The sequence below is a fragment of the Takifugu rubripes genome, chromosome 10 (genome assembly GCF_901000725.2).
Source record: "Takifugu rubripes chromosome 10, fTakRub1.2, whole genome shotgun sequence".
NCBI lineage: Eukaryota > Metazoa > Chordata > Actinopteri > Tetraodontiformes > Tetraodontidae > Takifugu > Takifugu rubripes.
The window spans coordinates 5,937,979-6,488,927 of NC_042294.1; the positions used below are offsets into that span (position 1 = coordinate 5,937,979).

At 45.6% G+C, this 550,949-nt stretch overlaps 25 protein-coding genes, 5 long non-coding RNA genes and 2 other non-coding genes across 73 annotated transcripts; 16 read left to right on the plus strand and 16 right to left on the minus strand.

Moving 5' to 3' along the window:
• Positions 1–456: 456 nt before the first annotated feature.
• On the plus strand, positions 457–48,510 carry eya1 (EYA transcriptional coactivator and phosphatase 1). 11 transcript variants are annotated; one of them, XM_029843034.1, is made up of 21 exons: positions 457–716; positions 1,384–1,464; positions 4,099–4,257; positions 9,221–9,300; positions 22,394–22,521; positions 23,018–23,083; positions 24,207–24,281; positions 25,995–26,061; positions 26,440–26,585; positions 27,266–27,403; positions 30,921–31,003; positions 31,472–31,658; positions 32,168–32,310; positions 32,840–32,923; positions 35,956–36,045; positions 43,475–43,533; positions 43,618–43,778; positions 43,983–44,097; positions 44,313–44,434; positions 44,903–45,003; positions 46,531–48,510. In XM_029843034.1, exons 4-21 carry the CDS (start codon positions 9,287–9,289, stop codon positions 46,609–46,611), a joined length of 1,860 nt encoding a protein of 619 aa, XP_029698894.1. In that variant the 5' UTR covers positions 457–716; positions 1,384–1,464; positions 4,099–4,257; positions 9,221–9,286; the 3' UTR covers positions 46,612–48,510. The 11 variants fall into 11 exon arrangements, with proteins under 11 accessions (XP_029698894.1, XP_029698897.1, XP_029698898.1 ...); XM_029843037.1 differs by lacking the exon at positions 23,018–23,083 and having other exon boundaries at positions 46,531–46,611; XM_029843038.1 differs by lacking the exon at positions 23,018–23,083 and having other exon boundaries at positions 27,281–27,403; positions 46,531–46,611.
• Positions 48,511–84,029: 35,519 nt separating this feature from the next.
• On the minus strand, positions 84,030–87,176 carry xkr9 (XK, Kell blood group complex subunit-related family, member 9). 3 transcript variants are annotated; one of them, XM_029842418.1, is made up of 5 exons: positions 87,058–87,176; positions 86,311–86,538; positions 85,723–86,114; positions 85,176–85,387; positions 84,030–85,104 (listed from the first exon to the last, which is right to left on the minus strand). In XM_029842418.1, exons 3-5 carry the CDS (start codon positions 86,025–86,027, stop codon positions 84,476–84,478), a joined length of 1,146 nt encoding a protein of 381 aa, XP_029698278.1. In that variant the 5' UTR covers positions 86,028–86,114; positions 86,311–86,538; positions 87,058–87,176; the 3' UTR covers positions 84,030–84,475.
• A 21-nt stretch (positions 87,177–87,197) lies between these two features.
• On the plus strand, positions 87,198–92,149 carry tram1 (translocation associated membrane protein 1). 2 transcript variants are annotated; one of them, XM_003967942.3, is made up of 11 exons: positions 87,198–87,477; positions 88,591–88,654; positions 89,429–89,550; positions 89,622–89,738; positions 89,838–89,896; positions 90,005–90,089; positions 90,255–90,325; positions 90,425–90,529; positions 90,603–90,746; positions 90,956–91,107; positions 91,226–92,149. In XM_003967942.3, exons 1-11 carry the CDS (start codon positions 87,355–87,357, stop codon positions 91,294–91,296), a joined length of 1,113 nt encoding a protein of 370 aa, XP_003967991.1. In that variant the 5' UTR covers positions 87,198–87,354; the 3' UTR covers positions 91,297–92,149. The 2 variants fall into 2 exon arrangements, with proteins under 2 accessions (XP_003967991.1, XP_011606218.1); XM_011607916.2 differs by having other exon boundaries at positions 87,212–87,477; positions 89,432–89,550.
• Positions 92,150–92,873: 724 nt separating this feature from the next.
• Positions 92,874–128,384, plus strand: ncoa2 (nuclear receptor coactivator 2). Of its 4 annotated transcripts, none has more exons than XM_011607914.2 (22): positions 92,874–93,373; positions 101,370–101,452; positions 107,152–107,259; positions 107,385–107,557; positions 109,609–109,712; positions 112,027–112,204; positions 113,446–113,634; positions 114,841–114,942; positions 115,118–115,258; positions 115,360–115,507; positions 115,845–117,183; positions 120,217–120,415; positions 120,574–120,777; positions 121,042–121,245; positions 121,584–121,710; positions 121,952–122,126; positions 122,248–122,511; positions 122,828–122,905; positions 123,179–123,626; positions 124,232–124,409; positions 124,500–124,701; positions 125,333–128,384. In XM_011607914.2, the coding sequence occupies exons 3-22, from the start codon at positions 107,168–107,170 to the stop codon at positions 125,342–125,344; spliced, it is 4,557 nt and encodes a 1,518-aa protein (XP_011606216.1). In that variant the 5' UTR covers positions 92,874–93,373; positions 101,370–101,452; positions 107,152–107,167; the 3' UTR covers positions 125,345–128,384. The 4 variants fall into 4 exon arrangements, with proteins under 4 accessions (XP_011606216.1, XP_011606214.1, XP_029698357.1 ...); XM_011607912.2 differs by having other exon boundaries at positions 92,875–93,373; positions 101,367–101,452; XM_029842497.1 differs by having other exon boundaries at positions 92,877–93,373; positions 101,367–101,452; positions 123,179–123,389.
• Positions 128,385–128,538: 154 nt separating this feature from the next.
• prdm14 (PR domain containing 14) lies at positions 128,539–133,257 on the plus strand. The gene is made up of 9 exons (XM_003967980.2): positions 128,539–129,101; positions 129,718–130,385; positions 130,456–130,509; positions 130,579–130,739; positions 130,823–131,093; positions 131,175–131,377; positions 131,634–131,735; positions 132,408–132,627; positions 132,765–133,257. Exons 2-9 carry the CDS (start codon positions 129,752–129,754, stop codon positions 132,926–132,928), a joined length of 1,809 nt encoding a protein of 602 aa, XP_003968029.2. The 5' UTR covers positions 128,539–129,101; positions 129,718–129,751; the 3' UTR covers positions 132,929–133,257.
• A 14,620-nt stretch (positions 133,258–147,877) lies between these two features.
• Positions 147,878–170,921, plus strand: slco5a1 (solute carrier organic anion transporter family member 5A1). Of its 4 annotated transcripts, none has more exons than XM_011607911.2 (11): positions 147,878–148,307; positions 148,547–148,645; positions 149,093–150,464; positions 161,720–161,852; positions 161,929–162,146; positions 164,248–164,412; positions 165,631–165,829; positions 166,863–167,022; positions 167,166–167,407; positions 167,479–167,543; positions 167,723–170,921. In XM_011607911.2, the coding sequence occupies exons 3-11, from the start codon at positions 149,504–149,506 to the stop codon at positions 168,178–168,180; spliced, it is 2,601 nt and encodes an 866-aa protein (XP_011606213.2). In that variant the 5' UTR covers positions 147,878–148,307; positions 148,547–148,645; positions 149,093–149,503; the 3' UTR covers positions 168,181–170,921. The 4 variants fall into 4 exon arrangements, with proteins under 4 accessions (XP_011606213.2, XP_029698402.1, XP_029698401.1 ...); XM_029842542.1 differs by having other exon boundaries at positions 148,555–148,645; XM_029842541.1 differs by lacking the exon at positions 147,878–148,307 and having other exon boundaries at positions 148,491–148,645.
• Positions 170,922–171,350: 429 nt separating this feature from the next.
• On the minus strand, positions 171,351–196,881 carry sulf1 (sulfatase 1). 5 transcript variants are annotated; one of them, XM_029842539.1, is made up of 21 exons: positions 196,414–196,876; positions 188,088–188,353; positions 187,511–187,750; positions 186,937–187,088; positions 184,331–184,500; positions 182,034–182,184; positions 181,784–181,959; positions 181,540–181,668; positions 181,048–181,104; positions 179,227–179,353; positions 177,836–178,043; positions 177,264–177,510; positions 177,082–177,178; positions 176,897–176,991; positions 176,713–176,784; positions 175,999–176,171; positions 175,779–175,921; positions 175,580–175,703; positions 174,656–174,689; positions 173,803–173,853; positions 173,021–173,185 (listed from the first exon to the last, which is right to left on the minus strand). In XM_029842539.1, the coding sequence occupies exons 2-21, from the start codon at positions 188,254–188,256 to the stop codon at positions 173,152–173,154; spliced, it is 2,649 nt and encodes an 882-aa protein (XP_029698399.1). In that variant the 5' UTR covers positions 188,257–188,353; positions 196,414–196,876; the 3' UTR covers positions 173,021–173,151. The 5 variants fall into 5 exon arrangements, with proteins under 5 accessions (XP_029698397.1, XP_029698398.1, XP_011606210.2 ...); XM_029842537.1 differs by lacking the exons at positions 173,803–173,853; positions 174,656–174,689 and having other exon boundaries at positions 171,351–173,185; positions 196,414–196,642; positions 196,716–196,881; XM_029842540.1 differs by lacking the exon at positions 173,803–173,853 and having other exon boundaries at positions 196,414–196,874.
• A 3,074-nt stretch (positions 196,882–199,955) lies between these two features.
• LOC115251189 (uncharacterized) lies at positions 199,956–221,462 on the minus strand. 2 transcript variants are annotated; one of them, XR_003889736.1, is made up of 4 exons: positions 221,394–221,462; positions 219,691–219,771; positions 219,382–219,574; positions 199,956–200,009 (listed from the first exon to the last, which is right to left on the minus strand). It is a non-coding gene; the product is annotated as an uncharacterized lncRNA (long non-coding RNA). The 2 variants fall into 2 exon arrangements; XR_003889735.1 differs by lacking the exon at positions 199,956–200,009 and adding an exon at positions 201,430–201,773.
• A 1,357-nt stretch (positions 221,463–222,819) lies between these two features.
• Positions 222,820–268,843, minus strand: c10h8orf34 (chromosome 10 C8orf34 homolog). Of its 5 annotated transcripts, none has more exons than XM_029843093.1 (16): positions 268,528–268,843; positions 268,101–268,167; positions 262,619–262,763; positions 262,410–262,541; positions 261,056–261,175; positions 260,850–260,878; positions 260,120–260,283; positions 258,600–258,766; positions 251,258–251,393; positions 248,928–249,013; positions 248,769–248,842; positions 244,441–244,567; positions 227,656–228,146; positions 226,848–226,944; positions 223,851–223,889; positions 222,820–223,227 (listed from the first exon to the last, which is right to left on the minus strand). In XM_029843093.1, the coding sequence occupies exons 3-16, from the start codon at positions 262,755–262,757 to the stop codon at positions 223,217–223,219; spliced, it is 1,812 nt and encodes a 603-aa protein (XP_029698953.1). In that variant the 5' UTR covers positions 262,758–262,763; positions 268,101–268,167; positions 268,528–268,843; the 3' UTR covers positions 222,820–223,216. The 5 variants fall into 5 exon arrangements, with proteins under 5 accessions (XP_029698953.1, XP_029698951.1, XP_029698950.1 ...); XM_029843091.1 differs by having other exon boundaries at positions 268,080–268,167; XM_029843090.1 differs by lacking the exon at positions 268,101–268,167 and having other exon boundaries at positions 262,619–262,694.
• A 1,461-nt stretch (positions 268,844–270,304) lies between these two features.
• On the minus strand, positions 270,305–326,505 carry prex2 (phosphatidylinositol-3,4,5-trisphosphate-dependent Rac exchange factor 2). Of its 2 annotated transcripts, XM_011607902.2 has the most exons (41): positions 326,024–326,505; positions 316,205–316,276; positions 315,685–315,807; positions 314,633–314,737; positions 313,273–313,374; positions 312,327–312,488; positions 309,159–309,292; positions 308,885–308,988; positions 307,816–307,965; positions 307,468–307,609; positions 304,849–304,949; positions 304,047–304,150; positions 303,920–303,969; positions 301,134–301,209; positions 300,139–300,211; positions 299,211–299,353; positions 298,995–299,087; positions 298,147–298,295; positions 297,979–298,064; positions 296,437–296,573; positions 295,204–295,321; positions 294,667–294,851; positions 293,842–294,003; positions 292,428–292,650; positions 292,147–292,354; positions 289,806–289,985; positions 289,600–289,694; positions 289,324–289,406; positions 288,684–288,774; positions 286,749–286,877; positions 286,120–286,161; positions 285,421–285,518; positions 285,208–285,345; positions 283,815–283,917; positions 283,576–283,719; positions 283,130–283,244; positions 275,837–275,915; positions 275,180–275,370; positions 272,827–272,929; positions 270,979–271,046; positions 270,305–270,373 (listed from the first exon to the last, which is right to left on the minus strand). In XM_011607902.2, exons 1-41 carry the CDS (start codon positions 326,159–326,161, stop codon positions 270,328–270,330), a joined length of 4,845 nt encoding a protein of 1,614 aa, XP_011606204.1. In that variant the 5' UTR covers positions 326,162–326,505; the 3' UTR covers positions 270,305–270,327. The 2 variants fall into 2 exon arrangements, with proteins under 2 accessions (XP_011606204.1, XP_029698801.1); XM_029842941.1 differs by lacking the exons at positions 316,205–316,276; positions 326,024–326,505 and adding an exon at positions 315,885–316,003.
• Positions 326,506–331,068: 4,563 nt separating this feature from the next.
• Positions 331,069–340,823, plus strand: cpa6 (carboxypeptidase A6). The gene is made up of 11 exons (XM_003967941.3): positions 331,069–331,942; positions 333,399–333,474; positions 336,918–337,042; positions 338,086–338,200; positions 338,316–338,417; positions 338,516–338,620; positions 339,162–339,272; positions 339,347–339,437; positions 339,647–339,849; positions 339,954–340,038; positions 340,139–340,823. The coding sequence occupies exons 1-11, from the start codon at positions 331,635–331,637 to the stop codon at positions 340,351–340,353; spliced, it is 1,536 nt and encodes a 511-aa protein (XP_003967990.2). The 5' UTR covers positions 331,069–331,634; the 3' UTR covers positions 340,354–340,823.
• LOC115251348 (uncharacterized) lies at positions 332,338–335,001 on the minus strand. Its single transcript, XR_003889906.1, has 3 exons — positions 334,791–335,001; positions 333,846–334,089; positions 332,338–332,569 (listed from the first exon to the last, which is right to left on the minus strand). It is a non-coding gene; the product is annotated as an uncharacterized lncRNA (long non-coding RNA).
• A 1,278-nt stretch (positions 340,824–342,101) lies between the features above and the next one.
• On the plus strand, positions 342,102–368,403 carry arfgef1 (ADP-ribosylation factor guanine nucleotide-exchange factor 1 (brefeldin A-inhibited)). Of its 2 annotated transcripts, XM_029842498.1 has the most exons (40): positions 342,102–342,437; positions 350,657–350,687; positions 352,308–352,464; positions 352,600–352,746; positions 352,865–353,044; positions 353,349–353,402; positions 354,877–355,264; positions 355,528–355,632; positions 356,267–356,520; positions 356,613–356,746; positions 357,772–358,006; positions 358,657–358,756; positions 358,867–359,006; positions 359,091–359,199; positions 360,286–360,487; positions 360,567–360,678; positions 360,775–360,980; positions 361,085–361,169; positions 361,267–361,432; positions 361,557–361,708; positions 361,783–361,911; positions 361,982–362,140; positions 362,302–362,446; positions 362,537–362,627; positions 362,747–362,787; positions 362,867–363,036; positions 363,169–363,320; positions 363,909–364,081; positions 364,244–364,404; positions 364,547–364,677; positions 364,761–364,890; positions 364,992–365,127; positions 365,217–365,355; positions 365,458–365,524; positions 365,630–365,789; positions 365,869–366,008; positions 366,090–366,261; positions 366,352–366,490; positions 366,960–367,077; positions 367,174–368,403. In XM_029842498.1, the coding sequence occupies exons 1-40, from the start codon at positions 342,314–342,316 to the stop codon at positions 367,381–367,383; spliced, it is 5,844 nt and encodes a 1,947-aa protein (XP_029698358.1). In that variant the 5' UTR covers positions 342,102–342,313; the 3' UTR covers positions 367,384–368,403. The 2 variants fall into 2 exon arrangements, with proteins under 2 accessions (XP_029698358.1, XP_011606203.1); XM_011607901.2 differs by lacking the exon at positions 353,349–353,402.
• A 529-nt stretch (positions 368,404–368,932) lies between these two features.
• cops5 (COP9 signalosome subunit 5) lies at positions 368,933–372,383 on the plus strand. Its single transcript, XM_011607900.2, has 8 exons — positions 368,933–369,231; positions 369,426–369,660; positions 369,940–370,068; positions 370,374–370,439; positions 370,547–370,632; positions 371,068–371,179; positions 371,897–372,045; positions 372,123–372,383. The coding sequence occupies exons 1-8, from the start codon at positions 369,095–369,097 to the stop codon at positions 372,211–372,213; spliced, it is 1,005 nt and encodes a 334-aa protein (XP_011606202.1). The 5' UTR covers positions 368,933–369,094; the 3' UTR covers positions 372,214–372,383.
• Positions 372,384–373,261: 878 nt separating this feature from the next.
• Positions 373,262–377,859, plus strand: ppp1r42 (protein phosphatase 1, regulatory subunit 42). Its single transcript, XM_029842501.1, has 8 exons — positions 373,262–373,450; positions 374,747–374,892; positions 374,965–375,131; positions 375,218–375,356; positions 375,648–375,764; positions 377,048–377,165; positions 377,247–377,369; positions 377,717–377,859. The coding sequence occupies exons 1-7, from the start codon at positions 373,324–373,326 to the stop codon at positions 377,345–377,347; spliced, it is 915 nt and encodes a 304-aa protein (XP_029698361.1). The 5' UTR covers positions 373,262–373,323; the 3' UTR covers positions 377,348–377,369; positions 377,717–377,859.
• Positions 377,860–378,907: 1,048 nt separating this feature from the next.
• On the plus strand, positions 378,908–380,476 carry tcf24 (transcription factor 24). Its single transcript, XM_029842502.1, has 3 exons — positions 378,908–379,048; positions 379,374–379,822; positions 379,921–380,476. Exons 2-3 carry the CDS (start codon positions 379,397–379,399, stop codon positions 380,041–380,043), a joined length of 549 nt encoding a protein of 182 aa, XP_029698362.1. The 5' UTR covers positions 378,908–379,048; positions 379,374–379,396; the 3' UTR covers positions 380,044–380,476.
• Positions 379,596–387,976, minus strand: mcmdc2 (minichromosome maintenance domain containing 2). Of its 4 annotated transcripts, none has more exons than XM_011607897.2 (15): positions 387,800–387,976; positions 387,583–387,713; positions 387,406–387,465; positions 387,089–387,284; positions 386,842–386,964; positions 386,671–386,772; positions 385,247–385,375; positions 384,858–385,095; positions 384,571–384,776; positions 384,335–384,492; positions 384,049–384,225; positions 383,813–383,952; positions 383,438–383,547; positions 383,139–383,333; positions 379,596–379,729 (listed from the first exon to the last, which is right to left on the minus strand). In XM_011607897.2, exons 1-14 carry the CDS (start codon positions 387,894–387,896, stop codon positions 383,167–383,169), a joined length of 2,034 nt encoding a protein of 677 aa, XP_011606199.2. In that variant the 5' UTR covers positions 387,897–387,976; the 3' UTR covers positions 379,596–379,729; positions 383,139–383,166. The 4 variants fall into 4 exon arrangements, with proteins under 4 accessions (XP_011606199.2, XP_029698359.1, XP_011606200.2 ...); XM_029842499.1 differs by having other exon boundaries at positions 387,583–387,702; positions 387,800–387,878; XM_011607898.2 differs by lacking the exon at positions 379,596–379,729 and having other exon boundaries at positions 383,202–383,333; positions 383,465–383,547.
• Positions 381,005–383,005, plus strand: LOC105416993 (uncharacterized). The gene is made up of 5 exons (XR_964851.2): positions 381,005–381,284; positions 381,980–382,027; positions 382,242–382,303; positions 382,582–382,626; positions 382,806–383,005. It is a non-coding gene; the product is annotated as an uncharacterized lncRNA (long non-coding RNA).
• Positions 387,977–388,027: 51 nt separating the features above from the next.
• Positions 388,028–395,057, minus strand: sgk3 (serum/glucocorticoid regulated kinase family member 3). Of its 3 annotated transcripts, none has more exons than XM_029843049.1 (18): positions 394,829–395,057; positions 394,179–394,261; positions 392,323–392,505; positions 392,160–392,243; positions 391,990–392,062; positions 391,831–391,906; positions 391,450–391,525; positions 391,187–391,236; positions 390,996–391,053; positions 390,710–390,793; positions 390,502–390,633; positions 390,272–390,384; positions 390,162–390,198; positions 389,711–389,797; positions 389,473–389,568; positions 389,234–389,389; positions 389,069–389,158; positions 388,028–388,829 (listed from the first exon to the last, which is right to left on the minus strand). In XM_029843049.1, the coding sequence occupies exons 3-18, from the start codon at positions 392,398–392,400 to the stop codon at positions 388,659–388,661; spliced, it is 1,461 nt and encodes a 486-aa protein (XP_029698909.1). In that variant the 5' UTR covers positions 392,401–392,505; positions 394,179–394,261; positions 394,829–395,057; the 3' UTR covers positions 388,028–388,658. The 3 variants fall into 3 exon arrangements, with proteins under 3 accessions (XP_029698909.1, XP_003967988.1, XP_029698910.1); XM_003967939.3 differs by having other exon boundaries at positions 394,179–394,266; XM_029843050.1 differs by lacking the exons at positions 394,179–394,261; positions 394,829–395,057 and adding an exon at positions 393,748–394,105.
• Positions 395,058–396,971: 1,914 nt separating this feature from the next.
• Positions 396,972–405,426, plus strand: mybl1 (v-myb avian myeloblastosis viral oncogene homolog-like 1). Of its 3 annotated transcripts, none has more exons than XM_029843102.1 (16): positions 396,972–397,383; positions 398,773–398,872; positions 398,974–399,045; positions 399,166–399,258; positions 399,776–399,996; positions 400,067–400,268; positions 400,351–400,425; positions 400,684–400,794; positions 401,277–401,510; positions 401,597–401,989; positions 402,092–402,231; positions 402,334–402,448; positions 402,528–402,641; positions 402,739–402,843; positions 402,931–403,104; positions 403,166–405,426. In XM_029843102.1, the coding sequence occupies exons 1-16, from the start codon at positions 397,361–397,363 to the stop codon at positions 403,289–403,291; spliced, it is 2,298 nt and encodes a 765-aa protein (XP_029698962.1). In that variant the 5' UTR covers positions 396,972–397,360; the 3' UTR covers positions 403,292–405,426. The 3 variants fall into 3 exon arrangements, with proteins under 3 accessions (XP_029698962.1, XP_011606236.2, XP_029698963.1); XM_011607934.2 differs by having other exon boundaries at positions 401,615–401,989; XM_029843103.1 differs by lacking the exon at positions 400,684–400,794.
• A 2,301-nt stretch (positions 405,427–407,727) lies between these two features.
• On the minus strand, positions 407,728–410,289 carry LOC101073148 (jouberin). The gene is made up of 5 exons (XM_029842901.1): positions 409,911–410,289; positions 409,627–409,658; positions 409,070–409,237; positions 408,647–408,738; positions 407,728–408,124 (listed from the first exon to the last, which is right to left on the minus strand). The coding sequence occupies exons 1-5, from the start codon at positions 409,975–409,977 to the stop codon at positions 407,908–407,910; spliced, it is 576 nt and encodes a 191-aa protein (XP_029698761.1). The 5' UTR covers positions 409,978–410,289; the 3' UTR covers positions 407,728–407,907.
• Positions 410,290–411,952: 1,663 nt separating this feature from the next.
• rrs1 (ribosome biogenesis regulator 1 homolog) lies at positions 411,953–413,216 on the minus strand. The gene has a single exon (XM_003967970.3). The coding sequence runs from the start codon at positions 413,172–413,174 to the stop codon at positions 412,155–412,157; it is 1,020 nt and encodes a 339-aa protein (XP_003968019.2). The 5' UTR covers positions 413,175–413,216; the 3' UTR covers positions 411,953–412,154.
• A 12,092-nt stretch (positions 413,217–425,308) lies between these two features.
• crhb (corticotropin releasing hormone b) lies at positions 425,309–426,637 on the plus strand. The gene is made up of 2 exons (XM_003967938.2): positions 425,309–425,525; positions 425,770–426,637. The coding sequence occupies exon 2, from the start codon at positions 425,790–425,792 to the stop codon at positions 426,291–426,293; it is 504 nt and encodes a 167-aa protein (XP_003967987.1). The 5' UTR covers positions 425,309–425,525; positions 425,770–425,789; the 3' UTR covers positions 426,294–426,637.
• A 1,019-nt stretch (positions 426,638–427,656) lies between these two features.
• On the minus strand, positions 427,657–430,985 carry trim55b (tripartite motif containing 55b). Of its 2 annotated transcripts, none has more exons than XM_029842562.1 (9): positions 430,830–430,985; positions 430,390–430,559; positions 429,838–430,015; positions 429,668–429,763; positions 429,230–429,463; positions 429,016–429,038; positions 428,637–428,761; positions 428,343–428,563; positions 427,657–428,138 (listed from the first exon to the last, which is right to left on the minus strand). In XM_029842562.1, exons 1-8 carry the CDS (start codon positions 430,956–430,958, stop codon positions 428,403–428,405), a joined length of 1,116 nt encoding a protein of 371 aa, XP_029698422.1. In that variant the 5' UTR covers positions 430,959–430,985; the 3' UTR covers positions 427,657–428,138; positions 428,343–428,402. The 2 variants fall into 2 exon arrangements, with proteins under 2 accessions (XP_029698422.1, XP_029698421.1); XM_029842561.1 differs by having other exon boundaries at positions 429,230–429,523.
• A 516-nt stretch (positions 430,986–431,501) lies between these two features.
• On the minus strand, positions 431,502–431,574 carry trnaa-agc (transfer RNA alanine (anticodon AGC)). The gene has a single exon. It is a non-coding gene; the product is annotated as a tRNA-Ala (tRNA).
• A 2,718-nt stretch (positions 431,575–434,292) lies between these two features.
• On the plus strand, positions 434,293–448,110 carry pde7a (phosphodiesterase 7A). Of its 3 annotated transcripts, XR_003889750.1 has the most exons (13): positions 434,293–435,453; positions 441,803–441,863; positions 443,768–443,857; positions 444,125–444,288; positions 444,376–444,439; positions 444,685–444,881; positions 444,965–445,096; positions 445,175–445,266; positions 445,380–445,524; positions 445,597–445,693; positions 446,135–446,215; positions 446,300–446,624; positions 446,920–448,110. XR_003889750.1 is itself a non-coding variant. In XM_029842559.1 (12 exons), exons 1-12 carry the CDS (start codon positions 435,316–435,318, stop codon positions 446,563–446,565), a joined length of 1,527 nt encoding a protein of 508 aa, XP_029698419.1. In that variant the 5' UTR covers positions 434,293–435,315; the 3' UTR covers positions 446,566–448,110. The 3 variants fall into 3 exon arrangements, 2 of the variants coding, with proteins under 2 accessions (XP_029698419.1, XP_029698420.1); XM_029842559.1 differs by having other exon boundaries at positions 446,300–448,110; XM_029842560.1 differs by having other exon boundaries at positions 443,771–443,857; positions 446,300–448,110.
• A 59-nt stretch (positions 448,111–448,169) lies between these two features.
• mtfr1 (mitochondrial fission regulator 1) lies at positions 448,170–451,681 on the minus strand. Its single transcript, XM_029842564.1, has 8 exons — positions 451,577–451,681; positions 450,913–451,011; positions 450,728–450,826; positions 450,038–450,171; positions 449,657–449,925; positions 449,356–449,557; positions 449,111–449,291; positions 448,170–449,030 (listed from the first exon to the last, which is right to left on the minus strand). Exons 2-8 carry the CDS (start codon positions 450,982–450,984, stop codon positions 448,983–448,985), a joined length of 1,005 nt encoding a protein of 334 aa, XP_029698424.1. The 5' UTR covers positions 450,985–451,011; positions 451,577–451,681; the 3' UTR covers positions 448,170–448,982.
• A 262-nt stretch (positions 451,682–451,943) lies between these two features.
• armc1 (armadillo repeat containing 1) lies at positions 451,944–458,263 on the plus strand. 2 transcript variants are annotated; one of them, XM_011607896.2, is made up of 7 exons: positions 451,944–452,225; positions 452,707–452,918; positions 453,844–453,935; positions 454,944–455,136; positions 455,589–455,705; positions 455,921–455,995; positions 456,362–458,263. In XM_011607896.2, the coding sequence occupies exons 2-7, from the start codon at positions 452,757–452,759 to the stop codon at positions 456,551–456,553; spliced, it is 831 nt and encodes a 276-aa protein (XP_011606198.1). In that variant the 5' UTR covers positions 451,944–452,225; positions 452,707–452,756; the 3' UTR covers positions 456,554–458,263. The 2 variants fall into 2 exon arrangements, with proteins under 2 accessions (XP_011606198.1, XP_003967986.1); XM_003967937.3 differs by having other exon boundaries at positions 451,944–452,152.
• A 47,388-nt stretch (positions 458,264–505,651) lies between these two features.
• bhlhe22 (basic helix-loop-helix family, member e22) lies at positions 505,652–507,489 on the minus strand. Its single transcript, XM_003979531.2, has one exon. The coding sequence runs from the start codon at positions 507,218–507,220 to the stop codon at positions 506,423–506,425; it is 798 nt and encodes a 265-aa protein (XP_003979580.1). The 5' UTR covers positions 507,221–507,489; the 3' UTR covers positions 505,652–506,422.
• A 3,215-nt stretch (positions 507,490–510,704) lies between these two features.
• LOC115251260 (uncharacterized) lies at positions 510,705–511,686 on the minus strand. The gene is made up of 2 exons (XR_003889828.1): positions 511,530–511,686; positions 510,705–511,319 (listed from the first exon to the last, which is right to left on the minus strand). It is a non-coding gene; the product is annotated as an uncharacterized lncRNA (long non-coding RNA).
• Positions 510,821–510,897, minus strand: mir124-1 (microRNA mir-124-1). Its single transcript, NR_105315.1, has one exon. It is a non-coding gene; the product is annotated as a microRNA mir-124-1 (primary transcript).
• A 2,840-nt stretch (positions 511,687–514,526) lies between the features above and the next one.
• On the plus strand, positions 514,527–516,033 carry LOC115251351 (uncharacterized). Its single transcript, XR_003889911.1, has 2 exons — positions 514,527–514,725; positions 514,797–516,033. It is a non-coding gene; the product is annotated as an uncharacterized lncRNA (long non-coding RNA).
• The last annotated feature ends 34,916 nt before the right edge of the window (positions 516,034–550,949 follow it).

Here is a 550,949-nt window from a genome sequence, read left to right on the forward strand (position 1 = left end):
TTTCCAACAAGGCCGAAATGACATAGTGCTGCAGTTCTATGCAGAAAAAACAAAACACTTTGCACAGGTATTTCTCAGCGCTTATGAATGGTCTATTTTTTAATCTTGGTGTAAAATAATTTCAATTTGAGGCTTTGAATGTTTTTTTTTTTCTGTATGAGAGCAAAAAGAAGGAAGACTAAAATCAGTAAATTATAGGTCTAGGCAGGGATTTATTCTACTCTAAAGTATTTCACCTTGGAGACATAGGTATTAATGAAAACACCACACGCTTTCATTCCCAGTATATCACACTAATTACACTTTTATCGAGTATTTCTTGCCGTCATGAATTGATTAGTTAGAATAAAATCTCAAATTCTAATTCGTTATGATGCCCCTTTTGTACATTTTATAATCCTCAAAATCGTCCGTAATACGCCTCAGCGTGCACGTGGGTACGTCGAGTTATCCTCGCGCGGTTGTATGTGGGTGGCGCGCGTACACCGACGCGAACGGATCTAATTTGCCGTTGTTCCCTGTAACCTTCCGCAGCCAAACCAATTCCATCACTTTTGCGTCGGTTATTGAAAAGCAGCGGTAAATGTTGGTGTTTCTCCCCACTTTAGGTGTTTCTCTGTCCCGGACGCAGCTATTCAGCGGGTTAAAGGAGGAGCTGCCGGTCCGGAAAAGTTAATGGACGCACGGACTTGTTGCGTTGGTTGACGGCGGTGGCGGTAAGTTGCCACAACAGTAACCACGCGTTTGTCGTTTTATTTAGAAATCAGATTTTTAAATTACAATCCAGGTTATAGTTCATTTATTTTTCACTTGTCTGAGGAAGTTTACATGTAGCCTATGTTAAGGGCTTTGCAGGATGGGCGGAGACAGATGAAGCCTGAGTCTTTAATTTCTCATATTTTAATGTCACTATCACATTTACCTCATTTTAAAAAGCGTAACATTCATTATGTAGACCCTAATTGCAAACTCCAATTTATAGTCGTTTTAAATTGCAAGAGTTTCCACCTGGACTCCTGCGCTGTGATTGGTCACTCTTGATCTTTATTGACCGCTAATTTATGCAGTAGATGACGACAGACCTCACCTGACTTGGTGTCTGCTCTTTGTAACAAAATCATATTTTTATGGCTCCATGCTGAAACTTCCACTCCATACGCTCATTGTTGAGGATACATTTAAAATTGCATTTCAAAATCAACATTTTTTTTGCTTTGGTGTGTCCATTTACTTGCCCAGGTAAAGTCTGAAATATCGATTTATTTTCCTTCACCTGATTATCTGTGTTCAGGTTTGAAGGAACACTGTCCTGACAGCATCCATCTCTTCCAGAAGGTACCCAGGAGAGACATGACATAATCTCTCGGTCATATTTTATCCTAGGGATAGCTCCCCAGGCAGACGGGGTTTGGACAAGCATCCTTACCAGATGAGTGAACCACCTCAGCTGCATTGGCCATAAGGGTAATCTACACCATACATTTTAAAGATACACACCCATTGACAATGTGTGTGAAAACAAATGAAGCCTCTCAGCTGGCACACATTTGACCCAGTAGCATATTCTGTAAGAAAAGCAGGCTCGTCCCGCACCAGAATGGTGCTGCAGGTGGGAGTTGCATGCTTTTATCAAAGTATCATTTAAGGTAGCGGCAGTTGTACCTGTGTCTCACTCTCATTCTTTCTGCCCCAGGCCACAGTCCATTTTTCCATCTAATTATTTTCCTTTTTGCACCACTCCATGCTTGACAATGATGGATCACAGGTTAAAAACGGACGTTTGCTCTTCAGTCGGTGTTGGATTGACTCAAGCACACATATTGTTCCTCCCTCAGACCAGTGGGCCTTGGAAAGATTGTGTTCCCCTCTGCTTTTCCCATTCCACTACGATACAGTTTGTCTTCATTTTCTTCTGTCTGGGACACTTTTTTGTGATGTATGGCTGCAGCACATCACAAAGACAAAAGTGTAGGTTATGTCAAAGTCATGCCAATACGTTTATGGTCGAGGAAGGCGTAGAAGTTCTGGTAAATTGTAAAAAAGGCGAATGCATGAAGGGACCTCGGTGCAGAAATGTGTTGAAAGAGCAATGAAATCGACAGCGTAACTGTTGTGAAATATCGCCTTTTAAAGTATTTTTTTTAGGTCAGTGTCACACCCTCTTGAGTGACATGTTTTATAGACATCTTTGTGGAACATCTTGTTTTGTTCTGAGCCAGTTTGCTCCTGCTGGATTTTTTTTTAATTTTAATACATATTGACCTGAGGAGGAACAGCTGTGACCCGAGGATTCAGAGTCTGAATTTACCGTGTTTTAAAAGCGTGGAAGCCCAGCAGGGATACCGCAATGTATCATGTCTGCAGGAAGGAATAGAACAATTTTCAGACACACATGTACCGGATTCATACACTGTACATGTGCTTCACGTTTTCTTTAAGACTCGACTTCAGAGGAGGGTTCTTTACTCGGTTCTCCTCACTTTTGAAGTTACATGCTCCTCCAATTACTGGGGCCATGAAGTTTCCCCTATGGTGTCCTTGGACAGCTCTCTGAGAGCCTGAAAACGTTGCAGCCCATTAATTCTGGATTGTCTTCATCTGTTTGCATTATTTGTCTTTCTTGCGCTCTTCTTCAAAAAATGTTTCATTTATACCTTCTTAATTCAATGTTTATGATAATTCATTATTTTAATTTGGTGCGTCTACAGCTTCATAAAGGTTTACTGATTAATTTAGATCTAATTCTGTTAAAATGTCAAAAAACCCACACAAAAACCCACCAGATTGAGATTCGATTTGGTGTTTTAAAACTCTTTTTTTTTTTTAAACTTGCACATTTTAAGTTTTCAGTTAGACTAATTTGCTGTCAGGCAGGAGGTTGTTTTTGCAACTCAGGCAGACTCCAGAAATTAATTTATCCAAATAACCAAGTCCTCCTGGGCCATGGAGGCCAGGACACTGCAATGGCCCTGGTAGGCAAAGCTGCCGTTTGAAGTCTGGAATGTTTTGGCTGACTTGGAGCAGGCGACTGGAGTGGAGGGATCATTTTCATTGACCCTTGGGATTTTTAACCATTTTCATATACTGAGAGCAAAACAAAAGTCAGGAAAAAAAATGCCTGACCTGATTTGCATTGACTTTGCCATCAAAAATTGAGAAACTGCTGAATAACTTATTCAAAGCTTATTTTCTTGCATACATACGGTCAAAAATCAATGTTATTCATGCGTATAGCAATACATTTAAAAGTTTCCAGGTTGTGAACATTAACCTTGATTGTTTTAAGCAAAATGTTGTCATCTAATAGAAACAAATTAATTCACTCAAAGTGCTAATTAGGTGGATTTGGACCGCAGGCTCGGTTAAGACGAGCTTTAGCCTACTAATACAAACACTTTGATTGTGCACTTCATTTGTGCAGAAGCACTATTAGGTGAACTCATTGTTAGCTTGTAATTTGTACAGTATATTCGTTGTATAAAAGAAAAATCACTGCAGCAGTCGCATTAATAAAATCGAAACCTTTTTATACATCACATCCTCTTAATGACTTAAATTACAAGGAGCAAATGCTATGCTTTTATTAAACAAGCTCACGGAAAGGAAGGCGCAGGAAGCCAGGCGGTCTTGAGTAACAAAGCACTTGAGTTTCCAGCATAATAAATAATTCACAGGTCCTGTGTGATGAGCTGCTGAGGACAGAAATCCCTAATGACAGCTTTTTATAACCTATGACTCAGCTGGCCATTATGCTCCTGACATCCCTACACAGACCACATTCCGACTTCACGCTCAATGCTCGCTCCTTTCTTACGCCGGACAGCTTTGTCTTTCACACTGACAGGAGGAGTTAAGTTACCAAGTAATATATAAATCAACCTAATGAAAGAATCGAACACAAACCAGTGAAATTTGTTCTTTTGTCGATGCTTTTTTGGTCCTTTTTTGATAGTCTGCAGCTTAGCTGGCTGCAATGCATCCAATAATTCACTAATAATCACTTTTTCAATAGTTCCAAGCAAATGAGCGTGAAAGAGTGCTTTATTAACATTGTCATGCTCTGGTTATTACTTTCTCATCATTATCTTTTCCTGTCAGGCCCACGCAGATGAGCTTGCTCTCACCTTTGAGCCACTCGCTGCTGCCACGTGAGGTACAACGCTGAATAATTGCGTTTCTCCAGTCCACTTTGGGCCTGCAACTGATCAACTGCTCCAGTGTTTGATTGGCATAATGGCACCGTACCCCCCAGCTAAGGTCAGTCCGAGCAACATCTGGGACTATTACGCAACATGCAACTGCCACTGCGAAAGGCACGGCCTCATATGGCATTGGTTGATATCATTAATGTTATCATTTCAAACTCTCGACTCTCTAAGAATAGACTGCTAATTTTAGATGTATAAAAAAGATTCAATTACTCAGCCTCCTGCCAGAGTTGGAGCATGGACATAAATCTGCTGGCCTTGATTAAGTACCTGACAATAGAGTCAGCACTGCACCAGTGGTTTTTGGTCATAAAGTGGATGTGGACAATTAGGTGCACCATGTAATTTACAATACTGCATGTGGTGCCCTGGTGTGAGACCACCTTAGCAACACAAAAGGATGGATATGCACGTCAAACTTACTCTGGTTTTGGTCTTTTGAAAGAAAACATGTGGCTCTGGAGAGTTTATCCGCCATTTTGCAGAGAGGGAATGACTTTTACACTTGTTGGTCTTTTACGTCAGCCTGCACTGATCTTCTCTGCACCACTGCCTATTAATTATGAAATACTGTAGTTCCTGCCCATTTCGTTTTACTGCCGCTTCCTGCCAAACCTGGTGTGAAAGGCTGCTGTTCTTAAATAGGTATATAAAGATCGCTGGGGGAAAAGTTCCCCCTCACTACGTTTTCTCTCCGGTATAACGTCAGCAGAGTCAAAAAGGCACGACGGAAGGAAAAACCGCTCACACACGATGTGTACTTTCACACATGGAGCGAATGTAATATCGAGGAAAAAAGGGTCCTCGTTTGCTCCGCCTGCCTCTGTCTCATTGCCTGCAGATTAAAATGTTACCTGAAGTGTTGTTGTTTACAGCGTGGAGACTGACCCCCGTGAGGGCGGATTATTGGCCTGTAGTCCGGGTCAGCTGCTGGGCTGTGTGACAGGTCCCCTAGAATAACTCTGGCTGCCTTGATCCTCACTGTCAGCACATCAGTCTTAGTGTGAGCTGATTTCATCAAGGCCACCAACAGATTGTTGGTTTCCCTTGATGGACAACTGTTGGGCCAGTTTCCAGTCCCATCTGATTTCAGGGAAACATGTTTTGTGCCTTCAGTACAGCTTTCTTCTTTCTGAGTTCCTCACAGGCGCTGTCGTGAGGCTCAAACTCACAATTAATACATCCTAATTTCCACTTCACAAACTGCAAGAACAGAGCTTCAGTCTTTTTTTATGTGTGTCTTGCATTTAGGGAAAAAGGGTAATTGGCAAAAATTCCAATGATGTAAACAGTACCACCGCGCTAACAGCTGTGTGTGGTCCATCGGTGTTTGCTATTTTATACATCGATCCAAAAGAAATAGACTGGCTACAGTATTTGTGGCACAGCTACGCTAGTCTTGAGGTGTAATCTAGAAAATAGTTTTTTTCCTGCCTATTATTCTTGGTAAGTGCATAGTTTTCATAAACATACATAAAATATTTAGTCATGTTTTATTATAGACTCCCATCCCATCCATAACTGCAACCGATGCTGGACTGCTGGATCAATATTTAGTATTTCTGTCACCAATGTTTAATCTGTCATTGCTCTCAACGTGAAAGAGCATCACCTACAGTTCCGGATTTGCCAATCAGCAGCCGGTTGAGTGACAGGCGCAGGGCAGCGTATCGCTTACGTAACCTTTTCCTCCACCACCGAATTAGAGCGTGTTGCTACACACGTCACCTCCTACACAAATGAAAAAGGGAGCACTCCGGTTCGGAAGTTCGGATTTTGGATGAGTGCCGGAACTACTTTTTAGATGAACAGGTGGTCAGAAACTAGGTCCTGGGGTTTTTCCAAAAGGATTATTGTTCTGTCATTATATGTGCAGTGAAGTGCAAATTAATCAGACGGTTTCTAATGTCCTAACAGCGCAAATATTTCCATACACCTGCTTGTGCTTGATATATTTCTCCAAACAATCCAATAAATCACCACACATGCTGTCTGTACCCATCTTTGACATGTCTCAAGGCTTGGCTGAGAAAGCTATTTATTCTCATTCGCAGCGAACTACTGGCACGTACACGTTCCTGTGGAATGCCATTCAGAATGCAGAAAATATATTTAGTTCTCGCCAACAGACGGCAAAAGGCACCAGTGGGTCTAGCCCCTGTGTGAGAACAGTTATTTCTGGCACAGTATGGACTTTCAATTACTGTAATCCAGCACATTACTCCTTCAGGAACATCATTAACCAGATTTAGATGCATCAAGCCTGACACCTACAGTGGATGTTACAAATGAAAATATATTTATTTGATTTTTTTTTTGGGGGGGGGCAGATTTTTTATCCCTAAAATGAGCAACCACACATTTTCTCTGTTAAATGTGCTGCACACAATGAAAACTGTATGAGGTATTTGGTTGCCATGAGAATGAAAGAAGAGTGCGCGGTGACATCCTGACAGATTTGAGCTTTTTCGAACGCCATTAATAGGTAGATGCTTTTGGACAGTGGAAATACCCCACAGCTGCAGGCTGGCTGTTGCCCCACATGTGATCCTGCTGTCAGAAAACACTTGAAACTTCAGCAGCGTTCAGACTCCGGCTAACCGTGCAGATACGACGAAGACTTGAGTCGTTTCGAGTATAACTGACCTTTCTATTCATGACATAATCGCCGTGGTTTTATTTTGGGAAACGCCGTGTGGTCCGCGCTCATATTTGGTGAAGCTTTTACCTAAAGCGGGGCAAATCTCCTGGCAAAGCCACGCGATTCATGTGGGATGAACAGAGAACAATGCCCAGATAAGAGAATTACCTGCCTGATGGGAAAACACAAGGCCTATGTCCTGGAGCCATGGCAACTGGCAGGCCCCTGCGTTTATCTTAGAAAACAGTCGAGCAGCTCCTGTAAACAGAAATGATCCTGGTTAATTGGTGCGTAATTCCCGCAGAGTTGTCATACATGTCTGTTTTCCTTGGCCCGTACAAACAATAGAGGGTGGTGTGAAAGATCAGTGAGTGGTTAAACCTGGAATCATTGCTGACTGTTAAGTGTGTAAACTCTTCTGTCGGGACTGATGAAAACTTTAAAATCGTGCCAAGATTAATATTGATAGAGGGCTCCCCTCTTTGATGATGATGCTTTGAATTCGACTGAGCATTAGGTTTGGAATAAATAAGATTTCACTATCAGTATGTTTAAAGTTTGGTAGAAATTAAAGGATTCCTGTTTCGTGGTTTGCGTTATCATCTCTGAGCAGGGAAACTTTTTAAATGTCCTGGAGGAGTTCCTGTTGAAGTCCCAAACCTACTGAGATCTCTAATGAAGGCTTTACCTTCCAGGCAAGCATATTTCTCCAAATGACAGTAATTTACATATGATGTATTTAGAGAAGGAGAGGGCAGACTAATTCTATTTAGAGATTTTCCTTTGTTTTAGGAGTCATTAGCAGCTCGCTCAAATCTAATTTTTACAATTTCATCAGGCCATCTTGGAAAGCCTCTGTGAGCTCATCAGAGAGGAGCATTTATTGCTAAGTGTTCTCTATTGCATTAGCACACAATAAAGCGGCCAGGGGCTGCTACAGACGTTTATGTGGAATCCAGTTAACACTCCGCCAGTTCGTTTTTATTGGGACACAATCAATTTTTATCCATTTTAAAGGCAGAATGCTTTCTTTTATTGTGTGCTTACCCCAGCGTATTATACCTTAAAGTGATTATTCATTTGTTTTCACCAAATGCTAATGTTCATCCTACAAGTTTCCTCTTTGAGACGAAGGCCTGGCGTGCATATGTGTTTATAATGAGTGCTTTTCTGCCACATGTGTTCTTCATTATCACACGTATCCGTTTGTGTTTGTAAGCCACATTATTGCACTCATCTCATTTATACGTTTCTGCCAATAACAATGCTATTTTATAGCGTCTTTGTTTACATTTCCCTGCCTCCTCTCATTCTCTACAGCTCCACTTTCTCTCATACATTGGCTACAGACATAGACATATGCTGTGTACCTGTCGCCATTTTAAGCCTATTTGATTTGAACACGTGTCAACTCCCCAAAACTTTTTACCCTCTGCTGATATGAGGCTCTTTTTGGTGTTGCATTTCACCATATCTGTAGGCGATAATGCTGTCTTGCCTAAAGGTGAAACATACCTTCTTTTTGTGCTCTCCATCGTCTTCCACTGGTCATGCAGCGGGCTCTGGAATGCTTTCAACACATTGATGTGATGACAAGTTATCATTGATCTGTCTTTACTTAGTGGGATCCATTAAATAATGTATGGGCTCCTGTGCATTACGCCAGCACTCTGCTGTCCTCAGCCCATTAGAGGAGTGAAGCACAGCACCCTGGTGACTCTTGGCCCCTCTGAGGTCCTTAAGCCTCCATTTAATTAAATTATTATAATGAAACTCCCATAACCAGATTAATTTTAATAATTTATCAGTGGTCAATTTGAGGGAGAGGCTGCATTAATAATGCACCAAAGAGTTGAACATTTAGTCCTGGTTTGTTTGTTAAATGTGGATTTTATTAAGTGCTTTGTAGCGGCGAGAGGTGAAGACGATATATGTTATTTTACTGTGTTATCACATATTCCTCACTCTTTTCACACAAAACGCCTGAACGTCAGCTGGTTGCTTCCATACCCAATTTTTAAAACTTCCTTTTGATTTGTGGTTTGACTTTTTATATCAGCACCTGAAGGCACAGAAGTAATTAAACTAATGCTGGAAGTTCTGTGCAGATCTGTCCATCAGGTCGGTATGTTAATTCCCCTTGTGGGAGCATAATAGGTGAGTTTGGTGCTTTGCCAACACAACAGGGGAAGATTGTTGACTGTCACACAGTGTGAAACTGTAATTAGCTTCAGTGGAAGTATTCTTATTTTAGTTCCCGGGCAAAAAGAGACAGCGGCACAGCAGAGATCTGTTAGCGGATATGTTGCTGAAAACAATTACCTCTTGTGATTGTAAATGAGCATATTTCATATCTTTGTAATTTTGGCAGGAGGTGCCAAACACAGAGGCAGGCCGTGCAGCAGAATCAGCCCAGAACTGAATGGAAGGATGAAGAATGTCATTGGGACGGTGAGCCAAGTGCATTTATCAGGCCTTCATCAATAGTTGTTTAATAATTCAGACTCGGGCTGGGGCTTCTTTCGGGCAGGGTTTCAGCTAGCTTGTAATTTTGTAAATTGCATAGTCATCACGCGTTGCTCGTGTATTCTGCTCAGAGGTTGACCGAGTTTCGCAAGAGAAACGGGAAGAGTTCAAACCGAACGTGTTAGAGATGCAGTCCGATAGCCTTTATAAAGAAGGCTTCACTATTTCGCAAACACAAACCAGCCAATACAATGAAAAGTCTTGAAAATGTCAGAAGGCGCTATTGCGCCACACCCACCCCCATATTTCTGCCAAATCCTTCCCACAGCTTCCAGAAAACAAAAACAGGAATTTCTCCCTATTGTCCCAGGTGACCAGGTGCACCTTTAGCCAGAACAGCGAATCAGCAAACCCTTTAATTACTCTGGTGAGCATTCAACAGAACGAGACCTCTAATTGTTCCTGTCCAGTTTATCCTGTTTTACATCCAAAAGTGCACTTTGATTCCACATTATTAAGGAAACATCTGAAAAAATTGGCCCTAACAGAGTTCTGTTCTATCTGTCTGTATTCATAATAATAGGAATAATAATGTGGATGCTGTAAATTCTTTATTTTGCATATTTAATGAACAACAGGAGCTTCTGTTAAGTCACAAAAGCTGAGGAAGAAGCTCTCCCACTCCTCTCTTTTCCCACTGTCTCCTTGCTCCCTCTGATCCACGTAACTAAACGTAATGTTTATGTTGGAGTCAGAGCCAAGGCCCCGGATGACCGGGGTGTCTTTGTTGTGGTTCCGTTTGTATTTTTAGCCAAGTCGCGCAAAGCTGCTGGTATTGATGATTCACATGTACATCATCAAAGGAGCTTGGCAAGTCATTACATCTTTCCTCACTGTCTGCAACTTGCATGCCGAAGGTTAGTCAGGCATCTTTGCTAATTCAAGTCTTCATTTGTATTTGGTCCATGGAGTTGAAGGTTTTAATTGACCTAAAAACCTTCGTGTTGCATGATGGGCAACAATGGAGCGATAGCATATGTAAAGGCTGAAAGAAAATGTCGCTTTTTTGTTAAATACTAAATTATGCAGTATATTCAAGCAGAAATCATGTGAAGTATGTAATCTAAAAACACAGCAGGACCACTGAAGTTCAGAATGAATCAGGGAGGGAAAGAGATACATTCCACATAGTCCAGTGAGTTTTATGGATCGCTAATGCATGTGTTTCTCCACATGAAGTGGAAAACTCAAGAAATAAACCGTTAAAGCAACATTCTGAGGCAGAATCACGAGGTTATAGTGCCCCAGGACATTCAGTTTCACATTTGGGCTAGTTTAAACAGATTTAAAGCTGCTTTTTCGAGATGCAGCCTAAAAAGGTTGTGAAAGTCAGATAAGACGGGCTACATCACATTAGACAGGGCTGAGGAATTGATAAGTTGATGAATGATCTCAGGTTGCTGTTGTTTGTCTCTACAGGATGACACACTTGTTGTTTTGCTGTTCTCAGAGTAACTTGGACAGCACTTCCCGTTCAAAGGTAATCGATAATGTTGCAACACTGCTCGTGGTAAAACAGAAAATGAAGAGCTGTCTCCCCCCCCTCATCACGATGGAGGTGACGTGCACCAGGCATATGCACAGGAGTCACCACGAGGTGCTTTGGGACAAAGTATTAGCATGAGCATCAGCAGTCCTGTCCTCATCGCTTAAACCTGTGATTAGCCCGTTGGTTATTTTGGAAGTCCTCATCATGCCTCAGCTCCGTCCGACTCCCGCGCCTCCCGGTGGAGACACCCACCGTCTCTGCCAAGCCGCTAATAGTTCACACTGTTCTGAAGGCTGTGGAAACTTGCACAGCTCAGCATGTTGCACGCTGTTCTATGAAGTGACTGACATTTGCTGCCTATTTTTTTTAACGCACCAGTACAGAAAAAGGCAAGCAAGGAAGATAAACCCAGCTGCCGGGTCTGGAGTTAAAAATTACCGATCGCTGTTGTCCAATGGGAATGCCCATTCATCACTTTAAATAACCCATCTGTGTAGTTGTGCACTTGCTTCTTAAGTAACAATTGCGGATCTAGGTTAAATATAAGTTTTTTGTCCGGTCGATAGTACTTCTGTTTTATTTTTGCACTATCGAGAGCTGATCCATTACCTGCTAATACTACTGGCTCAAATAGCTTTGTTTGAGCTCCTGTATCCTCTGTTGGCATGCACAGCACCAGAACCTGAATATTCTGCTGGCGTATTCTGTCAGGGGGGCTAAGCGCTAGCTCATAGCCTCACAGCCTCTTCGGTGACTGTATTTAGTTGCTAGCAGAATGGCACAGACCCAATCTAAGTGGCTTTCATCTGGCCAATTCAAACAGACGTTTGACCCCAGACATTTGCCTAATGTGTTTTTGTTATGTGGACTCCTGGCTTCACAAATGTCACAGTGGCTGCACCAGTGGGGTTTGGTGAATGAGTCAGGAGGTTGGGGGGAAGGGGGAAGGGGGGGGACAGGAACAGAGAGACTGCCTAGGGGGAGGTGAGATCGCAAGGCAGGAATTAAGTCCATAACTTCTGCATTTTGTACTCGCACCCACTGGGAGTTGGTGGTGTGGTGAACATAAGTTTCCAGTGATGGCGAGCCCCTCCTCCTTCCTCAAGCCCTTCGGTGAGCGGCCCAGCCCCCACGTGCTCCGCTGACCTGGGCACAACTGTGCAGGCAGTTGTGGAAAAGAAGAAGAGTGCCACATTTCTGGCCGCCTGGGCTGCACAAGTCCGTAACGGTTCCAGACAGTTGGGGCTGTCCCGACAAATGCTGCCATTAGAGAGGTGCTGAAAATTTATCACCAAACATATTGGTATTTTAGGGTGCAGCTGACTTAGATTTAGTGGCTTTACTGAGAGGAGTCTATCTTTACACCAGAATACCACATTAGTATCAAGAGGAAGTCACACAATCCACTTATCACTCCTATTAAAATTCTAAATTCTTGAATTGTGAACATTGAGTATCGTTTTCCTCAGCTGCTGTGTTTGCATGGAGAGTAAGCTTCAAACTTGTAGCTATAAATTGGCAACAGCATTTAAAAAATATAGTATTTCTAGGTTGTAGCACAACTGATTTATGAAAGCTATGTTGAAATGTTATAAAAAAGAACTAGGAAAAATGTAGATAACATTGTAAATATAGAGTGACTCGTTAATATTTTATAAATCACAGAATCTATAACCACACTACTGTAATGTCCTGTGCTGAATTGAAGCCTTTATCATTGAACAGACTGTATGGTTAAAATGTAAGACTTGCAGTGACACTCCCAGCCATAGAGATGTCTCATTCTGAGTAATTGGCCTCTAAAGTGTGCTTGTTTAGCTTGTTTGGGGCCATCGGAGAGTAATAAAGGTTGTCATAGACTTTCCACAGGTGTGCTTCACTTGCCATGGAGGATAACTCATCTCTCCTGGTATTTGCACATATAAATGAGGCAGCGGGGCTTTTCTTAAAGCACATAGTTGGTCTCATGCTAAGAGACAGTGTAGTTTATTTTACCTATCATACAAACCTTTCCATCGTACTTAATTCGAAACATGTTGCGTTTGCTCAGAAGCGAAATGGCTACGACAAGGTCACCGGGTTAATTAAAGTTTGTGACGTCCACTGAGGTTAACCTTTTCCTTTGTTCCCTCTTTCTGTGGAGGAAAGCTGCAATATATTTTCATGTTGAGGTACGCCATGTTTACTTTTATCGCTGCTCCTCAGCGAGGAGGGCCAGCTTGATGTTTGTTTACGAGAAATTTAGGCTTCACTTATAACTTTCATTCACCACTTGAAAGCTCTTGACTTGCTACTAATTTACCTTGAAGGGCTTCAAAATTATCTGTCTGCACTGTCAGAATCTTTTTTGTGGTGGCAACTTGTCATCATAAAGGTTTTTTCTTTGAGCATAATGAAAGCCTTATGGATGGCTTAATGTTATGTACTTGAACGCTGCATGCACAGAGTCTCAGCAACACGGCTCTCGCATTTATATCTGCACTTTTTAGCTTTGGGGTTGTCGTTCTTTTTTAAGTTAGAGCTCACATGAAAAGGCCCAGCAGTGGGAGTAGAGGTGGAAAAGTGGAGAAAAAGAGTCTCCACTTTCCCTCGTTGGGAATACATCACTCTTTTCTCAGTTATTTTTAAAAGGAAGCTGCGCACATTGGATGACTTTTTAACTGTGATAAATTGCATCAGGAACATTTTGTGTTTTGTGTATTCAGTCGACAGACACTTAACATACACTTTTATAAATATCTTCACAATGTTATCCTATCCGAAGTTCTCCCAAGTTCGGATTTTTCCGTCTGCGTGGTGTAATGCTCTGGTGAGCGTAATGTCAAAAAAGGAACCTGATCCCTCCACGTGTGACGTTGTGCAAACACCATAGTGGTTCTATCAAAACAAATTTGCAGCATATGCATACGAAAATATTGCAACTGTGTCACAAGGGTGTTAGCATTTTGTTTCATCCGCACCATTTGATCCCAGGCCGCACCACTGCTGCACCTTTCAACACTGTTTATGTGGGTTTTAGTCAAGATAAGTAAACCCAGTCCACTGAGATGCTCTCTTTCAGGAACAACACAGGAAAATGTTAGGGAACTAAATGGGGATTCTTTGTTATCTGCGTATTCGCTCTTGATTCTTTATCTTGGAAATGGAACCAGATTGGTGGTTCTATTTTCATGCATGTGCGAAGCTGAGTGGATAACCTGTTGGCAACAGAGGACAGTGCAGATCTCTCCTCACTCTAAATTGCAGGGAGGCATCCCTGCCACCCCACATGAAGCGCCCCCATCAAGATAATCCTCAATAAAAAACGGCTTCACATTTTAATCTAAGCTCACTTCTCAAATGTCTTCCTTGATATAGTTTTTGGCAAGTGGCATTTTAGCGCTGATGTCAGTTGGACAGCATCAGTGCATCTTTTGTTAAGCTTCTCTTTGGCAGACGCTGCAGAAAGCTATTAGGCTACTCTTTAGTAGCGACAGATAAATGATACCAGCTCTCTAAATTATCAAATAGGATTTTCTTCACTGTCATATTTTGTCATCCAAGTTTCTAAAATTTATATATCCTATATTTCAAACCTGCGCTCTGACCTGAATTCAACATGGCTTTTATACTTGAGCCTTTGCATTTAACAGCCTGTCTGTTGGGATGTAGAATAGTAATCAGAATGCAGGAAACCTCCTAGGTTGTTTTGGAGCTTTGATTTGAAACATACTACGCAGCGCCGCATTCACCGAGAGTCCAAGGAAAATCTGAGTTTAGTCATCGAGACATAAACAACGCTGGATAATTACACTGTGCAATTTGAAAATAACTCACTTGCAAAATTGCATCTCCAGCTAATTTTATGCAGCTGCTTATTGAAATAGAGAGTGACACACTAAATGCTGTAACCCAATTGGCATGTGCACCCCGCCGCTATTAGAAATAGTTATTCGAGAGTCCCCGAGCACTTATTAGTCAATCACGTTATCAAGAATTTGTTTAATGTGCAATATATTTCATGCTCGGATGCTGAAATGTGAGCCGGTGGATTTACCTGTGGGCAGGTGGTTTGGAGCAGAGGGGGGGATCGCTCTGGCAGCAGGTCTATATTACTATTATTATTACAGAGCTGCATTTTAGACACGTTTCTGTTATTGAGGTGATGGTGCTGACCCGCTTTTAGTTGGAATTGTTGATGAATTTCTTTTTTTTTTATTCTGAAAACATGGGAAAAGGAGGTTTAAATGTGCTCTTTAAGTGACATGTCGGCGACACTAATGTACACGCGAGGCACACATACGCCATGGTGTAACACAGCGTGCCATTCTTCTAGCCATGAGTGTTTTCCCTCTCTCATCACCTCTTCACTATAGTAATGTATGACTTCCTCTTCCTCGGCCATCATTTTTCAGTATTTCAGTTGGTTTATTGTGTAAAAATGCATTAAATCTGAAATGATGCATTAAGTCATTCGTTCCATAGAATTCGCTTCTTTAGCATCGCAGCAGAGCCTTATCTGCAGTTTAAGCTCATCGTGAGCTTTGTGTCGGAGCATAGAACAGTTGAAATAATAACCGGGAGTAGACAGAAGGCGCTCGTTACTTTACACGCCGAGGCAGTCCACGTGTTGACAGAGGACTTCCACTCGTGAAGACGGTCAGAGCAGAGTCCTGCTGGTAAACCTCTCCATTACCTGCATGAGCTAATGACTTGAACCCCTTGTTTACCCCACTGGACGTTCAGAGAGAAATCCAAAAATGACTTGAGAGAGCACAGGGGGAAGGATTTTTTTTTTTTGTCCCGGTGAAAAAGAGCTCAACAAAAACAAGAGTGGAAGAGGTGGGGGTGCAGAGGAGCACAGGCCCTTAGGGTGTGTGAGCAGAGCTTGGTGCAGGCCTGTGGAGAGGTCTGTGGTTTGATTGTCTCAGTGTAATCTGGACGGGGCTGCGAGTGAGGGACGCACGAGGAGCCGGTGTGAGGCAGGACTTCCCTGCATCTCCTCCAGAACCCAAACCTTCCTGTGAGAGAGCTCGGAGCAACTTCTCTGCTTTTTCAAACAGCAGCAGCAGCCTCCCTCTCCCACCCTCCTTCACTCCCTCCCTCCCTGCCTCCCTCGCTCTCTCGCCCTCTCTCTTTTTTTCCCTTCTTCCTCAGACACTCACTAGTCACTGCCTGCAGCAGTAATCGGACAACTCTCATTCTCACCAGGACGGGGTCTCCCGAGATACCGCGTGGGGCTCCATGGGTTCCAGCACCTAAAATGAAAAAGAAAAAAAGTGTCTTATAGTTTCCATTTGACGTGCTCCCGAATCTCCGTAAGAAGAGTTTTAGAAAGTTTGCTGTCCCGTCTGCTGGACTGAATGATCCACCTCTCCAAGATTTTTGTTTTAAGAAGGGATAAAAACACAAGGACTCAACTATAATTGTAGTGAGTATATTTCTAATTATTCTCAATATTTGGGTTTTTGTTTGTTTTTGCATTTTTGTGTCATGTGTGTTTATAAGAGTGAGTCTATATGATTCTCTCTGTCTGTAAATTAGTAATATCAGTGGATCTACTCATTTAATTTACACCAACATTTTGATGGGGTGAAGCATTTACATTATATTCATTTATTATAAAAAATTAGAATATAAAATAAGATAGTTAGTCATTAAAATTAAAAGTGAATTATTATTCAAAATAAAGAGACACAATAATGTGAAAAAGACAAGTCAAAAATAATTAGTTATGATAGATATATAGCTGTGGATTTTTTATGTTTTTAAAATTTACCTCATTTTCATATTTCAACTTAAAATAAAATATGCATTAGACTAAAGTGTAAAGAAGATTTTTTTTTAAAAATTTACAATATAATTAATACAGCAGTTTAATTTTTAAAGATCCCTTGAAATTTCCTCCAAACTAAAGAAAAATGTTCCTCTCCGATTCTGAAAAAGAAAATAGGTAGAAATGCGAAAATAACAAGCGTGTTCTCCCCATGACATGCAAATGTCTCTTTATTTTTTTTATCTTTTTTAAACTGCGTTGCTCCTCTGCTTGGCCGTTTACATTTCAACAAGGAAGGAAATCATACCGGTTGTCCATGCAGGAGTCCCATTGTGAATGGCAGAACAAACAAAACCAGCACAGTTAAAACAGTTGACATCCAATGCCATCTGCTGAGGCCAGGAATGCTGAGCGGAGACCTGAGAAACCCCTCAGCGTCTCGCCGCGGCAGCAGGCCCCGTCCCCGGCCGAGCTGCGTCTCTGCAGGCCGGCGCCTCACGTGTCGTGAGGACGGGGCAGCAGCTGTAATCAAGAGCCTCTAATTGAGGGATGTTCTGCTTTAATGTTCTGTGTCTGATCACAGGCTTGAAAAGCAAGTCAGGGAAATATTGTGTGTGTGCGTGTGTGTATGTGTGTGTAAGAGAGGGAGAAAATGAGAGACACCATCTCTTATAGCCTCTTTTAAATTGATTTGTTTTTATTTTATGCTGCTCTCGTTGTAGGTCTGTGTTAATAAAGGTGTGTGTTTGTAAATGGACGAGTGGAAACACACAGATTGGGATATCCAGCCTGGCCTCCACTCTGTGTGGACAAACATGACTCTGTGTGTGTGTTTGTGTGTGTGTGTGTGTGTGTGTAAGACCGCCTGCTGCAGCCATTGACTCATACAATAACCTTATTTATCCAATTAACAAATAATGAACAGGCTGATTGGGAGCTGTTTACACTGCATATTTGCTTTACACAAGGGAAGATCTGGCTCTTTCTGAACGGCTGCGCAGCAGCATGTGTACAACAGGAGTGGCAGGCGGTGACGGTGGCATTGTTTGCGTTAGGCCTGATGTCTTCCGTATAGTCTGGCCGGGCCCTCATCCTCTGCTCTTAGAGCGCAGAATGAAAATGGTGAAAGATGCAGGACTAATTGATCCAGCACCACCGATGCGAAGACAGGGAAGGTAGGAAGAGCGTCAGGGAAGGAAGGAAGGAGGAAACGGGATCTATTAAGTACCTAGGTGATTAGTGGGTGTTTACTAAATACTATGGGGTGTTATTTTGTTAACACATTACTGTTTGGGTCTGAAATATGCCAGTGAAGGAGCAGGAAATGGGCTTTAAAGTTTGTTGCTGATCAGCATTACAGCTCCTCAATGCTAATGCCGGCAGCACACAATCATTTAGCATTTTGAGATGAACCTCTTAATATAAACACGATCTACCATTATTTCTACACGATTGGACAGATCAGATATTTTATTTGTCGCTTGTGCTTAATAACGTATATTTTCAGCAACACGATAGGAAATAAAAGCGTAAATTAGATAAAGACACATTTAAGGGATGTATCCAATCAGAGCCGTGCGTGTAAAGCTTCTCTCATTCCGCGGTGGTCATGGTGGAAGGCTGACTGCGATAAAACGTGCACCTTAAACCTCGTTGGATGGCCCCTCAAAGGCGAGCTGGCCTTCTGGAAATAATTTTGAAGGTTGAAGAGCACAGTATTAACAGATTTAATGTAGCTGTTGAGTGAATTGCCGGAGCACCGTGTCAGAGAGAACCGAAAAGACAGTGAAGCTGCACATCTTACAAGCAGCCCATGTGTTAATCATTCTGCCACATTAAAATAGAATGTATGTGTTGTAAAAGAAAATAAAAATCCCTCATTCTTTCACCTCGCGTCGGGATATCGCATTTTTAATAAACACCAGCGAAAGATAAAATTTTAGCTTGCATTATTTTATCAATTTACAATTTTGCAATGGTAAATGTTTTTTATATATATCTCCAGTCATTGTATAAGTTGGAATCTTCAAAGAGTCTCGATTTCCAACTGAAATTCTTGAGGGAAAAGGCACCGGGATATTGAGTGTTGCCTTCGCTGGCAGCCGTCACTTTTCGCGTCCACGTCGAGGTGCAAGTGAAGTGTAGCATTTTGTAAACTGCGCCCAAGTCCACGCACATCTGTGTCCAATTGTTGTGTGCATCTACATTCTTTGAGAGTGGATTTATTTTTCCTGGGCCACCATGTGGATTCAGCTGACCAGCTTATGCGGGGATTAGCTGTTTTAAAGTTAGATTTTGATTAAAGCATTGTTTTTTCAAACGTCGTAACTCGCAGCACATGTTTTACATGGACTGTAAAATGCAAAGACAATGCAGGCTGAAATTAATATCTGACGATGATGACACGGAGTGGAGAATGAAAATAAACAAAGCGTACTCCTTTTTCAGTGTCATATTTGGCTGATTATTTGTATTTTCCATTTTAACATTTCATGTGTAAATACGTAACACAGGCCCATTTGCATGTGATGCGCACATTCCATGTGAAATTGCTTACTATTAGCTGAGCAGCAACAAAATATGTGGGAAAGGTGAAGCCATGATTTGTGCTGGGTCAGACAGCCTGCATGCTGAGATGATCTATGCTAAAAGCTTGGCCGCGGCTATGTTTACCTTTGGAAACGCAGGTCTTGAAGTAAGTAAAGCGAAACAAAAGGGCCGGCAAACACCCGTGAGTGAAACGTGTTGTGGCACTTGGTCTTTTTTTTTCTCTCTTTCTTCTGTGACACATCCAGCGCTTCATCTGCTCCCGCTTTGTTCTTGTTAGCCTCAAAGTCCTGGTGGTTCAGGTTGATGTACTTCAAAGATGCTGAATGAAGACCGAAAAAAAGAAAATACAAAAAAAAAACCCAATAAATATTTAGTGAAGTAGAAGAAAGGCTTGTTGTTGCACTTAATCCCTCCCTCTTATCTTTAACTCACCTACCTTCCTCCCCCTCCTCTTCTCTCTCTCTCTCTCTTCACCTGGCTGGTTTCACCTGCTGGCAAAGACTCAGGCACTAGCATGCTAATGGCTGCTTTCGATGCCGAGCAGAGTGCTCTAGCTTCCAAACTCACATCTCAGATTCATTTCACCACTCTGAGATCGCTCTCGTATTGTGTTTTTATACTTGAATGTTATTTTTGTATTTTTCCAACCCCAACGAAAATTTCAATGAAGCGGTAGCACTGTTATCTGTAGCATCTTGTTAAGACTGACTCTGTAAAAAAGAAAACCCAAAAAAAACCATTAAGACCATGAAGCTCAGGTTACCTTTGCTAATGCAAACAGACAGTCATTACAATATGTAGTAGGATTTACAAAAAAATATCCTGTGTGATTTTCATTTTCTTGGCCAGCACACCAAACTGCATGGACACAATATTGTCAAGATGGTTTGGAGTCGGGTCTACTATGGTCTCATACGCAGGGTTGTAGTTGATGTTTGGGGGGGACAGGCAGAGCAGGAGTGGTCAGCAAAATGTAACTGTCAGCTAAAGGAGAGTAATAGAGGCGTTCGTAGCGTCATAGGAAACATATGTGGCTCCATATGCTGCCCGTGTTCTCGTTTCCACTCTCTTTCATTGTCTGAGATGCACCGCTGATCTGGGGGCCTCTAAAGTGCCCTGTGTGTATAAGTGTGCCATGTGTGTGTGTACCATTGATGTAGAGGCCTATGAGGTGTATGCTAAGACACACAGTCGTGATGTGTTGTGTTTGGGGAAAAAAAATAGGAACGGAGTTTTTATGAGTGTATGTATTGTTCTCATTCAAAAGTTGTGTATGCGTGTGTATGCGTGTGTGTGTGTGTGTGTGTCATGGCCCCAGGCTGGGGCAGGCCTGAGAGAGGCGGCAGTGACGGTCATTAGGACCTGTCAGTATGCCAGGAGGGGGAGTGCTGATAAATTTCAGATAGTGTCAATTGCAGATGAAAGATCTGCTGAAGATGGTAGGGGTGTCACGCTTGACTTGTCACTGCTCAACAAGTCCCATCTTCCTCCCAGCAGCCGCAGACTACCTCAAGCGGGAAAGCTGGGACACTCTCCCACCCTCTGAAGCCCCCGAACGCTCAGCCCTCTGCCTACCTTCATCCCCTCTGCCACCCCCCACCCTCACCCCTTCCTGCTTACCTTGGCTAAGCCGCTTTGCATGTTGATTGGGGGAGGGCTAATCCAGTTTGCAGCTGTCGTAGACCAATGATGAATCACCTTTCCGTCATTTGGCTGTGCTTCCCTCGCTGGGGGAGGAGGGAGGACCTGGAGGAGGAAGCAGCAGCGGAGTAGGTCTGTGGCTTCGGAGAGAGACAATGTGTGCCTCTGTTTCCCCCGCCAGCTTTCTCTTCCCATTCTGCTGCAGAATAACAATAATGTTTTCTCAGACCAGCCTTTATGTGTCACGGACGGCTCTGGACTGTGACACCGAGCTGCATTAACAAGGAGTGACTTTGTTTCTGCTGGGGCAGGTGGAGGCAGAACACAAGAGAGGAAGTGTATTTGTGAGGACTTGAAGCCAGCGAGGCCCAGGTAAGAGCACAGTTGAGCCAGTGCCAGCATCATCAGAGTCACGCTGCTCTCTGCGTGGCATCAGAGATCGTTTTAAAGCCTCCGCGAAACAGCTGTCAGCTTTTCTCAGCCTTACAGTGTTGTCTGGTTGGAGAGAGTGATGGCTTTTCAGCCCTCAACTAATGAGAAACAAAAGTTTGGGCAAAGGACAAGAAAACTGAGCAGAACAGTGAGTGTGAAATGCAAAAGTCGAATTTTAGCAGCATGCTGCTATTGAATGATACGAGGGAAATATTGGATTACCCTGTGCTAGGCAGTGTCTTCTATGGTGTTTGCCTCATTTCTTATGTTTCAGCGAGGAAAGGAAGTTATTTGTGGTACCAGCATCATGTTATTTAACACAGCAAATAGAATTGCTTCTGTTTTGTTTGTATCATCAGATGGCACTGAGTTGTTTTATCACGGCTTTGCTTAAAAGGCCGCCGATGGCAAAGCTAACCAGAACCAAGTCATATAATTGAAAACGGCGCAATGAAGTACAAAACATTTCATTTAAATTTAATCAACTCACAAATTGGTTCTATAGTTTGTGGGCCCGGCTTCTCATGTCTCTCATACCTCCTTCTCCGCACACAGTCAAATCCTTTGGGCGCACAAACGAGAAGACGGACTAATGTTTTCAGTGGCATGCTCTTTTATATAAACACAGAAACAATTAAGGAGCTTGCCAGAGCAAACACATGCCTCGTGAGCTCCTCATCTGCCAATCACTGAGGCATGGGCTCTTATAATCAAGTAGAGTGCTGCGTGTTTAACAGGCACATTAAACATCGCCTCAAACCAGCAAACATCTGTTAGCAGTCTCCGATACCACACAAAATGATACGGGCACTTTTTCTTGCTTTAAGATACTTTGGAATAATGTGACGATAAACATGTTGTTAAAGCCTTGCAGGGATGTTGACAACTCAGAGGTCTTGTCACAGTGTTGATTGTTGATTTCATAGCTCCTTGCATGAGCTTTGGTATCATAGAAAAGCTTCTTAATTTGAAATATAACGTCATAAATTTGCCTTTTCCTCAAAATGGCAAAAAAATAGAGAGCACTGAATCATGAATTATCTGGCTCACTGCCTTATTCCCGTTGAGCATTAGAGGTGCGTGTCTGCCCTGAGGTTGAGTGAAATGTGTACCGGTAATTGGATTTGATGTGGACGTGTGTGTCTCGTCAGGTCTATGGAAATGCAGGATCTAGCCAGTCCGCACAGTCGAGTCAGTGGAAGCAGTGAATCCCCAAATGGTCCCAACCTTGACAACTCGCACATCAGCCACAATTCCATGACACCCAATGGCACTGAAGGTATGGTGCTGCTGCTCCCTCTGTCTCTGCATGCTTTTACTCTATTATTAAAGAGAAAGTAGAGGAGAACAGTGGAATGTTCAGCATGAACAGATTTAGGGAACATTCCCAGACATTTTGAAAGAACAGAAAATATTTGTGTGATAGATAATTCAGAACCCAAAGCCATCCTTGCGTAGCTCATTTTGTTGGTGTATTAGCTGTTTGTTTAAGTAGCCATGTAATTATTCAAAGGCCATAACATGGAAATGATGGAGTTTTGCATGAGGCTTCTACTGTACATAGTTATTTACTCAGGAAATTCACCGGGGCGTAAATCTGAGCCTTTGTTTAGTGAAGCAGTCATGCACACAAGTTAAGAAAATATCCTCCTGGTTACCTTCAGGTGATATTTGCTTGGAGGCCAGGGTTTCTGTTGTTTCTGTGTGTTCAGCAGCGACAGGCAGAGTGCAGACTGTCATTTGTTCCTTTGCCATTCTTTTTTTTCTTCTCATAGGTGATAACATCACAATGCTTACCACTGCAGACTGGTTGTTAGGTTCTAACTCACAGTCCGCTGCAGGTTTGTCAACTCTTAGTGGCAGAATGAGGAGCGAGTATTTGCTGTTTTCTACACTTTCAGAATGAAGGCACGATCTATAAAAAAAAAATGTAGCCAATGTAGCTCAAATCAACTCAGTGACGTTAACGGTTGTGCCTTTCATTCAGAAAAGTTGCTGAAATTGTGGTATTTTGTTTCGAGCATGGTTTGACACTGGCTGGATTTGAATTCCTTGTTTAAGAATGGTCAGATTGGAATTTTATTTTTACATTTGCGTGTTCCAGGCTGCTTCCTGACTACATTTTTTTTGCCCCAAGTGTGTTTCATGCATGCACCTTGCCACTATTTTTCCATCGGTGTGAAGAATCCCCCCCCCCCCCCCCATAAACATGTGTCTCTGCCCTCAACCAGCATCGCTGGAACATGTACAACATGACAGAAAATTGCTTCTTCAACCATGATGGATTCCACCGAGCATGACTTCCGCGCCCACATTGTCGATTTATTTCATGAAAAAAATAAGTGAAAGAGGGAAAGAAAATCCTCCTGCTTGCCTAAAGTGAAATGGACAGATTTCAAAGAGTTGTGAGCTGTCAGAAAGCTGAGGAATTATCAGTGCAGGTCTATTCCTGAGCTACATAATCAGACAAGGTCAAAGAGTTTTCGTTGCATTCATTAAAAGATGAACTGTTTTTTTTAACTTTAACTTTTTAATCATTTATGAATGCCCTTAATTTAGCATTTCCCAGAATTTAAATTTTGGATTTGGTAGTTTTTCCCCCCTAATGCATTTAAATTTGTAAAAAAAATATATAGAATCCTCAGTATTTTTTTTACTCAAATTAATTTAATATTTACTATTTGTTACCATAAACTATTAAATTAAAAAAACATTTGTTTTAATACATATTTAAACATATTAGTAATTATTAAAATAATTATAGGTACTGCTGGACTGACAATTATTTCCCCCTGTGCTTTTTATTTATTTACGGATTTGTTTGTTTGTTTATATATGTTTTGTCCTGTTGACTGCATTTAAAAATTATTTTACACTCTAAAAAAACTGAAATATACTCTGATGTTTGTTTTTCACAGGTGTATTATGGTGCATTAAGACACAATGTGGCTTATTTATTTGCAGTTAAAACCGAACCAATGAGCAGCAGCGACATCGCCACCTCAGTAGCAGACTCTTTAGACAGCTTCTCAGGCTCAGGTGAGGTTGGAGCTTTTTACTGTGTTAGTTTTTGTAGATTTACACACACACACACACACACACACACACACACACACACACAGCTGCTGAACCGATTAGTGAGAGATCAGCCTAGAGCTAGTCAACTGATAAGATGGGCCCGAGAAGTTGTCCCTGCAGCTAAAACACAAACGTAATCTGGCTCTGTGTGTGTGTGTGTGTGCGTGTGTGTGCGTGTGTGTGTGTGTGTGTGTGTGAGAGAGAGAGAGAGAAAGAGACAGAGAGAAAGAAAGAGATATGTGAACATGAACAAATGAAAACCCCTCCTACCTTTGTCAGCATATTCATGTGTGTGTGTGTGTGTGTGTTGTTCCCATGCCAGTGAATTATGACCTGTTCTAAGCCTGTCTGTCCAGTGGAGTGACATGGCGTCCCTGCAGCCTGTACTCTCCACGGGTTGTTACCCTATCACCTTGTCAGAGCCAGAGTTTCACACCCTTCTCTTTTTAGACACACACACACACACACACACACACACACACACACACACATACAGGGCTTTGCTAAATAAAACCATAACAGAAATCATAGAAGAAATCTTTTTTAAAGAGATAGCTTCTGTTTATTTTCTGCACCCCCAGCAGTATCCAAGACAACCAGCAGCAGTATGTTATTCTCTCTAAACATGTTTTAATCATTTTTCTCAACTGCACAGTATCATCTGGCTGCTAAATTTCCTGTATTTGCTAAACTCACTGACTAAATACTTGATACTTAGCGGTTGAAGTGCATAAACTACTGCCCTGACTTTTGTCTGTGACGATATTAATGAAATTTAGTAATGTTATATCCCATATCCTCTGCGGGAAAACCCAGAGCACCATTCAGAGGAGTGGATTCTGTCCAGCGGCAGGTGCTGCTGATGTGGGAAAAGTCTTCACTGTTAATAATGTGTGTGAGGGGTTACAGCATACAGTTACAGACAGTTAGTGCAACCAAATCTCTCATTTCTTAGCCAATTAGACAGATGTTTCAGAAGTGTGCCGTTAAATGTAAATATGTGATTGGCCTTTGATCCTTCCTGGATTGGACATAAAAGAACCTGTGTTTGCTTTTTATTATAGTTAATATAATCCCCACTGCTCCAAATACTGACTCAATTAAAACAAAATGGTAACAAAATAGTTATTAAGTCTGTAAGAACATTTTCACTGCTTACAACTGTATTATTTAATCTATAGATAAAAATGTTTACCTTTTAAATAAAAAAGTTCTCTCAGGCCGTCTTATGTTCTTCTGCAGCTTCATCTGTGAGTTAACCGGGGCTTGACTCTCACTTGTTAACATCACGGTGGAACCACATAGTTGCGCGCTAATGAAGGGATGATTGTGCGGCGGTACTCATTACCTACAATCAGCGGTGTCACTTCCAATGTGGTTGTGGCTTGAAAGGCCCGAGGCAGCTGAAGCTACAGGCCGACACTGCTTCACACCACAGAAGCCTCTCAGAGAAGGGCTGGTCAGCAGAAAGACCTGATGTTCATACCTGATTATTTTACTTCATTATTGCTCTCTGGTTTTTGAACCTTAAATAAGGTTAGCGAAATAAATAGAGCAGTACAATGTAATTACAGTTTCCTTGGATTCTGAAGTCCTGTTGGCAAAAGATAATATTTACCTTATTTCCTAATGTTTCAATATGTGCATGCCTCTTTTCTTTTTAACTCTCCACAGCTATTGGAACCAGTGGCTTCAGCCCAAGACAAACTCACCAGTTCTCTCCACAGATTTACCCTTCCAAGTAAGGCTTCTTTTATTTTTCTTTAAAAAATAAGCAGCATCCAACTTCATTTGGATCTTTAATTAGATTCTTCTGCCCGGACGATGGTTTCCGTCTGGCTTTGTTTGCCTAGACGTCTGCAGCTTGTGCGCTCTGAAACCTGTTGTAATTATTATCTTGTGAAAATTTCCTTTGCCATTTATTGTTCTTTCACTATGTATATGAGCTGTCCGACGCAATCTGCATTTATACATGGCTCTTTTTTTTCCGAGGTAGCACAACTGCAAAGCATTTGTCAGTTGGGAAAGTGTGTGTTTTGTTCTGAGGTTTAAAATCACGCTCTCTCTCCCCTCTTGCCTTCCTTTCCCACTTTCATCTTTTGTTTCTTTTCTCAAATAGCAGAACATATCCGCATATTCTCCCTACCCCTTCATCCCAAAATATGGCTGCGTATGGGCAGACGCAGTACACCACAGGAATGCAACAGGCCGCAGCCTATGCTAGCTACCCTCAGCCTGGACAGCCTTATGGCATCCCAGCGTATGGTAAGAGTTCCCCACCAGACAGCTTAACCTCATAAACTAAAACATGTACGGTTTTATATTATATGCATGAGTGTGTGTGGAGAGAATGCAAACTAAATATTTTCCTGCGCCCAAAGGTCAGAAATACGACCTCCTTCATAACCAAATGTGTTCCCACAATTCCTCCAGCAAAGACAGAGCGGCGGAGATGCTGACTTGTTGTTTAGTGCCTGCATGTCTCCTCCAGTGTAGTAAAAGTACTATGCTTGTCAAGCTGTTCTGTTGATAAAAATCTGCAAACAAAACCGGGGCTTCCTCTGGCATTGCTCAGAGTAAGCACAGGGCTCACCGAAGACTTTATTTGTCCAAAGTCTTCCGATTGTTTTGACCCCAAACTCTCCTCAATATGTGGAGGAATTTACTGTGTTTATTTGAATAAACTTCTGCAGAGTGGCTGATTCACTGTCCGCTGTACTGTTTGGCCGCTTTAAATCCAAATTATTTGATGATGTGTGCATCTTTCCATAGTTGTAACATATTGACAATGATTAACACTTCATACGTTCACATAAATAAACATTAACTGAATATCAAACAGGCTACCAGGCCATTAATGTGTCTAAATAACTGAAGATATTTCATTAGAAGACCTCTTCTCATTCTTGTGCATCAAACCGATCTGGTGTCACTAACTGATTTAGGTCCATTGTGGGCAGGAATAAAGACGGAGGGGGGCCTGAGCCAGTCCCAGTCCCCTGGACAGACGGGTTTCCTCAGCTATGGCTCTGGCTTCACCACGCCACAGACAGGACAGGCCCCTTACAGTTACCAGATGCAGGGTGAGGACAACTTTCTGTTTTTTTCTCCTCTCTGCATGTCGTGAAATGCAGGACAGGATGCTGTCACTCTCTTAAAGCTGCAACGTTGCCAGCAGACATGCTGTGTTTATAAAACTGCACAATGGATTTTAATTTTGCCGAAACCAAGTTTATGTTTCTTGTTTGTCATGTCTGTGTGACCCATTTAAACGTCATTGTCAAAGTGCTCGTCTATTTTTCGTGTCTGTTTCAGTACTCTTTTTTTCCTGCCACATGGTGCCTCTGCTCAGCCCATCCAAATAAGGTTTATTGTCCTCCTTTTAAAAAAAAAGATTAAAGAAAAAAAATCCTCTGTCCCTGATTTAATAGCATGCAGGTCTGGACTGATTCACAATGCAGCCCTCTTGCTCACCCCCCAAAAAAATAGCTGCATCCCAGAGTTTGTTATGTACAGCCGCAATGGCTGCCTCCCTCTCTTCTCCTCTTAAAAGTATCAGCGCAGATGGGAAAAAAATGGCAGGCACTTAGGAGGCACCGGCCATGTCGCTCCCCACTCCCCAGCTCTTGTTTTTTCTCTCCCTGTGATCATATTTGTATTTGTTTAAGAGCTGAGACTCTAGAGATTTATAGGCTTAAAACCGATAAAGATGAATTGTTGCGCCTTCACTCCCTCTGATTCCCTCTCTGTCCACTCGTGCTTAGGCCCTCTGCTGCATTTTGCTTTTATTACTCCATTTTAACTGGTTTAAAGAAGCCTCACATCCACCTGCGCTACAAAAATGTGGTGAATGCCATACTGAGCTCATTCAACCCTGTAATATAAGTGTAAAAGGAAAAGATGAAACCAAAGAATCACCCAATAAATAATACCAGTCCAGCAACAGATGTGCCACAAGTACCACTTTTCCACACCTCTCAGCCAAATACGGTTGGCAGCAGCCTGCGTTTTGCAAAGAGCGGTCCGGTGAGATAGTTTATGAGACGGAGCATGTGCAGCATAAAGCAGACGTTGCTATCCTTCTCTTACGGGTTCAACCCATGATGACAGTATTATGTGCCTATTCATCTTCTAAGTATTGTGCTCTTACTTTTCCTCTATTCCCTCATCTGGTTCTGTATTTTCCTCGCCGTCTCATTCCGTGGCTATCGGATACCTTACGTAGCATTAAGTGCGTCGGTAATTGACAGGCACGCTAGATGACAGATTGACCACTATTCTCATCGTAGGCTGTGGCCCTCCACCACACCATCATCGTCCTTCTCTCTATTGATCTGCCTGGGCGATGTTTTGGGCTTGAGTGTCCCAACCAAAGACTCCACATCTGATACTCCCCTTCTGTGTTAGCGTTCCTGCCACCAGCCTGTGGCCAGCTGTCAAGGCGGAGGAAGATTAGATTAATGTTTTTGCTCCTTGCATAGAGTTTTATGTGGTGCTGAAATTGTGGCTCCAAATCAAAATGTAGACATGTTTTTTTCCTCACTCCTTTTTGGTGGCGCTTTTCGCAAAGTCAAAAAAGAAAAAAGAAAAAGACGGGTGTGAGGGGATGCTGAGATTTTGCCGATAGTGGAATGAGCAGATGCCAATTAGCTGAATAATTGGATTCCAGCGTTCTGTCCCAGTGGCAGTGAGAGCTGAGAGAGCCCAAGCCACGGATGCCTTTTTGAGAGAGCCCCATCTGGAATTGATAGGCTTTTCCCAAGTGGGGCATACAAACTTCTGCTACAAATATTGTGCACTGATGATAGACATAGCCGATGGCGAGGGGACTGATCAAGCAAAGCAAATGGACTTCCAATTGTGGAGCCAGAAGGCAGGAGGGAAGGAGGAATGGAGGGGAGGGGTGATGTCTGGTCTTGAGTGAGTGAACTAACTGGAGCAGGACGGGGGAGGGAGAGAAAACATGCCCCCTGGGGAACCGCAAGACACCCCCCCATTTACCCCCCCCCCCAAAAAAAAATCAGCACCACCAATCCCAACAGCATGGGCTCATTCTCACTAGGTCCCCTCAGCTTTTATGTGGCTCCTTGTTCTCCACAGCGAAGCCCTCAAACTCTGCCCGTGAGAACTTTTACGACTACTTGAGCTGTTCATTATCCTAATTCGTTGTCCTTCATGTCCCTTCTTCCCTCTTTTATTTGCAGGATCTTCACTTGATGTTGAACTTTCTAGAGCATAAAAACTTTAAAATTCCCCCTGCATTCTTTGAAATATTAAATAAATTTCCAAATAAATACCACAGTTAATAGGAAAATAACTAGAACAGGCTATGAAGAACAATGTCGGAATGCGTTGTGTATTTTATCACTAAACTCCAAGATTTCGAAACAGCCAAAATAATTAATGGATCTTGGTAATATTTGAGGTTATTCCTCAATTTTTGAGTGCCAAGGACTTTATGAACTGGGGAGGCTTATGTGTTTCTTTGTTTTTTTGCCATTCCATATGTTACTCCTGACACACACACACGCACACCTTCAATCCCACTCCCCCCCCGCCCCCGTTCTTAAAGCTGTTTCACGTTTGTCACGGGGTGGGAGGCCTCTTGATGAGGCCGTATCCAGAGGATGAAAGGAACTCTGTTTGTCTCTGAGACTAAAGGTGTAATTATGTCCCTATTTAGAAACAATAAATCCCCCCCAGTTTTTTTTATTTATTAGCACAGAGTACAGATTACCATAAACATCATATAGAATGCATAAAGAAAGTTTCACGGATACTTTTATGTATGTATGTTTTTTCAGATATACAGCTTTTTGTGCTCATCTGTAGTGTTATTTTTACAAGCTGGGATAGAACATTTCTATTTTGTTTTCATTTGTAGGTGCATGTAATTATATAGCAAACCTGCAAATTAAGTTTACTTTCAACCAAAAGGGCTGTTTTAATCTCAGCTCAGTGATGGCGAGCCGAGCTCATCTGTGTTGCCTGCCACTATAGTACAGGCCGATACCCTGAATAGAGACATCATGCTTCTGTCTTCTGTCTTTCTATAACATGTCAGGTATATTAGTAAACCCTTAGTTGCTGTCAGCCCATTTTGACATACATATTCATTAGGTCTCATCAGGAAAATCTCCTATAGACCTCTTGTGCAGTTCTACTTTTAGGACCCCCCCACCCCCAGCATCACCCTCCTCCTCTCTTCCAGTGCATCCACCTTTCCCTCCTCCTCCGCTGCACGCCGCTCTTCAGTAGCTCACACACAGCAGTCTCTTGTCTTCCTCACATTCTGCAGGCTCGGACAGCTTTGCGAGCAGGTTCTGTCCACCCCTCACCCGCCTCTCGCCCCCCTCCATCATTCATCAGGCCTGATCCAATCAGTGATAAGGGAGGAAGAGGGGAAAGATAAGGCCACTCTTGGGAGCATTCCCGCAGGCCCCCCTCTGTTCACCACCACAAGCAGTTTTTTTCACTAAAAGATAATATTTGCCTCCCAACAATACGACATTTCTTTTCCAATCTGAGCTTGCAGTAGTGCGGATTCAATGATTCATTATCTGTTGTGTGCGTAAGTGAAATGATCTCTTTCTCTCCAAGGTGGTACCTTCACAACAACGTCAGGACTGTACGCAGGAAACAACTCCCTGACAAACTCAACTGGCTTCAACAGCACACAACAGGTGGCTACACCCCCCCCCCCCCCCGCTTTTTTTTTTTTGGGTTCTGCTACCAGCAGATTTTACTTAGTATTCTGCAAATGTGCAGCTTTTCCTTTCCAACCTGGAAATCCTTACAAAACACACACGCAGTACGTTCATGACACAAATCACTCTGGATGTGAAAAGGTCAGCCTGCAGGAACATCTACTGTGTCTTCTGTAATACAAATATATTATGACACAGAGGAAAGGGTGAGAAAAGGAGCAAGGCGGAACATTGTCCAGATGTAGGGCAGAACAGACATGTGTTTGCATTTATGTTTCTGAATCTCTACTGTAAAGTAGCAACATTGGTGTAAGATATCAAACTCCTACGTCTCTTCAATCACCCTTCTGCCTTTTCCTTTAATTTTAAGGTTCTAAGTTGCACTTCAGTGTTCAAGAGTTCTGTTTTTCTGTCCACTAATGTTCCACCTGTCTCTCACAACAGGACTACCACAGTTATCCAACCTTCGGTCAGGGGCAGTACGCTCAGTATTACAACAGCTCACCGTACCCTTCACCCTACATGACAAGCAACAACACCAGCCCCAACACACCCTCCACCACCACCACATACACCCTGCAGGAGCCGCCTCCTACCATCACCAGCCAGGCCCTGACAGAAAACCCTGCAGGTAAAAGTCAAAGGCAGCAGATTTGCTTTGTTCGACCCGAATGTCGGCAGTTTGATCCTGCTATTAAATAAACAACTGTACAAAATGGTGACACGTGAAGGAAGATTAAATCAAGCTGCATTGTTTGGCAACTATGCACAGACTTTATGAGCTCGTCGAAGTATCATGACTGCATTTGTACTCATCATTCAACAACAAAGACATCTGGCTTTGACTAAATCTAATATTATACAGTCATGTAATTTGAATAAATGATGTCTCTGTTTGCCTATTTGGCACATACGCCATAACTTCTTGATTATTAAATCATCATAGAGCATGGCGTAGAGTCTTGTATGTGTTTTGCTGCTGATTTATGGAATGTTTGTTACCCATAGGTCTGCGTTATCCCTAAAAATAGCCCCAGGAAGCAGGCTTGCATCAGGACAAATGGGCACTTTTTTCTCTGAAAGCTCATATTCTGCAGACCCATTTCATCCTCCCTTTCTTCCTTATTTCCTTCCTTTCAGGAGAGTACAGTACCATCCACAGTCCATCAACCCCCATTAAAGATTCAGATTCAGATCGATTGCGCCGGGCCTCAGATGGAAAGTCACGTGGCCGGGGCAGGAGGAACAACAACCCATCACCGCCGCCTGACTCCGACCTTGAGGTAGGGTGAGCCCGCTACCTTGGCGACAGACAGCCTCACCCTGTCTGAGGCTCATGGACAATAATGCACTTACTTATTTGGCTGCCACCCCAAGTTTAACATGGAATGGCCATTAATTCTTAAAGCTTTTATTTAGTGGAAATACTTTATTCATACATTGTGGAATAAAGACAGAATAATGTCAGTGAGTCAAAGATTCTTTGACAATATGTTTAGAATTTAAACAAAATAAATAGCCCTGATTAAAGAACTGACATAATGGCATGTTAACATATCTAGTTAATTAGTTTGTCACTATTGATCACTCTAATGTAAAAGCGTAGGAGATGGAAAGCATGTGGCGGGGTGATGGGGAGCACTGTTGCGGTGACCAAATGGGATCTGGTCCCCGTGGCGTGCAAATACATGCTCTTGGCCTATTGAGCAGGAGGATCACCTTGCAGCCCGACAGAGAACGCCATTGATTTTGCCTCTTTCCTCTCCGTCTTTCTTTGTGTCTTCCTTCCCCTCGTGCGCTCCTGCTCTCCAGCGAGTGTTCATCTGGGACCTGGATGAAACGATCATCGTTTTCCATTCCTTGCTCACGGGGTCTTACGCCAACAGATATGGACGGGTGAGTGACAGACTGTGACAGTAGCCTCGTACTTTATCAGCAACAGGAAAAAACAGAATCTGAAGCGAGCGAGGGAAGATTGATTTCACCTTGAGTCCATGGTGAGAAGATAGAGCATAGCTCAATGTACAGATAATTATTTCTTTTTTTAATAGGACCAATGAGGCTTGGCAAGCATTTGGCTGCTGGTTGCAGCTGTTGGAGCTATGCGTGGCTGGTCAGGGCTCGGCCGTAGGGGCTCACAACACTTGCACTCTAAATGTCTATTGACACATCTTAAGTGTTCCTTTCTCCTTCAAAAATGCCACATTGTTAGTTTAATTAAGTGCTTCTCAATCCATCCTTCTCAGGCATGAATCTCCCTAGAGACTCTGACAAAGGACTCAGTCTGGCCACATGCCACCTAAACTGAACACGGGACCTGCTTTAATTAGGATTCAAATTATATATGTTGCATACGTATAAACAAATATCACCAAACATATATTAGTTTAATACCGGAAGGTCATTTTCCATCCCATGTTGCTGTGCATGCTTATGAGATGAAGAGTTTACTTTTCCAGGCTTTGCTATTTGTTATTCCACGTAAATTGCTTCTCTAAATATAAACTTTCAAAACAAACAATTTGGGAAACAAGACCGAATCTTATTCTCATGGATTTATTAAGGTCATAGGTTCTATATAGCATTTAAAGCGCATCTACCACTCATATTTTTCTCCTTTACAAATTGGACATATCATTAAAGCTGAATCAGAAATTGGCAGATTTTCCAAACATGAATAAATCCGCATTTTGTTTTCAGAGCGGTATTTCTAATCTCGCTTGTTTTGTCTATGGAGTTCTGGTTTTGAAGTCCAAAATGACACATTGCTCCTCGTATGTCATAGAGCTCCACGTCTGCGACCCATGCTCCATGCCTTTGTTCTGATATGAAGGGGTGTTTGATGGGGGTACTGTTTTGTTTTGGGGGTGAAAGAGGGCTGCCCCGCGACCCTGCCGTATTTATTTACTTTATTCTTGGCTCTGCATGCTGGGTAAAAGAGAGAAGCAGGGCTCAGGAAGCCGTGGCTCAGTGATGAGGGACTCCACAACTGCACACATGCACACACAGGGTCTCTAGTGTGCTCCTCTGAAACAGGAAACACTCCTGACTCCATAAGGGCCCATTCCATCAGAGCTCATATAGGATTTGACAGCCGCTACGGTCCCTCTCACTTCCAGTTCCCTCTGTTGTTCCTACTTTTTCTCTGCCAAATTCTTTTCCTGTCTTCCTCCAATTCTCCAACCTTCATAAAAGTAGTCCTGATCCCAGTTACCAGAGAGCTTCCTCAAAGCGCACTGGAAACATAAACCTTGAACTGGACTACCTCTTTTTTTAAAAATAAAAAAATTAAGTGTCACTCTAACTTTAGCATAAACAAAAAAGTACAAAACCAGTTTCCTTGCATAGCTGACTATAAATAGGTGTGTATCTGTGTAAGTAGACTTTCTCTTACTCACACTGACCTCCCACTTACTCTGGCTCCACACACATGGACACACTGCTGCTCTTATCAGCTCTTTTAATTGGCATCAGCTCACCCCATAAAGCTGATGGCTGAGGCCAGCTGTGCTGCTATTGGGATGGCCAGAGCCAGAGCTTAAAGTGGGCGGCCAGGCTGCGGAGGGGGTTGTTATTGGTAAGGGGCTCAGAGGAAGAGGGGGATGGTGGGGCTGGCGCCCCTGTGGATGGCACTGACGTTTCTGGACAGGTGGTGCCGAAGCAATGACAGCAGCAGCACTTTGGCCTTCTGGCCTGCTTGTATTCTTAACTCCCTCACTGACTGATTGTTTAGATTTAATTGGAAAGGATTCACTTGCATTTGCACAGGCCCCCTTTTCCCACCAAACCAGGCCTTAGTGCTAATTCAGCCAGCAGCGTCAGTGGTTGTGGGGGAGAGCAGGAGAGCTCGGAGCCTGTTGCGCCGAAGGTTAATTATTTTTGATGAGTTCTTACTGAAAGATCGATTCAAACTGGGAGGTTAGGAGGAACAAGAAATCCTCCAGAAGTGGGGATTGAATTCTTCTTGTGTGGCGTCCCCCCCCCCGTCATTTTAGTGAAAACATAAGCATTGAGGGGTGTGACAGGTAATCAGCAGAAAGCTCAGGTGTGTCTTCAGGTGGTTTAACTCAGTAATCCCTGCCTGGCCCATTTTTAATGCAGTCTCAGTCAGCTGGAAGAAAAGAAAGAAAAGCCTTCACTGCAGCCATTGTCTCTCCTCATCCTTTTGTGGAAGATAATGCGGTGATTAGAGATTTAAGATAAAAAGAGATTATGTTTGTATATCAACAAACAGCCACCCTATTAATTATAATAATGTTTTTTTCATCGTATTTCTTTGTCAATTTATATGAACATGAAAAATAATTATCAGCCTTGTTACTTTTTAAATATTTATCAGCAAGTTATGTTTGCCTCTTAACTCTCTTTTTATTTCAATGAAGAATTGCACTGTGGCAGGCTCATTAACTATTTACAGTGGAGTTCAATAGTCTTCACGTATTGTCTTACAGACGCTGCAACCCTATCATCCTTACAGCATATGCTACCGACAGAGAGCATTACAACTGCACTCATGGAATTGCTATATTTATTTTATTTTGAGAGTATTTTTTTAACTAACATTCCATAATCAGAGGACGCATCGGGGCAAAGAGGTGCAGAACGGGCTCTTTCCACTGGCACAGTGACCTGCAACGGTTTTAAACAGACCACCCCCTGAGAGAAGAGACACGCTTTTACTGCGTTCATTCAAGTCTGATGACTATTCTGGTCCCTTTCGGAGGAGTCGTAAACAGAGGCTGAAACTTTTAAGTCCGCCTAATGTCTTCTTTTATGGGAAAGCTTGCAGAGGAATGCAAAGAAATTCTGTGTTAATTGAGCGACTCAGAGAGAACTGCATTATTTATTGTTTCCCATTAAATCCTTTTAAAATGGAAGAGAATTGACCCGGACAGTTTGATGTGATTGTGTTCTCTTTTTATTTTCAGGATCCACCGACATCTGTGTCATTAGGCCTGAGGATGGAAGAAATGATCTTCAACTTGGCCGACACGCACTTATTTTTCAATGACCTAGAGGTGAGTCTGTGTTGTTTTGGCTCTATTCTCCCCTCCAGCCTGTCCATGTTATGCCTGAATTCTGTTCTACTGTCTGCAATTTAATAGTCAGAAGAGAAAGAGCAGTCAAGGTTTAAGCAAAGCAACAACTGTTTCACAATGTGGAGCCTGTCAGTCTCCTGTTGGTGAAGTACTACCATGGAGCCCAGGGGATGCCATGAATTTTACATGTCCTGTCTTTCTCTGTCATTCCTGGGTCAGCAGTCCTGCCCCCATCTTCTGCATCCTTCTCACAGCAGCTAGCTCAATTTGTCAGGCTCTAGTGTTTCTGCGTCCACTCTGTCTGCCCCGGCGTCACGCCATGTGCTCAGTGTCGCCGTCCACATACGTTGAAGACCCCTCAAGTCACAGCAGCATGAAGTGCCCAAGGCAAAGAGGCCCTTCCCCTCCTCTTTGCCTTTTTGATTCATGTGTGCTGTGAGTAAAATCTGCCCCTGAGGTACAGGAATAGAGGGATCAAGGGTAGGGATGTGTGTGAGAATGCGAGAGGGTGTGGAAATGTGGGGAAACAACAGAGGCACAAACTAACATGGGCTTAAATTCATACTTTAACACACAAATGAAGGAATTAACAGCACAGTTTATGTGTTTGCCTTAGCTTAATCTCTTTTTTTTTTGGAGCTACATGTACAATTTCATGGTTCTATCTTTACATTATTTGTCCCTCTGTCCTCCCGGTGAATACGATCCCACTGACCCAGCGCTTTTCCTCGGCCTCCTGCTTTACACTGACCTCACAGCAGAGGAAATGTTTTGTTTGATACTTAAGTGTGAAGAGATGTGTGGCCGGCCTGCCAAGTCTCATTACTCACCACCACGTTAGGCAGCGTTACACAAAGCAAACTCAAGAGGGGAAGGTGGGGGGGGGGGAGAAAATGTTCATTCTCTCAGACAGACGAGTGACTGAGATTCCAAACACAGTCATTGTGATCAAAGTTAATTGGTTGCAATTGGCCAGTTAAATATTTCCTTATGCCGTGGCCATGTAAAATCCACTGTAGCTGCGCTTGAACAGGCATGCTCCAATCAGCTGCAAAAAGTCCGCTTATGACAACATTTAAATGTGGTTTTTACTCCCCATCTGTCCTCTGTTTTGATTTCCTTTCCTATGTGATGAAACTTTTCACATGTGGAGCAGCTCTGCTCTGTCTCCGTTCCAAAACTATTGGATTTTGTTTTGACACTGCCAATGTTTCTTTCAGCCAAAGCAAAATTCCGACTAAAATAGCAGCCTGTGTGTTCTGCAAGAACGCTTTCTAGGATGTCCAGCATAAGGAGCTTTATGCAGACGGTGCAGTTATTGTCATTAACAATCATTCCAGAGAAGGAGAGACATTCTGTTGAAGGCATATTGATCCATCCTCTTAAACTGAGCCTGACCAGTCTGAGTGTTAAGTGCCAGTTCTTTAGCAATGCTTTAGCAGTTGTGTTTCCTCTCTGCTGATTTACAGTCCTCATTCTCAGATAGAGCTAAATAGAGGGCGACTATAAATATAACAGCAGCAGTTATGTATTTAAGCATGTGCAGAAATGCATATGGTCCATCTAATTTAGTCTAAGCCATAAAGGGAGACCCCAGAGGCTGTGCAGAAACACAGGTGCATAGTTAGTGGTCTAGTGTGTTTGCGTGTGTGTGTGTGGGTGTTCTAACAGTGTTGTCCTACCAGCTCTTAGAAAAGTGTAGTTATCACAGCTCCTTTGCAGCCATATTCTGTGTGCAAACTCTCATATTTCTTTAAGATCAAGTGTAATTTAATAGTGTATATGTGTGTGCGCGCGCATGTGTGTGTGTGTGTGTGTGTGTGTGGCTTTAGCATGCTAAATTCCATTTATCCCTAATCTCTCTCTCTCTCTTTCTTTTTTTCTTTTTCTTTTTTTGTAGTTTTGTTGTTTTTTTGTGGAAATGTTCTGCTCTCTCCTTAAAGAAGTCTTCTGCAGCGACACACAGTCCATCTGCCCATTGATCATCCCAGGCTCGTACCTTGTATCATTTGACCATTACAATCTGTTTTTATCCCAAATATGCTCTCAGTGGAAAAACATTTAGGGAACGTAGCTCAAAGTATTTGTTAGGAATACCTGCATTTGTAAGGAGAACATGAACGTAATCTTAGCACACGCAGCACAGTCCCCATTACCAGAGTAGCACTGCTGTACAGGGGGGGATGCACAGTTAATTGATGGTCAGGATTGATGTGTGTAATGAAGCCCACTGAGGCTGAACACACGGAAAAGACTGACAGCTCTGCTGTGACTCCGGGTGTGAGTTTACTGTAGGTGCGCTGCAGCAGCCCCAGTGCTTACACCATGCACTATGTGGGAACCAGGGGCCTCTCTCTCCCAGGCCAAGCCCCCTGTATTCCCTTGTCAGTGGGGTCCACGGGCGGCCGTCTCCCCCTTCCCCGGGTGAGAAAACAACCCTCCCTGTCTCGAGGATAAAGGGCAAGGGGGCAAACCACTCACAGCGATAGGAGAGGGGGAAGAGGTCTCTGAAGGTGGAACTATTTGAAATGAGTCCAATGATGCTTCAGTGCCGTGTGTTGCACTGCTTTTCACACACTTGCACAAGTACACACACGCGCGCACACACACAGACACTACCCGAGGCCCCTCATACACACTCCACACACATAACATTGGTGCAACCTGGGGACACTGAGCTGAGTACCTTTTATAGCTCCCAGCCTGCAGTCATGGGGTTGATACCTCCTCCGTCACTCTCGCCCAGCGGCTGCCTGTTAATGAGAGATGCTGTGAAATGCATGGGTACCGTTTCCTCGTGGCTGAAATGTTCCTCTGGAGGCTCTTACTGCTGCACCATTCTGCTAGTTTTACGACCCAGTACAGACTCAGATTCAGCACTCGTCGTTCATCTGAGCGGTAGATTTATATTGTTTTCCTTCTTCTGGTTTCATTCCCGTTGAGGGCCGTAATACAAACTGTTTATGCACTGTTGCAGAATTTATGCACAACCTGTAAGATTCAGGATGGTTGCAGGGCGTAGCGGTAAATTTTGAAGGGATCTACAAATTATTTTCACTTTTGCGTGGAGTTCATGGCGTTAGCTTTCTGAAGCGAAAATTTCTGGCCACCTCTCGCCACAATCAGACAAAGCAAGCATGAGACCTGCAGCTGTGTATACATCCATCAGACAGCCAGAGCTCAGAGAGTGACGTAAACCGCAGCTTTATGACCTCACATCTTTTAAAGAGACTATGCATTATTTTTAATGGAAGGACTTTGAGACATATTTTGGGGAAATCATTTGGTCGGTAAACTAAGAATCTAACAACAGAGGGAGTTTTTCTCTATGGTTTTTGAGTCTATAAATCATTAATTCCTATATAATTTCAACTTCATGCCATCCACCCAGACATAACTCATTAATCTAGGCAAAGCGAGATTTGTATATTTTGGAAAGAAAATAGAAAGAATGAAAGCAAAATATTCAAAGCTACAGCTTCAGATTACTGCACCGACCAGTTCATGCACCAGTCCTGTATGATGGCAAATAATGAATCTTAAAATATCAGAGCCAAGCCTGACTCGGGATTTCACACATTTGTTCACCTGACATGAGCAATTGTTTCTGGGGAGAAAAATAAGAAATTAAATGGGATGACAGTAAATGCAATTATATCACTTTAATTATTACCCTCCCAGAAGTGTGGGTTAAGCACTCTGGAACTTAACTCCTGTGGCTCAAGCTTGGACTCTGGATCGGAATGAAGAGGGTTCGAAGAAATATCCCTTTGTTGCCCACATCCTGTCTTTGACCCCCAGGTATTCACAGCTCCCTCCTTCCTTCACTCCAGACAGGAGTGCCTGTGGTGGGAACAGAGAGAGGAGTTGCTGGGGGTCAGAGACCGTGGGGGGGTTGGGATGACAGCCACTGCCGGTGGAGTGGCGGCATTGAGAACCTGCGAACCATGGACGAGCCTATTTCACATGGCATTAGCCTGTAGGGTCACAAGGAATACTGTGATGATGGCTGTTATCGCTCACCCTGCGGTTTGGCCACCCACCCCCACCCCAGCAGCTCACCTGAGAGAGACGAGAATGGGAGAGCCTGTGTCCAAACTGCTGACTCTGGACATGGCAAAGACCCAGACCTTCATGACAAGAACAGATCAAACTTTCCTTTCAATGTTTTGGCAACACATTACCCATATTCACCTCCATCTCTGCCCCGTCTGCCTCTGACTGCGGCAGTCACCACTCCGCCTGAGCTCCTTCCAGAGCTACAGGAAGAGTCTTGCCATTTATGCTGATTGCTTAATGACAGATGCCAGGGGAACAAAGAGAGCTCTGATAACCTTCCTGACAGTGAGGAGATTTCAGCAGACGAGTGGAAATACACAGAGACAGTGAAAGGAAGTGGGGATGATAGCATCCCGAGGAAGCTACAGAGACTACCATTTTTCTTTTTTTTTATTGTTTCCTGCAGTGATTGAGACAAGTCTGCAGCTGAATGAACAGAAAAAGGAGCCTAGCCAGTCAATTTACAGGAAAGCTGCAGTGTTTGCAGAAGGAACAATCACAATGGCTTCTGGTGGAGGGTCTTCACTCCTGAGTACAGTAGAAACATCTGGTGTAGGTTAGCAGTGATTGTAGGTTTTAGGCAGACCACTGTTTGCTTGGTGAAAGGAGAACAGAGACATTTGAAGGGAAGGGAGACGTTCAAAGGCATTTTCTGCTGTGTGGCACAATTTTAAAGCCCCACTCGGTATTAAACAATGAGGGGATATGACTGTGACCCCTTTTTAATGAGGCAGTGACAGCACATTTCTATACTTTCACACCCTGTATCATGCCTGCATGAGAGGTCATTTCCCTTCATATCTATACTTGTACGAGCTGAGCCCACAGCATCAGTGGCTCCGCGGTGTTTATGAGGCCTTCAGAAGCATGTGTGTGCGTTACTGTACATTACCTACAGCCGACCACACTGCGAAGAGGGTTATGCTAGCAGTAACTGTCAGAATCTGCCCATTTTATTATCGGCACCTTTCCTCCCATTCACACAACCATACAGCCAAGTTCAAGTGTCAACACAGTGGTATATTGAGTAATAAAGACAAGGGAAACACAAAATGAGACGGGATCAACCGTGTGCTGACCAACTGACTGTGGGATCTTGAGATCTGGTCTACTTATTGGCTTTGAGAATTTGGCCGTGAAACATTGTTCATAATGAACTGCTTATAATGGCTACAGAAATGCCCGATTGCCAAGGTTTATTTATACACTTTGGTTCAAGTTTACAGTTTGGCTCATAATTTATGGGGTGAAATGGTTCTCAATGTGCTGCCAGAGTGTGGAAGAAACCTGGGAAGAGGCGGCAGCAGCAATTAGAGAGTGATGTCCCCAACTGAATGGCTCTGTAGCAAAATAGAAGGTGTGGCATCAGCCTCGTCAGTCTGCAGATTGTGACCTCATCAGCGGGTAATTAGTGGAGAATAGAAGCATTCCAGTCACTTGCACCAGAATGGGAGGCCTTTCAAAGAGGGCTTTATGAGGTGCTTAACCCTGGCTGCTGTTTTTGTTTTCCTAAACAAATAGACATGCTTCTACCACCTGAAGAATGTACACCAGCACATCTGGATTGGATTCTGACCTGGGAAAAGATTGGGAATAATTCACGAACATAAATAATAGGAAAATCCCCACTGGTAGCCAATATTCTAGCCTGAGACAAATTGCTGCTAAAGATCTGCTGGTGAGGGGCTGGAGGCAGATAATGCCAACAGTCTATCTTCTGGAATGAAGGGTTTTCTCTATGTGAGGTCACTCTGGACTCTCCCCCGGCCATCACCCGCTACTCTTCACAGTCTCTGCGTCTCTGCCCGTCGACCCCCTTAACGGGGTGCCGGAGCCCCGGAGTGCAGGGGAGAGGGGTCACGGGGTCAAAGTCTTTTCCTCTTTGGATCTCGGGGCTTGCTGGGAGAGGCTTGGCGAGAGAATGGTTGCATTAGAGCCGGGGTTGGGGGGTCAGGATTTTAATTCTGTTAAAGAACAGCTGGTTTGAGTTTCTCCTCACTTCAGTCTCCCCTCCCTCTCCCCACAAATCCAGGGAGATGAAAAATTTGTTCAGAGGGGAACTAGTAAAATAAAAAAAGGTTTACAGTCCAAAGTCCTTACCCTTACCCTGCTGTAGCATTAGTGAGGAATGCAACAACGTCAGCATTTGGCCTTGGAGTGATTGACCAAAAACGAGGAAGTGCTTTCTGTGTTTTGGTGCCTTAGCAGTCCGAAGAAACTTAAATTAAAATCCTTGGAATCCTTTTTTTTGGGGGGTGGTGGGGGGATTCCTTTTGCTCAAGTTTCAACATTTCAAAGATTTTGTTATTTCCGAAATAACATTCAACGGGGGAGACTAACATCTTTTTGTTTAAAAGCTGCGGTTCTTCCACGTAAATTCCTCAATATTAGTTGGACGTTAGAGTCACTTCCTGTTTTCACTCCAAATTATTCAATGTTTGATCAAATGCCTTCAACTGCAGTATTTGTTGATCTTCATCTGAATGCCAAGGCAGGACTCCCTCACATTTCAGGCTAGTTGTGGGTGGGTGGGGGGAGGGGGGGTGGTGAGGTGGGGGGTAGCAGGAGGCACTGGAGCTCTCCTATAAATGGAAAACTAATAACAGATTTTCAGTCTGCTTTTCCCTGCACTCTTGCCGGCTGCCTGGCCCCAGGCTGTGTTGGTGTGTGGCGCAGCAGCAATCAAAGGTCATAATTTCATTGGCGGTTAGCATCAGGTTCAATTTTTCTACTAGGTTACATTTACCAGAAAGTCTGGATTGTGTTACTGTGTACTGGTGGAATCAGTACGGAGCTGCAGAATCCCTCTGCCCTTCCAAGGGGAGCCAGCCCCCCCCCGCCCCCCCACCCCCCCGAGGGGAACAGGAGTGCACACATATGTTTAGAGATATGCGTTTAACGGGGGCGCATGCACGTGTGGAGACCAATAATGCCAAGCTAGTTTACGAGCATCCTTCTACTTTATGTATCTCTATATCAGGACTCACACTCATAGTAGCTTCTGAAATAGTTACTGAATTGATATTTGATCGTTCCGTCTCTGGATGTGCATATCTTTGGACCCCTCTAGTGGTTACAATCCTTTCTGCACTGGCGGCAGGGATAGTGTCTGTTTTGGACAAGGAAGAAAGCAAGATATGTTATTTCTTGTGGGAAAGGATCTGAAACGTGTGGTAATTGTGATTTCCCTCAGAATAACACTTTTTTGGGGGGGATTTATGGTAATTACGGTAATGGTAATTCTATCCTTTTAAAGTATTATCGTTCGGCTATTAATGAAAACCATCCAAAGAGATTCACAAGAGTTTCACTACTTAATTAACAGGAGGTTTTGTTTTGTGTGTTTCAGGAATGTGATCAGGTTCATATTGACGACGTGTCCTCAGATGACAACGGTCAGGATCTGAGGTATGGCGATCATTTGTGGTTAAATGGTTGCCTTAAACATGCCACAGGCTGGGCTCAGAGGTTATTTCTCTTTCTCCCTTCCAGCACATACAACTTTGCCGCCGACGGCTTCCACGCGGCCGCAACCAGCGCCAACCTCTGCCTGGCCACGGGCGTGCGGGGAGGCGTGGATTGGATGAGAAAGCTGGCCTTCCGCTACCGGAGAGTAAAAGAAATCTACACCACCTACAAAAATAACGTCGGAGGTATTTCCCAACGAGCTCCGTACACATCTGTTATACAGAAAAGCACGTGCAGATGCCCTCATTACGTGGGCCAGCGTCAGCGCACGTTCACGTGTGTGTTCCGTGAACTCGCGGGCCACACCGCTCGCTCGGGGTACATTTTGAAAATTTCAGTGGTATTCAGAGCGACCGGTCCAACCCAAACATTGTTACTCTGCCTTTCAGGTCTGCTGGGCCCGGCCAAAAGGGAAGCCTGGTTGCAATTGCGAACAGAAATTGAAGCCTTGACAGACTCATGGTTAACACTGGCACTGAAAGCACTGACATTAATCCACTCAAGGTAGGATTCCAGTGATGGAAATTGCACCCAGTCCCGCACCGCACATTTGTGAACTCGCATGTTGTGTAACACAGACAGCGGCGAACTCCCAAAGTGTTCGCGAAAAAACACATTTGTCACAGGGATTAGTTCTCCTGGTCTGATCTCCTGATCGGAGATAAGCGCGCTAAGAGGTGATATCATGCCCGCCCCGTCTCCCTCCGTCTGCTCTTCAGGTCGAACTGTGTGAATATCCTGGTGACCACCACGCAGCTGATCCCCGCTCTGGCTAAGGTCCTGCTCTACGGCTTGGGAATCGTCTTTCCTATCGAGAATATTTATAGCGCAACCAAAATAGGTAAATCCTGCGTGTGAAATGCGATTTCACCCACCCTCGGGGGGGCGGGGGGGGTTATCATTCTAATGTTTTTTGTTTTTTGTTGAGTGCAAATAGCTGAAACCCAGCCTACTTAAATGAGGGGCTGGTGTGGGAGATGTAGTCACTGGAGAGGATTGATGTTCCTCGGGCCTAATCAGCCTGGGACTATTTTCTTGGATCTGGACCTGCGATGGGCCAGATCCAGGGGCGACGGGCCTCTCCCATGCATATGAAACCACTTCTGCACATTTACGTCGTTCCACAGCAACATTCCCTCTCTGCCTGCTCCTCTTTCTTCCTGATCTATCGCAGTCCTTCCACATCGATGTTTCAAATAGTAGATGTCAATATTCTTGCATGTCGTGTTTTAAGGGGCGGGGGGGGGTCCACAACATGATAACCTCTACAAACGGTCGCATCACTAACATGCTGTCGACCTCTCCACAGGGAAGGAGAGCTGCTTCGAGAGAGTAATTCAGCGGTTCGGGAGGAAAGTTGTTTACATTGTTGTCGGAGACGGTGTGGAAGAGGAGCAAGGCTCCAAAAAGGTAGGAAAGTGGGGGGGGGTGTCCCATCTCTAGGCAGAGCTAAAAAAAAATGCTCTGGCTTCCATTATGCATACAGAACATTAAACTTGCCCACCAGATCTTTCAAAACAAAGGAATCGCTCCCGTCTGAAAAGTCTTATTTTCTGTGAATCACTTATCCTCTTAAGTACGAGAGAGAAACTCTGTTGTGGGTAATCAGCACCTTTGCTCCACCGGCTCAGGTTTACAGGGACGGGGCGGGGACAGATGGCATAATTATATATCCTGGGTTTGTGCCCTGAACAGTGTGAATGCAGCAAATGAACTGCTAGGCAAGCTCTGTCAGGCACGCTGGAGGCCTGTAGTAAACAGCACTGGCGGAAAAGAGCCTTAAATCACCCTTGATTAAATTTTGAAGCCGATGTCTGTCAGACCTTCTCAGTATCACTTCTGATGAACCTGACAATCTGATATTCCCTTCTTTTTTAACCTTACCTGTTGGCTCTTGTTCCACATTTTTGTGGAGTCAGCATTTCACGCGTTTGGATGCGAACCAAAGGTTGCACGGAAGCTACACGCGGCTAATAGCATTCACGCGTGACCACCGCGGGAAGCCGCAGGATCCCGATCGTCTCCCGCCAGAAAGGTTCCAGTTTCACCTGCTCCTCGATAAAATCCTGGAGACGGACAAAGAGCGATCAGGAAGAGGTAGCAACCTTTAGCCCGGATAAGTGTGTAAGGCAATAGTTCGGTGTTGTGGAACGTGAACACACCCTGGGAATAGAGCCGAGAGGCTGATGGCGGAAAAAGATGCAAATATTTTCACTCAGTCTTCAGTTGTTGCAGTGTGACATTGATGGAAGAATATGGTGTTTTTCCTCCCCGTGGAGCGGTGCGAGTCCCACGGCACACCGTGTGGTAAAAGGTTTCTGTGTCAACATCAGAGACGACGTGAAATAACAACAATTTCACCCGTCAGGAGGCGCATATCAGACGTGACACTGCATAGGATTACAAAAGCAAAGGGTCTAAAACGGTCCCTGCACCCCCCATTCCTCCATATACCCAAAAAAAAAATAAAAAACAGCAATCTTTGAAACAATTCCACCTTCGGTTATCACCGTCGGAGAGGGGGAGCAGATAGCATCTCCGGCTTTTCAACTTAAAAGCAAAAGACGATTTCCAAAACAAAAAGCAAAGAGGTTTTTAAGGGTCAGTGCAGGTTCCCCTAAGCGGAACATATGCCTGGGAGAGGCCGTGCCTTTGATAAAGGCAGGGTAATGGGCTCCACACAGGAGCTCAGGACTCTACCTGACAAGCTCCTTTCATTCTCTTCAGCTCGGGTTTCTCCCCCGTCCTCCACTTGGGAACAACAGCTCATTTGCACTGTCCTAAACTCACACACACACACACACACATTTGCAGGCAGGAGGTTCCTGCAGGAGAATGTTTCTGCTGAGCTTTTTTTTGAAGTAAAGCTAAAATGCATGACAGGTTATCTCGATGCGACATCCAGTCTATTAAAGTATTGTTTCACTCCTCCGACAGCACAACATGCCCTTCTGGAGGATCTCCAGCCATTCTGACCTTATGGCCCTCCACCACGCTCTAGACCTGGAGTACTTGTAGCACCCTTCTGCCGCTCCGTAACCACTGTCCTCCTCCCCGGCCCCCGTCCTACGCTCGCCACAGACCCTGCAGCCCAGAGGAAAAGCAAAGAACGGGGGAAGACAAAGGCAGAGAGCGCTTAATGTGGCGACACGCCGCCACACTTCGTCTTAACTCTCAAACTTTCTCTTTTTTTTCATTCGCTCTCTCTGGAAGTGAAAGAGAGCGAGGTGGATTTATGGCGCCGCAGCTGCCTGCCCTGGTTACTGTGAATTGGCCACTTTCTGAAGCTGTCAGAGTGTTTTACGGCCGCCCGTTTGTGCCGGGACTCTGTCTGGGTTCACACCTGTGAGGAGAGCAGAGCTACCGACGGCCGCCGCCCGCTGCAGGACTCCGCTAACGCTAAAGCTCCAGCCCGACGACTACTGGCGCCGACATTTCTCTGTCCGTTCGGCCCATCCCTCCGCTCCTCTCCTGGTTCCTTATCTGTCTGCCCACTTTTGAGCCTCCAGGGGCAGAGGGACACAAGCGACTGGCCCTCTGTTAAGCGCTCTTTTTATTTATAAAGGGAGACTTTGTGCGGCGCTGCACCACCGAGAAGGTACCTCAACCCCAAAAGACTTGTGCCTTTACCCTTAAATCCCAGACTTTGAAGGACGAGGGGGGGGGAGAGAAAAGGAAAAGGGGATTTCCAATAATTTAAGTCAAATCCTAAAAACTTTCTGGACAGTGCTCAGACAATCATGTATAGCGGGACTCTTTTGTGTGTAAGTTTGTAATCACTGGACTATTCCTTCCTATATTCATTTAGGTACATGCTCTTGAAAGGTGGCAATGTGTTTCCCCCCTCACATAAAATTTGTTTTTTGAAGTCCTCCCGTCGCACGTCAGCGGCGCGACGCCCGGAAAAAGTGTTGACGTGTTGAAGTTTTGCTCGGTAAACAAATATGTAGATACTAGAACGTTGTGATGAATCGTATCGTCAAGACCAAAAGCATGGATCTCAAGTGTCAACCGCCTCGCCTCCGACTCTGTGATGTTTCTCCTTAAAGGAAAAGCCCGACGGGGTCGTTTCAAAGGGTTTTACGTGCTTTTTCAGACAGGTCGCTCACCGGTCGCATCATTTCTCCGACAGTTTGAAGCGAACGCGACGTTGCGTTCAGGGTTTCGGACGCGTTTCGGACGCGACGGCTCCTGAACGCATCTGGTCTCGTTGACAACAGATTTGGCTCGGAAGTCGCTGGTTTGAAAAGGTTTCATTCTCTTTTATACATGTGTAATAACAACTTGTACAGCAAGCGTAATTTTGTATTGATGTAGTGTTTTTATTTCGACTATGAAGATACGCCGTCTCCCTCTTCGGAATAGCCGGAACACGCGGAGCCCTTTTGGTGAAGCTTCGAATCAACGATGATCAGTTACAGAAAAGCCACTAACTTCAAAGGGTTTGCGGATCTCCAGGACATGTGCTATCGACTGTGAATTTCTTACGCAGAGACCGATTTTCTTGTGTTTCTACTTTTCCTCTCCTTTGCACATGATCGCTGTCGGCCTCTGTATTTAAATTCCGAACCCTCCCGGCGCCGCCTCCGACCCACCCGCAACCTCGTCCCCCCTCCCCTGCAGACTGGGGGGTGGGGGGGGGGGTGTCTTCACATTGCTGCTAGATCAAGGTAATGGTAGGTACAGTAAATATAGAAGAAATATTTTATAGATTCATACAGCACGCTTTTTTTATATTATGTTGCGCTCATAAATGCAAACTGGAAATACTTTACATTAAAACGGGCCTCGTTGTGAAATGCAAAAGATTGTCGTGTCTGCAAAATATGTGTACAGAAGGTGTTTTTTTTGGACATTATTATTTGATTGTGTTTAAATTAATAAAACTGATTTGTGAACTGTTGCATGTCGACCTGTGATTATTAATCAGTGATCCTATTTTGTTCTCAACAAAAGTCTTTTAATTGGTTACAAAATAATCATTTTGAAATCCTGATGTGCTCAAACTAGCTGCAGACATCTGGTCATGGCTTTCTTTACTTTTTTTTAGCCCCTCTAGAGATTTAGTTAATCCTCCATTAGATTTTAAAGAGATACTCCAACATACACAGCCCTTCCATATTTTGCTGAGTCGGGGGAAACCAAAGTTCAGACCACTAATTGCCTCAGTTTAGCCCTCAAATGTTTGTAGCAGCTTGCCTAATTAACATATATCCAACTCCTCCAATTCACATTGTTCAGTTAGCTTAACGCAACACATGAGGAGTATTTAGGAGCCTGATTTTATGCGGCGGTGGCAGCAAAAACCCTCCAGCCTGAAGCATCTGGTCTCCTAAACCACGACGGAGAACTGAGCATGCTGGGATTGAAATATTCCAGATCGATCGTGTTTTCAGACGGAGCGGCGGTGAAGTACGTGCATCTGTCGGAGCACGCCGGGCCTCCCACCACCGGTGTACACGGTGACCCCAACACGCCTTCCCGAACAGCTGAAAGTCTGAATATGAGTCTGCTTTCTTTGATATTTTTCCCCGATGCTGGAGGAGCTGGCAGACAGACCCAGACGCGACCAGACCAGACGTTTGGGGAGAGAAGCGGTGGGCGTTGTGGCGTGTCGGGCCAGCCGCTCTTGGCTTCTCCTTCCAAACAGAAGGGAATGAAAGCAGGAGCCAGGCTTTGTCTGTGTGGCTCCTGTCGTGCACCTTTAATATGTTCTGATGATGTTTATTAACCCTGATGTTGGGGGGGGGGGCTCAGGAAATGTGCTCGCTGTGGGTAGAAACATCACGAATGTCCCAGAGTCTGACCTTAGCGTCTCATCTGATGCCCCAAAAGCCCTTAAATCAATTAAACCGATATTTAAATCCAATATATGGAAGTTAAAGTGGAAGAAAACTGAGATCCTCACATCATTTCTGAGTCGTACGTGCACGGTGCTTGATTGAATTACATATATAGCCTGGTACGTGTAAGAGGCACGATCTTCACTGAACTCCCATCAACCCCCCCTCATCCTCGCAGAAGTAAAGGGGTCATTACCCAGCAGGTCCTCTGCTGGGCATTCCTCCCCAGGACGTCCCAGCAAAGTGGCCGCCCGCCATAAAACCGCTCTGTGATAATAAACAACGCCGTCGGTGATTTACGACCTCGCCCAGACAGTGATTTCATGCGGATTTCCATAGATGGGGGGCCTCCGACGGTGCATCACAATTGAACTAATATAGTATTACATACATATCAAACTCCCCCCCCCCCCCTCCCAAAAAAAAACCTGATCTGCCACATCTCTTTTATGAGCAGGAAGCCTATTAATAGGCCCGTGTTCTCCTCTCGGTGGCTGGCGTGTCTAAAGTGGGGGGAATTTGTCTCCCATGTCTGCAGATTGAGAAATAAGAGAGAGACAGAAGGGGGGGGCAGAATCAGACACTTAGCCTCCATGTTTGGCAGAGCTGCAGGCTGAGAATCAAACTCCCTCCGTTTCAATCTGCACTTCAGTCGTTTGAGTTGTCTTTAAGAAAGAAAAAGGCTAAATTAGCCAGTTAGCGCGCAGCAAAAGGTGACAAAAGCTGCTGACGCGGCCGGTGCTAAACTGGGCCCCTTGTTTACTGTTTGTTTATTTCTCAGTTACCGGGTTCTGACGGACAGAGGGGAGCAGGGACAGCTGGTAATCAGGAAGTCGCGGATGCCAGGGATGGCAGCCAGGAGTGCGTGTGGGCGGCTGTCAAAGCGTCGCTCCTCCTGTGAGGACAAACCTCGATTCCAGTGGCGAGAAAATGAGCGATCCGAGCGTAGCGTCAATCAGAAAAATGGCAAAGGCGGACGCTGGGACTCCACGGCAAACTTCGGCTCGAAGTTGAAGCCTCTGAGTTGCGTTGCCGTGCAGGGGCCGGAGCTGCGACCCTGCTCCAGGTCTGCCCGACCACAGCGAAGCTCCACCTGCATCTGCGGTCAAACGTGCACACGCTAGTATTTACTGGGCCCACCACACCACTTCACTGGAGAGTGAGTGGCAGAGATTTATATGGCTAAAGCTGCACTATAACTCTCAGTGTGTGTGTGTGTGTGTGTGTGTGTGTTCTGACTCCTCACCTATGAACCAGCAGCTCCCTCAGGCCGTACTTTACCTGCCGGTGCCCCTTCAGACCTCCCTGTACGGTGCGAGTTAGCATGTGTAGCCATTTTGCCTGCATGTGTGCCTCGGAGGAGACCTCCCCCCTCGAGTGGTAATTGGGCGAGCTCTCCAAAGCCGGGCCTCGGATCTGGGCCAAGGTCCCTCTTGTTTAACGGAACACAGAGACTCTGAGCCGGGATAATAAAGCCCATGTCATTCAGTTATTAAAACAGCCTCGCGTCCCACCCCGGCTTGTTTTCGCTCAGTAAGTCACGGGTGACGTTTTTATTTCTAAAAGGAGAAATTAAAGAAAGTTGAAGCCTGTCTTGTAGAGTTTGGAGCCCGGTTTGTTCTTACATGCTGCATATTTTCCCCTTCTTAGTCATGAAACGAGATGGTCATTAAGACATAAGGCCAAAAAGCTACTGCAATCAGAAGAAAGGCCGGGGGCCTCAGATGGGGCCCTGTGGGACTTGCATCCAGAGTCCATCATGGGAAACTCCAAAGTCCGTATTCCAGGTCAGAGACTAGTGGAGGTTATTTGGAACAAACCACCTCAAGTTTGTGAAAACCAAAGCAAAAACACGCATCTGTCATTTTCTGACGCCTCGATCCAACAAATAAAATGTGGCGTAAGGAACAGCCGGGACGAAATGTTCCATATCCTGGGTGACTCCCGGGGGATTAAAAAGGCTTTGACTGCCAGTAACGTGGCAGATGACATTTCTCGGAGGGGGTGGGCGATGGTCGTCAGCAGGATGGAGCAGTGCCAGTCTGTCCATGCCTGGACAGAAGGGCTTGGGAGAGTCTAAACAAACAGGGCCCTAGCGAGCGGTGCCGGATGGGGGGGCGACGTCCAGGGGGACAGATCTGTTAACCATCAGTGGCTACTTTTCATCCTGCCGCCCCTCTCCAAAAACCTTCAAGGGAGGCTTTGTGTACCTGCTCTGCAGACAGGAGCTGGGAATTTGGTGAACAGGAAACCAACTCCAGCCCCCTCTCCCTTCCTCTTTCCACCCATCTGCCCTCAGAATTGGGCTCCACAGCCCCCCTGCTGTGCCCTCTTGCCATCTCACTCCTATTTTCACCCTGAATGGGCACACTGTGTACCCTCCTCCACGTAGAGGGTAAGCCGACGAGGAATATGGTCGACGGCCACTGAAGGCAGCGTTATTTACATCTCCATCCATAATTCATGCTCAGTCCTCTGAACCCCCCCATTCCAGAGAAGTGACAGAGTTCACCAAGTTAATTGTTTTAGCTAGCTTGTGCGCTATTCAGTTGGACAGCCCACACTGGTATATGTTAATGATTAGCAAATTTGTCCTGACAAAAAGCCGCAATAATGCCACACAAGAGCTACGAGTGAGTGAAAGGACTCAAAAAACCTGGCAAAACAATACAAGATGGTCAAAAAGCCCCGATGTCTTCAAACATCTCATTTAAGCAACATTGCTAGCAGTTAAAATATAGTTACTAGCAACCCTCATAAACAGTTAACATTGTATTCACATGGATGCTTAATTTCCTTACTTGTGACCTTCTGGGTAAATGGACACAGTTATCAACAGTTTTAGTGGTCTAGATTTATCCTTGAACATCAAATTCTCATTTAAAAGCTTTGTTTTGTTTTTTCAAATAAGCTAAGAGAGCTACGTTTCCAGGTAGACGTCCTTGGGTTTTATAAATGCTCCTGTTTCGATTCTCGCTAACTGCAGACGTGCTGCTTCATTATTATCAAGAGCTTGTTTGTGAGAGAGGTGGTGAAATAATCAGGCTTCAATAATAGTTTTCAGCGAGGGGAGAAGCTCATCCCTGGCACAGATCACAAAGGCCTCATTGTCAGCACTGACTGTTCTTGCACCACCTCAAAATAAAAAAAATAAAAAAATAAGATGGATGTAACCTAATCCAAAAACCTCGGAGCGATAAGATCTGGAGTCGGCCCCGTGTCCCCACAGGCTCTTCTCTTCAGAACACCAGTGACAAGGAGTGTTCAGGAAGCAGCGAACGCCCCGAAGATCAACAGATTAGAGTTTTCTGGCTAATAAATTCATTCCAGGACCTTGAATTACATTTGCACCTCACACAAACAATAAAAAAAGTTGCAGCCTGACGCGGCCTCCTGGATGCTCCAGGAGCAGGCTGATGGCGGCGAGCTGTTGTTATTTACCTCCTTGTATCTGGTGGGATGGGATTGTAAAGGAGCCTGCTTTGTCTACCGTGTGTGTGTGTGTGTGTGTGTACTGTACAGAGACAGAGAGCCACTCCGGCAACCATGACAACAGTGGGGCCTGTCGGATCCTCCCTGTCTAATTGTCTGTGACCTCGTAACTGGAGACGCAGAGGCGAGGCGGGAGGAGGGCCATTCACACGGCAATCGCTTTTGGATTTGTCCTCCGTGAGGCTCCCGAATACCATCGTCAAAGGGGGGGGTGGGGGGGGGGGACGTGTGTTTTGGCAGGTGTGTGTCTCAGGTTCTTATGGATCCCCTGTAGTTAACAGATGATTAGCGTTACTTGTTAGCCTCACGTGGGCTAGTTTTTTTTATTCATTGTTGTATTGTTTGTGTACTTTTACATGTTGATTTAATCAATTCAATCAATCACAAAAACTCTCATTTCCGGGATTTACAGACTCGTTACAACTGTACACACACGCGTTGTTGCCCTGCGCATTTATGGAATTGAGGTGATGCTAAGGTTCAGCAAATTCACCGCGACTAGCTAGCAGATCTGTGTTCATATGCTTTTATAGCTCCTGCTCCTCCTGCAACTTTGACTGGAGAACAGGATGAAGTGGCTTTATTTTCTGCCGCCGTTCCTCCGCTGTCCTCCGGGCTCCTCTGATGTCTCTGTTTTGTCCCACCATAAAGGGGCCTCAGTAATGGCCCCCATCACAGACAAAGGTATTAAAGCCCTAAAGCCTCTTTCTCCTTTTCTCCACCGGCAGCTGGGCCAGGGGAATAATTTGATTTGGTATTTTTTGCTGGAAAAGAGCCTTTCTCCTCCCCTGGCTTCTCCTCCGCGTTGCCCCCCCCCCCCCCCCCCCCCCCACCATCCTGAAAGACTCGACATGACATTAACACGTTTCAGAGCGCATTACGACCTGAAAAGAGATTTGTCTAGACAAAGACCTGGTTTATTTGTAGTTAAAGCTTCATTTCCTGCCTCTTCCTTCTGCCCTACTCTCTCCCTGCACCTTCACCCCTTTACCTCCCATCCCCCCCCTCCACCAGCACGTGACTCCTGCGGGGCCCAGTATGGTCGGCGCCCTGACAGGTAAGAGGATTTCTATCAGTTTACCTCGGGAACGGGCCCAGCGAAACGTGATTAACGAAAGCAATTAGTCTCCGTCATGTCCTCGGCTAAAATCGCCGCGGACGCGGAGAGCAAATTACATCACCTGGATCCTGTCTCGCCCTTTATGAGCTCCCCACATCTCAATGAAGAGAGCAACGGAAAAGAGGGAGGGGGTGGAGCCGATACCCGTGTGTGTGTGTGTGTGTGTGTGTGGGCACGATTCAGGAGTGTATCCTGTAAAAATTTGCAGCTCCTTAAGAACCACAATAAGGAGGGTAACACATCTTTTTTCCCATGCTGGTGCACAGAAGTTGATGTTTTTGTGGGAAGAAACACGGACGGAGTTAATGTGCACGTGTGGCGGTGTTGAGAGAGTGTGTGAGTGTGTGTCGATGATTGGCAAATGAATCGGAGGCGCCGTTTTTTTCTGCTCCATACACACATTTACCTTTGCCAAATGTGCTTTTTCTCTCCACAGAGGGACGTTTTTAAGGCTCGCCCCGAACCTACGAGCTCCGATCGCCTGCGTTCTCTTCGGTTACCATGGAAACGTACAATTGGAAGACAGGGGAAATTGAGTAAAAGCGGATTTGTGGAGCTGGAGATAATGTTTTTACTTGCTGAAGGAGGGGTGGAGCTCAGCCAGGGGGGGGGCTGATTAGAGCATCATTTAACCTGCTGGGATGGTCGTCCAGCCGCCACGTTACCCCCCCCCCCCCCCCCCCCCCAACAGGTGACGACTCCAGAAACGCTGAATGTTGCATTTCATTAGCCCCTTTTTTTCCAACACGGGAGCTTTGCTCATTTACCCGGGAATCCTGAAACCAGGGGGCTTCTCCCCCAAAATCAGCCTCTCAACCCCAAACTTTTCCCTTAATGAAGTACCGAGCAGGAGGCCGGACTTCTCCGATTCCCTGTAATTCCTGAGGGGTGGGGCTCTGGGCTGTGGAGCGCTGATCTGAGGAACGCACGTCCCAGTGAGTTGAAACGGGTCTGTGGAAGAACTCTCTACAAGTGGGACGCAACTATGTGAAAAAACGTACTTAAAGACACTTAAGCGAGAGTATTTGATCATTGTATGATTGCTAGTAAATTTTGTACCCGGGTAAATACATTTCTAGGCCTAAAGGTTCCTGAAAAGGGGGGCGATTGACATGCTTGGGGATCTCATTTGGGTAGTTCTACTGGGACCAATGAGCCCCAACCATTAGGACCAATTTGATAAGGCGCGGCTCAACTGGATACCCACAATGCAACAGGCAGAAAGGGGCACGTTTTGCATTTGCAGACAGACTTCCAGGCCTCCCCTTAGCCTGTCGAAACCTCATAAACCCCCCCCCCCACCCACCCACCCACCCCTGTGGCCGGGTGCAGGAGATGACTGATGATGCCGGATCGCGATTGTAGTCAAAACAAATCCGTGGCCAAGTTTAGTCTAATAAAGGGCCGCGTCACATGTGAAGTTGCGGCCGCTTCCTAATCGCTTCACCAGCCGCGTTCGGTTTTCGTACCTGCGGAAAAAAGAAGCGTCCATCAGTGTTTGGTCTGTGGCGGCTTCCTCCTGGTCGGTCGGTCGGACCTGCCGCAGGAACTGACCACTCGGGCTTCTTGGGTTTATTTTGCCGGAGTCATCGGTGCATTTTTTCCCCTCCTCATTGTTAAAACACATTTCTTAATAAACTCCAGAGGTCTGTTTAATCTGGCCGGGGTTTAATCCCCCTAATCCTACGCTGGCTTGTCTGTGGTCTTTGGAAAGGTGTGCCGAGGATGATAGGGCTCGCATATTTTGATGTGATCCTATTTCTTCATTTCCTGCAGTGGCTGGGAACACGACTGCAGCGAGACCAGACGTCAGATCGAGAAAAGCAATTTGTCAGGCTCATTCCTCATCGAAACGGGACGATTGGAGGTCTTTGGCATCCTCCCTGAACTGTCTGCTGTCAGATCTACCCACTGGAACGGAGGCCAAGCTGTTGCGCAGGCATGGGTTAGCGGGGGTTAGCGGGTGCTCACTCAGGTGCTGGCTGTATGTCCATATGCAAAATCCAACACCCCACAATCCCTTTGGAGGCGGACATTTTCTCATGCTTCCAGATAGAGCATAAACAAAAGGCCTGTGGCTGCAGGGCACGCTGGACTAGCCAAAAGCAGTATTAGCTATCACGAAATGATGTCCGCTGGCGTGGCTTCCAGACGTTCAGGGAGGAGGTTTGAGTTGTTTCTGTGGTTTCTCAGGTGCTCTACGCACCTACAGCTGTTTTTGGGTCGGTATCTTTTCAGCTCTACTCAGTATGAGGGCATCAGCCCTCAGAGCGCTGCCATGTTTGTTAGCTAATGGTGGGATTGAGATTTGGGGATTGGACGCTGTCTTAATGTGCGTAACACGTACATATTACCAGACTAACCACAGCAGCTCTGCTCAATGCTAAGGCCCGGAATTATTAGTCCTGCAAAGGAAATGTAGAGGAAGGGGATAATTTGTCGCAGATTTGCGCTTGGCAGAAGCAAAACCTAGTCAACGAGGTCAAAACTACATTTTCAACATTCAAGACCGTTTTAACTACAAGATTGAATTCTAAGTAATGAAACACGGTTCTTTAAAGCAATGTCCTTATCTTTAAAGTATGTTAATGTAGTGTCATGCTAACTCATCTTAGCAATGAAAGAATGGGAGTGACAATGCTTAGCTTAGCTTCGTTTTTGAATCTCTTGTTTCCGAGTTGTGTACATTTCTGAGTCCCGGTTCTTCAAGTCTGTGACTTGTAACACAATTCTGTCAAGCAGAGCAGCTCCGACAACAATCAGCGTTAGATTGCGTTACACTGACTTGTGTTTTACACCCGGAACACACGTCTGCGTTCTGCACAACAGCGATCCTGTTTCTGTGTTTCTCTGTAACAAGTATTGTTTAGCGTGAGGTTGCCAGCAGCAGGTTAGCACCTACTCAGTCGCGCTAACATGATACGCGTTCACCTCCATTGGGGATATTCTCTGCACGTTCTATTTATGGATAAGGGGGTAAAATGACACTTTGCCCTCAAACCCCTCCACCAAAAAGGAAGAGAATCGTCTCAGAGGATGTGCTGGAGGCACCAGGACAAAAGATGGGGGGTGGGGGGTATCAAAACTGTAGCAACGCTGGGTTACAAACATACAGTTGCTGCTTAGTTGCCGCTCGAAAACACAGAATTAGCGACAGTGAAGTCAAAAATTGGGTCGGCTTTATTTGCGAACAAGGAGCTCTCTTCATTCCACCAACTGTTTACACATTTCCACGTGTCTGTACGTTTCATTTGTGCTCTAATCTCATCCAAATGCAGCTCGCCGCCTAGATGCTGGATTACATGACTGCTTCCTTTTTAAGATCAGATGAACCACAAACTCCTGCTTTTTATGGCTCCCCTCCACAGGGGCTCCCAGCTGTTCTCCCAAATGTGCTCGGGCGGGAGGAGTTTGGAGTGGCTGCTCTTCTACGAGCGCACAAACATGACCCCAGACAACTCACATCCACAAAAGCTGACTGTTGTAGATGCCATTGCGCAGTCTGGCGGAGCAAAACCCAACAGGGTTAAATAGCTCCTTATGCTAGCTCCTTATTTATTGTTCTCTGGTGGCAGAAACTGTCAGAGCCTCAGGTGGACAGCAACAGACGTACTTTTTCAAAAATAGCTCACCTTTAGCTTCCTCTTCGTATTCCAACACCATTTGTAAGTGCAGTGCTGGTCCGGGTCCTTATTCTGGAAGCAACAGCTAGCATTGTTAGCTAGTCGCTGCTTCATCCAGCACAATTTTAGTAGATGAAAGTCACATAGTTCTGGTAAAGTTGACTGTTTTAAAGTTCTCTCCATCACAGCTGCTACAGTGATGGTGCTCGGTAATGGTTCTGCTCTTTGGCAGTGCTATAAGCCATGACGATCTCTTTTCAGTCCTGCAGAACTTTCTCCATGAGTGGGTAGATGGTTCTCACGCGAGCTGACTTCTGCAGAATACGGCACCTTCCGCCGAGACACCGGAGGTTTGGCTCAGGGCGCAGACGTGGATCACGGTTAGCTCGCCGGCGGTAGCTTCCCGGGAATTGTGGGAGTTACGAGCTGTGATTGCTGGCCCGGTTGAGCTTAGACTGGCCGCTTCACGCACACGCACACCAGGAGCTCTGTTTCTCCCAAGGTGAGAGGAAATGGGCAGCAAATGATGTCCTTCACCAAAACACACACTCAGATTCCGATTTTCCCAAGATAAACACGGCGTTCACGGTGTACGTGCGCATGTTCCAGGATTACGAGCGTGACAGTGATTTGATTGTGATGTAAATCGAAGGAGAAGCGAAATATATTAGTTTGGGGTTGCATATCAAATCAGCATTTAAGCTAAAGAAACAGTGCAGTCAGTGTTTACACAATCGGCGGCCGTCAACGCAAACCGTGAAATCATTTTCTATCCTTTTCTTTTTTCGGGGGGGGGGGGGACAGTTGGCTCATTTCAGCTTCAGCGAAAAATCCTTGTTGCTGCTTCACAGACTAAAAAAGGCAGATTGGGAGGAATGATTGTGTTTCCAGAAGCATTTGTGACGTTTGCAGTAGCTGCATGATATTAAGCCACACGTCGAGAGAGAAACCCCCCCATCCCCGAAAAAAACCCTGGATTCCTGTGTTTTCACGTCCCTCAATAAAACCACACGACCCGTGCTGTAAATTGCGGCTGTCGCGTAAAGAAAAAGTGCGTAAAGTTTGCTTTTCAAACATTTGTTCAACGCACGTGCGCCCAGTCTGAGTATCTGTCGCTGTAAAAGGCTGAACGCCTCTTTTTGGCTCCCCTCTCATCCTACGGTGACGGCGGCTGGATTGATGTGTGTGGTTGCTCTGACGCCCCTCTACTGTACCCTCCCTGCAGAGCCTGTCACACAGCCTGATGTATCTCCCCCCCGCCGCCACCTCTCCCCCCTTTATGATGAAAACCGATACAAACGGCGTGATAGAGTTTCGGGATAAATTATTCACGCTTCCAGTTCGCTCTGCCGCCGTTTCTTAGAGGACGTCCACGCTACAAATGGATCCCCTTTTAATTGATCCGTGGTCGAGGCAACACGCGTGGCGGAGAGAGCGGAGGCGGCGAGAGTTCAGCGGCTAACGCTGGCGGCCTGCAGCGCGAGGCATTAGGTGCCTTTAGATTTACTGTCTGGTGGATGAAATGGCCGTCCACCGGCTGCAGCGGCGGCACATCAACAGAGCGCGGAGCCTAATGGCTCTACCATCTGGCGGGATCGGCCTTTAATTGAAAAGAATTTCTGGACTGGAGGGGAAGAACTGGACCAAGTCTACCGATCCCTCAAGAGAGGGAAGTAATGAAAAGAAAATAACTTCTCTCCTCTTTAGTGCCTATGGAAGCCATAAAGAATAACAGGACGCGGTGATATAACAGACACGCTGCCACGGCGAGCGGGTGAATAGCTTTCATATTACAGACGACCATCTGCTAAGACGGTTTTCGGAGCAAAGAAGCCAATTGGATTAAACGTTAGGGCCACTTTGCTCGCCGTGACTTTTCGGACGACCTTCTGGTGGCGGATCGTGAAGCGATTCTTTGTCAGATTTATTTAGATGTGAAAGATGTGTTTTTACTTTTGTGCTCGACGCACCCACGATTTTTTTTTCTTTTTTTCTCTTAAAACAAACACGGCGGCGGAGGGGATGGCAGACATCCTGGAGGCCATCGAGGAGAACTGATGAGTCTAGCAGGACTGGAGGAGGAATAACAACCTCACCTTTAATGTGGCTTTCACCTTTGGACTCTGCTGAGTCCCGGAAACCGCCTTCATTCGGCAGCTAATTGTTAAGCAAATCGGATGCTAACGGAATAAAAATTAGAGGACGCACAATTAATCAGAATGCTGTGAAAAAAAAATCGGTCGTTGGACAAGCAATAAACCCTGAAGTGGCGTGATCTTGAGCGCTGCCTCGGCAGTCTGCAAAGAGAATTTGGAAATTTGTCTGGGAATCTTGTGCGAATGCCCGCAAACACGCTAACAGTGGAAACTCTGTCTTTTTCAGCCGATTGTGTCTCTGAGTCCTTCAGGCGTCGCGATTTCATGGAGAAGGTTTCCGTCTTCTAGCATTAACCCTTTGCTGTAATAAAGGACAAAATTAGCATCAAATGGAAGCAAAAGCGACTTATTTCCACGCAACGCACTCTGCGACGAGTGTGTATTAGCGTGTGGTCCTGCCGTAACTTAAATTAACAGTCGGCCTTTTCTTTGTTTCCTAAATGTTCTGTATGAACCAATTCCCCGTAGCCTGGGTTGACAAGCACGTATACGGGATGAGGTCATTGGCTAAATCATCTTAAGCACCCAGAGGACTCACCCACACCCAGTGTAAACAGATATATACCAAAGGTAAACAATAAAAAAAAGGCAGACGCAGGCAACATCAATGCACCAGCTGATGGAATAAGAACAAGTGCCAATGCTAACGTCTTTTTTTTCATTTCTGAGACATCAAAGGAATCCGGAAAGGCCCTCGTTGTGAACGCAGCAAACGCCTCTTGTGTGTTTTGGCGTCTTTGACTTTTGGTACCATTGACAGTAAAGAACATTTGTGCAAGCAGAGTCTGGGAAATTAGTGTTTTGGGATCAGAACGCTGTCAGTTATCCCACAAGTTGAAAGGAGAACGCTGTCGGAGCGAACCCGAACCAGACGTGAAGTCAGATCCATTTTTCCTTGTAGATACAAGCTTGAACAAATTGCGTACGGGTAAACAATAGACGAGACTTGACTGTGTAAGTGTGTGTGTGTGTGTGTGTGTGTGTGTGTGTGTGTGTGTGTGTGTGTGTGTGTGTGTGGGAAGTGGGGGGCAGGCCCGGGTCACATTTGATCAGATGACAACACTTCATAAATTGATACTTTCACAGCAGGAGTTGCGTTACGCTGACGATACACTGTTCTCACCTAACGGTCCACCGGCTAGTTGTGTGTGAGCAAACCGCCTGAAAACAGCGAAAACCCAAATGTGTGTTGAATATAACATACATGTTTGCATTCAAAGGCTCCATGTTTGTTGAATCTTGTCTGCAGACACAATTATCAGGTAATCGAACATCAGACTGTTGCCATAGCAATTATAAGACTTAAACAATTATATGGTTTTGCAGTTACTCCTTTCTAAGTATGTGAAATGGTTGAATAAACTGCCCCCGGAGAAAAGGTCAGCTCGCCTGGGGGAAATGTGTTTGGCGTTTGGAGGACAAGTGGCGTAATTATGACATTTTGTGGCCCAGAGATGATTCAAACCTGTCCCGGAGCCCCCCCCCCCAATTATGAGTGTGAGGCAAAGTGGCCCGGGCCGGAGCCAATGAGGGCGCTCTCCCCCGGCCTCGGCGCTCTTAAGCAAACACGTCAGTCAGACATCAATGGGGAGTGTCTCTGTTTGAGCACGTCTGACCTTTTCAGTCTGTGCCCAGCTAGAACACATCAGCACGTCTCAGACGTTCGACGGTAATCGCTAACACCCACGGCGCTCGCCCACGCAAATTACGTCGTAAACCCAGAGCGACCCCTTCAGGTGTCGCCGCCGGCTGAGCTCGCTCGATCTGTGGCGTATGACGGACAGCAAATAAAGCAAATAAAGCGGACGGCAAGGGTGGAAAAGAGCGAGGAGAAAAGAGCGAGAAGGCGCTACGGAACGAGTGCATATGGGAGAGTCGTCCATGCAAAGGTTGTGAAAATCGTCATGCCGCGGGGGCCAGCTGGCAGGGGCCAAAGCTGGCACGACAGAATGTGACAGAGGATCCGGAGAGCGGGGACTCGGGGAATCCCGACACAATAACGCTGATGGCAGGAGCTAAAGCCCAGATTTAATCACAGCCGTCACCCACCTCCCAGCAGGAAACCACACAACGGATATCAGTGGCTGCCGAGCCCCCCCAGCAGGCCCGAGCACAGCTGTCAGTCACCGGACTTAAATGCCGGAGGGCTCAGCATTTCAGCAGCATAATTTGGTTAGCATAAAGCCGCATCTGACGACTGCAGCGTCCACATATAATCAGGGAGTTCACCTGCAACATTTGCTCATTAATAGCACGCCATCATCTGCATATAGAATAGAAATTTGGCCTCATTTGCTCCACTCTGACAGTTTTATGCCTTTTTTTCCCCCGTCGTTCATCCGCTTCCAGTTGAAATTGGCAGCTTCGCCATAAAAGCTACCGCCTTTTGACCGTGACGCTATTTTAGCGGAACACGTGTCCACTGAATTAAGGCTATTTGACGGCAACGTCAGTCTCAAACCAGGCCGCCGCTCTGATTTTAACCAGAGCTTTTTTTTTTCCCGTCTCACGCAGGCCTGGCTTTAAATCATACGTAATCATGTACATGCACACAAATTCACATGCGCACATCTCATCATGTCAGCGAGCGGTACCGGGGCCTGACAGGTAACGGTCCTGCGGTCTGGATACCAATCAGTGTCGGGAAAATGTTTACATTCCAGCCAAGCTGTGCGCTTTGCTCCTCAGGTGAACGTATAGATGGCTTGACCACAATTAAGATCTATGGAAATGAGGGTAATTTTCCCAGGACACACACCGACACGTTTGCATGTAGCGCCGTTGGCCGGGGGGGGAAGTGCGTTGCTTGTGCTACGGAACGATGTGATTTGGACTTTTTTAATGTTAGAAATGGAATCGTTGTTTCCTGCTTCAGTTTCACGACGTGACACTTGTGTTGGATTATTCATGTGTGTGTTTACATGTATGTTTATGCTTCTGTGTGTTCCGACAACCTTCACGCCTGACACAAAGTGGTTGTTTTCCTGTCGGCTTGCTCGTGTTTCAACGGCGGGACAAACATCGGCGCTCCTTTTTTAGCTGCGACTCCTGCGCTATTTACATGTTTACACTCACAATTTCCATCTGTTGTTTCTGGAACAATCAGCTGCGGGGGCCCGGAGGAGAAGCGCCAGTAAATCGCGCTCGGCTTGGGTTTCATGATTTTGGGGGGCGATGGGGGCGGGGGCTGGGTCTGATTATGCTGAAATTGAGGTGGTGGTGAGGGGGCGCTCTCAAGGTTTGTGGAGGAAAGCGGGGGCTCCTGGGAGGAGTGAGAGGCGGCTCTTTTGGAGAAGCCTCACCGGGGTGGGATCAGTCAGCCGGACGCAAGCGGTCCTGGTCCAAACTCACTAATGGGTTTCAGACACAAACCTGCTCCAGAAACACAGTTTTTTAAAAAAGAGGCGATGCTTTTGTCCAGAAACTTTCTTTCTCAGGTTTTAGACACTGCAGGAATGTAATTAAATGCTCAGGGTTTGTAACTCACAGTGGATGCAAACTGTTGTACTGGGATTTTAGTTAGATTTCAGTTTTTCACTATATTGAAAAACTATATTATATTCTTCATCTTTTAATGATCTAAAAACAAAAACGCGGTTACAAACTTAAAACATAGTGTCACTATAAGGAAATTGCTGTCTTTTGCAGTCAGAATAAGTAAAACAATAAAATGGAATCTACTTGTAAATACATGCAAATATGTTGGGACATTTTCACATTCTAGTTTTAAAGCTGGAATTTTGTGAATTTCTTTTTCAGACATTCATTGTTGAACTTGGTGATTAGAAAAAATTGGAGGAATAAATATTTCTCATATTTGAATGTCAAAACTATTAATAGTTTATTAACTATTTATTAACTGTATTTTTCAGAAAAGCTCTGACTCACAAGTCATTCAAAGTACTTTTGCGACATAAAACCAATACGTTCACTTGTGTATAAGTATTTAGTGAAACCAGTAGAAAGCAGCGCCTCACATCCTACAGAAACACTGAGCATAATGAGATTTTATCAAAGTAGCAGAGGAGCTGTTATGTGTTAACAAATGGAATGCTAAATAATCATTCATATGTCAAAGGTAAACTATTACTACTGAGAAGCAAAGCTGAGCCCCCGGAGGACAAATGGGAGCTGGAAGAGAAAAGGGTTCTACTGATGACTGTGTGGATAGAGGGGAAAAAGAAAGCAAAGAAACAGGCGGGATGAAAGGATGTGTTGGTCCCTTGTGATGTGGCTGCAGACGTACTGGGTCCCAGCCCGGCCCAGGTCTCAGCCCGGCCCAGCCTCAGGTTTCCCCTGGCCGGAAGTGGCGCGTTTCCCCTAGCGACAAGCTCTTCCTGCAAAATAAAGAAATCATTAGAAAGATGACAGCTGGGCCGGCTGATGGAAAGCCCGGGGAGGGGGGGGGGGGGGGGCTCGGAGATCTGCCACCCAGCATTAGCCGGCAGTGCTCTGCTTCGCCATCGCCTCCTTCGGAAAGTAAACAACGGCACTGCGGTGTGGTTCTCAAGGAGATCCCTGCTCTCCGTGTCACACTCCATCTTGTTTCTAATTTTTCTTTTTCTATCTCTCATCTCAGCGTGCTTATCTGACACGCGGGCTCTCGCTCGCACACATCCTCCACGATTTCTTACGGTCCCAGAGGACGATGGTCGGCCAGCAAACCTCTCAAATATTCTGACACGCAAATCCCCAAGTCAGGCACGGCGAGTCTGGGGCTAAAGGCCCCGGGCTCTGGCGCTGACCCCTGGCAATCACGGCGTGTGGCAGCCACACTGGGGCCTCGGCTGCACGGCCTTCTGGGAGCAAAATTCCAGCCCAAAGTCTTCCACAAGCATGTCCTCTAAAAAGCCGTCACTTACTTCTGTTTGCCAGAGAAATGCAGCCGAAGAGCCAGAGGACTTAAAGGCGCATTAGGAAAGCTCTCCTGAAAACCATCAGTGCTTAACCTCAGCTGAAATAATGACACTGTAGGGAAGATATTTCAAAGCCAATCCCAGAAATGAACTCATCTTCTGCCCAAAAACCGACCGCAGGTAATGATCGAAGCAAATTAGGCTATCTGTACTTCACGTGATGTCTGCATTTATTAGGTCTTAATACCCAATGATTTTATTACTGAAGCTGGCCGCAGGAGACAGTTAGCTGAAAGTGCTGAAAGTTGTCACATTTTTCAGACACTTGTTGAGGCAGTGACATCAGAACAAGACAGGACCGCTTTAAAACCAGCTCTCAGTACTCAGCAGACAGGGGAATCTACAAATGTATAGCAACTGTTGAGGTCATGTGACATACATTTCGATGTTTAGATAACCCTTAATCGGGTTTCACTGTGGGGTGCCGCAGCACACGTTATGGTAGGTGTGGCAGCACCTAGCATCACTTCATATCACTTAGATATATATAATTATTATATAGTTATGAATATATGAAATAGATATTCACAAGGTATCATTACAAAAACTAAATGCAACATGGCCAATTATTGTTAGAATTATTATTACCAGTTATTGCTTTAACCTTAACACTGTGTTGCGCATTTGTGTAGGTTTTTGTTCATGCTGCGTATTGAGTACCAAAATATGCATTGAGGACATATTGGGGTTTGTGTTGGGGTTTGTGTTGGGGTTGTGTTTGGGTTTGTGTTTGGGGTTTGTGTTGGGGTTGTGTTTGGGTTTGGGTTTGTGTTTGGGTTGGGGTTTGGGTTGGGGTTGTGTTTGGGTTATGGTTTGGAGATGAAAAATATATTGTCTTAATAAAGATAGAAATAAGAGGATGTGTGTGCGTGTGTGTGTTTGTGTGTATGCGTGTGTGTAATGATCAAACATGAGACAGCCTCACAGACACCTCCAGGTGCCATGGCTCTGTTGCCATGGCGATTAAGAATGACATAGGTTAACACCTGCTAGCTCTCACTCATGGAGATTAATGTGGCTGCAGTGCAAGACAAACACACACACATACACACACACACACACATGCATGCAGAGACCCAACCAAAGGCACAAACACACCCTTCTCCTCTCTAATGGAGACTGATAAAAGACAGGATGCATCTCCCGTTCGAGCCGCGTCCACCGTTTCCACGTGCCGCTGCCTCCAGGGACACGGGTGGATGACCACGAAGCTGGACACTGTTTACGCGCCTCCCTGTGACACTGTGACAGAAGGCTGCTGGCAGCAGAAGGTCACTACAGTTTCAGGGCCATATTAAGTTACAAATAGTCGTGGGGAGAGGTCAACGGAGCTGACAGGTACACAGACGTTGGCTAACGTCGCTGGAGCAGACGCTGACAGAGCAATATAAGGTCTGATGTGTGTGAGCCAAACAGGTAAAGATGTTAGGGAGCGAATCCCAGATGAGGCAAAGATGTGCAAGCTGATCCAAACTGCTGTGAGGGTGTTGACACATGGTGGATCATTTCCATTGCGGACGACTGAGCCACCGCCAGGCTGATTTACACATACAAACGAGGCTGACGTCGCTGAGAGGAGGGAGGTGGATATTTTCATTTGTGGCATTTTAGCTTTCGCTAAAAGTGCACAGCTTGTGCTGTCTAAGCATGCAGGAATTACCTAAGCAGAGCTGTTTTCCCTGATAAATAATGCTAAAAAGGCTCTTCTAACCCACACACACCACAGCGCCATAAAAAACGGTTATTATACACCCTTTTGTTTAGCTTTTACATAGCTCTAAATCTTGTAATCTGTCACAAATAAATCAGAAATTCTTCACCGGCGATCTGTTTACTTATTTAGAAACTTCTCCTCTGGCCCCCACAAGTGGTTTTCATTGTGCTTTTGCAGCCTTGAGCCTGCGTGTGACTCTGAGCAGCGACTGTAAAATTCATTTGGGACATAAGCCTTTAATGAGGACGGGATGCGGAGGTAAGGCAGGTAAACAGCGGCGGATTTGGGGCCACCGCCGCACACATGGTTCTGTTTATTAGACTTGTTTGTCTATAGATGTTTTCACTTTATTCCCCCCCTCCTCCTCCTTATCCCCATAATAGCAATTTATATGCGCTATTAGAGTGTATTCACTGTGTAGTTTGTGACTGAGGTGGTCCGAAAAGGCTGTCGTCACGGCGAAGGCCAGGATGTGGGGCTTTAATCCATCCCTGCAATGTCGACTGACTCCTGCAGTGCTGATTATTACTGGATTTATCTTCCCGCAGAATTCACCAGAAATCCAAGGGCGCATTTCATTTTCATACACAACCTGAGGTCCGAGTGTGCTGTTTTGCCACCGTGTTCTCCGTTTCCTGGCATGATGTCATGTAAACTGGAACGCTTTAGCGAGGAGGGCGTTTCCCGGGCTTCAATCAAACGCTGCGGGAATCATCCGAAATGCAGCAGAAATCCAGTTAATGCTCGCCAACCGCAGCCCTGTAACACAAGCAGAGCAGAGGACGGCGATCTGCTCGTGATTAGCAGCCGAATCTGAAGAGGAACTGCTGTCACCGTCCTGTCACGCGATTGGGCTCCCTCAATAATGGCACAAACCAACAATAATCTCTTCACTCTAGGCTGGAGCAACCCTGTGTCTTAAATCCAGAGTTTCTGGAATATATTTTTTCACAGAATGATGGAGGATGCCAGGAGGTGTAAAAAAACAACCTTTAGGCTCGGTGTATTGTTTGGTCTCTCAATACCAAAAGGGAGGAGTGAGAGAAGCTGAGGCTGGGAATCACCCAAGGGGTGAGGGTGGAGAGGCCGGGGGACGCAAGCAGACAAAGTCCAGGTGACATCTTAGTGTCAGTGTCACCTATTTAGAGGAGGAGGAGGCCGTATCGGTGACACAGAAGCGCTGCAGGGCTGCAGGCTCTGTCAATGCTGCCGACCCAGACAGGGAGGAAGCCGACAGACAGACAATGTCCCGCTTGTCACTCGTGGGGGAAACGTTGCCCCATTTCTCTCGGTGACGAGTGTCATTTTGTCTCCTATTGGTACGAAATGTTGACAAAATCCTGGATATGTTTTGAACTCTCTTGTCATTTTAAAGGTCTTTTTTCTAGATAACAAAAGGACTTGACTGCCAGTAGAGTGATGGACGATACTTAGATTTCCATCTCTCTGTGGAGAAAGCTTGTTTTTATGGAATAGTTGTATAATATCAGATCCATGCAGTTGTGATTTAAAACCAGTCTTACTGTATTTTAATCTTTGTGTGATCCTACAGTTATGAGAGCGGATGCTGCTCCTGATGCTAATGCTACAGCGAAGGGAGGGTGAACCTGCTGCTGCCTGCTGCACAGACGATAGAAGAAGCCAATCAGGGTTCCTCCTGGTTCTCTGCCGCGTGCCCAGAAGAAACACTCAGGGTAGATTCCAAACACATCAGTGTATCTGCCGTCTGCTCCTCAGCCTGTGCTCTGACTAATTCAGGTGTGAGTCTCTTTTTTCCTGAGATCCAGGATGGGCTCCGCTCCAGTCATTCTGGTGGTCGCGCAGTTTCCAAATCACATAGTATGATTTTGAGTAACGGATCTATTTAGCAGCAATATTCCTTAATGGAAACAGCCTAATTGTAACCGCAAAAAAAATATAGGCCTTCACAACCGATTAAATATAATAGTAGAAAAAGGCCAGACGTGCGTTTGTGAAACGCTGGAAAAGTGAACCATGTGCTGTTCTCAGCAGGTTAAAACGGCGGAGCGGGAGACAGAAAAATGCTTGGTCACTTTAGATTTCACAGGGCCCGTTTGAGCTGCAAGGCGCCTGGTTTGGATTTGAAAGTCTCCGACTTCCAGGGAGGAAAACAAACGCAAATATTTGTTTTGTGGCTTATTGTGTTTTAATATGGCAGCAAGACGAGATGCAAATTAAATGCAGAGCGCTGAAAGACGCGGCGGCTGAAATCAAGGCAACGGATCCGTCTCTTGCTCTGAGGAAGATTTATGTTTTTGATTACTGCCCACTTTGATTATTTGCGTTTTAATCTTTTTTGATTAAGTTATCCTGAGATAGATTCCACAGGAAATATCAGGGGGTTTTGGTTGTTTTTTTTAACATTCTCAAAGGATTTGTGAGCCGATCTCTCTGGCACAGATTTCATGTCAAAGGGAATAACAACACTAAAATCTCCCACACCAACAACAATATACTCCCCGCAGAAGTATGGATCATTTCAACTAAGGCCCTGAATCAAAAAAACAAAAAAGGCGGTGCTATTAATAGCATCCCAGGCTACACTTAAGTGGCAGGTATAGAGAAATGAGGCCACGTGGGACTGCTGATTGTGAGTGAAGGCCTGCAATCATCATTCATCACCAGTCGGCGCGATCCTGACAGTCGCTGGCTGCTAAAATTGAATCTCAAGTTGTGTCCTATTTTGGTTTAGGAGGAACAGGTGATGTGCTCGGCCTGACACGCTCCCTCGCCTCCACACCACCCCCTTGGGGCTGTTAGCGAATGCAATGACAGCATAGTTTTCCAAGAAAAGGCTCGAGGGCTAAAGAGGGCCCGCTGTCCTGCAGATCGATACCTGATTGGTCGGTGGCTGCAGGGCTCTCCGCATGGCTGTTTTCAACATTCCCGGGGACGACACATCCAATGAATGGCATTTTTCCTCTGCTTTTTTGGGGGGAAAACGAAGCCACGTTGGGCAGCGAGCGCCGGTCACTCATTGGCTCGGTCAGATTTGGCGACCTTTGTTGACAAATGCTCGACTGACTCGAAAACACCCGCTCAAATTAGGCAAATCCTTTGTTCCTGATGTGGCGGAGGGTCGGGGAAGGCTGCGGCGATGAAAGTCGAACCGGAGCAGCAGCACGTGGACGCGCGGCGTCACCAGCAGCACACCTGGCCGCACCTGTCGGCCCCCAGTGTGCAGCATTCCTCCTGACCCACCATTTACATGCAGGTCCCATCGTATTCAAATGTCTCCATCTAAACAGGGCTGCGTTTCAAAGCACGCTCCCTCAACTGACTTTCACGACTGTCCGGCGTATTTGTATAAGGTCCCCACAAAAAAAAATTGGAAATAATCAAATGAGCGCAGGGCTCCAGACTCTAATTCTCTGCAGTTTACTGTCACAACAGAGCCCCAAATGTGGATATTACTGCCCGCCAGACTTTTCGCTCTGTTGGCCGTCTTAAATCTATTTCTGGAAGCCGTTTACTTCCTGTTAGTCAAAGCCAGGTCAGGATCAAGGCAGATAATGCCGCAGTGCTGTGACAAAAGAGTTGTTATTTGCCTGGCACGTGGCCCCCAACTTTCCTGCAATCTTACAATTACTTCTACCAGGCAGATGATTACAGGGAGAGCAACAGATACGCACAAGAAAATTAGAGTCTAATCTGGAATGCTTGGATTTGAATACCAGCATGCTTAACTGAAAAGAGCGTGCTAGAGAAGGAATCTTAGGAGAGGGGAAGGTTCCACATCACTGGCTTTCCTGGAATATTAGTCCAGACGTATATTAAACGTAATGAGGCTAAATTCATGTTTTACAGGAAACGTTGTGCAGAAGACAAACGCTCTCTCCTGTGAAAGTGATCACGTCTTTACGGCTCCCATCGCTGCGCTTTACAGATCTGTTTCCCAGAGGTATTTGATGGGGAGAGCCAAGGAGGGAGGAAGCGTGGGTCCGCAGCTCCCCAGTGTTAACAATGGCTCTCCTCAGGCCCCCCGTCCCGGGGCCAGCCAGTCATGAAACACCGTGGAGATGTTATTGACCTCAAGGTTAACTCTCCTCAGGTAAGCCGGGCAGATAATGGACAAAGAGCAGTTCTTTTACAGGTGGGGTGACACGGCATATCCGCGCGGGGCAGCTCCTCTCGCATTGACAGATTTTCTAATTCACTGCAGATTCCCATAAAAGTGGGTGGCCAGGGCCGGCTCCGCTCTAACAGAGGGCCCATTCATGCTGGGTGGGATAAGGGGGCCCGTCCAAATTAACCTGGATTAATTTAAAGAAGAGCGAGGACGCCTTACATCCGAATAAAATGAAGATCGATGAATCAAACGCCAGGGTCAGGATGTCAAGTTGCAGCGATGATCGACTGACATACGGAAAGCTTCATTCTTTGGCCGAGAGCAGGAGAGAAGGGAAAAAACGGGCTGGGGAGCCTTAATTACTTTATTCCGAGGAGAAGAAGTGCTTCCATGCCTCTCTCTTTACACGCTAGAGCTGCACTGCTATAAACACACTCATGTCAGGGAAGAATGCTCATTACTTCTCTCATTTGGAATTAGTTACTGCAACAGGAAAGTCATCAAAGTAACTAGCGGGAGATTTTTTATTATTATTGTTGTTTATATTCTGCACCAAGAGTTATTACTTAATGTGTGATTTATGTCTCTTTGGATGTTTTTTCTCGCATTCTTCTAACTAGAATAGGGACTTTCGCTTATTCATGCTGATGTTGATGTTTGGACTTGAAAATAAAACATTAGGACAAGAAAGAAGTGTATAAAAAGGAGGAAAGGTTGACAGTTGAGAGCTGCACCCGAACCACATCCTGTCATTCACGACATTATCAATTATCCAGTGAGGGCGGCCTCGTAAGGAAGCCATCTCATCACGCAGCATTAATATCTAAAGAGTGTCTGCATGGAAATGACATTCAGGATGATGGAAAAAGGCCCAGAGGTGGCTCAAGCCTGAGCTGTTAGCAGATTAAAGGGACTAAAGGTCATTCGGAGTTTTAGGTGAGGTCATCGGACGAGCTTTCTGCCTTTTATAAATGTTAGTGCCACCATTTGTCATGAAATCAAACTTTGCTCTAATTTAACCTGATTTAATCAGGAGTACTTAACTTCATCCAAGCGATCAAAACAAATATGAAATTGACACCTTAATGTGCATTTTTTTAATTTGACAGCATAGGACTCATTTATTATCAGAGAATGAACGATAAGTACACACATTCTAATGGAAATAGAGGAAGATATCAGCAGCATTCATTTATCTACTCATCCATCCCTTTCTTTCCATCCCAGCAACCCTGGACAGTCCAGGTATTCTCTGGGAACTCGGAACAGAAGGGCCCGACTCCAATCCAGAACCTTGGCGCTATGAGGTGACTTTTCATGAAAATGTCATTTTTATTCAAATAGCAACGTAAAGAACCTAGAAAGATGTCAACAGCAACAGTTTCAACCTGCTTACATCCGTTTGTGCCTGTTTGTGGCCGGTGGGCATCAGAGGCTCCTCAATGAAATACCAACCCGGCTACTGAGGCAGGCTTCACAAATATGCCAACAGGATACTTCCTCAGATTAGCAGGGCTGTTTACACAGTCCCCTGGTAATCTGGGCCACAGGGGACATACCTGTGCTGTGTCAGAGGCAGAGCTCCAGTTACACAGTGGGACCAACCAGCCACGACAGCCCACACCAGAACACGATCCAGAGGGTCCGGCAGGACTGGACTGGCTCCAGAGGGGTTGGCAGTGGGTACAACTGGCCTTGTCTCCTGCTGCCAGACAAGAGGTGGGGTAGTGTGTGATTGTGTGTGTGTGTGTGCGGTTGCGTAACCTGGCGGTGGGAGGGGCATATCGGCCAGCACCTCCGCATCCTTCCTTCCTCTTCTTGATTCTTTTTCAAGGGGGAAAATCCTTTGGTAATTGGGTCGTCCATGGATTTAAAACTAGTACTGTCCACACACACATGCACACACAGAGAGGAAGTTTTCTCTCAGGTAAAAACAGGGGAGGGGGGGTCGGGCTGGGGAGTCGCGCTCGATGGGTCTGGACAATGACAGCCCACAGAATATACTGGTGTTATTGTGCACTGAGGGGAGGGCAGTTTTAATGGAGCCTAAAGCTGATGGATAGATAATAGGAGGGAGCTACCCTGTATGAATGGTATTATAGCACACTCACATGCACACGCGCATGCACACGCACATGCACATGCACACGCACATGCACGCTCACGCGCAGGCACGCTCACGCACAGGCACGCTCACACTAAATATCCTTTTGTTCAAAAAATTTAGCAGCTTTTTATTTTACACAAATGTTCTCCTTTCTCCATCCATCCATCCATCCCTCCATCTATCCCCCATCCCCCACCCCATCCATACATCCATCCATCCATCCATCCATCCATGCATCCATAGATCCATGCATCCATACATCTATCCATCCATCCATCCATCCATCCATCCATCCATCAATGCATCCATCCATCCATCCATCCATCCATGCATCCATAGATCCATACATCCATCCATCCATCAATGCATCCATCATCCATCCATCCATCCGCTCATCCATCCCTCCACCCGTCCATCATCCATCATCCCTCCCCCATCCATCCATCACCCCATCCATCCATCCCTCCATCCATCCATCCCTCCATCCATCCATCCATCCATCCATCTTTCCATCCATCCATCCATCCATCATCCACCCGTCCATCATCCGTCCATCCATCCACCCGTCCATCATCCATCCATCCATCCATCCATCCATCCATCCATCCATCCATCCATCCATCATCCACCCATCCATCATCCATCCATCCATCCATCCATCCATGCATCCATCCATCCATCCACCCGTCCATCATCCGTCCATCCATCCACCCGTCCATCATCCATCCATCCATCCATCCATCCATCCATCCATCCATCCATCCATCCATCCATCCACCCATCCATCATCCACCCATCCATCATCCATCCATCCATCCATCCATCCATCCATCCATCCATCCATCCATCCATCCATCCATCCATCCATCCATCCCTCTCTGCTTTAGCTGGATTTCGTACAACATGCTGAAGCAGTTAAATGGTGCTGAAGGACCAGAGGAGCGGTACTGTACATAAAAATGCTGCTAATGTCAGGGACGCCGATAATGAGGTCATCTCAGAGCTCCCCCTCTCCTCTTCTAATGGCAGAGCCGTAGGGGCTTGTGTTCCGAAAGGCAGGAGGATGATTCTGGAGTAAATCACTTGTGGAAAGGTGAAATGTGGCCAGCACGAGTCGGCCTAATCCATGCCAGACATGTGCAGAACACCAGAGGAGCAGGTGCAAACAATTGAGGCAGCTGTCAGTGAGCTGCCGTGATCTCTTTTGATATCTTAATTGTTAGTCAATCCGAGGGCAATTTTGGCAACATTGCTGTCAGCCCCAGGACTCAACTCCCCATCTGTCAGAGGACCTGGCCAGGCTCCGCTGCTGCTGTCTGAGAGCTCGCATCTCTGGGACGTGTGTGTCCGGCCCATCCAGCATCTCTGAGGGAAATCGGGCCTGATTGCTGCCATTTCCGCTCACTTTGGCGGTTTGGGTCGGGGGCGAAGGGTAATGCTGATAATTGCCACGTTCCAAAACTACTGGAATTTGTCAGGCCTCCCACCCGATCCCTGTCCGGCCCTGTCCAGACCCCCTTGTTGGTTCCTAAACATTGTGATTAGCATAAAACGCAGGAGTGCACGTCAGTACGGATTCAGGCCTGGGCCGTGAGGCTCTCCAGACGCCGCCGCCGTGGAGTCGTTAGGAAAAGGGTGATCAGAGGCTCCGTGACTCAGGCTGCACTGATGTGAAGCCAAGCAATCAGACGGCCGAAACAGAGACCTGCTGCGTACGCTCAGCCCACAACAGCAAAAACAGTAAAAGTCAGCGAAGGTTGAGGCAGCACCGAAAGCAAAAAAGCTGTTGCTGGATATTCCACCCACCCCCCCGCGCACATTCACAGACAGCCCAGAGGCGTCATTATGAAGAGATAACTCACAGCAGCGACAGCAAGTGGCCAACCTTTAGCCATTCAACGCGCAGTGGGGCCTGACTGAAGGCCCGTCCCGACCATCCTCGTGATTTATGCGGCCCCCGTGAGCCGGGTCTGCTCCAGGGCCCAGCGGGGAATGAAAGTGTTAACAGTGAGTGTCGGGGAAGGTAAGTGCTGAGAATGGGGGGGTGAGTTTTCTCAGCTGAGTGCCCAGCTTTGAGTTTCTAACATTGTTTTCATCTGTGAAGGGGGGAGGAGGAGGGGGAGGAGTGGGACGAAAAATTGGGAGGGGGGGGGGGTGGCAGAAGGATGGGGGTGTGTGGAGCCCACAGGCTTGAACTCCACAGCTGAACCACTGACCCTAACCATCCATCAGTGAAGGGGTGTGACAAGGCAGGAGTAGGGGTATGTGATGTGGAAAGAGGGGTGGTGGTGGTGTGTGTGTGGGGGGGGGGGGTCTCAAGGGCTATAATGGGCTCTGGGACACGGGAGGGAGTTGTGACGGGGGAAAGGGGGGGTGGGACAGGCTGGTTGACTGTAGTAAGGGTAGAGGCAAAAGCCTGGAAGGGAGTTAGGGAAGGTTGTGAATGGAGGAAAGAAGATGAAATCTCAGGGCCGAAAAGTTTAGATTCCCAATATCAGAAATGGGAAAACATTTCAAACTTGATCCCAACAAGCTTTCTGTGTCATCCAGAGCTCGAAGCCAAACCAACCCCCCCCTCCTTATAGCTTCATACTGCCTCCGTCTTTCAGCTGTTGCCCAAGACTCACTGTCAGCCCAGACAATGTGTAACCCCTGCTAACATCCATCCTGGGGGGGGGGCATTGGCCCTCAGCCAGAGAAGCTTGAGCCCTCCGTCGCCCTAAAAGACCAAAGCAGCATAAATGGTTAAGTCAGAATGGAGGGAAGGACGGGAATGGTCGTTTGAATAGGATCCAGTTTAAACTGCCAGGCGCATATTCCAATTTCATTAGGGGGCCAAAGATGGAGCCTTGTGTTGGCGGCATTAGCGGTTATAGGGGTGACCGCGTTTGTCTGCTTGACACTGCGTAAAAGAGGGTTAAAGCCAAAGGGGATGACGAAGGAACAGGCGGCGCAGGGCGGGAGAGATGGGAGAGATGGAGGAAAAGGAAGTTCGCAGCCCTCCGAGTTAGGTTATGGCGCTGCAGCATGGACGGCTCATGAGCAAGCGAAACCACTGTTTTAAATAGCAGGTATCTGGTGTCGGCGTGCCCTGAGAGAGGCCCTCTCCATCAATATGCTCCTTTTCCCTTGTCTACTCCTGATATCTTTATCTTGTCAGGACCTCTCCTGGATGTTCCACCTCAATGCTTCCGTCTGTGCTCGGGCCTGTAGAGCGCAGATGGGCCAGTGCTGGGTCTGGGCTCCGCGGGCCAGATGGGAGGCGGAGGTGGGGTGGGAGGGTTGGTGGGGGTGCAGCAGGCTAAACTCAAGGCAGCTTCATGTCAACCTGTATCCTACTGGGGCCTCATTACACAGACGCCGATGAAGAAGCTTTTAGAGGGTAATTAGACCATTACAGATAGCTGGGGGAATAAACGAGCGCTCCCCAAGTCCTCCCGACAAATGAGACGGTCAAAAGTGCATCTATTTTTCCATTAGTGGCGCATTTGGGAAGAAAAGCCAGTAGTGGTCAAAATATTCCGATTTTATAGGTGTTTTTTAAAAAATGGCGTGGTGAATGTGTTGACAATATAAAAAAAACAGGGGAAAAAACAGCAAAACCTCCACATTTAAACAGCTTTTAACAACATGCTTTTAAAGTGATTCCGTTTCTTAAACAGATTTGATTTGTTTAATCGAGCCGCATTCTTGGAGCTTCCTCCGAATGGAACCCCGTGCGGCAGCTCGGCGGCGAGAGGAAGCCTCCGCTGCTCTTTCCTGTAATTTCGGGCTTATCCAGGGATGAAAATGGGAACGGGGGATTGTGGGAAATGACAGATGTGGCTCGGGAGAGCCATTGGAGGGGTCATATGTCATCACGGGGTCGCACACGCTCTTTGAGCTAAGGGGCCGAAAGCGGAGGGGGGCTGGGTAGAGGGTTCGCCTTCCCACACTACCTGGCGGGACAATGTCCTGGGAATGCGGCTAACGCGCAGCCGACTGTCTCCACTCACCTGTCAGTCGGGGCACACGTGTGTCCGGGATTTATGGTGGCCAGTAGTCTGTCTGACTCTGTTCTGCTACATGAGAATCTCAGCCGCCCCAAAAATGTGATTTATTCCCATAAAACCTTTTCCCTTTGACCAAACCCATTCTAGATCCTCTTTGTCTCCGCCTCTGTGTAAACATCCTCCATGTTGTGCTGGATTATCCAGTGGTACTTGTGCTGCCATGTTCCTCTGGAATGTTCTGTCCCATCAGAGTATCTAACAGACCCACGCCGACTCCATATTTAATCTCTGTATTTTATCTCTTGCAGCAACGCCTGTGTGTGCCTGTGCGCGTGCGTGTGTGTATGTGTGAGTGAGAGAGAGAGTGCGTTTGTGATTTTAATAGCCGCCGGTTACCTGCACACATATGATCTCCCTCCAGCCTGCCGATGCAGATGGCTATTATGTTCCAGTTGTGAAAACCTAGCTTATCCAAACACAAGACTAAGACATGCTGGATCGTGTGTGCGTGTGTGTGTGTGTGTGTGTGTGTGTGTGTGTGTGTGTGGCGATGAAGGCCGCTTCTCTGGCGTCTGTCATGCGCGGTACATCCTGTGGAAATCATTAAGTAGGAGCACAAGTCCATCACTTCCTGGCAAGATGAAGAGCTTTATCACTTTCCAGGACAGGTGGGGGAGATCGCTGACGGCAGGCCCGATCAGTGTCAGACCTGAAGCAAAGCTGGAAAGTCATTTTCACTTTGGACGTCTGGCCGCAGCAGTTTGGACGTCCATCTCTGCGAACATCCGAGCTTTTAAACCCTCCCAGCGAGCGTCGCTGCTGGTGTGCAAACGTCCGATCTGCTGACTGTAAATTTCCACTTTCATGAATTGTTCATTTTCTGTCTGAAACCCGAACTTGCTGCTGTCCTGAAACCCAATCGTCCTTTTAGCGTCGACGCTGTCCTGCCGCGTCTCTCATGGAATCCGCCACCATCTGATAGCTGTCTTGAGATTATTGATCACACCCCGTTGAGAGGGAGACATTTATTGTAGCCGCACGCCGGAGAGATCAGGCACAGATCAGCTCGATGGAGCATTTTGTAGTAAATTATTCAGTCGCTAAGGAATGTTGTCTGTGTCATATTTAATAATTCATGTTAATATCAGAAATTCAGAATTTTATAGAAAGTGAAGGGATGTGAGTAATACATTTCCTGTTATTCCATTTAGAATAGTGTAGCAAAGATTAAACACATTTAATTTAATCTAAATTACTAAAGCTAAATACTTACACGCTCGCCACGTGATATTGGCAATTAATTATAGGGTTGGATGCAATAATTATTAGAAAAATATGTAATTAAGTTTAAACTTTCTGTTTTGACATTTTATTACAGCTTTAAAATATTGATCACACTTATTGTTACAGTAGCATCTTGTCTTATAAATATGCTGTAATTACTTAAATATGCCATACTTATAAATTAAACTGTGACATTAAAATTACATTTTGTTTAAAATAAAATTTAAATCTGACCTCTGACCTTTTTATTTACTTTTCGCCTTGTGTGTAAATTCTGATTCCCTCTTTTTTTATTTCAGAACAATAAAGTTAAAATCAGGAATTCAATTATCCTACCAGAGGTCAAATCCATGGAAATAAAGTAAAGTAATACAGACTTTTAAAACTGGCCATTAAAAACGCATCAATAAGTAAAGAGTTTTAATGAGTCCGGGTGAAGAGTTGATTATTAGTGGTGGTGAAGGTTAAGAGGCCAGATCAGGTGTCCTGCTTTGACCTTTGACCTCTGCGAAGCCACCAGCCGCTCTGCCTGGAGACCCTGAAAGGCCTGTCCTCATTGGCGGACACCACTTCCGTGTTCATATACCGCCATCTACTGGCCAAAAATGATAGCACGACAACTATAAATAAGAACGCAGTAGAATAATGCAGACAAATAAAAGAAATTATTCCTTTATTATTGCTACTGCTACAAAAAAGGACCAGTCCTCCAATCAGAATTTTCACCCCCTGGTTTAAAAATGCAGCCAAGGTCCATAAAATGATGCATACACGTGGAAAAAAGTGAATCTGAAAATGCTCTTTTGCATCGACAACAAAACAAACATGGCAGCAACCCTGGTTGGCATCCAATATATGCCGGCTTCATTAAAATACTAACGACCCGAGCTACTATCAGAGAATAATGAGCTAATATGGAGACAGGGGGGTGCTGGAGGTCCCTGCACTCTTGCAGAACAGCGCCTCGCTCGGCCTCATACGAGAGCTGCGTGAACTTTCCGCAGATGTCACCCTAAACTCTTGGACGGCTCTGGCACAAATCCTCATCTGCCAGTTCTCCGACGTGGAGCGAAGAGAGGATAAATTGCTTCTAATTGCGACGCTTAGACCATCTTTGCCCTGACTATTATTCAGCTTGACTGCTGCCTGAGGCTTTGTGGTTTAACCTAAATAGTTGTGAGCGGCAGCAGGGAGAAGACAACACCGCGTCTGCGGCACATGCTAGCGAGGGAAGACCACTGGGAACCTTTTTTTTTACAAAACTGGGGAGACAGTGATGTCATCAGTGTTGCTTTATCTGAGTTGGGAACTGAAGTCAACACTGGGGCCCAGGGGGAGGAGCCTGTTTTAGGAGCCCAGCAGTCACCACACCTTTGTTGCATTATGGGCCGGAGCCAAAGGCCGCGCACCGTGGACATCCCAGCGAGACCCCCAGATTGGCAGCTTTCTGACACGCCAAATGAACTGGGACAGATATCATCACTCTTGTGAGCCCAGTCCCTATTTCTTCCTGTTAAAACGGAGGTTTAAAAATGTTCCTACTCTGACCTTTTTGTGTCCCTCGTGACACATTTTCTCGAGGAGTCGCCAAGTTTTTCACCATATCGCCGTGTTTGGTGTCCCGTTACCTTCAAGACAGGATCGTGAATGAGAAAAGAATTCGTGCTGGATTTACTCATAAAGCCCATGAAGTTAATGAAATTAATGAAAGACCGCTGCTCAGAGTTCTTGATTTTACCATATAAAGCTGGATTTCTAACCGAGCTTAAATGGAATTTAGCCTCTTTAGTGTGTGTGTGTGTGTGTGTGTGTGTGTAAAAATGTAATTAAGTTTCATGTTGATGTTTGATTGCTAACAAAGTGAAAACTGAAAACTGAGAATATCATTAAGATTCTAAGGTTCTAATTGCCATGAAAATCTGGTTTACATGTATGCAGCTAGCTCATCAAGCTCCTAACCTTAAATGATTTCTTCTCAGTGTTTTGGGCGCAAACTTATAAAGATAAATATTATGTCCATGATTCCAATAAAAGAAGAGGAGGCATTCTGAGGCTCTGTGGCAGACGCCCGTAGGCGGGGGAGTTCCAGTCTGCGTTCCAGCCACATACAGCCTGATTTTATGGCTTTGATAAAAAGTCCTCAGGGGTAATCGTGACAAGCAGTTGCCCCCTTTCATGCCCATGCTGCCACAAGAGAAAAATCACACATTCCAATTCTCACAGTGACCCGTCCCACTTACTATGGCCCAAACTGTGTTTAATGGACACCCCCCCCCCCCCCCAGTTCCCCGCAGATGGGATAAATATGACATCAAAGCATCTTTAATGTTTCACAGTGCAGCTCGTATTTCCCCTCCGTATCGAGTTCAAAACTATCGCTGGCTGCGTTTTTACAGTAGATTTAATGGATCAATGTCCATAATCACATTAGCACTGGCTTAGCATATAACAAATTTCACCATACCGGCATCAAAGACCTGACCTCTCGGTGGAATCGGCCATGGCATCTTTTCCTCCACTCCAGAGAAACAGCAAAATTGTCAAGGGGGTGATAAGCTGTAGTGAACGCAGCTCAGATGCTAAAGCATGGCAGAAAAAAAAACATTTGTCCCCCATAGTTGGACAGTCTGGGACCCTTGGAGGCCTCCTCGCTGTTTTCACAGCACAGGCTGATAATCCCCTGCTCCAGCAGCTCGACCTGCTTCAATAGAGAATCGATGGCAAAAACGTGACTTTTTTTTAGAAGCTGGGAGCAAAAGGTGATCAGATGCAGGCTTTTTTTGAGGCGGTGGGGGGGTAAAAAGGGCGTGATGTATTATGTCTGAGTGGAATAAATAACATCGGTCTTCCTGAGCAGGACCAACAGGCCAAATATCCCAGATTAGCAAAAAAATTTAAACAGACAAACTGCAGACAAACTAAAATTGATGGCTTCCACCGAGCCGCTCGGGGAGCGGGGCATGATGTAAAAGGAAAAACATGTTGAGTTCCCCCGGCCAGGTTAATCAAGACAAGCCTGATCTGCAGGGGGAAAAAAATGTGTATATGTGTGTTTGATTGCATCTCATGTGTGTGTGTGAGAGCCCATTCCTTATTCATTATATGCAATCTTATTTTACGGATGATTGTGCGTCTTTGCCATCCAAAGGTTGAATGCATGAGGCCTTCCTGTAACCGGCGCAGCACAAATAAACAGGAACATTCAATAATCCATCATGCTGTGTGCTTTGTGAGCATGCTCAACACAAACACGGCTTCTGTTTTCTGTCCGTGTGTGTGTGTGTGTGTGTGTGTGAGGGATGTGGACAACACTTATATTAGCCTTCTCTTCATGATGGTGAAACTTAAACTTCCTGCATTAATGAGGATTATACAAATGAGCTTCCTCTTTCGTCTTTATTTATTTGAGTACCTGAACATGACACAGAGGGGAGCGTGCACCACGTCCCACAATCCTTTGGGAGTCCTTTGAAGATAACCAGAGAAGGCCTGATTATAATCACGTATTAGCAATAAAGCGGTAAAGAGTCTATTTGTGAGTTATTCAGCTGCTAAATAAATTCAATTAAAGATGTTCTAAGCAGGAATTAGAAGCATGGAACCATTAACCACCACTGGTGCCATAAAAGAGACAAATAGCGCTAATTAGCAGTTAGCTCAGTGTTTGAAATCCACACAAGAACAAAATGGGATGGCAAAATATGCTAACTATGATTGCTAATGAAAGTACATGCATAGATTCCAGAAAAACTACTAATTATTGCAGCAAAACCTTACAGAAATGTATATTTGGTTTGAAAGATTGTGATATAGTCTTCTATAAAGCTCTCCAAAAGGCCAGAATTGGGTCACATTTTGCCCAAATGTGAGCTAGTATAGGAAACAGGAGAGTGATAAATGAGCTTTAATTTTAGAAATATTTCTTGACGTCATATATGCTTAAATATTTATTCAATAAAAAACATATCCCCATAAAGTCCCAGAGAATACAGATGTATCCAGAGCTAATTCGCTGTGTGAGAGGGTAATTGGTGTCTCATGCTTGATTTATGATAAAAACTGACCTCATCCCAGGGGCGCCTGTGAGGAGTGGGAGGGGAGACGTTCTGTGGATGCCGCTGCTTCGAGGGCCCGGGAAAGTCGCTACCCGCCGTGTTTATATTAATATAATAGCAAAACCATTTACCAGAAACTGCCAGAGGCTTTCTTTCCCATTTCATTTTCTTTTTTTTTTAAAATCATACCTATTGATTGCTGTGTAACAGCACTATTGTACCCAGAATGCACCTCATTCCTCGCATGAGGACTTTATTTACAGAACCCGGTAGGTAACGCAATGCCACGCTCTGATCACAGAACCAGCCCACTGTATGTAATTATCCCCGGCGTGCTCTCCAATCCGTCACTGCCCGGCCTGCTTTGGGAAGCGTGCGTGCGCGGTGATTAAAGAAACTTCTGCGCCGTCGCAGAAGTTTTGGGGGGGGGGGGGGGGGCTTCCCCACAGCTCCCCCTCCAGCTCCGCCATGGCGGGGGGGAGCCGGGCAGATGTGAGCCGATCGCCAACAATGCAAATGCGCGCGCGGCGCTGGTGCGGCAGCCAGGCCATAATAATTACAGACATGCAACATCTCAGGACTCCATTAATCATGGTTTATATGGACTTTGAAGCTCTAATCAAAAACAGCCGCCCTCTCCGTGTTTATTGTGTCTGTACAAATTGTGGTGATGGTGCGTGCCAGGAATGCCCCCCCACGCTCACACACACACACACACACACACACACACACATGCACACACACACACACACAGTCTCATGCTGCTGGCTGACCCGTTCTTACAGGGATGTGGTGATGGAAAACGAAGAGATAAAACGCTGGGGGGGAAGTTAAGCGATGGGTATGCAGAGGTCAGAGGTCAAGAGTGTTTACGCAGACGCCGAGCGCCGTCCGGTCAGGCGAGCGCGAGCCGCCAACAGCGACAGCAGCCTTGCAAACTGGTCCTCTTCGGTGATTCATGTCTCCCACCAGGTTTTTCTGCCGGGCCTGGCAGGGCCGCTCTGGGGATCCACCTCTGGCTGTCACGTGTCACCATGTGCGAGTTGCCATTAGGTTCTCCGATGCTCACCCTGATCTCCAGTCATCTTGAAGGTGCATTAGAAGCGAGATCAGAGCGGGAGATTACTCGGCATTAAGCTTTCAGTGCCAGAAATGGAAATCGCAGCGATGCTGTCATCGCCGGAGTTCTCTCGCTCCCCCGGAGAAGGAGCGGTAAAGCCGCGCTCAGCGCTTTTCATCCCGATGGCTTGTGACGGGCCCCTGGCAGCACCATCCGTGGTGAGTCACAGCCAAAAGTATGTAGCCTATGGAGCTCTCTGATCCAGGAAACATGCATCATCTGACAATAAAAGTCCACCTGGCATGTCTACAATTCAACGTGCATCGATTGAAATGCAAAAAGAAAAAGAAAAAAGAGCTTCTATTGTGACGTGTCTCATCTAAAGATGGGACGGCGCTGTGGACGGGCAGAAATAAACAACAAATAAATCAGAGATAATCATTTTGAGACAGTTGAAGCTCCAGTAAAGCTTAGCAATGACTCATTTCCTTTTCTAGCAAAAGCTCTTCACTTACAAATGTGACTTTATGGGGTGTTGCTGACAGAAAACATCTGACAGGTAAACGTGCACCGGTCTCTAGGAGCAGACAAAATTAGTACAGCTTTGTTGTTCTTAGTCAGCTCAGCCGTGACCCCCGGGGTTCATTGTTACTGGAGAGAAGAGAAGTGCTGGGCTGACACCTTAAAGATCCTGGGGGATTAGGGTGTATATATTTATGGGTATTTTTCAAGGTTGAGGTGGTTGGAAGCAAACCTGAAGACATTGGTACCTGAGCAAATTCCATTTTTAACATTATGAGAATGTTCAAGCATATTACATTGGTCTGAGTAGAAAAGGAAAAAGTTTAAACGTAATTTTAGTTTATTTTTACTGTAATGAAACTGTTAATGTTTCCATATAGATCTCATAAAGCTCTAAAAGTCAACCTGTGTAACACTGTCCCCTAGTGTTCTAAAGATGTATTACTATCCAATTTCTTGACGTTTTAAACTTCAGTTATTTATTAGATTAGATTAGATTAGATTCAACTTTATTGTCATCACACATGTCACAAGTACAAGGCAACGAAATGCAGTTAGCAACTAACCAGAAGTGCTTAAGTGCTTAACAAGTCACTTTAATTTAATGTTGACTTTAATGATAAACAAATTTACTTATACAAAATAATAATAATTCAGAATTATTGGATAGACTAGCAGCAGTGATTAGCAGTTAATGAGATCCAGGTTTGACTCCACCTGGACTCTGAATGTTCTTTTGGGGGATTTCCTGTGTATTCCACTTTCCTACAAAGTCCCAAACCATTATCACAAAAATACATTTTTAAAAAACACTTCAAAGGTAACAACAGGAAAAGTTGAGGCAGCTTTAAAGAAGGATATCTGCTGCGACTAGACTAAAATAAAAAAAATAAGAAAAGAAGAAAGCATTAAGGATGTATAAAGTTCTTTAGCCTCTGTTTGGGTTGTTCTTTGGTTCCCAGGCCGTCCACCTCATCTGCCTCTCGGCAGGCTTTTTTTGGATGCAGCTTCAGGTAGTAAATCACCAGACACACCAGCCCCAACACTGAGCCAGAAGCCATTAAAACGCTGACACACAGCAAAACTGAAAACGCCAGTAACTCTGGCCTCAGGATAAACAGCAGCAAAGGACCTAAGATGTTTATCAAAGAGTGGAAGAAGTAGTAGATGATCATGACATCTCTAGTGCCCTGGCCTTTGACGTTGAAAAACGTGAAGGTGAGGATGACGCCCACGATGGCTCGATACAGAAACTCCAGGCTTCGGGATGAGCAGAAGTCCGTGTGAAGAGAGTGTGTCCATATCGTCCCCACCAGCCAGATGAAGGCGAGTGCCACCGTGCTGTAGGTGCAGAATATGAGGAACAGGGCGTAGCCGAAGATGTGGCTGGTAATGGTACCCAATTTATAAAGGAGGTAGATTACTGTCGGGAAACCAAAGGGCATTTCATTGACGTCAGGAAGAGATTTGCGCAGACATCGCCGATAGTCCACCAAGGCCCAGGCTGCATTCAGGAAGGAGATCGTCATCCCTACACCTGCAAGCGAAGGATGCATCGATAATATGGATGCAAATTCACGCCTACTTGGAAAACTTGGCTTGTCTTACTTTGAATGAGCGAGCACTCCTGTCGGCCCAGTGTGATGTACAGTTGGAGGAGCAGTTGGGGAACGCTCTCCAGGAAAGCCTCCATCAGTCTGAGCATGCTCAGATCAGCAGTCAGGCTAAACAAGAGGTGGTGCTGATGTTTGAGCGTTTCCCCTGGAAGTTCTGCAGTCCTCCAGACCAGCCTGAACCCTTGACTCAGCAGGTGATAATACCTGTCGACATAATGAAATCCATCCATTTTTGCTAACCATCCCATAAGTCACAAGCAAAAAGGTGGGAACACACGCTGACCAGGTCCCAAGGTCGAAACATTCACTCACACACTCTCAGCTGGGGGACGTTTAGAGTCCCCAGTCACCCAAGAAAACCCGAAACCAGTGAACGTGCAGATGATGACGCAAGTTTGAAAACATGTTGCTGGGATGTCTCCCAGAGCTACAATGCAGTTAGACCCGTTTGCACATTCCACAACATGGAAGCACTGGTGGTATTCACATTTTTCAGGTATGATAACAGAGATGCATCCGCTCTCACGGCTGTTCCATACCTGACGAAGATGCCCATGCCCAGCAGGTGCAGGGCAGCAAGTCCACATGTGGACACGCCAGGAAGGGGCGTTTCCGCCTCTGGTTTGATGAGACCAAGGTTCAGGTCGTCCAAATACCAGGCTGAGCTGAAGAGCTGCGTGACCAGCAGCCCGACCACGACAAACAGCAGCGTCAGCGCGGCGAAAGCAAAATGTTTCTCCTTAAAGTACGTGAACACCAGTACGGCGTCCGTGCAGATGTCTGCCATGTACATGAACAGCCCAGCGATGGTCAGAAACCATCGAAGTTTGGTGAAGTAACTCATTCTGAAACTTTTTTGCAGGTGGCGTTATGGTTCCTTGTCCCAACAGCTGGTCTGTGGAAGGGCGTTGGTTCCGTTGCAGTAATTTCTCTGTTAAGAACAACAATGTGATGAAAAGCTGACCTTTCTGACATTTTAGTTCCTGATCTCTTGCAGCACACAACGACCAGGATCAGGTCGGTACCATTCTAATAAATAAGTAACATGCTTATCAAATTTAGAAGAGGTATATTTATTTGATTTTAGTTCGTATTTAGCGTTTCATAGACGGTAAAACACTACTCACCAGTGTGCAGCCATTGAAGCAAACCTTGTAGTGGGAGTTCTTTTTCACTTTCTGTGAAACCCATAACCTCCACCGGAATCAGAAAAGGGTTACGTAATGATAAAGATTTTGTTCCTGGGTGCACTTGAGGGTGTGTCTGACGAAGGTCACGCTTGGCTCACACGGGTTTTACCCTGCAGGCACGTTGCTGCTAAGCACGTGGAACTGCTGCTCGATTCTACAAGTGGACTGTGGACAAAGATTGTTGTCATTCGTCAGAACAAACACACCCTCACACTTTTTACAGTAAACCTAGGAAGACCAGGAAGTCACACTCAACTTCAGATACCCTTTTAACTTTTAAAAAATTATTCTAGATGTAAATATAGAACATTTTGAGAAGTAAAACAAATGATATCTTTGGCTTACAAGCTGAGAGTTTGACAAATAAGTTATAAAACTCACCTCAGTCAGCGTTAATAGTTCTTTTCTATAATTTTTGGTTTGGTTGTCAATTTTTTTTTTTCTTTTAACCACTAATTTACCACATAACGATGTGACCATTATTGATTAGGTACATGCAAACATTTTCAAGAGAATTCCTAGAGTCATTTATCATTTTCTTAGTACCACCTTTAACTTCATAAATTTTAATTTTGGCATACACTTCTTGTGTTCTATACTCAATCTTATTCAAAATCAAGCTGTACAATGTGCCGCGTACTAACTAAGTAATTAAAGTGCCAAATAAATTATACTTTAGTTGACCTGGCATAGAAATGGGATTGGCAAATGTGCAGGTGGTTGTAGTTCTCCTCCGAGCCATTAGATGGCAGCACCGCCCACGAGGCGTCTCCCCTCTTCCTGAGCGTCGTTGGGCAGGCGCGTGGGATCCTCCCACTAGCTGAAGAATGACACGCCATTCAAGTGCAGCCTGCCCGGCCCTGCGACGAGAGGAAGCAGAAGTGAGCTCGGCGCGTCCTCGGACTGAAGCCTGATTATATTCTCTCCTGAACGGAACCAACTGCTCCTTCTCAATATCCCGTCAAAACCCACGGCGCCGACATGCCTATCCGAAAGAAGACGAACAAGAACCCACCCGTGATGAGCCACGAGTTTATCATCCAGAATCATGCAGACATTGTTTCCTGTGTTGCTATGGTGTTCCTCCTGGGGTTGATGTTTGAGGTAAGTTTTCGCCTTACACTTTATGGCTTTTAGTCGTGTGTGCTGTTGATGATACTCATAAGGACGGCACACCTGCTGACGGGGAAATGGGGTGTCCAATTCCCGTAATCATTCAATGAATACGAACAAGCCTATCTGGTCTATTCTTCACATTAGTTCCATTTGTGTTCGAAAGTTTTGCTGTTAACGATGACCCAATGCCCCCTTCTTCTATTTAAGTTATTGCAGATGCACTGATTTGCATTTCATACATTTTGATCACCACAACATGGAAACCAGCCGCTACCAACCTGATTGTTTCTATGTTGTATTCGGTAATTCAGAGCACTCAAGCACAGGCCCTGCGCTTATTTAAAAGAGAAACGGTCTCCAGGGCATAGTGGTTAACGGAAATATGTCTTAATGTTGCAACAGTGTCGACAGAAGGGTGTTAATAACACCAGACACAGCAGTTGCATCTGGGCTACTTTGTGCGTGGTTGTGTTACGTGGCAATCGCACAGCGGCTGAGAGCGCTGTCACTGCACAAACCCGCTCGCAGCTAAACTGAAAGTTGACTTCTTTCCGGTGCTGTTTGCTCAACGCTCGTAAGAGCTCAGTCCCCACACCTCGTCGGCATCCGTGCTGCTCTACTTTAACGCACTTTTTGTGCTTCTTTAAGAAAAAATGTTCTCGGCAACAAAAACTGCACCAGTAATATAAAGTGAAACTTATTTCGAAGTATTTCCTTTTTATGGTTCATAGAATAAAGTGCAACCCATAACGTTTTGCTACATATTGGCGTAATTAATGTAATAGTGTAATGGCAGTCTAAACGTATATGTTTACTTTTAAAAATATATTACAATTGACGTTGCTTTATGTGTAGGTTAAATGTCTCTCAAACTGTAATTCTTTTATTTTGAAACTACTTCCTGTGATGATGCCGCTTTTTCCACTGCATAGGCAAATCTTGTTTAATAGTTCATTTACCTCGTTTATGGTGAAAGCCAAACCGCAACACGTTATTATTCACTTATTTAATCCTTAATAAAACATTTTAATCTTGTTTTTAGTCACCCCATACTTTGATAGCTTTATCACATCATTTTAATGTGTTTTCTTGCTTCTACAGATCACCTCAAAATTTGCAGTGATATTCATAACTGTCCAATACAATGTCACCATATCAGCAAACGGTAAGTTAAGGATAAAATAACAGGTGGGAATCTGTGGTTAACCTATTATTAACCTATAATGCTGTGTTTTCACCAGTTGTTTCAAGAGAAGTCAGACTGCTCATTGAAATTAAGGACATTTCCTCTCCCTTTGCCAGCTAAATTTAGGCAGTCTCATTAAAAATGTTCTCCTGTGACAAGAGTGTGTAAGGTGAATTTGAGATGAGGGCCTCTCAATTAAAGTGCCCCTCACTTCAAGGTTAATTTCTTTCAGCTACTTTTGAAAGATAAGCTTTTTGTACTCTGCCTGGAGCTTTTCAGCCTGGTGGTTTGGCTCCTATCTTAAAAAGAAATCTTACTCTTGTAACTCATTTACAGCCCATATCAAATTAGGTAAATAGCACACCAATCTCTATTCGGCAAGAAATTCAATAAGCCTATTGTTTTGTCTCCGATTACTTTTGAGTAATGATTAGGTTTTTCTTTAGGTGGATGTGCTATGTGATACTTCTGATGTTTTAAACATCTCTTTTGGCAAGAGTTCATAAGAAATGGTGATGTTTTATGAGGCATTTAATACTGAAGTCGGGACACATTAATCCAAAGGGCTCACCTGCGAAATTCCAGCTAATAAACACATGAATCACCGTCTGTTTTGAGTTGTTGCTCAATGGTTCATATTTAGGATCAGATGAACTGGGTGCAATATGTGTTTTGAAAGCATAAACAAATTTCCAGATAAAAATGAATATGTAATTATAAAAAGTTTATTTAATCCATTTGACGTTTGTTCAGAAGGTCCAGATGAGACAGCTGTAAATTACTTCCACCATGGAATAAAGGACCTGGCCACTGTCTTCTTCTACATGCTGGTGGCTATCATCATGCACGCCATCATTCAGGAATACGTGCTGGATGTGAGTGTGACACACGGGCACAGGAAGCGCAGGGATAGCTCGGAATTATTCACCGCCATTTGTCTTTGCAGAAAATCAACAAGAAGAAGCATTTCTCCAAAACTAAGCACAGCAAGTTCAACGAGTCGGGTCAGCTCAGTGCTTTCTACTTATTCTCCTTCGGCTGGGGTGCGAGCATCCTACTTTCTGTATGTATAGTAAATAACCTGGGGTGTTTACTCATTTCACTTGTTCTGAGAACAAAAACTAAAGGATTGTAAGGTAAAAATGTGTTTTTCCCTCTCTAGGAAAACTTCCTGTCAAATCCAGTCAATTTATGGGAAGGATATCCCCATACACTAATGCCGTAAGTTGTGCTGCAGAGGGAGCGTTTGATGCAATGTTGTTATCTGCATCTGAATCTTGAAACTATTAATATATATATATACTTTTTTTTTTAATAATTCACATGAAGATTCCAGATGAAATTCTACTTCATTTGTCAGCTGGGCTACTGGTTGCACGCACTCCCAGAACTTTATTTCCAAAAGACAAAGAAGGTGAGTGTGTTTTTTAGCTTGTGTTTAGACCCTGAGGGTATATCCTGTTTGACTTCCCTCGGTTCTTTTGCATTGTTTTAAAGAATTACATTCTTTACTATTAACGCACGGCCCGAGGCTGCTGTAAATATTGACATCTTCTGCTCGCCCATTCTCTGCGTTCAGGAGGACATTCCACGCCAGCTGGTTTACATCTTCCTGTACCTGGTCCACATTGCAGGCGCCTACATTTTGAAGTGAGAACCTTCACATAACACAAACGGCGACATCGTCGCGATATCTGTGCCGTCGGCGTCCGTTGTGGCTGACGTCAATCGCATCTGTGTGTCCTTCAGTCTGAACCGCCTGGGTCTGGTCCTGCTGGTGTTGCACTATTTCATCGAGCTCCTGTTCCATGTTTCCCGTCTGATCTACTTCAGCAATGAGAACAGGCAATTCGGGTTAGTTCTCAGATTTAACAGTGTCAGGCTGCGACGGGAGGTCTTGGTTAACAGTTGGCCTCGTATCTTCCAGCTTCACCATATGGGCCGTCTTGTTTGTCCTTGGACGACTGCTCACCCTGTCCCTGTCTGTCCTCACCGTGGGCTTCGGTCTGGCCACAGCTGAGAATCAAGGCTTTGATTTGGCAGCAGGAAACTTTAACATTGTTTTTGTCCGGTAAGTGTCCCTGAGAAGAAAGATCCATCTGCAGCCATACTGTAAACATATTTTCAAAACCAAGAGTCTGCTCTAAAATGCCTTTAAATCATTGTTTTAGAATTCCTTAATGCAACAGTCTGAGCATTTAAACAGAAAAGAAAGGTGAACTGAGCATCTCAGGCTGGCTCTTGATCTGTATTTTTAATCTAATGTCTCTTTTCTCTCAGGATAACTGTCCTGGCCGCCATCTGCCTCTCTCAGGTCTTCATGATGTGGAAATTCATCAACTTCCAGCTTCGCCGGTGGAGGGAACACAGCCAAGTTCAGACCTTGAAAAAGAAGCCAGCTCCCGCCAAGAGCAAGTCAAAGAAAGATAAAGGTGAGCTACGAGCCCAGAAGGTTTCAAGAAAGCACCAAATATCCTCCTAGGAAATATAATTGAGATGGACACTCAGATATAATTCTATTCTGATTTTGGATTTTGCTTTGATTTCTAGCCAATGGAGTTAATGGAGTGAACTCCCATGCAGCCGATTCGCCAAGAGCAAGAAAAGAGAAGTCATCATAAACGTGCCCCCTCCCACCTATCAAAGAACTGCCCCCACTGACCTGAACGGCTGTGTCAAACCAGCACCTCCTCCTCCACCTTATGCATTCCCAGCTCCGACACAGGACCCCCCCCCCCCAGCCGGACCTCCAGGGTCTCAACTGGGCAGTTTCACTGGCTGTCCAGCACGCCTTGATTAAGTAGTCAACAATCGACTGTGCCATTTTTCAATGAAAAAGGAAAACATTAAAAAAAAATACCAACATGCTATTTAAAAAGTGCCTAATGAAACAGAGTGTTTTGTACAGGGTAAGTCATTTTAAGATTATAGGAACTATGAGGATGGTTTTAGACGTTTGTCAAGTCATTTCATGCTTCGACCTCAATTGTATTTTACGTCCATTATTTCCCTTTTCTCTACATGCTAATCCATGCCCCCGCTCACTTTTGTTTAATGCAAGGAGTTTATGAAATTGTCAATTTTTGAAGACTGGAGCTTATCTCCATCGTTCAGATAACACTGCATACTGCCGTTGTACGTCTTCGCATAAAAGTTGCATCAGGCCGACGGCTGGAAACAAACCTTTCTATTCGGTCATGCTGTAGATTCACTGTTACTGTTGTGCATAACTGCCCTGTGAGCTGATGTAGCATAACTGTGAATATTGTAGTCTACTGCAACTTTGTAATCTGAAACAGTTTCACCTCCTACACTAGAGGAACACCTTTATGTTTGAGCTGACATGATCTGGGTCAAGATGTAACTTCCTCATGGTTGAGTTACTCTCATTTACACTTCCTTGTTCCTTTGCTCTGTAAGTGGAATGAAAAAATACTGACAGCATTTGCCATAAAATCTCCAGTAGGTAAATGAGAGAGCCCTGTTTTTCTGTTTTCACTCCCATCTCAAACTGACCGTGCCAAATGAGCACGACCGATAAGTGGCAACGTATTTTTTTGCAGCAAAATGCTTCTGCGGTGTTGTGGAAGTGCAATCAGCCGCTTTGTAAAAACAGTCACCTTGGCAATGCTGAGTTATTCTAAAGAAACAACAATTCAAAGACAGCCACATCCATTGTTTGCCTCCATACGGTTTTGCCAATTGCCTCAATGTTTATCCTAAAGCAATGAACCTAAAGCATCTAGTAGAATTATTAATCAACTTAATATGCAAAACAAGATTTGGCTTACAAATTTGGGCTCACCAGAAGCTCAGTACTTAAATTCAGCAGCTCTCCAAACATGTTGTGGACGGGAGAAAAGTGTTTTATGTGCAGTAAAGCAATGATGTAACGTAGTAAACACGTTTGGGGGGGGCTCAGGTCCACGTTTGTGTTGAAGTTCCACCCAACGGCCGCTTGGTGTCGCTGTTGCGCGCTCTTAAATTGGACGAAAGCGACCACCTGCGAAAATGGTCCATGTTTGACCACACGACGCGTCAAAAATGACCTCTCAATGAGGTTTTACCCGCTATTTCTTTTACAACCCATGTGCAATTAATTCATTAGACTGCTACCCAATTGACTTTGAGGGGTAGATCCAAAGCAACGACCCTTGTCTCAAAAGTTAGTTACTTTTACTTTTCACACGAGCGTCCTGCTGCTCACACCCATCATTCCACCCGCCGTATTGTTGTAAAGCTTTATGACTTCAATTGTGCATTAATTGCGCATTGCGTGATGGTCAGAATGCGATTGTAAAACACTTCATGCCCAAAATTAAACCCCTCGATGGGATTGTAATTAGGTGTATAATTGTGAAACCCCGGTGATAACATTAAAATGAGCAACCACACTAACACGGATGTGGTGTTTTCAAATCACCGGATTAACGTCCTCCATGAGCAGCCGAACTGTCGCCGTCGCGTTCGCGGAGCTCGGCGGTGACTGACTTGAAGCTGCCGGAGCCCCGTGATGTGGTTTGGTGTGGGGGAGGATAGCAGCTACCAGCCAGATAAACACTCAGCATTGGTTTGCACAGCAGGAGTAACATGGCGGCACAGTTAGCCAGCAGAAATGTTGTTTCACTACAGCGAAGGTCAGAGCTGCGCTGCTAAAACGGGATTTAACGCCGAGGACGCCGCGTAAAGTACCAAAACGTAAGTGGCCACGGGTGTTAATGCTCGCCGTCGAGGCGATTTGTTGTGTTTTGGTTGTAAATTCCACGGTCCGACGCCAGGTCTTCAATCTCGGCTGTGTTTCTGTCTGGCACAGGCTGTCGCTTCGGCGTTAGCCTATTAGCCAGCGTTAGCTTCCCGGCTAAGCCCGCTGCCCGTGTCAATAGTGTTCTATGCAGCAAACTCAACAGGACGCCTCAGACAGCGGGCTTGCAGGCGAGTTGTTGCAATGTTTGTCAGCCGTATTTACATGCTGCTCTCACAGTGACGCGTACGTTTCATGTCAAGATCAGCATAGCGTGCAGAGTAGCTTCGTACGGCATTGTTTTTTATGCTGAGTGAGCGGGCGACCGAGCGCACTACACCGGACTAAGTTCGCCCCAACAACACGAACGTAGTTAGCATGCTAATTGTTTAGCTGTAGGCTAGTGGAGCTGGTGGAACGTCGTTGTCAGAATATCGGAGTGAGTCGGGAGTCAGGACAGTTGTTTGAGCCGTCTCTCGCTGCTGTTTCAACCCTACCCTGGCGCTACTTGTTACGTCGGGTAAGTAAATCACATATTCCGGGTCGGTTCTGGCTGCACGGACGCGTCGATGTTCAGCGGAACTGTTTCTGTCATGTTTGGCTGGTGTTACTATGTGGACTCCACTCATGCTAGTTAGCAACCGAGCTGTAACGTGAGCTCGTTGAAGGCGAACAACTCGCACCTTCGAGCCTTTTTATAGTGTTTTTTTCCCCCCTTTGTTTTTAACCCAAAAAGTTCTCCAAGGACCCGTTTCCAAGCCACCACCCCTAACGTGCAGGGTCCATCCGCGTTTAAAAGGGGGGTGGGGGGGAGTGTTGCACGTTGGCTCGGTGGTGTTGTTGTGGCACCGTTTTCCAGAGTAGTAAAGATCTATGTGCACATCAACTACGGACGCCACTGCGGAAATGTGGTGGAAGCAGGAGCCGAGGGCGCCGTGCGTTTCCCCGCTTGCGCCTGTTCCGTGCGCGTCGCGCTCCTTTTAAGGGACTCTCCTGACTCGGGACGACACGGGCAGACAGCTTGTGCCATGGCGATGATTGTCAGCGCTCCTCCGGGTAATGCGCCAGGAACGCATCCCGCCGAACCAGTTGAGCAGATTCTGTTGCATCACTCTGCCCACCTGATGGTGCACGGCGCTCGGCTCACATCAGCCGGCCGAGATTGAACCTGACAGCTTATCCAGCTGCAACTCGGAGGCTCCTGTGCTGATGGACAGTCGCATGCAAGAATAAACCCAGGACAGGTCCTTTTTGACGTCGTTTAAGGTGCACATGCGCCTTTTTAGTAGGGAGTTCAGGTGTATGCTACCTAAGTATTACGTTTACCAGTTATACTGCATATTTATGTTTAAATGCAGGGGTGTGCTGGAAGCTAATTGCATCTTCTTTTCTACAGTCCTGTACAGTTAATGTAAGCATGCATATGCTCACTAAAGGGCAAAGTGTGCAAGTTTTGACTCAACAGTGTCGACTTCCTTTTAGCAATTGGTGTAACTGCTGTATATAGATTTTTATACACTGGCTCAGATCGTGAAAAACAGGTTTTGCAGTACAATTGAAGCCATGTAAGCATGTTGCTGATCTCTCCTTTAATTCTTTCTTTATATTCCATCCCGTTGTCTCGCTAGCTTTGGTCTTCTGGCTCCCTTTTCTGTCTGTATCTGATCTAAGTGTGTTGACGAAGCCTCAGAACCCCCCCCCAGGAATCGCACTTCTGCTCTGGAAGCTGACGCCTGAGCTGGATTCCTCCCAGCACTCACCTCCGCCGCTGCCGCTCGGCTGAATAGCAGCAGCGGCATAATTCCCACGCACGTGCGGCGCTGAGGTCTGAAAGATCTGCTCGTGTTCTCTTAATTTATTCCGTTCGATTGGGCGTTGATTGCAGCGCTTTTGTGACCAAGCTGCAAACGCAAGGTTGATTTTTAATTTAATTTCCCCACCTAGATATCGGTGGTAAAGTAGTTATTGTCACCTTGCTGCCCCCCCCACCCCCCAGCAGCAGAGGTGGTTATTTTCCCAGCGTTTTTACAGACAACCCTTCTGTATTTACTGACTTTTGCCCTGCACCTTGTTGCATAATGCAGTACAGTAACTGTCTGACCTTTGCTCTGTGGCACACTCTCCTAATGTTTATCAGTGGCGCTGATAAACACAGATTTTCCTTGAGTTTAAAATAGATATAAAATGATGGGCTAAGCCCATAAGTGCAATCTAAGGGATTTTACACAGATGTAACAGTGCGAGGTGGATTTAATCAGGTTTTGAGCGAATAGCTCTATCTTCTGTCTTTCATCCATTCCACTATCACGACTGGTGTGTTAGCAACCCGGCAACAGTTTAGACTTTAACGTTCGGCAGATCCCCCCCTTTAAATGCAGCAGTAGATTCTATCAAACGCGTTCATACGTGGAGCGAATCAGGCTTAAAAAAGCCGAGATATCGACATCCTTTTATTCCCAGCTTCATTCAGGAGACGCTGATATGTTAAAGAGAACTGGGAAACGATGCCAAATCTCAATGGCGTCCGGTTGAGGTTGGTTGGTTAAAACCCCCCCCACCAAAACCCAGCCTGTCCATCACATGAGCGGGCTCCACGGTGAATTCCTGACACGACGCGCCACTGCCGTCCGCCTCGTCTCACTGGGCATCTCACCCTTCTGTCTCCGTGTTTTGTGCTGTCATGGCAACAGCAGTATGACAGGTCCTGGGTAGGCGTGAGGGATGAGCTGTGGGGAAACGGCCAGGATTTTACAAGGAGGACGGAGGGAGAGCGCCTTGATACAGAGGAGGAGAGAGAGTATTTATCTCCCCCTCGCTCTGCTCCGGGGCACGATGCTATTGTCTTGTTTAGCTGACCTCAAATCAGCCAAGCCATCTATCTGTGTAGAGACGAGAGCCTGTCTTGTAAACAAGGGGCCGGCCTGTGCGATGGGTGTTCATTTTATTAAATCTAGAGAGAAAGAAGCTGCAACTTCCTGCTGCAACATAAGGAACTTGAAAATATTGATGCCACCATTTGACCCCCCCCCCCGTTACGGCCTATAAAACGGATCAACCGGCATTGAAAATATCCGTCAAGCATTTTTATTAGTTCGGGTTTTTCCTTTGGTGGGAAGGTCGTGGGTGTGTGTGTTTTCAGATTCATAACATCACACGCCACATAACGCTCTTCTCCCAGCGAGGGCTCCCAGGATCCTGACGGGGAATCCAATGATCTCCACAGTCCATGGTCTTCCACTTAAGTAGGTTAGCCACTGAAAAGTGCATATTGATCTTCCCGGCTAAATGATGCGACGTCTCCCGCTCGGCGCTCGGAAGGTGCCCTCAGCCAGCGAGCAGAGGAAGCAGCAAAGGTCACATGACTGTGCCTGCGCCTCCGCTCCGGTTTGTGTTCGCTGGTATTGGCGTTCGACGCGCTCACTCATCCATCTTTAAAGCTGCAGGTTTTACTATTTAATTGTGGAGATTTCTGAGAGTCGCGCGATTTAAACAGCTAAAGTGTTTCTATAAGATTCCGCGCGCATCACAAGCAGAGCGGCACGATCCGATGTCTGATGTCGAGATACATTAACCACATTCTATGGTAAATTTACATTGAGGGTGCATCCACAGGGCTCTGGCTGCTCACATGTAGAGACTGTGGATAGCATGAGCAATAAGAGCTCTTTAAATATAGACGAGATGTAACAAGCATAGGTTTTATGAAGTCGCTGCCCCGGTTTGGAAGCGAGAATCCAACTTCCTAAAATCAGTATTTTAAAGGGGATGATGTTGCTGGTCCATCCACATTTGGAATCAGTATTTTAACTACAAGTCCAAAAGCACTGGTGCACTTTGCATTTGTCAAGGCAGTTGTGCAGCCGCGTTAATGTGCACTCCAAAGTTTTTTTGTGTGTGTGTGTGTGTGTGTGTGTGTGTGTGTGTGTGTGTGTTTATGTGTGATTTTCCCCTTCCCCACAGTGATTTGGGAAATGGGATACCAACACGTGAAGGGCATCTTTCCAACTGAGGTAGAATCTTTGGCACCAGGAAGGCGGAACAATTGAATTAGGCCAGCTGCCTGATGGTGCAGGACTGGTACTTCCAAAATAAAGTTTGTAAGGCTTCCAAAAAAAAAAAGCGGGGGGAGTGAAGGTTTCCCGTTTATTCTCTATAATCCACATACGCATGTTTGTGTATTGGGCCTCCACTGAGGATAAAGCCATCAGCTAAACTAACTGTTTTCCTTGTTTTAATGACTGGGAACATAAAACTAGAGATTCATGAGCCTCATATCATGCCCGTTTAACTCCACCAATGGGCCATAAATGCTTAAGCTTAACAATGCCACCATCCCCGTAGCACCTAAAGATGCACGCGCACGTGTGCTAGCAGGTCCTGTCCCCCAGGTTATGGACAAGATAGGCTCCACACTGGAAAAACAAGCCAGAACGCTCCTGAACTGTAATGTTTACAGATCATTAGAGAGGCCAGATAAGGTGCTCATGTGGGATCTGATAAAGGCAGCTGTTAGATTATAGCGTGACAAAATCAAGCTACATCAATTGTGACAGTTTCTATAAAATCAAAGGTACTGCTTTAAGAATTATTTCATGCCTTGCTAAAATGTACAGCTTTTCAGGGTTTTTACATCCTTGAATTCATCAGGAGGGTTCTGCAGCAGACTTTTAGTTTGCTGCTGCAGCGGCTCTCTTGATCAGGCCATTCCAGGGATTTAAACACACCATCCAAATGACCACGCACACGTCCTGCTTTGCTGGAACAGACGTGCAAGCTCTTTTTCTCCAAAACCTTCAGGTTTCTTTAGCCACTGCGTGTACATTCTGTCTGACTGCCGGCCCGCTCGCCTCGCTCCAACGTCCTTCTGATCAACTGACAGTTGTTTCAGCGGATCTTTTCTCCTCCTTGCTATGCTAACAGGGCACCTCCTTATCCGGAGCGTGTTGCCACTGTACACCCTCGGGCCTCCACGGGAACTAATTCCGTACAGAGTGTGACAGCCAGTTAAAGATGGCACTCGCACACAATAGTTACGAAATTGGCATGCAGGGCAGTCACAGGATGAGTTCAAAATATTTTTGAGAATGATACCATCAGCTCCGCACACAAATCTGTCCCTGATCACTCCGTGCTCCCTCTGTATCTGTGGCTATTTTAGTTTCACACACTTTGAATTTGTTTTCCCTGCTCAGTTCATCCTACCTTTTGTTTGTGACACATTTATTGAATGGCCGCAGCATTTCATACATTTAATATAGATATATGTTCAAAAGTGAGCTGATATTTGCCCCATATTGCACGTATCCTATTACATATTTGATCTGGGCTCATTTTTAATAGGAAAGAGCAAAATGTGCCGCCGGATTGTGTCTCTGCCGCGTCTGTCTGAAACCACGACTGCAGTATGCTCCGGCACCATTGACAATTGTGTGGGACGCACGGCACAGCATTTACAGTAACCTACTCTGACATCACAGCGTCCACTGTAATTATCCCCAATCCAAACGCAGTTCTCTCTTATCTCTGTAAATATGCGCTGCTGTTCCGTAGCATAAACCAGCTGTTTGCTAATATAAATGCTCAGTCAGCATCTGTGCGGGGAGTTAACTCATTTCACATTATTATTTTTATTATTAAGCTATTTATGAGCCAAAGCTAATTTTATTTAAGTTAAGACTCTGCCATAACCAAGAGAAAATGATCAAAAAGAGAAAATAATCCTACATACTTGTATTTGCTGTTAATGAGCACTAATACTATTTTAACTGGATATGGGAACAGCGGAACTCCAAATTAAGAAACTTTGGTCTTTCTTTCATATAGATTTTCTAGCACATCCCCTTTTACATATATTTATGTTCTGTGAGTTAAATGATATATGGAATTCCTCACATGCGTGTTGCGGTTGCGATCAAATGCTGAATATGCGGACACATTCCAGTCATGTTTGCTCGTGACGGTTGTTACCTGTTAGCTTCCTTTAGGGTAGTAGGGAAGTTGGTTGGCCGATCTGCTGGTTTAAACGCACTGTTCTGAGCTTATAAAACAATACTTCTTTACACCGGACCGGCCTAAAGCCTAATTTGTGTTGAATCATGTATATTTTCTGACCCGGCGCTTAATGCATATGACAAAATCCCTTTTTCCCCCTCCCGTAATCCGATCATGCGGTTCATTACTGTTGCTTGTTTGTAGCCCCACCCCTCTAAATGGAACAAAGTCAATTGATTATTGATTACAATTCAGATCTTGTCCAAATGTCGGTGTTGATCGGAGCTAAAAGGCAAGGTGTTTTCATTAAGGTGGTCACTGGCCTTGATTCTTATTGAATCGAAGGCCATTAGCCTTGCCGGACCATTGAAGAGGCGACCACTAGGAGCTCCATTGGTGTTTACCCCCCCTATGACCTGGCCGTTATGTTCAATTTCTAGCACATGAACTATCTGCCCTTTGTCCTGCCTGAACCTGATTAGTAGGCTCATTAGTATTGTTGGCCAAGCCCCAGTGACAGTCAAACGAGTTGCACATTGCCAAGTGTGTGAGAAAGTAGTGATTCCAACCACTCTCAAGGCTGGGCTTTAAGCAACATTTCTGCTTACTTTCCATGGGCTCTTTGCTTTGTTACAGCCAGTTAGCATATCTAATTTAGTTTAATAGTACTACTGTTATGGAGTTTCACAAAGTTAAGCACATTTAGTGCCACAGACTCCCAAATTTGTGGATTTCTCCTGCGTAATGAAAACTGGCTATAACCAGTGTAATTGTGTGCAGCCTGAACTTTCAACCCGGTGACCCTTGACCTCTCTTTAAATGCCAACAGATGGCTGAACCGCGCATGCACGAGGCAAATAAGATCTCCCCTTATCCCGTGTCATGGTTTGGAGAAGGTGTGCTGCAATTCTGGATATCTGTGCCTGTCCAAACAGGCACCCGGCACCATTTACTGGGACGCAGCATCGCTGGTTGTGTTGATGTGCGCGAGCACGTATTAAGCTTAACGCGGAACCTGGAAGTGCCGCAGCAGCATTGGCAGGGTTGCGCGTCATTGTTTAGGTTGCACATTTCTGTGCCAACTAGTGTCAGCGCCGCTGTGCCAACTAGAGAGTTTGGAACCGTGTTCCAGTCTGAAGAGCAATAGAGCGATTCCAGAGTCGTCATACCGCTGACCACACCAGTAGGGTGCAACCGTGAATATGCAGCCCTAATCCCTATAAATCTTTACCCCGCGCTCTCAGTTTTGATCCAGTTTGCTCGTTTTTAATCAATATACTGGCTCGGTATTTTCACACTCTCCATTATTCTGAAGTCAGCTTAGAGATCCAGGGCTGGACTGAGACTGAGCATGTGAGAGCATTAAAGCGAAGAGGAAATTCCTCCAGAGGATGAGAACTAAGAGTGACGCCAGAAAGTTGAAACGAAAAGAGGAATCCAAAGTTAAGATAACCTAAGTTATGCAATTTCATTTGGCAGCTTATTGATAGAAGTATTATTAAGCAGTGTTCATGCAGGACTGGCTGATGGAAAGCATCCTGTCTTTAACATGGGTTATTTTGTACCTATGATCCTGGGTAGACTGATTATAATAGTTAGAATCTCATTTGCTGTATTTATATTACCCAAGATGCCTTGCTGCTCAAACAACACCAAAAGAACAAAGCTTTTTCAGCTCCATCCATAAAAGCGCACACACCAATCCATTCAGTCGCCTCACCTGACAGAAAAGCTGTGCGTTTGCGCCACTCTGGGATCAATTCACGCCGTTGACGTTGAACCTCTTAAATGTAGCTGCATTTCTGGGTCCAAATGTTCAGGTTGGAGTGTTTTAAAGACACGCTTGTGGTGCATTTTGCATCATTCCTCATCATGACAGTTGAACGTTTTAGTCCAGATTTTGGAATTTCAATTGCTTTTTTTGTGATATTAAATCCTTCTTTCTGTCATTTCCTTCAGCAGGGTGAAGTGGATGATGTGTAAAGGTTTCCTATCATTACTCTCCTGCAGCAATGGCCTGAGGGACTCTCTGGACTGAAACTGAGGTAAAACAACTCAAAACATGAGCAGTTTTTTTTGGACAATATACGATAACTTCTTTCAGAGCTGCCCTTTTTTTTTTTTTTTTTTTTTTTTATCGTAACACAGCTCAAGGACAAGAAAAGCAGGTTTTTTTAAAAAGCAAATAGGGCAATGGTGTATATTACTACAATACTGTTTGTTCTGTCGAGAAACGCTCTGAGTGTATGAGTGTGTGTGCAGGGGGCAGGGGGACCAAGTGGACAACATTTTGATTTTCTATCTTTATTATAGTACGAGACCCACTACGGTGTATTATTTTAAATGTCACAAAGAAAATAGAGACATTTAAATGTGTTCTGAGGCTCCGAGGCATAATAGGATGCTATTTTTAGAATGATTTTGTGTGCTTGAAGCTGCTGTGCATTGTCTATGTGTCAGCGTCATTCAGTGAAACCGTCAGCTGGCTGTTTCTGCTGCCCCACAATACATTTGTTTCCACGAACAAACAAAGCAAAGCACGGTGTCGACAGAGATGACACTCATATGTTTATGATCGCCGGGGAGATGCAAATATAACGATTAATCAGGAGTAGCCGAGCCTCTGGGCAGACAATCTGAGCACACTCTCTGAAACTGTCAAGTCAATCTTCGATCCAAGCTCAGCCTGGGCCGATTAAATGCAACACGCGGAAACAGGAAGTGGGATATTTCCGGTACGGGAACGCCGGCAAAGGGAGCGGCAAGTTGCGACAGATTCGCATCTGTGGAGACGTCCTCCGAAGCAGAGAGGCAGCCGGTAAGAGGCAATCATTAGCTGAGCCACGGATCGGCATGTCACTCAGCAGACGCAGCTATTGTTTACCTGCCAGAACTTGACTGACCTCTCTGAAGGGTCGGAATTTCAAACCATACCCCGAGAGGAGTTTAAAGCCCCCTTTCACTCCAGGTTCATAGGAATGTAGTTCTAGGAACAGTCCTCTTCTAAAACAGGTCTGCTAACCACCCTCACTCAAAAACGTGCGTGCCATTGTCACTTGACTGGGGCTAAACAGAATACATATTTCTAAAGAGTGCTTACTCATTTGATTTGTATCTACATTTTGTTTGAAGTGACCTAAGAAAAGGAACTGAATAGAGAAGTCAGTGCATCCTCAAATCAGAGAAAGGAAAAGGAAACCATCTCATTTCATCATTTGAGTGGAATCCAGTGGAAACTGGGTCGATGTCCCGTCCTTCTCAAGTTGGGAAAGATGCACGGAGGATTGACGAACTTGACAGTCACCTTTATTTATTATTCACACAAAAGCCTGAGTCATAGTTCTACCAATATTTTTCCAGTAACAATGCCGCCCCATCAGTCACACTATCACGCTGTTACGAGGTGTCATTGAAGCATGTGTTTCTTTGCTTTAAAGCTAAAGACAATGAAGTCTTTGCCAGTGGGTGGTGAGCAGCATTGTACTGAAAACTGGAAAAACCCAACATGTGGCATAGATGTTCATAATAATCATTTGGAATTTCTTTAAGAAAACGACAATCTGACCGCAGGTCAAGAGGACAGGCCATCTAACTTTGACATGATGACTACATAATGTCCCTCAAAATAATAACTTTAATACCTGTTTAATACCTTTAATCCAACTTCCCTGTCATTGATGATTAGAACCAACATTTTGGGGGCCTTTCTGTTGCTCCATCGCTGCGACAAATATAGAAACCTGTAATTATTTTTGTTATAGCTTGAAAATGGAGGGAGCCAACCCTTAATGCAGACACTCCTTCTCCTCCTGCGCTGGGACAGCCTGAAGTGACTGCCAGGTTTAAAGATTCATGACTGTGATCAGCTTTCATCGGATGGGGAAGGGAGTGGCTCCTGGTTTGCTCTCTGCCACTTTGTGGCCATTATACCTGGCAGGGATTCTGGAATGGCCAAGCTCTTGAGTGGGATGAAGCAGTGAACAGTATTTGTTTTTAATGAGAGCACTAAGAAGTGATTTTTATTCTATACGGTGGCAGTTATATAGATGTATCTCTCTCTATTGCTCAATTCTTTATGACTCAAATGCCATAACATCTGTTTTAAGGTAGTAATAGTTGCAAGCACGGCAACAGTTTAGTGCAGACTCTCATCAAAGCTGATTTCTGGTGAATCCGGTGCAGATTTCTATTTGTAATAATAGCCTGTTTTGTGGTCGTAGACTCTTTCTGCGCGTTTTCGTTCCCTCAGCACTTCTCACCCTTGCAAATATTGAGAAGTAAAAAGAAAAGTTCTTTGTTACCTCATTCTGACCTCCCTTTCAGACCAGGGGAAAATGTATGTCTCATGTTGCTGCTCTCCCCAACTTCTCTTTATTGGCATCTCTTTCTCCAATACTCTCTGAGGCCCCCATTTTGCCAAGAAGACACGTGAGGACAGATTACACATCCGTGAGCGATTGCTCTGTGTGAGAGTTTCGAACTAGTTTTGCATTCTCTGGAACAGTAGGAGACTTCAAAAAGTCCTCCAATAGCCTTTGATGGAGTTTAATGTACAGTTATGCCCACCATTTAAAAATCAAAGTCTTGCTAACCCACATAATTACAGGAATGACAGGGTGGCACATGCCCTTCCTCCTATGTGTCTCCCACCTCCCACATCTTTATACTATGACTGGAATGGGTGATTCAGTGTTTTGGTTGCCCCACCCCCCGTCAAATTCACACAGCTCAGCACACTCTGTGCAGTTATGGCAGCCTCTGAAAGATTAAAGGTTTAATAGTTGGAAGGAATTGAGAGAGAACTGGCCCAGCTACAGGGCTGTTTGTTTGTTTTTGCAGGTACCGGTACATGTCATGTTATCCATCACATGTGCATAAAACTGTTGTTACTATGGCGTGGACAGTTGTGTTAGCCTTTAGAAGAAGATGATTGGAATATGGACCTCAGCAAGACAGTTCCTAGTTTGATTCCGTTTCAGGCCATTGAATCTGAAACGTGCATGTTCTCTTTATGTCATTCTCGGTTTCATCTAGTCTGTTTAGGAAGAGAAAACCGCTCAGTGTGGGTGTCTTCTGTTGGGGACCTCCAGCCTGTCCAGGCTGTATTCCTCGAACAGTGATTGCTGGGATTAACTTCAGCATTCCAGCTTAGAAGGATTTTAGCTGTACTGATGGGGAAAATTGCCCGCTCCCCAGATACAGATGGATGTTTACATTGTTGTACGTTTAGATTTATTGCGTTGTGATCAGTCATCAGCCGTACATCGTGACCCAGGTGAAATTGACTGGAGAAAATGTCGGTCCAGAAGCAGCTACAACCTTGCACCGTCTCTGCATTCCTCCCTCACCAGACAGGTCGGCTCCACCACAATCCTGGAGAGTCTGCTCTGGTGACACCCAAGACATGAGCAATGACACATCTATGATCACCTCGAGTGCTTTCAAAGTCAATAGATTTTTTTATTATTTTAAAAAAAAAAAAAATCTTTCTACTGTCTCAGAGTAGAAGCTGATTGTCATGAAAAAATAAAACCTTCATGAAAAAAGGTTGAGATGAGCAACACCAGTGCAGTGCGTCGTATTTAGGAAGAAATCCCTGACTATTCTGCCTGCGTGAGTATCCGGCTCCTTGGCAACAACAACGAAAAACGGTCTGCCTGCTGGCCGGGCTGTCTCGCAGTCTGCTGTGGTGTCATTGAGACGTGTCTTGTACTTCCAGGCTCTTATTTATCTCAACGAAAACCCAGCTATCATTACTGCCATCTCAAGGAGACCAATGCAACCAATCATATCCAAGCCTCTGGGATGAGCAGACCCAATCAGGCCTGGTTTTACCATGGTAACTTGCCCAGGCGCGACCAATTGGGATGTAGAGAGCCGCTTGGGCTGTGAGGGTTTAATGGCCTGTTTCTGTTGTCATTATTAAAAGTGCATAACCTCCAACGTAGACTGTTATAATTTTTGTGGACAGCCCGTTGCAGTAGCACAAAGACACCTTGATGGCGCACAAAAGAGCATCATGCAAGGACACATGCACAGTATTTGTGTTCATTACATGTCAATGTACTGTACAAGTACCAGTCGTGGTGAATCGTCAGGAGTAAAAAATGTGTTTTACCCTTCAGAGTCTCCTCTGCCTCACTCTGACCAATCAACACGGCTTTGACTCTTCCATTTAAGCACAGACCCTGCCATTAGCTTAAAGTAGGTCACTCCAGACCAGAAGGGAGACAGACTCAAGTTTGCATGGTCACTAGCTCCCTTTTTTAGCTTCCCCTGCTTCTGTTAAGCTTTGCTTTTCTTCTCTACATTGTACTCTGGTGTCATCTGTTCTGTCTTATGTAATGGGTGAGCAATGAGTGTGTGTCAGCTGTTTCTATGGTTATAGAGTGGTTGAAGCGCAAGTGTGTCGTATTGGAGCATGCCTCACTCCTATGCTGGCATAAAACCATTGTTTTGTATTCCACATTTGTCTTGTTTTTATTTAGATGACTGCTCAAACACTTGAATCCAGATGTTCACATGGATAATAGTGCAATTGTTATTTAGATTATGGCGGTTGTGATTATGTCAGAAGACAAAAATGCATAATGAATTCTTGAACTTTTGTTTTCTATTTTTACATCTGACACACTATATTGCACCAGCACTATGACCGTGCAAAATATAAATTTGGAGAATGCTAAGTGTTCACGTCTGGTATGCAGCATATCATCTTATATTGAGATGCGAGTCCATTAGCTACCATCAGAGTTTGGAGCCAGAGATGTAGCTAATTAATAAGACATTACTATTATCAATAATTGATTATCTTTCATTTAGTGACATGATGTTTAAACTGCACTGATTCAGGGTTTGTAGCATAGGGGTATGTCTGGATTTTTGGCCTTTACCAAGGATTAAACCTCCTGAAGAGGCAGGACTTTCTGAAGGCATTCCATGTTATGGCAACATAAACTCCTGCTATAGTGTAACAGCATTTCTTCTACGGAGGAACCCCAAAGATAGCAGTTTAACAGCCCTGAGCCAGCATGTCACTTAGAATAACGCAAAACAGTAACGGCATGAAGCTAATTCTTACTACAATCTTAAATGAGGCATTGCTTGAATATTAGAATGGTTGAGTAGCACTTACAACTAAACTGCCAAAAACTCACGACAAAGACGTAAATGCAAGTTGTCGTCAGGACCCCTTTTTGTTCCCGCTGAAAGCTGACTTTGCCCGGTATCGTGTAACGAATGGGTTTTTCTTAGTACGAGTTTGAGCGAGCAGCCGAGTGCTGTGGGCAAAGCGCCGTGTTCTCATTTCAGCCTCTCTAGGGAGGGCTGCACCATCAGAGAGAAATGATTGAATCTCTATCTTCGCTCCATTTTTACTCATGTCTCCTGGAGTGGATCAGCCACTGCCCCCAGTGTTGGTGTGTGTCTGTGTTGTACGCAGAGGCCCGGGTCAGCCTGTTCACACCCCTGAGTTATAGTGGCAGTTTCCTCGTTATTCTGCTTGTTGGAGGTCAATATTGATTGTTGATGTTGCCACTAGGAGAGGGCGGTAGGATGTGGGGGCATTCGGAAATGTACAGCACCATCACTTGACTGCCAAATCTGTCAAATGCTCTTCTATGGTTTAACTTACAGCATCCACAATATTTTTGCCTTTTTCAGATTGGGCCTTGAATTCTGTCGCTACATTAAAGTTTTGCTGTTTGCATATATGCTCAATTAATGTGCTGTGTTTGTTTTTTAGACGCTGATATGCATTGATGATGAGTGGAGTCGGTGAAACCCCATCTGACCCTGCCAGGGCAGAGCCGCGAAAACGCAAGGATTGTTCTTCAGAACTTTTAGGACCCAGGTGAGACTTTTTCTGAAATCAGACCTTTTTTTTATTTGGTTACTGTGGTCGATGTCTTTATATACATTTCTGTTGTTTTTCATTATATCCACGCTTGATCCGGTATTTTTTTCTTTCATTTTTAGTCCCAAGCGGAGCAATGAGAAGCGCAACCGTGAGCAAGAGAACAAATACATCGAAGAGCTCGCTGAGCTAATCTTCGCCAACTTCAATGACATCGACAACTTCAATGTCAAGCCTGACAAATGTGCAATCCTGAAGGAAACTGTGAAACAGATCAGACAAATAAAGGAACAAGGTAGATCCTGTTTTTTTCTATTACATACTCTTAAGTATTTACTGTGACAGGTAGCATGGGCCATCGACAAAAAAGTGTCAAGTCACACGCGGTGGTGTGATGACAGCCACATCCAGGGTGACGCTTTAATGATGGTGGGTTTGGATCAGCGCTATTGACGCCATTGCAAAGGTCACCACTTTTGATCTAATATTTTCAAACACTGGTTTTAAATTTAAAAATACCTTCGAAATAAAAGACCAACGCTACATTGTGAGAGAGCTTGAATGATGCATGCCTAACAGACAACCAGGCAGCTGGCAACCACAGAGGGGCTCACTCCAGCCACACATGAATCGGACCAGCAGATGATGTCATCCATTTTCGGTGACTCACAGATCTGCGTGTTATGTAATAGTGACAAAGGTTTGCAAAAATCACACACGCACTCAGTCTGTCCTTGTTCATTTCGCCCTCTTCTTTGAGCTTGTCGTCACTTAGCAGGTGTCCCATCATAAATGCCCTAATTATCTTTTTACATTAATAACCAGACAGTCCCTGTGCTGTTTAGAAGTTTAGATGTTAAAGCCCTTTAGATGCTCTATACGTCAGTTTCAATGTGGCTTATTTACAGCATAGTGGCAGTAGGTTAAATGGACATGATATATGTCGGTGTCACATTGATGGGCTTCTTTCTTATTCCTCCACTTGTAATGCAATTGTTGGTGATCTACTATTAAGAGCATCGCAAAATAAATTAACAATTGCGTCACTGAGGTTGTTAATTTCCCTGTAAAGTCTTCAATGCCTCCTGGCACCAAACTTGGCTACCAAACCTTTGGCCTGTTGCTCAATGCTACCCAGAAGCTTGAAACCCTTTCTTTGTTTTGCTGTCGTAACTGTTAATAAATAAAAGTTAGGGAAACGCCTAAATTCTCTTCAAATTTCGTCAAGACAACAGCACGTTCAATATGTGAGCATGCTTCCGACTAGATAACGAACGGTCTCTGGAGGAAGCTCCTTCCTGACCTGGATTAGAGCATCGGGCAGCTGGACAGTCTGTTGTGTGATATGGTGGTGGTAACTGCAGTGATCCATGAGGAGCTAACTAGAAAGGTTAATATCCCAAAGGTGTGGTTGATGTATTTTCTGCAGATGCAGGTTGTTTGATTTGGTGATTTATTTAGTCTTTTTTTTTACGATTCACTTTTTCTTGTTTATGAATTAAAAATGGAGTTTTCATGGGCTTTTTTAAATGCAGGTGAAGTGGTTTTATGTTGTCTGTATTCAGAAAACCAACATACACTTTTGCCCTGGTTCTCATGGTGCCTTTTTAGATGAGTGATAGATCCACACCTTCAACAGCTGTGCCGGTATGCTAGGCCCTGCTAGACCTGAGACGCCCTGCTGATGCACACATCATTATTGCTGAAAAAGATAAATGCGGGTCCACAATCTCACAAACCGGGAGGAATAAAACCTCATTTATGTTATTAGTGGAGACAGAAATAAAAGAAAATGTGGTTTCTGTTTTCAAAATTACCTTCTCACCGTGTAGAAAATCCATTTTCCTTCCTCTGTTGGAACAGTCTGACAGTTCAGTTTGTGCGCCCAACAGCCTCCTCATATTCTGCTTCTCATATGATCATCTTCAAAAGTAGGGCAGCCTACACTATGAACATAAGGCTTCTCTGCATGGTTATTAACCCGATCACTCACACGCACTAATGCACAGCACCGTCATGCAGGTACTGAAGTTAACACAGTATTTCCATCCCTAATTAAATCTACTGTAGTTATTTTATTTAAAGGTTATGGGTAAATATTGAATTGAAACATCTTTTTTTCCTGTTCTTTCCTTATATTCCTAATATTTCTTTTGCACATAATTCACAATCCATTTGTTGCACAAATGTGGCAACAGTCAACTTCAGCCGCTCCAACAGTTTTTTAGTTGAAGATGTTTAAATCTCCTCGGAAGTATGTGGGTTAGTTTTGTGGGCGTGTAGGAGTCAGCATCTTTTTGTTTTCTCTTCCTTCTAAACTGTTGCATTTGGCTTTCTTTTTAACAGAAAAGGCAGCAGCAGCTAATGAGGAGGAAGTACAGAAGGCTGACGTGTCATCAACAGGCCAAAGTGTGATTGACAAAGATGCCCTGGGACCAATGATGCTAGAGGTGAGCACGTCTTTGTCAACACTAGAATTATGACAAATTACCTCTTGTATAACACACCCATAAAGAGACATAAGACATGTATTAAACAGTAGATTGAAGAGCACTTGTCAGAGAAAACAATTGCAAAGGGCCATTAGTTGCTGTCATAGTGTGGTTGTGAGGCATTAAAGCTGCCAGCATCTTGAATCTGCTCTGGGTTGGCTGTAAATCACCAAGTGGAGCAATGGCCTCATTGTCCCATGGAGGGCCTCTCAAGTGCTTACGTATACCAGCAAAGAAAGCAACTGCGCTGGCGAATGAATTAGTTCATTGAACTCATCCTCTCACTCATCCTCTCATTTCCCCTCTCCTCGGTTTTCTATTCTCTCCCACTCCATTTTATCTGCCTTTGCTTCTAGATCCGTCCCGTCATAGGATATTTATAGCTCTTCTGGTCTACCGTCACTCAATCGACATACTAACCCAGGCTAAATATAGCCCGGTGCAGCCTGCATGCTTTCCCATCTGTCAGCATCCCCCAAAACGGAGATTATCCATTCACACCCACTGATGGTGTCACTCTGACATAACAGGATACTCTGAAGACCACAAAACAGAAACTTATCCATGCTGTCCATAATGTTCCTATTTGATTGAATGCATTTTTTAAAAGTCATTTTTACATAATCTATGCAATTATAGGGTAAAAAATATAAATGCTTTTCAAACTATTACATCCAGATACTTGTAATCATTAACTAAATACAACTTGGAGCCAAAGCAAACAGTTGTGAAATCGCCCTGGACTCTGATGCCACGCGTCTGTGGTGTCTCACCCAATTTAAAAAGCACAGCTTACTTTGATTTGTCAGTTCACGCAACTTCTTTTGTTGACACATCAGTTGCGCAACTAAACACACCTGTAAGGGTTTTCTTAAGTTAGTGATATGATCTATTATTGGCCCGATCTAATCTGGGCTGCAAGCGTGTGGTTACTATTAGTCATTTAGTCAAAAACTAGAAAAAGCATAGTCTTGTCTTCCAAACCATACAGCTTAGCTCTTTGTCCAGCATCTGCTACGTGTTAGTCCTAGTGAATGTGGATGTGAAATGTTTTAGCTTCTGTAAAGTCTCCTTTTGAATATAGTTTTTTATTTGATCCAGCAAAATAGAAATATTTTGTCATCTACATAGTTTAGTGAGGATTTCTGTGGAGAAATACTGTGTGCAAAGCACCATTATGTCCAAAATTATATCAGCCCGTCAGAAGAAGGGTTATTCCGATACTATTCCCTTCTTTAGGAATTTCATCTTGCTCTGAGTTTAACGCAGTGGTACATTCCAATAGATATAAAATGGAACAGAGAGAGATAGTGATGAGTTGCACAAGAAATTTGTGCATATTTCTGTGCAGCAGCTTTACTTTTGTCGACAGTTCATGTTTGATCAGTTGCAATAGGCTAACCGCATTTTGCAAGAGTGCCTGGAAGAAAGCTAAAGTTGGCACTGAAGAATGTTTGCTCTGTTTCTGGTTGTCCTACTTGTCCAGCATGTGTTTTTTTCCCATTATTCAGGGTGAATATGCACTGTCATTTTGCTTTTTTCAGTGATGGGTGACATCTCTTTAAATCTATTTTCAGCGCGAGCCCATTTGTTGTAGGCAAGACAAAACGTTTTTTTTCTCTTTGTGATTTTATGCAAATGGTAGGCAAGGATTGGCTAATGCAAAGAGTTAGCCTGTTGTTAATTATGCGTCGTATACAGGGACTGTGGGATTTCACAGATATTAACACATGTAACTAATGTTTATAATGTAAATTATAGGCAGTCATTATGGAAGGAGAAGTGAAGAGCAGGCACTTTAGCTGAAAACTCTCCTCTGAGCAATGCATTTTATAGCTTTGCCACACTACAATTTCCTTTTTTTAAGGCCTCTGAGTGGTTTGATGGCCTAATTGACACCATCTTGCATGTAATGGCTGACCCGGGGCTGTATTTTTTCAATTAAGGGTTCCTCCTGCCTCACATCCTTAGGTCTCTACAGACACATGCTGTTATCCTGCTTCCTGTCAGATGTACTGATCCTGAGCATCCGCAGGAGTGATGGAAGCAGCCAGCACACGATGTACTTATTGCATCCATTAAGGAGCTCGAGTTATGTGCTGTGCATATGTTTGTTAGTAACAAAGGGGCATGTACAACCCTACTGATTCAAGATTCATAGATTTCATTGTTGCTGTTGAAACCCAAATTTCAAAATCCCTGATGGAGATATTAAACTGCATTTGTCTAAAAAAAACACACAGGTAAAGCATTTCCTTTTTCACCTTTGCAGGCCCTGGATGGCTTTTTCTTCGTGGTTAACATGGAGGGCAACATCGTGTTTGTGTCTGAGAATGTGACCCAGTACCTGCATTACAACCAGGAGGAGCTCATGAACACCAGTGTCTACAGCGTGCTGCATGTTGGAGATCATGCCGAGTTCATCAAGAACCTCCTACCAAAGTCCCTCGGTGAGCCAAAAGCTTATTTCCCACCCAACCTTTATTTGCTTTCTGGATTTTTTTGTTATTTGCAGCTTTGGTGTGTCACACTTTCCCTGTTTTCTTCCATGTTGCATCCTCCCCTTGCTTCTAATCACATCCTCCCTCTTCTCCTGAGCTAAGATGTATAACTGTTAGCAATGGAAGCTGTTTGATAATGCCAGTTTTATTAAAACACTAAACACAAAATCGAATACACCAACGAGGTTCTTCATCTCATTTGCTGTGAGCTCAGACTCCTGCTTCTCTTTCCTTCCTATGCAGCTAATTAAGTTTCTCACTTGGCATCTCTTCTTGACATTATCACTCCCTGCACATTTATTTTATGTCTCTTTTCCACAGTTGTGTTACTTTGACACATACACGAGTCCCCATTTTATGTGCTCACTTTCCCACTTCCCAGCTTCAGGGGGGAAAAAATGCCGTCTACCTCTAAGTTCATAAAAACTGCCCGAGAACTCCCTTAAGACCCCCCCCCCTCTTTCTGTCAGATCTGGCTTTTTATTTGTCACTTCTTTTTCTGCTCTGCATCCTGCTGCTGCACCTTCACCATGCAAGGGTTGATTTAAAGATACGCTTGAGCCCTCTGTCAGAAGCTATTTCTAAGTCCCTTCTTTTCTTACTTTGCTCATTTCTCCTGGTGTTCCGGATTGAGGTCTGAGTGCCGAGCCATCTGGGTGGGGAAGCGGCACTACAGACTACCCTGGAAATGATCAGTGTCCCAGATACTGGGAGATTATCAATGCAGCGAATGAGATCACAAACCAGATGGAGTGTTATAGGACTTTGTGCGTGGCTGCACATGCCATGTGTGTGTCCACAGATCTGCTTACATGCATTTGCACATGCAGCCCTTGCGCGTGTTTGCTCACGCCTGTGTAAGTGTTATAGAGAAGAAGATTGGCTAAGATGTTGTAGTGGACGCGCATATGGAGGCCTGGCTGTGATACATGGCTGCGGATGGATGGCAGAGGGCTCCGTGTTCCAACTGCTCATTACTGAGCTCTACCCAGCAACCACTTTCTCACTTTTTCTGCTTTCGGTTTTTCTCTGTCTTGCTCTCTTCGTGTCTTTCGCTTGCATAAATTTATCGTCTCTTGCTTGTTAAATGCACTTCCCCTGTCTCACTGTTGTTTAGTATCTGGTTGCAATAAATTTCACAAGAAGCCACATTGAAAAAGCTTCATCAGCACTCCTTTCTTTCTCTGCAGTGAATGGCGTCCCGTGGTCCAGTGAGGGTCCCAGAAGAAACAGCCACACATTCAACTGCCGAATGCTGGTCAACCCTCACAGTGAGAACCCGGAGGAGTCGCACGAGCACGAGCCGCAGCAGCAGAAATACGAGACAATGCAGTGTTTCGCCGTTTCTGAGCCCAAGTCCATCAAGGAGGAAGGTGACGGTATGTAAGAAGAGAAAAATACATGTTATTAACATTATCCTAAAATAGGCACCATCCTGAGCGTGGCTGCTCATCTCCTCTGCATTTTCGAAAATAAAATATACATAATGTGCGTGTAAAGGCTAAATATAAACATAAAGAATTGTTAAGCTGTGCAGATGTTAAACTCATCTTTGTTTGGTATAAATATCTTACAGACATTCACTGTAATATTTGAATAGATATCCATCATAAATAAAGCCACGCTAAAATGACCAAAATGCTATTTTCACTTTAGTTTTCAATACAAAACTGTAGAGAAAATACAATGGCTCTGCCTGAGTTAATATCAATCTGTCTTTTCCCCTTTCTGGCATTCCTTGCATAAAAGTCATTTGCCAACCGTACTTCGGCAAATAGAGTGAGCAGGACCAAGGCCAGGAAAGAGTGTGTGTGTGGGTGTGTGGGTGTGTGTGTGACAAGGTGCAATCACAGTTACAAGTACAGTTACAAATATCTGTCCAGCTATTGATAGAAAGAAACAGGAAGGATGAAATAGATCTATAAAGGGCCAAGAATGTTTTAAAGGATTCTCAGATCTAAGGCCTGGACCACCCAAGTGGCTCTATTTATAAGGCAAAATAAGAAGTTCCCGCATGTGTAATTCACCCATGTCAACGTTGGCATGCAGTACTGCCAGAAGCAAGTGTGGGATTATAGATGCAAGCGACACAGGAAAGTTTGATGCCAGTTGATTTCGAGGTCAGACAGGACCAAAACTGTTTTTGTGTGTGTGTGTGTGTGTGTGTGTGTGTGTGTGTGTGTGTGTGTGTGTCTGTCTGTGTGTGTGTTGGTGTGCAGCTGTCATGATTGAGCTATGGCAGTTTTTTGTAACGTTACGCCGGGTGCCTCCCGTGTAATGTGACCATGCAGGTGAGACCAACTTGAGCGGTGCATACATGCGGCCCCCCCATGTCACACTTCATCATCCCCCTTGCCAGCTCTCTGCTGCTCTTTATGAGAGGAACAGAGCCACGATCCCCATGCTCATTAATAACTATATTAATTATGCTGCCTGGGAATAACATGCATTTCATTTTCTGTCCCTCCTTTCTCCATCATTCACACCACCACCCCCATCCCCTCCTCCCTGTCCTCTTTCTAATATCCACCTCATCAATTCTTTCCTCCACACCTTCTCCGTGTTCCTCCCTTTGTGTCCCCTAGATTTGCAGTCGTGTCTGATCTGCGTAGCTCGCAGGGTGCCTATGAAAGAAAGACCAATACTCCCCACGCACGAGAGCTTCACCACACGTCAGGACCTGCAAGGTACACCAAGCCAATCGTGCTGTTATTTTAAAACATGCCAAACAACCATATCACATATAGCCAGCCCATAAAGACGCAACTAAAATATGCATATGGATAGTTTACACAGGTGTTACTGAACATTTTTCTTTGAAAGCAGTAAATAATTTAATAATTAGCCTTTTTAATCTTGTAGGTAAAATAACATCCTTGGATACCAGTCTGCTGCGTGCATCCATGAAGCCAGGCTGGGAAGATCTGGTGAGGCGCTGTATCCAAAGGTTCCATTTGCAAAATGACGGAGAAATGTCTTTTGCCAGGAGGCATCATCAGGAAGGTAATGATGCCCACTCAAAGTGGGAGTATTTAGTGTAACTTTTCCTATACAGTACAGAACAACAGGACATACAGTAAAGGCATATTGTTATGCTTCTTTAGTTATGCGACACGGCCAAGCATTCAGCCCCATCTACCGTTTTTCCTTGTCTGATGGAACCATTGTGTCAGCCCACACTAAAAGCAAACTGGTGCGATCTCCCGCCACCAACGAGCCCCAGCTGTACATGTCGCTGCACATTCTTCAGAGGTATGTCTCCGTCTTCGCCAGGAAGAGAAAAATCAAAATGCGTGAATTGGATTGCAAGCGTTGGCCTGTTGGAGCCCCGCTCCCTTGTTTGTTACATTTTGTGTAAATAGTTTGTGTGTAAACTAATGATCTGAGATTTGCCGTATACGTGGTCCTGAAATCTGCCTTCAAATGACTATATAACGAAATAAAAGGACAGTAATAATGGTTTCTAATTTTGACTGTAATGTGCACTGTGTACCCAGCCAAAGCCTTCTGTCTCTGCAGATTTCTGCAAAAAAAGATTGTACTGCTATTCTGTTAAGCTAATTATAGCATTTGTGTGTCCAACTTCTAGGGAGCAGACCGTGTGTCGAATGGGTCAGGACATGGGTCCTGGCAGTCAGGCTACAGGGATGGCACCAAAACCTATAAACTCCTCCACTCCATCCATGACTCCCCCAACCCCAGGCAGTTTGCCAGGTTCAGGTCCTCAGGGCCAAGACACTTCTTTCAACAGCAACAGCACGCCTTTTTCTCCTCCAGGCCCAACTGGTCCCAGAGAACCGGCAGCCATGGGAGGACATATGCAGGGCTACCGATTTGGCTGTCCGCCACCTCACAACCACGCCACGGGAATGCAGCCACCGCAGCAGGGCCCTAACTGGAGGATGAACAGTCCATCTCGTGCTAGCCCCAGCCCAGCTGGTGGACCCCATCCACCTCAACAGAACTCTATGCTGTCACCCAGGCACCGAGGTAGTCCTGGGGGAGCGGGTAGCCCTCGTGTAACAGGTCTGCAGTCACATTCTCCAGTGGGGATGTGTGGTGGTCCTGGAAGTGCAGGGAGTGGTGGCACAACTGGCACCCATGCTAACAGCTACACAAGCAGTTCTCTGTCAGCTCTGCAGGCCCTGAGCGAGTGCCACGGCGTGGGGCACGGGGGTCCTCATGCGCACACGCTGGGTTCTCCCGATCGAAAAATAGGCTCCCCCGCTGGAGTCACACAAGGTTCGGGGGTAAATGCTCAACTGATGTCAAAACACGTAGGAGGCGTCGTTGCTGCTCCTAACAGCGGAGACTCATTTGGACCTCACTCTGAAGTAGGTCAGGGGCAACAACAGGGCCAGACAGAAGGCTCTCTTACTGAACCCAAGGAAGAGAGAGAAGGGCCCTCTGAGGGCCCGGATGCTCACAGTCGTCTTCATGACAAGAGCCACACCAAGCTACTGCAGCTGCTCACCAGGAAGCCAGAGCCTTTGGAGACCCCCTTATCACCTGGCTCTAGAGGGGAAGGTAAGGACCAACCTGGAACCGGAGCCCGGGCTGGCCATACAGGAGGGAACCCTCATGCTTCGTCCCTTAAAGAAAAACACAAGATTCTTCACCAGTTGCTTCAGAACAATACTTCCCCTGGTGATCTTGCCAAACTCACTGCAGAGGCAACAGGCAAAGAACTAAACCAAGAACAGGGTGCTGGTGGCACAGCCCCAGGGGCAGAAATTACTCCCAAACAGGAGCCTTTGAGCCCCAAGAAGAAAGACAATGCTCTGCTCCGCTATCTGCTGGATAAAGATGACACTGTAATGAAGGACAAAGTTCCAAAGCTGGAGCCAGGTGAGGTGAAGGTCGAAGGTGGCAAACATGCTCTTGTCAAGACGGAGAAGCAGGACGCGGGATATGACCAAGCCGAACAGGTACGTTTTTACAAAAATCTCTTCTTGAATCATCTGATGGGTAATGAAACAACCAGAACAGCCTTAAAAAGCAAAAGCAGCCATTTCAGACACTAAACTTTGCACCGCTCCACTTGCCTCTGTCTCAGCCTTAAACTGGGTTAGGTAACAGATGTTAGCTTCACAAAGTCTCATGTCCACAAAGGATGGCCCCGCGAAACAGCACAGCCATTTCAAGGGGATGGTATTCATAGCAAAACTTCCGTCCCCTTCAGATGTACAGTCTTGTCATATACACTTAAGACGTCACGCGTGATTTTTCTTTTTTTCTTTTTAAACACATCTGCTCCGTTCACTGCCTTGTTGTTGGCAGTTTGGGCATAGAGAAGTTGTCTGCCAGCTTCAAACAACTGTGACATTTGGAAGGAGCCCCTGTGGTTCTCCAGCCATTTGATCCTTTCAAGTTTGGCCAGAATCCTCAGGTTTGGCACTGAACTCCGGTCAGGCCTGCTGATGCTGAAAGAGAGCAGAGGAGAAAAGAATTGCTGGTGAAACTCAAATTCTCTATAGCAGAGGTTTCAGTTAGCTGATTCTTTGCATATTAGTGGGGGGTTTTTTCCTCCATGATAAGTAACACTTTTTACAGGAAACTGACGCACTGAGCTAAATACATTAAAGATAAAAGAGCTGCAGCTATAAGTCGTGACTGCTGAACCATAAATTAGAGAAAATCTGTCTCTGTCTGTCCGTCTTTCTATCTGTCTTCCATACTGTTTGCCTGTATTCCTCTCTGTACCATTTCCTGAATGTTACCTTGTGCTGCTATATTCATTCTATTATTGGATACACATGTGTACGTATTTGTTGGGACTTGATGGAACTGCAAAAGGAGGATAGAGAAAGGTGAAGTTGCCCCCAGGAGAGCCCAGCCTCCGAAGGCAGCGTGAAAACGGCAAGCCATATGCTCCTACGTTTCTTCTCTGCTACCATGGAGATAGATGGTCGAGGGAGTGGTGTAACTGTTGAACGAGCTCCATATGAGATACAATAGAAGAGAACATGGAAAGAAACAAAGGTTTTAAGTACATGTTTTATTCCTGGAAATCAACCCCCCACACACAACCTTTTATGGTTTCCAGATCTTCACAGAAGTATTTGTTCCACGCTACAATCACCTGTTTTAAAGCTGTTCCAGCATGTGTGAGCTGGCCTGTAGTTCCTCCTCAGAGCCATGCACACCTGTGCTAGGTAGAGTTCCTGTGTTCCTCTGTACCTCACCTACTGTTCTCTCTGCTACATTTCCATCCTCCACCTCTCCCCTCCCCTTGATTGTTTGAGGTCTGAATTATTAATGACAGGCGCGGGGCTAAATGACAAATCAGAGCAGAGCTCAGCAGCGGGGGCTCGGCTTGCTTATTGCTGAGCGGGTGCATGGTCAAGGAGAAGACAGAATTATCTACAATTTTCATGATGTATACATTCAGGTTAGGGGTAGTCATTTCTCTCAGCCTACGTATGTTTTTACAGAACAATGTCAGCGTTTTAGACTTTTGGATTTTGCAGGACCAAAATGGAAATTGCAATTTAAGCAGTAAATTACATGCTTGCATCGAGTTGTTTTCTTTTTAGGTGTCAGTATGCCAGAAGGATTATGGGTCAGATGACTTCCCTTTACCTTACATGGCACTTCTGTTTTGTTCACACTATTTCACAATTCGCTCTTCCTATCAAACAGAAATGGTTAGGTCAAAGGCACAGCAATCCTGCCTACAGAACATTTATCTGGCAGCATTTGGAACCCTTTGCTTCCAGTTGGGTTTATTTGTGCTCAGTGCATGAAGACTTTAATGGTAACTGTCCTCTTTGATGATGACATGTCTCTTCAGTAGCTTTTCAGTGTGCGTCTAGACTCTGGACCCTAATATGAATAATGTTAGCAATCATATGTTTATAATAAATGTGTAATCGTTATGCAGCTTTCCTGCAGTTTGAGCAGAGCATGCTGTGCAGAAGAACAGGGTTTACATCTAAAGACGTGCATTAAAAAGGTAACTGGGATTGATAGAAACAGGGCCCATCAAGGGTAGAAGCAACTATATGAGAGAAGAGACAGTGGAAGAAGTAGTAGAGGAGCAAAAGAGCAAAGCGAGAGCATTACATCATTCCTGACCTCATTAGGGCTTTTCTCTCTCCCACAACCCCCTCCTCTCTGCTGCTCTTCCCAGTTCCTCTATATATCCTATATGCTTGTCTGCATCATGACATGATTGGAATTGTGAGGCAGTTTGTCCATATTGGGGTTTATAGCTGGATTCTGAGACAGAAGAGCAGATAATATTAAAATTTCCAGCATGCAGGCTGGAGTCCTTGGCCACAGTAGAATGACCCATCCATCAGCCATTCTGACAACCTTGCAAGTGCTACTAGCAATATTGTTGCTGCTGCTCATTGTCTCACACATCAGCAGCTAGTTCAGTGTTCATCACTATAACGCTCTGCTTTACCGTATCACACACAATCAGGAGCCATCACTGGTTCCAAATGGTGCGTAGTCAGAACCATTCTCGGCTCGGCTTTCCAAATTGTGTTTCAATTTCATTCCATCTTCTGTTTTATGTCAATACTGGCTGAAGCTGCTAAAAAGAAGTAGGTGGTAAGAAATTCTCAGCAAGTGTGAGCACGAACTCCAACATCATTGTTTCAGTTCATATTTTGTCATCAACTACTATTGGCTCGTCTATCTCATCACTATTCAGCGTTATGTTCTTGCTCATTATGAAGCAGATGCAGTTGTGGCTTTGCAGTTTCTATTAGGTAAGAGATGAAAATCTAAGTCAAAGTGAAGTGTGGCCTAGATTCAATATCAAGTGGCCCATTTCTTTCAGAGGTTATCACTTTCTGAACAAGGCCTTGCCATTATTTCCATGTATGAAAGGAAATGCTCTCTCACAGCAATTACACTCCTCCACGTGCACACTCTATAATTGTGTCTACAGGTGAAGAAGCAGTTACGGCCTAATTGTTTTCCCATTTTCTCCTCTCTTGTCTTTGCAGTCCTCCGAACTAGATGACATCTTGAACGACCTGCAGAACTCTCAGTCGCAGCTTTTCTGCGAGCTGCGGCCCGTCACGTTGCCCACTCCCATGGATAAACAGAACATCATCAACGACATCCTGCAGATGTCTGAATCCAATCCTGCTTTAGCAGCACAGCAGCAACACAGGGGGATAGCAGCCGGCATGGGCCCATCCAGTAAGTCCCACATGTACTTAATGCATAAAGTAATAAAGTTAGTGTTCCACTTTTCACGTCTTGAATTTATTCCCAGAAAATATTCCCAACTTAAGACAAAAGGCCTTTGGATGCTTTTGTTCTTTACCTTTACCACACTGTCATTTCTTTACCTACAGACTTTGGGAATGTACGACCAAGCCAGCCAGGCAGGGGTTTGCCTGTGAGGAGCGGGTCTTTGGACATGAATGTGTCCCCACAGCCAGCGTCCTTACAGTACCCCATAAGGGCCACAAGCCCATACGCTGTCATGCAGCAGCAACAGCAAGGCATAACAGGAAATCACAGCATGATGGCGAACCAGGCCGTTATGGTCAACACAGGTGAGGGTGCTGGGTGCGGTCATGTGGTCAGTTCAAGGTGATTACATTATCTTTGAAAACCTTGGCAGGAAGTATTTTTTCTAACATGCAAGGCTAGAGCTGCACAACTAAAATTCTTTTGCATTCACATATTCCATGATTATTTTTGAATAAATGCAGGTTTTTGCCTGATATCGTCTCACTATTCTCCCATCAGTAGAATCACTGCTCTGCCCACTGGCCTTTGTCACCATGTCCCTTGTCTGTGTGCGTTTGCTTCTCTAGGAATGATGGCTGCCGGTGGTCAGCGGCCAGGGATGCAACAGCAGCTGCAGGAGGGCTGGGGGGCTTCAGCTTCTGCCCCTCCTCTGGGGCAATCCGGCCCTACACAGCAAGGCGTCATGCCAGGCAGGATAGGTGCAAACACTGCTCCCATGAGGGCCACCAGCCAGCCTCGACCAATGCTTCAGTCACCACTTATGGCCAATGGTGAGACCTGTTTAACTTCAGTTCAAGCTTGTTTATGATCTATTACAGAGTAAAAAGAGATAATACGTGAGATTCCAGATGTGACAGTTATTAGCATATGTGGTATATTGTTTTCAGTTTTCAAGCCCCCCCTTCCTGAACTATCAACCTAAGATAACTGCTGTAGAGACCTTAATTCACCCGTTTTACTGTACATCGCCTTTGTTTGCTGTTAAAGGCTGCCACCTACTGGTTATCTAGTGTACTGCTTATAGAACCAACGCAGTGGTTTGCTGCTATTTTTGTTGTTTCTTTAGCAAGATCGTGCTCTTATCTTTTCTCTTTCTCCTCCCATTTAGCTCAACCTGATATGGATATTGGAATGGCGGGCCACAACTTCACTCAGCAGCAGGCTCCACCCAATCAGACAGCACCTTGGCCTGAAAGCATGATGCCTATTGATCAGACTTTTGCAAATCAGAACAGGTACTAAACTGATTTAATGCCATTTTTGTTTTTTGGGCTTTTCTTTTATCACTCTTCTCCTACTGTAGAACATTTCCATTAACCATTTGCAAAGTTGAATGAACGTCTGTTAATCCTATAGCGTGTAGTTCAAACACAATGTGGAAAATGTAATGGTTACGAACAAAACGCCTCCCTCGTAATGGTTATGAAAATAAGTATTTACTAATGAAGCCGCTGTCTTTTTCCTTTTTAAACTCAGGCCCGTGCACGCTGCGCCCCAGGACGACTTGCTTTGTAACACAGAGCTCAACTCTGGCGATGGCACAGGAGTCGATGAGGGTGCTCTGATGTCCCAACTGTACACGGCACTAAAAGACTTTGACGGTCTGGAGGAGCTGGATCGTGCTCTGGGGATCCCTGCTCTGGTTGAGCAGGTGAGCTACAGCCTTTCAATGTGACATCTTCACACTGACAGGCTGTTGTTAGCTTTATTTCTGTATATTCCTGTGGCTACCTTTTCAGAACCAGTCACTAGAACTAGACCATTTCTCACAGGACCCATCCATGATGATAGACCAGAAGCCACCCATGTACACTCAGCAATTCGGTCCACCAGCATCCCACATGGCCCACCGGGGCTACCCTGGTTCTGCTATGCAAGAGCAATGCTTCCATCCCATGTCTGGCCAGATGGGTCCACGGCCAGGCTACCCCATGATGAGGATGCAGGCTCGGCCTGGACTCAGACCATCAGGGGTGGTCCCCAACCAGCCCAACACACTACGGATGCAGCTTCAGCACCGGCTCCAGTCCCAACAGGTGCGTGCATGTCTGCTGTGCCCTGGTTCTTCTCACTGATTGTTCAGCCGTTCTGTCGTAACCATTTGTTTGATTAGTTGCTGCGCGCACAGATAAGAGTTAATCATTTCTGATAGTTTTGTGTCTCCATCTGCCCTGAGGTTGATTGCATTGAAATGATTAACTCGATCTGAAATTGTGCTTTAGAAAAGACAAATGAGAATTGTTATCAGTTCAATATCATTTGATCATATATATGTATTTATAAGTGGTATTTGCTGAAGTGGTTTTATTACAGGAATCTGGTTGTGTTGAAGTTCTTTCTTTATTCCACCAGAATCGCCAACCGATGATAACTCAGATGAGTAGCGTGTCAAATGTAAACCTACCTCTCAGGGCCAGTGCTCCAAACCAGGTACGAGCGCCACTGCTGTCATATATGTGCATGCTGAACACTCGAGTCCAATTTTACCCAGTTGGATCAAACCATTCTGTCTAATTATTGCACAATTGACCATTAAACATGTTTTTTTCCTTCAAATTCAGCAGTCATACATAACTGTCCCCTCGCACAGTGTAAGCATCAGCGAAGTCACATAAGAATGCAGACGGGTCTTAGGTTTACATCAGAAATGGCTGCTCAGCTGATCGTTTACCTGTCGTACTACATTACTTCTCCCACTTCCAGGGGACCATCAATGCTCAGATGTTGGCACAGCGTCAGCGGGAGATGCTGAGCAATCACCTGAGGCAGAGGCAGCAGCAACAGGTCCAGCAGCAGCGGATTGCCATGAGGGCTCCGGGCCTCAACCTGCCCCCCAACATGGCCACTGGAGGCATTAGTAACCCCAGGATTCCCCAGGCCAACCCTCAGCAATTCCCCTACCCTCCCAGCTACGGTACCAGTACAGGCTTGGCCTCGCCACCTCCCCCTACAAGCCCTTTCTCCTCCCCTCTCTCCCCAAGCCTGCCCACTCTCCCCCCTAACCCTCAGCTCCACTTGCATGGCACCTCCTCTTCTTCCACTTCCTCCTCCTCACAGATGATGATGGGAAACACAAACATGATGGGCGGACAGTACGGGGCCGTACTCAGCCCCCAAATGCAGCACAGTGCCTTTCAGTTTCCCAACTCAGGTACTGTTCCCACACCCCCTGCCTGCCACCACACTCTACTCCACTTCCTGTGTGTCTGTTTGCCTTTGTCTCTGCATATTTGTTATTCAAGCTGCACAGCATCATATGCTTTTAGCGGCAGAAGGCATTTGATTCTAATCTTGTGTGAAGATCAATGATATATTTTTTTTTAAATTATTTTATTTAAAAAACGGAATTGAAATCGAATTGAAATCACTATATTCTTTCGCCACCAGGGGGCACACGAGCACTATAGCGTAGGCAGACGTTTGATTCTAAAGATGAGCAGTAAACAAACCTTTGCCTCTGAGTCTGGTGGTGCCATGAATATTTATTATGAAATGATCTCATATAATACCGCTTAGCTAAATTATTTGTGCTAATTCTGTGCTCCATGCTCTTTTCCCTTTTCCCTACTCCAAATGCATTCCTCCTGCTTTGCTTGCCCTCCTTGTATGCACGTAGTATGTGACCTCCTGTCCTTTTTGTATTTACTTTTCATGGATTTTGCATTGAATTGAGCACTAACCTTTACCACCGCTCAGTATTTTAGAATGAAGTTACTTCTTTGCTGTTGCTGAACTGTCTTGGTGCGTCTACGGCAGGTATGAGCCAACAGGCAGATGGAGGCTTCGGAGGTACGGGCACGCCACAGAGCCCTCTGCTTTCTCCACGCATGGCCCACGCACAGTCTCCGATGATGCAGCAAGGCCAAGGCAATGCTTCTTTTCAGGGTTCTCCTGACATGAATGGCTGGCCACAAGGCAACATGGCAGGCAACAGGTAAAGAAACGTGCTCAATCAACCCTCTAGTGTCTGATTTAATTAAACGTGAACATTTATTGACCCGTTGTGCTCGTCGTCTCTCCACAGTATGTTCTCACAGCAGCAGACATCTCCACAGTTCACCCAGCAGAATAACAACATGTACAACAGCAATGGCATGAACCTCAACAGCGTCTCCATGGCTACCAATATGGCAACCAGCAGCATGGGCCAGATGGCCGGACAGATGAACGTCACGTCCATGGCCTCGGGGCCCTCGCCCGGCTTGCCTTCCATGGGGCAAGAACAGGTAAACACCAGAGCAATCCGCATGATCTGGGGACGGAGAAAACCTAAAAGCTTTATCTTTCTCCTTTTGAGTGTTGCCTGTGTTGGCCAATTACACTAGTGAATAATTGACTCCGTAGTTTACTTAACTTTTCTCGCTGGACTTGTGAGGCTTCCCTTGAACTTAGAGGACATTGATGAAATCACCAGCGGGGCACTTTAGAGCCAGACCATCTCTGCCGCTTAGACGCGTAAAGCCTGGACTGTCTTGGCTTTTCGTCAACGGTTGTTTAATGCCGACCCAGTTAATCGTCTCCCTTCTCTTATGAGCGCGCCGTTGTTCGCCATGATGCTTTTAAGTCATAAATATTTAAGCACAACGCTGCCTTTGATTGTCTGCACTTCAGACTGTTGTACCATACCAATATATCTGTCTCTTGATTCATCCTCCTCTCAGGATTATTGAAATATATTGGCACTTAGATAATTTCAATTATTTACCCTTTGGCCATTAGTGCAGCCTTCTGTGCTTTAGTTGTATATTGCGGGATTATACCTGGTTTTCTCGCTTTTCTCGCATTGTTTCTGATCCAGAAGATGAAATGATTTCTCCCTTTCATTGATTTGTTCAACTCACTCCGATTTCTCCCCAGAAATACTGTTGATCCTCATGGAGCTCTTGACCTGAACCTCAGAGATCAGCTGGTGCACGGAGCACATCGGCCCTTTAAACATGTACAAACGCATAACCCACTGAGCAGCCAGGCCATGCCCTCAACCCGTCTCCCCGACCCACGATAGCTCCAGGCCGACCCAGATTGAGGAGCCTTTGCCCTGAGCAGACAGCGGAGCCTGGAAACGGCCGCGGAGGAGCGGAGGATCTCTTTACAGCACGCCTGAACCTCCAGCGGGAGAGCCTTGCAATGAGCCAGTCTGTCCAGCCGCATTCACCGTAGTGTGACTTACTTTGGGCCTCCTGGTGGTGGTGGGGGGGGGGGGGAGGCACTGACCCACGAGGGCAGCGGTGGGTGGGAACTCATGTTCTGATGAATGTATTCCTCTCACTGGACATCGGCCATTTTACAATCTCATCTCAAGATCGATTACACTGATTTTTTTTTTTCTTTCGTTGCTTTTCTTCTGTCGTCCCCCGTTCCTTTACGAAAAGTTCCATCGTCCCAAAGTGGCAGCAAACACTTTGTCATGATCAGAATCGTGGACGGAGCTCAAGCCGGTTTTGCCTTTTTCGCTGTCACGTTCCAGGACCTGTGCAAAGGACCTATGCTAGCAGGTGTGTTTCCGTCACGAGAATATGTAAAATGAAGACGTGGTTGAAAATTTGAACTTGAAAAACACTGCAGAGAATGGTTTCTGAGTGGGGGGGGGGGCTGGTTTGTATGCCTAGACTGATGTAGTGGAAAGGATTAAATAGTGTATTAAATTAAGTTTTATTTTTCTGTATAGATTCCTTTTAATTATTGTAGATGATTCTTAATCTTGGTAGCAATGAGAAAAGATCTTTCTGCAAGTGTGAAAGAGGCACTTTTTTATTGTTTTAACTGTCATGTCTGTACTCTTTCTGAGAGACTTCTACGATTAATCTGAATAACGGATTATGCTTTGGTCCTGAGGGTTTCAGAAGATGTCAAAATCATATATGGTTTAAAATGAATTACAGAGATTGTAAATAACAGTAAGTAAACCTTTTCCTTTCCTATTTATTTTGTTCCGTATGGTCCCCCTATGTGGTCTGGACTGCTCGAGGAAGAGGAGCAGTTGGGTTTTTTTTTCCTCGAGGAAGGTGGGGGTTCTGGTACGATGCAGAGGGGTGGGGCGGGACGTATGTAATGCTTGTATAGTTTGCTGTGTATACAGTGTACAGATTATTGCTTGCTTCTCTGCCTTTAGCATAGAATGCCACAAAAAAGACAAAAAAAATCACTTCAACACAGCCATACAATAACTCAAAAAAAACAAGAAGTGTGCTTTCTATGTTGTCTGGAGTGAAAAATGCTTCATACGAGCTGCTAGGTGCAAACTGTTCTTGTGTGATGTAAACGAGCAATAATGATTACTTGAGAAACTCTTGGGTTTTTGGTTGTTTTTCTTTTCTTTTCTTTTTTTTAGTCGTGTTTTTCTTTTTGTAATTTTTGTACAGTTTCCTGAGTAAAAAAAAGACATTTTTTTCGCTCCTTGTTGGATGCAGTATTAAACCTTTTTTTTTCTTCTTTCGTTTTCTTTTTTTTAAATTGCAGTTTTTTTGTACCAAGATATTCTACAGCCACACACAGCGTTCCTGTTAGATTATGCAGCTGAAGCCTGGGGGGGGCAGAGGGAGTTTGCGACCCCCCCCCCCTTTTGTTGACACGTGCCCTCTCTTCCTCCAGCCGCTCCTCTATAGCGGAGGACAGAGTTAAGACTGCATGGTTTGTGAGACCTGCTCTGACAGACACTTAGCCATATTTTATGACCTCAGGCAATTAGTCCGACTACAGAGCGTCCAGTAATGACGCGGCATTCTCGTGCACCAGGGGTTTGGGTTTGACCTAAGGCACGTCAACTTCTAACCTCAAAAGTACATTTTCCTCAAGGAAACGGTCAACTTTTATATCAGCCATTTTAACCCAGGACAGACTTTGAAAAAGCCAAATAATCCACGTATTTGAATTGGATTTCGGAATTTTACCAGCTTTTGTTTTCCCGGCCAGACACGAAGATGTCATTTAACAGGGTGGCCCGCAGCAACAGGAAGTGAATCATTCTGAATGTATTGACAATTAAGGACTACGTTTGTGACTGGTGGCGTGTGTTATCACCATGCCTGCATCTTCAGGGCGCCTCGGTAGGATTTAAACCCTCAGTTGCTTCTTATCTAATTGAATTCGAAGCTGCGGGATAAATGCGTGATTGTATCTGCAGGAGTCTCCTTTTTCCAAGCCATTTCAAAGAATGATTCCCAGCCCTTTGCAAATTTCCAAAGATTGTCAAGGGTTTTTTTTTTTAAAAACAAAACAAAGCCATGTGGTACGGTAGCATGCACGTCTTTCCTTTTTAGCATTTATAATGAGGACAGGTGCAAATCACTAATTTTTGCCCCTTACAAACAAGCAGGATTTACACCCACTAAAACCTTTTTTTTTTCTTTTTTTTTTTTTAAACTAACGGTTCAGGAAAGAAAATGATACGCCCTTTTGTATTGTCTGACAATTTCTCAGAGCTACGATGCAACTTTGAAATGCTAAAAACCCCAGCAAAATGCCTTAGATTTTGTCCGTTCTTGTACATTATGCCTCTGTCTGTATAAATTTGTACAAAACTGAATGGGTGCGTCATTGCTCAGCCGTCATTATCACCTCTGTTCTGTTGGAAACTGTCATTCAACCCCTAATTGCTCTTTGTCTGGGAGGAAAATGATATGGACATTAAAGCAATATGTCGTTCTAATGTATGGTCTTTCTGGAGAAAGCTTACTCTTCTGTTTTTTTATTTTTTTCTTCCCCCCAAGATGTCTGTTTTTTTCTGCATTTGTTCACAGGAGTCACACTGTGCCGCATCCACCTTTGTATCCATAGTGTGTGTGAGCGTTTTATGCAAAATTAGCTATACAAGACAAGTTAAATCCACAGTTATGCAAGTTGTGAACAAATATGGCTTCGCTGATGCTATCTGCCTTGTAAATAAAGAATTCTGTTATTGCAATATTCACTCTCATGGTTATTTCCTATGACTGTCTTTGTTTTATTGTATTTTCATATGTAATAAAACATAGACAGATGTCTTTAAAATTCTAAACTTTGGGGATTAACTGTGGGGAATTATGCACATTCCTTGTCACAAAATCGGGAAGTGACCTAAAATGGCTTGGGGAAAAAAAAAAAGTCTGGGCTTTCAACAGTTTCATTGGTTAAACCAAGATTTCTTCTTCCTAATGCGACGCTTCCAGATAATAACTGTACTCCGCGGGGGGTCCCTCCGATAAAATCCAAGCGTGTATGCGCGTGTTGGGGTGTGTTTCCTCGTATGGAAATGTTTGGGAAAACCCATCTCAATCAATTGCATTGTGTGGCAGCGAGAAAGGCCGGCGTGGAGACGTCAAAGCGGTGGGCCGTCCCTGAAGAGATGCGCTCCTGCGGGGCCATTGAGATGCATGAGTCCGGGCCGTTTCTCGGCCAATAGGAAGGAAGTGCAGGCAAAGCATCTCCAGTAGACCTGGTCGTGTACAGTAGGTGCCCTCAGATGACCACAGACCATCATAAAGACACGGAACAGCCCGAGGACGCATGCAGGCGCGCACGCATGAGGGAAAACCCTGCAACGGTCCGGAGATCTGTCCTCTCTGATTCTTTATTCACAGCAAGGTAGAAGCAGAAGCCTCAGGAGATGTTAAAGACAACGCTGTAAATCATCAGCACATTTAACAAGGTAAGTTTCCTCTAAAATGAGTTTAAACTCATTTACACCTCGTGCGTAGCCGCTTGTTTTAGCCGATTCTGTCTGAATATCAGAGTTAAATTATTACATTATCTGAAATTCACTCCACCATTTACCTGCTGTCCTTCTCTGGCCTGATTATAAGGATCGTAAAGTCTATCCAAAGCTTCATTAATGGTGACCTCTGCTCTCGGCCGGCGCGCCTTAAATTAGTGTCATGACCCTGATTTGTCTAACTGGTTCTCTGGTAAACGCTTCCCCTGGAAAGACCGCATCATATTCTGGTGGTCGTTTTAGAGCCTCAGATGAACACCCGAGGTGTGTCCGGCTTGTGAACCTCTCAGCTGGAACTATTGCAACGTCAGCTGCAGTGGACATTTTATTTTACGCGCGTTTATTCGCAGAATTTTCTTCAAAAGTAAAGACTTTTACATCACGGCTCTTTAATTTTCCTGTATTTTCTTTTTTTTAAATACATTTAATTACTTAAATAAATTAATTCTTACTTCTTGGCTACCTGGTTTGATTTCGTGTTCCTATTTTTTAGGTTTCCTGCAATAAACTTTAATAACTTCGCTATCTTTCTCTCTCTCTCTCTCTCTCTCAGGGACTCGAACCCTCCCTCACCTCCCGGTGCTGTCATGTCCGTGTCCTTGTCCAGCATCCCTGCTATGCTGAAGGACAGGAGTTACCACGGCGGGATGCTGAAAGGGACCCCCGTACGGGCTTTCTACCCGGGCCCTCTCCCTGGCCCCCATAACCCCTATATGGACTTCTTCCCGCGGACTAATAACCTCCTCAACCCGCTCAAGTCCCTCGGTCGGCTGGTGTCGGACACCCCGGCGCATCTGCCGCTCAGCCTGCACGGCGGAGCCCCACCGTACCTCGGCCATGGCGCCCAGCACGCACCGGTCCTTCAGGAGCCCATGTTGAGCGCCTCCGGGTTGCCGTACCTCAGCCAGATGTTGCCCGGTCACGCTCTGTACTCCAAACCGGAGGAGCTGGCCGCCGTAGTGACCGAACACGCAGCCGGGCCGCTGTCGTCGGACTTCAGCAGCCCTTCCAGCGAGAGGTCGACCTCATCCTCCGGGTCTACTTCGCCGCCCAAGGAGAGCTTCTACCGGTTTGGAATCGCGGACCCGTCCCCTAAAAAAACGCGCACCTCTTACAACTTCACCGAGGACGATCTGTTCATGGTGCTGTACGGCTACTCCAGCAACCAGGAGAGGAGCGTGGGTCACGCCATATCGGGCGTGGCGCTGCCCGAAAAGCCAGGTAAGACCTCTACTGCGGCGGCCTCATTTCGCACATTAGAGCGCGGCGCATTTAAAACTGTCTCCTCCAGTGTCGGACTCGCACCCCCTCCCGCTGGACAAGCAGGCCCTGGAGCTCCCTGAAGGTAAGCCCCCGACACCTTTATGGCGTCCCATCTCGGCCCCGTTTGAGGTGTAACTCTTGGGACCTCCAGGTCTCACCATCCTCCAGGCGTGCTGGGGAAACCTGTCCCACCGCGGAGTGTTCGCGGACGCTCGCAGCGTCCATAAAGGGACGCGCTTCGGACCTTTCCAGGGGAAACTGGTCAACACCAGCGAGATCAAAACCTACGATGACAACACTCTGATGTGGGAGGTAATGCTCCAGGATTCGGAGTTGTACACCTGGAATCCCTCCTTCGAATTCTAAACTCACCTATCCACTTTTTTTGCTTTCAGGTGTTCGAAAACGGCAAGTTGAGCCATTTCGTTGACGGCAGGGGGGGTTTAGGGAACTGGATGTCTTTGGTGAAGTGCGCCCGGTTCCCTGACGAGCAGAACCTCATCGCCGTGCAGGTGGAGGGGCAGATTTTCTACGAGGCCTGCAAAGACATCCAGCCAGGCCAGGAGCTGCTGGTGTGGTACGGCGACTGCTACATGCAGTTTCTCGGCATCCCGCTCACCCTGAAGGAGGCCAGAGAGGACAGCGATGCGCTGCTGCCCACTGAAGGTCAGAATCTCACCTTCAGCCGCCAGAGTTTTTAGGATTTATGTCATATTTATTAAAAAAAAAAGGGGGGTTCCCTTCCAGATGCTGGAGAGGGCTTCAAGTGCGACCGGTGCGGGAAGGTGTTTGCCTATAAATACTACCGGGACAAACACCTGAAGTACACCCGCTGCGTGGACCAGGGCGACAGGAAGTTCCCCTGTCACCTGTGCAACAGATCGTTCGAGAAGAGGGACCGGTTAAGGATCCACATCCTGCACGTCCACGAAAAGCACAGACCCCACAAGGTAAGGAAGCCTTTTCTCGACCACCCCGCAGCCCGAGAAGTAAAATTCCCCCCAAATTGATGGTGCTGAACGGACAGCTCCTGAGACGTTGCCATAGCAATATTTTATTTTTTCGAATTTGCTTTTCTATTTTTTTTTTTTTCATAAAAACGAACAATTAAACGAAACGAGGCTCATTTTGAGTAGCTCTTTGAACTAAATTCAACGACATGTTGAATGTTTTCTTATTCCTCAGTGTTTTGGTTTTCATTCCCAGTGTTCCGTGTGCGGGAAGAGTTTCTCCCAATCGTCCAGTCTCAACAAACACATGCGTGTGCACTCCGGAGAGCGGCCATACAAATGCGTGTACTGCAACAAGGTAAGAAGTTCATTTTTATGTATACATCAGAAATAAATAAATGCGAAAATTCCGTAAATAAATCAATGCGTCTATGTCCGGTGGATCGAGCCTTGGCACCGTTTCTCCTGGATTATTGGCTCATGAAAAGGCCCAGGACCCGCAGGCCTCCGCTCCTCTACTGGAGCCATTTAGGGCATCCACGGCGCATTTGGCCCCGGCCCCGGGTTATTGTTTCTGTGGACGGACACGTTCCGAGGAGACACTTACATGTTAATTATCGCCAGATGCACACCCACCCTTTTGTCCGCTCGGATTATACTGAGTATTTACGGCCTTGGAATGAGCAAGGGCGGGTTTTTTTTCGTTTGTCCTTTAAGAAAAACCCAAACCTCTGCTTATTCCCCCTTTCTTAAGGGTTCTTGTTCAACCCAATCCTCCTTTTACTCCTCCCGATCATTGAAACAAATGAGGCCGAAGTCTTATTTGCAAACGGGAATTTCCTTAAAAAAAGCAGACCTGAAAAAATAATTTCACGACTAAAATACTAAAAAGACACACTTTTATTACAGCCCAAATAATAGTTCTATATTATAACGATTAAACAATAATTAATTATTGACGAATACATTTTATGGATCAAATTAAATGCATTTAAAAGATTAAGGTTTATTCCTCGTGTTCTCCCTCCAGGCCTTTACTGCCTCCAGCATCCTGCGCACGCACATCCGCCAGCACTCCGGGGAGCGGCCGTTCAAGTGCAAGCACTGCGGGAAGGCCTTCGCCTCTCACGCCGCCCACGACAGCCACGTCCGGCGGACCCACGCCAGAGACAAGCCGCATGCGTGCGAGCTGTGCGGCGCCGCGTTCCAGGAGGACCTGGAGCTCCAGTATCACATCAAGAGCCACAAAAGTGAGACAGTGCAATTTTCTTGACTTTTAAATTAATTTCCGAATGTTCAGGAAATTAAATGAAAATGGCAAGCTTAATTAACCGTGTTTCTGGAATTATTATCGCATTTTTCAGTGAACTTCTGCCTGTTTCTGCAGAAATCCTGGACAGCTCAGGTCTCCCGTCTCCTCCACACAATGGTTTACAGAAGGATCCCCTGTTTACAGTCACAGACAAGCCCACGATACAGAAACACTGCGGACAAAACCTCCCCTTCCCCAGTTTAACCATCCCAAACTCGGAGTACAGGCCCTGGAAGTGAGGGGTCATAGCGCAGAAATAAAGCCTAAAATAATCCAGATTCTGATGTCACAGAAGGATAAATAAGATGCTGCTTACTCACAAAAACTATCCGAAATAACGAGCCTATTTAAATGAACATTACATAATTTATATTGTTGGCTAAATGTGTGTATTTATGTGTTAAAATATGTTGTCTGTTTTGTGGCTAAAGCTTAATCTCCCCAAGGTATTATTATTATTATTATTATTATTATTATTATTATTATTATTATTATTATTATGCTTTAAATAGAAAAGCCATTTTTATCACTGTAGATATAAGCTTATTTGTGCATAAAATGAAAGTTACATCCTTCCTTAATTTATAAATGTATATGACATTTTTACTGTAACGTGAGGCTGCAAATGCAAATCAAAATTGTTGGTATTTGTCCTCTTTCACTGATTAAAAAAAGCAGAAGCATGAAAGCAATGGTTTGACTTTGTGTTTGGATCCAGCGGCTGTTTGTTTTAAACTGTAAAATAGGCAGAAAACACATAAAACCCCATTGATTTCCCAGTTCTAAAGACATACATGATGTCTTTTTGTTTGGTGTTAAAGAGAGCGGCTCCCTGCACCTCTGCACCTCTCAGGCCCAGCCCTCCTCCCTTCCTTTGTGCTGGTGTGCAGCTGAGTGAACTGGGACGGTGTGTCCTCCCAGTAGAAACTGAACAAACCCCAACTGGAGCGAATGAATGACAATAGTGTGCAGCAGTGAGGTGGTCTATTGCCCCTCCAACAAAGGAGGTCGTCATGGCTGACATCTGCCCTCACACTGTCACCAACTGCCCCACATGTGGGAGGGATGGAGGGAGGGAGGGAGGGATGGATGGAGGGATGGAGGGATGGAGGGATGGAGGGATGGAGGGAGGGAGGGAGGGAGGGATGGATGGAGGGATGGAGGGATGGAGGGAGGGAGGGATGGAGGGATGGAGGGATGGAGGGAGGGAGGGAGGGATGGATGGATGGATGGATGGAGAGAGGGAGGGAGGGATGGAGGGAGGGAGGGAGGTAGGGAGGGATGGATGGATGGAGGGAGGGAGGGAGGGATGGATGGATGGATGAATGGATGGATGGAGGGAAGGAGGGTGGGAGGGAGGGAGGGATGGATGGATGGATGGATGGATGGATGGATGGATGGATGGATGGATGGATGGATGGAGGGAGGAAGGGAGAGATGTGTGATGTCTGTCTCTGTGTTCTGTTATGTCACCTTTGACCTCTGGGTCACCACACACATTAAGTGCATGTTGGCTGAGGTTCTACTGCCACAGAGGTGTGAAATGACAATCAAGCGTTGTTAGAGGAGGAATCGGAAGTGTGTGTGTGTGTGTGTGTGTGTTGGGGGGGGGTAGGTAACCTTTTCTTTTTCCTGACAGCGTTCAGTATAAAACAGATTGTAATATCTTTTTCCTGCAAAGATGATTTCAAATGGCCTTCGGAGTGTTTGTGGTTCGTGGGGCTGTTAAATGTTTTGTGTTTATTGCTCTGAACGGATGGACGGCAGCCTCCGGGGGCCAGGGGTCACCGCTCCGCTCAATGTGTAACAGCCGCCCTCTCCTCTTCACACAGCCAGAATATGGCCTATTAAACAAGTGTGGATCACCCTTGGCTGGACACGCACCGCCCACATATACAACCCTGCAGAGGCTCAGCCATGAAAGGGGGGGGGGGGACCCTCCCCTCTGTGGGCTTCTGATAGCAGAGGGGAGGAACAGGGAGACATGACAAAAAGGAAGACAGAAGGCGGAAAGAGGGGAATGAGCTGTCGGGGATGGGATTGTTAGCAAGCTGTGCTAGGAGACTGGTTTTAGTGGCAGCTCCTTGATGGGCTGATTTAAGAGTCCAGACTAATGTGGAAGAATTTTAATCCACAGATTGATTTCACATTTAACCTCCTGACAGGAGAACACAGCCCCCAGAGGGGCTTAACTGGATTAATCTGGATTAATGTGATATTAATGTCAGATCACTGTGGTTAAACTCCCACAGCAGATGAAGCCAAAGCCCAGAAAGGTCACCAGAACTATTTCCTCCTCTCTCCTCTCTCCTCTCTCCTCTTTCTTCTCTCCTCCTCTCTCCTCTCTCCTCCTCTCTTTTCTTCTCTTCTCTTCTCTTCTCTTCTAGTGGAGCTGAGTGGTCAAATGGTCTGATATATTAACTTTTATTGATTGCCTAATAGCTGTGTGTGTGTGTGTGTGTGTGTGTGTGTGTGTGTGTGTGTGTGTGTGTGGCCTCAGACTCTCCACACTCTGAGTAGACTCTTAAACTACAACCACTCTGTTCCTGAGCCTCAAACCACACACAAGCCCTGTCAGGATGAAGAATTCTCTCCTCTCATTATTCTATTTGCTTCAGAGCCATAACAAGTCGTGGTCCTCACCCAGCAGAGCGCCATTAGAAGTTTGCGCTAAGTGCTGTTACTTTTTAACCGCTGCGTCTGTTCCTCATCTCAGTTCAACTCCACGAGCATCTTCCTGAGGGAAACACGGGACTTTTCCCCCTTTTTCCTACGAATGAATCCCGTTCTGCCGTCAGTCCTCCGGTCGGCGGTCCAGCAGGCGCCCCGCGGAGGGGCTGCGTGCTGCCACGGGGGTGAAAGATGGATCAAATGGTGCCTGCAAAGCCTCTCCATACTGCCCCCAAAGCCTCCGTGTGTGTGTGTGTGTGTGTGTGTGTCTTGGAGGTGCGATTGATGCATGAGGAGGGCAGATGGTCTTATCCTTCACAGTGGGGGCTGGTGTGAAGTTCCACTGGTCCCATGGGGCAACATATTTTGTCTTACTACCCTGTTCTATCTATCTATCTATCTATCTATCTATCTATCTATCTATCTATCTAGCTATCTATCTATCTGCCTGTCTGCCTGCCTGTCTGCCTGCCCGTCCGTCCGACCGTCCGACCGTCCGACCGTCCGTCCGTCCGTCCGTCCTCCATATATTTTGGTACAGTCCTCCTAAACTACAGTATTTTGGTATTTTGGTATCTTGTCCTCTACGAACCGCTGACCCGCTCCAGCCCGGGTGAACTGCTGGGCTCTTCTTTCAGCGGCGATTCATATGCGACCCAGTGGAAAAGGAGTAAATCTGCCTGTCTGGTGACATCTGGCTTTGTCATTCAGGGTGTCCGAAAGCGTTCTGGGGTGGCTCTCCCCATGAACCGCGCCTTACAATGGTCCTCGCGGGCTACGCTCGTGCCTTTTGTTTGAGTGTTATTCCTGAATGATGGAAGCTGCCGGTTTGGTAATGTTACAGCACTCCTTCACTCACTCATACACACACACACACACCACACACACACACACACACACACACACACACACACACACACACACACACACACACCATTTTTCTGTCTTTTGGGTGTTTCCTTCAGCCGGATGTTACTTCCTGCATACCTAAACACCAGATTTGGCTCTGGCAGAGTGGTCTCTCTAATTCCTGTATGATTTAAATGATCCCATCAGGGTTTGGAAGCCGAGGATCTCTCTTGGAATCTGGGGTGTCTTTAATTGATACTCCAGGACAGTTGGACCACATGCTGCTGGAACACTGTTAGCCTGGATAGTTGCATGAGTGTGTGAGATCATCTTTGATCAGGATTCAATCCTGGATTAAAGGGGGAAGCTAATCTGGATCCCAAATCCGTCGTGTTAAGACATATTGATCAGGTTTAAACATACAACTGATTAACATTTTGCACATATGTATGTACTTTGAGCAGAAAAAGACCGCACGTGCTGTCCCGAAGGGCAGGATTTACAACATATGGACACTGTACTGCTGCCACATGCGCATCCATGTGCACACCCGAGGTGCCCTCCCTGCCTCTTTGCCGTTAGTCCAGCTAATCCCATCTAAGCTGTCCATTTAGGCAAACACCTAGAGGGGCAGGCTAATGTAAGGGAGTCGTGGATTCTGCCCAACAGCTCTGTTTGCTCCATCTCTGTTACTGTCCAAGGGGGGGCTGAAGAATGCTCTGGGTGTGTTTGAGGAGAGGAATTAGCCATATGTGCGGCGTGTTTGCGACAGACAGCGCGAGTGCCACTAAAGTGAGTGGGAAGATTTCAGCACTCTCAAAGTGGATTAGCTAATAAGCACTCTTCTTCCCTCATCGCTTCTTTAAGAAGGAAGGGTGACCAGCCGCACAGGACAGCTGATGATTGATTTCCCCGTGGGCCATCAGGAGAGTACAGGAGCAAGCCACATTTCTGCACCATACGCCTGCAAAAGGGGAAGCTTAAGGAGAAAACACGAGTAATGGACACGACCAGGCCAGGGCAGCTACATATTCATCAATAGCTGTCAGTCACATTTAACAGAAGCTAACGGCACAGGGACAGGAGTAGACAACTGCTTTATCAGCTAATTAGCTGCCTCCACCTTTTGGTGCCTCTTCTACCTCGCAGCATGCTGCCTAAGGTGGCGTGCAGCCAGTGATCGGACCTATAAAGCTATTTCAGGCCTCTAAAATGATTTAATTTAGTCATGATATTGACACAAACACGCAGAAAGGTATCTGGGACAGCCAAAAAGATCTTTTGTAAATTATTTTAGGTTTATATAAAGACATGAATGGTACATTTCAGAGGCTGCACTGTTAATTGAAGCAAAAAATAACTGTGTACACACACACACACACACACACACACACACACACACACCCCTACCATATGTAGACATATTGGCTGGATACTTTTGATGATGTAATGTTTATGCCAGGGTCAATATCCTCCTCCTTCAGGGTCTATTCCTTCCTTCCACTGCTTGTTCAAAAACATGGCTCTATAGTCTCTGCTGCTATCACAGCAGCGCCGCTATTGTTCACAGGACAATTGACCGTGACCCCAGGCCATTCCCAAAGGCATGAGTGGGGGTCAGAGGGGAGAACGAGCTTAAAAGGCCCTGGGTGTGAATCTTTAGCAGCGACCTCGGGGCTGGAGTGACTGTTTAAGCACCTGATGCGCTGCAGTGGTGCCGGCCATTAGCGAGAGGTCCTAGAGCAGCATGCCCGGGAGGTGGGAGGCAACGATTCAAGCCCGAGCACGCCGACAGTGATGGAGATGAAGATGGCGGAGGATAAGAAGGTCACTGAGTGTACATGCTGGGTTTGTCACGCCATCCGTGAGTATTTCCCGACCCTCCTATCCCCCACCCCAACACTGAGTCATGATGGCTTTTTGACAGACGATCCAGGAGACGAATGCCCCCCACCCCCCACCCTTCTGAAACATTCATGAAGCCTTATGACCCTCTGCTCCACCTAATGTACCCTAACAGGCCTTTATGGCTTCTCGAGCCTAGCAGCACCTCAGCGCTGCTTCCCGGCATCTAACTTCTTAACACCCTGCTTCCACTTTTACACCCTCTCAGCAGTTTCCTCAAGATCTTACAGCCCGGTTTAGCAGGGACCCCCACACACACACACACACACACACACACACACACACGCGCACACACACACAGACTGACATACGCGCCCATCTCTCTTTCTCTCGCTGCTCTCCTTCACGTGTGGTCATTGACGGCCTTTGTAATCTGACTCGGGCGCATTGATCTGTTAAGATTGTCGCTTTGAAGAAGCCCCATTAGGGTTTTAGGGTTTGACAGCTGATATCAACATCCTTCAGTGTTGTGACACAAAAAGCAAAGGGAACAAGAAGTGGAAAATGTATCCAAATTACTTCATTTAAATAAAAATACCCATTAAGCTGCTCTTCCGCCAACAAGTTTGACCTCGTAGGCTAGGACCTGGCCTTTAGGATGTAAACTTGTGCCTATTATCTGTTTAATTACTAATACCTGCTTCTGCTGCACTGTTTAATCTTGTGTCCTGTTATAAAAGGAACATGCAATCCTAATCTTGTTTATTCATTAGAAATTTTTTATTTTTTTGACACGATGGCTATGGCTGTAATCCATCATAGCAGCTAAAATTGAAGAGTACGTGTCAAAAGGTAGATTATAGTTTCACATCTAATCCAAAAGGACTTAACAAAAGTGAATGAATGATGGAAACATACAGTTTATTTGTAAGTGCTTAGTGAGGCTTAATTTCCTGCTTTTCTTGGTTCTGAGGAAGGCAGGATCATGTAACCGTGGTGGTAAATTTGGAGAAAAGTTTAGATCCTAAACCGCAGTCAATGTGGGTGTAGAGTGACCTCGGGGTGTCATTGGGTCTGTGGACACTGCGTCCTCTGTGTGTGTCCAGCCAGAGTAGGTCCACGGGGAGATCCAGGCCTGAGCAGCGTGCTCCGGCGTCCTCCCGGCCTCCCCACCGTGTTTACCCCTCTGTGATAAAAACGCCATATGCTGATCGGGTTTGTGTTACGGCTCCAGTTACCAGGCGCCAGGCCCCCACGCACGCGCGCTCCCCAAAATCCACGCCGCATAAAGTGGGACGCCATTGATCTGTTTGGGCTCCGTCAACAATCTCCAACACACGAGCTTCAGCTCTGATGGCCATTGATTCATCTGGTAACACCGCGGCAATTAATTAGCGGTGGCAATCACGGCAGCTTTTATTGGAGCATCATCCGTTACCCTGGTTCAAACGAGCAGCGGCGCAGGCTCAATAAAAACAGGGTGGGTTATAAAATATACCTACCATTATTGTCTTATCTAAAGCATCGATACTTGAAAAAGATAAACTACAAATCCCAGAATCCTTTACTGTCAGTGTTATTGCTGAGGAAATGCTGCAGATGGTTGGGGCTCAGGAGACACTTGAAGACAGCCTATATGTCTGATAATGTGCGTTTGCCAGAGGGAAAATGCAATTTTTTTACAAAAAACAGGAAAAACAAACTCTGAACAGCAGTAATTAATGTGGAACTACAGATTAGGCTGAAGATGTGATGAGGTCAAACAGCTCCCAAAAGAATAGATCATCAATCTGCACATACGCAGTGAAACGCCTCGTCCTCGGGTTGTCGCTGGACCTCTGGAAGCACCGGTGGCAGATCAATGCCTCAGTAATGGAGCCGACCCACAGCCACGTTATTGGCACGCATCATCTTAACAGGCTCTTCCCAGAAGACATGAACATTCTCACTCATGCTCCAGAAGCAGCAGTATTTAGCACCGCCAGCCACGCTAACGGAAAAGGGGGTCACATGACAGAGGGATATGGGACTAAAGCAAAACATTTAAGCCATTTCTACTCGGTACAGTTTAGCGTTGCCGCCACCTGTTGCCCCTCAAGGTGCCTTTGTGCTTTGACCCCTTTCACAATCTCTTATTTCAGGGATTAGCAAAGATGTCACCTTCAAAGAATATCTGGCCACTTGTGTACAGACCACATTCATGCTGACTGCTTCCATTGGAGGTCAGATTAGCTTCAGCCATGAGCCCCTTGTTTCCAGGTCCTGCTGGAGCTGAAAGGCCTCCTCAGGGGAATAAGGTTTAGAAGTGACTTTTCTTCATCTGTTACCTACTGGATGCTGCCAGAAAAAGAGGCCTCCTGGGTCCAGAGTTGTCTTCTGTTACAATATTCACAGAAAGTTAAACAAAAATAGTAATTACTGCAGGAAAATGCAACAAAATGGGGAAAAGGGAGGAGGTTTTTTTGCAACCACTGTTGCTCAGGTTCAGGGTTTCAGACGATTTTGATTGCAAAAGATGTTTAAACTGCTGGATATTTCAGGTCACAGTGTCTTAAAAATGACAGATTTGAATGTCTTATTATAACTGGGTAGCATTCGATGTGCATCTTAGGTGTTATTTAATGGTTTGTAGCGTCAGTTTACATTCGAAAAAAGAATCACCTTTGACTTTAATTGTATCCTTTGCAACTCTGGACCTCCAAAAATGATGTGAAACCTCTCCTGAACTATATCCCAAATTGTAGAAGAAACATTTCGCGGTCCGTACCAAGAGAATTGGCTGCACAGAAAAAGCTGTGAGGTCCCCGCGACTGCGAGTACCGCAGGAAAATCAATCCACCTGTCCTCTCCCCACCCAGAGGCCGGATTGGTTACAGAGGCTAATCATGTGCGATGACCTCATCCTGCTGCCAGCGCGGAGGCCCGTATACAACAGCCTCCTCTCTGTCCTTGCAGTGTTCAAGCCCAGCGCCTTATTGATCAGAACGAGTAAGTTAATAAGCTTTGGGCTCATTCATCAGCAGGGTAGAGACTGGAACTGCACACGGCAGCCTTAATCAAGCCATCAGCGGCTGTCAAGCATGAAGAGAGTAATTAAAGGAAGAAGGAGCATGAAACGGAGGAGAGAGGGGGGTCAACGGGGGTCTACGGGGTTAGCAAAGGAAAGAGATAGAGAACGTGAGTGAAAACAGGGAAGACAGCGAATACATGAATCACTCTTTGCTTTGTTCCTCATGTTAATCCAACCGCTGTTAATCAACGCTCAGCCAGGTGACCCAAACGGTGACCTAAGGACCAACAGGTCACCCCACCATGAACGTGTTAGTCCACATAAACAAGACAAAGACCAACACCGCACCCCCCTTAATGACATACGCACAGATGAGGAAATCACCAATAATTGCCGCCACCGGCATCCACAATATTTCACCGCCGCAAACGCAGGCCCGGAAATGATGAGCTCGTTTCCTGGCGGATGTCTGAAGTCGCCGAGATTGACGGCGGCGTCCGCAAGCGACGGCGACGTGAGCAGAACTTTTGGGGACGGGGACGGTCGCTGAATATTGACATTTGAGCTCCTCCCTGTCAATCATTCTATTATTAGAAGGCAATCAGACCAATCAGAATATGGAAAAAAGCTTTGATGACTGCGGTGGCGATAAATACTCTTCACCCACAAGGTTAGAGGGTCCAAAACACAAACAAGTCACTGGTTAAAGGAAAGAAAACAAGTGCTTAATGCGGCGTCCTTCTGCAGATATTTGTCCCTTAACTGTGCATCTGTGGTATGCAGACAGGTGTGTGTGTGTGTTTGTGTGTGTGTGTGGTGGGGGGGGGGGGGGCGTTCAGGTGCCTGTATCCCCCTGTGCCCTATTAGCCTTAAACCTGACCATTACTGTCCCTTCAGGTGCTGCGGGAAAAAATATACACAACTAATGATAGCAGCTCCCAGATTCAGTGTCCATTAATTGTCATTGTTGTTGACCTGTGTGTGCGCGCGCGTGTGTGTGTGTGTGTGTGTGGGGGGGGGTGCGTGTGTGTGTGTGTGTGTGCATTATGGCTATTATCACTGGATGGCCACAGAACACTTGTGTAACGTAATTAGTGCCCCTCCTCAAGTTTGTTGCTTATCTTCAAAGTTCTCTTCACGTCATTAAAGTTCATCAAGAGAAAATCAGTCAAATCCAACAGGAATGAAACAAATGATGATCTTCTTTGCAGATATTTCACTGTGGTCCCCCCTCACCCACCCCCCCCCACCCCCCTCAGTCTCTCTAATCACACAGCACAGTGGACAGACTGAATACTGATCCCCCTCAGGGACTCAAACCAACAACCGCAATCACAACCTGCTTTACAACTCATAATTAGCACGGGGAGCGCATCTCCCGCTTGGGTCAGCAATGCGAGCACGATCCTGCGGGAGTGTGTGTCTGTGCAAAGAACAGCGACACACACACACACTCGCGTGCACGTGCCCAGAGAACAACTCAATTACATCGAGAGTCCTACATAGATCTGTTAGCTTATCTGATAGGCAGATCGCCTGATCGATGGGGGACGACCACAGAGGGTTTATTTAAGTCCGGCCTTTCATCGACGTGCAGCAGTGGAGACTTGTTGAAGTGCTTAGCAGCACACACCCACGCAGAGGCTTCACAAGTCTGCTTCATTTGATGCGAGGTGTGTGTGGGGTTGCGTGAAAGAGACAGTGTGTGTGCACCAGATTACAAAGGAAGCAGCGGCTCTTCACATCCCAGGTAGCGAAGGACCCATCTTTATTGATCCCCGTATAATCATTGACAGAGCAATCTCTGAACGACTGGCCCGGGGATTCAATTAAAGGCCCGGCCCACCGATGATTTCTCTTTATTTCCAGGCGCCGTGGCCCTCGCCGCCCCTGCTGCAGCACGGCACCTCCCCAATTAATGGATAACCAGTAAAAAAAAAAGAATGACCACTTGTTTTCCCTCTCACAAAGGGAGCAGCACACTCCCGTGTTTGCATTAAAGCGTCGTATAAAAGTTTGCCCCCATTGTGCGGCACCCTTCCCGGCCCACACCAGGGGCTACTGTCACTGGGCTAATTATGCCCCTTTTTATTCCCTTTTGTTGTGCAGCACACTTCTCTTGTGTGTGAGGGTGGAGGGGTTGAAAGAGAGGCAGACTTTCAGAGGGGTGTAGGGGGGGTGGGGGGGGTTCGAGGAGGGTTAGGTGTCGCTAATGATGAAGGAAGAGGCACGTATGGCCGACAATAGATGCTCCGGATTATAGTGCAGACAAAGACAAGTTGTGTCATCATTACTGCTGCATTGTGTGTGTGTGTGTGTGTGTGTGTGTGTGTGTGTGTGTGTGTGTGTGTGTGTGTGTGTGTGTGTGTGTGTGTGTGTGCTCAGAAGTGAAGGCGCTGCTCTGTTAGCAGCTGTGTCTCAAGATCGCGAGGACGGATCTGTGAGGTAGAGCTGCGAGATGCAAAAGAACCTGCACCTGCAGTTGTGTGTCTTTTACTCTCATTAGAGGAAAAGCTTGGTGGGAAGGTGTGTGTATGCGTGTGTGTACATGTGTGTGTTTGTGTGTTTGTGTGTGTGTGGGGGGGGGGGGTTGTTGCTTTTGCTAAGGATTTTGTAACTATCCTCTACTGTATAGTCTACCAAAGTGAGGACATTTTGGGGACGTGAGGACATTTTGGCTGCCCCTCACAACTTTAAAAGGACATTTGAGTGTTCAGACATGGTTTTAAGTTTGAGGTTAGCGTTGGGTTTAGGTAATGGTCAGAGGGTTAGTTAGGATGGGTTGGTTAAGGGCCTGGTAGTGTATTATATCAACAGAAGACACACCCATAAATATTAAATGTGTGTATGTGTGTGTTCTTGTTGAAGTTACCATGAGGTTGGAATTGGGTCTAGATTAGGGTTTAGGTTAGAGGTTTAGTTTGGATAGTTAGAGTGAGGAGCTGCGTATGTCTAAGTTCTCACAAAGGTAGACTTACAAGGATGTGTGTCCATCCATCCATCCATCCATCCATCCATCCATCCATCCATCCATCCATCCATCCATCCATCCATCCATCCATCCATCCATCCATCCATCCATCCATCCATCCCAGATCCAGCCTTCCTCCTAGCAGACACGTTTGCAGGAAGGCTAAAGGTAATTAGCGGGATGAAGTGGGCAGAAGGATCTTCTTCGGGGGTTAAAAAGGGATGCGATCAAGTGGCCCCAGCTTCTGAGGAGCTGAGGTCAGGCTGGGAGAACAACAATAGGGAGGAGGATTTCCCGCTAGGCTTAATCCAAGCGGAGTGAGGCGGAGGACACGGAGAAACGGGCAGCTCCGTTTAGACGCGCGCCTCGTGTCATTCGTTGATCACCATTTCTTCATCTGTCCTGCGTGAAATTAGCCGTGAAACTAGTTTTGGTTCCCCTCTGTCTGAACTCAAACCCCAAAGTTATTTTCCTGAGTGGATGTCAACAGGCGATCGAGCCCACCCTCTGCTCAGGTGGATGATCACCTCGGCCTGAGGGCCCGGAGAACGCTCACATACTCGGGCTTAAGCCTCTAAAGGGCAATTATTCCATTCATATGGACTTAATTGTGCCCCATGAATATGAAATGTTTGCCGGGCCCTCCTTTAACACTGCGAGGGCCGCGTGGACGCTCTTGAAGGAGGACAAAGCCCCCGAAGGGACGAGCCATTTCCATATGTGTTAGGGGAATTGAGGAGGACTTGAAACACCCCCGTGTTTACTGTAAACTGGGGCTCTCTTCTGCCAGGACGTTTGCTTTAGCTTCACCTCTGAGAACCAACATTAGCACTCGGGCACCCGGGCATTTTTTTTTTAGACTTAAATAAGCAAAAAAGTTTAACAGGTACAACCGACGTGGGATCAAAGGGAGTTTTCGGTAAGTTCTCGCTCATCTGGGTAAGAAACGCAGCGATCAGTCAAACCCCACCCAGCAGGAGGGGGGCCGTATGTTATCAGTGTTAGAGATTCCCCACAGGGAAGAGAGCCGTTGTGAACATATTTGTTAATGTCCTCCTGATTTATTAGGAAAGGGACATTCAGCCAGTCTTTGTCATGGAGGAGTTGGTGTATAAGGCAGCTCATTGAGGGCCCCAGCCTGCCAGCCAGGCCTTTGGATGTGCTGCCTCATGGGTCCTCGGAGGAGGGGGGAGTAGTTTTGCATAAGCATGGAGCCCAATCTGCTAGGATTGCTCTGCACGGTCAGGGGCCTTCTCCCAGCTGATCCTGGGGGTCTTTATTTTGGGGCCCTTGCACTTTTTAACACAATTACTACAGCACCCTTCTGCCCTGATCCGCTCCCCTTTTATTCATATGCATAAGTGGCTCTCTGGGCTGCAAAGTTTCCGCTGGCCTTCCGGGCTGAAAGGGTAAACTCATTTAAAGATGGGTCCTGACGACAGAGCTGGGCGTCTGTCCGCAACGCAAGAATGTTGACCTTAGAATGCAACACAAAGGCGGACGGGTAATTTAAAAGGATGCCTTTTCTGTGGTAAAACAGTACCACGGTAGGTTATAGTTCAGGTATAGAGTCCTCCTATATCTTTGAGTGCTGCTGTAAAGCCATTAGCTGATGAAGCAACGCAGTTGGAGTCGATTTGGAGTTTACTTTACCTCTTCTTTGGACAAAAGCACTAAAAATGTAGCAATAACACCAAGTCGATGTGAGACAGGTATCCTGGAATCCCACCGAGCCCCGCTGACTTCCAGTTACACGTGCACACACCTCAGTGTCTGCCGTTATTCCATTTTCCCGTATGTTCGTTGGAGGATATGATAGTCAAGCAGGAAAGCAGAGTGGGGGGAGGGGCGGCTGAAGTGTATTTATGCACATGCACGTCTGTGCACAAGCGAAATCTCTGTGGACTCGCACATACACCGAGCTGAGAAACAGACAGCGTTTCATCAGTGATTCCTGTAACGTCAATAAAGTTGGGATGGTTAACAGGAAGAGTGTGGAATGGAGACGGGCTGGGGAGAAGGGCCCAAGGCCATGGGAAGTGTCGGAGCAGGCGGAGGATAATGTTGATGTCATCACTCAGGAGCTGACAGGAAAAGAAACGGGTATCAACTCGGCATCAGGAAGACCTAATACAGGATATGCGTACACAAGAAACATAACCCAATATGCAATGATAGCTTTGTATAATACCCCTTAAACTTTTTAAAAATGTTTTTAAAAATTTCTAATCCATACAAATATTCTAACTTCCCTCCACTTAGCTCTTAGTTTCTTCCTAAATTATTGATTTATTTTTATCAGATGTGCTGTTGGTGCTCTTTGTCGGTCAATATTTACACAGTGACGACCAGCAAGATGTGATAAAAAAAATCTATAGACTTCTTTGTTTATTTGTCATTTTATTGATTTGATTTGTTGGAAGTATACACTAACTTAATAATAATTTATAATAATAATAATTTAATATAATTATTCAGATAAAGGGCTGCTTTGGTAATTTATTACAGCGTGCTAGCAGAATTAGTAAATTAGTCAGAAGCATGATGGCGTTAATATTTAATACTTGCTGACAAACCTGCATTTTAGTTACAGTAGTTCAACAGGCAGCCGACTATTTACTCCAACAATGTTGGTGTTGTAGCGCCACCTGTTGGATATTTTGATGAACATACGTTGTCTGCAGTTTCGGAGACATTTCAAAATTAACTCACTAGAGGGCGCTGTTATACTTCATCTTCCATCACAATGCGCTCAAGTCAAACCGCAAATTACAGTGGAAATCCAAGCGAGTCCATCGTGCTATTTATGAGCCTTCATCTTTAATTTTAAAGAATCAAGAGGAAATTTGGTTATGATTGTGTCTATTCTGTGATCTATGTTAAATAGCTCTTTGAATAATATGCTATTTTTTAATTGCTTCTCATGTGAGAATGAGCTACATTAGTACAGGTTGGCAGCTGCTGTGGGAATAATTTAGACACAGCACCTCCAACCCTCGTAAAGTGCAGCCATGTTAGTTTCCATTGTACTAATCACTTGTTCACATGGGAAGTTCATTTTGGGAAGTTTGTTTTCCTGCACCAAAAAACAGACTCTTTGTGTTCATCTGTTGCAGCAACACAATCAAGCCAGATTCTTCCCATGTGGTACTGCACGGCACTCCATTGAAACTGTTTCTGAGAAGGCATGGACATGTTGACCCTTGGATAAGGCTGTTCCTTTAATCTGCGATGTGTTCAATCCCACTGTCTGTTTTCTGAAGAAGTCTGTGGTCTGCCTCAGTCTCACAGAGACAGAGTCCACTGATCCTGTATGATACTTCCCATTGATCCCATTTGTGTGACCATTGAGACATTATCATTCAGGCACAAGCAGAGATGAAAAAATGAGCCGTGAAATTCGATGTTAACAAGTCAATGTGTGGCCCCCAAGGTTTTAATGTAGAGAGACATCATAAATTATTAGAACTCAACCCAGACGATAATCAGTCATTGTTAAATTGTAAAGTAACACAAAATCCCCCAAAGAGGAGGAGATGCGAAGAAGGATGAAGAGAAGGAGGAGAAGCAGGATTGATCACCCTGCCTAACTTTAGCAGGAAACGAATTAATGACCTTTGGCCGAAGTCATTCATCCTGTTGACAGGCAGTGACATTAGCACTGTCTCAACAAAAGGAATGGCTAACTGGAATACCGTTTCATTATTTCTTTATCAAATATCATTTAATTGACCCAATTTAGTACATTATCCAGTGAATATTAATGTTCCGTGTTTTTCGCCTTTCGATTGTCATGTAACTGCAAACTGGACCCGTTATGTGTACAAGCCGGCGACCAGGCAATCACTGCTGGGTCAGCAGTGTTCCAGCTGTCCTGGTGACGTATTGTGGCAAACAAGCGACATATGGAGCCGAAAGGCATGTCGGAATATGGAGTGCTTTAGTTGGAGTTTTCGGTTTTATCTAAACATTAGCGTTCATTTAACTGATTATTCAGTTGAAATTTGAATTGCGTCGTGCTGAAAGGTACAGCTTGAAGTAAGCGTTTGATTTTACGCTCATAAAGTGGGTGACACGCAATTACACGTTAGAAAACAAACTACAAGTCTAAATATGGCGGATGAGGAAAAACAATTCGCCTCTTAAACGTGATGCGTTTAGTTAGTCTCCTCGCTATCTTGTACGGACAATGTCACTATTTGGGAATTGGGAAGATCACGAATGCTTTTCTGTTTAATCAGAAAAATCGACAGTAAGAGGACACAACATCCGGGTGAGTTTAATTCATGTTTCACAAATGGAAACCTGGTTTGTAAAGCGCTATTTGAGCTAGTGCCGTTATACGGACTTGATTAGTTGCTAAATAAAAATGGATCACAGATAATTATTACATTAGACAGGTGGTTTTTAATCGTTGATTTAAAATATGTTTACCGAAAGTAATTGATCAATTCTGTAGTTTAAATATACTTTATCAATGCGTGAACCTGCGAGTATAATAATTTCCGATAGCCATAAAGGCAGCACTTTCTGCAGCGATCCGAGTCAAGCAGATTTCATTCAGTGAACAGCGGCTCCGTACGGAACAACAGGCTACCTCCCCCGTCCTGTGTGAGTATCACAGCCTTCGCTGCCTTCCTCCCCGCTGCTCTCTATTTTTTTTTATGTCTCGTAATATTTGTCAGCTGCCCTGTCGCGGCTGAAACAAACTAACGCCCGGAGTCGAAAATGTCTGGTTGAAATTGAGGGGTTATTTCTTTCCAAAGTCAAGGGTGACGCGTTTGTGGACAGCATGGTCTTTTGTTCTCCAGGTTTTATTCCTCGTTTTGTAAAAGGGGAGCTGGCTGTCATTTACGCGTCACCCTCAGCGACATTATGATAAATCGACACCCTTTTATTATTTATTTTATACTGAATATTTAATTTGCGTTTCTATTTTCATGAACTCGTTTTGTTACAATTCATAACCTGCTATCGCTAGAGGTGATAATAGCTGTATATAAAAGTAATATTTTTCTGTCAAAAGTTGCTAATGTGTTTTTTTATATACATATATAGGATGCTGCACAGCTATGGGACAAAGGAATCGACACACCTTGAATCAAGTTGCTATCAAACAAAGAGCCATAAACATCAGCGTCAACAAAGGATCCTAAATAGGGATTTATTTATTAAAAATTTTTGGCAAGCTTTTGAGCTGCCCTACGTTTTAAAAGCTCCCTACAAAGTTAGGGTTGAGGGAGGGGATTCTCTGCTGTGAGCAGGCAGGATTCCACCATCAGTAGTAGCTTGTGAGAACAGTTTGGCATCATGTGGATTAAAACATGCGCATGAGGGGTTTGTTCTGCCCCAGTCCTGCTGGCAGGGCAGAGTCTTCTGTCCAACACCCCGGCCTCCAGCATCTATTCTGTCTTCATGTGGTTTTAGTTGCTCACTGAACCGATTAGAAGCTTCACCTCCGGCTCCACCATGACTTCATCCGACAACGATGAATCGGAGAGCAACTTCTCTGGATCCCAGGAGATCCATGAGCTCCAGGACCACTACATGGACCCGGAAAACGGCTTCAAATCCAAAAGCCTGCCCGTTCTGAACGGCCCTTTTCAAGCGGATCAAAAGGACGTGGATTCTCCGCTGGTTGACGCCACACGCACCTGTGTGGCCGTGCAGGCGAGTAGCGGACTGCTCACCACATCACCGGACTTGAGTCAGGCAGAGTCTCCATCTTCCAGGACAGACTTTTCCCCCTCCATCTCCAGCATGGTGGGGCTCAGCACCTCTTTACCTGTCGACGGGCACAGGGATGCTGGGTCTGGGGGTCAAAAAAAAGGCTTCTCTCTGACTCGCATTATTCACATCCCAGCCAGGAAGTACGTGCGGGTCATCCTTCAGGACTCGCGCTGCTTCTTGTTCTGCATGTGCTACCTGACTTTTATTCAATCCCTGATGGTTTCGGGCTACCTGAGCAGCGTCATCACTACCATCGAGAAGCGCTACAGCCTCCGCAGCTCTGAGTCCGGCCTGCTGGTCAGTTGCTTCGACATCGGCAGCTTGCTGGTGGTCGTCTTCATCTCATACTTTGGTGGCAGAGGTCAGAGGCCGCGCTGGCTGGCGGTGGGCGGTGTTGTCATCGCCATAGGAGCGGCGTTATTTTCTCTGCCTCACTTCATCTCACCACCTTACCAAATCCAGGAGATGAACTCATCGGCGGGTCACGAAGGCCTCTGTCAAAGTCTGAACGGCAGCGGGCGCGAGCTGCTGGACGTGGCGTCCTGCCCTCGTGACCAGGAGGGTAACGAGCACAATCTCTACGTGACGCTCTTCATCTGCGCCCAGATACTGATCGGCATGGGGTCCACGCCAATCTACACGCTGGGGCCCACCTACCTGGACGACAATGTGAAGAAAGAAAATGCATCCCTCTACCTGGGTAAGATGCTTTGAATGTAAATAGGAGCACTTTAAAGTGAGATTTATTTCTCCACAGCAGACATTGTTATCTGCTCTCTTCTGCAGCTCTGCAGCAGTGACCTCTGGCACACTCAGTGTCAGGTGTACCAGCCGATCTTATTTCCATTAGAAACTGTTTATTTTTGGAACAATTAAATCCCAGTTTCCCACCTGTTTAGGCTTGCGGGTTTTTATCAGTGAGGTTGTGTACAGCGCTGCATCGCCCTCTCTGCCCTCTGGACCGATGTTTTGATTGAATCTCTGCATCACGTAACGCCTGCACAACGCCGAGGTGAATATACTGTAAAATTCAACCCCGGGCCTCAAATATTTGAGGGGAGTGGAGGGCAAGAAGCAGAACCGGGTTGCTTATGAGTAATGTCCCGTACTGTGTAGGTTTGTGTGTGTGTGCACTGAAGGTTGGAGGCTGTAAACCTGTAAAGTAATCATTTTTGTCTGAATTAGTGTTACTAATGAGGTCATATACATTTGTCTGAGGTCATTGGATCCTCTAATCAGTCTGGTATGTCATATCTCTGAGATATGTTGTGAATATTGGGATAATTCCATCTGTCTGCGCTCGGTTGTTGGGTTATTTGGACGTGAGGCACCCGCCGCCTCTCGGTTTGATGCAGGTCGCGTCCTCCTGGTTGGACTACATCTGATGACTGTTTTCATGATCAGTGCTGTTTTTTTTCATAGTTGTCCAGTTACATCTGTCCTCTTGCCTCCCAAAGTTCACATTACCCACCATTTACTGTGACATTATTAAAAAGTGCAGCAAATTTACATTAAATTACCTTAAATTTCATTTACCCTCCTTAATATCTTGTCATACTTCCATTAGTTGCCCCGATATCAGCCCATCTATCCGTTCCACCACCTATTTTGCTGTTGCTGCCTGCTTCACTGTCCTTGGTAGCCAGTGTCGATCACATCACTGCATCACAGGGAGCTAGAACTGCACATCCATTAGAGAAGACACAGCCTGAAACACTGGCCTGCTGTGCCAGCTCCCCAGTTAGGTTCTCCACAGCAAGTGCACAACAGCTCATAAGGCTCATCGACCCTTTTCTGTGGAGACAAACCTCTTTAGATATCCGTAAATTCACTGTTGTCACTTCTCCCCGCTGACTATTTTGAGATGGCTGGCAGACGGATTATCTGCTCTAACAAAGCCTTGTTTTTGAAAACACGAGAGGATGTTCCGCCACATCAGATGGAGCAGAGTGGAAGAGTGCTCTTCCTTTTTTTACATGACAGTTAGAAAAAACATTCAGGAGAGTGCTTAACACAGTGTTTTTCCATGATTATGTTCTCTGAGGCGCGTGTTATTCGAAGTCTGAATCACCCACAGGTGCCAGCCTGGGTAGATTTCAACCTCGGGGCTAAAAAAAATAAAACGTTGTGTATAAGCCCTGAACCTTCCCCGTGTGGAGTTGTGTTACCCCCCATATCTCCAGGAGGATTCTTCCCACGGTCACCCGGAGGTGTTTTGTTTGCCTATATCAACCCATTAATGTAAACCCTGTCTCAATTTCCAGTGGCTCAGAGGGGAGGAGCTGCTCGCCACGGTCCACACCGAGGGGTGCTCGTGTTGCCCTTGGAAAGACGGGGAGTGTGTGTCCTCCTCTGTCACCGTGTTATCTTTGTGTATGCATGCATACACAGTTGAGCCTTTCACTGACCTGCCACTCCATTTCCCAGCTCTGGCCCCACATCGCTATGGTGATGGAAGAGGCGTGGCAGCTAGCAAAGAGCCTTGTGAAACTGTAGTACAAGTTTTTTTTAAATGAGAAGGATTACAATTATTTTTAATAGAATAATTGTATACATGTCCACCTTTCCTCTCTTTATTTACACATTTTCAGCCTCACTGCTGGGAATGTTTTCCCTTTGCCCTTCATCTTGTCAAAAGGGGGTTATTGGTGCGGCTGTGCTCCCAATCTGTCATCATTTGAATCTGGCGTGGCAACATAACGACCCACAGGCCTAAATGATCAATAACTGCGACTCTCCTCATTTAACAGTTGATCCATTCGGAGCGTTGGGCACTGGCTGTGACCTGCACTTACGAGAATGGGCCATTTTTTCCTCCCTCTCTCTGATGGCCTGACGGCGGTCGTGATTTACAAGCTAATGATGCTGAGAAGCTGTTATCGATGCAGCATGAATGGAGAGGTCAGGTCTGATTAGACTGCCATCCTCCAGAGGACTCCATGCAAGAAACTGCAGTTTTTACCGCCTCCTTTTTTGATATCTTGGCTTTTAAGACTCTCCACATACAAGCATACGTGTAGCCACTTATTTCCAAGCATGTTAATGCCAATTGATTCATCGGGGATGACATTTGCCTCTGCATTAATGAGTTTGCAGGACAGCCGGAGAGAGCGCGACATCAGAGGTCTGTTTATTTATCAAATGGGAAGAAAAGAGGAGGCTCAAGCTTTAGGAAAAGGGGAGCTTGCTTGAGGACAATGGGTGTGTTCTCCGCTGTCCAGACAATTTTAGAAAGAACAGTTGCTCTGTTTCTCCGACGAGGCGTGTGCCGTGTGTCACACCGCGCTGATTTTCAGTTTTTGTGACTGAGGATTGTCACACTTGACTCATGCCATGTTTTTTAAGGATTAAAAAGACAAATGAAGCCTGATTTTGAGGATTTTGTGACATTTTTATGTAGGTGTTATTCCACCATAAATAATAACTTTCAGTTGGGTTTCTTTTCCCAACTTTCCAGCTTTTTGCAGGATTATGCACTTTGACTGAATTTTCTGTCCTGTAACAGTCTGGAAAAATGCAGATTAAGGTTACTGCACGAGTCAACCCAAGTCCTGGGTCCACTCCAACCAGACGGATCCCTTTTCAGCATTGGTCAGGGTAACACATTTGGCCCAATTATACCCTGGCATGTATTTGGAAAATCTGGTGTCATCACTGTCTCCGGGCCTGCTTTCAGCCCGGTTTTAAATGTCCTCTCTGGTACACACAAGCCCGTGTGGTTACTCAGCACCAAGGAACCTTTTTAGCTGCTGACTGCTGAAATTTAACACTGTCAACCAGTACCCCTTCACCACTGTCTGTTGTCTGAGCTCCTGTTTACTATTGTCTTTCCTCTCCAACTACCCACAGTCCTCTGAAGCAGACTTTAATCAGCCTGATGGATGCGTAGGAGTGATGGAGAGAAAGTCCAACTGAGTGTGGGAGTTCCGTTTGTTTCCACAGGCGGGGATCTCGTTCACAGCTATTGTATTGTGGACATCACTCAGGCTGGTTGGCTGATGACCTCCAGCCTTTTTTCACTGTTCTGTCCAGTTTGTTTTGACAGTGTTGGAAGGTTCCTCGGGAAATGCCAGCGCATGTGTTATCGTGGAAGCTTTGTTTTCTGTTACGCGAGCAGAAGAATCGGACATTATTTCTTTGTTCTTGCAGGTTCTCAGATCAATGTTGTTCCAGGTTCTTCTTGATCCCAGGCTTTATTTAGCCCGTCGTAACCTTGAATAATTCCCCAAAGAAGCTTTGTTTCTGGGCAACAATTCAACTCTACATCACAGTAAGGAACTATTTGTGTCCTGTTTGGGCCATTGACACATAGACCCAGGTTATTTAGATCATTTATTACCAAATAAACTACCAAACTTACAAAAATATCTTTTTATTAAGGAATTAAAAAAAAACCCACTTCACTGCTGACACCCCTTTTTTTTCCTCGTTGCTTAAAAATCCTCGACATCTGTGGGTTTTTTTTTTTTCTTTAATTAAGCTAATCGGTGCTCTGAGGACAAACAGGCCCTTCCTCTGCCTGTCTTGTCGAGCCAGGAAATGAGTTGCTGTCCACAATTACCAGATGTGTATCTGCTGCCAGAGGTACATTGTGTCCTATGGCAGCCATCAACGCATTCAGTGACGTTGCCACTAAGCAACTGAGATGGCTGCGACTGTACGTCATCATAAGCTGGCCTGTACATTCAATTCCAGTCACATTCCCTTCCCTCCATTTTCTATATCCTATCTAGTTAGCCCACCATGTGAGTGGAGCCAGTCTTCAGGGTGTTGGCAGGCAGACTTGTTTTTTTCATTCAAGTGTTATGTCCTGAGGGATTTGGACCAGTAATTGTTCTCCTTGACCTCCGATGAGGGTGGTATGGCTGCTGGAACGGGAAATTGTTCATCACATTGAGATGGCTGCAAGAATGTGCGGAGGACAAACACGTCTGTGTTCACCAATGTTGGCATTGGTGCTAGGCATTGCTGGGAAAAAACCTGCTGCCATGTGTTAAATATGTTTTAATAATCGTGATATTGTTTTTTTTTCTGCTGAGGTTTTTTTTTTTTATTCCTAAACTGGCAGCTGTCCCTCTCTGACCTTCAGCTGTCGTCCAACTGCGCCGGCCGTACAGAGCGGACCCATGTGTTGAGTGTCCCAGAGGGATGGGAGCCCACTCTGCGTGTGATGGATGGCACTAAACGCCTTCTGCCTTCACCCTGGGTGACTGCTGCTCCGTGCAGATGTGCCGGAGCAAGGGTATATAAAATCTACTCAGACGGGCTTGCGTGTCGGTGGGAATTCCACCGTACGCATCCATCTGTGTGTCTGGGCATCTCTGCCAAGCTTGTTATGTCATTAAATTTAGCGTTAAGCTGGTTGGCCATTATATAAGACAGGCTAATATGTAAGAGCAATACAGTTTAAGCTTTTTATAATAGGGGTGTTCTTTTATGGTTCCAGAAGCCAAATGATTTCTTTAATAGTCACAAACATGGACTTGAGATTCTAATTGTAATCCTGTAGCCCTAAGGATGATGAGGGTGCAGCTGTTGAACGCCGGCAGGGGTGGGGTTTTTTTTCACCCGTGTGTGTGTGTGTGTGTGTGTGTGTGTGTCTGCACCTGCTGGTGGCGCACGCAATGGTCTTGTGTTGCAGATCATGCACTTGGCTTTGCTGCAAGCATGCCGCTGGTATTTGAGCATATGTGCCTGTGTGGTGAGACCACAGGGAAGTCTGACCCACTAATGTCAAGGCTTTCTTCTCTCACTCTCTGGCAAGTGTGTAAGAGGCTCCTCTACTGCAGAACAATGTCAACTGCAGAAGGTGGACGCTCGGCTGCAACATTTGTGAATGAAAGCACTTGTGCAGTCACTCCCTCTGCTGTGTTCACCGCAGCAATCATTATATTTCTGTGGATATTATACAGTTTTACGTATTCATTTAGTGCCTGAGACCAACAAGATCTCTGTAGATTTCAGTAAACAGGCATGCTCTCACACACTGGCCAAAATCCTTTGGTGGATGGGGGGTGGGTGCTACTTTACGCACCATTTAGCAGATTTCCGGTGCCATGTCCGTCAGCCAGAGAGTCTGAATTAAGCTGCAAGTGCAAGTCTGATCGCTCCTCAAGTTCAAGGTCTTCCACTGACAAATAACAGAATTGCACCTGCCAGTTGGAGCCTATTTGTGAGGAATGAATGAGGGTTATTTAAGGACTTCATCATTTATCTATTTTTTTAAAAAATGCCTTTTGTTGCAGTCAATTTTTCCACTTGATGCACTTTTGCTGCACCTTTATTCTTGTCAGGATGACTGAATCAACCCCAAAACTAGCCGACAGTGTCGTACGTGATTTACAAGCACAGAGACAAAGAATGATGAGTCTTAAGAAAGAGTATTGACTTAGAAGCTTGTGCAGAGAATGGAGGAAGAAAGAATCGGCATTAGACGCAAAGAGCCAAACAAATACAAACTTTTATGCCGCATATGTTGAATCTCCTCACTTGCATCACAAATCCACAGCTGTGTGGATTTACAAACTAAGTGCACTTGGAGTTGTTTGCAGTGGGATTTATTGAGCTTTTCCAACAGCAGATTTGCAGTTAGAACATTGCATTAACAGTAGTTCAGTTAACAACCCCATCTGTCAGAGAAGCTGTGAAAAGCTGCACAAAACTGGTTATCGCTCCAAGTTAATCCATCACTAACAATCAGGGTACCAAATTTTGCATTTTGAGACCACAAATGTCTAATCCTGACTGATGAACTCGGAGGCCCGGTCACATGATTTAGTGCAGCACAGACAAATAAACAGCTGAGGTTTGGTGGTTGGGTTTTCCTGCCATCACTGTGTTGCCTGAGCAGTTTTTGGTGCTTTGCCTTTCAGATTTATATGCATTTAGAGTCTGCCTTCCCCCTTGTGTCGGCCGTTAAACATGGTCAGCAGCATATTTGTGGAAGTCTGCTGCTCGTGCAAGTTCAGAAGTCTTAGGCCAGCATACGAATCAGCAGAAAAAGGTCATTCAGTGCCAGGGTTAAGATCCGTGACCCCTCTGAGGCATGCAGACGCTTCATTGTGAACGATGCGGGCTCCTTCCCGTCACAGTAGCCCAGTGTGCCGTAAAGTACCAAAGAAGGTCACTGCCGCTGCAGCCGAGCTGGCTCGACGCTGTCGGCTATTTTCTATCCTTAGATAATGAGCAAAAAGGCCCATTTCAGTAGAGCAGCATGTACAGTGGATGCATCACCCATATCCTTGTGTCCTCCTCATGTCTTACCTCTGAGCCATCAATCACATACCACAGGGCCACATGACCTACATCTTGATTTAAAAAATAAATATATATATGTATAGTGGTCAGTGGAATGCCAAAACCAGGAGAGGGGGGATGAGAAGCGGGAGCTGGGATCAATCTGCTTGTACCCCTTGTGATCAGTCATGTCTTTGCTTAAGGGGATTACGTCAGGACGCCGAGAGCCTCGATGGACGGCTCAGAAGTTAGATTTGCAAAATTTGACTTTGATGTTGCTCATTAACAGGTCGCGTCCAGCTAATAGAGCCTCAAGTCTTGGCTTGTACCAGTGCGTGCTGACTGCAGACCAGGGATTAAAATGCTTTTAATGTACTTGATCCACGAACAGGCCTTATTATTGTCTTGTACCACCCACATTCTGCTATTTCATGCCAAGTACTGTGTTGATCTGTGAAAAAACGGCCTATTAAAGGTTCATGGACTGAAATATCCTAAGTATGATGGGACTGGATTCATTTGAACAATCTTATAAATGTCCTGATTTATCAGTTTAGAACTCATTCACATGGTGGGGTTTGTGTCAGGATCGTCACTGCCAATATTTATAGACCCGCTGTGGCTGTTGTCTGTCTGGGTGCCCAAACATACGGATGGTGCCAGAGTGACTCTTCATGTCTAAATCTGTATCAGAGGGACAGTATCGGCTGTTGTGAGACACGGCTTCACCATATCGTCTCCATTATCTATGAATTTATATTGTGTCTTAGTGTCTATTATTGTTATTATGAAAGGTTTATTGTTCGTTGACATAGTGGTGCTCTACAGCTTTTAATATGAGAAGCATTATACCAGAAGATGACCTATTATGCAAACTTGCAGGTTGCTGCAAAACACACACACAGACACACACACACAGTTCTACACACACACTCTTCCTTTCGATCTTAATATAATATTGTTTTAATTAAATGCTTCAGAATAAGCATGATGGAGTATTAGCTGCCTGGGATATCCCAAACACTCTCCTTCTCACACACACACACGCACCGCGCTGCCCAGTGTGCATGTGTGTGTGACTGCGAACCAGAGTGGGGGGCCTCAGTCCCCACCTATGCCCTCTGGGTACAACTGTAAGGTTAGGACACGTAAGAAGACACTGCAATGTCAGCAAGTCACTGTGACAATGCCTCTATTCCCCCTATCTCATTCTTTCTTCACTCCTCTTTTTCTCTGGGGGGCAATAGGAGGTTGCATAACTGAATCCAGGCTCATAAAACGGCCATACAGCGAGCGCCGTTCTTCTGGTTTCAGCCGCAGGGACCACATGGGTCCTTTATCATAAAGCTGTGGCCTGCAGCTTTGCTTCTGCTGAGCCTTAAAGTGTTCACGATTCTTCAGAGTGGAGATGTTATTGAAAAAGGAATAGTTCATTCAGGATTTTCACTAACTCTACCTGCGCATAAAACGACATAGATCAACCCAACGTGGCTCAGAGAGGATGCTGGGGTTGTATCTGCCGCAGGTTGGACAGCTGAATGGCAACAAACTGTAAATCCAAGGTTGGGTGCACGCATGCTCCCACCACTGGGCTGGTTGATCGGGCAGGTGCCAGGAAGAGCATAATTTAGTTAAACCAATGCTCAAACTAAAGAGCTGAGACCTGTTATTGAGGTATTGCTACATGCTAACGAAACAAATGAGCCATTCTGCACTTTAAACACAAAGACGCAGCCCAGTTTAGTTTCAACTTGCGGGGATATGTGGCTCCAGCTTTAAGACAAAGGACTCGGTGTCTCTGGCTGTATTTTCTCCATGTAACTAAATCAAATTGTTAATCTGCGATAATTAATTTGAGCGGCAGGAAGGGGGGCGATTCATTAAGGTGGGCTTCCTCATCAGGTCCAAAGTCAATCTTAAAAAATTCTCCCCTGCAATTTTAGAAATGCGTGCTTGCGATTTGATCTGGTAATGATGTGTGTGTTTAGAAAGGATGTGTGTGTGTGGGCTCTTGCATCAGAAAAGCGTATATGTGTCTGCTTCTAAGCCTCTCAGGAGTGTGGAGGAGGCCGAGCGGAGACAACAGCATCACCAGTGCCTCAAGGTTAGACATAAGAGGGATGCTGCTGAGCAAGCGTAACGACTCTGTTACACAGCAGGATCAGTTGATCAGATGGTCTCCTCGCCTTCTCTTACCGTGTTACTCTCTGTTCACCCCAGCTTTGTCTCTTGATCAGCACTGTTTCTATGTCTTTTATACCCATATGTTTTCTGGACCAAGGATTAACTCTTGAAAGCCATCATAACCTCCAAAGCTGAGAAATGAGTTCAAGTCCAATCGTGGTCTGAAGAAACAGAGTGGGATTTGGTGGAGAGCTGATTGAAGGGAATTTGGGTTTGAGCCAATAATGCATCGTGTGACTCTCTCCTTCCTTTGTTTTTCCTTATTTCGTTGCACCTCTCTGTCATCTGTCTACATATTTACTGACGTCACTGAGAGTTGCTTTCCAGTGTTCACAACTGTGTATTTGCCCCGGCAAACTTTCCGAAAACTTCCATCTTGTTGCTGGTATTGAAATCTGTACGTCATGTAACGGCTTCTGTGCTCTTTGACGTGATCCTCAATTTTAAGCCTTCCATGCATGGCTAATAACAAAGTTGCCGCAGCTCATTGAAAGTCTTGCCTGACTTTCAATGAGCTGCGGCAACTTTGTTAGACGTTTTATTGATGTTTTATTGCTGACTTTGTGAAACATAATCAAGAAAAGCCAATAATTCCAACCGTGAGCTCCCAATCCATTACCTCTGTATGCGTCGGAAGCAGCATGGAGCCTGTAATGCATCGTCCTTCATGTGCTGCCGGTAAAGGTCTATTGCGTGATTCCGTTAAGTGAGTCTGGTGCGACACTTCTTTATTGGTGTGCCCCCCACCCCCCCCACCCCCTTCCCGTGCTCTGCTGGCACGTGTCACTACAGCACGTGCGTCTGTATGTGATGGAGCCGCTGCTGCGCCAGCATATTCCTCAATCTAACGACCTTGCCGCGTCCGTCCTTCATCGGCAGTCACTGGTTTCAGGTCCGTCCTAAGCGGGCAGGTTCAGAACCATATTGGTCCTTCATGTCATTGATGGACACAGGACAGGGTCTCAGACAGGCTGGGGGCTCAAACAAAGGCAGGAAGAAGCTTAAAAGGGCAACCAAAGACTGTGATTGGCTCTCAATAATGGTTGCATCTGAAGTTTTTACTCATCTCAAGGGCTTTTTCTTATCATTATGCTGCGCCACCATAGAGGGAATTCTTCCAGAGTGTGTTTAGGAGTGTGTTTTGTTAATTTCAAGATGGGCATGCTGAGATAAGACCCCTGGCTGACTTTGTTAACAAGAATTCTTTGTTTATCTTCCTGCTGTGATCATTTATCCTGTAACATTGTCCAACAATGTACCTACCGTGGTAAATCAAGTCCAGCCAGCAGGATATGAGAAATGGCGTGCTGAAAGGAATTACAAAAGATGGATTATGTTGCCTGTATGGAAAGAATCAGAGGTGGAAACAGTGAAGGAGAGGTATGGATATCAGGAGGTGTGAACAAACTGTGTCCTATGTAGGGACCGTGAACATTCAAACAGATCCACCCATATTCAGTTGACCTTTTCTCTATTTAAATCGTTATTTTGTCTTTTTAATAAACACAGAAACTCAGCCGCTTAATGTGAGCATCATCGTGCTTTGTGTGTTTATGTCCTGTCCTTTTCCTCCTTTTCTTTTCTTTTTCTGTGGCTTTTGTTTAATAATGACACGATTTAATTGATTCTACAGGGGTGTTGGAGGTCTGGAATGCTATTTGAACTCTGCTGCAGGAGTTCAGTCGGCTCTGTCGACCACGTCTTATGTAAGAATGTGTAAAGATAAAGTTTTGTATTACGCTGAAACAACAAAGGATTAACAGACTCGGAGTGGCATGAGAGTTAAGTGTGTTTTGATTCCAGAGAGGAGATGTTATCTGTTCCCTGCGGACACAGCATGTGTGCACATTAACAGAATGCATGCACACACACGCACCCACAGTCTTTTTGGCTATACTGTTTCACCTAAGAAATGGACATTTGTGGGAAAGAGACCTGCGTCTTCTTGTGGGCGTGAGTTTTGTCCTCCGCGCAGCGATGAATATGCAGGCACCTCTCAGGAAGCGCTAATCCCCTCTGACGGTCACACAAGGACCGTCCCACAGACTCCCACAGCCTGATGGCTCGCGGCGGTGTTCCAGGTGTAATTATAGGACGTTTTGACCCGCGCTTAGCGCCGGTAAATGGCTTTGACTTGCATTTTGGCTCGACGTCTGCGGGAGCTTTTTCCACTCGCCGAACCGAGGTTATCTAACTTTAATGAGTTTTTCCCTTCCTGTGGCGAAAACGATGCAGCGTTATTGTCTCAGCCGCTTATAGAGTTAATGTTTAGTCCCTTAATATTGGAAGGCTGGAGCTCCAGGTGTGACCCCTGGGTCAGCACATGACCTCTGGGGATTTGCTCTGTTGAGAAGTGGTGAGAAAAGACCCAACAGAACAGACCATTTCATGGTAATGAAATATTCTCACAGGTCTAATTTAGACAGTCACGGTGAGCAGGGATCATTAGGCTTAATTAAAAAATTGCTCACAAAGTACTGAGTTCTTGTTTTAATGAAAATCGGCAGTTAATGCCAATAAAAATGTCTTCTTCAGCCATCATGTATGTGATGGGAGCCCTGGGACCAGCAGCCGGGTACCTCCTGGGAGGCGTCCTCATCGGCTTCTACGTCGACCCCAAAACCGTCGTCAACATCGACCAGAGTGATCCCCGCTTCGTGGGCAACTGGTAAATGCACACATCTGCCCCGACCCCTCAAGTGTGCACTTCCTGTTTACAAAAGCAACCCCGCTGTCCCTTCCAGGTGGAGCGGCTTCCTCTTGTGCTCTATCGCCATGCTCCTCGTCATCTTCCCCATGTTTGCCTTCCCCAAAAAGCTGCCGCCGCGCCACAAGAGGAGGAAGGCGAAGAAGATGGGCTCGCCCGGCGGCAACTCCAGCGACGACGACATGATGAAGGAGAAGTCCAGCGGCAAAAGCCAAAATGTGTCCTCCTCCATTGGTTTCGGAAAGGACATCAAAGGTGAGAAACCTTTAATATCAGTCCTCGGTGGCGTCCCCTCCTTAAAGAATAATGAGCTATTGATCCACAAATGGACCATAATCCAATCAATAACCTGGATAAGTCGTTTCATCTTCCGGGGGAACCCTCTGTTGAGATCTGCTCCTTTAAGATGTTATTGATTGGGGATGGATGAGGGTGTCTGCACATCGGACCAATGAAGCAGATAATGCAGTGTAAACAGGCGCTGCGGTAGCACTAATGGAATCTGTTTACTTGAGTAAATGAATAGTAAACAAGGTTTAATGTCATGGTTTGATAAATGACCTTCATTTAATGGATTGGGGTTTATTTTGCCGACTTTGATCCGTGAATGAGGGCGCCATCTTCCCAAAACGAGCCTTTTAGTTCGCATTAAAGTAAAATCAGAGATGGTTGATGAATGGGGGCTTTCTTGTTGTTGTTGTTGGGTGATCTACCAGGAATCTCCTATTCTGCAGGAAGTTTCCCCCGTCACCGTCTCTCTCTCTAATGAGCTCCCCGGGGAGCCTTGGTCACGTTCCTCCACGCAGCAGCAGACTGACTCTGCAGCAGAGACACGTGTGCTCCTTCCCCTTTAACACAATCGGGCTCTAATATGTATTTTTTTGGGGGGGGGGGGGTCATAAATCATTACTTTATTGCTGCAAGTACATTTCACAGATCCCAGCAGGATGATTTCATCCTCAGTTTCATCAACTAGAAAGTTTTGCTGACCACAATGTTTTGATGGGTGATGCTTTTTGGGGCCGTGCATGTCCTTCTGTTGAAGAGTGTGTATGTGTGTGTGTATCTGTGTGTAACACATATTCAGCACTTTATGAGAAAGAACACCGAGAACAGCAAACGCGGAGTATTTCCAGTAATGTCCCTCAGAGGGACCCGCTGTGATTTATCAGTTATCGTACTTGAGTTTTATGATCAAGGCGCAAACGGGAGAATAAAACGACGCTTGAAAGTGGTACCGAAATGAGAGTTAAACCACCGCGAGCCAGCGGTGCCTCTGATTTAGGCAGCAGCTGCTGCAGACATCAACATGACCCCCCCCCCCCCCCTCCATCTGCCCCTTTGCAGACACCATGCCGGCCCAGCTCTTACAGGAATTAAACCATTAGTTACTGTTCTCTCTGAACCGTTTGATCTGAGGTAACACACTGACATCTCACGGGGCCGTGGGCCCGGCTAGGCTGGCCAATCTCAGCCTCACAGTAAGCCCCAAATAAAAGGCAATAATAATCCACTTTACATTCACCCTTTTTGTTCGATCGCTGCTACCAAAAAGTCCCAAATTTCCTTTTATCTGAAAGGAACAAATTTTAAAAATAGTGTAAATCAGTGAAACGCTCTAGACACTCTGATGTCATACCTGCTTGGAGGTTGAGGTTACTTCCTAGTGACCCCCATATCAGGTGGAACCAAACACCACTTTGCTTTCGGGAGGAACTGAAGTCTGGGGTCCCCGAAGACTCCAGAGATCCTCATTCTGTCAAACCTGCTGCTCAGGGCTTTTTTTTTCCTCTCACTGTTGCTGCGATAAAGCGGTTTGCAGGCTTCTGTTATCTGATGGCCTTTTTTTTGCAAGTTTTCTGCCGTTTCTTAACCTACAAAGAAAAAGGAAACGTGCATGTGCGTCACACTGGGGGGAAAAAAATGTGTGTCACCGGGTTTGCTTCCTTTCTTCTGCCCGGTAACAGCCCCGCACTCTAAGTACAGTCTGGTCACATGACGGAACGGCCGGCCCTTATCTTCGAGCGAGACATGAAGAGCACGCTTGCTCTCATTAAGTTAAACCAAGGTTGATGGCATTCGCAGGGCCTGCTTTATTTGAGGTTCACAACACGGCTACGCATGATCTCCGCACTTCATCGGACAGCGCTGACTGCGAGCTATTTGAGTCTCCTGAACCGGGATTGTTCGGGGGTAATGTTTACATCTATAAAACAGAAATGCACCACGGGCTATTTAGCATTAGCTGCAGCTTTTTCAGTAACAAAGGTCCCGCTGGGTTCAGTTTGTGTGGGCCCGGGAGTCAAACGAAATCGCCTCGCGTGTTAATTGCGCCACATCTTGTGTTCGCCGGCAGATCTTCCTAAGGCGGCGCTGCGGATCCTCAGCAACATGACCTTCCTCTTCGTCAGTCTGTCCTACACCGCCGAGTGCGCCATCGTCACCGCCTTCATCACGTTCATTCCCAAGTTTATCGAGTCGCAGTTTGGCATCCCGGCCTCCAACGCCAGCATATACACAGGTAAGGGCAGCATTCCTCCACCTGAAGAGGAATTTAGTGGGGTTTTGTTTAAAATAACGTTCAAAATATAAATAGCTTTCCAGATTTGATCTTGTCTGACACTTTAAGTATGCAAACGCACGTTTTTCTTTTCTCGTGCGCCCTGTCGCTGCGTCCTGCCCTGGTCAAGCGACACTCTCCCGGACTGCTTCCTTTCAAGCTGCCGCATTGCTTCACATGTACGTGCTGACTCGCAGTTGGCGAGAAGCCCCGCTGGTATTTGCTCAGGAATAAGTTTCCGTTACAAGGCTGTTCTCCGAGGGAGCCTCGTTCAGCACCGCACATGCACAGCCTGTAATTTGTGAACAGTGAACACAGAACAAAGGCGGTCTTGTGGCTGGTTCAGGGATCGGAGCGTTAATCATCGGCCGCGGGCCTTTTCACAGACTGACGGCTCGGTTATGGTTCCTGAAAGCACAAAGAGCGCGTCCAAACACTGGCGGTTAGCATACGGTCATCCGGAGATGCTGGCGTTCCTCAGCACCGTCGCCTCCTCTCTGCTGCCTGTTGCCAGGATACAAGGGGTAGGGGCAAACGGGTGGTGCCGTTGCCATGGGTACCCAGAAGATGCTATGATGTAGTGATGTGATGATGACCGGAGAGGAGGAGGAGGAGGCATCAGTGCTCCTACAGGCAGCCAGATGGACTGAGCAATTGTGACATTTTCCTGATGATGCCTCTACAAAGAGGAGGAAAGAGTCTTCCTGCTCATCACGTCTTTGACTAATAAGAATTCCCGGCATTGTCGGAATGTTGACAGACTAATCCTCCTCATAACACTTCTAATCTGATCTTGAATGCTCCGGTTTGATGTGATTGGACTTCTATTATCATGCTTGAGTGTGCAAATACTGCTGTCACCATCTATACGTTACTGTTTCCACTGAAAAGCCCCCCCACATCCATCCTCTCTATGCTACTGTGGAAAGGAGCTAACTTTCACTAGCACGTTAGCAACACGTTTCTTTCTATTTTTACCGTCATCACATCAGAAGATCTCACCAGCATGTGAAAATGAGCGAACCAGAATGATAAACGACGTCACCCCCCCCCCCCACACACACACACACACCCCTCCCCACATCCAGAAATAGCGCCTGATAGCGCGCAAGACACCTTTCAGATCTACTTTGGCCTGGTGGATGCCCTAAAGCAGAGATACTCTGGACTCTTTTGCAGGCTTGATCATCGTACCAAGTGCTGGGGTGGGCATCGTCCTGGGGGGCTACATCATCAAAAAGCTGAAGCTGGGCGCCAGAGAGTCCGCCAAGCTGGCCATGATCTGCAGCGGGGTGTCCCTGCTCTGCTTCTCCACACTCTTCATCGTGGGCTGCGAGAGCATCAATTTAGGAGGCATCAACATCCCCTACACCACCGGGTGAGCAAATTCTGCGTTAGCATACCTGCACACGTGTTTCCGTCTGTGGCGTTCGGGTACTTCAGGGCCTGGGAGGCCGTCGCTGCTCCCAGGCCATCGTGTGCTGTCTTATTGTGGGAGCGTGAGCCGCTAATGAGCAACACTCCTGTGGCTACGGTGAATCACTCTGTCACCTCTATTCCTGCCCGACACCACATCGACAGGACAGACGCAGATGCACAGCGGCGTCAGCTCATGACAGTTCCTTCAGCTGCTCTCCAGATGTTATTTATAACAATCAGACTCCTGGTGGCTCAGCGGCACCACCGTTAATGCTTCGTTTGCTAATTGACTCGTGACAGAACTGTTAAGCAAAGCGATCGCTCGGGAAATAGCAGAGGAGCCCTTTACAGTCTCGTAGCTGACCGTTTTGATAAGTGCAGCCTTTGTTGGAGCTGGTGTTTATTAACGGGTCATTAGGACACGTGAGCCAGTGGGGCTTCTCATTACGAGCGGCTTTGGGCTCTGCTCACCGGCACCACCTCTGTGAGGAATGTTCCGCTCAGGGCCTCCATTGATGTCTGGACTTTCACACTAGTCTAGACAAAGCTGAAGGGAGAAAGGGGGGGGGGGGGGTCGCACCGAAGGTGGTGCCGACCAATGAGTCAAAAACCTAAAAGAATGCAAAGTTTGATTCCCCGGTTCAGTTGGGAGGCATTTCGAGCGTGTGTGCCAGAATCACTCGCGGGCAGCTGTGTTGATAGGCGCCATCCACGGTGGTTCCGCTGGGCTCAGAGCGGCGCTTCCCGACAAAACCGCCAGCTCGCATCACTGCCTCCGCTCAAGACCGAGCCGAATCCCTGTTTGGTTAGAGCGGCTGTTCCCACACTGCCTCTCTTGACGGCGGAGGTGTCACTTCCTGTCTGGCCGCCTTTAATCTTCATGTGAATCTGCTTCGGAGCTGCTGCCCTGTTGGGAAAAAAAAAAACGTTTATTTAACTGTGTTACGTTGCTGCTGTTGTTTGTTGTTGTCATATGTTTCCTGCGTCTCCAGGCCGACTCTGACGATGACTCACAGGAACCTAACAGGAAGCTGTAACGTCAACTGCGGCTGCCGGATCCATGAGTACGCTCCCGTCTGTGGCTCCGACGGCATCACGTACTTCAACCCCTGTCTGGCTGGATGCAGCACCGTGGGCAACGACAGCACTGGGGTAAACACACACACACACACACACACACACACACACACACACACACACACACACACACACACACACACACACACACAAAACGGGTCAGATACGGCATCAAACATGATCGCATTAAAGTCGAATCTGTTCTTTCCTGCCTCCAGATTAGGAACTACACCGACTGTGCCTGCGTGCAGAGCAGGCAGGTCATCACTCCGTCCTCCGGCAGCCAGGTCAACCAGCTCCAGCTCGTCATCGTCAAAACCTACCTGAACGAGAACGGCTACGCCTTGTCGGGGAAGTGCGACCGCACGTGCAACACTCTGATCCCGTTCCTCATCTTCCTCTTCATCGTCACCCTCATCACGGCCTGCGCGCAGCCCTCGGCCATCATCGTCACCCTCAGGTAAGAGGCCGCCGCTTTCCGTAGGCCTCGGAGTTGGTTTGAGTTCTTCCACAAACGGTTTGTTGTTGCAGGTCGGTGGAGGAGCAGGAGAGGCCTTTTGCTCTCGGCATGCAGTTTGTGCTGCTGCGTACTCTCGGTAAGTGAAAACAACCTTTTAAACCATCATTTATCGGAGCTAGTTTGATCAGAAAGTAGAAGGAATTGAGCACAGAAGGTACAGCAGGGATAAACCTGGAACATGTAGACATAAAGACGACCGAAAACAAAGCAAATACCTGTATTCAGGTGTGTGATGACATCATCTCTCTGCCTCAGCGTACATCCCCACCCCCATCTACTTCGGCGCCGTTATCGACACTACGTGCATGCTGTGGCAGCAGGACTGCGGCGTGCACGGCTCCTGCTGGGAGTACGACGTCACCTCCTTCCGCTTCGTCTACTTTGGTCTGGCCGCCAGCCTGAAGTTCGTGGGCTTCGTCTTCATCTTCCTCACCTGGTACTCGATCAAGCACAAAGAGGAGCGGGCCGAGCGCTGGCGCCAGCGCCTGCCCCCGCTGGGCACCGTCAGCGAGCTCATCTGCCACGCGGGGGGCCAGAAAAGCCACGCGCGCACCCGCTCCTGCCCCGTGTTCATCCCGCCCCGGGCCGAACCACCCGCCGCCCTGCTACTTAACCGCGGCCACAGCAGCCTCAGTTGCCCCGGCAACACCCTCAAAGCAATAACACCTCCCATCCTGCTGCCGCCTCAACACGGAGGCTCCGCCCGCGTTTGAGAGCACACCAGGCCTTCCTCCTGAGGGCTTTATCCATGACACGTGCCTTCCCGATTGTGTTTCACACGGTGTCCGACAGGCGGGGCGCTCCAGCTGCTGCGCTGCTTACAGATGTGCGCCCACCACAGTTTAAAGGGCTGCTCAGCGTTAACAACAACAGGAGACAAACACATGGACAAAGCCTCAAACTGCACCTCCAGACCTCTACGCGAGGGTCGGGACAGCGTGAGGACCTCGCCCGGTGCTAACGTTCAAGGGTCAAACCTCTCTACGGACAGATGAGACGTCATCAACAGCAACTAAAGCACAACTGGCAACCCTGTACTATGCAAGATCTACTGTACAGCCTACTGTATCCTCATCTGTACCTCTCCTCAGCTCAGACACTCCCACATATCAGCCTTGTATTCTAGCCATTCCAGCCCCTTCTCTTATCCGGTCGATGTGTCATTCATATTTTCACAAGCGATAAAGTGGGATTTCGGTTTTTTGTCCTTTTTATTTCGCTACAGTGCCTCATCCAGCTGTCTAGGCCAGGTAAACAAAGCGAGCCACCAGGATAAATGCTATCTCCTCAAAACGCCAGTCGGCACCGCTTTTCGGGCAAGCCATGCCAGTGTGTTTGTTTGTTTGTTTGTTTTTTGGGAACATCGTGCTCACATCCTGGTTAGGTAGCCGTGCAGCTGGAACGCTGTCTAACTGTCAAAAGAAGTCTGTGTACGTCTTTCATAACTCAATAACAGGGAAGTGGGAAAAGGGGTTTGATAGGACAGCGTATCTGTTAATATCTGTTAATGTGCAGAAGCTACTGTATGATCAAAACGTGCGATCGGCCACGAAACTGGCAGAAATCCAAGTGTTTTCACAACAGCTGACCACACGACTAGGGTTGCCACCTCTCCCCTAAAACTCTGAATTGTCCTTTAATTGGCGAGTAAATTTTGCTCAATACTAGAGGTAACTTGCTCCATATTTCCATAAATGTCCATAAATATGTCTGATACAGAGATGTGTGTGACAGAATCCAAGATTATCCAACCTGATCGGGAGACCACCAGAGGAGTGAGAGGCCTTGGGGGCACCAGGGAGTTTGTTGTCCTCTGAGGTGAATTAATAAAACCATATTAATTTTATTAAACTCTAATCTGGTAGATTGATAGGCTAGCAGTGACAGGGAAAGTAATCAAAGCATAGCTTTGTTTAATCACATCTAGTTTCACTGTTTCCTGCTCATAAAATGGGTTTGGCTGTTGGCTACTCCAAAAGTTAAAGTTCTTATTTAAGGTTTGCAGTAATGTAAAACAAACTGGTTCCTTGGAGCTATATTATTAAATAATGATGATAAATGTCTTTAAAGTTATGTGTGTATATCTCCCCAGCTCAATCCTTTTAGAAGGGTGGCAACTCTACTTATGACCTCAGAGTGAATTAATGTATCTGATCTCTTGATGCATCCTTTTGGCTCTTCATTGTGAAGGTTCTCTGTTCTGATGGTCCTCCAGTGTACATAGATGGTGGGGTGCTGGGGTGTTTGGTGCCCCCTGGTGGACGGTGGGGGTTATTGCAGACGGGGTGTAAATGGTCCACTCAGCAATTAGACACTTTTGATTGAAGGTTGATCACAAACCTTAATCACTGTAGTCCTGGAGAAAAGATGAGGGATGTTCCACAGTGTTCAGTTTCAGGAAAAAGTCAAATTGAGGCTTTAGGTTCTGTTTTCTTACTTTGGGGGTCCTGGGGGTGTCCCAGCTGTGCTGTGGGTGGAGTCCTATGTGAATGGTTGTGGGTTTGTGCTCCAGGGTACCTTGGCATTGCTCTTGTGTTTGTCTATGCTGGGTCTTGAACCAGGAACCCTCAGAGTCTGAGCCCAGTCCTTAACACACTGTGCCACCACCCCCAAAGTGGTAGCACATGTTTGTTCAAAAATAGCTATATAATAGCAATTATAAGCTGAAAGCATAAGAACGATGTATTTTATATCCTGATGAGTTCCTTTTGATTTTAGCCATTAAAAGTGGGCAAATGTGATGCTGTGGATTACATTTACAAAACAAGATTTATGATCGGCAGTGATTAATAGTATTTTAGCACCTCAAATGACAAACAGATGATGATTGTGTAAATACTGACAGAGCAAGTGAAACGTATTATTGAGCTCATGCATAGTTAGGAGCATATTTATGAACTAACCCATGACATTATGTAGATTTAAAGAAATGATGCTACAAAAAAAAAATCTTTGTTTCTCGCTGTGCCTGAACAGTATTATTCAAACGGGAGGGGATGGATTTAACGTCAAAGGGGAGGTTTCTACACAACCCAGTTGATGAATTATGCTACCCACAATCTGCGATGAGTGATAGAAGTAAAACCAACAGAAATATCAATCAGGAGTGCTGCTAATCTGACTACAAAGCCAAATAGAATAAAATAAAAAGGAAGACTGATCTCTGCTCAGAGAAGGTGAAGGAATCTCCCAGGAATACTAAAGTGACCATGGAAAATGGCGAATGCGGGCGTGTTGGCCTTTACTGCACGGTGCTACAGTTGGACCGTAGGTTTGCTTTGACACTTTACATCTGTTTGAACTAAAACCTTCTTCCTGAACGGAGCAGGAACAATGTTTCTCATCTCGTCGCGTTTGTTCCTCAGAAACCGAAGTCCAAGTTATGTTTGTGAACACTTGGTTTACAAATGCCTTGAATACTTGATATTTGTCATTAAATCGAAGGGGGGAAAAATCATTTGTGACTGGATTATTGGATGTTTGTTTTGAGATGTGCAGAGGACAGTAAGCAGCAGATCAATGGAAAATGCATAGATTATAGGTCATATAGAGCAAAGCGTATTAAAACGTCAAGCGAGGTTGATCCGTGGGTGGGGTTTAGTGCCATCTGGTGGGCAATGAGAGAATTGCACCATGGGCTGAATGTCAGACTTTAATAGAGTTTGATTACTCCGATGTATAAAGAGGATTTATTACCCAAACTAATCTATTTAAATCATACTCTATTTGATGAACATTAGAAATGTTTCCTTTGGCTCTTTAATCTTGCATGCATTTTTTAAAAAGACATGAAGGTGTTGGGGGAAATATCTTAGGGCGTGCTCATAAAAATAACAAAAACGAGAACAAATATTTTAAAAATTACAAATACATGCCACGGAACAACAGTTGAAGCACAACCATCAGCAGGAATGCTGAAAGTATTTATTGAACAGCTTCATTCGCAGCTTTCCTGAAACCAGCTTTGCTCTAAAGTTACACACTGTTGAGAAAGAGAGAAAAAGACATCATGGGCTGTTTACAGGATCAGACGTCAACAAGTCGCTCATTCTTTGTTAGCACCAAGACTACCGCCAACAGCAGGGGGGAGAAACACCTCCAGGCGTTTGATATTTTGGCTTCGGTGACCTTGAAACAGGTGCCCGCAGCTCGTGTGAAGAGAATCTGCCGCACTGGGACCAGTTTAAACGGAGCTCCAGTCCCATTGAACACCACTGATCATCAAAAAGACTCCAGTTCCTCCGAACAGCGCAGCACCAAATGATGAACATGTGACCTTTGTGACAAGACCATTTTTGACCCTTGAGGGTGGTGAGCGCGAAGGGTGAAAACCGCTGGGGCGTCTGACGGCGCGTTTACGGCCAGTCGGTTATTTCCAGACGCGCCACATGCACGTCGCACCACAAACAGGCCAAAACGGCGGAAATCAAAAATAAAAGTGCGTTTGGGGGTCAAATATTGCTCTTGCGTGTTTATTTAGGGTCACGGTAACAGTTTAATTGAATTGGAGCACACTTAAAAACTGGCTAAATCTAAAAGCTGAAATGGTTTCACCATTTACACTCATTTTTCCATAAAAAAAAAAAAAAACTTTAAAAAAAAATCAATAGTGTCATCCATATGGATTTTATCATATGCAATCGCAATACTTAAGTTTAGCTGCATTAAGGCTTTTTCATGTCATATATAACACTGTTTACTAATATATGTAGGCACCAGTATAAAAATAAACAATAAATTTAATACTCATTATACAACTCTTACTGGCTGAGGCGGTGTCACTCGCCAGTGTTTTTGGCGAGCTCATCTCTCAATCGTGGCGTCGATGTGATCTAGCAGCTCATTGGCCGGGGGGCCGACGCATCTGTCTCACAGTGTCTGATTGGAGGCTTGGGGGGAGAGCGCCGCTGCCCTCAAAGTCCGAGGGGGGGGCGAGCGCCGCGCGTGCCAGCGCCTGCAGGGTCGACCTGCTAGTCTGGGTGGTGGGGGGGCTCAGCGTCTGTGGGGAGAAAGGGAGGTAGCCTTGGGCCTGGAATATGTCCTCCTCTTCAGGGCTCAGGCCCAGAAGTTCCCCTCCGGGACCCGGGCCGGGCTCGAGGAGGCCCTGCCGGCTGCTGTGGGTGCGCAGCAGGTTGCTGTGATGGGTCTCCAGCTCCATCAGCCCGTTCCCGCTGAACACTTCTCCTTCCATCTCCTCCAGCTGTGCCCACATGTTGCTCTGCAGGACTCTGCCTCCGCCGGAGGCCGCCAGCGACGGCGTCGCAGGCCCGGCGGGTTTGTCCGAAAGCCTCTCGGGAATGTCATTGACAACTGGTTCCGGTTTCCTTTCCGGCGCGGGCCTGGCTGTGTGTGGCGGTGCTGGTGGCGTTCTGCTGGGGGCGGGGGTGGTGAGGCGGGCCTCCGTGGCCAGGTCAACCAGCTCCTCTCCGCTGCCCTCTTCAGGGCCTCCACCCCCGGCCCCGGAGCCCAGCTCTGCTAGGGTGGACTCGTCAAAGGTGTGGGTTCGGTTGAATTTTTTAAAAAGACGTCGCAGTGCAAACATTTTATCTACATCCTTCTGAAAGTTGACCCAGTTGTCTGGGCTGGGGCTGCTGTCAGGCCTACATTCGTAAAGGCTTTCGTTTATACTGTACAGATCCTCCAGTCCCTGCCAGTTCACCTCCTCGTCTGTCAAGTTGGGGAGTTTAACCCTGTCGTCCGTCCCATACGGGCTGTGCGCTGCCAGAAACAGAGACAGAAAGCGTCAGAACCTGCCCATGTTTCAGGTTTAGCCACACACCATGCAGCCGTGCCCAGCTGCAGCTCTCTCAGCCAGTTTCAGGGGGTTCGAACCCCCAAAAGAGAGTTAGAAACACACACCAGCAACGCTAAGCTGAAGCCACCAGTAGTGCAAAAACATGCTGCCTTACAATTTCAGACTGAAAAAAAAAAAAAAAAAAGAATCAAAATAATGATCCTTGCTAAAAGCCTAGCATAGCTGCAAACAAGGACTGCAAGAAGTTCAAAACAATAATGCCGGTCTGGGTAGCAATGCAAAGACAACCTGGAATAAAATAACTTAAGCAGAGGAAACAGCAGCGATGAGATCAACAAAACTGGAAGAAGCTCAAGTCAAAAGGAAATGCTGGTGCTGAATGGTGCGCTCTTAAAAAAGGAACCGAAAGAGGCAAATGGAAATAAAAACACAGCGAAAAGCTAAACCAAAACTGGGCTCAGGTTGATGCTAGCGAGTCAAAACTGAAGAGAAGAAGCATCAGACTCTCTTATGTGGGCTTTCCTCGGAGCTACAGCGGCTGGAGAACAGAGGTGGCGTTTAAATAGACTTGGACACTCACAGAAAGGATAAGCTTGGTCTCCTCTTTGACCATTTTCGATGCTGCTGCTGCCTGGTAAGCAGGTGCCAAAGACACAGATCAAAATGGCACAAGTCAGTGGGAGGACAGAGAGGACACAGCAACTCAGGTGTCCATTCTACCACTAGCTAACAGCCATCGGCACATTACGAGCGAGGAATGGAAAGCTAATGTTCACTGGTGGAGATGGTCAAGATGGCGTGGGGGGTTTTATATGGTAATATGATATACGCATCGCTTAACATTTTGGGAAATCGGCTCATTCATGTTGTGAGAGTGAGGACGAAATGGCAGCCAGGACGAGCAGAAAACTGGACAATTTCAGGCTGCAGTTTGCTATTTTTCCCATCAGCCTCTCAGCAAGAAAGCGTGGAATTTCCCAAAAAGTGGATTTTTTTTTTTTGGTTCATGACAAATGAGATGTATGAGGGGAGGATCACACAGTGTCATGCATCGTCATTCACGTGCACTTGATCGGCTGCGTCTAAAAGCACATATGTAGCAGCTAGCATGAGCCAGTCCTTTTTTTTAGCCATGCTTTCGGAAGACTGATCAGCTCCAGAGTATATTTTTACATCTGTGGGACGATATTTCGTTGAAAAGGCTGCAGACAGATGATGTGCACACATTTGACAACAAAATAAAGCTGCTTTAATGAGAGGGGGGATAATAAAAAAAACATCAGACATGATGCGTTAGCTTGTTCCGAGCATGCAGCCACAGATTAGGTGCCAGCGCTCCACAGATGGATGTATTAGTGCGAATGAGGCGGTGCGGCCCATGCAGGTGTTAAAGAAAAAGCCACTGACGAAGAAAACAAAAAATTGGTGAATACCTGTGTGGCTCATAGCTTCCTCCATCTTTACCTCCTGATCGGGAAAATAAAAGCAATCGATTGTTAATGCTTTGATTCAGGGAGATACTGGAGGGAGATAAATGGAATCATTCACGCTGAAGAGTTCTTCATGCACAGCTGCGACTCCCTACGGAGAAATGCATTCATCCACGCTCAGAACGAGGAAAAGGGAGAGCTTTGGAGGATGGAAAACGGGAAAAGTGCGAGAATTGAAGCCGACAGAGGAGACGGGTCGGGATATTTGTGAGGTGTTGTTTGTCCCCCCCCCCCCACACTTTTCCGTTTTTAAAAGCAAACACACGTGATTATCCAGTCAAGTGGTGATTGTCACGTTCTATAAAGAACTGCTGCGCGGAGTCAACCGGACCGGTTAAAATCCGCATTCCTCCAGAGAAAACAACACTTGATGAGACCGCAGCGGCCATTATCCGTGGTCGGAGCTGCTGGAAGGCGAGCGGAGCGGCGGCGGCAGAGCCTCGTGAGACGAGGCTTTGACAGCGCCTTCTTGCCAAGACTGAAACTTTATCGGTTAATTCGCAGCGGTTCTGCCGCCTCAGGGCTCCGCTCTCCAGCTGGTAATCACAGACGTTCCCTTCTCATCCCCCTGGATATTCGGTCGTCGGATCGTGCCCGAAGGACACTCGGAGTCGCCGTCGTCGGGTTTACGGTCCGATCTTTGGGCGGTGTTCGTGTGCCAGCGGAGCGGAAGGCTCAGAAACGAGGATAAAACCGCTCGTGAGGAAGTGACATCATGGCGAAAACATCCAACGCCCATCCAGACTCTGGAGGCCAGACGCATGCAGCATGCACACAAACCCAAACAGTCTCACTCGAACGCAGCACGAGGCGTCGGATCAGACCAAACGCGGTGCGTTTATGTGTCGTAAAGCGGGGCCTTTTTACCTGCGTCCGCGCCTTTGGGTCGAGGGTTGCACTGCTTGTAGCCTTGGCAGCTGCGCATCTCCATGAGCTGAGCGTGGAGCGTGTTGAGGATGTCGCGGTCCACCGTGTACACGGCGTTGGTCAGCTGTGGCGGGGGGGGGTTAGACGGTCAACGTTCAGAACGCTGAAGCAGAGACGGGTGAAAGCGGCGTGGGCCTACCTGGTACGGGTCGCTGTTGAGGTCAAAATACTCCAGGAAGCCGGTGGAGAACTCGCAGAACAGCGTGTTGTGCGTCTCGTTGATGGTCCTCAGGCACCAGTAGGTGTTGTTGTTGGAGCTCGTGCACGCGCAGAATGGACCCACTGGACAGGAGTGGGGATGGAATGTGGTCAGTACCAATGCTAACTCTCAAGGATGAATGCTAATGAACGCCACGTACGTGACCAGAACGGCGCCGTCTGCCAGTGGTCGTTGTTGTGTGTGAAGCACGTGAGCCCGGGCAGGCTGCAGTCGTCTCCCTTCCTCTGCCGCTTTTTCTCCTTCCTCTCCTTTTTCCTCCTGCGGATCTCGTTGTACAGCTGGGCCTTCCCGTCTGCTTCCTGCGCCGTCTCCCTGCGGGACAGAACAGCGCCAGGCGGTCAGAAAAACGGCCCCTTTCAACGGCGACATCAGCCGCCGCCCTCGCGGGCGCCAACAGGGGGCAGCGCTCGCGCCAGGCCCCGATTCTCTGTGTCCTTTTTCCTCCCTTCATTAAAAGACAAGAGACAGCTGCTCCCTATTGGCACAAGCCGCTCTCAGCGTTTCCCGGTGCAAGTCGGGACGCGCAACCATTTCCCCGTCTGTCGAGTCATCCTATCTTTCCATGTGACTCAATCTGTTCCAGACACGCACATGAAACGGGGGCCCGCGCATCTGCTGCATGATTTAAGCGCAGTCCGGAGAGCAAACCCTGACTGACAGCGTCTACGTAACAAGCTTCCTTTAGGGACCGCAGACATCAAATAAAACACGCGCGTACATGTTAAAATGGCCGCCTGGGAGGAAGAACCGCATGAAGGTGAGCCAAGGTGATGACAACTAATGCGCCGTCCTGCATTTAGCATCATATGACACAAGACGGCCCTCGATTTAGAGGAAAAGGTAGCACACTCACTTAAAGGGGTGGAGCTGATCTTTCCTGTTCTTCGTCCTCTCCGCCTTGTTTTTGTCTCCTCTGGTGTAATAGCTGCACGGATAAACAAAGGAAGCGGCTCAGGACCCCTTTCACAGCGCCACATCGGGCCGTTACAGCAGCTTTATTCTGTGCGTGGAGGAATTTAAGAGATTTCGCTAAAAACCTTTTCCCGTCACAGTCGCACTCCTCCGGCCGCGTCCTCTTCAGGTGACCTCTGACCTCTCGCAGGTTTTTGATTTTGTCTTGGAGAGTTTCAATCTGGTGTCAGATATGCAAATAATGAATCTTAAATGACACATCAGTGCGTGTGTGTGTGTGTGTTCGGTTAACAGTTCCTTATGAACCCACCTCCTGGTCCACGTAACTCTTATGGTCTTTCCATGCTCTGGAGGACTGATAGATCTCTCTTTCGCAGCGGACGCTGTCGTTCATTAGGATGAAACACCTGAACGCAGACGTAAAAACGTGTCACATGCGTCACTGTTACAGGATAAACGACACATCTCAATGCTTCAGGGACTCTTCCATACTTGTGGGTGACTTTCAGCGAGTTCGGGTATCCGACAGCATTAGTATCGTCCCCCAGCATCTCCTCTGAGCCGTCGTCCGAGCCCAGGTCGTACTCTGGGTCCTCCGCGTTGTGGTGACGCTTTGAAATGGCACGGCGGCGTATGCCCGACTGATCATCTGCTTGGAGGTCAATGTCGTAAATCTGACCTTCAAACTCCACAGACAGAGACCTGGTCGGACGGGTGTGGACGAAACGTGGCCGATAACCTATACAAGGAAAGCAGATGACACCCTATGTGTTATTTGTTTGGGATTAACGTTTCAGGAGGATAATATACATTTATGCTTTTGTGACTTTGTCGTTTCGTCGATTCCAGTTGCAGATCTTCCCGGCACCGCTAGAGGGCACTAAAACACTCAAGACGAAGAATGCCAACTCAGGGCAGACGCCTCTAAAATCATCCAAAGGAAATTAAAACCCTTGAATTAATTTAAATGGAAATAACACTTTTTTTAAAAATCACCCTGCACATTTTTTTTTTACAATCTTATATCATACTGAATGTTAATAAGCCCATCTGTGTGCACTCACGCTGCCCGGATGAGAGCTGCCTGTGAGAACGTCTCTCCACTTTGGAGGGTTTGAAGGCAGCTTCCCCGCAGTCGCAGCCCCTCTCTCCGTTGTCGTAACCGCTGCGAGGCCTCAGGCTGCGGACTCGCTTCCTGGAGCTTTCTTTGGGGCTGCCTTTGCACTTCTGAATCCTCCACTTGCCGGTGATCTCCTCCACGCAGTGCCATTTCTGTCGACAAACCACAGAGAGCGGAGAAAATCAGAAGAGGGATCTTTAGCGGGCATTCATTTTATTCATGTCAACAGGTTGCTGGCAGAGCTCAAGCACTCGTCTGCATCCGTGGGCTTTCTGTCCAACCGTTTCCACGGGGGAAGAGAAAGCTGAAAATAATTTAGTATTGCCGGAAAGGCATAAATGGAAGAGACACATCCGCAGACCACCGTGCAGATCAGTGGTGAGTGTGGGAACCGGGGTCCAAACAAAGGGCCGCGTGGCAACTCGGGTTACTTTTGGACGGCTCGTACAGCGATGACGGTTCTAAGAGACCAGCGGGGCTGTTACATCAATTATGGCTGGAACGGACAGTAATGGACAGAAACTATCTCTGTCTTTCTTTAACCTCGTCTCTGACCCTTCCTCCCGTGGGTTCAGTCAAACCGCAGCAGTAAAGCAGGGCTGGAGGAGACCCTGAGCAAGACTCCTGTAATGTAGGTTCCTGGGCGTCCCCGCTGGGTAAACCTGTGTGGCCTCAAATAAATAAAACGATTACTAATGATTGACTGTGAAAAATGGCTGCAAAACCTCCACAGGAGAAACACGTAAGAAGCCGTGGCGTTCCAATAATCTGGTCTGTCTCAGGGTTTAACGACTGACGTACCAGTGGAAAACTTCCCCTCGGGTCGGACCAAAAAGTAGCAAAGTTGGGAGAAGTATTTAAGAAAACACTCGACAAAACACTTTTATCACCCCTGACTGTCTTTTCATTACTGCTTTAAATTGATCGTTGGATTTATTCTTACCGAGGGTCACCGAGGACAAAGGACGTCCTGATAAACAGAGAATTAAACGAACAACAAGAAAACAAAGCAATAATTTAAAACGATTCCAATCACATGCACGCAGCATATTTACGTGACCACAGGCCATAAACTGGATCCCGATCACAACGGCCTGTCCTTCAGAAACTCTGATTTAACGCCGTCTAACCAGTTTTTACAGCGTGTACTCTGTGCACCAAAACCACATGCAATAAAACACGCTGAAGTAATTAATGAACGCAACGTGTTTGTCATGACTGAAGTGAACTGGAGCCGACTGGGTGCAACTAAGTGCCGCTAGGAACCAAGACTTTAGAGGAATGGATTATTGGTTTGCGACAGTTTGACGCTCAGAGACGATGTGGTGGCCTTACCTGTCCAGGTTGTTCGCACGGTGTTTGGAATTCGGCTTGTTGGCAGGTTTCTTTCACCTTCTTGTACTTGGGGAGGCTGTTGGTGTGCTGCGTGCTCGCCGAGTCGTCCTTCTTCCTCAGCATCTTCCTGCGCCGCACGAATATAAAGCACGATGAAATGATGAGCGTCGCCGAAGGGCTTTATTACGAGCTGCGTCTTGGTGTTGTAACATTTCTAATGCAGTCTGGAGAGGCAGCACTGTCCTCTTTTAATCATTAAAATGCCATTGGGCTGAATTGGAGTGTTATTCCATTTAAGAGGCTCTTGTCCTTTTTCCCCCTGCAACAGTCCCTCCTGTGTGCTTCTCATGGTCATTGCCAGTGAAAGGATAATTTATGTAGTGTCTGTGTTGTGCCAGAGGGTCTGGGCACAGAGTTCAGCGCAGCCTCGCAGCAGCTACAGGCCAAACTGTTTGACCTCAGCTTGGCATCGCGACCAGCTGCCCTGCCCTCCTTCCCTCTGCTACCAACACAAACTGGCGGAGCATCTGCAGAGGCAATTCTAAACTACCGCCAATCCCCCCCCCCTCTCAATCCCCTACCGTCTGCCAACACGGCCTGGCCGCTGACGACACGCAGGCATAATGTCGGCGATGAAGCAGCACAGAATGAGCCCTTTAAGAGGGGTCTGTCGTGTTGTCCAATCCCATCCCGTTCGAGAGGAAAAGAGCCAAAGTTCACACACTGGCTTGGCTGTGGCCGCTCTCCTCCAGCCAAGAGTGATTAAACAGCTAACATTGCTGGGATGTCACCCTTGATCGCTGCATTACAGAGATGATTGGATTTGCAAACAAGTCAGTAGTGTAAGGTAATACACGACGGCTACAGACACACCATGACAAGCGAGAACATTGTAGCACTAACGCACATCTGTGCCTAAAAGTAATGGAATGGAAGGGTTGCAAAGGCTAATCTCAGCATTTCTAAATAAGTATGGATTAAATGAGGAATGGATTAAATGAGCTAAAGCTCCCGTGGGTCGTAGGTCACAGTCTATTCATTTCATAAAAAGCAGCTCGTTGCAGCCTCACAAGCATATGCCAGGAGGGCTTTTTTTTTTTTAATTTAGGGAGAGAAAAGAATCAATTGAAGGGATATTGAAGGGCAACACAACAGCGGTGATGTGAAAAAACAACTGTAATAGAGTCCATTGCGTAATGTAATACACAGCAATGTCATTACACGTGCAGGCTGAAATCTGCCAGATAATGTATGTCATTCCTGCTTTGAAACCTCCCTCCAGATGTCTTTTCTTTCTTATGGACTTCATTTTGCCCCTTTTAATCAGTTATTTGGGCCATCAGATCAAAGGAAGTGGTTTCTCCATCATTCATTTGGCAGCAGGGTGGACATTAAATTAGGATTAGCGCGTGGTTCACAGGATCACATCCTGTCTAGCGCGGACTCCCGTGGCTGTAAGGTTCCACCCCGGAAGAACTGCGGACACACGGAGGTTTGGACTTATAGCCGTTCCTCAAGTAGCCTCACCCCCAGCCTGTATAATCTTTGTTTATTATGCGAGTCTGCAGCGAGCAGGTTACTAAAAATGACAGGAACGGGAGGATTAGGGCCTCCATTATGTCCTCACTTATGCAAAGCCCTGTCAGAACACTGTTTGTTTAGCTTGTGTTACAAGTTACGAATCAGCACCTCTTAAATAAACTGTCAGAATTTTTTGTCTCTTCAATACAAATATATATATATATTCCAGTCTTTATTACATTCTTCGTCTCTCAGATAACATATGATTAGGAAATGTAGTTATGTGTGACGCAATCTTACCCTCGTTCCACAAGGAATGTGTCTCTCCAGACTTTGGGTTTCCGGTTGGGCTTGAACCTGTGGGTGGGGGGAATGGATATCATCATTTGGCCTATGCCCTCAGCATTAGGAGAAGTGAGTCTAAGATGCAGGTAAATTAATCTGGAGTTTAGTTTCTCTAAAACTACTCTGCAATGCAGCTGGCAGAAACGCAGACTGACTATTGCAGAAATGTCTGGTGAAGGACAAAGGTTTTGCACTCTCATCTGATGATGTTTGTACATTTGGGTCAGCTGGGGAAACCTGATTAAACCTGCCAACAAATTTGATGGGAAATAGGAATAACCTCAGCAAAATCCCATAAAGATGGGAATTTCAGACTGTGTGATGCCGAGATGGGCCAAAAACACTTATTTAGCACAATGAAATCCTAATTTGCTATAGAAGCGTACATGAAGATGACACATATGAACATTGTAGTGCCATTACAGTAACAAATGATTAAGGTCAGACCTGTTGCCAGTCCTCTCTTGTTCCAGCAGCTTAAGGAGAGACTTTCCGTCCATGTCTGGAGGAGTGTCTAGCCCGGCGATATGGAGAATCGTGGGAGCTAAGTCAATGTTCAGCACTAGATGAGGGTTCCTACCAGCAAAATAAAAAAAAAGATTACATACACTCATTTTAAGCAGCAAAATAGAAGTTGGAGGATCGCATTTTCAGAAGGAAAAATTGGATGATGGCTTTTCTATTTACTTACACTGCCCCTGATTCAACATTAGGTCCTCTTAAGAAGAATGGCACGCGGATGTCGAAGTCATAGGGCATCGATTTGCCCTTGACCAATCCAAACTGGCCAATGTGGTAGCCGTGGTCGGCGGTATAGATTATGTAAGTGTTTTCAAGCTCTCCAGTTTCTTCTAGCATGTCATAAACCTGTAAAAGAAGCAGCCGTGAGAAAACTCCACGCAGCCTGAATTGTTCAAACGCAATGTGGTGCACACACGTACCTTCTGCACCGAGTCGTCTACAGACATTAGCGTCTGCAGCCTCTTTCGATGGAGGAAGTTGGTGAACTCCATGTGGATTGGTCGCATGGGGCCAGTGTATTGCATGATCCAGTGTTTGTCCATATTCGGAGCATAGTTGTAGCTTGGGGTGCTGGAATGGTGCAAAAAGTCGGAAGAAAGGTTTTAAAAAAATCTGTCTTCAGGATCAATAGAACAAAGGGGCACCTGATAGTTACATACAGAAATAGTAAAAAAAAAAAAAAAAAAGCTACTGGAAATGTTAAAAAACACACGTGACCGCTACTTTTCGCAATCTTCTGTACAGTAATAAGTGCCAAGTCATCACTGGTTTTGGACATGCATAAATAAATCCTGACGGGGAGCAGGGGGCACCTCAGCTGTTTATCCACACCTCTCTAACTTCTCCTTCTCTCATAAAGACAAGTCTCCCGGCTCCGCTGCATTCCTGGCGCAGATCGCTCATTTGAGTGTTGGCATATGCTTAAGAAAATAATGGAGACCTACAGTAAAGTTTGCAATGGTTTCTGTTCCAAAAACCTAATGTGGCATCATCGTTTAATCAACGGAAAGGATAAAGCCGGAAAAACAGAGCGCTACTTGTGATCTAAAGCTAAGAACAGTAGTCCAACATTTGTGTGTGTGTGTGTGTGTATACTGTATCATGAATGTATTTGGTTTGTTCTACTGACCAAAAAAGATAAATGACTGATAGGATCTGCGCATTTGAAGGACTTATCACATGGTGCTAAAGTTTGTGAACTTGAAATTTCTTGTGAATAATGTTGTAGTGTGAGGATTCAGTGGCAGACCTAAAATAAGCTAAGCTAAGCTAAAAGAGTAGCCAGTGACCAGAATACTGTGATGATTAATGAAGACCTATACAGAAGCCTGCGTTGACTTGCAAAGCTGCCTTCTAACCTCACCTCCCTGGGCCTACATTGTGTGGTGGGTGAACTCTTCACCCACCAGCCAGGCGGTCTAATAAGCACCACAAAGGAAGCTGTCTCTGGGCAATGGGCCACCAAAGTATGGGGCCCTGGGCACCAGGAAACCAGGAATGCAGAGGTCAGTGGAACAAGTCAAGTCTATAGGAGAGGTCACACCTGCCACCTGTCGCGTATAAGTTGTGTGCTGCGGCGTTAGCTTTGGATTATAGCAGCCTGGGCCCTGGGGCTCACCTCAGAATGACTCCTGATTTTAGAAAACCTAACAGAGACACATACAACCACAGGAGGCTTGCAGAAATTCCCTGAAGCAACTTGCTGAGCGTCATCCAGGATAACTCCTATTCACCCCCCGTCTACATGCCATTGAGAAACCGCAGCACATCTATAGTGTTTAAAATAAATCAGGAGCTTGGCTCACATGTAAGAGACACCTTCAGTAAGGAATGTTAATGACATTAACATCAAAACCTCCCCTGCTATTGTTACTGTCAAAATACAGACGCTCCTTTGATTTATGAGGCGGCTCCTCCCTAACTGTCACGCAGCCTCTTCCCCACTTTGTGAATTAGGAAGAGTTGTGTAGGACAGAAAGTGAAAGAACAGACAGCATGTGAGCATGCAAACGCTTTAAAAGGTATCTCCAAATTTAGCAAGGATGCCATCCGTTACCCACCTTCCCGTTACCACATATATTAGACACACTGCACTTAGACGACCCCTTTCAGTCGCCCCCTTCACCCCGTGGCTCAACCTTAAAATGAATAACGTCACATTGGGTGCTCCAAAACCCACAATGCATTCCTACAGCTGCAGGCGAAATGCTGACTGATAGGGACAGAATTGGGAAGCACTTTGTGCAAGATCCACAGAAGGCGGAGGGGGGGGGCACGGAAGGGGTGGGATGTGAACGCAAGAGGGGGGAAAAAAAAACAATCGACCTAACTACCAGACACCGGCGTGGACAACCCAGCTTGATGGAACGCTGCCACAACCGAGCGACGAGCATTGTGGGAGGCCAGCGTGAACTTGGCATGGGCACAGTGCTCCATAAACAAGATGTTTTAAAATGGTATGTGCCCCCGCTATTCTTAGATGATAAATCATTTCTGACTTCACACTTGCCAAGAGACTGGCCCTAGAAGCTTTTAAGCAACTTGTCATCAGTGGTGATGGAGGGCGAGTGTGAATTAGAGAAAATTACAAAAAGAAAACCCTCAAAGGCGGACAGGCTGTCTGTGTTTACTCTAAACGTACGTATGCAAACATCAATGATTGATGTACAGTCTGTGTCTGAGCAAGTGGGAGAATGTGAGCCAGAATGTAACTTACATGTGTTGGGAAGCGTTTGGGAAGTGATCGGCATACTGCGGAGCCGAGTCCTCTGGGCCGTGAGGGGCCGCGTGACTAATGACCATCATGACGGGACGGTGAGGAAACATCCGTTTGGAAATTCGGAAGAAGTTGATGCTGTCGTTGGTGATGAGATCTGTGAAATAATCCTGGGGAAGGGGGGGAGCACAAATACCGTCATTAAGGTAGAAAGGGAGATTTTCAAAACAACACAAGCTTTGATAAAATTCATTTCAATCACCATGGCAGATTTTTCCTCGTCTAGTGATTTTCAAATAAATAGAATAGGGCCAGCGGGGATATGAACCGGGGCCATTGAGTACACTCCGCTACCAATCTGTCGAGTCAACAGCTGGCAGCTTGCCGGTGTGTGTGTGTGCGTGTGTGTGTGCTGGAGTGTTTGTATATACAGTGCATGAGCTGTTGCCTCATCAGTGAATCTCTGCACTATTGAATGTGACACTACTTGATGGCGAGAGGAGCCTGGCGCTCTCAAATGGTATGTTATTATGACGGCTCTAACCTCTCGCAGGACTATTGGTTTTCTCCTATTTAGCTTCATTTTTCACCCCTCTTCATTTAACATGTTTTCTTTCCTACTCATTGGAAAGTTCATATCAGGGACCTCAATAACCCCGAAGGATGGGAACCTCAGGCTTTATTCTCGGTATGACCTGGAATGAACAATGAGTTTTTCATGTACCAGAAAGGGACAGAAAGGTTCCAAATGGAAGCAAACATCCATGTTTTGGAATATTAATTCCATAGCCAGGGAGGATAGCTGAATTACTTTATGTGGACCTTGAAAACAACCCCCTTTTTTCTAAACTTTTTCCCAGCCATGGCGAGTTCACAGTATGTCACCCTCTGATCTAAAATTGTCATAGAATTGACCAGGTTTCCAAACATAAATCAGCCATACTACCTGAAGCCTTGGCAGACTAATATCGGGCACAGAATATCCGGAAGGATGTTCCGGTTCAGCCTGAAAGGGTAAATGGCGATTTCCTTAAGATGTCAGAAGTGTTTTTGGCTGAATTAGCCCACCTCTATTAATAGATTTTAAAGCCAGGCCAGCTTTAATGGCCTGGCAGGCTGCACATGCTCATGCAGGCTGGTGGCTGCCTGCACATGGCAAAGCATTCTCATACTTTCATCCATGTGCCCCAGCTGCCAAGGTCTCTGGCAGGTCAAAAGGAAGTGGAAGTGGCAGTGTCTTGGGGAATGCTTGGCTAACTGTGATGAAATGATCAAGGCGGTGAAGAGTATCAGTTTTCTAGAAAAGCTGGATTTGAAGAGGATGGCGTCTAAGAGGAAGTCACATGATACAGACCCCTTTTAATTAAATGTCTATTTGAATTGACATTGTGTTTTTGTGTTTATTACATACATGGCTGGAATGTCAGTGTTGCAGGGCATGGGCTTTAAATTACCAAATTTTCTCCAGAGGCCGTTGCTTTCTCAAGCAGCTTGATTTCTAATCAGAGCAAAGTTCTGCTGGCACTGTCAGTACCAAAATATTAAATGTGGTTTTTGAAGCGGGTTGCTTTGTTTCTTTGTGATAGTCTATTTCTTGGAAGTCAAAGGAGCAATACATGTCACAAAAGGCCAAAACTGCGATACCTTTTCCCCAGATAAAGGAAAAATGTAAACCAATCGAAGAAAATCACAAGGCAAGATGACTTATATTGATTTTATATACCAATAACATTTAGAATAGGATATCGCGACCTTCTCACCCTATGGGAATCTAAATAGAGAAGACGTGTTTGTCCCAGTGTTGGAGGTTTAATGGCTTTTGGCAGTATATTGCAAATAGTGTGTCCATTTGGTTTAAAACCACAATCTGCTGACCAAACCCATGTCTTGTAAACACCTTGGCCTCAACTTGTGGGTAACATTAGACTGAAGTCTAGGTTGGCAGAGGAATAGCAGTCCAAACATTTGTTTTCCCATCTTTTGGGCAACCCATCATGAAATTTGACATCTATCCAAACTGCAAAGCCACATGAATTCCTGGTATACTCGGGGGCGACGGCACCTAGGAACATATTGGCACGGAGTTACAAAAATAAACTGACAGCTCTTGCAGAAACATTTGGGGAAGATTGATTACCAGTGCCATTCAGCACCAACAGAGATGGCACAGTGTTCGTATCCAGAGCCGAACCGTGGCTAACTGAAATTTCCCCTCATTTTTTATTGTTTCAATAAATCACAATATGTAGAAAAGTTTAAAAAAAGACTGGTTGACAGAAAGAGACAAAAGAAAAAAACGCAGAGTGGCATTTACGGCATCTTCGAAGCATGTTTAGGTGTATCGAGTAGGGTGCACGATAATAAAAGGAAGGTGAAGAAAGCGTAGACGCCACCTCACGGCGGTTCATTCCCTTTGATTCTCCAATGAGAATTCCTGTACGCCTGGATCACTAAACCATGATAAGTCAAGTGCTCCTCTCCCTGTATTTATAAGTGTAGTGGAACCTGCAATTTGTCAGGCAAACTCTTTACATTAGGTCATAAAAAGGAAACAAATGGGCGATTGACTTAATAGCCCCTTTTTTAGAAATGATGGGAACACATACCTTAGCATATTCTCCACCATGCTTCTCCTTGTAACCGTTCCGACAGACAGTGTAATTATAGAAGCGGGAATTTTTTATCAATCCAACCCATTCGCGCCACCCAGGTGGGATGTAACTGCCGTTGTATTCATTGAGGTACTTGCCAAAGAAGCCTGAAGAATGAGAGGAAAAAATGTGCTGTTACCCCCATGAAAATACTTTCTGCTTTATCGCCTCTGACGATTTAATCTAGATCTTTTTTACTTTTAGATCTTAACACTCTCACAGGTGAGGCTTGAGGTTTGAACGCCCCACAGAAATTGCATGTGCTAACCAGCGCACCGGACTGAAAACCACAGGCCGTGCTGTTGTGCACGGCAGACTTCTCCAGTCCGATGACTGCACGACATTCATACAGATACAGTTTGATGAGACGTGACTGCAGCCTCACTGTGTTTGCATTCCTCACACCAGCCAGTCTGGCAGGCTGGTGTGAGAAAAGAGAGATCGATACTAAACCCAAGAAAACGGCAGCATTTTACAGCTTCCCGATTGCTCAAAAAGTGAATAAAGTCCTGCATTTTTCTTCACCAACCTGTCCTGTATCCAGTGTTGTTGAGATAGACGGCAAAGGAGCGCGGTTCGTGCTGTGCCTGCCAGGACGGCGAGGAGCAGTTCTCGTTGTTGGTGTAAGTGTTGTGGTTGTGGACGTACTTGCCCGTCAACATGGAGGACCGTGACGGGCAGCACATGGGTGTGGTGACAAAGGCGTTGGTGAAGGTTGTGCCCCCGTCTTCCATGATTTTGCGGGTTTTATTCATTACCTGTAGAGAACCTGTAGCACAGGATGTTGAGTTATTGCTTCTGATTAAGACATTTTCAGCACATGCCAAAATAGCCATTTTATTTCCTTTTCTGAGCCCTTAATTTCTGCAAATAATAATCATAATTCAGTAGTTAACAAGCCAGATGGTCATTCGGCTCCGGCTTGTGGCCCCCAATTAATATTTCATTGTGGAGAAAAACCCGACCAAACACGAAGGTGAACCACAGAGAGTAGAGAGAACAATAGGAAACAAATCATTAAACTATAATAGCAAAAACAACACCCACATGGAAAGTAAACACAGCCTGTATTATTCCATTAAAAACAAGGAAGCGTGCCAACCCACCCAACTCAACGTCCTGGTCGTCGGTCATGATGAGGATAATGTTGGGCCTGATGTTCCTGCGGTCTCTCTGGATGCGACCCCTCAGACCCTGAGCTCTGGTGGTGATAAAGGCCAGGCTGCCTGGAGCCCATTCCAGAGACAGCAGGACCAACCAAGCCACCATCAGCATGGTGTCTGACCTGGGATGGGTGGATGGAAGATGGCGAGAGGGTGTAAGAGGTCCAGCCAGGCTATGCACTCGCACTCCTGCTACTCCTGCAGCTGTGCTAGAACAAAGAATAAAAGATTTAAGTGCATTAGTGTCATTAATACATCAGTTCAAACAGTTTATTTTCATATTGCATGTGATGGTCTCATACGTCTTAACTTACCTACTCAGAGTAAAGTAACCCCGAAGCTACTTAAACAAAAGCAAACATCAAAAACCTGGCCTTTGAGAACATAATAAGCCTCATTTTATCTCGTCTTACATGCTGCCTGATCTTATTTGGGGTTTTTCACCCTCTTCTTCTGTGCCATGGCAGAGTTTCTCTCTGCCCTGCTGCAGAGGTGTCGTCCACTTTGCTGTTCCAAGTGCGTTCCATTGGCTGCCTGCTGTCGAAACAGCCACACCCACTCTCCCTGCCCAGCCAATGGCAAGGCACTTTCAACCCGTCACTCAAAAGTCTCTCTTCCCCATGAGTCAAGCTTGACAGAAGGTCGGTTGGGAGGATGGGACCACACCAGAGGGGGGAGGGGGCACGGGAGGTGGAGCGGGGGTTCCGCTACATTAACCCTAAGGCCACTGTCGTCACTCACAGTTTAACACAGATTCATCCCAGCTCTTTGCAGACCCTTACTCACACAGCAGCCTCACAATTGGTCATGCAATTATCATCAGTGTCTTTTTCAGTCTGTGGATGACTTGAAATCAACTGTAAACTAGTCCACCAATAGGTGTAATGTTAGCACCCGGTGCAAATTCAATTTTACATGCCAGTGGCTCACTGGTTCCCAGCAACAGCCCCTTCGTGCAACTCACAAGTGAGAAAACAGACAAGTTTCACAGAGTGATGCAAACCGTCTGGCACTGATGTGGTCAGCCAAGTGCGTATCAGTTCCTGTACAGGAATAAGAATAATAAGGATGTGACGGCATTTGGATCCGTCCAGTCTGAACTCAGTTTAACTTGATCCTTTTTTCCCCACTTACGCATTTATACTTCACTGATACCAAAACATGTCTGGGAAATGTGCACTTAGAGCAAACCCTCGTAACAGGAAATTGTTCCTGTGTCATGCAGATATTGAGAACGTAAGTGTTACCTAAAACAGAATTGTCAGTTTAATTCTGGGCCAATTGTCAGGATCATCGTCATGTTAACCAAATTAGATCAGCCCGTTTAAACTGCCAGACTTTGGGGTCGTAACCAAAAACACAGAATTTGTTTAAATCCAGTTTTAAAAATGCTGGAGGACATTCAAGCTAAAAGAAGCATCCAGACTGTAAATAATATAAGCAATAAAAGGAAACTTACCAAAACTCTGAAAATTATGTATCTGGGCAGTAAACTTCAAACGTTACCCACCTTCCACATGTAAGTATGCCAATATCATGACCTCATTTTAAAATCTGCGTGAGAATAGGAGCTCAAGACATTTTAATGACGTTTCCACTTTCTATGAGACATTTTTTGATTTCATCTAGCAATGATATAAGTAGAACAGGCCTCTTTTATACATCTGCACAACAAAAAAGGTCTTTATTCCTGGACATCCGGGGGACTGGAGAGACCATTGTTTCCACTCTCACGATGTTTTGGAGGATTAGCATCAATGACCCTTTAAATGACCCTTTACTGTACTTATTATGGTTAAGCTGAAGAATATTTTGGAGGGGCAGGACAAAAGTGAAATGGCCAGGGGTTCAAAGGACTGGAACCAAAAGACTACTATAGAGATTTCAAACGTACAGCTGCCAAATGCCTAAAAGATGTGCAATTTTCAGATTAATGGCCATCAACACATCGGGCAACCCTCAACACTCCGCTAATCTTGACTTTAATGAAAGTAAAGCTTTTCCTTTTTTTACTCTCAGAAAGCAGCTCCTCTTTCTTACTCTCGCTTGGCACATGCGCTGCTCAGTGATTTACAGCAGTGCATTATGCACCACGTAAAGCTGAATATAATGGGGTTGCTGCTTGTCTACCCATCTAGGGCAGCACACTTTGGCGGGTTAGCAAGCTATGCCCTCCAGTGTGGGCCTCAAACCACACACCCTGCTGCACCGCGACCCTCCTCTGACCCAAGTGGTAATATGGCTTTGATGGTGGCTTGTTTAACCTAACCTCAGAGACGTGAGGCTACCCACAAACCAGGGTTAAAGGGGGGAAAAGCTATGGGAAGAAAATCTGAATGAAAGGGGCTCAGAACAGAGATGTGCACGTTACAAACATGTAAGAGCAGTCTGTGGTTGGACTATGTTCATTTCATCTACACTAATCAGGCCACCTCCAGCAGAGGCTGTTGAACAGCAGTGGTAAAGTACACGTTTCATCGGCCACTACCAAAGGCAGTAGATGCATATAATCGCAAAAGGGCATTTGTCAATGTGGAAACATGCTGAATGACATGTCTTAGGGCACCATATTTGTCATTTGGAGTGTCTGCTCACAGCGTGTTTGAATTTAATTGAAATGAGTGAACATGGACGTTTTAGATGCAGGATTTTAACGTGTAAGTCAAACCAGATGGTCATGCCGCAATAAATTCTCTTCTTCCCTCTCTCTTTGCCTTGCACCTCTCTACAGCAGAGGCCAATATAAACTGTTGCATGGACAGGATTTTAGGGTCTATCTTCATATAATTGCAAATGCCATGCTAAAAATGCAAATTCAGAGGTATGGCAGTGCAAAAGCAGCACTTTGTAGCAGTCAAGGCCCAACTGTCATCCACAGTGAACTCAGTGAAGGAGAGCTCTGTCCTGAACATTCGCTGGCCTGTGGCCCTCAAATCATAAAATGCTTAGACTTTGGTGCTTTAAGACTCTTAACTTCCCTGCTTTTCTTGTCCGAAATACTCAAGGGCTGTAGGTTACGTGAAAAAAAAAAAAATCCAAGGATGAAAACCGGGTGGAAGGCAATCAGGAATGCCTGCAACCTGTTTAACCCTTCCCAAATTTTGTACATTTAAAACAGGCACAAAAGTCCCAGCTCCGTAATGTACTCTGATGCACTCCGTCAGTATCATGGCAGCAACTTGGTGTATAATTAAATGAATCCAGGTCTACAAGACTTCAAAGTGGGGAAAGCTTGTGAGTCAGCAGGTGGTCTGTTGGAAATAATGAAGGAGTTCTCAGCAAACTAAGACGCAAATGATTGAAAAATGCATATGATTCCTGGAATGCCATGCTGACGAGCATAGCGGAATATTTACAGGCAGAATTCTGCAATCACTTTCTCTTTGAGGGTCACACTCCAGAGAAAGTTGGCAACATGATGGAGAAGATCATACTTCTCACTCATGGCTGGTTTTCTTGTCTCTTAAAGTCATCATATAAATTATTTCTCTTACCACAAGAGAGCTATGGCAAATTGCTTCAATGGTTTCCACTGAGGTAATTGTCATGAAGAAAGAGGTTGGCACTGGGTTATTTTCCATTAAATCAGCAGCATGGTGGCAAATATGGAAGGAGGAGGGAGGGAGAGGGAAGAAATGAATGTTAAACAGATAACCTTGGGATATTTACAGATTTTAACAGACTAAAACAATAATTTTGGTATTTACATAAAACCCAAATTGGTGGGAATCAAAGAAAAATGGTAAAAAAAAAAAGAAAAAGTACATTCCTCAAGGTGAGGTGGTGGTGGTGGTGGCTCAGGGTGCTGTTACTGCTGGCATATGAAACTAAACACCCCAAAAATGTGGAACATGTGCAGGCACATTCTCTTGGAACTGTAGACAAACATAGACCATGAGAACCAGCCAGTATGACCCTGGGTGCCATAAACATACGCCACGGCTATGACAAACCAACACGATACCACTCATAAAAATGCATTTGTGCAACTGCACCTGTGCCTGTTCCCCAGCGCCGCCTGTCCCGGCCTGTGGGCATATATGCGTGCGTGGATTTGGATTCCGTCTACTCTGTATGTGTTAGTCATTAGACACATTGAGTCAATGAAAAACTAGAGTGAGAAACAAACAGACATGCAACCTGTAATTTGTACACAGGGGAGACCTCCTTGCCATTGCCTCTGGCTCCATGCGCGTCTTTCCAAAGCATGCCGTAACATCATTGGTAATTCTATTAACTTTATCCTGCTTGGCAAAAAAAAAAGTAAAATCAATAAATTCAATATCTTCTGAAGAACCATTTCCACTAAAAATCAGAAATGTAACCTTTCCAAAAGGTTACATTTTGAGGAGGCAACTTACAGCAACGGGGCGAAGGGGAGCTGGGTGAAGACATTGTATCGTGTGGGGCTGCATTTCATTAGCACAATCATTAAATGCTACAACAGCACAACCATCAACAGCGCAAAATCCTCCAAGTGAGTGAGGGCGACCCACAGCAACAAGGCCCGCTCAACAAATATAGCCCATTTTACACGCACACGCATAGATACACATGAAACGAGGGCTGGCAGCGCCTGAATGTGTCCGCCTGCTCCGGGGGATAAGGGAAGAAAGGAAGCAGAAGAGCTGAAACAAACACACGCTGGCTTCTATTAGTTGAGCCGCGGAGTGAGATGGAGGGGTGAAAAACGTATTCATACCTTCTGCCCCCCTCCCTCTTCCTCCCCAACACTCTCACCCACTCGTCCGCTCCTATCCCTCCAACCCCCCTTCCCCATTATCTGCATTCTGGCAAGTCGGCGGATAAAAGGGACAACCCCCCCAGCGGCAGAACTTCTCCCTCCCAACTTAGGCTGACGAAGTCTGATGGCTGCTTAATTGTACGTGATACAGACAGAGCCCTTTCTCTTTCAAATCTAAAACAGATTGCTTCTCCCTGGGGAGGGGATTACTGGACAAGTAGAGATGACAAAGCAGGGACAGTGAAGCCCCTCCGGGGTTTGAAGATGGAGGGAGGTTAAGCTTGTGGATAGTGTGCGAGCACACGTTTTTCCACGTTTCTCTTTTGTATACGCCCGGGCCACAAAGAGATTAAGTTTGAGTCCGCGTGTTTCAAACACACGCACGTGTGAGTGACACTCTACAACACGTGCACGAGATCAAGCCAATGACCACAACAAGATCAACGGGGTTTTCAGCCCACTTAAGTCTCCTTCTTTCCTCCATTAATCACAAATTCACACCTGTACTTATCTTCACCTCTTCTATTTTATGCCACTTCCCCCTTTTGTGCCTCTTTTGACCCGGCGTTCCCTTTCTACCCCCTTAAGCCCGTGCTGCATCTCAGTGCGCTGACATTTGAACAAAAGCTCTCCGGACATCACACAAAAAGCATTAAAATCCTCTTCCCCCCCCCACTTATTGGCTAAAAGCTCACGTTAATAAATGATGCCTCACAGGAACTGTGCATCTCCTCTTTTCCTATTCATCCTAAGCACAAAATTACAAGGACCTGGTCAAGGGTCAATCCCTGCTATTGAGCCAGAGAATCTACTGAGAACTCCTACACCTCCTCATCCGGGCTAAAGAAACAACTGACAGATATACAGAAATAATACAGAGGAGTGAAAATGGCCCGTTCTCTTAGGCTCACGCATTCCTGCCACTGGTGAGCCAAATGTGATATTTACATCTCCTGACCTTTGGTGCTCAAATGAGAGGCTGAACAAACACATGGGGCTTCAATTGTGAGCAACCTGATAACTCCAGAATAGCTAATGCTGTGCGTCTTTGTGCATCCAAATATGTATGCCATATTTCCCCACGGCCTGATCTCAAAGTCAAGGACATGAGAACAGGCGATGATGGCGGCGGCGGCGACTGTTCTTTAATAACAACAAAGGGACTGAGAAAGTGGCTGACTCATCTAAAGATAGCCTTTGCAGATCAACTATAAATAAAAGCATACCAGATGCTAACTAACACTGGTCATTTGTAGCGACAGGATGGCACCATCTGCTCCGGCACTACTATGTGATCAGGCCAGCGTGAGGAATGCTGTGATTTAGCTGGACTTATTCTTTCAAAAAGAAACACAGCAACTGGGCACAATCTGATCAAACAAACATTTACAGAAATGTAAACCGCGCTCAGGACGTTCCTCAGATCCACTGCTTGAATTGACTGAATTCATGAGCTTTTATTGTGGGATTAACCAGAGGTTATACTGTACACTGTCATTGGAGCATGATAACAGTCTGACATAAACCTGGAGCGGTGATTGGTAGGAAGGATAATTACACGTCTAGAGATAATGAGAAATGAGATACGGACAATGGAAAATCATGTGACACTGCTGACATACGTATGTTAACTGTACGTAACTAACACATATAAAGTATCTGGGTCACAATCATGTGATGTGAATCACTAATTATAAAGTCTCCTATGACTGTGATTAAACTTGTTGATCACTTTGCCTACGTGAAGTCATGCCAGTAGTCTAGGAAACCTTTAATTCAATGGGGACACTCACAATAAACACACACACGCACACACACGCACGCACGCACACACGCACACACACACACACACACACACACACACACACACACACACACACACACACACACACACACACACACACACACACACACACACACACACACACACACACGGTAGATTCAAGTGATGGCAGCGCTGCTACTGGAACGTTTGTCTTGGCGAGTACGTACCCCCCCACCAGAACTTAATTATTTGCAGCAGCTGCTCGTGCTCTTGTTTGTAACCCAGTGGAGCTAAACAGTTTAAAGGATCTCCCCTCTCCTTTCAGCTGGCAGTCATGGCTGAAAAAGGGGAAAGAAAAGCCCAAAGCTGCTTCACTATATAGTGGGTAAGGTAATCACAAATGAAATCACTGTGCCGCTAGGTCAGATTGATCCTTCTATAGCTTTTTCTGCTTAGTAACAGAAAGTGGTACAGCAAACATTTAATGGAAGCCGGTCTGTAGTTTTTCTTAGCGATCGGCTATAAAGAGGACTACAGCTAAATCTAAAGGATAAATTCAAAACTGCAATCAATACTTTTTAATCCATGCATCTTCAATGTCTTTTAGCTCTGACAAGTTCTATTCACTGTTTGCTGAAAGCATGTGCATTGCATTTAAGAAACAAAACAAAAAAAACGAAAGACTCTCTACAGGCTTTAAGAAGCAGTCATCACAGGCTATTGGTGGTTCTGTTAAAAAAATTCAAGTAACAAGCAGGAAGCGCAGCTATGGCTGGTTTACCTGAGTAAACACGAATTCACACAACAGCAGCTTTCACCCGTACAACCTCAGCTCTTCTCAGACTGGCTGCTGTCCACACAGCCTTTCACAGCTGCACAATCTCCATTAGCAAACACCTCACACACACACACACGCACGCAAACACGCACACAGAGTGCCCGGAGTTGGATATAAATACTATACATCATATTCCCACTCTGCTGGCAAGTTTCTCTTTTCACTTGACTTGAGCTAAATAGCTGGAGTGATGTATACATTCTCCCAGTCTCTGCTCTCTACTTAGCCCTGACAGTTTGTGCGGAAAGCGCTCTTCAGCAGCTCATCCATTTGCCGGACACTGACACAATCTGCCAGAGGTGCACTCAGCCCAAGATTTATGAAAAACTTATCAGAGCTGAAGTGAGGGATTGCTAAATGTCACACCTACTTATGGAAATCTAGAAAAATCGAGCCTCAACCAGTGCTTTAATGGACCTGACAGATGTCTTCAGAAAACAACTGCTCTCTATAGTTTCACCATGTAGGTGCTCCAACTAAACTAAAATCCACACTTGGCTGTATGTTGTATATGTCTAAAACAACAGGATGGCGCCACTGTCATGATTCACATGAATTTCTAAATTGTTTCAATTTAAAGATTTTCCCTTTCACTCACAAACTTAAAATCGAACAAAGGGTGCCCGATGAGTGGGAAAATATGACATTAATGGAATGTGCTGCTTTCTAATCCCCTGAGACTGAGGAATTTGCGATGGAGGGAATTCCTGTCATTCAGGGAGAAAACTATGAAGTCCAGCAAACACAGTGCTGCTGTACAGACAACATAAACTCTGCACTGGTGAACCCATTCTGGACTGTGTGCCATGGACACCATGAACTCATTGGCACTGCCGGAGCAGAGCAGCAAGGACAGAGGCTGCAAAGCCCGAGAACAGAGCAAAAAGGAAAAATGAAGAAGCAGACTGAAAAATGCCAGTACCTGAAAAGCAGGGGAGCGGAGAGCTGGCCGGGTGAGTGAGTGAGTGAGGATTCCTCTCTGCCTTCCCTCTCGTGTTTCTTCACCAGATCTCCCGTCGCTCATAGAGGGGCTTGTACCTTGCTGCTGGGATTTTGAGCTGAATGGTAGTGGGGACCACACAGCTCCTGGAAGACAACCTCTCTCCTCTAATCCTCTCGCCGATGTGATGACACTCTCTAACCTCGACCATCTGTTGAAACACGTCCTGGAGCAGTCAGCGCTGCGCTGTGTCAAGAACCCCACTCCCCTGCCCAATCACAGACCGGCTGCTGGGTGGCTCCTCGCTGCCAGGAGGCAGGGACAAGGACACGGCTCAGCACTGAGGGGAGACACACAGACATAAACACGAACGCACATGCACACACGGTCACACACAAACGTGCAGAGAAACTCCACGAGATGGGAGCAAGAAAACCCCCAGTCATCGTAACCTGAGAGGCAGGGTAGGAGGAAGGGACAGGGAGAGTGAGAGGTGTGGAAAGAGAAGGAATGGGAGGGGAGAGAGACAGCAACAGTACAGAGAGAGAGAGAGAGAGAGCAACTGTGTGTGTGTGGGGGGGGGGGGGACAGCCAGACTTACAGACAGAGAAGAGTCTTCATGGAAAAAGCAAAAACATAATAAAAAAGATGCAGACACAATCTGCTTCTGCTCTCTATATGAAGTATCACTGCAGCTGAACTCAAACACACACATTTTAATGACTTCTGAACTTCTGAAATCCTGTCTGAGTACTCAGTAGACACAAAATATTTGAACCTCTCTCCCTGACCCTTTCCTCCCTCGCATCCCCCTGCAGGCGCTGAGTTTGTGCGCTAAAGATTCCACCTGAAAAGCAATAAAAGCCCGGTGGGAATGCTGTTGGCACTAAACTGTTACATCTGCGAGCACAGAAGAACAGGCAGCAGCCTTCACACCTCCATGTGATAAATCCTTACAGTCTCTTGGCTGCATTCCTGCCCTTCACCACCTATTGCCTTAAGATAAAATGGAAAGAAGAAGGGCAGAGGGGAAGGCACTAAAATTACAGCTATTGAAAGGAGAAGAAAGAAAGAGGAAAAGGAGGACAGATAAGAGAAGGTATTGGTTTTACAACTAGATGGCAGCATAAAGACAATGCAAACATTTTGCATCATTAACACCATCATCAGGGCATTTCCTAAAGGAAAGAACCAAGTTTCAGCCCATTCATGCCAATCGCAGAAAATTAAGTGAGAAACAGTCACATTAATCTTTTATTCCTGAACCTCTGTCTACTCAGTGATCCATTAAAAGGGGATTACAAGACCCTGATGATATTCAGGAGCAGCATCAAAGGGAAGCAGTAATTAGTTAACACGGGCTTGATATCCGACAGCATCGCGGTGAGTTAATCAGAGGTGTGAAACTGCAAAGAAAAGGTTTGAAAGTGCTCCGTTTACATTCAAACAGCTTCACGCATGGTTTGTAACAGTCATTGATCAACATTCATCCAACATTTTCCAATCTTTTCATCCATTATAAACATTAAACTTGTATTAGCAAGCACCGTTTTTTCCTGTAAACTAGATTTGCATAATTTGCAAACGTATTAATGACAAGAGAAGGCCTGGCCCACTGTTTTCCAGTAGGTGCTCATGTCCCATATCAGGATATTGGATTAAACCCAACAAAGCCTATTTTCTCCAGAGACACGTGAAACTTTCCCCAGCTTGTAGTGATGTTTTAAAACAGGGGCAGCCGTGAGGGAGAAAAAAGGGCCTTAGGGGAAAAGAGCTCAAATTAGATTAACTAAATTCACAAAGACTGTCCCTAGCCCCTCCTGCATGGCTACACACATCCAAACCCACACCTCAGACCCCCAGCCCCCATTCTCACGGCCGAGAGGTTTCCAAAGGGCCTTCGGGCAGGCCAGGGGCAACCAAATCCCTATGCTCTTTACTGGATTAAAGATGGCTGCGCTACTGGGAGGGGGGGGTGTGTTTTTATTCATAAGCTGAGCACATCTGTAAACATGATAAATCCATTGAGACAGAAAAGGTTATCAGGTTGTGGAAAACATCAAATGCAATTCTCACAAATTATACACCTAGAAACCAGAGCAAAATGCAGGAAACCTCTTTGGGAACACAATTCCCTCATCACCATTTTCCATTTTCTTTCTGATGAACATAGCAGCAACAACAGGGTGCGGCGAGGTCTGAAATGGCCTCATCTCATGAATGACTGAATGACCTGCAGGGGGGCAAGTGCTTCTCTGGCAATACCCCTCCACTCCAACTCAACGACAAAGAATTCAGACTCAGCCGGGAAAATATCTGACTCAGAAATAAACTCGACGTTCAAAAGTTCCCTAAATTCTGCGTCCACGTGCAATAAAACCACAATTTGTGTCTTCAGTCTATACATTTCACAACACACTTCACTCCTTTTTTTACTTCCTAGCTTTCCAACCATCAGCTAGACCTGCAGGTGCAGACAGAGGCCTGGAGGAATTATCGGTTCACTACCTCCATTCTCCTGGACTGAATGAGATACCATAAGGGTGTCATAGCTGTGCCAGTTTTGGAGTGCCGGAGCTGAAATTGGCAATACGGCCAGGAAAAGCAGAAAAGTAAATACTGAAATACTTCTTGGAACACTTCTTTAAAGAGCACTTGAAGGTGTGTTATTAGAGGTGTAGACAGATTTGATTGGGATTAGAATTCCTGAGCACTGTTTTTTTTTAAATAGCAGTGTACATTTGCTGTCGACGTGCACTTTCTCAGGGTCTCTTACACGTTAGGGGGTTGTATCGGTGTCATCTTAAGTTAATGCAAGCGAGGCACAGCAAGGAGCCGGGCATACAGCAGGAAAGTAAAAGAGGACACGCGCAGTTGGTCATGAAAGTACAGCGCTGGAAGGAGAAATGAAAGGCAAGAAAACTGAAGGACAGCAGGAAGATAGGAATACCACAGGGACAGAGGGGCAGCGGGGTTAAGAAAAATAAAGCAAGGCATAGGAGGAGGTTGAAGGGCTTCTGTGGTTTAGTGACAGCTGAACAGATGTATGGAGAGATAGCTCTCCACACGGCACTCTCCTGCTGGGCCATACATTTGCCCTTTACTGCACGTATGTAATTTAACACGCATGAAGAGCACACGTTCACGCAGGGATGAAGGGCAGAAGCAGTTAGAATATCCCAACAAAAGCCAGCTACAAATCAGTCCTTGGTGCTAAAAAAGAAAGTCGACTTTTCAGGTCTTTACTCAGTGACTTAAATTAATCAACGTTCTTTTCAAAATGTGGAAACATTGAATTCATTTAATCTTTCAATCAGCCATTATTAGAATAAAGATCCAGGCTGACAAGCTGTCATGAAAAACCCATTCAAATAACTATCAGTTACTGTCACAGACAAGGCAAAGGACAAACCACATAATGAAGTCATTAACAGAACTTTGTCATCGGGTGTGAGGCAACGATGATGGGATTAAGAGGACTGAGAACACTGAAATTTGTTAGATGTGCCACTGTCTCAACTCTTTAGCAGGTGCTTGATGGTGGTCCTACGTATTCAGCCAATAGAGGCTGAACCACACTAAAGAAAAAAACAAAAGTTTAGAGGAAAGATTCAAATCATGTGCTTCAAAAACAGGTTTTAAATCAATCTCCAACAAATAGTGTTTTAGGTTTAGAGAATATAAAATCTAGTGGCAGTACACCTAACACCTTCTTTAGAAATGTTATAGACCACCCATGAGACTCCTTAAAAACAGGATCAGGACCCTCTAAGAGCTACTTAACTTGGTAAAGATAGCAGGAGGAACCAATCCTATCATCTCCTTTATCTGATGGATCACACAATAAAGGGGATGATTTTTGGATAGCCTTAAGGTTCAGAAAATGGATAAATGGCTGGGAAAGGCAACCACTGCTGTAAGCCAGGAAAGTATGAAATACAGCAGCGAGATACTGATCACTCTCCCTGGGTCAAAGCAAGAAGATGAAAGGCATTCTAGCAGTTAAGACAATAGCGCTCATGTAATAGCAAGGTTTCACAAAACGCCCCGGGACTTTTGGAACGCAGGGCATCCAAGTCCCACATGTATCACATCTGAAGAACAATGCTTAAGTGCTCCATTCCAGTAAACAGCCACATTTATTATTTTGACAAAAACGGTTCTTACCTGCCTGCCCCACATGCTCGTGGTCTTGAGAGTTGCAGAAAGCCTGCTTCAAAAGTATTTAATTTAATTTAATGTATGGAAAAAAGCCAAACATTTATCAAGTAAAAGAAGACTGCCTGAGCTACAATATTGATGACTGGCTGAAACTATGCAGAAAAAGCATGCCAGCACAGGCCGATAGGCTGCTCACATTAATAGTTTCCAAACCACAATGAGGCCAGTTCTCTCAAACTCTTCAACTTTAAGCAGCCAAAACAAGAGTGAACAATTTAGCAGATTGAATGAGCCCATTTTAAATCTTATTTCAGTATTTCTGCACCAACATCCAGGTGCTCATCCTCTTTGATGATCCGTTCCACGTTAAAGCCATGCAGCACCATGGAGAACCCTGGATCCAGGGCTCCAACAGGTGCAAATTCCAGTAATGCCTGTATGTGTTTGGATGCTTTTGTGCCTCCATTAACCTGGGCCAAGCAGCTCCCTGGAGGTGACGTAAAGCAGTGGAGTCTGACAGCTACACCTGCTTTCATGCTCCATATCAGACACAAGCTGAAGATAGATGACATGCAATGGTTTCAATTCATGGGAATTAATTACATTGAATTTTTTCCTCCAACATTCAAATACAAAATAGGGGAAAACATGTCTGTCATGGGGATTTAATCACATTTAATATAAATTCTGTCTGTGAAATTAAACTGTAACATAATCCCTGGGTTCTTATTTCTTGGTCACAATATAAACCGTGTGTACTGACAGATCATAGAGGAGAATTCAGAGTCTGGGGCTGTGTGGGTGGGAGGGCACTCATTGGAAGAAAACTCCCAATAATCAAATTAAGCACATCATTTCCTTTATTACACAGGAATTGAATTAACTCTAAGAAAGCAGCCAAGTCAGAGAAAGTGAAAAGCAGAAAGGGTGGACATTAAAAAGGGCAAGAAAGACTTTTTTGGTGTAATGTTTAGCTGTTACAGTGAATAAAGTCCAAACAAAGCTTTGCAGAAAGGCCCTTTAGGTCTTGACAAACATCGAGGGGCCTCCTATGTTTCACTTTGTTACCCTCCCGCTCGGCTGGTATTCAGGTCTCTCGCTCAGGACGAGGCGATGCAGAGGACACTTGACCGTGTGCCAAGCTGCTTTTCATAGGAACTGGGTGTTTGCACGTCTATATGCTAGAATATGCAACAAAAGAGATGGGGCTTGTTTTAAAGTTCCAATGCTGGAGCAATTAAATAAAGACAAAAAGGAAATCTTTTTTTTAAAAAAGAAGCTCCGTGAACAATTGATATTTACTCTGAAGTGGTATGGATATGAGCTGCTTTCGGTGAATACCCAAGTAGAAAGAAAGGGACATTAGAGAGCAGAAAAACAGTAAAGGAATTTGGAATATCCTTCTCGTAAGCGCCTCTCTTCCCTCAGGAGGCATGGAATCTCAGGAACAATGATGAAGCCAAAAAAGAATAAAGCAGGTATCAGCCTTAGAATAGACTGTGTGAGTGTAGGTTTTATACACCAACATCATTTCATCTGAGAATGACAATATTCCCGGGATCCTCTGACAAAATCTAAGCCAACGCTAGAAGGAATACTACAAAACATGTGACAATTAGACTTATTGGACATTAAGGAACGTATAGTTCATAACAACTCCTGCCTTTCTTAATTCGTAAAAGTTATAGAGAAATAAGGAAACAGGAGGGGGGCAGGAAATGGTGGAAGACAATATATTGAAGAGAGTGTCTCAATAGTGTAGTCTGGGTTTAAAGAGTGCTCAGGCTCCCTCACTCAAACTATATCCTGAATGAAAACCCAACTTAATTCCCTATTCTTCATTTCCTGCTCCCATCCCAGTCCAGATGGCCAAAGGATCCACAACATCCATAACAAAATGAGTGAGACTTTCCGAGGTACTGAAGTTCCACATCAATACATCACCATCGCAAATAGAAAACACATTTATAATAACCTCTCAGAACACATTAGGCGTGTTTTGATAGAACTATATAATATAAAGAACCATAAAGAAAAGCAAAAGGGGATTCCTAAAATAAAAAAGGAAAAACAGTGTCTGATTTTATATGATAAATTCATGTCCTTCATTGGTGTCCAGCATACTGTAAATGAAGCATTAAAGAAAACAGGGTGAAGCTTTTATGAATCCCTGGCCAAGCCTGAAATGAAAACTATATCATGACTACATTAAAAACAGTCATAAATGGTCCCTCCTATTTCCTAGGGAAAACATTCTTTTGGGAATGCAAAACAGGATGCTGTCAGTGTTTTCTGCACGTGTGCGGCATGTGTTAATGGCATGAAAATGGACAGATTTGCTGTATTTTCAGCCTCAGTGCTTTCAACACAAGAACCACTAGCCAGCAAATGCATTTAACTTATACATCATGGGTAACATGTGGTTCTCTCAGTGGTACCATCACTTAATGTAGGACTGGCTCTTTGGCACAGCCTTATGTGTCCAGCATTACGTTGATCTTTTCAGATAAACTGACCATGAACAGGTTATAGTGCTTCCGGAAAACTCGTGACCTTTGACCCGAGTTAGAGTAGTCGAGGATTAGCACTTTAGACATGGACTTCCATTAAATCCCCCACTTGTCAACTCTACATAAGGCATAACAGTGTGTCAATCCTTCACAATTTACATGGAAATTAAGGCAGAAGTTAGCAACAAAGGCCAAAAGGAAACACACTGCTAAAGGCAGCCTGCTTATCATTCCTGCATCAACAAAGATAAAGCTAAATGTGCAAACACGACCTTATAAGACGGGATGCCAGAATCATGAAAAGACAACCAAACCACTTCAGCTTCTGCATATCTTGCCTTAAATGTTTTGGAAAAACCCGAATGCAACATTTGCTGCCAGATGAGCTGTTTATTAGTCCGGTGTGTCTGGAAGGATCGTCACCCCAGGCAAACTAGTTCTCATTTCACATCACAATAAAAGACAAACTCCAGCTTAAAAAGTACTCCCCTCTTTTATTAAAACTGGTATTTATTCTCATATAGCTTTTTATGGCCCCCAGCCTTTTATTCTTCACCCCATCAGGCCATTCTCTTATTTGCGCACATAAACACACTTTCAAAAGGTCAAACTTTGTCTTTACCTGTTTGGGGAAGATTGAATACTATGTGGCTGTGGCCAAAATACTGTATAAGACACCAAAGGAAGCCGTTACGCAGCAGGACTGAGACCAAGAAGGAGAATTTCCGGAACAATTTGTGTTTTCTTTGTAAAAGGAAAAACGTTACCCGTGAACAAGTTTCACTCCCCGAGGGAAGCAAACATGCTCAGGCCAAATGAAAACGCACTGAAAAATCAAAACTCTCACTTCACTTTATCATTAGCAACAAAACAACACAACAGCACTCTTCTTTTCCAATGCAAGACTGGGCAGTGTCTGTATAATAAGAAAATGACTTTTGCAGTATTATGTTTGCAAATGTGCTGCCGACACGACATGGCTGTGAGGTTCCGCGCGTGACATCAGCAACAGCTCGGTTCAGCGCTCACATACCAAACATTATAGGCAAGTTTGTTCTGGCCGTCACTGACTGGAGGAAAGTTATCGAATGTCAGCCCGGTTGTGTGACACCCTAAGGCTTTTGGCTGCAGAAAAAAAGTCTTGCTATAACAATTATGCACTGCAAATTATAAATGCATTAATGACATTACTGCAAAGGCCCTCTCAAGTAATGTGCATACCTTCATTAGTCATATTTTAACTCCGGCAGTCAAAGGTTTATAATTTCTAATCAGATTAATCACAGGGTTACTGTCAAGGTGGCGGCATGTCACAAATCTGCCTAATCAATTCATGGTTGTGGAAATGGGTGAAGATAAGACAAAAGACTACATTTGGATATATTTGAGAGGGCCAGCATGTTATTTGTGTGGGTTTTTCAAATCGTTCCACTCAGCTCTGCTGCCTACCTGCAACTACATAACATCACAGGTTACACAAGAAATGAAAAGACCCACAAACCAGAATAAATATGATAGGGCCCAGAATCACCGATGCCATGTGGTATGTACAAAATAGTCTTTGGAAACATGTCGCCATTTAAAAAAATACTTACACGTGTCACTGAGTCAAATAAGACATTGATTTAAATAGATTTTAGCAGTGCTGGTGTTAAATAAATCAACCAAATTATAATGCTATGTGGTTCCACCTTTAGGAAAAAGAAGAAAGAGAGATGGGAAACAATTTTGGAGGGATTAATTGTTAAAACACAAACCCAGTGAAGAGTAAACATGCAAGCAAATTAGTAGATGGTATCAGCCAACTTGTTTTCATTGTGGTCATATTAGCAGCTTAAGTTCAACAATATCCGGGATATTTCCAAAAGGTATTATCAAACTTCTCACAGAAAAGCAACAATTAGCTTAACACTACAAATAAATCAACTAGTAACCATATTAAGCTTATCTGAAAGATCTACTGTATGAAAATAGCATTAAATCCTTCCCACCAATGGTTAAAATAATCAACAGTAACAGTACATTATGCCGATCTATAGAGTACAAGAACGACTCTTTATAGTCACCCATAAACTATGTGCAATTATTTTTAGCACAAAGGAATATCATTTTGAAAGAATACTCTTCCAGATATATGCATTATTAAATCTAAAGAAATTACAAAATATTATATTTTAAGAAAATGTGATAAACATGTGGGCCACCCAAGTGGGCAAAAAACTTTAAAAAGTGAGTTATTTTTTCTGAAGCTGAAGTAAACAAAAGAGAATTTAAAAAAAATAAAAAAATAAAAAAATCAACCATTGTGACATAGTTCAAGTCGATAAAAAGCCAAAACAGTCCCTGAAGACAGAAAATGTTTAAAAATCTGCATCTGCTGCTAAGACCCAACCATGTTTCTGTGGCTGAGTGAGGATAAAGGATCCATCCACAGCTGAAATATTCCAAAAACTGTGTGTGTAACCTCTGTTTAAGGTCACAGGAGCGGTGGTGTTGCAGAGCGGCTTTCACCTTTGAGTGGCATGTTCCATCAATACTGTCAGTAAAGTCCAGTGACAATGTGGCACCGACTGTTTACAAAGTTGAGCCTTCTTGGTAAACCCTGTCACTCAACTAAGATGTTTTCTCAGTGAGAAGCAAAGCCTTAACAGGCATCAGATGTGGTGCAACAGCTTTCAGTGATTTTCTTCTTAACCCAGCTTATTTGGAAACCCTCTGGAGGGGGGGTGGGGGGGTGGGTGGAAAATGAATCGCACTTCTCATCCTTCTCATCATTACCACAGTTAAGGGACAATTAGACCAAAGGATAGCAACACTGATGTTTGATGGTGCCGATGCACGTCTTACAAATGAAAGACACAATTCACTCCATTCTACTAAGCGTCATCTTAAAACCGGCATCAAATTGTCCAGATGGCCCAACTCAGCAGTCGCCGTGTTAGCTTTCAAAATATCCCCAATCAGTCCTGAGTGGCCATTTACCTGAGGCGGCAGGACACTTCCTTTTTGATTGCTGCACGGTTGCTCTGATCTGTCAAGCAGAAAAATAACCAGGGGCCACTTCAAAGAGGAGGCAGCCGAGCCCAAACTGCTACTGCATTCAACCCAAAACAGAAACGCCAAAAGGCAGTTTTACATGGAAATTGCTAGAACGAGTTAAAAAACCTAGGTTCCTTTGTTTTGTAAATACATTTCTCACATCCATCTATTTTCAATTAACCTCTTGTTATTCATCAAGGAGACACCTAGAGGCAGTTTGGAGTCTCTAATCAAGCTTAATGTGCATGTTTTGGCTGTGCGAGGACATGCACAACTTCATAGAAAGGCCCGGTCTGGAATTAAACTCAGATCCTTCTTGTAATCACATCAAAGTTTTTACCATTTAACATTTTAGTACCGTCAACAGCACACAGAGGAAAACATTTAAGGTCTAAAAACATATTTTTTAAAACAGCCTTTAATTTCAAGAGCTAACTTTAAAACCCTTAAAAAGTGGAATGTGAAATTATGGGTCATTCGCACCCTTCAAGGTGACCTGGAAAAGCTGTGCAGCTGTTACTAACCTGCAGTTACAAAGTTAAACCTCATTAAGGAAACTGATATCAGACACATTATACTCAAATAAGGGAAGAGGGAGCCCCAGCAGGGAGGCATGCTGTAGCAGCCCAGACTTGGGCACCACAGTGGTCTTTCTTTTCAAATGCAGCCATGGAGGGGGGAAACCAATCCAGTACTTCCTTATCTGATCAGAGATGGCTGTAATTTCTTACCTCGGCATTGGCAGTTGAGCGTTTTCTAGAAAAGTGGTTGAATACTGATACTACTGGAATGCAAATACACATACAACATGCTTCAAAGTTAGTATGGATGACTAAAAATACCTCAAAGGTTATTTGATTACTATTAATATCTTTCCAAATAGGGTCATGTTAAATGCTCCGTCATGGAGAGCAACCAGGGAGAGGGATACAGGCAACCCAGAAGGTAATCTCTCCAAGCTCTGTGTGTCTCCTGTTTCAAAAATGGAGACAATAAAGTAATCTGACTGGGTCTCCCCAGATTAATTTTGAAGAATAGTGGGGTTATGGGTTTGGCTTGTGTTACCGGGCTCTGCTGGAGCTGACCTGAGTGGACCCAGCAGATTAAAAAAACATCTGGGAACCGAAACTTGAGTCTAGGAGAGCAGCAGCAGAACCTGGTCAGTGCTTTTAATTATTAAGATGTGCACATGTGACAAAAGTTCCCTTCACTTATATTTATTATAGGTACTCAGAAGCCAAGCTGTAAATATGAATAAACAGTTGCGACCCAAAAAAAATGGTCAGAGAAGTACTACGAAGATTACGATTTCCCAAGAGTACAATAGATTTCAGAAGGATTTCACATTTATTCATGGAGCCTAAAGTCAACTCAGCAACACGATGAGATTAGTAAATCAATCACAACTGATCAAAAATACCATTAATTGTATCTTACAATAATATACAAACCAACATTCTTGAAACCAGATGTGAATCAAAGGGGATAATGTTGCCCCTTTCACTTAAATTAAAGTTGATCTGGTGGATATTGTCAACATGTGTTCTTGTTTCCAGCCTTGAAGAACAAGAGCTGAACATTTTCTACCTTTGTCAGCTTAATGTAGGAGATTTGGACACTGGCTGATAAATGTTAAATGAGCTGACAGGACTTATCCACTCCCTGCTCTTCTTTCACCTCCAATTACAGATTCTTCAGGAGTTCTACGGTTTAGCCAGAAGGACAGGAAAATGCAGAAATCTGGTCCTTCTGTCCCCTATTACACTGAAAAACTTTAAAGATTTCTATCAAGTTGTGTTCATCACCATCTCAATTATCTACCTGGCCATCAGCCATGTGAAATCCACATAAGGCAGGAAGGGAAACAGGGGAATTGACACCAGACAGAAGTGATTGAACATCATCGCTATAAGTGCTTGTTCTAATGACAACCCCATGTTCCAAACATGGGCCTCACAGCTGCTCTGTTTAAACAGGCCCACCGAAAACAGAAGATCGGCATACCATCTGGCGGTGTCCTCTCCTTCAGATCGTTAATCATACCTCCCATTGCTGCAGCAATGCCATAGAAGATATGGCTCTGACTGCACCAGCTTGGAATAAATAATAAATCAGGGTTACTGTGTTCAAAAACATAATCAGTTTAATACTATTATTAACCCATCAACATTTTCCAATCGAAGCCACAGAATTTAAATTATGAAAATGTGGTGCCTTTGCAAAATTTCCTGCTATTAAAGAGTATCTCCTAAATCATTATTTTATTGTTTTTGTGATCACTGGATGCCAAAAGTAATAATTCACTGAATGGGTCCAGCCGAAGACAAAACAGCCCATCAAAAGTTTAAAAAAAAAAAGGAAAGAAATTCACCCTCCAGAGCGGAAAACAGATGCAGCTGGCACCAGAAAAACCTCATCCACAGTGTCACAACAGAACCCCAGGACAGCAGAACCCTGAGAGATGGCTGCACCCATGCTGCGCCTCCCAGCATCAGCAGTAACCACAAACCTCTGCAGCGAGGTAACGGATGAAACAGAAACACAGGGACGTCATTTTAAACTCCGAGCTGAGGCTAAAACAAGATAATAGCACGCGAGGCCTGTTAAGATGAGCTATAAACAAAGGGAATTGAGACAGGGTGGTTGCATATCAGTCTGGCACAAATGGCAATTATATGTACAATTAGAGTCGATAATTTAGAAAATACTCATCTGTGCTGTCTTGTTGTCTACAGCAATAAAGTTGAATAATAAATATTCTTTAATTTTTGGAATTGTAAAACCTCTAAAATCAACAAAACATCCATCATGGGTATCTTTTAAGACGACAGCGCAAATTCCACTGAACTTTAGATGTGAGGCTCCTTCTCGGTCAATATCAACTATTATAAATAAAAGTCAACTGTCTGTGCTGATTAATGTCTGTGTTGTCAAGCAGTTTAATGAATGCCTCCATTAAGTTGTGGTTCACATCTGGAATGGGAAAATCATACAATTCTAAATGTGTTTATCGTGTCTTAAATGCCATTCTTTAATGAGCTTTGTACCACTATTTACCCTCTTTTACCATTGTTTCCCAGATTGCATGTTCCCTCTGTGGCAGCATGAGTTTCTCTCCGACTCCCTCCAGCTTCCTCCCAAAATCCAAACACCTGAGCTTGGATACAGGTGAATTGGTAACTCCAAATTGAAGTGAAGCGTGCATGTGCGTGCGTGTCTGTGTGCCAAAGGATGCTTGCGACTGTATGTTACTGGCGACTCGTCGAGGGGGATCACCTTCTAGGCTACTGCTCAAGCACAAATGTCAGTGAAGACTTAATTGTCTGGTGGGACTTTATAATGATAGCAAAAGTGTAAAGCCTCAATAAACAAAGAAATTTGACTGTCCAGTGTGATAATCACATTTACATATACACACACAAGACTTTTAAGTTTAAAAAGAAAAGTTTTCTGTTCTGCTCATGTGATATATTTTGCAGACATAAAGCACCTAATTAGTTAATTACTCATTTCCTGAGAAATTGTTCATTAGGGATTTAAGGTCTTCTCGTTCAGTCTAAGGTAAAAGCCAATGAAGCCAGATTCTTGATGGTTTTGCGGCTTTCCTGCTTCACACTGCTTTATGGGAGAGCACATGTTCTCCATGAAGACCTCCAAAGCTTTAAGAGCACTTTTGTTGTGATTTAGCAATGAAGTCTATCAAAATAGAAGCCAGGGTTGAGGGTAGTAAAAGCACGGCACTGTAAAAGATACAGGGCGAAGGGTGAAGTCCCATCAAACCACCTGATGGTTTATTTAGGACTGCACCTCCACCAGACTAATGTTGCCTCCGGGACATTTATGTCAAACAGTAAAATGCTACAGAGACAATGTCTCTGGTGAATGATGAGTCCGCATTTAAATGTGTTGACTACACAAAATAGATATAGTCCCCCCCCCTTCTCACTCTCAAATTTGCTGATTCAGATTAATAATACAGAAACATCTGGATCCAGTCTCAACGCCTGTCCAGAAATGGTTTAGGATACTGACTTGGCTCCATTTGCCTTGGAGAATAATTCTGTGCAGTGCAGACTGAATAATAGAAGGATTTCTCTTCCCCATTAAGTCTCTTAAAAACCAAATGCCTGCCAAAGCATCATAACTGACCAAGTAAGTGGTCAGTGAACCTCTGGAGGCAACCATACATGGAAACACTGATAAATGTAAGAGAGAAAATGCCCTGTCATCATTATCTAAATACAAAAGAAACCACAGTGGAAACCTAGAAAGGACAAGTCAATAGAAAAACACCAAACTGAGAAAAATCCTCATCTCTTAGTTTGTTAATTTGATAAGTTAAACACCCCATTTAGGTAATGGGTTAAAGCAAACATGTAGCTGGGGTGTGAAAAATAAAAAAATCTGATTCCATATTATTAACTTCACTGAATACATTACAGCAAACATACATGCATGTAATCGGAATTCAGTCACTTGCCACTCTTTGTCTACCTTTTGATTGCTTTATAAGAATGGTACAGATTTGTAAAATACAAAGAATATACAAGTCTTCGTCTTGCCTTTGGTATAAATGTTCGATCCCACATAAAGTATGTTTCTTTATGTACCATTTCTCCTTCTATCTTCCTCAACTTTGTTTTTTTGCTTTCGTTTTTTTTTTCTTTGTGTGTTTTACATTCTTTTTATCTCGTCAGACATCACTCTAACTCTTCTAGCTACTCCTCCACCCAGTGCGTAATTAGACCTCACCTAAACTAGCCCAGTCCTGTATGTCTGTATAAGGACTTGCTGAGGTGGCATGTTTTCTTTGGGAAATGACTCATAAATTAGGGGAGCTCCAAGGCTGGCTGTGAAAGGGCCAGACAAGGGTCTCTGATTAGTGTGGCTGGGAGAAAGGCCAGACGGACCAAGGCTGCAGGAGCTATTTAAGACCATCACTGGCTTGAAACAGGAAAGATAAACATATTGATCACATTGCACTGGTTGCCTTGTTCTTAATGGGTTGGGACCAGCAGATTTTGAGATACCGCTGGAATAAGTTAAATATCGCTCAGGTCGCCTCACAGAGATATCTACCTTTGGATACACTGACCAGAACCTGTACTGTAGCCTAACTCCTGGTCAACAAACACAGGAAAACTTGCCTATAAGAATATGTGCCGAAGAGATGAATACCAGAGACCTTCGTATGAAGCTGTAAAAACAAAGCATGTTGATGAGTTATACTAGCACTCAGGCTCTGGACGTACTTCAGTGGTTTAGAAAAGATCTGTCAATTGAGGAAACCCAGGATGAATTTCCCAGGAGTTACTCAAGTCTTTACTGTCAAGATGTTTTATTGAGTGGTGATAGCGTTATATTCTAAAGAGCAGACATTTTAAATCAAAGACTGGCTACAATTCAGGGAATTTTCTGTTACAATTTGTGCACCTTTTAAAGAAGACTGCAGCGCTCTGGTAACAACCTGCATCTCCTTTTCAACACCGCAGCATAAATCATTTGATATGCATGCGCACAGATAAGCCACATGCTTGATGCTGCAATGTTTGCACCAATTTTGCATGTGAAATGCCCCTGCGTTATCCTCTCCGCGTGACTCATTTTCAGATCCAAAAGATAAAAAGGGAGGTTACATCAAACTTTCAACTAAAGGATCAAATAAACTTAACACAGATGTGAAATAGAGCACAATAAATCCAGTTGGAAAACAACGTTGCCTTTGTTACACAAGTTGGTGTCCAAAGTTCATTTTATTAGTTTGTGGACATTAATCTTTTTTCTTAAATATTTTAAAATGTGATAATCCGAAAGAAAAACACATTTAGATGTATCTGTTGTCAGGCCACTTTGTTAGGTGACTATGCAATCTGCAAAGTTTCTGGCTGATACTCAAAAGAATGTCCACGAAGAACAAGCTGTCTCATCTCCGAGCAAACGGCCTCCTAAATATTACGCAAGTGTGTCTTTGAGCAGCGATATGCAAGAGAGGAAATGTCAAGCTGAAAGAGCCTCCAATAACTTAAGGCATGTCCTGATTTTATCAGCAGGTCTTACCAGCTCGGCTGGAGACCGCATCCTCAACCACGCCTCCGGAACGAGTGATTGTTTAAAATGCAAAAGCAGCAGATGGATTAACTACAGAATACTCATATTTCTAACCGACTTTTGCATTTGTTACCATCAAACAGCAGAGACTTGTAGGTGCTTGATGGATAGTTGGGCAATTACAACACTTTACTGCCTACAACTAATCAAACAGGGCCTTAAACCTCTAACTTTAATTTGGATCTTTGGTGTAATTCATATGGATTTAACAAGAAACAAAAGCAACCTCTGGGTTATTCAATCGTATAGCTTTCCACTCACAGAGACAAGAGGAATTTAGTGGTGAAATGAGTTTGGGTTTATGGGCTCTCCCAAAGGATTCATAAGAGCACAACAGTTTAGTTTAGCGCTTGCTCCAGGGAGTTACTGCTAACCCAGTCATCAGACAGACGTAAATCTAGTGCTAAGTAGATAATAATTAACTGTCAAAAAACAAACAACACATTCACAACCCAAACGGATGCATTTTTTTTTTATGCAGTTTGAGCAGTGAATAAAAAGCCTGCTGACTTTAACATGTCAAGCTGTTAAACAAGGTCTTCAAAACAAGTCAAGCATGTTTAACATGCAGGAAATTATGACCCTAAAAACAGACTTATATTCAGTCAAGTTGTGTTTCAGGATGGCCAGGTGTTGTCTACACTTTTCTCAGTGCAGACAACAGCAGAAACTCTGTTGCTGCAGCAGGATACGAGTCAGAGCGACTGTGTGCGTGATTTCCGACGCGACAATTTGGGGAAGAGAATAATAAAACCTTGATGACCGTTTTCTCACGCAGTCTGCAAGCTTCACAGCAGCTGTCCCTCATCTATATAAACTGCAGGATCCTGGTCAAGTCTGCTCTCAGCTGCCAAAAGACAAAACCCACAGACAATTGACTGGCTAATTAGCATTTTACAGTCTTATAGTCTGAGAAAGGTACAACTGAGTAAATGGCAGGAGGTGAAAAAGAGGGAGGGCAGCAGGAAGTAAAGACTGGAACAGCATTGTGGTGACTGTCACTTATACTGGTTGTAAAAGAACAGCCCGGCGTAATTAATGCAAATGGATTTCCAAGGCCTCATTTTTCACTAAAAATATTACTGATCAGAACAGTTTAAGAGAACTGATGGTGTCATTGAAGTTTGAAATGTGGAATTTCTGACAGCTTTGCATACAAGAACTTTCTATTTGCTCCTGATCTGCTTATTTAGCACATCAGTGTTAAGAGCCATGGAGGGATATAACTCACAGAAGTCTACCTTCGCTACAGCCGGACACATCAAGTGCGTGTTGATGCCATCCCACCGATTCATTTCCGAAGGGACCTGTAAGGTAAACAGCAGCAGGATGGAGATCGTTCTACAGCAATCCCAGACTGCACACATGCAAAACACAGCCAGCCGCATGGCCTGTTCCCACTTTCCCACTTCGTCTTACATCCTCCGATATCCTCATCACCTTCCCCCGCACAATCTGACTGAATCCATTTCACAAGCCTCGTAAACAAACATGCCAAATGCTAAGATTGCATAACTTAATCACTTGAAGGAAGCCAAACGCCGTCTCAATGCACGCTTGTCTGCAATTAGGGAAAAGAAATTACTCCCCGAGCGTCCCCAAATAAACAAGCAAGCTTTGCTTTCCATTCAATATATCTTTGCACCCCATCCCCTCTTTTCTCAGCATTTTTGGCCAATAGGTCCTTCCATCTGTTACCCAGCTGGTGGAAATAAAGAGTAGGTGGGGGCAGGGATGGGACCACTCCACCCAGTGTTTCGATGCTCTCAACTTTCTTCCACTGTATGCATTCTTCTGTGGATCTGACCCAAAGCTGAGTTCACCGCTCTGCACCGTTTCACATAAGACTACAGATGTCATGCGTCTCGATGTCCCGGCGTTTTATTGAACTGGGTTTCAGCAGAAAACAAAGTGGTCAAAGTCAGAAAGCTAATTTGCAGGCGCTAAAACAAATATATGAATATTCATGAAAACAAATGTTTTGCATATACATTATGCTTGGTAAACTAATTTAGGGAAAACAAAGATATACAGCAATGCAATTTGTCATTAGTAAGAAGGGAAATGGGATATTGCAAATCATGCATCAAATTAAAAATTGTACATTGTATTTTTTCAACTATTTATGATCAAAATTAAGTTTGCTAATGGTGTTAATTGATTAGCGGACCCTGACAGATGAGAGAAATGTGAAGGTTTGGACATAAAGCTTCTGACCCTGTTCTCTAAACATGGAATGGATGAAGCCACCTGAAAATTTCATCAAAATGCATCAACTTTTTCACCCACTTGTTGGTATAATTAAATCTTTGATGCTTTTCAACATGGAAAAGAATGTAAAGGATGTAAAGGAACAGAGCACCAGACAGGGGTTTGGTGGAAGATAACGGGCTCTGCAAGACAGCTGAAGAGATACATGTATGCTGTGAACTGCTTGAATGACTGTGGAATGTTCCCCCGAGATAAAAAGAAAACTGGAGTAAATTGGTACAAGGGCATCTAGTTGTTCCTGGAATAGGGGGTTTCCACCGTAGAATAAAAACCGCAGCTTTGGCTTCGGCCAGCGGACAACTCATGTGACGTGTGTGTGACTTGTGCCCTTGCTGCAAGAGAATAAACTTTTTCCACTTTTGTAATTAGATGCTTCCTGTGTATAATTGTTAGCAGAGAATTCACCTGACACCACTACACCTTACACCTTCTATTTCGGCGCCTTTGCTGACAGACGGGTTTAGTGCAGGTCCTGGGTCAACAACGTGAAACCTGAATCTGGCCAACGCTCGCTCGTTCTGTATAATGATCTTGGCATCGCTCCCGTCCCTGATGTTGCTTTAACCTGAGCTAAATGTGTCAGTTCTGCTCTTGTGAACGAAGTTCTGTTCAACTGGGTCTCACAGAAAGCACATTGAGTTTCTGTCATGTCTGGTGTCAAGTGTGGTTTTTAAGTAGCACTTAGAAAGAATGAACTTCACAAGTGATCATGTAAGTCTGTATGACTGCATTGCTAAACATTTAAAACTTAAAGCAAATAGTCCAAAATTTATATTCTTTTTACAAATGGAATCATTGTCAATAAAATTTGAGTTTTTTTATTAAAGAATTTACAAGAAACTATATAAATATAGCGTATATTGACTGTAGGGGTCAAACTTGACGACTTAAACTGTCAATTTAGTGAATATATCACAAATGAATGTATTCTAGATAATGTCTCTCTCTAAACAACTGATCTCTCATTCCTTTTGAGTCCTTTTTCTTTGAATTGATAAATTCATAATTAAGAAAAACCAGGGATCTTGCACATAAATAAGGCAGTGTAGGCTTTTTTCTCAAACTGAGTGACCATGCAAGAAATGTTAATACAGGCCACCCACAAATCATGTGAAATGGACCCAATCATGCAAGTAAGAAGCACAGAAATGGTTTAAAAACAAGAACACTGTTTTCATGCATCTAAGTCCAAACCCAGATGACTGTGCAACAGAACATTTGTGGCTGAAGTTGGAAAAACCCTGTAATTCACATGAAACATTGGTAAAAACAACACCCTGACATAAGGTAGTCCACAATACTGAGAATATATACATACATGTTTACATTATAAATACTAACTTGTGAGAAAATACTACTTGGAAGTAGCAGAGATACCACTGATAACTTATGCCCAGAGGCTCTCTTTCTTGCTTCTTCTGGGGCTCTGAGTGAGCAGAAACAGTTCCAGACTTGTATTGTCATGTCAACCTTCCTGACCTTTCACCCCTCTGTGTCCTACACCTGTCAGCAAGTCACAACCACACCGGAGAATTCCTCCCCCCATTTTACTCATATTCTTAAAGAGGGTCCAAAGGTACAAGACTCGGTGTCAGCACACACCCATGATTAGCGCGTTTAAACATCCCTGAAGGCACATTTGCAACAAAAATCAGTATTGACGGTTTTTTAAACGCATCGTGTATTTCCTGAAACCATTTGGATTTTGTTTTGATGAGGGTTGCGCTGGGAAAGCTGAGATCAATCTAAGGAAATCTGTTTCTACAGCTCCGACTATTACAATATTATTCTTACTACTTAAGCTCTTCCACGCTGAGCCAAGTCGTCTTGGGTGCAATTTTGGAGATGCTCTTTGTTTCCCTTTGCAAATGTTCTGCCGTTTCGTGAGTTCGGCACAGCTCTCAAGAGTAACACAAATGTGCTCTGCATGGAGAGAAACGAACCCAGATGATTTCTTAATCTTTGTTTTACAGTGCCGCAGCCTTCTGTGGAGCGTCAGAAGGGCAAGGCCCTGAACCTGCCCTGAGAAACCACCATTTTGTGTCAACCCGACCACATGTCCTGCACAAAGATTCACATGGGCAACTGGTTCATCAGTGTCAAAAACGGGTTTTTCAGTCCCAACATCAAAAGAGCTATTGTCGTCTGCCCGGACGATTCAAAAAAATACTGACCTCATCTCGAGCAAACACTTCCAAAATCCCTCCTACACACAACTTTCTCTGCCCGTCTACGACATCCCATTCAGAGTTAAAGCTCTATGTCTTCCCTCATTCAATAAGATGCCGGTCTATTCTAGCCGGGGTTCCCATGTCTCCAACTACAGACAGGCCGGCTCAGAAGAAAAGTCCACCTGAGAGAAAACCCATCTGTGTCCTCATCCATTCTGCTGGTCTGGACATGAGCAAACAGCCTGCTTTCACTGCCGTGGCAACCCTTTTCTCTTCTAACTGTCAGGCCGTTGGACTCTCCACACACTCTCTGAATCAGGGATGGTGACAGCAAACAAAACATCCTCCGCCATGAATTGAGGGGAATAAACATTTTAGCAGAAACACGTAGAACAAGACTTCCTGGCTCTCTTTGACATCTGGAGAATCTGGAAAAAAAGAAAGAAAAACAGGAAGAAACCCGGCATTTGGAACAGGGATCCACAGTATAATGTGTAAAAGTCACAAGTTTTCACAGACTTACTTCCTGTAAGTTACAGCAGATTTTCCAAAAAAAAGAAAAAAAAAAAGAAAAGCGTATTCTGACAGCGTCAAAAGGCAGCAGAGGCACTGCAGCGTCACATTTTTAACAATGGAATGGCCGTCTCTCTGAGCTCAAAGTTTCATTCCTCCTGCATTCTTTCAATAACACATCACAGGGAGAGCAGCGCGATGGGAAAGTTCGGTCCTCTGGCGAGTTTGCTTGGATAGATTAGACAAATATTTCTTTTGTGTGTCATCTCATCGCCCCTGTTCGGCCCTGACAGCCACAGAAGAGGCAGTGTGCAATCCAAACTGTGCTATGGGCCGGGTGACTGTCCAAGACATGTGGCTGTTTCAACAGCTGCTTTACCGTTTATATTTCACAACATGGGCCGTAGGTACGGTATCAGTGTGATTTATGTGAAAATGGATACCGATAGAGGCGGATTTTAGATTTTTACACTACACTTTCACGTGTGGTCTTTTTCTTCTAAGTAGAATAGCATGATGCTATCAAACAAAATCCATGCTGCAATTAAGAGAGAAAAACATGCCCATCAATTGATATCTTTCATTGCTATTTACAAACCACATTCAAATTCAGAAGACTGAGCCCTCTCTCCTCCTTTCAGTTCAAGCAAACTTTAGACAGCACTTCAACCTCAGATGTCTTCTGCACCATATGGGGCCATCCACGGAGTCAAAGGCTCTGTAACGGCACACCAACTGCAGCCCCCACCACATGCTTCTGTAAATCAAAACCTGCCTGCTCTTTCTGCGTCAGCATCTGACAAGCGGCCCTAAAGGCAGGTGATATCTTAAAGACAATTTCAGATTTCTGCTGTGCAAACAGCTAAATAGCAGACAAAAGAGCAGCTCATTTGTTCCTGACCATTATTAAAACAAGTGTGTCCGATGAGTTCAAGTCTACACCTCTATTTATGAACAAACTATCTTTTGAAATTCAACGGAACACCAACCAGACACGATGGTATAAATCCGAGTTTATCCACTTATGGACATTAAGTTCTCATTATACAGCATGTTTGTAGTGGTTTTCTTACAGCTTAAAGCCAAGACTCATAACCTGATGAGGGAGCTAATGAAGAGTCTTATCATGAGGGGATACGTTGGCCTCCTGAAGCAGCATCACCTGTGCCCTCTTGTGGAGGACTGGCACAGTTCAGTCTCCCTCTTCTTTCAATAGCTCTCGGATATCTTTCAGTATGTTCAGAACTACAACGATGCACAGAAGTACGGCTTCTGGCTGAACAATTCTGGATCAATAGCGAATTCTCTGCACGGTTTTGGCAACTGGTATTTCTTACATGTAGTAAAATCTCTAATTTCCTTCCTCTTTTGCCTATGTGTGCTGTGCCGACTGTGATTTAGAGTGTTGATCTTGTATTGGAAGCATTAGAAGTAAAAACAAGACCCGTGTGCACACAATAATGAGAATTAATCTTTACATTTGTTGTCTGGTCATAAAATGTATGGTGCTGTGCCCTATTTAGTTCCAGGACTGAATAATTTGGAAACTTCCTCCTTTGGGCTGTTAATGTATTTGACAATGCTAAAAATAAACATACCCATCATCACAGAAACTCAGGATAAAGCCAATTAACCCTTTATGTTTGTTAGAAGAGCTGTGATGGTATTGCTAAACATTTATTAAGATCTTGTTTTGGATACCAGTCATGTTTGCCCTTTAGCTAAAAAATCTTTGTTATTTTTACCTTCAGGTCTGTGCTGGTACAGTGAGACCATGTGATTTAGAACGCTACAGGCTTTTTACCCATTTCTTCAGCTCCCTGCGGTCTCTCCTTAATAGCAGATAAAACTCATTGCGGCCGAAATAAAGCTGGAAAACCTGGCAGCTGAGCTAGCATACCTGCTGTTTACCAGTCTGACACAACATAATGTTCAACGAACCAATTGAGGTTTCAGAGGACCTTAGTGACGATAAACACCACATTTACGGCTGCATAATTGAAATGGTCCTTAAACTCTGGAGATTTAAGACGTGATGGATACAGTAAAAACAATCTGGTGTAGCTGGTTTGGACATCTGATCATACTGTGTGCAAAATGCTTGGAAATATGGTGTTTTCTATTAAGACAACAGAACTTCATCCCAGCTCTTGAAGGAAAAAGCTGGGATGAATTACCTTTTTTATTGATTGGTGTTCTTAAATTCTATCACCAGAAAAGCTGTGTTCCAGTTTGACTGTGAGGCGCTTCAAGCAGCTGAAGCCAGGGCACCATCAGCCCTGAATAGTTCCATCTTGCACTGCGATGCTGGGAAAATGACATCAGACATTTGGCAAGGCCGGAGCTCTGAGAGGGAAATCGGCGTCATCGCTGGTGATTGGGAGGGATGAGAACTAAACATTTGCAACGTTATTCATACCACGTCAATTACCCTGCCCTTTGACATTCTCCCAGCTTGACTCTGAACGCCAGCAGGTCTTACTCACCATCCATTCACTGAAGGTACAGCTGACGACAGATGTTTGAAAAGCCAAGAGCCACGGAAAGAGCTGCAGGTGTAAAGTCTCCTGCAATCAGGTAATAAACCTTTCAGTTTAATCACAATCACCACGTCATTTCATGGGTTCATCTGAAGTTAGCGATGGGAACGTGGAACCTATAATTAAGATTGTTTCACTGCTTAAGAGGAATTTAGGAGGTATGAGACACTCTAAAGCAGAATTAATGTTTGTTCCCTGATGAGTTGAGACTATTTACAGGAACAGCTAGTTTAGCTGAGGAAACGGTGAGGTGAAACAGCGAGGAAACGCAAATATGATCTTAAAGTAACATCTGTGGAAACTGTAGTCAACATAATCAATCTTAACCAGACAGCTCACAGTATTTATAATGTGTATCCATCTCGCCATCATCTATTAGCCCTTATCCTACGCGTGTCTAGCCCACACAGCGTCTACAAGGCATCTCGAATGACCGGGGCAAAATAAATCAGCCTGGAAATGTTGACAGTAAGCAGCAAAATTCCAGAGCAGTCTCCGTGAATTAACTGCAACTTAATATGGGACTAAAACCAAGAGGAACTCAGGACACTCAGGTTGCCTGAAGCATGTAGAGATATACCTTTATGACAACACGCTCCTCGCCATGGCGATATTCTATTTCACTCTGGTCTGTACATGAATAAAATACGTCTACACGTGTAAAAAAAAAAAACACTGTCTGGTCATTAGCCACCGCCAGACGGAGATTACATCTTTGCATTTGTCATAAAATACGAACACAAAGGTTTCCTTGAAAGACAACCACTGAGTTTTGATGAGTCATCTGACCCAGGTTTCTTGGGGCCAGGGCCACCACAAGGGCCTTAACACGTATACAGTGTAGTCTTGCCTTTGAAAAGGTCTCCATCTGCAACAGTGACCACATTATGGTTGAGGAGAATCAGGCTTGTGGGTACACACAGACATGACAATCGGACCGCTGTTCATGCACCAACACTCCAAGGTCGCACAAGTCAACCGCACCCGCCCCAGTTTGGAATCGCTGAGCCTCAGCAGTGACTGTTATGTGGATTTTAAAGAAAAAAAAAAAACTCACAATCAGTCAGAGATCACGACAGGATTTATCTTCATGCATCCAATGTGTAATCCAGGACTTGGAACAACATTAAATATGTCGGCATGATGTTTTAAAGGATCACAAGAGCATCTGGTTATCCCAGTATTTATCTTTCTCTTTCAAACTTTGGAGTTACCAGAATGTATGAGCAATCTCTACGTCATCCATCATTAAAAATCGAGACGCAAAACGCAACCATGCGGGGAAAGCATGATACAAACACGTGTCTGCGTGTGCGTCGTTTAAAAGGCGCAAGAATACCAATAAATGGCCACGGCAAACATTTGGGACAGAAATGACTGATTTAACCCAGACAGGCTACAGCTCAGCGTCCACGGCTCCTGCCAAAGCTTACAGCCTCAAATAATGATGAGGTTTTCTGCTTTACAATGTTAAGAATCATAGTCAAAACTATTTAAAGTTCGTGCATCATAAGCGTCATCCGTGGCACAAAATCAGGTGGAGGGAAAACGATTTTAATTAGCTAATGGTTGCCACAAACGAACACGAATCCCGTAGTGACACATAATGTTTATTTTCGGTCAAAACAAACAAAAAAAAAACAACTCACCACTAATTTTTAGGACTTTGTCGACTGCTACGCGTGTGCTTTTCCCGCTTGACGCAATTACGTCAATTAAGATGAGGCCGGAAGTACGATTTATTTTTAAATGTATTTAATGATAACTAAATTAATGGAAAATTGAGACCGTTACAGTATTTTTAAACATGATAACATTACCTCTGCATTAAACAATGGGTTAACAATAACATTTAAAAAAAAAATCACTTTACTTCATAATCTGGAGTGCCTTTCATTATCTCTGTAGTTTGCAGATTATAAACCCTTAAATGGGTTTGCAGAGCAGCTGTATTAGGAATGTGGTAACTTTCATCTTCCACCATATATGTATTTATGCTGAACATCAGGAGAAATCCCTGTCTGATTAAGAACTAGGTCACTCTGCTGACCAGTGAGGGTGGTCTAAGTCTCCCGTTAAGTTCAGAGGTATCTGCTGCCATTCCTGGGTGGCCACTGCAGCAGCTTTAAAGGAACACCTGCAAAAACCCTGCACAGAAACCCAGCTTGAAGAAGACACGGAGGGTTCCCTGTACCACAAAATGACATTAATGTTGAGAAACTTGACTTCTCTGATGCTCAAAACTGCCTCTGACATGTATATGCAGTTTAACCTAAATGGTAATCAGCAAAATGAACAAACACAATCTGTAGAATAACCATGTGGCTATGATTAGAAATATGATAGGATTCAAGATGTGGTTAGAGCAGATCAGTAATGGCCCCAGCGCTTTATTTTCACTCTATAAGTTGTGACTTTCAGAGATAGACAGGGAGAGGAAAAGCATTGGAGCGCTCTCTTTGTGGGACATCTGTGGCAGTAATTGTAGTCTTCATCTTTCCAGACTGTCTTGTCTGCTTCCAGAACGCTGCATGCCTTGATATTTTGTTGACAACAAATGAAAGGCTGGATGAGACATTTGAACTGAAGGAAAATATTGGTAGCATAAACACAGTTAGCGTACAAGCCAGCTGCAGAGCACCAACAGATGGCGATGAAAATGAAAAATCTAAACGGGACCATTTCGGAGAGAAAGCTCATTGTGGCACGAAGATGATATTGGAGCTGTGCGTGTGATAGAGGTGCTGACTCGGCCTGGTTGACCGAGGTGTGTTTAGCAGAGCTTGAAAAGCTGCCGGTGGACTGTCCCACAGGAAGCTGTAAATGGGACGTTCCGGCGCGCCTGTGGCATGTTTTCAGAGCTGGTGTCACCCGTACGACACTCAGACGGCCGCAGTTTAACACGGAAAAACACACTTGTGCAACAGAGTTATGGTGAGAACGGATTTGTGTGCGTCTGAGAGGCCTGCGGTGAGATGAAATTTGTTTCCAGAAGAGTCAGGATTAACCAGAGACTGTGCCGATGACACAAATCTGAGGAGTTGAGCCATTTTATGGGCAAAAATGCAATGTAACCATGTGCACCATTTTTTTTTAATAGCATTCGTTCGTTTTACAGTGCATATCAATAAAGGATGAAACATTAGTGTGCTGCCCTCAGAGTTTAAATATGCACAAGGCTTAGAAAAGGATTCCGAACAACAAAATGTATGCATCTCATCTGGACCCTACATTTAAGTTCAACAGCATGCTATAAAGCAAACAAAAATAAAGAGTGATGCTCTATACTGTGCAGTGCTGTCACATCTCCTCCTCAGCTACAGTACAATATCTATGAAATATCTGTGAAAAAAGTATACAATCTTTTTGTTTTCATTCACAGGGGTTATAAAAATAATCGTCTCTGTACAGGTATTCAAAATGTCCAGCGTTTTGCATAATTGTCTGGTGGACTCGCAGCCTCCGCTCTTCATCACGATAGGCCTGTAAACACAGCACAAGGCAGAAACATCAGTTCCCTAGAAACAAACATCGGACAAATGTAACCGCTAATAAATCATCGCCGCGGTAATAGCTATAAAAGATGAAACAGGTCGCGGACAAACGTGAGGTGGAAAATGAGGCCCACCGTTGCCCGGTTTGGTTTCCAGCGACCGTATTTCACAACAGCTCCTGCAGCAGAGAGTTTCTGTTGCCGCGGCAATGCCCTGGTCTCTTTGGTTGCAAACCGGCGGCAGTTTGGCTCTCAGATGTGCCTCCAGGCTGGCACACTGACACTGGGAGTTGTGGGCACCTCAACAGCCACAAGAAGGGGAACCGCAGACAACCTCGAACCAGACAGACTTTCTCTTTCTTCCAAATGGTGATGCAGACGTTCGTCGCCCGCAACGTGTAAACTCACAACCCAAGTGACTCAATGGAACAGCGTTCCTCCACCAATCACATTCCGTGCCCTCCATTTTGCCTGGATGCGCTATAAATAAGGGTGGAGGCTTCTATATTAAGTCACCCCTGGTCACATGTTGTGATTCTGCAGTCACCCAAACTCTGACAGTTCCTAACAACGACAGAATACCGACATATCTGAGGTCTTGGTCTGCTCTCACCTGAAAACACAGATCTCGTGTTTGCGTCTCGGACGCCACCTGTGGAAACACAGAAGCCAGGAATTACTTCAAGATGGACATAGAACAAGCACACATGTGGCCTTATAAGGATGTTCAAAACCTCATTATTTGACTACAATCAACAAAGATAAGTTTGTTTCCAGCTTGCAGGTTCATCAAAGGCTCTAAAATTTGAGCTTGTTGGGGTTCCCCAATTATAGGTGTGGAAAAACTCATCCTGATCATGTGACCTCATTCCTGTTTGGTCCCAGATATCTGGCTGTTAGGACCAGTTTCTACTGATGGAAATTTGCTTGAGCCAATCAGTCAAATCCGGTTGAAATAATCATCTTTTTCTCCAGCAGGTTCATATTTGTTCCTGCACCAAAATCATTTAAAATACCATTGATTGACTGGATCTGGCGCCAACAACTGCAGGTTCCTGAGTAATTTTATGAGATGTGAAAACCAGGTTGAACATCTGGAAGGTCACGCCGATACACAGGTTAAGACAGAAAGATCAGGCCAAAACAAACGGGATGATTTTAACCATAATACCATAATAATATCGGATTTTCCAGCATTTATGGGTAAAACATGCTATGTTTGGCATTACTGAAAGGTTTCTAAAACAGAAATGAGTAGTTTAGAGTGGATGAATGAGCTCCTGTAGGTACGGAGCTCAGGGTTTCTGCGTTTGGCGAAGCCAAAAACTTTATTACCTTGTGATTTACGTGTCGGCGGTGTAGATGTAGCTGCTGTTTATGTCCAAAGGGTAAACATGTCACAGAAGTGAAACAAGCCTGCGGTGCTGCCGTTAAAAGAGTGGCGTGAACACAAAATATATCAAACTACTGATCTGTGACTCCTTTATGCAGTGACGGCTGTATAATGCACGCTAGCATATAGAGTTATGTCCAATCTACATGTTTATGTTCGTTCATTTACACTGTTGTGAATGTGATCACAGCAGCCATTTGTATCTGTTAAACAGCAAAAACACACTTCTTTCATCTTCCTCGGGGTATATGCGTTTGTCCTAACACGGAAGTTTGTAGAATAACAGGAAATAGCTATGGATTATTTAGCCCAAACAATACCGTTGGCGCCAGGTCAGACACATCTGGGAAAAACGATGTCACTGTGCTAATGAAATTAGCTCCATACTGACTGACTCACAGGTACACAGCTGGACTGGAACGTGCAACACAAACTTCATTACTGACACGTCCGCACTCGCAAAAGAAAGGGTCGTAATAAAAACTGGATTTTCTGTGAACCCGTACGAAGGCACCAGCGGTTCTGCAAAAACAGCGCTGACGTTGTACTCTGACAAATACAATTGATCAAATTGGTCAATCACATGATCTACAAGCCCTGTGGCCTTCGGCCCGTCCCAGACGAAAGCCAAAAACTGCTTTGTCACGTTCTGCGGCTGCTGTAGCTCTTTTTCTCCCCCCGACAGCCTCTCTCTCCCTTCAGTTTGTGCCTCAAGTCCTTTCCCAACATGCTATTACTCACGCCAGCGCTTGGAGCAGCCCCCCCAAGGGCAATTAGGAAAGTGTATGTTTATTTTGCAAGATACACATTTGGCAACACAATAACTCTCTAAAGGAACTTTTCAGGAAGGTTCCAGTTCCATGTGACAGCAATTTGCCTGCCTGACCTTTTGTTTAACCAGAATTTGCCAGTTATGACGTCAGTGAAAGCTGTTTTTTCACACATGCGCTTCGTTTTCGATGTGGAATGAGCGCTGTTTTGTTTACCGGAGAACTGCGGAACAGTTGATTAAAGAACAATTCCGTATTAATTTTACAATCTTTGGCCTCTTAAGATCACATCAGGGTCATCTCAGCAGGGACGGGGGGTCACTTTTTCAATTATATCACTGATTTTGCAGAAATTGACATCCTGTAACCTTCCTTATTTTTGCTTCTGCAGCTTCTTCGCGTTCCTTTGTTGTCCTTTTTGTGGTATAATTTTCATTGTTTGTTTTTACTATAGCTTAAAATCTAGAGCCTTTAGTGTCCTGAAAGGTCCACAAATTCAACATTTTATCCCCCACCAAGATAAATGTGTTTATCCAAGTTGTTTGGTGTGTGCGACTACTGTTGAGGGCATATTTATCTTTGAAACTCAGGCCCAGTCCCACATGAAAGGTCCTACGGCTTTAAGGAAAAATGTTGCTCCAGAGAGGTTTCATCACTTAAAGCTCCAGAACGATCAATTTGACGGCTCGCTCACGGACCCTCAGCGAATTGAGGAATTGAAACTGTCGGAGGTGAGATTTCATTCCAGGATAACGTGTTGTACTGTATCGCGGCCAGACCACGGGGATCGGATTTACTACTTTCATGCAAAGTTTATGTGTACCAACAGGATTTGGTGGAGAAAGAGCTTTCAAACAATGCCAGGAAAGTAAATTTTACATGTTGTCTTTTTGCTCCGATGCCCCCAGGGTCTATCTCAACTCTCAGATGTGGAAATATTTTACCATGTCAGCGGTTGTGCGCCATCCCGACCTTTTGCAAGAAGCGTTTGGCTATTAATCTTCACTTTAAAACAGATCCTTCTTAGTTACCATCATAGGCTGTCGTACAGTAATGAAGAGACTTTTGCACCTGAGGAAAAGAGGGGAATTTAAACTCAGACATGTGATTTGTCACATGAAGGATGAACTGACTGGCTCATCCATCTTTGGCCACTTTGAGTGGCCTTAAATATACCTGTAACATCAACACAGAACTACAGTTTACAAGTTCAGCAGGTTTTGCCTCTGGAAAGACTTCTGTTGTCATTTTCCTGTTTGCGCAGCACTTTTGCGTATTTGTTTACTTAAATCGTAGCGGTCAAGCGCTCTCAGCCACCGGACTTTGAGCAGCTTCCAGCAGCCGAAGGCAACTATGAATGTGTGCTCTCTGAAACCTCAGAGTATATAGAACTTAATTTATGGAGTGGGGGGTGGGTCCAGAAGGAAGAAATGGGTGTTGAACTCACTCTTGTCCTGCTCGGGAGGGTCCAGGATGTCACTGTCCGTGTCACTGGGGATATGCCACGGCTGCCTGATCGCCTGTAACTGCTGGTAAAACTCATCCTGAGGTGAAAATATGGAGAAAACATGAAGGGAGATCAATCCTATCTGAGTAAATAGAAATATGTTTTTAACCCGGCTGCACAATTGTGGGTCGTCAATTGGAACCTATTTTTAGGCTCAAAAGACATATCATACCTTTAATCCTCAACTTAATCATCTAAACAGGCCTCATTAGTGGCTTCTGCAAGGGCCCAGATGGCTGCAAGAAATCCAGACTGTGTGCTAACTTTGTTTTGGATAATCTCTGGCGATGTCAGCTAGCATGAATGTCAGTGTTCAAAATCTCTGCCCGCGATTATCAAAGCCTTCAAAAAGGTCTTACATTTAACAGGGTTGCTGTTTAATGTATCATGAAAGAACTATAAGAAAAAAGGGTCCCACTGAAAGGTCTCCTTTAATGCCAGACTCGTTTTTCCACAATCAAATGACAAACTACTGTACGGACCTCCACGAGCCTGCAATAAACCTCACACGAAGCGTGTTTCTGAGTGTGCGCACATGTGTGAGAGTGTGTGTTCTGGTCCTCTCATCCACGATCCTACTTCATAAATGCTCTCATGTTCAGCTTTACTTCAACGTGTTCGACACTCACTAGAGAGGAAACTACATTTTATAGGTTAATATAAGGGTTTTCTAGCAGAAATGCGCAGAATTACAGCAAACCTTATTATATAGTCTTTTTAACGTAAAGCTCTCAGTTTAGGGTCTTACCTCAGACAGATAGGCACGTAAGCTAGCACCAAGGCTGTCCATTGTGCTCAGTCCAGGCGGGGTGAGCAGCGGTCGTGGATGTATGGGCTGACTTGTGGGTGTCACAGGGCGGCTCCGTGACCTCCTGAAGGTCACCTCTTTATGAGATCCCGGGTTAAAGTTGGAGCGTGTCAGTAAACTATTTGGTGTCAGGGGCCTGCTGGGTGTTCTGGGTGTTTGAGCTCTGCTCCCAGGGTTGCTAGGAGATTTAGTTCTACCCATGAAGAGAGAGGAGGATTTGGGGCTGAGCAAAGGGAGGCCGACGCCGCATGTCTTGCCCGACAGACTGCCCACCGGAGACTGGGGTCTAGAGAGCAGGCTGGTAAGAGGGAGTGTGTCGGGTAGTGCTCTGTGCCGCAGGGGGCTGTGGAGCAGACTGCTGTCGGGATTAGCGGTGCTCCGGCTGGTCAGCTTTCCTACTTCTGCCAGTTTGGCTAAATCTTTTTCAACCTCTGTTGGGGATAGGACAGGGAAGAAGTTAAAATCCAGATTCAGGGTCAACAGAAAGGTGAATTTGTCTGCTTTTAAATCACCTTTTCAACCTTTAGACACAAGATAAAGCCTGTAACCTTTACATATTCAGACACTGCGCATGAGGTTGGTAATGTTAAAGCGGACGGGATTGTTGGTTTTATCTCATCTGGCCCACGATGACAATATTTACAGCCCCTGTCATTTGGGGTCCAGCCCGTTTCCTCTGTCGGAAAAAAAAAATCCAAACGGATGCACTTTAAAAACAGCCTGAAAAAACACATTTGTTTGCCTCCCTGGTAGTCTCCAAACACTTATGTTTAGTGTAAGAGCCATCCAGCCAACTTCAGCCATCAACAACCGGCTCATTTTTTCCATGTTTCGTGCTTTTTTTTGTACGAGACTCTGGCGATCCAGAGTCAAAAGAGAAGAAATGGACCACTTCTTGTCAAAGTGACAGGTTGACCTTCCCCTGAACCCGCCCACACCTGTTCCCCCCCCCCCCCCCCCCCCCCCCCCCCCCTCCCGCCTCCCGCCTCCCGCCATTCTCCCTTGCCCGCCTTTTTTTGAAAAGGGAGGAGGGTCCCACCCCCCCCCCCCCCCCCCCCCCCCCCCCCCCCCCCCCCCCCCTCCCTTTCTCCCTCCCGCCTCCCGCCTCCCGCCATTCTCCCTTGCCCACCTGTTTTTAAAAAGGAATGGCGGGAGTTACAAAACAGTTACAAATCAGTTTTGCCATAGTCCTGACATATCCATCTGTCGGCAACATGAGTAGTTCTACATCCGTGATTGGTGAGACGGCTGTGACCGTTATAAGAGAATTGTGTGGAAAAGTAGTTGAAAAATCCACGGTGTTTGTACAGCGTTCTCAGGCGTCACCTTGTGAGCCTTTGCAGCAAGAATGGTCTTTGGAGCCTTATAGTCAAACAGGGAGTTTTGGGTATGTGTTCCGTTACAAGACGGGGGAGTTGATTCTCTATCAGCGGGAAGAATCTTCCAGTGAGGGGTCTATGTTGTCGGCTACGATGTCTTCCAATGACTGGGGTGTGTTGAAACTGATCAAACCGGGAATGGTGTGTGTGACTGAAGAAGGCTGTGAAGAAAGAAACAACACAGAACAGAAACCTTCCACAGAACAAACATTTGTGAGCATTTGGTTGACGAAAACCTCGGGTACGGGAAGATGGTTCTATCGTGCTAGCTACAAGATGCAGATGGAAGAGATGTCAGGGAAACCGAGACAGTATTTTGTCTTGGATCTTTTTAACTCAGACTGTGGGGTTTTCAGCAACGTGTTGACTCTACCTCTTGCAGCATGGATCGAAAAGATGCATGAAATGGATGATAAAATCACAAAATTTTTTCACCATTGTCGTCTTTGGAACAACACTGTGGTGACGAAAAAAAGAGTCCTCCCTCGTGTAAGCCCACACCCATATCTCAAATGTATAAAAGACGTTCGTCTGAACCATACGTTACCCACTACCGGAGTGAAACACTAAGGAGAGCATGTCTACCAACAGAAGCGTCAAGAGCGGATCTGACAATCCGAGCAATTCCTATCTGTGGGATGAGGATGAGACACAAGCGGAATGCCGTCAACGTCGGCTTCGGCCTCGCAGGCTGGATTTTGACTCACTCATCCAACGCTCGGATCCCACGGATTCTAACGAGTCTCTCACTCCTTGGCTAAGCCCTCCACCAACCCCACCCCTCGGACGCTCGGCATCGGATCCTGGGGTGTCCAGTCCTCACTCACCCTCACTGACACCACCCGTCAGAGACTCGGCATCACTTCCAGAGCTGTCCGAGTCTCTTCTCCAAGGCAGAGATCCTGCGCCGTCTCCGGCTTCTTCATGTCCAGGTTCTCCAATCTCTGTGAGCGGTGTGGAGAGTCCTTCACGCTCAACAACCCCTGATCCGCCTTTGCCCGACGACGCATCGGATCTCCCCGGGGCTGTATGTAACGGTGCTGACCAGCTTGACGGCTGGGCATCTGAATTCTTTGGTCTGGTAAAAAAAGGCGTTCTTCATCTACTTAGCGTCGTCCTGGACCTGTACAAGGGTGAGGTTTGCAACGGATGTCGGATCGACCACCCCAGCCAGCGCCAACACCAGTGTTTGGATGTGATCGAACCGGGTTTCTACCGCAACAACTTTTACATGTTGATGAAAAGACTCTACACACCCAAGTTCATTCCTGCTATTCAAAATTTCCTGAAAGCGTGCGGTGTCAACGCTGACTACGTGAAAGTCAAGATCGCCGCAGAGAGCCTTTTGCTCGTTCTGGGGCGTAAAATTGTTGTGTTTTACAGAACATGCCACAGTAAACCCCTCTCACATTATGAGACAAAATTCTCTGATCGTTCCAATCAGTTGTTTCTCTTTTTACTACAAAATCACTATTATGGGATAAAAAATCTCAAAGCCTTCCTGGGGTCGTCAGTCTGTAATTATTGTTACAAGACTTTTAAGCATCCCTATACCCACTTTTGTAAAGGTTACTGCGCAGTGTGCAACGATCCTGCCTGCCCCACAGAAGGGTTCAACACAGTGGTTTGCTCTGACTGTAACAGAACGTGTCGCTCACCCTCTTGTTTCACCAGACACAAATTGGCCGGTTCAAGCAGAAAGTCCAGCCTCTGCGACCAAATCAAAAAATGCGCACGATGCGAACTATACTACAGTGTCAATTTGTCGTTAGACGATGCAAAGCATCGCTGTGCGGTGAAAAAATGTAAAATCTGTGGTGAAAAACTGCAGAGCGACTCTAAAGTCGATCATAGTTGTTACATTCCTACCCTCCAACCAGACATCTCACATCCTGATTTGGTTTTTTATGATTTTGAAACATTTGTGGGTCAAAATGGAGAGCATGTTCCTTTTTTAGTGCATACAAAAACATCCAAAGGTGAAGAGAAGGCGTTTTATGGTCTTGACTGTGCTAAAATGTTTATTTTGCATTTCAGGAAGCCACGATACAAACAGAACATCTTTATAGCCCATAATGCCAAGGGGTTTGACAGTTATCTGGTGTTAAAAGGTATGTTGGAACTGGATGTGACGCCACAACAGATTCTGATGAACGGGAGTAAAATCCTCAGTTTTGAGGAATCCCATTATGGTCTCAAATTCATAGATTCCCTGTCATTTCTCCCCATGCGTCTCAGCGCTATGCCCAAAGCCTTAGGATTCACTGACAAGACCAAGGGGTATTTCCCACACAAATTTAGCTCAGAAATTCACCTCAATTACGTGGGGTCCTATCCCGTTCCGTCCGACTACGACGTAGATCGCATGACGGTGCGCGAACGGGAAGAATTTGACCCATGGTACAACGAGGTCAGCCGCGGTACCTTTGACTTCAAAAAGGAGGCCTCGCTGTACTGCAAAAATGATGTTGACATTCTCACCCAGGGCAGTCTTAAATTTAGAGATCAGTTCCTAGGTGAGACGGGGGTAGACCCTTTTGGTTCTATCGCCATAGCCGGAGCCTGTATGAAGGTGTTTCGCACCAATTATCTGACTCCTAACACTCTGGCTATCCCCTGCCCACACAACTATTTGAATCAGAGCAAAAGATTCTCTAGCGCATCGGTTCAATGGTTAGAATGGTTGATGCACAAAGAAAAAATCTTTATACAGCATGCTCTAAACATGGGTGAAAAACAGATTGGTGCATTTTTCGTAGACGGATATGCTGAGATTGACGGTGTAAAACATGTCTGGGAATTTCATGGATGTTTTTACCACGGCTGTCCCAGTTGCTTTGATCCCACAGTACAGTGCGATATGAGAGGCGTCACCTTTGGTGAACTTCACTACAAAAGTGAGAAGAGGGTGAGTGAGCTACAGACCACACATGGGGTTCGTGTTGTAGTCATGAGAGAACACACGTGGAACCAGATGAAAACAACATGCACGGAGGTTAAAGAATTTCTCCGTTGCTTTAACGCTCCTGAGCCTCTCAACCCCCGAAAAGCACTTTTCGGAGGTAGAACGAGCGCTTTAAAACTGCGACACACGGCAGCGCCCGATGAAACCATCCACTATGTTGATGTCACCTCACTGTACCCGTTTGTCAACAGTACTTGCTCTTACCCCTTTGGTCACCCCGTGATCATCTACAAAGATTTCGAGGACCCACGCAGCTACTACGGCTTCATCAGAGCCACTGTGTATCCTCCTCGAGGTCTTTTATTCCCCGTGTTACCGCACAAAAGTGAGGGAGGTAAATTACTCTTTACACTGTGTCGCACCTGTGCCGAAACTAACAATGAGGGTGGCCCCTGCGAACACGACGATGAGGGCAGAGCTCTGACGGGGGTCTGGGTCACCGTTGAATTCATCAAAGCTCTGGATGTGGGGTACAGGGTGGGTAAAATTACAGAAGTCTGGCACTTTGACAAGAGCAGCGACACTGTGTTTACCGACTACATACACACCTTTTTGAAAGGAAAGCAGGAAGCCTCGGGTTACCCCGCTGAGGCGACGGACCGAGAGAGCAGGGAAAAATACATCAGGGACTATCAGGAGCATCAGGGCATTCTTTTAGATGCTGGCAAAATCGAGACCAATCCTGTGAAAAGACAGGTTGCTAAATTGTGTCTCAACAGTTTGTGGGGAAAGTTTGCACAGAGAGATAATTTGTTTAAAACCACCATTGTCTCAGATCCTAAAGAATTCTTTAGTTACATGTTTTCAGGTAAATACAAAGTCGAATACTTTTCCGTTCTCCACAGCAACAGAGCTCTCATCAGGTGGAAATACACCGACAGGTACGTTCAACCCCCAGGTAAACAGAGTAATGTTTTTATTGCAGCATTCACCACAGCACACGCACGACTGAAGCTGTACAGTTATCTGGAAAAACTACAAGACAGAGTGTTTTACATCGACACAGATAGTTTAATCTATCTGGTCAAAGAGGGTGAGAAACCTCTAGAGCTGGGTAACTATTTAGGTGACCTGACGGATGAACTGGATGGTGACAGCATTCAAGAGTTTGCAGCGGTGGGTCCCAAGAGTTACGCGTACCAAACACGAAATAAAAAGAAAGTCGTCATGCGTGTGAAAGGTATCACTCAGACCCGGGAATTTTGTGAGCGTGTGAGCTTTGACAGTGTCAGAGAGCTGGTGGAGGGTTACCTGAGTAATAAACAAGAGGGAAACACGATCGAGATCCGTCAACACAGCATCAGACGTGATAAAAAGGGTTTCGCATTGAGAAATGTGTCATTTGATAAAAAATTTAGGGTGGTGTATGACAAAAGACGACTCTTTGCTGACGGAACAACTCTGCCTTTCGGGTATTAGAAATGCAGGAAATTGAATTTGATCCTAGGTTTATCTTTCCTTTTTCTTGTTTAATCGCGGGTCCGAGCGGGTGTGGAAAGACCTATTTTGTAAAAAATGTATTGGAAAACTGTGACCGTGTAATAAATGTTGTACCTGACAATATCGTGTGGATTTATACCTCTTTTCAACCTATGTACGCTGAACTGCAAAAGATGATTAAAAACATTAAATTTGTCAAAGGTCTGCCCGATTCTTTTGAAGATGAAACACTGTTTCCTCCTGATCAAAAGCATTTGATTATTTTGGACGATGTTATTTTTCAAGCCTCTGACCATCCTGAAGTGGTAAAGATTTTTACACAGTATCGCCACCACAGAAACATGAGTGTTATGATGTTGACTCAAAACGTGTTTCACCAGGGTAAACACAGTCGCACCATCAGTTTGAACAGCAATTATTTGGTCATGTTTAAAAACCCACGGGATAAACTACAAATGAATATATTGGCTCATCAGATTTTTCCATCACAAAAGACATTTTTCTTGGAGAGTTTTGAAGACGCCACAAAAGACCCTCACGGGTATTTAATAGTGGATCTCACCCCCGTCTGCCCAGATCCGTACAGACTGAGGACGGGTGTGCTTCCTCACCAGCAAGCGGCCGTTTACATCCCCAGAGCGTCGACGTAGATCATCATGTCAGCGCGTATAAAAAGAAACGCACCCCTGCTGAAGGCCCTGTACCGTGCCACACCCAAGAAACGTAGAGACATTCTTATTCACAGCTCCCCGGATTTTATCCAGACACTGTGTGAGATTTCTTTAAATCTTCTAAAAGGAAACCTCCCCCTGACTCCTTCTCAATTTAAAAAACTGAAGAGACAGAAAAAAATTATCAAACTGTTGGCTGATAAAAGAACCAGTTTAAAGAGGAAGCAACAGGTTCTAAAGAAGCAGACGGGCGGATTTCTTTTACCTCTCCTCTCAGCGGTGGTACCTTTGATCGGGAACCTCGTCGGAGGATTGATACGAAAATGACTTTGAAAAAGGCCCAAAAAATGTTTCTCGTCACCCCTCATCAACTCAACCGCCTGACGCGGCCCTCCCAGTCCATCAGAGATGTCGCGGAGGACGATTTGGATGCTAGGATGAGAGCCATCTTAAACGAGCAGGGGCTGAGCTCTCATGAAAAAATTAAAAAATATAACGCGTTACTGCAAAGATATCTGACCTTTGTGAAGCAGGATCAGACAGAGAATCTGACAGAGAATCTGACAAAGACGGAGGCAGAGGCAGATTCTGGGACGGACGTACGGACGTCCGATAGCATCATCGACGACGTGTTGCAGAGCCTCCCACCGCGAGATCGCAAGAATGCCGAATACGTCTTAAAGAAATTATCCGACCGTCACGATGTTTGGAATACAAAAGGGGAATTTGTGTACCGGGGCAACGTTGTAAAAGGGTCTCACATGATCGATCTATTCAAACGACTCTTGTTTCCTTTTAAAAAGAAAAAATCAGAGGGTTCTGAACCTCCCGGATGGACACATTTTTTAAATACTCTCTCAGAATTAAACATCCCTTTGTCTTCTATAAGTAACCCAAAAGCGCGTAATCAATACCGACTCCTCAAGATGGATGCGATCGGATCTCAAGACTCTGAAACACCTGCGGATCTACCGTCAAAAACTAGAAGACGAACAAATGACCCCCCGCGTTGGATTAACATTTCATCGTGAATAAATGTAATACACAAAGTTTTGTCTTTTACCAATAAAGCGTTTATTAAACATTTTTTCGAGCGTACAGTCATTCATTCAAAAACTTTAAAAATCTTTAAAACATTGCAAAAAACAACACCCCTGCTTGGAGGGACCATTGATTTTATTTCTAATACAGCGCTGATATTTCCTCACATAGTCGTACACCATGAAGTCATTCTTTATTACATCATCATTGTACAAAGACAGTACTTGATCAAAAGATAGCCCGCACGCGCGGTGACAGAGGTAATAGATGCAATGTTGTCCGCAGACCGTCGACATGTGGTGCTGCAACTGAACGTCGTGGTACTCAATGTTTTTAGAACGTTTTTCCAGAAACTGTAAGATGCTCGGGGGGTAGTGATCAAAGTCCGGCGGAAATCCATAAGAATCAAAAAAGGTGGCTATGCCACCATTTTCCAGCGTCAAAGCTAACCAGTGCTCCCCCGGCATGTGAGCCGGATGTGTGTTGACGATAAAGTAGGCCGGGGTTCTAAAAGAGGGATTCAGCATGGGCAGTTGATCGGACGCCCACACCCCGCAAAACACATCTCCCAGCAGGCTATGCAGAAGGTTCTCTAGTTGAACGTTGTCCATCTTTTAATAATAGTCCACCAGCACCTGCCTCTTGGCGTTGATCTCCAGAATAGAATCGTAACAGGCGTAGACGATAAGGGTCGCGGTGTGCTGCAGGGGTGTTCTAAATCTCAACTCCAGCCTGAGGTTTCCGTTTGAGACGGTAGACAGTGCGTCGTTGTCATCGCTCGGATTGAGATTAAACACAAACAGAGAGTAGCCGTCATTAAAGTCATCACGGCTGATACTCAGGGGTAAATCTTTGAGATGTCTCCCGGTAGCCAGGAACATGTTGTAGAATTCTCTGACGGACACCCCGTTGTTAAAATCGGGTTGGAAAGCTTTAGCCGGAACTTGCCGGCCGTCCTGACAGAGAGCCAGGTATTCGATGTCATAGTGTCTGAAATTAAAAGGCGACAGGTCTCGTCTTCCTGTGAAAGCCTCGTGGTGTACCATACCCAGAACCACGTACTTTGGTATGCTACCCAGAAACAGATTCTCCTGGTTGCAAACCCTAGAGTTTGCCGGAATAGAGTAAGTTTTCACATTAACGCGTGAAAGGGGGTAGAGAGCGTTGCCCTTCATTAAGGCGGCGGCGTGACCTAACCTGACTGCAGGGGACACGGCTACTTTTTTAACAAATAGGGAAGCCCCCAGTACTTTTAGGCTAAAAGTAGAGTCACGCGCCCCCATGAGGCAGAAAGCATCGTTGGCTCGCATCAGTTTAATTCTCAAATCGACAGAGTTGAGCAATAGTCTCTCGCAGAAAAAGATGTCCCCGTGGAGAGGACCGAGCAGGTGTACTTCTCTGGAACGGGCTGTGGACGCGGCTCTCCTCGTTAACCCTTTATTTGGACCGTTCACGAGCACGATAGAGTCCACTGACCCGGCGGTATCTTTGTAAAAAAGACCCCCGGTAAACTGACTGGAGAGTGTGTCCGGTGAAAAGTTGAGCAGGGTCTCAATCATGCAGCGATAGGGGTGGGTAGCGCTCGACTGAGAGATGAGTCGATCCCCCAGGGTCACGTCGCATTGACTGAAAATTGTATTTAGAGGATAATTGATAAGACCCACCGCTGCGTCATTAGCTAGGTTCGATCCGTTAGCGTTGGTGATTTTTACACGGAGATGCAACAGAGTGTCGTTCAGATCCAGATACCGGTCCCCGTCTCCGGGGATGAAAAACTCAATGGGTCCCCCGTCGGTGATGGCTGACAGGGGAGAAATTTCCGTGTAGGTTTTTTCATCGATAGACAGCTGCGTCATAGGTGCTGAAAATAAATCCAATTCGGCCAGAGTACACTCTGGAGATTTCTGATGTACTAGAGCCATTTTCTTTTTTCTCAAAGAAAAGATATTCTTAAAAAATATCAGAGCTCCGGACGGACTTCTTCTTCACACGACGGCCTTTTGCAACTGATTTCTTCCTTTTACCGAACGGCTGTTTATTAAAGCTCGAGGGGATGCGTTCTCCGGGGGGTCGTCTTCTCTTCCTACGCGACAACACCATAATGCCCCCGGATCCTTCTTGCTTCATCTCTTGATCATCTTCTTGATCACCGGCGAACCGTTCCATCACGTGTTTGACGGCGTTGGAGGCGATGTTACTCGCAGCGGCTTTAAGATGAGGTTTAGCTATTTCGAAACCTTTCTTGGCCAAAGGGCTGATGAAACGAAATAATTTAGAAAACAAAGATCCTATCCCCCGACCGTACATGACCGGTGCACCGTAAAACCCCGGCAAATTCCCCCCTACTTGACTCTCATAATATTGTACAAATCGGTGAGGATCTTCTCTCAAACCTACCCGAGCCATTTTCTTTTTCTCTATTTTTCTCTTAGCCTTGAACACTTTGTGTGTGGATAGCTGATCAGCCTCCTGAAAATGAATGATGAGGACGCGGGCGATTGGAATATATATAACCCTGGGGTTCAAGTTCTAGGTCTAAAGTGGAGAGTCGCGATAGTCTTGCCGTATGAAAATTTTACCGGTTTGTTTTGATCCGTTTTTATCTCCACCTGAATGTTTTCAATGTGTTTTTTGGACACCGGTAAATAGTAAGCAGGATTGAAATACTGTGTGACGATTTCACCGAACGTTCCTTTTACATCAATCGTTCTCAAAAGTGGCGCATAAACGTCGCCGACCATCTGCGGTGCAACTACGTCGCTGTAACAATACATGTGATAAAACCCAGCTCGTAAATCGCAGGGATAGTACGCATACCTTTGGTCAAACGTAAACCATTCCCCTGATTTCATACCCATCAAATATGCCAGGGGTCCTTCGAAGAGTACGTGGGTTTTACCTCCCGATTGGAAATCAAATCTTTTCAGAAGACTGTCATAGACGAGGTAAATATCAGACTTTATTCTTCTAAATTGTCCGTCCATCTCGAATCTAAAGGCTGAGAAGCCGTTGAAATATGATTGTTTCATCTCTTGACGATGCACCTTGCTCTCCGTGGCCGGTTCTTGAGGGTTTTCCCTCCAGTAAAAGTAGGCATCCTCCTGAGAAAGGTGATAAAAGGTGTGCGGGTATGAAATCTGCGTTAAAGCTACTTCCCAGCTTCCCTCTAAATCGATATGTTGAGGCAAATCCACGCGGTAACTGGAACTCGTGTTTTCTTTAAAAACATCGACGCTGGCGTTGGAGGGTAGGGTAATAAAAAAACCCTCGTCCTTCGGACCGTACATGATGAAATGATATCCGTTGCGATCGCGAGTTGATTTTTATACGTTCTTTAAATCTGCGGCTTTGATCCAGCTGTTGAATTTCTCCGGCCAGTTTTTCCAACTTACAAAGACTTGCTTTTCACCCCTGACGACGCGATGCTTCAGAATCTTTTCTACGTGGAAAAGTCTGTCTTCCCCCATCGTTACCTTTTGTAGCTCTGGCTCATAAAATGACCCTTGGATGGGTTCTCCATCGTAATCTTTTAACTTGTACACTGGAGGGTCGCGAGGGATGCGTTCAGATACCGTAAACACCTCGTTCGTAAAACTCTGTTCATATTTTTTATCAAACACTCCTCTCAGTTTTGAAATTCTAACTAGGTCCCCCTTCTTGAAATTCATCTTGGTTTCAACCTTCCGTCGGTTTTCAGATTTACCGTACAAGTTTTGAAACACTTTAAAAGTGTTCTCCGAGGTTACCTCAGCGGGTTTCATCTTGATACTGCTGTGATAACTGTGATTATAGCTTTTCACCAAGTCTTGTAAGACGTCGGTGTATCGCAGAGTGTTGTTTGCTGTAAAATATCTCCACATTCTACCTTTTAATGTACGATTAAATCTTTCAATCACAGAGGCCTTAAGGTGGCTGGCGGTGGAAAAATGAACGATATTGTGTTTTCTCATCAAAGCTTCAAAACTCTTGTTAAAAAATTCTTTCCCCGCATCAGTTTGTATTTTTTCAGGCGTCTGACTTGACTCAAAAATGGATTCAAACGCCTTTACCACCTCAGCCGCTGATTTTCTCTTCAGAGCCCTGACGTAAGCTTTTTTGGAAAATATGTCTATGACCGTTAATAAATAATTATATCCGTCATTATGCTCCGACAGGGCTTGCATATCGCACAGGTCCGCTTGAAATTGGTTTAAAGGGCGGGGGGCGAAAACCCTGTTTCTTGGAAAATGTATCCTGGCCGGTTTGTGTAGAGTGTAAGCGTCCTGTCCCTGTAGAAATGTTTTAACATTTTCTCGAGGAACCGTCTTTCCCATTTCTTCTTGCACCCCCTTATGGAGCCGCTCTACACCACCGAGGCTACCGGGATGCGCGGGATCATAGTACACTTTTTCCATGAAGCGTGTCTCAGACATGTTGAAAACAGAATGAGAAGGGATGCTCGTTTGAGAGGTATTTATTTTTTTATTAGCTGTTAAGAAATCTTTAGCATACACATTTTGTGAGTAACACGAGTAAATACATTTTGTGAGTAACATGAGCAAATACATTTGTATAATTTGTAATGTGAAAGTACAGATAGTCAAAAACTAGTCTAAGACCAATGCGTTATCATCAATAGAGTTTGAGTTAAGACTTTATGATCTAGACTGAGGCAGATATCATCGTGAAATTTTCCAAGTTCTTCCAAGATGCTTACAGAATGGTTGTTTTGCACAAGTCTGCTGGTCACATCAATGAGCAAAGCATAAAAGGCTATCATATGACATGGTTTTACAACATCGTTGGACAGTTCTTTAAAAATTACTTTAAAACAATCCGACAATCCAGATTTGCTCATAAGCATCGTGTCATTTACCATCTCTTCCCAAAGTGCGGGTCCTGCACACGTTCTGGTTTTTTCCAGCAAGATGTTTTTGTTTGAAGCCGTTTTGTTCTCAATAGCCTGGTACAAGATGTTTATTATCTGACCCTTGATCAATTGGATCTTGACACCTTCTACATCGTTTACAACTTTTCCCCAGAAGCTCCCCATTTTATATCTGAAAATGGTGTTTTCAGATATAAGTGTTTTCAGTCCAGTACTGAGTCACCGTGTCCAGATGTTCCTGTTTAATCTCGCTGTCGTTGTCGGCGATACTCTCGTACATTTGTTGGATGGGAGTGTAGATTAATTCGCTGGATTTCAGCTCGAGCAAAAGGCTCTCTGCGGCGATCTTGACTTTCACGTAGTCAGCGTTGACACCGCACGCTTTCAGGAAATTTTGAATAGCAGGAATGAACTTGGGTGTGTAGAGTCTTTTCATCAACATGTAAAAGTTGTTGCGGTAGAAACCCGGTTCGATCACATCCAAACACTGGTGTTGGCGCTGGCTGGGGTGGTCGATCCGACATCCGTTGCAAACCTCACCCTTGTACAGGTCCAGGACGACGCTAAGTAGATGAAGAACGCCTTTTTTTACCAGACCAAAGAATTCAGATGCCCAGCCGTCAAGCTGGTCAGCACCGTTACATACAGCCCCGGGGAGATCCGATGCGTCGTCGGGCAAAGGCGGATCAGGGGTTGTTGAGCGTGAAGGACTCTCCACACCGCTCACAGAGATTGGAGAACCTGGACATGAAGAAGCCGGAGACGGCGCAGGATCTCTGCCTTGGAGAAGAGACTCGGACAGCTCTGGAAGTGATGCCGAGTCTCTGACGGGTGGTGTCAGTGAGGGTGAGTGAGGACTGGACACCCCAGGATCCGATGCCGAGCGTCCGAGGGGTGGGGTTGGTGGAGGGCTTAGCCAAGGAGTGAGAGACTCGTTAGAATCCGTGGGATCCGAGCGTTGGATGAGTGAGTCAAAATCCAGCCTGCGAGGCCGAAGCCGACGTTGACGGCATTCCGCTTGTGTCTCATCCTCATCCCACAGATAGGAATTGCTCGGATTGTCAGATCCGCTCTTGACGCTTCTGTTGGTAGACATGCTCTCCTTAGTGTTTCACTCCGGTAGTGGGTAACGTATGGTTCAGACGAACGTCTTTTATACATTTGAGATATGGGTGTGGGCTTACACGAGGGAGGACTCTTTTTTTCGTCACCACAGTGTTGTTCCAAAGACGACAATGGTGAAAAAATTTTGTGATTTTATCATCCATTTCATGCATCTTTTCGATCCATGCTGCAAGAGGTAGAGTCAACACGTTGTTGAAAACCCCACAGTCTGAGTTAAAAAGATCCAAGACAAAATACTGTCTCGGTTTCCCTGACATCTCTTCCATCTGCATCTTGTAGCTAGCACGATAGAACCATCTTCCCGTACCCGAGGTTTTCGTCAACCAAATGCTCACAAATGTTTGTTCTGTGGAAGGTTTCTGTTCTGTGTTGTTTCTTTCTTCACAGCCTTCTTCAGTCACACACACCATTCCCGGTTTGATCAGTTTCAACACACCCCAGTCATTGGAAGACATCGTAGCCGACAACATAGACCCCTCACTGGAAGATTCTTCCCGCTGATAGAGAATCAACTCCCCCGTCTTGTAACGGAACACATACCCAAAACTCCCTGTTTGACTATAAGGCTCCAAAGACCATTCTTGCTGCAAAGGCTCACAAGGTGACGCCTGAGAACGCTGTACAAACACCGTGGATTTTTCAACTACTTTTCCACACAATTCTCTTATAACGGTCACAGCCGTCTCACCAATCACGGATGTAGAACTACTCATGTTGCCGACAGATGGATATGTCAGGACTATGGCAAAACTGATTTGTAACTGTTTTGTAACTCCCGCCATTCCTTTTTAAAAACAGGTGGGCAAGGGAGAATGGCGGGAGGCGGGAGGGAGAAAGGGAGGAGGGGGGGGGGGGGGGGGGGGGATCCACCCTCCTCCCTTTTTTAAAAAAAAGGCGGGCAAGGGAGAATGGCGGGAGGCGGGAGGCGGGAGGGAGAAAGGGAGGGGGGGGGGGGGGGGTGGGACCCTCCTCCCTTTTCAAAAAAAGGCGGGCAAGGGAGAATGGCGGGAGGCGGGAGGCGGGAGGGGGGGGGGGGGGGGGGGGGGGGGGGAACAGGTGTGGGCGGGTTCAGGGGAAGGTCAACCTGTCACTTTGACAAGAAGTGGTCCATTTCTTCTCTGTCAAACAAACCAGTCTGGGATTTATCATTTGAGCATAATTTCAGGGACGACTCACCAGAAGTGAATACTTGTGGAAAACTGTATATGTGTGACGTTAAATAAATAACAAAGAGTAGACAAATACATCACTATCTCTTCAGAGAATGGGACAAAACTATTTCCCAAGGCATAAACACCTACGAGCACTTCTCTGAAGTTCAGACGAAGCGTCCTTCAGAGGCACTTGTCCTTTCTGAAGGTTGGAGGATAATTAGCTGTCGGGGCAGATTGTGACAGAAGCCCTGTGCCTTTAGCAGAGCTACCAAAAGTAAGGTGGAAAACAATAAATCATTTTCTCTCTAAGGAAGGAAAGTAATTCCCAATAGCATTAAGAACTTCTAAATTTAAGCTCCACGTATGCTAACTTTCCCAGTCGATTCCTGTAACTGCCCACGTGGTGACTCATGTTATTACTCTATTATAAACAGGACGCGTTCGCTTGTAATTGTTCCTGATGGGTGACAAACACCACGTGTTTCTGTTGTGAAATCTTTCTCGCTTCTTTAAACGGTTGCTCCACATCCGACTTTACCGTAAACGGTGGCTTTTCCCCGACTTCCCAGTATTAGAAGCAGACAATAAATAACCAGGAGCAGCTTGATGTTTATTTTCCGCACATGGCGACCGATTATCCGCCTTAGTCGACGATGATTCTTTGTTAGACTTAGTTGCTCTTTTTTTAATAACGTTGTGGTTGAGATGAAGTTCACTATGGAGAAAATGAAGCGGGTTTCCATGCAGCCTGCAGTCCACACGGTCAAAACAAGCTTCTGGGAGCGTTTGCTAGTTGGAAAGTTTATCTGATGGGTTCGCTGGAGGCATGCTGGTGTTACCCACTCGTTTCAGTGTTTAAGCTAAGCTATTTAACAGCAGGCTACACACGCACACATTTAAAATTTGTTATGAGGGGAAATTACACAAAGAAAAGTAGCCAAACTCTTTATAATAGCAATTATATGTCAGAACTCTCTAAAGCTTTTTAGTATTTCAAGTAAAAATATGGATTATGTGGAGGTGCACATTCTTACTGTGGCGTTAAAAAAGAATGAATATTGGCAGTGTGGACTTGTGTGTGAATCAAAGCTATATCTGTAGTGTTAAATATCAAAAAGTGTTAATAATCCGAAGGACTGGCGTGGGGAGCCTGGAAAAATCCTTGAGCCCTGGTAACCGAGAGTCTGATCATATGTTTTTGGCTCTGAAGTGGGAAACTTTTCTAACTCATTCGTGGCGGCTGAAGCCGTACTATTGAACATGGACGCAGCGAGAGGTTTGACACGTTTTACAAAATGGAAAAAGGGGGGGGGGGGGATGGAACCAAATGTATTAGCAATGCAATAGCTATTTGAATAGAACTCATTAAAAAAAACCTCTTTTAAACAAATTATATTGAATAAATCTATCAGGGCAGGGATTTGTTTATTATTAAATTGATCCTATTCCATTGGAAGGCAGTCGGGGAGACGTTTCGCAGCCAAATAATCGGTGAAACAATGTGAGATGAAAAGTGAGACCTTGGCTCCAAATGTGGAACATATTAGCAGCTAATGAAGGCTTGAAAGAGTCGAATTAGCTTGTGGAACAGCTTCACAAAGGCCTGCTGGGAACCCTTAGGCTAAAAGTATTGGTAACAGTGTGAAGTTAATAGAAATGAAGGCCTTCGTAGGGACACAAAGGCCTTACGAAGAGAACCGGCGATACGCCGACGTCGCGAGACGATCTGGTATTCTGTTCGAGGCTTTCGTCTGATTCCCATGTAAGGAGAATCTCTGAGTCATTCAGACATCAGATAAATTAGACACGGTCATAAAAATAAACCATTCTGAAAATGCGGCACAGATGCCATTCCCAGAGAAAAGTGAGTCTTGGGTTGAATTCCTGAAAAGTTTGTCCTTTTTTCCCCTATTCAGTCTCAATGGGAAAGAACTCCGCATTGAAAGTAGTGCATTCCTATGTCTGAAGCCTCATTCCCTGCGTGCAAAGGTGCACGTTTTACCTCCCGCTGTGGTGATTAAAGGCCAACAAACACATATACAGCACACACAGACATACCATACTACACAGAAGTGATGCCTACCAGCGAGCTGTCTGCCCATGTTCTCCAGCTCTTTTGAAAAGAGGGGGTCACCCAGTAGCAGGCCTGTCTGCCCGACAGCGCTCCCGCCTCTCACAGCCTTCAGATCAGCGTCCCAGACAGCCTGACGCTTGTTAGCGAGAACAGAGAGGAGAGAAAGTCACATTAGGCGGGGGACCCTTCAATTAGCGCTTTGTGTAATTTTCACATATACTGGAAATATCTGAGTTATATCTGCTGGGGGGTGGGGTGGGAAAGAGGCAATTATCATTTTATGGGCTGTAGAAAAACTCAAAAAAGCCACAGCGAGTGAAGATTAAAGCTTGCGGCCTGCAGTGCACACACTCGGAGATAGAATCTCGGCGGTGGCTCGAGACATTTTTGCGCTAACTCTCGCTCGGTCTATAGGAGCTTGTAGTTTACACACAAGGGTCTCTTGGCACACTGCCTGACAGCAACAAACCTAAACTAGCGGTTTACGGACGACAAATCGGCCATTCCAGGCCGACGATTTGCACACAAGGTATATTGGAGAAAATGAAGTTCAGGAAAGCAGACTGGATCACTTAGAAAGGGCGCTTTGGCCTGTTTTTCTCATCCCTCTTCCAGCACAGCTGTATGATTTAGATTGGGCCCTGTCAGGCAGAGAACTGGTTCCAAGTCCTGTAACGAGAGCGCGCCAACCCTTAGATTTACCGCTTTGACGGGACACAAGTGGCTAAACGATCGAGCACAGGTGAGAAATCCAATCTCCCCGTTTTACCAAGTTTGGATTACCCTGGATGAATGATGGTGGCCCTGATGCCAGATCTTACGTCACGCGTTGTGATAATGAGACAGAAGCGCTGACACCAGGATCCTGGCAGATAGCGTAACGTGCCTTCCAACTGCGCTCGAAGACAAACCTTTGATCGGGCGGACACCGAACGCGCTTCAAAATTCTGAGAAAGTTGAAAATAAATCCATGCTGCTCTCCTGACAGGATTCCCAGGGTCCATGGCACTGGGTTTTCTTCTCCTTTACATGCATAATGCCCTCTGTGGCAGCCGCACCACAAGCCAGTCCATAATTACAGCCCTCTTACTACTACAAGGCAAATTGAACATAACAACTGGATCCCCTCCCCAATTTTATTCTGCTCCCTTTGATGGTATCCCCCCAAATCCAAGAGCATGACATCATTCTGGCCTGCTCGGTCGCTCTGGGTTGTCTTAGCTTAGGCAAACAAGGCCACCAACAAATTTCCAAATCCATTCCTACGACACTGATGTTATTAATAGGTATGCTGTAATTCTGCTGGAAAACCAAGTTGAGGTTTCACCCTGTTCTCCAGTCATCTTTCATAAAACTAACCGATACTTTGTAAGCTTCTCTTTTATCAGAAGGTTCGAACAAATGCATCTCTTTTACCCTCGGGCGCTTTGGTCGGCTAAAACTGTAATCACGGCCATATATGCTGGAGACGGCAAACCAGAGACCGGGCTCACACAAACAAACAGGACCAAACAAACAGGACGGAGGCATTCTGCAAGCAATTTAGACCACATCAGCACATAAAACAGGCACGTAAAATGTTGACAATGTAGCTGTAATTTCCCAATAGCATGCAGAGCTTTTAAAACACCTTTGGGCTCATCGAGTCAAACTTTTCCCACCTCCTAGTCAAAAACAAACATTTCATTCCTAAAACTAGGAGACAGAAGGCAGCACAGTCAGGAGAATGCCTGGAAGACCTTGAAGAGGACAGAGGAAAATGCCTTTTGGGAATGCTTCTGCTTCGCTACGCTAACAGAGGCTAAGCTCATGCTAAATTGATTCCACATTGAGCGAAAGAACGGATGATAGTTTAGAGTCCAATATTTTACAGTGTGCATGCGTGCAGCTGTACGTGTGTGGTCAGGGGGTAATAGTTGCCACAACCTGGGGTTTGGGCCAACGTTGCCCTCTGCGCTCAGAGGAAAACGTTGGGCTTAAGCACGCTCGTGGGTTCCCGAAACATTTTTGACAGATTCTCTTGTGGTCACGCACTGAGACTAACTCTCAAGATTAGGTAGACCTGATTTAATCCCGTCCTTTTGGTTTTATGACGCCGCAGAAGAGCTTCCTTTAGCAAAGGGAAAGACGAGAGCAGGACGCAGAGTTCACTCCCTGGAAGATGGACTGGACCATTGCCTGCAGATCATCGGCTCATTACGCTCCGTGATGGAAACTTTCATCCGAAATGACCTGTTGTCTGAGTGACGAAGAGGAGATCTTGGCACATGAGCACGTTGCACATCAGATAGAGAGCGCTGAGCGCCGTCAGACTAAGTTGCTTTAATTCTAATAAAACAACGCATTTTTCCTTTTTAGTGATCGCCAGCTTTCTAAACATGCAAGAAAAGCTCATGTTTATCAACCATTTATGAATACAATATTCAGCCAATCTCCCGAACTCTCTTGATGAATTAACTCCAGGCGCATTTCTCCGTTTCCAAATAACGGCCTTGGAAGGACGCGGGGAGCGGTTTGAAATGAGTTCCTCTTGTTTTGGCTCACAGCACAATCACCTCATGGCTTTTGCGGACTGTGTAGGGCTCACCAGCTCAAAATCGTAGGATATGGATGATATACAGTTTATTTAAACATCACAGGAAGAGGTTGTGTGATGCATTTACCTCTCATTCATAAGACAGACAGCAGTAAACTGTGGTGGCATCATGCCGCTAACATTAGCCTGATGCTAGCTCGCTAGATGTTGCATTAATGGAATTAATCAGCTTCTTGGCGGAGAAAAGTAGGATGAAAAAACGGAAAAATAATGTTCAGGAGTGACTTGATCAAAGGGTATCATTGTTTAAAGTAGAATTGCAACAAGCCTCGCAGCATCTCACTTAAAATTCCATCGTAACGGCTGCATCCTGCATTGCGCCACTAACGGAATTCCAACATAAAACCGTTTCCCTTGGCGCGTTTTACGAAGGTAGCGGCCGTAAAGTAAAACGCGAGTTAAATTAAATGATTGAATCATAAAATTCAACACTTATAAAAGGAAATTATACACTTTGGTGGAGCATAGGAGCTGGCTTTTAGTTTAAGAAAGCACTTTCATTTATTAGGCTATTATCACCTTCAGGAGCTAGCAGAGTTGGGGGGGGGCTGCTTCATTTAGCAAAATTATCATTAATCCTGTTTACTTTCCAACATTAAAACTTTGACTGCCCAAACCAGGACAGAATGGAGTGCAAATATATGTGCAGAATGCAGGTTATGTAAGAAAAGATAGGTTTGATGATAAATTAGTGAGTAAATATCTGCATACCAATCTCCACAGAAGTTAAGGCCATTGTGCCCCCCCCCATATATAGAGGCATTAAGTAGTTTTCCACACCATTTACTGATTGCAGCCTGAAGGCTCCTGAAGGACCAGTTAAAATAAGATTACAAATCTGCCTTTAAATCATAGCCAAGCACTTAAACACAGTTTTTAGCTGTAGCAGAGACATTTTTCACATCGTTTTATCTACATTGTGGAGAAACGGCGCGAGCGGACGTACGGAACGTCGTTGCAGCGTCAAAATACATTTTCAATGTGGAAAACTTAAATCACGCTTGTTATAAAATCCACCCTCTCCTTCATCTGGTCGAACGACCGGGGGAACGCTTCACAATGGCATTCCGCTCTCGCAGTTTCTGTAATTTTTCAGTAGTGGCTTGTGTATTTGGCCTAATCCAGCAGACTTCCGACGACAGACTTTGATTCAGCGGGGCTCTCAGCCTCAGAACGTCTGCTCCCAGTTAGTCTGGAGCCTCTCTGCATCTGCTCCACACACGGAGCACTGCTTTGGCGCTGCTCCCCTAGTTTTTTTCACCATAAAACCCCTTGTCGAACACTTAGATTGAGCAATTATAATCCAAAAAAAGGTTGTGCGCTTTATTTTTTTTTTTGGAGGTTCATTATACAACGTTAGCGGCGTCAAAGCTGACCGCTTTATTAACAGCATGTGAGCGGCTGGCTGTGCCACGTCGGGCCTCAATGGATTTCTACGCCCAAAGCCAGGGAGGTTATCACAAAGGCGTCTCATAGCTACGTGCGCTCCAGTAACAGAAATATCCTGTCACGCTCACAAAAAAATAGATTCTTTTATTTCAGGCTTTTCACGCAGGCGCCCTGAGAGACAGGAGGTAAAGTGATATCGGCGATTTCTTGCGTCTTTTATTTAAAAAAAATGCTTGGGGTGCTTTTTTTTTTTTTTAAACAAACAGCAGCTGACAAGCAAAGGGGGACGCTGTAATTGATGGCTGTAAAATAATCTTAATTGTTTGCTGATGGATGTCGGGAGGATACTTACAGAGGACGACACTTGAGATAAGGCCTCGCATTCCAGCGGTCGCCCCGGCAACACGTCCACCCCAGGCAACAGAGCTGCGCAGAAGAAAGGACGGCGGCGTCTATCAACAGAACACACAGGTATCGCGGCGTAACATTGGAGCTGCGCTGTGCAACGTACATGAGAGGTCAGGGACGGCCTGTTCGGGGACGTGAGGTCTGCGCTCCTCTTCAGATCGGCTCCCTGATAGACTGTCTCCCTGCAACCTGGGGACAACAGGCCGCACGTAAGCCACCGCGCACGGCTGCAGATCGCCCTCGGTGATCTTTTTTAGACAAGCCTGCAGTGTGTGTTTGGCAACTGAAAGCCAGATAAGAAAAATCTAAGCAAACGTCTGACGCGAGGAGGCCAGAGGGACGCGTTGAGTGAGTTTATGATGACTTCTAAACGCCGTGCATTCCATTAACATTGAAATATTTTCTTCTTTTGTCACCATGTTTTGAAATTCATCTAATTTTTTTGTATCGAGCTTGAGTGGAAACATCTCTGAGGGATTACGCCGTCTCCTAGATTTACACTGCCTCCCAACAGGGAGGAGAGCTGGGACGGAGAAAGCTTTAAGGGAGTTGAGCATTTTAGATGTGGCTTCACAGAAATTCTCCATCACCAGTGCAGAATTGAACACAGGCCTCCACGGAGCTGCTCTTCTCTCTACGCATTCCTGATAGAAACGCTTAAAAGGCTTCAGTGGAGATCCTCCGACGTCCGGGAGCTGCACCTCCGACTCTGCTCGCTCACCCGCCCACACGCGGGAGGTTCTGCGGCAGCAGCTCGTAGCCATGATTGAGTGCATGAAGTAGGAGAAGTCGATGCCGGACTGACCACAGCTGAGGCCCGAGAGACAGAGACGTGCCCACAACACACAGGCCACATGGAATTCCACACATCTACAAACCAGCAGTGAGCCAGAGGAAGCAGCATGTTTCCTGACCTGCTGCTTTAGACTCCCACAGGCGGAGCAGAGGTACAACAGCCACAAAATAAAGCTCGCTATCAAGGTGACAATTAAATAACAATGATTTGCACCTCATACGCTCCTGGAAATGAGGGGTCGGTCTGAAGCGCGGCAGCATACGGAAGCGGAAAATCGTAAAGAGGTGAAAACTTGGCTCCCTTTTTTTCCACCTTCTTGCTGTGGGTGTGAAAGCAATCGTCACCTCTGCTTCGAGCGCCACGCCGTAAATTCAACAGGCCGCGTCTCCTTCGATGGGTAGGAGGACGAAAGAAGCGCACGTGCGCTCGCTGACCCTCTCGGAGAGAAGAGAGAGAGACGATTGCGCAATTCAGAAAGTGTCAATTAGGATTACCCCTGTAAAAAATGATCTCCCCCCTCTGAGGCGATCTGTGTGTGAGAGGTTGTGTATGCACATGTCTTGTTTGTGGACTCGTGATCATCTGCACGTGCACGCGTGAACTCCCGTTCAACTTAGGATCGAAGGACAATTTGTCTCCAGAAACCTACAAAAGAGACGAGGAAAGCAACACTTTTTCCGGCTAAATGAGCTGTTTACGGCCCAGCGAGCTGCCCAGAGATGACTGAGTGACCGCGACTTCTTCACCGAAATAAAAATAATAATTTAAAAAAAACTTGGGAAAGATATTGCGGTCAGGTTAAAGAGGACAAAAGGGAAAATCTGGACTGCTCCAAAAGGAAAGTGAAAGACAGAAGACAGATGTCGAGCATTTTAGTCATAAAAAGGAAAAAAAAAAAGTCAGCGCGCGAGCCAAAAAGCCGTTCCAGTTACAGATGCTAACCCAGTGAGTCAAGGAAATCTAAAGGTATAAACTATCCCGCAGATTAAACAGCATCCTGTGAACCAAAGCTGATAAGCACCGTGAATGAAAGAAAAGTCGGAAGCAAACACGCCACGCGGACAGACGTGGGCCATGCAGGCGCACGGACGTCTGGCGTCTCATTGAGCAGATGCCAGATTATCTGAGACTGGCATCAAGGTAAACTCCTGCCCACACCTGCCTCTGATCTCACACCCAAAAACCTGAAGCCCGGCCTCAGACCTGAAAAAAGATGAACAGTGTAACGTAGCGGCAGCCACGATGGATTTAGCTTTCAACCATTTTTACATTTTCCATGGAACACCTTGGTGGTCTAGTGGAGGTAGAAATGAGGATGAGGGGATCATCCAGGCTTCCCCATGCTGAAATTCATTAGCTTCAGGGTGACGACCCTCTGACACCATCCGAAAAGCAAATAAATGTTTAAGATTTGCTTGTTTGGATATTTAAACAGAACGGGCCTGGCTGCTGGCTGTACTGGAAAATATGCTGGAGGGACCTCAGATGATCTTCTTACTTGTTTAGGATGAGATACATTTCAAAGCAGAAGATGTCAGGCTGTTCCTCTGAAGCTGTGTTAGAACAGGCTTGACTTCACAGAGCTGTGTTGTGTAAGACAAACTCTCTCCAAAAAAGGAGAAAGTGGAGACGTTTACCTGGCACACCTCGAGCAGATGTTGAGTGTAACTTTGGCCTGTGGCTCCGGCTGATAGGAGCTGCGCCCCTGGCTGAACTTGCAGCCGGATGGAGCCAAGCCCGTCACTCCCTCCATCCGCAGGTCATCCAGGTCCTCTGGCAGGGGCGGGAGGCAGGCGAGATGCAGGGGAAACCAGGACAACCAGGGGGAAAAAAGGAATGAGGGGACAGTCATCACAATTTGCTCTAGCCAACCTCAATATAATGATGAAAGGGTATTTAGAATTGAAAGAAAACTTGGGGTGGGTGGAAAAGAAAAAGATCCAAACAAGAGCCGGAAATTCCACCCGCGTCCAACGCGTCGACCCTGTCTCCTCCAAGTGCAACGTCAGTGACGCTGGATATGAATATGACTTAGTTTTAGGTGCAGTCTTCTACTGTTGTCTTGTAACCTCTGTTTCACACCAAATCTGCCTTGTCTGAAAATTTACAGCTGTCCCTGTGGTGAAATGGAAACCATATGGGGGAAATGAGTGTTTGGAGATACACTGCTGAACAACTCTGCAAAGGTACTGAAATGTCTTCATTAACAGGCAAAAATCCATAATTTACTGCTGTAAAAGACAGTGTAGGTGCATGATGAGGGGGAAAAAGTAGACTATATTAAATAAAAGAACATCATTTAAAGGGAAACTCATTGTTTTCTGCACCAAAGAAAAGAAATTGTGATGATTCCTTCATGATAACTGTCAAAACAGAATTTTTCAATGAGTGAAGTGTCATCAGTGTACATGGATGAGAGTGTCACTCTGTGCTGTTGTGCAAGTGTGTGCGTGTGTGTGTGTTACATGAAACCAGCACTGATACTTAAAGATCGCATTACTTTGCCCCTCTTTTGGGAGAAAAATATGGGCCTCACACCTTGAAAGGGGAGAATGCATGACTAATCTCCTGGATTAGATTAGATGACTCCTGCTCATGAGAAGCCTTCGCCTCCGTCCATCAGTGTGGCACCGAGCCAGGGAGCCCTACCGCCTTCCTTTACCATCGTAAAATCATTCTTATATCATCCCAAACAGCCCCCATCACCATTTAGGATACATTGAAACAACATAAATTTAATATACACTGGATTTAAATTAGCAGGTTAGCGTAAATTAGCACGCTAAAATGTGCTAAACATAATACTGGTATGTTGTCCTCAATGTAATGGGACGATGTTGCTAATGAGGCTCAAGTGACCCCTGTGACCCTTTAAATGTAAACACGCCATTGGGATAAAGTGAAAAAATGAAGCACCGCATCATCAAACCATGTCAAAAATGTAAATCAGACTGGTGTTATCACACAGCCGTCTGAGAAACAGCACAGCTTTAAGGACGAAACATATCAGTAATACCCTCCAGCAGGGATATATTATATGTCCCATTCTTCACGGCGAGCAGCGGAGGCAGCGGGGAAAGAAGGAGGCATCAGAGGGTGAGGCACTTCTCCCATCGTGGGAACTGCTCGAGTTCAGGCGTCCTTCTTTACGGCTTCTCCCGTCATCCATTTACACTCCTGGCTGCTGACTGACACAGCGTTCCAGATTCTCCCTGGGTCATTCCCCGCGATACAAATCATTACATGACACTTAGGAAGCGCTGATAGCCGCAGCTTTCAGGAAAATACCAAAAGAATAACAGCGAGGGGCTCCCTGAAAGAGAACATGACCTCGGCGCGCACAGCTGCTCGTCACCTTACCGCCTTTGTCTTGTTTCCTTCTGGCGGGATACAATAACACACTAATGGAGCGAGAGGCCTCAGAGTCTGACAGGGGAGAAAGCTAATCTTGAAGGTCACATGGGGTAAAAATCTGGAGCGCAGCTCACGCAGAGAACATATCAGGCCAGCAGAGCGATCGGCATCAGTGTAACTTCATGTATGTGTGTTTCACACATTAGTCAAGTCCAATCACCCCCCCCACCCCCCATCCCCGAGCTTCCTGGTACTGACGGCTGTCTGGAAACGTGCAAACCGCTCATGAGAACGCATTGAAAAGTGCTAATGCGCGACTTTCCGACGCTCCCGAATGTGGCGTGAAAGCGACCAAATTGCTTTTGTATCGACGGTTTAAATCCCGGCCAAGCGTGGAATTCCACTTTGGTAGTGGGGGCTGCCTGTCATCTGCGTAACAGCAGTCTGAACCCCGGCCAAGGCAGCTTCTCCAAAACCCAAAAGTGTTTGGGGAAAAGGAGAAGTGACGGGGGCTCGCGCGCTACAAGCATGCGTGTGCTTATCGGGATGGCGTGGGCAGGCATGTAAACCGACTGACGGATGTTATGACTGCGTAATAAATACGTTGGACAATCTTACAGCAGCAGAAAAATCAGATTTCTGGAGTTATCAGATCATTCCTGCAAGCATGTGAACAGCATAATGCTGTTTAACTATCGGAAATCAGTTTAGCGCAACTAGATTTTGCTTCAGACCTCCGATGTGTGAAAGTTAGCGTTATTTTGCTCTGTTACACTTGTGTATCCGTCAAGGGAAAATGGCCAAAAACGGAAGACACAAAAGACAACAAACATGGAGAATAAACATAGCCTGTCCTGCAGGTCTATTATGCTCCACATTCGGATGGCTAAAGCTAAGCCTGTAAAGACCGGGTGTTTTTAAACAACTGCAAGTGTGGGCGTATTACGTCACAACTTAACAAAATCCGATAAATGGACTGAAAAATATAAAACCAGGCTTGTGGATTGGCACATCTCATGCATTTAAAAATGTCTGATTACTCAGGTTTACACAGGTTCAGTTTAGACTTCTCAGTGTCTTCCTACTTCATGGGAACCCGCCCCCCCCCCAACACACACACACACACACACACACACACACACACACACACACACACACACAATAGCACCCTTGTACGTCTACAGTGCGTCTCCTGTGAGACCAGTTTACCCTGAGACTGCCGCTGCCTCCCAGGCTTCTGTCTAGACACAACAACTGTCTGTCCGCACTTGCCCGTTCGTGGCGTTTCCACTCCCTGGGCACCGGGGCAGCCATGCGTGCCCCCCCCCCTCCCCACACACACACACACCCTACTGCCATCTAACCCTGATGTATGGCAGATAAATAAAAGGCCCAAACTGTGGGATGATGGCATGAAGCGAGGGTGGAGAGATGGAAACTATTTGAGCGATGCGAGCCCAACAAAGGCCCGGGCGACAAGGAATTCCGTGCCGCAATCACTCCATCACGGTAAATCCAGAAAGAGGCGTGCAGAGATAAGTGTTTGTGTGAGTTCCCCTTTCCCCGAGTTCCCGCTTGATTTAATGGTGTTTGGATAGAGTCTGGCTGTCTCTTCTTCTGCCCTCAGATGCTAAAAACGGAGCAGGGGTCGTAATTTGCGCACTTTCTTCGCCATAACTTAATAAACACCTTCTCAGGCGCGGCGCTGACAGAGGTGCGCCAGCCCACGTGTGGGGAAACAGGCGCCCTCGCACCTTTTCATCTCCTGCACCCAACCAGAGGCGCTTCACGGCCCTCCGGGAATTACAGCGTCTCGTGAAATAATTGAATTTTCCATTCTTTCACGAGCTGTGACGGCGTCTTGCCGCATAACTCCGGCCTCTAATTAATGGCCTGTAAGTGATAGATGCCTTGTTGTCGCACGCACACATGTGCGAGCGCCACGCAGATGAAACGGGGCACTGAGAGGGACACTGGCAGACCTCACACTTCTGCCCCCCCCCCCCCCCCCCACACACACACATACCAGCATTTGCTTTTCATTAGGCCCCGAGCGCACAGCCTCCACTTGGCGGTTAGCCGTCGCGCAGACATCTTTGATGTGAGTCGCAGTGGAGACGCAGTTGTTTAGCTTTGTAATAAAAACAATATTCCCACTTAGATTTTATAATTGCGTCTCGGTTTTCAACCCCGCCCCCGGGAAAAGCAGCTCCACAGCCTCCGCGAGGTCCGATCACTTTTTCAGGACCTACTAATAACCATCAAGCTGAGACATTAGAGCAGAGCCATGCGCATCGATCCGCCGCCAATCCCGCTTTCTGGGTTTCTGGTGACTTTTCCAGCTTCAAAGTTTCCGAACGATTTCTTTTTGGGGAGGAATTAACATCGGAGCTGTTTAAAAACCATTTCCATCACACCCAAAACATGGATGTGTCTGAACAAGAAGAGAGGCTTGGCAGCCGCGGCCGGCGGAGCAACAAAACAAAAAAACAAACATGCGTGATGAGATAATGTGTTGTTTAAGAGTGAACAATCCTTCCCTTTGGCTCCCAGCGCCTGCATCGCATTCTCCTAGATAAAAACGTAGAAAACAGAGGCGCAGCTCCACATCTGCCTCCGAAACCTACGGAAAACAGCGCCGCTGTGTCCGGCCAGATAATCTCCTCAGTTAATCTGAGTTTATGCACGCCGGGAATTGCGATGGGAAATGTTCTGCGTGATAACGACTCCAGATTTATGGGGAAGTTTGATCCCAGCAGGCCACTCGCCTGTTGATAATCACTTCCAGTAATACCTCTGCAACGCCACAGCAATTTGCCTCTTGATTAGTGTATCCATCTGCACTGTGGAGACTTTAACAGGCGTCAAATTGGGCGCAGTTAGACTTTTACTGGGACATTCCTTTCGCCCTCGGGCCTCAAATCCTTTAGAGATGAGCCCATCCCTCTAGTTTAATTTCGAGCGAAAGATGTAATGTGAAATCTACTCACGGCACTTGGAGCTCCGCCCCCGAGCTCCTTTTCTTGTGAGGAGGATACAACCGTGTGGGGTTTTTCACAATATGACACAATCAAATGTAACTGGCGTCTGGGGGTGATTAAGGTGGCGTGTGTGCGGGCATGTGCGTTGACGTAAGGAATTGTTGGTTTGTCAGCTGTAGCGATCACAACCTGCTGCCTCAGGTAGCAGAAAAGAGCACCTGTGTTAGCGCTGTGAAGGTGCGGGCCTCCGGAGATCGCAGGACTCGATTAGGTCAAATGATATCAAATAAGATAAACGCATATCGGCACCCACTCCCGTTGATTTAGCATTTTAACACGCTAACAAACGTTGATACATTTCAAGTCACTGGTTTTTGTCAAAGCAAGCTAATGGCTGAAGGAGTCATCAGGAAATGAATGACTTCCTTTGCTACATATTAGTATCTCACTCTAAACGCTCATTTCAACACATCTTCCCTCCAGGAAGTGCAAAATCTATGGCATGAATTTCAATTAAGCCTCCCTTAAGGTCAGAAACAGAAGCGTCATTCATAGCCGTCATAAATCTCATAAGGCCAGCTTTGGTCTTTCACCAAAGAAAGTTATTTAGTGGGACCAAGTCAAAGTTCAAGGCCCGTAGGAGCCGAAAACCAGACACATGAATCACTCGGAAGCAAAGATCTGCTTCTGAAATGAAACTCAAAGCCAAGTCAGTGTGCTCGTGTGTTCTTCCTGATGGAGGAGCATGTAAGATCCTGACCCAAGGGGCCACACACAGACGCTGTCATCGTGCACCAGACGCTGCTTTAGTCTCCTCGCTGTTGCTGTCAATCAGCCTCAAGGGATCCTGTCTTGCTCTTTATCAGCATCATCGTATCATTTATAATCAGTACCACACGCTACCGCGGTGACTACCCCCACCACGTCTTCCTATCTTTAATAGAATATTAGTCAAAGATGACGTATTGCAAAGGTTTGATTCTCACCATTTTCCATGAATTGACAAAACAACCTGAGTCATTTGTTTTCTTTCGTTATAATTACGTATGATTAAGGGCAGGACTAAATGAGGGCGAAGTTTCCTAAAAGCAGTTGGTAAATCAGCAATCTGATTTTGTCTCCTCTTTCAGACTACGAGCATGAGCAGATCCCTATTAAGCCGTGTCTTTGCTTTTAATAATTATGTTCAGTCTCCAATATCCTGGCCAACACTATTATAAGCTGCTCCAAAGGGGTTATTTTCCTCATAAGCTCTTTGATCCAGGTGCTGATAAAAATACACACTGTTATGAAAATCCTACTGCTGGAAATGGACATGGGGATTAGTCACTCACTCTCTTTTTATCCTTTAAGCCTGCTTTTATAGTGCTTCTCATTCTCACACTGGAGCTGTAATTGTTGCAAAGAAGGAGGATCCAGCACTCCTTTCCTGCCTCCCAGTGGATATTTATGATATGAATGACGCTCATTGTAGCTGAGGGCTGGTCTTTCTTATTGCATAGGTTTGGACATGATAAATGACTGATTACATCTTCACAACGCGACGATTGCTTTCATGTTTTTTCATGTTATGAGCAGGTGTGGTGATAATGTGTCAGGCAACAGACAAACTACTGACATAAGGCAAAAAGTACAGCATTTTTCCAGAGATGAGGACCTCTGATCAAGATTTTTTGCTGAAGAGTACACAGATAATTTAGAGGCTGAAAGTTATTATAATGAGGCGTTTTGTGCTCTTAAAGTATGGTTTTAGACCTAATTGTGAGTAAAACGTTCGAAAACCAGGTGTAATGTCATATTATGACCACTAGAGGTCAACATAAGCTAAAAAGTTCTCACACTTTTGGACTGCCGCTCCTAAATTGGCAATTTTTCCCGGTTAAAGCCCCATTTAATGTTTTTGACATTTACCACAATGTTGAAGAATATTCCTATACAATAAAAACCCACACACTTCCAATTACTGCAAACCTGCTTGGTGGACAACTGAATCTACGTATGGGAATGCCTGTAAACCGCTGTGTAATAACCATCATGTGGATAGTAACTAGGAAGCCCGTACTTCTGTAATTAAAGTATTGTGGCCATGCATTTGGTAAAAAGAGCAGAATTTGGGCTGTGCCTGTGAGTCTAGTTGAGTTAATCGACGGTATGATGTACAATACAGTCAGTGGCGACTATAAAACTGCATCTGTTCAGTCTGTTTCAATAAATTTATGTCCTAGTAACCAACCAAGTTATTTATGAATGCAACGATGCAGATGTGTGTGCATGTGGTTATGATCCATCCATCCATCCATCCATCCATCCATCCATCCATCCATCCATCCATCCAATCGTAATCAGGGGTCACATGGGTCACTGGGGTTGCTGCAGACCAACCCAATGGTCACCCAGTGGGAGGTACAAATAAAGACAGGAGAAGCTGCCATTTCTAAACAAATTCACTCACATCTGCAAACAATTTCTGCTCCCATCAAGGTGAAGTTTGTAATGTTTTTGGACTGTGGGCGGAAACCAGAATACCAAGAGGAACCCCCTGAGCCCAGAAGCCCCTCAAACTCAAAGCCTGGCTGTGAGGCAGCTGCACGGTGATGCACTGCTGCCTAAAACACATCTGGACTCAACTGTAAAATGAAAGTACCTAGAAGCTCCATAGCATCGTCGTCATCCTCCATCTCGTCCTCCGTGATGGAGGGGGCGGGGCTGTGGACCGAGTCAAAGGAGTCCCGGGACAGCATGGCGGCTAAGAGCTTCTTGTGCTGCTGCTGGTGCTCCCTTGGCCCTCTGCTCTTAGTTTCCAACTTGAGGCTGGAAGAGGTGAAAGAGCAGATGGTGCGTTAGAGCAGTTACAGCCTTGAATCTAATCAGGTTCAACAGGGATTTAATTCTTTTTTTTTTCTAACCAGGAGACTCTGGACTCTGAAATACTAAAGTCAAACAAAAGCAACACGATACGGCTTTTACAGTGCATGAGGTTTCTGTGGAGACAGCGATTTAAAATTCAGCACGGTACAGTGAGACAGTAGTTTGGAAAAAGTCATTCTCCTTTATTTCTTTTTCTCTAAAGATGATGTCCTTCCTCTGTTGAAATTGCATTGCTTCGCCTCCAGCACAGATTACTGTTGAATAATGACCGTATAATGTCTCCTTCCTACATAATTGAAGCCTCAGATAAGTTTAGGAAGGCCGACTTCTGACGTACCGCTATATTGTGGAAATTAATTTCCATATCCCACAGGCGGAAGCCGTGGATTGGAGTGATGGAGGACTATTAATTTGATGATAATCTCAGTTTAATGGCTTCTATTTACAGTTAATGGGGAAGGGTCACAGAGTCGACATAGTTCTTTATAGTCCGTATGGGACCACTGTGATAATTAAATGCGTCAGTGCGTCTCTGGAACTGGTGGTTGATGATATTTGACTGGTTATGTGTGGAATGAGGGAAGTTTTCCACTAAAGTCCCATTCCACTGGACAGACTGACAAAAGAAGTCATTTCTTCTCTTCTGGCAAGAAGTATCTGATTTCCCCCGCGACTCCTGGACTTATTATTCCTGACCCCGGCACCAATCAGCCGTTAGCTCTACTGAAGGACCTCAGTGACCGTGGGCGAGAAACAGGAGGACAGCAAATGAGACAAGGAAGAAGTGCCTGTCAGTCTATCAGAGCAGATTTTAGATGAAATTTGTTTTAGGTTAGTAACACGTCCTCCTTATCACCGATCCATTATGGTGTTTATGTGACCCTTTTTGGATCAGAAGAGAGGATTAAAGCAGCTTGAGTGGATGACAACCGACTGATACGGCTCAAGTTGGTTATTTTGTCAAAAACAGGACATTTGTCCAAATATCAAGCACCAACGTTTCCCCTCTGCCTGCAGCGAGAATGCAGAAATGAGGTTAGCTTTAATTTGGAATTGGGTTGAAGTGGTATCGTGGCAAGCATGTTTGATGGGGCCTTTGAAATGGGATTATCAAGCCCATTCAGATGGGCATTCCTCAGGCAGCGTAGCCAGAATTCCACCTCCTAATTTTGCCAACAATGGCTTTGTGAGCACTCTGGAAGTTTCAAACTTCTTATCTCTCTTTTATGATTAGCACATGCACACGCTTGTACAGACAGCTAGAAATCACATTTCTGTATATGAAGCAGCACCAACCTCCCAGCGGGGCTGTTGTTGCCGCTCCAACACGTTTCGATTTTAGCCCGCGGGACTGGCGGGTGCAGCATCTCGGCGGCCAGAGGGTCTGCGTCCTCTTCCTCTCGTCCGACCCACTGCCCGATCACCCGAGGGCGCAGCACCGGGTTATAACCTCCCAAATTCTGAAACAAAAAGGAAAACATAGCACGGACCGGGAGAGAACCGTGCAGATTTGGTAGTGATGCGAGTGTCCGTGACCTGTCTGGGATCTGACTATGTAATCTTTTATTCCCAGCACATTTACAAGCCTAAACCAAAGAAACGTCTGCTTGTCTTTGAATGGATTCAGCCGAGTATCAAACACTATTGTCTGCCCATGATGAGAGGAGGTGTTTAGTATTCGTTTCCCGTCCCGTCCCCGCTGGAGAAGACGGAAAATCTCTGGGCTGGGAGCCAAAGACCTTGGACATGTACAGCCGCACCAGGTAAAAAAAAAAAAGAACATGTGCAGAACATGTGCAGGCTCATCATTTCTAAATCTGTCTGCACGTCTGGATTCGGGACCAAAAAGACAACACAAGTCCTGGAGCGTCGGTGTCACATATCAGTGGCACGAAACGGAGGTTGGTTATGAAGGGTGACTTTGATTTGATGAGGCTGCGGAAGGATGACTGACACAACTATTTCCATGGTAATTGCAGCGTGTTTATGTGGGGGTTTTTATTTTGAAGATGTCACTGAGGTCTACCTGGTCGAGCTCATCAGAGACGGCGATGCCTGTGGAAAGGAGAAAACGGCTCTTAGCACAACTAATCCTAGTCAAAAATTTATTTTGTGTGTTGGAAGCTCAGCATGGGTTTGTAATTTTAGCTGCCTGATTCAGTTTCCTGTTTGGATTTTTAGTGATATTGCAGAAAAAGTCTGCAGTTGCTCGTAGTGTCTGCATCCACTCACTGCGCGACAGGCTCTCCAAGGCCTTCCCCAGCTTTTTGCTCTCCTGCAGGATGTGGTTGAGCTCGTCGAAGTCCCGGCTCTCCCTCCAGTCCCAGGACGGGTGCTCGACCGACCGCGGCACTGGACAGAGACACAGCTCTTAACGCTAATCTTCTAGCACGTCTCCTGGCTCGTACCAAAGCCACAGCCGGACGTGCGTTTGTCCAAACAGGATTTTGTGAATCAGAACACAGGGAATTGAAACACATGTAGGAAAATAAATATTTCCCTTTGAGGGCTCGGGGGCTGGATGGAGGCCAGAGGACAGCGCTCGTCGGCCCCTTTGATTAAAATTCAAAAATAACTTCGGCGGAAGCAGGAAATGACCCACATACTGTGCTGACAGCTCGCATATGATGGCTAATTCATAAATTGTGTTAAGGATTACAGGAATTTAGCTTAAAACGCAGGCGTTTCCTGCCTACACTCCAGTACCGTTGTGTTTTTACGGATGCAGACATAAATAAAGAGAAATGTGAATATTTGACATTTTTCCTGCAACCTTGTTTCCACTGACGGAGCCGCTCAGCATTGCGGAGCAAACGTCTCTGTGGACTGGAGGAGAAAAATGTTTCAATCCTTCCAGCAAGAGAAGCTTCTCCTCTGTGTGATGATCTGCAGATGGCTGTTTTGGGTTGTGATAGCCCAGACTAGGATTAAAGGAGTAGGACTGTTCTTGAGAAGCTCCTTTTAATCATTCATGTGTTTTCAATATTTCTTTGGCTACAAAACCGACGCCGACCCCCGATCAGCCCCGGCCTGCTTTTCTGAAGTGTCATGCTTCAACGCTGCGATGGTTCATTACCACACAAAAAAAAAGGTCACCGCATCAATTTAGCTTTAACGTTACAACTTTGCAAATGGTCCATTTGCTGAGCAGGAAGCAGCGGAGCGAATCTGTTAAAAGTGGAACTTTATAACGAACCCATCAGTGGCACTTTGAGAGGCCCGCAGGAAGACGTCAGACTGTACACTGTGACTAACTTTAATTAGATATAATTACATCTCTTTCAAACTGGTGATTGAAGGCAACCGAGCGTGTAATAGGGACACAAAAGATACAACAAGTATCAGAACTGTGTAGTGTTGCACACAAAAGTTAAGTAAGTGTGTGCGCGCGTGTGTGTGTGTGTGTGTTTCTTCTACTTCTTCTTCTAGCAAAATACTAATTCTACCAGGATGAGATTCAAGCTGGCTTTAGTTTAGGGTCGGGGGTTGGGGTCTGTAGCTTTCATAATGTGTATGAAAGTCCTCACAAAGATAGAAGTACAATCATGTGTGTATGGGTGGAGCGTGTGTCCCGCCCAGAACTTACCAGACTTGGATTCTGGCGAGGGGGGAGAGAGGCTTGACACAGCCAAGTCGCTCTTGGATTTTTTGGGCTTCTTTGGGTGAATCTGCCAGGGCTTCTCATAGCTGCTGTACTCCCGTCGGGGGTTTTTGCACTCTGTCGGGAGAGACAGTCGCACATTCACAACGTCCCGCCGTGCACGCTCCAACGTGCAAAGAAGCAGTTTTACCAACCCGGGGAACTCTGTGCCCACAGTGCCGCAGAGCCAGACAGAGCTCTCTGCAGCTTGCTGGGGCTGTCTTGCTTGGTCTGCAGGTGATCAATGAGAAAAGGAATTGGATGCTCTGGTGTCTCAGTTATCAGTTTGGTCATCAACTCCTGCAGCAGGAGAGCAAAGCAGAGAGCTCTTCAATAAAAAGGACAGGACAAAAGGCATGAAAGAGTGCTGTGGCGTGCCGGTTATCCATCACCAAGTGGGGAAAAACAACATATTTAGGTCCTGTTTGAACATTTTTGTTGATTTAGCAGGGAAAGAACTGGCCCATCAAAGCATGCAGCAATCATTTAAAAAGATGTGGAAAAAAAACAAATAAGGAAGCAATTTCCCTCATTAGCTGCATTTGTAACAGATTCAAACCAGTATAAGACGACCAGGTGCTGAGGTTAAAGGTCACATTGAAGTCTTCATGCAAAATACTAAATGCCGAGCATCACATTTAAAAAAAAAATAATAAAGCAATAAGAGAAAGGATGATCTTCCCCCCACACAAAAAGCATAAAAGAGACTGAGGCCACCCTTTCAGCAGCGAGTCGGGACTCAACAGGAAATCACTCATGGATAAACTTGTAAAATCGACATCATTCCTGTCTGACTAAACAGAAGCTTAATCTCATTTGGACCCTGTTGTGTGTTTGCCCTTTACACACACATGAATCTGCACCCTGCACGTGCACGGTAGGAGGAGAACTCCCCAGCGCGTGCACCGGCACCGCTTTGCCCCGCCTGCACTGCGTGTTCTCAGAAAGCTAATCAGGTAATTGGTTGGGTGGTGGGGTGGGATTCCTCTCTGGCAGCTCTGACACCATGTGAATGTATAAACGGGGCTGTGCCCGTTGTCTCTCCGGGGAATGTGCAGCCCCCGGGACTGGGAAAACCCTGCTCTCTCTCTCTCTCTCTGTCCTTAAACAATCTAAAAGGTCCCCACAAGAATGTAAATGGATTCACGGATGAATGTGGACTGCCAGGACGGATGGTAGATTTAGTAATTCTTCATTTATTGTTGGACACCACCGCGTCCATACTGATGGAACGGTGCACGGGCCAGGAGCTGATATATGCGCCTGCATCCTCCGCCGCATCCGCAGCCCGGATCTGTGCAGCTCTCTGAGTGAGATATCTCAGTACCCTCTGGCGGAGCGTTTGGTGGCCATAATTGACAATCTGTCACCAAGCCAAGAGGCGCCGAACGTCCTTGGAAACTCACAAGGACCTCCCCGGGGACGGGGAAAGTCACACCCGCCGATCCTTGTTTCCTCCTGAACAAACTCCTCTGACTGAAAGTGGAAAAGGTCACGTCATAAACTGGAGGACGCGGCGAGGTTTCACTGCAGAGAGACGCGGAAACCACAACGCTCACCGGAAATAAAAGCCCAAATGGCTACTAATTCTGAGCTAAAGCTCACAAGAGAATGAGTAAATACACAGATACATTTAGCTACACAGCAGATTATGGATCTTATTACAGGGTTTCAGCTCCAGTAGAGAAGACCTGTTTGTGGATTCACGGCCAAGATTGTTTGAAAGTATTTTGTAGAACTCCAGGGCCTGACCCCCCCGAACAAGCATCAGTGGAAGGACAAAGACCCTTTTAACAGGAGGAAACCTGGACCTGGACCAGGCTCACGTGGGGGGACCATCCTGCTGATGGCCAACTGGGTAAAGGAGGAATTCATTAAAACTCCCTGAACTCTTCCCATTAAAGGTACCGGTTCAAACTGGTTTGCTTGTAATTAACGGGAACACAAAGGCATATTTAAGGGCACGCATGTGCACCTGTGCAAGCATCATTAGAGTGGAAAAGTAAAGGGTTGATGAGGCCATGGAATGTGTTCCAGACGTCGATTAATCTAAAATGATGAGAACGTGGGAGAGGCGATGCCAGCGCTAGAGCCACCGGATAAGCTGAGACGCTTTCATCTCCACCCACATCTGAGACTGATGACCTCCTGCCATTCACCTGCCTCTGGTTCACTCCCATCGCTGTAATCATGCGCTGCGGCAGAAGACCTCCTGCGTGTGAGATGTGCACGAGCAGTTCGGCGTTAGCGCCGCAGCCGAGAGGAAAGGGGTGATTCATCAGGAAATGTGTGGAGTGCGGGTATTTACAGGGATTTCTTAGATCAAACACACTGGGAGGACTGCTGATCTAAAAAAACAACTGCAGTGTTTGACAATCCCGGAACGAGGCTTAAAAAAAGAAAAAAAGGCACCGCTGATTAAAAGAAATTGGCTAATTATGATGAACTTTCAACTGCAGCCGAAACTTTAGTCTTTAGTCTTGAAAGAGATGCCAAAAAAATGCATATTTAATCTTTAATAACTTTTCTGAAGGCACAAGAGCAAAGAGTGGTGGGCTACAACGTTGTTCTTTGATAGCGCTGCAATCTTTCAAAGACAACCCTTTAAGAAGAGCCCATCATTTTAAGTCTGTTTAAAGACATTTTGAGTGGCAAAAGAGGCTGGTATTTTCTCTTTTGATTGGCACAAATTGTGTGTTAACACTGAAACCAAAGAGCAAACATAATGCTAGACTGGTAAAGATGCTACAAAGTTACACCTGTGTAAAGTTTCCACTTCTGATATCAACTAATGCTGCATATGAGGGAAAAGGCTAAAATTGCGATCATACCAACGCACACCTAATTATCCATGCACACAAAAACAAAAAAAGGAGTCTGTTTGGTGAAACAGGGCTACTTGAGGAGCTAAATAAATAAAAACTAATTGGTTATGTGTCGTCCACTCTCTCACATCACCAACATGACTATCAATTAAGCTAGTTAGCATCAGTGTGCTCGGACTCTAAGTAGACAAGATCACTTTATTAGCATGCAGTGCGGCCGGTACCCTACACGCTCCCTCTCTGTTCCCTATACACACTCTAAATCTTCCTCACTCTGGGCCTTGTATCCGGATCCCTTGGTGATCCTTTGTTTTCCCTCCCTGCCACTTTCTGTATTCCCCAAGGGCCGTCCCGGCTTGGGGCTGCCTTTTCAGCTGTCTGTCACATAATTACTCTAACTGCTCCTGAAGGGCGGCCGTATTGAACCACGCATGACCAAACACCCCGTCCCGCCAAGTCATCGACCTTTGCTGGAGCCACCGTCGACCTCAAAACCGGCGGGAGCGTCCGGAAAACTGGAAACATTTTGATGAATGAATTGCTTAGTCACACGCTGAGGTAATGAACCTGGATTCATCACACTCAGCCATTCTCCGGTCTCAATTTTATAAATTGCTTTTTGAAGTGAAAATATAAATAAAACGATCTACAGTCGAGACAAAATGACTGGTGTGCTGTTTTTTTTTGTACCATGTATGTGGGAGGCACGCCAGTGACAAAGTAACCCTGTCAGACAGAAGCAATTCCAGCTGTGTTTGCAGATGTCGTTAGGAGTGTGCCGCATCATCTGAACCTCTCTCCTTGTCCTAAACGACCTGCATGTTTCTGTTGCTCTTGCAGCTACGCTAATGGTCGCTAATGCAGGCCAGCTGCGGCGAATTGTGGTACAAACCGTCCGATTCTGTGGTTTAATAGAGCAACTAACATGATGAAACTACGACTAAAATAAGGTCAAGCAGCCCAAACTGGAACTAAGAGATTGGCTGAATGCACCTGGCGGTTAGCTAACTGCCTAACTAGCCTAACTGACCCACCTCTTTAGCGGGTTACCCCACACAGCTGACCCGGTTAATTGGACCATTTCCATCTGAACGGATGTAGTTTCCGTAGAAACGTTAGTAATGATCAGCCACGCACCTAAAGGGTTAACTGCCAAATAATTCCACGCACAAAGGAAGAACTTGAGCCTTTAAAATAAATAAAAAACAAAGGGGGCCTTTTTAGATAATTAAAGATCTTGATTTGGACGTCAGCTAATTGTGTGAAAGCTGTCGGGGAAGATGATGGCACCATTATATGATGATTAAGAGCTACTTAGAAAGAAAGTAAGTGGAGGTTTAGATGAATCGGGGGCAAATCAGTTTATTCTGAAACTGCAATCAGGGTAGCAACTGGGTCAGTTGATAAAAAGCAGCTCACTTTTTCAAAGATCTTTACTGGGTGTTGACTCAAACTGCCATCCTCACAAACATTTCATAAATCACAAGCGGCTCATTGCAGGGAAGAAAAGAAATGCTGCTCATCATCACAAAGACTAGTTAATACTAAAACAGAGTGATGGCTTTGAGGAGGAAGTCTAATTATAAAGATAAACAGTACAATTACTGTTCAGTGACCTCGAAAAAATGTGGTTTAGTAATTATTTTACGCAATTAAAATACAATATTCCTTCTGCTTTTATACTGTCTCCTTTCAAATCTGGCACATGCCTCTTACTTCTTGAGCATTAAGTAACATATTTGACGTTGGAATCTTAATTAAGCAATGTAGCATAGGGAAATATTACTGTTTTTGCTGCTCTGCATCTGGTCTTCAAGGAAATCCAACCAAATTCCCTGCCTGATTCCTCCACTGAGCGCGCGTGAGACACTTGAGTGAAGCCTCAAGGTAAGAGTCTCCATGTGGTTCATGGTCAGCATAGCTGGGAGAGTTTATAAAGCCGTACGCTATCATGGTCATAAAAACAGAAGCAATCATCAGAAACACAGCATTAGCAGCAATGCCTTTATAACCACCAACTCAGCACTTTCCAATATTGTTAATTAGCTTAATAATAAATACAATATGCCTTAAAATCATCTGAATGCTACTAACTAATGCTAATAACTATCATTATTCCACATCTAACAGTTAATGTAATAAATAGGCTAGCACTAAGAGCATCATTGTTAACTACAGAGTAATGGTAAATTATTGTTTATTGCACAAATTAAAATGTTAAACTGTATTTTTGTGAAATTTGACATCAAAACAGTCCAGCAACCTGACTGATTTTCAGTGAAAGTAAATGTGTGTTGTATTGAAAATAAGAGATTAAGTCAACACAGCCAGAGTGACAAATAGAGTGAAAGTGGAGCTGGTGTGGGGGGGGGGGGGGGGCAGGTGGAGGAGAGAGGAAGGCTGGAAAAACAAACAGGGAGAGGACGAGTGAGCTCAGCTGATTGGTATTTTTATAATCAGACTTCCTGTTTCTTCGCTGGCCCCGGGTCTCTGTCCACGGTGCTGAAACACACCCCGCCACCGCTCCTCACGCCTGCTTAACATGCAGAACGTGCCCCGGAACCCGAGCATCAGCACTCTGGAAACATGTGTGCACGCCGCCAGCATCCGAGCCAGCGCGCTGCCTAAATGGCATTCCTGGTTTCCAGGTTCTGCCTGGCTCACACTTCCATGCTCCTGCTTCAATGGAAAATCCAAACATGAAAGGATGAAGTCGTGCACCCACACACACCCACCCAAACACACACACACAGACACACAGACACACACACACACACACAAACACACACACCTCACCCTGACTCCAACATACAGGCAGGTAGATAGGAAGGCATCCCTGTGAATGATGGCTGCTCCAACTTCAGCAAAGTGACACACAGCTGAGAGACAGACACACAGGGAAAGAAAAAAAAAGGGGGGGGGGTCCAGCACAAGCTTGAGACATGAGAAAGCAATGACAGGAATGCTGTGCAATGTTCAAATAAAGCAATGCTGCAGCAGTAGATTGGACAGAGTGCAAAAAATTGTTTTAAACCCATTGCATGTGTGGGGGGATGGGGGGGATGGGGGGGCTTTGCCCCGGTCCTCATATTGCAGATGTGCGCTCATCACCGGGCACAGATACAAATTTAAAAAAAAAAAAAAAAAGCACGTTAACGCAGTCTGCTGCAAAAACAGGAGAATCAAACCTCCCCGGTCCGGCCAAGAACTTCCATCGAGTTGCGTTCAGGGACACTCACCTGAAAGAGAGGTCCGATTTTATTCCGCTCCAGATACGACTGAATTCTGGACTGTTGCGGAGACGCCATGAAGAAACTGCTGCCACTCTGGAGGAGGTGGTGGAGGGGGGGGGGGGGAGCTTTTAACCAGATGAAACCATGAGGTGAGCCGGTGTCCTTCAGGAGGCGCCTCGGCGTGCGTGATGACACCGCGGTGGGACTGCGAGCAGGCGGCTCCGTGCCCGGCTCCTTCTGCAGGACTCAGCCCGGGACCATCCCCAATTTCCACCCCCCCCCTGACTGACGGTGGCGCCTGCTCGCCTATGGAAGCCAGCGTCTGAGCAGCTCTGTGACAGAGATTCCAACTCTTCCGCTCACTGGCTGCCAGCGGCGGCGGTGGGGTGGGGGCCGGGGCGGGGGCCACGCCCATTCCGAACCCATTGGCGTCCACCTGAACGTGGGGCAAAAACGCCCAAACCGTCACTCTGCCAGATATTACCCCCGAGCAGCCTGTTCACCGCTGCAGCGAGTTAAAAGTTTATTTATTCATTATTTTTAATTATTTGTGAGCAGTGCTGCAGGGAAACGCCAGTGTGGATTGAGCAGGAATGTTATTCAAGGCGTTGGAAAGAGAATAGGATCTTGATTGTTGCGTTAGAACCCCCCACCACTCCAACAAGACAGTGTTTTGATGACGCCATAAAATATATTTATTAGAAGTCTTGTGTTTTTACAGGTGTAAAACATGTTCAAAGTCCTTCTAGTGCCATCAGTTGGTCCAAAACACTATTTCAGTCACTGAAATCACACACATTTTTCCGATTTAATCTCTTGTCATCTTTGCCCTTGCATGCATCTGGAGTGTAACCCCCGTTGTCATGGTTCCTCTACTGAGGAGAGTCTGTCCATCAATTTCATTCACATTAATTGCTTTGCAGACTTCACATTCTGAGGGCATTATTGATTATTATTTGAAAAAGACAGTTCTTTTATAATATCAAATGCTAATGCTAATGTATCTTTCAATACCACATATTCTTGTGTTTTAAGGCAAACATTAACATGGAATAAAAAAGAAACTGCAAGAGAAGACTAAATGATCTTATTGATACAGTTTATTACTTTTGTGTTTGCATAGTAATATTCTAGATGTCCATCTAAGCACTTAAATCCTGAGTATTGTTGATATAAAATAACGTTAGCATTAGCTCATAGCTCTGCTTCCAATACCAACTGCATGTTAATATAGATATACCACTGATGAAGGGGCATATTTCTATGAGCACACTAAATGTATGATATTTACAAAAAAAACTATAATAATTTGTTATGGAAAACCAAGAAAATCAATAAAGCTTGAAAATAAAAGCTGAAGAGAAGGCAAAGAAATGATTGGATATTTGGAACTTAGCTGCAAAACCAATTTGACTCCACTGTGTTTTTCATGAAAAGTCATTAAAAAAGAATAATAACGCTGCTAATGTGACAAATGTCGCATGTAAAGGAATTAACTTTTTTTATTTTCTTGGTATAAATCTTATATTTGATCTTTTCTGACCTCCCTACATCAATTTCTAAAAATCATATGAAAACAGACATAAACATGTAAAACAAATACAAAAGTGCCAAAAAACAGTCTTAAAAATACTATATACGGCTCTTAAGTTCTATTTACATTTCAGGCACCTATTCTGGACGTCTAAAACTGGACCCAGTAGTTAACTAATGGGATCGTCCTTCATGTTTACAGGAGGAAATGGGATTCTTGGAACGGGAAGCTGCACGACGTGGTTTTTTCCAAAGCCTCCTGGCTGCAGTGCATTATGGGTCACCATCTGGCGGCGGAGGTTGACACAACTTGTACAACCTGGTGAGAAACAGAGAAACAAATGTAAACACGGCGACTCGCGCAGCACTTTAAAAATCAGACTTCAACGGTCACGTGATCGACAGAAGCCATTTTTCAACTAAAGCCAACGCGATGCGATTCTGCTCTCGTCCAAAACGTCTCGGCAACAATCGCTGCTCAAATGTATCCGTCAATTTCACTAAAAGGCTCAAAAGGGCCCCCTGTCAGACCCAAAGCCAAATGCCCGAGGCAGGACTGGTCACCCGAGCAGGGAGCTCCTCTCTAATGGAGCCATTTGCAGAGCTGTGCAAACATTAGAGAGACTTGCTGGAGTGTGTCAGCATTTCTATAGGTATTAATCATATATAACTTAGCTACAACATAGGCAGCAAGGAAGACGTTCAGCAGCAGACCCTAAATCCAGCAACACTGTGGTCCAACAAATCCGAAACACTCACTTATTCCACATATTTCCAACTTCACTGCTGATTCTGAGACCACGGTGGAATTGATGGAAACATGTTAGCTGGGAAATCAGCCACAAAAGCCAGCTGTAGTGCTCTAATCTAACATTGTGTTGCTGTTGTTGGCTCCCGACGAGCAGGAAGCGGCTGCAGTTTTACCTTGGGACGGATGACGGCGTGCGATCCCTCACCCCCAGATTCTTGGCAGAGTTCTGGACTCTTGCTCCCTGAAAGACATCAACAATTCATGACATCTTGCCTCGATTTGAAGAAGCACAGCCGTGAACTCAGGTGGAGAGCATCATCACAGGCACACAAGAAGAGGGCGTCCTGGTGGTATGCGTGGAGGAAAATAATTCGAGGATTAATGACGTCGTGCATTCCTGAGTTTCGCTGTTTTCAGGTGTGCAGGAGGCCTGGCGACAAGGCTGCTGCAGTAAGCTACAGCCACATCATGAACACACACCCTCTGTCGCTCTGTGACGCACACGGGCCAGAAAAACACACCACTGAAGAAAAAATAGAGCATTAGCCGACATCTCGCTCACAATTCTGCCATCTACTGTAGCTCCGGCTGAGCTAGCAGAGCGGCGTCAGCACTTGTTTGGTCGTGACGGCCATCTATTCTGGTGCCTCCGCGCAGAGAATGTCCAAAAGGAGACGGTAATCAAAGCGGATGAGACGGGTTAGAGACATCCGAGGGAATGATTACATTTGGAAAATACTTAGAGTGAATCACAGTTGTTGCTTGTTTAAAACAAACATCCATTCGGCCATGCGTTTAAAAGGCGGAATGCAATTTTCATCGCTCCTTTCTATAATTCAGGTTTTCACTTTTTGCATGAATTAATAACAGCGGTGAAACCTGAGGGCCCACGTCGATGAAAGCGCGAGATATCCAGCCGAGAGATCTCATTTATAACGCTGAAGCTGTCCTGACAGCCGCAGTACATAAAGCAACCCATAAACTGGAACTGGGAGTAAATAAGAAGAAAAATAAATTCTTTTGACGTAGTTCAGATTCAGATTTTACAATAGACGCTCAGCCAACACAGATTTGATGGAGATGGATTTGTTTTCACAGTTTGAAGAAATAAAGTCTGTGTTGTACTGTTATCTTCTGAAATAAGCACACAAACACACACACACACACAGACAAACACAGTGGGTCACTGATGTAAGAAAACAATAAACACCTAATGCCACATTTAAAAAATCCCAGACCCTGAAATAATCTCGCACTGCATCATCCATAAGAGGTTTCTGTAGTCACAGTAGCACTCAAGGTCACATGGTGCATCCCTCTGGCTCGAAGCCCAGCTCTCGACCATACAACTGAAATGGCTTTTCTCCCACAGGATCGCAGCCTCGACCGTAAACCTCTCCTCTCGCTGCTAACAGCAATTTCACCGCCGCTCAGAACTCCTAACGAGAGTCCGCGGGACGCGCCAGGGTCCGTTTGGGGCTGCATCCTTTTTTGGGGGCGAATATGTGCCTACAGAGCGCGAGGTAATGGGATTTTCCTCCCTTGGCCCCAGACAGACAAACCAACCTTGGATTCTCAGCCAATCTGTTTGGTTTTACATTTTCGTTCCCCTTTTTATTCCCCCGTTTGGTCAGATTTGCATTCTGGTGGCTGTGAATGTGTTTCTAATGAGAGTGAAATAGAATAGTGTGTGAAACAGGGGAAGAAGACGCAGATGGATTCTTCTTTTCATCACCCTTACGTTTTCACCCTTTCTAAAGAATCTCAATTACCCTTTTCTTTAGGAAACGCTGTCAAAGCAGGCCATGCCAATGGTCTTCTGGAAGCCTTGCTGAATTAATTAGGCACACAGTTTATCTAATGACTGCAGATGTTGGTGGTGTAAAACATGACAAGAGAGAGAGAAATCGCCCTGCAGCATGCTAAAACAAACGCCACCACGCTCGTAACTCAGTTTTTCACTCTTCCAACCCACGTTCGCACGTGCAGAGCTGAAGGAGATGCTGATAAAGACTCTGTACCTGTTTCCTCATGACATCAGTGGCCTGCATGATGCAGCGAGGGGGCAGTCCGTGGTTCCGGGCCAACAGGATCGCCTGCTCCAGTGTCACACTGAGGGTGCAGCTGTGGCGAAAGAGGAAAAAACTGAGGTCAAACTCTCTCTGCACACTGTTCTAATTTAAGTTCAGGAAGCTGCTGAATCATCTTCAGTGGAGAAATCAAGTGATTTGCAGTTGATAGATGTAGCGAAAACAGTTATGGAACCGTCAAACAATAATCTTCCTGATTCCCAGATGTTGCACAGTGAGGATTTGGCAACGCTGTCCACAAGCTTCCGTGCTAGTCAAGCATTTTTCCCTGGGAAAAAAAAGGTGAAATAGCAGAGTGAAATGCCAAAAGTTAGACGGCTTGACAGGAAAATTCAGTTTTCCTCAACAACCCGTTGCCGACGTCACTTTCTTGCCACTCACCTGCTCACACATGACTCATTACATAAATGTCATTCGCGTCAGCCAGATCCGCAGTGAATGCTAACTAACCAAGTTACCAGACCGTTTCTGCGCACACATGCATGTGGCCACACACACTCTTAAGAAAGCCAGTGACAGCCATCGAGGCAGCGAGTGACCTTTGCACGATAACAGGCTGTACTAGCGCATCGATCCGCAGCCATCCCGCCACAAATTGAACTGTCCAGCGCTGCCAAGCTCAGTTTTCACTGAGTAACGCAGCCGAGGCACTGCGAAGGAAAAGCTGTTTGTTGGAATGTTGCCTCTCCTGGAAGCGTTAAAGACCAAGCGAGAACAAAACTTTGTAAAGAGAAGGGTCATGCTGAGGGATTTAGTGCTGCGAGGGAAGATTGTAGCCACAAGAGCTTTATGACGGCGTGCCGTGATGAAGGTAATGGACTCAGCAATTATTCCACAGTGTGAGGAAAGAGATGTCTGAAATTGTCATTTTGAAGATGGCCGTGGAATCCTTCATGCGCCAATTATGAGCTTCCCGCACAGCAAAATGGAGATGGAAAAATTCTCTCCCAGATCTTTAAATATCTGTTTTGCTGGAGCAGGATGAAGAAACGCCACAGGATGACTGCGCGTGTGCGGCGCAGCGTGATTTCCCTTGTTCATTAGAGCCTTGGAGATACTTTGAGGTGATTTATACCCATCTGTTTCATGTTGTCTCAGCCCATAACCCATTTCTGCTTCCTCTGGAGTCAAGACAAAACAAGGCAGCCACAAACAATAAAGAAGAAATGAGCACATATACAGATGGAATAAAGCCGAAACAATACACACTTTAATGTCATGGTAATGAATGCCAAGGAGATAAAAATAGTCCAGGACAGAGTTTTATGGAATTTGAATAACACTTTGTATTTATTCCTCTCGTGTCACTTTTTTTTTTAATTTTACAGTCAGACAGACGCTTTTTTGACCTCTTTAAGAGCTTTTGCCGGACCTGGAGAGGAGCCTGACTGCAGACGCTCCGAAATATCTCCCCATTATTAAAACCCATCCTTCAAGTCAACTAAACCTGATAAATACTGGATCACTTCATTAATCTACAGGCTGGATTTCATAACGTTCTCATTACACCACCGCTAATCTCACTAGTCAATGTATATATTTAAATGCCAGATGTCCTTTCAGCATTTGACATCATGAAATGGACTCAGCGGAATGTATGTATTCATTAAATCGAGCAGTACAGTAGCTGCAGTCATTCCACTGACAGGAGATTCCTTTTAGAGCTCAGGCAATCAGGCGGCCGCATCATTTATCGAGCCATCGGTCACATGCAGCCTCCACGTGTGGCAGAGACGTCACGATATGGAAACTGGCGGGGTGAAAAGGGCACCAGAGGGAGATGGGTGGGCAGGTCAGGAGGGGGGGGGTGGAGCAGATATATTAGAGATGAGAAATGGAAGCTGGAACTGGGGATCAGTGCTGACAAATGGTCAGGATATTTGTGTCCTGAACCGATGGTGTCAGGAGCAGGTGAATTAGGTAACCATATATAGAGTTAAATAATACGGGGAAATAATGACCTGTCTCCTTTCAAGTCCCAAATGTGCCTGGAGATACAATGGGCCCCGTTAATTACAATACCCAGTTTCTAATTAGAACAGATAAGTGCATATTAATAGAGACTCCCCCAGGTGACGAGTTCAGGAAGAAAGAGGATCAAGCAGAAGATAAAAGGAGGTTCAGAAAAGCAGTGAGAAAGTACAAAAAACACTAAAGGTGAAGGGAATGCAAGAGGTGCAAAAGCAAAAGGAACTCTGGGAAACAGCTGTCAAAAGAGAGCAACAAAATGCAGGGAGGTAGAGCTCACACCGCGCTGGAAGGCGCTCCTTTCCTACACACTCACCGGTGAACGCCACTGTTGCACATCACGATATGCGTGGCCCCCAGACGGGCGCAGAGCTCAGACGCCACCGAGAGCAGCCCGACTCCAGAAGCGCCGCAGGCGGTGTACTGACAGGCAGCGGTGCGGCGACAGCTGATAAAACTCTCCATCAGACGGTAGAGCTCCTCCAGAGGGTTGAGGGGACGCATCAACTGGGCAGAGAGCGATTAGTGAACAGTCAGGTGGGGGTTGACAAGTACAGGACGTCCCTTATTCATCTCATCTGCAGACATCACTGGAGAAGTAACATTTAAGACCTGAGGAACCCCAGATGGCAAACTCCGTTTATCATTATTTCCAGGAAAACCCAATCATTAAGGGTCTCAGGAAGTGTTTGTGTCGATGCCCTAAAATACTGCTGTCCTGTGCTAGCCTCTGAAACTGACATTAGTCTTGTTTTTAACTATTTCTTTACTCAAAATAACAAATCAAGGTCTTTCCTCTTGCAGACGTGGAAATTTAGCAGAAATTCATGTGTTTTAATATTTAATGAGATCAACAGCTTGGCTGCACAAAGGGATGTGAAACATAATAACACGGATGTGTTGCATCCTTCCGCGCTTCTTGACGTCACCTGTGATGTCATCCGCACGCCGTGAGCTGCAGAGCTATTCTTACCTTATCTATGAGAGCGGCTTTGGGTGCAGAGCTTGCTGGCATGTTGTTGTTGTTGGCATGTTGGTCTAGGTAAAAAGCCCTGTTGGGGGAAAAAAACAGACCTTAATGAATCAGGACAAAAACACATCATTGAGTTCCTTTCCCAGCACTGATGGGTCATCAGGAGCAACGCTGCGTTTCTGGGAAAAGTAGGCCACCTGCTCATTATGGAGCTCAACCATCTGACTATCAATCATGAAAGTAAGTTGTGCACAGCTCAGCAGACTAAGCATCTCCTGTTCTGGGCATCGCTCCAAATGCTTCATTCATTCACAGACTCTGGTCAATTTGTGTTAGTTCCCTTTTCTGTGCACTGGAGGCAGCAATGGACCAGCATCTTTAGGCGGCGGGGACTATCGGAGTGCTGCCGGTGCAAGCTCAGCAGTCTGCGACTCCATCCAATCTAATCCACCCCTGTGTTAAAAATAGACACACATCCCACCACATCAAACCAGCCCGTGATAAAATCACATGCTCCATTACTTAAGGCCGGAGGAAATAATGATCCGCGGCATCCGGTCATCTGTCTACCGCTCTTTTCTTAGAAGGGTGACTGGAAAATTCTATTCCACATGCAAACTGCAGGAGGGAAGTATCGAACTTCTTGTACCAGGCGAGGAGACGTTCTTTATGGCTGCGGCATTTCTGACTGACACAAGATTAATTATCATACTCAATCAAAGCTGCTACACCAGGGGTGGGCAAACATTTTGATTCGTGGGCCACAATGGGTTCTAACATTTGACAAAGGGGCCGGACCAGGAGCAGATGGATGGATGGAGTGCTTTGGTAACCTCACCTCATTGGAGAAAAAATACACATCTTGGGATATGGAGAAAACATGTGCTTTAATTTCAAATGAAAATGAAGAGAAGCATTACAACAAAATATATGACTTTGGAATGAGTCTTAAAACACTTAAAATCAAATGAATAAAATGTGCCTAAAAAATTAATAACCATTTCTATTTTAAAGCACTGAAAGTTCTGTTATCCTTCAGGATATCACCATCACTCTCCTCCTGACTGTCTTTTTTCTAGTGGGAAAACACCAGAATTGCAGTGAAAATTTAACATTAACAAGGTTTATTCATTTAATTTTTCAAGTTTGGCGGGCCGGATTAAAACGTTTAACGGGCCGCGTGTGGCCCCCGGGCCTTAGTTTGCCCATGCCTGTGCTACACCATCCATAATTTAAGATTTTACAGTGATTATAAACCAGATGTGATAAAATAAAACTACTGAGAATGTAGACAAATAGCATTTATTCACATCCTGGTCTCATATTCTGCTTTTTATGCAGTTTTAGGTTATTTAGGCATCGGTTCTATCAGGGGAGTCCAGGCCATCCTCCTCCCAGACGCTCTGCACATCGGCGTTCCAAAGCTAGATAGATGGAGTCCAGCAGAGTCGGTGATGACCCAGGTGGAGTCTAATAGGACTGCAACCTTACAGCCTGACAGCACAACGGGAACTAAAGGCCCAAATGCCGTTTTCTTCGGTGTGTAGATGGGATATTTCACATTTGGGGTGAAAAATGTTTAGTTTCCTTTTCTCTGTGTCTCAACAACATAAGTACTCTCTAAACACACTCAGTTGCTCGTAGTTTCAAGTCTTCACCCATATTTTAACTTTGTAGTCTAGCTTTGGTAGGTGTTGACACGAAGCTAACAACCCAAGTAATTGATTCAACATGGCCCGTATTATTCAGCCGTATTCAGGGGGTTCCACTCCAGGGAGCGATACACAAACCAAAATAGTGGCCACACTAATCCCTGCAACAGACTGATGGAGCACAAACATTTGTTAGTATTTATCTCTGTTCGAGCGATCAAGCGAATTGGTAAATCTTTACATGACAAATTTCAAAGTCAACGGGAAATTTCCTCCTGATAGTCCCTGCTTTGACTCTTGCTGTAGGTATGATCTGTTATTGGGCCTCTTAAGCATCAAATCCACAGTTGTCTCTCTCCCTTATCAGAAATGTAATTATCTTAAAGTCCTCTAATAGACCCAGTTTCCGTACTTCTCAACTTGACTTAAACTGCGAGCTTTTGTTTATCTCTCTAACCAAATAAAAGACTCCCATCCTGCCCTTCTCCAGAAGGTCATAATACCCACCGATTATCTCATCCGCTGGCTGCAGGGCTAAAAATACGGCCAGCCGCGGCTTGAAGAGCAGGGCCAACTCTCCTGGAGGTCTCTGATGACACAATAATAGGCGTCTGACAGCAAGTGATGTGTGGTTTAAAGAGGACCTGCCTCACATCACAGCTGTGTCAGAAGTTTGGAAACTAAGCACTGCAAAAACATTTATTATTGATGAAAAACTGAAGTTTCAGGCCCACACACAGTGAGCAGAGACATGACTCCAGTACAGGTCCTATGTGTGAGGTTTAAACCCACCATATATCTTTTATTTCTCGTGCGTAAGTCCCAGGCTGTGTTGGAATCTACTGTACTCAAGTATTAAAAATGGAAAAATCATTTTCACCGTAAATGGTGAAAACTGATGTGTTCTTATACTGTTAACTTCCTTTTTCTCTTTCCCACTTTGCATGCTTCTGCCCCATTGAACGGAAACCACACACTCAGAAAACATGCACGCCAACCTTAATGTGCTTCAAGAGAGTGTAATTGAGAAACTAGCCGCAGGCCGGAGATGCGTGTAGTTGGTTTTATTATATCGGTCTGCCGAGGACACTTAGTTCTCTTAGTTTTCTATTTCCTACATGACAATAGGACACCAGGGACTCTTTATGAGACCCTGTTGTCAGCTGCAACATCAAATGAAGAGAGGTGGCATGAGAACGCTGCATGGAGCAGGGGCCCATTTAGGGTTCTGAGAGGCCCCTCCACACCATAACACAGTGATACCTCTACAATGACACGGAGTGTGAAATGCATATCGTACTTAGCTTCAGGCAACTATTGGTGACTAGCTGCATCCCAGGGTTTAAAATAAAAGGACTTAACAAAAGTGATAGCACCCCCTAAACACTCCCCATTTCACACTTAAGGTAAATAGCACCAGTCTCTCAGGTCATCACATGTGCCGTCTCTGAAGCCACGAACGTGAATGTGACGAAAATCTTCTTGTCAGTCTGCAAATAAAACGGGGATCAACTCTGTAGGCTGAATATCAGCTAAGAACTGAGGTTCTGTCGTCATGAGGCTTTTCACTGCTCGCATCTGAGAGAAATGATAAATAAAAGCAGCGTTTACGATGCCCAACCCTCGCAGCGCTTTATGAGCGCGGGTTCAGTGCACACTAACTGGAGCAGAGCGAGGCAACATCACCCTCCTCAGTGCTCTGGTGGATTGAGACTCCCAGTGCTGGTGCCTGCGACTGCACCATTTTCCTCTATTCCTTGACTAACGAGTACTTACAGCTCAATTTTGCATTCCAAGAAACGATCAAATTGATTCAGCCTCTCCAAATAACAATTATTTATGAGTTCTAAGACACAAGAAATGCTAAATTTTGGGATAAACTTGCTGAGGGTGTGACAAATGAGGAGCAGTGCTGCAGTGGAACACATGTTCAAGATAAATGTGCTGTTGCTGTGTCAGTTATAACGTGCCCCAGGGAGGAGCAAAATCACACCAGCTACACAAATTCGCTGCTTGTGTGTAACTCAAAGTGATAGTTTAATATCTCTTTTGAAGCCCTGATGGTGCAGCCGTCCTTGGAGGAAACATTAATGCAAAGCCGGCCGTCGGTCAAACAGAGCACAACCCATGTGAGCAGGTAGAAGCATAAATCAGGTATTTGGGATGATTCACGTCAAGGTTTAGAACTAGAGAGAGAGGACAGATCTCGGCTACAGGCTCTGAGAAACAGAGATAAATGGAGGAAAGGAGCTCGTGCATTTGTGTTTAAACAAGACTTTAAGCACTGCAGCGGCACGATCAATCCACAGCACAGAAAGAATCTAAAACATTTTCTGGAAGGTGCCGTACACTTAAACATATTCCCTCTCGTTCGGCTGTAATGATATGCTTGTCAGGCCGGGCAGAATTTTAATATCCACATAAATCAAATGGTTCTGTCAAAGGTAGGGTGATATGTGGAAATTCCCCCGCCTTGTTGCACGGGTGCCGTGTGCAAATCATTTTAATTAAAGAGGCAAACCTTATACGTACACACAAGCATCTGCTGTAAAAGGTATTGATTTTTGATGCCTCATATTTGCAGCACTGCCATAAAAAGAGCATACGGACAAGGTTCAGGTATAACTCGCCAGCAGAAAACTGGATTTTCTTTATTTCTTCGCAGGCCAGCAATCACCCTGACACTACAAATCAATAGAGGAGCAGCTCCTGTCAATGAGTGTGAAATTAGATGAAACCATGAGCCTGCAGTAATCTCTATCTCTGAATAAAACATTTGCACTGTGATCTGCTCCTCCTCTCATGCTGCCTTCTGCTCACGCTCAGCTCTCAGACAGCATATTCTGGCTTTAATTCCCCCTTCCATGGTATGGTAACATGCCTTATTTGCCCCAGTCTTTAAGACATTACCTCACTGTGCATGGGAGGGTGTGTTAATAGTCATTCAATGTTTTCCAAACCTCTTCCAGGTAAAACACACATCACCGTAGATGGTTTATCAAAGTTTGAGGGGAAATGGGGGCGCATTGTGGACACAGTATCAGCGGCTCCTGCAGCACCAGGCACGTGCTAAGATTGCGTCTTTAAGGTTAAATTGACTTCATCTGGGCCAACGATCAAATATGACACCCTCCAGAGACCAAGAGGCTGAGATACATCATATCTAAGCTACAGATAGGAAACTAAACACTGCTTGTGATGAAAAATGTAAAAAAAAAAGTGCCTGCTGTGCTTTTAGAATATGAAACCTCAGACCCAGAGGAAACACCACTTTCCATTGTAAAAAACATTATAGCACATGGATCATGAATACAAATGTAGCAGCGAGACGTAATGTGAATATGTTTGCAGGCTTGATGACATCAAAATACTCCAGAGGTTTGGCTCTACAGTTCACTCGGTTCAGCGCTGCCATTTCTGCCCATCACTCAGCCAATGTTATGGGTTTAACCCGACGCTTCTGTGGCCACGATCCAAGGATAACGAGGCGCGTGAGGCTGGAACGCGGCTTCGCAGTGAGAGACGATGGAGTGTAATCACAGACTGGTCTGCGGTCGATACACAGAACGGGAAAAGAAAACGACTGGCCAGCCTGAGCGTATATTTACAGCTCTGAGGAACCACTCGCGTCACCTGCTGAAGTCTAGCTGTTTTTCCATAAATGTCTCAGCACCAACACTTGATTTAAAGGATGCTGACTACAACAACAAGCTGCAAACCAACGCACCAACTCAGGCTTTTTTAATATACCCTTTATTTTCAAGTTTTGTCGCTTGAAAATAGAAAAGCGTCTGCCAGCGTTCATGATTATATACTCGGTATGAACATTAAGAAATGTCTACGGTTACTATAAGATTAACAACGGTTTTGCCAACAGAGTGCAGTTAAAACTACAGCACTAAAATACACCTGGAGGATCAATTAGAATGTTCCGTAATGATCATTATCAAGTTTTTCTTTCTCTGCCTTAAACAATAACAATAATAACAATAATAACAATAGCTACTGTAGCTGCCTGCGAACTTCAGAGATTTAGCTTTAGTGTGAAAAGGTCAGCAGTTTGAGGTTATAGGGCCAGTCCCAATGATCCAAACAAAACAATAGGTATGGAGATCATAAAACAAAGCCTCCTTAACGTTCTTCCTCCAGCTGGGGACATAAAGCACAGTACCTGCCCACATCCCCTCCCAGCACCTTGAATGCTGCTCATATCACCAGCCTGTCAGTACACATCTGCTCCGTGTTACCGCCAGAACATGTGCTGTCAACTCAATTAGGTTCCTTCTGAAAACTACACAGAAAACGCACAGTACAGCGCACGTGCAAGCGTACGGATTGGAGGCTGAATTCCAGCACGCAAAGTCAGAGTCAATCGACTTAATTTGACATCCTGATAGAAGGTTGCGCCAGGACGTTGATGCGTATTAAAAAAAATGCTCTCCCTGAGCTTTTTAATTAGAGTGGTGGCATTTTAAAGACCGTTCACCAGAGGCCTGCTTCCCTGTAAAGTGCCAATATTCCGATATTAAAAGATTGTGAGATCAGAACGACACAAGGGTGAGTTCAAATGAACCTGATTCGTAAAATGAAATGTGGCCTGATGTGGTATTCACAACCCGCCCGTGTGTTGGGGGACCTGCCGTCGCCGGGGGCGACTCGCTCGTTAAACCACAACGCCAAAAGAGATATTCTCTCTCTGCAGAAAGAGACCCTGGCAAAGTAATACTCGCACGTCGCCGCTGGTGAGACGCCACCGCTCACACTGTAAATCATCCACCTCCCAAAACAGATTGTTCTTAAATAACAAGATGGTTTTTTGCGAGCGCCGCTCTGCGTTTAATTACCCGCACAATCGGCAGCAGATGTTGGGATGTCACCGAATCATTCTCCTTGATCTGCAACAAGGGAGCGTGGTCCCAAACGTCCTCTCTGGATCAAATCACACTGTGGTATTTATCCGTGTTTAATCAGTTGACGACTGATCTGCCACCAAACTTTCTGAAACAGAACGCCCAATTAAAGGAACTCTGGAGGATTGGCTGCAAGAGAGACGTGCTACCATCGCCTCTGACATCCAGGCCGACGCCAAAAGAAACAAAAGCAGCTCTCGTGAGATTTTCTGCAATCTGAATTCTTAATTTGAGTCTCACATCATTCTACACGCACATGTTTGAGATGTGATTTTCAGGCTTATTATGAGCCTCTGATATAAAACTAAATTAATATTCAGACAGCATGTTGTACAGCTCCGACCCTTGAATACTCTAGATTGAAATGCAACAAGCCTTTATGTTTGGCTCCCAGAGGCCTCTGGTTTGTCCAGTGTGATAAATTACCTAGGCCTGACTAATGGCAGAGGCTCTCTAATGTGGCTGTGAGTTGAGGGCGTTCGCCACGCAGAATCACGCCGTCAGCAGCTGTCACGCAGCGAGCACTCATACAATCACTGCTGCCCCTGCTGTTTGTGTGTTCCAAACAATCATAAAAGACCTCCCAGTGAGTACTTGTCGCCCCAATCAACTCAGGGCCCCGCTGGGTGATGAAAGCCAACTCTGACTCGAACTGGTCGTGCAGGTGAGATATTGCGACCTAGGTGAGTATCTGCAGTGACTAATTAACAACTGGGGGTTGTATAATTTACCTGAGTCTCTTGTAGTAATGTTTAACCTTCTCCAGTGAGGCAGCGTTGATTTGAGCCTGGTATTCCTCCACCGACACGTTGTCTCTGTAGTAGTAACCTTCCATGCTCTCCAGCGCTGAATGGGTAAAAAGTAAAAAAAAAAACAAAGCTGCTACAGAACTGTCTCCGGTTCAGGTTATAGTTAGCAGAGAGACACCGCAATGTTAGTTAGTCATGTACAGTCTTACAGCCTGAAATCTGAGATGTTCTGTTGAACATGATCTGCATTCACTGCTGCTAATTTAATAGCTGCAAGACGAAGGCTGCTGTTACACGCGTGGCCACTAGATGGCGCTTATTTTACAAATACAGATAACGACAAATGTCGCATAACATATTTGTAAAATGACGAATGGCGTTTTGCTTTAATTGGACGACAAAAGCCGAGTGATAGTATACAACTATACCTTGTGTAAAAAGCACTGGGAAGATCTTGATCCCCCCTCCATTCCTCAGCCTTTGAGGCAGCTGGGAGAAGTAGAAGCTCTCAAGGTAGAAGGAAACCTTTAAATTCTGACGCGAGCCCTCCACTTGGTATGATATTGGCATGTCTGCAGGTAGACAGGAAACACAGGTGAACGTTGAAATGAAAAGCTGCAGCACCGTCGATGCTACAAATATAAATGCACTGTCAAGGCGAACGTACTGGCCACCAGAGGCTCCCCTTCAAATTGCTGGAAGTAGAACATGACCTTCTCCAGGTCAATAAGGGCCACTTGAGTGTCTTCCAACATGGCCTGCTCGTCAGTCTGAAGACAGAAATATAAGACAATGGTCAGGAGGATGAAAAGTAGTCCCCTTCCCTTCCCAAGGCTTAATTATATCCAAGATACATTGAAAGAAAAAGCTCAGGGGATGGCTAAAGGAGTTGATCAATACTCTGCATCTGCACAGGAGCAGATTCTAGTGAAACGATCTATTTTTTGCAGTTTAACAAGAGTAGACAGCTTCTTATTGATGAGCCAGAGTCCCGGGATTGTTTCTGTGACTCTCTTGTCTCTCTGGGAATGTGCACGTTTCCCTTCCTGACACTCGGCTTTTGCACAGGGGTAACCGGAGCGGCGGCGAAACAGGATTAGGGCCCAGTTTCAAAAGACACATTGAGAATGACCCGCGGTTCTGCCAAATGATGTCACGCATATGTTCGATACACACACGGGTTCGGGTTCAGAAAAGGACCTGAAACGCTGTCGTCCCCAGACGGTCTCACGCTGCCTTTTCCTCCCTGACCCTGAAAGGAAGCGTGCTGCGGTTTCGCCCGCGGGTACTGACACCCGGTTTGGTTCCACATGGACAACTGAAAGGAACATGTCTTCAGAAATAAAGGTGAGGACAAAGAGGCAGGTTCGGATATGGATAGGGCGGAAAAAGCATCACTGGCGTCTGGAAATCTGATGCCAAAAGACGCTTCCCATGTCTCTACTGTGAAGAAAGAGACTGAAAACCTCATCGCGATAAAACGGCCCCTTCTTTACATTATGCTGAGGGCAATGAGCACTTTTAGATTATATTACAGTACTTTGGCTGCTTAAGGTTTAGTTTCTGTTTCAAAAACAGCTGAAGTCAACTATGAAATTACCCTGATTGGAAAATAAGCACAACTGGGGACTCTTGGGGTCATGGTTAAAAATCTGGAGAAAGAGCGAAATGTGTCACACTCCTTTTAGGTTACTTTTAAAGATTTTACATGGTTACAATCATTCCGTCTTCTGAGATAATAAACATGGGTTTAGAGATCATATGAGAGAGTAGCAAAGCTTCTGTGACCACAGCATTTTAAGCGTAATCAGCATTTATCCAGATGACATCGTGCTATTTGAGAAACACACAGGAGGCACAACGCAGCGTCTCAGACCACATCCTTACACAGTCACCGTGGGCAGACGCTGCTGGAAACTCAGCATGTTTGGAGCTTTTGTTTGTTACGGTTTCCTGAAACCTGCACCAAAACATACGTGTATGTGTGTGTGTGTACTGGACGCTGCTCTTATTTTCCAGGATCTGCTACAGTGGATTTAATGAGCTCTGAGGCTGCTCACCAGATTCGGCGACAGCAGGGACTGAAAGTGCAAGAGCAGTCCAGCGCTGGCGATCTGCTCCAGCCAGCGCTGACCGGCCTCCTGGGCCTCCTGAAGGTCCTGGGGGTCCTGGCCTGGCTCCCTGCCTGCGCCATAGAACTGAATGTGGAGACAGAAATTGAAGCAATGGCAGAAATAACACGACTGCAGTTTGATGATTTATGAGCTCTTCACCTGGTTGAGGACGGCGAGTAGGTGCTCGGAGAAGGCACAGACGGCCGCGACCAGAGACTGAGAGAGCACCATATCCCGGCGCAGCTGGACCTCTGAGTCTTGAGGGAAGCCAGTGGAAAAAGGATTAAAATCAAAGGTGTCAAATTAAAGAGGCATAAATGAGTTAGTTATACCAATTCAATGTTCACTTTTAGGTCAGGTTCTGTCCTGTGGTGAAGTTTAAGCTTTCAGAAAGTCCCGAACCTTCCCTGAAGCCTGCTGGGTATTAAATATTTTATTATGGCGGCACATGGCAGGTGTGCCCTAGTGGAAAAGAATTGACTGCCATGTGGTAATTTCCTGAGAAAAAACCCATTGAGTTAAAAAATGAGTTCATGAACCTCTCAAAAATGAGGAACGACTGCAGCCTGTTGGACACTATTAACCCGTCACACTGCAAACTCAGTGAAAAATCTCCCGTCTTCTCTTTATTCTTCCTGGAGCCATGTTTAATACCGCATGGATTTATGTTGATATTCCCAAACAGCAATGACAGAGTTGTGTCATGGAATTCTGTTGTGCTTTTCTCGAGGAGCATTAACAGACAACTGTTTGGTGTTTTTGTGAGGCTTCGGTGAGTTTTTCTTCACTCCCGTCTCATCTTTTAGTCAAATTTGCTTTGCTGGGACGCTTCATGGGTTTTATTAACAATAGACAAACCTGTGTACTGCAATAAGACCAAGAGCAGCCGTGTCTTCACCTCTGAAAAACAAACAAAAAAAGGAATAAACCAGTGAGACAAACAGCGCCCCTCCTGTACGGCAGCAGCCTGACCTTTATCATAAACCAAACCCTTTTACGGCATAAGTATATCAACACTGTGTAACTCATCTGCTCTCCCAGAGGCGCAGCTGTTTATCTTCACGTTTAAAAAGAAGAGAAAAAAAAGGAAAATCCAGCCCCAGGCAAAGATAATAACATAAATCCATATTTGTTTATCGTCATATCAGAGCCACGGGAAGCTTGGCAGGGAGGTGAGTTACATGAAAAACCATCAAAACCAAAAAAAAAGAATAACTTCAGCCGGGCGCCGGCTCACCTTTCCCAGGAGGGTCAGGTGGTCATTAGTCTGGGTGGTTTTCAGCGTGTACACGTGTGTACACACAAAACCACTTGTTCTCACTGTATATAACTGAAGCTGGAGGGGTAATAACGCTCCTCTATTGTTTTCATGCGTCCTCCTGCGCTGGAACTACCTGAACTGAGCTTCTATAACTGCTTCTAATAAGTACGAGGTGGATGCTGGAGAACAGGAATCATCTGCAGTCTGCACACAGAAACAAACTGACCGTCCACGTATTTAGCGATGGTCTGCGTGAGCGTTTGAACGCTGCCGGGAAGATTCCAGGGATCCTGCTTGACATGGAGACGCAGCTTTTTGGCGCAGTTGACCTTGGGCTCCATCTCCTGCTGAAACTCTGTGGGGAAAAAAAACACGGAGATAATTATTACGGAATGAGACTTTAAAAGTTTTCAGGTCGAAAAATGCTAATTTGAGATTCTCGGTGAAGACGGTGCACACTGACCCACAGGCAACCGAGGGAGATGAATCAGCTAATGTGCTAAGTGCACATTGTGGGTTTTGGGCCTTTGTTTTGGGGTATACAAAGTAGGGCAGTGTTTTCGGAGCGTGCAAAACACAGGGAGGAGAAAACGCGTACGGGTCATTTTAGCACAAGCGATGAGATTTATCGAGACTGAAAAGCAATTACACTGGCTGCAATTACGTCTTTATGTCATAAGTTTGAAGGCAGGTGGAGTCTGTCTGTGCACAGTTGGTTACTATTATCTGAATGATGAGGAGCCACAGGAGAAATGGAGAAACATCGACGGCGTGCACAAAGCACTCGTAAATACATTTAAAATGACCTCAGGAAACACTTATATCTGTTATGAGATTCTCTTTTTGGAGCTTGCGACTGTTTTTCGTTCACAAACCATCCTTAATATAATTAAATAAACATGCACATTAAATAGCATGCAACATAGGTTTCCTATGTTTATTAACAGCGCGGCACATTTTACCTACAAGAAAAATAGATTTTACAGCAAGTAACAAAGCTGCCTTTTCCATATTTTATACACAGCCATGTAATTTAGCATCTGTTGTGTGAGGCATTTCCCCCTTTTCATAAGCTAGACAGAAAGGCACGCAATAAAATTTAATTTGAAGATGAAGAACGTGTTAAGTGACGGCGGGTGGCTGTGCAGCGGGGGTGTGGGGGGTCCATGTCTGGGGGTCTGAGAGAGCAGATGCAAGAATGCTCCACGTGTTGGATAATCCCATTTCCCCTCTTATCAGCCACACACAGTAGCGGAGTGGAGATGGATCCGCTCTGATCGAGGCCTCCACGTCTCTCCTGAGGGCATTTAGGCAGACAAGCACGCGTGCCCAGAACACCAGCAGACCCATATTTCATTTGGAGCGTATCTGCGCTTGAAGACAGCCTGAGATGAGAGTACATGCCAAATGGGTCAGGGTGTTTGGAAGCTTGTGAAAACACACCGAATCGCTGCATAATTTCCTCTTTTAGCTCTCAGCGTGCTCTGCTAAAGTCCCTTTCAAGAACACCAAATAAGCAAACTTGGTGTTTTGAAAGCTATAACTTTGCACAACATGCAGTCATCATTTCAAGTATCATCTGGGAAACCACAGAAGAAGGAAAACAAAAACTCATGCCATCTAATTTTTAAGATGGGTTGAGTTATCAGAGTTCCAAGCAGTAGAAAAGTGCACTGGGATGTATTTTTAGTGGGTCATGAGAAGGATAAAGCCCACATTTCTGACACTGTAAGATATAAAAGACAAAAACAGTCGTGTGGTTAAAACCGAGGATGAGACGAGGGGAGGCGGCAGAATTAAAAAAGGTCAGATAGGAAACAAGTGTGAGAGCGCCTGCTGGGTCAGATGTTCCGTTGACTCATATGCGAGGGGCTGCGTCGACACATCCGAAACACTTCAGACGGGACACTTAAAAGGGAATTCAGAATGAATAGGAATCCAACAACAGCACACATTATACACGACAGGAAGTTGCGGGCCGCGTGCGGGCTGCATATTTCCAACATATGCGCTGTTTCGTCTCAACGTTCGAGCTGTTGGCGTTCTGGCCTTTCTCCAGTGTCATCTGTCTTCCCACAGACTTGCTTAAAAAAAAGAGCCCTCCCAGGAAAAGGCAGCCAGAGGAGAATGTACTTTTAAACATTTGCGTTTGGAGTATTACCTTGTAGTCCTCTTGTAGGCGTGAAGCACTTGGTTTGCTCAAAAGCACGAGCGATGGCAGGGCCTCTCAGCACGCTCGTGATGGAGTCCACCTATGAAAAAAGGGGGTTAAAAAAGCAAAGAGGATGATTTATTGTGCTTACGTGCTATCATTTCCTGCTGAGCCAAGATCGAAACTATGGGGAGAGAAGCAGAAACCGCCATCCGGACTCAGCAACACCTGCTTCTCCGGCTCCGTGAGGAACAACACAATCCCACAAACCCCCTAATGAATACAGCGTGCGTGTAAACAAAGCTGGCAGAGGTTCTACAATAAAACAAATGACAGGAAGTGGCCCGAAAGTGCAGCGACAGCAAAGGACCCTTTTTTTCCCTGCTTTTACACCGTCGACTGAGACATCCTGATGAAGCATTTTGCTGGTTTTTCACGCAAGTTCCATCTAAAATAGTCCCAACAAATACAAATAAAACCTCTTTAGCCAAATCACACCAACTGAATTACCCTTTAAAGCCTAAAGTCTATAATTCTTCCCCTGTTTAGTTTACTTTAAGGTCTGAATGAGTGCTCTACTATAGGACAGGACTATTAGGACAACAGTGGGGTCTGTCCCCTCCACCTGTGCAGATGTTAGCTGACCCACCTGACTAAACAGATGTTCCAGGAAGCTGTGGAGCTTCTTTTGCTTTTCGTGGGATAGCCACACACTGGAGGGCATCTCATCTCCTGCACAGAAGAGGTCACAACTTCAGCATCATGGCACTCGGGTGCTTCCATTTCTGACCGTGAAAAGACCATGAGTGTGCGCCAATGTGTGTGTGATAAAAAGCCAAATGTAGATATGAATCGTGTTTATTAGAACTTTCAGATAACCCAGTGAGGGAAATGTGCTGTCTCTGAAATGCTGCATTTTGTGTACCAGAGTCCAGGTCATCGCTGTGAACGTAGGAGCTGCAGTGGCTGCTGCAGATGCTGCTGAAGGAGGCGATGGAATTTCTGTTGCTGTTACAGTCGCTGAAAACAAAAAGCAAGGTCTTTTGTTAAAGACAAAGGTTGTAATAGCCTACTGTGTGGATTTAATGGAAAAGCTATTCGTTTATCGCTGTTGCCGTCACTTTTCTCTACCTGTACGAGTCTCTGTTGCTTATCGTGTCGTGTCCCGAGTCCTCCTGCTCGTCTCCTGCTACATTGAAGCACACTTTCTTCCCGTTGCGTTCCCCCTTCTCCCCCTCGCACTCGGCAGATATGTAACTCTCAGGGGGCTTCGCCTCTGATGACGGGGGGTGGGTGATGGTGGATAAAAGACTGGAGGAAGCAGAGGAGAGAATAGAGGAGGCCTGACATGAGAAGCGTCTCACACAAGAAACAAGACACGTGCAGTGCTTTAACATATTTACGCAATCTTTTCCAACAGGTGAACAAGTGTGCTTGTTTGTGTCTCGCTTCCGCAAGGCGCCGAAGATTCCGCGTTTTATTAATAGGCTGGAAAAGGCAGCTGTGTCAACACGCTGCAGCTTCACTGCAGAGCTCAGCCTTCTCAGCTCGGATCCCATCAGACGACCATCAGAGGAGCAGGAAGAGACCAGCTGGGATATTTTCACAGTTGAAACAACACATGGTGGCATTTAAATCCACATTCTGAGCTCAGCCAATTTTTTATCTTTCTGCACACACCCACACACACACACACACACACCCACACACACACGCACGCACACATAAAGACATAAAGTTTTAGGTTTATTATCCCTGTTATGTTTTCACTTGAATAGGGATTACATTTAGCATGTAGCTTAGCATACGAACCAAAGGTGAAGTGAATTACACATTTCTGAACCTGATTTATTTTACACTGTGTGTGTCTTATTAAGAAATTCTCCAGGCTTAGTATTTATTAGAATGTAGATTGAAATGCCACAATCTGTTGCCGCAACTGTGAAAATATGGTCTCCTCCTAAGGTATTAGCCGGCGGTGCATATTTCATCCAGGTGGTGGAGGTATGCTCTGACTGAAATTCTGTTTTTATAGTCTTAATGCCGTTTTTGCCTTCACTTGCAATAACATCGCCCAGGTAGGAATATTCCAGAGAAGCAGTGCTAACGGAGGGTCGGGAAGTAAAACCACCTCTTTCCCTTTTTCGTCCTCTATGATTTCAACACTTTTCCCCCAGTTCTCTCTCTGTATTGACCCCAGTTTGTCCCATTCACAGGGTGGCTGGACCACAGAGATGCCCTCATTATGGTCCACTCCAGGAGCCATCACAAAGCTGAGTGGCATTCCATCGCCATGGAGAAGCTCTGCCGCCTCTGTGATTGGCTCCCAGTTAATAAAGAGGTGAGCACCGCTTGGGGGCCCCTGGGGCAAGTGAGAGTGGATCAGAGAGGGGGGCTCTGAGACAGACAGGGCGCAAGATGTGAGGAACAAACAAGAGCTGAAAATGGAGGTCTGTTCATCTCTTGTAGAACACAGTTCAAAAATGAAAGTGCTACAACATCTATTGCCCTCATGGATGCACACGCATCGCAAAGCTGGAGGTGAGGGCGTTCCGAGATGGGATATTTCCATAATCTAACCAGAATTAAATGAGTCTGAAGACCCCCAAAGCCATAGGAACCTTCTACATGTCTGGTTGTGATTTATTATCCACAGCAGAAAGAAAATAAGCGAAAACTGAGGAGGAAGGTGGGAAGGGTGGGTGCTTTAGTCAGGAAGGGAGGAGATCTCGATATAAAGCACGTCCACATGCAGCTGCGACCGCTCCACCATGCCCCCCCCCCTTCCCAAGGCAAAGGACTACAGGTCAGAATCAGCACAATCAGCTAGAACATTATGTAACGTCGTACTCATTTGTTTTCTTTTCTTGAATTACTTGAGGACGTTTCTAATCAGTGCTTAATGTCCCACAGACTTCCTCTCCCCCCAACTTTGAGCTAGAGAGGCCACTTCAGTTCATTATCAAAATGTAGGGCCGTCAAAGCGAGTCACACCCAATACGGAAGAGGACATACATAGAGTGAATTGCATCGCATTGTAGAGCGAGCCCCCTCCCCCGAGGAAACAGAAGAGCCTTGAACGGGCTCCATGCGGCCTGATACAATCAGAATTAGGTGACACCTCCGATGATTTTACAGTTTTCCCATGCTGCTGAATAAGGGAGCTGTTGTGTTCCTGAACGCCACATGCAGAGGGCACCTGCGCTGACCACACGCCCTCCGCTGGGCTGAGGTCGTGCTTCCCGGGGAGGGGGAGGAAGGTTGAACTGTGGTGGCATTTCCCACTTCCTGTCTGCACCCTTTGCGGCTTCAAACAATGAACCAGGCGACACTGCTGAGGCAGAGGAAGCACCACTCACACACACATACGCACACCAAAACCTATGGATTTTTCTGCCATGCATCCTCTTCTGACACACAACCATGGTCAGGGCCCACATATTTTCCGAAGCGTGCAAATCTTCCCACTCACTCATGGATGTGAGCGCCGTGCACCTCCATCTCCTTGACAGCCGTGGTGAGTTTGTCGAGCAGCTTCTGGTGTGCGTCCAAGGTGAGCAGGTCTTCCTCCCTGAGCAGGAAACGGAGGCCGTGGCCTTCCGTCCTGCCCAGGCTGTGGCCCGACGGTGCAGCCATAGAGGTGATAGTATACTGGACATTAACCATGGGGTTGAGCTTACCTAGATGCAAAACAAACATTCTGTTATGAAAGTCCCGGCAGATTCAGACACTTCAGGTGGTCTTTATGCTCACCCTGCTCAGCACTGCCGCGTCCCCCCTTTTCTGGCGTGTTCTTCCTGTTGTCCAGCTGCACGCCGAACGCACTTCCCAGAGACGTGGTGGTCTTTGGGTAGGAAACCTCCATAACATTGATATGACAGTTTGTGGGGCAGAAATCACTGCTGTGTAGGGGGGACACCTTCGCTTTAGCCTGTTTAAAGGTGGGCCACGCCCTGTTCTTCAGCACTCGGGAAAACTGTAAGGAAAGGTGATGTTACAGGAGGTCCTGTGATTTTTCTCCAATCAAGCCTCCAAGAGGAACACAGTCTGTCATCATTGCTTCCACATGTGTGAAACTCCGGGCCCCAATCTGACCATTTATCATATAACCGGATGCAAATTAAATCAAACTGATTTGAAAAAGCTCACATCCATCAATCTAATCATAATTGGAGCTGATGTAAAGCAATCTGTGGAGATAATCCTTTTGATTATTCTCCTCATTACATGACTGTGAAAGACACCATGGCACCAGAAAAATAAGATTCAGAACTGATACTTGATACGGGGTGAAAGAAGTGTCAGAATGACTGAGAGTAAATAAAAGCCGATGTGGAATCTTCTTAAAAGTGCAGCCAAAGTGTCACTTTCATTCTGCAGAGACGGCCGTGGCTGTTAATTAAATATTTTCAAGACTGTATTCTCATTTTATGTCCTCTTGAGACCTGAACCTTTACTACGTGTGCTTATTAGTCCTCATCCGAGGACGCGGGGCCTCAGGGTTAAAGGTCATGGGCTTTTCAAACGCTTTAGATCAATATAAATTAGCCATTTTACAACAAAAAATGGACTAAATCATCTTGACTGACAGCCGAGCTCTGCTTTAAATTAAGCAGGCAGCCATATGGGCCAGAACTTGATAACTAAAAGAAGCCAATGCAGAGAAACTCTATGGAAATCATATACTCAGGAGCAGGAACTGACCTACACTTAAAGATTAAACATTCCTATCACATCTCCGGTGTCGCTACAGGGTCAGACCCTTATTTTCATTCCTCTGGTCAACATCACTTCTTACTGCTTCGTGGCAACTTCCCCCTCTTTTCACCCTCCCGGGGGGTGGGGGGGTCTACGAAGGAATGCTCGAGTGCAGGAGGCATCCTTACACAACAAGCATCCTGGCTGTGGCCTTCGAAGGGCTATTTATAAGTGACTGCTAATTAATCCAAGGCCCACTCTTCACATTCAGTCACATCATTTATTTTCCCTCTCACGCACATTTGCATGTAATGGGGGGGGGGGGGGGGGGGTTTGGCCGAGAGACTCGCGCTTACAGATGTGGAAGAGAAAGGATGGAAATGATCCATTAATAACCAGCAGGAACTTAAGCTAAACTAGCAAACAAGAGCAAAACAAGAATTATTGCAGGCTTCGGACGCACGCTCACCTTCCTGTAGTTGGTGATGCGTCTGTTGATGTGCTCCACCCTCTCGCCACACATGGACTTGAAATGTACCTGCAGCTCCGCGGGGATCACGTCGCAGCCCAAACTCAACCTGCCGCACATCTGCACCAGTGACTCATCGTGACGTGCCAGCGCCTCCAGAATCTGCTCGAGCCAAACAGAGAAACGTCGCCATGATTAACTGCATCTACTATCCTTTGTGGAACAACTCATTGTCATATAAATGTAGAAAAAAAACCTAATTTTGACCAGAAGACAGTTGAATTTCACACCCTCTGCGGCGATTCATCAGCTATTACCGCCCATATCTAAACATCCATTAACTGCTCATAATTTAATTGGGATAAAACGCAGATCGCGAAACACATGTTGCACATATGTTGCATGGAACCGAGACCACTGTAGAAAGGACAGGAGGAGGGAGGGAGACACATATCACAACACAGAGTTGTCTTAATGAGAATACAGAGAGAGGAAGGGGAGGAAATGTTCTGGCAGAGCGGAGCAAACGTGTCATCGCCAAACTGAGGATGTGAGGACAACGTCAACTTCTGGGGCGGATGTGTAGAATAAGAAGAATCACAGAAACTCCTCGCAGGCAAAGGAAAGCCTCGTTGGGATTCCATTCAAGATTGTGTTGTAAAGGCAAACAACACAAATTTAAGTCGTTTTCAAACCCCCGTTCCCGTCTGGCAGACGAATCCAAACTGAATCTGTAATCTAGCTGCTGATTGGATAGAAGAACTGCTGTGAGAGCTTGTCAGATATAATAGATCGTTTATCTCTATAAATCAAGACACCGAATACCTTCGCAGTGAGGCTGAAGAACCCCTTGGGTTCCACCATCTTCTCCAGAACGTGACACTTAATACCGGCTGTGCTGTCGTACTCGTACATGACCCCGTACTGCAGGTGGACGTTGTCTACGGTCAGGCTCACGTGGTCCTTCCTCCCATCGATGATGGCTATCGTGTTGAATTTGTCCATCACCTCTAAAATTGGAAAATAGACAGCCGGGCAGCGAATGAGTATGACTCACCATACGCGTGTTAGTGTGTTTCAATAAGCATCAGATCTGTTTGTTTTGAAGGGAATATTTTCTCTTCCTTTCTCATGGGGGGGGGGGATTAACACTCGATGAACCAGAGGTGTTTGCGGTCCGACTAACTCACTCCAGATGAGCCCCTCTAACCTTGGATCTGCATTGTTTATTGGAGTCGAGGGTTGGGTTTACGTTCCCTCAAAACATATCTGCCCTACGTCCATGGACGCCTTCAGGGTCATTTTCGTGTTGTTTCTTGAGCAAATGTTTGCATGTGCGTCTGTGCGTGGGAGGGCATTTACCTTCTACTTTACAGTCAAAGCTGTCTCCATTCTCCTGAGGTGTTGGCTTCTGGTTGGTTTTCTGGTTATCCTCCTGGGCACTCTCATTATTGTTGTACACCCACTTAATTGTGTCTTGCTACAAAGGAAAACAATCAAGGGAATCATTTAGAATTCTAATGTGAGCACCAAGAGGTTGTTTACAACCCACATTTTTTTTCGTCTTGACTCATGTTAGCATTTAGCTGCATCAGCTAGGATATGTCTTGTACTGTTGAATGTCCCCGCAAAAATAGGCATTTGCAAATGCACATTTGGAGTGTGTTTGCAGTGTGTGTGTGTGCACATGTACAAAGGCCGACGTTGTGGTTTGCTGCAGTTACACTGGGCCCAGTTTTGGGAGTGCAGCTTCACAATTAGCTTGTCAAAGCATGCAGAGAAAATAAGCCTTCATAAACATATGGCAACATGATGCTTGATGAGACCACAAATTCAGTCCCGTGCCAATGCTGGTAATTCACTCAAACATACTTGGGTGTGTGTTTGTATGCATGTAGGGGGGGGCTCTACTCTCCAAACCCGAGCCCACAGCGGGTTTCTGCCTGTCCTGTGCCTGCCTACTGGTCTGTGGTCTTCAGCAGCGTGAGCAGAAAAAGAGAGCGAGGGCGGTCCCCGTGTGTCCGATCTTGAGGCAAACCAGATCTGCAGTAGTGCTGGAACGCCAAACTGCGTCATTAAACCTGAAGTCTTGATGGGCCTTAACTTTATCTCAAAATATACACCCTTGGGTTTCACCCAGTTTTCCTTAACAGGTGGCTCGCTCCATTCCTTTAAACTCCAGTCATTCACACAACTTTTTTCCCACCTCCCTCTGCAGCCGGGCACCCCGCTGAGAGCCCGGGGTCAAAGCCGGAGGAGCCAAAACTACTATTATTTCTGCGTAATGACCCGAGAGAAAGAAAGACGGAGTGAAATAAAAGTAAACAGAGCCGTAGGAGTGGGGGTTGCTGGATTTTTCCCAACATCTTTCCTGCTTTTCCTCTTCACCCTTAATGGTGTTTTCTTTCTGGACTATCAGATCAATCACCAGCGTCATTTGTTACCCTACTTTTAGATCATCAGAGAGGCAGGTGACCATGAAATCAAACATAATTGCACAGGAGGATTCTTTATTTCCTGAGATTACATAGTCACACCAGAGAACGAGGAGACAAATTGCCTAAAAGATGCTAATAATTCCCCCCCCCCCCTCACCTGCGAAGGCCGCCTGTACTTCCTGCAGGCGGTGACGTGAGCGATGACACTGGCGTGGCTCTCCTTGCTCACATTGATGCCGTTCACTTTGATGATGCACTGACCCGGATGGAGACCTGCGACAGCCGCCACGGTGCCTGACGTGAGACAGAGGCGATCAAAGACAAACAGGAAGATGAGGGCTGAAGCGCGCTACTGTACAGGTGACTGTGGGGGAACAGCATAAACCATCTGTAGCGTCCTCCACATTCTGTACACAAAACGGAGTAGAACATTCCTTTTTTATCTGTGTATTTGCAACTTTGGTTTCCTGTTTTGGCAGCTCAGGAGGGACTGGCGAGGGCCTCTCTGAGGGATATTTAGACCATAATGGAACAACGAGGTTTACAGCCATTAGAAGGAAGTACGTGCCAGAATGAATATTCCTTTCACAGTTATACTTATACATGCATACATTACGTTCCAATATACACAGTCTGTATCCCTCCGCTCGGGTGTTCTTCTGTGCTTATGGTATAGTTTCTTTCCTGTGTAAGTAAGACTGGATGCATGCAGGCCAACACCCAGTTTATATCCACATTCAAAACTTTAGGATTCATCTTCTTGAGGTCAGACCTTCAATATCAGAAGGTTTGAATTTCTCTCAGCTTTTAAATTTGCATGACACACACTGAAACCACCACAGCGGAGGGCCCTGTGGGATTTGTGTCTTGCACATGGACATCCTCTCCATGCTAGGCGCCATGGAGACGTATACTGTAAACAAACCAATGTGTGTTTAGCAATTTGAGCTTGGGATGGACGTACGATGTTGTACATGCAGCGCCTGTTGTCTGGACACGTCTAACACTAAAGCTAAACAGCTAATCAGAGTGTGCGCTGTAGCTTGTGGATGCTTAGAGGAATAGTTAAAATGCCTTCTAGCTGAGGATGTTGACAAGATTAAAAAAAACAAAAAACAGTCACATACCACCATATTACCCAATGTTTCCCTGCTCCTTGTCTAATTAGTACGACCCGATCATGGTGACCTCCAACATCGGAGGCATCGTCAGCTTTATCTCGTGGGATCCGAGCATCTACTTTAACACACGGCGGGTTCCCAGGCAACCGCATCATCAGAGACACAGACAGCACTTTTCTACTCGGCTTAGAATGCTCGCGGAAGAAAACAAGGTTTGGTTCCCCTGAGAATAGCCGGGCGAGGCTATGAATTGTTTTTTGCGTTGGATTCTATCTTGTGCTGACTTTGATAGCACTGCTGCTAAACAGTGTGTGTCCTGTTGAAGAAGAGGAGGGGAGACTTCCTCTTCATCACATAAATCACTAAGAGATACATGAATAAGTACGCGGGAGTTAATCCATTGTGAAAAAGTGAGTGATAACCAGATAATTCTTGGTTTTGGCCACATCATTAAGCAACCAGCTGAGCCACATGGAGAGCATAAGCGAGAAAAATGGGCCTCCTGTGGCCAAGTCACGCATACCCCCCCAAAGACTTCAGGGGCAGCTGCTAACCAGCTGTGCCCCAATAACTCTTACCTCTTCCAACAGCGTGGACCACAGAGGGACCAAAGCCTCGAATCTGGAAGCCCAGCCCGTCAGCCGAGTCCGGGATCTTTATCGTCCTGCCGACAGAGGCGAACAGAGACACTGACTAAAAACCTGGAATTTTCAGATCACCACATGTGACATTTGGACCTGACTTACTCTCTGGGTTTGGTGCTGACGAGCAGCCTGAGGGGTCCTTTGCTGTTGAAACTCTGCCTGAGGAGAACTTCCACTTCGGAGAAAGGCCTGAGGAACACCAGGTCCCCGTTTATAGCAAAGAGTTTCTTCCCCACCTCCACGCCGGCCATCTTTGACCAAATATAAGAGAATGAGGCACGTTTTTCAGGGAGTAGAGGAAGCTAAGACTTTGTTTGGGATGTATTTCATGCCATGGTGGCAAAAATGTCGTAACTACAGCAACGCCGAGAGCGCTTCTGCCTCACAGCTCTGTTCAGTGGCACTTCAGTACTAGTGGGAATTCCAGCTAAGCCTATTATGACGGATATCGAGTTCAAATAAGTTTTCATCGCTTTCAAACTTCTCTGCAAGAGTTTCGTCGTGCAGAACAATGCTGAACACAGTAGCGGCTCCCTCACACACGTACATGCTTTTTCCAGGCTGGATGTTTGTACATAGTCCAATGAAACACAGGAAAGCAGATCACAACATTGAATTCTGGGTTACTTCAACTAAACAGATTAACTTGCCGGTGTAGGCGTGTCAGCAAGAATAAAATATGAATAAAATCATCTTGGGAACCTAATTTAATGAGACTGTTGTGCTCAGCAGTTTAGCCGAGACACTGGGAATTCACTGGAGGCTACAAACAGACAGAACTGGAGATTCCTAAACGGATGAACACATTTTTTTGTGTTCCGGCATCTAATTTAATGCAGCCTGAAACGCTGAAGAGATTAGCGCCGTCCCTTTGGAGTCTGTTACCCTTCAAAGGCCTACCAAAAAGAGTGTGTCTGCTTTGAGGCGTGCGTGAGCCGCGCGCTCCTCACCTCAGCCGGGGAACCCTTCTCCACAGATTTGATGATGGGAACCCGGTTTCTCTCTTCCAGGGTGAAGCCGTAGCCTCCGTCGCAGGGCCTTATCTGGGAAGAAAGACACGTCTGATCGGAGACATTTTTAAAGACGCAGCAGAGGCTGCTGGTGATACAGACCGACAGCAATAGACTCTCTCGGTACGATAGCCTCAAGTGTAACGTGCTGTTTACCAAAAGTGACTTGGAGATGACGTTTTCCACTATTTTCAGGTCGTGCTTCATGGGCTTGTGTTTGGTGTTGGAGCCCTCCATCTCCTCATCGGCGAAGAATCGGAACAATAAGGGCTCGTCTTTGAATTCACTCTTTTCTAACACTGAAAGGGTTAAAAAGCAAGACTGAACAAAAGACTTGTGTAGTTTTGCAATCAGTTAGGAGCTGTAGACGTATCAGCCCAAGAACCATGGGAGGATTTCGCTATCGTGTAAGCGCAGTCTCCACGGCAACGCGGTGCCTTTAGCAAGAATTCTATTTAGAAATGGAAAAATTTAGCGAGGGGAAAAACATTTTTCCCCTCACTTCATTCCCATCAACATCAGATAGCGGTCGTTTTAACAGCCACACCGTCAGGCATGAATGGTAAAATGACCCCGACGGCTGTGGGAGTGGGACAAAAATTGTTGAGGTTTGTTCCGTGTCTGCGTTGGCAATCTGTAGGAGCGGTTGCATCACGGAGCTATGAGAAGACTTGCGAGATGTGGACTTTGGCGCTGGCGAAACGCGCCTAAATGGCAGGCCGTCTCCATGACTACTGCCCAACGTCCATGTGTTGTCTCCCCGTGTTCTCACAGCCGAGCGCCACGCCTGCCTCACAGATTTGCTGATATTAGTCATGCGAACACATGCACGCAACCCCGACCGCCACTTCACGCAAAAACATACTAATTTATTCACTGAACTGGAAAGAATTTCTATTTTTGAAGGGGTTTTAAGTAGAAATGGAAGGAGAACAAGACCGTCTGTGTTCTGAAGCACGATACCGAAGGCCAGATGCCCAAAACATCCGATCCTCAATTCATCAATGATGGAAGGAATTCCCCAGCCTGTGGCTGCAGGAGATCTCTCCCTGCGGTGGAATTAGAGAAAGCTCCTTTGCCGTACCGTGATGCATGAAGCCGTTGTCACACAGCTCCACACCCAGGATCAATGCTTCCTCCCTGCTTCTGCAGTCCCCCTGCACCAGAGATCAGGCACGCCAAGAGGAAACAGGGGACGGGGCGGAGGAAAGAAAGACAGATTTAGTGCTGAAAGAGTCTGAACAAAGCACATGGTGTGATTACAGAGCCCCGAGATGCCCCCCCAAGGCCTTCAAAAACATACATCCACCCATACATCCACCACACACACGTGATATCTGCCATTGATTTTATGGCGGTTGCCATATACGTTTCTCTTCTTTGTTGTCGTCTTGAACGGGGCTATCAATCTGTCGACAACAAAGCTCCCTGACATAATCAATAAAACTGTCAAAGCAAATCTGCCTTTTATTCCGTATTTCCTTTTGGCTCCGCTCATTCTGATTAAAGCAAACGCTTCACTCTCCGCTTCTTTCCTCTGCTGAGCTTTTAAACTCGAGCCTACAAGAACCGAATTTGGCTAATAGACAAAACACTTCAGTTTGTGAGGGCTTTAATCTGCTCTGACATGGTTTTTAAAGCCATAATTTTGGTTGAATGTTAAGCAGAGGTGATGTTTGAGGAAAATCTCAACAGCTTCTTTTCCATCACATTTAGTAGATTCAGATTCAGATTCAGGTCCTTTATTGTCCCACACGGGGAAATTTACAGTGCAACAACAGCAAGAGCACGCAGAGAAAAATAAGATAAAATCGAATAGCATTTACTCATACTTCTGAAAAAATACAAACCCTCAAACCCCAACTTTCTCTGACTTTTCGATACATTTTTAGAAGACTTCTTTTTTAATCTTGGTAATAGAAATTCCTGGAAATGGTGGAAAAGAAGCTGTTTCTTCTCCCAGTGAAGACGACCGTCATTCCTATTAATAAAAGTCATCCTGGGAGACTCTGGGGTTAAAACTTGGACTCAAGGAGTTTATGTTTATCGTGTTATTGGAATATAGGTGTATTTATTTACCTGTGCAATGAGCCAGTCTATCAGCTTGTTGGCCATCACGACTGATTTGTACGTCCGCAGATGGTAGTCCTTATCCCTAGATGGGCGTGAAAACACAGGACATCAGGAGGATTAGGGAACAGAATTCATGCCTGGTATCCACTTTGACAGAACCCCAGATGGCGGGCGTGCAGAGTAGTAATTGTTTGGTATATTTGAACAGGGGGACTGAAGGAGGACTAATAATTCCCACTGTCAGCGGAGCGTGGTCACTTTTCATCTTGTGTCATAAATCTGTGGCCATTTCTGACAGTAAAGGGGCATTTCGTGGAGCGTGACAGGAAACGGCCCCCGCTGCGTCAGCACTCTGGGGTAGCTGTTCTCAGTGAGACCCTGGGAATGCCAGGCCAAAATGGCGTGGTGACTTTCCCATGAACACGGGGGCCTCCCCTGAGGATGCGCAGGAGCTGAGCTGAGCCGCAGGCCGGGAAAATTCCGAACCACCGTGACTTACACCGCTGCACCATTTCCACCACATGCAAACCCTCAAGACACACACATCTGCATCCACACACATACACACACAAGTCAAACATAACATACGGGCCAAGTTAAAGCCTGGGCTCAGCTGTCTGGCAACCTTCAGAATTTGCAGTGCAAAAGGCCGAGAGTTGTTCTGCTTCCTCCAGAATGGAAAATTGACTTGCATCAGTGTTCTGGTCTGTGATGATGCTAACGTGGGCATTAGCCAGTCAGGCGCATTAGCCCTGCCCTTGCAACAAATAATCCGCTTGGACTACAAGAGCAAAGGCAAACCCAAGTTTTTACCCCGAATAGGATATTCGAAACAGCCCGGTTGGGGGCTGCAGGGGCCGACACGGAGTGAAAGTTTGAAAAATGCCACAGCAGTCCTGCATGCAGCCATATGTCCAACAGCACCGAAACGTATTTAAAAGGGTAACAGGGTGAAAGGTCAGCCACGAGGTTTCAATCCATCTAAAAGACAACAATGTCCTTGGCAGGTTTTAAGGGCTTCATAAATGATGTTACATTTTTAATGCCTTGATGACAAAATGCTTGCATCAAGGCAGACAGCTCGCGTACTGACCGTTAGCTTTATTTTGGAATCATCTATAATCACATTTTGTTCGTGGGTACGACCAAAAAAACTGCCCAAGCATCTACCACCACCAGTTGTCTAAACTCTGGTGATGATTACACCAGGCCCTCACACAGGACGCGCCTGGCAGATACCCTGGCACGCACGCGCGCAACGGCGGCACGCCAACGGGAGATTTAAGGTTAAGAATTTTGGCATCAACACAAAGCCAGTACAAAGCTAAATGAAAGAGTGCTTCAACACACACACACACACATGCACACACATACACACCTCAAATCAGCATTTGGGCATTATTATTAGCTGGCTTGGAACAAAACAGCCTTGCTGGAATACATACAGGATATTTCCCCCTTTGGTGATGGCACGGTTTTATTAGTATGAAATGAAAGCTTTTCATGGGTCTGTTTAAATCTGACATTAAAAGGTGACTGCGCTGCTTTGGAGAGAGAACCAAAGCAGCTTTCACCTGAAAAACTGAAGAAATACAAATACAGATGTTAAAGGGCCCAGTTATCTGTTTCACATTTGGGACAAGGTGCCCGTTTTCACAGGAAGGCTGGCTGTTTTTGACTCCATGTGCTTTAAAACAAATAACAGAGCGTATCTGGATGACATATGGAACAAATCCTTCAGTGCCGGCTGATTAAAAACAACTGCACTGAACTTCCAGTACCAGTTGGTGCTTTTATAACAGGTATTTGATTATTTCACAAAGGTCTGTTATAGAAACATTAACCCTCCGATCGGCCCATGTGTGGTCCAAACGTTATATCCACTATAAATAAAATACAACAGACCAAGAGTATTTAAAGTTTGAACAGTCTAGAAGAAGACATGATTCATTTGAATCCAGTAAATGTTACCAAATATTCAACGGACGACAGCTGACAGAAAGTCCAATGCCGAATGATGAATTTCTCAAAAAGAAAATTCCGGGTTTATGGGGTTCAGGAAGGGTTGAATGAGTGTTTGACAGGCGTTCCAACTCTTGTCAAAAACATAATTTCAGGCTGCAGTCGAGCATGTCACAAGGTTCAAGACAGAAAAGAAATGCAGAAATCCTTTTTTTTCCCTGATCTGTTGAAATTTTGTGGGGAAAAAAAAAGCACACGAGGCTTCACGGTACATCCTTTCCCTCCGAAAACCAATGTTGCTTCCAGGCCTTTAACTGAGGGTTCTAATGGACAAATGTCTCATTCAGTTATAACAGAAACTGGTTGACGTCCAAGCTCAGTAGCTGCTTTGTTTTCTTCACTCTGAATTAGATAAAACTTTTGCTGCTGCCAAAAAGAATGAAGTGATAAGCTTGAAAGCATTAAAAAAAAAAACTCTAATCTGAAGACCGGTATTGTTTTATGAAAGCACTATATAAAGAACCACTTAGTAAGGAAGGAAACGTTGTCCATCAAATTATTAGATGCTGAAAAACAACACGGCCACATTAAGGCAGAATTTATCACAGTGTCAGACATTTATCCATGTCCCACAGGGACTCCGTGAACTCCTGATACGGCACATCTGTGTTTTGAGACCAGGAGGATAAAATTGGCTGAGATCACTCACCCACCATCTGTGCCAACTTGTCCGAACTCACAATGAGCTCATAGTTTGCCATGACACTGCCCTGCTACTGTTTGCTTTTGGAGGAGCTAATTTAAGAGCGCCGGACAAAATGGCCGCCTACCTGATTACAGGAGTGAAGAGGCTGTGGAGGCGACAGAAGAGCCGAACGCCCTGAAAGAGGGGGGAGAGAGAGAGTGTCAAAACGTTATTCCTGAAACTTCAGGGGGCCCGACGGCTCTGCTCTTCACCTTGGATATGACGTCGTGCATGTCACTTCTGGGGTGGTAGGTGCCGTCGTCGTAGCGGAAGCGGTAGAGGACGGGCTCTGGTTTGAATTGGTATTTGTCTGTGACTAAAACATCAAAAAAAGATTTCAAACCCAAAGAAGCAGGAATCATCTGGCAGGAGAACCAAAAAGGCTCCAACTTCAGACGTGAGAAAACCTCACTTGCTTTAGGGCACATTTTAAAGGACCCTCCTGATAATAATAACAGTTGGATTCTGTTCCATTAAAAGTTCTTTTATGAAAAGATGTTGTATTGTATTTCACAGGGGGGAGGGGGGGGGCTTCGAGGTGCTGGGAGACATTCTTCTTTCTCGATTCGGAACAAGAGCAAAAGCCCAACCTTTCTCTGTGAGGAAGCCATGAAGCACCAGAGTGATTGTTCTCTATCAGCAAAGACGACATGCAGAGCAACATTTAGAGTAAATGTAAAGCATTAGCCAGCTTAATCCTTCTGCATTAAACACTCTTCTGTTGAAGCCACTGTGCAAATAGGACAGAAACACGAAGGCAAGATGGGATTAATATTATAATCCCTTACCTAAACACTGTGTCAACTGTTTATAAAGGACACCCACTAAAATATAAATAAGTCAGTGTCTACAACACCGGTTCAGGCTCGTTTCTGGCTTCGTGATGATGACATGACTGCATCATCACTGAATCTGAAAGGGTCTACTGAGAGTCAGACAGTCTATGTATTTAAATCACCATCTCAAAGAAAGAAGAAAAATCTGCATCTCGAAGAAAATAAGAGAGAAACCAACCGTGGTGGATGATGCCGTTCTCCAGAAGCGCCTGACCCAGATGAACTCCTTCCTCTGGGTTTCCCGTCTCACCAATTTCCATCAGCCAGGACACAAACTCGCTGCGGACGAACAAAAACACACACGCGCACACATTACGGCTTAGGAACAACGGGACAAACAAACAGAGAATTCCATCCGGCCACCGCGGAGCCTGTGTGTCAGCAGCTTTGACTTTTCTCAGTATTCTAGGAAAAAATGAGGAAAATACAAACACTGCGAGCGGAGCAACAATTCATCTAAACCAATGTGACTGTGGCAACAAACACCATCTTGGAAAGAAGGAATGCTTTATTTGATTTTGGGGTCTGGTCTGTCTGTTTAAACAACTAGTGGCTATTAATGTGTTTTATCTATGTCAGCTTTATTACCATTGGACATCAAAGGTAATATTATCAAATAGGCAGCAGTTTGTTGGGGCGTCTGTGGCAAAAAGAGCATGTAGTGTTTGACTGGGCTGTCGTTTATTGCTGGAAACAAACGCTGCTGAAACAACACACAGCGTGCATCTCCCGACGGCCCAAATGAGCTAAATTGGATAATTCTCTGTGATTTAATGACACAGATTTCACAAAATTGCAAGCCTGAGCAAAAACAATAAATAAACAAAGAGAGAGAATAGTATATCTGATTACATACTTGATGCCCTGGCTCACCATAAACCCAAACAAACAGGACCGCTGGAACTCTGCGGGATTGACTTCCATGCCACGACGGAGGGTTCCCGATGTCAGAGCTGTGCCAACGGGAGCAATTACAGCGTTTCAGAGACGCAACTGAATACACACCCAAACACCAATCCCTCCTTTATCCTTCCAGCACCACTTTACCCTCTCATCCTGAACGTCTTTTCTGTCAGCGATGGACCACAGAAGGGGGAAAAACGCCTCTACCGACGTCAATTTGTCAACCTCTGCAGCTCAGCCAGAGGAAAAAACCCAAAGGATCAGGACAACACGGTTCTCATTACCTCAAACTGATGAGGGTCACACGGTTTAATGTGGTTTAAATCTGTGAATATTGCAGAACAAATATTTATTCCTGTTGAATACCGGTGGATACAGGTGCATCCCAAGTACGGATGTAAAGACAAGAGGCTTAGCCCTTCAAAATGGCCGTGTTTTTAGGTTTATTCCTGCAAGCGAGGTGGCTGTCACATGAACTCCACTCTGACGAATTACACTATTAGAGGAACCAAACCACAAACGTGATTGTACCATTTAAAGGGGAGGGGTTTTGTTTCCAAAAATAACCTTGAGTTCAACAAAAAAAAGAACCAAAAAAGACAAAATGGGAGGGGTGGAAAAAGAATAAAGGCAAAACATTTTACAATAGAGGGAGTGGGCTGAGCCGAAGCCCTAGGCAATGTGGTTTTTATCAGGGACATGCCATGCTGGTTCCAATTTGCCAATTACGCCTACATGTAAATCAACTTAGGCAGGGGAAGTACAGAGGGACGTGGAGATGCCTTTTCGCCCACAAGCGGTCATCGAGGTGTCGGCCTCGTGGGATACGCAAGATAGGTTTCCAGCAGGAGCTTCTCTGCCATGACTTCTCACCATACGATATCTTCAGACTCAACAAGATGCCCACAAATGATCTTTAATCTTTCTAGCTGACAGATTCATTCCTCCTCCAAACCGCATGGGATCTGTTGCTGTCTGCCTGGACCAAAGGAGAAAGTAGCCCCGCATTCCCAAACCGCTGCGTGCTATAACACGGCCACAACTATGTCCGATAGACTTTTCTGTTACAGGTTTTATTTATCCCTTGGTGCTTTTAAAAGCATCAGGGTTATTGGGTTTGGGACGATTTTAGTGTGATAATTACAAGCAAAATCAACTCTTAAAATCAACTGGGAGGCATTTGGAAAAAGGATTTCCATCTTTTAAATAGTGGAATGACAAAAGCTGACTTTTAACTCTTCAGACAAATTCACAGTTGTGCATAAAATTAGGGGGGGAAAGTTCCCAGAAAACAAAGCAAAAGGACAGTGAGACGTCTCTCTACAATACAATGAAAATAAAATGGGGACATCAACTCATGCATGCTTAATGCAGCTCAAGGGTGGGATTTAGAGAAAAGCATCCTGTAAAGTAACAATCCTCCACCCTCACCAGTAAGAGGACAGATCCAAACATGTATCAACGTGGCTTAGGACAGCGGGACACATGTGTGTACACGCGCGTGCACCCATGCCCTCTGGTCACAGTTACCACCTCAGTTCCTCAGCAGAGGAGGAGCTCGCCGTGATTTACAACGAGGTGTTCAATGACCGACCCCTTCACAGGCACGACGCTGATAATCCCTGCAGAAGATTCACGGAGAAGTCTGGCAGCTTTGGATTTTCCCACGACAGGGAACCCGCTGTCTGCTGTCTTCTCTCCAGCTGCCGTCTCCGGAAAACTTTGCCAATTTAAAAATGAAAGAAGGGACCGGGGACTACAGTATATCACAGACGCAATGCTTCCAATAGGATGTGAAAACATCGCGCGGCTCCAGTCGGGAGAAACCCCAAGGGCGGACCGTTCAGCAGCTTCCAGATGGAACAGCGCAGCGAAGAGCAGTCAGAGCTCTTACCTTCCCAGGAAGCACTTAGGGAAGGTGGTGAGCTTGCGTTTCCGGTCCTTGATGAGGTTGCCCTTGGTCATGAGTTGATAGAGCTTCTCCCCCTTCTCTGACACCATGACCCACGTGTCCTGCTCCATGCCGAGCTTCAGGCCTACAAGCAGAGAGAGGAGGGAAGATGTGAATGGCACTAATCACTGCATGCCTGTCTGGATTTTATGACTGAATGGGCATGAGTTGAATATGCTATTGAAGCCAGATAATCCTTGGAATACAATACAGATGTTAAGAAGAAGAAGAAAAAAAGCATTGAGTTTCTATTACAGGTAACAACTCCCCCCTTTTAATTTGTTTTCTTACTTTTTCTCCGCTCCCTCTCCTTCATGATTGCCTCCAGCCATTCCTGTTTCTCCTCCGGGGTCTTGGCCATGCAGACGAACCACTTGTTCTTGGCCGTGTTGTGGATCTTCCAGCCGTTGTTCACAATGTTCCCACTGCTGTGGTAGTCAGCTGCAGGGGGAAAGGAGTGGAGAGCGCAGGCTCGATTTGACTGGTTTTGATAAAGACATCTGCTCGCGAGGGGTGGAACATCTTTGGACTAATTCGGGAGTTTCATGTCTGACTGGAAGAGCCGTCATTTTGCGGTGGTATTGATCAGGACCGTGTTAACTGAGATGTCGAAACATCGGAGTTAACCGTGCAGCAAAATGCACAAATGATGATTCAGCCTCAAGCAGGAGAGGAGAAAAGACAAATCCTCTGATGAGTTAAAGTTTTCTCATACGGAAGGGTGCCGTCTATGTGTCCACAGTTGCTCTAGACTCACTTAATCAGCTCTAGTGCGACCCTATCGACTCAGGTGGCCATTGATTATTGTTTTTCTCCCTTAATGAGATAAATGAGGTGACACTCGAGCAGAAGAGATACCATCCATCAGCGTTATTCGCTGGTGAGTCTCCATTACGCTACGATGGTTCTTGGGAAAACTTTGAAAAGGTAAAAATCATTTGAAATGCGGAGGCCCAAATGGAGCGCCAAGGGCATTTTTGTCGACCTCAAGCAGCAAGTGCGCGCCTGGGTAATCGTCACTCCATGTGCAGGAACACCCAAGAGTGTTTATGCTCAACACCCGACACGACTGCCCATCCCGGTCGGCTGGCGAGGAAATGATGGCTTATTCAAACGTAAATAAAAATTAGAGGCCGCGTGAGGCCAGGAGGCACAAACGCTCGGGTTCACCACATACCGGGAGCAGCACAGTCTCAAGGACGCATAACTACACATTTGGGTACCATCTGAAGCCAAAGCCTGTGTCCCCAAAGTTTTATGGATTATTGTGCATACTTGGAACCCTCTGCAGCAGAAGTAGGTGAAATCGCGTTAACATTTATTTACACAGTATAAATATTGCATTTTATTTTATGCTTACCGGTGCCATCATCCACATTTTCTACCTCCATCACCTCTGTGTTGATTCTCCCTCTGAACAGGTAGCGTGGACCTTCGGTGGCGGCCTTACTGTTTTTTAAACGCCTTGGAAGAAGAGGAGACGTATTCCTTTAACCCAATATACATTAAGCACTGATACACTGACAGGTCAGAGAAATCCTGATTATATCTATACAGTATATATATATATAAAATAAAAAAACACAAAAGCAGCTAGAAATATGTAAGCAGACAGAAAAGTGGACTCAAGACACCTGTTTTTCTTCTTGCAGTACACCAGAAGCTTGTCAAAAAGGAAGAAAATCCTCTCCTGGATGTTTCCCGCCGAAATCTTCAGGAGGACGCCATGCATGAGCAACTCCGTGCACGTATCGGTGATATTGGAGCCCTGCGGGGAAGCACAAAGGTCAGAAGTTTTGGGGGGAAAAAAGTCCAGCGAAGTTAAAAATACTAGAACTCATTAATCTGTCCTTCAGGTGTCACGTGAGGAGGAGGGATCATAGAATCCCAGCCTTTCCTGTTCCCCCTCTCAGGGGTTTGTCAAAACTCTCCTGCTTCCTCGGCAGATCACACTCATGCACAGGGACTCTAAAACAGACAGTCTTTAATTGTTTCTATAGCATAACATCCTGTCCAGTCAGGCTGCGTGTTGCATTGCTGCACCTGGCCACGAGACTGGCTCGAGTTCCTCGTGGAAATGATACCACATGTTGTCGTTAAAGGTAAAAGTGAGAGAAAGATCTATATACTGCACGACAAATTCTGAAAGCTGGGAACTTTTGGGCTCTGAGGGGGCATGCTCATGTTGACATTGATGGGACCAGGGATGCATTTGATCATTGCTTACTCCCGTTTGATTATCTTGAAGGATCTGTGTTGATGAAACACGTCCTGTGAAAGCAGCACATCACTGTCTCTATCAGAGGCATCACAGATCACCAGGAGTCATGACCTTTGACCTCATGGATTAATAAGTATAGATAATGTAATGTGCGTATACAATCACCTGGGTTTATTTTAATATATGTTAACCATTGACTCTTAATTATGATCATTTTCTATTTTTCTGCAGTGCCACCATGATCACATTATCTCATTTTTTCAATGAAACTTCCACTGGTATCAGCTCCTCCCAACCACAGGAACAATTTGGAGAGATCAACAGAAGGGAGTGAAAACCATAATGTAAACTAAGAGTAAAGATCTGCATTACATATATCAGGTCATCTACATTTAACGCCTGCACGGACCGGCTGGTTAACAATCTACCACTACCTCCTGTCTGAAGTCCTCCATTATCGTCCCTCGACCTATAAAGCCTGTTAGAAGTCAGAAGGATGACCATCTGTGGCACTTCCACCAATAGCCATGAAGTGCTGTGAGGAACCAATCTGGGGTCATGTCATTTCCAGCCACCGGCACCTTCAGGGCTAAGAGGTCCACAGAGGATGCTATTACCAAAGCCCTCAACGCTGCTCGGAGCTACTATGTAGCTATGCAAGGCTGATTTTCATGGGAATTAGCTTTGCTTTTAATGCCATCTGCCTCGTGTCCAAAGTGACAAAGTCAGGACTGTCACCCTCCATCTGCTGCTGGATGCTGTGCTTCTCTTCAGATCTCCGCCACAGTTTATGGGTTCCTCTTTGATGGTTAGTGCTCGTTTTTATTAAGTCCCCTTTCATCAAGCAACCCGTGTCTAACGTGAATCTGATGGCCAACCGGCGTCACCCGCTGCCAAATCAGTTCTCCTCTTCAAGGTCAAAGGTTACAACTGATGGGGACCACATCTGTGCTCCCTTCGGTGTCAACACAAGTTCATAACTGTAAAAAAAAAAATGCACGCAAAGTTTATACATCGTGCATTTCCTCCTGCCAGAGTCATTAGCAGGGCCCAATGCTACCCTGCTCCGTCTCTCCTCATCTGTTTTACTCCCCTTCTCCTCCCTTCCTTTCTGACAATCATCTCACTGTCTTCCTTTGCTTGTGGCTCCCCTGGGCTCTCCTCTATCTCCGTGTTTGTTTCCTTGCCTCTTTTTCCGCAGCTTTTAAACTCCCCAGCTCACAGCCAGATGTTGAACTAATTTTCAAATGTACACATAAGACGCAGAGGTCCATCTGATCTAGAACTTAATGCTCCGAGCCAAAGCGTATTCAGTCCAAAATATAAACAACACTGTTTAAATCCTCTATTTTTAAAATCGGACACTTGCCAGACAAAACAACTGCAGAAACGGCATAAAAAAGAGTGACATACTGCAGAAGGACAAGGAAAAGAGTACAAAGTTTGTTGCTGAAGTGGTGTTTCTCTATCTGGATAGAGGAGACAAAAATTAATCAAACCTCTCAATGAATAAAACAAAAGACAGGATACGCAGATGCACATTTCTAAGATGCAACGAAAGGCCATTGCTGCCCTGGCCTGGGCCAGAGACAGGTCGGCCCGTCTCTCCTGAACCTGCGAGGACACCCCCGAGGGTGGACAGCTGCGGAGCCGGTCAGCGTCAACAAGCAATCAGGCCAGGCAGGAGTGGAAAAAAGCAGCAGTTCTCACAAGCGTTCCTCATCACTCCATCACTCCTCATTCACCCATGCAGAAGGTCCAAACATCGCTCACATCTTACTCTCTCTCTTTGCTTCTATTTCTCATCTTTCCACCCTCGCTCCATCTCGCTGACAGCTCCAGCGCCTGGCCCGCAGCCGTCAAAATGTTCTCCCCCAGGATGACCTAATGTTTACAATTTATAAAAGAGCTGAGGAGAAACCGCAGAATAGCTACGCCCAGGGACGCCTTCAGCTCGACGTACGTCACCCCACAGTGCACGCTATGCATAAATCAGCAGAAAAAGATTACAGCTGAAATGAGCTGCTCTTAATGTTCTTTAAGTGCCTTCACCCATTAATTAAGCTGAGGTCTGTGATATCAAAAATCCAGCAGACCATTCACAACTAAATCAACATCTACAGGAACTTGGAATCAAGTAGGCCAAATTTTGCTTATATCAAGTTAATTTAATTATATTTACCACTGTTTTACTCTTTTAAACCACGGACCCTTTCACTGAGACATCCCAGAAGTTTGCATGGAAATGACTGATCAAGTCTGCAGGGTACCTGAGGATGATTGACCAAGTCGCCCTCGAGCTTAACAACAGGCATCAGACTCATCCAGGCAGAAAGAATTTGGTCCACGCCATTGTGAATAGGTGCCATTGTTCCCCGAGAGGACAAGCAAGCTTAAAAGGCTAAAAAAGTCACGCCACTTGGAATTCTTCTTGAATTGGTGGCATGGGGGGGTAAGTGGCTTTCAATAAATCAAGAGGGGTTAGGCAGCGAGAATGTCAACGCAGCCACTTAGGTTGTACTTTTTTTTAAGCTGGTTTAAATCATTCAGAAGCATCTACAGAGTTCAAGTTGCAGCGCACCTCCCAGCCTTCGATGTGCGACTGCCATTCCTCCAGGATCTCCAACTTCTCCATCTGCCTCTTGGCCTCGTTGATGCTGGAGCACACGGCCTTCATCATCTGCAGGGACTCCTGCACCAGCGCGTAGTCGCTGTGTTTCCTCGGGGTCCTTTTCAGCAGTTCCTGCATGTGCAAAACACCGAAAATTACAAAAAGAAATACCGCCTATTTTAAATCCAAATTGTAACCGCCTGCGATTTCTGGGCAGCAAAACCTTAAAAGCGTGCCTGAAAACAAACCCTCTCCACAGTAATTTGGGAGTTTAATGGTTAAAACTCCAGCCGCTGCTGCAGCAAATGAGCAGAAACAATAGTCATCTCAGCACACACGCTACTATAGGGCAGATTTACACTGTTCTGGATATATTTTAAGCCAATGATGACTATCTGTGTGATTGTGGAGGCGAGGCTCTGGCAGCTGGAAGACTTCAAATGGTAGAGCATCATATTACTCCCTTATTATTATTACATCTCCACTCCCCGTGCTGGTGGCTGTTTTAGAGAAAGCCTGGCTGAATTAGGCTGTAAGGAGATCAGAGATAGGAAAGCAGAGATGAGATCAACGAGTAAAATAAGCTCCTCGACACGTATTTAGTTTCGCCCACTTTTCACTTTGAGGCAGAAATTTCACAAATAAGAGGAGGTCTGAAAGAGCCCGGCCTGCGTGTGCAGCTGGACCAGGGAGGCGACGACAGGTCCGGCGTTAATGCTACGGTTCTGCGCTGCTGAGGAAGTAAAGCACAGATGTGTTGGAACACAAGACCGCTAGCGAGGAAAGGGCAGGCACATACGGAGCCCCGCAAGCTCAAGTAATGACTGGGTGGCGCCAGGTGTGAACCGGTGTCCAGCAGAGGTGGCGTGAGGATGTGGCAGCTCCACAACGTGTGGCTGCAATTTCCAGCACTCACCCTGAGCAGCAGTGGGTATTTGCAGATCCTCTGGATGGGAGCCACAAGGTAACCCTCCAGCGGTACCTCCGTGTTTTTCCTGCCACCCAGCAGCATGCAGTTCTACAGGCCGGGAGAAGAAAAGGTCAAACCAAAAAAAAAAAAAGGCGCATAAAAGCACAGAAATCGGTTTGTTGTCACAAACATGCTGTGAGTAAAACCGCTGCACAGTTCAATTAAACTGCCACAAGATGGTGAATGATGGCAAAAACAATAAAATCACAAATCACGGAGGCCAAAAGGTCTGAGGTTAAGAGGAAACCCAACCCTGGTTAGTGCAAGGCCAGAGAGCTGACCTGGGATATACAAGGCCCTAGATTAGCGTAGGTCGTAGGGACGTAAGGTGAGACACATACAGCTCTGAGGAAAGGTAAGGTCAGCAGAAGGTCAAGGCTATAAAGACACCATTAAATAAAAAACATTATTATTAACATTCCCTCATTCGGCTGCTGAAATTAGATCACACCCTGTCGCAGCTTCTCTGATGGTCTGTTTAGCGTGTGTGGTTTCACTTGGAAGGCCAAATGCTTCAATCAAACTCTGAGAATTTGGTTTTAATGGATGTGTTGAAACGAGAAGTGTGTCGATCTGTGCGAAATAAAAAAAGAGATGAGTGGAAAGGGTGGCCAAAGCCTATACGGACAAAGAAATACCAGTACAAGAGTAGTGTGACATTGAGAAAAAGAGAGTGAAAAAGAAGAGACTGATATGTTTAGCGAGCCAGCATTTGGGATGTAATCGTCTTTTGGACTGGCAACACGAGGCTCCCCTGTGGAGGAGAAACTCTCTCCGAGTGTGGGGACAGGAAATGAGAGTACATCTACAACTCGGGGTGGCTGATGTATGCGGGGATACATCAGCTCTGAGGACATGTTGGAGTATAAAGTCTGGGGCTTTACACCTTCCAGCTGCCACATGGCTTTTCTTTTCAGCTTTGATAAATTACTGTTATTATGAGGACACACAATTACAGGAGAGTGATGGTGACCTTAAAACTGCAAACAAAAAAAATCATGACACATCTAATGAGTTTGCCTGTTTTCCATGTCTGAACCACAAAATGCAAAGGTGACAGTTCTCGGGCAAAAACACGTATTCTGTCAAGCCTTGAAGAAAACGCTTGTGTCTGCTACAGACATGCTTTCAGCGCTGCAGTGTGTGTGTGACATTTTTGGAAAAAGGACAGAGCCGCACTGTCATTAGTCAAAGACCAGCGGGCTCCAACAGCTCCGCACTTTCCAAGAATCCTCCCAACAACCGATCGGCAGTCGGAGGACATGAAGGTCACTTATATTAAGCGCTGGATTCCTCACCCACTCACCAGTAAACATGTGCGGACGCTCCTGATCTTATTCAGCTCCAGCAGCAGTCTCTGGGCCTTCTCGTGATTCCCGCAGTATTCATCATAAATCTGGAAGCGGCTCCTCTGCAAAGAGCCAGGGAGAGACGAGGTGAGACGGGACAGTTCGCAGTGACAGGAGCCACCACAGGAAAGACTACAGACACCAGAACACCTCGACAACATCATGGATTTCATGACAGCACAGTATCTGGATGGATCCAGTCATAGCTCCATCTCTGTTTGAGATGAAGCAAACAGCACAGCCACTAAATCACTGCCGGAAAACTTTTGTGGTTAGCAGTTATGCTAATTTGCCAGTTCAGCGCCATCAAAATGACAACACGAGACGATTTGTAACACGTCATTCCCTGTGCCCTTTATAAAAAAGTTTACGAACCCAGCAAAATAAAGCGCCTTTGGAGCTAGACCGCGGTCCAAAAGGGAGGAGTGGAGTCTGTAGTCAACATGAACTAATTTGCAGAGGAATTCTGCTCCCTCTTGTCCAGCTGGCTCACGGCTAAGCTAAGTTGGATTGTGTAATTTATTTTTTTCTTTTTGGACAACTTTCGAGGATCAACAAAATATTGTTAAGAAGCAAAGCCTCCAAAGCTGTTTTCCATCCGAGGCCAATGCGGTCACTGCTAAAACATAATCGTTAGCCGCAGGCTCCGCTGTGAGGTATACCCAATTTTCTCAGTCGTAAATCTGATGGATCCGCGTGTGCTGCTCGATCATCTCTCCTTCACCTGTAGCCAACCGCTCCACGAGTCACTTTAAGGTCATCAGAAGGATGGAGATCTATTACGCTTTAAAAGCTATTATATTCCAGTGCGCCTCAAGGAACAGCATCTAAAATATATTACACTTTACAAAAACGTAAAGATAGATGTGCGCCCTAAATCCGCAAATATAAGATGACAACGTGGCTTCATCATAGGAGGCATAAAGGGCTCTGAGGGCAAAGCAGGAGAGGTTTAGCCAGAGAGCCAAGTTGAAAGAGAAGACAAACATTTCGGGGAGGCATAACTTACAAAGTGCAGGAAGCAACGGCCGATTTCATGGTGAGCGTGGGGGTCGGGCTGGAGCAGACTGTCCACCATGGACAGGAAGTCTCTGTGAACCGCCAGGATCTCCTCAATGTTGGAGAACAAAACCTGAGAGAGAACAGGACACATGTGCGTTGGTGACGTCTCTTCTGAGATGCCGTTATCCATCTTATCTAACGCTTCACCTGTACACGAAGTTTCCAAATAAAACCCAGCGTGGAAGGAGGCGTTCCAAACCACTGGACAGTAAATATCCCATGAACCTGTATTTACCGTCAAAAGTAAGCAAGCCCACGAAAACAGACTCCCTCCCGCTGTGAGAGCGCAACCTTTATTACCCTGCAGCCGGAATCGCTTATAAATAGATTATATTTACAGCTGCTTCCTGGATCGCCCACTTCTCTCTCCTTCCAGACTATTTTCAGGCGGAATGAGCCAGATGGAGCAAGAGTCAATATTGCTCCGTGGCTCTCGACTGCGTCCTTCTCAAACCCGCGGCCCTCACCTTGACCGTTTCCTCCGTGATGTTCTTGTCCATCTTGGTGGCGGCATACTGGTTCAGGCGGTGCAGGAATACCTGAGCCAGGAGGAAAGAGGTGAGGAAAACGGTTGAACGGAGGGATTGAAGGACACTTTTTATGTCACAATTGGAACTTGGAAGGCAAATAGAAGACCGTTGTAAGAGTGTAAGCAGGCCGATTTCTCTTTTTAAAAACATCTCTGAACTGTCAAATTCTGCCTGTACCAGTCCTCCTCCTCCCCCTCCTCCTCCTGACAGCATAAAAGGTCACACTATTATTGGACAAGTTCTGTCACTTTAGCAGCACAAATCCACAGTTCACGCCGACAACAGCTCCACACACACACGATCAAGCCGTAACCTGAAAGGCAGCATGATGTCAGCGTGTTACATCTGTCTTTTTAGTTGACCTCCACTATGGGCAACTATTTATCACCCTGCAGAGACTCATAAAACATCTGGCGCTCAGTTCGGTGGTGAAGCAGAGGGCCTGACCCGAGAGACACCCCCAAACCAACAACCAAAATGAATACAGGCGGCTTCGTTAACCAGTCTTCCCTAAATTATTGTATTTTCCCAACCCGTCCATGCGTCCATCCATCAATGTTCCATTAACCGCCGCTTATTCTTAATCAGGAGTTGGAGTCAATCCCAGCAGTCACTGGGTGCAATACAGCCTGGACACACATCACAGGGCACACCGTTCAGTCACACACTCACACTTTAGGGGTAAGGTGTGTGACTCCTGGAGGAAGCTGGAGTACCAGGAGAAAAATAACCAAAACATCAAATCCTTTCTGTTCCATTACTAATAATGGTCTTCAGAGCAAAGACCTTTAAACATTCACAGTAAGCGAACGACGCCCTGCTGCCTTTGTTGTCGCAATACTTCCCTGACGTGCAGCTGTAATAGGAAGTGAGTGATTCCAGGATTTAAACAATCGCCCGCTTTGTTCCGGAATATCTCACCGCTGATTACCATTCTGCAGCTTCCTCACCCCTCAGGAGAATTAGCATCTGATTAGCAAGTCTAATCGCTACAAACGCGGGGCGGGCTACGCCGGGGTCTCACAAAGGCACGAGGCCTTACAGTACAAGACCTGAGCTGGGTAACATTAGCGTCATTTGCATCAGAAGCTCTCCTTGCTGTCAGTGGCGTGCAACATCAAACATGGACTCATTAGGGAGTCTATAACTTTGTTTGAATGACAAGAAGTCTATTATAGAAGAAACAATCAGTCAATCAGCAAAGTGACAATGGCACAAAGTAAACAGCAGAAGAAAAGGGCCCAAAATCCATTCGGATAGATGGAGATAGAGGCCCAATGGAGAGATTTGGATCTGACTGAAAACTATTTTGACCTATCGTAATCTCCAAGAGGACCGCCTAAAATCTGCGGCTGGCTCAAAACCGACAGATCAACAAGCTGTTGAGAGGTGCCACACTGATGGCATTAAGGGACTAATCCTGGAGCAGCTCCGTGCACGGTGAATAGGAATCTGGATACATTTTAAAGGTACATAACAGCACCATCAGTAAAAGCTCACTTCCAGGGTTGCAGCACCTGAAAACACAGCCATAAAATGTTGGTGGGCAAAGCCTCTGTGTGGGGATTAAATCCAAATCTGGATTATGAGGCTTCCAAAATCCAGTGTCTGTGCAGGTTTTATCCCTCGATTGCATTACAACACGGTTTCTCTTGGGTTTAGAGTCAGGTAGCGGTTACTAAAGAGAAGCTAACTTTTTTTAAAAACTCATTTCCCTCTTTTTTCGGAGCAGATTTCCCCATGTTTGCAGTCATTGTCCTCAGACTCAGCAACAAATTCCAGAGGGGCACATTTTGTTCCCTGGGACTGGATGTGCTCTTCAACAGGAATCCAGCATTGCTGATCACCGGCCTCCTCTGAATCACAAACAGGCTTTGCAACTCCTCCGTAGGAGCTGCCGGCGCCCCGTGTCACACGTTCTCTACCCACAGTGGTAGAGACGTTCAAAGAGTCATTCTTTATTATTGAAATTCTGTTTTATAAGCAGTTGGCAACATTCTGAAACACTCCGAACTGATGAGTTGAGAAGACAAAGAGAATAAAAGAGTTGGAGCAGAGCAGAGATTCTCTGTTCTTTCCATTCATGGGATGTTAGACTCATTAGGTTTTAAAGGCAATGAAACAAGCAGACTGAGGAACTGGGAAATAAACACAGCTATAAAACCCACCTAATTCAGATCTTTCTCATGCCTGCCTTTTTTCCCTGTCCCGATTTACCTTTTGCCATTGGCACTGCTTCGGTGTCTCTGTTTTTCTGTTTCAGTTGCCGTCTTGGGCCTCAAATGTAGGCATCCGGGGCAGCATGAGGACTGCAAGATTTGCATGTGATTTGCATGCTAGGGAGGGCCAAACGTGCTGCCATTTGCTGAATCCAAGTCAGGGCTTTGGACTGGAGATGGCTGGCTTGCAATAGCAGACCCGGGTTTGCCAAAGCACGCGTAAGTCTGGTTCTCTCTGTTTTCTAACACAGAAGCGGATCGGTCTTTGGCAGATGAACCGGTGCTAAACTCAGCTAATGGAAAGTGTTACAGCTAATTCAGCTGAGCTGGATAGCACTGAATGCTAATGTGTCAGCAAGTCTATCACATGTCAACCAAATCCTAGGTCCTGGTTGCGCTGAAGGACCAGTCAATATAGCTTTTAGAATAAAAACATGGGGGCTGCGCACTGACTAAATGGTTGGGTTAGATGCCTGCACAGCACACGATGGGTCATGCATCACCCACTAAGAGAACAGAGGTCTTCTAAAACGGAACGGGATTGGTTTCAATATAACATGATCCACATTTGCTCTATATCTGTTAAAAAATGTGCTTTTTTAGGAGGAGGAGGACGGTGGGAATTATAGCCACAGCTTCCTTGATTTGGTGGGAAAAGCAACTGAGGGAAGACAAAGAATAACTGAAGTATGGCTTCCATGATGACGGTGTGTGTACACAGCCAACCTACTTTAGGACACTTTGTGAATGGACATTATGCAATCCCCCATTCAGCATCCCAACCGAGATTAGAAGGACACAATCAGCGGAAGGCCCTAGCCCCTCCCTCTGTTTGTGTTGATATTTATGTCAACGAAACAGATGAGCGCACCAGAAGAGACCCTTTGGTCCCACAGGCAAACACTGAGAACGTGGATCGTGAGTGGCCAAGAGAAGAAAAAAGAGAGGAAACATGTTGTTCATCACGAAACATAGACTCGAAGCCCACAGAGTGGGATGCAGCGGGAATACAAATCCCATCCGGGGAGGAAAAGTGCAGCAAAAAGCATCCAAAAGAGCAAAACGATGCAGTAAAGTGTTTTGATTTTTAAAAAAAACTTCCTGTTCTCTCGTTCTTGCCTCAAACATCTGCTAATGCATTGAAGTAGGGAGGCTGCTGTGGAACACAGGCTCTGTTTGATCCATTACACGCACAGCAGCCGTCCTGAGACCCTGGAGATGGATCGACCCATCGCAGAACACCTAATGGAGAAATATTTGCATATTGTGATGTTTCCACGCACTTTAAGAACTCTTCCACCACAATGTGCTTTTGCTACAGTACTGGTAATGGTCAGGGATCCACACCGAGTTCATTAGCACTGGTTACCAGTCTAAACCCGGGAAGAATGAATGGGCCTTTCTCCGATTATTTGGCATGCTACCTCTTTTGTCCGTGAATCGTGGACCCGCTTTGTTGACGCGTTTGTTGAGGGAGCCAGCAAACGAGCGCACGAACACCCGCGCATGCAAGGACCCTGACAGGAAAACAGCGACGCTCCAACACTGCGCAAAAATGGGAATACGAACGAGAACGAGGACAAGAAATGAAATGAGATGCCAACTGCAGGCCCACTGTGGTGAACCACTAGACTGTGAAGGTATGCTGATAGCTCATTAACGCTCTTAGCTGTGTGATCGCTTTGTCATCCCTCTGTCTCCCTGAATTAGATAATCAAATTAGCAGAAGTGAAGCAAGGGGCACGGCAGAGACGGACACAGAAATGGCAGGTCAACAGAAAATGGCCTCCCAAACCTCCACTACACACACCTTTACAGACACACAGCCAGATGCCTAACTGCACCCCCCCCAGAAGACCTCATTAGAGACAAAGTCGAACTCAGATGCTGCGAAACACCAGGAAACTTCCAGAAAAAATTGAAAGGGCTCTTTGTACGTCTTCAACAGGTAATCATGCCACCTCCAGGAGTCATCCAGAGCTTCCCATCCCGTTACGCCTGCGGCGAACTGTTCCATTTCTCTCAGATGGGAATGTATACAGGAAGCAGACGCTATAAATACAGCAGGGAATGTTAAGGTGACTGCAGCATCTCAGTGGAGACCATTGATGCTCACGTGCACGGGTCAGTATGGGGAGAGATGAAGGAAATATTAAAAAAGGTTCTTGTCTTTTTTTCATTTCAATGGCAGTTAAATTGTCTGTGAAGGGCGACAAATTCTTCTCTTTCATGACTTTCTTGTCCTTCCGGTGACCCTGGAACTCACAGGCTGAACGTAAATAGACGTAGTAAAGCGATTTAATCCAGTGAATATTCCTGTGTCCGATGCCTGAGCCTGACTCCTGTAAAAAAAATAAATAAAACAAGCCAAACTGCACGGCCACGTCTGTTTGAGTCAAAGCCTGACCGACTTGTGGGTTTGTTCAATTTCACCCTCTAAATGAAAAGCAGCTTCAGTACATTCTGGGTCAATGTGTGAAATTGGATATTAAGCAGCGAGCTCAGACAAATTTACTCTTTTGAGAGCAAACTGCTGCACCAATCAGCAAACCGCCATCAGCTGATCCCGCACAATTGCCCTCGGAACCCCAGAACGGAGCCGCGTATCGATTTGCAGGACGACGGGGCAGATTCTGTCCCCAGTGTGACCGTCACACGAGCTCCAGACGCTCTGCTGGTGGCTCCCTGACCCCTGCCTGGACACAAAAGAGGCGCAGCCTCACACTGAAATCTGGACACTGTCAGTGGAGAATAAGGACGCAGGCAAACCTGCCAGTTTCTTTCCTTCTTTCAGACTCTTTTTGTGGATCTGTTGGAGTCACAAATAACACCCTCCTGTTGGGATTCGGCTCACAATGGCCTTTTTTGCTTTAGAGCACAAAAAGCTAAAGGATCCACGCCAACAGAGCAGTGTGAATGCAAACCACTAATCACTGTAAATTAACTCCTTTTTAGTGGAACTGGTTTGGTCATTTCGCCTTTGCATCAAACAGATATTTAATAAATAACAGAAATAACAGATAATATGCAACTAGAAGAATAATTTAAATGGACTTTATATGGCCCAAGCTAACTGAACTGATCTTCTACAACTTTTAACTGAAGCTAAACAACATTTTTATATTTTTTTTCCATTTTATTGTAAAAAAAATAAGCATCATGTGCCAAATAAACAAATTAAGTATGTCAAATATCTCAATTACATGACTGAATAATATGACAATCCACAATAAGACTGGGTTTAGCGGTGTTAGCACGTGGCATTTGAGTTGGTGGTGCTGGAGACAAAAATAGAAAGAAAAAAAGTCACACACAAAGGGGATGTCTGCAGACGAGGCATGCTAAGAGACACTTGTAAAACGCTTCATTATCCCATTGATGTGCTTAATTAAAAAAAAAAGGGGGGATTTCCCATCAGGCCTGGGTGGGCAGTTCTGGTTGCTGGTGGTTCACTAATACAGAAATACAGATCTCAGAAGAAGAATAACTTTGAAACATTGATTTAAACCACAGAGGGTGGGACAGAGAGCATGGAAACTGCTCTAAACAGATGAGAACAGTTCATCAAATGAGCCTCATGGTCTATGACATTAGCCTAATCTACCCAATAACACCTCTCATCAGTGCCATGCAGAATTGTGTCACGAACCACAGTGCCAAACTGACAGTGAAGGCATCGTGTGTGAGCCTGGATCCCTTCTGCATCCTGAAGCTGATGGTTTATAATGGAGAATCCCCTGTGCAATAAACCCCCATGTTACCAGGAGGGCAGATATCCTTGTATGTGTGTGTATGTGTGTGTGTGAGTTCAGGAAACAAGCAGCACAATGTAAAGACGGGGAGGGCCAGGAAGGAAGGAAGGAAATCCTGCTTGAAAAATGCCCTCGGAGACAAAAGCCAAAGAACCCTCTACAGTGCAACAACCCGCCTGAGGGGCTCTTTACCCAGAGACCACAGAGTTATCAATAAGTCATAGGCCAGACGAGACAATAACAATGGCAAAACTGACTTTTCTCTGACTGATACAAGATTTATACCAGACAAGAAAACATTTGTCTGTTGTCGTCAGTCAGAAAGGGAAGAACTGGCACTCATTTTATGCCAGAACAAAATATATATATATATATATATATATATATATATATATATTGCATTTTGGTGTAAATCGCGGTACTTACACATGCTTATCAATCCTCTCATTACCCTCTGCAAGACTCCAAAATTTTGGAAACCTCAGTTTAGCAAAAGAAAACAATTGTGTTTGGGAGATATTTTCCAAAATAAAAGCACCATTGCAGGGTTCTTGCCCAATTAAAATCACGCGTTTGGCTCGCCCGGTACCCAACATGATGGCCCATGCTGAGGAAGAAATTCTATACAACTCATGCGCTTGGCAGTAAAGTACAAAAAAAATGATCAGCTGCAACATGCAAGACATGACTCCCACACCAGTACAACTCAAAAGGAAAAAAAATCATCCCAGTCAGTGTTTTTGTTTAAAGAGTGAGTAGCCACAGAGCTCATTGACAACTCTAAAAAGGGCCATTCTGGCTTTCAGCTTGAGTAATAAACTGTGTTACACAAAGGACCAGCCCGTGCGCAGGCAGAAATGCAGCATGAGATGCATTGTCCCTTTCTGGTGCCTACCAGTAGAGACGGAATGACCCATTGAGGAGAAACTGACTCAGTCCAATTAAAAACCGGCAGAAAACTCTTTGTTTACAAGAACAAGAGTGGAATAGTCACAGTCTGCCAGTCTGGATCACAGAAAAACAGCAACAACAGAGCTGGATGCTGGCATGAAGTCTATAGATTACAAGAAAAGGAAAGGATATTGGACAGAGACGCTGTGACCTTTGGGGTCATCAGCCGTGTGTCTGGAGCATATAGTCAGTCACCCCACTGACCTCAGCTCCTCCTGGTCAGATATTATGAGTCAAAATGACCAGGAGGCAAACAAATCCCAAGGTTGTTAGGAAGATGGAGAAACACACACACACACACACACACATAGTTTACTTTAACACCTGTTTCCAGCGGACAGGAAATTATCCTTCGCAGCTGTTTTCCCTATTAAGTTTGATTCCACAACATCCTGCTGCCATTTTAACAGGAAACGTGCTACCGATGAGCACAGGAGAGCAAAGGAGCGGTCAAGATCTACAAAGGCACAAAAATTTTAATCACCAATTGAAGTTTCAGCTTATGCACGGTATTAGTAACTGCATCAGGCAGCATGCTCGGGTGCTTGAATTCAGCAGCCTTTGTGTGATGAAGCTAACGCTAAGGGGCTGTTTTTATTGAACTGTGTTCACTTCCAACACCAAAAGTAGCACATGAGTTCTCCTAGATTATCTCATACTAATTATTAAGCAGAGATCCACTAAAGCTACTTATTTCGTAGTCTTTCCGACAAAGAAAATCCAGAAAAGCAGCTTATTAGAGCCACTGTTTACATTTAGCCTTGATTTGTCCCTCTCATTGAGGCAATTCTAAGAATGACTGTCATTTTATTGGCTCCGAGCTGTCCAAGATAAACACCAGAGTCCTACGCCGCCCACTATCTCCTGCTATAATCGTTTATTATGTAAGCCAGACTTGAGAGACTTCAGACAACTTCCCTTCCAAGCCAAAGACTACTGTGTCAGTTTAATGCATGCGGAGTAAAGGTGGCGCTTTAATTCAGAGAATAACAAACTTAGACTCTTGGACAAGATGCAAATCTTTGGATTTTCCCAGAGGCTCCATACGGGGGACACAATGGGCTCAGAATGTCCTGGGCCAAATCGCCCTAATCGCCATTGTGATTTCCCGCTCCCGTAAAGGTAAAGTATGCGAGAGGGGCATTGTGTTTGGGCCCCAAAGATCTATGGCAACGATCTCTGCTCCGCCGTTCAACTCTGGCTACTGACCGGGGTCTCATTGTTCCCCAGCGTTTCCTAACCTCGGACAAATTCCTCTTTCAGGAAATATAGTTTACAAGAGACGGCACCAGGCCTCAGCCACCCCGAAAAGCCCCTCCATCTACTTTTTTTCTGATCCACTCTTGCTTTCCCCACTGGCAATATCCCTTCTGCCTCTCTCCCAGCTGGGATTCGGCATCCCCTGGATTATCCCACCAGGGAGTGTCGGAGATGGCTCCTCTCTGTGACCTTTACACACATGGAGACCTGTGAGCTTCTGCTTTAAATTGGCATCAGAGAGAGAGGCAGAGACAGGCCTGTGTATCTGCATGTTCAGAAGAAAGTCTTCTGGGTGACCCCTCTTCTCTGCAGGGCACTCTTTGATCATTGGGAGGAGCTCGCGCGATGCTTCCCCGGGCCCCCCCAACATGATAAGACAGTAGATAAAAGTGCCTCACGCTCACTTTCTGGCTCTTCTGTATCTCTGCAACATGCAGCCAAACCAACAATGCTTGTCCTTGACTGTCAGATCAAAACCACTGACAAAGCCATCCTGATGCTCCAGGGTCAGAACAGAGAGGCCTTGTAAGGATCAGTCACGTCTGAGATCAATCCAAGTTCCAGAACTACAGGGGGAGATGAAGGAGGAGCAGCCTCCAACCCCCACAACCATCAGCAACCCCCCCGCCTCTCCCTACATTTCTCCAGTGACGCCGCTTCTAAGAACACGATCCCCTCGTGGTCTCACTGTCCTCCATTGGAAACATCTGGGCAGTGGGAGGAAGGTCAGAACATACACACGCAGTCTGGCAAGTAATTCTGCAACTGACAACAGGGTGTCCCTTAGACCCAACGTCCCACAGCACCCAGAACGTTTAAATCACGACAGTAATGTGTTGCGTTCCCACTGCTTCTCCTCCTATCTTCAAATCTGACCTCTATTTTTTATTTTATTTTTTAAATATGACCCGAATCTCTCAGTTTCCCCTTAAACAGGTGCCCTTTCCCTCCATTTGTGAGGCTAGTAAAGCCACAATTGTGATTTTAAAATCCCTCTGTTGCAATAACCACAAGTTTTATTAGCATCCACCTGTGCTGTCCTCGGCTTCTGGATAAGTTGGCAGTGTTGCTGCACTCTTCTGCACTTTTCCAGGCTGTTTTGGGAGTGATCAAATGGATATTTATGCTGCAGGAGTTATAAGCAGCAGGGCGACACTAACAGAGAGGAATTGAACGCAGACAGTACTGATGAATTTCATACGGGTCATTTCAGATTCCGTTGTGGAAAATGACTTTTTCTTACCAATATGTCATTATGGGCAGCCCATTATGCGCCCCCAGCAGCCAATAAATGGCTTAAGAATAGGATGCAATATCCCCAGGCTGGTGAAGGAACTACAGAAATGTCATGCCTGCTTTTACAATTTCACACTTGCAGCTTCATGAGTTAACCTGCAAAGCTTAGTTCAGAGTTGCGTGAAGTGGCATGTAGGGGAGCTTGCACTGCTGTTTATTACCAGGTTACACTTGCAGGCTGATGCTCCGTGCATACTAAACAGTCTGGCTTCTCTCTGCGCTTTACATTAGTGCTTTCTAACTGAATCATGCGGGTTCATTTCATTTGCGGGACTCACCGACAGAAACTCCAGTGTCCCAACATAATCCCGTTCAGTCTTTAAAAGTTCGTTCAGGACGCACACACGGAGCCGGAGCTGTTTCTCCAGGTCCTTCCCGCTTTCAGCTCTGTGTTCACTTCTGCTCTCTTCAGTCATAGTAGTTGGAAAAACGGCCACTTTAAAAAAAAAATCCAAATGGAGAAAAAGTTTTCACATAACAGAGGATGTGATCAGATGTGCAAAGTCTGAGGCATTGTTCATATACGAGGTGACTGGTGTCTGCGCTGCAAATCCACCAAAATTAAAGAGAACCCGGAGGATAAAAGTATGGGAGATAGATGAAAGCGAAGGAAAAAGTGAAGTAAAAATGGGAAGTGCAAAATGCACAACAATGTCAGACAGCTTCCCTCAAAGTAGTCAACAGTCAACAACCGGACCGCACTTTTGAAAGTTGAGCCCATGTGACTCTCAAAAACTATCACGCTGATCGAGCCTTGGAAGTTTTTAACGCGGAGGGAAACACTGTCAAGTTGGCCGTGGTACCTTAAGGGCGTTTCCGGTTTAGGTTTTCAAATGTAAAAGGGGCAACAAGTTTTGTATGAGGTTTGGGAGACATACACAATAAATCACAAGATACTGTCGTAGTTTCGCGAGTACAGTATTTGATTGATGAAGCGAACGTTATGAAGTCGTCTGGGTCTAGTGGGAGCAGAATATTTATGGCTTTACTTTGAAGAAACAAACTACTTAATTCAGTTCGATTGTTGCCTTTTTCTTATTTGCAAAGTTTGCTAAATCGGGAATTAATTTGGATTTGTCGACATACATCTATGCTGATCACTTTCTTTGCGAATGCACAAACCTGTTGTGACAGTTTTATCTTTGAAAACCTCAACCGGAACTTAAATGGACCATTTTGGCTAACTTTACATGTGTGCTCCGCTGATTAAATCACCAATCTGCGGGTTGTAAGTGCCCCCCCCCCCCCCCCCCCCCCCCCCTTCTTTTTAAGTAAATTGACCAGATCAAATACAAACGCAACAGACATTACATTTTCACTCAATCACACGTACTTTTCACTCAATTTCCTCCCACTAAAATTTATGGAGTGAAAAAAAAAATACGAAAACGTTACTTATTTATTTTAGGACCCTCGGGAACCTCATCTGAGCGTCTGGGCTGCCAGAAGCAAACCAAAACCAGCGGGAACGTCAGTTCATTAGAGATATGCTGCATTAATGTCGTCGCCATAAATGCTTTCAAGCTCTGTACTTATTTAATTAAGCAATGCAATCCACTTCAAAGTTTGAGTATATATACTGATGTTCTTAATTGGACTACAATTCAAGTAATGTTCTCAAGAGCTCTCCTTATGTGCTTTATTTGCTTGGATTAGTTGCACAAAATAGGACATATGTGTAAGTTTCATATCCCACTTATGAACTCTAAATAAATGTTTGTCACTCTCATATACATGTGATGTCTTATCAAAGTTAATTAAGATACAGCAGCGATTTCTACATTCATAGAGCGGTGTGAATAGGACAGGAAGAGAGCCTCTTTTACTCGTAAAAGCATCCCAGATGCAAAACGGTGAAAAGAGACCTAATATCCTGCTGGAATTAACTGTATTATTCACTAGCACACAAGCAACCTCTGAGTGTGCAACTTCTATTTGACAGGCTCCATTAATAACACAAGGTTGTGCTTAATTAACTGTAACTAATACACTCCAGACTTTCATAATCAAAACCGGAGAACAACAGTTAAATAACCCATATTAGCAATTCACTTGTTTTAAAGCTTGTTATACTGTCAGTGCCTGTGGTTTCTTTTCATCTTATATAATTATTGTGTGTGTGTGTGGGGGGGGTGATTTATGATGTATTATATGATTTATAATATATGATAAACAAGACCATTATGCCGCAAATTTAAAGTGTAGTTTTTACAGTTCTCCTGAAAATAAGACAGTGAGATAAGGAATACTGCTCTCACTGATCGGTGTCAGAGTGAGTTTTCATGTCTTAATTACGCTCAAATTGTTGAGGAGGCGAGGACGGGCAATAAATGTTGGCACTGTGCGCACCCTAGCGGTTAAATTAAGTACTGCATAGTTTTAAAATGACGTTGTGGTGTTGTTTCCACTAGATGGCGCTATTGGTGGATTTTACATTAAATAAGGGCTGTTGAGGATTCTGCAGCGATGCACAAAAGCCCAGTCCAAGGCCTTTAAAACACCAGAGAAATCGATATTTGTGGCAGAGCTGCACATCATAAAGCCTTTCTCTTTCTTTTGAATTGCTTGACCCTTTAACGCTTCCGTCTTTCATTAAAACAACATTTAAAGTTGAGGAGCCCCATGCCATCATTTGATCCTTCTGTTTCTGTATCCAATTTCTTCTTCAGCCAGTCACTTAATGATGCTGTAGAAAACATACACGGCATTGGACCGACAACTCTTAGCAACAGTTGAATGTCTGTCTTTTTCTCCCTGATTCTGCAGAAAAACAATAAACCTTGTACGTGCAGGGGTACGCCATCTTCATCTGTCGGCTTTTAAATCCAAATTGCTCTCAATGGGCCATTATTGTATCCAACAGCTGCATCAATTGTGCTTAAACAAGCCCTTAAACTCAGCAACTGTTATCTATTACACCCAGAGGTTAAGAGGCTGTGCTTAAAGGCACATTAAACTGACATTTACACACATGCACACAGACGCACGCACACACAGACACAGCATATCAACATGCAACATGAAAAAAACATTTTTCTTTTTAAAAAAAACAACAACTGTTGAGTCAGCAGGATTCCCTCCTCCCTGCAGAGAATCTGCTGAAACGACTGCGAGAAGAGAGGATGGCTGGACTGGAATTCAATCATGTCTTTTAATGACTTTTATAGATATATTACACCTTCATTATCAAGAACATTCAATTGCCAGTCGTCCCCTGTGTGTACTACATTCACACTGCCTCTATTATTATACCCTGGCTTGGTGTGTAATTAGATCTGTTTGAAGGGTAATGGTCTCCCTCTCCTCTTTTTGCATTTCTGAAGAGGCGATCTAAAGATTCGCAGAATCATTGGATCATCTGAACGGTCTCAAGTGTGCATGAGCTAATGGCAACCGAGCGTTGAGACCATTTACCAGCATAATTCAGTTACACTTTATTTATTTAACATCTGTCATACACAGAAATCCAGGGCCTGACCCTCAAACAAGCAACAGTGGCAGCAGAAAACTTGAGGAGGACCGGGCTCGGTGGATCAACACCACTGGTCCCTCGGGTTATCAAAGGAGTGCCTCAAGGTTCAGCTCTAGGACCCTGCTTGTTTACGATCTACCTTATATGCAGAACATATTGATGTTGTGAACGCTGAAGGTGTGCAGGCTCCATTAGGAACACGCTGAGCTAAAACTGGAAGCGTGAACGTTTTGAAAGCCAGATCTCTGGAAACCACAAGCACGTGATCGTCAATTGGGTTTTATTTTTCCTGTCACCGCGTCAGATGGCTTGGTGTTTGTAGGAAAACAGACTTCTACTCTTCAATATAATGACTGTGTTCTGCTGCTGTGGACAACTATTATTATTATTTCTGACTGTCGGGCCCGAGCTTCTATCGGTGTGAGCGAGTCTGTGTGTTGTAATCAGGGGATCTTCAGGTTGCTGAGTGGAGCTCAGCCTAACCTCTGTTTTGTCTCGGATCTCACAATGATAGGTAATTCAAAACTTCAGTTTGGCAGCCAGATTAACTTCCCCTAAATTCTCCAACTCATTGTGAGAGCGACGCGCTCTTTTTTCTTGTTTTTTTGCCTTCCAGACTTTATCCTCCTTTCATCCTTTTCTTTAGCCCTCAGGGTCACGGATGATCCCGGCAGCCTTGTTTAAGGGTCAACTGGGACCTCTCAGATCCTTCAGAAGCCCTAACGTCACCACAAACACCAGCAGTCGGCCTCTCCGTTTGAACCCCCCCCTCCTCCTCGTACCACCATGGTTTGTTGAAATGCCAGTCCCAGGCGGCGTGCTATCAAAGGCCTCATTCACACCCCTCAGCGCAGCCTGAGCAACATCGCGATTTACTGCACCTTGGTGCCATTCTAAGACTGCACAGCTGAAGAATTCCTCTCAGAAAAAAAACGCTTAGTCCTTCATTTTCCCATCGCAACCCCCCCAAAAAACACCGCCGCGTGCCCAGATTGGCTTTCTTGTGGGTCAAAAACAACACCGAGGCCTCCGCCGACATTTCCGTGCCCGACATGGCGTGCCTGAAAGATCAACCAGCGGCGCAGCCAAAACACGCGAGCTCACTCTCCCCTCAACTTTTTTTATTAAAAAAAAAAACTCCCTTGAAGGCGATACACGCCGAGGGCGGGGGGCAGGGGGGCGTTATGAATATGCTTCTGTGTGCAACTGTCACTGTGCTCAGACACACTTCAGTTTCTGGAGTTCTGGCTTTTCTTTTAATTGGTCCTATTTCAGAGAAGAACAAGAAAAAAATGTTTAAAATGCACCATTCCACTTAAGTTATAGGCTTGTTCCAGTAAGGTGGAGTGTTTTATGACATTTACTCTAAGAAGAGATGTATTCATTTTGAATTAGCAGCACATGTAACATTTACCCTTAAGCCCTTTGCAGCTCCACTTTTAGAGTGAAACTTTTCGATGATTTGGACTTAAAACCTGTTTTATTTTCATGTAGCTGTATTTATGTGATACATCCTCATAGATGTGACTGTGATTTATACTAATAAAGGAAGGTTTTATGCTGTGTAAAAGATGTGGTAGGTGGAAACACCATTATAGCTGTATAATCAAGAACTACCTGCACTGACTGGAGCTGTGTTCTTGGTTCTTGGGGAGTGTTTTTTGGGTCTGCTGTGCAGTAATTGAGTGTGAAACAGGTGGCACCACCGGAGGGAAGCATGTGAAAAATGTGCTGCTGCCACGCAGTCACAAAAGGCGGTTGACTTAGACATTTAATCACTGTGTTGGGTGATAAGCAGAGGATCAAACAGGGTCACAAAAAGTCTAGAATAACAGAGAGCCACCTAAAGCCCCAAAAGGGATCTGCAGTAGAGCCGACCCAAGTAGCTACCCATCACACAACGTGGGTTTTATACATGCATACAAGGAAACAACATGCAAAGATTTTAGGAACACGGGGAAGCTGCTTCTAGTGTCTTCTGGCATCAGGCAGAACAACATCTAAGAACGGTTCTCAAGAAGTTGAGCAATTTGATTTGGAATTTCTTCTTATTACTTCCAGTTGTGCAGAGGATGATAATCATCTCGACATGTTAGAAATATTTTTTTAAAGTACAGAAGAGGAGCAAATGAGGTATGAAAAGTAAAAATATCCATTAGTAGAACACCACAGCCCATTATATAGCGTGAATGGGCATTACTCAAAGCCAATTTGGGCTCAGATTGTGCAGAATTCTTTTGGTTTTCTTCGTAACGTTCCGTTTTCTTCTGCAGGACTGTGCTTAGGCTTGATGTCTACACACAAGCGCGCCACTTTCAAAGTCGCTTTGTCAGTTAAATACGCTGTAGAACAGACGCGCTCATGTCGTCGATACCGACCCACGTGACTCGGGTCCTCCTCGGACTTTTTTTTTTTAAATGCGCTGTAATTCCCTCCAGAGCTCCACAGAGGTGGCAAACGCTTCTCCTGCGCCAGATGTCCAACCTTTGCAGCGTTTTCGCCATCAGAGGGACAATAAAACCCAAAGTGACTTTGCAGGCGGAGACTTTAAAAGTTCAGGTTCTGCATCCTGCAGAAGCTCCCGGTCCGTTTTCCTCTGGTCCGCTCTTCCAAGGATGGGTCCCAGGAGCGCGTTTCGCGCCTTGCTTTTACCGGCTTGCGTGATCATCTGCAGTAACGTGCTGTGTCCCGTCGTGGCTTTCCTCTACAACAACCGCTACGCAGGGTGAGTAAAGACCCCTCCATTCATTTCAGGGGCTCTTCAGTCCATATGCGCACAGTCTACTAGAAAAGCGCACGACAGAGAGGTTTCCTGACAGATTCTCCCTGATTAGAGTGGGTTATCTCACGGATGGAACAAAGGGAGCCAACGCGGTTCGTGTTTGAGACATAATGAGATGTTTTGTGTTCACTTCTGTTGTCCGATGCTATTTGGGGTGAAACCATGTGGTTCAGAGGGAGGCCGATTCACATGGATGACACATTCTCATCAATTGTGTTTCAACAGGAAAAATAATTGATATAAAGAGCGCATGCACATCCCTGTATATGTTTACGAGGACGAGTGACACCTCTTCACTTAAAATCAGCTTTTATTTGAACTTTGGGAGATCACTGGGATGAAAAGATGATCTCAATTGTGTGCAATTACAGATATAATCATGTTGCTAAATACAGAGATAGCATGAGTCTGGCACGCATTTATGGTCTGTTTTTCTGAAGAAACTTGTTGCCTGTCAGTGTGGTGCATATTTTTGGTGCTCCACATGTTTTGCTCCTCATCAAAAGCCTAAACCAAGCTGGTGCGTTTCAGTCTGGGATGTGGCAGGCGTCGCGCTCCTCACTTGCAAGTCTGAGAAGAAGACGAAACATCAGAATCAAGGCTTTGTTGGAAATAAAATGTTAAGCTGTTGAGCGCTGTTGATTGCTGTATCACAGCAGCATCAAGCATCAACATCTTGATTTAAGGGCGGGACCTTAAAAGCAAATTGCTTCCATCCCGCTGCCGAGGAAACAAGCAGACTGACAACTCGGGGCCAGCCTTAACTCTGAGAGACCCGCAGATGGTTGAAGGCAAAAGGCAAAAGACCTTTTCCAGACCAACAATGTAACATCAACAGCCTGCCATCCTTCATTTGAAGGGGACGTTCACTTCCTCCGCAGCTGAGCTGTGGAAGCGGACGGTGCTCTGGTATTGACGCACACAATTCAGAAAAGGACAGAGAAAAGTAAAGATTGAGACCGGTTTAAACTCACTCGAATGCATCAAGATACAGTTTTTCATTCATTCAGACCACCTGTTTGCTTGTGGAAACTGGCTTTTCCGGCCTCACGTTGCACTGAATGAAAGAGTGTGGCCCTCTCACGGGACACCCCTGGGTCCTTTTGTTCATCAGAACCTCCTGACACCTTTGTTTACTGCGACCCAATTTCCTGTGTTACACATTGTAAAACACTGTTTGGAAGAAGCGGAATAATGGCGATGGAGACACAGAGAGCTCATGGAAAACTGGACTCGTATCACACGCCTGTGTCATCTTCACTTTAGAAATGAAGGCTGTGAGGGTTTGGGGATTAAAATCAACTGTCGCTTTTATTTAGTGAGATTTTGTTATTGTAAAATATGCGTTTGTGGCCACATTGGCGCCAGTTGTGAGATGAAACACTTGTTGTTTGTGCAGAGATCAAGTCTTCAGAATACATCCAAAGAATATTGACGAGGTCCAAACACTCAAGAACATTCTGGGACACATGCAGGTTGGCACAGATTTGCTTTTTCTTTCTCTTTTTTTGTACTTAAATGCATGACAGTGAAAAGGAACTGTTTAATTTTCAGATTACAACTTAAATATTCCAAAGTTTTACTAAAATCAAAGCGATGCTTCAAAATACTTGAATTTATGACCCATATGAGGACAGATGTTTCTGAGTACTGGTGTTATAAATCAAGTTCTTACGAATTTAGTTGATTGTTTTTATGTTTGATGGTGTCAGACATGTGTCATAAATCAAAAAGCATAGCTCAGGGTGTATTGTTACACATCTTGGGAAAAGTTATGGAATTGTCTATATTTTATTAGGTTTTTCAAGTTTTATTTCAGAGTAAATAAAGGTTTTATTCAGCTCACCCTGGCCTTTGATGCCCAGTGGTTTATCCGTCACAGCTGTCCGTCACGCAGGGATGTTTCACATTAGCGGTGGCGCTGTGTCGTTAATGTTAATGTGCGTGCAACCATGTGGCGCGGCCCCGGGGACAGGGACGCGGAGAGGTGCGGTCGCGGGTGCTCGTCTGGTGCAGCTGAGACATCTGCACTCCTTCATGAGCCAAAAAAGGCCAAAAATTCCAAGTGGTGACACTGAGGGACAGAAAACCTGTAGAGAAAATGCATTTGGCATCAGCGGCATGGACAACTTTCCTTAGCATGTTGTTTTCAGCCTTAAAGATTTAAAGATACAAATTCAATATTTCCCCTCACGTTTTTTGGGAGGGATGAGCGGATTACATGCCGAAACAAGCAGAGAGGCCCTCACGCCAACGCCTAACAGCTCCCTTAAATTAAAATTCCTGGATCCACTCCTTTATCCAGACCCATACCAAAATTGAGGCCCGCCCCCTTTCCTCCCAGCGAAACACGCACATAGTCCCGGTAATTAATTGGATAGAAACAGTGAACGTTCCTGCGCTGCGGCTGAATTACAGGCCACATGCCTCATTAACATTTATGAAAGGCATCTGCTGGGCCTGGGCTCACGCTTTGGTTTCGAGGTAGCGACGGTACAGGGTGAGAAGGGTCTCCTTAACCATTGATTAGTTTGGGTTTTTACATGCGGCGTTCGAAAGGACGCAGCGCTCCAAGACCAGCGGAGGCCAAGACCAGCGGAGGCTGCGGCAGCTACTGTTTGGACAGCTGTGTTTGGAGTATCACTCTGCCACAGATCCAGCCAAACTACCTCTACTGCCTTGGGCTGGGAGTGAGGTCAAATAATAAATGAGCAGGATGAGCGTTCTGCAACACGAGAATATAGAATGACATTACCAACAAAGTAACACAATCTTCTAAAAAAGTCCTCACCCTTTTTCCTCCGGTGGGTTCTAGAGAAGGGACGAGACAATCCGATCCGCAAGGATCACATTCAAGCCGGGTTTTCTGTCCTACAGGCATCGACAACACTTTCACCTGGGGTTCCACTTCACCTTGTGAAAGCTTTTTCTGCCTGGCAGGAGTCAAAACTCGGCTTGAATCGGGCCCTTAGGGACTGGCTTTGGCCATCTCTATGATGTGTTGCTGTAGGGATTACTGTATGTTTGACAGTTTAAGTGTTGGTGATTTGTCAGGATCTTTGGTCTCCTGAGGAGAGCGGTGACATGGGCGTTTCGCCCCTGGAGGATGTTTGCCTTTTCCCAGTCATAACATCTGTCCACTATCAGCAGTGTATGATATCATAAGTTCACCGCCGATGCTCTTGTTGCGTCTGACAAATAGACGGCGTTCTAGCACATCTGTCGGTGACATCATGGCTGTTGGAATGCAGCTCTACGGTTGGTTAAATTCTAAGGTCACAGGTTTTGTTTGGTGAAACGTGGAAAGGTCATTTGCAGGACTTTTGTGCAAGTTTGATTGACTTGATTTAAAGAAAATGCTCCGAGAACGACTCAGAGCACATAACTGGTAATTACTGGGGTCTATCGGATGGTGCAGTGGTCACTGTAGTCCCACAGCTACATGGAAGCATATGCAATCAGCCTTTTACACTCAAATTTACACACTTTTGGCAAAATAACCAAACACAGTTTAAGAATATGATCACAAAATACTATAAAATGCACACCCCTGCACCAAAGATAAGGCTTTTAGTAGCTCTTTTTCATGGTTCAGTATCTTTGAACCATCCAAGGCTTTTTAAAACACAAATTAAACAAACAGCATTAAAGATCTTATCAAGTTATTCTCGTGGGACTGCCAGGCTGCCTGGATTCCCTCTGATTCCAGTGTTTGTGTACACTTCCAGTGCAAACAGGAAACAGGAATTAAGTGATTAATTAGGCTTTATTACCATTTCCCTTATACCTACACAAAAGTAGTCTGGCTTTAATGGAACTAAATTATTTCCCCTTTTTTTCTTACGATTAAAAAACCCTTGCAGACATAACATTTAAATCCAAGAGACATGAGTTGATGTAGGAGTTCCGTCTTTAGGGCATCTCAACAGAGCTCCAAGAGCTCAGATGTGCATTTGAGGCTGTTTAAATGCCTTTAAGGGCTGATGTGTTTGGGATTTGTTTGGCTAACAACGGAGCCACACTGCAACATTTGTGGGACTTAACCATTTGGAAACACCATAAAAGCGCAGAGCGGTTTACATTTACCATCACCAAAGGTCCCATTTGTAGCCTCCTGGCTCCATAAACGAAACCAAACGAAACAACATTCTGTAAACCATTAAAGCCTTTCACACATTATCGAGCATCTGCGCCTGCAGCATCAGCCAGCCGAGGACGTTTGCAGAAACACACGTTAAAAACGGACTTCCAGTGTCCGTTCCGATGTACTTCCTCAGAAGTTCCATTTTCCTCGCATCTGTTTTCCATTCCTGGCGTCTGTGTTTGGGTAGTCGACTCACGTAGGCGATATCCCGTCTGCCTCAGCAGTGACTGACAGACACAACTATCAGGGCTTGATAACAGGTGCTGAGAGACATGTTGGTTGCTAATATAAGGCGAGTACGTAGGACACCCTCTGCAACCGTCCAATCCTCGACATTCCTCCAATCCCTCTTGTTAGGGTGCTGTCTAAATAATGCCTTAATGTCTCGGGTTAATCAAAACTAATCTGACAATCACCACTGAATGTTTGGCGCTATTTCAAACACTCAGCAGATAAGAAACCAAGGTCATCTTTGCAGTCTCAGCACATGCTTTTAAACCCTTAACTCAGGTTGAGTTAAGTGCATTTTAGTTTATTTTACTGGAGGCCAGACAGTAAGGCTTCATTTTTGTTAAATCTTTATAGATTCTTTGAGGAGAAATAAGCACTGAGATTAGTTGAGGCATCATATAACAAAAGAGGGTTGTCTGATAGAATATTTCAGACAGTACTGACACTGAAACCCTTAATAATAGTGAAATGATCTCATTTTTATCATCTATAATCAGGTTGCACTGTGCCTCTGGTTTCATGCCTTTTGTTCTCTTCATGTAGGTGGACTTCTGGCAGCCCAACAGCGCGTCCCTAATTTGTCAAAACACAACCGTGGACGTCCACGTGAAGCGCAATGACACTTTGGCCGTACACGCACGCCTGCAGCAGGAACATATCGATTATGGGTAGGAACGGTCAGACTGGGCCTCGTTGGCTGTCTGGTTCAGGATCACGGTTTTGAAACAACTCTGCCTGCTCTGCACATGTTTGCATGCAAGAGACCATACAGTATTTCCTGGGAGCCCAGTTACGTGCACACCCACTGTGGGAGCCTCTTTCCCAGTCAGCGCTCCTTCTCATCGCTCCATCCCAGTCTCATTTTACCATTTGTCAAAACTGAGGTTTAAATTGTGGTTTAAAGCAGATGCAGCTGGAGAGAGGTCCTTTCTGCACAGAGCTTTAATTTGGTTGACATTTCCTAAAGCGAGCGGTTACACTGAGCTTTCTTTGTAATTTTTCACTATTACTGATCTATTTTAAACCGCTTTGTTTGCTGCCACGTGCAGCAGTTGGGATTTACATGAAAGATCACTTTAAAAGAAGAAACATTATGTTCCAAAATTTAAAGAAACTGCAATGTCACTTTTTTCCAGGACCGTGAAACCATAATTAAAGTCCAAAAATAAGGATTTGAAAAACAGAAACGGTGCACATGCTCGAGCAGCTGTGAAAGCTGCTCACAGCATCTGTTTTATGTCGAAGTGGTCAGACCAGAGAGCAGCTTCTCAACAAATAATGACCGTCTTGGCCATAAGTCTGGCTGGTTTTTGACACATTTCAAGCACTGCGTTATGATTATCTTAAGCTTTGCATTCCCCATGTGGAAAGTTTTATTAGTAAGGATTTATTAAACTGTATAAACATTTGAATTATTGGTAAATCGCATATTTTTTGCACCATCTTAGACCATTTGCTTTTTTGACACACAGAAATGAGTAGGTTAAAGGAAAGAAGGTAAAGCTTTTAGATGGAATTTTTTGTATAAATGTCCTTTTAAAAAAAATTATTAGGTAGAGTGTATATTTTCACCATCTGTATGGTTTTTTTTGTTTTTTATTTAAATTTTAGCCTTATCGAGAAACTTGAAAATTTGGTACAGCAAACATGCTGGTCAGAGTTGATCACATATTCCTCACTTGTCCCACTGCCTCCTGCTCTCTGCCCACAGGGTGTTTATCTCCGATCTGCAGGAGGAAATTGAAAAGCAGACGGGATACCGTTCGTCTCGGAAGCGGAGGTCAGAGTTTCAGTATGACTACGAGGTTTACCACTCTCTGGAAGAGGTAGACGCCTCTCCCGCCACTCGCCCACCCCTCTCCCACTCTCCTCTGCTAAACAAACATCTGCAGCACCTGCGAGGTCCCATCCACCTCAAAATCTCTCAATTCTCTCTTTAAGATTCAGAGCTGGATGTTTGAAATCAACAGAACTCAGCCCAATCTGGTTGACATGTTCTCCATCGGGAAGTCCTATGAGGGCAGGCCACTTTACGTGCTTCAGGTTGGAGAAAAATCTCAATAGAGTGACACGCAGAGTCACGAGTGCGCGCCTGCACATGCTCACGCTATTCACAACTGACGGAGATCATGCCCTGTCAGATAGGAAAGAGAAGTCGGCATCAGAAGAAGGCCGTGTGGATTGACTGTGGCGTCCATGCCAGAGAGTGGATAGGACCCGCCTTCTGCCAGTGGTTTGTCAAAGAGGTAATTCTAGTGTCCATATTTTAACTCTGTATAGCTTTGTGAATACAGAAGTCAAACCCGGGCTCGACAAAAGCAACATCTGTTGATTTTAGAGGGGACTTGATTCTTATATTAAATACACCTCAGATGGTACACATTCAGTCAGTCCAAAGTTTTGTGCAGGTTGGCATAAAGATAGCAGAAGAGTTGAAGTTAAAGCGTAACACAACTCACTGAATGTCGTATTTACAGTGCTATGACAATAAATAATCATTCAAAATTCTTGATTGGAAATGATGAACAGTATGAGCCGGATGTAGTACTTAGTATTGACCACCTGAGGTCGGTGTGCCATCTTTGTTTTAAGCCTTTAAGCTCATTAACTTTGAACCTAAGCAGTATTAACCTAGTGACCAAATCTCCTTACTCCAGTACTCACCTGCATGAAAAAAGTTAACATATATTTTCATATATGTGATAATTTATAAGATTTGTAAGAGTTTCTTGGCCGAATGCCAGCTCTGCACCATCTTTATCCTCCTTCTTTAAATTACGACTCTAGGCCATCGGCTCGTACCAGCAGGACTCTGTGATGAGACGCCTGCTTAATCAGCTCAGCTTCTACATCATGCCTGTCTTCAATGTGGATGGATATCATTTCAGCTGGACAACGGTACCACAGGGCAAGACAAACATTAATCTAATGATAAATACACAAAAATATACATAGTATTCATTTCCCCGCAGGATCGATTCTGGAGGAAAACCAGGTCCAAAAATCACAGGTTCCACTGCCGAGGAGTAGATGCAAATAGAAACTGGAAAGTTAAGTGGTGTGGTGAGTTTGATGACACTGGACGTGCACAGACAATCATTCAGGGTCAAGCCAGACATTTTAACCCCCAGAAGGACAAATTAACAATGCAGAGACATTGACAAAAGGAGGGTTGTCCATGTCGTAGCACCATAACATTTGATGTGATAGGAGCGTTTCTCAATGCTCGGAGTGAAAATTGTCCGATATGTTCCCTCCTTTCCACTCCTCAGCTCAGGGGGCATCCTCCCATCCCTGCGACGACACCTACTGCGGGCCCTTCCCAGAGTCCGAACCTGAAGTCAAAGCCGTGGCCAAGTTCCTGCGCAAGCACAAGAAACGCATCAAAGCGTACATCTCCATCCACGCCTACGCCCAAATGCTGCTTTACCCATATTCCTACAAATACGCCACTATCCCGAACTTCGACTGTGTGGTAAAACTTCAGCTAATAACCGTCTGGGCTTATCCTGAGTGTATTGGAGCACATTGTTACGAATTATAGAATCACAGGTCTGATCTTTTGTCTTCTCCATCTAGGAGTCCGCAGCTCGTAGTGCAGTGACAGCCCTGTACTCTGCATATGGACTTAAATACAGATATGGACCCGCCTCCACAACACTGTGTGAGTAGTCTTCAGATTCCAGATTACTTTACGGATTACTTTATTTAAAGGTGGGTTTTTATTGTGTGAGCTTTAATTTTTCGATAAAATGTTCACACAGACGTCAGTTCTGGAAGCTCTATTGACTGGGCCTACAAAAACGGGATACCGTACACGTTTGCTTTTGAGTTAAGGGACACGGGATACTTCGGCTTCCTCCTTCCCGAGTCCCTCATCAGCCCGACGTGCGGCGAGACAACGAGGGCGGTGAAGGCCATCGCGTCAGGAGTACTGAAGAAGTGCAAGCCAGCCAGGAACAAATTTCCATATATATGACCTCCGCAGAGCTCCACCCTCATGGTTATTTATTTCATCACCTCCTGCTCCTGCTTAGAGTTAATATTCCCAACAGATCTAACCAGGAGATGGACGGACAAACACCAGGAAAGAGACTGGAACAAGATGTTTTGTTTTTTTAATGTTTCTAGGGTTGTTTACATTTGTTTTCAGGTTTTTTCCCCCATATAATTCCTCCCAGTAACCTTCCTGTTTATACCAATTTTCTGAAGTCCAGTCCATAAAAAGTCTTGTCTAAAAGGTCACCCCACACACACACACACACACACACACAAGGTTTTCCTAATGACTTTTGGTCACATGAGCACTTGTCAAGAAATAGCAGCGCTTTAGATTGAAATATTGTAATATAAACCTAACTGTATTTTTAATATGGCTGTATTTTTAATGTTAGATAGACCTACCGAGTGTCAGTTTAGATATGCAACTATAATTTAATGCCTTTATTACTGCAAAATCGATGTTATAATAAATACGTGACAACCTTTGGTTTACTTTGTCATGTTCTTGTTTTGTTTTGATAATTGCATTAATGCTCAGGTGGATGAATGTCCAAAGGGGCAACAAAGGAACATGCAGCCCATGGATCAGAGCTTCTCTATCCTATTTTTTTGAAATATTAATCCTAAATTTTAAACATGAATTCATTTAGAAGACAAAATCACTATTTTGCAGATAATTATCAGAGCAGATTACAAACAACCTGTGGTTCAGCTCCCTGATATCGATGATGCACACTGTAACACAGTAATTTTGATTTTAGTACTGATACAAGGAGATTGAATTCTGTTGAAAGGACAAAAACTTGCATTTAATTGCAACTTGTAATCACAGCTCAAGCTGACTCTTTCATATACCATCCTGTTTTTCCCATCTGCTCCTCATATCTGTACCTCAGCTCATATTTTTGGATCTAGAAATGGTGGAAATGACACATAAGACACCTACAAGCAAAAGTGAACTCCAGAACAGGCAACTGCCAAAGAAGGCTGTGTCACACAGCCAGATTTTTTGGGTGGTATTTTCTGGTGGGTTCTGCTGAATGTTAGTCATAGCAGTGATGAACATGAGAATATCTGTTTTGACTTTTTTGTTGTTGTTCTAAAGGTTCACCACTAAATATATTTGCTGGCAATTGTTAAGATTTTAGCTACCAGTTTCTGATGAAAGCTTATTTAACATTACCCCCCCCCCCCCCCCCCCCCCCCCCCCCCCCTTACGTTATTTTGGAATTGTTTTTGGAATATTTATGCATATATTCTTTAGCTGATAAATTGTTTTTTTAAGAAAATGATCCACAGTATTTCTCCAGTCGCGTCATACATATGTAAATTCAACGTTTGCATATATTCTAATTTTGTGAATGGAACAAAAAGGAAGAATACTTGTCATGCACATCCTGATGCCACTGAGAGTACATAGAGGTAATGGCAGTATATGCATTCAGTAATCCAAAGAAAGCTTATTCATGTGCGGGGAAAAGATTATACGCTCATGATAACTCTGCGTGTGTGTGTGTGTGTGTGTGTGAGAGTATGTCTGTGTGTAACTCGCTCTCGGCTCGCTCTGTCTATGTCTCTCGCTCTCATCTCTCTCTCTCTCTGTTTGTATGTCTCTCGCTCTCAGCTCTCTCTCTGTGTTTGTATGTCTCTCGCTCTCAGCTCTCTCTCTCTCTTTGGGTTTGCAGGTCTCTCTCTCTCGGCTCTCTCTCCTCGCGACCGTTCTCAAACGTACGTGACGTCGCTTCCTCTGTCCAACATGGCGCAGGAGGCAGGTCATTAATGGAAGTCTGAGGGATTTACCCCACCTTCTGTGTTTATTTATGTTTGTCTGTTAGAGTCTCTGCGGCTTACGTTGGTAAAGGAATACACCTCGATTCGAGGCGGCTGCAGCTCCCCCCTCGGGACCAGGGACATCTCGCTTCCAATTCCGGTGCGACATGTTTGAGGGCAAAAAGACGAAAAACATGTTTCTTACGCGAGCTTTGGAAAAGATCTTGGCCGACAAGGAGGTCAAAAAGGCTCATCATTCGCAGCTGCGCAAAGCCTGCGAGGTGGCACTCGGTAAGTTAGTGTCCTATTTTAGCTTGTCTCGCACTCATTGATGTAGACACGTCATGCACCCTGTTTCACTAACTAACCGGTCATTCTGCAACGGTGGCGCAGCGTTTAGCGCTACAGCGCCGTGTTTCCTTCCTTTGACTGTGGCTAATGGTGCTGTCGTCTTGTTTGGCAGTGTAATTTGGTAAAACACGCGTTTTTTATTCGACGTGGCACGGACTCCTTGGAAATGATTCCGTATTTAACACGGAAATGGTGCAGGAGGGGTGGGTGTTTGCAATGCTCAGCCGATGCTGCGAAACTAGTGGCGAGGCTAGAATAGGCCCTTGCTCTACGAAAAACAAAGTTCTTTACGCCAACACACTCCTTTAAAATCCATCTGGGGCCCAGCTACACGGTATACAATCGTTGATCTTAAATTGTATACGTCCAGAGGGGTACTTTCTAGCGCTCTAGCCCCTTAAAGGTGAGATGCTTGTGTCTCTTCCTGGTACACAACGGACGTAGCCGTGCCCGTTCAATGGAGGCAGGGCTGGACGACGAATTCATTTTTATTACAACTTTTATTAGTCAGCCAGCGTAATTATTGACAACGTGATCTAATTGACCCCACTGTTTCGCGGTCATGTGTAAAACTACGTGGCAAAAAAGGAGTGTGAAAAAAGGTGACAGCTGTCAAGTTCACCTTAATGCTAGGTCGGGGTGAAGTTGTCAGAGCCAAGAAACAACTTCCGGTTTCAAAATAAAATTCCGACGGACGAGTATTTAAGATTAAATGGATAATTTCGTGAAGTGCAGACTTGCATATAATGCATAATAATATTTTATTTTTTATTGCTGGGTTATTGTAATCCTGGTTTTTCTTCAAATCAATTGCGCCTGTGACTGGCAATTTAGTTTTGCTTTTATTCTTTTGCTCAGCATCCGGTTCCAGCCTACTTCTTGAGTCTTTATTGGCCACTTCATAGCAGGTGTATTTTCAACATTTTGTTCTCGCACTTGTCTAGAGCTAATAAACATATTGTTTTAGCTTAAATTTTAAGGGCAAATAAATTATAATGTACATAGCACCATAGCGAATCTCACAGACACTTTAAAAAGACACGGTTTACTGTCCTGGACAAAGACGACTATTGTCTTACTAGGGTAGTAATATGATACTACCATATAAACCGTGACACCATGTTGTGCAGCAGTGCCAGGTTACCTGTCCAAACAATTGTTTCCTTGAGCCATTGGTCACTGAGTTTTATACCTGTAATGAGGAGTAAAGATATGCTTGTCAAATCCATTTCTGTAACCTGCTTCCATGTACATAAGCATTCATATATTTTTAGACTTATTGTTCCAGTTTATTTTAGTACCTAGCTTATGTAGTTCTTTTTAATAAAGTCATTTGAGTGGGCTCTCTGTGGCAACACTGAAAGTGGCGGAAGAAGGTGGTAGGTAGCAACCTTAAGTTTTCACTTAATTTTCATCTAAGAATCCTATTTTTCTTTCCTTCCTGGCACAGGATTATTTTGCTGCCAACAAATTGAACTACTTTGTTCTTTTGTATGTTATAAGAAAACTCAGAACGTTACGGATTCAAACTAACATCATTGTAATAAGTATGCACGTCTAAATATCAGGATCCAAGTTTACAGTAGCAGCTCCATCTTTGTATCAAAAACAGCTTGGTGACCCAGTATAGCGAGTGACTTACATAATCCCCCCGGCTCATGAGGCTCTGAGACATCTCAGAGACAGTTCCTGTGCCAGTGTCCGTCACTGAAAGTTCACTGCTTTGACAGAAATGGGCATTGTATTTTTCTTGTTCCATGCATTGCAGGAGGTAAAATGTCTTTTTTTGTTCTTTTTCATACCAGCACAGACTTATTGCTGCCTTCTTCATTATCAAGTTTAAGGATCGGCTTTGGATTTTTGCTGTATATAAGGTTTGAACACTAACAGTAGTGGTAACTTTTTCCAGACCAGCAGTCTCTTAAAGGAATGATTCCTGCTGAGCTTATTGCTCATTATTGTTCCCCACAGGGCGCCTGATCTGTGGGTCAGCTGTAGAGGTCACTTCACACATGGAATCTCATTGCAGGTGCATCCATGTTGTTTGGACTGTACAGGAAGATATAAAGTCATTTTTTATTTCCAGAGTTAATGTGTCTCACCAAACCCTCGTTGCTAGAATGCTGCTTTGCTGTGTTTCTGCATTGGCCTGGAACAGGCTGACTTTAATAAGAACTTGATTTCTTCGATATAATTTAGCAGCTATCATCTAAACAAAAAATTATTATCTTCGCGCTACTTACAACACGGAACCTCTACATAAAAACATCATAAACTCATGGGTTATATGTGGTATAACATTTACGCAAGATTAAAATAATCTTAAAGCGAGACCTGTATTCTGCTGCTGCAGTTTGCTTCACTTAGAGGGAAGTGCCAGTATCTATTTTTCCATGACTAAGGCAGCGTGATGAGAATATTATGCCAGGAAATTGTTTTGAGTTAGCGCGGTGTCGGCTGGATCCCAGTGTACTTGCTCAGAGATATTGAAAATCTGAGTGCCTGGGCCATTTTCGTGATGGCATGAAGGTTAAAAACCAACACTGAGAGGCTTTGGAGAGGAGATGCACGCTCACATGTAGGCACACAGATTCAATACACAGATAAGGGTGAAAAATATAGACAGTTTGAAGCAGACTTTAATAAAGAGAATCTGTAATTCCACAGTTTTGACAGCAAACTAGAAATATATTAATCCTAAAAGAAAAAACATTAGAGGATACAACACAAGAACCAAGGAGATTTTTAATTAACCTCAAGGTTGTTTCCTGTATTATTACCTTTCATTCAGAGCTCACAAATTAGTGCTACGACAAAGAGCAGGAGCCTTGTTGAGTCACATTGTTTAACCTTCCAAAATATGACTTGGCTTGCAATGGTTGCACAGTTTACTGAAAAAGCCTCCTCCTTAATCTATCAGCTCCTTAATATGAGGCTCTGATGGAAACATATTAACCCAGAAGTTAATGTCATTGCAGCTGGGGGAAATCAGAGAAGCTGCTGATAAAGCTTGCAGCCGTTGTTGCTGACAAGAACCTGTAAATAAGGGAAGAGTAACCTTTGGTACATGTTTGTCATGGTTGTTTCGTGCTGTACACATCCTTTACGCCAAATGACTCTCTTCTACTCAGACATTGCTTATTTTACTTAACTCTTTTTGACCTAATGTGACAAAATCTGCCCAAACTGGATCAAAGAGTTACAAAGTGGTAAAGGGGAGATTAATTATCCTTAAAGCAAATGAGACAGACCCAAAGAAACAGCCCCTTCTCTCTTCCCTTCTCTCTCATTGTCTTTTATTTATTCATGTTATCTGTCTGAAACTGAGATCCATTTTTCTGTAAAAACAATTTATATACTTCTGCCACTGTATGTGGGGAAAAGGAGCAAGTTAGCTGTAACCCAGCCAGCCAAGGACAGTCGGTGTTAGCCATCGCTACCATCTGTGGTTCGAGCATTGCCAGCCACTTTTGACTGTACATATTTCTTAGTAATTCATCTGAATGGGCCACATTTGGAGCTCTGTGTTTGTTCTGGCACTGGGAATTTCAGTTTATTTGTACTTGTGTTATCATGTTTGAACAGAAATTGTTAGCTAGGATTGACCAGAACTTGGCAATACTTGTGACAAAACTTCATGCATGTGCATAGATCTACACGCACGTGCATGCACTGGACGGCACACACGATTTGGTAGCCTGGGCGACCTTGGACAGTGTTTCCTCCCTCCGTTTGCAAATGTAATTACGGCCGTGCAACCTTTCCTTTCAGCCTGGACAACAGAAATGTCAGGGGCCTGATTTTTCTCAGGCTCTCTGTGGTGGTTGCAGCTGTGCCGGGTTTATCTGTATTTGTTGGAAGGCGGCGCTGGATACCTTCTGAGATTTGTCGTCAGATTAGCGGCACAAAGGTGCACTTAAGTCTGCATTGATATCCCTGTGGGTATTGTTACAAATGGGTCTCAAAATAGGTTATTTGTTCTAATGAATACACCAGAGATACACCCACATAATAGGATCAGTGTTAAATGGTTTAGGTCTACGCCACCTATCTGAGTCCCAAACCTTTGTCTTTCTCCTTTGATATATTTTCGACTGTCTTTTCATTATGACCTATCAACTCTCCTTTGTGTCATATCAGTAGATTTCAGTGGAAGGGCTCACCCACAGAGCAGGGAGTCAACTGCATCCAAGATACAATGTCATACATGAGGTTTTTTTTCTTTTATAAAGCACATAGCTGTTCTCAAACTAGTCTATGTAACAGATGCTGTTCTGAAACCGGCCTTGGCTTTGTCCTTGCCCCTCTCCTCTCACTCCAGGGCTGACACCGCCATCACTCCAGCTGTTTTCTTGTTGTCACTGTTGATGTACAGCAGAGCCTCTCCAGTGGCCTGCCTGTTTATCTGCATCCCTCCTGGATTTGGACCAGCACGCTTTGTTTTAATTGATGAAATTAGTTCCCATGAGAAATGTTACTATTTATATGCGCCTTGTATGTTTTTTATTTGCTTCTGTGTGTGCGTCCTGCTGGCAACGATGGCCGCTTATTGAATTAGTCATCATCCAGCAGGTTTAGTCAGCAAAACTATTAACGGGCTTCACCTCCATGATGATAATGCATAGATGAGATATAGACCATCTAGTAGATTAATATAGGTAACGGTGGTTTTAGCGATAAAGCACGTAACACATTTATTACACTCAGTCTTGCAAGCGAAGGACAGTGAGTCATTCAGTTTATAATAGCTGGCTATTTTTTGTTTGTCCAACCTGGCAGCGTGCATCAGCGAGCACTGCAAGCAGAGTAACGCTGGATTGTAAAAAAAAAAAAAAAAAAAAAAGCTCCTTTTCCTTTTTTTTGTGAAAATTCCAGCTCTATTTAGCTAATTCCAGCAAAAAAAATAAACACTTATTGTTGACTTATGTTTGTTTTTGTATTGATGGTGAAAATGACACAGGTATTTAGCATTACAAGTACAGTTTTTATTTTATATGCCAAGCAATTCATTTTATTATCAAAGTTTTCCCAACACAGCCCCTTTCTGTGTAGTCTCATTTCCCTGACATGCACCCATCCCCCCCCATCCCCCCCCCCCCCACCCCCCACCCAGAGCCGGACCTGTGATTCCAGCACTCCTCGCTCTGGCAAACAGTCCTAGCAGGACGCCACTGGCTGCCGGCTCAGGAGTGCTGTGTCACGCCACTGAAGCAGGGCGTGCCTCTCAAGAAGGAGATCCGCGTTACCGGCTCAGCGAGCAGGGAGAGCTGGGGAGCAGGTTGTTTATTCACACAGCCGCCAGAAGAGGTTGGATTCTGATGTGATTCGGCATGAAAGCGGCCCATCAACCTGCTTTTTCAGAAGACGCCCTATCCGAACCTCCCCCATTGTTGTAGATATCTTGTGCGTTTGATTAAAATGGCGTGGTGTTTATCCATAGTAGAGGTTTTCCCCTGATTTGAAATCGAATCTCGTCCGAAATCCTAACCTTTCGCTGGAGCTCCCTGAGCCCCTCCCCTGCTGATTCACCGGCCTTATCTACTGCAGCTGTACATTTGCATCATATCCATGCTGCTATCAGCGTTCACTGCTCATTGTACGTGCGATTGAACGGCCCCTTTGAAACGCAGGCGGCATAAAGCGCTGAAAGCTAGCGCTCGCTGTCAAGTTCTGCGTGCTGACAGTGATGTACAGGTTATCCTGTCTTCTTAGTCACACACTGTCACACAAAGCTGCTTCCTCTCATATACAAGCACGGAAGCTTCCTGGTAGGCATTCGAGGACACAGTATTCACACCTCGGCGTGCACGCCTGTGTTTTTTCCTGCACACCCTGCTACCCTCAAGCTTTGGGCCATTTCAGTGTCAGAGGTGACCCGTGATTGTTTTGTGGCGTTTCCGTCGTCCCCATCGTCTCGTGGTTTTCACAGGATGTGTCGTCTTGTTTTTATGCCGCGTTGTGTCACAAACATGGAAATTTTAAGCATTAAATATTTGTGGATCTGTTTCTGTGACTTGGCAATTTTGTGTTTAAAAGTGGGGTTGCAGAGCTAAAGTCGTCAGTTTTTATTACCCCAACAGAAGGGCTGAAAGAGTGCAGATGATTAAAGAAGTCAGTATCGTATAACAGAAGAAGCCGTGGGGACAGTATGTCCCTGCAGCTGCCCACCATCATGCATTTGTCCCTTTGTGCTCCTTTGAGGACCAGGTCACTCATCCACCCTTCCACTTTTGGACAGCCATAAAATGGCCACTCCGCATTCACCCCAGAGGCAAGTGGAGAAATGATTAGCCATCTTTTAGCTGACTCTCCTCTCAGGTTAAGGTTAGCATTAGAGATGGCCGCCTCAGGGTTTATGGGATGTTCTCTACAGTCTAAGAAAAGGACCCACTTTGGTCAAGGTTGGGTCGGTGTCCTCAGAAAAGAACTTCTAGTATTTGACCAGTGACTGAATACAGTTGAAATCTATCAATGTATATCTGACCCTTCTGTATTAATGGTGCAAATGAATTTGAATGTAGGCCTGACAATCACCCCAAATGTGACGTCCTGGTCACTGGAAGAGTAATAGAGTGGAAATGGCTGAAATGAAGAGACTCAGGGCTACTTTCGTACATTATAGACGTAGCAGAGGCTATATAGTAGAGTCTGTTGAGGGCTATAGCTCAGAGGATGGCAGGGTGGGTCAATCTCAGGTTAATGTATGTGCTCAGTGAGGAATTTGTTAAGTATGTCACTGTTTTTCTCACTTTTAAAACAGTATTTCTGTCTGTGGTTTCAAGAGCAACAAGCAATATGGCAGTTCTTTTCCCATCCCAGATAGTTTTATATTAATTAGTGTTAATATGTGAATAAAAGACACATTTAAAGTTAAATAATTAATTGTGGGGGACCTGTTTTTCAACTTTCAACTTTACATTTTGTAAATGTTAGACCTTGTGGAAATATGGAGCTGTGTCTTTGCTGTGTCTCTTTAAAGGCTTCTTTTGTGTTTAAAAGAAACATCTGATGTAATTACATTTTAGGTTAAGGAAATGCATCCTTTTGCATGCTTGCACAATTTATTCATTTTCCTGGTTGCAGTATAACAAATAATTTGATATATTTTGCTTGGTTTTGCTTCAGAATGACAGTAATTGTTGTTCAGGATGTTGATCTCCACACCCTCCTGTGTGGTGAAACCCAGCTGCTAGTTGTGATTCCACATCTTTCATTTGCATCCCGCGTCTGGCCGTTCCCAGGAGTATCCAGCTCTCGTGTCTCGTGCCTGGATCTGCCTCATTGCCAACGCCGCACGTTGTTGCCACGGTTTCACTTTTGCAAATCCTGTGATGATGGCGCCTCGTCAGGTTGCCGCTAACACGCCGAGCTAATTAGGTGACAGTTTCAAAATCCATATGACAGCTCAAAATCAGACATGATGTCTTTGATAAATACTTGTCCCTCATGTGAAGACAATCCAAACTTTAGCCTTAACACTCATTTAATTATCTAAAGTGTTATTCTCATTAGGTGGGCTCCTTTGAAAGGAATGATGCAGTAAAATAATTAGACCCAAGATGCATTTTGTTTCCTGAACCGTCACTAATGCAGCTCTTGGAGCGACTGTGCCGGTTGCCACTGTGTTTTATAAAGCTTTATTACCGACGGCGTCCTTTAATGTGCAGTGCCAGTCCGTCTTTCATTCTTTCGTTTTAGCTCTATTTCCGTCTCCCTGTCATCCCTCCCTCTGTGTGTCTCTTTTGCTCTGCTCTTCAGCGCTCAGCAGCGACTTCATACAGTTGCTTTAATGCCTGGAGATCTGTGGTAAAAACACAACTGTTGACTTTCTTCATGGATACGGCGCAGAGAAGCGGGCTGGATGAGACGCCAGCCAGCCGTTTGCCATAAGGATGCGGTGGCGTGCAGTTGAAGCACCGAGTGCTATAAAGTGCATAAAAAAAAATGACAGACACGAGCAGTTTTATGTATTGTGGGTGTCCGCAGACTGAAGCAGTCACGAAACTCAACCATTGAAAACAGATCTACGGACATTCCCGTGTTTTTTTCTTTTTCCTTCATTGGAATTCATAAAAAGGATCCCTTCATCACTAACATTTAGGAACAGGACCTGTACTTCCCTGATCCTTACCTAACACGTTTCTTCTCTTCTTTTTTAGAGGAGATCAAAGAGGAATCTAAAAAATTAAGGTACGTTTTCATTAAATTATGTAACACAACAATGCATCTGTGTTGTTTTCAGTGGTTTCTGCCCCTTTTCCGCCAGTTCAGCCGCTGTGAAATCCTTGGCACGCTGCAAGCCTTTTCTCCTGTATTCAGACTAATAAAGAGGATTAGAACCGTGTGTGTGAGTGAGTGAGTGGGTTTAGAACCGTGTGTGTGAGTGAGTGAGTGGGGGGGTTGCTTGTGTATATGCTGCCAAGTCATTCCAAGGACTGCCATGCATTTTTGTTCCCGTTTTTTACCCAGCATCTCCACTCAGTTTCCCTTTAAGACTTGTAGCTCAAACAGGGATGTCTGGCCACACCCAGCACATGCAAGCACTGCTATTTATAGATCCATCTCATTAGCATTATTTGATCTTTGAACAAATTGATTAAATCCAGCTGGAGGGTGTAAAGAGGTGAAGTTCCCCCCCCAAATAAGCGACTCCAGCACCGTGGTCAAGGAGCAGCCAAGGTATCAGCTGTCACATGGTCATGTTTTATGCAGGTTAATGTAGGGGTGTGGGTGCTTGATTTACACCTATTAAAGCAGATCAGGTCCACTTGCTTGTCAGGTCGCCTCGGACGGGGGCGTGAAACAAAGAATGACCCCCTGTGATCACCAGAGGCTCCCTTTTAAATAAAGCCCCCTGCTATAACACCAGGGAGTTCTTCACACAGCCGCTGCTGCCAGACTGAAAATTAATGGCTGTATTATGCTTTATGTGCCTGCTAGCCTGACATGGGGCTGATTATAAGGAGGAGGCCAGCTGACATTAAGTAGGGAGTCCAGAAATAAGCCAGAGGAGAAGGGTGCCTTGAAACACATACAGCAACACAGCTGAGAGAAATGAAGGCTGCAGCTAACCATGATGAGTCAGTGGAGTGGATGCTGTTTGCTGAATCACAACTCCCCTTTGAACTAATTGTCTGCAAGGTTTTCTCGTCGCATATGTTTTATTTCGTCCGTTCATCTTTAATCCGGGGTGTGAAATGCTTCTTTTATGTGTGGTTTTTCTACATCAACTCAGCAGCTGGCCTTCTTTTTTTAAGGATCTCCTTGTTTGTAATGCTTTGGTTCTTGTCCAACAGTTTATTCCCTCCTATTACGCAATACTTCATCTTTCCAATCGTCCTCTGTGTGCCTGGATGCCTGTTTCGCTGTCCTCTGTGAGGATGTTGCTCTGAACATAGCTGAAGTCATCCTTTTTTATTGCCAAGACATAAACCATCAGCTCCTCGCCTTCCCTGTCTCTCTCTCTCTCTCTTACTATCACTGTCCTCTCTTTTTGTGCAGCTTTACCTATTCGTTAAGTACATTTTGGGCGTGGCGTTTATAAGTGAAGCAGTTGAAACAGCCATGCTTCAACCGCCTCTTCATTTATTTTTGAATTATTTTCTTAAGATATTAAAAAGCAAAATAAATACAACTGTGGTTGTAGAGCGAGACGTGCTGTGCTCATTTTTTCATGCCCTGTTAGACATGCCTGGACGTCGAGGAGAGTGCGTGTGTGCCAGGCTGATTTGGGAACGTTGCCTCTTTTGAGGACTGGACAGTGTGATGACTGTGTTCATCCCACATAATTTTCCATTTGTTTTTCCCCAGCCCACCCAGCGGAGACGGTAAATCAAGCTCCAGTACCCTACCGCCAATCAAATCAAAGACAAACTTTATCGAAGCCGACAAGTACTTCTTGCCCTTTGAGCTGGCATGTCAATCCAAATGTCCCCGCATCGTCATCACCTCGCTAGACTGTTTACAGGTCAGTCAAAGGACTAGCTGGAGCGCATAGCCTACATACCTCAACCTATTCAGATTTTGTCTCTCTCATTTAATTTATGATATATCTCAAATATTATTCTCCACCATAAGTCTTCATTTGTCTGTGCATTTGTAGAAGCTGATAGCGTATGGCCACCTGACAGGCAGCGCCCCAGACAGCACAGCCCCGGGCAAGAAGCTCATTGACAGGATCATCGAGACCATCTGCGCCTGTTTTCAGGGGCCACAGACTGATGAGGGCGTTCAGCTACAGATTATAAAAGTGTGTTTATCTGAATACTCTTAAATGTAAAGCATCCCTAACCATCTGCGCACCTGTTTGTCAGTTTGTCAAACCCATATTTCTTCCTCCCTCCCTCTCTGTGTTTACTGTCTGCCAGGCTTTGCTCACAGCAGTCACCTCCCAGCACATAGAAATCCACGAGGGCACCGTCCTGCAGGCCGTCCGCACGTGTTACAACATCTACCTGGCCAGCAAGAACCTCATTAACCAGACCACCGCCAAGGCCACGCTCACACAGATGCTAAACGTCATCTTCGCACGCATGGAGAACCAGGCGGTACGTACGACCATCTGGAAACATTCACCTGTGTCAGCTGAAGCTGCGCTAGTGTGACAGAGGGTGGGCATTTTTAAATTCTCTGGAGGATGCAGTGCAAATATGCCAAAAGTGTTCCACAGGAAAACGTTCTGCCTGATGATTTTCTCAAACCACATGTTCTTAGACTGAAATGTGCTGTTTGCCTTGTGTCCAGAGGTACATTTACATGTTAAAGCTTGCTATAATGTCATTTTTTTTTTTCCTTTTGAATGACAATTTTTCCCCTCCTCACCTGCCTCCCTACCTTCCTTTGGACACATAGCTTACAAATCACAAGCTATCTTGGTCTCTGGCCTCCCGAAAGCGTGACCGCCAGGTAAAACGTGCAGGCCTGCTGTGATTTGCCTGATCAGAACTCTCAAACTTCTTCTCTGTGCATCCGTGATTGTGCATTAAGCTTTATCTTCATCACGCAACCATCAATACTCCTTTTTTCGTTCCTACACTGCACTGGACCAGGTATGCCGTGACTTTCCCAACCATGTGCTTGCCTTGGCTTACGTTGACCGATTTTCTTTTCCCTTTTTGTGCCACTTTACATTTCTTTTGACACTCGCACCTGCCAGAATAAACGTTTTAGCACTGATCAGCCTGACTCCCTCCTAACAGCTTTTTGTTATGATTTGTTCCTTCAGTGGCCTAGTGTGCTAATTATAATCCAGTGAGCGACTGTCAGGCCTCCTGAAGACAAAAGGATGGAAACCAGTCAGAGACACAAGGCAGACTAATGCAGAAACCTATTGTTGTCTTGTCAATGCCTCGCCTTGTGTTACTGCACAAGGAGATCCACTTTCTTTATTTGTGTGTAGAAGGATCCTCCTGACTGCGCCTCAGCGGGGTCTGACAACACACACGCACGCGCGCTCGCAGGTTGTTTGGCTCTACTATCCAACCGAGGTGGCATTTAAGTAATGAGCTTAGTTTGTTTGTGCCGGCTCTCCCGTCCCCTTCAGCTGAGGTGCCTCATTTAGCCTCGTTATCGCCATTCATATTCAATACTAATTGTTTCATTCAGAATGCCACATCATTGAATTTAGTTTGCTTACATTTAGATGTGACAGCATCAGCAGGCTGATTTAATTAGTCAAACAGCTGCCTGGAAAAGGAGATGAAGCTGATTTTCCATACATTTTACATCAATGTCACCAGCTCAGGTTAGCCAGGAGTAGCTAGAACAGTCTACATCTGTTTTGTAAATGTTCCCATATTTCCATCTGTAACTCATGGCTCTCTTTACCTAGTGTGCTTTTCCCAGCCACCCAAGTCTCTTTTTGTTGATTTACGCGTTTGCAAGTCAGATTTACAATCGCACTTAGCTTGAAAATGCACCGTGAGCTGTTAATTAAGTTTGGCTGAAAGAATTTCCACTGCCTGTAAATTCTTTGGTTTTTTTGGAACTTCTATTGATGTGTACTAAAATTTAAATGACTCATGTGTCTTTGCACGTGTTCTGAAGATAACAGAGTTGGCAGGGTAGTATTTACCCACTTTGGAACTTAATATCACTACCTCTGCCAGAAGATTCGTTGTATGCGCTCTGCATACACATCTGTGGTTCTGTTCTTGGGTCCTTGAGCACTCAGAAATTAGACCAGTTCTTGTTTTAATGGACCTGATTTGTACTTTCTATTTGTTCGATTTATTCCCTGTGTTTTCAATGTAATTCTCATTTTTTATTTTTCCTTCTGTCTTATTGATTCATTTTATTTTTTTATGTTTGTACGTGTTATCCCCCCCAAATCTCTCTCTCTCTCTCTTTCTCACACACACACACACACACATACACACAGCTCCAGGAAGCAAAGCAGCTGGAGAGAGACCGTCACCGGCAGCATTCCCCAGTCACCCAGCACACCGTGACCGAGTCCCCCACGCTCCACATCAACCCTCCAACCAAGGGGGTCTCCCAGGAAGCAAATGGGTCCATCACTCCATCAACCCCCAGCATCAACATTCCACCCACTCCACCGACACCCACCCGGGAGGGCGACGGCAGCAGCAACAGGTCAGCATCTGCAGACCGGGAGGACCGGGGAGGGCAGGTGGAGCAGCAAGAACAACGGCCCGTTTATGAGAACCCCGATCCAGAGAATGGTTCTCAATACTGTGTGCCTGAAAATGAGCAGACCGAAGCAGATCAAGCCACCGCAGCAGCAGCAGCAGCAGCAGCAGCACACAGTAAGACTGATTTACTGTAATGTGTTTAGATAACAGCTTAAACCAACTACTCATGGGTAGCAATCATATATTATTAATACCACAGAAACAACAATACAAGCTAATGTTTTGTTACAAACAAACCCACCCACATTCTTGCTAGAACACGTATTGAGCAAGTTGTTTATACAGCACGTCTCTGCAGTCTGGTAGGCTGTTTTTGAAGAGATCTAGTGCCCAGGCAGCCAAAGCACAGAGTGTGATTGTTCCCTGTGTAACATTAGCTGCCCGGGAAACCGATGAGGATGAGAACACCCCAAACTATGAGGAGAAAGCCCAGGAAATTGTTCAGAGTATTTTGCAGGATGTGGTCAACACCGTTGCAGGAGGTGAGTTTCATTTTGTTGGTTAGATTGAGAAATTTCTCCATCTTCATTTTTTTAAATAGTCATGCAGCTGTATTGAAAAAGACTTCAAAAAATGGGTAACTTGTGCAACCCATTTCAAGTGTGTCTCCTAGGGCATTAGCGGCTCAGTTATCAGTGGTTGGAACATAAGTTTGGCTCTTACAACCTTCTTTTACTTTGCTTAGCCATTATTTGGCTTTAACATTTCTGCAGAATGGGCTTTAATGTGCATGTCCTGACCAAATGCAAACATCACCCATTCATATAGTAATTGACTAGACTGCAGTTCAATTATGAAATTGGCTGCATGTGTAATTCCATACTGATATCTTGTATTTACTCGATGATGAGTTTCTCTGGGTACAAAAGGTCCCCAGGAAGACGAGTGTAGTCTGTACGCCTGACGATCCAGCCTTTTGTTGAGCACAAATAATGGGAAGCTCTAAAACATTTTAAGGTCAGGTCATGACCTAACGTTCCATTAGATGTTGGAACACCACTGTGTGCAAAAAAGGATCTGTGAGCATGAGATGTAAAGCAAAAAATAAAATAAAATTCACACCTACTGTAAAATGTAAATGATTTTCATCTCCGACTGGCTCCATCTTTGACGCAGGGCACTGCTTGGACCCCACAAACCTTTGCAAAGACAGCAAGGATTCAAGCGGCGAAGGCGAGCCTGCAGAAGCAGAAGCAGAGCCAGCTGAAGCCACGACGGAGGGAATGCAGAACTGCATCGAGGATGAGGGCGCTCTGGGTAGCGACGGCGAACATGTCCATGCCAATGGAATCCCCGGAACTCCCATTTCAGCCACTTTCACTCCATCACTACCCGACGACAGACTGTCTGTTTCATCTAATGACACTCAGGTGAAGGATGGAGCGTTCTAATTATTAATCCCCTGATTGAGCCAATTGATTGAATCCTTACACTTTAGTTTCTGTCTATTGTTGATGCGCAGGAATCGGGAGTAGCTCCAGGTCAGCCACCGGGTGCAAAGTTCTCCCACATCCTTCAGAAAGATGCCTTCCTCGTCTTTCGCTCCCTCTGCAAGCTGTCAATGAAGCCACTGTCAGATGGACCACCGGATCCTAAGTAAGAGCCTGTAGAAAGGCTGTTTCCTGACCACTCAATGCTCCATTGGGTCGGGAATCATGGATTGTAATAACATCATTTCAGTCATATTCACATCAGCTGTTTTCTGAAGTGGTAGCGGTGTCACAGAATCTCTCAAAGATCTGTTTCATATTTTCAAAGCTCCTTGTAAACTAGAACAATAGCCTGTTTCTACTTCTGATCATGTCGTGGTTTGAAATGGAGGTTTCTGATTGGTTCATCACAATTGGAGTTCAATTGGAACAGGATTTCCTGTGTCTGGTTTCTGTGAATAACTCAATTCAGGCTTCTCAATTTGTCGTCAGTTTCATGTCAAAAAGCTCTGGCCTTTTTTTTTTTTTTTTTAGCAACATTTTTGTGTAGGTGCTGTATAGATCACACAACCAATTATAATACGATTTACTACACACACATATATTAATCACCAGTTTTGCTTGTATTTTTATTGTTCTATAATTAGTTTACCATGGGAATATTGTGCCAAGTAAGAAATTTGGGGCAATTACAGGGGAAACCTAGATTTATTTGGTGTGCCACATGAATCTTAATTTGCATGATCAGCAGGGATATACGGCATTTCTAAGAAGTAGTCTATCAAAATGGCCAAAATGTCTTCTTCCTGTTGGGCTCCAGCAGTAATATAGTTCAGGCGAACAGAGGAGCTGCCATTTATTTGCCTTATAGCCTTTCTTTGATGGCTGATCATTTGTATCCTTTGGATGTTGGCTCCCTGCACCCTGCTGCTCCTTTGGCTGCCAGTGGTTGGTTTGAGAGAGACATTTTTTATTTATGAGATAAATATAAATATTTATACTTGGCCAGTTTCATTTATAAAATCCCAGCCTGTGTTTTTAGTTTTATCCATAACTGATAGAAGTTGCAGTAGGCACATTTAACCAAATATTAGCGGCTCTAATTATCAGGGTCTGCAGCCTCATCTTTAAAAACAGTTCTAAACAGTTTTTGTTTAGCGTCTGAGCTCTGCTGCTTCTCCTCTGCCTCAGGTCCCACGAGCTGCGGTCAAAGGTCCTGTCCCTCCAGCTGCTGTTGTCCATCCTGCAGAACGCCGGGCCCATTTTCAAAACGAATGAAATGTTCATCAACGCCATCAAACAGTACCTGTGTGTGGCCCTGTCCAAAAACGGAGTCTCCTCTGTGCCTGAGGTCTTTGAGCTCTCTCTCTCCATCTTCCTCACTCTCCTCTCCCACTTCAAGACCCACCTCAAGATGCAAATTGAGGTAAAGCCAATTTGCCACACAAACCAGTAGATTCAGTAACACATCGACATTTTTTTTGTTTCTTAGCTCAAACATCACCGAACGTCTCAAAAAACGAAGGCATCGCTGTTTATCGCCACTGTGACATTGTAGCGTTCTGGCACGAGACCGCAATTCAAACCGTGTTAGCGCTGCAGCTAATTTCAAATAATGTGAACTTTCTTTTTGGTGAAATATGCATTATTCACAGTCCTGGAGGGAAAAAGAAGCTAAGGTTAAAAAGGCGTACTAATGATTGCCCTGCAGTTCCTCTTGCCCTGGAGTGATGCGGAACATTCTGATATTGACTCATTCCTGAGCACCACAGCCAGCTAACACAAACAATAGATGGAAGAAGGTTTTTTTCCTCCTGGAATTCTGTACCACTATTCTGCCCCCTTTCTAATCCGGGCCTTCACTGCCTCCTACATTCTGCAGCATTCAGTACGCTATCATTTTCGAGCTGGTGCAGTTTCAGTGGTGTGACCTCATGCTGTGTCTCTTCTGAAGTTTGCTCACATGGCTCCTGATGAGGTCTTTCAGGAACCTGATTTATTTATATTTTGCTGCCTTTTGTTTCTCCGAGTCTGCCAGGCTGTTGTTTTTCACTGTCAGGTGAATTTTTTGTGCAGGTATTTTTCAAGGAGATTTTCCTGTACATACTTGAGACGTCCACAAGCTCTTATGAGCACAAATGGATGGTCATCCAAACCCTCACTAGAATATGCGCAGGTTTGTGTTCATTTAAATCAGCTGTACAGTGTAACCTAATAGTGACTATCTCTTTTTGTTTGGGTACAATCATGCACAACTTATGCTCCGTCTCTTCCACCACTCCTCAGATGCCCAGAGTGTGGTGGACATCTACGTCAACTACGACTGTGATTTGAACGCCGCCAACATATTCGAGCGCTTGGTCAATGACCTCTCAAAGATCGCGCAGGGTCGAGCCGGCCATGAGCTCGGAACAACGCCCCTGCAGGTAAATTAGACTTTCCGGCTGCATGTACAGTGTGTTGTTCTGCATTTGGATGTGAGTATTTATGGTGTTGTGCTGGGTTCTTAGGAACTGACCCTGAGAAAGAAAGGCCTTGAATGTCTCGTGTCCATCCTAAAATGCATGGTAGAGTGGAGTAAAGACCAATATGTCAACCCTAACTCTCAGACCAGCCTCGGTAAGTCATTTATGGGTTATTTATCAAGATTATATGCCGTCTATAAAAACTTGGAACAATATTAAGAACAGAAATGTCCTTTAACTTCTACACAGTGACTGAATATTTAGTCATTTCTAATCTGTCCGGTTAACTGTGATGAATGTTCAGGCTCCCTTCCACCAGGTTGGTCTAAGTTGTTTATAGGACTGCTTGTCAATATTTGTCAGCTCAGGCTGCCAGATGAGTCTTCAGTGAATGTCCACAGAGACAGAATCACGGAATAGTCTGAAGCGAAGCAGTAGCTGACACCGAGCTGTAGCGAAAGGCCTTTCTGTAAAATGCCAAGCTTATCCTGTTTGCAAAACCCCTCTGTCTCCTGAGTAATCTGAAGCATCTCAGGGGTCAGAATTTCTCATTTGATTGTTGAATTCTTCCCACTGGATGCAAAATAGTTGTCATCTGCACTCTTTAAACTATGGATTGCTCTTGTTTTCCTCTTTTTCCTTTCTTTTGTCTTGAAAGCAAGAGCAGGTAACAGTCATGCAGTTCCGTGTTTGCTAGAATGTGATGTTCTAATGGAATTTTGATTGACGCCTGTTGTGGCATTAGCTTTAGATGAGTTTGTGCTAGATTTGCATCATTGTGTTAATCCTGTGTTAATATTAGAGATTCTTATGAGTCAGTATAACCCTACAGCCTAACAAACGACTCCACGATCAGTTCATTTTGCCCTCCTCTCTCTACACAACTCTACCTTTCTCTGGCTAAGAATGAAGCACAATCTCCCGTTACCGTTGTACCGTCGTGAATGTTTTAAAGAGTTTCCGACTGGTAATCGGAGCAGGGCGAGGGAGGGGACCTGCTCCTGCAGCTCTGACAGCAGATCTAGATTTACAAACTGTTTGTTCTGTCCTTTTGCTCCTTCTTTACCCACCTGCTGCTTTTGAGGTGAACAGCCTTTTTAATATCCACTGTCCTTCTTTATACCCAATAAGTGTGATTTATTTTTTGGAAAGTAAGCACGTGACTTAACACCATCCCTCCCTTAATATGCTAGTTTTTTTAAGCATTAGTTTGTTATTTAATATATATTTTACCCTTCAGGCCAGGAGAAACCATCAGAACAGGAGAATTCAGACACCAAGGCGCCAGAAACCATCAATCGCTATGGGAGCATTAACTCGCTGGACTCCACGGCGTCGTCTGGCATCGGCAGCTACAGCACCCAGATGTCAGGCACTGACAACCCAGAACAGTTTGAGGTCCTCAAGCAGCAGAAAGAGATCATTGAGCAAGGCATCGACCTGTACGCTCACACACTTAACATTTAAACTTTTTCAAACTGTGACAGTAGTATTCAGTCTGTGTCTCTGGATCGCAAACAGGTTCAACAAAAAACCAAAGCGGGGAATCCAGTACCTACAGGAGCAAGGAATGCTGGGTACAACTCCCGAGGATCTTGCTCAGTTTTTACACCAGGAAGAACGGCTTGATTCGGTAATGAGGATTCAAGCTTTAGTTAAATCAAAGTTATCCAAATATGTTGACAAGAGGCAAATTGAGCCATTTTATTTTTGTGTTTCAATGTATTAGACTCAAGTGGGCGAATTCCTGGGAGATAATGACCGTTTCAATAAAGAGGTGATGTACGCCTACGTGGATCAAATGGACTTTCAGGGCAAAGACTTTGTGTCTGCGCTGCGAATGTTCTTGGAGGGTTTCCGGCTCCCCGGAGAGGCGCAAAAGATCGACCGCCTCATGGAGAAGTTTGCAGCAAGATATCTTGAATGCAATCAGGGGTGCGTTTACGTGTCAGTCCGTTGAAAATGCTGTTTTGCACGCCTGGCTTACATTAAGGTTCGATTTTAACAAACTATCTCTATTTTCTGGTGCAATTTTCCAGGCAAACCCTCTTTGCCAGTGCTGACACAGCATACGTCCTTGCCTACTCAATCATTATGTTGACAACAGACCTTCACAGTCCGCAGGTAAGCAGGCCTAAAGAACAACCTCAGATATGAGGGCAGCATCAATCACAGGAGTTGCATAGGCAAACATTGACCTACATGCTTTTTGTTTGCAAAGGTGAAGAACAAGATGACGAAAGAGCAATACATCAAGATGAACCGCGGCATCAACGACAGCAAAGACCTACCAGAGGAATACCTCTCAGCCATCTATGATGAGATTGCGGGGAAAAAGATCGCCATGAAGGAGACTAAAGAGCTTACCATGAAATCCAATAAGCAGAGTGAGTCTCATTGCTTGAGAGGTTGATTACCTTAAACTCTTGATTTCCTCATCACAGTAAGTTTGTTTCAGAATTTAAAACTAGTTCTATGTTGAGTATGTTTTGGTGGCTGCCTGATGCTCAGGTGTTGCCAGTGAGAAGCAGAGACGTCTGCTCTACAACTTAGAGATGGAGCAGATGGCCAAGACGGCCAAAGCCCTAATGGAGGCGGTCAGCCACGTTCAGGCTCCGTTCACCAGCGCTACACACCTAGAGCACGTCAGGCCTATGTTTAAGGTAACAAGGAGACATACATGGGCAAGTTTCTCACAGTTTCAAAGGTAATATTTAATCCTGATGTTGTTCCTCAGTTGGCGTGGACACCGTTCCTTGCTGCTTTCAGCGTTGGCCTTCAGGACTGCGATGACACTGAGGTGGCATCACTGTGCCTGGAGGGCATCCGCTGCGCTATCAGGATAGCGTGCATCTTCTCCATCCAGGTACTGCTGAATAAACGGTCATCTTCATAGCGCGTCACACTGAAACACTGCACCCTCTTTCTGTCTCCAGCTGGAGAGGGACGCGTACGTACAGGCGTTGGCGAGGTTCACCCTGCTGACAGCTAGCTCCGGCATCACAGAAATGAAGCAGAAGAACATCGATACCATCAAGACCCTCATCACTGTGGCCCACACTGATGGCAACTACTTGGGCAACTCCTGGCACGAGGTGTTCTGTCACATATTGCATTTAATCCTGCAAATCTTTTTTTTCCCCCCCAATTTTGTTATTTGATTAAAGGTTATAACTTAAAATGACAGTAGACATGTGAAAATAGAGCTATGTGCAGTGTGTTTTACATATACATTTTCTTCATTTTAAATTATCAGATCATGAAGTGTATCAGTCAGCTGGAGCTGGCTCAGCTGATCGGCACAGGGGTGAAGGCCCGCTATATCTCAGGGACCGTTCGGGGAAAAGAAGGTTTTATTACAAGCACGAAGGAGCAGAACAACGATGAGTACCTGGGATTAGGTCGGTAACCAATTTTCAAAAGCAAGTATATTTAGCAAATTGTTATCATTCTTCATTTATTATTTCTAACCGTGTCTGGTTTGTTTACAGTCGGGGGAACTGTGGACCGAAAGCAGATTGCCAGCATTCAGGAATCCATTGGAGAGACCAGTTCCCAGAGTGTAGTGGTGGCTGTGGACAGGTACTGCAAAACAGAATTTTGAAACAAGGATAACATCATTTAACTGGTGTGCGTTGTTGTGAGTTATTTTGTGTAAAATCTTTTGATGTAGTGCCTTTTTTAATTTGTTTCTGCTGTAGGATATTCACTGGTTCCACCAGACTAGATGGTAACGCCATAGGTGAGACCTGATTCTAACTTCTTACTTCAAGCACAGGAAGTTTTTGCAATTTTTATAATCTTCTCTCCTGTCCTGACAGTTGATTTCGTGCGCTGGCTGTGTGCCGTGTCCATGGATGAGCTGGCCTCGCCCACACACCCACGCATGTTCAGCCTACAAAAAATAGTGGAGATCTCCTACTACAACATGGGCCGCATCAGACTGCAGTGGTCCAGGATCTGGGAAGTTATTGGGGACCACTTCAACAAGGTGGGCAAGGAGAACGATGAAATCAATGAGGACAGAAATATAAAGCAAACTACAGTCTTAGAGTAAAAAAGGGTGGGGTCTTTAACTTTACTCCTGGATGGCCAGGATTAAATAAGATCTACCTCTGTGCAGGTTGGCTGTAACTCCAACGAAGATGTGGCGATATTTGCCGTGGATTCTCTCAGGCAGCTGTCCATGAAGTTCTTGGAAAAGGGGGAGCTAGCCAACTTTAGATTCCAGAAAGATTTTCTGAGGCCTTTTGAGCATATCATGAAGAAGAATAGGTGAGGAAAAGTATCATTTTTAATTGCACGGTGTGACAAAAAGCAATTTGACTTCTATTTCTGGGCTCTTTCTTAAGACTGTCAGGTCTTGCTCCCTCCCTACCTTCTGCTATCCTTTCCTACCCTCTGTTTTCCCTATAGCTGTGGGTGTGCATATTGTTTGTCAAGCAAACATCTTAACTGACCCATTTTAGTCTGTTTGCATTAGTGTGCCAGTGAATCCATGTAAAAGCCAACTTATCTGTTTTCTTGGTTCGATTCAGCCCTGAATGGATTCTGACCATGTATGAAGAGCTGTAATTCTTTTCTGTTATGAGTGTTTGTGTGCCACACATCAAAAGGCAGCAACCTTTTCATTCATGTGAAAGAGGAGCAGTGCAAGAATAAATCCACCCACGGATCGAGCAGGCTGAGCCATGGCAGGCAGCCATGGAAACCCTGCAGCACAGTGTCCATTAGGTTCACTCATCGTGCCTCCTGTGTGCAAAGATGTTTTTTCTCTCATTCATAAGTGCTGAGCAATTAAGGAAGCTCTTTACTCTGGAAACAGTTTGTGCAAAACAGCGCTCGTGTCTTTTGCTCTATCAGGTCACCCACGATCAGAGATATGGTGGTTCGATGTATAGCCCAGATGGTAAACTCCCAAGCTGCGAACATCCGCTCAGGCTGGAAAAACATCTTCTCCGTCTTCCATCTGGCTGCTTCAGACCAGGATGAAAGCATCGTAGAACTGGCCTTCCAGACCACCGGCCATATCGTCAGTGAGTCCCACTCAGGCGCCCTGGAAAGCATTTATTAATGCCAAAACCGCTAATGAATTTTTAAAACCTGATTATGTTAATCTCGTGGTCATCCGTTTTTAATCTTGCCCTTTCTTACCATCTTTGCTGTTGTTTGCTCTCTCTCTCTCTCTGCCCCCACAGCGAATGTATTTGAAAAGCACTTTGCGGCCACCATCGACTCCTTCCAGGATGCTGTTAAGTGTTTGTCCGAGTTCGCCTGCAACGCTTCCTTCCCAGATACCAGTATGGAAGCGATCCGCCTCATCCGACACTGCGCCAAATACGTTTCAGACAGACCTCAGGTCAGCATTAGGGCTTGGCACCATAATTGACATCATAAAGTATAGGAACATTACATCATCCAAGTAGCACGGTGGTCAGTCAGTGTTTATTTATATTAGCTTTGGAGCAAGAAATTAAACTTGTCTCTTATTCCTACTGTAGGCCTTCAAAGATTACACCAGTGATGACATGAATGTAGCCACAGAGGACCGAGTGTGGGTGCGGGGGTGGTTCCCAATTCTCTTTGAGCTGTCCTGCATCATCAATAGGTGTAAGCTGGATGTCAGGACCAGGTAGGAGCCCATAGCTAAAACTTCTTTTGTAGAAGTTATTAAAGGAAAGTTTCCAACGTGTGCATGTGTGTCAATATTTCCAGGGGATTGACAGTGATGTTCGAAGTGATGAAGACCTATGGGCACACCTTTGAGAAACACTGGTGGCAGGATCTGTTTAGAATTGTCTTCAGGATCTTTGACAATATGAAGCTCCCAGAGCAACAGACTGAGGTACGCAGCCGTCCAATTCACCGTTGTCTGAATGGTTTTGTGTGATCAACACGATCTCTGCGCATGATCCTGGTCTCACCACGATTGCCTCGCATCCTCAGAAAGCCGAGTGGATGACCACCACCTGCAACCATGCACTTTATGCCATCTGCGACGTCTTCACCCAGTACTTCGAGGCCCTCAACGATGTCCTGCTGGATGACATCTTGGCTCAGCTCTACTGGTGTGTGCAGCAAGGTGGGTGTGCAGCAGCGCTTCACTCATCTAAACCACGCCTCAAAACCGCTTCGGGATTTTTAAAATTCACTCCTTCCCTATGTTGACAGACAACGAGCAGCTTGCCCGTTCAGGCACCAACTGTCTGGAGAATGTCGTCATCCTGAATGGAGAGAAATTTTTACTAGAGACATGGGACAAGACGTGTAACTGCATGCTGGACATCTTTAAAACCACCATACCACACGCGTAAGCCTTCATAAATACACAATTTAGCCTCTTGGATTTAGCAAAACAGGCATTTTTTTTTGTAAATTGTTTTGTAAGGTTAAGGTGGTGCATCTTTTTCAGGCTGCTAACATGGAGACCAATAGGGGCCGACGGAGAACACATGACCACTCTGTCAGACAAACAGCTGGTGAGGAAATGTGTGCAAGTCTTGTACCTTTTAACTTATTTGCCTTCTTCCCATTCATTTATGTTTCTGGGTGTATGTATAAAGACTTATCTGTGTTGCCCTCAGGACTCCATTTCCCAGAAGTCACTGGATATACAGAGCCGGTCCGATGACCAACAGTCTATCAGCAGTGCTGACAGGTTTACCACAGAGAACCATCGGCAGAGTCAGTTCATCTCAGCCTCAGGAATTGGTGAGGACAACTCCAGGAGCAGGACCCCGACGAGTAAGAACGTGACTCCGCACACATGCCGGCCCTCCTGGATATGTGTGTTCTCATGGATATCCGCTTGTGTGTTCCACAGAGGTCCAGGAGCAGCGCCTGTTTGCAGCGTTGCTGATCAAATGTGTGGTGCAGCTGGAGCTGATCCAGACCATCGACAACATCGTGTTTTTTCCTGCCACCAGTAAAAAAGAGGATGCTGAAAACTTTGCTGCTGCTCAGGTACAAATGAGAATCTAAGATCAAAAAAAGATTTTTTTTTTTTTTAAATTTAAAATTAAACTGGCTGTTTTGCCTTTCAAGCGAGATGCGTCAAATCCAGCAGATCTTCCAGCAGAGACCCAGGACCAGGGTATGTACCGGTACCTGACCTCTCAGCAACTTTTCAAGCTTTTGGACTGCCTGCTGGAGTCGCACCGCTTTGCCAAGGCCTTTAACTCCAACAACGAACAGAGGACATTGCTGTGGAAAGCAGGTAGAATCTCATTTAACTGTATAGTTCTCATGCAGTTGAGACTTTACTGCATGTATGATAATTAATGAATATTTCTTTGCGTGTCTAAAGGTTTCAAAGGGAAGTCTAAGCCCAACCTGTTGAAGCAGGAAACCAGCAGCCTGGCATGTGGCCTGCGCATCCTCTTCCGTATGTACATGGACGAGAGCCGCCAGGATGCCTGGGAGGAGGTCCAGAGACGACTGCTCAAGTATGCCACAAACACAACAGCATCCACTCTCACGCTAATGCTTCATGTGTCTAAATCAGGGCAGCTCAGACAGTCATCATTACAGTTACATTCCTGTCCCCCTCTAACCGCCACTCGCCCACAGGAAATGACCTAAATGCACAGAGATGCTTTTGGCAACGGCCGCCACATTAGCAGCAGAGAATTCTGTTGACGCTGATTTGTTTTTGTGGTTTTGGTGTAAATTTATCTCAGTAATGATGTCCTCTACAAAGAAAAACACTCACTTAATCCATTCAGCCCAGCTATTTGCTGCAAAACTGGGTTTATGCTGGCAATACATTTTTCCTTGAAGTGTAATCATCATCCTTCACTTAGAACAAATTGGTTCTTTTAAAACGCCTCAGTCTTTTTGGTGTTGTTACAATGTAGTTTTCTTCAGTTTTCTGTAAATGCCTGCTTCTAAAAGGTATGTGTGTGTCTTCTGTAGTGTGTGCAGTGAGGCTGTAGCGTACTTCTTAGCTCTGACCTCAGAAAGCCACAGGGAGGCCTGGACCAACCTGCTGCTGCTCTTCCTCACCAAAGTGCTGAAGATCAGTGACGAGAGGGTAAGGTTGAATTCTGGGCCTTACCAGGAAGTAAATGAGGCTAACTGCTAAAGTACTTCTGCTTTGTCTGCTTTTTTTTTCCTCCCCCACCCTCAGTTTAAGGCCCATGCTTCCAGATACTACCCTCTGCTGTGTGAGATCATGCAGTTCGACCTTATCCCCGAGCTGCGGGCCGTCCTGCGAAAGTTCTACCTGCGCATCGGCCAAGTGTTTCACATCGCACAGCTGCCAGAGGCCGAACAGGACCTTCAACCGGCCGGCGTTCAGCAGGAGTCCAATGCAGAGCTGGGGGAGGAGGCGCAGTGATGACGGACAGTCCACCCACCTAACTCTGACAGCGCCTTCTGACCTCGCCTCATTTCAGAACTCCACAGGCGGTTTAAGACGAACTGCTGACTTTGACCGGCTGATTATGAGTGGACCTGCTACCGCCCACCCGCACCCTTCACACTCGTAACCACAGAAATGTCTTGTACAAGGTGTAGCGATGCATCCTCTGGATAAACCTGCTGATAAACAACTGACAGTCTGCTCAGAAAGAATATATTAAAAATATGTGCTTCTCACTGTATATTCAGAAACTAAATGGCTGGTTTCAACACACAAGGAGACGTTTGGTGACAAAGAACTGTGACATTTGACACGTGTTGATATTAATCCTTTCTGTCTGCGCTGCAGATGGCTAACATTAATGTCAAAAGCCTCTTGGATGAAACTAGTTGTACAGATCTGCGGCTGTGTAATATAATCTTAACACTAGATTTCAATTATTTTTGTTTATTTTCTGCTGCACTTGATCTCTTTTTTTAAATGCACTGTAGATTTTACTTTAGTGGTAATTTATTTGACTACATCTCCCATTGATCGGTGTGATTCGCAACTGGGGAAGAAGACGAAAATTGAAGGCTTAAATTATTCCAATTTATATGTTCTTATCAGAGATTGATGACAGCTGGGGTTATAAAACTGGAAGATATCAGAGCAACCTGATGTAAGCTGCTTTTGATTCACTCGTCTGTTTTAATGTTTGACTTTAGTTTTCACTCACGTGTACAAAATCAAAAGTTAAATAATATATTTAATGTTTTTTTTCTCTTTGGTTTTGGGGAGGTTATATGTATAGAAAAAAGGACAATGTTAGGTGTGCTTTAAGTATGAATGGGATGCATTCCTCATGGATGTAGAAAATGAAATGTATATGATACAGCAATGTAAAGTTTTCTATGTTGCAAACAAAATATGTACAACTTTCTGTACAAGTACATCATCTGGCATTCTAATCAGGTTCTAGGTCAATAAAGTTTTTGGACTTGGTTGATTTGAAATGCTGTTTTTTTTTTTTTTTTTCTTGTAATTCTTTTTTTGCATCCAAGAATCAACTAGACGTGTGCGTTGTTAGGAAATTTGTGGCTGTTATAGCTCTAGCTGACCAATAGGGGTCACCGTAGGGCTTGTTTTTGAAGCTTTGATGTTCATATCTTGAAAAAGCTGTTGGGGCTTCATATAATCATATTTAGAAGGCCATGATCACGCTTTTATTTTTATTTTTTTATTTTGGGGGGTAATTTGTCGATTCAAATACGGCAGTCGATATTGCAGACCTACGTTACTTAACAGCGCCGCTAGATGGAAGTATTTACTTTAAGGTTGAGGATGTACTTCCTGGATTAAACCATATTTTCCTTCAAAGGGGTTTTACATAATGTGAAATACCTTATATTTATAAAGCGATGGCCCCTTCACGCTACATATTAGTTTGGAATGATTTTAAAAACAAACGTTAATAGTTGGGTAGTATACTGTCATTTGAGCGTCATTTAAAAAAATATTCTTCTATCATGTACGTCCTCCATTGTGCTTTGGTGTTGGTATAACCCACTGTCATGGCTCCTTGAACCGGAGAAAATTTGGACCCGACTCTGCTTTACCTCCTTCGGGGAAATTTACCAGTTTTACGTGTAATTGAACATTAGTAGGACTTTTAGGGACTCGTCCCTCCTGGTGAATCAATTGGACCATGGCGGGGAGTAGCACGGCGCAGAAAACATGGGAGCTAACCAACAACATGCAGGAAGTTCAAAGCATAGATGAAATTTACAAATATGACAAAAAGCAACAGCAAGAAATTCTCGCTGCAAAGCCATGGACAAAGGAGTGAGTACGAATCTGTAGATTTGATGTTTAATTCCAATGTTTCATAATTCACGAAATATTTGACTTGTGTAACGTTTATTAGAAAAGCCGTTGTAGCTTCGCTACAAGCTAACGCTGGTTTGTTTACGGTCCGCTGTGTTATGCGGCGTCATTAAGCTGCAACTGTTGACAGGAAGGTTTTATTTCCTCCACAGCCATCACTATTTCAAGTACTGCAAGATTTCGGCGCTGGCCTTGTTGAAGATGGTGATGCACGCCCGTTCTGGGGGAAACCTGGAGGTGATGGGCCTCATGTTGGGGAAGGTGGACGGTGAAACGATGATCATCATGGACAGCTTTGCTCTGCCGGTGGAGGGCACAGAGACAAGGGTCAACGCTCAGGCTGCTGCCTATGAATACATGGCTGCCTACATTGAAAATGCCAAACAGGTCAGACACACACAGTATGGGTGCGAGGAAATAGTTCTGCCTACCACAGAAAAATGGGGCCTGATTTTGATTTATAATGCACTACATGTGCAATGGTGTCTACTGTCTGATCTCTGAGAACCGAGCATTTTTCTTCAGCTGCGATGGGAAATTTTATGATTAATCAGTAAGCATAGAGAGATTCACATTTATTTCGTACACTGTTGTTCGCATTTCTGTGGCGTTCTGACACATAGTTCTGTTCTGAGCTGAGAAGTACTGAATGAGCTCGCCCTGCAGGTTGGCCGGCTGGAGAACGCCATCGGCTGGTATCACAGTCATCCCGGTTACGGATGCTGGCTGTCGGGAATCGATGTCAGCACTCAGATGCTCAACCAGCAGTTTCAGGAGCCGTTTGTAGCCGTCGTGGTAAGATGGATCTTAAATTAACCCTCCTTTTTTTTTTTTTATCTTATGAAATTAATATTGATTAATAAGAGTTGTAATCCCAAAAACAATGGTGTGTTTTTCTTTCATTTGCAGCCATGTACGGTATTTACATTCCCTTTCGCGCGCAGTGTCTAAATGCCATGGGCATCGTATGATTAATTGCTTATTTTATGCAAACTGACATCCAGAGTTGAAGGCTGCTGGTGGCCTCATTCGAGTGGTCTCTGGAGGTTTGCACGACCCTGACCTTGTTTTCCTGTTTTACTGTATCCCGCTCTCCACAGATCGACCCCACTCGGACTATTTCGGCAGGGAAGGTCAACCTCGGTGCCTTCAGGACCTACCCAAAGGTAAAATGAAGGCCATGAATAGCATAAAAAAAAGCTTGTTAATTGTAGCATAATGGTCAATATTGCTGGATAAACTTTTTTCTAAATTTATTTATTTGGATTTTCAGGGTTACAAACCTCCTGATGAAGGTCCCTCTGAGTACCAGACAATCCCCTTGAATAAGATAGAAGACTTTGGGGTTCATTGTAAACAGTGAGTATGTCTTAAAATATCACTTTGGAGTATTTCTTTCTGGAATTACAGCATGCCGTTGATACAGATGATCACTTTTCTTAGGGGGTGGCTGCCTTTTCTATCTGGTTGTTGTAAAGAGATTGAAGGAAACTACTGTTTGGGTGTTTGACAGAGAAAGTGGGTGAAAATGGCGAGCGTAGTTCTGATCCATCATTCATCTGCAGTGCCTTATGTCACCATTCATTTCACTTTATCCTCCTTGGCAGCCCATTTGAGTGGGTGCCAAAAAGCAACTGGTGACAGGTACCGGTACTAAAATTTAGCAGAGACAACATGTCAAGAACAAGTATAGCTGAGTAGGTAGTGGAAAAAGGTTGACAGTAATCATACTTGGGTCAGTGAAATTATGCTGTAAAATACATGGCTAATAGTTGCATGTTGATTTGTTTTCAGGTATTATGCACTGGAAGTAACTTACTTCAAGTCCTCCCTTGATAGAAAGCTCCTGGAACTCCTTTGGAACAAATACTGGGTCAATACTTTAAGTTCCTCAAGTCTCCTCACGGTATGTAGGAAACTTCAAAAAACTAAATACTTTCTGAAATGTTTGACATTTTGATTTATGGTTAATTAATACACTATAAGTCATTGAGACAAGCGGTCACCCGCTTGTAACACTGTGATTTATTACTGCTTATTAACCAAGGGTTTGTGTTTATTGACTCAGTAATAAGCTAAAATGCAGCTTTATGAAATATTAGTGATGACTGTTACAGTCTGAGCTAACTGGGTGACACAGGAGGTGTTGTGGTTCACTGTGGATCATCCCCCTCCACAGACACACACACACACTCTTCACTCTACAGGCTGAATGCCCCTTGTGAGTTCCCATTGTGGATGCAGACGCCGCGTCCTGAGTTTGTACACGGCCTATAATTAGGCATCAGGCTTATCCAAACAGTTAGCTTTTTGGCATTTAGAATGAAGATGAATTGACTAGACGTCAACGGCGAGCTGTTTCTTGGGTGACGGGCTTTGTCAGTCGCTACACTGTCGCCCTCGTCTGGGGCCCCGCCATTGTGTGCTAATTACCTCTTCCCCTAAAAACTCGGCCTCGCCTTAAGCAAACTTTCCACTGTCTTGAGCGTTCCTGCAGCTTGTCAGACAGATTCGTCGCAATCCTACAAAATTCTGCTCCTCTGCAAACAAAAAATGCTTTTGTCGTGAAATTGCGCGTAAACGAGTTTCAGCCTGGACTCGCGTGTGTTTGTTCGGTGGACAGAACTCGGACTACACCACGGGCCAGGTGTTCGACCTGTCGGAGAAGCTGGAGCAGTCGGAGGCCCAGCTGGGCAGAGGAAGCTTCATGCTGGGATTGGACACGCATGACCGGAAATCTGAGGACAAACTGGCCAAGGCGACGCGAGACAGGCATGATTACTTTTAAAATAGTTCCCTTTGTCCGTTGTGTAGTTTTAAATTAAATAAATCCTTTTTTTGCCCCCCAGCTGCAAGACAACCATAGAAGCCATTCACGGCCTGATGTCTCAAGTAATTAAGGACAAACTCTTCAATCAAATCAACACATCTACCAGTTAAATAATGTCCTGGTTTCCTGTGCATGTCCAGCATTCACTGGTGTGTGTTTAATTCATACTCTGGGCTGTGAGTTATTTTGGAGTGCTTTTTTTATCCTAGCCTTCTTTTCATCCTAGAAATCGCTGTATAAATGCAATACTCCAGTGAAAAATTAAATGTTAAACGCAGCAGTTCTGTGTATGGGTGTTTTGTTCATGTCATCATTTCCTTTTATGCACTTGACGGCTGCTAAAACAGCCTTCTTCTCGTCAGCTCGCACTCCTCCGGCACGAGTTCACGCACGACGGTTCCGTTTAGCACAGCCCGGCTTTAAAGTGAAGCCCGCCGGAGCGTTACATAATGGAACAACAAACCCGGGGCCTCTGCGTCGGATCAGCGGGAACCTGCTGCCATGCGTTGGACGCCCCTCCGGGCTGCCGGCGACGCACGCTCACGCACAGCCGGCCGGCTCGTCTGCAGCACTGATGGAACAGAAGCCGCGCACACTGGACTCTATTCACACCGCGCGTCTGCAAACTGTCCGGGCGGACACCGGCCGTGTCTGCTTTTTTTAAAATACCAGACAGATGCGGCGGCCTGGATTTAGGTTGTTTTTCGCGGCATTGTAATGGTTAAATGTATATTTTTGATGTCGTGTACTGCTGGGGGAGACGGCCCCGGCGGGCCGCTGGAGGTGTCTGCTTTCTGTCATGCGCATGAACATTGGCAGCGTTTCTTCTAATGATTTTCTTTTGCCGTTATTTAAGCAGTCTTAAATGTAGAGGGTGTTCCGCGAGCAGTGAAGAACTGTCACATTTAATGGTGAAACGATCAGGCTTCAAAATAGTTTGAGGGTAACTATTTTTTTTTTTTTTTTTGTGTTTTTCTAAAATTGTTTCCCCGGAAATAGGGCTTTGTGTTGTGATTTAAGAATCCCTGAAACATATTGAACTAGTTAAACATGTAAATATTGTGATTATCACCAGATGGATATTTGTATGCATGACTTAAGGTGGAAAGGGAAAATGTATGCAAATTACAATCAAGTCAAATTGTGGTCAGCCAAAAGTCAATTACCCGTGTATTTTATCTCACTCCTTTAATATTTAACAGTGTTTCTAATTCCAAAGTATGCTCTGCACAGATCAGAAGAGTTTGCAGGAAAAAGCTGCCTTGAGTTATTGTTTTTGGCTCTGGGTAGAACTGAACCCGCAACCCACGTTGATCCCGCACTTCCTCCATAAATGGAGACATCCAGGTAGTGTACTTTGAACTTTGACATGACATAGATTAATATCGACAGGGTCACCTGTGACTTTGTTAATCATCCGTGAATAATACACGGCAGAAGCTTTGGATGTTTTAAACTGTCATTTATGTTGAACACAATATGCGAAGACCACGCCCCCAATCACTGGCATGCTGTTTTATTAATAAAATTACCAAAATACATATGCCTATATAAATGATATCCTCAATTGTAGTTATGTAGGTAAATCGATAATTTTAATAAGCCATTATTTATGTTGTCTGGCAGTTACAATTATTTACCCTGAAAGAAGAGTGGTTATAAAAAGAAATTAAAACGATCATATGTGTCGTCTTGCGTGAGACCATTGTGAATTCACTCCAAAACAACCACACCCGTGGTGATATATTTAATTTACTATTTCAGCACAACTGAAATAATCGAGCCCAAGGCCGCAGCTAGTTTTGCTGGTTTCCATGGCGACGTGTAGGCTAACATCACAACATCCCGAGTGGCTGTTGAATTTTTTTCCCTTCTAAAACACTCGTGAGTGACAAAGGTATGACATTTTAGTTTACGTTGCCTACATGTAAAACTATTGGTGGGACGTTAAAAACAAACAAAAAGGTTTTATTTGGGAAAAAACGACAGTTTATGCTAGCACCGGAAGTAGCTTCGCTCAGACTCAACTGTAACTCGATACGTCAGTGCTGTTTAATGCATCGTTTAGCTTTCTGCCGTATTGTTACCGGTATATTTCTAACATCTACGGCTGCCCCGCAGTTTTTGACGTTGATGAACTGCTTTCTTTGAGCCTCCTTAGGGGAGTTAGGTTAGTCCTTAGCTCCTGTCTAGATCTGCTCACTTTTATTGATCAGTGTCTCCTATGTCCTTTAACCTCGCCACGATGTCCCTTATCTACACTGCGACTGCTGTACGTTTTCAACCAGGACTGTGATGGATAATCAGTTGTAAAATGAAGGTGGAAATATCCAAATTTGATTAGTTGCTAGTTGTCAGTCACAGTGGGGCAGTGGTCAGCACAGTTGCCCAAGTGAGAAGATTCTGACGTCCACCTGGTTAGTCTGGTTGACTCCCACACTCCAAAAGTGTGCACACTGGGCCTGTTCCAGACACTTGAGTCTGATCCATTGGTTTGACTGGCGAACTGTATTCCTCGCTCTCACCTGGTGCATTGTGGGATGTCCTCCAGCACCCACTGGTTACCAGTTATTCCACAGATGAGTTTTGCCTGTTAGCCGGAACATTCTGTGTCCGTTCACATGCACTTGTCTGTCCGAACAGTTGCCACTGCCATCATGGTCCGCCTGACCACGGAGCTGATAGCTAAATCTAGAAGCCACGTTAAAAGGAAGCAAGGCCCATCCTCACAAGAGTACCTGAGAATTCTCACCCATCTCCACTTTTCTAACAAGAATATAGAGGATATTGTAAGTATACATTAATAAAACCCTTTGATTTGCTTCATCTTTTATATATAATTTTGATTTCACGGGTTTCAGGGTGATATCTCCGTGTGCAGGAACCTCTCTGTCCTTTACCTTTACGACAACCAAATCACGCACATTTGCAACCTGGATTTCGCCTCCAGCCTCACCCATCTGTTCCTACAGAACAACAACATCACTCATATAGAGAACCTCTCTCATCTGCAGAAGCTCTCCAAGCTGTGAGTAGACCCGTTTCCTCGTGCTGTCTTATGCTGCGGCGGTCGCTTAAAGGCCGGCGCCGCGCGTTGGTCTCCTGCTCTTGTAGGTATCTGGGTGGTAACAAGATCGCCGTGGTGGAGGGTTTAGAGAAGCTGACGGAGCTGAGGGAGCTCCATGTGCAGAATCAGAGACTGGCACCAGGGGAGAAGTTGCTCTTTGACCCCAGAACGCTCCTCTCACTGGCTGTATGACCTATTTTTTTTCTCCCACATTGTTCACATACTTAGCAAAACCAATCTCATTCAATATATGCATTTGTTTTCATATGGAAAATAGATATTTTATGTAGAAACCCCAGCGCTTCATGTTTGTTTGTATAATTCAGGAAATTGCAGCGCAAAGTGAAAGAGTTCTAACATATAAATGAGCCATTATACTCGTTCGTAGCAAGATGAACACCCACAAGATTAAGTCAGAACATGAAATGCTGCCATCTGTTTCCTTTAACTCTTTTCATTTTGGAATTCTTTGTGCAGGATTCCCTTTGTGTCCTGAACGTCAGTCGCACCAACATTGACGACATCAGGGACCTGAGAGAGCTGAGGAAGCTTCAGCATTTCTCTGCTGCCGACAACAAGCTGCAGCAAGTAGCAGTAAAAACAACTTTTTATTTAACTTTCTTAAGAGAATCTGGGGAACACAATCAATTAGTGGACAACATTGTGCCGTTGTGTTCTGCAGCGGTTCTGAATCCTGAGAATCCCACCCTAGGTTCCCAGCCTGCTTGACTCGCACAGGGTCAGAATTATTCAACAAATCAGCGAGCTGTTCCCCGGAGACACGTCTCACTGACAGCTTTAAACAAGCACAAGTTTCTCTCTTTCCTTAGAGGCCGATTTCTCCTCCCTGCCTTGGAATCCCCCCGTTTGATACCCTATATCACCAATATTTGATAGAGGGTTTGTGTTTTAAAATGTGTCTTATTGGCTGTGTTGGGACTGCTTCCTCTGATGCAGGTAAACGCTGTACACGTGTCACTTTTTTTTGCAGATATCTCCTTTAATTTATGCAACCCGTCTGCCGCCATCGATCCCACAAAGACAGCGTTGGAGAGGATCGATCCCTTCTCCTGCGCCGTTGGTTCAGAAGCCAGAGGAAACCTTATAGATTTTTTTAAAATAGATTATGACAGGCAGTCAGCTCGGGTGACAAATGGGGAGCTTCTTCGGAGACTGTTAGCCGCGCGCGGGGTGAGAGGACAGAGGAATCGAAGAGCCGGTCAAATACAGGTTCATAACTGGCCCATCATTAGTCCAGGCGAGAGAGCCAGCCAGGCTCCGCCAGCATCCGGCCTCTGCTGTTCTCAACGCCCCCGCACGGGGGGCAATTTGGCGCTGGGCTGCTCTTCAGTGAGGGCCTTCTGAGTGACGGCCCTGACACGATCATTTATCAAAGCCTGAGAGCGCGCGGCGCTCTGGGGTCCCCTCTGAACTGATTGCGGCGCGAGCTGGAAAAGTGGAAGCGCTTTGGCCAAGACAGGAAGGCAACGAACAATCAGAGCGTGTCCAGAGAGTATTCATATTTCCAGGCTTGGATTAATGTGCCTTTAGATAAACATACAACTTCAGGCAAGCCGCTGGAGGAGCCAGCCTCACGCCGCCCCAGGAGAAAACTCAGTAGTTACATGACACCGGCGACGCTGTTTATTAAAATAGACGGATGTGTTGTTTATGCACTTTCCACTGGCCCTTGCACACTGCTGGTCACACATAAGCTGACTTTAAAAAAAATAAGAAAGGGTTCCTGGTGTTTGTCTTTGATTATTAATCTCATAAATATGGATCAGGCACGTATAAAAGCTGTCTTTAGAGGTGCGCTATTGACAACCCCAATAAGAGCAAACACTTATAGTTTGGGTTTGTTTCTGCATTTTCAGGACTTGGAGGATGTCTTCACACACTGGCCCGAGCTGCTGGAGATGGATTTGCGAGGGAATCCAGTGTGTAAAAGACAAAAGTACAGAGAGCTTCTGATTACAGTCTGCAGAAGCCTCGGTGAAATACCAGCCATCTTCTACCCCGAAAATGTCATTTAAGATGCCAACAGTTGATCAAACTGGTGTTTTCTGCTTTTAGTGGTTCTCGATGGCAAGGAAATTAATGAGGTCACACGACAGTTCCTCATTAACTGGAAAACATTTAAAGAAACCAACAGGAGACCAACAGCCACCATGTGATCAGCCTGTTTTCTGTGAAGAAGTAAGTATTCATCAAATCCACTGACATCTCTAGCAGGCTGCAAACCCTTTAAATGAGGATACAAAATCATTATTTAAGCCTCCATCCCGCTTCATGAGAGAGAGAAAATATTTTTTAATGGTTAAATAAACTCATTAAATCCTGTGTCATCGGAATGTATAAACCACGTGATGAGTGACGCAGCCGCTAATGAATCCCCCTGTATTGTGCTTTACCCCACATTTAAAAATCAAATTAAACAGTTGTTTTTGTAAATTACCTTCATTAAATCGCCACAAAACTGTATCTCACGTTTTCTGTGATTGCTGACCTTTGAACTGATAATATTTACTCTTTTTCTGTTCCAGAAATTAAGGATTGCTGTAATTTGGCCTTCACATGAATCATCTGCTGTCATGTTAGTGCCGGCTGCTACTGGGATTAATCATGGTTGCAGAATATCCACGCCTCAAATTAACACAATTATATAAGAATTACGTGTTTGGCTCAGATTAGATAGGATTTTGTCGTTAATTGGTGCTATAAATAAAATTTGATCCGCCAGATTGGAAGCGGAGGAGCATTTTTATGCAACGTCACAGATGATTTTTTCCCAGAAAAGAATTCCATTTTGTATTGTGCGGATCTCTGATCATTACTTTGAGGGAAACGCGTTTATTTTGAAAAATAATTGAAGCGGGAGCGCCAGAGTGGCACAATGTAAATGATCTGTTTCACCAGGCTTTAATAACACTGCGCAACCCGACGTGACAAATGAGCCAACCGCGTTTTAGAATTGCAAATTCATTAACAACACAGATGTATTTATTGTCATCATTATTAATAAACCTCACTATTTTTCCAGGGAGCCCAGTAGGTGGGTAACTTCAGGAAGATGCGGGCTTATTAAGGAAACAAGCTTACTTAACCTTCTTTTCGTCTCGTAATTGGTGGCCTGGAGCAACAGTGTTACTCCATCCTTACAAAAACAATGTTTATTAGGAACAGTCCGGGGATATGCATTTTATGAATAATTCCCTCCTTTAATTTGCAGGCATCTCCGTTTGGAGCCATGGAAATCAGAGTGATTAATTTCAGAGTCTCCCAAGAATTTCCTCAACGCCTGCCTGTTGATTGCAGCGCGGGGGTTTATTTATTAGCTGCACCAACCAGTTTGCAATTCAAGACACTCTGGCAATTAGTCAAACGTTTTGCATATCGCCTTTCACTTGGCGGCTTGTCCCCCATCCGGCGAAGGCCGATTTCGAGGGAATAATCTTTATTTCTGGCACATGTTCCATAGCTTTTGCCACTTTTTGATAGGCCTGCAGAGAAAACCGAGGGTTGGTTGAGCCAGCCAATTAGAGCCACCAGATCAGAGTTAAAGGAGAGCTGAAGTCCAGCCTCTGCCCGCGCAGAAATAAGTTAGGAGAGTGAAAGAGCAGTCTTCGGGAGTGCGAGGGAATGTTTCTTTAGCGTGAATAATCGGGGTGGAGTGGAATTCTTCTCGTATCCAGTAAATGAAGGACTCCCGAGACCTTTTACGCAAACAGGTGAAGCGTTGGAAGAGCGCACAGACCCTTGGTGGACGCGGACGGCGGCTCCGCTTCAATTAAAAGCTAATTCCTCATCCATTAGAAGCCCCCTTTGGATTACATTCATGTCGGGTTTCAAGGCAGCGACTTTGGGAGAGAACAGAGGTAAACTTCCCTTTTTGCGCCGCCGCCGCAGAGACGTGCGCTGCGTCAGATTGAAGTGTGCGTTTACATCCTTGACAAGTGTCAGTTTTGTATTTTGTGGTGACAATAAAATGCAGATTTATACATCCTTTAATTTTCAGCAGTTTGACAGCTATGTTAAATTAGACAATAAACAACATTTTGAAATAAATACAACGATAATTTAGAAAAATATTTTTAACAGAAGCATATAAATAGTTCATATTAAATTATCTTAATAAATATAATTTAACTTTAATAAAATTGCCCGGTTTAACATATTATAATGGCTGGATTTTGTCTCCAGGATTATAAACAGGCTACACGCCGATGGTTGGAAGGCAAACCCTCCGAATGGACGGCGGTAATTTCTCCGGAGCTGTGTGTGATGACAGCCCTTCATCCAGTCCCAGTTCTAGTCCCAGTCCGGACGCTCGTCGCCGGGAGCTCCAGCGGGCCCGGGTGCTGCAGGGCGGCGGGCTCGGCGGTAGAGGACGCCCGGCAGCGGCGAACGCGGCGCGGGAGAGGAGCCGGGTCCAAACCCTCAGAACCGCCTTCCTGGAACTCCAAAGGACGCTGCCGTCCGTCCCCCCGGACACCAAACTGTCCAAACTTGATGTGCTGATCCTGGCCACCACCTATATTGCTCATTTAACCCGAACTCTTCAAGAAGAAGGAGCAGAGGAGGGAGAGAGCACCAAGCAAGCAGAGGCGTTACACTCGCTGAAGGGCGACGGTTACCTGCATCCAGTAAAGGTGGGCAGTATTCATAGTAACAACTACGATATTAACACGTGATTTAATGTCTTGTATGTCATCCATCTTAAACCTTGCATCTGTTAATGTCTTTCCAGAAATGGCCCATGCGGTCCAGGCTCTACGTCGGGGCAAGCGGACAGTTTCTCAACTCCACACATTCTTCAGAGCCAGAGAACCAAGGCCCTTCGTCGTCATCCTCCTCCTCCTCCTCACAGTAATACAGGCTTAAAATCCAAATAAAGTTTGCATGGGTCCGTGCCGTTTAAGGCAGCAGCATGCTTATGAATGTAGAAAAATATATAGCAACTTCTGGTTTTACTGAAGCCTTATCAACAGGGAAATATTGTTAATTAATATATTATGTTAATTTTAATGTTTGAGAAAATATTCATTTTGCTGGTCCTGTGGTGCAGCTCCATACATGTCCCTGGTTTATTTGTAGAAATTCCATGACCCTAATGAACCCGTCATGCTTGAGGTGTGCACTTTCAGTTGAGACATTTGCACTAAATGCATGTGTGAATAACTTAACATCTGTCATGTGAAGTGGTCTGTCAGAGAGTCACAATGGAGTCTCTTTATCTCCTGTTTATTATTTTTACGTGCATGGTTGTAAATGTGTTTGTGAATAAAATGGACTTCCTTAAAGGATCTCATGACCTTGATTTAAAAATATTACGCCTACTTAAAAGAAAAAGCAATTATTCATATGACTAAAAAGCTCAATTTTTCCCCCCCCTGCTATGTATTTTTGTCATTTTATTCTTGTGGCCTTGAACCTAAGTTACTGGATGAAATAATTTAAATGTTGCAAAAATGTCTGCCCCTACGTGGAAAATATGCATTTGCTTAGGTGGATATAACAACTTGAGCATTTCAGAGGTCGTTTGTATTTTCTAACTTACTAGAGACTAAAAACAGGCCTATCAAAATATATGAATATAAGAAATTATCAATCACTCTTCAAATATTCAGTTCTCTGTAAAATAGACACGTTATATGTATGAAGATATTCAAAAAGGTGAAAATGTAAAGTAACTATATAAAAGTGGACTGCGTTGCAGTTGTTCTTTTATTTTAGGGATATAAATATAAAGGTTTGCTACTTGATCTGAGGCTCGCGCTACAGACCCCCGTCGTCGGTGCCCTCGTGACCCGCAGAGCGCTGAAAAGCGGCCGGATCCGGAAACGCGCCCTCTTGTCTGCAGACTCGACCACGAGCCGACAGCAGCTCTTCGCTTCTCCGCGTCCGAATATGAAAACATCCCTGGTTTTAACGTTAGTCTCCATGGTAACTGTTAGCCACGACAGACGGACTAAACATGCTTATAGACCGGCCACATGAATGACGTGGCTGCGCGCCCGCGTGACTTTCTTGCTCTCGAGGATTAGCATCGTTCGGTAGCTACCAGCTAGCTCGCGTGTCCAGCACGTGGGGGAGCAGCAAGACTTCAGAAAGGTGGTTACTTATTGTTTTCATATATTTCAGAGTACAGATTATTTCTTTAGAAGGCAGGTTTGATTTTGCATGTGAATGGTAGTTTTAACGCACACGCCCAACGAATCGTGCACGTTGGCAGTTATTGACGAACTATAATCATATCGGTTCACCCGTGCCTGCAAACCACTGGCTGCCGTCTAAAGGTCTATTTTCAGATACTCTATTAGCTTCTTGATCCCCAATCGCGGAAATGTAATAAATCATCCTTTTAGACACACAAAAGGGGAATCAAGGCAGCCCATGTGTCATTCAGCATCTTGTAGCTTTAACCATACTGGGTCGTGTCCAGGGGTCAGCAGAAGAGTAGCTGGTGGGGGAATTGCCCTCCCCATTATTTTAGTGAGGAAAGTCACCTCTGTTTCCTCTGAGGATGTAAGGTCATGGCAGAGGTCAGAACCTGCTGTTGAACCCGTCCCGAAGCCTGAGATGTTAGCCAGGCTGCCAAGCTGTGTTGACCTGTACCCTCTGACCTTCTGGTGATCAGTCATCTCTCCTCGCTATATCGACTCTTACTCAAGTACATCTTATTCCTGCGTGCTTCCAAATCAATATGCTGCTCCTGAGGAGTAATTTGCGGTTTGGTAAAGTCATTGGTATTTAAACTGATGAGCATCAATCATTTCTCATGGCCTGAACATTTTTTTTCCCAATAGATGGTGACATGAAAATGGAAAATATGGATGATTGGTGCACCTGAGGAGGTAAGAGTACTTTTTAAGAAATCTACATATTAATTTTAGAGTATTTGTAGATTTTGCTGCTGGAATCGTGATGATATCACATTTTCGCCGTTTACCCATCAGAATAAGATGTTGAAAAGTGACTATCTGAATCAGCAGTGCAGTATCGCCAGTCAGCCTGGTTATATAGAAGTGAAACTTTAACATTCTAAACAAGTTGATCATCCCCCCCCAGCTGCTTCTGATGTTGGGTAGTCGGTGGCCAAGAGAAGCTCAGTGATGCCGTTTTCTGCACAGGTGAGTGATGTCATGCGAAATTCAAGCAACCGTTAAGTTTAAACGTGTCGCACTGTAAATGAGCTCATTTTAAATGACCCAAATGTCAGAAACCCTGCAGCTGTCATGGTGATGAATACCTTTTTTGCCGTTTACCCATCAGAAAAAAATTTGGTGAAAAGGACTAATCTGAGTTACCAGCTGCAAGTTGACTGTCACGCGTCATCTATAATTGTCAAGTGTAGACGTGGCCACCTAACTGAACTTTAAGACGTTTAAAGCTCAACATTCTCTTATAGGCGAGCAGTCTAGGCAGAAGATGATCTCCCTTCAGCCCTCCTGAGGTAGGTCCAAACTGTCTTTTAGGTGGTGATTTGCTGTCATGATGAGTTCACCTTTTCGCCGTTTACCCATCAGACCAAAATGGACTGCTGAAAATGTGACAAACTGAACCTAAAGATGTCGTTTGTAATGTAATAATTCATTTCCTCAAATTGGTCTGACTGTGTTTTGTAATTTGTAGGTGGCCGTGCACATTGACTGGACTAAGGGAGCTTGATTTAAAACGTCCGTGCGTCGACCTGCTGTCTGCAACTATTAAGAGTAGATGTTGGTTTTTACCAAATGTTTAGTTTTTTTTTTTTTAAGTGTTTGGAGCCAGTGGGAGAATGTTGCTCTCCAGTAATTGTTTGCCTGTAATACTAATAAAAGATTTAAATCTTTTCTGCTTTTGTCATGTTTCTTTTTAAAGTACTATTGCACATACCTCACATGAATTATAGGGGTGTCACAATTGTATTGGTAAGAGCAAAAACTGGCCTTCATTGTTCTGTGTGAGTATTTTGAGGCTGCCTACCTGTTTCTGAACCTTTTTTAGGATGGTCTTACTCCTCCGTGATAAACATCTCTGCTCCTGGTGCGTAGGCATAGATGAAGCGTAGAATATTCTGATGAAGCTCATCCAGGGCTGCGTCTCTCTTCTGCAGACTGTCAGCACCTCCCAGGTCAAAGGGAAACACTGGGTCTGGTGGAATAACGAGCGCAGATGCTCCTGTAGATGGCAAAAGGAATCTCTTTAAATTACACCAGTGCACATTAAATAACTTCCCATAATTGCTGTATTATATTTAGTTTATAAATGAGCTAAATAGCTACCGTGCTTAAAAGTAACAGAGTTCTCACAGAGGAGCACAGCAATCACTGCATCCTCTTGCAGCACTTGTGTTCTCAAACTCAACTTGCAATGGGCCTCGGCCAAAGATATCCTTTAACAGAAAAGTCACTCAAGTTGCATGACTGGAATAAAGCTTATACAAGCTATGCAAATGGTACAATGTGGATTTGTCATTTTCCCTCAGGCTGAAAACATTTAGTTCTATATTAAGTGAAAATATAGATGTAAAATCTTAGTGTTTGAGAGGGCCCCACCTAGTGGACGAAAATGGCATTACTCGTTTCTGTACTTGTTGGTTGAGAAGCAAAACGTGAAGTACAAATGTGTTTTTCATTATTCTGACACTGTAATCTTACAGAAGTTTGACTGAGCCCACAGACATCTTGAACCCGTGAGTTTGTGTTCGCACTCTCCGGCTTGCCATGTTGTAACCATGGATAATTTTCTCTGCTTCAGGGCTGAGCTCCACCTCCAAACTCCGAGCATGAGCAACTAGCTGAAAATCAGAAAAGATTTCAGAAATACAAAACCAAATATTCTTTAGGGTGAATTTTAACATGTTCGGAATGTCAATGGCCGATCATTTGTTTACTTCTTTGTAGTCTTGAGCAGAAAACTGCCAGTGGGAGTAAAGATGGTTTCCAGGCTGCACTGCCTGCTGGAGAGTGTGGATGGTCTGTGTAAAAAGAGAATGGTCTCCCTTCGTGTCTCTGCTTTCAATGATGAGGCCAAAGGCATCTGCCAGCTGGATTGGTATGGCACCCAAGTCCTGGTTCAAATAAGAAAAAGATGACCAAAAGCAAGCTATAGTTGAGCTCCTATTGGTTCTATTTGAGGATCACAAGGGAACTTTAAATACTACAAAATAAAAAACTTACTGCTGTTCCGATTAAAACATTTTCAGCCTTCCCCGACTGGCGTGAAGCATCTGTGAGTGCCCAGAAGCTGCACTGGACTGGGAAGGAAACCTGCTGGTCAGCATCTTCCCCATACTTTTTTCCTGGGATGAACACAGAGACGGTGCTGCTCTCCAGGACTGAGGAGAATTCAAAACATTGAAGCCACTTGGAATCCCAATAATCTCATCAATGTCTCAATGACTTTGCTTCTCCACCTGACTGAATGGTGTCGAGTCTTTCTTTTTTGTAAAAGCCCAAGTCTCCCAACATGCAAATGCCGCCAGTAGCGAGCAGGGCAGAGCCAGCGTGGATGTTGGCGGTACCGGCTCCGTGTTCGTCCCGGGACAGAGAGGCAAACATCTCCCCTGTGGCCTGATGTCTGACCCCACGAACAGCCATGTTTAGGCTGTACGTCATTAACCTGTCAAAATCAAGGATAATGGGAAGGACTTATGTTTCACATGCAGTGCATGCATGAGTGAAACAGGCTGGCACAGACTACCTCTCTACTATTAGAGTATCAGAAGTCGTCACAAGAAGATCCAAGTTCTGAACGGTATCATTTGCCTCCGCATTAGAGTGCACCAAACTGAGCAACAAGGCCATCTTTAAGGTGTTGTAGAGGCCCCGAGGAGCCACTTCCAGGCCAAAGCAATGAGCTGCAACAGCAGAGAACCTCCAGGGAGAACCAGCTGTAGCTTTCAGCATCTTCTGGAAACTCAGACTGACATTTTGTGGGTCTGTAGGTACATTTATGGCAGATGGTTTAACAGCGTAACCAAATTGCAAGTAAATCTAAAACAAATGATCACAGTGATGAAATAAAAGTGAATCTGGGTTAATATTTAATTGTGTTTTTCCTTTGGAAAAGGGCTATGACAAGGGCCTTACGCTCTGGCTCCCACAGCTGGATATTATTTGCCTCTACACTCCAGGAAATGCTTTGCAACTGTTGCACATGCGCAGGAAACCCCAGCACTCTGTAGAGATGACCAATTCGCATTGAATTACACAGCTCGTCTGAGTGAAGAGAAGAAACAAAGCAATGACACTTAAAGGGGTTGTTCCGGGGCTTGTGATGACTACTAAAGTAACAAACACACCATCTACAGTGCACCTCAGTGCCAAGAGAAACAGAACGAGGCCTTTAGAACAAAGATTTCTCTGTGCAAAAAAACCACACGGCCAGCTAATGAAAGCTCCTCGCTTGTATTACCATATATTTTTTGTAACAGAAACCCAGTGTATTGAATTCCTCTACAGGACTGGGTCAACACAGTATGCTAATATTCGTGTTGAGATATGCTAAAATCTCGAGGGACCTGGCTAGACAATGTTGTTAGAGTGAGCACTTAAATCCCCTCCCCACAAAGCAAAGTGTGTGGGGAGGCTGGCAACACACACATCCTTGTAGCTCCTTTGTGATGCAAGTGCAATGGAGTTTGCATTCCCCAGCACCTTGCCATCCCAACTAACCCTCTAACCCAAACCCTGATCCTAACCTAAAACCCTAAAACCATGTCTAAACCCTCAGTCTTTTAGTTAAGTTGTGAAGACCAGCTAAAATGTCCTCACTTTGCTAGTAGAATGCATATTCTGGTACTCAGAATGTAGCAAGTCCAAGAAAACACACTCACACATTCTGTTTATTTGAACTCTCCCCTCCTATGTTTGTGTTACAAAGTCAGAGCCTCATTTAGAAAACCTGAGTAAATGAGTGGCATACCTAAGTAGGTGTGATGTTATAAACAACCACATTATCCAATGCTGTGGTTAAAATTATGGATATGGGAATTTTACAAAAAAATCCAATATCTATAAAAACCTAAATGACCTTAATGACAATCTCCAGAAAATAACTAGCAAACCCTAAAGCAAAAGGTCAAAGTTCTTCATGGCCACAGAACAGGACCTCTCACACAAGTCACGCATTTGGACACTTGAGTTCTCGACAGGGACGCAGCGCACTCGAGAAAGCTCCGTGTGTGACGACAGGTCTAATAATACACCAAGTTTGGAAAAGCCACCTGTATTCCTGCCTCGGCCACCAGATGGGGATCAACGGCTCTGTTACACTTAGAAATGGTTAGGATTCAGATTCAGAAACGTCACCATTCAAACCACAGATTCAAGTCACGCACCGGTCATCTCTTTCTGCATTACTCGCACCTTTTTCAGACAGACAATGGTCATGTTTTCATGTCGCCACAAATAATCACATTCTCAAACAGATTTTTAATGCAACACAGGTCAAATTGTAAGCTTAGATAACTAAGTCAAACTCTGTACATTAAAGCCATATGATGTAGACCTACCTCTGAGAAAGAGGGTAACAGACTGGTACCTGAGCGCGCTTTGCTTTTGGCCTTTTAGTGCATCCAGTGCTTTGACATGGACAAGCTCTACAAGTTGTTTATCTGTGGAAGAGATTTCTTTCTGTATTAAATTTCACTGCAGTTCGCTTAAAATATAGACACCCAGCTTACCTCCCAGCACTCTAAACTTCACATCCTCTTTCAGCAGGGAGCTGCACATCGTGCAGCTGAGGTTGTTTCCCACAGTCGCTGACTCTGTGGCTCCAGGTGTGTGGACTCGAATATGGTGAAACCCTAAAAAAAGCACCAACATAAAATGTTCACACGCTGTAAATACCTGCATAAAACTAACTCGCATTTGGCAACCCAAGTGGGTGTGACTTCTCCAGATTGGGTAAAGAGGTGGCAAAGTTTTTACCTGTTGAGCATGGGCAGTCATCGTTCTGACAGAGGAACCTGGCCCCCTGAGTGTATTTTGTGACTCTTGTCATGGAAATCACCAGACCCTTCATGGAGACAGGCCTCACGGGACCGTACCCATGAGGGAATCTCCAGAGGTCCATCGTGTACTCAGGGAATGGAGGTAAATGAGTGAGCCTCAGGATGACATTCACCTCAAGAGGAACAAGATATGTTCGTATAATATAACAGTATAAACTGTTGCTGCTTAAATGACACCCAGTGGCCTTTACAGTTGCAGTTAAAGAACAACATAGACAGGACATTTATTCTTACCTGGCTTTGTGTATGTATCTTTTCAACAAGTGAAAGTGTCTTTATAGCCACAAAACAAACCTTAATGATTGGGGGGGGGGGGGGGGGGGGGGGCGACACAATTATAGATTATAAGGTGAAGTTGAAGTTCATAATCATACCTATAGTAAGACTTTATGGTTCCAAACTGTCACTTACATCCTGAAACAAGGCGGATGCTCGTAAAGGATCGTGCAGAATCCAGTCACCTAATAGTGGATCCAGCTCGATCACATCTGAGGGATTCACACTGACGCAAAACCTGTAGACGGCCTCCATCTGTGGGGGCTCTGGAACATTAGCATTGACGCTACATTAGCGCAGATTGGATGAAGTTTCTTTAACTTCGACCAGGGAATTTAACGAGCAGACGTACCGTTAAAGGGCTTGCAGTCTTCCATGAGCTTCTGAAGGCCCCCACTTCTATCTAAGTAGACCAGAATTGATTCTTTTAACGATAAAATATCACCCATTGTCGCATTATAACTTTAAAAATATGTCAAATTAGCGCGTGGGCTGACCAATCAGCGTCCAGCAGAGGATCATGGGAAATAACCGCGTCGTTGCCATGGTAGCACAGTAATCTCACAAAGCCACACTAGAGTTTTTGGAAACAAGGGTTTATTACCAAGTTGAAATATTGGCCTTTTTAAATACGAGAACAAAAAACTGCATTGTGGATTTATAAACTTCCGCACATTTGTTAAGGCAAATAATATGAAAAACCAAAAATAATCACTATCTTGTAAAAACCAAAAAAGCGCGCCACACACCCCATACACATCAATATAAGGAAAAACAAATGACATTTTCAAATGTGACCTGAAGTATAAATCGAAATGCTTGATTCAGCAGTCACTTAACTAAGCTCTATTTCCAGTTGACAGTGTACAGCAATAAGATGGACATGAACATTGGTCTTTTTTATGTCCTGTGAAGTGTTCAAGTGTTTCAGAAAACATGGTCAAATTTACTTTAGGTAACTAAGGTTGGGAACGGGAATTTAAAAATACCATTTATTATGTGTGCATATATATTTATATAAATACAAAATGGTAAAATATAGATTTTTAAGGCACACAATCTTTTTCCGGCCAGAATCTGTTTTAAGTGCAGTTTCTTCTCAGCTGTTCAATTTGGCTTCACAGAAGAAGTTGGTCCACAGTATAAGTTCTTCCCTTTTGTCCAAGTGGGTCATTGTGGTTAAGGCAAAAAAACACCTCATTTGGAATGTTTCATAAAAAAGAATCCTCAGAAGGTGGCGCATAAGAAAAGCCCACGAAGGCATCGTCGGCTTCCATTACACTGGCGTTGACGATGGAGTGTTCTTGAGACCAACAGACTGACTTGGGAACCATCTCCTCGGTGAACTCTGGGTCGAAGTTTGAGATATCAGAAAAAGAGTTCTGTAAAGCAACAAAAAGTGAGTGAACAAAAATATTAGTAGTCGCCTAAAAATCAAACATTTGGAGCATATAAAGGAGTACAACAAATATAATGGTAGTTGGAGGTATGACACTTAATTTTAAGTTTACAAGGAAGAAAAAAAATGTCAAATCAATTAAAAAAAAATAAAACATAGGTACCCTCACTAATTAGAGCTAATATTTGTCTTCCGAGTATTCTGATTACAGGAAATATTTACCACTTTAGGGGTGAAGGGGGGAGGAATCTTCTTCTGTACAAGATCATCCCAGTTGATGGAGTAGAAGAAGCTGTGAGCTTTGATCTCCTCCTAATAATACAGGCGAACAAAATGAGGAATTGGACGTTCAATATGGGGAGAAGAGGACTTAATATTCCCACTCACAAAATCATTAATGGAGCCCAGTCTGTGTGTGCCGTCCTTCTCCAGGAGACCTTGCAGGAGGGACCAGGCCGTGTTGGATGCTCCAGGGCGCATCCCCAGCGGCTTGTGGAGAATGTTGTCGTACATTTCGTGCGTATCCCTGCTATAGAACGGTGGCTAAAATGTGAAATAAAAGATGAGCGGAGGCACGCGCTGTTGCTAAAATACAACGTAAACGCGACTGTCAAGTTAAAACTCACCAGTCCAAACAGCATTTCGTACAGCACTGATCCCAGACACCACCAGTCGACTGTGTTGTCATAGGGCTGCTTCCTCAGCACCTCAGGAGCTAAATACTGAAGAAGCAGCACTCCTTTATCATTTCAGTGGCTTAGATGGCAACACTTAACGGTGTTAATAATAATGATTCCTTTTTTAATTAAACCCTGCACAAAACAACAATAACTCAAGTCGTAATCCAAATCTCCGCTGTCATACCTCAGGTGTCCCGCAGAAAGTACTCGTAGTGTCTGACTGGGAAATGCCTTCTTTGCACAATCCAAAGTCAGTCAGAACGATGTGCCCCTTTAAAGAGAGCACACAGGGACATTTTAAGACATGCGTGCGCCTCACAGGCAGCTCATTATCTTCAGGGACTGAGGATTCTATTGTTGAGCAGGAATGTTGGCTGCAGCGTTTGCTGCTCAGGCCCATTCACTGTTCCGTCGCTTTCTCAATAAGGTCAGACAGGCAGGAAAATCATTTGCTAGGCCTAATCCAATCACACACATTCTGTAGAGCTGGAGCAGGAAACGGCTAGAGAAGAATAACGGTACGCATGCTGTGTATATGATCTCATGTAATAAACCAGCAAGCGATTCATTAACTATTCAACTATTCATTAAGCACAATTACAGTAAAGAGCTGATTACATGACGCGAATACTCACTTCATGGTCAAGAAGGATGTTTTCCGGCTTCAAGTCTCTGGATAAAAGACACACAGAGCGTGAGTTTACGCACATAGGGAACCATGACGACCGCCAAATTCAAAACACACCTATAAACGATGTTAAGGGAGTGCAGGTATCCCAGCGCGCTCGCCATCTCAGCTATGTAGAACTTTGCTCTGGGCTCAGGAAAAGTGCGCTCTTTTTGAAGATGGAAGAAAAGCTGGAAAACAAAATACAACTTTCATTAGTTTGATTTCAAACATGATTTTCTGACAGGTGTTGACCACCTACAGCATCCCGAGGGACTCATTAGGGGGCCTGACTAGAGACGACTCACTTCTCCTCCATTGATAAAGTCCAACACGAAGTATAACTTGTCCGTTGTCTGGAAGGAGTAATGAAGCCCCACCAGGAAAGGGTGTTTCACGTTCTTCAGTAGCACGTTGCGCTCCGCCATGATGTGTTTTTGCTGATGAGAAAGAGTTATTTGTTAGGAGAGTTACAATTCACAATAAGCCAAAAAGCCCAAATGAACGTAAAGCTACCTCTTTTCTGTTGAGGATGACTTTTTTCTGTAAGACCTTGACTGCGTAATTCTTTCCATCTGTTTTCCGTTTTGCAAGAAAAACCTGCATCACAAGAATGATAAAGCATGACGCTTCTGTGTGAAACCCGCGACGATTTCAGCTCAAACTCTCACTTCTTATACGGGAAGAACCAAAACATGCAGAACAAAACTATGAGGAGGAACAATGTTCTGCAACTCCTGCAGAACTCCACGATGTAACATTGATAAAGACATTCATAAATTAATTTGTCTCTTTCACAAACCTTTCCAAAACTCCCCTTCCCTATGACTTTTAAAAAGTCAAAGTCTGTCGGCTTTGCCCTGAAACAAAAATGAAAGCAAATTTACTGATGTTAAAATGTACCGTGCAATTTAGCCGGTTAGAAAAGTGTTACTAGGACAGCAGGTCGAGACGGAATGAGGAGAATTTGGGATCTGGGTTGTGTAAACATACTGTGGGTTTGCAGACGGTCCCAGGTTAATGTTTCCGGAGGTAGAGTTGTTCTGTCAGCGGTGAAGGAAAACATTGTCTCAGTGCTTTTTAACATTTAACAAGAGGCTCAAACTGAAACGCAATCGTCACAGATTACCTGTTGATAAGAGACGTTTACTGCAGGCAGACTTTAGAGTTTACGCACAGACTAAAGGATTAACTGCGGCGGGGCGGGGATAAACTACCGCGACCAAATCGCAACGTAAATTAGGAAAACGTCTCACTTTTTCATCTTCGTCCTCAGAAGCGTCGGAGAAGTTTCGGATTTTGTCCATCTGTAGAAACGCCCTCACATCCGGGCTGTTTAAAGAGCAGAAAATGATGTCAGCAAGTGAGAAATGGCAAAACTAGACTTCCTTGTTTTCTTACGTATACAGTAGTTTAATCTTCTTAAAAAGGGAACAACCTAAGCTATCTTCCTTTGTAACAACAAATCTGCTTTTCCGTGTTTGAAAATTAACCTCGCTCGGCCTATATAAACCTTCTGACGTTGGAGCTGCAGCACATAGGATAAAAGTTAAAAATGGAATTCCCAACACCAGAGAGAAGAAGCCTGATATTAGATTTCAAAGAAAACTTCTTCATCACAGTGAGGCAACACTTACTGGTTGCATAGTTGCGGGTGCGACACGATTTTCTTGATGAATTCGTGCAATCCAGCTCGCCTTTGCTTGATGAACTCTGTTCGGGACACGTGTGTGGTTTAAAACAGTCAAACACGGGTCAATTGTCAACATCTGGTGCTTGGATTTGAAGCCACCCACCTGGCTCAAAATTGTCCCCAAATATCCTCTTTGCGGGGATTTTAAGGTTCATAGAGGGGAACTGTTTCCGTAACTGTTGAATGACATTGAAAGAGGAGAGGGAAACGTCACAAAGATCAAATAAATGACAGAGGCGATAAGCTTGAAAACAGTGCTGCTCCGCTACTCACTGCGTTATACAGTTTATCAAACTCTGCATAGCGTCGGAAGACAAACCATTCCTGCTGCCCCACGCTGACTAACACTTTGTAAACCTGGAAGAGACGCAGAGATTCACCCACGAGAGGCAAACGCCGCGGGCCGAGCTGAACCCAAAAGAGTCCTCGCACGCACCGTGTAACGCTTTTTCTTGTCCCTTTGTTCGTCGTGGCACGGAATGCTGACGTTAGGGAGACTGGGCTGCTCCTCCATCGTAGCGGCCGCGGGCGTTCAAATGTGCAAGGTCATAAAGCGCCGCGTTCTTGTCACAAGAGGACTTCAAGTATTCAACTTGTGCTTCCCCATCCTGGGCCAGAGCTGCAGGGGAGAAAAGAGAAGAGCCCACTGGGGTTTTCAGGAAGTGGATCAGGTGTTCTGCTCACAGGCCGCAGAGTTCGCCGCCTGTGCCAGGAAGATATTTCCTGCAAACAAACAGCTCGTTTTTTAAGTTTAAACCGCTTCTCTGGGATGTCTCCATGCTTCTGGGCCCTTTAAAGATGAAGACCGGAGTGAGCACAGGGGAGAGGGAGCTCCGTATCCCAGGGCAACCGATGAACTCGCTCCTGTCTGCAAGCACGGCCATCTCCTTTGACATTTTTACGGAGATATCTCACACGCTTGAAGGTGCTTTTCTCACTCCTTTAAGGGAGGGATTATATACCTCAGCAGCCTCTTTATCCCAAACTCACACACACACTCTGTCATGTATGTTGATTCCGTGACATTCTGCCTTGTTTTAGCCACTAGAGCTGTTTTAAAACAGCCTTCCAGGGGTGTCTGAAGCTGCAGTTACACAACAGGGTGAAAGCGCGACCCCTGTCATGGTTCTTCCTCAAGATTTAAAGAGGAGAATTAAAAATCCAAGGCGATAGAGGTCAAAACTGATCTTCACGTACAGTTTAAGCGCTGAAAAATCTGAAACGCCTCTAAATCTACCACCGATGCATATCTCTTTTCCTTCACCGAACCGTGCAGCGTCTATTTATTTCACCACAAAGCTCTTTGTGCGCGGCCCTGACTTGACCATTGTTTTGCATTAGTGACATCAACCTAGTTTGTTCAATCGGTTTTTGTTTTGGTGCCGTCGCTCCTATTGTTGTCTGCACACAACACGCGGGAAGCCCGCCGAGGGTCAACTTTCTCCAACCGTGTCCTGATCCCGTCTGCGCCCCGAAGGGCCGTCTCATTCTGCTCACGTTGGGTTAAAGGGAGAGCAAAAAGAGTGGCTCTTTAGAATGCACGTGCGCTATCAGAGGGACCTCGTGCCCTCTCCGCCATTTGCATCTTCTTCTTCATTCACGAAAATCACAATGGCCTTTACGCTAAGTCTAAAGACAAATGACATTTTAGCCACCCTGACCATATCAGCAAGGCGGAAGTTCGGACCACATATGAGAATACCACAACTCTCCAATGAGGCTTTAGCTCTCTTAGGTAGGTCCCACTTTTAGACATTCCTGAAATATTTCAGCTAAATTGACACATAATCCGTGTAATTCCAGGAAAACGTAGATTTTCAGCTGACTCTGCTACTCCTCACGACGGAATGCAACCACTCACCACACCCACGCACACACACGCGGCGATCGAGCCTGTCGGGTCTCAAAGGCAACAGAGATCGCGACGATGAGCAAAAACAAACGTTCCCACATTCCGACGCGGCGGCTGAGGCTCTGCGTTCGTGTCACAACGCGAGAGAACTTCTGCTAACAGCCATAAATAGAAGACATTGTCCAAAATAACACTCCTCCCGCTTTGCTCAGACACACATCCTGGTAGGTGGATATCCTATGAGGATGTGGAACATACATTATTGTGTCGCGGCATATGGAGGGAGATTATTGCCAGAAATGAATCAAAACTGACCTGCCTTGCAAAAAGGGCTGCATAAAGGAATTAACCTGGACGAGCTTATTTGATCCCAACAACAAATGTGTTTATCCTTCATTTGTTAAAACGTGTGACGTCTGCCTCCATTAAGCCCAACTGACCTCAGCATCTGGACAAATTCCTGACGCAGCCGTCTGGAAACCGTCCTGTGGACTTCCCCCAACAGATCCGAATCTTGCTGCTGCTGCACTGAAAACAGGACAGAAGTTTAAATGAACACGGAGCACTTCAGCCCAGCCCGATGGGGACATTTCCTGATTGAAACATGCCTAAAAGAACTGGATTTCCACATGCAGCTTTACAGGGCGCGCAACTTTCTTGTAGGTGTTTGTTTTGATCCACATTTGCTGCTGCTGTTAACGTCGCTTCCATTCAATGTTGACAAAACCCGACGAACTTTGAATCTCGGCCCTAAACACGTGTGTTACAGGAACAGACATAATAGAAGAATCAAAGTTACCTGGGAAAAGGTGTGAGGGAGCCAAATAGGCGCACCCCATCCAGTATGAAGCTAGCTTAATCGCTAAACCAAGGGTTGTATACCAAACTACTTTATTTCACCTTTATTTATCCTTAGTTGTAGTAATGTTCGGTTTCTTTATAAACGTGACTCGTTAGTAGTGTGCATTGGCACAAGTAAACGATTAAATGGCGAAAAGTGACGTTCACGAACGAGATCTTGACTGTTTTTAAGTTAGCGAACACCTCCGAAAAGTTCGGTGACCGTGAAGTTTACACGAACATCACGTACCTTGACGTCTCAGTACTCAGACGCGGTCCACGTATTCTCGTAGGTAAAGTAGGGGGTGGTGGAAATTGCCGTTCTAAAGCATTTCCAATGCCGATAGTCTCAGCATATGTTCGGGCTTGATTTGGACAAGAGCGTACAAACGTCCCAAAACTGAAAGATATTCGGCGTCTGTCAAGTAAAAGAAGCAGGAAACATCCAATGAATTTTGTCACGAGACCACAAAAACTAGCAAGGTAGACAATACACACACAGGCTATATCCGGTGAGGCGTTTCAAAATAAGACTAACACGAAGCCCAAGATGGTTTAATCCAATTTCAATTGCTATTTACACAGTAAGGAGCAGGTTTCCATGTAGGGAGGAATTCTTTATTTACCCAGTAAAATTAATACTGGAGATCAAGATGAAAGTACAAGTAGCTAAAAAAGTCCTAATACAGAAAAAAGTCTTAATACAGACAAGTGAAACATCAGCTGTATTAGCAAACTGGGAGTGTGAGCAACCAGAAAATGGTGAAATTATTATATTTTAATCATAATGGATGCCAGACTCAAAAGATCAAATTAGACAAAAATTGTTAACTAGTTAGGTAAATTAGATTTAGAACATTTACTCATGTAAGAAGCATGTAAGTATACAGAGAAGGCACAACATCAACTTCACAGTGCACGGTGTGAATAGTCAATGTTGTTGTATGAGGTAACCATGCTTATCGATGCCTCTCCGCTGTTTAGGAGTCTAATGGCAGTGGAAAAGAAAGATTTCTTAAGTCTTGATGTCCTGGATCAAAAGACATGCTTAACTGAGATTGAGCTTTAGTCATCCCACACATCAAGTTGCATATAACACCAGTAGAACATGTAAACAAAAGCAGACCTTGTACACATGGATGCAATTGAGGTGAGTTTGCAGAACTGTCCTTAAATTGCCTGGGGAAGTTGGCCTTAAGGCCTTTCTCGCCCTAATGTAACTGTAATTACATTAAAGAGGTAATTTGCATAAAATATATGAATTAAACTTCCATAACGATGCCTGACCTGTTAAGTTGCTCTGACCAGTGATCAGTTGCTCTGTTACTACAAAACCAGGTTTCTCAATCAAATTCACTTGGTTTCACTCATCAGAAAGATAAATGTAAAGGACATCTGAACATACTGTTCAATTTTTCAGTCTTGATCTTTCTCATTATGGTACACTTTATTAGGACTTTAATTTGACAAAAACAACAATCGATTTCCGGTCATGTTTTGGTTGGTTAGACGGCAACGGTTTTCTCAGGAATTACAACATGGAGTAAAGACAGTTAAACTGCGTCATCTACAGGCCAAAACCGGAAACACACCGCACTAATTCTGCATATTTTGATCATTACTAAGAAAACGTAAGTGAACTTCCTATGACGGAATGAAAATCAGAATAAGCGTGAAAACTAAAATAACAATAACTTACAAAATGTACCTTTAAGAGAGTTGACGTACCTAGTATTATTTTAAAAAGTCTTCTCAACGTTCCCGTTTGTTTCAGCTCAACTTACTGTATCAGTTGGTTGTAGGTTAATGCCATTTAACGCCACTAGGTGTCAGCAAAGCATTTATGACACAATTAAAATGCGCAGTATCGCAACACTTTATGTAAGCGTTTGGACAATTTACAATAGTTGCGCAAGTTGTGAACTTCACATTAAATATGCACCATCTGGTAAAAATTAATAATTTAGTTATTAGTTATCTTCCATCACTGTCGGTCAATTTGTCTGCAGCATCATTTTAACAAGTGATAATTTCAATATTACGTAATAGTGGTAAAATTGGAAAGTGAGATTTAAAACTTTTTCCTTGAGTGAAACTATAAAGATGTGAACCCTCAGGCCCCCCTGAAGGGCCTCCGAGAGTCCCCGGAGTCCCAGAGAGGCACCACCGGTTTAATGAAAAGATCCATTCTGCTGTAAAAAGCGACTGTACACAAAGGCCGCCTCCTCCGAACATCAACCAATCACATTAAGCCCGCTCAGAATTTTGACCAATTGCGAGTTTCCCCGTTCTAGTTTCCGTCCAATCAAATTCGAGCTTGTTTAGCAGCACGATTTCTGACCAATCAGATGAGAGGCCGCCGAGCAGAGGGCTGGGCGCGAGAATCGGCGGGATGGACAAAAATCATAAACGCCAGCTAGAAACAGATAGATAAGAGAGGACCAGCCTAGATCAGGTGTAATGAAAATTACCGTGTTATTTTTTCATTTTTTATACAGACTGTAATGTTAATATCCTCTCAGAAACACGTAACGAAGGAGTACACGGGCTTTTTTAAATTTGAAACTGGAATAATGTTTAACATAATAGTTACGGCTGTTGCACCGGAGTCATAATGTCACAGAAGGTGCCGAAATCTAGCGGCTAAACGGAGCTAAATTCCATCGAAACAAACGATGACCGACGAGGATTTCTATGGATAAACACCTGTTAATGTGGGACTTTAAAATACTTCCAAACACAGCTTCGTCTCCGGAAAAGTTGACCCAACCAAGCGGCTGTCATGGACTTCGAGAATAAGCGCAGGTGGGTGCAAATATAATGCTCCTTAACCATTTTTGTTTTCTACTTTTTTACAGCCAGCAAGCTTAAAATATGAATAAAAGTAACTATATAACACGGCATCATTCCTACAAAATAATGTAGATAAATGCTATATGTGCACCTGTCGTGACATAAAGTTCATAAGAGCTAAATGTGTGGTTCTTTAATCATACCATCATATTAACTGCAACAAATGCCTAATTTACATAAGTCATATTCTGTCTAACTCTACCTGAGGTCATTTTATTCAACATTTGCCTTGGTATTTCCCATAAAACAGCATTTTAAACCAGCACCTAAATGCAGAAAAAGGGTAGATCACAAGTTATTAACATATTAATTATCAATGTTTACCAGCCAAATACACAGTACGGTAATAACTCCTTCTTTTCTCTGTGCAATGACATCTCAAACTTGTTAAAAGTCAGATCCCATCATTCGTGGTTCATATTCAACACTTAGATGTTCACATTGAACATGCATTTTTCTTTTTAATGTAAAAGGATCTAAAGGTCGTTGATAGGGAGAGCAAACATCTATTGTAATGGCAGTTTCTTATTTTCCTGAGGCTAATATGTAAACCGCATGCTAAACCAAATCCAACAGGGTTACATAAAACCAATTTTTTTGTTCTTCTTTTGAAATATTTTGAAAACTGGACCGTTGGCTTTTCTGTGCCCCTGACCGCACCCCTGCACACTGCCTCCTCCATCCCAGTGACGCACTCACTTGCGCACCTCTGGAGGTGAAAGAGCCTGTTGATGTGGGATGGCCCCTCTCCTACCATCCCCCCTCCTCCCCTATGGAGCCAAACTCACTTCCCTCTTCCCCGGTGAGAGAACCAGGCCTCGCCAAACGCTGATGCGTTGGAGTTTCCACACAGAAAGACCTTGTATGATCCCAAACCAAAGGCTTGCTTAATGTCTGGGACATGCTTATGTACTCAGGAGCCTGTGGCTCTTCTAAAGAACCCCTATAACTCAGCTTCTTAATTAAATTCTTCTCCACTACAACAAAGACCTGGTTACCAGCCTGGCCAACAGCAAACTTTTATGGGAATGTGGAATTATAGAGCTTCATGCCAACATCTTACATCAGCGGAGAGAGATTTTATGCCTTTTTATATATTATAGGTGGATACAAGTGGCTTGATTCTACCCGATCTTTTATACTGAATTTAAATGAACACACTTTTTTTAGTAAAAGACTAAAGTAATCTAACAAAACTTATCTTTGTAATGAATTTATTTAGGGATGTTAGCTTGAGCACTTTTAGTTCTTTTGCCTCATTTATGTGGAGTCCTGATAGAAACGCGTCGCTGTTCGACATCTGCTCTTCATTAATCCCGCATCCTTCACGTGCGTTTTCAGTAACGATGAGGACGAAGAGGTACAATCCACAGACCCAGAGAGTAAAGAGAAGAACAAGGATAAAAAGAGCCTGTGCAAAGTGAAATGGTCCCGTGACGAAGTAAGTCTGGGTTCCAATGAAATCTCCCTATTTATGTGCTGCAAGCATCTTCACGATGGTGAAGGATAGCATATTTACATGTTTTTTACTCTCCTTTTCAGGATGAAAAGCTGAAAAAGCTTGTAGAACAGCATGGCACGGACTCCTGGAAATCCATAGCTAACCATTTCCCTGTGTGTATTTGCTTGAATTTGCATGAAATAGTCCCAGCAGCTGCACATGTATGTGGGAGGAGAGCTCAGTGAGCGGTGGTACGTGTGTAATGTGCTGCGCTTTGTGCGGCTGTGTTGCAGGGAAGGACAGATGGCCAGTGTCAGCACCGCTGGCAGAAGGTGCTCAACCCTGAACTGGTAAAAGGACCCTGGACTAAAGAGGAGGATCAAAAGGTAAGATGAGCTGGGAGTTTCCTGATGTGGACAGAAAGAGAGCGGTAAACATATGGTAAACAATACTGGAGAGACATAACAAAAGTGGCACTACTGATGTTTCTTTTACTGTTAATTAATTAACTCTGAAAACATCTTCAGCTAAATACTTAATATTTTTATACTGTACTAATAATTACTTTGAATAAAATGAACCTGATGTCCTCCCTTATAAAATACAATGACAGTGGCGATCATTAGTCTGGAGCACATTCCCACTTTGTCCAAGGAACCTTCAGTATGTTCCCCAGCTCTGATATTTACAAAGCACTCCTTAAATGGATTATGATTACTTTAGAGAGCCAAGCGTGGAGCCTTAATCCTTCAACAACTTGGCATCGTCACAAAAATACAGAGCCTTCAGAAATGACTTCACACATCTTTTTGGCATTTCAGATGGAAACACTCCAAAAAGATGTTGGCTGCTTTTCCCCTCTTCTCTTGAAGTGGTAACAATGATTTCCTGATGTTCGCGCAGGTCATCGACTTGGTACAAAAGTACGGCCCCAAACGTTGGTCGGTCATTGCCAAGCACCTCCAGGGAAGGATTGGGAAGCAGTGCCGCGAACGATGGCACAATCACCTCAACCCAGAAGTCAAGAAGTCTTCTTGGACTCAGGAAGAGGACAGAATCATCTATGAGGCCCACAAACGGCTCGGCAACCGCTGGGCAGAGATCTCCAAGCTCCTTCCTGGACGGTATAGCCAAATATTTCTTGTCAGACTTTTGTAAAAAGATGTAAATACTGAGCCAACTGCTCCCCCACAGGACAGATAATTCCATCAAGAACCATTGGAACTCCACCATGAGGAGGAAGGTGGAGCATGAGGGCTACCTGCAGGATGGCTGCAAAGGGTTCACTTCTTCTCACACTGGGGGGAAGAGACGGCACCACAGACCGTGTCCTCCAACCCCAGCAGAGCCCCAACGGTGCGACCACAGCCCCCTGCCCATACCAGGGTCCAAACAGGTCCTAGTCTCTCCCTGCGGTTTCTAAAATATCCTTTGCGATTTCTTCAAAGCATGTTTTTAGATGCTGTACTGTGTTACAGATCGGGGGATATCCGTATGAGAATCAGAGTGAACACTTGATGGAGAGTCTGTCTGATAATTCAGGCTTCATATCAGTGAGTCTTTGCAGGTTCATTTGCATGCTAGCGGGGGAAAACTTCTGGACGTTTTTATAGTAGCTCTTTGTGATGATAAACTCTAAATCTCAAATCAAATACTTTAATGCCTGTTTTTTTTAATCTAACATTTAACAAACAAGCTTAACTCTGACGTGTTACAGCTATGGGACCTATTGTTTTTGTCTGGTGTTCTTAACTTCTTCCTTTCCTCCTTTTCTCCCCCGACATCTCCTCCCTGACGTTTGTTTATTTCAGCTGTCCTGTCCGGATGATCCCGAAAAAGAGCAAAGAATTAAGGAGCTTGAGCTCCTGCTTATGTCAGCAGAGAATGAAGTCCAACGACCAATTCAGTGCAGAGGTCCAAGTGTAAGAACACACTGTGGATGTGTGTTTGCATACTTAGCCTAGCTCCTTTCTAGTTTACATACACTGGGAAAAGTTTGAGAAGGTTTTGAGCTGCATTTTATTATTGCATTGATTCTTCAGGAGGAAGAAATTTATGCTTGAGACTAAATGACTTTTATCAGTGTATGTGGGTTAAAAGAAAGATTGACACTCTTGTTTCTTTAGCTACTTTAGTTGCCCATCTTGCTACCCATCAAACTACCCTGAAGCTCTGCACAGTAGCTGCCCACCATTGCTACTTTCCAGCCCTAAACCCTCTCGATCCCTTTAATCCTCACCTCCACCTCCATGCTCTGTCACTCCTTGTTTTCCTGCTGTGTCGCTGTTCAACACAATTTTCACATTTGATCCTTTCTGATCGGGTGATATCTTGTAGTTCATTTTCTCCATAAGATGCCGTTTCCCCCATATTCAGCGCTCCCATCTCCTTCTTTGCCCTTCAGGAGGAGTACGCGACGTGGCCAGACAGCGTGTCCGATGATGCACTGAACACAGGCTGCAGCAGCCCGCAGGAGCTGGATGAAAGGCGGTCCTGGCAGGGCCCTAAGATTCCACAGGGACCTCCGCCACAACTTCCTGTCTCGCCCAGCAAGTTCCTGGCTGTGGAGGCCAGCACTGTACTCTGTACTCTACAAACCATACCTGAATTTGCAGAGACGATGGAGCTCATTGACTCAGTGAGTAACAAAAGCAGTAATGAGCCGACTGAATCGCAGTCCAAATGGTTGACTCGGGAATCCTGAATACATTAAATCTATTGTAGATGTGCTCTGCTCTGCAGGACCCTGTTTCTTGGGGCGACGTGGCCAGTTTTGATGTCTGTGAGGGTGCTACACCACCAAGACAGAACCCGGTGGGCTTCGCCAGCCTCCAGCAGGAGAGCATGATCGACTGTTCAACGGGTCACACAGTCAGCAGCAACGCTGTCCTCTCTGGCCAAGAGAAGAACTGCGCCTCATTCCTCGTCGGTGGGGTCACTTCTTTGACGCCCATCAGCTCATCAAAGCCCACCCAGATCTCTGTTTGGAGGAGGAGAAGGAAAGAAAGAGGGGAAATGTCACCTCTCTGTGATAGGACAGGCTCCTCGTTTTTGGAAAATACATCAAATTCACCCAAGAAAACACCTACAAAATCACTGCCATTCACCCCATCACGAGTAAATGAGTTATTCATTATCTACTTTACCAAAACTGATTCCTCTCAAAGTTGATGGGATGAAGATGATCATTGTCTGTTTGTGTAACCCCGCCCCCCCTAGATTTGCAACATATCAGGAACTGAACACCTCGGCTTGGACACCCCTGCACTCACCTCTACTCCTGTTTGTGGCCAAAAGTGTCTCATCAACACACCACTCCACAAAGAGACCACACCCAAGCACCAGAAAGAGAATGACGGGTAAAAAAGCTTCACAAAAGAGTATTACGCTGCGTTCCACGACCATCTTAATGTAACTTCTCAGAGCTTGTGGACGACATATTGTATTCTCTGTCATTTTAGATCTCGGACTCCTACATTTCGTAAAACCGTCACGATTCCAACCCCGAGGACACCGACTCCCTTCAAAAATGCTTTGGCTGCACAGGAAAAAATGCACGGGCCACTGAAGATGGAGGTGAGAGCTCTATTACACATGCGCATTTCTGCCGCGCCCTCTTTCGCCTGGCTCACGGCTGTGGGACGACTCGTTTCAGCCGCAACCGCTGGCTTTTCTAGAAGAAGACATACGCGAAGTTCTGAAGCAGGAAACCGGAGCGGACATCTTTAGCAGAGTAGACCAGCCAGACTACAGACTGTGGAAACAGACGGTAAGTGTCGTCTTCATATCAAATATATTAATCTCTTTCAGGTTGAGACGCTGCATTTAAAGGGTAAATCTTGGTTATAAATGTACTTTGATTCCAGATCGATGGGCCAGCAAGAAAGGTCCGTAAGTCTCTAGTGCTGGACCCCTGGGGGAAGGACTGCCTCAATATTCAAATTTTTCAAGAGCAGCTCAACAACGCACAAGTGAGCCATGATGGTAGCACCACGCCCTCAACACTCACATGACGTATTACACGAGAATGACAGGATGCTTTTTTAAACTGTCCCCAGCTGCCAGATGAAAGTCTGCTGACAAATTCTTCAATGAATGCTCCAATCCTTGAGCAGGAGGAGTGCAGCCGTTCTCTAACGTCTGACCACGAGGAGCCACCTCAGCGCTCCACCAGCCCCCGGATGAAGAAGCTTCTTGCCTCCAGCAAAGCATCAAAACACGCCTCTCTACAGGTAAAGAGAGACTTCTCTCACCATGGTAACTACTACTACTCACTGGCGTCCTTCTCTGCAGGTGAGTGAATGGGAAGCAGTGGTTTATGGGAAGACAGAGGACCAGCTGATCATGACAGAACAGGCCCGCCTGTACATGAACCCTTATCCGTCATCTGGTTCTACCTCAAGAGCCCTCGTGCTTTAACGCCGTCCAGCCGCTGAGCAAGAAACGCTCCACTCGTCCAGCTACTGGATCCCTTAAGAGACAATCTAGTAAAGACAAATTCTATTTTTTTAAACACGAGGGCACCCCTACGAATAGCCGCTGGCATTGTTTTTAAAGTCACCACGAATGTGGCTAACTACAGTGGATGTTTTTAATGGATATTTTTGAAACGACAACACTACTCACTGTTTACCATCCTCCACTTTGATAAACTGCCCTTTAGGCGTCCATCATAAACCACACCTATGGAAATTCTAGATTTTTACTGCCGTGTTTTATCAAAATCTACACTATAGATTCTTAACGACACCTTGACCATAGAGGAAATATTAACATTTGCTTTCACAGTTAGAATAATGCTTTTTTATGGTTTTTTTATGGTTACTTTTTAGTAAGAATGGGTCAGTTTTGCACAACTGAGTTATTCTGCTGCTGACCAATGAGCAGCGGTTTGAAGGGCAAACTGGACAACAGGAGACGAACGGAGGTTCCTTTTTCTCAACAACACGTTTCCTTTCCGAGGCCATAGTGTCCTTAGAGACATTGGTTGAATGTATTTCATTTGCTACGTACATGCGTACGTTCAGAAGACTGAAGGGTACCTTAATGTTAATTTCTGTTTTATTTATTGTCGACAGCTCTAAAGTTTAGATATTAATATAAATCTGACACCGCAATTTTGCTTTTAAGTTAACTTCGCTGAAGAAACAGCCTAAAAACTCTCACTTGTTCTAAAGCTCTCCTCTCTTGTCCCTTTTTTATCCAAGAGGTTCTGATCCATTCCCAGTGGATGTAAAATGATTCTTGAAATTATTCCCAGCCTGATGATATCAGTGGAACAGGGGATCAATAACAGAGATTGCTTTAAACAGCTTAAATCAACACCAACCAGTTTTCACATCATCAGTGTTTGAAGGATTTAACTATTGTTTGAAGGGTGTAGGTTTTATTTATTCATGATCTACTAATTTATTTATTTCTTTTCAAATGTTTTATGGAAATTATTGAAGAATTTTATCGTCAAAAATCAGGACTGGGCTACTGTTTGTTTTTCCAGCATAGTAAAAATATGCACTGCCACTAATTTTACTTCCCGATTAGGCAAGATCAAGCAAATAATCATACGAAGTTGTATTTATGATCCTGTAACAGGTAGCTAGGACATGTTTTGTTTATTCAGATGGTCTTCCTCACTGTTATGTAGCGCGACTCCATCTCTGACCTCTAATCATAGACAAATTGCACTTTTTTTCCCCTCATTTAATTTTAAATGCTTAATCTCAAAATGTAGCGCTTGTCCTTTTTATTTGTCTTTGTTTTATTTTTATTTGTCCCCCTTTTTTTATGAAGGTTGACTTTAAGACCTTTCTGCTCGGTTTCTGCTTCACAAATCCACGCTCCAGGACACAACACACGGATCTTAGATACCTTTTGTTTAAGAGGGATCCAGCACGACTTGTCCAACCAGTTCCAAATGTGATCCCATCACCAGCTAATCTTGTATATCTGCTGATGTGCCCTTCAGCAAGTCCTCAAAGTCCTTCCAGTTTACTCACATTCTGCAATAGAAAGTGCTTGAATTTTAAACATGCACCAGTTTGGATGTGATAGATTGGAAACGTACTGTTTGTACAACAGGGCAGCTAGAAACCGGTGTGTTGTCCGCATTAGTGGCTCTTGTATCAGCCATGAGCCGGATTATCTGACACGAAGTCTTTGAGCGAGCATAAGAAGGGAATCTTGTCAGTGCGATCAAGTGGAAAAATCAGGAGTCCCTAGAATTTTCGAGCAAAAATCAACATAACATCATTAAGATTTGAATCCAGTTGCTGAGATGTGTCTAATGTGTATATAAATGTTTCATTTGTTGCTTTGATTTGTGTTGTGTGACGTCCACATGGGTGGTGTTGCTCCCAAACCGCATTTGTGGAGTCATAGGTTTGAAGGGAATGAAGTAGAGACGCAAGATCGGAGTATAAAAGATGCTGGATACGGTGAATTGCCGCTTTATTTTGTAGCATTTTCAGCTGAAGTCATAACTGAGTTGCCATAGAAACCTGCCATCTGTAATTAAAACCATGTGCTTGAAATAAATATGTTGCCTGACATTTCAAATATTGTTTTCTGCTCTTTGCTCTGGTTGGTTGCCAAATCTTCCATTTTAAATACATTTCTATTGCCCTCATAGTGAAAAATGACAGATGTGCAGGTACATCGCCAAGTTTGGGGTGGTTAAATCTAATAGAGCAGTTTAAGTTGAACCCCCCCCCCACTCCAGACACACACACACACACATATTCTCCATCTTCTGTCATATGAGCATGTTTTGGGATGCCGTCAACTTGGCCTGGAGTCCAGAGACACGAGCCCCCCCTCCATTGGAACAAGAGGCCTCCCCACAGGGTCAGCTGCTCACCCTAAAGGGGCCCACTCACCCATGACTTAATGCCCCCCAGCTCCATTGTCCTCAGGCCTGTTGGCTTTATAGGCCCATGCACTCATTTGCCCCCCAAATGGAGGGAAGGTAAAGAACGTGACAACCTGCCGTATGCCAAAGGAGCAAGAGCGCACATAAACACACGGGCGCCACATGCACGCCACGTCCACTTAATCAATCTGTCCTCCCTCTGCTCTCCTTCTCCTATAAGAGGGTCTTTTGTTACCCTCTGACCCAAATGGGTTGAAAGATGTCAGGAACCTTTTCCTCTTAATTGGATAGTAGCAGTGGCCCCGCCCACCCTATGCTTCTAGCTTGTTTTTAACATGACTTACTGACCTGTCCACGCACATTCTAGATTTGTGAGAGACGGGCTGTCTCTTTTCCACCCCTCTGCCAACCAGCTTCCTCCCAGAATCCGACCTGTCCTCTTCCCCACACACCCAAAAAGCAAAGCAAGCTATCTCTCTCCCATCTCTCTCTCTCCAACACACACACGCAGGTTGCTTTTGTGTATGCTAGACAGCAGATGGCAGCCCATTATTGGGCTGACAGAGTAGTCATCTGGCATGCACCCTGTCACCCCCTTCACCCTCACCCCACCCCGCCCCACCCTCCGTCCCTCCCCCTCTTGAAGACACCCTACGCTAGAGGAGCAAGGCGGTGTGCTTTTAGGCGGGAGAGTCCGCAGTGCTCCATGTGTGTTTACGCGCGCTCATGCACGTGTGTGTAGGTCCGGACTCTGGCCATTCTGCCCTATATAGGTCACTGTTTCCATGTGTGTGCTGGCACCACTAAGAGCCCACTTGAATTCATTACCCACAACCATCTGTAGGCACAGAGGCAAAACAAAGCTCCAGGTGGGAATAAAGGCATTTCACTCCATCTCTCTCTCTTTTCTCTCTCTCTTTATTCAAACACGTACTTTTAATCTGATTATGAACATGGATTACCGTACTAATAATGCCCCAAAATCATCCACACTGGTACAAGTGAAAGCGTTCTATATGCTATGAAAATGCGCAATTCTCATTTAGATTATAGGTGCTAATTGATCTCGAATCATTTTTTTTATTTAAGAGTGAAGTTCTATATTTATTGAAAGTAAGAAATTTGATAGAAATATAAAGAGCTGCCCCAGCAGTCCTCTGTGTTTGGATATTCAGATCAATTCATTCTATCAAAATCAGAAAAATAAACCCTAAAATTAGACTGGAAGTGTCCTCTAGACTATTTTTTTACTTCAATAAAGGAAACGAAGACGTGTTTTGGTGCTGCCTGTCTGTCATGAGGTCAGCCTGTGACATTTCTCACTTGGACTTTCTTTTCTGTTTTGAGAAGATAAGATAATGTGCAACAGTAACACCAGTCCCTCCTTCACACGGTCCCGCCAGTGGACCCACCTCTCCCTGGAACATCAGCGCTCACCCAGCCCTGGGCTGCCTGACTGCCTCCTACAGCCTTGATTACAAAAGACGGCACAAGAGTGAATATCAAACGAGGGGAGGAGGCGGAGTGTGTATCACTAGCGGGGGTCAAAGCCAGGGTTAGGATTAGGTTGGCTTTTCTGTGTGCTCAGTTTATAGAGGCTCTGCTTACAGAGACCTGCTGGGAGGTATTGCAGAGGACGACTGCGGTGTGACATCTGAGAGATACTTTGGGCGTTTCCGAGGCAACTGGCACAATCTGCCCTCCTTTGGTAGGGGCGCGGGGCAGATCGCACTTCCTTTACCGTGATCCTATTTTCCCCCCCAGTACTGTTAAATGAAAAAGGAGGCCCGCTCCTCGAAGAGACCAGAATAGGATTTCAATTATGAGGTAATATACGGAGGCCAATTCCTACTGGAATCAAAAAAGCGGTTGCCAGGCTACGGGATTTATCAGTTCAATCGTGACATCAGCAAAATGAGGACTCCAGTCTGTTTTAACAGTGACAGTGTGGACTAGTCTGAATGAATACGGCATCGTTATTCTGTGACTGATCACTACCTTTATTACACATCATTTCACACGTCTGTACATTCAAATGCTCATGTCACACCTGCCGGGACAGCGAGGACATCAGAGCATTTCAGATTATTTGGTGGCGTAAACTCCCGACACATCTCCATCAAAGCGACCCCCCCCCCCCCTCCCCCAAGACAAAGAGGAGCCCCTCTCAGTCACCCTCGAAGGCCCCATTGGTGGCTCCCTGGCATTCGCTCTTTCTCCGGCATTTGGACAGGATTCTGTGCAGCAGCCCCGGGGACCTGTGTGCCTGGGGTTGGGGGGCCAGGGACGGAAGAGCTGAGATCTGGGGCCTCCTTGCCTGGACGTGGTCCTCGTTCTCGCAGTCCCACCCTCCTCCTCCTCCTCCCCTCCTCAGCGCCTGTCCACTAGGGGGACAAAGAGGAAATAACAAACACAGAGGCGCTGTTTATTCCTCATGACCCAAATTCCACTGCAAGCTGACAAGACGCACTCCACAGAGGACTCTGTGTGGCGGATGTGTGTTTATGGGAGGAAAGATCAGGGGCAGGTTGTCAGAAATAAATGCCCCCCCCCCATCAAAGACACAGCAAAGGACCATGGAACGTATTCTCCAACTATGTTGATCGTAGATAAATCAATGATAGTCTGGTAGTGTCAATTCCTGTAAGGCCGTCATCGATTGGCTGCAAAAAGATGAAGGGAGGGGTTTGACTAGTGCGGGGACGTGCTGGGGACGAGCGGGGGGACGGGACGTTAATCAGTACGCTTTGTTAACTAATCAGGGACAAGAGGGGGCCACCTGTTCGAGGGTGCTGGGCGGATGAGTTTTGGGTATGGGGGATGCAACAGCTGCTAGGTGGGACAATGCAGTGTATGTGTGTGTGTGTGTGGGGGGGGGATTTGTTAAGCATCTTCTTCAGACGTACCTCCCGTTTCTGGGGCGCACACCTGAATCGCCTTCACAGGCGGGGGTTCTCAGAGAAGAACTCCTCCGGCGGGCTCTCGGAGTAAGGTTGACCTGAGAACAGGAAGCACCGAGCGTGATGTCATCAAAAACACTGTACAGCTGTTCTCAAATCAGCTCTTCATTTTACGGAGCCCTTCATCTTTGCTCAAACTCAATAATGCGATATTAAGGGCGTGCTCTCCTGCAGCTACCAAAAGATGTGATAATCTGACGGATTCATCACCAAAGGATTGAAAGCTACTGCCATCTAGATAATAACTTGGCGATGACACACAGGAGGCCATGGTGCTCAAAAACCCAATAAAGGCTGTGCCCTCTGATGTCCTGCAGGAGCAGCCCTGGAAATACTGCAATGCTGAGCTCATTCAGGCACCGGACCAACCTGGCTCAGCTCCATCACACAAGAGGCGGGGAAATATCCCCGCTGCCCACCCTGCAGCCTCCCGAACCATCTCTCCTCCTCGTGTTTGGACAGCACCAGGATGACGTCACCTGCGAGCAGCTCCAGCTCGTCCGGCCACTGGGGTTTGTAGCTGTGGACCACTGCCATCTACAGGACCAAAATAGAAGTTGCAAACACTTCCAACTGCACGAAAAGATTTATATTCTAAATTTAAGGAGCGCTTTCCAGAACCTCCTGGCTGTGCTGCTCAAAGTCACTGTATTCTCTTCAGTTTACAAGAAGGGCTCAATGAATGGAGAGGATTAAGGCTAAGGACTCAGAGATTAACGGCTGTGCAGTGAAATAGAAACTGTAAATCTACTCTTCATTAAGTGTTCCTCCTAAATTTAGTCCACAGGCCCCACATTAATTCACACACTGGAGTCAAAACTTCAACTGAAGTTGTCGTTTTGCACACGCGTCAAACATGAAAAAATCAGGAATGTGCACGTTTCAATCAGACAAACGTGAACTCTCAGTGAGGAGGCTCAACTTGCCATTTCAGCTTCAGCTCTGTATCGACATCTTCCTGAGAGAAGGGAGGGAGAAGAGAAATGATTCAGCAAAACAGCTCAGTTTTGCACCTCTTTTATCAGTGACACAAATGTGCAAACGCAGTCCATTTATATAACCCCGTTCACGAGCCTATGTCCCTCTGCAGCCGTCGCCAGGCAGCACCCAACATGAGGGATGGATCAAGCCCGGCATCTATCAATCATCCCACATCGCAGCGCCCTCACGCTCACACTGATGTCATAAATAATGATATGACTCCACTCACCTTGTGGAGCAAGGACAGTGGTGAAGACTTCAAAGTGCTCAGTGCTGTGCATGTAGACGCGCTGCATCTTGAGGAGCTGACACCGAACAGAAGCTGCTGCGCTCTCACTGCCCTGCCTTTAAATAAATGCAGCTGGCTAATCCACTGCAGCACTGGCTGGAGCTGGAAGCAAAACAACGCAACCTCCTCCCCACAGTCACAGAACCAGCCTGGAGACAAATTTAATCCACAACAGGGTTAAAATCCTCGCTCAGAGTTGGGTTTTACTTAGCATTAAATTCTAAAATGCACCAGTAGCTGAACTATGACTAACATTTTCTGACAATTAGAGGAATAAACGACAGTTTTCATGTCAAAGATCACGATTGACCATCCCTGCCTATTGTTCTCTGGCCATCTGGACGCAGAAACTTTGCCGCTCGCCTCAGAAGGACGAGAATTCATAATTTGAGCTCAGGAGTGCTTGATTGATTTTGCGTTATTGACTGTGTCCCATTTTCCATCGGGCTGGGTGAGCAGAGACAAAGATGAATGGGCTTGGGAAGGGACGGGACGGCTCAACAGATGGGTGAGAGGGGGGTCACTGCGAAGACCCCTCCTATGATGCTGCTGCTCCCTTTACTCCTCCCCAGGGAGAAGCCTCACGCAACAAGTGGGGTCACCTGGGCTAGAGGTCATCGGATCTGTCCGTGTGAGGAAAGCAACCTCTAAGTCAGGCATGTCCAAAGTCCGGCCCGGGGGCCAATCACGGCCCGCGGTAAGATTTCATACGGCCCGCAACTTCAGTCTTACAATGTATTATTTATGGCCCGCTGGCACTAACAGAATAAATAAATCACTAAAATGTAATTCCTCCTTTCTTGTAGATCTTGTAAAAGACAAGAGCAAAATTTACTTGTTTTAAACTTGAATGATAACAGACAACTTTGCATTACATTTATCAAACTCATGGAAATTTAAGGTATTCCATACAGTTCAGTGTTCAATATTATCTGACTCTCCAGATATGAATTAAAGGCAGAATTGTGTTTTTAGAGTTGTTCACGTCTGCCTGAGTGGCTTATATTTGGTTACCCTGCCATTTGAAAAATACAGAGAATTGTGACAATGAAAATTGTTTTATAATAGTGTACATTTGCATGTAACTTTTCTGGTTAAAAAAACATCAGAAGGATCTACTGGCCCCCGGGCATCTTCACGTTATCAAATCTGGCCCTCTTTGCAAAAAGTTTGGACACCCCTGCTCTAAGTAGAGGAAAAAGGAGGACAGAATTGGTAGTGGTGCTAATAAATGTACCAAGTCCATGACTTAGATGTTTCGTAATCACTTAAATAGCAGTCCGGATATAAAGTCCACATTGCTGAGAGCTAAATGTTGTTTCCTGGATAGATGTGGAGGCAGCCAAGTTTCTGTCACATAGAATCACGTCTGAGTTACCAAAGCGGCTCCGACTCTGTTGAGAGGCTGACTGAAGCCGACCGGGAACAGCCGTTTGGAAGGTGAAGCGTATTTTTTAGACGTCCGAGTCTTTCGAGGGCTTCCACTTCAGTGTCATGCCTCCAGCCTGGGCATCAAGGCCAAACAAAGCCTCTTACATAAGCAACAGATAAATATGAAAGAAAGTCAGCTTTTCAGAAACCTGATCTGACATGTTTTCAGGGAGATGCAAATGGAGCTGTTGATTCTAAATTCTGCTTTAAGTGTCAACATGAGCGAAGGCTCAGATGAAAACTTTAGCGACTTGCTGCGGCTAACACTGGTACAACACAATATACGGTGCGATTTAACATAGAAACCTTATTTAATAAAGCATCTTCTTATAGATCTTTAATAATCTTATAAAAAACTACTTTAAAAGTGTCACGCTGATGTGGACTTTATAGACCTCCCCTCCAGATTTTAGGATCAGATCATACACCTGGTTCAGTTACCTGGGCTTTTGCACTGTACAACAGTTAAAAACTGATCATTAACACGATCAGTAGCGTGTTATTGTTACTAAGACACAATGCAAAAAAAATAAATAAAAGAATATCAAAAATCTGGAAAAGAGCAAACAGCGAGATTTTTATTTGTTTCGGTATCCGACATGGATATTACATACAACTCGTCAGAATAATCAATGGCAAGTCAGCCGTTTAAAGGTTGCGTAACCTCACACAACCCCCCAGGACAGTGCCACAAGAAGTCCTTTTCTCCAGTCCTTATGAAGGCACAGAGCGATCGGTTGGAGTACAGCACGCTCAGCGTTTCCCAGGCTTCCCTCTCCTCTTGCCTCCTTGTGCTTTTCCAGCCTTTCCTTTGCGCTTCCCTGGCACGTTGCCTTTGCGCCCTTTCTTCCCCGCACCCTTGCTGCGCTTGGCTGCAGCCTCCTCTCTGTCCTCCTCCCTCATCTGCTTATTCACAGCCTTGGTGATGTCCAACTTGGGCTTTTTACTGCCCAAGACCTTCAGAAGCTCCAGCTGCTTCTGCCTCTCATTTGAGAAGTCACCGATGAGGGGCTCGAACTTCCTCTTCTTTCCCGTGTTCTTTACTCGTTTCTCTTTAGGGAGCCGGTCCTGGAACCTGCCCGCGGATGCTGTGGAGGTCTTGGCCACGCTCACGGCTTTGGTCAGCTCGTTTTTGGACTGCTGCTCTTTAGGGGTCAGACCTAAACCTGGAATTTTGACTTTCTGCGCTCTGGCGATGTTTTTCAACTTGTTATACTCATTTCGGGCCACTCTTTCCTTCTTGGCGTTTGTACGTTTGGAGAACTGGTCTTCATTTGGGTCGGCGGTCTCCGGTACCTCTATCATCCACTCTTTGGTGTCATCCTTAGCCCTCTTGTAGCCCCAGCGCCTCCTCCACTCCTTGGCCGTTTCATCCCAAACCAAATTGGTCTTCTTCTTCTTCTGTATGCCCTTTAACTTGGCGAATTGTTCCCATTTGGTGGGTGGTTTGGGCTTCGGTGGTGGTTTTTCTCTGGGCAGCGGGGTGGTCGGCTCCGGGAGCGTTGCCACTATCGCGTCATCGACTCTCTCCGTCGGTAGTTTCCAGACTTCATTTATGAGCAGCTGGGTGTTATCCCGAGCTAACGCCCGCAGAAAGTCTTCTTTCTTCGCGCTTTTGACATCGCGACTGTCGATGCGATTTTTGTCAACCGCCAGCAAGTTACCGACATCAAATTCCAGCTCCAGGTCTTTATGAACGGTGATACTTTTGAGTTTTTCCTTCTCTTCTTCCTCAGCTTTAGCTAAAAGCTCCTCCACACTGCACGCCGCCATGTTGACAAATGTGTCTGACCCACGTGCAAATCAGGAAAAAAACCCTTACCAATATACTAAAGTACTTCCGGGTTAAAGTTTGCTTGATGTTCCTCAAATAACCACAAGATGGCAGCACTGGCTAAGGGCCGGTTCCTATCTTGCATTGCGTTGAATTGTGTACATCTGTGATGAATGCGTATTTCTTTAATAATATCCAGTTTATTTTTATTGAATCTCAGAAAAATAAGCATATTGGCATCTTCAGAAGTATACCAAGAACTAAAAAAGGATGCACAATAGATATAGAAAATGTTAGAAATAATAAAATCTATAGATAAAAATGTAATATATAAACATTGTACATTGTTGGATGTACATGTGGGCTTTATTGTTTTTGCCTAATTTATCTTCTTACTTAATTTACTTTTATCATATACATGCATAATTTTTATTAATGGTTCGCACTGACTATGGAATATGTCCCAATAAAGAAAGACTGACCAGTTTCGGACAGACAGAACAAAAATAGCAATATGCAAAAAAACAAAATAAAACTGAGAACTTTGTTCAAAAATAAGAGAAATTCTTAGCAGCACAAGTAACACACATCATACAATACATGTTTCAAGGCGCGTGTGACATCAGCGCTGACGTGACAGTGATGCATGAGCCCTGTCGCTGCTGCAAAGGGTGGAGGAACGATTGTCCATGATGGTGAGCAATTTGTCCAGCGAGGAAGACTAAATAAAGAAGAAGAGCAACATATTCTTCAATCATTGTAAAGAGTGGTTGAAAGCAAATCTATAATGTTAAAGTGTCACTAGGAAGCTAAATTATCTTCAACCGGCGAAGGAATCGCCTTTTAACACCATTGAGAGAACCCAGCCAATGAATCTATAAAGCTATCATCAAAAGCTTTAAAAATTATAAAGTATTTCAAAATATGTTTAAATTTGTTTGGTCTTTGAGCGCATATTTATGCATCACATTTGAAGTTCTTAATGTCGTAAACTTGTAATGATTGTTAACCTTCCTTCTGTCTTTCCTCCGTAGATGCAGGTCTCTGTAATAATTCTATTTTTGTCCTTGTCTCCACTGATTTGTAAGTGATGGAGAGGAGAAGGAGGAGGAGGAGGAGGAGGAAGAGGGGTCTGTATTACAAATGACTGCTGGCTGAGCTGGATGCTCAAAGACGATGGTGTTATTATTTTGGGCCCCAGTAATTACATTCATCGCCACACTTGCCACGTTAATGCTAACAGTGTGACAGGCCCAGAGATAAGGTCACAAGTGATGCCGTGTTTGGAGATGTGAGGAGGAAACGCGTAATTGGGGGCCCAAAGTCCCAGTCCTGATTTAGAAAATGCCTATAAGGTCCCTGCTGACGTAAATGTATTGTCTAAACTCACCTCGTTTAAACACAGTCGATCGTGCTGCCGCCTGCCTCGTCCACACAATCTCAACTTGTTTCTGTTTAAACTGAATTTTTGTCAAACAGGATTATTTTTTCCTATAGATTTTTCTTTTTATGGAAGAAGTTACATCACCGATAAAGTCCTCCATGAGCGGTGACCAAGTCTCTGCTTGCCCCAACGCTGAAATGGGCTTAAAGGATGAGAGTTGGAAATAGTTCTCGCTATAACGTGATATTAGGTTCGCGTGAAAAGGTTTTTGTGTTTGTGAGTTTCAGCTGACGTCCCTCAATCCTCTTCATAAATCCTCTTTAAAAAGTAAGTTTTCTTCTCCCCAAGTTCCTAAAGAAGCTGGCATTGTGCACCTGACGAGATTACGCAGTAGCTAAAGAGGTTAGACAGCAAAATAGCCAGGTAAAAGTGGGCCTGAGATAATACAAAGGCTTCAAAACATACATGGTATAATCATCAAACGGCCCATTTTAAACATCATTTACATGATTGTGAAATAAAGGCAGGACAACATACTTGTGTTTAAACACATCAGAACGAAAAGAACATTTCAAATCAAATGCAATTGTGTAAAACTATGATAGATTTCAGAGGTTGTGTTTGCACAGATTTCATATGTATTTATTCAGTATACAATAATGAACTAATGAAGCTCATGTGCTGCTGGGGCCATAACCTCAACATTACTTATTTCATGGGGAAATCCTTCACAAATCTTCAATCCCAATCTACTTTTCATCATTTCTTGGACAGAAATTAAGCATCACCATGTTTCATTTTGCATAATGAATCCACTTTCTCTTTTCTGGTTTCCACTTTGTGATCGCGCCATCGCACATCTTCACACAGAAAAACACGCAGCTCGTCTCCTTTAGAGGGAACAGATGAAGAACCTACAGACAAATATTGCCCAATTCCAAGCCCATTCCTGCAAACAAAAAAGGTCATAGATGCAGGTGTCCCCATATTCTTTGTAATCTTTAAATCGGTACTGACTGGTGGTTGTAGTGATCCATGAATAATGGCTGAATAAAGGACATTGGTCCGTGTTCGGAGCGTCCTGAGGCTCTGAACTTCTCCCCTGCCTCCAAAAGTTAAAGTGTTGGCAACAAAGATGAGGTGAGAGCAGATCGTCGGCACCATTCTGACGTAAAACGTGACGCAATTAGCCGCTGACAGTTAGCATGTGTATTTATAGTCATGTTATCTTGTAAAATTCTTCGACCGCCGTGGCTGGGGGACGGCAACGCTTTATATTCTACCATTATTTCCGGAGATTTGGTTTATACGTGTTTGATAAGGAAATGAAGCAAAATGAGTTATATCGGAGGATTTTCGATGTGTGCACGTGTCACCAAGGCAAGCAGGAGGCTTAAGAAAATTCCCTGAGCGCGCAGTGAGGATGATATTTACCCCAGCCGTGGATCTATAGCCATTACAGTGGCAAATATCAGGGCTATCGACTTCACGTGACGTGAGTCCTCAAAGAGGAATCGATGGAAACAAGTCAAAACTAAGCTGCTTTTTTGCTAATCCAAAGGTCCACATGAGCGAGCCGCCGGCTGACAGGCTTAGGCACTTCTGTTGATTACAGTCCCAACTTCCTGTTTCCACTGTGAGAGGTAAATGAGGGTCCCCTGGTGAACACCGTCCAACTGGCTGACAGTTGAGGTCAGAGCTGGTATTGATTGGTTTGGAAGGGGGGCACAGCAATAACGTTTGGCCCTGAGAAGCGTCTCACAGGTGCAGAACCTGCTGCTTAATAACCAGGATGAGCTGTGGCATTCCTGGATTTTCCTCTTTTATTTGTTCTGTGTGCTTAGGAATCCGATAGATTACAACGGAAGCTCAGGTGTGAGACCTGGCTGGACTCCTGGAACCAGCGTGAACCGATGAGGAGAGTCCTTGAGAGATCATTCTAACCACGGTATCTGTCTGCGCTGGTACCAGCCCGTTCACCGAGCCTCAGACAGAACAGGCTGGCGCCATGGCAACTTACAGAGGTCATCGCATTCTCTCTGATCTTTGGGAGGAACGGCCATATTTACTCAAGATTGAGCATTGTGGATGTATAAATGACGTGCCCTGTGTGTCAGAATGAGACGTTAAAGTGAGGTCGACGACACTGAAGAGCTTGTCAAGCAATATGTTGTGTGCAGAAGCTAATAGCCAGTTAGCTTACAAACTACAAACTGGAGGAAACACTTCCCATTATAGCTCTGATTTAAACAGAATAATTTGTCTCTAACTCGATATAAGGCTAAATACCATGCCCCCTGCTTGTGCTAAGCTAAGCTAATTTCCCCTCACAATCACGTTGAGGCGTTGGTGATCTGTCGTCCCCTGGCCATTTCTAAATAGCTTGTCAGCTTCTCCTACAGCCGGCGGCATCGTTCCCATATTTATGATCACCAGAGGAGGAGCAGAAACTCCGTCTCTGGCCCAACCTGTGCAGCTGAACGTGTCCTTCAGCCCCTCAGGTAGGGCCTGAGAAATCCTCTTTGAAGCTTCAGTGTAGCTTCAATAATGAGGGGGCTGAGTTCTGGGCCCCTACGTGAGGGGCATCCAGGGCCCCTATTGATCTCTTCTTAATTAGCCTGTAGGTGCACATTGGCACATAATTAGACCGATACTGTGTTTAATGAGTGCAGTCAGCCACAGATTTCTCTCGGGAGCCGTTCACTGCAGAAAGACTATACAATTTTGGACATTTGAAGGGAAAAGGGTACCAGTAATGGCCATAACATATGCATTTCTATTAATGGGTATCATGTGACGTAAATGGGGCTTGTAGGAAGCCAGTGAGTGTTTGTTTTGTGTGTTGTTTTCCTTCTTTCCTTCTTTTGTTATAAAATTGGTGCCTAGACACTAAGTGCCACTTGACTTAAGGTCAAGTGATTTGATGGCAACTGACCATGAGCAGCAATATATAGAGAGTGTTCTTCTGTATATACGCTGGTGTTCTATAGCTTTGAAAGGCTCTTCTTGTGTGAGCAAAAAACGATGGATATCATGTAAAAAGGTCCCCAAAATCATTGAGACAGAGGTCAGGATTGATGATATGGAAAAAGTGTCGTTGTCGTTCTGCATTTTGACTTCATTCCCCAAAACGATCCCCCCTTTACAAAAAAGCAGCATCTGAATATTTCATCACACGTGTCAGTTCAGAGGCAGAGCAGGAGAACTGCTGACGACGTCGCCACTTCTCAGAAAAGAAATCAGTGAATTCCAGCCTCAAGCCTTCCAACCGAGACAGGAACGGTAGGGCTGTAGAAACGTGGCGGGTAAACCAGCCAGAGCATTTACGCCCACTGCACGGGCTCGTTCATCATTTGACTCTGCGACCTTGCCGTGGTTCTGTTTCAAAGGCGACTGCTGCTGGTGGGTCGGGAGCCCTTCCCGTATCGGTCAACGTTGTCGGAGCGGCGGGAGCGGCGCTCATTAGCAAAAGGGCAGAAGCCACCTTCCTCCACACGTCTGCAGGGCCGTTAGCAGAGTGTCAGCATATAACCTGCATGCTAAACACCATCGCGGGGGACAAATCAGAGGCCTTCTCTTGCTTCAAAGATCGCGTCCCGGCGTTGCTTTGGTCTCCCAAAAAGTTGTCTGATCGATGGCGCGATTAAATGTCGGTCACGCCTCCTGCAGCCCTCCGACCTGACGTGACGCAGCAGCCGCTAATTGCAGGCTACACTCGCTCAACCGTCATCACCGGGAGGATGTCAGATGCCGAACAGCACCGGGGTCTCCGGGGACGTTTCGAGCTATTAATAATATGGATCGCATACGTCTATGCGGGGACCCTCGGGCAGCGATACGTTCACTTTGATATGGAAATTCTATCCCTGCTTTCTCCCCTCCACATGCCCTAAAGTTTCAGAAAGAAATCCAGAGTTTCAGAAACATTTAAACACCCTGGAATAATATTTGGCCTCAGAGTTCATCATTTACATTACACTCACCAAACACTGTAATGTGTATCCTCTGCTCACACTTGGATTCTGAAAGCGAATCGTTTGAGAATATTGAAGAAAAACCCTGCAGGAAAAATGAAATTTGTGCGTTCCGTTCCAGAATAAAAAGTCATTTTCACGTCTTGATTGCCCATTAGCAGCATGTGTCAGCCTGAAACGCACGTTTAAAATCACGACAGCCGGTGTCAGACAAAGTGGAGGAGCGCAAATGGACACTTTAGAGTGTTAAGTGCCTCAAACATGGCGGATAAATTGAGCAGGCACCTTTGTCTCTCATTCTGGAGGAGGGAAATAAAGGAAGATTTTGACCTTCAGAATAAGTCTGGCTTTCAGACTCCACTTTTATCTAATACCTGCGCACGAAGGAGACGGAAAAAAAACAGGTTGTAAGACGCCTAAAATCTGCAGCCCAGCGCGGAGAAAAGCCGTGAACATCAATGACCTTTCATGCAAAGTGTGGCAGCTGTGCATGGAAAGCTGATTTGCACCTTGTTCATTCATCAAAGAGCGGATCCCATTAAAAAACTATTCAATGAGCGCAGATTCAAACGGCCACGGACTCTAAAGAAGACTCCAATCTGCTTTCACAGTGCGACGCAGTTCCCCTCTGAGTTACTTCTGAGGTTTGATGAGAGGTGGCGGGTTTGAAGGGATCTGTTGTGGCAGCTGGGGAAGAGGGCAGCTAAAGGTGGGAAAAGATGACAGTGGCCGCGAAGAAGGGAAAAAAGTCCATTTTTGCCACCCTAATGACATCAGAGTCCCGCACTCACGTTCACATCTTCACCCCTTCCCCTCCCTTCCCCCCTAAAACAAACACCTCAAAGTTGCGAATGTTGCGCTCGCTCTCAGGTTTATTTTGAGGTTTCATAAAGACTTGGGTGAGAAGCGCCGATTTCTGGATAATTTTAACTCCTCTTTCATGTGATCATGGTGTCAGAGGAGAACAACACCGAGTGACGGCTGGGAGGCTTTAATCCTGGAGAAAACATGGAGATTCTGTGTCACAGATGATGTAAAACAGACAACGGAGGCCTCTTCTGTTCCAGTTTGTAATCCTTTTCATGCCATCTCGACTGTAGTTGCACGAGTTGCCCCTGGCGATCTTCAGTACAACCTACACGTGGTTAGTTAGCAGCACTTCCTTCTTCTTCTTCTGAAAGCTATTGCTAAACTAGCTATAAGCTAAGCTGTTGCCCGAGAGTCAGGGGTTACGTCACGCAACGCTGGCTCTCGTCTCTAGTGCGTGCGTGATGGAAAGGTCCTTGTATGAGCGTGTTTGTGTGCAGGAGCATATAGATTGAAAACCTGTCATTTAATTAATGTTTACATAACTGTGGCTAATGCGGTTCTAGCTCAGCTGCGCTGACAGGGGTCAAGGTGCTCCGGGGAAAGCCCACCTGCATCGACGGACGCCGGCGTGGGAGTTGAATGCACAGCCCAGTGAGCCAGACACATCAGGAGGCACAACAACAACAACAACAACAACAAAATCCAATTAGGAAACAGAGCAGTTCTGTGATCAAGTCACCCAGCAACTTCTCAACCAAGTTTGGGGTTATTAACACAGTGTGTGTTAATGCATCAAACGTGCCACATAATTAAATATGCAAATGCAGGTACTCAAAAAATCAATTTATTTTACCTCGTATCCTTAAGTGAGGAATTAAATGAATCGCAAATTAATTGGTAGGAATGGTGCATGCTAACACGCTTAGCATACACAAGTGTTATTTTTATTTCTTAAACATGATAGAGGCTGAGCCCATTAGCCAAGCTGGTTGGCAGCACTTAAAGGAAGGCATGACAATTTCCCTGAGACCAGTATATTTAATTGTGTCGCAATTAAGGCCTTGGACGCAGATTTAAGACACACTGTTTGTAATCCATGTGAGGAGCGGTGAATCTGTCATGACGGGAGATTTAGAGGCGAGTTTGTAAAGACGTGTGCTGTGTGGTAAAGATGCAACTGTCAGATGCTGGGGAGGCTCCTCTAAAGATGGAAGAGATGGTATATTGTGAAGCGGTGCAACAAAGAGGGGATTTGGAGGCTGTGCCCGGATGTTGTAAGCAGCTTAAGCTACACACAGTGGTCAGTGCTAGAAAAAGAATCTACAGATGTGGAATTCAGAACTTGGGCCAAAAATAGGAGACGAGGGGAAAAAGGCAACACAACAGGGTCGCAAAGGTCAAAAAAATCAAACCGGACAGACGGAGGACATGGTCGGTGCTGGAGGACCCTGGGGTGCAGGCGGAGATCATGACGAAAGGTCAACACGCTGAGGATGAGAGCATGCAAACAGAAGCTCATTTCTCACCTTAAGCTGCTGAGATGGGTCAGATGATATCATTCAAATAAAGCCGGACGCTCAAAGAAGGCCTCCGTTCTTGCCTTGTAAAGGCAAATTCAGTGCAAACCCGGGGGAGCAATTAATGAGCCACGGGGCTTCAAAAGCAGGAGAAACCTCACAATCTACCATCTACTGGTGATTTATCAAAGAAAATTGGTCCAAATCTACGGGGACAGAGTTCAGATGACCAATTTGACACTTAAGTCAGGCGTGAATCGGGAGCCGCTTCCTGCTTATTGTTAGGTGGGCTCCTAAGATTAGTGGTTAAAGAGCGGACGGTGAGGAATGAGACATTTCCCTGCACTGTCCATCTTGTCAAACCACGTTGTCCCCTCGATCACTTTGATGAATTAACCAGCTTGTGTGCTGGACCGCCTGTCATCTGACTGTACCCGCCTGTGTTCTCCCTGCACCCCCCCCCCCCCCCCCCCGTCAGACAAAGGCTTCCGACGGAGGAGCAGATTAATGTGTGTATCTCGGCTGATTGATTCATCGCATTAGTTTTATTCAGTCGGGCTGATTGATGATGAGCGAGGAAGCTTTTAAATTAAGGCCACTGGATCGAATTTATGGCGGTGGACAAAACTCAACCCGGCTGCGGTTCTCTGACACAGTTTGCGTCTTTTCGGGATAAAAAAGGGAGATTAAATGTGTGTGAATGCTGCGTATGCCCTGCAGTGGACCTTTCATAGTGCCCAGAGTCTCACGTCTAAAGAGAACCTTTTTTTTTTCCCTCCAGGGCTTAAAATGAGTTAAACTTTCTCTCTTTTGTCTTCCATTCAGGCCTCTACAATCAGCGCCTGTTAGCTCCCGAACTGATGATCAGAGAGAAACACCTACACAGGGAAGAAGAATGCCTCTTTTTCTGCAGCATACTGTATCAAACCCTACGTCTCCCTCTGATCTGTTGCGGAGAAAAGCAGGAGTTCCTAACGAGTCGGGGATGTGAGTCTCAGCATGTTTTCTTCCTCCAGCCTGGACCCTTTTCTTTTGTCTCCTCATTAAACCGCGGCGCACGTTGGAAACTCACATGCAAGGCTGATTCCGCTACATCTTCACTGGCTTGCATCCCTGTCTAATGTGATGGAGGACATCAATTACGTGCACAGCGGGGCAATTGCCCACTCCGGCCATCTGAGGGGTCAGGCAGACGCAGGAAGTGTCACTCTTCTCGCCCTATTTAAAACAGGTTGGGACTTTCTCGGGAATTAGCGCCTCTCGGCCAGTCTAGAGGAATAGACTGGACATGTCAGACAGCGGACGTATTGGGGGGGGGGGGGGGGGCGTTTTGGCTCTTAAACTCATAACTCTGGTCAGTCCTGTGGCGAGAAGAAGAGGAAAAAAAAACTTCACACTGTCACCACTTAGCCTGTTTTGTCTCATTAGCTTCTCGCCCTTTAATCTCCCAAAACTCAAGCGTCTTCTTCTAAAGTTTCTCCACATTACATAAGGAAAAATCTGTTAGATAACAGTCGCCATAACCATTTCAATCTGCAGATTGGCCGCTGTGCCTGGTCTGATGAACCGGCCACCGACTGTAACCCAGATAGTCCTTGTTTAAACACACCCGAGTGTTATCTGACACGCCGCTGTGACATACATCCGGAGCGACAAAGCCCGTTCCAGCGTTTCAGCCGTTACGACTCCGATTTGAGGATAGCCGATGTGCTGAAGGGGAGAGAAAAAAACCCATAATTTTTTAAGGTCAAGCCTAAAATAAAAACAGCCTTGTTGAGGGAGTCGTCTCCGGTTGTCCTCTGTCACATTCCCCCTGTTTCAATGCGCCTGATGTCTGTCAATCACTCCACGACTGGCGTTGTTTATGTCCCCTCGCTGTCAATCACGCAGAATCTGTGTTTCCGCAGGAGCAGTTTTAAATTATTCCAGCCACGGCCATTAAAAACCGTATTGGGAGTCAGATATAAGCGTGTCTTTTGGGTGTGTTATAAAAGGAAGAAGTGGGTGACAATTTGAGGGGGGGGAAATGGCTTTGCCCTAGATTTGTGTGAGATGGATTTTTTTTTTTTTTTTGTATGGAGCAGCCGAGTCTACGCAGAAGAGGTGACACTGATTTCTACATGGAAGATCCAGGAAGTGGCCCCCTCCACAGCAAAACATTGTATTCCTATTTTCCATAGCTTTAATTCATAAACAGGGTTTCTTTTAAACCCTATGAAGGCATAAAGTGAAAGAAAAGGGGGCTATTTTTAAGGATTGTGGGGAGTTTCAAATACACGTGTCATAAATGCACCTCTGCTGCCAATGCTGAGGAAATTATTGAGGCTTTTTATGGGAACAGGAAAATATAAGCTGTTTCTCCTGTTCTTCTAACATTTATGGGAGACAGATGAGACCGATGCAGCTGAAAGGATTAGAGAACAAACTCCATTTCCACGTTGTCGCAGGATTTCTTCTATTAAAACTCAATGGATCTCGGACCAGGGTGAGAGTAAATATTGCCCTTTGCAGATGTTAAATTCCCTCCGCGACCTGAATGACGAACGGCGCCCAGACTATGTGAACAAGCATTAACGATGCTTCCACTTTAACACCTTCAGAGCTACATATGTTACATGCAAATGACAGAACGGCCCTCGAGGCTTTCTCCGCATTAAAGCGGGCTTTTCCTCACATGTTCTCCGGCACGTCGTGTGTATACATGCACACATGCTGAGCGAGCGACCCGCAGGACCCCAGAGGTCGTCTTTCTTTTGTGTCAGAAGTGTTGAAAGATTCACAAAGCACTGGAGGATCAGAGGGACGATCAGCCTTCATTCTGCATGAATAACCAAGCTTTTGCTGGGGAGCTTCACACGAGCATCCGCCAAAGATTCCGTGCACAATCTCTGCAGTTTCGCGTAAAATCAGACATGACACGCCTGTTAAAGTTGTTTTTCCTCAAGACAAAAGGTCAGGCTCTCTGTTTTATCAGGATTGAGCTCTTCTAACAGGATATTTGACAGGACTGTAAACCTGTAGAACACCTGAGGTGGGTTCTTGAGGTCAGCTGGCTTCTATGTGGTGCCTGGAGTTCTAGCAGTCGCTTGCCGATTGTTCCTCCTCACAGGGAACCGGAAAGGCAAATCCCACACATTAAAAATGCCACCATTCACCCCTGATCACCTATTTTGCATTCCGCACCTGCAGACAGGAGGCCAAAGGTAAAAACTCAGCGGTTAACAAGAGGCATCATCCCAGGAATCACTCAAAGTCCATCTAAAGCTAATCTAATCAAACGGTCCGCGAGACCGGCTCTAATTGTGGAAGCAGAGGGACAATGCTCAGAGCCCGCATTGTTTCCGGGGCGCTGTCACTGGAGAGGATTCCCGGGCGAGGTGACATGACCACGAGCAAGAGCAGTCACTTTCTCATCTGGTGGTGTTTTCTATTTGTGTCAGCCAACATGTGTTTCTCATGATGGGAGCTGACACCTCCCCGAGGGCGGCAATTATCATCGGGGGGGCAAGAGCGCCGAGATGCGACGCGCCGGCTGCAAATTACGCTCTAAATTCACTCAACCTGTTCCATTGTAAGTATGTGGACTTTGGAGGGAGGGTGACTTGGGGTTTCAGGATCTCAGGGCTCAGGATGTGCCCAACAGCACCTGTATCTGAATCAGCAATCGATTATGGTCAGCCCAGGGATAAATTGGAGAGGTGTTGGCACATTATGACTGACTGCTTGATAAATGGAGTTCATGATAGAGTGAGAAACTGTCTACTTTGTCTCCATTCTTTTAGAATATGCGACCCCCCACAGGAGGATTGACTCCGATTTCACTATATTGCGCTAATGTTGTAGTCGATGTGAAAAGCAGACCTCCAGTGTTTTAATGCTATCAAACCACTTAGCATTCTAATGGCTCACCTCGTATTGAATTAGGCTCTCCGTATTGAAAGTGTGGCTTCTTGACGGGCCTGCTCTGAGGAGTGAGGCGTTAGGAGAGCCCGGCGGTAGAGCCAGTGACGTACGCTCCAGCAGCAGCAATGAATCATGCTGTCTGTCTGAGCTGTTTGCAGATTCACCAAGGGTCAACTTTGGAACGGTTTTGGAATCGCTTATGTGGCGCAACACAGGTCATCCTGCACCAAAGACTCATCAAAAGACCTGCAGATATCTGTTGCTTTGAGACTCTGAACTACTAGGTTCATGAATAAAACCTTTTCTTTCACTCAGAGCTCATTTTAAGCAGGAGGCAAACTAATAAAACGCCACAGTTCCAAACTTCGGCCGATTTAATGTAACTTTTCGTAACAATTCGTTCATTCCAGTGAAAATGCCAGCAGGTGTGCGCGCGTGTGCGCGCGTGTGAGGGGAACCTATAGGGGCTCCTCTGTGGTAGACGCTCGTGCACGCGCGCGCACTCTCCCATATGACTCATCCCGTCCAAACTAAAGCACTTTGTCAGAGGCGTCCATTCACGTTACACCCTCGCCAGAACGCGCAGGCTCAAGCTCGGCTCGGAGCGCCGCTCTTGTGCGCGGCAGGCTATATAAGTCCATTCAGCATCTTCTCTTTAAGTAACTAAAGACCTGTTCCGTCAGGGAAAGTGAAGGAGGGCGGCATCTCGCCAGCTACCTGGAAACGCACGCGGCTGTATTGGACCTCCTCTAAAGACTGAAGGTATGAAAAGCTTTTCTTTCTTTCTTTTCTGTTACATAGTGGTTGATACTTTGGGGAAAGAGTCGGGGATCACTGGTATTTAGATTGTTTAAAAATATATTTCCCTTATCTTTAAATAACCCATATTCCATCGCAGCAAGGTCTTTTACGCGCCTGAATTCGTCATTACGCATGGGATTTCTCACCAAAAACTGGGATCAAAATATTAACACACCTAATATTTTAATGGTTATCTTCTCTCCAGATTCCTGCTGATATCCTGAGATGAAGCTCAATTTATTCGGCACCACCGTGATTCTGCTAGTTGCCTTTTTACCCCGCTACGAATGTCGGGCTATTGAGAGCCCCGGTGGTGCCCTGCGCCTCCCAGCTCCCCAGAACTCCCAGCAACAGCAGCAGTCTGGTCCCATCCTGGAGCGGCTCGGGGAGGAGTACTTCATCCGACTGGGTAACGGGGACTCTAACTCTTTCCCGTCCTCCTCCCTGTACCCCGGCGGATCACCTGCCATCTACAACAGAGCGCTGCAACAACTCCAGCTGACTCGGCGCCTCTTGCAAGGCAAAGTTGGGAACATCAGGGCGCTGATAAGCGGCTTCGGAGACCGTGGGGAAGAGTCGATGGAGAGGGGAAGGAGGTCCGAGGATCCGCCGATATCTCTGGACCTGACCTTCCACCTGCTCCGGGAGATGATGGAAATGTCCAAGGCGGAACAGCTGGCTCAACAGGCGCAGAACAACAGAATAATGATGGAGCTCGTCGGGAAATGATGCGCTTCCCTCAAAGATAATACCCATCCCTTCCACTTTCTTTTCTTCTTTCTTCTTTTTTTTTTAAACCCATCAGCACTAGACACGCTCTGTACTATATAGTGCCGCTTTATCACTTTTATTTCTAGCTTTAACCTCAGACCATGGAGCAGAAGCGGGCTTGACTTAAAATGATCCGATTGTATCCTGTCATTTTAACGTTAAATCTGTGGAAAAGCTGCTGTTTTCATGATTGAGATTTTGGATGAGACGTGCAATACTGCAAACTGGCATTTTGTTTTAGACTATGAATCACTGTATTTATGACATTTATGTTTGTTAATAAACTTACGTGCAACCAGTATTTTCTGTTGTGCAAGAGAATATATATCTATATTTTTTAAATAAAAATCTGAAGCAATGCGTACACTTCTCTGTGGATATCCTTATATACGGCTAATAATAACTCTGCAAAATTCACTTTTGAATAATAACTAGTGAAGGATTTTCCTACATTATGTGAATTCCACATTTTTCTAAAATCCAGCCGAGTCGTGGGTTAACGCCATGCCTCCTCTCCACACCAAATGTAGAAAAAGTAAAAAATTAATAAATAATTAACATACTTAAGATGTTGGAAAGCTGCTGGAGCTCCTGTATGCGGCGAATCCTTTCTAAACCCCTTAATCCATCTTTACACCAACAAGAGGCAACAAGGGATGGCTGAAAGATGCACCGCTGATAGCTAATGAGTGTGAAACACTGTGTGTGTGCATGTGTTTGTGCCTGCTGCGTTGATCCCTGACCCGCGGTGCCAGGCTAACAGGGGCAACTCAACAAAAGCTGCAGGTGTGACTCATCTCGGTGTGGCCCTTCACAACTTGGTGCTTAGAAAAAGAAAATAATTAGATGGGGGCTTCCAAGGGGAAAAGAGGCCGGCTGCTATAGCATGAAATATATACAGTATATTTTGCAGATGCAGTTAAGGGAGGGAAACCGTTCAACCTCACAACCTCAAGGTCATCGGTCGCGGCTCCATACGTGAATGAAACAATTCTAAACAATATATATGTTTGCTTCCCAACCTGTCTTCAGTTTCAGCCCGACTAATAATAAACTTGGTGAAGAAATCACCTTCTTCTGTTGATAAAAAGACGGTTTAAAATGTGTTACTGCCCCCTAAAGGACATCTTTGCCCCACCTCTTGCTGGCGTCATAACGTTGTATTTGAAGAGGCACCAGAGGGATGGAGCTGCATGTGTGAATAGTGGTGCTGAAGATACCTAAATAAATCCACTGGGAGGTTGTAAGTATTGTATAAGAACTATAGAACCACAACAGAGTAACACATGAATAATCTGAAATAAAGCTCTACAGCCAGATGCTGGTTCCGTTCATTTTAATGACAAATGAGATATATTGCAAGAAAAAAGAGAATTTGGTTTTGTTTAATCCCAAACAGGAAAATACACCCATGTTATACAACAAATAACACATCTATGTATCATAGACTTTATATGAGAACGGAACAGAGCCCATCTTGTTTTCCCCCCAGTGTCCATTGCTACAAAATCCCTCCTACAGAGTGATATCAGGCAAAAGGGCACCACATTCATCCGCTCCTTTCTTCATTCTTGTCAGGCTGTGAATTGATTTTTGCTCACAAAGTTGGGAATTTTAAAAAGTGTCTTTTTTGGCCTCCTGGCCTGGTGGCCGCACAAGGAACTGCACATTCTGGATACTTCCTGATTTCTGACTCTGTCCAAAATTAGTTTCTGCAGTGTCACAGAAAGGCATTTGTAATCTAAAACGCTACAGACAAAGGCATCTTGGTCAGAAGGAAGTACAGCGTCGAGGATAACGGCTCTACAACAATAAAGTTTCGTAGTCAGTCCTTAAAAAAAGGTCAGTTCCAAATGTATAAAATGTATAAAACTGCATTTTATGCTTAGCGAGTCTTGCTGTAATTCAAGATGTCAAAAATATAGTAAAATATATATAAAATAAATAACTATGCACTAAATTGCCTCAGCAACTTGTCTCCCAAATTTGGAAGGGAAAGAAACTGACCTGAAATAAAGGACAGGTGTGAAATTCTCTTGCACGTGTTGTCGATGTTGGAGCTAAACGCTAGCTTGAAGTGGCGCTGGTGACAGTCGAAGGGTTCGTCTGTTGGGGCTCTGGAGGTTGGAGGGAAGCAGTCGGAACGGCGCTGCCTTCTGAAACCGTCTGGGCTGCTTCCTCATCCTCGGCTTCTCCCTCTTCGTCGTCGTGTTCTTCCTCTTCCTCCTCTGCAAATGGGAAGATAAGTGAAAATGAGAATTCTGGGGTTGGGGGGGGGGGCGCTCTCTGTGCTTCCTTTACCTTGAATAAAGTCAATGCTTCGCAGGGCCTGGCCTACTTTCTTGAACTCTACGTGGAAATGATCCATGTTCTCGTATCCACGCTCCACTTTATCCAAGTGTGCTGTGCTGGTGGCATCTGTAATCCTGATGGCAGAATTTGGAATCAGCACTCGGCGTAACGCGCTTTATTTCAGGATGCCACCGTTAAATATAGTGATTTAACTACAGTTCACGTAATTGCTTACAACAACAAAGAGCAGCTGTGACCTTGCCGCCGTGGGCTGGCAAGTGTACATTTTGGAAAAATCATCCACAACAACAAAGAATAAAACATCAAACAGATGCGAATGGCCTAAAAGTTACGATTAATTGCACTGATGCGCAAAACATGTACTCACTTTTTGAGCAGAGGCTTTGTGTTCTGAAGGAGACAAAAGAAATATGAAACATTTTTCATTGAATTTCGACATTCCTAGCGTATCCTAGGACTTATGCCGGTCACCACTCTGCCCCATGCTTGCAGCAGGAGCTTACCTGCTCCGTCATCATCCGTCTGGACTGCAGGAAAACTTTGCATCAGTGCACTACTTTCAATCATAAATGGAGTCTGACCTGTAGGAATAAAGCCATTTCGGGCTCCTCCATGTTCTGGATCCCCATCTCAACAACTTTACAGCTCTGCTCCAGGTGGTCTCCGTACTTCCTGGTCAGGCTACGGATATAACTCAGCTTCTCTTCCTGTTCATCTGTCACTTTCTGGCTCATCTCCCTCTTCTTCTCCTCCAGCACGGAATACAGCTGGTCGAACTTCTCGCACACCATCGTCTTCTGCCTGCGACCGTTCTCCTTCAAGCGCACCGACGGCGGAGGAGGCCGGTTGTCAACGCACAGAAGAATCAGAGAAATCTGTCATTCACAAAAGTCTCCTCGGTGAGAAAGGAATTTAGACACAACTCTGGGGGTATTTGGAAGCGTGTGTTTCAAAGTCAGTGGAGGACAGAGCTGAGCAAGAGTCTAGGCTATATGTGGGCATGAGGAGACGAGACTGACCTCTATAGCGCGACACGTTTCCTCCAGCTGACTAATGATGCCCTGCATCCTGTCATTGTTGCCCACCATCATTGCAATGCCGTCGCTCAGCTCCATCTGCGAGGTTAAACGCTTTAAAAACCTTCAAAACTTTGATGAGATCACGCGTTTTCTATACGTTCCAGCTTCACCTTCTTTGTCTGGTAGATGCTGGTGATGGGCGACACCTCGCAGTCTTTGTGAGCCCCAAATATCTTGCACATGGAGCACGTTGGCACCGCGTGGGTGATGCAGTAAATATTGATCTTTTCCCCTTCGTGCACGTCACACATGGGCATCTGCTCCTTCCTCTCCTCAACTGGTTTGCCACTGTCGAGATTTAACACACAGGAGATAAAGCGGGGTTATCCTGCTGCCGGGGCTGCACGCTCGGGTGCATATCAATCTGACTGGCAACGTCAGCTCGATAACTTCATGAACTGATCCGTTCTTCCTGCCTTCACTGCTGACATCGTTGGTGCATGATTATTTGATCTATTCCTCGACCTTTAGACGACACTTTCAAACATTGCCATGAGGTCTTGACAAGCATAAAGAGAGTTTATCTTATGTCATGTATGCCCCCCCCTCCCCCGGCGGCTGAGCCAGGCTCCTATTAGGCAGATAGTCTGTAGACAGATAACTAAAACCAAAGTCCTCCATCATCATCCACTTCATCTGTAGGACAGAACCTGATCACTCACCTGCTGGATTCCTGTTTGAACATGTCGATGATGTTCTCAACCAGCAGGTTCCTCTGGAGGCCGTACACGCCGTGCCTGTCCAGAACCACCTCGTGTCTGCAGGACGGGCATCTGAAGCGGCCGCCGGATGTCAGCGAGCCGGCCCTCGTTGGAAGGTATGGATTCGAGGCCTGTAACATTCACAAGGCACGGCGCTAAACAAAATAAACATCACGTGATAAATCTAAGAAAACATCTCTATTAGATGAGGAATTACAAAAATTAATAATGGCTCATTCTTTAAATTATGACACAAAACTATGTTATGAGAAACTCTGCCTGAGGAAGTAAACCTCTCAATGTTTACAGACCGTTAGAAACATATAGCTGGATGATTTTAGCTAGAGACGTAACAATAACTGGATTGCCATGTTGTTGATTTCAATAATTTTGCTGCTTACCTGAAAAATGTCATTTGCGCATTTCCTACATAGGTTGTGCTGGCAGGGCAGGATAACCACGGGCTTTGTAAACATCTCCAGGCATATGGGACAAATCAGCTGTTTCTCCAAGTTGTCCATGTTATTCATTTTTCAAGAAATATTCCAGGAAGAAACAAAACAACACAAGTTAAGAGGCAACTTAAGACGACTACTGTTAAGATGGTCGGGGGAAAGGCCCGGGGCTCTTGTCCTGGTGGGTGCAGTGAGCTTCTCTCCTGCTGGTGTCACTTCTGTTTTTAGCAGCCAGTCTGCTGTCACGTCAAAGGTTGCCATTTTTGCCTTGACCATATTTGAAACGGAGCAGGGCTCCACTGAACAGCTGCCTTCCAACCACTCCATCGGCCTCAACACTGCCTTCAGTGTAGCATGTTTTACATCTAAAATTTTGTGTACTGGCTATGATAAAATCTAACATACTGTATATGTTCTAGGAACAATTGTAATGATAAAGTGAGCTTGAGTTTTACAAAAGCTAGTGGATGATACTAGCATACCAGCACTTATTATAGTAGTTAGCTCGAGAGTTTGTATGCAAATATTGATATATTTGAACTGCCAAGCTAATATTTATTAGAACCTCATGTAAAAACCAGTTTACGCTCTGGGACCTAAAACAGAGAAAAGGTTTATTGGAGAATGCGGGCATCGATCCCGCTACCTCTCGCATGCTAAGCGAGCGCTCTACCATTTGAGCTAATTCCCCGTGCGGATCAAAAGAACTAGGGGTCGAAATCGAAATCGAAGTAGAACGAGTACTTTCCCATGTGAAATCTAAATATGGTATTTTTGTAAATGACTCACCATCATAGCCTACACTGGTAAATGGAACAATAATACATCATTTATAGATCAGTAGTAGAAATAGTATTTTTAAATACTACAACTGACCTAACAATATTTCCCCCCCTAATATTATAACTCTAAATTCTGCATATTAAAAGTAGAAATTTTAATTTGAACTCAAATGTAAAATAATCAAATAAATCCAGGTTAACTGCATGTCTTCCTACTGGACTCCTGACCAGGACTGACAAATGCCAGGTGAACATCTTTCCTTCAATACACTAAATAGACGAGCTGACAAGTTTGTATAGCTGGTACAGTCCTAATTCATCCAATTGTTAAATGCCCTTGGGTGTGCACACGCTATCATCATGTTTAGCATGTTACCGTGAAGGCCATAAAAAAAACGAAACCAAACAGCTTGATATCCTTAAGGAGTTTTATGTAACAGCCTCTTGATGACGCAACAGGCCCAGCAGCAGCCGATGGTCATGGGAAACTGAACTGAGCATTGAATGCTTCTCTGCATGTGAAGATCAACAGTCATCCTTCATTAATGACTTCTGTTTGGCTTGATTTGTTTTGGAAAAAGCAGGTATAGGCAGCAAAATATTGGTATTTCAGTAGAAAAGCATATATCAACTCAGATTTGTGATTGACTGTGGACATGCAAAATTGTGCATAACTTCAAAAACAGCCATAATGCCTGGTTCATATTTTTTCAGTGCAGCGCCTCTGGATGTGAATGCCGATCCTTCATCATGCTGTGGATATTCTAAAGCCTGTAACACTGGTGCTATCTAGTGGTAGACAGGGGCCACGCTATGCCTCCTCTGTGCTTGATTGCATACTATCAATATTATAATAATCCCCTTGTATATTTCAGAAATGCATTATTATTATTATGTGAATAATATTGTATTGGGGCACATTAAACAGCATTCCAGACTGGGCCTATGTTAAAACAAGTATTTGGAATGGAACCTAAAAAGTAGAGGGATTTAATGACATGTGTATTGTTATGTGTATTTATGAATCCAATTAATTTTATTGTTCTTTGACAAAAAAAACAGCATTGTAACTATATAATCAAAGCTTGTATGTTCGAGACAATAATCAATATTCTAATTAAAAAAATGTTTGCAGTCTCTCGAATAATAGCAACTTAAGAAAGTAGCAATATTTTTTTTAAAACATTATCTGGTTTTTTAATGTTGCGAAATGTTGTTGTAATGACTACTGTCGACCGCAAGATGGCTCTGCAGACAAGCAGCAGTGGGCGTCTGCGACTAAGATGTTCTGCAAGATATAACAGTACCTTATTCTACAGTGCCAAAAACAACTTTATCTTTCGTATTTCAGTAAGTGTGCAACTATAATAAATGAAAGAGGAATAGAAATCAAGAATTAGCCGACTGCGTGAATGCAGGATGCACAATGACGCAAATGATATCGAGTTCCCTCCCACTATTATCAGTGGGTTACAGGTAAATCAATTAAAGACACCGTGGCAGACTGCCCTTGGAGACATCCTAAGAAAACCGGGGCCAGTGGTTCACTGGGGGGTGGAATTCTCACGCAGAGAATCAGCAGGTACGCAGCTGACACACGGTGCAACTCAAAAAATATCAAGAAGAAAATAATGAACAAATGCAGGTGAGAAACTGTATTCTCGGGTGTGTGCTGTGATGCGCGCAAGACCGACGGAGCATTGACGTAGTTGTGTGTCACGTCAAGATGTGTCATAGATGTCAGACAGGGTTTACAGCCCGAATGCATTTTTACCTTACCTGCTGAGTGTGCAGGGGAAAAAAATATAAAATAAACTACCATAAAAGTAACCCACATTAACGTAAAACAGCTAGAATTTTACATGAAACGAAAGGTTTCAGATATTCCGCCATCTTTCTGTGTCTCCTACGTCCATTTTGTTGTTGCGTTTAGTAACGTTGCCTCAGTTGCCTGGAAGAGATTCCAGACCTCTTTAGTGTGTGTGTGTGGGGGGGACATTCAAACTAATGGAAATGGGGAGTGCTGGGGGGATTAGGCCTCGTCTGGAAGACCGTGCTGTTGCCATGGCACTTCCACCCCCCACTCTCCCAATATATATATAAATAAATCAACAACAAAAATATATCTGGGAATGGCCGAGAAATCCCCAGCAAAGTTGCGTGTTATTTTTGGGGGAATTATATGTGACACAGCTGCAGCGCGGCAGCGGCAAATGTAGTCAGACATCTTGCAGATGTAAAGTTTAGTTTTCGACCTGACTGTATCTGCAGCGCCTCGCCAGCAGCTGTTGCATCTCGCTGTATTTTATATTTCAAACTCCCGGCGCGTCTCGGCTCCCAGGTAGTATGAGTCATGAGAGGAAGGTAATCACAGGCAATGATGTGGACCGCTGCAGGGCAAGCCCCGTTGTGGTGGAATACCCTTGAGAAAGTCCACGCCGTCTACAAACGACTGCTCATATAGGTCTCAGGAATCGCCCTGACAGCGCATCCAATCAGAAACCCCGGCACAAAAAGCGGGGACGCTTTCGCCCAATCAGCATTGGCTTTACAATATCCGCTTAAACCCTATTGGTTAAGGTTAGACAAGGGCGTTTTTTTTACTCGCTTCAACAGCACCATCTCTGGCAGGTGGTGTGTGCTTTAAAACCGTGCAGTAGGCTAACCTTTAGTCCCGTAGCTTGGTAGTTTTAGGGGGAATAACCACAGTTTGGCTTCTTCTTTTTATCATTTTTTTCTTCTGGGGGTGTTAGTTTATCTTTAAGTGCCGTTTGGTTTCCTTTAACCACCCCCTCCCCACCGGAATCGCAGTGAATGAGATGAACGTCGGGGTTTCCCTCTCCGAGCCAGACACTTGGTGCTTCACGGTCATCGGTGAATTAGACAACGGCTCCTTCATCATGCAGCCCTCGGGAGAGGACGGAAAAGCCCAGCGAGCCGGCCGCTTCCCACCGCCCGCCTGAGTCCGCCCGCGGAGAGGCGTCCCCCGGCCGCGGCCGGAGAGGCTCCGCGCATTGTGGCGCTGCGTCCCCGCATCCACCGGCGGCGTTGCGGACAACAGAAAAGAGAGAGAATGATCCGTTGATGACATCCCCCCCCTTCCTCCTCCTCCTCCTCCTCCTCCTCGTCGTGCCTTTTTGGTTTCAATTCGGGGTATGTGATCCGTGGACGTCACCGAAAAAGAAGAAGAAGAAGAAAAAAAAGAGACGCGAAGCGAGCGGACGTTTTTTTTTTTCTTCCTCCCTCCTTCTGCCCCGAAAATGAGGAAGCGTTTTCAGAAAGACCCAGAAAATGGCATGAAGGTCTGCTCGTCTGCGGGCCCGGATTTGAGTGAAATCGGAAGGGAAGGAGCGAATGCTGCAGAAGCATGATTCTTTTTTTTTTCGTCCCCCCCTCCTACAGAATGTCAGCAAATTTAAGTTTAAACCGCGGGGGTAGATGAGAGCCAGCATCTATGAAGGCCGCCTGGAAAAGTTAAAGTCGCTCACCATGGACAGAAATACTTGAACACTTGGTTTTCACAATATTGACCTTTTTTCCCCCCCCTCGCATTTATTTTCACATCACTTCTCGTTTTTTCCACATTTGTCTTCTTCTTTTCTTTTTTTTTTTTAAACATACTTTGATGCGGATCCAGCCCTGACTGTTCAATGGAAGTATGTTATCAGCTGCCGGTTTTGCCTCTCGACAGGCCGGTTCCCAAGCACGTCCTCAGCCGGAGGGGAGCCATTAGTTTCAGCTCCAGCTCGTCCCTCTTCGGAGCTCCAGATCCCAGGCAGCTGTCTCAGGTAAATGACCGCTAAAAATCCCACTTTCCACCCCCTCCCAAGATGAAACGGGAGATGTCTGGCTGGGGCCTTTTACTCAAATGTATACAATCCAGAGGAATCTTGCAGGTGGTTGTTAGTTGCTCAGGCCTACACACACATGCACGCACATAGAGAACCGTTTTCTACAATTATAAGTAGGCCCAGCATTTTATTTTCCACCCCAAAAGTGTGCATGCACTTTAAATATTTGCTCAACTGTATGTGTATTGGCCATGAAAGTGCCCATTGGCCATATCGGTGCACAGGCTCTTAATGTTGTCTTATCTCATACACACCTTGAGCACACTAAAACCATCTCCCGAAACCATTTTGCATATGTTGCATGCAGATATGAAGCCCGCTCGACTGGTAGTCGGGTCAACACGGCTCCACAAGTGCATCCCTTTGCTCCTGAAACTTGTCACATTTGCCAGACTTGTGTGTGTGTGTGTGTGTGTGGGGGGGGGGGGGGGGGATGTCGGCGGCGTTGACGTCTGATTGCATGTCAATGCCGGGGAGAAACGGAAAACACCAATGTCGGCAGATAGGCCTGGCACGGCGCCGCGGCCAACTGATGTTGCTTTGTCTGCTGGGCCCTTTGTGCGGCGCGCTTACTCAGCCAACGGCGACACGTGACCCCCGGAGCGGAGGAAAGTTGCACGTTCAGTCATGAGTCAATGGAGTCTTTCCTCGCAGCATCGTTAATTGGGAGGAAAAGGCGATCCTTCGCCTCTCTCGCTGTCCCGCCGTCCTCTTTTTAGGTCCCCAACAGAGACCCCCGCACCCTTCTGAAGCCCTAGTTGGTGTCCTCCTCCCTGAGCCCTCCATTAGTGGTTTGTGCTCCACGGGGATCCACGTAACCAAGCCTCTGCGTTGCTCTTCTGACGTGCCCGTGTCGCACCACACCGTCCAGAGCCGAGGTTCTCGTCCCATCTGTGGAATCAATGAGATGTTCTGAGGAATATTTGTGTTTAAATCGTGCGCTTAAAGGCCGCGCACACCTGACTAGAGTTGTTCTACGGTTAGCTAGGTCTTAGCGACAACATACTGTATTAAATGGTGTGTTTTTTTTTTTTTTTTGTTGCACCGTCCCCAGCAGGAGACGAGTGCGGGCATGCTCGCCGTGCCCTGCCAGGTCTTTGACGTCAGCGGCCTCTAAAGGTGCCTTTGTAAGCAAAACGGGTCCGTGTGTGGTGTCGCGTCGCTATTGGAGTTGAGCATTCACAACTCCAATTGCTACGTGATACCACACACACGCTAGCTTTTGTGAACATTCATAACGGGGGGTATGTTTTTGTTATAGCAACGAGCTAAGCTACTGTGTGTTTTTAATTTTTTTTTAATAGCAATAGTTGTACTACGCAAAGTCCAGTAGAGATCCTGGAACAGGAACCGGGCCCTCCGGAGAAACCTCACCCGCCGTAATGCTAGCACCCACCATCTGCATGTAGCGACTCGTATTTACACTCTCTACGTGGTGTCTGAGGTGCGCCAGAGCTCATTTTTCCGGCGACAGGTGCGAGGCGTGCCGTCGATTTGCCGCTTTGTTGTAAGAAACGGGCAAATGCGTCATATTCCTCCGTCGCGGAGCAATTTCATGCCCGCAGATATCAGGTTTCGGGCTCTATTTACCAACACAAGGGCACGTTTGTGCTCGGCGGTCACCTTGTGTTTTTTTTGCGTGCGGTTCCGCGGGCCCGTTGTTTGCGTACGACGCCGCTGGGCTACTATTGCAGAGAGAGGCAGCGAGGCATGTGCCTGGGCTCTGTGGGCAGTGGTTTGGATCCCCGCCAGCCTCACAGATGGCTGGAGTCTCAATCTCTCTTTCTTTCTCTGGCGATCTTGTTCAGTTCTGCCCGAGGGCCTCCCCGCCATTCTCTTCGCCGCCCCCCCACCATTTGCAGATGAAGACGTTTCCCCTTGTAAGCAGAGCTGAGGGAAGAATATGTCGCTCTGTCCTCGAGGAATGCATAAAACGGGGCGTTAATGCGCCTCTGAAGAGGTGTTGAAGACGTAGACGGCCCCCGGGTCGGGCATCACGGCGCTCTCTATTATTTTTCACAGGTCACGATTCTCCGCGACCGATGCGGAACATGTGTTGACAAAAGTTTCGGTCTGGTGACGCACGCCTGTTCCCCTCTGAGTTCCACCTGTACTGCAGAGAACATGTCCTGTTTTGCACGAGAGGCCTCACGCATTGTGATTGGGGGGGGGGGGGACTTTTCACAATAGGGAAGAAAGCAGCAGATCAATAAGCAGATGCCGAGTATTGATCGGCCCGGGCGATCACATGACGTTGAGCGATAAAGGGACGCTGGCGGTTCAGTCCTTCCGTATCGGAGGCGGTGATAGCATCAAGTGTGTGTTGGCCGCTGACCCGAGATCAGATATTCCGGGACAGGAGATGATGATAGGCATGTGCGTAAGGAGGGCGGAGGTTTCATCCACATTATGGACGTTTCTGTGCACGCCGCGATAAGAGAATACAACTGCTGCCTCTGAGGGACCTACTTTGTTGATTTTTAACAGGCACGATAAGGCTGTTTTTTTATTTTTTCGTTTCCCTCTCCGTCTTGCACGCTGCAATCGCTTTGACGTAGTTTCAGGATGTGGTAAGAACGCTGGAGGAGCTGCTGAAACTGTAGTGTTTCGTAACCTCGCGCTAAAACGGAGTTTTCGCCTCCTCCCGGCCACAAAGCGTCACCCAGGCATGCGCTGCCGACCAGAGGATGGGAGTTAGCGGGCACGTAAATGAACACCCGAGCTGTGTCTTTATTCACGCGCGCTCTCTCTCTCTCTCTCTCTCTCTCTGCGAGGGGCCCCCCTCTCGTCACGTGACCCATCTGTTTTTGTCCCGTGGCGTCCAGCGCATTCGGCGGGGGAAGTGTGATTCCACGCGTCAACAGTAACCAAGACAATGTCTGGCTGAACATTACCCATGTTTACTGTACACTCTAGGCGCACAGAGTGGGTCCATAAAGACAGTAAACCTGTTCTCCACAGGTTTCCGTAAATACTGCGCCGGGGGGTGCGCTGGGTGACGCGATCCTGCGGTCACGTTTGCCCTCCTGGGGCAGTTAAAACTTCCAAAGGGAGCGTTAATCTGGTTGAGATAGGCGACTGGAACCTGGGGATCATGTTTCCAATTGAATTAAAGGCACACACACACTCTTCAGGCTTGAATCATCACTGTTAGCTTTCAGCCAGCACACGCGCACACACACGCACACACACACACACACACACACACACACACACACACACACACAGCGGCTCAGTCCAAAGCTGCGTTTATGGCCTCGCACTCGGTTGCTGAAATGTGCCGTCCCACACAGCGGAGCGCCGTAACTCAGAAGAAAGGCTGCAGTTCAGGAAAACGTGCGGCCCCCCCCGATTCAGCGTCACAATTTGCGCGTGTTTTCGGCCCGCACGCTGCGCCGGCGTGTATCGGGACTTCTCCCGGCTTTGTCGTTTTTTTCTCCTCCCCCCACGGTTAGCGTCCTCGGCCGGTGCGAGCACGCTTTTGAGCACGCAGACGGTCAGATGCCATTCAGATGATGTCAAGCTGCCATATCAGCTCAATCACAATGGCACAGTGACGAAGGGAGCACATTTGATAAGGCTCTTTGGAATTTGGATGGCGGAGGCCGGGCCTGTGGTTGATTTCACACATCTGTTTGCTTTAGCCAACACCGGTGTGACAATAGCTGCTCAGTATACCTGTACTTGCCAGAAGTCACTGGAGTTCAAGTTTCTCAACCCTCCTGTTAGCATCCATGTAGCCGCACTCGCGGAATGGTGACCATTAAATGAAACGTCTTGACACCACGCAACCCCCCCCCACCGACCTCGTAAACCGACCCCGGGCGGCGAGAAAGAGCCTAGATAAGAAACAGGACCGCATGCTAAACCTGCACAAGAGCTCACACGGAATCGCCGGGCGCACAAAGAGCTAACTGTTACGCTAGCAAGGAAGTCTAAACAAAACTGAATTAGACACGCTCTGGGTTTTGGACTGTCCTGTTCTGTCTCTAGAGGGGACACATTGTCCGTAATTTCCACGAAAAACTTGAAAATGAAGCTGTGTTTTTAATGCACATGGTGCTCAGTGTGCTTTTCCCTGAGCGTGCACTTCCTGTTAAGCTCCAGTCAAACTAAACGGATCCAGAATACGTCTGTGTTGGTGATATTGGTGCCGGCAGGCTGCTGATTTTAGCCCTGATTTAGAAGAACAAAAAAAAGGGGCAAAACTGGAAGTGCAGTAACCTGAAGCAACCTTCAACCGGCGTTAAATTGCTCCCGGACAATATTTCTATCATTCTAAATCATCAGTTTTATGATAAACAAAGAAGGACAAAGTGCAATGTTATCTTTCATGAATTACCCTGCACGACTGCAACATTAAATCATGTCTTTTGATATCCTTTATCCTGCTCTGCTTCTGCACACACTCAACAGAGACGCTTGAGCAACAAAAACGAGCCCATGTCAGAACTCCGTGTTTGTGCACACGCGCGCGTGCGCATGTGTGTGGCGGTTGGGCTACTTCAAGGGTAGAACGTGACTTTGTGACATTGAAAAAGTGTTTGCACTGCCACCTTCTCACCAGCTCCCACTAGAGCACATGGCAGCGTTGACTGGAGTGCCAACACTGGCATGAGTGTGTACGTGTGTGCGCATGTGCATGTGCATGCATGCTGTGACTGAAAGGTTTGTTTGGGTATGTATCCACACTTCTGTTCAATCTTCCATTCCCAGCTCTCGGGCCATACAGTTCCCACGCATGTTACAACGGATATCACCCTCTGTTTTGCTACACGCACGCACACGTGCGCGCGCTCTCTCTTTCTCCCTGTTGGTAGATGGAAGATCTATAATATTCACACTAGCCAGTAGTGCTGTGTGTAAACACAGAGGCCTGTTGACACTAAAACACAGCTTTGCAGATTACCCACCCTGAGCCGAGCTGTTTGCTTGCTGGTAAAGTTTTAGCCGCCGTCAACATCAGGATGACGACGGCGTGCGCTTGCGTCTGTCTCCATAATCCCGAGTGTGTGAAGTCACCAGCGTTGTGGTCACTTGTCGGCTGCGGCTGAACGTGACTGAGCAGCTGCGTGCCGACCCAAACAGCATGGAGCAACCACAATCCTACAGCCACTGCTAGCATTAGCTGTTGTTCCCGTGTTGATGTGTAGCTAATAGCATAAATTATAGGAAGAAGTGTCGAACAACAGGTTTTTTTTCGTGGCTGGTAGAGCAGAGACGATGTGTTTCGAACTCTGGTACAGCCGATGCTTGTTACTTGTGGTAACTTCCTGAGGGAACATGACTCATCTCCATAGCAACCTACAGAGCCAGCACAACGAACTATACGATCAGATATAAAAAGCTAGCATCCGCCGAAATATTCCTCGACAGTTTGGTGGTTACGCTAAGCAGACGCAAAAGACGAACGGCTTTAAAACTTGCAAACTTGTTGACATGATCGTAGGTTTTTTTTCTTGCATTTGAAGAGGAAAGCAGGATCCCCTCAACGTGATCTTCAGGCGACGTCGGCCATATTTTCGATGCCATTCTGGGACCAAAAAGTGCATCTTTACACTTCCCCCATGGGCAGCGACCTCCTTTTCTTATTCTATATATATTAGAATATTAATATTCTAACTACAACAGTGGCGGATCCTAGCTACAACTTTGTTGTGCATGTTTGGAATATTTTATTAAATTGGTTCATTAGGCACGCTCAAAATGTTCCACCCCGACTGTTAAAAGATAATTACGGATTGGCTCCGTGTTCTGGTTGGCGTGCGCCCCTGAAACTGCTTTTTGTGACGGGAGATTTTGGTAAACAGAGGTCACGTGGGCTAATTCTACAGCAAACCTTCAGCTACACACCCTGAAAATCAGGGCGTTTGGGGGAGCGCGCGTGATTAATATTTACAGGAGCGTGTGTACGCGCTGACACAACACGTGCATTTCTCACATGACTGATAACAGTCTGGTGTAAGTGTTGTATCGGGTTGGAAGATATGGAGCTGGAACATGTTTATCAGTGTTTACTGTTCACACACACACACACGCACACACACACACACACAGCTATATTTGTGAGGCCTTTACACTGGCCTGCGTTTATTTTTCCAGTCATCTGTCCACTGTAACTCAATCCCTCACCCCAACCTCAACATATTATATGTCTAACTCTGACTGGGCTGCAGTCGGAACTGCACATGTGAGGAAAAACAAACACGCACGCCTTTAAAATATTGCACGGTGTATTGTATGAATTAGAGCTGCTTCACTGATGATGTTTCCTCTGGTCCATTAGAGACGGGGAGCCATATCCTATGACAGCTCTGACCAGACGGCGCTGTACATTCGCATGCTAGGTAAGTATTTCCCCGCTCAAACGCGCTCGCTCACGCCATCCACACACGTGCATGCCTTCCAAATCGGGACATCTCCGCTTAAGTTCATTTTCTTAATACCGGGGTGGCTTAAAATGCGGCGAGGGGAAAAAAATGGAGTCGAGATTATGGCGAGATGCATTAGTGCGTCCGCTCAATCCCCGCTCTTGCCGTAATCGCTCAATCAGAATAGATTGAGGTTTGATCAGGTTTATGGGAGTAGATGGACCAGAATCAGAATCAGAATCAGAAGCAGATTTATTGCCATTGTTCATGTAATACACAGTATTACACAAACTAGGAATTTGTCTTGGTGAGACGCTGCGACATTCAACATAAAGAGGACCACACTAGAATAAGATAAATAAAATAAAAATAAGACATATATACAGTATATACATAAATAGTAAGTGGTAAATGGGACCAGGGGTTGGCTCGTGGTGCGCGCCCCCGCGTCCAGGCCGCGCTTCGCCCAGTTGTTGCCCTCGGCGACCCTAACAGGATAAGCAGTTTAGAAAATGGCTGAGAGGACGGAGAGGCGGCAGCTCTTCCAGGCAGATGGAGCGGAATGCATCTAGGAAACGGCTACATCAGCTTTCCAATCAATAAGGTTATTGGGGATAATGGGCAGATTAGATCCCGGCTGCACTCAGATGCGCCATTGTTAGCGTCCTCCGCCGCCTTGATTCGGAATCCAGAACCGCTCAAATCAGGCGGCGTATAAATTGCTGCCCACGAGCAGACCGCCGTCACGTGCGCTTCGTCATGGCTACAAATCTGAGCTGGCTGAAGGAGCTTTAGCCCCTTTAATGATTTTCCCCGGCTAAGTGTGATGGAGGCCGTGCACGCCGCTGATGGAAAACGCCCGCGTCTCCAGATTTTATGCTCCAGCGGGAAGAGAGGCACGCTAACGCAGACGGCCAGACCGGGGTCCAGCCCGCCACGGTACCGCTGAAACGCTTTCAAACAGGAGTCCGAGCTTTTGGCACGTCAGTTATAATGACATGACCTACATTCATCCCGGAGCAACAGCGCTAATGCACTGCGGGGGAAAACGTGGCCCCTGTGACCTAAGAACTACACGAATCACGCCAGCGCACACGCACGTGCTGGGCCACAGCGCACGGAGACGCAGATTTAAGTGTTTTATAGTGCCTCTGCTGTGACTCCCCACAGTCAGGATTTTGTACGATGTTCAAACAGCTGTACTGGAGGGGGGGGGGGGCACATCTGTGGTTCAAACTTCGGTGCACATGACACACAGTCAAAAGTGCCATGCTGGAAACGTACATAGTGCCTTGGCACCTACTCTCACATAGATTGGTGCCTGGAACGCCACGCCACGTCCTGTCAACTGTTTGTCTCCCTAAAACAGTCCAAGATGGACACAGCCTGTCCTGACATGGTGTTGCATGACAAATGTCTTTTATTTTTCTCTTCCTGGGACGGGGAAATGTCTGTTTTAAAGGCCGGAGGGTCAGTAATTACTGTATTGCCAAAATGATGGAATTAGCTTAGCTCCTGTTAGCAACAACAACCAAATAATCTAACAAAATGTACCCAGTAATGTGCAAAAATATTCATCTTATTGTTAAATGGAGTAAAAAGAAGCAATGATGACATTTTATTAGACAATGATGAGTAGAATGTTCTGTATTTTGATGAGATACCAAGGAACAAACAGCTTGTTGACTATATAATCGATAGTAGTTGCTGTAACTACAACCAAAGATTACATGTTCTTATATTTTTGGAGAAGCATTGGAAATCAAATTTACGAAAGAAGCTCCCCACAAAAGGAAGAAACTACCCAGCCCAGCGAATCTAGAAACAGTTTCTTCTTCTGCACTCCGAATCTTGAGGAAATAAGTGCTAATTTCTTCCAGGAGATGTGAGAGTGAGAAGTCAGGTGGGATTTGAACCGGAACGAAGGAGCTCCCACCAGTATCTGTGCATCGACTTCCGAACACTTCACGGTGAGTTTGAGACATTAACCAGCTTCCTTCAAGGGATAAAGATCGAGGTGTGTCCGCCGTGCGTCTTATGATCAGGACTTTATGAGCGGGCGTGTTACAATGATTAACCACTTGCTCAGAACCTCCGACTGTGTCGGCGGCGACTGTTTGTGCGTCTCCCTGTTGGCGTCGGATCCCAACAGACGTTGCGTAATCGTCGCTCAGTAAAGCGAAAGTCCTCGCACCTTTAGTGACGTCATGTCCAATTGTGCCCCCCCCCCCCCCCAGCACGGCTCGGGTGTGGGACCGCGGAGGGCGGCTCCGCTCCGGAACGACGGGTCCACAGGCTGCTCAGCTTCCAGAGGTACCTGCACTCGTCGCGTCTGCTGAGGGGTCTCCCCCAGCAGATCCCCCTCCACATCCTGGATGAAGACTACACTGGACAGGCCAGAGTATGACCCCCCCCCACCCCTTCCCGCTACACAACAACTTCCTGTCGAGACTCCATGCAGCTCACTCTCACGTTCCCTGTCTTGCAGTGCATGCTGGAAAAAGTCGGGAACTGGAATTTTGACATTTTCCTCTTTAATAAGTTGACAAACGGTGAGTGAGTGGAATGAGCAGGAGTGACGTCGCCGTTCCTGCCTCAAATCCAATGCATCGCCAACAGTGCCGCCTAGTGGCCATGGGCTGACATGACGTTTCGCTGGATCTGGTTTCCATTATCAGAAAACTTGATCAACAGAAACTAAATGATGAATTATGTTATGTATAGTTACTACATGTAGCTCTTTATTCTGAAACAGGAACTGATGCAGATTTTTCCCCCCATGACTGGTTCTTTTTAGGAAACAGCCTGATCAACCTCACCTTTCACCTGCTGAACCAGTATGGCCTGATAGAGCTCTTCCAGTTGGACATGGTCAAACTCTGGAGGTTCCTAGTCATGGTCCAGGAGGACTACCACAACGACAACCCCTACCACAACGCTGTCCACGCTGCAGACGTCACCCAGGCCATGTACTGCTTCTTGCAGGAACCTATGGTGAGACATTGAAACAGGAAATCACTTTACCACAGCCAATAAAGTAAAAGTATCCTTCAACTTTTTTTTTGCTTTGGTTGCAGCTGTCAAAGTCTCTGACCTCCTGTGACATTCTGCTGGGCTTGTTGGCAGCCGCCACGCATGATCTGGACCATCCAGGGGTCAACCAGCCTTTCCTCATCAAGACCAACCACTATCTCGCCACCCTGTACAGGGTAAACCTCCAGAACAATCAAAAGAGCCCCCCCGCTGCTCGTGCTGCATATCTAACTAGTCCCTTTTTTAATGTGCAGAATACCTCAGTTTTGGAAAACCACCACTGGAAGTCTGCAGTAGGTCTGCTCCGAGAGACCGGGCTGTTCTCTCATCTGCCCCCTGAGGACAGGTCGGTCTGACACCCATCTAGAACCCCCACTCCACACACACACACACACACACACACGCAGACGCTGCGAAGAAAAACGCTCTACAGCCGGACCGGTTTGTCTTTCCCTTCAGCCGGAACATGGAGGCGGACCTGGGTTCGTTGATCCTGGCCACAGACATCAGCAGACAGAACGATTACCTGTCCAGGTTCCGACGGCACCTGGACCAGGACGACCTGTGCTTGAGCAACGCCAGCCACCGTCATTTCGTGCTGCAGGTCTGAATCCGCCCGCTCGCTCGGTTAGCCGCTGCTCCATTATCGTGCTAACCCCCCTCTGTTGTCCCGAAGATGGCCCTGAAGTGCGCCGACATCTGTAACCCCTGCAGACCGTGGGAACTGAGCAAGCAGTGGAGCGAGAAAGTGACCGAGGAGTTCTTCCAACAAGGTTTCGTTTGTGCTTTAATATCGTCCATCTCATTAATCCTGCTTTTGCTGCTGCTTTTGGTGCGTGTGGAATCTTGAGCACGGCCCTCTTGTGTAGTAGCACGCCAGCTATAGAATTTAATTACGTCATTACGGACCACAGGATTGGCCAGAAAGTGTTTTTTGGTTAAACAGTCACACCTTGTTGTGATCTTTTCCTGTTTCCTGCCATCTTGATGCTGTCTTTGTGCTTCTCTGTCAATTGATTCTGTCTCTGCTGATTGGCCGAGAGAGTGTAGTCACTCCTGTGTGATAACGAGCAGGGCTAATTAATCCTGCTAGCTTCACTAGCCATAACTTGCTGTCGCGTCTTTATGCTGCATGAACTGCTCGCTCAACCTGCAGCATATGTGTAGAATGGATAGTAATTGATGATATATTTTGTATACTTTTCTGATTTTAGGGGATATCGAGAAGAAGCACAAACTTGAAATCAGCCCTGTTTGTGATCGAGCGTCCAACACAGTTGGGAACATTCAGATAGGTTTGTGCTGAATTCCCATTTATTTGGTCGCTTCCGAAAAGTCTCGGCGCGTGGTCTCCATCTGTCCGCCTCTCGCCCCTCCAGGCTTCATGACGTACGTGGCGGAGCCGCTGTTCGTGGAGTGGGCCCGTTTTTCCGACACCCGTCTGTCCCAGACCATGCTGGGCCACATGGGGCTGAACAAGGCCAGCTGGGGCAGCCTGCAACAGGAACAAAGTTCGGCCGGCGAGGAGACGAGGCCCGGCGCGGCCAACGTCGACGATACCGCTGCCCGGAGAGACGGCACCGGGCACGTGGCAACGGGAGGAAACGGCTCCAAAGAAATACCTCAGGGAAGCAGAGGATGTTGACTGTCATGGCGCATTCCTGACGCCGGCCGCAGGGCCTCGCCACACACACTGGTGGCCAGGTAGAGCCACCCGATGCTAACACTTACACCTTCTGTTGCTTTTGCCTCCCATCTTGATAAACCACTGATTTTATTTAATTTATTTAATTTTTAATTTCCTCTTTTTTGGCGTAGAGCAATACATAGATACCTCATTTGGCTACTGCTGTATTTTCTTTTATTTGCTTTATTTATTTGTCCACTGTAGTTTTGTTGGCATTACTGACTGAACACACCACTATTTGTCGGTGGATCTTAAGGGGAAGGCAGTATAAAAAGCGAACTTTTTTTTTTTTTTTTTCTCCTGGTATTTTAGAAGTGCCATTTGAAGAAAAATCTGAACTGAAAAATGAGACGCGGAGTATTCAGACCCTCGCAGGACTCCTCCTGAGCGACGCAGTTTTGCATTTGTATTGACGAATCTTCCTTATGTCGAAACGAAAAACAATGTGACAAGCCCAGTCATTTTGCTGCCTATCTGAAGACTGTTTACGCATCCCCCGTTTCTTTTCCCGTTCTGTGATAGTTTCCTTTTCTGAGAATGAAGCGAATCGCGTCGGCTCCACGTTTTGCCTTCGAAACAGATGTGAAAGAACCACTCGTCTGAACTGTCATCCCACTGTTGAAGCCATGAGCAGAACTTTATCCAGACACACCAGATGCCATAACTGTCACCCCCCCCCCCCCCCCCCCCCCCCCCCCCCCCCCCCCCCAGCTCTCGACGGATGTGCGGCTTCGTTTCTTCGACGACCCTGCGGAGGATTCAGAAAGGACAAAACGGGGCGGCGCTTCGCTTCCCAACGGTCGCTCGAACGCTGCACACAGATTTTTACCCAGAATTCCACGCAACTCGACGCGCTCAGGGTTTTTGGAAGCCTCTTGTGAAGAGAGGGGGCGGCGGGGGGGGGCACTGCGGGCGACACGAGGCTGGATCTACTGAAGGAGACTCCCTCTCTGTAAAGTGTCTTTCAGCCACATGCAACCTAAAGGACTGCTCGACCGATGCCTTATACCTATGCATAAACTATGCTAAGTGACCAAACCAGCTCCCGTTCTCATCACGTGCATGGCGTGCCCGCCTCAAATGCACTGTCTGATCCCTTTGCCTTTCAGTCGAGAGGAACGACCCCCCCCCCCCCCCCCCCCCCCCGGTCTCTCTTTTCTTTCCTAGGCGTGGAAAAACGAAGCGGAGTGACTCTGAACATTCCATTTCTGTTCGGTTCGTCTCCTTCGATTCTGTACGGCGGCACAAATGCGTGTTTTGGAATTTTGAAAGATCACAGGTGCTTTTCTTACTTTAGCTGATTTGTAATTTGCTGTAAGTGCTGTAAGACTGTTGGATTAAAAAAAAGAAAAAGAAAAAAAACTGTTTACAATATGTCGCGACAGCCATTTTTTTGGAGAGACTTCTGTGTCGAGCCAGATTTTGTAAAGGCTTTGCTGTATTGACTTTTGATACATGCCTGTTGCAGTTACTTTGAATAATAAAACATTGTTGACAAATGCTTCCGTTCGCTGGATGAAAGCAAGATGAGCGTTGATCAGGTGCAAAGGAGGCGACTCGAAGCGGATCAGGAGCTTTTATTGAGAAATATAACTTTAAAAAACTAAAACGGTACATGTAGATGACCTGGTGGAGGCGTCAAACTACACGAAGCAGCAACATGGAAGCATTCCCTCGGAACTAAACACCAGTTTGACCTGCAGCTGTGAGCTGGGACCAGTTGAATCGGATTACTGGCATTTGTACCTTTTTAAAATACTGATAACGGCAGATGCCCATGATTAAAAACTGTCGCCGTTAATATTTTTAGAGGGAGGAGCAGATAATTGCACAAATGTTTACCTTCAATAAACTAGGACAGATCAAGTAAATACAGTATATTCCTCACTAATTCATCGTATAAATAATGGCAGTCAGATCTTTGGCCAGTGGTGATAAATCATTTCAATTAAATCTTAAAATTATATACAAGACTTATTTATTCAGAGAGGAAAAATGTATTTGATGCTCAAACTATAAAAGCTTTTGGTCTTTAATTACATATCCGTAAAACCTTTATAAGCAATAAATTAGGGCTCCAAGTCGTTAAACACAAGCAACTGCTCAATATTCACAGGTAATAAAGTCTCCGCTTCCTTCTGTGGAAAGCTTTAACTGATATTTTTAAAAAAAGGGAGCCCCAACATGCTTAACACAGAGCCCAACAATATTAGTGTCGAGAGGCCTTCGTCCCTCCGAGCTGTGGTGAGCAGAACTAAAAGGTTCGACCAGAAAAATATCAAACTTGGAGGACAAAGCGTCGTTATAACTTAGAAAAGTGCAAAAACAGGCGATGGAGGTGACCGTCAGGAGATACACACAGTTCCACCACGGCTTCAGATCAACTTCCTTCTTCCAGTTTGCTTCAACATGTGCTGCCCGAACTGAAAAGGAGGAGACAGAGGTGAGCACGACCCCCCCAGATGACCGCCAGACAAACCCAGCGAGGGGAGGTTTATCTCACCGCAGGAGTTTCTGTTTGAGGTTTCCTGTCTTGGACGGGAAGTTTGAAATCCTCCCCGTCGTCTCGCTCGCTGTCGTGACGATAGCGGTGAGCAAACTTGCGTTTCAAGGCCTCGGCGATGAGGGAGGCAGCGTCCACCGGCTCGCTGGGCTTGACTTTAATTTCACCTTCAGCAGGGTGGCTATAAAACACAGTTGAGTGAATGAGTCTGACTAATTTCCAGGTGGAGCGAGTGGAAATCTTACCTCTTGACCGACCGCAGCTTGACCTTGCTCATATCTTTTAGCACGTCCAGCATGTTTGGGATTTCTGCTGGCTTTGAATCCAAAGTTGTTTGGCGGTCACCCCGCTTCCCTTTGCGCTCTTTTATCAAGTCAATGGCAGAAAATGTCCTCTGGAGACTTGGGGGAGGTGGGAGGGGAGGGGGAGGAGGCGGGGGAGGCAGAGATTCAAATTAATGAAGGCTTTAGAACAATAAGAACTACGAACTGTCCTGCTGAGGGTGAATATTGATCAGTATGGATTATTGTTGGATTATTATTGTATGGATTATTGGAATATTGACTGTGTGAGCCCTACCTGGCTGTGTGCCCCTTTCCTGAGCCAGTACGATCTGAGCAATCTGAGCTCTCAGTTTGGCCAGTTCCGTCTCCAGCACGCTGATCTTCTGAATGGCCTCATCATTGGCCACAGAAGAAGCCTGGGGGTCCCTCGTGCCCTCGTGCAGGGTTGGTAGAGATCTCCGTCGAGGTAAAAGGTTCCGCTGAGGATGAAGTTGGCGGGATCGGAACACAAATCCCGCCTGCATCTCCGACCTGTTACAGTTAGAATCACGTTAGATACGACTCACAAAACAATGTGTATCTAGACGTTACTCCTCACAATGGTTGCGGACTGTTTTGAATTTAAATTGAATGCCACTGTCACCTGGGGTTGCCATAGTAGTCTTCATCCTCCTCTTCCTCCCTGTCTATCCAGGCAATGTCAGCCAGAGAGGCCACAAAGCCGTTCTGCCTTCTTCCACTGATGAGGATACCAGCATCCTCGCTGTATGGATAAAGCTGCCACAGAAAGAAAAGAGGAGTTTGACATTTTGATGGGAATACTCCCACACATGACATCTTACACTACTGCCTTTAGATACTACAGCAGAACTGAAGAAGGAGAAAGTCGAGAATAGTTACGCTGAAGGAGGCTTTCTGTACAAACTGACCTAAAGCAGACATGCTGCATTCCTCAGAGCGAGGCATGGAAGCTGGAAACAAAGGAGATGGATAAAAGGCAACAGGGTGGAAGAAAAGAAAAAAGTTAAGAAAATTGAGTCGTCAAATACAACATTCCACCAAACTGAAGCAGCGGGAGGTGGAATTAACTACTTTTTGTGTGCACACTCGGTGATCAGATCAGATGCCAAATCTGCTCTGCTAAAAAACACACTCACTCTGTTTATGGTTCATAGTGTAAATAGTGTCAGGAACAGGTGAGGACGTTGACCAGGGATTGTCATTTGTGTGAATAAGAAATCCTCTTGAATAACAGAGATTATCCTTAAATCCAAAAACGATATCAGGCCATTAGGTGACAAGGCTACCAAACCAAGTGGTGGCAGCTTCTCACCTGAAAATGCACCCTGGGGCAAGGTTTGAGAGGAAGGCTCGTGGCTATTCTTCTCACAATACTTCTAGAAGAGCCGTAGGGCTTGACTGCTGTAAAAGCCTAGAGAAAACCAAAGTCAAATACAACTGTGCAACTTATAAAATAAAATATATGGAAGTTCATCATTAGTTGTCACTGATTTTTACCAAGTCCATTTCGCTCTGTGCATGGTTGTTACTCATTTTTGTGGATGTAGTTAAACTGGTAGATGGACACATATCCAACCATTCTCACAGAATGATCATCTGTTAAAAAAAACACACAAGTTTGAACACAAAAGTTAAAAATAATACCTTTCTGAGGATTGCTGCACGTTTTGTGGTTGAGAGCAAACTCCAAAACAAGCATGTCTCTCTCTTTAAACAATTAAAAAGTTCTTTCCAGATTTCCCTTAAAGGGAAAAGTGCAGCTGTCACATCATCCAAAATAAAATAATTAAAGAGAAGCATATTTACAAAAATACCTATGTAGCTTGTCAATGTTTTTTACATACCTATCTAACTTAAATCAATTCAACCACGTTTTAGAAGTAAAAGTTACTCACTGCCATTGCGCTTCATAATTAACAAATGTATTAATATGAGACATGACAAGGACAGCAGTTAAAACGGGTAGTTTGTCAACTACTACGAAAAGAGTGTAATCAGAGGTCGGAATTGCTAACAGATGCTAACAACGAGACTGCGCGTACTCAAACTATCCCCTCTGTAATAACATATCAAACACACACAATCTGAGACCTCAAATGCGCAGCGTTAAAGTATCCATAAACATCAAAACAGCTGGTAGTGTTTAACTTTATGAACTTACCAAAAGTGACGGTGGCTGCTATCTTAACTTTTCCCAATTTGTCAGCCGACGGAATAAGTGAATAACATGGGAAGACTCGTGGAACACATTTTGAACCAATAATATCACGGAAGATGCGGATATAGGGTGTGACCAAGGGGCGTGGCGAGTTCTTATTCACATGATTGACAGGAAAATTCCCCAATAGAATATACCTTTAAGGAACACCCATAAGATGATTGGGTAGGTTGTTAGTCAATCAAACTGTTATCGGTCAATTACGTTCTAGCGTTCTGTGTGTGCTTGTTATACTTTCCTATATTTCCCGGTGTGACTATCCCCGGAAAAAGTGATGTGAGAATGTACAGCGGGATGCCCTGAGTATTAAAACAGCTGTACCCATTGGCGTGTCACAAAACCCAAACAGTGCACAGCGGCTAGCTTACGCAGGGAAGCGGCGTAGGCCTTCGCCTTTATCTTTCGTTCTTCTCAAAAAGACAGACTGAGAAAATCGACGTGTTTTGTTCCGTTCGCGTTTCGTGCTTTGTGTAAATGACGTCAGGCGACCCATGATTTTGCCGAAAAGTGTCCAAAAAGGTAGGGTTAAAGCCACGTTAGCTAGCCTAGCGCCGCTATCAAAACGTCTGAGCACCACAGGGCGTAATTCGAGGTGAGGTTGGGGGTCGAATAAAGTGTCTTTGACAAAATATGTATCAGGGAGCACCACAACTACATTACGACGTAGCTGTAAATCTTGGCGTTACGGGAGAAGAATTAATTGTAAAGTCCTTCAAAGCCACATTGAGCTATTTGTTTCACTATTATGTAAATACCGACACAGGGGGTTTAAATCACTATAGTAATATAGCTGGGAATTGTCAGCACGACAGTTCTGTCGAATAATTCTTAATGGTTTCTTGTGAGGTTTTTTTTTCATAACCTTGGTACGTTTTTATTTCAAGAAATATATAGGTAATAAAACACAAGTACTAACGCTTTCAAGTATAGAAATTAGTAGCTTTGCCTATCAATAACGTCATTATTATTAATATTACTATTAAGGTTTTTGGTACTTGGTAAATAGGATCCTCTGTAAATAAGTTAAATGGGTCACTCTTTTACTAAATGCACTTTAAAATCTTATTTTTCAGTCAAGTGAACGGGCTGGTTTGATGAACCTGACATCAGCACAGGAGGCACCATGAGTGCGGAGATGGACGCCTTGACTGTGGTGAACCAGCTGCGGGACCTCGCCGCAGACCCCCTGAATCGACGAGCCATAGTGGAGGACCAAGGTTGTTTGCCAGGCCTCATCCTGTTTTTAGATCACCCCAACCCGCAGGTCGTCTATTCTGCACTATTGGTAAGGAGGATCAATCAGTATGCCTGCAGGTGCCGTTGACATTTTCTTATGGTTTATTCCAGTTTTTGTTTACTCAAGAATTATCCAGCGTCTTTTTGTAAGCGTTCTAGTTAAAAATTTATATATGACAAATTTGATTCCAATCGTATTTGTAATATTTGTTTTTTTATGCGTCTTCTGTCATAGTTTATCTCCTTGATGTGTAGCATTGTCACCAGGTTTTGGGGACAATCTAAAGGCCATTTCACCCACCACTGTGTCAGAGTCGCACCCCCACGCTGACATAGGGCGGCGTTGAAAGAACCACCTCTTTGAAAACACCGCAAACTGGTGACAGCTGCTGCTTTGCAATTTAAACGCAGGGTATCGTCTTCATACCACATCATCTGTCCCTACAACTGTCTCTACTGCACCAGTTGTACTATGAGTAAAACTGAATCATCCACACGCACACCGACACGATCCAGTCCGTGAACCGGGATTCTGTTATCTTCATCCTTGTAGATTGCATTAGAACTCACTGGAAGGGCTGCACTTCTATAACGCTCCCTGACAGCAGGGGGCACTCACCTGATTAATCATTCCAGGAAGCTGCAAACAGAAGAAGTGCGTGCTCACTGGGTCACCCTACTGACATCGCTGCCACTGACAGATTGGTGTATACAGCACATGATCTGTGCCCTCACTTGTTTGCTGTCAGTTCCATGTGTTTCTTTTCCCTCCTACTGATTCATTGAAAAGAAAATCACAATGTGTTCCCAACGAGGCTGGATCATTAGAGTGTGTCTATTTTCCCTCCCAATACGTAAGTACGGGTTCTGCTTATGTGGTTGTATAATATTTTTCCCCAAATGCCAGGACTTGCTTGTATTAAATGCTGCTTTTTATCACGGACGATAAATAAATGTTTCCTGCGTCCCTGCAGGCCGTACGCTACCTGGCAGAATGTCGAGCCAACAGGGAGAAGATGAAGAGCGAGCTTGGCATGATGCTGAGTTTGCAGAACGTCATACAGAAGCAAGTCCCTGTCAACACCACACGCACGCGCGCACACACACATGCTCGCTGTGCACTGTCTTTACATAAACCTAGGATTTGCACAGGCATCATGTGCCAGTCTGCACATTTTCTTGGCAAGATGGCAGTTTGAACGAGATTAAAGATGAATTAAAGCAGCGACAACCAGTTTAATTGCTGTTTCTGGATATACTGGATTTTATTTTAATGCATCCTGCCAGCTCTCCGCACACACACACACACATACACACACCCACACACACACTCACTCACAGTGCCAACTTGCAGGTTTTAAGAGCTTTTATAAGATTGTTCATTTGCATTTGTCAGCTTTGTTTACTTTTTGCTTCTCTTGAATATTGTGCTTAATTTTGCCACAGAAGGTAGAAGGAGATGTTGATGTAACTTGTCACATTGGCTCCACTACAGGGAGGAGCTGTTGTGCCACGTGACACTTGGTCTTCCTTCAGGGTCTGTGACAGATTTGCTAAGTGACTGCGCTCTCTGCGTCATTAGCATGCTGATAGGAACAGACCTGTTTTTGTCTCCGCCTCACTTTTTGTGACAAAACTCTCACTTTAACTAGTCATTGTTGGACTCAGAAGAATCCCAGCAGAAACATTAACGGCTTCACTGCTCACAGTTCAGGGGACGTGGCTTTGAAAGAGGTTGTTTGTCGTCTGATGAAGTGGGAAAATGTAGTTAACGGGGAGACGTTTAGTTTCTCTGGGATGTGAGCGTTTATCTGGAGGAGGAGGGTTGTGTTAGACTCCTGAAGAGCACCAGTCGTGCATCTTTAAGCTGAACGGACAACAGCATGTTAGAATCGAAAGGCTGGCTGGAGATTTGCTGATATGGACGCTTGGTTACATCAACTTTTCATTGTATGAAGTAAATCCATGCTTAAATAACAATAATGAATAGCTGTGGCCTGATTGGCACATCAACCACCTCTCATCGATTAAAGTGTACGGTCTCCTGAATGAGTGTCTGTCTCTCAAACCAAAGGAACACTTCGCCCGGGGAAACCAAACTGCTGGCTTCGGAGATCTACGAGATTTTGCAGGCGGCCGGCAATGAAGAAGCTGAGAGAGCGGAAGGGGAGGCCTCCTCCTGCAAGCGTAAAGCTCATTTCTTTCTGGGCTCCAGCAACAAAAGGGCCAAAACGGTGGTGCTGCACATCGATGGACTGGATGACCCTGTAAGCGCTCCCCCCCGCCCACGTCTCGCCCTCGCCGTTCTCACACCACACCGCCTTTCATTCACGGCTCCACATTCTCATATTTGGGCATCGGGCCTGCTGCCGTCGCGATGGCGGTGTTGTCAGGATGGCTTAAAGGCGTCCGCCTGGCACAGGATGGGAGGATGGAGGGTCAGGTGGTAAATGTCAGCCATTGAACAGCAGGACGTTAAGATTGAACTTGAATGTTGCACTGCAGGAAGCTCGCAACTAGCCAGATTATATTACAGCGGACAGACGGCCTCTGGTGGGCTGGAGCGCTATCGCCGTGGAGACGCACACCGTTATGGCAGCAGGAAGCTCACACAACCCTTGTTTCTTTTATAGTTTAGAACTGATTCAGTGTTTTCATGTCTAATCTGTACATGAAACCACTAACAGTTTTTCCTTATTCTGCTTTTCGTGCCTCTCAGACTCGAAGGAGCCTCTGCGAAGAGGCGTTACTGAAGATTAGAGGAGTCATCAGCTTCACCTTCCAGATGGCTGTCAAGAGATGTGTTGTCAGGATTCGCTCTGACCTTAAAGCTGACGTAAGCCTCCGTCCCAATGCAGAAAAAAGCATTAAGTTACTGAAAACATCTTTGCCGTTGTGTGACGACATACTGCAGTTACAGTCAGAGTAGCATTTGTTTTGATTCATCCCAAAGAAAGGAAGTTCCTTTTTCACAGGTGTAAAATAACATAATTTAAAGCATACTTTCATTCAACAAAATTATATTAGAAGCTTTTTTTTATGTCTCTAAAGGCACTGGGAACAGCAATTAATTCCACCAAAGTGATGACGGCACAGCAGGTGGTGAGGACAGATGATGGACAAGAGGTAAAAGCTGTTATTTTTGTGCAGTAGCTCTTCTGATGCCTTTTTTAGTTTTTACACTGACATCTGTGGGCCACTTGTTGTTCTTCCAGGGATACAGCAAACATGTAATTATTCTTTGTGCAATGATATTTAAAGATTTTGCTCAAATAAAACAAAAAAACGTTTGAAATCCTTTAGTCTGCCTTTGTAGTCATACATCTTGTGGCCAGCAGGGGTCAGGCCAGGCTCAGACATATAAGGAGCGCGTTCGACTCTGTCACCGAACTTCGCCTTTCACTCACTCTCAAAATATTTTCTGTTGAGGAGCTATTACACTCTTTCTAAAAATATCAATGATGAATCACTGTTTTGCTTAATTTTCCCCAGCTGATGGTCCCCTTCCAGGAGGACTCAGCGGCAGTGGTGGAAGAGAACACGGACATCCCGGACTACCTGCCCGAGGAGGAGAGCCCGTCCCAGGAGCAGGACAAGGCCGTCACACGCATCGGCTCCGTCACAGAAGGCATGGGCTGGCTCAGCACCGCTGCCAACTTCCTGACACGCTCCTTTTACTGGTGACCACTTCCCGTTCCACTCATGTGCTCCCCGTACCATCCAGCTGCAGCCTTAGCATCTGTCAGCCAGTCTCGGACTAATCCTTGGCTCATGGCGCTGAACTAGCCTAGATTCACCCGTGTGCAACAAGTGCTGGACTGCCAAATGGAACCTGCAATAACTACATGTGCTTATACTAAGTAACCAACCGCGCTACTGGGCGTATGTATATGCTAGCCACAAAAGTATCACACACACGGCAGAACCGGAAGACTTTGATTCAGCTGAAACCAAATAACATTCTGGAAATGAGTTTCACTGAGCTGAAGATTTGACATGTGCACAGGTGTTTTATGGCTGGTTTTCAAACTGGGAGTCTTCGTGCGTGTGGTTTTTGGCTGCTTTCTTTCCAGCTTTGAGTTGCAGTCCACTATTTTTATCAGATCTCGTTCACATTTTAATTTTTTTTTTGATTTTTAGGTCCCCTCCTCTCACTTTTGTTAGCATACATCTCTTTTTGTGCCAAGATAGTCTGATGATCGTGTGATTGTGTGTGCCTCCATTTAGGTTTCTAGGGTTCATATTCTCAATTAGGAATATTTAAGATCAGCGTCACGTTACGTTTCAGCTTCCAGGACAGTTCTTATATTTACTCTTAGCAACACTAGCGTGCGATTTATCCGCTAGCTAACCAGTATTTACCTGTTGTTTTCTGCTTAATCATTTGAGAAATGTTACAAAAACTCACTGCTTTTGGTTTTTTCCCCACAAACAAGGACACATCTAGGTGCAGAAAAAAATCAAACCTGAGTTTTTACACAGCGGTGGTGAGTTTACTGACAGCTATTTGTGGTATTTGCACAGATTTCAGGCTACCTCTGCTCTCTCTCATCTGCATTAATCCTTGGTTTTAGTGGAAACCTGCACAGGCATGATAAAATACATTTGTTTCCATTCTGGGTGATCTCATTTCTGACCCCCCCCCCCCCCCCCCCCATCCCCCCTTTCTTTTACAGTTAGCGCAGCCAGCAGTGTCCTTAAATCAGGCATCTCGGTACACGTTTGGTTACACACGGTCCCGGGATCGTGGACTGAGGTCATGGTTCCGTGTATGAACATTTTGTAATTGGTGCCTGACCTCAAATCCTGAATCCTACATGTGAAGGAGTTTTTATTCTTTTTCTTCTTATATCGATTAGCGTTTTTTAGGTCATGATTTCAGACTTTCATCTCTGCGTTGCTGCACCCCCCCTCTGTCCCCATTGCTCACCAGGTTTCACCATTATCTCCTCTGACTTGAGTGTCATTAGGTGTTATTACGTACAGTGCTGACCAAGGCGCTTGTATTTTTCCGATGGTGCAGAAACGTCATGGTTGGTTGAGGTCAATCAAGGAAGGGCACAAAATGACCTGGATAATTCCCAGCAGAGGGAAGCAATCATTTGTTGAGGTTTTTTTTATTTAAACTTGGGAATCCTAACAAATGGAGAGACTGTTCTTTGATCATCATTTGTCTTTTTTTTACAGAACGAATAGCTTAAATTACAACTTGTTTTATTTAATAATTCATTTCTCAGCTTGTTCTCCTTTGTCAGAACTGTCCGTATGTTGATAAAAGTGTACATTACCCATGACGCATCCGTACTCACAGACTTCCAGCTGTAATATAATGTAATGCATCTTAAACCTGTAGATTACCATTTACTGTCAATGTAAATGATGGTTTAAGAAAAACAAATGTCTGGGCCTTTTTTCCCCCCCTCCAAGCTCAACACTCTGTTGATGAATCCATTATGATGTTCTTGACCTCATCGTCTCGCCACGACTGCAGACCTCCTCTGTGTCAAATCACATTGCTCCAGCGTCCTGATGGCAGAGGGAAATCCAGTTCTTTACTGGTGAATAGCCAGGGAGCCTCAGGGCGAATTCAGAGGCCCACCCACCACCTCTGCCTGCCTGGGAGCTGGTGAGCAGGCAGAAACAGCAGCCAGCCCCAGCTGGAGGCCCCGGAGCCACAGATGATGTCGGAGGAAACGCTGCGACTCGAGCGCGTTGATGACGCCAGTTTCTGAATCTTTACATTCAGATGATGGCAGATATATCCTCTCTTCATTTTAGGAGCGCTTTAGAATTTCAAATGTTACAGATTTGTCTTGTAAAGTTTGTACGTTGCGGATAAACTGCTAATCTAAATACAATTAAGCTCCAGAAATAGACCAAATACGCTGAGGATTGCAACACAAATGGCCACAGAGCTCAGACTTTCACAGATCACCACTAGAGAGAGACAGCAAGCCAGCGAGGGGAACCTGTGCTGGTCCAGAGTGTGATCTGAAAGCCTGATGATCACACTTGTTTGTAATGAGATGACCTTAGAGTGCCTAAATGCCACCCAGAGACCTGCTGAATCTACACTTCCATCTGGTCAGCCTGAGCCCAAACGGTCATTATCATTAATTTTACTTGCTCGGGACTCTTGATATCTGGTGTTCTGATGCAGCCATAAGGTTCCTCACACACGGTACCACACACACCTTTCTGTGCACAACAAAAATTTTGAGGGGCGATATCATCCATTCTAGAAATAAACAAAACACAACCCCCGATCCTGCATGCTCCTCTTTCTCCACTATCAGCCCTGCAGCATGTGTGTATGTGTGTGTGTATAAATAGGAGCACCGGTGTGTATGTGCATAGAGTGTGTGTATGTGAAGAGGGGGGGGGTAGACACTGGCCCTTGCGTCTCACGGGCTCTTCAGGAATTTTATTAGAGGTCCAGCACCCAGTCAATGGGATCAGCCGTAAATTCTGCTCCAAGTGCGACAGGAAATGATCTGACTCCGGCAATTTATGTCAAATAAGTTCCGAGGATGTGCGAGCGCGGTGATCAGCGACACCGGGAGGGGGGGGGCGCGATAACTCTTTACCGGGCGGGGGCGGCGTCCAGCGAGGATTTAATTGAGCCATTCTTCTTTATCTGGAGCAAAGCGCTTCCGCCGCGTTGTTGTGTAACGACACGTAATGTCTCTTTATACTGGGGTCAACACCAGGATGAGGGAAGGTCACGGACTTCGTGTCTGAGCGTCCAATTTGCTCCCACTCCAGAGAGAAGTGGGCAAAGACACGCAGCACGCGGCGGAGTATCACGTGGTTGTCGCGTGTGGAGTTAAAAAAAAATTATTTTGCCAACTTTATTGGCAGCAAGTCATACAAGCGCACGCCTGCTGTTTGTCGGGTTCAATCCTTTTTTGTTATTTGGTCAAACATCAATAAAATATTATCCTAGGAATATAGTTATTATAATAATAGTTATTTTGATAGTACGTGATTGGCATGAGTCTAAAAAAAATGCATTTATTTCCTTAAACAGGAAGCTGAGGGAGGTGAGACAGGAAGTATGTCAGCCATACCTGTGAGCTGAGATGATTGAGTCAAAAATCACAGCCAGCCGAGGATGTTTTGAAAGATTGCTGGGAGCACGAGAGCACCATTGTAACTAGCTTGGGCTGGACTGGGAATGTGGTAGCACAACAGATGCGCTTGGATCAACCCAGTTTAGTCCCTGTGTCAAATATTCCTCCCTGCCTCTTTGCAACGGCTGCAGGACACTTCGAAATTATAATAATAAAAAGCAACAAGAAGGAGCTGGGGCAGTAGCCCTAACAAAACCGGGAGAAACTCAAATATGATAGTTTTTACAGATGGAATAAAAAGCAGAAAGAGAAGATGCACAGATCATTCATTGGTATAATGATAATGGCAATGCAGTGGATAAAGGAGCACGGCATAGATAAAGCAGTGATTGTATCAGATAGCTGGGCTGCCCTCACAACCACACGAACAATGAAATCTTGCAAGCAAGAAATGATCTTTGAGGTATATAAAGCAATATATTAAATGCAGAAAAGGGGGCTCCTAAATTCGGCTCAGTAGGTGGCGGTAATGCCCCCTGAAATGGGTAGCAAACCGCCATAAAACAGGAGAAGAAGAGGAAGAATTAGGTCAAGTTAGGAGAAAGTGCATGAAATAAGTTTTTATGGATCTTTGTGCTTGCTATATGTGCATCTTCTACTGTTGGAGATAGAGGTGGACACCTTCCAGTCCAAAACAACCCTAACCCTAACCCTAACCCTAACCCGAACCCTAACCCTAACCCTAAGTCTACCATTCTTTCAGTGCCTTAACAATGTTGTGCAGACACATGGTTTTGACTCAGAAATTGAGAAAATACTGAAGTATTAGTCACATGAATCTGGTGGATTTGTGCTTCAGTGGATCTCTTGTTCTGGCTTTTGATTTATTTAACTATTAAATACCGAAATTAGAAGAAAGAAGTTGAGGCTACATTCGCCAGAGGTCAAAATTCTAGTAAGGTAAAAAAAAACAATTTCCTCCTAATTATGCTGGATCTGTGAAGTTGGCAGTATGGTAATTGTCAAATGTCGGTGATGAGCATCTGTCCTCTGTCTTCACGCTGAAACCCTCTTCAGATGATTTGCTTTATTGTGATATCCGTGATGTCCCAGGTTGTGTGAGGCCATCCCTCTGCTCTGTAAGCTCCTCCCTCCTGCGACAGCTTGCGTCAGGGGGGGGCCTAATGAGATGCATGCACACACGGGCAGCTCATAATTGTGGCCATAGCTCATTATTGTCCTCTGGATGATTTGGATCCGCTAAGAGGGCGGCGGTGGCTGTGGCGAGGGTGGGGGGCCGTGTGTGTGTGTGTCGGGGGGGGGGTTCTCATCCTCTGACACTGCTACGTCCAACAACCACTCCAGGCGCTGATTGGTGGAATGAAATATTGCTGGTGAAAATTAAAAGGTCCGGGTGTCAAAATAATTCATGATATGCATATCTTTCCAATCTTGATGAAACAGCTGATATCTGGATCACAGGGATGATAAAAGCGATCTGGCTGCAGTTAAACTCTTTCACTTGGGGGGGGGGGCATCTTCTGTAGGTGTCAAAAGCTTTCAGGGTCAAGAGACAACAAGTGTGTGCGTGCGCGGGCGTGCGCGCGTCGACCTCCGCCGCCGTTCAGACCTGCGATTTGAATATCTCTGTAATTGTCCCAAAACGGCTCATCAGTGGATCTGCCTGCCGCCATTAGGGTCCAACAATATGGTGTGACATTCAAATTCCCCTCAATGACAGGTTATTAGGAGCCCCGAGCAACCTGTACATAATTAAACACCGTAACGTTGACCTGTAATATAAAGTGATAGCTCAGTCATATAGTGGGTAGAAAGGAGAACTGGAGGACTTTGGTACAGGTAATGAAGTGAATAAAAAGAGGAGACGGCTGTCAAAGTGGAATTGGGATCAAACTCAGCTCAGAGTGGAAAAACAGCAGCTGCAACAGGTAGCGGCGCACCCCGGCATTCCGTTTTTGTCTTCACTGTTACCGAATATGCAAATTCTCTGTGACTGGTTTAATCAACCTGACATTATTATTATTTTTCAAAAAAGAAACTTTCACTTGTGCCTCTGAAAGCCTTTAACTCAACTCAGAAGCCGGCGCCGGTTGTCTAGAACAAGTGGATGTTGGCGATGAGCAATGGGCCCATCTGCTGCGGCCTCTCCTCCAACTGGTGTGTGATTATGATGTCCTGTCCCGTGAATATATTCTTTAATACACCTGAATCCGCCTGAACTGGAACATAAATCGTCCTTTTCTGTGTTTAACAGACTCCTGATGGGTGTAAAATGATTGTTCCCATCTTCACACGAGTCTTAACTGCGGGCCAGGGGCCTGTGTAATGGTGGGTTTGTAGCAGCGTTTCTGAACAGAAGGTCTCCCTTCCTCCACCGCTCTCCCTCTCGCTCCCTTCTATCTCTCTGCCCTTCCCTCCTTCCCCTCCCTTTCATAACGGTGGCAGATGGCTGCAGATGAATCCCTCATAATCGTGTCAGGACGGCTCCTCCGATCCCAATTCATCTCTTTAAACACATTTCATCAGACGGAGAATTACACAAAGATAAAGGCGGCCGGCGGACAACAAAAGCACACAAAGATTGTCCTTGCAAACAAGTGTTCTTCTCGGCGAGCACCTCTTCATCATCTGTGCTCCAGTTATTGCTCCTCGCCCCTGTGCAATCAACTCCAGGCCATTTCTTCCCCCCTCAGCCTCTCGCTCTTCCAGTCTTTATTTATGTTTCCCCCGATTGTTAATTGTCTCCCTCCCCAGCTACTGTCTGCCCTTATTAAGCATAAATCTTTCTAACAAGCTCGGCTCTCCTCAGCAGAGAGACAGGTGTGTGGAGTTCTCCGCTCTCCTCATCCACTCCAGGTTTTCCGATGGCTGCTCCCCTTCAAAGATGGAATAATTTGCTCTAAAGTGAATTGTGCCCGTTCCATTTTTTGGTCTCTCCCCTCCCACTGTGACACCCCTCCCTCCCCCCCTTCCCGTTAATTGTGGATCAGGTGAAGTTTGTCTCACCTCATTTCAGGGCCATGCTCTGCTAGGGCCATTCTCCCCACTCAAAGGCCACATCATTTCACAGCCTCCTACTTCTCATTAATCCCTCCTGAGTGGCTGCTCTCTGAGTTCCAGATCACAGATTTGTTTTGCTCTTGTTTTCTGACTCACTGCCCTTCCTGCCCAATCCACGACCCCCCCTCTGCATAGATGTTAACCCCTTCAGCGAGACCCCCACCCCCCCACCCCCCGCAGGGGTCCTAAATTGTTGACTTTAATTTTCCTGTAAATTTGTTTATATTTAATCTGCCTTTTTGCTGCCACATTTACAAAAACCCGCGTACGGCGTTTGATAATGATCAGTCCTGTGATCAGGATCAAATTTAAGAGGCAAATTCACCAAAGATGTGTGCACGTCAACATGCAGGTGTCAAACTTCTTTCTGTCGATTAATGAATAATGCACGAGATAAAGCTGATTATCTCTCATTAACATGAAATAACACTTTGCTAATTTATGGAAAACTCCTAATTACTTGCCTTATTTGCCACGGCTGTATTAAATATTCATAAATATGTGATTATTTCTTTGATTCCACTGTCATTCAGTCTAATCTATTATTTTCGCTCAACAATAGAGCCACCAGACAAAGAGAACAACAAACATTATCGTATTCAGTAGCACAATTTACTTCAAACCCTTTTAATTTCAGTACCAGTCTTACATTATGCTAATTTAGCATCTTTGTGGCTTTTGATGATTATAAAATGTTTATCTAGGACCTTTCTTCGGGTATTCAGGAGGAAACGTTATATGTACATCAACATGGGCACATATTAGACTGGATGTCTGCAAATATAAATTTGGGCTGAGAGAGTAATAGGATTGATTTAAAAGAGCAGGAAAAACTGCATAAAAATGTCTCTGCGTGGCTCCAGCTTCATCTCTTTGCAAGTCAATCATAAATGCATTTGTTCATTTTCCATCCAGAACTAATCATTTCATTTTCTGTTCCGCAGCCTTGAAGTCGTCTTTCTTTCCAGTTCATTTTCATTTGTTTTCCCCGAGTTAAGGAAGAAAAAAAAACACCGAGAGAGACAGAGAGAAAGTCTCTGAATATCTCTTTGTGTCTTTATAGCAGCAAACAGTTGTCGGTTGAAAATCTCCGCCAAGTTCTTGGGATTCAGGACTCTGCTTCCTCCCATCTGGGGCGGCTTGATGAGGTCTCGTGCTGTCGCCGCGTCTGTTGTCAAGGCTGCGCACAACCTCATATTTATGACTTTGTTATATCAGAATTAATTACAGATATTTCCTCCCAAAATGAGTGACGCTGACGAAAACGCTAAGCGGAAGCAATTTAGCTCTATTTGTGGATTAATTTGGGCCCACCTGTGATGCTTGGTGTGCTAAGTAGGTACATCAGTTTTAATTACAGACCTCCGCCGAGTGGGTTTAGTTAAATTACAGTATTAATTATCACATTTACCAAATATCGGAGTGACAAACGCTTGAGGAGATGCGCTTCCCTCAAACCTCCCGTCTCTCTAGACAATGCCGGGCTTTGTGTCCTTCAAGCAACCTTCACACAGGTGCACGTGATGGAAGGGGAAGCATCTCAATCCATCAAATTCCGCCCATCTCCCAAAATCCTGAGCTTTAATTTCATGGTTTTTTTTTTTTTTGAAAAAAGAAATTTTACGCTGCATGCTTTGATTCAAGTAAGCGCCATCGTTCTACACACGATTGTCCCCAATTGAAGAAAACACGGCGACAAAAATCAAAGTAATCATTGCTGTTTATAGAGGGAAAATAAGGGGCTCCGGCTCACATCATTACCCTTTTCTCTTTGTCTGCGGCGCTAATCTCTCCGAGGATAATACGATTCATGCTCGGCTGCTCCTTCGCTTGTCTGGATCTGAGAGTGAAAAGGGCCACCTTTGACCCTCAGGATCATTTCAAATCCGAGGCATATTGAAACATCAGCAATCAGCTCAAAACATCAATCTCCTGCCTTTTTGTATGAAAAACAGAGAAGCACGAATAGACAATAACCACTGATGCTTCTGAAACCAGAAGGCATCTAGACTACGAAGGCACAGAAACCTAAATCTGGCCTCCCAGGATCTCCATCGTCCTCCAGTAGTGTTGTTAGCTAGTTAGCAGAGGAGGGAGCAACACTAAAGCAGCTTTAGTCGCAAAAACGGGGCAGTAAGCTCAGCCAGAAAAATAGATTAAATAAAATCAAGATGGAGTTAATGTGACCACTTCACCTATTAAACAAGGGAGGCTAAAGAATTTCCCATTTTGGAGTGGCCATTGTGGTTGCATCTTCATGCTAACACTCCATCTATTCATCCTCCTTAACTACCTAGCTTATATAGCTTATCACTTGGTCAACAAAACCCCACAGCTTTAATAAAATGCATATTTCCAGATCTTCACAAGGAAGAAGAACACAAGTGTCAGGTGCAAAGCCAGAGCTGAACAGTGTCCAGGACTGCAACTGTGGAGAGAAGGACCTCATTTAGCCTTTGGCTGATGTCCTCTTTCACCGAAGTACTGCATTAATCATAATCACACAACACCATTAGGCTGTGTCATTCTATTAAAGAAATCACATTATCCTACATTTCATTAATTAAAATCAAACTCAGTCTGTCCAGTCTGAGGAGCACCTCTGAGAAGAGCTGTGTCAGTGGGCGAGGAGGCGGAGGATGATGGGGGGGTGGAGGGACGGAGCAGCATGTTCATACCTCCGCTCGGGGAAATCAAGGAAACAGATTTGTGTGTATTGGAGTTCTTTGGGCATTTCCAGGAATAACTTTTCAATCAGAATAAAAGAGGCTGTAAATAAAGTTTTGCTTGCTTCCAGCACATTTGCTGAGCAGGACTTAATATTCAAGCGATTCAGCCAAACCGATGCCGCGGCCCTGTCAGGAAGATTTCATCAGTCTCCTTTGAATCCGAAATCCCAAAGTGTGAATTTCCCTGTTTTTATGATCTTCATGGAATGTCTGCAACCCTCTATCGGCATTGCGTGGTTTTTTTTTGTAATCTGAGCAATCAATTCTCTTCTCAAATCTATTTCTGTATTTCTTCAGGACCCGTTCCACATCCTTCCCCCCTCCCTCCATCTGGCCGTCTCTCCCTCGCTCCTCTCCTGGTCTGATTAGCATGTGTAGTGTACGTCCCGTCACGCTGTAGTGTTGACCTGTGCTGTCATCTCCCTGATTACCTCCCTGATTCCCTTTCCTTGTCTGGTAATGTGCAATCAATCATAATCAATTAGCCAAAATGTTGAATCATTAAAACCATTATCATTAATTAAAATAATTATCACTTTCTGCCAATGCTTCATTACCAGTGTTGTCTAACGTGGCTGCTGCACAACGTGGTCTTGTCTTTCTGCTTTCTCAGAAGTTCCTTTTCGTGATGATGATGATGATGTGTGCAAACAAGTGCTGATTACTGGTGATGACAACGTTTGTTGATATTCACATCGGGGGGAAAGACGGCAGAATTCGGAACTTTCTCCAGAGAAATCAGAAGCGAGCTGCGATACGCGTACGGACGGTAAACTCTTCTACATTTCAGACCAGTGCAGCTCTGTGCTTTAACAGGCCGAGCAGAGAGGAGACCTTAATGATGTGTAAACATCCAAGGAAAAGGGGGAGCGCTTGTCTGGAGAAGCCCCGAGGGGGGAGAGAGGAAAGCTCCAGACGAGCAGCTCGCTTTGTCCTGCAGGCTGCCTCAGCAGGAGCCCTGAATTCAGACCTTTGTCGGTCCGCCTCTCTTCTGCTCACCTGTTGAGACCTGGAATAGACCTGTCACTCCCCCCCAACCCCCCCCACTACACTTGCTCATGTTGAAAATTTCCTTGAAAATGGCCCGTGGAGGCCTCTTCGCTACCCTCCCCTCACGCTGCAGCGGAAAGCAGGGGTCTCGCTGAGGTCACGCCACCTGAGGGAAATGTGAGTCCGAAGCAAATGGGCCTGAACATTGCACAGTATCCCCAGTCTGAGCTCCATTAAGCCGGCCGCTTCTCACTCTTGGATGGATGTCCATGATTAGGTGGAGCACAAAGGGTCATCCACTGGGTTCCCTGTGCTCTGTGTCCTCCTCATATGGTGTTTTACCTCCTTTGGATCCACCAAACAAATAAAACCGGACCAAAGATGCACAGATTCTAAACAAACACCACTCTGAGTGCCTTCGGCGCCACCGTCTGGCACAGAGAGGAGTCCTGCGGGGAGAAACCACAGAAAACAGGCTGCAGGACAGGAGGGGTCTCAGACCATGTGGCACCCACAAGAGGAACCCCCACCTCCTCCTTCAGTGGAGCTCATCAACGCCACCTGACTGGATTATTCGCAAATGGGCTTCAGGAATTGATATAAGTGCGTCCCATTAAGGCTCCTGATCTGTGACAGGAAGCAAATATTCCTGCATGGCCAAAACGGATTAGGAAGTAGCCCCCACCACAACACATCTACGCATTATATCTAAGCTCGCGGCGCTTCGTGTGAAGATTTCAGAGGGTCCGAAACCAAACCCAACAAAAGTCTTCCTCCTCTTCTTCCTGACGAAGGCCCCTTTTTTCGGCATGAGAGTGAAAGAGACGGGCTGGTCCGCCTGTCACGCCATAAAGGATGCAGTCAGAGAGAGCAGACATGATTTCATGGCTAATGATTCCCGCGCTAATATCGGTGTGGGCTGCAGAGGGGATAACCAAGTTGAGCTGTCTTAGCTCAAATGATTCAATTAGGCCAGCTGTCCCTATTTGTCATGGCTCAACTGGCTTCTAGATTACCTTTCCAGAGTGTGCACGTGTCTCCGCGCTGAACTTACCAGCTCAACAGTTTCTTAAAAAAAAAGAAAAAGAAAACCCAGAGGGGTAAAAGGAATTGGTGGAAGAAAATAAGGGGCAGCAGAGGGGAAAAATGAAACAAAGAATGCAGCAATAACCACATTATCCACTTAAACGCTGAGGCCAATTACAGAGATAAATGTGACTGTTTTGTTGCAGAGATGCTTTTCATGGAAATGTGGAGTGAAGGTCAAGAGGAGCACGGCAGGAAGATGAACATCCCGTAAAAGCTTAAATCCTGAAGCCCTAAAATGGGAGAGAACAGGTCTGCCGCCTCACCTTCCCCTCTGCAGGCACGCGATTAAGCGCGGTAAGTATTAAATTCAAACAAACGTCGGAGTCATTAGCGTTGATTGAGTTGATGACTTCAAGGGCGACGTCTTCCCCCCTCTCGCTATAAGATATTAAACATAAAATGTGCATCAACTAACCTCATCAGATCCAATTAACACAATTGTCAGTTTTAGGTCGGGGTGGCTCGGCTCGCTAAAACACCCCGTTTATTAGTGCTAATTCTGTTAGCATCATCGCTGCTGCTGTTTATCCGAAACGAGGCCGTAAAAGAAAAGAACAAACGCATCTTTAAGCCCGATTAGATGCGTCTTGTCGTGATCCAGAAAGGTTTTGTGGGTTGTGCGCTCAGTGTTTATGCAACCGTGAAAACACAAATAATGTTTTTCACTTCCTCGGCATCCTCGTGGGAGAGAATTCTGCACTCTGACAGCATAATAGACGTCCTTCCACTGGGCTGACAGCGATGCGAGACAAGATAATGAAAATAGTCAGAAATTCTTCAAATTTGGATCGAGAGATTGAAATCCCCAGAGTTTTGACCAATAATCCCTGCAGAGTAAAATATGTGCACGCAGCCGTGCATTCGAGGGCGGCTGCAGACCTGCGTTTGTTAGTTCACTCATTTTATCAGCTAAAGCGAGCTGATCGGAGTACAGCGCGGGCGCTGGCGTCCCCCTCCCGAGCTGTCAGATATCTGACTGGGATCAGCCTTATTACAGTGATTGAGAGAGAAAAAAAAAAAAGGCATCGGAAGAGACTTGAAAGGCCACATTGGTGCAAACCAAGTTTGCACATTTGTCTTCATTAAAGCGATTCTGCTCCGTTTTGTCAGTTTTGCTACCAAATGGTTGCACAGCGGAGGGATAAAAGCAGGGGAAATCAGCAGAGGTCACAGAACTGATACAGTAAAGAGGAGCGCTTTGTGTTGCAGGGGCTCTTGTTAACCCGAGAGGACCCTCGGGTGCTGGTGTCTTTGTCCTTTTAGTAGCGTAATGGTAGTGACATCCTGCCTGATTGCTGACTGGGGTCCTCCAGAGATCAATCGTCCAAATTTCCTCTGAAGATGCAAACTTTGAGTCAAAAATGTCCATTTTTCAATGTTTTTTTTTTTGAAGATGAATCTAGCATATGCTGTCATAATTCTGCTTTTACCATTCTGGAATAAATTGCCTAACACCCAGACTCCGAGGGCCCGGCCATGCAGGATGTCATTACTGCCTTATCTTTAGAGATTGAGCGAGGTGTCGATGGCACTTCTGCTGCATGCAGGCAGCAGCTGAGCTGTGAGATGTCCTGGCACACGACGTGCGTTTCATGGCCAGAGCTCGGTAGCCAAACACCCAGAATCTTTACATTTTAATTACAGGAATGTTCGGTGGTGAAGGAGTCAACATATCCTGCCTCAAATAGGATTTTTGCCTGACCAGAAGATGCGATTTTAATTAGATTCTTGAAACAGCTTTTTAGTGCACAGTCTTTAAAACAATATAGGGATGAATGCTTCTCATTAATATCATCATTATTAATTACACTTAAAAGCCAAATAATCTTGACTGTATCAGAATGGGCGAAAAAAGGCCAAATGTCTTAATCGAGAGCCGAAAGCTCAGAAATTCATATTCTGAATCATCACTGCATAAATTCTGACTATGGCTTTTTTATTGTCCATTTTTGTGTGAAGTGAGACATCAGTGGTATGCAGAAAGAGGTCAGGAAAAACTATACAAATCTTGAGGGAAAAAAACCAAAAAAAAAAAACCAACAACCTTAAATTTGGTTTTGCAGGCACCATTTTTTAAAATCCAAGGAGGAAAAACCTGCTATTTCCACAAGCTAATACTAGCTGATGGCCATTTTAACAGCATGATTTGAAGTAACCTGTCTAATGACACGGCATTATTATTATTATTATTACACAAAAAGGAACATGCTAGGTCTGAGTTTTTTATTGCGGCCACTTGAATCGCCCCCTGCTGGTCATTGCATGGAGTGCATGTTCCATGGTCTTAGTTCTGCAGAGCTGTTAAACAGCAACAAAGGGCAAATAATCAAGATTCCATAAAAGTTAGAATATGGCTATATGATGTAATGAATACTTGGGATTTATTACTATTTATAGATTCCAGGGAGGGGCAGAGACTCAAGAAAACCTCTTGCCTGCTCTTTTCACCCCTCCTCTTCTCTATGTGTACCTGCACTGCATCATGGGTGCAGCTGAGGCCATGCCAAAACCCAATTTGGAACATGTCCAGCACTTCATTGGAAAGTAATGGTTTTCACTGAGCTGAGTTATGACCAGCTGTTTGCAGACAGTCTGTGACACACTGATGGAGCCGAACACCGTATGTTGCTTTCCAAATCAAATGATACAAGGAGTGTGACAGTGTGGAGAAACATCTGTCATTAGCAATTTTCAGCACGCTCCGCTAATCCCGGACAAAATACGTCTAATGAAGTTACGGCAGGAAACTTCAAATATTGTCAGTGCAACGAGGCCACAAGAAGCTGCTGCCCACCAAAGTCTGTAATCGGATTCATTTTTACAAAGGAGGTTGGATAATTGGTTTTGATCATTGTGTTTTAAAATGCAAATCGGGATTTCTTTTAATCCAGGAACAAAACAAAACCGGAGATATCAAGGACGGCAGGGTTGCTGGCTTTCCCTCAGAGGCGTCAGGTCCTTCACTGCACTTCAGAGGTGGAATTTCTGTGCGTCGAAACGCTTTGATGGAGCCCCTAATTTGACCACACAGTCCCGCGTTCAATCAGCGATGCTAACTTGGAGGCATTGAACAGTCAATTGTTACACTTTCCTTCCTGGATATCTGCACAGGACTGTCAAATAAAGTATTATTCCAGTTGAAATGTGGCCTTTATGGTCTAGCACTTTGTAAAAACACGCATCCAGACACTGCTGTGAGGAGGCTTCGTGGCAGCCATTTCTGCTGAAAGTGGTCGTCTCCTCCAGAACAGTTGTTCAAATGAGAAGTGTTAGAGACGGGTGGGCGTCTGGACCCAAGTATGCTGATCAAACATGAGGCTTGTGTCTATCTGGCAGCCATCTCCTGGCGGCAGAAGGGCCATAAACCCGGCTGTGTTAATTCTGCCATAATTATCATGGGTGCCACATGTTATGCAGGATGTCCTACCGCTGCAGATCCACTCAGAAGTTTGCAGTCAAATCTTTCCGCGTCGCTTAAATCCGCAGCAGACGAGCGGACGCGGAGGGCGACAGTTGGCCATTGTGATTAGAGAGGGCTGCTCCTGGAGCCCTGCCCCACATCTCATTTCCTGTCGCGGCCCTTTGTAATGATGTGTTTTATGCGGCGCATGTTGGTGAATAACTGGCTGCACTGAGATGACAATTATCACCCATAATGCCCCGAGGGAGGGGGCAAGCCTCTCTCAGGAATGACATTAGCTATAAATATGCAAAATGGCTGCTGCCTTTACTGCCTCCTATTTCACAAACAGGTTTTGTTTATGATTCCACGTTGCTCTTCCACAGTAAAATGGGCCTATTTTAAAAGAATTCACACATTTGAAGTCAGGTTTTACAGTCATTTATGGTTTAGGATCCTGTGTGAGGATGTACAATCAATTACACAGGGAATCAGAATTCTGTAACGTTACCATTACCCATCACTCTCACCCTCGGTGGTTGTCAGAGTTTATAAGTGGTCCTCTTCAGTGCCTCATCGAGGGCCTGGTATCCCCAGGAGAGCCATAGCAGCCCCTCTCAGCCTGCCCGGGATGTGCTTTGGCAGCGCTACACGCTTTAGCACCCTTACAGTCGCACTCCCAATCAGTGCGGAAGGCTTTGTGTTCCTCCCATCCTGACCTTCTCCCGCTCCTTCGCTCCTGTCATCCATCTGCTGTCTTCCTGCCGTCCCGTGGTCCTGACAGAATTACCCTGCATAGCGCACCTCGTAACCGGGTACGTGGCTGAAACGGTAGATCTGTCCTTACTCCCGTCTGCACTGGCATATCATCCTGATTGCCGGGCACTAACATCTCGCCGCATCCGTCAGTTTAGCTGATGCCCCCCGCCTAAATCTGCTGATGCTGATTTGTGAGCGTAATGGCTGATTATAGCACGGGCGACGGATAAATTTTACCAAAAATTAAAGCACAATTAAACATTTCATCTCTGCTAATTGCTGGCTGCGGACTTGGCACGAGGACCGCGTGCTGTAGGAAATCAGCAACCATAACACATTTTAATGGGACACAGCTGTCTTACAGCTTGGTAATATTTGCACAGGGCACCAGAACTGTAATTTATGAGAATGGGAGATGGAGAAAATCAGCACCGGCCCGAACGCCAGAGGACATTTCAAATTTATACTCTGTCTCAAGGTTTGGGTTTTGTTGCTGGTTTTTGCTTTTTCATAATAGATTATTCAGGGGATTTTATCCTACTGGTGTGACATTAGGCTGGCACACACCATACTGAGTTATTCAATAAGTTCCCCGCAAGAGACGGATGATCATTGCTTTTTTTGAGTGTGCTAGCGCTGGACAGACTTGATGGGTTCATGCTAAAGTAATCAGCCCCACTATCCACTTGTGCCAAGACATAAGCCTGGGAAATTCACCAAAATATGGGAACAGCTTGGGAACAGATTGATGCAGAAGGGTGCAAAAGGCTGAGAGTGAGTGTACGCCTGTGCTGAAACGCTGGCGTGTGTGCGCTCGTGCGCGTGCGCGTCTGTGTCTATGTGATGATCTCGGCACTTATTCCAAGACAAACAAGAGGACGCCTTTTCTAAATAACTTAGCTCCGCTGTGCTCTGACGGTACGTCTCCAGTGGGGTCCAGTGTCGCCTTTTCAATTATAGGAAGGTTTGGGCATCAGAGCAGCCCTGAAGCCAACGGATTGTTTGCGGGAGGGGGGGGGGGGGGGCAATTTCAGCCTTTTTTTGCCCGACGTTTGCGCCATACTCACCACAAACCTACCAGAAAAAGGCTGGCCCGCTGCAGGCTGCGTGTGGTTGGAGGTTAAACTAACTGCTGCTTCCTGGGTGACACCTTCAATCTGTGACAGCCCTGCGAGCGCCGGGTGGTCGTGGCGCTCACCGATCACTACTGGTCCCGTTCAGGTGCCACTCGGCACATTACACCTCCCCCCTGAAGGCCTGGATGACCTTCTATCGTGTGCGGTTGTATCCCAGCTCATTATGTTGATAATTGTGATAGCCTGAATCGTAACAGGTATTCAGATAACACGTTGTCCTATTAAAGCTGCCTCTAAGGTCAAACATGGCCGGTTGTTTATATGTAACGTGCATTACTCTATGAATCTGCATTTTCAGGATGCTTTGACTCCGCCTGACCAAATCCATGCCACAGACTGTGACCACAGAATGTTTTTCCTCTGCCCCGAGCTGAAACGTGACCACAGACTGGCGTGGAGTATGTCACTTTGCGCACTTTGCTGGAGACTGATGGTGTGTGTGTATGGGGGGGTTAACCCTCCCAGATAACCGGCTGTTGTCCTAAAAGTGCAGCACATTGCCGAATTGCCCCAGGATGGAAAATAAGGGGCGATGAAGGGCGGTAGAGCACACGCCGCATCGATGATGCTTTTTAAACGGATGTTGATATCAACCCACTCTGGTCAAAGTGAGAACGATGCGGTGGGTTTCCAGGACTTTTTATTCTGCCGAAATGTTGAAGTGAGCCTTTATTTACGCCGGGGTGTGTTTCTTCATTCATTAGAGAAGCTATGCGCTTGAATAGTGCATCTTTGCTGAGGGAAACCAAACATTAGATTAGATGTAATTGAGAGAAACGAAGCTGTGCTTCGAGCGGTTAAGCCTCTTACATTAAAGCGTGCGCCGAAATGCTCTTTGTTAATCTCTGAACTGTGGGATATTACCTCTCATGAAGAGCCTGGTAAACGCTCATTAAGGCATTACGCCGCAAATGCCCGAATAATTATGATTTACATTTTTGCCCTTTAGAAAACCCTCACAGTTTACCAAACGGCGAGTGGCGTTAAAGTGAGTGAACTTCAGTTTTCTAGGGGAGCGTGACAAATGCGCGGTGACGTTACACATGTCCGTTTTTAATCCCGAACATACTTCTCACCCTCCTGGTCATGTGGTACATATGTCAAGGACGGGGACGACAGCCTCCTGCCAATGTCTCATACCAAGAGGAATCCGCTTGAATCAGGCTTATGCATGAACGGACATTTGTGCGCGCACACTCTGTTGCACGCTGCACCGCGCCGATTACTTTATTATGCCAATTTCCAGGGCTGCGCACGCAAGGGCGATCTCCTCAGAAGTGTTCATTTCCATCGTCCTTTATTAATTGGCTCATGCAGAGTGTGTCCGTAGTCCTCGGTGTCACGCATCAAACGTCTAGTGGGTTACCAAGACAACAACCATCACCTATCCCCTGTCAGCACTTTGCCACATGCCACAGCCTCCCATTATTCATGATTAGGAACAGGTGTTGGCGTGTGTATTGTGCCGTATGAACGCAAATATCGTACCCTGAGCGTGTGTGTGTGTGTGTTTGTGTGTCCTGTCCTGAGCCAGTGACAGCTGAAGAAGAGGACTGTATTTGTGGAGGAACAGCATGGCTGCAGAGAGGAGAGGGGATCCTGAGGGAGGCCTAATGGTTCCACTCCTTCCTGCACAGAGATAAAGACTCATAATAAGCGTGTATGCTCACCATCTGGCCCTGTGCATGTGGCCCTTATGGAGGCGAAAGCAGCACAATCTGTAAACGATCAGGAGCCATGGCGCTCCCTCCAGAGAGGCCGCCGCGCAATCAAGGTGACAGATGGCGGCACCACTGCTGTGGCCTCATGGAGGAGATCAAAATCACCTTCAATAAACTCTGACTGGAATGGGCACAGGACCCCTCAAAAAGTCAGTTTGTCAGTCAAACTGGGGCAGCTTGCTGAAATGGGGGGGGACTCACAGCGGTCCGACTGTCCGCCGCCTGATTTCCATATTTTCCGTCTGACTGAGCCTGAACTGTGATCTTTCTCCAGTTGTCCTCTCGGCTCGTGCCGGCGTGGGCGAGCTGGCTGCCAGGACTAGCAATGCGACTGGGGGACAAACATGATGCCCCTAATGTGGGGCAATAGGAGCGGATGGTGGCAGGGAGACATTAAGTAACCGACTGGTGCTCTATTTTTGATGTGACAGGACCCCCCACGATTTCCCTCTCTTTGTGTATTTAATTGCAGATTTACACGCATGCAACCTGCATGGAGACAGTGATCGCGAGGCGCGTCGTACTGCACAATAGCTCTAGCTAATTCATGCGGAATTACCACCCTTTTTGGTTTTTTTCCCCTAACATCTGATGGAGCAGCATGGTCCATCCTCCGCATGAATCCGAGTGTCCTGAGCATGGAAACAGAAATGCTTGGGAATGCTATTTCACACATCCCCTTCATCTGATGCGCAGCTTCTGTCACTGATGTGAGAAAAACAGCCTGACTGTCCAAGGTTTTTTCTTCTTTCCTTTTTTCTTTTTGTGCACCAGTGCAAAAGTTCAAAATGGAAACGCCATCTGTTCAATAAAACGCATCTGAGGAGGGAGAGAGCCGCTTCCATGGATGCCCCCATTGGTTGTGAGTCTCGTCTTTGAGGTCCCGGGCCACAAGGTGCAGAATCAAACCCGGCTATTGTCCATTTTAAGAAGCGTTGTTGGTGTCGTGCACCTAGTGACACTCCGCCGTGTCACTACTTCGGCTGCAGGCACTTTTATCGTACATTTTACATCCAGTTTCACACTCTTGACTGTCGTCACTCGGTAATTCTAATGAAATGAGAGGTGTTGAGTACTTTCAGGGATAATCAATCCCATCTCCATGGAAAACCCTCCACGCACTTAGTTAATTGCCATGTAAATCTGATTCATTGGCCAAATTCCATTGTGGTCTCTCCTTTCACCCCCTGTGTTTTATAGGGGTGTGTTGGAATGCCCTTACACACTATTAAACATTTGTGTAAAAATTAAATATGTGCACTTCAACTAATAATTAGATCAATTACTCTAATTACTATCATAAGTGGGAGTGAAAGCCGTAAAGAGGCTTTTAGTTTCCTGACTGTAGTGTGCTGTCTTTTTGACCTCCGTCTTAAATCCCTGACCAGAGGCCGCCAAATTGCACTTAGGAAATCATCCCTCTGATAAGGTTTTTCCATTGCGAACGTGATCATCAACATTTCTCACTTTTCCACAATCCCACCGGTTGTTTGGACAAGCAGCTTATTTTGACCTTCCCGGGTCACGTCGGCAGAGTCACCGTGCAGCGTGGGTAGAAACCTGCTGCGCGTGTGTGAGTGATGCGGTGACTTCAGAGCATGTGGAGCTGTGTATGCTGCTGTCCTCTCCATCCCATCTGACTGACAGGTGTCAGGCCTGTCATGGCTTCCTGGGCCTCGGAGGATGAGATGTGCTGGGACAGGGAGAGACGGAAGCGGGTTGCTGTGGAGGGAGAGTCTGTCATTCTGTTCAGAGTGTTCTGTTCCTGACACGCACCCGCAACCCCCCGATTTGTCTATCGGCGTTGGCGGAGGAGCGACAATAGCAAACTGCTCAGCTACAGACGGGCCCACATCAGGACCGAGGGTGTGGCTGCGCCTCGCATGTGCTTGAAACGCTTCCAGAAGTTGACTCTTTTTGCAGCGTCAGCACCTTTATCGGCGGTCCGATGTTGCAGCGTTAGCAGTACAGCGTGTGTGTGTTGGTGTGTGTGCTGCGCCGTCCCCTTTCCACTCCATGACTCCCTCAGCCACGGCCATCGACATGGTGACCGCTTTCCAAAAACTTGATTTCACAAATGGAAAAACAGCATCTGCTTTCCTACAGGCCTCACATATGGCGGGCCTTGCTGCTCATATGAACTGAAGCAGGTACGGGAGGCAGGGGGTTGGACCCTGGGGGAACTGGAACAGAGGGCCTGGCCCCGGGGACGCTGTTGGGTCACTCCGCAGCGAGGCCCACGCCGTCCCGAGCCAGATGAACCTGCATAGGAAATGAGGCCACAGAGCGGGAGGGAGGCAGAGAACATGAACACGGGGGGAGGCGGAGGGTCAATGCTCATTTTATATTCTATGCATGACAATTCCACATGCACGTCTGCGCATACGAGCTCCATTATTTCCCGTCTTTTTCAGCATTTATGGGGAGATAAGACTTTTTAAGCGTTCCGATTTCTCCCTCACGTCTCTGGCCCCGTGCTCGTCCCCACTGATGATCACAGCCATTTACACTGTTGCACACTGGGAGAAATGGGGCAGAGCAAATGCTGTTGGGTAATTACTGGACATTCAGGTCTACTCGCAGCCGCTCAAACACCAAATTAGAGATTAGCTCGGTTAAATCATCAGCAAACCCCACCTGTAGGCGAACCCGGGGTGGAAACGGGTAATGATTGCTAATTGGCTTGTTAGTATGAAAATAACGCGGCTCTTTTTTTTTTCACGCTGAAAAGCTAAATTACCAGGAAACAAACAAGCGGAAGGGGAACATGTGAATAAGGATGTTTCTCACGAGCATCTGTGGATACAGCTGCACTCCGACTGTCCTGCTCTCTGTTTTCCCTCCAACAGAAGCAGCAGCCCTGCGAGGCTGATCTGAGCAGGGGTTGTAATTGAGAGATCCAGTTGGTTTTGACGCCAGTTCAGGTCATTTGTTTTGTCAAATACGCACAATGATGTGCAGGATTGAGAGTGTTTCTGATTCCATTATGGCTGGTATGTTCCCCAGTGATGGTGGTGGAGGAAGAATACTGTCTGAAACCTCCCCTGAGAGATGCGTTTACCTCTGCAGCCTCTTGCACAAATCGGCCTTTCCTATCGGGCTAAATGCTCTCGGGAGACGAGGCTTAACGCATGACACGATCCTCAGAGTAGATAAATGTCACAAGCCAGACCCCAGTCATGCGGGTTGGGGCGGGGGGGGTGCGCAGACAGACAGCTTGGGCCCCAAGAGATGAAAGGTGCCCACAGCTTTACTGACATTTTAATCATAAATGGTTAGCGGTCAGACCGCCTGTTTGTAGGCAGAAATGCCGGGCGACTTTTTATTGGCGCCCATTGAACACATACATCTATTGAGACGCAGACCTCGCTGACATATAATTTACCTGCCGTCAGTCTGAATGATCTTCCATTTAATGCTCGCGTCTTCACACATTCTGCCTGTTGTTCTGCAGCAATATGACAGCGGAGTAGCTTTAGTTAATGAGTTGCAACTTTGTCATAAATCTCCAACACATGCATTTCAAACAGGTCTGTTTGTTAAGAGCAGGCTGTAATGCTAATATTATTAACTATAAAATGTGTATTAAAGCATTCAACAGGCCTTTAATAGATTGTAGTGTAACTGAGTGATGATAATGATTTATTAGTGAGTGTCAAAGAAGCTATAATTGATGTTAAAATGATTTGCTGTAAACTATGTCGGGAACATACCACAGCAGATTGGGAATCATTGTAGGTTAATTCAAAGCGTTAAAGCTGGAAATTTCAAGATTTGATTCACAAATTCATAAAGTTTGGAACTTTGGAAGGTCGACCTTTGCTTGTTTTCCTTCGCGCCTGCGTGTTACCTCAGTTTCTCTCTGTTACACCCAGTCCCTCCATGATGATTATAAAATTCCAATTTCTGTTTACTTACTCACTTTGCCTGCTTTAATCCCAATTTACTTTGGCGAGCAGCTACGCAACTAACTGGGCTTTAAAGATGTTGTCGCAGCCCTTTCCTCAAAGATTAAAGCAGTGATTCCATGTTTAATGTCCCCCTGAAAGGAAAAGCATTCATATGAATCATGAGGATTAGATGATAATGGGGGGAGGAAGACGGAGGGAGGATCAAACCAGTCGGTCGATCAATTACAGGTAGATGGTGGGATGTTTAATTTGGGTTTTTAGCTGCGCAACAGTCCCATTAGCCATTTCCGCCCCAAGTCAGGAGCCAAACTGTGTTTTATTCACCCCTAAAACACAGAAAGGATACAACAATTTACTCCGTATACAAAGGTAACCTAAAAAATTAGATTTTATTCCTTGTGTATTTAAAAGATTATATAGATATCTGTGTGATGTAATCTAATTTAATCTAATCTAATCTATATTAATCTCTTAATTGAATAGACAGGTGAGCTCTGGATCCTTGACTTTGACTTCTAGGGGTCCTTTTTTCTGATGCCATGTATCCTCCCAGGCTTGGTAAATTCCAATCCATGGGATATTTATTCAAGCCAACCTCCAACCCCATTACAGCTACTGCCCATCTGCCGCCGCTGCCACTCGGAGACCTCCTAAAGGTTACTCATTTACATGGAGGGGGGGTGGGGGGCGTCGGGATATCGGCGCTTCAATCAATCAGTGCTTCATTATTTGTCCCGTGTCAAAATCCCAGCCGTTGCTTCGTGCTTCATGCCTTGTTGCAGTTTTTTTCCCCCAAGATTTAAACAAAACAGTGACTGAAAAACCCCTGATAATTGATGAGAGGGCACCTAAAACTGATTTATTATTGCGATCATTAGCCATATGGCACAAGCTGCTTCACCCTTCTAACATTTTGAACATATGATGAGAGCTAGGTCATGCTAATCTTTGTCATACACGATGCTTGCTAATATTTGCTAAAACTCTATTTTTAGCTCTGTTTGGCTGTTGTTGTTTTTTTAACCAAATTGATTTATAACGGCCATGCAGGTTTTTTCTTTTCCATCAACAGCTCATTCTGGCCAGCACGCTACCAGACCGCTCTTGAACGCAGCATCTTCTGGAGACCCGCTAGCGTCGACCTGTGCTGACTTTATTCTATCCTAGATGTTAATTTTAATGCTTGGTTCATCTGTTGACGAAACCCTGGAAGATGCAAGGACATGATGTTAAATTATTAATGATCTTGTAGAGGCTGCTTCGTCAGATGTTCAATTTCTCATCAGGATTTACAAGCATACACGAAACTTTATTAAAGAGATGGCCTACAGCGCGCGTCTACTTTCAATCGTCTTCTCAAGACGTGTCCCCTTGAGTCTCCTCCAGCAATACCACGAACAAACGCCTCAGAAGTTGCCTATTTGTAATTGTTTGCATGCGGCCAACCAAGGGTTACATTATCATCTTTGTCTTGTAATAATTGCCTGGGTCTTCCCGTTGGCTCCAGGCCGTGCTGTATTAAATTGTAATCTCCAACGCCGTTTCCTGACACAAACTTGATGTGTCACTGTGATCGGTGTGGAGGAGATGACATGACAGAGCTGGTTTTGGGGCCTGACAGATAGTTGGCAGGTTAAAGCTCCCCTGTTGGGCTCTGTGCTGCCACAGGACAGTCACCTGTCAACTCAGGTGAAGGCTCATCATAGCTGATGACTGGGGGCAGCAGAGTGGATATAATGGGATGTGCAGACCGACACAGACGTACTGAAGACTCCCTTTGTGTGTGGGCGCGGGAGTATACCTTGATCTAGTCGAGTATGAAGAGTTGAGTTTAGCACGACAGCTGAGCATCTGGAACCCCCAACTGGGAAAGTCATCATCAAAATAACGATTTATTGGTAATCGGGAGCCTGTTAATCACTTAAATGGGACGCGTAGTCGCGTTTTATTCATCAGCCCTCATAAATTTGCTCTAGATGCTTATAAAAATGTTACAAGACATAGGTGATCAAAATACAGCACCAGGAATGTGAATTCCTCAATGTTTAGTAGACAAAATCAACAATTATCTAGTGGAGGTGCTCCGAGTCATCTACAGAAGGACACAGAGCCATACCATCACTTAAAGACTGCCAGACACACGAGATGTTTACAACAGATGCTATAGAAGGTCCTTTGTTGCTGGACCTACATTAGGTCGCCTCTAGGTGTGACTGAAAGGAGCGCATGTGTGCTGTTCCCCTCACTGGGAAAGACTCCATCGACCCTATAAGTCGTGTAATATACTGAAGCACGTACGTCCCCACAGAAGCTGGACAGCATGGCACACGTACAGCACGCGCAGGTCGGCTCAGGCCCTGTTGGAATATTTGTTGTGCTTGTCAAAAGACCGTCCTGCCGATCAGAGGGGGGACGTGTGAAGGGTGAGACCTGTCCGGGATGTAAAAGGATGGAAACGGTGTCAGCAGTTTGTTTTTTGCCTCGTATACTTACTGCAAATTTAGTTCCTCCCCTCCTCTTGGGCCAGATTTAATCGCCATTCTGTCAAAAAAAAGGCGCTTGTTAATTCATTTGACCTTCGAGAGACATTAGATTTGAATAGCCTGAACCCTTTTCAGATTAAGAAGAGAAAAAAACAAGATTCCTTTGGGCGGACGTGGGTATTTATTCAGCATGTGGTTTATTTGTGATTACAGGCTCAATTAGGGAAGTCTTAATTCTCAAGATGACTTTTTAAGTAGTTCTTCTGCTCCGAATGACCCCGCAGAGTGACAGGCCGCTCCAATTCCCTTTTCGCTAGAGGAAACCGCTTCTACATTTCTATTGCTGCCTCTGGTCAGTTTGTTGTGAGCAGAGAGAGTCATTGGATTTTTTGGAAATTGTGCAGATAAAGGATGCCAACATCCATAAACAAAGAACGGTAAGAAACGGTGGTTAATGGTGATTAAACAATAACATAATTGTGCCATTTGTTGTCACTTTTTCTTAATTATGGCACCAAAAGCTGAAAAAGATCAGGATCTGGTCAGTAATTACATGCAGTATCAGGAGCCCTGACAGCGTCCCTGCTTGCCGTTTATCCTGGTCCTTTCTAGCCAACTGGGTGAAGGATACTCTTCCTGCTTCCCCACCCAAACTCCCGGTCCCATCTGCTCACAGAGAGGCACAACATTTGTCAAAGTAGACTGGATAATGGCTCTGGCACCCTTATTATAATCTCAGCATAATCTTCATTTGTCCACTTCTGGCATCAGGACACTTCTGAGTTTGGTAAATCGGTCTGGTCTCAAAGTGTCCTTGTTCCTTTTTCATTAGCACCAATCTGGGCATAAAAGCTCAATTTATTCTAATTTAATCATTTTGTTCTTTTTTCTAGGAGGCAAACTCCAAAACTATAAAAGTACAACACCCCAGTCTGCTTCTGACTGTAAATAACGTCAGAGTTTGATGAATTTATTACTATTTAATATGATCAGAATGATCACGGCTCACGTGAGCGCCCCTGCTGGCGAGATTCGGTACTGCACGAGTGGTGTGCGGTCTTGTTTTACCCAAAAAAAAAGATTATACCTACTATTGTTGCACATTTGACCGTTAGATGGCGCTACATTCAGTTCAGTCTCTCATTTTCTACACATCTAAACTCGAAGCGTTCACCAAACCTGTTTCGCCTCTCTCCATTAAGGTTGTAACACTCGGTTGAACAGCGCTCCTCCTGTATGTGGGTCACAGACACCATTCCCAGCTGTGCGGCTCAGTCAGCTGTGCCTTTCGCCATGCCTGCCAACATCTGCTCCACAAAAACAATATCCAGCTTTTAGCACTCAAATGGAGGTTACACCATATGCCAGCAAGCCACTTAGTTTCTGCCAGGGGAGCCGGGCCTGCCTGGATTTGACGAGAATAATTCTTCTTCCCCTTTACGCTATCCTTATTTGCACATGTTATAATCTAAGTTGCTTTTATATTCTTTATTCCATTCTTAAAGGCCTTTGTTTCTGGTGTAAAGCCTGCCTTGCAGAGCTCTCGCCGCGCTCAGGCCGTCAGCGTGCCAGCGCGCGTTTGCTCAAGGTGCTTTGGCAGCGTCGCCTTTTGTATATTAATGCACTTCCTAAACAAGTTTCCCTGCAAGGCCTGTCACCAGGTCACCAAGGTGATTTAGGGTGTAGCGCAACACTTTTTAGAAACTTTAACTTCTTGTTTTTCGCAGGATTACTCCGAATGCTTCTCGGTCGTTTAAAAGCGATTAGGGGTGGAGATCTGGTCGGTGCTGGCTGTACTGCTGCCACCCACACTGAGAGGTGATAATGGGTTTTTAATTAAATATGGGAACCAAAGGTCCCAAAATGGAGCTTACGGCTAACCAAGCAGTCACCATGTGGTGACTCTCTGGCCGCGGAGCTGTCCTCTTTTTGCAGCTGGCGCACAACCGGCGTTAAGTGTAAAAGAGAAAAAGGAGGATTTAAACAGGCGCGACGTAGGACGACGGATGCAAGTGCGAAATCATTATTCGGAAGGTGTTGTGTTGTCTGGTGACATTCGCAAAATCCCCAGCTGGTGGGTTTTTTTTTTTCTTTTTAGTTTTATCCTTGAGTGCGCGCCAGTTTGTTGCACTGTTGTATCATTTTTTCCCCCAGAAAGCAGACAAAACACAGCTGTTTTCAGGCATAAACTGCCGCTCAAACACGTCGTCCCGGCGACCAACACGGGGGCTATGCTCTTGTCCTTGCCCGCTCTATTGGGAGGAGGAGGAGGACCGGACAGACGGAGGAGGGGAGGCGGTGGAGCTCTGGGACTGCAGGTCGGGGCTGCCTTCTGCAGGTCACGGTTTCACTGGTGGGTATTAATTTGGGAGGGACTAGCACGCGACAGCAGTGAGAAATCAGCGTGACAGGGCCTAAGCTGTACATCAGCAGTGATGTCTGTGTGTTCTGATGAGGGTTTGCTCAGCTTTTAATTACACTGGGCCGTCACCACTCATGCAGTTCTGCAGGAACTGAAAATAATAAACAGCCTTTCGTGGCCAAACAAAGAGTTTTAAGTATATTTACCGGCTGCTTCAGCTTTAAATGGTTGCTAAAAGGCTGTGCTGGCAGCACGGATGTCCATTTTTACTCCTGGATGCTGGTTTATAACATAGCAACATACTGCATCATCCCAAGTTGTCTGTGCCCTCCTTTAGCTCGTGTGTTTATTAATCGGCTCGCTATTTTCTGTTCAAATTCACACTTTTTCTGGTTGTCGCGTTCATTTGATCAGACTGCATTCATCTCCCAGTCACTTGAAATGCCGGCGCGTTTGGCAGCGGCGGCAGATTTCTGTCAGTGTCTATCTTTGAACACCTCCCACATCATGTTCTAGGGGAGGCGATCCGGTTCTCCTGCCAAAAGGGGTGCAGTCCAACAACAAATGGCACCGGATAGGGGGCCGGACCGGGGGTCTACAGTCTGTGGGCACTCGAGCGTTTGCTTTGAAGAGGGCTGTCGACCTGCAGCGAGTTGTTGATTGTGTGTGCTTCCTTTTACAGTCAGAGGAGGGCAGTGCTTAAATGGAAACAAAGCAGAGGCTGTTTGGTGTGTGAGTGTGTGAGAAGGTGCCGTGTGTATGGCTGCCTCACAGGTCAGTATGAATGTGCGGTCCGCTATTATCAGCAGTGTGTAACATGCTGCTGGATGTCTCTATTGTGCGATACTTTACAGTAAGTAACACAGACAAACTAGCACAGAGATTATGCTAATGATGACAGTGATTATGTTAATTTGACTTTAGCAGGCCAGCTCGGTGATGCTGAGCATGCATGATTATTAACCGGATCACAAGACGTTAGATCACATAATAGTTAAGATATGCTCGTGGTCATAATAAATGTCTGTCGCATTAATCAGAAATACCTATTTCATTCTTTAATTGTTGATTTTAAACCCTTCTGTGTTGTTGTTTTTTTTTAAATTCCAGTCAGACAGTTGCTCATGTTCAGTGTTTATGCCTCAAGGCTTCCTGCGTGACTTTGATAGTATATTCCAGATGAAATGGGAGCCTGACCTGTCGCGTCTCTGATCCGCCTTCTTACAGGCAACATTTTTGAGACGGCGGCGCACCTGCTGAAAAGATGCACCGTCGTCCCCGTCTGACGCCTCGCCGAGGCCCGTCACAAAACTTTTGATCCAGATCAAGCCGAAAAGCACAGACAAGGATGTAATATTGAACGTCCAGATGGTTTCTGAGTAGAGACAGACGTGCGATGGCTTGCCGTTTATCTTTAATTTATATCTGCTCAGCCACGCTCGTGCCGTCGTTAGGCCCCCGCCGCCGAGCGCTGGGAGATGTGCAGCTAATTTAATATGGGGGAACAAACAAACTAAGTTTAGTCAGTGTCACTTTGGCTGGCACTCCGGCTAATCCGTGTGAACAGTGTTGTGTATGATATAGTGCAACACAGTCAATGTTTTCTCCTACAATTGGGAATGACTTTTTGGGGTGTGTTGCCAAGAGCTTGACGATGATGCTCAGAAACCCAGTATGGTTAACGCCTCAGTGCTCCAGAGCCGCCGCTAAGCTCTTTTTAATGACACGACACTCATTATTAGCCTGGTTGACTTGGTCTTTTACCTGTATTGGCTTTATCCAAGCACTCTCGGCTCGCTCCGAGTCTAAGAAGCCTGAACATGTACTTATTAAAACTAGCTCGCAACGGATGGATCTGATATTGACAAACAAAGGGCTCAGCAGAGAAAGAGTTTCACGGCGTTGCCCCGGGTGAAAAGCTGGCTGCCCTTCGTCCTTGGGGCATTGTTTTACCGTGTGGGTGTGCAACAGCGGGGGCTATAAAACATTCAGTGCTCCGGACACCCTCATCTGCTCTCAATTATGATGCAGATGTGCCCGTATGTGCGTGGGACTGTGATTGACATGATGTGAGGGCGCCGGCTACAGAACAGCGGGATTCGGCACGTCATCGTGACCAAACGAGAGTGTGTCGATTATCTGGAAATTAAGGGATGGCGAAAAGAATGTTGGTAGAAGCCTGTGAGGTGCAGCGTCAGTGAGGATGTAAATATGGTGAACTTTCAGCCCCGTAGAGGACGGCCGGGACCCCAAACTCAGTGCCTCCCCTTTCCCGACACACTGACAAATATATGTTAATGTGTTGGCAGGGTTTGAAAGGCGAAGGGAGGCAGCCCATCTTCTCAGATCGGTCATGTGTCACAAAGTCTCTCCCCTCTCCTCTGTGGGGCCGGCGATGACCTCAATAATTAGGTGACAATTTTAAAATGCATTTCTAATTTTCTACCAGACTGAGGAGCTTTATTATGGAATGGCTGACAAAAACCCTCCCTTGAATAGGGGAGACTCTTGGGCTTCCACTAAACTGGTCATGAATGCACAAACCATCTGTTTTTCTGGCCGTTTGTCAGTGTGAGTGTGGCGGAGGCAGCTGTCGGAGTGGCCCCGGTTTGAATGATGGAGCGCACCACCTTTGTTTCTCTCGGCGGCGGCGGCTTTGTGAGCCCTGACCCGTTCCGCTCACGCCGCGCCGCACTCCAAGGTGGGAGATGTCGTCGGCCCACCATCATACCGAGTTGCCAGGATGGCCGAGTTGAGGCGGACTCGGAGAGAGCTGGAGGAAATTAAATGGAGAATGAACGAGGGAATGGACAGAATGGATATGGCCAGAGTTAAAGAGGATGGAAGGTGTATGGCTGGTGGGTGCATTGTGCCGCTGAATGAGGATCTGGGGCATTGTGTGCCAGCCAATCTGTAGCTCAGTGGGTGAGGTTGTCAGGAGCCGGAGCCAAGGACGAGGGCCAGAGGGCCAGGAGAGAAAGGTGAGGGCAGCCAGCTGAGGAGAGTGAAAGCATGAGGGAGGAAATGTGCAGTTTTGGTTAGCTTTCATGGCATTTCCTTGCTCACAGTAGCTTCAGAGAAATGTTTCTCGCTCCAAGTTTGTCACAAATGCTCAGCCTGAGCAACCGAAGAAAAGAAAACTCTATTTTTGACATGAAACAGTCACATAAGCCATCATCGATAATGTACTGACTCCAAATAAATTAGCATAACACAAACAGGATATCTTAACCAAACAATATTTTACTATTGCTCCCTTTCTGCTTTGTTCACATACACACAGGTCATTAAGGTGCTTCTGTCCTACATTTTGTCCCATGTCCTGATAGGATCATATTAAAAGATTGGCACCGAGTCGTGTCCCCTGTGTGGGTCACACAGTAACCTAAATGCATACATTAGCCTAGCTGGTGCACTTGACCGGAAGAGAGAGGGTGTGCTTTTATTTGGGGTGAGGGGGTGTGATACTAGGTCTGCTCTGTAGGGGTGTGTGTGTGTGTGTGTGTGTGTGTGTGTGTTTTGTTTCACCTGACAGTGTGGGGAGACATATGTCCACAACTGCAATGAAGGGTGCACAGAAACCTTTCATAGAGTCACTACCCGAGTTTTTTGGCTCTTTTTATGCAAAATTTTGTGGAGGAGAAGCGGAGAGCGTCCATCCGTTCATTGTGTCCCAAATAAAAGCTTATTCTGCATGATTTGCTGTTTAGTCACAGGCTTATTGTCTGTGTGCAGCAAGGGGGCTGCTTCTTTTTGGGTTTCATTATTATTTCACATCTGATGTCAACTTTATATCAATTTGCTGCCTGAGTTTGAGAGCCACAGACAACCAAGGTGCTTTATTTATGTCAAACAACGAGGTTTTTATTTAATGCTAATCAAGCTCGTGTGTGTAAACGGTTCCCCTGTCGTGAGCAACGTTCCTTTTATTGTGTCTGATTGCCTGGTAATGTGAGCTGGTGGAGGCTGTGGTGGTGAAGCTCAGCAGAAAGCAGTTGTGTTCTCTCACACGCCAGCCCGAGCACGGCGGGGTGGTTCTTTCTGTAGCCCCGGGGGCAGGCAGGCACCCAGCGTTAGCACTGCCCGCGCTCGGCCCCTCCCCATCTGCGTGTCACGAGTCAGATCTCGTTAGGGTTGACGGCTCTCTGATGTGGACAAATTGTCACTAAGGGGGGACCTGGAGACTGAGAAACACAGGCTTCTTCGAGGGGAGATGTGTCCTGAAAAACCTACCCCCCACCCCAAACGGCTGGTTCAGGGTCTTTCTTGCTTTGTTTTTTGCTTATTTTTGTTTTTTCAGCCCCTTTGCAGTCATGTTTACGACGTCTGGTTAGATACCGAAGCGTGCACTATCGTGTATCGGCATGGCAACAAAGCATTAGCCTTTCCTTAGACGCTCAGACGAGTTGTTTGCATCAAACCCGCCAATAGACTCCCAAGCACTCTTTCATGATGTCACACTTTTTAACCTCGAGGGCCCACAACGAGCTAGCTTAGGTGACAGAGTGGCCCCCTCTTTAATGGCTAACGGGCCAAGAGGGGCCAGGCGTTAACACCGGGCTTTGAGAGGAGGCTGGAGAAGCATATGGAGCTCTAAATAAAATTCAAATCAAGCACAATGATAGCCACGCTCGTCTTTGTGTACACAGGCCGCGGCGGAGAAAAGGGGCGGAGCAGAGAATCAGGTCGCTATAATGAGCTCGTGAAAGCATGAACGAATGAATGTATGGGTCTTTAAACTGTGGATTCCGAGGGGGAAACTGCATCAGCTGTGTTTTTGTCAGGCTAAAACAATCCCAACAGCTGCCTTCAATGGACTCCCATCATCTGCTGAGTTCTGCTGCCGATCAATAACGGCGGCAGTTGACAGATTCTCCAAGCTTGTGGCCATTGTTGGCGGCCGGTGACCTGAAAGAGCCTGCACGGTGCGGCGGTGAATAAGTTTAAAGCTAATAAATAAATCCCTCCAGAAGCCGCGCGAGTGTGTGCAAATCCGCGCCCGTCGCACTGGAAATGTCACGGGGGTGTTTCTCTTTTCCTTTCTCTCCCCTCCCTCTATTTTTTTTCACACTTGCAGAATCTGCGGCCTTTGAAGGACTTGTGAAGCCGAAGGCGTCCCGTTGCTCAATCAAACAGATTAAGTCAGTCAGACAAGCAGCGATCTGTCCCATTCAATAAAGTTACTTTTGTCACGCCGGATCTCAGAGGGCCTCATATCTGCATAACACCAGGCTCGGACATGTCACTCTTTTATCATGCTGTGATCTCACTCCTGTTTGGATCATGGAGGTGTGCGCCTGTCTGCACTTTTATAACCTGTCTTCACCAAAATCCTGATTTTTCTTCACCACAATTGCAGACTGTTCCTGCTCGCTAATTGCTAAGCTACTTCATAAGATTACTTATGATGGATGCAACCTCGTTTCTTTTTAAGACCCTGACCCCCATCAGAGGTGAATATGTGCTTTATCTAAAGCACCGGTGACCCTGTAATGAGGACATCTGTTTTCATATGGTCCTTGACACGTAGCACCAGAAATTTGATGTCATCCTGTCCAAACTGGTACATGGCTGGCAGACGGCGCGGCATTCCGTGATTGGTTCTGACAGGCCAGTGACAGCTACAGAGGTGAGGAGGGTGCATGACAAAGGGCAAACAGAGGATGAGGGGGAAATGGCGTCAGGCTGGAGGTCTGAATGCCTGTCTGACTGTCTGCCCCACCACGGCCCCCTCATAAACCCTGGTAGCAGACTCCCATTAACACTCTAGTTAAATAGGCCAACAATTTTTACTCCGGATTCAGTGTTCGCACAACTAATTTGTTAAATAGAACAGAGTGTTGCTGCACAATCTGAGCATAAAATGACTCATTCCCTCCTTTTTCAGTAAAAAAAAAAAGCAGAACCTCATCCAACATAGCTGCTAATGACAAAACAGCCATTTTAACACACTTCCTGACTACTTTAGTGGCATCTGTGGTGAGCTCAGAAGGCAAACTGGATGCTTGTGTTCTCCTCATGTGGCCAGTCTCCAGTGTGACCTTGCATTAGTGCATATGCTCACAGCAGGGTCACCGGTTGAGGGCATGTTCTGTCAGCCTTTGTTTATGAAAGGCAGACAGCACAAGCCTGTAAGATAACATATTTCATGCAATTAGTGGTGTGCGGCACAGCACTGCTTGGAATTCACACACAGTAAACAACAGTTTTCAGCATCAAGCACTGTGATCATCTGCCGCATTAAGGTTATTTTTTAAAGCTATAAGGGTGATAGAACCATTGGAATTTCCAGGAGCGTGTTACAAAAGGGCACTTACATTTGTTGCATGAATAGCGTTCACATTTCAGAGGCAAAATAATCCAAAAAAGATGATTAATAGAATAAGTGGCATTTCAATCACAACGTGAGCTCTATACAATCGATAATCTTTCGTAACCCACCATGCTAATGCTAACGATGATGTCTACCAATGTTGGTTCTTCCTGTTTGGGTTTGATATTTCAGATTATGGGGATGGTTTGGATATGATGGCTCAACAGAGGCTGTCACCGCGGAGTTGACGGGGGCTCTGACGACCGGCGCCCTCTGACAGCAGCTCTATGAGCCTTGGTAACCAGCCTTTTTCCTGGGAGGTGTTTACTGTCACTGCGCGTTGTGGGTGCCTGGCAGCGCCGTTTCTCCAGGCTGTCAATCTCCGCAGACACTAACCTGCCATGTTAGATTTGACCTCCACGGGGATGATTACTGTCTCCGAGCTGCGGAGGAGTCCGTCATATTCCCTCGGCTTTGTGGGGAAACCTGGGAGAAACCAGACAGGCCGGGAAGCTGCATTTAGCACATTCCTGACAGGCCCGAACGTTGAGGTACCCACAGAATAATTCCATGCTCCTCGCTAGTGTGTGATCAGGAAATCAACACTTCTCCTCTCTACTATTCTTGTATTCCCAAAGGAGTTGATTTTGCTCTCCAAGAATACACTGCATCTGTTACAAAAATCTCTGGTGTGTTGCGGTGCTGCATATTCTAGTATCTGTGGCGCAAAAATCAAGTTTTGGACGACGCCACTGGCTGCGAGTTTGATGCACGCAGTGTGTGGGAGGCCTCAGATAATGCCTGTTAATTAATGATTCCTCGTTATGAGTTTGCAATCATTACAAATCCGAGGGGAATTCAGAGTATTTCGGAATGTTGAGATATTTTTGGCTCGTACAGGGCAGCGAGGAAATGAGGGCAGTCGTGTTTTATTTCCTTAAAAGGCACAATGGAGTCACATTTGACTCATCCAGGTACTAATAGGATGCAAAATCTACATACGATTACATAAAAATCCCAGTCGGAGGCTGCAGCTTGTGTTTAAATTGGCCTATCACGTAAATTTACAGCTTCCTCTGGTCTTATCATCCGTCGCATAAAACCTTCCGGTTACGGCTCATGTTCTGTTTAGCCCCCGCTAGAATCGCGTCGTTGCTTCCTGGTGTTTTCTGACCATGAAAATTATAATATGGAACAAAGATTAGAGCGAAATTATCGCGGCTAGGTTGACGCTCCGCTATAGGGTTAGGGGAGGAGAAGCAAAGACCCCAGGTCCCCGGGAATAATGATAACACATTAGGCTGCGAGGGCGCCGGTATTATTGCTGTACATTATGTATGTTCCATTTATACTACCTCGCACGGCCCAACTGCTGCTGACAGATAGGTCATTACTTCCTGCACCGATGAACACTTATCAGGCCCCACTGCTGTTTATGGCCAGAATGAAGAGCACTTGTCAGTCAAGGTCACTGCTTTGTGTGTCCTCTTTAATAGTTCCTTTTTTCACAGTTGTTGAACTTTGTGTGCCGGCTCACAGAGGTGTTAGCGTTTTCTTAATAAACGGACGTCCCTCTTTCTGGTTTCGCCGCTCACGTGTTTGACCAGCGGACACTCTGGAGCGGCTCCACTGGCCTGTGTGAACAAGTAGCATCAGCGCGTTAGCGCACCAGAGACGAGAAGAAGCGGGTTAGCCTAATGAAGCTCGGGCTTTTTTTTTTTTTTTTTTTATACGTCTGCATCAGTGTGTCTCGCTCCATATCCGCGCACATGCGGGGGTGCATGATAAGTCCGGGTGACAGAATCCTTAGAGCCTGCAATAACTGCAGGGCCAATGCTAATGCATGGCTTGTTGCGTTACACCAGCTAGTGCTGAACTCAGAAGTGGCCCACAGTGCAGCGCGGGGTTTGGCCCTGGGACAAAACCAAAAATCGCTCGCCTTGGATTATTTTATCCTCGAGCGTTCAATATTTTGCCGCACGAGTCGTGTGCATATATCTCGTAGCACTATAGGCTGCCGCAAAGATAGAACGTGCCACGCAGTGCTGATGGGGAAAAGCTTGCCCCCTGGTTACTGTCCATGTTGTTTTGTGTTAAGTGCTCTCTACTTGCTTTTCCAAGCATCTTTTTTTTCCAAGTGCAATTCCTTTATTTAAAAGAATATACAGTGTGTATCGAAATACAAGTTAAGGAGGACATGCTTCCGTTCCTCATCTTCTCATGGCTTCATCTGCTCTCATAATGGTGGGCGACGTTTGCTAAGCTACCTCTTTTGCGTGACTCAAGCGGCGTATTTTACCCCCAGAAATCCCCCTCTAGAGTTCAGCCCGCTGCTGTAAAAGTGAACAGTTTCCCGTTTCTCCGCTTTGACGCTTTGACAGGAGTCACTTCTGATCCACTCGGGAGCATGAAATTGGGATCCATCAGTTTTCGTCCCCCTCCCGAGGCGTCATCTTTGCAGACATCGGGGGCTGTCATTTCGCCGCGTCCTGTGATGTGGGTGACGCTCAGCTGATGTGACGGCTGCTGGCCAGCAGATGCAATCCCTGGCGAGCCGGCAATATTTCTTCAGGTGAAGCGACGAGACGCGTAAATGAAATGCCCGCGATAATATCGAACGGGCCGTGATTTTTAAAATTTGCGTGCTGTGATTTATTTATTTTATGATAACATTTTCCCTCCTTTTTCTCTCAACCTAAAAGAAGTTTAGTCACAGATTTAACCCTTTAAATTGCTCCAAGCCGCCCCTAATTCTATAGATATCTGAAGGACTTACCTGACTTCACAAGATGGAGGATTTGTCGCAGTGTTTCGGGCCTACGCCACGGGAGCCGCCAGTGTTTCCTGGATTAGACACCTCGGTACGGCCAGTGGAAAGATGTTCATCGTTCAGTGTTCACACAATCCGCCCGCTACAGCTGAGCTGCCCTTTGCCAACAGGCCCGGAGACAGGACGGACGGATTTAGACCCACATGTCACACACCTCCTCTGGTGGTCAGTTTTTATACCGTTGGTTGAAGGAGATTTGTGCTTGGACATTAGAGATTGTTTAAGACTGTTTTGCTTCCTGAAGTGAGCTGATTGGTCCGCTCGGCTCAGGCCTGAATGATGCTATCAGCTTCTATGCTAACACCCATACGTGCAGATGGTTTTATTTATATGTTCCTGTGCCGTGACGTGATGTAGCTTGTTAATTTATAATCTGGCAGTTCGCAGCTTTCAAGTACTATTGTTCCGCCCTGCGTGCGAGCACGCACAGACGCACACAAACACGTTGACATGCTCATCTGTCACTCGCTAATCCGCCACAGGCTGTGGCCTTGGCACAAAGACGTTCTCCGAGTGGAGTGATGGCGCTCGGAGCCAAGATTCACCCAGTCAAAAACGTTGAGAATTTCAGATGCCAGAATCGACAAGCGCGAGGCGTTGATACGCGGGGAGATGATGTCAGAGGAGCCTCGGACGCGCGTCACAGCGGCGGTTTCTCATTTCCTGACAGTTGCAAAAGCTCAGACGTTTACTTGACTGGAAAATCTTGAATATTAAATAAAGGCTTAACCGCCTGCTCCACTGACACTCGCTGTCTGTCTCTAACCCGGGATCCCCGAGAACGAGCTACCGTAGCGCTAACGGGGCGCCACGTGTGCAGGGTGTGGTCAAGAAAGCTTGTTTGTGTCTAAACAGGAGCTGTAAGTAGGCATTATTCTCATTATTTTGCATCTGCGTTCGTTCAAGAAACAGCTGTTGAGACTTGAGCGAGATGCGTAGTGGCAGAGCCTGGAGTTGTTCTTGTTCAAGCAGCTAAGTTAGCTTTGACATGATGGCTCCTGGCAGTGGTTTGTGCTGAACTCAACATCTGTGACAACTGTCAGCGCCGCTGACCAGTCCTCCATCCGCCTGTTTCTCCCTTTCTCCTCCGTGTTTACATCTGTCCCGTCCTCCATCTTACCCTGCCTTCCAGGTTTGCCCAGTTTGGGGGCGGATTAGAGGTTTCAAACAACTCAAAACAAAAACAAGAAAAATGGGGACTTCTGATGCCACCAGATCAGTTTCTTCTGCCAGATCCCATCTCCATCACTGTCACATCGGCTGGTACCAAGGTCGCGGGGTCGTCTGAACATCTGGCCCCGACGCCATCTTTTCTGAGGTCAGTGGGTAGCATCTGTTTGTGGAGCCCAACACGTTCAGTCACTCTAACAAGGACCGCCACAATGACACCCCTCAAACGCTTTTTTTTTTTACTTCAAATCCAAAAATATTAATTTGGAAGATAAAAAAAAACATTTTTGTTGGATTTGTGCAGACCTGAGGCGTTAAATTGTCAGAGTTTGGAGCCAAAATAATATCTTCGGTCAGATGATTCAGAATAGAGCAATAAAACACAGCCCAACTCAATAAAACGATTCACTTAATTGTATTTTTGTTAAAGATTTTAATTTCAAGCAAAATGTTTCTTTTAAACTCATCCCTGTGAGAAATTGCTTTTTAAAAATTTCAAACTGATTTTTATTTTTTACTTATTTTGAAGATCAACACTGATTTTTAAAAAAAGGCAACAAAAATACTAAAAATAACAACAATAAACATAATGAAAAAAGGTAAATTATAAAAAATGATAACTGTCAAAGTGAGAGTGAATGGTTGTCTGTCTATATGTGTTAGCCCTGCGATTGACTGGCGTCTAGTCCAGGGTGTACCCTGCCTCCGCCTATTGTGCTGGGATAGGCTCCAGCCCCCCCGCGACCCTCAGTGGAGGAACAAGCGGTAGAAAATGAGTGAGTGAGTGAGTGATAACTGTCAAATATTAAAATAATTTCTACCTGGATCATCTTTATATTACCGGGACAAAAGATTCAAAAAGCAACATACTATCCACATAATTTTTAAACTAGTAAACAGGTTCCCAGATGTTCAAAGGGAACAAAAAATAAAACTAATCCTGCATTTCAGATGCAAAACCTTTGAAGTTGAAGCTTTTTTGGATCACCTGGGATCCACTGAGGCCCTGACGGTGGTTTTTGTTGTATATTTGTCACATATTATATCTGATTAAGGCTGATAATCCTGATGATTTGCTCTGGGCCACCTGTCCTTTTGTTGTCTGGTCCGGCTGAAGTTGGCGCCGTGATGTCAGAGGCTCTTACGGGTCGGGACAGGAATTATTGAACAGAGGGCGGCTGGCGGAGCGCGCTGGCGCTGGGAGCAAACAGATGTTGCAATCATAAAGAAAGACGCCGCCTCTGAATTAAATATGAAGCGCGCTGGGGGCCGCATGGATGGCGGACGATGGCGGCGCCGCACCTACCCGGCTGCTAATAACAGTTAGCCGTCTGAGGCGTCGCTGATTGGTCGGTCGTTGGCACGTCGAGGGGCGAGTAAATCCGAAAGATGCGACCGAAAGCCTGGAAGAAGCCCACAAACTTCTTGCAAGGAGACAGCTGTTTGAAACATACTGCAGATTCATTATGCAGGAGCTGAGGGTCTCCGAACGCAGCACGTTATGTCAAAGCGCTTTAAAGCATTTACGCCACAGCGGCTCGCCCATGAGCGCTGTAAAAAGGACGGGAATCTGACAGAATGTGCTCGGGACGATGTTTTACCACCGGCGTTTTGTTTCCAGGCTGTTTTTACAGAAACGCCGGCTCACAAGGAATTCCAAGTCTGTCTGAATATTTGATGGGAGCAGGGACCGTTTGTGCCGTCCAGGAGCTTCGCTCCACATTCGGACTTTAGCTAAGGGGCTTCTGCCAAAACCGGATGAATTCCATGGCCTGGTGGCGCCAGGATTTGGGAAGAATCATCAGACAGACTTGGAAAAAGAAGTTCCGTTGTCGCCGAGGCCTCCAGAAGCTTGATAACCGTATCGGGACGCCGCCGCCGCCGCCGTGAAACGGGAGGCCCCGACAGCAACACAGCGGCGAGGAGGTGATTGTGCATTCTTGGCTCGGGGTCCAGTGATGCCATTAAAAAGGCAAATGTGATTAAATTTTAGTGAGAAAGCGCCCTTCTTGGTGGCTTTAAGTGAGGTCGGACTAAAGTGATGTGACACAGAAATTACTCTTCCTCCTGGCGTCTAATGCGACTCGTCACTCAGAGGGAATATCTGGGAGTCGGGGACGCTGACAGAAACGCTTTCGTCTAATAGGCCGACTATTTGTCCGGGGCAGCTCTGTGGCTCGGTGGCGGTTAGCGCTCTGTCGCTTAAACACCGCCGATCACTTGTGATTCGACATAAATGAGCACTTCATCTGCGACCGTCGCCGAGGGCTCCGTCGCATTTGTATGGATGAAGGACAGCAGCTCGTCCGGACTCCAGGGTGGCGCCCGCGCAACTTCGTTGTCTGGAACCCTTTTGTTGGCTCTGAACCTGGCGGCCCCCCCACGGAGTGACATTTTCCAGACCACACACTTTCCCGGCGCCTATGTATACACACATAGCAACGCTTTGTCATTTACCGCAGACGTGCTAACGACAACGGGCAGCTCGCAGGTCACGCTAAAGGCCACGTCTAGATCCATTTTTAAAAAAGATTTAAACTGATCTCGGAGCCACTGTTGTATCCAGCTAAATAAATACTCCAGACTGGATCCAAAAGAAGACAATTGACTCTTTGCTCCTAATCCCAGCGCGTCCCCGTGGCGGCCTAGCGTACCGTGCAAGTGAACCGATCAAATTCTCGTGTCCTATTACGGCGAGAAGACCTGTGAGGACACCTTCAGATAAATGGCTGTTTCTGCCCCTGGGCCATAAGGTTTTATATCAAACGACATGTGTTGAGTATCTGACCGGAGCTTGTTTTGTTTCAGAGGAGATAAAACAATCACTCCTCGCCGTTTCAGCTCCTGGAGCGTGACTACGGCCTCCCGAGTGCTGTTTGTGGGTGAGGGAGAGGACGGTGGCGCGCGGCAGGTTAGCGCCGCCGCGAGCTGTGTGTGCGTGCGAGACCCTGCGGCCCTTGATTAGATCCGAGCTAGTAAACCTCCTGCGATTAATCAAGCGGGCTTGTTCTGTGTGTAACGTCCCCGTGTCACCTTCACAGCGAGGGAGCAGGGCCGCCTTGTTTACCACGTGACACCTCCAGCCGCATCCTTATTTCATTGCAGCTCGCTCCATTTTTTATAAAGCTCCCGCCGCACTGGCACAGCCGGCATTTCGCGAGCCGCCCTCAGGTTGATCTCCGTCGGCCATTAGCGTCAGTCTGGTGTTAGCATTGCGCAGGCATTATCTTAGGGAAGGTTGGGGTTAGGGGGACCTGTGCCCTGCTAAGATACCCGATTATCCGAAACCTTTAACCTCATTGTGTGACAACGGAGATGATGATGGATGGACAGGACGGGCCCGGCCAACTTCAGTGTAACATCAGTCAATATCCACCAATATTTATCCTTCAATTCCAAAATGGTCTTCAATTCACAGGGAGGAATCCCTCTGAATTTGCTCTTGACACGCGTGAAACGTGTCACACCGAAGGCTGACATGATAATGGCTGTTGATAGTAATTAATAGGCTGAACTAATTACCATTGCCAGTAAAGACTCATTAAACAATGTAGTGGCGTGTGTGAGCACAGCCGTCGGACTGAACCATTTCTAATTAACCATCCTGATACAGTAGATGTACTCGGTGATCATCTTTCCACAACTCTTCAGTCTTCACCGCGATAACCATGTGATTGTCACATCAAGGCCGCGTTAGGGACACATGTGTCACGTTAATAAACATGGTAACCTGTCTGTAGCCCCCCCACACGCCACTGAAAGTGGTCCAGACCTGTCCGGGACTATAGATATCTAATTGCTTCTGCGTGGTGGGGTAGTAGAACTGCGCTCCCCAGTTGTCACCTCCGCCAAACCCAGGCGCGCGTCACTGTCAGCGGGGCCACGAAATCTCCCTAACAAGCTAGCGATTACGTGAATGTATGGCCGCTCGGGGTTATTGTCGCGCCAACTTTCAAGGAGACGCTGCGTTTGATGTCGCGGGCCTTGATTGCATTTTGGAAAAGAGAGAGAGGTACATAAATCCCGCTGCACCAACGCGTCCAAACATTCCAGGTTTGCTAATTTGGTCATAGTCAATTTCCTAGTGGCCGTGAGAACGGGCGGCGACGAAATGAAGTTCCTGAGTGCTTTGAGGGGGGCGTGAGTGGGTTTGACAGGCTCTGTGAAATACGCTGTACTGTACCTTTTTCCATTACAGGAACAGGGACCCGACATGCAAATCTCCAGAGGCCATTACAAAAGTGACACTCCAGCTTCAGGTGGGGGACATTTCTCCATCGCTCCTTCCTTTAATGTCAGATATCAGCACCTTTCAGTGGCGCTTGTTATAATAATGTTTTGCTCTTGGGTTTAGCCGCGACGCTAACGCCCATGTTTAACACGGCAGAGAACCTCGATTGTCCGTATACTAACCACATCCTAAAGAGAGTGACTGATGGGTTGGATCTGTCTCACGGCCTTCCCTGGAGGCTTGATGAATTGGCTTAATGGGGAGTAAACCAGAGAGCCGAGCCGGCGCGGGTGGGGGGGCATTAAATGACACGGTTTTATAGCCTATCAGCATTGTCACGCCACACTCTCATTTCAGCCTTTTCTTTTTTTCCCTGCACCATGAGACAGGTCGGCTGTTTGGCCGTAAGCTCGGTTAAACACGGGAGTGTGTCGTACCCGGCGCTCCATGATGGCGTGTGTCACAGCAGTTATGATGCATCACGTGCCTCTTGAAATGCTATTCCAGGGTTTATGTACAGTACGGTGTAATGTATTTAATACAAAGCTATTAGCTGATATATTGGTCGCTGAAACTAGTAAATCCGACCCCGTGTCATATGAGGCGATGAGGCTCACGCTTGATGTAGCCAAATATTTGTTTCTCGCTGTGGTTTTTGGCCATTTTCTCCCAAGTATCTGCTTTTATTTAGCATTTTGGCTCCTCCAGACAGTTAGCATCAGCTGCTGCAGCGTCTCTCCAGAAGACTTTGATCACGTTTATTTGAACCCATTCCAACGCGCACAGCAGAAGCCGTTAGCAGCGAACGCCATTAGGTTAATGTTCTCCTTCGGCATTAGCTGGTCTGTTTTCAACACGAGCCATTACTTGTGATCAATTAGTCTCTTGACTGATTAAAGCGATGCGTCCTCATTTGTAAACGAGCACGTTGCACCTCTGATGCTAAATAAGTAACAATGATGCTGATTTGGACTATTTGATGGTCTTCTTTCCCAACATCTTGAACGTGGTGCAGTTTAGGAAGTTAAATTAATGCTCATTACTGTGGAATTATTAGTGGATGAGAATGATTCCTTCTTTTTTTTTTCCATGCTTATTTTAACTCAAATATTCGCAATTAATGACACGTCTGAGTGGAACCGGCGAACACGCTGAACTCACTCTTTCACGATGAACACCACCGGTATAAAAGTCACAAGACCTGACTGGACGTTGTCATTAAACACACACCCCCTGTTACTTTACAGAGGCCTGATCTTAGTGCAAGACAAGAGGGCGTGTGACCTTCAGCCATTAAACCATCCTGTTAATCGTCAAATGATAAAATATTTTTACTGTGCAAAACCTCTTTAGTGTAATTGAATTTCACTCCGCTTTACATCTATTTTTATATCTTTGCACCGAGGCTGCGGATCTTGACCATTACAGGACGTAATGGCGGTGTGAGATTGGTTTTCAGGAATTACCGCTCCGGCTAGGTCGTCGTGGTCCATCCTCCTCTCCACTCTGTCCCCTGCAAACTTAACATTTAAACCATCTCATCACGGCACTGATTACAGAAGCCTATTGGTCCTCATTAACACCCACTGATCCTTGGCTGGGCCCATGTTCTAACATCTTTTAATTAGCATTCTGGAAATCTAATCATTGTAATAACTCAGGATAATCTCCCCCTTTTGCTCTTATTTCCTCCCACACTTTCATTCCAGGGGGATTCTTGGTTTGGGTCTCTTACTGTGAGGCCAGTGTGTAACTCCAAAGGTGATGGTTGAAGAGTAAACTGGACCAGCACGTTGATTGACTGGACTCTGTCAGCAAAAACAAGCAAAATAAGCAAGATGAAAGAAAGCGCGTGAAGAGATGAAATTTCTTATACCTGCACATAATTTTCACTGTGATATGTGGTGAAATCCTAGGCAGAGTAGTGGCACGGACAGCCATTTTGTGTCTGGTCTGATGCATGGTTGCACAGGGTGTCACTTTGGCTTCATATCAGAGCGCGCGGCGGCGGTGAGCAGAGCTGCAGGTCTAGCTAACACCTCTGCTCTAACAGTTGAGTGGAACATCCAGGAAGGCTGTGCCGAATCGAACGCCGAGCTTGTTAAACATGTCCAATCAAAGTCACAACTGCCCCTTAAGCTAGCGGGCTAGCATCTGTGGTAGACAAATGGCACCTCTCAGCCTTGTTTGTGTACAGTGAAACGCTGCGTCCAGGTATCCAGGGCAGACATATGGGGTACAGAATGAGCTCACGCCACATATTCGCTGACAAATACATGCACCAGTAAATCCTCCCGCCCGGGTCGACCCGGTGCCGGCCCGCACGGTCTCGCACGGAAACGGACGGGCGTCCTCGCTGCATTATTCAGAGCCAGGTGTGGGAAGAAAGGGGAATAAGGTTGTGTTTATTAGACGCTCCCTCGGCGTTCTCTAAATTGCCTTGTTTGCTCGGCACAAGCTCGCAAACAGATGCTGTCCTCTCTGCTCTGGGTAATCCTCGTGGTCTCTGGGTGTTTTGTGGGAAAAGCCGCGCACACGTGCGCGCACACACGCGCGGCCTCATTAAAGCCTCACACACAAACACCGATCAGATCAAGCCACTTGAAAAACACATTTGCGTGCTAATTTCGCGCTGTGACAGCCAGGAGTACAGTTTGATTTGCGGAAAGAAGAAGACATTGTCTCAACGCATAATTGAAGAACCCGATAAAGCGAAGAACCCCCCCCCCCCCACCTTAACCATCTCAGCGACACAATTTCACTCTTATTAAGAGAATCTGCATTTAGGAGGGACCAATGCTATCAGTCGAAATTAATCTGCTTTGACTGATCCCTAATGTGACCACAGTCATCGGGTAATTATTGTCTGGATGGCTGTGCACCAGCCTCGTAACCACTGTCCTCCTCCGCGCCTGCCCCCCCCCTCCATGAGAAGGCCAGCCTTGCCGTGGCGGGCTGGTTACAGTGGCAGGCGCGTCATTTAGCGCTTGATCGGTGAATCGTGATTAGCCTGCCCTGGATTATTGTGATTAACGTGCGCCGAGTCGACGACCGTCCCGTTGTCACCAGCGATGCCGCCTGAGATCTGGAGACTCTGGGATGAGGGCCAGTAGAGGAACCTGGTAGAGCGGCGGCACAAAAGGCTGCTCCTCTAAATCACACGCGCGCTCACACACACTTCAACTTCTTTCATGTCAGTCACAGAACCGACCGCACGCGGCGAGCGCATTGCTCTTTCCCGCCGCCGCCATGTTTGGTCCGTCTGTCCGCTCACATTAGTTGACCCACTACCTCCCCTTCGGTGCACGTGCGGCGTGCCTCCACAGAGGGAAGCAGATCTAGAGGATCTAGAGGATCTAGAGGATCCTTCTTCCACCTCGCACCTCATCGACCAGCAACGTTGACTTGATGGCGGCTGATTAAAGTAATAAAGCCTAAGAGAATATGGCCTTCTCACTGTACGTCAAATTAGATCACAGTGAGGGGTGGGGGGGGGGGGGGTAGACACAAGCTGACCCCCCCTCATCCCCTTGTGTCAGATAGGAAGGTTCCTGCAAAGAGACCCGTGGACCAAAGTGGCTCCTGAGTTCAGTCTCCTCCGACGGCTGTTGTTCTCACTTTATTTACTTTTTGCGCTTCATTCCTTTGCAATTACCGGCCCAAACTGGATCGCGCCTCACCCCCGGTCCTCGTGCGCCGCGTCTGCGGGAAAACAGTCAGTTTTGATTACAACGTAAACGCCGCAGCATCAGACAGGGGAGGTGGTAGGAGGGGGGGGGGGTTACATGCTGATAAGCATTCTATCAGGATGATTTATGCAAATTATGCACATTATTCCCGCAGGAATCTCTCTTCTGAAAGTGCCAGGATAAATTGCCGGAAATTAGCCATAAAATTCACTGTGCAGGGAGTGTGAGGTGAAGGCCGCCGCGGAGCCAAGGACATCGGGCCGCCGCGGTTACGCTTGGACTGGCCTGCCTCACCCCCCCCCCATGCTTGGCATTCATGGCTGTTAAAGACCTGTGCTCAGACAGATACCCAGGTCTGGAGCAGCAAGTCGGCGCATCGGGATGATCAGCCGAGCAAGTGTTCCGCTAACGCCGTGGCTTTCATGCTCCGGTGGCGAGAAGAGGCCATCAGTTGTTGTTTTTTTTTTTTAAAGCCATCCGTTAAATTAAAATCTACTAGAAATATCTTCCAGAAAAGATGCTGTTGATTTCTGCTCAGCCAATGACCTTTAAAGCTTTAAAATGTTTTTATGCCCGTGTTTCTAATATAGTTAATCTTGTTTGAAGTGGCCCTTAATCTTTCAGATTACACTCGCATCTAATCAGAACTCTGTCCGCCGTCGAGTAATGAACGCTCCTTTGAACAACACATAAACAAGAACCTGTCAGTAATAACACACACAATTCACTCTGCATCTCTGAGGCTTTAACCTCAAAGCTCCGCTGGACGGGGTTTTCATTTGTCTTGTGAGGAAGGGAGACAAAGAAAAGTGTGTGTGTGTGTGTGTGTGTGTGTGTGTGTGTGTGTGTGTGAGATGAGCAGTGAGTGATTCACGCTGTTATTGTGTCATCCGCGTGTCTTTATTTCAATCTGGAAGCTGGAGTTAATGAATATCAGAGAGTGGGAGATGAAATCCACCTCGCTTTAGCTTTAATGAACCCTGAGAGGGTCAGGATCTGCATATTGATCGGGACAAGTGATCTCTCTCTCGCTCTCTCTCTCTCTGTCTCCCTCACACACACTCACACACACTCAAACACACACACCCGGCAAATATTGGACCTAAATTTGGAGAAAATCTCGCCTAACTGCGCAGCTCTTTAAAAAGAATACTATTTAAAACTACAACACTATCCTAGATTTCTTACAGATCAAATACTTTTCTTCATTTCTGAACTCACAGCAGACGAGAACCAAAGCAGCAGCTTTAATCCAGATTGAATTGTTATATTTAAAACCTCTTGGTCAAAGCAAAAAACCGTCCAAAAACAAGAGAAAATCGCCGCTCTAGACTGACATGTTTTCATCCGGGGGGAATAAAAGAACAGTAGATTAGGGCAACAACAGAGCCGTGGGTAAACAGGGATTAGAGGAGCAGCGCAGTAATCTGATTAATATGGAAGCAGTTTGAATATTCGAGATGCGACTCAACAATTGCCCCCAGATGAAAGCAGAACCAAACATCACTACCTCATTTAATGTCCACACAAAGACCGCTCGGCCTGCTTTTACCTCTCATGTGCGGAAAACAGGAATTGGTGGAACCAAGAGAGAAGCAGAGAAGAAATTAGCTCGTTATTTCGGACTTCCGGGCCAGTAGGTGGCGCTGGCCTCTTTGTTGTGGCACACAGGTCAATTATATCTGAACACGCAGGCGTTAGAAGGGACAGATCTAAAATACAGGACGACCCAAACCAACTCGACCCAATGACGACGACGTGCACCAACACACCTGCCAGGAGTTCGGAACTGAAGCTCATAAAACAGGAAATTCCTCCCTGTGGAACATCTCCTATTCTCTGGTTTAATCTACTCAAATGTCCCTCGCCTCGTAAAACCCCAAAAGTCCCAGACTGTGGAGTAATTCCGGTTTAGGCCTGACCTTTCTAATAAGAGATGAGAGCCTGCACGGCTCCTCTCCCGGAACTCTGAGTCCAGCCTTTTATTAGCCTGCTCCCGCACAAAGTCAACGTTGTGCACGGCTATCAGGATCCTGACAGGCGAATTGTCCCCCTGCTCTTGATTTGGGGCCTGAGCCGCCGCAGCACATATATCTTTACACTTTAGTGTGACACAGCATGGCGGGCTCCGCCGCCGGAGTTCGACCTGCTACTGATACCACGGGGACGTTTCAATCCTCCCGTGTTTATTCTGACGCTGCTGTTTATCATCCTTCGCATACATCACGCTCGGCGTTATGGATCGCCGTCCTGGTGGCTCTTGATATGGTAAATTGGACATTTTATGGTTGGTGAAAGGAGATTTTTTATTATTATTATTGGTATTATCGGCCCCCTTTATTCATGAGCCTCATGCAGACCTTTGAGGCAGGTTCAGCTGTGTTTGTCTCATGGGGGACAAGCTCCAGGCTGAGGTGGTGGACAGTCAGGACGGGGTTTTTGCCCCCCTCCTTTGCTGTGTCACTGCAGAGGGGCAGGTCAGAGACCCCATGTGCCCGTCATCAGGATGCTGGGACCGGTTCCTGCAGCTACAGTCCTTCACCTGACTGTCCTCCTGCTGAGTTGTGGCAATTTTCTGCCCTTTTTATGATTTTTGTCTCTGTTTTCCACACATATGGCTCAGTAGCCCCTGGGGACCCTCCTCTTCTGGGCTAATGTGAATATTAGTATGGGTTAAACGCTGCAGTCGTTTGTGCATTAATGCGTGTTGTATAATTAACGTTTTGGTGATGTCTCACTTGTAAAACAGCAGCGGTGAAAACAAACATTTTCCTGATCAAACTTCAGGAAAAAAGGCAGAAGCTGAAGAGAGGTTTTAATCTCTGGAGATTTGAAATAATCCAGGTGTGATGGGATTAATTGTGAGGAACTGGGATCCCCGCTTGTCATGACTGGAGACAAACAATCACAAATACGTAAAAAAAAAAAAAAAAAAAATCAAATCAAAATAAGATTAAAACTGTTATTATATTTGCGTTATTTTAACGTTGAGTGGCAGTGGATTGGATTTATTTTCGTATTTATTCCTAAATCAAAGCAATCAGCTGAATTTTAAATTATCGAAGCAGATTCTGGGTTTAAATATTTAAAAATTGAGAAAGCTGCTTCATTCAACCGGCCTTCATCCTTCAGATGTTCTGGCGAAAAATGGGTTAATTTAAAAAAATATACTAAAATTTAGAAAAGCAGGCGAAATAATAAAGCATAAATGCTGTTATGCAGTTTCAAAGCTGCTCCTCTGTCCATGGTGCTGAACCCTCCAGACCTCCCGAAATATCCGCGTCTTCATTATTTCGTTCTATCAAATAAAAACAACCCAAAAACCCCTCTTGCCCCCGACTCCTGCCCCCTGTGACCCTCCCTCAGGTGACTGGTGTGTGGTCAGATGGGGGGGTGGGGGGACAAAGGGCGAGTCGGGGGGGTCCATCTGACGGCTGCGTCGTGATTAAAGACGCCAAATTACGGCGATGAAGAGCGTCGTAATTACATCCCTTAATCACATTCTGGAGGGCTAATTGCCTTAACGACGTGTTTCATTATGTGAAGTCAGGTATTACAGTCGACAGTTCTCACACACTTGTTTTCAAATTAGCATATTATTACACACGCACTCAAGGAAATTATTCCAATAATCCCAGTTTGTTTTGTTGCCTCTGTGGGGTTTTTCTCCCGGGATGTGACCGGATTAATTAATGGTCAGAATCTATTGATTATTCCTCTTTCAATGGAGGCGATGGGAATAAAGTAGTAACAAATAAACATGTTTGAATATAATAATTTGTCGCGTGTTGATCGCATCCGGAACAATGAGTTTGTTTTAGTTCTTAAAAATATTTTAATAAAGCTTTTTAACACCGAAATACATACAAATGTCCCCCTTTACTCAAAGAATAACCGAAGTATCAACAATAATCCACATGTCGACCTGACAACGCGATTAATCCGAAGACCTTGTGTGTGTGGGAGGGTGAAAAAAGACATAAAGAAAAATAATCCCAACACAATGTGCAATATAAGCAAATTCCCAAATGGATAAATTACACATCAAAACACCTGATAAGCCTTCTTTCCTTTGTTCTATTTTAATTTATTATATCACAGTGACCAAAAAGAAAAAAACAAAACTGTAATACGGGACCGAAAATCTCGACAATAAATATGTGACTTATGCAACGACTCGTCGTCTATTTCATTTCACTTTTCCATGTTCATGACATTCCACGTACTCAATAAAAAGAAAAGGTTCATGGAAACAGGCCTCGACACCGTCTGTGAGGTGAGGGAATGGAAATGAAGATGGAAAGCAGCGGGAAAAACGAACGCTCCAGGAGTTTCAGGTTGTCAGGTCTCTCCAGAACAACAGGTCCAGGTCGTCAGACGTGACTGTCATCGATACCAGCACTTGAGATGATTATATACACAATCAAGTTTTGATTGAACAATAAAGGTGTTTTGTTGGATGTGGTAAATAGAAAAGTCTCGCTCGGCGCTGCCCTGGCCTCTGCCCCCCCCCTCCCCAACTCTCCACGGTGAAGTCTGATGTTTCTTGTCTGTGTGCTTCTATTATGAGTCTTTCTCTCCCCCAGTTAAGGCTTGTCAGTGCATTGTTTGCAGAGGCTGGATGTGTCGTTGTTGAACAGGGCGCATTTATCGGGGCAGGAAGACGCGGCCACGCCGGTGGGGAACGGGGGGTATCCGGGCGGCTGCTCGTACGCGCCGAGGCCGGGCGCCGCCAGCGCGGTGGTGGCCGGTATGGAGGCGGCGGAGATGGCCTGGCCCTGGTTGAGGTACGCCACTAGCCTCCTCATCTCCTCCAGCGCCTGCGCCTGCATCAGGATAAAGTTTTTCGCCAGCAGCAAAGTGGCGATTTTGGAGAGTTTCCGCACCGACGGGCTGTGCGCGTAAGGGATGACCGCCCGCAGCTCGTCCAGCGCGTCATTCAGGTCGTGCATCCTTCGCCTCTCTCTGGCGTTGATGTTTAGCCTCAGTATTTTCTGCTCTTTGCTTTTCTTACCTCCTTCCCCCTTCCCACCGGCCACAGTCCGGAGCACCATGTCGCACCTGCCGTCGCTGTCGTCGTCGGGACTCTGCTCGCCGCCGCTGCTCTCCGCCGCTGAGGTCCTCTGCGCGCTCTCGCCAAAATTGACGCACAGAGATCCGGTCGGCAGACCCAGTGACCCGGCTCTTGCTCCCGCCAGCCCACCGGGCTGCATCGGGTCCGCGTCGTTCTGGTCAAAGCAGTTGATCGGCGACTGGCGGCCTCTGGCTGCTAGTTCAATTCCGGCCGATGGCCTGAAAGGGTCTATCTTTTTGGTGGACACAGCGCTCAGAGTCTTATGGAAAATGTCCCCTGAGCCGCCGTTCAGGTTCATCCTTCTGTCCATGCTGAGGTGCTCTCGGGGTCGTCTCAGGCAGCTTGGGCTACTTTCTTCCTGCTCTCCTCCGTGGTGAGTTGAGTTGCGCGTCAGTGGCGAAGTTGCTGGTTGGCCCGACTTGTCATCTGAGGTGAGGAGATGAGGAGGAGGCTGGTGTATTCGGTGCTTCTCTCTCTCTCTCTCTCTCTCTCCCTCTCTCCCTCTCTCCTTCCTTCCTTCCTTCCTCCCTCTCCCTTTCTTTCTTGTGGTCCGATTCACCTTCACCGGATTTCCACGAAGATCCTCGTTACGCACCGGACACCCGAGTCTTTTTACATCATTATCCCGAGGCGGGTTATTAAAAGGCTTCGCCTATTGGAAGAGAGGCACCCTCTCCCCCCTTCACACCTTCGCCCAATCAGGTTAACGTTGTAATTAACGACATTTTCACGATGACAAACATCCCGCGTGTTCTCCATCCAAACCTTCTCCGTCTTTTTTTTAGTGGTTTCATCTGAGTGGACTTGCGCGTATTAGTAATAAATTAGAGTAATGTTTTTGCTTTTGAACTCTTTAACGCGGGGGATTTATTTTGTGTGTTTTTGACGCTGTTTTAGGATCACAATTATGGGCATCATGTTCCAACTTGCAAGTTACAATGTTGTGTTCCATAACATTTATATTTATGTTTGATACTAACAAGCGTGTAGTTTAAATTAAACGTGTGACTATAGAAGCACGAATCTCCCTATTTTAATGTTTAGGAACGAATATTTAGTTTTCTCTGTTATCGTGCGGTCTCAGACTTTTGCATGCCTATACTGCCATCTACTGGTAAATATGCAGACGTACATATAAATGGAAATTAAGGTGAGTACCGGTAATTACTTTTGAGCCCGATATATATCATTTTAATATTTTCCCCGTCCTATACAGATGATGAATAATAATGAAATTACCGGTAATTAAATTTCGGATGACAAAAATCACCACCAGCTCTTTATAAGCCCACTATATCATGATGCTCTCGACATTTCGAGGTGTCTGGGGATGCAAGCTCTGACATACACTTTCAATTATTCTGCTTTCAGCATTCAGAGTTTAAGAACACTGGCTTCAAAAATCATCTCGAAACTTTGATTTTGCGGCTCTGATCAAAGGAAGCAGCCAGTAAACATCAGAGGACCTCAGAGCAGTGTAATAATGTCTGAATATGGAGGCGGATGTTTGACCATGCAGGTCCCAATGTGAGGCAATATGAGAGCAATTAAGGTTGTTATCATCTGCTGTATAGGTTACAGGCAGCATCAGGGACTTCTCAGCAGCACAGAGTTGCTGAGTTTGATGAAAAAGAAGCTTGCAGTAGTCAAAAAAGACATTATTGACACGTGGGATTGAAAATCTCCCCTCCACTTGACTCGGTGCGTCCACTGTCTCTGCGGTAACATTTCAGCTATATGTTTTCAGTCTGTCCGCTAAAGCTGTATAAGAGGGCAGGAAACTTCAGTAAATTATGATCTCTCGGGCAGCCGACACACTCACTCTATCCTCAGATGGCAGGGGAACACCTTCATGGCCAATCAGGCCCAGCTAATGAGACAAGATGGGCCAGGACGGGGCTACGGCCATTACAGCCACAGTCTGTCAGCATTTTGCTAATGAAGGGAGCAGTGGGTGGAAAATGGAGCAAGGAAAAAGTACATGGATTCGTTTAGGTCCTGCCTCCACTTAAGACAGGGAACACGATGGAAAAGGTTCTGGAATTTAAGACCACAAGTTATGGGGGTGGGGGTGTTAGATCCATGTTCCTCAAAGGATACCACAAACCCCCCTTCCTCTGGTCTTGGCTAGTTTGTGGTTCCTCATTTCAGATGCTCATCGAAGAGCAACGTAAAGTATTTCAACAAGATTGTCATAATGGGTAACTCTTCTCAGAGGTCAGAGGGTCTCAGTGGATATCTTTTTGGTTCCAGCTCTCTCCTCCAAAGACGTGATGCTTAGATGGAGAACTTCCTGTTTATGATGTCCACAAGATCCTAAAAAGGATCTGAGTTGAGGCTTATTTCAACCAATTTCCAAAATGGACCTGCTGTCCATCTTCAAAACTGGACAGACATGGTTACAAGGGGTCGGCAGATATTTACATGGACCCTTAATGTAATTAGATTGATTAACACCTGATTAAATTGTGCAGCCTTACTTCCTGCTACACTAATACTGTTCGGTTAAATAAATCTGGCAGTGCCCCAGTCTCTCCGCTAGAGGGCGCCGTGTGCTCACTGATATGAAAGGAGGGATTTAGATCAAGCAGAAAGCATGATGAACACGCTTTGAGACAGCCTGCTGGACCTGAGTCAACGCTGAAGATTTCGGTTATCAGCGGGAGACAGACTCTCCGCCTGTGGAGACCTGATATAAAAATAATTTTACCGTGTGATGCTTCATACAGAGCCCTCTCACTGTGTCGCATCCATTACACGACAAGTACGCTGTCAAGTTGGCCGTTTCATTTAAGATTTCCAAAATAAACTTGTGACCTTTTAAGGTGTATTTTTAACGGTGGATCCGCATCGTTTTCGGATTCTTCGTCGCGCTTGGTGTTTTATTCCCTATTTTAAAAAGAGAATTAATTTAAAATTGTTTTTTTAAAAATTGTATAGCACGGTTGTATCACTGATCAGTCTTTACTTAAACAATTTAAAGAAGCACGTTTAAATGCAAGCTATTTTTTGTGACACTATAACAGAAGACGCGGTTATAGAGCGACTCCCATGCAGTACCGTTTATAACCACCAGGCGCCAGACTAGGACAGAAAACCGCGCTTTAATCCTTAAAATGCCATCAGACTCGTCTTCTCCTGGACTGCATCACCGTGAATTTAAAACATTTGTTCGGAAACATTTTCTGCCTTCTTAGCATCGGTCTTGACCCCGAATGTTGCTTCCTCTCAGCCGTGCACACGCCTCACCTGCTCATTTATATTCCATAACAGCACCTTATGAAACTTTAATATGCAGATCATGTAAATCGGTAATCATTTTCTTGTCAGCTGTGGACTTTTAAAGGGTTGGGAGAATGCCTGCCTCGTTGTGAGGATCTTAAATAAATCATATTTTTCAGTGGAGGAATTTCTCCCCCCTCATATCTTCTTTTCAGATTTTAGACCCAGTGAATTCGCCTCGATGAACCGGCTGGATGAAACCGTGTCGGCGGTTCGGTGATAGAGGAGATCAGATAACCAGAGCCCACAAATGCTTCCGCTTGCGATATTTTCAGCGTCTTGTACCCGCACGTGATTGTGCGTGTGCTCGGCTCCTTTGTGGTCACCGGCGTCGCTGCTGTAGTGAAACAAAAGGCTGATCGGTGCGCGGATTTCAGCACCACAGAAGGTGGACAGCGCTCCCGGAACACACACACACACACACACACACACACACACACACACACACACACACACACACACACACACACAGACACATACGCGTTCTTGCATTAAAGCGAGGCTCAAAAAACTCCGTGTCTATATCATCTTTATTCATCTCTGCAGATTTAAATCGACATTTCACATAAAACAGGGGCTCGAAAACCAACATGAGGGTCCAAACATGTCAGCCGAGGAAAGGAGGATCATCTCTTGGCATTCACCGCGTGCCTTAATTGTAAGACATTAAATCAAGGTCCGCTGTGAACACGGAGAGACACAACCCGCTTCTGCGTGTGTGTGTGTGTGTGAGGGGGGTGCGTGTGTGCGTGTGTGTGTGTGTTTGCGCGTATTTGTCCTTACATCGCTTCCAACACACACATCTTTTATTGCACAAAACATCAAACGTTTCTGGAGCCTCTGAAGCCTGAAACCTGATCAAGATCACGGACAAAAATAGACAAACTAATATCCCGCAGTGTTCCAAAAATACCAAATCCTTTGTAGCTTTGGTGTACTGGCCTAGCATTTGTAATTATTACCCCCCCCCCCCACCTTCCCCCCAATAAAAATGGTTTCAGGTTCTAAACGTAAATAGCGTTGCACACAAAATCTATACGTCCCATTTCGCCTTTGCGCGTGAGTTCGTTGACCGGTTTGCCCAAGGCTGAAGACATGTTCACGTCCCCTCATCAGCCATCAAACACCTAAAAAGAAAAGAAAAATAGATGGAAATGTTTGAGATGAACTTTGTGCAGATTCACAGTTGACAAAAATCCACAAAATCAGCTGATAGCGCGCCCAACATGGATTTTCCATTCGAAAATGTGGCCTCCCAACACACACACACACACACACACACACACACACACACACACACACACACACACACACACACACACACCTGCAGTCCTTACTTGCGGGTCAGATATTTAAACAGCCGCAAATGGCGGTTTTCGGTTGCGGGTGTCCTGATTCTTCCTTCTGACGCGAACCCGAGCGGAACCCGAGCAGCGCCGCGGTTGCCGCACCGACGCCGCCTCAATGGGACCGATCCGCCTGCGTCGGGTCTTTTCCTCTGACTTTGGGATTAATGGCGCTCCAGCCAAACAAATGGGGAGCTGGGGGAGGGGGGGGGTGGGGGGTGACGTCACCGGGCAAACAGATGTTCTTCTACATTACCGAGCGTCCTTCTCGTGACGACGCCGTGTCCTTGAATCCAGGAGGGAAATCGACGACTTCCCATTCGGATTAGCATCGTTTAACGTTGTAACGCGGTTCTGTGAGGGCGATGTGAGTGTGCGGTGCGTGCGTGCAAGAGGGCACAGGAAATGCCAATAATGAGCCAGTCAGATTTTTTTTTTTAAAAGAAAGAAAGAAAGGAACCTGGGATGGAGGATGAACAGTTACGCAACACTGTACTCCTCAAAAATGAGAACACGCGTATGCACAAGTAGCCCGCACACTCACTCACGCTCCTGCTCGGGCACGCGCGCAGGTTTTTTTTTTTCTTTCCCCCGCACACGCTCGGAGAGGGAGGGATGCTCTTGTCATCCCGAGTCTCTGATGGATTTGAGAGAATCTGATCCCACCAAAAAAAACCAAAAAAACAAATGATACAAAAAAAGTGACTCGTCATGAGATGAAGTTCAAGCGTCTATTAAACGGGCCTGTCACGAAACGTGGACCATTTCCAAAAGACGCCAGATCCAGTTTGGTTCAGATGGAATCGGTGGGCGTTCGCCGTCCGAGCCTCGGCTGACAGATCCCTCGGATCATCACTGAGGAGCGGATCCACCGCGGACAGCCATGTTTGAACGGCACCATCCGCTGCGTAAAGGCGGCGCAGGGGTAACAAATAGGCGCAGGCTGCGCGGAGGCTGCAGTTGTCATGCGTTACCCACTCAGTCGGATAGAGGGGAGACTGATGGAGAAACAAAGGGAAACGCCATTTTAGATGGAAACGTCCCTATCTCCTGAAAATCCAGGCGACGCTCCGACCCACGGCGGGTTCGGTTCTTACCCCGGCTCGTCCAACGGAACCGCACTGCAAAGCCTTCAAAGTCGACCCGGACGGGAACGCGACCCCTATTGTCCTCAAGCACCGTCCTCTTATCGATTACGCAACCGTCGACAGAAAACGGCCGTGCGGCTTTGCGCGTGTTTGGAAGTGTCTCGCGCTTTTATCATCTCACCTCCTAAAAAAAATGGTTTAGTCCCCGAAGCCCCCAACAACAATAGCAAGTGCATCGTGCACGGAGAAGCGCATCGCAGGAGCAGACGACTTTTATTGGCATCGGATCTGATGAAATACATATTCCAGTGAGCGTTATGGAAACGCATATGATTAACAATGGATCAAACGGCCCATCTTATCCTAAAGCCAACCCGAGCACCAGATACTCACCACAATCTGCTCCGCGCCATATGGTGCGTCCCGGTGCACTGCGCCCTCCTCGTAATTATCCGCGCCGCTTCTTTGTTTTGACTGTTATTTGACTTGGTGTTCTTAGACCGCTGGTATTCCTGGTTCCGTTCGGTGCAGCGGAGGACGAGCAAAGAGTCCGTTAGGCGACAGCTTCGTATTACCAATGAGAGCGACGCCGGAGCCTCTGCAGAGCATGGCTGCGCTTTCTCGCTTCTTCTTTTTTTTTTTTTTTTCAAAAGAGGGCAGGTCGCTCTGTGCATTACAATAAAATCCCCCCCCTCCCCTCCCCCTCTCCCTCTCTCTCTCTCCTCCTCACATGATGCACACGCTCGCTCTCCCACGTTGGCACGCAAATACAGCCTGTGCGCGCTCCCGAATCCGAGATGAATCCTATAGCGGTTTTATGCTATAATTCCTATTTAATTTGATCGTTTCCGCGCACGCAGCGGCCGCTCCATTCGTCTCGTGCGGCGCGGCGCGCGGCCATAGGCTTGTGTTACGGTTTTATATGTGCGGCAATAACTATAATCCAGTGATGCTCCACTTTAGGAGCGGGTGCAGTTGCGTCGCCGAACGCTGTTAATCACGTTTAATGCCGCTTGTCTTGAAAGCTCTTTTAGTGCGTTGCAGTTTCGTGCACCGGGCCGACCCATTTGTAACTTGGGCTGCGTTAATGCCATCGAGCCTGGCCTGGCCCGATCGGACACATGTGATATAGATAATGTCTGCATTCGGTTGGGATTTCGGTGCCGTTCTCTCGGGTTTAACCAGGGGAACGGAGATGGTTTCCTATTGATGATATAGGCATGCAGCTATTGATGGGGGGGCAATAACTGCCTCCTGCACTTCCCGCTGTCATTGACGCCCCAACAAAGATCCAGTGGTGTCATTTGTGTCACCTCAAACCTTAAAAGCAACTTAAGGCACAGGGCAGAGGAGCCTGTAACACCTGCAGGCTCCGTTAGGCAGATTTGCAGCCTGTTTCTTTGAGTTCTCTCCCTCTGTCATCAAATCCCTTCACTCGCTCTCACACTCCCACTTTTGGTTCTGTTTGGCCTTTGACGAGTGCGGGAGCCGCGCGTGCAGTGATGCAAGACTGATGCGTGATGCAACATGAGGACCACTAATGGCCTTTTATCAACATTTTTTTTTTCTAGTTTGTTTCCCTGAAAGCCTGCACGAGCTTGCATCAGGCGACTTTTAGAGGGAAGTTTGGAAGTTGACGGGAAAAAAGGGGGGAGGGGGTGACTCCATTGTCCCCTCTGAAACAATGAGAGCTGCGGGGCGACATGCAGCGGTGCGCAAATGAATGGCAGGGCCCTGGGATGTGTGTGTGGGTCAGTGGACCGGGGTCTCCGTCCAAAAGCCCCTTTCCCAGCGCCTCACAATGAACCTGCGCAGGGTCCGGACTCCTAGGGGTCATAGGCCAACTCCCTTTGTCCTGGACTTCAAAACACATAAACATTTATAAATCAGGAGCCAGTCACTGGGCCCCCCTGTTTGGGGAGGAAGACAAAAAGGGGGGGTAATACCGGGGCAAGGTAGTGGAGAGAAAGAGGGGGGGGGACCCGAAATAATAAGTGGCTGCAGAGGCAAATTCCTTCATTTGGAAAGAGGTGGAAGTTTGAAAAAGTTCCGGCTTTGTGTGGGATCCCGGAGTTATGGAACGGAAACAGCAGAGCAAAGTAAGACGAGTTCTTCATAAACTCTTCGCTGGTTGCGCGTTTGACGCCCAGATTTGGGATTTCTGTTGCAGAGAGGCACGTTATTCTCCACCCCTGCGGGGATAAAAGTGGCAGCGCTGCGCGAAAGGGAACTGGTGGAGACGCAAGTGTCTGCGAGCCATTAGTCGATATTTTAGGTGAACACGCGCGGCTGCAGGACCGCAGCGCCCTTCATCATCCCTCCTCACGCAGTCCGTTTGAACCGCAGAGGCGACCTCCAAACGCTTGGCTTTTACGCGTGTTTTTGGTCGGAAGCCCTGTTGTTTATGGCGAAGAAACCCCCAAATTAGGCCCTCTGACAGGCGCTCTGTTAAATAGAATTTCAGATACCAAACAATTTATTTAGACTCGGATTTAAAAAAAAAAAAAAATTAAAAAAAACAACTGACAAAAATAATCTTCCAGTTACATTTGACGCGCGCGGGGCGTCATTAAAGCCGCTTTAGTGGCGGTGAAACGAATTGAAAATCAAATGGAAACGAAAATGGCGTGAGAACGTGCGTCCCGGCTGATGCAGCGTCTGCAAAAGCTCGGCGTTGCGTCAGTTCCAGCCAGGAGACGCTTTAATACCCGCAGATCTTCCATCAGCCCCCCTTGTATTTTGCATCATGCGCCAGGCCTCCCCCCGCAGCCCGAGCGACGCTGCTCTTTGTACAGTAATATTCTCCCTAAAATGTGCACCCATGCTGGAGCCGCTGTGAGGAACCCAACTGTCCGCATCAGGGGTGGATTAAAAACACATCCGCCCGAAGAGAACCCGCGTTTCACTTATTTCCGATCTAGAGATATTTTATAAATGAGCTTGATTCTAATTTGATTTTGCGGACCTCTTTAAATCTAATCTCGTGTTTTTGCCTCCATTTGTGTCTGTGATGTAAGGAGCCAGCGTGTTGTTATTTTTTTCTGCATTAGTCTAATTATTTTAAATCATTCCAATGTATTTTCCTGCACTTATTGATTTGTCCTGAACTCATTTACTGAAACGCAATCAGCTGGAGCCTGAATATTCATGTCGAGATGGAGGAAAAGCTCCTTTGTTTTGGCTTCCTGCTTGAGATCAGCAGATATTTTGCTGCCCCACTGGATTGCAAACTGGTGGGGCACAATCTTTTATTTCAAACGCGTAATGTCGAACCTGTTTGTTTAAAAAAATAAAAATAATAATGATCTTGTAACGTGCAGGTCGTATTTTCAGGTATTTCCATGTTCCAGCTTGCAGAATATTTCTGTTGCTGTTTATCCTGAATCAATTAAATTCACTTCAAATGAAACAATTGTCCTGTTTTTGTTAAGCAGGCAAATTAACGTTTGGGTAAACCATTTTCAAACAAGCAGCAATTAAAAACATAAATACAAAAACCAATTTGACTTCATACAGATGCTGTATGTCAAACAAGAGTTGAGGGGAAGCACAAAGATCAGCGTAGAACACCTCGCTGTGTCGCACACAAGTATTTTATAAACCTTTTTAATGAAATATACCCATTGTGTGATCAAAGTGTGTGCTGCATGTTAAAGAAACGTGCCAAATAAGGGCATTACCCAGCAGCCCCCGCCTCATCCATGGACACAACCTCGCTGAATTCCAGATCCTGGCTTTTATCTTTCTCTTTTATGATAGATTTCTTTCTCCCGCGCCGTAGTTTAGCCGGAGCAGGTCGGAGGCTCCCCGAGCCCTCATCAAACACCAAACAGCGGTTTGTTATTTCATGGTTGCGTGCAAGCAGAACCAGGTCATCTGCGCCGGGTTACAGGCCTGCTGGCTGTGTTCGCAGTGTCCTCCAAAGCGTGCGCCCTCCCTCACATGCACGCCCGGCTCTCTGCTTTGCCTTGGCTGTTGTGGAATTTACACATTTGACTCAACGCTATTTGCACATATTTTTTTTTACAATAAGCAATTGGACGTTGTGTTCTTCAAGCTAGTGTTTGAGATCATATAAAAGCACGTTTTCACACTCATTGATATAAATAGCCTCAATTGACTTTCAGGCTGTTAAAAACTTGCATAGGTCCGCTTTAGAACGCAGGAATCACTTCCTCTTGCGCTGTTTGGCGTGTGTGAGTGAAAACGTGCTCAGGACCTTCCCCCTCTGACATTAGCGGGGGGTCAAATGTGCATGTAGGGCACCTGGCTCTCCACCTCCCTCCTCTCTGTGATGTTAAATGTCAACGAGCAGCATCCAGAAGAAGCGAGGTGAGCCTCCGTTCTGATGCTCGCGCCGGGCCATTTGTCACGTCCGCCTCCCCAAAGCCGCGTTCGTCTCGTTCCAGTCGCGGGAAAAGGTTGACTTTTGCCGTTCAAACACCCAAAGTTTCGCTTCTGACCTTCTGAGACACGATAAGATGAGCAGAGATTGCCCCCACAGCTCTGCGTCTCGTACGGACACTCTTTGTGGCGGCATCGCTTACAACGGGTCAACAAATGGATCCATCCCTTCTGGACACAGGTCCTGATACCCCTGACAATCACTTTTCCTCCTTCCTACGGCTCGCTGCAGGCGTTGCCCCCCCCTCCCCCCAATAGATGCAGGAGTTACACTATCACGCCGCCGATTCTGCACGGCTCCACTCAACAACCGCGCTCGCACGTCCAGTCGTCACCACATCGGTTTAAGCGCGAAGATGTCCGCCATGACGCCTCGCCATCGGTCGGAGCCTTGAGGTTATGCGCGCCCCCCCTCCCCCACTGCTCTGAAAATAAAAAAGCCTGCAGAGGCCCAATCATCGGATCCGCTCCAGACTCTGTAAGTGCATTTCTCCCATCTCCCCGAGGTTTGTGAAATGAGGGTCAATGGGTCTGTTATTGTTTTTCTCTGCCTCTTTATCCCTCCGTAGCTCCGCGATGTCAACGGGGAAGTGACGGCGCGAGCTAGCTCCCGAGGGGGGGAGGAGGGGGAGAGCGGCTATTGTAATTCCTGCGCGTGCCTCAGCAGCCACGCGATTGTTCCAGTGGGCATAAACTGTACCGTGTGAAGGATGGAGAAGAGGTGAATATCAGTCATCCGACCTCAACGGGTCAGAGAGGAACGGCAGCGCTTGACAAAATATCGATCGCGCGTTTCCCACCGAGCGGGACCGGGAGGTTGTTTATGAAATTATCTCACACCAACACAACCAAAACGACACGTTCCTTCTCTAAAGAAGGCTTGTGTTTACCAAATCAGGGTGTGTGTGTGTGTGTGTGTGTAGCCTTTAACCTGGTGCTCCGCTGAGAAGAGCAACAATCCTCCGGAGGCTCCAAACAAAGACATTTTTCAGCAGATATTTGCCAGAGCCTAAACAGCTTTGTTTTCAATCGGGTTCCAGCCTGCTGCCATCTATTAAATGAACGCCGGGATCGGTTATGAGTTGGAATTTTATGTCCCTGCCTGGAATGTGATCATTGCGCCAAAGCGCGGCCATAAATTTCTTTTGATATAATTGTATTAATGCAGCGAGTAATGGATGAGCATATGTTTCACACTGATTACTATCCCCGCTCCGTCGGCGAGTCCTGCTTGTCTTTCCCGTTGCCTGACTATCGGAATGAGAATATGTGCCTTGAGTTAATGCTGATTGCAGCAGCTGCCAACACATGAATCTCCATGGCAACAATAATGGTTGCCCGGCAACCATGCTCTTTTAGGGACACTGAAAGAAGCCCAAAGGCTTACTAAAAATATACGTGGGTATCGTACATGCGCGCAGGTTTGCGCCTGGAGCGACGAACGGCGACACGCTCGGAGACGCCGCGCGTGCGGCCGCAGCCTGTCGTTACCAGGACGTCAGAAAATGCTAATACCTTTTAATCACATCTGCATGCAGAGGCACAACCCCCGAACGCCTCCGTGGAGCTGAGGACCGTCTTCGCTCCGAGGAGATGGACACGTTTCTTCTTTTCTCTCCCATCCGATCTGTCAGCCATCTTGGCTCCCGCTCGGAACGCAGGTGGCGCGCGCTCGCGCACCCACACGCAGCGGAACAAAGCATTCCATCAGTGCGAGTGACATCACTGCAGTCAGCTCAGCTGTTTCTGCCTGCGCTATAAATAGTGCAGCAGAAAGAGCGGATTGCCTATGCAGAAAATATTTAACTCCTGACCCTGAGCACAGAGGAGGAAAAATCGGCTTCTTGCACGGCTGAATTTCCGGCGCCTCAGTCCTGAAGTGTTTGTTCACGCTCTCCGTGAAGCAGCGCGTCAAAAAGCCGGGCAGAGTATTTAAAGATGGAGGAAATGTTTCATGGTGCAGCTGAACGGAAACATTCTAAAGAGGTCTCCAGATTGAATACGCAACTCAATTAACGTGGGGAACCGTGTTTTCCTGCTAGCTCTCGTCGCGAAGCATGAAATTACACAAAGCGCTGACATTTGGCTACGTGGCGGCGGCGTATAAACAGGACCTCTGCGCGGGCTGATGGCGCAGCATCGACCCGCCCGTTCCCCGACGCCCGTGTTCAACGTGGCGTCTGTAGGAGTAGCGTGGTTGTCTCTAGGAGGGAACGCAGAGATGGCAGCACAGCTTCTGACTGCCAGCCACGAATCACACTCATCGATAATGCAATGCGTCTGCCAGCCTCCTGCCGCGGCTTAGGCACGAGCAGCGAGTAGCTACCGAAGCCGTCCTTCACCCCAGCTCTGCAGAGCCAGCCAAGCAACGGGCTGCGGTCTCTCTGGCCGGTGGCCAGGACGTGTGCAGGGGGCCATGCCATGGCGCTGGCCCTCACGGGTTGGCAGCATTGAGAAGCGCGAAGGCATTCAGCGGCGTGAATGTCCCTTTGTCTGCGAGCCGTGTGCCAGGCTAGCTCTAATGAGGCAACTCTTTGTGGCAGGCCTCTCAACATCAAGTGGACTGGTGGACTCATTAACCTGACTGCTGCAAATAAAGCAGGCAGGCACAAGAGACGCTTATGATAGCGCACTTAAGGCCCCGCTGAGCCCCCCCCCCCCCCCCCCCCCAAACCACCACTGCCACCCCAACTCCCTTCCTCCCTCCACCTCCTCTCAATCCTCTTTTCCCTGAGGTCTCCCAGGCTTCCCTGGGCTCCTCCGATAGGGAGAAATCAGCCTCTGGCCTAGTTCAGGCGTCCCAAATAACGGCGGTGATTTCCTCTTTCGTTCTTCCCTCGGCTTCGCTACAAGCTCATCTGGGTCCGGGCTGCAGGATCGACCACGAGTGAGCTGCGGGGGGCGTCGACCTTTCCGGACCGTCGTTCATTCTGCAGCATGAACGTTCCGCTTCTATTCGGATGCAGGCGCCACCAGCTGTGAGACAGCTTGAACGCAGACCGTTCATTTAATTTTCTTTACTCTCATCACACTGTTGTAATTTTTGTCCGAAAACAGCGACCTTTAATGCGCCGTTCTCCCGCGTTCTGCATTAATTATACCGCCCGCCTCGTTTTAATTTCACGCACAACGAGCCAGAAGTTTTTACGCACCGTCTTGAATTTTTTAAAACGCATCAACTTGAGCTGATCAGCTTGACTTATTCAGGTCAGAGGAGCCGTTTCCAGCTCTTCTCGTCGCTAACAAAAGGGGCTTGCGTGCGTAGCCGCCGGAGTAGGTTGGGTCATGTTTTGGCGTTTCACGTAGCCGCCTGAAACTGTGTCAGTGGGGAGCACGTTTGCAGTCTGCTAAGAACAGTGTTGTGTTGGGTATGTTTCCCTTTCTTCATCTCTGGTTTCCCTGCAGGCTATTAATGTTCATTGTTATGTGTGATGTGTGTGGACCTCACAGATATTGATTTGATGTTAGCGTCATGTACCAGGTGATATATAGCTTCTGAACTTGCTCCAGCATCTGACCGTGCTGCTTGTATGTAGATGAGATCCTTTAGATATTCCCCAACGACGCCTCTATCCATCCCTTTTGCACGGCCTTGTCCTCCCCGGCAAAGCCGGCGATGCTAATCTGGAGAACCAGGGCGCTCTCGGTGAGCTCAGAAGGTACGACGAGGCTAACGCCATGCTAAGTGCTAACTGCACGAGCGCCTCATTTTCTGAAAAGGAATATTCATAGCAACATCAAAGAGGTTAGCACTCTTGATGCAGACAAATTGCAGATGAGCATTCGTTAACTAAGTAGGCCACCGATGTTTATTTAAATAAGCGCTATGGCTGCATTATTGATTTCGCCACCACGAAAATGATCTGATACGATGCACGTGGATTATGAGCAGCGGCAGCTCTCTGCAGGCGCAGCCCGACAGCCGGAATGAGGATTGAGGGGATTTATGCACCCAGGCCCAAAGACTGGTGCAGGAAATTCATGGAGGGACGTTCGGGAATCTGGAGTCGCGACGTTTTCCTGTGTAGCGCCGCCGATTGGGGCAGTTTACTGCAGACATAAAATATCTCTTCAGTGTGGAATTTATCATAGCATATCACGCTAGCTGTCTCGATTTGGTTGGAATCTGACAGTCGACGGCAGCGTTTGCAGTCAAAAACACTGATTTATTTTACCGGTTTGGTTGGGAAGTATTGTGACGGGTGTCGTGGGATGTGTCCTAATCAAATTAATTGATTAGATTCAAATGAATTGAAGCGCTGCAGCAGCACCAAACCCTTCTGTGCTTTATTGCCTTAAGAACCGCTGTGGATGCATTTCCTCACGTGCCATTTGTCAACACGTTTAGACCGATGGCTATCGACAAGCGTGCAGAAAAACACGAGAGCCACAGAGAAGACTCAATAAAATTGAAGGATCGGTTGTTGTGATCTAAGGCCTTTCTAATTTCTTCTAATAGACTCCCTCATGCTTTGAAATGTGATTTAGGCTGCAGCAGTGAGTTTTGGTAGTCTGTTAGCCACTCGAACCATCGCTCCTCTTTGTAATGGGGACAACTGACTCACAGGCGGTGTGTTGCGTGTGTGTGGGTGTGTGTGCGCGCGTGTGTGTTTAAGACGCAGCAACAGACAGGGTGTATCATTCACAGCCTCTGTCTAACATGTGACTGAAAAAAATGAAATAATCGACGGTGTTCGAATGGGACGAAATGAATCCAGGTGTCAGAGCGCACGCTGATAGGCTGAACTCTGCTCGTCAGTTTCCTGCCATGACGTACACGCGTGTGCGAACAATCATGTGTGTGTTTTCTTTTTAAAAAAAATACCCATCAGTTTCATCTTTTGTGCACATGAAGAGGATTAATTCAGACACGAGTGGTCTGTGTGTTTATTGTAGAGATTGATCGCTGGTCCTAATGTGTGTGTGTGTGTGTGTGTGTGTGTGTGTGTGTGTGTGTGTGTTCTCAAACTTAAATTCAATAGCTCTTGTTCAATACTGAGCGATTTACCTGCAAGCATGTGTGACTGCAGGGAGAACAAACAGTATCATAGTGTGTGTGTGTGTGTGTGTGTGTGTGTGTGTGTGTGTGTGTGTGTGTGTGTGTGCGTGTGTGTGTGTGTGTGTGTGTGACAGGTGGTAAATGACATTGCAAGCCAACAGGCTGAAGTCCACCTCTCCGGGCACACGCCCAAGCTATATTATCAACTGGGTAGCTGGCAGCGTGTTCTGCTGTACTGATGCTACTGCCTACATACATATTGATCTCTCTCTCTCTCTCTCTCTCTCTCTCTCTCTCTCTCTCTCTCACGCACACACACACACACACACACACACACACACACATTGGCGCATGGAAAAATCCTTAAAAATGGCTTCCTGTTGGTGCAGTGACAGTATTTAGTTCCAAAAGCGCACTCATTTATGGGTAATTTCTGCTGAAAATGCTATCAGTTCTCTCTTTTTACTTAAACATCAATCAGCTCTAAATTATTACGTTATATCTCCGCACCAATTTAACCGTCCATAAATGAAGCGTTTTCCTTAACCAGGTCATTACAGTTGTCAAAATATTCCAACAAAAACCCCCCAAAAGATTCATGGATTTGAATATTTTGCCGTTCTTGACGGCGCCACGTGAAATCGTGCCAATCAAAAGAGCATTTCCAGGAGTTTGGAAGGTAAACGGCGAGTCGTGGGCACGGCGCTGACCTGTCTGCGTCATCCCCTGTGAGGTGAAAGACGAATCTTCTGACGCGCTCTCGGTTTCCCCTGCCTTTCCTTTGCTCTCTCTCTCGCAGGAAGTCATGCTTCATCAGTGCGCCGCGCTGGTTGACCCACTTTAGTTGGCCGTTTCATCCCTCGTTGGCCCAGGGAAGACGATTCAAGCGCCGCAGCGCCCAGCGCCACAGTTTAGCGTCTTTGTCTATGGATTTGGACGTAAAGGCACGTGTCACGTGGGTGGGAGGCTGGCAGCCATGACAGCTGCCTTCCTCGCTGGTCTTTCTGGGTGAAGCGTGCGGAGGGACGCAGCTACGCCGTCGCGTTGGGAATTTAACCCCGCCGGGGTGCTCCGGTAACAGGAAAGATCCCACATTTAGAGCTCAGGTTAGGAAGCAAGGATGGATAGAGAGATGCTGAGGGGCTGGGGGGAGGGGACGGGATGCAAGGGAGGGAGGGGAGGGGGGGACTCAGCAGCTGGCGGGGTTTTTTCTCCCCCCTTCCTTTTTTTGTCATTATCCCCGGTCCGTGTTTCATCTGGCCCCGTTTGGCGAAAGTCAAATAATACGCTCGCCGCGATTATGTGACAACTGGAATTCACCTACTTAGCTAATCCTGCATCAGGGTTTAGATTTCAATTAATTTCTCTCCGGCTGCTCCCCGGAGGAGGGGTGGGGGAGGCAGCAAGAGAGAGAGAGGGAGACCGGGCTGGGGGAAGGGAGCCCGCTGCGTGGGTGAGGAGGATACAGTATGATGGAGTGGGGTGGGGGGAGGGGAGGCCATACATAGAAAACAGAGATGGGAGAAAATGCCTGCACAGCACATTGAGACGTGGCGCTTTGGGCAGCGGGACGGCACCGAGCCACCAGCTGCGCATCTATTACGGCTTTTACCACCTTCGCAGGACCCTCGCGGTGCAACAGCAGCACGTGCACGCGTCTACACACCATCTACATGCCGGCGTTTGTCCATATTGTACCTCCAAACACGTATTTTTGTCCGTGCTTTACGCAAAAAGGCTGCATATTAATCGGGTCTCAGAGGCCCATTAGAGGATCAAGCCCCCCCCCCACCATCCCCAGGTCGTGTTTGTCCACCATTAGCCTTAAAGGCTGAGGGGACCTGGACGGTTCGGACCAGCTGAGCCTGTGGAGAACAATGCTGCCGGTTCTGCTCCCGTCCTCTGCTGTCATCTTCCTCCAGCTGCTGCCTGACATTCCTTGACATTCAGGCGTCGGGCTGAGTTCGAACTCCCCCCCACTGGTATCGCCATGGTGAACCTTGCTCCATACCTTCTCCATTGTCCAGCCCAGCGTGCTTCTCTGAAGCAAGCGATTTCCCCAGCTCCCAGAATTGAAGCCGTAGCGATAATTATATTTTGACATTTCGCTTTGAGTGTTCTTTTTACTGATACGCCGTTCTCTTTATTTTTTAAAATATTTTTCTTCAAAATGGTTTGCTCCTAATTCAATTCGCTTAGAATTCTCAGTCTATATTCGACTGATTGCAAACAATGATTCAATTCTCCAACCCGAGTAAAGCGCAGTCATGTCTGCTACAGAAAGATAAACGTTTTTTTTAAAAAAAGAGGTTTTTAATCTTTTACCTGACATTATTTCCTTGCTTATTCATAACCGTTCCGCTTCACAACCACATTTCTTTTCATTCGACCGTTTAATTTATTCCATCAACCTATAATGTTGCGTTATATGTGCGTAGCGCATCTAAATAGTCATCGAGAAGCCCCTGCTAATGTGGACGCTAATGGCTAAACTAATGAGATAGCTAATGACGTTGGTAGCTAAAGATAATGCCGTAGAAGGCTCCTGCGGGGGGGCCCTCACCCTCCATCAGTTCTCATTATCAGAGATGGTGCTGTGGTGTGAAAGGAGGCTGATCCTTAACACGCTGCCAACTGTATTAATCTGCTTTTGCCGCCACAGCCTCACAGCGGCGTGAGCCGCTTCTCCTCACCTCAACCCTCTCCCCCACGCTGGCCGGCGCCTGCCCGTCATTAACCTGTCCCCTCCCCGCGTGGCTCCGCTCCCTGCTCAGGTGAAGCCCTCTGAGCCAGAGGTTCCCGGGGATGCTAATGGTTTCTGACATCCCATCTCCCTGCATAACGGGACATTCGGGCTGGAGAGGAGGGGAAACCTCCAGAGCTAAATGCAGAATCCGGGCCTCAAAGCTAATGACTGAGAGCCGTGTTTGGTAACAGCAGCATCATTTGCTCACTTCCTGGCAGCCAAGGAACTCCATATAATGCTCATGTGCATACAGTAAACATTGGAATCAGCAAACTGTTAGCAGAGCTCACTCCAAACATTCAGAAGATGGCTAACACTGCTAGCCTGGCTCTGGCTGTATTAGCACCGTGACAGCTCACAAATAACACTTTTATGTTTAAGCCGCACCAAAGCCGAAGCATAAAAACTCAAATTGTTGCTTATTACAATGAGATATTTACAGTGTTTAGCCTTAGTTTGTACCTGAGAAGGTTAAGGAATAGGAGGAATTAAAAGACATGACACGTTACCCAAAAATAGCACTGATGACAGCAGAATTATATTTTTCAAAGGTATTTAAAATAAAATCAATTTTTCTGCGGGTCACAAAAAACCCATGACCTTCCTGCTATGAGGTGGCGATTGACCTTGTAGCCTATATGCTAAGCTAATACTCCTACAATTACCCAGAATATCAAACTCCCCTTCCCCCTCTGTGGATGCTCCGTACCAAAGCATCGACGGCACCGAACATGCACAGCAGCACGCTCTTCCTGCAGCAGGCTACCTCCCGCACCACTCCTCGCGCTATTTAAAGGAAAGTGCAAGCTTTGCCTTGGGCCTTAATTATGTCCAATTTGCCGAGCTGGGCCTGAAACCATTGAGGGGGGGGTGTCTCTCTGACCTATTTATCAATGCAGAGTATTCCTTCCAGTGACTGGGAGACTGAAGCAGAAAGATGCAGCGAGAGGGAGAAAACCGCTGCGGCATGATATGTGTGAATAAACGGGTGTAATGATGGAGTGAGATTTTTCCTTCTGCTACAGTTTGACAAAAAAAACAACACAAAACCAGCTGCTGTGTTTGTTTCAACCGTGCCAACAACAGCACGTTATCTCTCAACCAGACTGGTGCTCTTTCAATTGAGACTGAAGAAGCTTCTTGAGACCACATGATTGGAGGTAAACACCGAGGAGGCCATTGACCTTTCATTATAGCGTCTGATAAGGCCAACTATCTTTCCTCTCTTCGCTGTGCCCTAAATGTCAAGTCACTGTATGTGTTATAATTACTGCGCGCTGGTATTTTCCTCCCCTTTACGTTTCAATGCATGGAGAGCAAATCCCGCCAGTGGAGGTCTGCTGAGGACATGTCACGCTAGATTAGCCGCGTGTGGCTAATTTATCCCGCACTTGGGATGGTAAACTTTCCATTCCTGTTATTTGTTTGGAACCATTTCCCGAAGATAAAAGGCAACACAGAGAACGCTCCTCCCCTGAGTGGCGAGCTTGTTAATACACTCTCATTAAGAGGTTTTATGCATGGACAAATAAACAAATGCTAATAAACTCCTAATTATTTTCTCACAGCTAAAAATCTGGGATTGTGAATATTCATGTTTTAGGGCAATTATTTCTCCACCGCTCGGAATACCACTGAGTGTGCATTTTAAAGCTTTATTCCGCGGCTCGAAACTTCCAGAATAAAGAGGCAACTCTTGAAGTGGAGACCAACATTTCGAGACGCATGGCGCCGTTGCTCAAGGAGCTAAAGTGAACGTTAACGATATTTTGATTGGGCTTATTATCACTATTATTATCACTGAAACCATCACATTGGGCTTTTTTCAGCGGGGGAGGGGGGATTCATTGTTTTATTAGGATTTTTTTTCTTCGTCCGCAGCTGAAATATCGACGTTCGCTTGGTGGGGAGAGGTTATGTCGCCGTTATGTCAGGGTAAAAGAGTGCCGCCCTGACCGAACATATGCGATGAAACACACAATATTTCAATATCACAATATTTTTTTTTTTTTATTTTCCCCGTCTCCTTTTTCTCTTTTCCCACAATAACGCGCGACGCCGCTAATTTGCCTCGCCGGTGCAATTGTGCGAAAGACGGTGGACCCGTTTCACTTAGTGTCAGGAAAAGCTTTTAAACTGTCACTTGGCCTTCATACAGAAACCTTTTAGAGCTCCTTTGCTTTGGACAGTGGCGTGTGAACATCTTGATTTAGATTTCAAGCTGCTGAGTAACTTCAGAATCCAGAGGCAGAGCGCTCCGGAACCTCGCTCGCTCTGATCGATGGGCGATATCTGGCGAACGAGAGGGTTGACGCACGCGGGCCGAGTCAGTCTAGCGTGATCATTCAAGATGGCGGCCGTTGCTGATGTTTTGAGCTCTGCATCTCAGCGACGGCGCCGACAGGACAACTCCAGGCTGAATTCAAAGCCGGGACTGCCGACAACCGTGCGAGAACCTTTCCAGAGGATCCCCGTTAGCTACCGGAGTCAAAACCGCGGGGAGGTAAAGACGTTAGCGAGGCCCTTTCTCAAAACGGCGGCGAGGAGAAAATGAAATTAGGACTTGCAGTGACAAAAGTGAGACGTGCACACGCTGCCAGGAAGAAGCGGCACATGAATAATGCACGGCTGCCGTGGGCTATAGATTAAGTGTGAATATTCATTCGCTCGCAGGTCCCTCGGGACCCGATGCAAATCCAACCAAACGCTGTTCTTATGAGTAAATAAAAACATGGACGCCACCGCTGCACAAGCCACACGCCGGCTGAAGGATAGCTCCAGTTAAGAAGTTTTAAAAGGGTTTTCCCAAAGTAGAGACACCACCCAACCACCCCCACCCCCTCCTTCTTCAGCTCTTAAGTGCTAAGTCACCAGAGCAAGGAAAGCCCATTAGCGTAAAGATGGTGGGGGAGGGCTGCAGTTTGAGTGATTAGGATGATTGGATATAGCAGCGCTAGGTTGCTCAGGTCAGGACTAATCAGCGTCAGAATAGAGGGAAGGTCCATAACGAGTAAAAGAGAGCAAGACCGCCGTGCGGTACCAATGCACACAAACAATAACACCTTCATAAAGCCCCCCCCCAGGCGACCCCTGGTGCATTCACTGAGTCAGCATGGAGATGGATTATCCAGCGCAGAGAATAGAAACAGAACAGCTAATATTTGGTGGAGCTAGCCGCCCAAAAAGAGAGGAAGGAGAGGAGCGGGACCAGGATAGATCCACATCTGGTGAAATCCCATCTGATATTTGCCCCATCATTAATATTTCCCCTTAATTATTCCTGCCCACTTTACTGCAAGGTTCTAATTTTCATGTCACGGGGAGACGTACGAGTTGTTTTTGTCCTCGTTGCCTCTCCTCGTCCGTCGCCTTCTTCCTCCTGACGTTTCTCAACGCGCAGAAATAATTTAGGCCACGCGACAAACCCGGGGCCTTTAATCCCGGAAAGCTGTCAATCGCGCATCAAGCGCCGCCAACTGAGGGAATCATCAAAGAAACTTCCCGGGATTTTTTTAGCGGGTTTTTTTTTTTTTTTTTTTTCCCTGTTTGGGCTCAAAAGTGTTTCTGGCATCACTCGGTTGGAGATTGGGGCTCTTAGAAATGACAGAAAGATCGGCGGCGGCTCGTTCGTTTGAGCTCTTTTCGGCGCCGTCTTGGCTTTTAGTCTGTCATGTAGTTTGTGTCGCCACGGCGATCTGTCATCCTGCTGAGGTGGAGGGTCCGCTTTGATTTGTTTACCTTCCTGATGTCACCTGTGCTCAGGCAGACAACGGCGCCGAAGACTGAAGGTTCTATTGTGTTCTATCATTCACATTCAACATCTGGCGCCAGTGTCCACACCAAACACGCGTTCCGGGTGAGAACCTGGTAACAGACGGCTCTGGACAGGTTTTAGATCCAGATTGAGGTCTGTGGCCTGGAGGTGAGCGCAAAGCCGTGCATCAGCATGTCTTAATCCCAGAGAGCCGTAATCTGGGATTAGTGACCTGCTCCTAACTGGAACCAGATTAGAACATGCAGCGGGCTCGACACCACCTCCTTCCACCGCCCCCCTGACCCCCCCCCCCCCCCAGTGGGAGGAGCTTGGAGGAGCCGCGGCACCTGATTGGAAGGCGCTGAGCGGTGACAGGGATCGCCAAGGCGATCACGCTGGTTTTGCCCTGATGGGTTGTGTCACGGCTCAGGCTGTCCTCAGAACCTCATCAGAACGCTCGTATACGTCAAGGCGTAATAACGGGAGCCGGGGAATTCACGCCGATGAGGTCCGCAACAAACACCGTAAATTAAGAAGCAGGGCGTGTGAGCGGCCATGTGGCAGATATTTGTTATATTTACACACGTGCACGCGGCGGCAGCCCACAGAGGTCAATCTCATCGCCCTGCTCACTGGCACACGGAACTATAATCCTGCGGGGTCCGAGGTCAGCGCCATGCTGCCTGTCCGGCTGAAAGGGCAGATGGAAAACACACACACACACACACACACGCTGCTACTGGGCTGGTTTAGAGGGCAGATGGTTATGTTGTGTCATCATGGCTGCCGGACTAAGATTTGTAGGGGGCGTCCGTGTTGATATTGAGAGGACGCGCTCTGGGTCGGGAGCACAGCGACGCACTAAATTTGGTGTTTTACAGGGAAGCGGCCATTTTGAGCGGCGGTTGGCTTCATCCTTGACCTCCTTCGTTCGCTGGATGTCTCAGAAACTCTGTGGCATAAATGTCTGCGTCTGATTCAGTCGAGTGTTTCTCTAATAAACGGAGTCAGTCGGAGTCTTCTTTCCGCCCACCACCGCGGTCCTGTTAGGACCCAATCCACTCGAGGCCTTTCGCAAGTCTCATAAAGAGGCAAAGCGATATCGATTCGCAAAAAAGTAGCGAAAGGCAAGACGGGGAAAAGCCTTTTTTCTTGTTTTCGCCCAGCATTTGGGTCACAATGCATAATCAATGGCGTGCGCGGGCAGAGCGCTGGTGTCAGCAGCGTGTTCTGCTTCCTGGATGGGAAGAGTTTCTCTCCTCACTTTCTTACGAAGAAAAATAACTGTAGCCACATCCCTCCCCCCCAAAAAATCTCATAAAAACACTTGCGTTTGTTTGCCCGTCACAACTCCTTTATTGCCACGGAGACGCGGTCCGGGGAGGTTTATGTTGCGTAAGCTGCTTCTGCTGCATCTCCGCTGCAAGTGTGGTATTAAAATACTGCAATTTTAAGGAATTTAATACATGTATAATCTGCTTTTGCTGGATTAGGCGCCCACATTAGAACAAATCAGGAAGATCCAAAAGGGCAGGACCGGGGGTCTAAATATATTCCCTTTATCCCTCGCTGCATCAGCCCCAGTTTTCAGTGATACGCTTCTGCACACGAGCAAAGTGATTCTGCTTTATCGGGCCTCTAAAACTGCCGGCCGCTTCACTTTAATGTAAAACCTAAAGTAGACACAGAGGTTGGTTCCGTGGACGAGTTGAGAACATTTAGAACGAAACGGTGCTACTTTTAGACGGGTATCCAAGGAACGCAGGCGTGTGGAAGAGCCTTAGATGCTGTAAGGGAGGTGGGCATGGGGTGGCGGCCCTCAGTTAGGGTCTTCTCGGGCTGTCAGTCCCAGGATAGCACAAAGAAAATGGAAGACCCTTCATCCCCGGTCAGCCCTGACAGCGCCGGCCCTCAATTACTCAGTATCAGCACCTCCTTTGCAGCTCCACTCCACCTTTTTTCCCCCCTCCGTTCTGTCTCCCGGTCGGGCCGCTGCAGCGCGTCTGCGTGTGCTCCACAAGACGAGTGCAGAGGAGGAAAATGAGGAGGAAGGTGGGGGCGGGGTGCCTACAATAGGCTGCCTGGAGGTTCCACACAGCAGAAGGAATTTCACATTAATGCGCCTCTTTATTGGGCGTCTGCGCGGCGTCACCTGTCGTGGAAACAGAAAGGATGTTTTATTGATCCCCACTGTGATCGCTGATCATCTTGCTGATAGGATGCCAGCGATCGAGTCACCAGGACCTAAACTTCATGTTTTATGTATACACCTTAACTAATAAGGTCAACTAGCAGCGAAACGGCTGGCAGAAATCTATGCATTTTAATGGCGCGGCAGAACAATAGGCACGCGCCCAACACAATGGGCTGGGTGCAGAATCAATCATTGGGGGGGGGGGGGGACCAGCTGGAGCGTTCTACCCCCTGACCCAGAGGTCACCAACAGCCCTTCTTTTTTCACCCACCTTTCCTGGCTGACTCATGAAAATGCATAGAACAGTTGCTTTGTCATAGAAATAACCCCAGCGCGTGGAGGGCAGACGGGGGCGCCATTATGAAATCACTTCCCTTTATTCGTTAGGGCGGGGCCGTTCAGAGGCCCTCCCTGTGTCCCTGTGTCCCTGTGTCCCGTGACCTGGAGCAGATGGACGAGGGTTTGCGTCTGAAAACGGAAGCCAACCTTTCCTTCACCTTGACCCCGCCCCCGCAGCCCACAGCCCTGCTTTAAGGTCACGCTGCTTTCATTTTTTCAAGGGCATTAGTAAATCAGGGGACTCCCATTAGGCAGGTTTTCACACTCATTTAGTTAAATCCGAGCCGTTAAAACGGCGCGCGCGCTGTTTTCCGAGGGGATAAACTCCAGCTCCGTTGAGTGGACTTCACCACCTTCAAGGCTCAAAGATAAAAATAAAGAAACAAACACCGGAGAGGCAGTCCGACCTGCAGAGCAGCTGATCCGACACCCACCCCACCCGCCGCTTTAATGGCTTTGCGGCCCATTATCTGGAGATGGGCCTGTCATGGAGATTGGGCCTTAAAGCGTTTGGATCGCACGAGCGTACCGAGCGGCACATCTACTGCGCCGGGTCTGTGCTAAAGGCTCGCGCCTCCATTCAGGCTTCACTTTGAGGTGGCTCCTGACAGGTGTAAGAGGCTTCTGCTTTATTTACTTGTGCGCGGCGATCGGGTTTGATATGAAAAGCCTTTGAATGCGACTTGACAACGGTGACGCCGGCAAAGTTAATGCATTTGCCTCCGTTCCTTTTGATCATATCAGAATCAGCAGGTAGAAATATATGAATCCCACCGAGTGCCGGATCCAAAGTTCCGTCTTTTTGACCCAGCGACGCGTGCGGGGAGACGAACCCGCGCAGGAAACGATAACCGCCCAAACAGCCGCGGATTCCTCTCCGTCAGTCTCCCCCCGGTCTTATATTTCAAGGGTTAAAAATCAATACGGCTATTGCTGATGAAATTTGACGCATGAATGCATATCAGAGTGGACTCGGGCGTCTCGCCACACTTTTGTCCCATTCAGTTTTTGAATGCAAAGGGGATTGTGTTTTATTTACCCTCCGCTGTTTTCTCTCCATTTTCGCTCCTTTTTAAATCCTAAATCCAGCTTTTGGAACGCTCGGGGGCTGAGTAAATGTGATCGATTTCTTGAGAGTATGCCATCGCAGGCCTGCCTTATAGGAGTGGTTTTATAACAGAGGCACAAAGGCCCGCCGAGCCATCATTCAGCCCAGCTCTCCCATTGTTCACTTAATTCATGCTGAAGGATCCAGGTCAGGCCGGCGAGCGCCCTTCGCAGGTTAGAAGTCAGGACTTTTCTCCAATAAACCACAGGCAAGAATAAAACCACTCAAGTCCAGAGGTGCGCTGCCTTATTATCCGCTGGAAACACATCTCCACAGCTGTTTCTCTTCCATTTGTAATATGACTGTGAAACTAATGAGAACAGAACGTCTCTGAAATTATATTTGCTCAACTGGGTTTGCAGCGCCAAGAGCTGATATGACTTGAGATGAGAATACCAAGGGTGGTTATTAGTTGGGCTGTGCTCGCCCAGGAAGCAGGTTGGAGACAGATTCGGAATCCGTGTCGTGCTGCTTCTGCAGGATCTGGACGATACGGGTGTAAAATGGCCGCGACCGTTGCGCGGGTTTAGCCGCGGAGCTCAACTTGTTTGTGTAGTTTTTGGATCTTTTTTTTTTTCTCGGAGCGTCCTCGGACCCGGCTACTGTAGCCCCAGAATATCTCCTCCCCATCCCCGTGATTGCCGGCATCTCTGGAGGAGAATTAATCTGCTCCAAACAACCTTCTATTTTCCTCCAACCAACTATGTGTCAACCGCCACTGAAACCAATTTGTTTTTGGCCCGTTTTCTCGGGCTCGTGTAGCAGGACCGACAGACTCGGTGTGGCGTGTTGTTTCAAAAAAGGAGGCGAGGGGTGGGGGAGGGCACCGACGTTTTAATCTGATTAGACCTGGCTAAAATCCCAAACCCGGGCTGAAGTGCAGTGCTTGTGGTTTCTGAACGGCTTATGCTAAGTCTGTACCATGGAAATAATCTACCCTTAAAACCCAGGAAACAAATCAGCTATGGTGAGGACATAAGTCGCTGTCATTACGGAGTCATTAGGAGAAACATTTCCATAGTCCATGCAGGCCAACAGCCTGGCAGAAGGGGGCAGTGTGTGTGTGTGTGTGTGTGTGTGTGTGTGTGTGTGTGTGTGTGTGTTTAAAGTCCCTCTGTGGGTGTTTTAAATAGACGTAGCATTAATATCAGGTTATTTACAGGTTCTCTCAATTGATTAAATTCCTTATTTGTCTCATCTGTGTATTTCCTGCACGAGCGCGCACGTGCAGCTATCCTCCGCTCACGTCTGTGTTTCTTTGTGCTACTGTGGGATCGCGGACCGGCTTCTCTGGTGCTGAATAATGAATCAAAGCTTGGGAGAGGAGCAAAGTCACACTGCAGCAGTTTGCCTCTGAGATGCTTTTGCTTTAGCTCAGCCAAACAAATAAAATCTGGGGGGGGGGTCTAATGAGGGCAAGACCGTGCTCTCACCTTTACAACAAGTGTCATTAAACTGCTAATCTTTGTTACCTGGTTAAATATGAGGGGAGTAAAACCCTGAGTGATTGTTTTTGCTAATAGGAGTGTTAGCATTGTAGCTGTAAGACAAGCGGAAGTCATTTCAGAAGATCAGTGGAAAACCCTCATAAACCTGCACTTCGATGGGTTTGGTAATAAATAATAAACAAAAAATAGTTTGTGATCAATAGTCAATTGACATTGAAAGAAAAGAAGCAATAAAGAGAGGAGGAGGAGGAGGAGGATATATTATCTTTCACTGTCACCTCCATGGGCAGGGAGCCCTACAGCAAGGCAAAATCTTCCTAATAGCATTATTAAACTGTTTTACCACAGTTTACCATGTTGCCGACCACGGCGGTTCATTGTCTCATTAATAGCCTCCCAACACAGTGCAGATTTCAATATCAGTTGGCTCTCATTATCTTTCTTCTCTGATACCGTTTCATTTTGTGCGGCCTAAATTAAATGCAAAAACCATAATGCAATTTTGCTGGAGGAGAACATGGCGGCTAATTGCATTAAGCTGAATTGTCAGTGGCGTGCGTAGCAGCTAGCGCAGCGCCCGCGATTAATGCCGGCGACCCCCCTCAGCAGCAGGTGCGCCTCTGCCTGCGCCAGCAGTCCAGCCGATTACCTTAGCGGAGCGCCCGCAAACTGAGCACCATCCATCTAGGTTAGCACACCGGCGCAGGTCTGTTAGCGGCGACGGACAGCGATAGATGGCGGTCTGTGCGTGAGTGTCACTCCGACTGTTGCGGGAACGGTTGCTTTTACTGCTGTCATGTTGCAGCGGAGGGCGGCTAGTCATAACCTTGGGCTGGCGGGCCGAGGCTATGGGCGAGTTTTACAGCAGCAGTAAGACTACGCCCGCACGTGCACACACACACACACACACATAAACACAGGATGGCGTTGGCAGTATTCCAACAGGCTCAGAGCAGTTGGTCTAACCAAATTATGAATTTACCAGATCTAAATTCCATAGCTCGAGTGCACATTCTGTCACATCAGAGGCGCACGCACACACACACGCGCGCGCACACACACACACGCTCGATTAGTGACACAAAAGCAGCCAGCATCCAACACCTGAGCTCCGGACAGGTGAAGACGGCGCTGCGATTGGCATCAATAGATCAGATCAATAAAACATTTAACGGCCGTACGAGCCACTTCTGTTGTGGGACCATAATGTCAACCGTCTAATGTTGGGTTTTAGTTGTTTTCTGTCTCCTCATTTCCTGTTTTAGTCTGAAGTCCCTGTCCTGCCATTGTTTTCCCGTCAGGTTTCCTCGCACCTTGGATGTTTTCCATTGCCTGATAATTCGACCTCGCAGTAATTGACTTATTTTGATTAAACAGACTTTCATTTAAGCCAGAACCCTCTGAATGGGCGATTATTGTTGCCCTTTGAGTTCTTGATAATCCAAAGAGTAGGATTCACGATTGGAAGCAGCATACTCGTATATGAATTGTTTGTGTCTCTTCATTTAATACTCGAGAAATGTGACACTCCATTAAATGTGACACTCCTCAAAAAATCTATTAAATTCATCCTTCGGCTCCAGATTTCACTTCATGACAGCACAAACCCCGGTTTTGCAGAGGGATAGGCCTCACGTGCCTTGCTCTTATTTTTCTGGCGACCCTTCCTTATTCCTTCTTTCCTAACATAACATCATTTTGGTCGTTCCGGCTTTCTGGAATTTTCAGTGTACCATAGAAAATAACATCACGTAATCTGTAATGAACACACGAGTCACTGCTTTATTACACCACGGGCGGTTCCAATCACCTCTTCTTGAATTTGATTACGCAGGAAGTCTCCTGCTAGTGCTGGTAGTCAAACTCCACATCTGCTTGTTGCATTAATTATATTACCCGTATGCATACATGCATAATTTATGCATGTATATAGACAGGGATCTCAGTTGTTGTTCCTGGAATCTCTCTCTTCCACTCTGGGGGGTTACAGCTCCCTAAAAGTGACGACCTGTGGTGCCTCCATGGTCCCCACCCCACCAACATCTTCTCCAGCTCCTCCTTTAGCTTCCTTCTTCCTGATGTTACTGTCACTGGGAATAGCTTGAACTTCCAGCCCACACACACACATATGTGATCTGCATAGACCTTGTATAACAAACTCTAATGATCTCTGATCTCATCTCTGATGAAACTCTGATGAATGCTGTTATTGTCCTGCTGAGGTACTTGAGGGGTCTGCAGCTCCCACATCCTCGTCATACATTTCCTACACCTCCAATCTATTACACCTGTATTATATTTTACCCCTTTATATCAGCCAACAGGCTTATATCCAATTTGTTGTTTATGTGCTCACAGTTGGGTGGCTAGCATAAACGTGCTAGTACACTTTGCTTCATTATTTACAGGTTTTTATTTTTTTCACAGCAAAACGCTCGCTCCTGGTTAGATCGGGGAGTTTTCCTGCATTACTGAACCTCATCGCTTGTCATCCAGAGAGGTTCTAGAGCTTTTATCGAGTGGTGCGGTGGTCCTGCTGTGTCGTCTCTCCCTGCCTCCAGGATTAAAGAGACACCGTGCTCAAGACGTGACTCCCTCACTGAATTCCCTCACTCCCATGTCCCCGCTACCACTCCCGTCCAACAGAGACATTATGTAAGTTCGAGGAAACATCCCTTACTCCATTTATTAGATGAGAAAAGAGAACGAGCCGTGTTTTATTACTGTCAGGTTCTGACAAAAGAATGGATTGGCATATTTATATATTATCATTTGAAATCCTAAAACACGCCGTTGTCTTCCAGAAATAACCGATATCAGCGCCTTAGCGCTTTAAACAGAGTGGGAAAATAGACTCCTCAAAGGTCCCGTGACAACAGCCAAACCTGCTGAAGATGAAACACTCTCTAACGGAGTCAAAATAAATAAGAGGCAGCAACGTGGACCTCTGTCAAGAAGCCACTGGTCTATTTTAGGGGTAACGCAGCATGTGAAGCACACATACGCGGGGACCACACGCACTTGTCTCCCCCGTGGTTGACCGCCGGTCACATTAGTCCATCTGTAGCTCCCCCACCGCTGTTTCAGGCCTCAGCCAATTTACATCTGATTATGCTGATCTCTGCTCAGACCTGGTGCCTCAAACAGAGAGAAAAGACTCCCCCGTTTTACCCTGGACTCACCCCCTAAAATGTAACACAGGTGATGATATACTACAGGGCTTTTAAATCAATATTTGTACATGGGGGGACAAATATCTGTCCATTTTCCATGTGTAACGTTTATGTTTTGATGGTTTTTAAATCGGGTGACCTGCGGATGATAATTATTGTTGTTTCATTCCAGCACGCCAACATCCTCGATGACGAATACTAATGGAAAATCACCCGCTGATTAGTGATATCGCGGAATGTTTGGCGCCGAGGCCGCGCTTCTCAGATGAAGTGCCGTATTAATAAACTTGAGTGAGGGAAAGGGAAGGCCCGTTGATAGGACCATAATTTTTGTTATAAGGAGCCTGCGTGTGGGTGGACGGCATCAACCCTCGAGGTTGCCACTCAGCCGCGGTGAGTGACAAAGCCTGTCTATTAAAGCAGCTACAATTTTGCTGCCGCTCACGATCGATCCTCGAGCGGCGCCTCTAAAATAATGCATCGTAATGAGGCTTTGGAGGGCCTTCGCTAAATGATAGAGAACGCTTTTAGAGTGACACGGAGACGTGGACATTATCTCTCTTTAACTTCCCGGACAATGAGAACTTTAATATTCAAACTGTGTGCACATCACTTGTTCCATTATGGCGTGGGGGGGGGGGGGGGGATTCCTGTTAAATTTAGACTTGGAAGACCCAAAGTGTGTGCGAAACACCTTGTGGAGGCTAATTTTTAACACCACAATCTGGGTTTACTTGTGAAATGTGGCACGAGTAATATTTGTGCTTAATTAATTGAATTTGTGATCATTCAAAGCTAAAACTGACATCAAAATTCTGACCGGACTAATTGCACAGCTGCACAGTGGCGCCCTAATCAGCTGCCAACGTGATTCCAGATGCATCCGATGAACATAATACAACGATAATCATGCCGACGATGTCAGTAAATGACCATAATCAGCCCGTAAACATCACAAAATAAAATATATTCAGCTGCTCTGACGTTTAAGTCGCTGCAACGACATGAAAACTGGTGTGATCACCCACTAAAAGATTGTTTTCACTGCGCTCTCTCTCACACACACACACACACACACACACACACACACACACACACAAACACACACACACACACTCGCACACCGTGATGAGGTGGGATTCTCTGATTCAGCAAATCAAGGGCCTCTCTCCTCAAGTTCATATTATTGATGCTGCTGTAGGGCCACAGAGGATGCTGAGGCACGAGGCAGGTTGTGGGGGTTGGAAGCACCGTGTGGAGGGCTGGGTGAGTGTGTGTGTGTGCATGTGTGTGTGTGGTGGTGGGGGTTTCGTTGCAGGCAGGGTCGGAGCTGCAGATTATTCTGGGAATTGCCAGCTGCAGTATCTGCAATCAGGATCAAACCAGTTCCAGTTTCGGGGGGTGGGGGAGTCACTGTCGATTTTTGTCAAGCCTTGCGCTCGCCTGTGCGTCTCCCAGCTGAGCGGGACGCCGTTCGCCGGAGAGATGTCGGAATCGTCCCACCGCCTCAGCCTCTCCTCAATAATTCATCCTGCCCTGCTTGGGTTTATTCTGCAGGTCTGCAGCTGCTGCTCTCGTCCACCTTTTTAATAGAGCCGGCAATTACCAGCACTGACACCTTTATATTTAAATAATACACACACACACACACGCACGCGCACGCACACACTGTGAGCAAAATCAATAGCGCCTAGAGAATGTGTGATGAGAAGCGATCCGCATCTTTCAGCCATCTTGCCTCCTGCAGGATGCACTGAGCAAGACATCCAGCACCTCCCCCACCCCATCTCAAGGATGGTATTTGGTCTTCATTTCCTCTTTTCACTCCTCTTCTCCCAGTATCTCCCTTCACACACTCCTCCTTTCCCCTCCAGCTCGGCGCCGAGGTCTGCGGGGCTCGTGGGGCAAGCGGCGGAGCCCTGGGACAGACCCTGATTAAACCAGCCCGTTAATGACAAAGGCCCCAATGCTGCGGCTCACACTAATCCTAATCTGTATGCATCCGCAGCAGCACACACTTCCTCCCGTTTGCTCTTTCCTCTTGATGCCAGACAAGCGGAAACGCAGGGGCAGCCATTTTGGAACTGCTGCCTGGAGCTGTGTGTAATGGAGGAGCTGCGTCCCGGATAGCTGCAGATCCGGCCGCGGCGTTTCATTCCGCCTGCATGTCCTTATAGTCACTTTAGAAACACGTGCAGGAAGGAAGGAAAAATCATCGCTTTAGCCTGACGCTACAAATTTGCAACACATAAAAGAAGCAGGTTGGTTACCTGGGAGCGAGACTGATGAGCTCACGACACAGCGGGAAGGTGAGCGGTTTATTTTAGCAGTGGGGCGGGGGAGTCCGCACGTCTCCAGTGATGCGCAGGTGATTTCTTTCGGCATGCCCGTGAGTGCCCTGAGGCGAGAGGGATGAGGGCCATAGAGGAGAGAGAGAGAAATCTGGCCCAGAGAGGCTGGAGAAAGCCATTAAAGAATAAGAAGGGATGAGCCTAACGGCATATATTTAGCATTTGCAGCTCCCTCCTATATGGCCATGGTAGGTGCCCAACATCCCGGCCAAAAAAAGATTTAAAAAAAAGAAGCAAACGATGCTGTTTCTGCTGCCTGGGCGCAAAAGAAGCTCGTCACATCTGTGCAGGAACCGCTTTTACCACGATAAGAAACAATGGAGTTTTAAAAAGAACAAGAGGGACTGGTTTAGCACTCGGAGTTATGGATGCTGGGAAAGGATCCTGGGTGTCGGAAAGAAGAGAGGGGATTAGGAATTTCAGCAAATCGGAGGGCAGCACGCAGAGAAATTTGGACGCCTCTTTATGTTTCCTTTCCTTCCATTCTTCCTCCCTTTCACAAGTTTAAATTCTGCCTCCTTCTCCCTTTTGTCTCCGTCTTCGAGCTCCTCAGCTCTTTGACTTAGTGGATTTTGCGCGACTTTTCCTTTTGACATCTGCCTACATCGCAGCCGTCCGCTGCTCGTGCAGCTGCGCCGCACCAGCAGCTGTGCACGAGTAGCATTGCAGAGGTGCTGGAACCTCTTAAGTCTTAAAAGAAAAAGAGGCAACTCTATTCTAGAATGCAACGACGTATCCATGTAACCCAAGAAAAAGCTTATGTTTGATGATGCAACATCTTGTTTTTAAAGGTTTCCACAGTGTAGCACATTAGCAGATCCCTCCTATATGGCATCAGTAAACACTGGGCTCTGGTATGTACTCATTTGCTAATAGATTGCAACACAAAAACTATAACATTTCCCTAACAACTGAAAGAGCGCTGTATCAGTCTGTATCAGAACGAATATCATCTTCCTTTCCAAAATGTCAAACCAGTCTATTGAATTGGTAATAACGTCGCCCCACCTCTGGATTGTGGTTTTAATCTAGTTTAGAACAACAAACATTGCCTTTTCATCGCACCAAATTCAAAAGGAAAGCAAAGAAACTGGTTGCTTGCAGGAGAATCACATGCTCACAGTCATTTTCATCCTGCCCTCTGATGAATAAGAGATGTGCTTGTAATTACTGGGTGCTTTGCAGAGTGTGATTGTGGAGCTCCGAGGGTCAGCGGGAGCAAGGTTTGAGCTCCTTCATATTTACCAGGTAGAAAAAAAGCTTAAAAAAACAGGACCGAGAGATGTGTCTGGATATCTAAAGATCACAAAGCCGTGGTCAAGACTGTGTTGTCACCTTTGGCTTTGGCGAGGCAAAGAAACGATTTACTGACCTGAAAAAAGCTCTGAGGCGCAGGTACGGAGGCGACAATCGAAGATGAATTAAAGGCCGGGGCATCTTTAATCTGCCGTCTCAACGGCCTCAGTTGTTTGGGTGCATTCTGTAAAAGAAGTGCGTCACCTTTGGTGTGAAACTCTGACTTTTAGAGTCTGACTTTTGCAAAGATGCAAATTGAGACTGGAATAAGCTGTTTTAGCCACATTTCTGCAAACCATCTGCAGAAGGTGCAGTGATACAGTCATGGAATATGAGAAAAGTAGGGTAATTGAAACTCCGACATAGGAGGCAAAGCTCTGCGTGTAAGCAAAGGAGACCAAAATAGATGCTAACACACAGACTGAGGCAATTAGAGGGAACTTTCAGGCCAGTTGATGGCCACTTTGAGACGCTGAATGACTGAAAACAGCAAAATAATTACATTTCACCTGCATAAATTAGATGTTAAGGGTTAAAGACAGTAAGATTGGCTTGTACATTCACAACTGCAGCTCAGCTGGGGACAAAACGTGTTCTTCTGAACCGTCCAAGTCCTGCACAATATCTTCTCTGTTAAAAACGAGACTCCTTACAATAATGGCAGCATTATTCTCTCAGCTTAAATGATGCTAATGGCTGTTCTTGCAAAGGCTCCTCGTTCAAATGACCGTCCTCTTAGCACCGCGCGTTCAAGGATAATACATGGGAATTTGGCACATATTGGAGCCTCCATCCTTTAACAAGGCACAAGTGGATCTCATATCCTCCTCTTAACAGCAATAGTGGAAACATCAAATATTGAACTTGGTAATTTGATGCTTAAATTGCACGAACTTCCAGATGGAGACAAAAGACGAGCCCTCGTCCTCCCTCTCCACGTGCGTAATTTGAATCAGCGGTCGCCGTTCTCGGCTCTCAAACCGCAATCAACGCCGAGGGTTGTGAAATATTTCCAACCCAAATCTGTCCATTTGAATATCAATGGTACGCACGGTAGAGTGCATTATGATAATAGTGTTCAATTATGTCTGCACGTCTCTCTCCTCTGTGTCCAGCCTGGATTAGGCTGTGGAGCCTCGAGGCTAGCCTGCCCGTCGCGTCGTCACTTCCTCTCGGGCCACAAAAAGCCGTCTCCCAAGCTCTCGCGGCCGATCGAAATCAATTAATTATCGCCAGCACTTCAAAATGATAAACGACCTTTATCTATCACCTCGCCGATCGATGGCTTCACTGTGACTGAGCTAACGTTTCCCTCGTCTTTCAGCGTGATCAATCCAGAAAGTCACGGCGCAATATTCACGCTGAACAAGTACGACGAAGGCAAATCAATGTTATTAGCAGCACGGCTGAAGGGGGAGCGTTGAAGAAGGCGACGGCGGCGGGTCACAAACAGAGCATCCCTCCATCGATCGCAGCACGCCAGAGTCCTCGCGCAGTTTACGTAGGCGCTGCAGTGGCTCATCGGGCCGGGCTTTGTTGCCGTGTGGCGGTTGTAGATTATTCTTCACGCTGAAGACGTCGGCGATCGCAGGACCGAGATGGAACGGCCCGCTGCACCCTGAGGGTGAGGAGGGTGACAAGTAACGCCTGTCTTTGATGCCGTAGCAGTGACCTTTAACCTTTAGTTTGAAAAAAAAGCACATTTCATGTCAACACATGCATTGTTACTTGATTATTACACAGCTGCCATAGTCTATTACCATGGAATAATTACAGCCTGTGGATGCTGAAATTAACCGTATTGCATTTGATTGGTTTGATTATTTTTCAATTAAATGTGCAGCAGTGGGTGATATTTCCACAATGCCACATTCAAACTGTCGTCTGATTAGTATTCAGCTGTTGTTGCTGGTCTGCAGGAACAGTTTAATGGGGTTTAAAATCAAACAGTCACGTGACCAAAGTGCAGACCATCAGTTTTTGTTTACAAATACAGTTTTATGATCAAAACCCTTAAATTTAGTCTGAAAATGTGCACTTTCAACAATCCCATCCACTAAAATTTAGACAAATTAAGAACTGTGCAGTTGTCAGTGATTATTCTTGAAGCCTCTTAATAATAACAGGTTTATTACATATGCATTAGCATTTTACTACACATTACTGAGAACAACTAGGCCCTTATGTTTGTTTCAGCACTGCTCACAATTCACAGTTTGATTCCCATTATTTCCTAAAATGTTATGCTATTGTATTTCCGAATTTTCCAATATTTAAATCACATACACGCCTAAAATGAGACAAATGCCACTTGGAAATACAATCCAGAGTTATTATCATTGTACTGAGCGTCAACAACATTGTTTTTACTGCAGTTTAAGAACAGCCATGTTTTTTTTCTCTGTCTAATTTGAACAGAATAGATTGTCACAATGGTCTTATTACCATAATTGTGGAGGTTTCTATGGAAACCCAAGAGTGTACACTTAATTCGTTATGTTTTATTATGTTTTACCTTGAAAAGAGTCTTAATTGTTGTGATGTAAGATTATAAACGACTGTTGGCATTTTGGGCTACCTTGGAATTGGCTTTTAATGGCTCCCTTGGAGTTTCACTCTGCGTCATCCACAAGCTTGTTCAATAAACACACACAAACACACACACGAACACACCTGTGGAGGAACCAGTGGTCGATTCCAGCACAGGAGTGTAATCTAGAATCAATGTAATCCATCATTAATGCAACAAAAATTACCAATAAATGTAAATATATATATATATATATATATATATATAATAAATATAAAAAAAATCAGCCTGTAAGTGTCTGATTTTGACTGTACTTAAGTGCTTTTCCAATTGGATTTAAGCATTTTACTCGTGCTGGACAAGGAGGCTCGAAGAATTTACAAAGATTTCCATTTGCAGAACTTTTTGTGTCCACAGAGGGACTACTGATGCTGTCGTCTTCAACGGGCTCTACTCGGTCATGGTGGCTGGAGTTTGAAGCTTGACATATCCCCAACAGTTTCGGTTGTATTGATCGTTTAATTGCACAATATAAGTTAAATTTCCCATGACAGATGACACTGTTAGACCAGAATGATGTGAAATAGTAGAATGAGACAAAGTTCCACAAGTATAGTAATATCAGAACAGAAGTTACTGATTCTCCCATGAAGCATTAACCTTACTGGAAACCATGGAATATTTAATATGACATCAATACAATGTAATAGACTTGATTCTATTACATAAACCGTAATATTCTAAAACACCACTGCAGATTTTTTGAGTTTTGCTCGCACTCTCTTTCACACACACACACGCACACACACACTGCAAGGTTCTGACTTTTGATGTAATAGCAGCCTTGGGTCATTGCTGATGTGACAAGCAACTGACTGCAACAGAGTAATGTTGCTCTGCAACTCGTGGAAAGTTGGTTACGTAAACCCTCTGCTCGGTGTGTGTTGGAATGACTGTAGGCCGTATCAGAACATGCTCCAAATCCTTCAGCGTTCGCCTACCACCCAAAAGTGTTCGCGCGGCACAGATGTGTGGGTACTCGGCACACAACGCTCCTACCTGTGAAGAGTGTGAAGCCACAGCGCTGTTATTTATGTGTCTCCGTCTCCCTCGGCTGTGCTATTTTCTGCTCTCCCTCTGCAGCGCGGCCCTTGCTCCAGCTCCCAGCTCTCATTCTGCAGCACTCACCGCCGTCCTTGATTTGACCTTGCCGCGCTGCCCTGTGTCACCGCGCTGCTGCTGCTGCCACCGTGCTCTCGGTGGCTCGCCGCCCATCCCGCACGCGGAACGCACACATGCTCGCTCTGCCAGCCTGCTAATCAATAGTGCTTCGTGCTCCGGGTCAACACAGGGAATTAACTGAGCGTGCCCAATCAGGTGGAGGGGACCTCTGGGAAAAATCATTGGCTGTGCGGTGTTATTACTGGTCACACATGTAGGCTGGGGTGTATATACACTACTCTATCCCGTTGTGTAATTACATCTGCCTGTGTGTGTTTTCAGCAGGGGCGCAAAGGGTAAAAGTGAATTTTTAATGATGGCACTGGGCCGAGTTTGCGCACTCGGGCTTTCTGATCATATCTCTGGTTTGCTGAGCGCGTTAGCCTCGTGCAAGCTCCCAAACCTCCTCTATAGAGGTTACACTTATATCATCCACTCCTCCCCCTCCACCTCGCTTTGCCCTGCTGTAGGAGGAGCACTTAACACCCGTGTGTTTGTTTCTACCTACCTTGGGTTTTTTTTTTTTTTTCACCGTGACTCAAAATTGCTGCTGACCTGCTTGTTTTTGTTGCTTTGTGGTTGTTTCTGTCTTGGGTAGAATTAACCTCTACGCGCACCTGTGCGCTATTAATACGTGCCTCCATTCTGGGAGCTCGGAAAGGCACGTCCATGATTTAATAACCACAGTCATCCCATCTAATGCAGTTGCAAAGGAGTAGTTCGCGGATGCATTCGTGCGCAGATTAATCCGAGATTACAGGAGCCCACAGTGCTACTGCATCCGTACCAAAGGCTGGCCAGTGAGATAGAAAAGTGCACGGCATTCTGCTCTATCTCTAGCACTGCGTTCCGCTCATCTGTCCCCAGGGCCCGAGTCGGAGCGGCGGGATCAAAAGTAAAATCAGAGCAGGGAGCTGTATCCAATCGTGTCACTCGGAGAGGTCTCTCCCACTACTGTAGTCTGGCAACATCGTCCGGGGCTGAGGGCACTGATCTCTATCAACCAGGATAAATTCAGTCAAGCCTCTAAAACGTGTGGCGGCGGACCTCAAGTGATTTAAATCATTAAAATGAGGCCAGCCGCATCAGCAGTCGGAGCACGGGGCAGGAGCATCCCGGCGCAGAGAGAAGAGTGCCATCGTCTGGACCCAGCTGAAACATCCATGCCTTTGCAGTCGGGCCTGCGCAGAGGGAGCCGCAACAGCATATCTGCACGCTATTTAAATATGTATGGCCGTAGCATCAAAGTGGCCGACTTGTGTGCGAGTCTGCGTCCATGAAGGAGTCGTCGGGTCCGCTTCCCCAATAGAAGGAAAAGAAACGATAGAATTTATCTCTTTCGTCGAATTCATTTGTGCGGGAGGCCCGTTCCATGTAAGCTGTGTAATAACATGATTATCAGTGCAGATTGGGCATGTGCATGGGTGGGTGGGGGTGGGGTGTGTGTGTGCGTGTGCGTGTGTGTGGTGGGGGGTGCAGCAGCCTCCCAGCATCTTAAAGAGGAAGTGACAGCTTTTACCAGAGACAGACAACAATCACACATCTACTATTCCATTTTCCCAAATAATAGAGCAGGGCCTTCAGCAGTCATTACACAGGCCTGCAGGCGGGGGCATCGTGTGTCTCATGTAATTGTGGGGTTGCACTGGTATACTTGGGTTTGTCCCCATTGTTAAAAGGTTGGAAGGTGTGGTAAACTTTCAGCAGATGATTGATAAAAGAATATCCCCGGCCTTTAGTGCGTCTGGTCCCTGGAACATGTGATCGACGGGCGTTCGACAGAGCGTGGATTAATTATAATGCAGTCTCGCAGGCTGGAGCGTGTTGTTTGCAGATACGGACAATGCTCTGATGCGGATCTGCTGAAAAATCCGGCTAAACTTGATTGCCCTGCCAACGCAAGACGAGCAGGTGGAATTATCTTTGACGCGTCCCAGACAGCAAAAAGGCGGACGAGCGTCCTAGTCAATCAACAGTCACCTCCGTCCTGAGCATAAACACAACTATTACAGGCGTCAAGCAGCGTCAGTGTAAACAGTGCAGAGCAATTCGCGTCTGGTATTTCGAGCGGTGGCGGCCCTTCTGATTGGCCACATCGATCCCAAGAGGCATTTGATGTTATAGGAGGAGAGCCGAGGCATATTGATTGGTGGATAATCAGAGTCAAGCTGACTTGGTCCTCCTCAATAATTCAGGGGAAGGATTTGGGGTGAAATTCCCTCGGATCGGAGGTGCGATGTCCTTTTGGCGGGCAGCGCGGACACAGGGAGGGGTGTGTGCATAAGAGTGAGAGGCAGGGAGGGGTAGGGGAGTGTGGGTAAATGTCACATGGGCTCAAACCTGACATGTTTTACCCAATATTGAACTGATACACTCAAAACCCCACTTGCAACTTATGTACTTCCATTTTTCTAGGGGGGTTTACACCATAATTCTATCTTTGAGGGCTTTTTGCAACTTTCCTCAGGCAGAATATATATAACAAACTGTGTTTATCTCACCCAGCGGACCTCGCGCCGCAGTCCAACCATTGATTTTCCTCTAACACCTTCAGCTTCTGCGCGTGTGACTAAGTCGGTTTTACGGGCCGTGACATTGCAGCGAAAAACAGAGGAGGCATAAATATATACCTGGTGTTGTCTCCGCTCTCATGCGCTCATCAGTGTTTTCAAAGAACAGGAAAACTTGTTATCTGGCTGTGGCGCACACTTTTGATTATTCTCCTCATCCACGCAGCAATTCCCAGGTTACATCGAACAAGATGCCGCAAATTAATATAAGCCAGGTCTAGAAAACCAATTTACCTACTTTAAAGCGAGAATTTTAATGCACAACCTTGATCGTGCCGAAACAAGAATCCAACCGCTGTCTATAAAGACAAGAAATTAGAACGCAGACTGGAAAAAGTTCATTTTTCACTGTTTTCCAGACCTTTGAGACAAAGTGAGCAAAACTTTCAGCGCGTTAGGGTTGATCGACCTTGGCAATTTCATTATTTTTTATTGTGTAGGGTCTAATTAGTGCATCTAAGTGCAGTTTATTGGCAAATACATTAGACCAATGTTGTACTAAAACATCAAGTTTACATTGTAAAAGTCTAATTAAAGCCAATAGTGAATTCTGTGGCTTTGAAAGTCTCATTCAAGGATTTAAACCTGATCTTGCTTCTGCAAATTACTGCGCATAGTTAACGAAATGACTGTAAAACAATTCAACGTTAAGTATAATCACCCTGAGGACATAGTGCAGGTCTATTGGTATACAAGGAGCTGATTGTGGGAGTGGTAAGATCCTCGTGAATGTTCTACGAAGAGCTGATATGATTTGTGGGAAAGGATTTTCGTGGAGATTTATAGCGGCCAGTTTTGATCCACCTTCTCTAGAGATTATTGGAAACATTTCCTCTCTAATCAATTGTAAAAACACCAGAGTCCCTCGACAGCAGCTGGAAATGCAAACTAGAAGGTTCTTTTGATTTGTCGTGCACGTCGGTATTCCGATTGCCGTTTTTGGCTCTGCAAGGTCACGCGGGGGGCTTCCTCCCTAACGTGTGGTTTTCACTCCCTCTGTTTATCTCCTAATCACTGCAATTACTCCAGCAACACTTGTTTGTTTGTTTGTTTGTTTGTTTGTTTGTTTGTTTGTTTACTGGAATGGCGCATTAGCACGTCTGGATCCCCCTGACCAGGGCGGGCGCTTCGAGTGGGTGTCTGGGGAGGGACACTGCGGTTAGAGGCTGCAGCCGACTGCAGATCGAGATAGAGGAGCCATTACCCTTATCTTAAACATCAGCCCCATCATCTTGATCATTCCTCTCTCTCTCTCTCTCTCTCCCTTTCTTTCTCTCGCCCCTCTGCTCGGCTCTGACTTCCTCTCACACTGAGGCAGCCACTGGGGGATTACTGCATCAGGTCATTTGTCAGCCTCCATACCACACCACACCCTATACGCTGCCTTAAGTGGATTGAGCCATGGAGGTTTTACCCTTTATGGTCACGTCTTGTACTTCCCATAAGTCCTTGCACACCCCCACCCCTGACCACTCGCTAGTTGAGATGATGAGGTGAGCGTGTAGACAAATGTCCCCCTCCTTGCTTTCTGTCACCTCTTACCAGGAGTCACATCCCTACGCTCACGCTAATTATCCCATTTGATGAGAAACGCGGGCCCCCTTTTGCTGCGGCTGATCCGGCTTCAGGGTGTCTCCAGCTGTACAAGGAGGAGGCAGGAATCCATAATGACTGAAGGAGATACCTGGTGGCTGTAATGATGTCTGACCAGTAAAGACTGGGGAGGGGGGAGCAGACGAGAATAGGGAAATAAGGGAATTAACAGCAGACTCCTTTCAAACACTAATCCAATATTTAATGTTGTCTTTTTTCATTGCTCGTATGAAAGAGGGCTTTTTTCTATTCTTTCTACTCTATTCAGAGCAAATCTTCCTTATATACAGCTTGACCTTCATCTACAATACACACACGTGCACTCACTCACACACACACCCATCCAGTGCATGAAGCAGGTACATCCACTCTGACCCAGCATGTCCTCTTTCCATCATCTCCATTTTTCCCCCCTCCCATCATTGTAATGGTCCACCACTGCCTCTCCGGGTTGATGCAGCATCATTCACAGACACCCTCCCCCCACCACCACCACTGGACTCTCACTCTTGTGTCCTCTCGCTCCTGTCAAGTCCTTGATTCACATACATCCTCCTGAAAGGTCCCTATATGTCAACGGGCACAGGAGCAGCAGAAACAAAGGCGGGCCTGAGTTAATTACCTATCATTTAGAGCAGATGGCTGCAGATGATATGTTTGGGGTGTGTGTGTGTGTGTGTGTGTGTGTGTGTGTGTGTGTGTGTGTGTGTGTGTGTGTGTGTGTGTGTGTGTGTGTGTGTGTGTGTGTGTGTGTGTGTTTAAGCATAGCATATGTGTACCTGCATATACTTATGTCTTACGTACATGGATCCAAATATATATTTCCTCACAGAGACAGGGACTCATGGGGGGGTTGGGTTATTAAAAAATGTGATTGTTTTATTCTTCCCAGATAAAGTCTTAATGGCCAGGACCATAATTATAGATGGCAATTTTTCTGTAATTACTCCCAGCCTCCTTTAGGCGCGCTCATTAAATTGTATATTTAACACTGTGGAAAATAATGTCTTGTACATTCAGTTTTAATTATTTGAGTTCCATATACAGCTCAGATAAAAGATCATGTACAAGCAGTGCATCAGCACTTTCCCCCCCAATTCTAATTTATTTATTTATTTCTATTATTTATGTAAGCCTACTTGGCACTGTGCAGGATTTTGCTGCGTTTTAGCATTATAAGCAGAAGGCACGGTAAAGGAAATATATGTCACTCCATGACACAGGAAGAAATGTAACCTGAGGGAGGTGACAGGGCAGAGGGTACGGGGTGGTAACCAATCAGATCAATAGCATTTCCATTTGATGATCGCTGTGCCATCATTTCCTCAGCCGGTGTTTCAGTTGCATCATACTGAAAATTACATGCAAGCTGTGATGCATCAGTGTGTGAAATCATTTGTGTATGTTTAATCCATCCTGACACACAGCAGGAGGTCCATGGATCCAGCCGGCATGTGCGACTGTAAGTTTGCGTCGCCACAGATGGAGACCTACTCATTAACTCATTCGGCCTCAATAGAGAATCCTGCAATGATCAGTTGTAGCTAATACACACCGTCGTCAGCCATATTTCAAATGGAAATTCAGTGTAAGCAGTGTTCACATTCAGGTATTCACCAAGCATGAAATTCTCCCAACTTCCTCAATGACATGTTTTCATAGAAATGCTTTCATTTTATGCCCGCGCGTGATACAATCCAGTGCAGCAGAAGCAGCAGCCAAAAATAGAACCAATTCATACGAGGGTTAGTCCCATATTGGCTCCCTGGTGAGCATTGCTTTCCCACAGCTCCAAAAAAAGTTAACACTGCTTCCAGCATGTTGGCAAATAGGGGACGCTTGATTGACTGTCGCCTCATTGGCTGTTGAGGAATTTAATGCAGCATTCCAAATAAAACCAAATCCTGTTTTCAAACAAGATTTGTAAAAAAAAATAAAAAAAATGTCGATACAAGGAATTTTAAAGATACCTTCCCAAACATGCATGATCAGCATAGATTAATTCCCGCTGATCAGATTTTAATCGTGTTTACTTACATTTTAAAGCACCACTTTGTCTGAGGAAACTGGTCAGAAATGTTACCCAGTATCAAGATTTATTTTATACCAACGAGGCCCTCTAGTGGTCAGAGCCGTCTCTGCACAGCTGTGAATATTTACAGTGTTGGCATTCAGCACGAGCACTCGTCCTGTGTCGGTAATACTGGTTTACAACACAGCAGTAGGAATTATTACTGTTTTCATTCTAAACACCTAGCTGATGCATTACACTAATATTTAACATTATACAAAGGTTGTGGCTCTTTGTCTGAAGTGTCTGAAAATCTACAGCCCATTTTTACACGTGCCATCCATTTTTGCCACACAAACACACTGTATCTTTGTAATTGCCCTGCAGAGAAATATGTGTGTGTGAGTGTGCCCGCCTGTTCTGCACGCCTGGTCCGTGTCTCACCTGAAGCAGAAAAAAGCACCCATTACAAACACTTTACATCCATATATCCTCGTCATGCAGCATGGAGCTCAGACAGCGGGCAATCAAAGGTGCTGGAGATGCCTGAGGAACCTGCATTAACATGCATGAGAGCAGGAACCAG

Excerpts from the sequence above, each read along its gene's own strand:
- crhb (XM_003967938.2), top strand. The coding sequence starts at position 425,790 with ATGAAGCTCAATTTATTCGGCACCACCGTGATTCTGCTAGTTGCCTTT.
- slco5a1 (XM_011607911.2), top strand. The coding sequence starts at position 149,504 with ATGACTTCATCCGACAACGATGAATCGGAGAGCAACTTCTCTGGATCC. Across the intron at positions 162,147-164,247 it reads TTTCGGAAAGGACATCAAAG|ATCTTCCTAAGGCGGCGCTG; the intron begins GTGAGAAACCTT and ends GTTCGCCGGCAG. Across the intron at positions 167,544-167,722 it reads TGTGCTGCTGCGTACTCTCG|CGTACATCCCCACCCCCATC; the intron begins GTAAGTGAAAAC and ends TCTCTGCCTCAG.
- tram1 (XM_003967942.3), top strand. The coding sequence starts at position 87,355 with ATGCCTATCCGAAAGAAGACGAACAAGAACCCACCCGTGATGAGCCAC. Across the intron at positions 87,478-88,590 it reads TCCTGGGGTTGATGTTTGAG|ATCACCTCAAAATTTGCAGT; the intron begins GTAAGTTTTCGC and ends TTGCTTCTACAG. Across the intron at positions 88,655-89,428 it reads TGTCACCATATCAGCAAACG|AAGGTCCAGATGAGACAGCT; the intron begins GTAAGTTAAGGA and ends ACGTTTGTTCAG.
- eya1 (XM_029843034.1), top strand. Across the intron at positions 22,522-23,017 it reads GACACCCAATGGCACTGAAG|GTGATAACATCACAATGCTT; the intron begins GTATGGTGCTGC and ends TTCTTCTCATAG. Across the intron at positions 26,062-26,439 it reads CCACAGATTTACCCTTCCAA|CAGAACATATCCGCATATTC; the intron begins GTAAGGCTTCTT and ends TTTCTCAAATAG.
- prdm14 (XM_003967980.2), top strand. The coding sequence starts at position 129,752 with ATGTCCGTGTCCTTGTCCAGCATCCCTGCTATGCTGAAGGACAGGAGT. Across the intron at positions 130,510-130,578 it reads GGCCCTGGAGCTCCCTGAAG|GTCTCACCATCCTCCAGGCG; the intron begins GTAAGCCCCCGA and ends TGGGACCTCCAG. Across the intron at positions 132,628-132,764 it reads TCACATCAAGAGCCACAAAA|AAATCCTGGACAGCTCAGGT; the intron begins GTGAGACAGTGC and ends CTGTTTCTGCAG.
- bhlhe22 (XM_003979531.2), bottom strand. The coding sequence starts at position 507,220 with ATGGACAGAAGGATGAACCTGAACGGCGGCTCAGGGGACATTTTCCAT.
- pde7a (XM_029842559.1), top strand. The coding sequence starts at position 435,316 with ATGGAAGTATGTTATCAGCTGCCGGTTTTGCCTCTCGACAGGCCGGTT. Across the intron at positions 435,454-441,802 it reads ATCCCAGGCAGCTGTCTCAG|AGACGGGGAGCCATATCCTA; the intron begins GTAAATGACCGC and ends CTGGTCCATTAG. Across the intron at positions 445,097-445,174 it reads ATCTCGCCACCCTGTACAGG|AATACCTCAGTTTTGGAAAA; the intron begins GTAAACCTCCAG and ends TTTAATGTGCAG.
- prex2 (XM_011607902.2), bottom strand. The coding sequence starts at position 326,161 with ATGACTGAAGAGAGCAGAAGTGAACACAGAGCTGAAAGCGGGAAGGAC. Across the intron at positions 307,966-308,884 it reads AAATGTGGATGATGGCACCG|CTGACTACCACAGCAGTGGG; the intron begins GTAAGCATAAAA and ends TTCCCCCTGCAG. Across the intron at positions 283,918-285,207 it reads CCCTGCTGTCGCCGAATCTG|ACTGACGAGCAGGCCATGTT; the intron begins GTGAGCAGCCTC and ends TTCTGTCTTCAG.
- cpa6 (XM_003967941.3), top strand. The coding sequence starts at position 331,635 with ATGCGCTGTAATTCCCTCCAGAGCTCCACAGAGGTGGCAAACGCTTCT. Across the intron at positions 338,201-338,315 it reads TTTACCACTCTCTGGAAGAG|ATTCAGAGCTGGATGTTTGA; the intron begins GTAGACGCCTCT and ends TCTCTCTTTAAG. Across the intron at positions 338,418-338,515 it reads GGCCACTTTACGTGCTTCAG|ATAGGAAAGAGAAGTCGGCA; the intron begins GTTGGAGAAAAA and ends ATGCCCTGTCAG.
- armc1 (XM_011607896.2), top strand. The coding sequence starts at position 452,757 with ATGAGTGCGGAGATGGACGCCTTGACTGTGGTGAACCAGCTGCGGGAC. Across the intron at positions 452,919-453,843 it reads TCGTCTATTCTGCACTATTG|GCCGTACGCTACCTGGCAGA; the intron begins GTAAGGAGGATC and ends GCGTCCCTGCAG. Across the intron at positions 455,706-455,920 it reads GCTCTGACCTTAAAGCTGAC|GCACTGGGAACAGCAATTAA; the intron begins GTAAGCCTCCGT and ends ATGTCTCTAAAG.
- xkr9 (XM_029842418.1), bottom strand. The coding sequence starts at position 86,027 with ATGAGTTACTTCACCAAACTTCGATGGTTTCTGACCATCGCTGGGCTG. Across the intron at positions 85,388-85,722 it reads GGCATGGGCATCTTCGTCAG|GTATTATCACCTGCTGAGTC; the intron begins GTATGGAACAGC and ends TTATGTCGACAG. Across the intron at positions 85,105-85,175 it reads GGAGTGCTCGCTCATTCAAA|GTGTAGGGATGACGATCTCC; the intron begins GTAAGACAAGCC and ends CTTCGCTTGCAG.
- sulf1 (XM_029842537.1), bottom strand. The coding sequence starts at position 188,256 with ATGCTGATGGTGGCTTGGTTGGTCCTGCTGTCTCTGGAATGGGCTCCA. Across the intron at positions 181,960-182,033 it reads TAGACGACTCGGTGCAGAAG|GTTTATGACATGCTAGAAGA; the intron begins GTACGTGTGTGC and ends CTTCTTTTACAG. Across the intron at positions 178,044-179,226 it reads CGTGCGAACAACCTGGACAG|AAATGGCACTGCGTGGAGGA; the intron begins GTAAGGCCACCA and ends GTTTGTCGACAG.
- mcmdc2 (XM_011607897.2), bottom strand. The coding sequence starts at position 387,896 with ATGGGTGATATTTTATCGTTAAAAGAATCAATTCTGGTCTACTTAGAT. Across the intron at positions 387,714-387,799 it reads AGACTGCAAGCCCTTTAACG|AGCCCCCACAGATGGAGGCC; the intron begins GTACGTCTGCTC and ends CTAATGTTCCAG. Across the intron at positions 383,953-384,048 it reads CTGCTCAAGACTACAAAGAA|CTAGTTGCTCATGCTCGGAG; the intron begins GTAAACAAATGA and ends TCTGATTTTCAG.
- ncoa2 (XM_011607914.2), top strand. The coding sequence starts at position 107,168 with ATGATGAGTGGAGTCGGTGAAACCCCATCTGACCCTGCCAGGGCAGAG. Across the intron at positions 120,778-121,041 it reads GGCCGTTATGGTCAACACAG|GAATGATGGCTGCCGGTGGT; the intron begins GTGAGGGTGCTG and ends TTGCTTCTCTAG. Across the intron at positions 122,127-122,247 it reads TCCCTGCTCTGGTTGAGCAG|GACCCATCCATGATGATAGA; the intron begins GTGAGCTACAGC and ends CATTTCTCACAG.
- cops5 (XM_011607900.2), top strand. The coding sequence starts at position 369,095 with ATGGCGGGGAGTAGCACGGCGCAGAAAACATGGGAGCTAACCAACAAC. Across the intron at positions 370,069-370,373 it reads AGCCGTTTGTAGCCGTCGTG|ATCGACCCCACTCGGACTAT; the intron begins GTAAGATGGATC and ends CGCTCTCCACAG. Across the intron at positions 370,633-371,067 it reads TTTGGGGTTCATTGTAAACA|GTATTATGCACTGGAAGTAA; the intron begins GTGAGTATGTCT and ends ATTTGTTTTCAG.
- tcf24 (XM_029842502.1), top strand. The coding sequence starts at position 379,397 with ATGGTTGGAAGGCAAACCCTCCGAATGGACGGCGGTAATTTCTCCGGA. Across the intron at positions 379,823-379,920 it reads GTTACCTGCATCCAGTAAAG|AAATGGCCCATGCGGTCCAG; the intron begins GTGGGCAGTATT and ends ATGTCTTTCCAG.
- mybl1 (XM_029843102.1), top strand. The coding sequence starts at position 397,361 with ATGGACTTCGAGAATAAGCGCAG. Across the intron at positions 399,997-400,066 it reads TCCAAGCTCCTTCCTGGACG|GACAGATAATTCCATCAAGA; the intron begins GTATAGCCAAAT and ends GCTCCCCCACAG. Across the intron at positions 400,269-400,350 it reads CCATACCAGGGTCCAAACAG|ATCGGGGGATATCCGTATGA; the intron begins GTCCTAGTCTCT and ends ACTGTGTTACAG.
- c10h8orf34 (XM_003967977.3), bottom strand. The coding sequence starts at position 268,596 with ATGGCGTCTCCGCAACAGTCCAGAATTCAGTCGTATCTGGAGCGGAAT. Across the intron at positions 248,843-248,927 it reads GGCCGTCCCTGACCTCTCAT|CTCTGTTGCCTGGGGTGGAC; the intron begins GTACGTTGCACA and ends TCTTCTGCGCAG. Across the intron at positions 226,945-227,655 it reads TACGTGCCTATCTGTCTGAG|GATGAGTTTTACCAGCAGTT; the intron begins GTAAGACCCTAA and ends TTTTCACCTCAG.
- trim55b (XM_029842561.1), bottom strand. The coding sequence starts at position 430,958 with ATGAATAACATGGACAACTTGGAGAAACAGCTGATTTGTCCCATATGC. Across the intron at positions 430,016-430,389 it reads TTCAAACAGGAATCCAGCAG|TGGCAAACCAGTTGAGGAGA; the intron begins GTGAGTGATCAG and ends AAATCTCGACAG. Across the intron at positions 429,039-429,229 it reads AAATGGCTTTATTCCTACAG|AACACAAAGCCTCTGCTCAA; the intron begins GTCAGACTCCAT and ends TGTCTCCTTCAG.
- rrs1 (XM_003967970.3), bottom strand. The coding sequence starts at position 413,174 with ATGGCGGCGTGCAGTGTGGAGGAGCTTTTAGCTAAAGCTGAGGAAGAA.
- arfgef1 (XM_029842498.1), top strand. The coding sequence starts at position 342,314 with ATGTTTGAGGGCAAAAAGACGAAAAACATGTTTCTTACGCGAGCTTTG. Across the intron at positions 358,007-358,656 it reads ACCTCAAGATGCAAATTGAG|GTATTTTTCAAGGAGATTTT; the intron begins GTAAAGCCAATT and ends TTTTTTGTGCAG. Across the intron at positions 365,356-365,457 it reads AAAACCACCATACCACACGC|GCTGCTAACATGGAGACCAA; the intron begins GTAAGCCTTCAT and ends CATCTTTTTCAG.
- LOC101073148 (XM_029842901.1), bottom strand. The coding sequence starts at position 409,977 with ATGCAGCGCGTCTACATGCACAGCACTGAGCACTTTGAAGTCTTCACC. Across the intron at positions 409,659-409,910 it reads CACTGTCCTTGCTCCACAAG|GAAGATGTCGATACAGAGCT; the intron begins GTGAGTGGAGTC and ends CCCTTCTCTCAG. Across the intron at positions 408,125-408,646 it reads GTGCGCCCCAGAAACGGGAG|TGGACAGGCGCTGAGGAGGG; the intron begins GTACGTCTGAAG and ends TTGTCCCCCTAG.
- mtfr1 (XM_029842564.1), bottom strand. The coding sequence starts at position 450,984 with ATGTGTCCATCTACCAGTTTAACTACATCCACAAAAATGAGTAACAAC. Across the intron at positions 450,172-450,727 it reads GCCCCAGGGTGCATTTTCAG|CTTTATCCATACAGCGAGGA; the intron begins GTGAGAAGCTGC and ends TTTCTGTGGCAG. Across the intron at positions 449,292-449,355 it reads AAGCTGCGGTCGGTCAAGAG|CCACCCTGCTGAAGGTGAAA; the intron begins GTAAGATTTCCA and ends TGTGTTTTATAG.
- sgk3 (XM_029843049.1), bottom strand. The coding sequence starts at position 392,400 with ATGGAGGAGCAGCCCAGTCTCCCTAACGTCAGCATTCCGTGCCACGAC. Across the intron at positions 390,199-390,271 it reads TCCCTTAACATCGTTTATAG|AGACTTGAAGCCGGAAAACA; the intron begins GTGTGTTTTGAA and ends TCTTTTATCCAG. Across the intron at positions 388,830-389,068 it reads CCCCCTTCACCCCTAAAGTG|AACTCTTTTTCTGATATCTC; the intron begins GTAAATATTTCC and ends GTTGCTTTACAG.
- ppp1r42 (XM_029842501.1), top strand. The coding sequence starts at position 373,324 with ATGCTCTGCACAGATCAGAAGAGTTTGCAGGAAAAAGCTGCCTTGAGT. Across the intron at positions 374,893-374,964 it reads ACAAGAATATAGAGGATATT|GGTGATATCTCCGTGTGCAG; the intron begins GTAAGTATACAT and ends CACGGGTTTCAG. Across the intron at positions 375,132-375,217 it reads CTGCAGAAGCTCTCCAAGCT|GTATCTGGGTGGTAACAAGA; the intron begins GTGAGTAGACCC and ends CTGCTCTTGTAG.